We start from the raw sequence: 576,716 nt of genomic DNA on the forward strand, positions 1-576,716 counted from the left end.
TAGGATCAGGTAAAAAAAAAAAAAAATTTTTTTTTTGAGACAGATCTCACTCTGGCCCAGGTTGGAGTGCAGTGGCCTGATCTTGGCTCACTGCAACCTCAGCCTCCTGTGTTCAAGCTATTCTCCTGCCTCAGCTTCCCGAGTAACTGGGATTACAGGTATGCACCACCATACCAGGCTAATTTTTTGCATTTCAGTAGAGATGGAGTTTCACCATGTTGGCCAGGTTGGTCTTGAACTCCTGACCTAAGGTGATCCACCAGCCTTGGCCTCCCAAAGTGCTGGGATTACAGGTGTGAACTACCGTGCCTGGCCAGATCAGGTCGATTTAATCCAGTCTAGAATTTTGCTAATTAGAATCTGGATTTTAGGCTTTCTGAGGGCTACTTCATTTTTTGGTTCACCTCCATTTTTAAAGCAGCAGTAAGGTGTATATAAGAAACCATCCTTCTGAGGGGCCCTTCAGTATATTGTTTATACTGGCTTTGTGACTTTTGTCAGCCACTTAAAAGTTAGCAAATAACTCAGGGCAAAACAGACTGAAAGTGAGGCTTACTTCTCTGGACCCCCCTTCTCTCCTGGATCTTAGGGCCATAGGTCTTCACTGACTTAGTAATTCTCAAATACCTTCAAATATATATATTTTTAAATTTAACCCTTTCTAGATATAATTGTCAGTAACTATTGATATGAGCTAGTCTGCCATACCCAGAAGTGGAAATCTAGAGCTGCTTTCTCTTTGTATCCTTGGCAAATTGAGCTTGACGGGTCTTGTTTTATAGTGAAAAGGACAAACAAATTCCAGTTCTTCAGTTCATAGAAAAACTTCCATTATAGAGAGTGAGCTTCCCTGTATTGGCACAGGATAAAGAAGGATAACCTTTGCATGGGAGGCAGTAAGGTGTTATATGATGTGTTATATGTGTATGTTATGTGTGTTACATGTGTATGTTATATGTTATATGTGTATGTTATATGTGTTATGTGTATCATATGTGTTATATGTGTATGTTATACGTGTTACATGTGTATGTTATATGTGTATGTTATACGTGTTATATGTGTATGTTATGTGTTACATGTGTATGTTATATGTGTGTTATACGTGTTATATGTGTATGTTATATGTGTTACATGTGTATGTTATATGTGTATGTTATATGTGTATGTTATATGTGTTACATGTGTATGTTATATGTGTATGTTATACGTGTTATATGTGTATGTTGTATGTGTTATATGTGTATGTTATGTGTTACATGTGTATGTTATATGTGTTACATGTGTATGTTATGTGTTATATGTGTGTGTTATATGTGTATATGTGTTACATGTGTATGTTATATGTGTTATATGTGTATGTTATATGTGTGTGTTATATGTGTATGTTATATGTGTTACATGTGTGTTATATGTGTTATGTGTGTGTGTTATATGTGTATGTTATATGTGTTATATGTGCATGTTATATGTGTTACGTGTGTATGTTATATGTGTATGTTATATGTGTTACATGTGTATGTTGTGTGTTATATGTGTATGTTATGTGTTACATGTGTTATATGTGTTATATGTGTATGTTATATGTGTTACATGTGTCTGTTGTGTGTGTATGTTATATGTGTTACATGTGTATGTTATGTGTGTTATGTGTGTGTTATATGTGTATATGTGTTATATGTGCATGTTATATGTGTATGTTATATGTGTTACGTGTGTATGTTATATGTGTTATATGTGTATGTTATATGTGTATGTTATATGTGTTACATGTGTATGTTATATGTGTTATATGTGTATGTTATATGTGTATGTTATATGTGTATGTGTTGCAGGTCTCATCTCTACTTCACTCCCAATTTATCCAGACAGGAAAAACTAAATCTAGGTAAAACCATGACGTCTTATTATCTCACTATTTTTTGTTCTATTTGATAAGTACTGTCTTGCTGTCAGCTACATCATAATTTGGGGAAGTGTCAGATAAAATAATTCTTTAATCCCAACTAATGTAGGTACTTAATATTGATTTACAAAAGATGATTGCTTTTAACTTATATATTTGATATTGACTTTACAAAACATGATGTAATGAAGAGAAACATAAAACTTTCCATCATTTTATCATCATTACTTAGTCTATTAAACTATTTTATGTTGCCTTGAAATTTGTTGAAATCCAAAGTGCTCATTCGAGAATGTAAAGTTCATTGATTATTCTTTACTTTTAGCTACATTTAAATCCAAAGTAATGAAAAGACTTCAATTAGTTCTATAATTAAGCTCTACCAATTTTTTGTTTTAAAATATTTTGATGCGGCAATTTACAAAAGATGCACAGAATGTCGGAGCTAGAAGGGTTCTTAGATGTCTCTGTAGCCTTGCCCTTTCTGAAGCATGAATCCCTTACATCAAAAATATTCTGAAAATACTTCACATTGTATATGAAAACATAGACTCAACTTAATGTTAATTACAAGAAATACGTTTTTTTAAAAAAAAAGAAAGAAAAATGGCTGGGTGTGGTGTCTCATGCCTGTAATCCCAGCACTTTGGGAGGCCAAGGCAGGAGGATCACGAGGTCAGGAGATTGAGACCATCCTGGCCGGTTAGGTAGTGATGACCTTAATTTAGATAATAGATAAGGAAGTTTGCAGGCTTTGGTGATACACAATATTTAAAAACAAACAAAACAAAAGAGATAAGGAAGAAGTACAAGAGAAGAATGATGTTTAGTCAGTTTCCAGCTGACTTTTCAGTGTAGTTTTCAGAGAAAACTTTTGATAAGGTGGACATCTGTAAGATGGCTTACCAATCCTTCCTTTCTCTTGACATCTCTTTACCCCATCCACGTAGCTACTGCCAGATTTTTCTTGCTTTTACATGATTTTCATCCCCTGCCCAGAGTTGATGATCCAGGGAGAAGCAATATACTGTTTTGTTTTCTTTTTAAACAGGATCTCACTTTTTTTTTCTAAACAGGGTTGTGTGCAATCACGTATGTGTATGGTGGAGTACAATCACGACTCACTGCAGCCTCAACCTCCCAGGCTCAAATGATCCTCCCATCTCAGCCTCCTGAGTATCTAGAACCACAGGCATGTGCCACCATGCCCAGCTAACTTTTGTATTTCTTTTTTTTTTTTTTAAAAACAATCGTTTATTGCTTGAGCACATAGACAAATTTATGCAACCAGGGCAGAGGCTGTAGATGATTCATATTTCCAGTTGGGAGGGAGGACTCTCTTAGTCTTATAATACCGAGCCAAACGATGAATCCGGCTCTCTTTCAGAGACGGGGTCTTGCTATGTTACCCAGGCTGGTCTTGAATTCCTGTGCCCAATTCTCTTGCCCCAGCCTCCCAAAGTGAGATTACAGGTGTGAGCCACCATGCCCAGCAGCTACATACTCTTAATGATAGCTTGTTCTTGGGAGGAAAATGACTTATTTATTTTTTTCTGAGTCACTTATATTGCTAATATCAGTTTGTACTCTTGTGATCAACTTCAGCTGCCATGTTGGTTAAAATGGTGTTTGGCTACATGTATCAGTAGAACAATCACAATTTTTTCAGAAAATGCAGAATTATTTTTCTTATAAGTCCAGAGGTGGGTGGTCAAGGACCGATATGGTTTTACATAGTGTTTGGAAATCCATATAGTTTTCCTTGAAATCAAGGATCCAAGTCATTTGTAGTTTCCTCTTTTTCCATTCATAATAGCACCTTTAATTTTCATGATCTGAAAATGACTATTTTATTTTCAGATATCACATTTATGCTCCAGGCAACAATAAGAAAGAAAAGGGCAAAGGCATGAACATGCAGTCTGTCCATTTTCACCACGAAAAAAGCTTTCTCAGAAGTTCAGCCCAAGAAACTGCTTCTTAGATTGCATTGCCCAGAACTAAGACACATGATCACACCTAAATGCAAGGAAGCCTGGGAGATTGAGTTAGTTCTCTGGGTACATTGCTGTTAAAATAAATTGCGATTTGTAAGGAAGAATGTGTTGGGGGTATACAGCTAGTTGGGCCTGCCATTCACACATTTTCCTTTTAAATGTAGAAAGTGGAATGCTTTCTTATTGGCCACAATTTCTATTGATCTTTTTCACATACAAGAACTAAAGATGGAGGGAAAAAAGGCTGGAGAGTCCCAAGGGAGGAGAGTCACCTGGAAATAAGAAGTTAACGTGTTTTCTCCAGCCACAGTGCCTTTCGAACATCTCTTCCGACTCCTTCAACTTTTTGCTTTCATAGGGAAATAGAAGTGCTCAGGCTTCAAACTAATACTGATTCAGAGAAGCTAGACTTGAGGGAATCAGAGCAGCCTGGCTAATATTAGTAGGACAAATAGAAGTAGGCTAAATTTCACATATTGACTGACTAGAGAAAGGGGAAGGATACTTGGGGTAAGCAAGGGCAACCAGAGTGCCACAGGTCAAGGGTCCACTCTGACTGTGAATTTCTTTTTTTTTTTTTTTCTTTTTCAGATGGAGTCTTGCTCTGTCACCCAGGGTGGAGTGCAGTGGTGGGATCTCGGCTCACTGCAACCTCCATCTCCCAGGTTCAAGCGATTCTCCACACTCGGCCTCCTGAGTAGCTGGGATTACAGGTGCCTGCCACTACACCTGGCTTTTTTTTTTTTTTTTTTTTTGAGATGGGGTCTCGCTCTGTTGCCAGGCTGGAGTGCAGTGGCGTGATCTCAGCTCACTGCAACCTCCACCTCCAAGGTTCAAGTGATTTTCCTGCCTCAACTTCCAGAGTAGCTGGGACTACAGGCACACATCACCACTCCTGGCTAATTTTTGTATTTTTTAGTAGAGATGGGGTTTCGCCATGTTGGCCAGGCTGGTCTTGAACTCCTGACCTCAAGTGATTCACCCACCTCGGGAGGCTGAGCCTGCTGGGATTATGGGTGTGAGCCACTGTGCCTGGCCAATGTTTTCAATTCTTCACCTCTTCCTTTACAATGTGATTTTGTAGCTGCTACCTTCAAGAGACGGTATAGGTGGGGTCAGTTTTCCAATCTTTGAATCTAGGGTGGCCTTGGGACTTCCTTTGGTTGATAGAATGCTATGGATATGTTCCAGTTCCAAGCTTAGGACTCAGAAGACATTGTGTGCTTTCCCTCTCTCTCAGAACTCTGTCTCTACTGTGTAAGAAAGTCTAAGCTAGAGTGATGGATGTGGAGAAATGCAGGAGCCAGTCACTATCGTAGCCCCAGACTAATGCATAGCTAGCCAACTGTCAGACATGTAAGTGAGACCATCTTTAACCAGGCAGGTGCCAGCCCACCTTCTGGCTTCTTAATAAGCACAGCTACCTTCACTCATTATGACCCAGTTCAGCAGAACCAGCTAGCTGATTTGTGAGCAATTAAAAATGGTTATGCTTTGAACCCAGTAATTTTGGGAGGGTTTGATATACAACAGTAGATAATTGATGTAGGGACAACTTGGATTCCCTAAAATAAGCCTCCCTTTTGGAATCCTACAACTATTTCAGGAGCTGTATATTGTATTTATACTGTAAGATAAATTGCTTTAGTCAAATACAAATAGAAACAGTCTCAACTGAAAGGAAGTATGGTGTGGAGGATAGAGAAACTCTACAGGCAAGTCACTATCTGGAAGGGTTGTAAGATTCAGGAATCACGGAGGAAATGTAGAATTTTATTAGTGGTCTCCAAGGCAAGGAAGGACGACAGGGAACTAATACAGCTCTGGAAGAAACCATCCAAGAATAATGGAAGGAATTAGAAAATCGGCCATTTATTGAATGTTTATTCTCTATCAGGCACTATACTAAATGCTTAACATTCATCATGATCCAATTTCAGACTAACCACAATCTTAAAAGTTGTGAAAATGAGGCTTTAGATAAGTTCGCTCTCTTGGCCAAGGTCACAGAACTGGTGACTTTCAGAGCCAGGGTCTCCTTGATCTCTAAGCACTGGGCTCTGCGGTTCACCTTGTGTTAGTATCTAGGACTCTGGTGGTAAATTGCCTTGTGACTGAAAATCTTGTCTGCACTGTGTTTAACATCATAGATGACAAACATTTGAGTTGCTAAGTCAGGACTTTTTGTTCCATTGTCAACCTTAGTATACCAGTGTTCGTTCTAGTATCACCAGTACAAGCTCGTCTTAAGTCCAAGGTCTTCCCATTTTCTATCATTTCCCCTCACAGATGAAGAGAAAGGAAGGGATAAGACCACAAGTTAGTTGCTTCTGACACCTTTCTCAGTAAGACTGTTAGAACACATAGACACACACAAGGGCACGTACACACATACATGCACACACAGAGACCATACATATGCTGTGAGCCTACTCCCTCGACTTTGCCTTTTATGCTCTTTTTTTTCTACATGATCAGTTAAGGCTAGGTAACTCTCAGTCCTAGAGAAGATGTGGTAGAAAAAGCACATGCTTTGGAATTATATTTGTTGAACCTTAGTTTCCTCACGTGTAAAATGGGAGTGATAATGTTTATCTTACAAAGGATATTTTCTCCATCTCATTAAGTATCAACACCACACATTTATTTAGGAAAACCAGAATCCAGAAATGAGCTCTGATTCCTCTCTCTCTTCTTCCATACACATCCGAGTCTCCAGTGAGGCCTATGACTTCACCTCCAAAAGTGTCATGAATCTAATCATCTTCTCCACGCCCAATAGTTCTGTCCTTGTCCAAGGTGCCATCATTTCTGGCCTAAGCTACTGTATCATGCCTTTTCTTCCTGCTTGCATTTCACTGCACTCCCACCCCTGCAATCCATTCTCCATTAATCTAAAACCTACCCACCTCCATGGCTTTACACCACTCTCCTCTCTTGCCACATTGACTTCAGTTCTTATCCCTCAAACATTGTAGGCACTTTCATGTCACACTTATAGCCTTTGGATTGGCCATTGCTTCTGCCTGACCTCATGTGACTTACTCCCTCTTACCGCTTATGTCACAGCTCACATGTTCCTCCTCAGTGTGTCCTTCATGAACATTCCATCTAAAGTCGCTTCCAGGTCACTTTCCATCACACCTTTGTGCTTTGTTTTCTTTGTAAAACTTACTACTTCCTGACATTGACTGCTTGCTGTGTACATGTATGTTTCATTAGAATGTAAGTTTCATGAAAGCAGAGACTGTGCCTGGCACATCCACTGCTGATATATTCACGAGTGAGTAGAAAGTGCCTGGCATATAGTACATGGTCAAAAATGTGTGTCTGATCAATGTGCAATATCATTCTCCTAATTAGCATCATTCAGGCGATTGCCAATACAATTAGAATAAAATCCAAATGCCTTAACATGGCCTCAAAGGTCATACGATATCTCTTCTCTGCTTCCCACTGATTTTACTTTTGTATACTCTTTCTCTTGCTCATTTTGTTCCAGTCTTTCCTTCAAATTATCTGCACTGAAGCCCTCTGTGCCTGTGGCTCCCTCCTTCTCACCTCTTCCAACTGCTGTTTCCCAGAACCTATGCATATTTGGCTTCTCATCACTCAAGAATGACCCCAAATCTGAGCTGTGGGTAAATTCTTTCCTGACCATCTTATCTGATGTTGCCTCCCTAAATTCATGTTACATTACCCTGTATTATGTTATTCACAGCATTCAGGAGTGTCTGAGGTTCTTTCTTTCTTTATTTGCTTGTTGTTTTTTCCTATATGAGAACAGAAGCTCCGTGAAATGAGGGTATTCAGTCTGTTTTGTCCCCACCATATTCCCAGTGCCTTGAGCAATGTAACAGTGTCAATGTTGGTCTGCACAACCACGTCCCCTTTCCTTCTGATCCGCTTTCAAGGTTCATACCTTTGGCTCTTTAGGGCTGATACTGATATTGGATCGACTGTCATTCAATAGCTAGTCCTAATGAGCTGTTGACAGTCTGTGACCTGGCTTAGTTTAGAAAATAGCAGCAGATATTTCTTAGAAAATCTCATCCGTTAAAAATCACATGGTTTCCCTAGACCAGCAGTTTAAAGTTGCAGCATTGACTTTACTTAATAATCCAAAGCTAATAGATGTTACTTTTTCTGGGTCTTTAAATTTTTTGAGACTCTGATAAACAATGGGGATTGCTCTAAAAATAACATAGAGTAGCACATACCACATGTATTAGTCCATTTTTATGCTACTGATAAAGATATACCCAAGACTGAGCAATTTACTAAATAAAGAGGTTTAATTGCACTTAGAGTTCCATGTGGCTGGGGTAGCTTCACAATCATGGCGGAAGGCAATGAGAAGCAAGTCACATCTTATCTGGTTGGCAGCAAGCAAACAGAGCTTGTGCAGGAAAACTTTCCCTCATAAAAACCATTGGATCTTGGATCTTGTAAGCCTTACTCACTATCACAAGAATAGCATGGGAAAGACCTGCCCCCATGATTCAATTACCTCCCATAACATGTGGAAATTAAAGATGAAATTTGGGTGGGGACCCAGCCAAACCATATCATTCTGCTCCTGGCCCCTCCCAAATCTCATGTCCTCACATTTCAAATCCAGTCATGCCTTCCCAACAGTCGCCTAAAGTCTTAACTCATTTCAGCATTAACTCAAAAGTCCACAGTTCAAAGTCTCCTCCAAGACAAGGCAAGTCTCTTCTGCCTATAAGTCTGTGAAACTGAAAGCAAGTTAGTTACTTCCTAGATACAGTGGGGGTGCAGGCATGGGTAAATACAGCCATTCCACATGGGAGACACTGGCCGAAACAAAGGGGCTACAGGCCACATGCAAGTCTGAAATCCAGCAGGGCAGTCAGATCTGAAAGCTCTAAAATGATCTCCTTTGACTCTATGTCTCACATCCAGGTCATGCTGATACAAGAGGTGGGTTCCCGTGGTCTTGGGCAGCTCTGCCCTTTGGCTTTGCAGGGTACAGCCCCCCTCCTAGCTGCTTTCATGGGCTGGCATCGAGTGTCTGAGTTTTCCAGGTGCATGGTGCAGGCTGCCAGTGGATCTACCATTCTGGGGTCTGGAGGATGGTGGCCTCTTCTCACAGCTCCACTAGGCAGTGCCTCACTAGGGACTCTGTGTGGGGGCTCCGACCCCACATTTCCCTTCCACACTGCCCTAGCAGAGGTTCTGCATGAGGGCTCTGCCCCTGCAGCAAACTTCTGCCTGGGCATCCAGGCATTTCCATACACCTTCTGAAATCTAGGCAGAGGTTCCCAAACCTCAGTTCTTGACTTGTGTGCACCCGCAGGCTCAACACCACATGGCAGCTGCCAAGGCTTGGGGTTTCCACCCACTGAAGCAACAGCCTGAGCTGTACCTTGGCCCTTTTTAATCACAGCTGGAGTGGTGGGACACAGGGCACCAAGCCCCTGAACTGTACATAGCACAGGGACCCTGGACCTGGCCCATGAAACCATTTTCTCCTAGACCTCTGGCCTGCGATGAGAGGGGCTGTCCTGAAGACATCTGACATTCCCTGGAGACATTTTCCCCATTGTCTTGGGGATCACCATTTGGCTACTCGTTGCTTATGCAAGCTTCTGCAGCCAGCTTGAATTTCTCCCCAGAAAATGGCTCCTTCTTTTCTATCATATTGTCAGGTGCAGTTTTTTTTGCAAACTTTCATGCTCTGCTCCCTTTTTAAAACTGAATGCCTTTAACAGCACCCAAGTCACCTCCTGAATGCTTTGCTGCTTAAAAATTTCTGCCACCAGATACCCTAAATCATCTCTCTCAAGTTCAAAGTTCCACAAATCTCTAGGGCAGGGGCAAAATGCTGCCAGTATCTTTGCTAAAATGTAGCAAGAGTCACCTTTGCTCCAGTTCCCAACAAGTTCCTCATCTCCATCTGAGACCACCTCAGCCTGGACTTCAATATATATATCACTATTAGGCATCTGGTCAAAGCCATTCAACAAGTCTCTAAGAAGTTCCAAACTTTCCCACATTTTCCTGTCTTCTTCTGAGCCCTTCAAGCTGTTCCAACCTCTGCTTGTTACCCAGTTCCAAAGTTGCTTCCACATTTTCAGGTATCTTTTCAGCAGTGCTCCACTCACTGGTACCAATTTACTATATTTGTCCATTTTCATGCTGCTGATAAAGACATACCCAAGACTGGGCAATTTACAAAAGAGAGGTTTAATTGGACTTACAGTTCCACGTGGCTGGGGAAGCCTCACAATCATGGCTGAAGGCAAGGAGGAACAAGTCACGTCTTACATAGACGGCAGCAAGCAAAGAGTGCTCGTGCAGGAAAACTTCCCCTTATAATAACTATCAGCTGTTGTAAGATTTACTCACTATCACAAGAACAGTACAGGAAAGACTTGCCCCCGTGATTCAACTACTTCCTACTGGGTCCTTCCCACAACATGTGGGAATTCAAGATGAGATTTAGGTGGGGACACAGCCAAACTATATCATCACCAAATTTTGTCTATAATTTCTAGGGCTTCACAGAACTCCTGAAACTCATTCATGGACCCTGGTTTAGGAATCCCCGTTGTAGGCTCTTCCTGCTCTAACATATAACTCCCATGCTCCATGCAGGCTGGTGGTCCCAGCACTGCTTCAAGACCTGCCCAGTAAGGCAAGGAGAGAGGACCAAATTGGGAGGGAGAAGATCTCTGTGAACAAGACAGATGAGGTTGGACAGAAGAAAAGGACGGCAAGGGGAATGGAGGTAGAGAAGTAAGTAAAAAGTTTAAGGAAAGCAACAAATTAGTGCTAAGAGAATAGTTGAAAGAGAAAGGCAAGAATTATTGGTCATAAAAATAGATGCCATCAACTGCCTAAGGTACTCTTTGGTTACTATCCCTGGTTCTGACCCACTTGGGCAGAGAAGAATTCCTTTTCCTACATAAACAGAAAAGTTAGAAAAACCTAGATGCCCATTCAAATATAATCATAAATATACATAGATGAATACCAGCTCAGATGGTAAAGACTATATCATCTTATGGGTATTGAGTTTATTTCTGAGATCATGCAAAGGGACCCATCTCTTTGCAACCATTTTGTTTGCTGGAGAATAAACAGGGGTCCTTGCATATACTCTTTGCACCTGCTCTTTGTCCCTTAATGAAGATGGGAATACCTACGAGTGGGCTTCCCATAAAGTTTGAAAAGGAATCCTGGGGGTACACTAAATCTTAACATAGAGGTAAACATAGTAAGATGACTTTGTTAACATGTCAGATTAAGGTCAATCTGAGAGCTACTTTGCTAGTTGGACAAATTTTGATAATGACTCATGTTTTTAAAATGTGATTCAATGGGGTTCACTTATTATTCTGAAAAAAATAAAGCATGATTACTAGCATCATTAATTCTTTTAAAATATATTTGTTAAATGTCTATTACAATGAGAGCCCTGCCAAGATATGGAAGGAACAAAAAAGCATTATCCATTCCCTGTCACAACCCATAAGCTATGGAAATTGCATGCATGAGTTTATTTTCAGAAGTTTTTAAATGCAAATAAAGGAAGATTATAATTTTTTGTCAATTTAATTTTTTTTGAGACAGGGTCTCACTCTGTTGCTAAGGCTGGAATGCAGTGGCATAATCATGGCTCACTGCAGCCTCTACCTCTCAGGCTCAAATAATCCTCCTGCCTCAGCCTCCCAAGTAGGTGGGACTACAGGATAATGCCACCATGCCCCATTAATTTTTATTTTTATTTATTTATTTTTTTTTTACGGAGACAGAGTCTCCCTATGTTGCCCAGGCTGTTTTCGAACTCCTGGGCTCAAGCAATCCTATCTTGGCCTCCCAAAGTGTTGAGATTACAGGTGTGAGTCACCGTGCCTGGCCTGAAGATTCTACTTCTATTTCATCTATAGTACTCCCTCCTCTTTATGTCCTTTATTCTCTGTAATGTATTAAAAAATAAGAATTTTTAAATCATACTTGGTCTAGTAAGTCCACGTTTGGGGACCTTGGTTTCTTCATCTGCAAAATGGAGACTGTAAGCTCATGAGGAAGTTATTTACATGAAATGTTAAATTGTTAAAGCTAAGTGGTAATGTACAATCAGTGCCTGGAACACAATCAGCACTCAACACATTCTATCTATAGTTATTATTATATTAATGCCATCGCATTCTTCTCACTCAAGCTTGAAGACATTTCTTTTATCCTTCCCACTCACATAAAATCAGTTATAAATTTCTATTGACTCTATCTTGAAGATCTTCCTCAAAATTGTCCTCTCTTTTCCATTTCTACTGCCACTTTCCTAATTTGTTTTCCTAATTTCATCTTTCTTTGCCAAATGATTCAGGTAACCAGTTAATTGTTGCCCAAAGTGTGGAGTAATCAGAAAATTCTTGCTGAAGCATGCTTTTCCGTTCCTATCTTTGAAAGAAACAACTTACCTCAGTGTATCCCTAGTGTCCACCAAATAAAGCACAAATGTTGCTGTTAAAAGTCTTACCAGACCATCCTGGTCAACATGGTGAAACCCTGTCTCTACTAACACAAAAAATTAGCTGGGCATGGTGGCGCGTGCCTGTAATCCCAGCTACTCAGGAGGCTGAGGCAGGAGAATTGCCTGAACCCAGGAGGCGGAGGTTGCGGTGAGCCGAGATCGCGCCATTGCACTCCAGCCTGGGTAACGAGCGAAACTCCGTCTCAAAAAAAAAAAAAAAAAAAGTCTTACCAATCACACCTAATATAATTTCCACTGTGCCTGAAGAGCTACCCTGCACTCCTGTCAAGTTCATTAACCTAGCCCTCCAGCTCCAGTTCTTCCTTTAGACCCACTGCAAAGCCTACTTCTATTCACTCTAACTGGTTACTCCCTTCTCTCATTTCTTTTTCTTTTCTTTTCTTTTCTTTTTCTTTTTTTTTTTTTTTTGAGACAGAGTTTTGCTCTTGTTGCCCAGGCTGGAGTGCAATGGTGTGATCTTGGCTCACTGCAACCTCTGCCTCCCGGGTTCAAGCGATTCTCCTGCCGCAGCCTCCTGAGTAGCTGGGATTATAGGCATGCAGCACCACGCTGGCTAATTTTGTATTTTTAGTAGAGATGGGGTTTCTCCATACTGGTCAAGCTGGTCTCAAACTCCCGACCTCAGGTAATCCACCCACCTCTGCCTCCCAAAGTGCTGGGATTATAGGTGTGAGCCACCTCGCCCGTCCCCTTCTCTCATTTCTTACAGGATGTCTAGGACTTGTTATCACTTCTATAGCACTTATTATATAACAAAATACATCTGGGCCACACTCTAGTGTAATTGTTAAAAGCATAGGTATTGGGGTAAGACAGTTGTGGTGATTAAATTAACAAAACACCTTGAATATAATACTTAATTATAGTATACAGTCAATAAATATTACCTATTTTTAGTATTATTGCATATACACATCTTATTTCCATACTAAAATGTTCCTAGATGACAATGATCTTCTGGCACTGATGATACCTTTTCCAGCACTTTGCCTGGAAAGATTTTATTAGGTTTGCAATTAGAATTAATTACTCACAAACTGATTTCGTAGAGACTCTAGGTTGACTTCTTTTCATGCTTTAAGATGTGGTAACTTCAACTCTGTAAGGGATATGCTAACTCAATCACTGTGGTTGATATGTGATTTGAGTATATAGTTTTGTGCTCAACTTTTGATTAGTGTTAATTTAAAAAAATCAGTTTACGAGTCAGGGTATGCATGTGAATAAAACAACTGTTATTAAGCAATATAACATCATAATTACAATTAATACTCTCTATTGCATGCCCTCATACCAATAGGTGCCAAGCAGCTTGCTAAGAACTGCTTTGAAATGCTTTCATTAGTGCTCCTTATCTTGCCAAACTTGTTTTGCGTAATGATTGATGAAAAGAATAACATTTTATTTGAGGATCTCAAAGCACCTGGCAAGGCTGCTTTCCATTTTGCAGACTGGTTATGCTGCACTTTGCATTTCCTTTGCTATACTGCCATCCAGGAAGAGGGCTGGCTACACAATAGATTATTTTATATTACAAAATACTCTGGACTTTTCCTAAGTAATTGACTTGCTATTTTATCTTATATTCATTATGACTGTGTACAAAGTCAGATTTTTCCCTCTCACTTGGCCTAATGAAAAGACTGGAAGCAAATTTGTGTCCATCTGGAGCTATGATACTAGATTTTAGTTAGGAGTTTCTTACTGGCTGTTTTCCTGGTCCCATTTTATTTAGTTTTTATTTTTACCTAACCATTTTCAATTTGAGTCATCTTGGAATATGTACCCTTTTAAGCACCTCAAGTTTCCTTTCAAACTCGACAGGCAATAGATATATAACTAATTTTTAACACTATTCACACATTTCTCTTAGACTGAAACAGGTTGTGCCCTGGAAATACTAGGCCTTGGGAGGGAGTCACACTCGGGTTTAAATTCCAGCTTTGACACTTAATAACTGTGGACCTTGGACAAATTATTTAACCTTTCTGAGTTCCCTCTCTGTAAAATGGAAATAATAATCCATAACTCACAGAGATGTCTTGGGGATTAAATAAAATAACTCATGTAAATTACTTGGTGCATAGTAGGCATTCAATAAATGTCAGTTCACTTCTTCTCCCAGTTAATAATACTTATTAGACTATATTAAAAACTAGAAGCAGACTGTGATAATGCATTTCTTTATTAGGTATTTAAGCCAAATAACTAATTTCCCCCAGGGGGAAGAGAGAGAAATGTTGAATTAGTTTCATTTGGTGACCTTATTTATTAATCTTTCTTTTTCTTCAGCATTATTCAGTTTCATAGTCCATAATTTAGTTTTCAAGCAACAAAAATGACACAGTTTGGTATTCTTTTCAACTTTACTGTGCCAGAATTGTTTTTTTGAAATTTATTATTACATCTGCCACTTAATAGAGACCATTATTAATTATATTAACAGCTCGATTGTGTTTCATAACTATATCCTGCTGACAAACTTTTGCTCTCAGCAGTTTCCCTGAAGTCTAAGCACTTAAAAGAATCAAGTTTTAAATGACAATGCCACAGCAAAAGAAAAGCAGGCGTGGGCAAGAGGCCGCACACCGTCTGTGTTCTTTCCTGTTAATTTTACATGTTTGCATTTAAGTGGAGCCACGTTTTCCTCAAGGACGCAACCCAAGTAAGGCCAGCAGGAAAAGTGGAAACTGACTAAGCGAGCTGGAACTACAGTACCATGGCACCTTTAAGGACTGGAGACTTGGTGTTAGCTCGGCCTCCTTCCCGGCCCACCTCTGAACTCTGATTGACAGGGCGCCGGGCGAGGAGGAGCTGAAGGAGGCTGGGGAGGAGGCGCAGTGAGGAAAGTAGGGGAGGAGGGGCCGGTCCTTTATCTGTTGGCCAATCAGGGAAGGGAGGCGGAGCTCCGGGCGCCCTCCTCCCTCCTTCTCCCCCCAGCCTCCCGGCTTCCCCGCCCCCTCCCTTTCCCTGCGCCCCCTCCCCTCTCCTCCTTCTCGTCCTCCACCTCCTCCTCCTCCTCCTCCTCCTCCTCCTTCTCCTCCTCCTCCTCCTCCTCCTCCTCCTCCTCCTCCTCCTCCTCCTCCTCCTCCTCCTCCTCCTCATCTCAGGCTGTGGTTTTTCTGTATATGTTTCTGGAGTCCTGAGCCTGAGCTAAACAAAAGCAGGAGGCTGACGGGGCTGCTGGAGTTTGCAGAGACACGGAGGAGGAGAGAGCCTGTGCTTTGCCTGCCGCCGCAGCTGGGGGAGATCTGGCTTTTGCAACAGCCCACCCCCTTTGAGATCACTCTGGCCCGGAGTGGGGGTGGGGGGCAGCGGGGGGTGGGGGGGAAAGTTTGCATTGCAATCCCCCTGCCTTCCTCCCGATCAATGCATATTTGCAAAAGGATTAAGCCACAGATTTAAGCGCCGGGAGCCCATTTCTGCCTTGCAAAGGAGACCGGACTGAAAAACCAAAAGCCAGCTCTGATTTCTTTTCGCCAAGTGGGAAGGTGGTTTATTTTTCTTGCTTTTTGGAGTCAACACCCTTCCCCACCAGCCCTTATCCCCACCCTCACCCCGCAACCCCTTCACGCCCCCTCCCCCTCCCCCCTCCCCATCCTCCCACCATCCTCTAGAGGCAAAGGGATTTTTTTTTCTTTTGGTCTTCTTTTTTCCCCCTTCCCTGTTTATCCTGAAAAGGATTTGAAGACAAGCTTGAAGGATAAAAAGCCGTGGTGCTTCCCAGGAGCCGAGCCGAGGAGCAGAAGAGGAAGCGCCGGGGGCTGCCGTAGCCTTTGGAGATGGACGAGCAGCCCAGGCTGATGCATTCCCATGCTGGGGTCGGGATGGCCGGACACCCCGGCCTGTCCCAGCACTTGCAGGATGGGGCCGGAGGGACCGAGGGGGAGGGCGGGAGGAAGCAGGACATTGGAGACATTTTACAGCAAATTATGACCATCACAGACCAGAGTTTGGATGAGGCGCAGGCCAGGTGAGATGGAGGCTTTTCTTTTCCTTTCTTGGGGTTTTTTGTTTTTCTCCCTCTCGCAGGGGGAAACAATGGGAACCGAATCACCACAGCGCTTTTTTAAAAAAATGTTGTTTCTTTTCTCATTTTGACAAGCAACTACATGGCGGAGGAGTAAAATTTGAAGGAGCGTTGTTATCGAAAGTGTAATCGCCCACGCCGAGATGTGGCTGTGTACATATTGTGTGTGTGTGAATATAGGGGTATTCATTTATATCCACACAAACACACAGGCATGCCGAAAATACTGCCAACTGATCCAAAAGCGGCCCTCGGCACTTTTTACTGCTTTAAAAAAGTATCCGAGAAAGCAGAATTGTCAAGTTTTGAACAGCATTCCATGCCTTCTTGTTGAGGGGACTCAGTAACGTTACAAAATAAAATGTCCCAAGAACACTTTATTTGCAAATTTAGTTGACTCCTTACCTAATTCAGCGAGTCTGATTTTCTTTCTTGACTTACCCGTCCAAAATTAATTTTTTCTCCTTTCTTTCCCCCTACCCCGAATACAAAACAACAAAAAAGCAGGGTATTTCTTTGTCGGTAGTTGTCAGCTGTCCAGAAAATATTTTGCATTCACTTAATTCTGTTTTTTAAAAAAGTTAATGAAAAGGGGATTTTGTTTTTAGGCATATTTGTTCGTTTTTAAGAGACTCAGATTTTTAGTTTAACTTTATTGTCTCCTAACTTGAGTCGGTTTACTAACCTTCCATGACACAGACAGCTATGTGTGGTCCTTTAAAAAGGGGTGGAGGGACAAAAATCAAGCATGCTCTTTGCCCCATGCTTCTTTCAGGACCACTTAGAAATACAAGCATGTGTGAATTTTATGTTTTTCAATACTATAGGACATGAAGGTCTTTATTAAGGAAACATAATAAACTGTGTAGCTTTTCAAGTTAATCCACTGCCAGGTATATAGTTCTCTACTCCAGGATTTTACAGTAAATTCTCTTTCAAAGTAAAACAGAGACTAAGTGACAACCCACTAACAGCTTGCCCAAGGCCGAACTCGAAAAGGAGAATTTTAAAAATCTAATGACCACATATGTCTATACGATTACCCAGCTTTGTTATATCTCCAGAGTAGCGGTTTTTTTCTTTGAAAACCCTCTAAACATATATACACAACTCCTATACTTCAGATGACTTGGTAGTATGGAGAAGACATCATTATGTGTATTTTTGCCTAAGTGAAATAAGAATCTGAGTTAAGAAAATGAGAAGAAGCAGTTAAAAACATGGATGTTATGAATTATACTCAATTTTAGCTGCAAGCACATGCAACATGTAAACTCAAAGTACTAGGGTTTATGGGTGTTTGAAAACTTGGAAATGTTGAAAGACTCAAACTATTTTAAGTTTTTTTTTAAATGGGGAAATTTTAAAAATTAATTGGTGCCCTTTTTGAATTTTATTATCTGAAGGAAAGCTAATAGGTATGGTAAGAGGAAGATTTCCCACTGGCAAATTCTCTTTTGAATTGGAGCATATTTCTCTATTAAATTGTTCTAGAAAAATATACTCAGACATACCAATAAACTGGCTTAAAAACAAGTTTGTGAAGTGGAAGGGGCCAGTAAGAACAGATACTCACTACTGTTTTGATGCTCAGCCTCTCTTTTTTTGTGAAACTGAGGACAAACAGGGCTTGGCGACTTCCCCCTTTCAATGGCCTAGATGGAGAGAGAGATCAGATACAATTTTGGGATGGGGAAATTTTTAGCTAGCTCCATTTGTGTGCTGTGAAAATGCAATATTTTTATAAAGCTGTGTGAGAATTTTTGTTTGCATTTGGGCCTATGCATAAGAATAGAATTAATGAAAACTATTTTAAAAGACCCAGGAAAGGTCTTTAATACTTTAAAGCATTTTCCATCTTTTTTTTCCACCCTACATGAGAACTTACTAAAATCAACACTAAGCTTTCTTTTTGGATAAACAATGTAACTCGTGACTCCACTTAGTAGATACTATGTCCTTTTTTCCTTTTCTTAGTCACACCTTTAAAATGTATATTATTTACAAAAGTAAACCATTAATATTTTAGATATAATGTATGTGTTCATTTTGCTAGTACTGAATTTTGAGTTTATTACTCCCCTAGTGTACAGTACATAGAGCATGTTTCTGATATCTGTTCTTCATGAGGATATGTGTCTATTTTTTAACTTTCAAAGGGATTAAAAAAGAATCGAATGTGTTTTGAGTGCCAGAACTTTCCATTTTATCTTTACACATTAATTTTAGTTAGTAAACAGAATTTCCTTAACTAATAGCTGATATGATCAGTATCTTGTTTCCAAAACAGTATCATTCTGCTAAGTGATTCCATAATAAAATAGAAGGAAAGGTATTGTTTTGTTCCTCAAGTGCATTTGGAATACACACACACACACTCTCTCTCTCACACATACACACACACACACACATGCACGCGCGTGAGAACCAGGTAAATCACTAATCTAAAAGACAAAATTGCATTTATTTTTCCCCCAATGGCTGCAAGGTCCTAATTGTAAATAATTGAATTTCAACACCTGCAAATAAGAAGTGTGTGCACAAGAGGCATAATGTGAACACACAGAAATGAATTTATTCCCCATATGGGTATGTTTGCCCCCTGGCAATGCATTTCCATACTCTTTAACTTGGGGACTGAAATGTTATAAATTGACAGTTCTACTCAGAAGACCTTTCAAGCATCTTGTGTTTATGAGAATACAGGGGCATCTGCAGAATGAATTCGAACACATGGATGAATTAAATTTGAAAACACAGACCGAGAGGCAGGCAGTTCCTAGGCTGTGGTCGTTGCATAGATTTTACAAAACAGTTAACCTATGCCTTTGGCTTTGCTGTATTCATTGTCCTGGGAAGGACTGTGGGTTTAAGAATTCCACTTTGATTAAACTACTTAAAAAACAAAAACAAAAACAAAGAACCCTTTCCCTAAATGGGCATAATTTAGGTTAGTTCTGTTCTGTAGTTAAATCCCTACTCTCTCCCTGCTAATTAACATTATTTCTTTTTCTATGGCGGGACTCTGTATATTAAGTCATAAAAATAATTGAAGCATGTCCCAGAGTTATGCTTGGTATATAATTTTGTCTAAATGTTCAAATGTTTTCACCCTGTACATTATCGGCAGTTTGATCTTGAGAGTCCACCTAAGCTATCATGTTGTTTCTTTCTTGCAGAAAACATGCTTTAAACTGCCACAGAATGAAGCCTGCCTTGTTTAATGTGTTGTGTGAAATCAAAGAAAAAACAGGTAGGAATGAGATTCCAACATTTTAGCATTTTCTTTGGCCAATGAAATCACTTAACCAGCAGTCACAAATCTATTATTTAAATATTACAATTTCAGAATACAAGTACTATCAAGATTGACCTCATACTCTGATAGGAAGTCCTAATTCTGCTTTCTTTAAAAGAAAGCATCAAGTTTCTTTGACAGTTATTATCAAGCACTACTGGTTAATTTTCTATAACTCTATTTCCAGCCTTTTTGAGATTGGGGCTAAGATAGAGATTCTGAAAGGAAATTTATAGACTGATATATCTTTGGGGCAAAAATATGGAAGTAAAAGTTCATTTTGTTAAGGAATATATTTTGGTCTGTTTTTAAAACTCTAATTTTTTTTGAATTGGGTATGGGGGTGTTAAACTGTTTAAAGTTTCCTTTCCTTTTTTTCTTGTAATTACACAAAGCAGCAGACTAGAGGTTCTCAACAGAAAGTGTTGTCAAATACCTTTGTGGAATGCGCTATACATTAGGTTATCGGTATTTGAGTGGCCTGTGATTTTATTGCAGGGAGAATCGTTGGGTTTAGGAGAGTATAACGCCATGAGATCATTCACTCTGTTGTTTTTCTACTTTCTAGACCTCATATCATGGACTAACACACTTATAACACATCCCAGGAGGGCATTTACATTTTAAAGCAACAATTAAAAAATAGCAGTCATCAATCAGAGGTGTTCTTAAACAACAGATGCTCTGGGAAGGACATTTAGCAACATCCCCTTGTTTGTTTATTTTAATCCTTAATTTTCCAAAGTGGGTAAAGCGCTCCCTTGTAAGAAGAAAGATTTGAGAAGGCAATCTGAAACCAGGGAATAAAGATGAGGGACAAGGGGTGGTTATATAAAGCGGGAGCTTCTGCTGGGCTCTGACTTACCCGCTCGCTTTAGAGCAGTGCAAAGTACCTGACATCCTATTTATTTATTTATTTTTTACAACAAGGAGTGTAACAGTCAATAATTCATATCTAAACCATATAAGCAAGGGCATGACATGAATGAAAGTGACAATAAATATGATTGCATGCTCGGTTGATATACATTGATAGTTACACATAAAAAAGGGGCGGGGGGAGAGGGCACACAGAGTGGCTTTCTTTTTGAGAGCTCTCTGTGTTTTTCTTTTAAAAAATAAATAGTTTCAAGATGTGACCGTTGATTGAATATGTAATTACTTGGGTCTTGAAATGCATATAAAATTAGTACGCAGCTCCTTTGTTGAATGTTATTTGTGTTGTGCATAACATTCTAGACAAAGCACCTAGAAGTGATGTTCAGACCTGTAAGTCTTCCAGGTTGCCTTGCCAAAGCCGAACCTTATTGCAAACCTGTTAATTGCATTATTTTAGCTCTTTTAAGAGATTTATGGACTGTGCATTCAAATATCAAAAGAGCTTTTTTCCAGTTTGTCACACTTTTTAGTTTTTTTTTTCTATTAGCCCAGAGTAGTAAACCTAAGTATGTGTGTGTGTGTATATATATATATATATTTTTTTTTTTTTTCTCTCTTCTCTCTTTTTTCTTCTTTGATCTCTGATGCTTATTTACTTTGAATATTTGGTTTGTTGGGATTTGTTTCTAATAGAGTATGAGTTCCTGCTGATCTTGTTTCATAAAATGTAGAATCAAAATATAGAAGCATATGTGATAATATGGACTAAAGACAGTCTGTTTTTGAAGATACTTAATCAGATTTGTATTGAAAGGAAACCTGTCAGGGCACTTAAATGTACATGTGGCCAAAGTATTTCATTCTAGTTTCCAAATTAAAACCTACCGAGGCAGTAGATCAAAGTGGGTGGGTGTGAATAGAGATCCGGTTCAGGTGTGGGATAAAGAGTTAGCTCCTTGTTCATACTGGCTGAAGTATAGTGTGATAGGAAGTAAATTAGTGTTGGTCAAAGCAACATTCTGAAAGTTTTGTTTTTTTTTATTTTGTGTCAATACATTTAATAGTTAGAGACTTTAAAAAATCTGAATTAAGGTTTTTTTGTGTTGTCTCTAGAATAATATATTTTAAAAAATAGTTTATCAAATAATGTAAATTGAAAGTGATAAGAATCATTGCCACCTGTGTTAAGGGACACACACACACACACACACACACACACACACACACCCCAAATTTTGGATTAAGAGGGCACCCCTGGGCAAAAGTAGGGGGAAAGAAGGCTTACCTCCCTCTTAGTCTTCAACTTGTGTGTTGGAAGGATTGAAGGGAAGGAAAAAACCTCTTCTGGAATGTTGAGTGTTGTGTTAAAGGTAGGAGTCAACTGTGGTGTGCTGAAAAGAACCCTTTGAGTCTAGAGCACAATTACTTGGCTACTCAGGATCCCGGAACCTTCGGTCTTTTTGCCAGCTTATCTTCCATGCAGTTGATGTGTCGGAGGAACAAAGTGTCTGTAAAGTTGCAGGAGTTTTTTTTTTTTTTTTTTTTTTTTCCGCTTCTTCCTTGACACAGAGCTGGTGAAAAGATCCCCTGAGTGATCAGTTCACAAACATTCCTTTATTGTTTGGGGACTTTTTCTATTGTTACTTTCAAGACTCTTTGCATTAAATGAGTATTTTTGAATTTTCATCTCAAGCATTCTAATGCTTATAATAATAATAGAGGTTACTTGGTTTAGGGTGGGCTTTGTTTGTTCGTGTTCTAACAAGAGCTTCATACATTTGGCTCACCTAGGCAGAGCTCTTGAGAGGAACTTGGTAATTGCATTGATTTGTTATTTTTGCTTTTTTGCATTTGTTAATCATTTTATAGTTGGAAGACTTAGAAATAAATAAGAAAACCAGCTAAGATGTATTACCAGCCTTTTGGAACTTTAAAAATACACACACACATGCACCTAATACCCCAAAGTAGGCAGCGCCGTCTGAATTACAATTGATTGATGGGTGTTTAAGTCAGAAATTACTATGGGGATATTTAAAAAACAAAACAAAACAAAAAGAACCCATGTGTCTTCTTGCTTCAGAATGTGGGTAAGTTTTTATTTTGATATCTTTTCGCTTTTAAAAAAATACATGCTAAGAAAAAGAGTGCCAGCAAAATGCTCTGGTGGAAATCTCAAAGAGCAGCTACAAAACCTGTCGAGACCTACAGCAATGTATATTTCACATGTGGCTTTCATCTGCTCGCTCATTCTAGGAGTACAAAGACAATGAGAGTTTTGGACCATTTAACATAACATTTTCTTTTGGATTTTTAAGATCCATTTCTTGTCTTCTGGCATATTAGCAATACAGTGAGTTTTGCGTATGTGTATATGGGGGCATATTAGCAATACAGTGAGTTTTGCGTATGTGGTGATGGGGCTGGTGGGATGGAAGAAAAGGAGAAAAAGTCAAACATACTACATTTCTTTAAAAAACCCTTGAATATATTTTTAAAGATTTCTCGATGTTTTTTCACTTCTGTGTCAAAGTAACGCAAGTTTAAAAATTAGGAAAACACAAAAAATACCGAATGCCATTTAAGGAGAATATTTATAGATAGCAGTGAATAGCTGCAATTGTTGTGAATAGTTTTTAATTTTAGAACATAATAGCTATATATGGCACTTTTCAGCCAATTTTCCTCTGTGCATTGTCTGCACCGAAGTTAACGCAAATCAAATCTTTGGAGGAGGTTAAAAAAAATAATTTTTTGCTCCTTAACATCCTTTTGTTCTCTCTTTCCTTTTCTCTCTGTGTTCAGTTAACACCCCCATCACAGAACGGTAGCTAGTGTGTGTGTGTTTTTTACGTTTACTACTGTATCTCACTTTTGACACCCTCCCTTATTATTCTTGCCTGCCACTTCTTTTTAATATAGCAATTACATTATGGAACTTCTCCTCCTCTCCTCTCCCCTTTAAAGCATTAGAGAATAATTTGTGTGTCTACGTATATGTGTGTGTGTACGTTTGCATACATAGGTGGAGGGGTGGTGGGTTATGGAAGGAAGCTATAGATTGCAGGAAGAGAATTCTTATGGTATTAGGCCTTGAGCAAAGTAGGAGTAAAATAACTTTAAACAATTTAGAGAAGCCTCTGATCGGATTCCTTTTGGGGCTGAAGTGGTAGGAGTCATTTTCACAGAAGCGCATCAATAGCCAACAAATGCAAAAACTTTTCTTGCTGATGAGAAAATTCAAGAATTTGTTTCATTTTTTTTTTCTCCCTTCTGGTAAAGATGCTGAGGAAAGAAAAGGGGATCAAATGAAAGGAATTTGCAAGTCAGTTTTACCTGATGCTGTCTTTCAGGTACAGTGTGTTAAGGCAGAAGTAATGTGGTTAGACCGTGTATTATTTATTATAATGCGGATATATACTAAGACCCACAACAATATTACTCTGACCAATATAAGAAGAACTTGTGATGAGACATGTCCTTTCTTTTTAGTCACTTTTGTGTATTCCATTTTTAGTCTATTAGAATTAGAACAATTCTGGCTTTTGAGAAGTGCCAAGAGCAGTTTGGTCAAAGCTGCCAGAATGAGATTTTGGGAAATTTGGTGTCATTTTTTTCTAACAATAGGAGGGTCTGAGAGGATTGGACATGAGAGAGATGTAGGTTACACTGAAGAATCTGGAAGGGGATTTATGAGAGGGGAAACATAGAACCTTGTGACCTAAAAGCTATACGGCATTGAGCTGGGACGGGTGAGGGTGAGTTCTGTACAGAAGGCTGCATGCACTCTTGGCTGAGAAGGGGGCATTGCCCGCCTGCTGGTGCCAGGCCTGTTCACATAGTTTTGCCCTTGCATTCTGTTGACATCCATGAACTTTTTGTTGTAGTTGTTGGCAAAATTATAAAAAATAGCCCCAAACAACCAAAACCTAGATGTTGCACATAGTTTCAATTGGAAGGCATTTTCATTTTTAAAGTATGACCTTGGCTTCTTTTTGTGTCCTAGGCATATCTTAGGAAAGCTTATTCTTCAGTTTGGTTTCAGATCTCTTTTAGATGGATGCTGTTATGTTTGAACTTGGTGAAGCAAATCTAAATATACTTTTTATTGCTTTTCCTTTAAAAAAAGTTCACCAAAGTCCACATGATAGAGACAGTGTCCTAAGTCCAGCTCTAGACAGTCCTTATTCATTCTCACATGACCCTAAGAAGCAACCGTTCATTTGCATTGCCATGTTAACCTGATTTGGAGGAACATAATAATTTTGGTTCCATTGCCCTTTACCTGCCATGGTGTGGTAAGATTTAAGGAATACAATAATTGATAAATAAAATAAGTAAAGAATTCCTGAGTTGTTTGTGAAGTGCTTTGAGCTCTCTGGGCTATATAAATAATTAAGGTGCTATATTTTCTATAATAAATTATCTTAGGATTCATGTCTTATTTCATTTCACAGGATATCACTGCTTTTAACTCTTTCAGGCCAAAAAAATGGTCTTTAATTAAGTAATGGGGTAATCGATCGTCTTTGATGAGAACTATTATCTGATTGTATCTTTGCCCCATCTGCGTCTCAGAGATGTCACTTCTCGGAACTTAGCAGAGTGATCCCCAGAGGGAAAAGAAGGTGCAGGAATAGACTGTCGTAAGATGATAACACCTATCCCCCGTTATGGCAGAATAAGGTCAATAGTGTCTTACACAAAGGTCTTCTTACCTCTGACAGCTCTCTTTCAATCTCTCAATTATTGGTGGAAATCAAGGTTGCAGTGGGTGAAAAATTCATCCTCTTGGTTTAGATTGTAGTTTCAACTAAATCTTCTCCTGAAACTTTTGTCATTAAGGAGGTATTGGGGTGAGTATACCTCACACTCTGCGCTAGTTCTGGACCTTCTACTAAGTGGTTATAAGACCACAGAAAAGTTGCTTAGTTTTATGATAAACTATAATAGTAGTGGAATATTAAGTGTAGTTAAAAGACTTGGTCTTTAAAGCCAGACTCTCTGAGTTTGTATCCTTAGCTGTGTGCCCTTATTCAAGTTACAAAATCTCTCTGTGCCTCATTTTCCTTATTTATAAAATGCAGATGATAAGGGTACTTTTCTTAGAGGGTCGCTGTGAGGGTTAAATAAGGTGATACATGTAAATTATAGTGCCTGGCATAGAGTAAACAGTCAATAGCTGCTAGCTGTTATTATTTCTGGACTTGTTTTCTTATATGAAATAGAGAGGCTTATACCAGATGGTCCCTAAAGACAGAGCCAATTCCAAGACTCCAATTTTATGCTGAAAAGAGACAAAAATTGCTGAATTTAAGATTTGCTTCCTTTTTTCACTTGCATTTTTTTTTTTTTTTGAGACGGAATTTCGCTCTTGTTACCCAGGCTGGAGTGCAATGGCGCGATCTCGGCTCACCGCAACCTCTGCCTCCTGGGTTCAGGCAATTCTCCCGCCTCAGCCTCCTGAGTAGCTGGGATTACAGGCACGTGCCACCATGCCCAGCTAATTTTTTGTATTTTTAGTAGAGACGGGGTTTCACCATGTTGACCAGGACGGTCTCGATCTCTTGACCTCGTGATCCACCTGCCTCGGCCTCCCAAAGTGTTGGGATTACAGGCGTGAGCCACTGCGCCCGGCCTTTTTTTTTTTTTTTTTTTTTAAATCAGATTCTCACTCTACCTCCAGGCTGGAGTGCAGTGGTGTGATCTCGGCTCACTGAAACCTCTGCCCCCTGGGTTTAAGTGATTCTCCTGCCTCAGCCTCCTGTGTAGCTGGGATTACAGGCATGCACCAGCTAAATTTTGTGTTTCTAGTAGAGACAGGGTTTCATCATGTTGGCCAGGCTGGTTTCAAACTCCTGGTCTCAAATGATCCGTCTGCCTCAGCCTCCCAGTGCTGGGTTTACAGGTGTGAGCCACCACATCTGGCCATGTTTCCCTTGCTGTTCTCTAAAGTGAGAATTAACTATATCTGGCCAAAAGTCTAGGACTAGATTGGAAGAAAAGGGGGAAAGGAGAATGGGTAAGAACAGAGAAAAAGTTTTTAATTATCTACAAACTGGACAACAACCACTTGAAAAGCTAGAATTGCTTGTATTAGGGACGGTGTGTTCTTAGCGTCAGCAACTGAGGCATTGTATAAGCCTAATTAAAAACATTTTCTCTCTGAAGATACATCAGCCTATCCATTCAATTTGCAAAGTTCTATAAAGCAGGAAAAATAGCACAAAGTGAGTTTAGGGCAACCTGACCTTGTCTTTTCTTTTTCTTTTTTTTTTTTTTTTTAATTATACTTTAAGTTCTGGGATACACGTGCAGAACATGCAGGTTTGTTATATAGGTATACACGTGACATGGTGGTTTGCTGCACCCATCAACCCGTCATCTACATTAGGTATTTCTTCTAATGCTATCCTTCCCCTAGCCCCTCAACGCCCAACAGGCCCTGGTATGTGATGTTCCCCTCCCTGTGTACATTGTTCTCATAGCTCAACTCCCACTTATGAGTGAGAACATGTGGTGTTTGGTTTTCTGTTCCTGTGTTTGCTGAGAATGATGGTTTCCAGCTTCATCCGTGTCTCTGCAAAGGACATAAACTCATCCTTTTTCATGGCTGCATAGTATTCTATGGTGTATATGTGCCACATTTTCTTTATCTAGTCTACCATTGACGGGCATTTGGGTTGATTACAAGTCTTTGCCATTGTGAATAGTGCTGCAAAAAACATTTGTGTGCATGTGTCTTTATAGTAGAATGATTTATAATCCTTTGGGTATATTTGACCCAGCAATGGGTCACATGGCATTTCTGGTTCTAGATCCTTGAGGAATCACCACACTATCTTCCACAATGGTTGAACTAATTTACATTCCGACCAACAGTGTAAAAGCTTTCCTGTTTCTCCACATCCTCTCCAGCATCTGTTTCCTGACTTTCTAATGATCGCCATTCTAACTGGTGTGAGATGGTATCTCATTGTGGTTTTGATTTGCATTTCTCTAATGACCAGTGATGATGAACTTTTTTTTCATCAGTTTGTTGGCCACATAAATGTCTTCTTTTGAGAAGTGTCTGTTCATATCCTTCGCCTACTTTTTGATGGAGGGCAACCTGACCTTTTCTTGCCTTTCTAATAGATTTCTTATTTAGGATAAATGTTATCTTTGTCATAAGGACAACCTTGATTCATAGTAGATTTATTCTTTATTATTATTTTTATAGTTTCTTGAAATATATTTCCAACATTATGAAATTCACCCATTTAAATGATATACAGTTAGGTGGTTTTTAGTATATTCACAAAGTTGTGAACCCATTATCACAATCTAATTTTAGAACATTTTTATCAGACCCCCTAAAAAAACCCAGTACATATTACCAATCAGTCCATATTACCCCCTTCACCTAGCGCACGGTAACTACTAACTTACTTTCTGTCTTCATGAGTTTTTCCTATTCTGGACATTTCACATAAATTGAATCATATAATATGTGATTTTTTTGACTCATTTATTCTATTCAGCATGTTTTTAAGGCTCATCCATGCTGTAGCGTGTATCAGTACTTCATTGTTCTTTATGGCCAAATACTATTCCATTGTATGGATATACCACATTTTGCTTATTCATTATTCAGTTGATGATCACTTAGGTTGTTTTTATTTTTTGACGATTAAGAGTAATACTGCTGTGAACCTTTGCATACAGGTTTTTATGTATGAATATGGTTTCATTTTTCTGAATATAGGACTGAAATTGCTGGCTTGTGTGATAACTCTATGTTTAGATTTTGAGAAACTACCCAACTGTTTTACAGAGTGGCTGCAATTGATACATTCTTTTTGTTTTTTAATAGTTTTATTGAGGTATCTTTGATATACAAAAATCTGTATATAATGTGATACATATATATATATATATATATTTTTTTTTTTTTAATTTGACACTGTGTGTCCCAGGCCAGAGTGCAGTGGTGTGATCTTGGCTCACCATAATCTCTGCTTCCTGGGTTCAAGTGATTCTCCTGCCTCAGCCTCCTGAGTAGCTGGGATTACAAGTGTGCGCTACCATACCCAGTTGATTTTTGTATTTTTAGTAGAGACAGGGTTTCACCATGTTGCCAGGCTGGTCTCAAACTCCTGACCTCAAGTGATCCGCTGGCCTTGGCCTCCCAAAGTGCTGGAATTACAGGCATGAGGCACTTGGCCTGAGCCACCACACCCAGCCTGGTGCATTCTTAAGTCATTGTGTAAATGGCACTAAGTTTTGTCTTCGGCACTCTCAGCATTTCATTCTTTCAACCTCTTTCTCCATTCAGTGATGTCTCCTCTTCATGTTTAAAACTCTACTGTGTTTATCATCATGTATTGTCAATAGAGGATTGTCAATACTCTAAGAAAAAAAGTTTTTGATAAATTTATTTGACTTGAACTATGCATGATCAGGATTTTGTGAAATCTCTGTTAGAACTCTTTGCATTTTAACGAGGAAAAAACCTAAGTCAAAGGAATGAATCTCCAATGCTGGATTTCAGGTGTCAGGTTCCTGGAGAGGAAGACACTTTTGAAACAGATTGGAGAATTTTCTGATTAGTATTCTAGCGTGACAGAGGGAGCATGGACTTTGAGTGATACCATTCTGGCTTGTGTGACATTAGTGAGTTATTTGATTTAACAGCTCTTTGGTGTTTTCATTTCTGTGGTGAAGATCATAATACGTAGTACGGAGGCTTGCTTGGGCTAAAAAGGACAATGATATGAAGCACGTAGCTCAGTGAATGTGCTCAACTAATGGCCAGTACTGTTAGTTTTCTGAAACCACGTGGCAGAGTGTTGACCACCTCTCTCATCAAGTTGGCTCTGTCTGTTCCGGTTGAGTTTCTACTATCTCTGTCTGGGAGCTTTAGGGGCTTACTAACAGGCTTCCTAACCCTGCTTTTGTGTTAAATGGTTGTCAATATGAGAGAAATAAAAGTCTTCAGCAAAACGCAGCAAAAGGCATCTCCACACTTTCACACCCTCCTCCTCCACTTCTAGAGTTCTGTGGAGAGACTCTCACAGGACAGTGCTGTTTAGTGAACACCTGTCATTTTAAATTTAATGATTTAAATTTTCTAGTAGCTTCATTTTTAAAAAGTAAGAAGAAGCAGGTGAAATAAATTTTAACAATACATCTTATTTAACCTAAATATATCCAAAAATCTTTCAACATGGAATCAACATAAAAATTATTGAGGTATTTTGCATTTTTTGGTGCTAAGGCCTTGAAATGATAATGTTAAATTTAATGATTTACATTTTTTAGTAGCTCTATTTTAAAAAGTAAAAAGAAACAAGTGAAATGAATTTTAATAATACATCTTATTTAACCCAAATACATTGAAAATATTTCAATATGTAATCAACATAAACGTTAATGAGCTATTTTACATTCTTTTTTTGTGTGTATATCTGGGGCTTTTACATCCATTGTGTATTTTACATTTACAGCACATCATTTATTTTATTTTATTTTATTTTATTTTTTCGAGATGGAGTCTCTCTCTGGTGTCCAGGCTGGAGTGCAGTGGCATGATCTCCACTTACTGCAACCTCTGCCTCCCGGGTTTAAGTGATTCTCCTGCCTCAGCCTCCCAAGTAGTTGGGATTACAGGCACCTGCCACCACACCCTGCTAATTTTTAGTAGCGACAGGGTTTCACCATGTTGGCCAGGCTGATCTTGAACTCCTGACCTGAGTAGGTGATCCACCCACCCCAGCTTCCTAAGGTGCTGGGATTACAGTTGTGAGCTACTGCGCCTGGCATTTATATAGCACATCTTGCTATACTTCACGTGCTCAATAGCTACATGTGAGTAGTATCTACCATATTGGACAGCACAGCCAAAGAATAGTTGTTCTGGCTTAAATCCCTGTTTTGTTCCTTTTTTGGCATAGTTTTTACATTCTGAGGAAGATACATGGTTGTTTCCTACTCAAACTTGAGCTGGTAGTTCTGTAGCGATAGAAAGTGGCTCCTGATGGATAGCCATGTTCCTAATAAAGCATATCTGAGGCATCTGTTTCTGGCAGAGAACGTCCACTGCACCCCGTTGAGGTCACTGCTGGAAGCTGGGATGGGGTGGTTCCCCCTACCTCCTTCTCTCTGTTTTTTTACTTTTTTCTTTTCATAGCTCTTCGTTTTAGTTTCTTTCTTCCTCCTTAACAAAATCTAAAGTGTTCCCTAGAATAGACTGAATGGGCCAAAGCAGTTCCTTGTTTTCTTTTATTTATTTATTATTTATTTTTGAGGTGGAGTTTCGCTTTTGTTATCCGGGCTGGAGTGCAATGGCGCGATCTCGGCTCACCGCAACCTCCGCCTCTTGGGTTCAGGCAATTCTCCTGCCTCAGCCTCCTGAGTAGCTGGGATTACAGGTACGCGCCACCATGCCTAGCTAATTTTTTGTATTTTTAGTAGAGACGGGGTTTCACCATGTTGACCAGGATGGTCTTGATCTCTTGACCTCGTGATCCACCCGCCTCGGCCTCCCAAAGTGCTGGGATTACAGGCGTGAGCCACCGCGCCCGGCCCAGCAGTTCCTTGTTTTCTTTAGCTGCAATGCAACGGAACAAGTACAGAACACTCCATGGTATGACAGGAGTTTGCTGGACCCTGTATCAGGAGTTCTGCAGCCTAACACTGACTGCCTCTGTGGTAGCATATTATTTTGAGAACACGATTTAACCTCTTGGTCTCAGGTTGGAATGGGTGACTGTAGAGAGCCCCTAATCTGACTCCATATTCCATGCGTCATGAGCATCAACATGATCCTTACCAAAGCTTAGATTCCTAGGAGGGAAGGCAGGTGGAACATTTATAAAAGAAAATTCTTTTTCATTGTTATGGCAGTTCTAATTAATCCTATGAATCCTTGTATCTTTTCTAGAAAGTGAGGTAAAACTGGTTATGGTGGTGTTAACGCTATCCTCCGTCAGTCAGGTTGAATTGGAGAAGGCAAACTGGGAGGGAAAAAAATAGTGGAATTAAAAATTTTTTTATTGCTGGTGTGATGGCTCACGCCTGTAATCCCAGCACTTTGGGAGGCTGAGATGGGTGGATCACCTGAGGTCAGGAGTTCCACATCAGCCTGGCCAACATGGCGAAACCCCGTCTCTACTAAAAATACAAAAATTAGCCATGTGTGGTGATGGGCACCTGTAATCCCAGCTGTTTAGGAGGCTGAGGCAGGAAAATCGCCCGAACCCGAGAGGCGGAGGTTGCAGTGAGCCGAGATGGCACCTCTGCACTACAGCATGGGCAAAAGAGTGAGAACTCAAGGCTGGACTCTGCGTGGGGCCTCTTCAAAAAAAAAAAAAAAAAAAAATTCTTATTGAAGCATTCAGGATCCCATTTATAAGGCCAGTTGGAGGCCAGTCCCAGTTTAATCCACCTTGTGGAGTTTGTGATGGAATGCATGTGTTGTTTCCATGCTCTGTATTTGCAACTTTGGATTTTAGACTGGAAATCCGCTTTAGAATAGATTTCTGATTGCAGGATTGGAAGTGCAGAATACCTTTTTGAGTTCATATGGTAGAGCCCAGGAATTCAGGAAGGGGGTTTGGGTTTCACCTTGGAACGGTGGAGTTACCTGTTCAACATTTGCCTCTGAAATAATTTCTGAAATACTGAAATAATTTGTTTCCCACCTAACTGTAAGTGGGGCTTTTAAAGTGAGGATATTTAGAAAGCTGTTTGTTTCCCTAAGAAAGTGTGGTAAGTATTTGTCTTGCTCTGAGACAGGTCGAATCTGCCAGCAGGTCAGAGGAATAAATTTACCTAGTGGCCTGTGCTGGTAGGGCAGAGAGAGTCGTTTTTCCTGAGGCTGTTAGGTGACTTGAGACCTCAAGTGTTGTCACTGTAAGAGAATCCTCCTTATAATTACCATTGTTAATAGAATTGAAACTTGGCATTTATCTTTTGTCCCTAACAAAGGAAGACTCCCAGGGAGTCTAATGATGAGCCCTGCCTACCTCCGTTCTGAAAGGCACTCCGAGGCTATGAGGCTGTAGACGTTAATTCCTTTCTGCAGAATTTGCAAGCAGAGGCTCTAGGGCCATGCACCCTGCTTACATTAATAAACATTTAAAAACAAAGAGCGGGCAACACACGCACAGCTTTCCTTCGTGCAGCCTCGTTCCTAGGGTGCCTGTAATCCCTAACCTCTTGCGAGGGAAATGTCTGGGTGGGTGCGGGTGGGAGGTGATACTGCGCGCAGCACGGAGTATAAAGGCCCGAGAAGTGTCCACATCGCGTGAGGAATAAGTAAAGCAGCTTCATCCTGAGGCCAATTAAGGAAGAATGGGAAAAAAGAAAAAGAAGAAAAAAACCAGCAACAATGAAACACGAGAGATGAGAGAGCATATTCGTTCAGACCACGTAGAAAAGACAGATCGAAGTTGTCCGGAAGGAGTTTAAGGGGATGCATCACACAATAAAACTTTCGGAACCAAGAAACATTGGAGACGCCGGGTGGCGAGCTACATGGCCTTGTGCTGAGACGAAAGGCCCTTTTCAGACAGGATAATGGTGATGCTGGGAGCTGGACCCTGGTCGATTGTCGCCTGGGTCTTGCCGCAAGACGCTGCACAATTAGACTGGGAGGAGAGGGCAAAGGGAGGCCGCGAACCCCCTCGCAAATCCGGTGACTTCACTGCAGGGCTGACGCGCTTAGCACAGAGGACGCTTGGGAGCGCCCGACCGCGGCCGAGTCCGCCGGCTCCGCGCCGCGCCACGCTGCGCCGGGTCCTCTCTGCACCCCTGCGCGCCGCACCCGCTCACTTTGTCGCTCGAGCGTGCGGCCCAAGAAGCGGCTCCGCTCGGAGTCCGGCCTTGAGTTCCCAGCGCAGACGGCGCGCCACCGGCAGCCGCGCGCGCACCGCGAAGCCAAGTGCCCCCTAGGCGGGACTGGCCGCGCTTCCATCATGTCCCTTGCCTGGCCCGGCTTGCAGTCTTCAGCCGCGGCGCTCTGCCACCTCCTGTCCCGGCTGACTTCACTCTCCTCCCACAGGGCGGTCAAGAGAGGGCCGCCGCCCCTCAAGGGGAAGACACCCTCTCGGGAGCCGTACTTCCTTCATTAAACACCTCTCAGTGTGGGCTTGGAGTCACATTCAGAGCGTCTGAGGCAGAGGGGTGCGTGCGGTCTGTCCCCGGGGAGCCGGGCCCAGGGTCTGTTCCTGGGCAGGATCTGTTCCCTGGGGCCCGCCGGGAGCTGCGTTTTCGATATGCAAAGTGCCGGTGCCGGGCAGACCTCGGCGGCGGTGGTCTTGCATGCAGAAGTGAAATTCACAAGGCCGCGTGTGAGCACGTGGGCGAGTGTGCATGTGCGCTCACACGCACGCGTGTTAATTTGCAGCTGCTTTCTCAGTTGGCCTTGTGTTGTTTCAGCTCTATTCGATCAATATTCGAGTTGTTGCTTTATGGTAATGAAATGAATTAAATAACATAATCCGGAGTTACTGCAGAAACCCTCCCGTCTTTTCTATCTCTCAGCTCTTACCGGGAGTGCGTCATCTTCCCCTAGGGAGATTTTTAACCCAAAGAACCTTGATGTACTTCAAACAGCACTGACATTTGTTTTGGTTAAGGTTGGTCTGATTTCTTTAACACTTGAAGAAGATTTGGGGCCTTCAAACATAGCTAGTTTCTTATATGGCGGCTTGTCTTGTCTCAGAGGAATGTGTAAAGGGGCTTCAAGCTGCCTTATTTTTCCCAGTCTTCAGAAAATAGAGAATTGATTTTGGTGGTTTGCCCCCTCCTGCCCGTGCGCGCGTAGTTGCTTCCCCTCCCCCACCTAGCCTGCTGGAGCCCAGGCAGGAAGGGGCTGTCATCAGGCACATGCCTAAGCCATATTACTTTATTTTTCTTCTTAGAAAGTTACACTAGGAAAGATGTTCTTGATGTGTGATTATTATTCTTAAATGGATTCTTGTGCTTTCTTATTATTGCTGTGTTAGAGCTTCACAGGGCAACCGCCAGGTCCTGCAGCAGACCCTCCAGAAACTTTCTGTTGAATGAATGTGGGAGAGCTGGAAGTCAAGAAGGTTGAATTCCCTCATTACTTCGAAAATCTATGAATTAATTCCCTCTATAAATTTCCACCAGCCTAGTCTCTGATCCACCAGCTGGAGAATCAAGCCCATTATTAATTTCACAGGATGAGTTTCTCATCCTAGTAACTCTGGGGGAGAGGAGGAAAGGGTTATTATGTAGGTCGAGGGTTCACATGTTGCTTCTGACTGTTACAGCTAAAATGTAAGCATAGCAATAATAACATCAGCAATGGTGATAATAAAGAATGGAAATAACTGCTTCCTTCTGCTCCTGATTTGGACACCCCACTTTCCATCTCATTTATCCTATTGACTCCTCTACGTGTTTCAAGCAGAGATGCTTTGGTGCCTTCCTAGGGGGGAGAAGCATCTCTCCAGTGGCTTCCATTTGGGTATAAGTATGCAAAGACTGTGTTGTCAAGATCCCACTGGAGAATATCTTCTCACCTGTAGTACCAGCTCCTGCATGTTGCCCTTTGTAAGTAGAGGTTATGGAAGCTGAATTGTTTTTAAGTAAGTTCCATCAGATATTTTTGAATGCCCTATGTTCTGGAGATGTTGGTGAAAGCTCTTTATCTTCCACAGGCTGTATAGTGAAAAAGTTAAAAATGAATCACTATCCTGGTTGGATTTATTTTTCCATTTGAGAAATACCAGTTAAACATTTTTGTATTAAGACCTCCTGGAGGGCATGATGGGACCAAAGAGTCTATATTCCATTTTGGTCTATTTATTGCTTTAGCAAATATTTATGAAACTTCTCCCATGCCTGAAGTGTTGTGAAAGAGACTGAAAAATACAGATGTGTGTGAGTTGTGGCCCTTACCCGTAAGGAGCTTCTAGGGGCCTGAATCATGGTCAGAATCAATGTGACGTGGGCGGGTCCATCACTCCCAAAGCCTGTGACAGGAGCCAGGAATGTGTTCCCGAGCCAAGAGTGTGGCTGTAAAGGTTATTCTGAACCAAAGTTCACTGCTGCCCTGAGTGATACAAGCAGAAGCATGCTTTCTTTGAATCAGAGCGTTCTAGTTTTTTACTTAGATGCCTCAGAAATGTTCTACGTTTGAGTCCTGACATACTTGACCTTCCTGCCTTTCCTCAAGCACTGTTACCTCCTTCATTTCCTTTCTGCCTCTCCCTTTGGCTCTCTTTTGTTCTCTTCCCCCACCACCGGTCTACTGGGGCCTACCCACCCCTCCATGCCCTCCCCTCCCCCATTGCTATTTGCCAAACTTGTGACCTGAGACCACTTGGCATTTCCGTGGGATGGCTGAAATTTACCACCCGCTGAATAGGCATTCTGTGACATTTGCTCACCTGGGCAGCTTAAGCTACATGGTCTGCTTCTGCCTTGAAGGAATGCTGAGAGGAAGTGTGAAATTTACCTCTGTGCTCCAGGGTTCTTGCTAGCAGGGAGACAAACAGCAATGCTTTCTAGAAGCTGGAATTAATTTTTATCATAGTGCACGTATAGTTATATATATATATATATATATTTACGCCCTGCATCATTTATTATGTTTTCAATAAGTACATGTAGACAGTTTGCGTATTGTCTTCCATTCTCTAGTCATTTTTTTAACAAATTAAATTTTCATGGTTAGCTTCATCTTTCTCATTCATACCCTTCCCTTCCTCTCCCTCCCTGCTGGTAGAAGATACTGGGTTAACTTAATGCTCTCTGAGGCCTTGTGCCATTAGACTGCCTGTCTCCTTACGGTTTGTGATATTCCGTGTGATGGTTTTCTAGCTGTGGCCTGCCCAGTCCTTCTGCTGGTAAGAAAATAGCTGCCTGTCTCTTTGGATCAAACTGGTCTGGGAGCTTGTTCAGCCCAGTTACTGGGACAGACCAGCCCTGGAGGCTTCTCTGACTCTTGGAACACACTGACGCACAGTCTGTCTGTCCTGGCTGTCAGCCGAAGAAGAGAAGCAGGCAGTGGAGATGCTTAAGCTGTTAGTTTATACTTGTGTCCTCCAAGTGATTTGAAGGAAGGAGTGCTCTGGGCCCCAGTAGTGGTGGATCATCCTGGAATGAAGCTGAACAGAAAATGTCACCAGAAGTGATGTCTCATACTTTCCTGCAGAGTCCAGAATTCTCCTGTTCGTACGTAATAGGAGTTAATGCATATTTTTAAAAAGTTATATCTATTAGATACGGTACCATTATTACTCTGATTTTTAAGATGAGGAAACTGAGGCATAGAGAGTTGAGTGAATCTTTTTAAAGTCACATAGCTAATGAGAGACTTTTACTTGGTAAGTTTTACTAAGTGTAGATTTTTCTATAAAAATATTCACTCCCATTGAGTGACAGCCCTTTAAATTATGATTCTTCCAAGGAAATCCAGTGGAATCCTACTCGGTTGTCCAAATAACCAATTGTCTGGCTCTACTCATTTCTGATCCAGTTTCTCAGGCACAGAAATTTAATTATCTCCTGGCTGTGGCTGGCTGCAAACCAGGTAAAGAGGAAAGTTCAGTACTCACCTTGAGCTCACTTCCGGATTTTTCGTCAGGCCTCTGCCTATTCTGTTTTTAGAATCCACGTGACTTCTTTTCTTTTGAGACAGAGTCTCACTCTGTTGCCCAGGCCGGAGTGCAGTGGCATGATCTTGGCTCACCTCTGCCTCCCGGGTTCAAGCAATTCTCTTGCCTCAGCCTCTAGAGTAGCTGGGATTACAGGCGCGCACCATCACACCCAGCTAATTTTATATTTTTAGTAGTGATGGGGTTTTACCATGTTGGCCATGCCGGTCTCCAACTCCTGACCTCAAGTGATCCACCCGTCTTGGCCTCCCAAAGTGCTGTGATTACAGGCGTGAGCCACTGCACCCGCCAACTTTGTTTTTCAAGATGGAGTTTTGCTCTGGTCACCCAGGCTGGAATGGAATGATGCCATCTTGTTTCACTGCAACCTCTGCCTTCCGGGTTCAAGGGATTCTCCTGCCTCAGTCTCCTGAGTAGCTGGGATTACAGGCACACACCACCACGCCCAGCTAATTTGTTTTTTTTGTATTTTTAGTAGAGATGAGGTTTTGCCATGTTGGCCAGGCTGGTCTGGAACTGCTGACCTCAGGCGATCCACTCACCTCGGCCTCCCAAAGTGCTAGGATTATAGGCATGTGCCACTGTGCCTGGCTCTAGAGTCCTCCTGACTTCTTTCAGGCAACGAGCATGACTTATTTTTGTAGGTGGTCTATAGCTTGACCACCCCTGTCATAGATGTCACCTTTCCTAGTGGCTTCTCAGAAGTCCGGAGTTTTGACAGAAGCATAAAGCAGGGGACAGGGTCCTGTCTTTGCACACTCTTCCTGCACCTGTTGTCCTGTAGCACCACCTCCCTGGTGCAGCCAGACCGCAGGCCCTGGGCTCTCCAGCAATTCTAAGTGGTGTGGATGGACACTTCCTTGGTGAGACCTAAAAGTCTCATCTCCAGTTACAGAGCCTCTATTGTTGAAAATGCATGTCCAGTAGCTCTATTTTTTTTTTTTTTTTGAGACAGAGTCTCGCTCCCAGGATGGAGTGCAGTGGCAGGATCTCGGCTTACTAAAACCTCCGCCTCCCGGGTTCAAGTGATTCTCCAGTCTCAGCCTTCCGAGTAGCTGGGATTATAGGCACATGCCACCACGCCTGGCTAATTTTTGTATTTTTAGTAGAGTCAGGGTTTCGTCATATTGGCCAGGCTGGTCTCGAACTCCTGACCTTGTGATCCGCCCTCCTCAGCCTCCCAAAGTGCTGGGATTACAGGTGTGAGCCACCGCACCCAGCCCTCTTTTTTGATTAGTGGGTGTTTTCAATTTTGAGGAGGGAAGTCCACCTTCCAAGAAGTGGTGGTGGCCTGGTATTCAGGACCAGGGTGAAGGTGAAGCCATTCATATCACCCCAGGTGTTTGAAGGGGGAAAAAAAAAATTCAAGGCCTTTCATGTTAAAACTTACTGTTTAGAAAACAATACGTTTAATGTTACTAATATAATAATAATACCATTATTACTAAGAAAAGAAAATTTTACAAAAGAAAAACATAAATGTACTAATTAGCCTTTAATCAGACTATCCTAGTTCAACATCTATTTTCAGTTTTCTTGTGTTTACATTTTCTTTTGTTACTTTTCTTATGGCTGTATAAATTTTTCATTTATTGGGAATGGTTGTGTACTCAGGGAAAAAATTCTTTTATTTATCTACAGAAACTGTTATGTATCTTATTTATTTGTTTATTGCTTATTTCATTTCAAAAAGGCATGCAAGAAGCTCACCAAAAGGTGCAAGTGATACCAAGAGATTTACTAAATAAATGAGGAAATTAGAAGAAAAAAATTAAGGTAGGATAATAAAATAACATGCAAGGGAAGGTTAGTATGTAAAATGCTTCCATAAGATCCTTTCTCACTGTGAACTTCTCAGGCCTTTTTCTCGTAAGGAAGTAGCTACCTGTCTCTTTGGGTCAAACTGGTCTAAGTAAGACCTTATTCAGTCCATATCCTGGAATGGTTGGCTACAGATTTGATTCTGTGCTTCCTAGTAGCAAAAGCAAAAAAGGGAAAAAGAATCAGTTTCAAATTGCAAAGCATTTATAATTGGAAACTAATCAGTTGTTTAAAGAGAAGCAGATTTTTTTCCTGGTACTGGCCCCATGCAAAATTTCTTTCATAATTTCTTTCTTTCTTTCTTTTTTTAAGATGGAGTTTCGTTCGCTCTTGTTGCCCAGGATGGAGTGCAGTGGCACAATCTAACTCACTTTAACCTCTGCCTCCAGGGTTCAAGCAGTTCTCTTGTCTCAGCCTCACAAGTATCTGGGATTATAGGCACATGCCACCACGCCCAGTGAATTTTTTTATTTTTAGTAGACACGGGGTTTCATATATTGGTCAGGCTGGTCTCAAACTCCTGACATCAGGTTATCCACCCTGCTCGGCCTATCACAGTGCTGGGATTACAAGCGTGAGCCACCAAGCCTGGCCTTATAATTTCTAATGAGAAGATGCTAGTGATATGGTAGGCATTGTCCTCAACAACATGGTAAAAAATTATATTTCATGTTTTACCATAGACCTTTATATATAACCCATCCACAGCACTCACCAGATTTTATCATAATTATTGGTTTACTATGTAATTCTCTTGTTAGACTCAGAATTTCTTGAAAATAATGAACAAGATTTGTATGCTCAGCATAGTACATATTCAGTTAATATTTTTTTTAATTGAAACACTGTTTTATCTCCTTATTCAAAAGGGAAAATAATTTATTAACATTTATTGAGCACTTGCTACTCTTGACTCTGAAATAAAAGAGGGATAAATCAAAAGCCCTTGTTCTTGAGGAAGGTATGATTTACTGGGAATAAACAGATATTAGTAGTTATATTATACTCTAGCTGGAGAATTGCTACACGATAGAAGTGTGAACATTCTTTCTTTTGTGAAATGAAGTATAAATTGCTTAAAGTACACTCTCATTACAGCTAGCTTCTCCTTTTGGAATTTGGGGTTTGGATCTTTAAGCCAAGAGGGGAGGAAAAAAAATAGAATAATAGGGCATGTGAGAGTTTTCTGAGAGGAGAGAGGCTATTGTCTTGTAGATTTGTTTTTTTGCTTCCATTCTTTTTTAGGGAAGAAGGTCCCATTCCTGGGCTAACTAACCCAACCTCTCTGACTCTCAGGTCACAGGGTGAGAGGGGAGTGGGGCCCCTCTTTTAGTCTACTTCTGACTTGACCTGGGAGCCTTAGCTGGGAGACACTGTTTCATTTTTCATGGGCAGCTGGAGTTGTGGCCACCATTGTGATTCCTGTGACTGGCTTACAGAAGAAACATGGGTCCTAAGAAGGCCAGGAGAAACAGTCCCTGAGACACATGTGTAAAATAAAAAGTGCAAAAAGCAAATAACTACCATAACTGGTTTTATCCAGGGCTGTTAATTTTTAGGTACTCATTACTACACTTATTAGAAATAGTGTTTATCTTATTTCCTTTTCTTCCTCCTTTCTCCACTTCCTTCCTTCCATTTAGAAACCATTTGTCAGCCAGGTGCGGCGGCCTACGCCTGTAATCCCAGTACTGTGGGAGGCTGAGGTGTGTGCATCACTTGAGGTCAGGAGTTTGAGACCAGCCTGACCCACAAGGTGAAATCCCGTCTCTACTAAAAATACAAAAATGAGCCGGGCAGGGTGGCAGGTGCTTGTAGTCCCAGTTACTTGGGAGTCTGAGACAGGAGAATTGCTTGAACCCGGGAGGCGAAGGTTGCAGTGAACCGAGATTGCACAACTGCACTCCAGCCTGGGTTACAGAGCGAGACTCTGTCTCAAAAACAAAAACAAAAACAAAAGCCATTTGCCAGGTACTTCTATGGCAGGCAGAGTGAGAAATACATGATAGGAACCGGTCCTCAAATTGCTCACCTTTGGGAGAAAATGAAGGTGCTTTAGGGCAGCTGTTGATCAGGCCCTTGAAGATAAGTATAGCATAGCACTTAACCCACAATATGCTCTCAAAGAAAGTCCTGAAAGGTGAATCCAGTTTTCTCCAAGATGGCAAGCTCCCCCTTGAAGATGGTAAAGTCCTAGTGAGCCATGCTGTGTTCATCTTTGCATATTGATACCAGTGCCTGGTATATATATCTGATGCCCAACAAATGCTAATTGGAGGAAGGAAGGGAGGGAGAGGGGAAGGAGAAAAGAAATCACAAATAATCATCTAAATCTACTTTGGATTTATGTATATTTTTAGATTGAATATCTTAAGAAATTATTTCAGCCAGGCATGATGGCTCACGCCTGTCATCCCAGCACTTTGGGAGGCTGAGGCAGGCAGATCATGAGGTCAGAAGATCGAGACCATCCTGGCCAACATGGTAAAACCCCGTCTTTAACAAAAAAAAAAAAGAAGAAGAAGAAATTATTTCCAAGAATCAAGTGTAGTACGGTACATGCCTATAAATCCCGCTACTAAGGAGGCTGAGGTGGAGGATCACTTGAGCACAGGAGCTGGAGTCTATGCTGGACAGCATAGTCAGACTCAGTCTCTAGGAGGGAGGGAGGGAGGGAGGGAGAGAGAGAGAGAGATAGAGAGAGAGAGAGATCTAAAAGTAGTATTGTCTGCTTAAAGGATATTAGTTCGTTCATGTTGTGTATGTTCTTATGTGGTGTGTCAAGAATTAGAAGACAGGATAGAAAAGCCTCTTGGATCTCTTAGATCTGTTGGGAGCACTCCAATTAAGTGCTCGGAGAGAAAGCTTTCTGGTTTGAATCAACGTGTTACTGAATGGGGAGAAGTTCTTGAATAGCTTCTCTGTTTTCTGAGTTAAGACTTTGGTTTTGGCTGGGCACGGTGGCTCAAGCCTGTAATCCCAGTACTTTGGGAGGCTGAGGCGGGCGGATCACGAGGTCAAGAGATTGAGACCATCCTGGCCAACATGGTGAAACCCTGTCTCTACTTAAAATACAAAAATTAACTGGGCGTGGTGGTGCGTGCCTGTAGTCCCAGCTACTCGGGATGCTGAGGCAGGAGAATTGCTTGAAACTGGGAGGCAGAGGTTGCAGTGAGTCGAGATCGTGCCACTGCACTCCAGCCTGGCACCTGGCAACAGAGTGAGACTCTGTCTCAAAAAAAAAAAATACTTTGGTTTTTGCAGTGTGAGTAGACAGGGGTGAGGTAGAATGGGAAGTGTGCAAGAGGCCACCTGAGGACCATGTAAAGGCAGGTGATCGTCAGACTAGGAAACTGGCTGGACGCAGCCTTCCAGTGGAGGAAGCGGGGGGTGAAAGGGCAGCTGCTTCTTTAACTCAACAAGGGCTCCGGTTCCAGCACCTTCCTTTTATCCCCATCCACAGATTGGCCTGTCTTTTCCCATCTGCAAAATCTCCTCTTTTCTTTTTCCCCTCTTTAAAAAGTTACACTGATTTTCTGTCTGTTCTTGCTGACCTTTTGTCCGGTTTTCCTCCCATCAGATGAACCAAAATATTAGAAAAGAACTCTTCCATCTACTGCTACTACTAGTAGTAGTAATAATAGTAATAAATAAAACCAGGAAGCAAAGAATGGAAATTAACTAATTAATTTGAAATGAATGGAAGAGGTTGTAGAATCTGAGGCAAGGGAAAGAATGGAATGGAAATTTTTCTGGGTACCTCCTCACGCCTTCCGAACCTCTTCCAGTGTGAATATGTGTAACTTAAACCTGAGTTGTCCCCACCTTTCTCCATTCCCCTCCCTTAGTGAAAATTCCTAGTCACAGTCTGTAATATCTCAAACTTGGCTGTCAGTTTTTGGGGACATTCCCTGGGGACACCCTTCCCCCAATCCCGGGGCAGTTCTAACGTTTCTGAGTAAGGAGGAGTGAGAAGCTCAATTTTCCCTGCAAACTTCCCTCCTCATCAGCCCCACTCAGTGTTGGATTCAGCCTTTGCTTTAGTGGCTTTGCTATTTATAGACTTGTCCGTCTGGGGAGGTTGGGGTTGGGGGGCAGTGTCAGGCAAGGAATCTCACTGTAGTTTTTGAGGAGGGTAGTCGAGCATTGAGAACCGGTGCGTTTAAATAAAAATGTCCTGAACCGTTCTTTTGGCTTGGTTTAGAGACTGCTAGAACCAGTTCTTTTCTCTGATTCTTTTGTGTGGTTGCTTCACTTTCTTGCTCAGTAGAACCACAGTCTATGAAGATTTTTTGTTTATGTTCTTCTTAGTTACCAAGATTGCCATCCTGACTTGGGCAGCTTGGCAGCTAATAACAATGTATGTCACCAGGCGCTGTGGCGCGTGCCTGTAGTCCCAGCTACTCAGGAGGCTGAGGTGGGAGGATCGCTTGAGCCCAGGAGTTCTGGGCTGTAGTGCGCTATGCGGATCGGGTGTCTGCACTAAGTTCAGCATCAATATGGTGACCTCCCAGGAGCGGAGGGGACCACCAGTTGCCTAAGGAGGGGTGAACCGGCCCAGGTCGGAAACGGAGCAGGTCAAAACTCCCGTGCTGATCAGTAGTGGGATTGCACCTGTGAATAGCCACTGCGCTCCAGCCTGGGCAACACAGCGAGACCCCATCTCTAAAAAAAAAGAACAAACAAACAACAACAACAACAACAAAAAATGTATGTCTAGCTGAGAAGCTTTTAGCGTTTTGGGTTGTAAACTTTTTCTTTCCATACGTGTTCATGGGTAGGGGTAGGCCGGCCGGCCTCCCTCCTTCCCTCCCTTTCTTGCTTCCCTCCTTCCTTCCCTCCCTCCCTTTCTTTCTTTTGAGATGGACTCTCGCCCTGTCACCCAGGCTGGAGTGTAGTGGCGTGATCTCAGCTCACTGCAACCTCTGTCACTCCCGGGTTGAAGCGATTCTCCTGCCTCAGCCTCCCGAGTAGTTGGGACTACAGGCTCATGCCACCATGTCTGGCTACTTTTTGTAGTTTTAGCAGAGACAGGGTTTCGCTGTGTTGGCCTGGCTGGTCTCCAACTCCTGACCTTGTGATCCACCCACCTTGCCCTCCCAAAGTGCTGGGATTACAGGTGAGAGCCACTGCGCCCAGCCCGATGGGTTCTTAAACAAGAACCTCTTTCCTTTCTGTAATTAAGGAAATAAATTTCAATATATGGTTTCACCTCTTTTGTATAACATCCTTTGAATAACTAAAGTAATGCTTATGACATTCATTCATTCATTCATTCAAATATTCAACAAATGGCTTTTTCCAGGAGTACTTAGTAAAAAAGAGAAAAGAGCAACCGGGGAACCTGGCAGTACAACCTTGAGATTTGCAGAGAGGTGCTTACTACACACATGTTGAAAGAACTGTAAATACAGGCAGTCACTCTCATAGTCCTGTAGGCAGATCCACACATCTTATGTTTAGGGATTTACATTGGTGGACTTCTTGCTGTAATGTGTTCAAACAAATGGGAATCCGAAGAGCAAAGGGGTGTATGCTATCTGCAGAAGACACATGTGCATGTATTTCACTGCTGTGCTAGAGGAAGCTGCTCATGGTAAACGTGCTGAAGTTATCCCCGTCCCGTTGCAAGAACAAGCATCAGACACAGAACTGGGCACATGATGAGTGCATGATCATAAATGCATGATTTCCCCTTTTCATTTCCAAGGTGAAATGGAAACATCTGAGCCCATGTGGAGCAGCATTATGATGCAGGGGCATGATTACTGGCCCGTTCTACTGTTGAATTGATAGGTAACGAGGGGCCCTCACTCAGAACGATTTCTTAGCTGTAATATGGGCACTACCTGTCCACCTCCAGGGAGGCTGTGAATCTCTAGTGAGATGGGTGTAAAATGCTTTGTAAATTATAAAGCACCATGTAACTTTAAGATTTCTTTGTTAACCTATACTGTCACAATTGCTTATAAAATCAAAGCCAGAGAAAGAAGTCACAGATTGGCAGGCATGTGGAGGGCTGATTTAGAACATGGCATAGATTTAGAAATCTTGTTGAACACAGAATTGGTGGGGCATGCAGTGAATATGGAGCTGGGGATCCCAAGAGGGTTAAACAGAGAGGTGTGATTGAGAGTCAGATGATGGTGAGTCGAGACCATTATCACAGAGGGAACTTGAAAATAGAGTTTATCGGCCCAAGAGAGAACAGTGGCAGCAGTCCACCAGGATTTCGTATGGAGACTGCGACTTGAACGTCAGCCTCACGCCCAATTCCAGCAACAGCTCCGCATTGTAAGGATTTCGTGCGTAACGAGGTACACGAGCGAAATGGCAGGCTCATGCTTGAGGTCGAGCAGCGTAGAGTGTCGTGTGTGTGCCCTGTGTGTGTCCCTGTTTCTCATTCCTGGTTTTACACAGCTGGGAGGTAGGATGCTACAACTACTGCCGTATCTGCAGGTAAGATGTACCGCTGTCTTTCAGTTTTGCACAGATGTGTTCCTGAAAAGTGTATGGGTGTGATTTTGGTAATCTTTATCCTAAACGTAAGTCCATTCCTCAGCTTCATGGAAGCCATGTAGATGACAGAAGGAACATCAGAGGGGAGTGTTGTGGGGAGCGTTGTGGTGACTTGGTAAGTTGCTTGCACACTGGGGGTCTTGGCTGTCTCATGTCTAAGTGAAGGGGTTAGATATGAATGATTAATAAGGTCTCTTTCAGGTCTAGGCATCTAGCATCCCCTTTTGTGTTGTATATACTCACCCGGCGCTTTATCTGCCTCTTTGTTGTTCTTAGCTGATGATCTTTGTATACCTGATTTTTTTTTTTTGAGTAAGGATGTCATGCACTCTTATTCAAAGCGTAAAGTTTATTCTCCCATTCATAGGAAAGCAAAATGAGACGTTTTAAAGACACGGATTCACTTCCCAACCCAATTTCTCAGAAGATTAATGAATAGTTATCCTGTTGACCCATCTATCTGCTTCTCTTCTTCACATCGTTGTTTTGTGAGGAGGAGGCACACACAGCACGGAGCTCTCACTTGCAGCAGTCCTGCACATACAGCCTCACACGCACCGCACCAGGGGGTGTCCCCAGGAGATGTAGAGAGACCAAGTGCCAGATGTTACAGCAGCACTCCTCCCTGAACCCCGTTCTCATCCCCCACCCCCTCTTCTGAACCTCCTGCACAGTCACTTAAGTCCCATTTTTATATGCAAGAAGAGAAGAGAAAGAGCCCTGGGATGCAAGGATGCCTTGTCACCTCACACCTCCTGTGCTGCGATAGACACCTGATCTTTTTGGAAGTGAAATCCAGAGTCTAGGGCAGAGACCGAAGGACAGAGGCCAAACCAAAAGTGACTGCGTGCTTGCATGCGGGCCCCAGATGATTGAATGAAGCAGGGATGCCCATCGCTGGGAGCTGAAAAACCTCATATCCAGATGCGGTCGGAGAGGTCCACAGAATGAAAGGCAGTCTGATGAGTGAGTGAGATACGCCCGCCTGTGGAGCACAATAGAAAAATCAATAGTAAGTGGAGGTGAAAGAGTTTCAGCTGCGTTTTATTGAGCACAAAGAAGACAAACTGGCTTTTGCTGTGGCTTCAACTGTATGTTAATAGTGCTTCTTAAAACTGCAGTACAGGATTTGGGGGAAAAAAACACACAGTAAAAGTTGCCAGCCGGTATATGTAAGTGTGCACGTGCGCGTGCACACACACACACACACACACAGAGATGAGGAAAAAGAAATACACTCCGGACTAAGCATTTATTTTTTAATCTGGAAGCATATGGTGAGTGTGCTGTAACTGTATATGCATACTAGTCTTTATTGTGGACTTCCAGAAAGCAATGGGTTTCATCTGTCTTTTCCCACCCCTGGTTCCTTCCTCCTTCCCCTTGCTCTCTACAAATCTACTGTGGCTTTATTAGGAATTCCCTTTGGTTTAGGGGAGAAAAAAAAATAAGAGGGAGAGAGAGAGAGGCTGGAGGGGGAAGAAACAAAACGAGCCCTTGGCCGGCCGCCCGCAGCATGGGCCCACAGCCTGGCTCGAGCGCCTTCTGTTTTCTTAAGCTCAGCCCCCAATCCCTCCACCCCCACCATGCCCTCCTTTTTCCTAACAGGGCTGAGGGAGGCTGTTTTACCCTCCTAACCCTCTTCTTTCCTTTCTGCTGTTTAAAGAGAATCTTTCTCTCTCTTTTTTGAGGCTCCAGCGGCGAATTTCTCCGTGCCGGCCTCTCCCCTCCTCCCCAGCCTCCTCCCCGATGAAGGGTTCATCCAAAGTTCGAATCCAGACTCTGAACAAAGTGGCGCAGACCTTTTCCTGACTCCTCACCCTTTGTCCTCATCACTCAGTGACAGACAGGAATCAAACGCTGAGGACCCAGGCGGGAGAGGGGCAGTGGGGGAGGGAGGGGAGCGGAGGAAAGTTCCCATTAACTCGCCGGGCCCTTAACAAGCACGGGGAGGAGGAGGGGTGCGCGGCTGAGAAAGGATTTTTGTTTAAGTTTCCGCAGGCTCGCACAGAACATTCCCAAGTTGTTTGCAGATGGTTTCATCTGGTTTCTGTTTGAGGGGAAGGGAGTTTGGGATGATCAGTGCGGGGAGGGGGGAGAGTCTTCTCTTGACCAGAAAATGATACCTGTGCTGCTTTTTCCTGAAACTGAAGACATTAAAGCATTCTGATCCTACTGTGAGAAAACAAATTCTCTGGGATATAAGGGTTCACCTTTTGGAGGTGGATTACACTTTTCAGGACACCAGAGAACCGTAGAGCAAATTACTTCTTCCAGAGTGCTAAATGATCCCCTGGTGCCCTGGAAAGAGACCGTTTACCTCCAAAAGGTGAGTCATTTATTGCCAGAGAGTAGAATATTGGCTGTAATGCCTGCTCATCCATCCTTCTCCATCCCTGCGAGGTATTTAGGGTGGAGGTGATATTATCCACCTGTCACCATGGGGAAGGAGGCTGACAAACACTTCTCTGATTCCTGTTCCTAAGATTGAATTGCTGGGGAGGAAGGTGAAGTGACTTTTCCAAGGTCTTATAGTGATCCAGTGATTGAAGTTGAATTACATTTCTGTTCCTGTGGCGGTGCTCTTGTTTGTCAGAGAAAAATAAATATCTTAATGTTCACACGGAGCCTCATGTAGAAAGACTGATAAAAAAAACAAAAAAAAAAAAGCCAGGCGTGGTGGCTTATGTCTGTAATCCCAGCATTTTGGGAGGCTGAGGTGAGACATGACTTGAGCCCAGGAGTTCAAGACCAGCCTGGGCAAAATAGTGAGACCCTGTTTCTACAATAAATAAATAAAAATATCCAGGTGTGGTGGCACATGCCTCTAGTCCCAGCTACTGGGGAGGCTGAGGTGGGAAGATTGCTGAGCCTGGTAGGTCAAGGCTGCAGTGAGCCGTGATCGTGCTACCGTGCTCCAGCCTGGGCAACAGATCGAGATTCTGTTTTTTAAAAAAAAGTTGGGAGTCGGGGAGCAGTTAGAAGAAATACCTTGGCCAGCTGCAACTGGAAAGGGAGGAGCCAGCCTAATCGTTAGGAGCCACCACAGGGCTCTCCTGCGTGCCCCTCGCTTGCTTTGTGCCCTGGGCTTGCTCACTTGCACTGCTTGCAATTCTTCCCAATTGCCGCCCCCTGTGCTTCAGGTAAACAAGCTGCTCTGTGGGAAGTGAATAATGGAGCCTAAATTGACCAGGAGGAAGTTAAGTTGAGAGGTGCCATTTTTGATGAGCCTTAATGAGGGGGACAGCAGTGTGAAATCTTGCTTGGCATTGTGACCAGGAGATCTGTTGCTTTCTCCTCCCCTGAATCTTCAGAAGCATAGTGGACTATATATGACTCCCAAAAGTATATGCTTTCACCTAGCCCTTGGAAGCTTGGATGATTAGAGGAATTGGGAATTTGGTCTGTTGGGGTAAACAGGGCATTGATCTAAGGATTTGTTAAATAAACTGTAAACCAAATAAAGAAGAAAGTCTGCCCTACAGGGATGTTGAAAATTCAGGATATTAAAAAAAAAAAAAATCTCTGACTTCATGATTACCTTTGCAGACATTTATTGAGGTTTTTGTTTGTTTGTTTGAGACAGGATCATACTCTGTCACCCAGGCTGGAGTGCAGTGGTGCATCTCAGCTCACTGCAACCTCCGCCTCCTGGGTTCAAGCGATTCTTCTGCTTCAGCCTCCTGAGTAGCTGGGACTACAGATGTGTGCCACCATACCTGGCTAATTTTTTTTTTTTTTTTTTGAGACAGAGTCTTTCTCTGTCGCCAGGCTGGAGTGCAGTGGCGAGATCTTGGCTCACTGCAACCTCCACCTCCCGGGTTCAAGCGATTCTCCTGCCTCAGCCTCCTGAGTAGCTGGGACTACAGGTGCACAACATCACACCCAGCTAATTATTGTATTTTTAGTAGAGACGAGGTTTCACCATGTTGGCCAGGATGGTCTTGAACTCCTGGCCTCAAGTGATCTACCTGCCTCTGCCTCCCAAAGTGCTGGGATTACAGCCATCAGGCACTGCTCCTGGCCCCCAATGAAATATTTTTGTAAAAGAGTTCTGTTCACAAAAAATTTTGGAATCAAGGGAAAACCTTATTAATTAAGATCTTCCATAATGTGGATTCTAAATCATTTCTGGCGAAGTTGAATGAACACTTACCTTTTCAGACATGAAAAAAGGAGCTCAGTTAACTATATTAGTAGCACAAACAGTGTTCCTGTAAATGTTTACCCTGCTTAAGAGAGTAAACTTTGCAGTTAGCGGCAACATTTGCATATAATAAATGTTCTAATTACTAATGATCCTTGCCGATTAATTAAAAAGTCTGTCTGTCAGGGCGCTGCTTTCTTGGCAGCACTTCTGTTGGTGATGAGCTTGTGTGCATATTTAAATAATACAGTGACATTTCTTTTTAATGTTTCCTAACCCAGGCTTTCTATGGCAGAACATTCTGTTAGCAGGCTTGTGCAGGTCTTCCTATCCTACAAGTAGAGAAATGGAGAAATCCGTGTCCTCCCCTGGGCCTGAGAGTGACTTGGTGATAGTGTCTACATTCTAACCCAGTGCTCCTGAATTTCCTTAGATTCTCGTTTCTTGTGAGCCTGTAAAGGCATTTGCAAAGTTGGGGCCTTCTGTGAACAGGGGTGCTGCTGCAGTTCGTTACAGTCTAGACTTTCCACCTCCCCTGTGGCACTTTTGGCAAGTTGACAGGTATAATTGATGAGTTATTCTAAGAATGTGATTCCTGAGTAACTCTAGAGTGGAGTGACTGTGTTTCTGAGGAGTTAATGTGGCTGGGGGGAAAGGCAGACGAAGCGGGTGGGGGTTGGGAAGCTGGAGGGAGGTTGGGGAGGAGGGTCTTTGTTCAAGTTATGTTCAAGTCTGTGGTTTTAAGAGAGGGTGACAGCGATTCAGTCCTAGCATGTGAGATCCTCAAGGGCTCATGTTTGAGTGTGAGAGTCTGGATGAGGTTCATCCCAGTGTATGTCCTAGGAAAGGAAATAGAAACACTTAGCTTTGACGTGTAAACCTCTGCCAACCATTTCGGTTGAGTTTAAGGGAAATCACAGAGCAGCTTCTATTGCTGCAAATTTGCCTAGTTGCTCAGCTTTCCAAAGTTAAATCATCCCTGTTAGGCCATTTAATTCTCAAGGATCTGCAAAGTTGATGGTCTGTTGAGAAAGGAAAGAAGTTGAGGCCACAGTTGTGATTACCATTTCTCGCTGTCACTGAGGAGGAGCAGCGTGCGAGCAGAGTCTGAGGGTGCTGGCCCTGGCCACCGAGGCTTTGGGGCAGAGTCTAGCCTGGACCAGGGAGAATGAAAGGGAACGGCCTTGCTGGAATTGGTGTGGCACCTCCACACACAGTAAGTTGGAAAGCAGTACAGGGTCTGTGACCACATGTGGACAGCCAGGTGTCAGGGATTGTTACTCCTCAGGCTTTGAATCTGTATCCCCTCCTTCCCACCCATCCCTCCTGAGCGGAGACTTAGCTGCTTCCTGCAGCACACCCAGTCTCCCACCTGCTTGCCTTGCTGAGGATGAAGACTGCCCCCGGTTTCCTGTCGTGAGCACACACCCGTGACAGGTTGCTCTCTCCCTTTCCCCACAGTGGGAACTTAGGGGCTAGTGCTTTCTCCGCGTTAGCAGCACACCATCGTTATAGATTCTTTTTTTGCGGGGGACGTCGGGGACAGAGTCTTTTTCTGTAGCCCAGGCTGGAGTGCAGTGCTGCGATCTTGGCTCACTGCAACCTCCATCTCCCAGGTTCAAGAGATTCTCATGCCTCAGCCTCCCAAGTAGTTGGCATTACAGGTGTGTGCAGCTAACTTTTGTATTTTCAGTAGAGACGGGATTTTGCCACATTGCCCAGGCTTGTCCCAAACTCCTGGGCTCAAGTGATCTGCCTGCCTCAACCTCCCAAAGTGCTGGGCTTACAGGCATGAGCTACCACTCCTGGCAAACCCTTAGATTCCTTTTTAATCCAACTTACCACTTTATAAATCCAGACATCATTTTATTGTTGGATTTTGACTGCTGGTGGGTTGCTGTGGTAGCACTTCTATTTTTCAAATGTTAGGTGGACCCCAGGTGCCAAGGTTACTTCCAAAGAATTAAGCTATGCCCCAAAAGGTTAGAAATATTGTGTCTGCCCCCCACTCCCTCCCCTTTTACCTGATGAGAAAAATAATTAGGGAGAGAGTCATGGGTGTAAATCCTGGCTTCAGTGGTTCCCAGCTGCACGACCCAGGGCAAGTCGCTTTACCTGTCTAAGCCTCTGTTTTGTTTCATTTTCATCTGTAAAAATGTGGGTATTTGGTTGTGGCAGGTGAGGGAGAATAGAAAAATAATAAAATAATAGCCAAAATTTTGCAACAATATTGCTATGTTTTTTTCTTCTTTTTTAGTTTTCACTAGGTTAAAAACACACCACATACTTCTTGTAAAGTATAAAGTGCCTGGTGCTTGGGGACCAAGGTGCTTTTCACACATAATGCAGGCACTTAGTGTTATTATCTCTGCTTCTTCCGTGGCTCTGCATGACTATTCTGAGAATCTCTTGCTCTCGAGAGATTCAGCTCCTGATTCTCTCAGAGTTCATTCATCCCTATAAGCTTGGAAACTTTAAGGTGAAGCTGATGTTTTCTTCCTTTGGGAGAAGCTTCACTTTTCCCACTTTAGCCTTCTTTCACCTGTCATTCCATATTGCTGTTTCTTGGTAGAACCTCCTGGGAATGAATAGCATAGCGTGATTATTATAATAACTTAATTTCTACAGCACTTTATTAATTTCATATCACTTTCCCATTTCATCTCACATCAAAGGTGGCATTATCCCCATTTTAGAGGTAAGGATGTTGAGCCTCTATAAAGATAAGATTTAAATTCTCCTTCTAACTTGCTGTGGGAAGATCACTCAGAAGCACAAGATGAAACGCAGAATGTTAACGCTGCAACAGAGACTTGAGATCATTTAGTCCAGCACTGAGAAAAAGAGACATTCTTTAAGTAGAAAATTTAAAATTTTTAATTGCCATATTAAGAAAAGTTAAAAAAGATGAAATTAATTTTAATAAAACATATTCCAATATATTCAGAATATTATTTCAACATGTAATCAACATAAAACATGTTAATGAGATGTTTTATATTCTTTTTTGTCCTAAGTCTTCACAATTTGGCATGTATTTTACCATTTTAGACCAGCCACATTAAGTGCCCAGTAGCCACAGTGGCTAGTGGCAACCTTACTAGACAGCACAGATCTATTCCAAATATTTAATTTTATAGATCAGGACACTGAGGCCCAGAACTGTGATTAACTAATATAAGTGGCAGAAATGAAACACGTCTCCCTCCAGAGCCCTTTTCATCATACTGTCTTCACTCAACTGTCTTCAACGTGAAGACAAAAGAACATGGGTTTTGTTCATACTTGTATATCATCTCTCTTACAGTCTGTAGTTTAAGCTTGGAACTTACAGAGTCTTAACAGACTTTAAGACAGTGCCATGTCTGAGCCCAGAGTTATATTGTATTCTTTCTATTAGCACAGAGCTTTTTGATTCTTAAGAATATCCTTACTCTACAAAAAATGGGATTTCTGCTTTGCAAAGTTCCCTTCCGTGGAATGAAGTTATTGTGGAGAACCTCCCTTGTACAACCCCGTGAACTAGGGCACGATTCTCCCTAAAAATCCCTGGAAGCCGTGATCAGAGCCCTTGGCAAATTGCTCTGGTGAGCCGAGTGGGCAGTAGCAGAGCCGTTTTCGGTAGTGGTCCCATGGTGGCAAGCCAGCCGTGAAGCAGTTGAGGATGACATGAACGATGGCTCTTCAAGCTAAGACTGAGCAGTTGTAATGGAAAACAAGGTCAGTCACCTGGCTAGATGATGACTGTGGGAGAGCCTTTTTTTTTTTTTTTAAAGGAGAAGAGGAGCCATTTATTAATCCCCACTTTTGGCATGTTACGTATGATTCATTGTCAGTACCTAGCTCAGCTTTGCTTTTAGTAGGTGATCGCCAAACCGATGTGATCATTGTACATCTACTGGCTTCCAGAAACCACCAGTGGGAAATCTTATTTATGGGGATGATGGTTATGGTTATGATTATTGACAGCATTATTATAAACATCATTATTATTTAGTGTTAATCAACAACAGGACGAAAGGTGCTCTAAAGAACACAGAATTAGACCCTGTCTTTGCAAATAGGCTCATGAGAAAACAATGACAGAAAGAGACACCCAGCCTGGGCTAGCTAGGAAAAATACATTTTGGGGAAATACAGCTGACAAAATAGCTCCAAAGAGTGTAATTTTTAGGGCTTTGGTGAAGTTCAATATGGCACCCTGAACACAGAAAAATGGAGAGTAGAATTTCTCAGTAAAAGAAAGCCCGTCGTCTCAGTGCAGTTTTACTGCTGGAGTGAGTCGTAAAGAGCGAGGAAAAGGGAGAACCGGGCTTGTGTTTCTGTTTGCTCTTTGTCGTGCAGGTGCCCCTCCTTTTTTTTGGTTTCTCAATTTTGAACTTTAATGCATTAATATATCAAGTATCTTTAGCAACTGAAGTAGCCCCTGAAATATTTTCTGTTTAGAAAGGTCACCTTCAAGTGCATTGACATACAAATTCAGGTTTGAATCCTTGCAAAATCACGTGGTAAAATTGGGCCTCATTTCCTACATTGTAAACACGCACCCCCCTCGAGATGGTGCATGATTCTTCTAGTTCATTACCGCCCCTCCCCATGCAAACCCCTTAGTCATTTATTTTTATGTGCCTGTTCCTTACAAAGGCATTTTCAATTTCTACCCATATTTTTAGAGCAGTGGTTCTAACCATGGGTGATTCACCTCCCAGGGGCCATTTGGCAATATCTGAAGACATTATTGGTTTGTCATAATGCAGGTTCATTTTCATGACATATTTTTACTATGTACTTTTTGCATTGTTTAATGACTTTGAATATTACCAGAGTCTTTATAAACCTGTCCATGATGTAGGAGTTGATTGTATCTAGTGGAAAGCTTACCTGTTTGTAGGGTAGAAGCTTCTGTTCCATTCTTCCTGATTTTAGACACAGCATTTAACTTTTCAGGTTCAGTTCCATATTTATAAAATAGGGATAATAGTGACATCCTAGTGTATTAAGAACTAGGTGTTATTATTTCTATCACTGTTACTTCCCTCTAATTTTGTTTCCATACTCATCTGTGAGCTTTCTTTTTTACTTCTTATATTGTTCAATTTTTCTAAATTAAAAAAAAGAAATTATCCAGGAGGAATTCCAGGGTCAGAGAAGTGTAGTTCCTTGGCCAAGGCCACACAGCATGGTTATGACAGTCAGTCTCTTAAATTGGATCAGTTACTTGCATGCACGTGGTTCCCTCTGTCTTTATTTGGGTTGGAACCCTGGGGGTTCGGGGTCCTGTTCCAGGATCTACACTTACCTTGGAGTTCTTGGTGGTTTTCTTATGCTTTATTTTGTTTTATAAAATGGTCAGTAGTGTAACATTTCCTTCCAGGAATCGTTATTAGTTAAAAAGTCTGATAACAGCTTTTAAAATCATGTTTACTTCTTTGTGTACAACTAGTTATCTCACTTCTTCAGCCAGGATGGGTTTATGTGGCCCCTCAGGGCCTTCTAGGAACACTGTCTTCCCTGTCTTTTGTGGAAGGAACAGAGTTGGCTGTTGTCTCCCTAGAAGGGTGGTCATCTCATCTCCGCAGTGGGTAGATGGTGACATCAAGAGTTGACGCTTGGAAAATACAACGTAGTTCTTTGATGACGTGGAACTGTCTGGTTGTGATGGAATAATGGTATTGTAATGGAGCTATTTGGGGGAGCAGAGATAGTTCTCTACCACACTTTGAAATTTGTTGGCCAAGGAGCAAGTATTTCCCAAATCTTTATCTGGCCTTCAGAAGACCATGATATTCATCTTGTTGTTCCCGCGTATGATAATTCTAAAGTTGTTGCCTTGAAACCAGAACCTCATATGTACTTTTTCTCTATGAATTTCTGAAGTTTCTTCCACATTTTAGGACATTACCTTTAAGAATAGACTTTTCGTGGCCTTCCTTTTGGGTTCTTGCAGCCATGTTATAAATATGATACCTCAGGAAAGTTTGTAGCTTATAACTCTGGGCCTTTCACACGCCTCGACCTGAAATTATTTATTTAAAAATTAAATAAATAATTAATTTGAGAGCCTCAAATTAATTATTGCTGTACACTTATGTAGAGTTCCCAATTCCTGGGAATTGGGTCTCTGGTTCTGCTGGTATTTTGGTCTGTATTCTGCTGGTCTAACAATACCACAGACTGGGGAATTCACAAAGAAGTGTATTTGGCTTGCGTTCTGGCGACCAGAAGGTCCCAGAGCGTGACTCTGGCATTTGGTGAGGGCCTTCTTGGTAACGTGGTGGAGTTCATCACATGGTCAGAGAGCCAGAGAGCCAGAGAGCTTGCTTTTATAACAAAGCAATTCCCACAGTAGCAAACCCACTCCTGGGATAGCAGTGGTAATCCATTTGTATCCTCTCATGAGGGCAGAGGGATTCCGTTTCCAACACTTGAGTTTTTGGGAGACACATTCAAACCATAGCAGTTGGTTTGTTATTCTCTCGCTACTAGAATAAGAATTCTTTTTTTCTTTTCTCTCTTTCCCCTTGCTCCTTCCGTTTTTCCCTCCCTTCCTAGAGGGTGGCAGAGATCAGAGCTGGAAAATTTCAGCCAGGAGTGAGGTGGAGACCGAGGCACACTGTGGAGGGTTAAGTTATTCCCGTCCATTGTCTTAGGATTTCTTTATGTATCTCTCCACTCCAAACCATGTGGATGGATGACTACCAGCACTCTTACAGCTGGAAGAGACCTCAGTTGGAGCTGAACTAGTTTAATTCCCAGAGTTTTCTGAGGAATATACGAGTGTGTGTTGATTTTCTGTTGGATGACTAGAACTCTCGGTATGTGGTAAATTCCTTGAAAAACCTGATTGCATTTGGTTTTGTCTTTGGTTCTTATCTTTTCTGTGAGGAACAAGCTCCACCCTTTCCAATGACATTCTGCCTTTTTTATTCTTTTTAACTTTTTGGAGAGCTACCTGGGCAGCCAAATGTTTCCTAAAGAGCCTTCTACCTGAAATAGCTTGACATTGTGTGGTACCTTGACACATACAGCACAGTTCATTTATACAATCAGATTTGACCTTTAAAACTACCTGGAGGTAGGAAGGGCAGGTATCATTATCCCACTTTTACATAAAAAGAAACAGAGGCTCCGTTGCCCCAGGTTATTCAACAGGTGTGTGGCTGAGCTTTAATTTGAATCCCGGTTTGTCAGGCTCCAACCTGTATCCTGACCAACCCGCCCTGCTGATGGACAACATGGTGTTTTTTCACATCAGATTTATTTTCTGACTCGTTTTTCTCCTGATGTTTTTTTTAAGCAGAGTGTTTCTGCCAGTAGCTAGCTTTATCACTATGATTTTGCCCTCCTTTCCATGCTCTCCCAGTAGATCTCATGTCTAATGCCACTCTGACTTTGCTCCCCTCTGAGACCAGAATGAACTTCAGTTCTTTCTAAATTGTATAATTCTTTTGTTTTATTAATTAATTTTTTTTTTTTGAGATGGAGTCTTACTCTGTCACCAGGCCGGAGTGCAGTGGCGCGATCTCAGCTCACTGCAAGCTCCGTCTCCCAGGTTCAAGTGATTCTCCTATCTCAGCCTCCCGAGTACCTGGGACTACAGGCACCCACCACCACGCCGGCTAATTTTTTGTATTTTAGTAGAGACAGGGTTTCGCCATGGCTAGGATGGTCTCAATCTCCTGACCTCATGATCCGCCCACCTCGGCCTCCCAGAGTGCTGGGATTACAGGCATGAGTCACCTCGCCCGGCCTATTAATTAATTAATTTTAAATTTTACTTGAAGTTCTGCAATACATGATATGCAGGTGTAATTCTTTCTCAATAGAGCCTGAGCTTAACCTCACAGTCGCCTTCTACTGCTCAGCCACGCCCCCTTCCATTTTTGTTTCTTTTCGCTTCCTTCAGGCAAGTCTTCAATTGCTGGGCACATTCTTAGCTTCTTATTTTATGCAGTATTCCCATGTGAATATTTTGCCAGTGGCCTCCTCTTAACTTTAGTCCTTCCTGGGGAAGGGTTACTAGTTCAAACCCATCGTCTTTCTTTTTGCGGGTTGAGACTTATTATAAAAGCTGCCTGGAGTGGGACTGTCCCTCGGGAGGGGAGAGGCACAGGCCTGGCTTGGGTGTAACTGGGAATGGGGTTTGGACACAGGATGCCTGGCGATTGTGGGGACACTTGTCTCATTTCTTGCTCTGTTATGTAATATAAATGCTCAAGGAAGCTTAGACTCAATGGGTTGTGCCCTTCTAAAAGCCTACTGCTGGATTTAAAACTGGAAATACATCTTCACGTGGGTTCTTCTTTCATTTTATTTTTCCTGTTGGTTTGCTAAGCAAAGAGATCGGTTTGTACAATCCCCCTCCCCCAGCTTTTTTTTTTCTTTTCTTAAAAAGCTTCTGTGCTCTTTTGAAACAGGCCAACAAAAGTTGAAGCCAGTGTGTTTGCAACTCAGACTTCATAAGCAATTCTTTTCCAAACCAAATTTTAATTCACAGCTGCCAGTTTAGGGGCAATGCTAAGACCCAAATCGTCCTGGCATCTGAAGCACCTCTCCCAATGTTGAGTACTTTAAATATGGTGTTCCCATTTAGTCTCAGTTTAGTCTGTTTGATCTCACAGTTGCGAGTATAATTGTGGGAAAATTTAAATGGGATACTTGAGTACTTGAGTCAGGACTGTCTTAAAAAAATCTAAGATGTATTGCTTCTATAAGGCTAGACTGAAATAATGAAAATATTAAGGGCCTAAAGTATGCTGCTGCTTTTTTTTTTTTGAGATGGAGTCTCACTGTGTGGCCCAGGCTGGAGTATAGTAGTGTGATCTCGGTTCACCGCAACCTCCACCTCCAGTTCAAGCGATTCTCCTGACTCAGCCTCCCAAGTGGCTGGGATTACAGACGTGTGACACCACAGCCGGCTAATTTTTGTATTGTTAATAGATAGGGGGTTTCACCATGTTGGTCAGGCTGATCTTGAACTCCTGACCTCAGGTGATCTGCCCACCCCAGCTTCCCAAAGTATTGGGATTACAGGCGTGAGCCACTGCACCCAGCCTGCTACTGCTTTTCAACTAAAGTCTGCCTGCACTCCCTCTCTTGCCACAAAAGGCAAACAGAACTTTTAGCACTTTTTCATTCCTGAGGCAGCCCCTTCAACACAGTGTAGCTTAACTGGTTAAAGGAGCAGGCTAGTAAATACATGATTAGGGGCTCAGTCCCTTGTGGGCCTGTTAGTTTACTGCATTCGTTGGCCGGGGACTTTATCCCTAAGTCTTGTAGCCATCTCAGACATGTTTGCTTCTGGTAACACGGATCAAGGTTGATCCAGCCACTGAAGTAATCCAGACAACTCACTTCTAATGGGCCAGAGGTTATCATCTTTATACCTGAGGAATAGCTTTCATTTTATAATAATTGGAGATTCTTCTGCCCTCAGAATAGCAGAAACAGGGCCAGGCTCGGTGGCTCACACCTGTAATCCCAGCACTTTGGAAGGCTGAGGCAGGCCGACCACCTGAGGTCAGGAGTTTGAGACCAGTCTGACGAATATGGTGAAACCCCGCCTCTACTAAAAATACAAAAATTAGCTGGGCGTGGTGGCGGGCACCTGTAGTCCCAGCTACTTGGGAGGCTGAGAAAGGAGAATTGCTTGAACGCAGGAGGCGGAGTTGCAGTGAGCTGAGATTATGCCACCGTACTCCAGCCTGGGTGGCAGAGTGAGGCACCGTCTCAAAAAAAAAAATAAAATAGCAGACACGTGAACTTAACCTAATCTGTTTCCGAGATTAACCAGATTCACAGTTCAATAGCAACCACCAGAGTCTCTAAGCTAAGAAACTTCTAGATTATGATGCAACAAAAAGGAGAAAGGAGGAAGGTCACTCTAGTTCTTTCTGAGGCATCTGACACCCGTTTAGAAGGGTTTTCCCAGGAAGCCTCATTCACTTTCAGGTAAGCCCATTATGAAGGTGATAAGGATTTTACCATATTCCACTGGAATAGGGGAGAACGAAGCATCTCACTTTAACAGAAAGCATGCAAGTGCCCACTTCTGGGGGAGGTGGGAATGAGGGAGTACACGGACTTTAGCTTAAATTGTGGCGGGAGGGTCTTAATTTTGGCAGAACAGGGCGTGGTGTTGCATCTCACCTATTCCACCCTGAGTACAAGCCCTTCTTCCCCATCCCTGTCCCCTGCCTCATTTTGAGCTTTCACTGTATTTTCCTGTTGTTCCAGGGAAGATTAAGTGCATTTAAATGCTGCAGTTGGATACTCTGAAGATGAGACCCCTTAGCCTGTGGGGTTAACTTTCCATGGAGCCCATTCTGGGGTGACTTGAGACAGGACCTTTAAAAGAAAGTTAGTTAAGACACTGCCCTCTGTTTCGGACGGAGGGTGGAACCAGATCCTGGCTGAGAGCAGAGAACAACTTCCACTCAGCCATGCGCCCTAGGAGTGGGGATTCAACTCTGTGGCTCCAGGAAGGTTAATCCTCAGTGTTAATCCGTTTAGGTAAAGTTGTTAGTTAAAAGGTAATCTGTTTAGCCTTCCTTTCCCCATTCTCCTGCCAGAAAAGAGGGAGTTCAAGTCTTCTTTCCAGGACTCCTGTGTTTTGGCTGAGATTGATTCTTTACTGTGGCCTTGGGAGAAAAGCTGCCTAACCAGTTCTGGGCCCTGGCTGGCTAGTTACGACCGTGTGTGAGCTGTTTACTGTATACACAGGTATGGGCTGAAAGGAAACACAGCTCAGGGGATGACTAGAAAGGCTTGCTGAAATTGCTGTGGGAGGGCCCCACCCTCCAAGCCGTCTCCCCTCTCAGCCCAATGGCTCGGTTTCAGTTTCTGCAACTGTGTTATGTGACATTCGCTTAATCCTTTTTTGAATCTGGCCTCTACTTAAGCACTCAAGAAAATAGCTCCACTAGGATTGTTTTAGTGGGTTTTTAATATTAAAAAATATTCTTGCTTATTTAAATTGTTTGAACAAGGGTTTAGCTGTATGGGAAGAGTTCCTGCCTTTAGCTATACGTTTCCACCCACATAGACATGCTGCTCACCCACAGACAGTCTCCACAGACACAAAGCTTCTGGTGGCCTCCATGTACCTGCACCCCAATCCTGTCAGCCTCCCCACCGCTCTTGACTGTCTGTAGAACTTCCCACTCCAGCCCTCAAAAAATCCCAAACAGATTTCAAAAAAGGAGGTGGCGAAATTGCTTGCTTGCACAAAACGGCTCTTGCCTTTGAGGGGAGCTCTCTAGGCACCTAATTTCTCTTAGATTTCTTTCTGTCCTCAAAGGTACTTGTATGATGTTTGCCGTTAAATGGTTGTAAATTAGGGGCGGAGTGTATGAAGCGTTAATGAAGGCTGCCATTGGAACCATTCCACTCCCCCGGCTGGCAAGTTTACAGTCCAAGAAGTCTCTTGCTGGAGGCCTGAGTTCTTGAGTGTCGGGTTTCAGCTCTCCTTTCTTCTCTCTTTTTTCGTCTTTTCTTCTGCAGCTATTTTTCCCCCTACCTTCCTTATCATCCCTTCCTTTCCTTCCTTCTTCCAAACCCACTCCTCCCCTACCCCTTTGGCTTTTTCTGGAAGTAACCATGAGGAACTGAGTGGGAATGAGGCTAGGGAAGCAGAATTCTTTTTTTTTCTTCACCTTTTCCTGTAGAAAGCAGGGCCAAAAGAGTGGCTTTTATTTTTTTTCTACTTTTCCTTTTATCTCTTTGTGTTGGCTTCGTTTCTTTATCTTTCAGTCAAGGTTGAAACTGATGTTTGCAAAAGACAGGAATTTCGAATGACCACCTGAGTTAAACAGAGTATGGAGAAACTTTGACTCTGTCCCATGTATTAAAAATTAAAATTAGGGCAGAATAATGTGAATTTGTCCTGGAGGACCTGGCCAGATGTAGCTAGAGGAACTTCACAGTACTGATATAATTATACCTGGATATGGGGTAGTCTTCACTTTAAGCAACCCCATTATATGAAAATACGGATCCACAGATACATATGCGAAAGGATTTAAACACTTCCAAAATAAATCCTTGTATAATTCAGTATAATATGTATTTTTAAGCTACAATATGTAAGCCATGCAAGTGTGATTACCTTTACCAAACAATATTTCTACTCAAATAGAATACTTGTGACAAGCTGTATGAAGAACAAACACCTCCATAAGTCATGTCCTGAGTTTATACTATTTCCTGGAGACATCTATTTTATACATTTCAAGTTTTAGGTTTAGTCTAGTGTATTATACTTTTCAGTTAGTAACTGAATTGTATCTATGAAATAATAACATAATAATTTTAAGCATATACTGTTTGCTAGACATAATGAAAGACACTTTGTATTATGTTATCTCATTTAATTCTTTTTCTTGGAGACAAGTCTCTGTTACTCAGGCTGTAGTGCAGTGGCGTGATCTCGGCTCACTGCAACCTCTGCCTCCTGGGTTCAAGCAATTCTCCTGCCTCAGCCTCCCAAGTAGTCTCCCTAGCTCCCAAGTAGCTAGGACTACAGGCATGTGACACCACACCCAGCTAATTTTTGGTATTTTAGTAGAGATGAGGTTTCACTGTGTTGCCCAGGCTGATCTCAAACTCCTGAGCTCAGGCCATCTGCCCGCCTTGGCTTCCCAAAGTGCTGGAATTACAGGCATGAGCCACCACGCCTGGCCTATCTCATTTAATTCTATTGCCATTCCCATTTAATAAATGAAGCAACAGAAGCTTACAGAGCATATGTAAATTGTTCTTGACCATACTATGTTTCATTGCTTGCCCTTGTAGCCACCTGTGATTCATCATTATGGCACAGTGTTGCCATTACTCTAAGGGTTACAATCTGAGGTCCCTCCACCCTGATATTCATTTATTTGTGCATTCAGCAGTTACATGTGTTGAGTGCCTACTGTGTGCCAGGATGCCCTGCCAGTCAGGCCAGCACTCAGTGATAACTGCTGGTCACAGGATCTAGTGATTTGGCCTTAACAAATGAGGGGTGGACGTGACCCTTTTATTCTGTCCTGCAAGCTGCCATTGCCAATGCTATCCACTTATTGACAGTGGCATCCATATATAATAAATAACTTATCAAAATAGTCATAAAGGACTTGGCAGACAAAATGAACTGCTAGAGAAGACTGCATTAAATTTTAACAGGAGGAATTCTTGGTAGTAAGTAGGAAATGCATGTTGGTGTAGAACTGAGTCATTCTTTTGTGACTTTCCCTAAGACATCTTCATATCAGTGACTCTTTTTCATTTATGAAATACTGTGTTTTTAGACAAAGTGTATTTGAAATTTCTGACTTTGTTTCCCAAGTGAATAAATAAAAGTAAAGAATGGAAAAAGACAAGACAAACCATGTTCTTTTATTTCGTAGAGGTGGAGTGCCTTCTAGTAACAAGCGCGGTGTGCCAGGCGTGGAAGACACCAGTAATCACTGATCCCGATCACAAGGAACCTGTGTCCTTGTGGGGCAGTCAAAGAAACAGCCCTAGTAAAAGAGTATTAAATGCTGTGATGGGGATACCGAGAGAGTGTCATGGGAATGTTTAGGAGGGTACCTCACCATCTTGGTGATGATGAGGCAGTCACAGAAGTTTCTTCTAAAGAGAAGACATATAAGCAAAGATCTAAGAATGAATTGGAGGTAGCCAGATAATATAAGGGGTAGCGGGGAGCAGACTGGCCAAAGAACATTTTTGTTAAAATCCTTTTTTTTTTTGTTTTGTGGATATATGACTTTTTGTCTTCTAAAATTCCACAGTGGAGCCTCCAGGACTATAATAGGTGTAAGGGTTATTGCCGAGTTTAAAAAGAGGAAACTGAGGCCAGTATAAAAAAATTAAATTCCAGTTTATTCAGTTCTCGGGCGAGTTTCTATTGTCCGGGGAGAGGGGCCGGAGAAGTGGCGCCTACTTCTTGGGGCGTCGGGTTTTTTAGGGTTATGAGTGACGAGCAACAGCTGGGAGCTCTGATTTGCTTCAGGGGAGCAGGGTTGGGACGGGGAGGGCCGCTATTGGTTGGCGGGTTGTTTTGGCGGGCTTTTCTAATGCGCGAGCCGGCCAGGGCTGCATCAGCCGGAGCTTGCGCGCGGCTAGGTGCCGGGTGCAGAGCCAGGAGCCGGGTGCAGGGCCAGGAGCCTGGTGCAGGGCTAGGTGCTGGGTGCAGAGCCAGGAGCCGGGTGCAGAGCCAGGAGCCGGATGCAGAGCCCGGTGCCGCGTGCAGAGCCCGGTGCCGCGTGCAGAGGTGCGTGTGTCCGGCCTCCTGGCGAGGTAACCAGCCTTACAATAAGTTTAAGTTATTCTACAGCAGATGAACAAATCTTTTACGGACAGACTGGTGAGTTTAACCTCTGTAGGGCTCTTGTAGAGGAGGAACTCTTTGTTGTGGGAAGAACGGCCCTTTTTAGTAAGAAGGGGGTCTCTAATCTTCCTGATTGGCTGTGCCGATGGCTTTCACGCTTCTTTTGGAGGAGACATAATACAACCCATTAATTCAAACTCCAACATTTAGAATGTTTGGCGGTTTGTGAAGCCCTCCCATAAAAAGCAACTGACCAGGTATATAAATAAAACTATGAAATTAATACATATATTGAGCATTTAAATGTGTAAGGTGCTGGGTTTATGTATTCAAGATTGCTTGCGGGATTATTTAGCTGGTTTAAATAAATAAACGTTTAAAAGACTTTATAAAGTAAACAACATCTATTTGCATACCAATTCCAATTTATGCTCTGCTCAAAAGCAAGTCTGATGTTGCCTCTTTGTGGAAACTATTTATCAGAGTTTATGTCTCATAAAGTTTTAAGATTTTATTTTTCATTAAAATTCTTTGAATTCAGACACTTTTGGTAATTCATGCCTTCCCTCAATTTCCCTAGATTGGGTAGATTTTCCTGGAGTTGCATTCTCTATTTTTATAATAACAGTAAGCATATTGATGATAGCGAATAGGAAAAAGGCTGTGGGTAGGGTAAGAGCAATTCTTTACAGCTTCAAGGGATTTTAAAAAATTAATTCAGAGCTGGGTGCAGTAACTCATCCCTGTAATCCCAGCACTTTGGGAGGCTGAGGCAGACGGATCACCTGAGGTCAGGAGTTTGAGACCAGCCTGACCAACATGGAGCGCATGCCTGTAATCCCAGCTACTCGGGAGGCTAAGGCAGGAGAATCGCTTGAACCCGGGAGGCGGAGGTTGCAGTGAGCCGAGATTGCACCACTGCACCCCAGCTTAGGCAACAAGAGTGAAACTCCGTCTCAAAAAAAGAATTTTTTCATTATTCAAGAGTTGTAATTTGTTGTATATATATATGTATATATATATCAGTCTCTCTAATAAATGCATTCTACTATACAGCCAGGTGTGGTGGCTCATGCCTGTTAATCCCAGCACTTTGGGAGGTGGAGGCTGGTGGATTGCTTGAGGCCAGGAGTTCGAGACCAGCCTGGCCAACGTGATGAAACCCTGTCTCTATTAAAAATACAAAAATTAACTGGGTGTGGTGGTGCCCGCCTGTAGTCCCAGCTACTCAGGAGGCTGAGGCACGAGAATCACTTGAACCTGGGAGGTGGAGGTTGCAGTGAGCCAAGATCATGCCAGTGTACTCCAGCCTGGGCAACAGAGTAAGACTCCGTCTCAAAAAAAAAAAAAAAAGAAAAAAAAAGCGTTCTGTATAAATCTATGATACCTGAGTATCTGATGTCATATTTGCTTATTGTCTGGCTTTCCTGCTGGAACATAAGCTCCATGATGGCAGGGACTTTGTCTTGGTGCTCTATCCTTAGCAGTTACAACAGTCCCTGCTGCATGGTAAAGTCTTCATATTTATTTAATGAATGTATGAAACAGTTCATTCTTTATTTGTACATGGAAACTTAAGATTTTTGCAAATTTTATAAGACCTATTACATTAATTTTAATACTGCCTTATATATAATAAATTTTTTTGATGAGAGCAGTTTCAGTCTCTTATAAAATCATTTATTTACAGAGGATGGCATAACTAACTCTTCCATGAGATATTGGGAAAGTGTTTCCAAGTGACATTGGAAAGGGATTTCTGGATGTTGCAGGATGCAAGAGTGTTGCTGAAGAGCTAGTTTGTGGCACACCAGGCTGTGAGTACACAGCATGGGCAAAGGCCCAGGGTCATATGATCTGCATGGCCATAACTGAGTAAGTAGACTGGGGTCAGTTTATGCCAAATGAAGAATTTCATCTTGAAGGCAGTGGGGGACTATTGAAAATCAGAGGAAGGGGATGAGCGGTAACAAGATCAGATTTGTGCTTTAAGGTAATTTTGGTGTCTCTGTGGAGGGTGGATTAAAGTGGGGGTAAGATTAGAAAAAAAATGAGCTAGAAAGTAAGAGATGGTATAGTAAGTGGGATGAATTAGTTTAAAAAGCTATTTTTGAGATTAAATTTAAACAATTTGCTAATGGGAACAGGGTTTGAGGGAGAAGGAAGAGTTGATGCTAATACCAAGGTTTCTAGTCTGTAAGTCAAGAATAGCAGTGTCTTAAAGGATATCAAGATTACCAGAGGCTGAAGAAAGCTGCTGAGGAAGGTTAGAAGGAGAGAGTTAATGAGTTAGATTTTGAATAGCCTATAGGATATTCAAGTGGAGCTGTCCAGGAGGCAATTGGAAATATATGACTGAAGCTTCAGAGAGAGGTCAAGGCTAGAGACATAAATTTGAGTATAATCAGCATGTAAATAGCAATTGATGTCATGAGAGGGAATGCAGTGGTCCAGGAGAGTCTACACAGAATAGAAGCAGACCAGGACCAAACCCTGAGAAGGCCAAATATTTGGCAAGGTGGTTAGTGGAGAGGGTAAGAACAGGATTATCAGAGAGGCAAGAGAAAAATCTGGAGGGAGTAGCATCTTAAAAGCCAAGGGAAGTTTGAGAACTACAGGTTCATCCACATCATTAGATGCCCTAGCCTTCCTCTGGGCTCTTACACATCTATCTTAACATATATGATGTTAGCTTTGTCTATTTTCTATTGGGTTTTCCTATGTCTGTAAGCTCTGTGAAAGCCGGATAAAATGTGTTTCATCTTTGTGCATAGGCCAGAAATGGCAAATAGGTTTCATTTCATGTTCCAAGTCTGAGTATTCTCAGCTGAGCCCAGAGTCTGCAGAGAAGAGTGCCTTCATCCATTAGTGATTTCTGATTAGTGATTTCAGGATCAGGGACTGGTGGCAATTTGCCTTGTATTTTTCATGTCTGCATTAAGCACTTATTCATTCATTATTCAACAGATATTTACTGAGTGCCCAGCGTGTGCCAAGTACTGTGCCAGGTGCTCAATAAATGTTTATTGAATAAATGTTGCATGGTTAAAGGCTCGCAATGTCCTTTAGAAGAATGGGAAAGGATCTGAGTGGGGTAAGCCGCCTCTGAGAGCCCAGCTGAGGCCATTCTCAGTGTTGTGTGCCTCAGTTCATCCTGTCCTCCATCTATGCAGAGTGCACTGGTTAACACAAGGTTTCTGTTAACAGAATGCCAGATGTTAATTATTTTAACAAAAATACTTTTCATTTTTATAAGTATTTAACTTATTAGTGTGCACTTAAATCTCACTTGATCTTTGCATTAATCCAGCAAGAGAGACCATATGTTGTCATCTCTGTTAGACAGATGAGGTCATGGAGATATTTATTACTAAAAAATTGAGTAAGAAAGCAAACACTGAGCCAGAATTGGAACTGAAGTCTGACTCCCACTTCTAGCTCTTGAGATTATGGCTCAGAAATGGGCATCTCTAATCACAGAATGTGGCTGAGCTGTTTGGGCAGCTGGCAGAGCTGGGTACCTTGTGATTCAGAGGCGTTTTCCCGTGGAACGCAGTGGACCACAGGCAGCATTTTGGGTGGTACAAGGTTGGTAGGAGGAAGAGAAGAAATGATTGGCTTCCAGAGGCTTCGTGGGCTTCCAGTTCATGATTCTTTCTCTGTAGCTAATTTTTGTTAAGAATAAGAATTCCAGGAATCTCTTAGGAATTGTGGAGACTGCTCTCTCCTGAAACATAAAACATCTGCTCTTGGTCTCTTTGGAGCTCCACTGTCTGAGGGGAAAGCAGAGAAAAAGAGTTGATATAAAACAGACATTGGTTCAGACAATAAATCCCCCTTTGCTCATTAATGAGAAAATAAATTTAGGACCAGAGGTGTCAGACTTTTCAGGAGGCCTTTTTTTTTTTTTTATAATAATTTAAAAAACTTCCCACACTACGCTGATGTACAGGAAGTCTCTCTTAACATTGCCCTTTTTTTTTTTCTTTTCCTGAGAGAGTGATAAGTTCAGAACAAGAGACTCAGTCCCTAGGGACACAGAATTGAAGGTGCCGGTTGGACACAGCTGCTCCTGTAACCCATCCTGCTTCGGCACGTTAGGCAAATGTTTTTTGTACCAGTACTTTGTTCCTGAAATCCCTGGTGGGAACACCAGAGGAGGTAGATGGCATGGCAGGACATGTATAGCAGTCTAAACAATGTGTAGGCAAATTCCTCAAATTACCGTTTTCCTGTGGCTACACCCTCCTTTCCCTTTCCTTTTAAATATCCTCCATCCGCTCAAATTCCATGTCTCTCCTCAGGCCCCTTGAGGCTTTCCCATTCCACATTTCTCTGGGTCCTCAGATTCTCAGCCTCTTCTAGATTACTAGGGACTGCTGGGCAAATCTGTATGAGCCGCATGGATTTCATGAAATCACCCAAAGCCTTTCTGGTGCGCTTGGTAAGAGCCTTGGAAATGGGGACGGGAAAGGAAGGCAGACCGCGTAGAGGCAGAGACTCTTCCTACCTGGCTTACGGTTGTGTTCCCAGTACCTAGGCCAGTGACTGTCGCCTAGTAGGCACTCCATCTTTCTTTAGTGAAATACAATGAATAGTTAGTTTAGTTGGAGGATACGGTAAAAGAAGATGAGAGTTAGACAACTCATGGGCATCTTCAACAGACAAGAGGCCCGTGACTGGTGTGTCTGAGCAAAAGCCTTCCTGATGTAGTAACAGAAATACTCACAGAAGCCCCGAGACTGGAACCGGTTACACCACAGGGTCGGTGCACATTCGCAGTGGCCTCTGTGGAAGGGCCCCACCTTCCATGCTTGCGTGTCTCCTTTTGTTCCATCAGGTTCAGCGCTGAGACAGTTGGCGGCCGCCACCTCCTTTGCCTCATCTGCCCCAAGTCCCTGCTTGCCATCAGCCCAGTGCAGCATGCTCTGGTGCCAACAACAACCCCCCCCGGGAAGGAGAGACTTGAGGGGCTGGAATTGTGAGAGAGATGTAAGCTCTGAGCTGGAGGGTGGTCCGTGGCCCCTCCGCTTCTCACCTTTGAAGCAGGGAAGGGGCTGGTTCCAGGGCTCTGTGGGAAAGCTGTTTTGAAGGATGGTGCCCTTGGGCCACGGGGCATCATTCCGCTTTAGCTGAGGGGGTCCTGTTGTGTTCCAAAGAGAATGCAGTGGGGTTAACATAAAAGCAGAGTTTGGCAATGAGGAACCCAGTATTCTATGGCCTGCTTTCTTAATTGTTAGTGAATTAAGCCAGGAAGGCATGGGGGGTGGCTGGGGAGACCCTTTGTAAGAGGTTAAGGTCTTCAGAGAGTGATGATAGGATTAGCAATAATTTGCTGGAAACAAACAAGCAGAATACCAGGAGAGCCACAAGCGATGTGTTTTCTGCACTGTCCCCTGTGTTCTCTGGTTCACCAGGGACCTTAGGCCTGTCGTCCTGGGTGATCACAGGACTGGCATCACCCTTGCTGTGATGGGCTGGCAGGCCAGTGTGCTTGGCCCTCCTGCCAAAAGTATCTATGCACATTCTGCCATGGGTAGAACATTTGCATGCCCCCTCTCCTTCAGATCCGAGCTGGGAGATGGGGAAGAAAGAAAAGAGAAAATCAAATTAAATGTTTGACCAGCCCAGTGAATTCTGTCTCCAGTCAGGCTGGCTTGCATTTGTCTTGCTTTTTATTTTCTGGGTTTCTCTCACCATAAATCCTTTTTCCTTTCCTTTTATCCATTAAAATGTTTTGCTCTCTGCGCCAGCGCTTTGTCCTTCGGCTCGTTCTGTGTCTGTCCCAGCCCCACAATCCTCCCCACGTTCTTTTGGTCACTTTCTTGTCTCCTGATCCGAACCCCAGCCTTTCACTTTGAAATGTTTTTTTCTCTCTCAGATTTCAGCGTTTCTTTCTCGCCTTAGAGTGGGGTGTTCACATAACCCTTGTTGGGATCTGTTTTTCTCTCTAGCTTTGGGCCGTGTTCACATTTCTCTGTTTCAGATACAGTAATGATGCTCGTGTATACATAATCACTGGGGCTCAGTTCCTCTTTCAGTTGTCTGTTCAGAGAAATGTCTTGCTTAGGAAAAAAAAAAAATGGTTCCCGGACTTTGCCATCCTATTCCTGCTTCTTTGCTTTGAGGCTTGGGAATAAAAATGACTTAGCTCATCCACTCTGCTGGGAGAATAGAAAAGAGGGAGGCACACCCCACAGGAAATGGGGACAAGCTGTTTTGGAGGGAGCCTGCCTGATTTTTTAGGAGATAGAGAGTAGATAGGGAGTGAGGACCTGCTCTGTGCCTGGCCTCCCACTAACATTTCTTGCATCTCACTTCACCTCCAGCCAGAGGAGAGCTGACAGCCTACAACAATGGCCTCCTTTCTTCTCCGAGGGCCAGTGTTTTGATAGCGTCAGGTTACACCCCAGCCTCCCCCTGGCCCATTTATAAACCTGACACAGGCAACATGATGTAATGTTATTTTTCAGGATCTCAATGAGGAAATTTTTTGCCCCAGGTCAGAAGAATGCTAGTTGATTTTTGCTGAAATGAACCATGGCACGGTATAATATATGGGCTCCTAGTTCAAGAAGGTGGAGGCGGGGCCAGGGTGCTGTATTGCCCTGAAGTTGGTAGGGAGTAATAAAGGTTTTTCTGCTTGGACCTTCCACCTCTGGGTGCCTCAGCCAACCTATCATTGTTGAGAAGCACCCTTGTAGAAGGAGGCACGGGAGCTGTCCCTTTATATGCAATTTTGCCTTGTTCCAGTGCCATCGTCTTGATTTCCAGTGCGTTGCCATTGAGCAGCTGCAATGGTTGAGACTGGTCTAGAAAGTGACCACAGAAAGGGAAGGGGGACAGGGGACTTCTGTGTGACTGGGTTTGTCTTCTGCGCTCGCATTCAGCCACCTCTTGTAGCTCTGGATTCCCCTGTTCTGCTTGAGCAGGTCCTCTGGACTTGGCAGTGGGAGTAGAAGGGAAAGCTGGCTGTGGCTTCCTTTTGCTTCCTCCCTCTTTCTCCCTCCCTCAACCCACGATATCTGTACCTTAAAAATGTCAGAAAAGTCCCATTTTTTGTATTTACATTTGTTTGTTTTGCATGAGAAGAGATAAAAGATTCTAGACTGGAAAGGTGCCTGGCACTCAGCTGGAGCACTGCCCTAGGCAGAGGAAGAGATACAGAACATGACGCGGCTCCCACCTCTGTACCCATCTTCCTAGTCCCTCTCTCCTTCTGGAGGGGACTGAGCTACTCGTGTCTCGTAAGAAGTGGTAAAGCATCCCGGTAAGAGCACTGGAGATAGAGTCCGGCTTGGCTTTCCATCCTGTTACGAATTGGCAGATTAACCTTGGACAAGTGATTTGAACTCCATGCCTCAGGTCCTAATCTGTTAAGTATGAGGAAAAACAGACCTACCTCCCAGCGTTATTGGGCAGATTAAATGAGTTAATGTACACAAATTGTTTGCATCACTGTGTAGCATCCAGGGATCACTGTATGAGAATTTCCTTAAAAAAAATACCCTTCTAGAAATATTTTTACAAATTATGAATATATTTTCCTAATTTTGAAACTACAACTAGTAGAATACGGTGAATATTGTTCTCACCTTGCTTTTATTTATTTTTGTATTTAGCTTGTTTCTTAGCAGTCTCAAGCCTGATGTTGTAATTTGTAAGCTATAGTGTTTTATTACCATCCCAGTAAGGCAAGCCATCTGAAGTAATCACCTAGTTATGCATACGGAAAACCCTGCTGGAATGTCAGGGAAAGCATTTTATCTCGACCACCTTGAACTTGTCACTCTTCTCTGAGCAGGTCATGCCCCTTGCTGACTCAGCCTTTGCCCCGTGTCCTCTGCCTTGAATTCATTCTCACTTCTCCATGCTGTCCGGCAAACTGTTTTTCCTCCTTCAGGATCCACTCAAGTATCAGGATTGCTGTAAAGCTGTTTCTAACCTTCTCCAGGCTCTCCTGTGGGCCCCCCAGCATTGTGTGTGTGTGTGTGTGTGTGTGTGTGTGTGTGTGTGTGTGTGTGCGCGCGCGCGCGCCAGCCTTGGCACATACTGTTGCCGTTATGATCTGTGTATATGTGCACTGGGGACTCAGAACTCTCCCTCGCTGAACGCCAGTAATTAGTACACTGTCTGTTACATAGTTATGCTCCATTTTTTTTTTTTTTTTTGAGACAGAGTCTCACTCCGTTGCCCAGGCTGGAGTGCAGTGGTGCAATCTCGGCTCACTGCAACCTCCATTTCCTGGGTTCAAGCGATTCTTCTGCCTCAGCCTCCTGAGTAGCTGGGATTACAGGCATGCTCCACCACACCTGGCTAATTTTTTTGTATTTTTAGTAGAGATGGGGTTTCACCATGTTGGACCAGGCTGATCTCGAACTCCTGGCTTCAGATGATCCACCTGCCTCGGCCTCCCAAAGTGCTAGAATTACAGGTGTGAGACACTGCGTCCGGCTGCTCCATGTTTTTAACAAATGAACAATTACTACTTTTTGGTGACAACATCAGTTTCCTTGTCTTGCTTCTATCTCTGGTGAGGGTGCCTTGAGGAAGAAACAAAGAAATCGGACTCCACCCTAGGACGTGACCAAACTCTTAGTGTCACTCCAAAGCGTGCTCTAACGATGCTAGACTTTCGCTGGGGGCTGCCAGTAGACTGTCCCTTCAGCTACTCTGTCTTCTTCTGGAACCTACAGTGGAGATCCCAGTATGCACTGAGAACCTTGGAAGACCTTACTGCCTTGCTAGTAAAGCAGCACTTGAGCAGGTCAACTCCATCAACTCCCAGGATAACCTTTCTCGGGTGTTTCTGTGGGGTGTCTGTTGCGGGGGAGGCAGAAGCACGAAGCAGAAGAAACCAAGCGCAGTTCCTTGCCCAGAATCACTCACGAGGCAAAGGACAGTTCTGCTCTTCCTTAAGTTGGGACCTTCAGTGATTGGGTCCCCCTTATGTTTGAAGAAGATGAAAGCAGGATTGACGAAATTAGAGGGTGAGTGTATATTCGAGACCATTTGTTTCAGCCTCTCTCATTTTACAAATGAGAGTAAGGCAAAGTGGCTGGACCAAGGACACAGACCTGCTTTATGACAGAGGCTTGGGAGCCAGATTCTAGGATGCTGGTAGTTCTTCCTGTGCCTAGCTATGCTGCCGTCTGAATTTCTGCTTCACACCATCAGGTCAGCCCATAGACACCTCCCTATCTTATTCATTTCCTCTTTCCTTCTCTGCAGCTCTCACCGCCCCTCCCACCTCCCCTATTCTCTGCGTTGACATGTGACTTGAGGCACCCGCAACATCCCTACCTAAAATTTATGTTTGCCAGCTGGCTGCTGACTGTTGTGCTGTCCCACTTCACTGCCTGCTTCAACCCTCTGAAATATGGAAGCGGATCATAAAAAATGGACTCCACACATTTTGCAGATCTAAATTGGGCCTTAATATAATGCACATGGTTATGATAAATAGGTTTTCTAGGGCATGGCCAGCTGCTTAGGCTGGCTTCCTTGGTCATGTCAGTTGAATTCTTTTTTTCTTTTTTTGAGATAGAGTCTCTCTCTGCCGCCCAGGCTGGAGTGCAGTGGCATGATCTTGGCTCACTGCAGCCTCCTGGGTTCAAGTGATTCTCCTGCTTCAGCCTCCTGAGTAGCTGGGACTATAGGAGCCCGCCACCACACCTGCCCAATTTTTTTGTTTTTTTTTAAATAGAGACAGGGTTTTATCATGTTGACCAGGCTGGTCTTGAACCCCTGACCTCAGGTGATCTACTCGCCTTGGCCTCCCAAAGTGCTGGGATTACAGGTGTGAACCACCGTGCCCAGCCTCAGTTGAACTCTAAGTGTATTCAATGCTTTCCTTAATTCTTGGGTTGTCAGGATTCTTCAAAACTCTATGTTTCTCTGGGAGTCAAAGGAAGTTTATGGACACAGTTTCTGCATATAGTAGCTTATTTTTGAAAATGAAGAAAAACGAGTAAGTTGGACATTTCTTTTTCTAAGAGCGTGGGTTACCCTTGTCTCATTGACCAGTTTATTTCCATTTCTACTTGTAGTTGAAATAATCTTTCAGATAACCACAAGGAATTTTTAAAGAATGAATTCACTGTCTTTTTCTCTAGGTTCAATTTTCTGGGCACTGATAGATATAAAAGTAATAATAACATTCTTTTTTTTTTTTTTTGAGAGTGATTTTTTTTTTCTTTCAGGCAAGTAACTCTTTGTTCAGATGTAATATTCCTGATTTTATACCGTGGTGATTCCCTGCAGATGACAAGTGCTCAAACTCTAGCCTTCTAAATGTTAGGTACCAAATTGACCTTTTTGTAATCAATTTGTTTTTATCTAGCTTTATTAACAGTCAACTGCCGCACCATTGATTGGATCGACGAGGTGGTGATGTGAAACAGTCGCTAAATGTGGCCAAAGTAACCAGACTGACTTTTGTGTGGTTTTTGTTTTCTGGACAAGGATTCTGTTAGTTAGAAGAGCATTTGATTGTGCCCACCACAACTAAATAAAACCCACGAGACAGTTACAAATGACCTGTCACAAGAGAGGAGGAGTGAAGTAGAAGGAGCCGGAGGGAGAGCCTACAGGCCTTCTGTAAATGACCAAAACCCCTATTGACTTTGGGATTTGGCCTCCCTGGGTCGGATATGCCTGGAAGGGTCGCAGAGGTTAAGAGCCAGGAGTCTGGGGGAGGCCAGGGTATTGTGTTTGGTTACAGAGGTGCCTTCCAGGTGATCACCATGGAAATCCCTTTCACTGGGGTCTCCAGAGATGAAAAATACAGGCTACATCTATGTGAAATATGGTCATGTAAACCATGGGATAGGGATGGGAAAAGTTGGCTTAATCTCTCTCTCTCCACCTCTATGGTGGCAGCTGTGTGACTTCCAGTAAACTTTCAGATGGTTGTTCTTCATACTTGGGGCTGATTCCATGTGTGAACAAGTCTGGGCAGTGTTTGATGTAGCCACCAGTGTCTAGGCCAGGAGGCACACTGTCATTGCCCGGTGTCCTCATGTTCATTCTCTGTGCCTTCTGCTGCCCTCTCAGCCCCTGGGTCTCCCTCCCCCTGTCCTCCTTACTCCTGCTCCTGTGATGAGGGGTGGGAAACTGGTTACTGATCTATATATGATTGCGTTGGTGGGAAACACTAGCTAGGCCAGATAATAATGTCTTGCAATTACTTAGCATTATCTTGGGTGTATCTCCCTTGAGAAATATATTCCTGGAAATATACCAGTAAGACGAGTTTCGGTTAGCTGAATCATATTTTATAAGCACTGAAGTTATTAATGTAGAAATTTTTCTCAAGGACAAAAACCTGACTGAGGCCATCTCAACCTCACTGAAAATTTCAGTGAAGGTTAAGAGGCATATTCTCTGATAAATTACAAGGTAAGAACACTTCATGTAACAGGAAAAAAAAATTCCAAAATTGCATGTTCCCAATGCGAACTTCAGAGGGAGCTGCATTTTCTGAGAATATTCAGTCCTTTTAAATGCAGTGATAATTACTAATATTGATTGATACTTGTGTGTGCTAGGCATAGTGCTAAACCCATTGACATAGATCATTTCACACAATCCTCATAGTAATCCTTTGAGGAATGGAATATGTTTATTCTGATTCACAGATTTTGAGACTGAGGTTCAAATAAGTTAAGTAATGTGCTCAAGGCCATACAGCTGTTAAATGGTAGACCTGGGACTTGAACCCACCTGGAGTCCCGATCCAGAGGTCATGTTTTATTACCTCTTGACTATCTTTTTGTGTTAGAATAAAATAGCATACCTTCATCTTAAATATTATTTTAGAAACTCCTTAAATTTATAAGCTAAAGCTCATTGGCTATATGCTAGTGCCTTTAAATTTTTATTCCCTCTAGAGATTATAACTAAGACTAATGTCTGTGGCTACTCAGCCCAGTTGGTTAGAGCTAATGGGACCAAGGTGACAAGGTTCAACCCCTATATGAGTCTGTTAGCTGAGCTGAGTTTCATGGCCACAGAATTAACCTTTCACCTTGGCCAGCTGCCTCACAAATGCATGTTGTTGATCAGAGAGAATAAGGAGGAGACTGGATAAAATGGTACAGACTGACCACTCTAGGCCAGCCACCCAAGAGTATGGATGGTGGTTCAGTAATGTTTTCTCTCCAGTATGGGACCAGGCATTATTGCCATGTATTATAGTTTAAAACAGCATTTCTTAGTGTGCTCCTTGGAGCTGGTATTTGTTTTAGTGTTTGTATGTGAGGAACCATTGGATTGCCAAGTAAGTTTGTGAGTTATAAGAGCTTTCTGAACTACAGGGCTTCCCCGAGCTTCAGTATGTTAATGTGGGTTGTAAATCTCTCAGAGGGGTGCCTGTGGTGGAGTGGTTAGCATTTTCAGAATTTATTTGACCCGAGGACCTTTTCCCTGGACCGGGATTCTTAAAAACACACTTTAGAAAATTGTGTATTAAGAGTGTGCTTGCTTTGTTCTATTTATTTTAAATCCCTATGGTAGTGACGTCTTTCCACATTGGGGATCAGTTATAGTTAAAAGGACCAGTTTCCATAGTCCACAGACTTCTACCTGTGTGGATCTCCTTTCAGCAGGTTCTATCTTTACCTCCAAAGTGCTTCCACATCTCTTGTCCCATTTTCTTTTTTGACCTATTTTTAAAACTAGGATTCTGTTGCTGACCATAACACATACCCCAAATTGGTAACATAGGGGATTAGAACCCAGATCTCCGGCCCATTTCTCTTTCCAGCGGCCTATGCTGCCTCCCAGTGGACAGAGCATTTGCAAAGAGCAGACATCATCATGCTTAATTCTTTTCTAGAGAGGGTTCGCCTGCTGTCTGTGAGCATTTCTCTGGCCTCCCATTGCTCTTAATTTATAAGGTGGCATTGTCTTAACTCTGAAAGCAAGACCAAACACCTCTCCACCCACCCCCAAAATTAACTGCATAATTGGCAAACAGTTAAAAGTTCCGGGGGAAGATTCTAAGTTGACTTACCACAGGGAGAATAATCACAGGATGGGGGGACCCAAGATGATCAGCACCAGCCCAGCCTTCTCCCAGGCTGGAGCGAGGGTTTCCTAGGGAGTGCTGAAGTGCACTTGAACCTTGTCAATGACTGCCTCCTACTCCATTGCTCACTTGTTCTTTTATTTCTCGGTTTAATTTTGTACAGCTCCAGTGGCAATTTTGGTGATCTGATAATTTGGAAAATAAATGAAAGAGTGGAAGATAAATTTTTATTTTCTTTTTCTCAAAAAAATTACACCCAAGTGAATAATCTTTATGCTCTATTTCTCAGCAATATTTAGATGCTACTCCTGAAGAATAGCAGAGCTGCCAAAATCAGTAGGGTTTTTTACCAAGCTCTGCTTCAGTAATCCTATCACTTGCCTGAAGAATTCATTATAACGAAATAAACACATTAGGAACTCCTTGGTCTTTTACATCTCTAATATTTATGAAGTACTGAGGCTCTGAGCCAGCCAATAAGGAAACTGGCAATTCTCAGCAATCAGTTTAATAGGCATTGGTTGATTTGGATTGCAAAATATAGGTGCCCTGATTAGCCCTCTATATGGACTTGCGTTGTTCTTCAGCCATTCAAAAGCTACCTAATTATGAATATTGAAGTATAATGTTCTGGCTTTTAACATAAGGCACTTACCTTTTAATTGGCCATCAGCTTTGTTTTTAGCTCTTAGGTACCTCCACTGGGATTCAAATGAAATAGGGAGATAATCAACCAGTAAGCAGAGAAAAGGGTAAAATGATCAGGGATAATTAAGAGGCAGCAGGGAAATTTGGGGTTAGACAACAGGGAGAGGAACAAAAGAAGGAAACGCACAGGAAACCAGCTCCCTTCTCTACCACACTGCCAGGCACACCCCTTTTGAAACCACCTCCCTCTTTAGCTTTCAGGTGGGACATAGAAAGACTTTGTGGCTGGCATCTATCAGCTTGAGGACAAACTTGATTCCTCCTTGCGCCTAAACTCAGAGCCAAGCAGAGGGTGGGGCATTGGATCCTCACTGCACAAATTTGGCAGGGGAAGAAAGACCGTTAAGTGAAGGCTAATTGGAATCTGCCCCAAACTGCACTCTGTTGGAGCTATTTACAATATCTTTCAAGCAGCTGACTGACTTACTGGGTTATTCAGTTAAGGGACAGTGAGTGGGGGGATCAGTGGGGAGTGCTGAAGGAGAGGAAATGACCTGTACGGGGCAGTGGGTGCTTTCTTACACTTTTGAAAAATGAACTCTTAACACTATCTTAGTCCTTGGTACAAAGCCTAAGTACTCCCCTTGACCACAGGGAGCAGTTTACTTCCTTTGGGTCATGCGTCCCTTTATTTTCTGAGGAAATTTATGGTCTAGCTCCAGAAAATGAGCCTAGATACACACATTTTTTTTTCCCCATGTAATTTCAGGAAGCTGAGGAACCCTGAGAGGTCATCCATGGATCTTCTAGTTTTGTCAGGCTAAAAAAAACCCGTTTTTAGATCTAGAAATAGGACTGGAAGCAATTTTTATAGGTAATTGTGGAGAGCGAAATGGAGAAAGCCTAGGAAAAATGAGTTTGCCTTTTAAATATTTCTTTAGAGGCCAGGCGTCGTGGCTCATGCCTGTAATCCCAGCACTTTGGGAGGCCGAGATGGGAGGATCACTTGAGCCTAGGAGTTTGAGACCAGCTTGGGCATTTGAGACCAGCCTGGGTAACATACTGAGACCTTGTATCTACAAAAAATTAAAGAATTAGCCAGGCATGATGGCATGCATCTGTAGTCCTAGCTACTCAGGAGGCTGAGGCGGGAAGATCACCTGAGCCCGGGGAGGTCAAGGCTACAGTGAACCATGATTGGACCTGGGAAACAGAGTAAGATCCTGTCTCAAACGTAAAAATATATAATATTTTAATTTTTATATATAAAATAAAAAAACAGCAAATTTTCATAGAAAACCATGAACTTCTTTTAAAAAAATTTGCATTTTAAGTTACTTTAAAAACAATCATTTATATTTAAAGATCCAAAATAGCACATCTGTTTTACTTATTAAAGCAGATTTCATAAGGCATTATTTTGAGGCTATATTTTGTTAGTATAATTCTAGCTAATTCTAATTTTTACATGCATCAAAACATGATACAATTATGTATCTTTAAAAATAGCCCTTTTGCAATTTAGGCTTCAGCAAGTTCATCTGTGTTTGTGCACATGCGTTTGTGAGTATGTGGGGGTGTGTGCGATGTTTTTCCTTTTTTTACCACCTCCCCACCCTCTGACATGAAGTAGGGACTTGTCTATAGCTATATTCTCATGGCCTAAAACTAGGTCTGATACAGAGTAGGTTGTCAAATACATGATTAATTTTGTAAAACTTGAGGTTTTGAGAGAAGAGTCAAAGAAACGTTTTCCCCTATTTTCTTAACTGTCTGTATTTGTATTTTGCCTGCCTTTTCTTTTATCCACAATGAGGGTGAGAATTAGGTTCCCAGAACCTATTACAAACATTGCTCTTGGCTGGTAGAGTGTGAGAAAGCATGCAAAGGACGGCCTGGGGTGCTGCTTGGGATGGGGCGTGGGATCCGGACTGGTTTACTGCAGTTCTCCTTCAGGGGTTGATTTAGGTTGGGGCCTGGGGTGCTGCTTGGGATGGGACATGGGATCCAGACTGGTTTACTGTAGGTTCTCCTTCAGGGGTTGATTTAGGTTGGGGCCTGGGGTGCTGCTTGGGGACATGGGATCCAGACTGGTTTACTGTAGGTTCTCCTTCAGGGGTTGATTTAGGTTGGGGCCTGGGGTGCTGCTTGGGCTGGGACATGGGATCCGGACTGGTTTACTGCAGTTCTCCTTCAGGGGTTGATTTAGGTTGGGGCCTGGGGTGCTGCTTGGGATGGGACATGGGATCCGGACTGGTTTACTGCAGTTCTCCTTCAGGGGTTGATTTAGGTTGGGGCCTGGGGTGCTGCTTGGGGACATGGGATCCAGACTGGTTTACTGCAGTTCTCCTTCAGGGGTTGATTTAGGTTGGTGGCTGTGCAATCCTAGCTGGCCTAGTGGCCCATTCCATAAGCCACACAAGGCTACTGGACTGAAATAATCATGAAATGTGGCCATCCCTTTTGCTGCACAGTCTATCTTTTTGGCCATAATTAAGAATCATTCACATCAAGGGTGCACATTTAGCCAGTGGAGTTTCTTTGTTATTTTTTTTTTTTTGAGACGGAGTTTCGCTCTTGTTACCCAGGCTGGAGTGCAATGGCGCGATCTCGGCTCACCGCAACCTCCGCCTCCTGGGTTCAGGCAATTCTCCTGCCTCAGCCTCCTGAGTAGCTGGGATTACGGGCACGCGCCACCATGCCCAGCTAATTTTTTGTATTTTTAGTAGAGACGGGGTTTCACCATGTTAACCAGGATGGTCTCGATCTCTTTACCTCGTGATCCACCTGCCTCGGCCTCCCGAAGTTCTGGGATTACAGGTGAAGTGTCTTAACAACTCCTTTGGGGAAAGGATCAGTGGACATACCTGAGCAGAAAGGTTTCTGTGGTTCCATAATGTAAGAATTCAGAGTGCACAGAGGATGATTCCTGAGTCTGCCCGTAGACTAGGCATTTGGGTAGATTTTTTTTTCTACCATGTGACCTTCATCTTCCTTAGGAATGAGAAGTTAGGACCAGAGGAAAAGCTCCCATCTTTCCTACTAAATCTGTTCTATAAAACCAAGCAACATTGATTCTTCCTCCCTGTAAATGAACCTTGGTTGCATAGCCTTTGACGTGTCAAGTCAGGTGTCAGGTGAGCTAGAGGGTATAGGCGATACTTCCATTTAGGCACCATCTGAGTTTACCCCAGCCTCCATTCCTTACTGACACTGGCTTTAATCCTCGTATATGCTGAGTATACTCTTCTTTCTGTGTGGGCCCAGGAGGCAAGGCTAGGCTGGAAGTGATCACTAGGTAGGAGAATCCCGCTGGAAGGAGCTGGTGGAAAACAGCGGGTTGCCAGGCCTCTGTTCCCAGTGTTGTCTCTGTTGAAGCTGTTCCAAGGAAGCCACATTTCTCTCTGGGCTGCACTATTGTGAGTGCTTAGGGTGCTTCCAGTTTATTTGTGTGAAATGTCAAATCCAGAGGGGGTCGCCTAGAATTTCTGTGCTGAAAGACTGGCAGGAGTTTTGGACCCCAAAGTTCTTGATTGATCTTTTTCTGTCGTAATGACTAGATGAGCGAGGTTCTCCTGGTTGTTTCTGAGGCTGTGTGCTCCCTATGCCCTCAGTCTGTGACCAAAGTATAGGTCACTTGGGCTGAGTGCTTCCTTGTTCAGGATGAATTAAGCACTTGATGTGCACATGCTGTTAACTCCTCTCCCGCAACTCCTTTGAATTCTCTACCCATCATATACTTGGCCACTTTCCTGAGCCAGGCACTTTATTTTCCTCTTGTTCTGTGAGTCCTAATAGATATATTTAGAAACATTTCTATGAAATATGAAATCCAGGCTTAACTGGCTATTTGAAATCACAGCCCACAACCACTTGGCTGGTGTGTGCCCACACACACACTGACATACCCTTACTATACATACGAACAGTTGCCATCTTTTTTCATTTGAGACAGAGTCTCCCTCTGTTGCCCAGGCTGGAGTGCAGTGGCATGATCTCGGCTTACTGCAACCTCTGTTTCTCGGGTTCAAGTAAATTCTCCTGCCTCAGCTTCCCAAGTAGCTGGGACTACAGGTGCATGCCACCACACGCAGCTAATTTTTGTATTGTTAGTAGAGATGGGGGGGTTTCATCATGTTGCCCAGGTTGATCTTGAACTCCTAACCTCGTGATCCATCTGCCTTGGCATCCCAAAGTTCTGGGATTACAGGTGTGAGCCACCGTGCCCAGCCAGTTGCCATGTGTTCTATGTGTTTTCCTTCCTTCTCTCTTCTCTAAACGTAGCATGTCTATTATCTCTGGAAGTAAGCCCTGCCTTTTTACACACAAGAGGATCGTGACTCATGCGGTGTATACAGAGAGATAGAGATATCTACCAGCATGTTTATAAAGGGCCTGATAAGGAATCGAAAAATGTCACCCCCAGGTGATTGCCGGCAGTCTTCTGTAGCCACTGCTGGAGAGGGGGTGGCATGGGAACGGGGGAGATGGGCGCAACCGTGTGCACCATGTGTTAGGTGGCAGGAAAGAAGGAGGTTTCTGAATTTTAGTTTTTTTCTTGTTTAGGAAAATTTTAAAGCATCTTCTGCTTAGAGCCCTGCCAGGGTCTAATTCTCACACAAGTGGGAATGGTGCATTAGGTTTTACCTGTTTACGGCCGAGCAGCGATCTCGCTGCCAAAGTCATGCTTACTGATGCCCTCTGACTGTTTCTCTGGTTTTTCCTTGTGCCTTGCATCTCCTCTCTGTGCTTGCCTTTGTCTCTCTGTGTCTCTGTGCCTTTGTGGCTTTAGCGTCTTGGTGCCTGGATATTCCCCACCTCTCTGTGCTTCTTGGTTCCTGCACAGCCTGCCTCGTGCCTTTCATTACCACGTTAACAAACTTGAGTCGTGCCTAACGACGTCGCCTCATACGTTATGCTAATGATCAAGAGACATGTTAATGATATTTTAGAAGCCTAATTAGTGGAATATATAACTATATGCAATTTGGTAATGGACTGTGACAACAAGTTGTTAAAAGGGGGCTTGACAAATCCAGTTGCATGTGGCCTGAGACAAACAGAAGCTGAGAATGAATGAGTGGAAATCAGACAGGGAGATAGAAGGAGGAGGTGGGCATTGGGGGTGTGAATGCCTGTGCGTACGCTTCTGTGAGGGTCAGTCTTTCTTATGGGTAACATTGCTGTCTTATCATTCCACTGTCCTAAAACTACAACTGTATCTGAAGAGTTATTTACTGATGTTTTTTAAGTGATTGCTGCTGTTCCATTGATCATACTTGTATATCTTTGTTAGAAATGTTATTTTGATTATGTTATTCTTCACACCCATACTTGCAATTTGTAATAGGAGATGTACACACAGAAGATAGGTTCTTGTGCCAAAAAGAAATTTTATTGTGTTATAAACCGACAATCAAGACCGTGTAAACTCAGAAATAATCTGTATTGTGTCTATCAACATTTGGATAGTATTGGTAGGAGTAAAACAAGGGAGTGGTGTGTGTAAAATCATTCAGCTGTTTGAATGTCATTTCCTCTCAATGAAAGAATTGGTTAGAGGCATGCATTCCTTCAGCTGGTATCTTTCTTCCTCTAACATGGTAATTCTCAATTTGTGGGCCCCGCACCCTAAGGGAACCGTGAAGTCATTAAAAAGGTGTGGTAAATTCATGCACATACCAAGCATTGTCTGTAAACAGAATAATGTCATGCACACACATGCAGATAAATATACCTACTAAAATTGGTTGAATGTATGAAATGCTATTGTGGTTAATGAAATGCACATTCATTTAAAAAAGCATTTTTTCAGTTCCTATAGGTTTTTTGTTCATGAGTATCATTCCTCCATCTGTAGAAGCTAAAAATATAGTAACTTTCTTACAATGGTACTTGCAATGTTTTGACATTAAAAAACAGACTATGCATTCACAGAGGTTGGGAACTTCTGTCTAGCCTGTTGTTATCAGAACTACTTGTAAAAATTTAAGCAACTAATTTTCACTTTTGACAACTATTTTAATTCTAGAAAATAGGTTTGTGAAGATTTTTTTAAAGTGTTGTCTATCCTTCCAATGACTTATTATACATTTTAGAATATATTTGTATAGGGTAGTTAGAATTGAACAGTCTTTGTGAAGAACACGTTACACCATGTAGAATCTTGGGTACTGCAGTGCATAGGTGGCACTAGCTTATGGGAGCCTGAATTCCAGAAACTTGATTTTACTTTTGTTTAGGATTAAAATGCAGAAAAAGAGGTAGGCTTGCAGTATCACACTTCACCACCAGGTAAAGCTTTTAGAAACATATTCAGTGTGAAAATGCCATAAGTTTGCAGCTTCTTGATGGATAAAGACAGTTATAGAGACAAAGAAAGTTAGTGTTTTATGCATTAGTCCTATACTCTTGAAATAGTATAGGTTATTGGCAATAGTACATTTGGACCTGTTGTATCAGGTTATTGGCAACGAGGTACATTTGTATTTTTTCTTGGCTGTTCTTCCTAAGGCAGTGTGCCCTGTTACCAGTGAGGAAGTTCTTCTCTTTTTCCCTGTAAACATTTTTATTGTACGTGGAAAGAAGAAGCCCTGAAGGAAGATTATGTATGAACCCGGGATTCTGTTAGAACATCTGATATTTGTTTCCAGTTAAAAATGAGAGGTAATTTTTGGGAGGGAGGCAGACAGGGAAAAAGTTTATAAGCGAGCCAGTGGAAAAAGCACATTCATTATCAGTGTCTTTCTCACTGAGTCGTTTGAAGTTGGAGAATTAGCAGCTTCTTTGAAGCTCATAAGATCTTTCATCTCTGTGTGTGTGAGTGTGTGTGTGTGTGTGTTAATATTAAGTTGAGATTCTTTCTCATGCTACTTATTTGGTTTTTCTGCTAATAATGAAATTATAATGAGATCCCCGATGGGATTAAAAAAAAAAAAAAAGAGAAAAACACCTTACATGAATTATCCCATTCCCTCACCCTCCTTCTGCCTTTCTGTAAAATCTATTCTGCATAATAGGTCTTTGTTTCTGGATTTGTGACAGAATTGAAGGTGGCCAGGAGTCGGAAATGCCCCCCATTGTTCTTTTTGGTGACTAGGATACAAAGTTCGGTTCAGCACAAAGTACTCTCCTCTGCTTCTACCTCCGGACCCTGTTACCCCCAGCCCACACACCACCACCCCAATTTTGGGTGGGGAGAAGGCAAAGGTGAGTATTTGATGTCCTTGCAGGCTGAATGGTTAGTTTATTTGAGATGCATTTATCTTAAAGGATTCATAACGTGTGCTGCCATTGAGTGAATCAAACATCTCTCATGATGGCAGAAATATGGTATTTTGAAACCTTGGGAAAACCTCTCTCAGGATAACATTTTCAGTGGTAGGTTCTCCTCCCTGTTACCTCTGGTTCCTATTGCGTTGCCCTTTATCAGCACAGGCTTTTGAAAATGCCTTAAATTAAAGAGGTCCTGTTGCCCAGGAGTCGAGCATTTCTTTGCCAGGCCTGGTCTCTACTAGTGGGTGGGTAAGTGGAGCCTTCGGAAGACAGAATCAGTGTATAGACTGTTCAAGACAGACACATACTTACCTAATTTAAGCATTTCTAGCTGTAGGAAAGGCAATGCTGTGATCTATTCCAGTGAAGAGTTTACGCTTTGGAAACTCTCAGTTTCAGAAAATTCTTCCATAATCCAACCTAAATATTTTCTGCTTTACTATTTCGTCTTAAGCCAGAGATAGGTAACTGCTGTTTTCCCATCTTAAAACTCTAGAAAACTGGAATGTAGAGAATGGGCAAGATGAGAATCCTCATGTATGTAGGTGGCTTCATCAAAAGCTATTTTCTGAACCTCTCGTGTTTAGATTTTCTCAGCAACATTAATCACCACTTTTAGGGCCTCACTCCTCGCTCCCCATCATGTCTGGAGGTTCCCCCTCTCTTTCTTCCTTCTCACCATTTAACAGGTATAATAAAGCTGGGGAATCTTTACAGTCGGTGATTTTATATCATAGATCAAAGATCAAAGCAGAGGAATACACAGCAACCGTAAAATTAACTGCTTTTTCAATTTTACAATGCTTTCAGTGATAGAGAATCTTATAAATTTAATATTAATTAAACACTTAGCTTTTAACCTCCTCCTGCATCTACTTTTGGCTGGTGGCTGGAAAAAATTAGTTGGGCATCTTAAATCTTGTATTACTAATGCCTTGACAGGAGGGGTTTCAGAAGCACTTACAACTTCAGCAAAATGCACTCGGAGCGTGTGTCCTTCCACTCACCTGATTGAAAATGCCCACTTTTTTTCCTTAAGGAAAAATGAACCATTTGCAAATGTTTTTTAAAGGAAGCATAACTCACAGTCCCCTTTCATAGCCAAAGCTTTAACTCAGTCCCTTGGCACATTTAACACTTCACAGAATGGAAGCCAGTGAACTTCCATTGTTATAAATGCCCTATTGATTTTTGAGTGTGTTGGTACAGATGCGTGGCCAGCAATTGCTTGGCCTAATCGTTGTGTCACCTGAAGCCTATACATGTTCAGTCCAGCAAGGGGTGCCTCCTGTTTCACTTTGGTATGGTAGAGTCAGAGGTGGTGACATTTGAGGATGGACCTGCAGCCTCATGAACAGGAAAGTTAGAATATTGGTGAAAAGAAATATTTCTCTTGAAAGAAGTCTCAAGAGACAGGAAGCCAATGTGATGGAGGAGATGTTTTGGGAAAGCTAGACTATTTTCTTAGCTCTGGAAGGAATGGACGATGGCCTTTCATTGGGGGACAAGCATTTCTCTCTTTAAAAGCCAGGCAGACCTTCATGGCTGGGCTCCAGAAGTGGCCCAGTAGAAATAATAATACCAATACGTTGCATCTCTTTTCTGTTTTTTTTCTCAGTGGGCTTGGAGAACTTTATCCATATAATCTCTCATTTTTCTCACACATCACCATGTTAGAGAAGAGCAAGCTCAGGCCCCTGAGTTTACCCAAACTGGTTCTCTGCTGTGACCATATATTTGAAACTAGTAACTGGAAATTACAGTGAATACAGCATGAACCCGTGGTTCTAGATTCAGGTAACTGAGAAAAATACATTGATTGTTTTTGGGGGACACCTGTTCCTAGCACAGTGCTCAGTGAAATCCCTTGGGTTTATGAGTACCTCACTTGGAGAAAAACTACAAGAAACAAAATTTGGGGGAGAATTTAAAATGTCATTATTTACTTTACAAAAATGTTTTAAAAATTTTACTCTGAAAAGCTTTACTACAGGTTTGTTTAAATTGCTATGTTTTCTAGTTCTATAGTCATCTAATGAGGCTATAACTCAGCTTACAACTGTAGAAGCATAGTTTTTGAGTAAGGTAAGGGATATAGAACATGCAACACGACAGTCTCCTATCTCCTGCTCTGGGTCACAGTGGTCTCTTTCTTCGAGTCCCAGCAGTCACCTTGACAATCCTTGTTGGCAGTAGGGAGCATTTAATCCAACTGTGAAATAATAAATTAACTGTGGAGTCACCACCAGAACAGGGAATCCTGGCTTTATGCACCTGCTAGTCTGCACTCCCTGTGAAACCATCACGGTTCCTTCTCATTGCAGCTGAGCTTTCTGAACCTTTTAAGGACTGAATTGATGGGATGTGGAATTTGATAGCCGATAAATTAAGGATATTGGTAAATGTAATGACTCTATTAGAAGATAGCATTGCCAAGATCAGTAGCAACATTTGCTTGCGTGTTTGTGAGTGTATCTGTGGAGGTCCTTTATATATGTATCTCTCTCTTTCTCTGTCTATCTAGATATATATGATATGTGGGGTGCTATAAAATTTTTAGTGCCTTAGTTTGGGTTGACCGCCTTATTACTCACGAGTGAGCTATACAGGTCTTCCTTAACAAGTGGCAGTAAAGGCTTTACAGCACCCCTTACACCGTCACATATTTTTGTTTAGGCCACATATTGTCTTTTTCTTTTTAAGTCTCCCTTTGCTCATGTCCCTCTCAAGTACCTTTGTTGCCATGGCAACAGTTCCATCGTTTCTTAGGGTAGAGCAGAATGACATCTCACGCAAGGTTCTTTAAGTCAATGCTTGTTTGGACTGACCTCAAACACTCAGCTGGGGCCACTACTGTGGCCCTTGCCCTGGTCATCTGTGGCACTGTTTTCTCTTTTTTTCATGAGGCTCTGTTAGAATGCTGTGTCTGTCTCTACATTAATCATTTGCCATGTCTCTGTGGACCTGTTCCAAAGAATGGGAAGAAGCTGATACTCATGACCTAAAACTAAAAAAAAAACATTAGTGCTAAGCATTTTGAGTTAAATATGGCGCTTTGTGAGTTGTTGGGTGCATAGTAAACACTGTGGCAAGATGGAAGGGTAAGAAGGGCTCTTCCTCTGCATGTCAGTGTTCTCTTTGGAATTCCTTCACGGGCATGGTTTTGACAGGTTACCATGTGCATTTTTCAGTCCTCTCTGTGTGTCTTTAAGACCCAGCAGACCAAACCTTCCTTCTCCATGACTCATGGAATATTAATCCTGAAAGGGAGTCACAGAACTGAGTCTAGTGCACTGATTACATTCTTAGGGAAACTGAGACCCAAAGGGGCATGTGTCTTGCTAAGATCACTCATCTTTTATTGGTGCACATGGGATGAAAACCCACATCTCCCAGCCATCAGTTGGGCCTCACCTTTGCTACAATTTGTTAGTTTTTTAAAACAGAAATTATTTGAAAGGTTTTACTGTCAAACTGATTTCCCATCAAGCCACTTCAACATTTCTGTAAAACATGGCTGTAGCCATAGTGGAGACCTCAGTTGGCAAATGTGGACAGGTGGTGAGGCTCTATCTCCAAATTTCTTAATTCTTTTTCCAACAAGAAGGTTGGCTTGCCAATTCTTTGATAAAAAGGTAGGAGTTTCTGTAATCTGTTCTCTTAACCACATTTGGGATTCTTGTATATATGACTACATATATTTATATATTTTTTTATAGGCAATATTTTGACTGTTTCTCTTTTGAAAGACAGTGTGAACGAGTATGCCAAAAATCACAGATGATATGAGAAATGCTATCAATAAAAGCATTTTTTTCAGAAAGGTGAATAAAATCACCCCAAAATAATGTAAGATTTTTCCTAATGTTATTTTGCAAAGTCATTCGAAAACCAAGTGCTTGTGACCCGTGGGGTGATGCTCAGGGCACTCTACGTGGCTGACGCTGTTGCTTTTACTGGGGAAAAGAATTCAGATCTGAGAGTCTTTTGGCATGGGCCTAGACAGAAATGTGCCATGATTTGTTCTTGGATGACGTGAAAAAGAACCCTGAATGTATTTTTCTTTTCTATGCTTCCAGAGTCTGAGTGGAGAGTTTTACATGGATGGGTAATATGGCATCGTAGGAGACAGATAATGCTCTGTGTTAGATCTTCACTTGGTCTTTCCAATTTGTAGGAGTGGTGTGGTGATCACATATTTGACTGGTGCATATGCTGTTTTTATATTTAGGCTGCCTGTAGCAATCCATGATTTGCTATCAGTATATCTATCAATCTGTAATACTACACTCGATAATCATTCTTCTGTTACCCAAATACTTCGTAAAAGAGAAAGCTAACATGTACTAGATTCCTACCAAGCAGGTAAGATGAGATAATCTATATAAAGTGCACAGAATAACCTGGAAAGGGATTATTAGTCCCACTTGACAGATGTGGAAAATGAGTCCTAGAGAGAGTAAATAAAATAGAACCTTCTATGACTAAGTGACTACATTCAGGCTGCTGATTTCAAAGCCCATAATCTTTCCTGGGAGTTGCATTGCCCTACCAGGTACTTGGCAATTATGGTCTTATGCGATCTTTGGATCTTTGCTTTGATAACGTTCTTAATAATTCCCTTCACAGTTCATAGTAAAATAAGAATGATGAGCATTTAGCATCATCACACACAAGCCTGAGAGTTGGCAAGACTCACCTTACTGTAAAGCTAGCAGCTCTAGCAGCTTTCCAGGTAGCATGATGTCGCTGGCAGAGTGGATCATGAAATAGCACATGAGCTGCATCAGGGAGCTCTGGGGACCTCGCAGAAGTTGAGAGTGTGTGTTGGGAGAGGGGAGAAGGAGCAATATATTCACCTTATTGATACACAGAGTGGCTCTTTCTTTTTCTTGCAGGTTAATGCACATAACTGTTATCTCACTGTTTCTGTGTTTTTGTTTTTGTTTGGTTTTGTGGTTTAAGATACCTTTTAAAAGCCACCATCTGGTTTAGGTATTAGATGGAAGTTCTGGTTAAAACGAAACAAATAGTTTCACAAAACTAGTGAGAGGGGCTTTTTTTTTCTTCCCCTACAGCATTCAAAGTGCTTTCTGAACAAACTTAAATTTCTCTGGATAGAAGCAACAGAGAAGGCAGAAAACATGGCTCTCAGATTCAAGTAATAAAAAGAGAAGCAAAAAATTAAGTAAAAGAGGAAACTAAAAGCTCTCACTCTGCATTGACCCTTTTACTGAGGTGTAAGATACAAAGCATAAATAATCCACATGGAAAGTGACAAGTCCACTTGCTTAATTCATTATTTATTTTAGTTATTGGAGAAGCTCATTTCTGCTTAGCCTCTGGGCATATTTACAAGTATGATAGAGAAAAGACAGTCCCTGCCATTACTGTTTACAATCTACAATAGATAATATATAAACAAGACATATTATTTTTGTAGACAGATGCATCCAGATACACTTTAAACAAACAAGAGTACAGCAATTAATGTGCATATGAAATTGGTAAATCAGCTATTGTAGCACGTGAAGGAAACTAATACGAATTAAGGAATTGGAACAGATTTGGGCCATCTTCGACAATTTTCATATTAAGAAACATTATTTTAGAAGAGCAGTTGGTTGCAGCGGAGTCAGGAGCTGGGCAAGCCACGATATGACTTGCTTGTTCCACAAGCGGAGCCTGGGCAGTGCTCAATAACACCCCTCACCTTCATGGGCCATCAGCCGTAGAGAGGCAAATTAGAGCAGTGGCGTAAGCCACAAATCACAGGCTGTTGTTAGATTTAGTCTGACCCTTAGCATCATTTTATCTGAGTCCTCTTGAATTTAATGTGATTCCCTTCAGACCACCCCCTCTCTGGATAAATACTAATATTGTTATTGTTATCACCATGATTACTTGGGGCTGACCTAATACCCTTCTGCCCTGAAACGACAGGACCCGGCTGCAGCCTAGCCATTAATAGCCTCACGGCACCTCATTGACATGGCTGCACTGGAGTTGAAGTTACAAAGCAGGGAAGTATCATTTAGTGCCCCGGCTACCCTCGCCCCCTTCATCTTCGTTATGCAGTGCTTCCCATTTTCCCAAGGAATTAAAGTCGCAGCTATTCTGATTTCAGGGGAGGGCGAGGAGGAAGTCAGGCGCTGAGTTGAGAGAAGCAAGAGCTGGCACACCTGTCCTTAGGTTCACAGCACAGCCTTAATTTACATAACTGGTAATCTCACTATTACTGTGTTGTTTTTTATTTTGTTTGGTTTTGTGGTTTAAGATACCTTTTAAAAGCCACCATCTGGTTTAGGTGTTAGATAAAAGTTCTGGTTAAAACAAAACAAATAGTTTCATCAACCTAGTGAGGGGCTTTTTTTTCCAACAGCATTCAAAGTGCTTTCTGAACAAACTTAAATTTCTCTGGATGTAAGCAACAGAGAAGGCAGAAAACGTGGCTCTCAGATTCAGGTAATAAATCTTGAAAAAGATGTATTGGATACAGGAGTAGGACGAAAAGCCGACATCAATGACCTTGAGTATATAGTTTCATAATCCATGAATAATTTCAAGAATTAGAGATGTACTCTTCGTATAGAGCATGCAGAATGCCCACCGTGGAGTCAGCACTGTGCAAACTATGTGTTTGGGTTTTTTTTTCTCAATTGGTGGCTTTATATCAACCTCCCCAGCACACTTATAACTAGTCCTTTATCATGATTGATACACCAGGAAGAATCAATGGTACGGACACATTGGACATGTGGTATTTATGGTCTAGAGGATATTGTAACCATGAACTCATTGGTGCACCCCAGAGCTTTGATGGTGATTGAGCAGTAAACATGGACGTACAAAAGGGTATAAATAAGGTGACTCTGGAAGTCATCCACAAAGTGGGAAATTGATTTTATGGTGTCTAGACCCTAGGGTTCATGTAGAGTTAAGACCTAGAAGAGACTTTAGCAACCCCCAATTTTGCTTTATAGATAAGAAAACATAGAGGGCTATCAGTTTGCTTAAGGTCATACAGTTAGTGGCATAGCTGGGACTCAAAACCAGTTTGCCTGGTCAGTCCACTATAACATCCTCGGTGTAGAAAGTCCTCAATGGATGGTGTTAGTGACTTCCTTTCTTCACAACCATCTCTCCTGTCTCTCTCTCGCCCTCTTTTTTTTTGAGATGGAGTCTTGCTTTTGTCACCCAGGCTGGAGTGCAGTGGCACTATCTTGGTTTACTGCAATCTCTGCCTCCTGGATTCAAGCGATACTCCTGCCTCAGCCTCCCAAGTAGCTGGGATTACAGGCGCACACCACCACACCTGGCTAACTTCTGTATTTTTAGTAGAGATGGGATTTTGCCATGTTGGCCAGGCTGATCTCGAACTCCTAACCTCAGGTGATCCGCCCACCTTGACCTCCCAAAGCGCTAAGATTATAGGCGTGAGGCACAGCACCTGGCCTCTCTCTCTCTTTAGACTGTTAATAGTTGCATCATTTTCTATTACTAGTATTTTCACTGCCAGGTCCATTTGGTTCTTATTTGGGGTCTCAGGATGGACTGTTTCTTGGATCTGGTAGAATTTGAATGGTGTACGTCATCATGAATACTGAATTACCTGAACCTTTCCCTGCAGATTTCATGTATTATACAAGGAGAAGTAGCATGTTGTGGTTAAGAGCGCGGACTCTAGACTCTGGCGGCCAGGGTTTGAATCCCAGCTCCTTCATTTACATGTTGTTGTTTTGGACACATCGTTTAACCTTTCTTTGCTTCAGTTTCCTAATCTATGTAATAGGAAGGATAATAGTGGCATCTACTTCATAGGTATCTATCTTGGAGTTAAGACACAGAAAGCAATTAAAACAGTGCCTAGTGCATGTTAAGCCTCATAGTATATTTGTTGTTGTTGTTATTATTTATTTCCTTCACCCTCCAGCAGTGGCCTTGAGCTACCTAAAAGGTTATGTAATTTAATCTTCCATTCAGCTGAGGAAGGAAACAGTCCCGGGTGGCCCTGTCCAGCTCTGCTGTGGCGCAGCCGTGGATGAGCAGTTTCTTCCTTGTGAGCCAGCTCCCCACCACCTGTAATGCTAAGTCTTTAGTGCCAGCTTTGCCTTCTGGACCTGCACAGAGTAAGGCTTTTCCTTCTTGTTTGGAGGTAGTTCCAGTATTGCTCACTGAGTGTTTCCCCTCCTGGAGCCTGTGATCCTGGGTTTTCTGGGAGATTTGGCCAGAGGCTTCTTGAGGGATGCTGTGGCCAGGTGAGTTTCAAAGGTTGAGATTAGCGCCATTGACCTTCTGCAGCGCTGCCTGGCCCCTACACTAGCTGACGCTTACCTAGGACTAAGAGGATGGTTATAATAAAACACCGATACGGGTAAGAACTATGGAAAACAAAACTTATCACTTCCCTGTTCCTTATCTCCTAAAGCGTGTATTATTTCATGAAAGCCTTGGAAAGAGAGGGCTTTATGAGCTTGGGGTACTGTTGAAACTGCCTGGACCCAACTGCTATGGCAGTGCTTAAAATCAGTTTGTTCTTTTGCCCCTCCCACAATGCTCGTTGGGTTTCATTTCCGCAATATGAATTGCCCAAATTAGTTGAACTGTCTGGTGGAGGATCGTAAGCTCAAAAAGGAAGTGTTGACTTCCCATTAATACAACAACACCATCTGATAGACACAAACTTTCTTTTTACGCAGCATAATTGGGCAAGGTCAGGACTCCCTCAGACATGGTTTGGGGTCTTTGTTCTTGGGAGAAATGATAACTCTCAGCTATTTCCTATCCCATCAGGACCTGGAAAGACCCCAGATTTTGAGGGTGACGCCTGCTGCTGTCAGAATCTTGGAGAGTGCCAGGTTCCACGAACCATGTGCACATGGTTCTATGTATACCTGCCCATGGATCCTGCAGCCTATTCTTAGCCTTATAGGTGACAACGGGCCATGTCGCCTGCCTGTAGAGATGGCAACTGTGGGCAGCAGTTAACTCTAAGGCCGCGAATATTCTGCGCCTTCTTTCCTTATTCTTTTAAGAGGCAAGCTGTGCAGCTCAGAGAAGGTTGAAGTGTGTGTGGGGGAAGGGGTTTATTGTGAGGGTGGGGGTGGGGAGGAAGGAGGAACAACTGTAAAAAATGTTAATTTATTAATCACTGAATATATAGCAGTTCATCTGAAATGCTGTTGCTATGCCAACACCCTGGGAGTTTATTTTCTTAATCCAAGAGAGGAGCTCTCAGTCCCCTGCTCCCCTGCTGTGCCATTTGAATTTGCTGCTGCCACCGCTGCCACCATGGTATCTGTTTTAAAAAGTGGGGGGCGAGGAGGGAGGGAGGGGAACCAGGCTAAACACCAAAGCAGTCAAATGCAAAGCAGTGAGAGGCCTTTCTCAGCGCGACTTAGTAAAAATGACACAAATTAATATACTCTACTTAAACCAGACCAAGATTAATGGTTCTCTTTCAGTGCAGCTTAGCCCAACTGTCACTCGACAGGCGTTTGTCGGACAAAATCAACACTAATCAACATTTATTCGTCTCTTGCCCTTGGGTCTGAGGCGCGCACGGGCTGCGCCATTCTCCCGCTCGTCTCGCCACGCTTTTCACCCTCCATCCAGCCTCGCCATATATCACCCTTCCTCCTGTGCCTCTCCTCGGACGGATCCACACACTCAGCTATCAGGGTACATTAGAGGCATGATAGATTTTCTGTTTTAATTTACATCTATTATATTACAACATAACAGATTTTGATTCAGTAGAGACCGGTGTCTCCTATAGCCAGACTCCTTGGGAGGATTTCTGCATTAACTGATTAAGGTTCGTTAGGATGCAGCTTCAAACAGACTCCCTTCTCTCTGGCTTGTTCTCTCTCTCTCTCTCTGTGGCAAGCTCAGTAAAGATGTCTTGGTGTACTTTATTCACAAGCAGAGCTCATTTTCTTTAGACTTGGCTTCCTGTGCTGGATCACATGAGGCTGGCTGGATTCCTCCTTTACTTTCTGATTGGACTTTGATCAGCCAACAATGGGCGTTGCAAGCTCCCCAGTCCCTGCCTGGCCTGGGTAAATGGGCCTTGACAAATCCGGTGGCCTAGAGTCAGTGGGCACCCCCTCCCAGGCTTTAGTTCTGGCCCCCAGCATCTCTCTCTCTCTCTCTTTTTCTCCTTTTGATCTCAGTTACAGTTAGATTTTATTGATATTGAAACCCAGGTCTACAGAGATGGAGGCAGGTGTGGGGGAACTAAGTTTCTTGGGTTAACCAAGGAGAAGGATGTTGAAAGGATGACTGAAAGAGTAAGTCTGAACAAGGCTATTTTCATTTCTCCATGACCATCTTGAAAGCATTTGATTTCGGCTTGGAACGAGGTGCATGAGCCCAGCTTGTTTGTTGTATGTGGGAAGTGTATATTTTTAGTTGCCTTGTCGAGTGCCTTTCCACCTCATTTATGAAATTGGCTTTTTATTCTTATCATTTTCTCGTGTTCCCTCTCATCAGAGTTGTAATAGGAAGCACAGTTTTTACTCTCTGACCTAGTGTGTCTTCTTGATTTTTGGTGGGGTTGGGGTGTTTTATGACTACTAAGGCCGCACTGCACTTTGGATATCTGGTCACCTTGTTCCTGGCTGCAGAGAGGACCTTGAGAAGGAGACCGAAATCTTCTCGACTTCTCATCACGGCTTTGACAAATGCCCAGGGAGATTGCAGCTTTCTTCTCAAATTGGCTGTAACACTAGAGCCCCTGGCCACTTAGAAGGCCTGAGTGTTTTTGTTTTTTTTTTTTGAGACGGAATTTCGCTCTTGTTGCCCAGGCTGGAGTGCAATGCCACGATCTCAGCTCACTGCAACCTCCACCTCCTGGGTTCAAGCAATTCTCCTGCTTCAGCCTCCCGAGTAGCTGGGATTATAGGCATATACCACCACGTCCAGCTAATTTTGTATTTTTAGTAGAGACGGGGTTTCTTCATGTTGGTCAGACTGGTCTCAAACTCCTGACCTCAGGTGTTCCGCCGGCCTCGGCCTCCCAAAGTGCTGGGATTACAGGCGTGAGCCCTGCACCCGGATAGAAGGCCTGAATTTTTTATATTTTCCACCAAGCTGCTGATTCTAAACTGTGGTGAGGTTTCTTTTGTGGCCAGAATGGGGAGAAACCATGGGGAGATGTGGTTTGTGTGTTTGCGTGTGGCCACTGAAGCGTAAGCTACGGTAGGAGGATAGCTTAGGACTTCCATTTTGGTTTCTTATTACACAGCAGTAAAGTAAATGACGCTTAGTATGACTTTGCACTTATAGAAATGTAGCTCCATTTAAGAAACAAAACTCCACCAACAGGAGTGCTTAGTATCTTGAGCTTGGGAAACTGACCTCGTTAATTTTAATGAGGGGAAAAATTCTCCAGCTGGGGCCGAGAAGAAAATGAAATAGCAATGAGGTTATCACTTTGGATGATCTCACTGAATTCAGACTCTAATCGGAACGATGCTTGGAGAATTTTGTAAAATCCCATGGAGAGGTTTAGAAGAAAACGCATATGCCCTTGATGTTATTAACAGACTGCTTTCCCTGATGGGCAGAGCCGAACTCTGTGTAGTGCCTCCTAAAGGGATTGTTTGAAAAGTTAACATATTAAAAAGTTGGACTACTCATGCTTGTAATCCCAGCACTTTGGGAGGCCGAGGCAGGTGGATCACCTGAGGTCAGGAGTTCAAGACCAGCCTGACCAACATGGAGAAACCCATCTCTACTAAAAATACAAAATTAGCCAGGTGTGGTGGTGCATGCCTGTAATCCCAGCTACTTGGGAGGCTGAGGCAGGAGAATCACTTGAACCTGGGAAGTGGAGGTTGCAGTGAGCCGAGATTGTGCCATTGCACTCCAGCCTGGGCAACAAGAGTGAAATTATGTCTCAAAAAAAAAAAAAAAATTTGACCAAAGTAAAACTGAAAGTAAAAATGGATTAACATGATTCTTATGTGGGCCTAGCCTGAAAGTGATGGGGCTGGTCATATGGTATCTGAGGGCGTTGATTATAAGCCGGGGGGCTCCTGAGTTCAAATGCCTACTGGGATGCTAACTTCCTGTGGGACTTTGGGCATCTGTTTTTTTTTTGAGACGGAGTTTCGCCCTTGTTACCCAGGCTGGAGTGCAATGGCGCGATCTCGGCTCACTGCAACCTCCGCCTCCTGGGTTCAGGCAATTCTCCTGCCTCAGCCTCCTGAGTAGCTGGGATTACAGGCACGCGCCACCATGCCCAGCTAATTTTTTGTATTAGTAGAGACGGGGTTTCACCATGTTGACCAGGATGGTCTCGATCTCTTGACCTCGTGATCCACCCACCTCGGCCTCCCAAAGTGCTGGGATTACAGGCGTGAGCCACCGTGCCCGGCCCTTTTTTTTTTTTTTTTTTTTAATCAACCAAAGGCAGAAGACAGGGTGAGGGAGTCCTGTTATTCAATAGACAGCTATTTGATTTGCACAGTAAGTTGATAACTTTGGCCCTGCTGCTGAGGAGTGACAGATTGTGACCAATGAGGTTAGGAGGACTGTGGGACAAGTTTGCCCTCAGTGAGGAGAGGCCTGCCAAGTTCCACTGACATTTGGTTGGGGACCACAGAAAGAAACATCACCATTTAAGGTATGTAGCCTTTATTTTGTCCTAGTTCACTAGATGGCGGGTCCTGGGGAGCAGATTATTTCACCAGTCGGTTCTTCAGAGGTATGGGGGCAGACAGAACAGGCTTTCTTCTCCGAAAGTTCAAGCTCTCTGACTCGAGATCTTTACTCATCTCTCTGGCACATCACTGCACTCAGTAGAAGATTTGTGCAACCATCAGGTGCAAACTCAAGCATCACCAAAGGGATTAAATAGGGCCACTGTGCTCTGGGGGCCATCTCAATATCAGTGGAATATTGAGTGGGGTCTGTTAATATTGCTAAGTTCCTTTGAGATTCAGCCGTTTTCTTTGAAAGCTGTAAGGCAACAGTTAAGGGGACCCGTGCTGCTGCTGTGGCTGTGTGTATATGTGATGGGAAATGCTGGTTGCCAAGCAGCAGAGAATGGACATAGTCGTGCTGCCTAGCAACAGCGGCAGCGTGGTCACCCTCTTCCTGCTTGGTCTGCTGGAAAATACAGATGGCTTCTACGGGTCGCTCTCCACCCTAGCCATAGGGAGAGGCAGGAAAACATTATAAACCAGGGTGGAAAAATACACAAGTGCATGTTTTAAAGTGAGTCGTTTCCAAGCTCCCTTGGGCTGAGTAGGGATTCTTCCATAGCATTCCTCAGTTTCCCCTTTGAAGATACTGTGCACTGGCACGTTGACTCATAAGCCAGAAGGGGAATCTTTGGAAAGTGCTAGACCCCTCTGGGTGCTGCCTCTACTGAGTGCAAGCCTTTACTCTGCATGTGTGAATATAAAGCTGCTGGTTTTCTGATAAGGACACACACATATAGTCACACATATACTCACACCGTGGGTGAAAATGACAAGTGGAGCAGAGCGTGACTACTGATTGTGCTCTGAGGCCCGAGGAACAAAGCACTCAGGAGAGATAAAGGCAGGCGATCCCTGCTGGTTTGCCCTTTCTCCCAGCTCTGACCGTCACCCTCACACGTGACACTCTTCAATGAGGTCACCTGCTCACTACAGATTCTAAAAGGGGCTTGCTTGGCAGAGGCCTCTGGGGTCAGAGTGCCAGCCTTTACTGTTCTTGGGAGTTGTGTACATGGAACATTGGAAGTGTTTGGAACTGAATGCTTAAGGAAGATATTATTTGGCAGCAAGAAAAAGGGAGTGTGCATACTCCCCCTTCCCGTCCTGGGATGAGTAGGTACTGCCGGCCTGTTTTTTCTCTACAGGAGTTGAATAGTAGCCAGAGTGCAGGCTTGGCATCAGAAGGCCTTAGTTCAGTCCTTATCTCTTTTACCACCAGCAATGTGGCTTTATGCAAGCTGCTTGTTCCATTCAAACCTTAGTGCTCTGGTCTGTAAGGGATAGCAATATCTGCTTTACAGAATGGGCTGGAAGGTTAAAAGAGGTGCTAGTTCCATTTGGCCTACAGCAAGGGTAAAGTAATTGTTGCTGTTCACCTCCTCTCCATGATTAAAGAGCAGGAAGTTGGGACAAGAAGGAGAGCATTGTGGTTACCCTGTTTATTCCAAACTTCAACGTCTTGGTTTTTGTCCTTGGTCTTAGCCTCCTAAATGAAGAGCCTTTATTTCCCTCTGTTTAGGTTGGAAAAGATGAGCGATCTCTCTGCTTTTGATGCTGGGCGCCTAGATGGTTGATTATTTTAGTGGTTTCTTAATCCATACAGAATCAGTTAGGATGGTTTGCTCCCATCTCCTGGATGATGAGACAGTTGTACAGAGAAGCAGGATGATTTGTTTGGAAGAGACCATTAGTTCCAAAATGAGATCCAAATCCTGTGGCCTGTGCTTATTTTGGCAGCACATATACTGAAGTTCCAATGATACAGAGAAGATTGGCGTGGCCCTTGCTCAAGGATAACGTGCAAATTGGTGAAGTGTTCCTTATTTATTTATTTATTGAGACAGAGTCTTGCTCTGTCACTCAGGCTAGAGTGCAGTGGCATGACCATGGCTCTCTGCAGCCTTGACCTCCTGGGCTTAAGGGATCCTCCCACCTCAGCCTCCCTGTTAGCTGGGACTGTAGGCATGCACCACCATGCCCAGCTAATTTTTTCTATTTTTTGTAGAGATGAGATCTTACTATGTTGCCTAGGCTGGTCTCAAACTCCTGGGCTCAAGTGATCCTCCTACCTTAGCCTCTCAAAAGTGTTGGGATTACAGGTGTGAGGCACTGTACCCAGCTGTGTTCTATATTGAAAAAAAAAATCCTATGGCCTGATGGTGTAGATAAGCGCCTGGCAAAGCCAGAGGGGCTGGAGTAGGTGGAAAGCCACCAAGGAGAGTCTGAGGGTTTAGGTGTTGACAATACTTGAATTTTAGAATTCAAAATTGTGATATCAGTGAATGTTCCCCAAACAGATCTCAGCCTGGCTCCTGAAGGCCTGGATGTGCTAGGTGGGTCAGTGGGGTTGAAAGAAGGCCCTTGCATCTTGTCTGCTCTGTTTACGTTTGTATGTCTGCTATTATGCAGAGTGGCAAAAAGATCCAAATGGGGAACGCATTGGGTTCTAAACTGGCCTCTCATCGAAGTCCAGGTAAAAGCTCTCATTCCTCAGTTTCCCCAGCTAGAACGATGATGATATTGACCTATTTCTCAGAACAAGGTAGTTCAGGGGTTGGGAATTACTCGTATGGACTACGGTATAAATGCTCCACTCGGCAGATTGCTCCTTGTGCAGCATACGTGCTGGGAAACGATGTGATGACACTAGCACAAAGGACAGTTCATAGTTATTTTCAGTGATTCCTCATGTCTTTTTTTGTTTGAGATGGAGTTTCGCTCTGTCGTCCAGGCTGGAGTACAATGGCACAATCTCAGCTCACTGCAACCTCCGCCTCCCAGCTTCAAGCAATTCTCATGCCTCAGCCTCCTAAGCAGCTGGAATTACAGTCGTCTGCTACCATGCCCAGCTGATTGTTTTGTATTTTAGTAGAGACAGGGTTTCGTCATAATGCCCAGGCTGGTCTAGAACTCCTGAGCTCAGGCAATCCACTTGGCTCAGCCTCCCAAACTGCTGGAATTACAGGCATGAGCCACCATGCTTGGCTAGTTCCTTGCGTCTTAAAGCAAACACAGGCACCAGTATTCTGGGAAAACAGATGTTAATGGCTTGACCTCTGTCAGAGGAGGACTTGTTTGCTTAAGACGCTTGGAGCTGCCAAAGTTAGAGCCTCTCCAGGACACTATCATCCTCACCCATTTCTTATTCTCTATGCAGAGAGGGACCATCTCTCAAAAAGCTCCCATCAAAGCAACCATTCTGGGACTTTGAGCAGAATGTTTAAGGCAGTGTGGTTCTAAAATTCCACACCACCTGTTCTTCCAGTTGTGTCCTCTCTGAGCTGCCTCTGACAGTCACATTCCCTGGCCATGTGCCACAGCAGACTTGTCATACTGATTTTAGTGCTGTCCTTGGCCGTTGGGGGCAGGGAGGAAGGAGAGAGAAGAAAAGGGGAAAGAAGAAGAGAAATGGGAGTGGGGTCCATTCATCAATCTGTCTGTCGTTAAGGGCCCATCAACTCCCACTGTGGTACCTAAGAAGCTAGCTCAAACCTAGAGGCCATCCAGTGACCTCATCTGGACCAGTAAAGCAGCCAGGCCATTTTCCTGCCTCAGACATGCCTGCTCAGCTGCCCTCCCGCTTGCTCAGCTGCCCTCCCCCTTGGCTAGGGCTGGAAATGACTCGTCCTCCTGTGCCCTAGTTCCATGGGTTTCCTCTCTGTGACTCAGGGCAGAAGCCTCGGTTGCCACCAAAGGCAGCTTATGGTGTAGCTTCAGGTCTAGCCTGACTCAGTTGCCTTCCCTCAGCTATTCACTGCGGAGGCACTTAATGAAGAGGACACAAGGGTACAGGCCTGAGGGATAACTTCAAGGCTAATGTGTCTTGTTTCTAGTACTTAACTCTTCTTGTGAATTTCAAGAATTCCGAATTTTATTCTAAGTCAAGAGAACACTGCAAGAAAGGATTTTATTGTGTCCACTCCCTCCAAATGGCGTGGACATCTGGATTGGCCTCCTTTCCCTGACAAATATCACCGATTGGGTTGGGCTTTGCATGCTCAGGGTGACGTTTGGTATTGAGCTAACACCCTTCCTTTAAGGAAGTTAGAACACTTGATAAACTTTAAGCTTTTGATGCTCAGCAATACCCCTGTAACATTGAGGTCCAGTAGGGTAAAGTGTCTTGATTAATTATATAACATGCTTACTGCTTTTTGGTGGGTCTTTCATTGTGTTTTGTTTTTTTTTTCCTCCTTTCAGTTTGTTAAAACGAATTATGTGAACATCCAGGTTAGCGTGTTCTCCTTTCACAGGATAAGCCCCATCTTGTACTGTTTATTTCCACGCTGCCTGTTTTTCGGGGACTTGCGTGCATTTCCGCATTTCCATCGCCAGCTCTGAGAAGGTGCACGTGCAGAGTTTGTTGTGACCCCATTTCAGAACTGACAGAACCAAGTGCAGGCTTGTTCGATTTGGTAGAGACTGAGTCCCAGCAAGCGGAAGTGTCTTGCCAAGGGGATGGAACTGTGAATGGGACATGGAACTAAAATGGAACCTAGATGTGACCCCAGATATTTCACTTCTCTCACTGACTTTATTTCTCAGTTTGTTCTCAGACCAGGACATTCAGAGGATCTTCATTTTCATATGGAGAAACATCCAGGTATGTCTCAGTGGTTGATTAGGAGACCATATTCTTTAGGGATGTTGTTGAAACTTGTCAGGGTAGTTCCTAAGGTCCTGAGGCCTAGGATAACACTCTAACCTGGCCCCATGAAGTCTTTGGTAGACAGTAAGTGTTCAGTATGCATTTACTTATCTGATTAGGTGTTTTTTTATTATGGTGAATGTAGTTCCCTTAATATCAGCAAGGACTTAGTGAACATGTGCTCTTTACCTCACAGAAAAATAGAAAATGAGATGTTAAAAGGAAATAGAACACAAACTGTCTGCCTTCAAGGAGCTCACAGTCTAGTTCTGGAGACTGGAAAGACACAGTCTCTGCTCTCTGCTTGGACGGGGGTCACTAGGATCGTTCTAAGGTAATGAGCCACCTCTTACTCTTTTACCCAGCCCAGTTGTTTCAGATGAAAGGATAGAGAAGCCAGCATCTGCTATGATGGAGGTGATGTTTTATTTTAAGATAAAGTATGGAAGCAATTGATTGATGGATTATAAACTGGGAGGTCCAGGATAAAGCTTCATTCTCAGGGCATCAGTATATTTCACTGGGAGCCTCCTGGGCATTAATTCTGCCGTTAATTTTGTTATTAGAAACCTAGCCAAACAAAGGGAGGTGGTGAAGCTTGAGGCTGGTTTAACCTTGATGAAACAGTGATTTCACCAAGGATGATGTTGCCCCATCCATCTTCATCCATCAAGGCACTGCTGAAATATGCTAATGAAGCCCGAAGATAGGAGCACAGAGCAGTTAAATGGGGCGTTGCAGACGCTCTCCATACCCGCGTGACAGGGTGATGCCATTTACTGACCAGATTTAGTATCGGAAGGAGAGCAATGCTGACGTGATGTCGTGCTGGAAGATGGAATGGAGACTCCACCTAGTCAAAAGAAAGGGCAAGGTTCGGGGTGTATATTCTAGAAGAGGATGGGAAAACTTAGTTTTTGGTGAAGAGGTCGGTTTTCTTCATTCTCTTTGGCTCACTTTCTAGCCAGTCCACGCAGGAACCAGATATGTGGCTTACTGCAGATAGGGCAGCATTTTTAAATTCCAGAATGTGACCTCCCACCATGTGCCAAAGCAAGTTATCTGCTTCCATGTCAGTCTGCAGCACTTTGTTTCCAGTGGGCACATGAGCTAATATCTTGGCTTTTTTCTTTTAATTTAAAACCTTTTGGATACTTATTACATGCTGGGTATACTACCGAGTTACTTTATATATCTTAATCTAATTAAATTCTTACAAATAGCCAATGAAGAATCGAAATTATCACATATATTTTATAGATGAGTTTTGAGAGGTTAGATTCATGTCCAAAATTATGTAGCCAGTAAGTGGCATGGTTGGGGTTTAAATTCACGTCCACATGACGTTAAAGCCTTTGCATAAAATCACTGTGGTCTGATGGCTCTTGTGTAGGGTACAGCTGGGAATCCCTGATAACCGTTGAGAGCAGCTTGACTCACTTACAATATTTATTGCTTATATATTCTTTGGGTTCAGTTTAACTTTGGGATTCCCTTCACAATTCTTTCTTTTGTAAATAGACTGTAAGCTCTCTGAGGCCAGCAGCCAAGCCCTTTCTCTTATCTCCTAAATGTTGGTGATGTCCCTCGTTTTCTACATGGAGTGCTTCTTTTTGGCATCATGCTTCTAATGGATAGTTAAAAGCTGACCAGCTGCTTTCTGGTTTTCGTTTCATACATTAGATGAAAGCCATGGGGGATTTTACTCGTCTTTACAAGTTAATTCTACAGGAATCACAGTGAAATTTCTGTTTCTTTCAATTTATTGGTGGATCCACTTTTATTTCCTACTAGTTCATTGCCTTTCTCCTATCTAGTCTATATCAGACCGTACAGAAAAAAGTAAACAGCAAATGAAATTTTATTATTATGTATTAAACAGTGTCTTTGGAGCAGTCTATATTAGGAGGTTTGTGCCAAATTTTGCTCATCTTAGGATCCCAGACTGTTCCTCTAAGAGACTCTGCCACCTTCTTTTACAAAATGCAGACCCTGGGCTATGAGGTGGTCTTGGGCAACTCAGGCAAAACAATTCCTAACTCTAAAATGTTTATCAGCTTTTGTTTCTTATCCTAAATGGAGATAAAGTTGGAAGTTAAAAACAGAAAAGAAGAATGGATTAAAAAATATTTAAATAACATGCCAAGTAACATGAATTTACTGAAATAAACTGTTTTAGGATAAAAGTGCCATTTATAAAATCAGTTCTGAACTTTGGCGACTCCAGACTGTTATTAAAGAGTTAATACCCAAAGGCTTCACCGTCCAGGATGTTGTGTGGGTCAGTGTATCTTGCCAAGAGGTAACATCAGCCAGTGGAATCAGTTGGGCTCTCCGTCTGGCAGATCTGTCTCTCTCAGCTGCTCCTCCTCCAGTTTCTAGTCTTGGAGTTCATATACAGTAAATCTTTCTCTTAATAAAGCCGTTTTTCAAATCTGACTTTGGACTAGGGACTGCTTTTTCTCCAAATACAACAGCTGTTAAACATGGTGCATTGGGCACGGTGTATATCTCTTTGTTTAGTTTTGGGTTTTTAATATAAGCAGAGACATAAAGAAGTGGGAGGACTCTATCGATTTCTTTCTACCCATGAGTCATCTACTGGGTTTGGAAATAAGGCCTCCAGCCTCAAAAGGCTTCGGGGCTCCCTGGGCTTCTCACCCTTAAGGATGAAGCCTATTGTGCCCTAATAACCAGGACAGGGTTCCCCCCGCTTCTTTTGGTGAGATAAAATTGTGGAGCTCAAGGTGTCTGCCAGCAGAGGCCAGACCTTTTGGCCCCTATCTGTCCCAGTTACATGGGGAAAAGCATTTTTGCCCCTTGCTCGCTGGTCCTTCTGTCACTGTCTCTGTTCCCAATGCACTGGGGAGCGTTAACTCCCTGAAGGGGAAAAAGTTCACAAAAGAAATGAATTATGCATATGGAATTCATTTCCTTGATGAATAGGGAATCTGAACAAACTCCATGGCTGTTTGATTTTAAGGCAGAGGAGAAGGGGGGCCTGGGGCTTAAGAGTATAGTTGGGGGTGATCAAAAAGAACTTGGAACAAGAGAGGTGGGAGAAAACCATTGCAGGAGGACTTGGGATGGAAATATTTAGGACAAAGTAAGGGGACCTTTGAGAACAGTTTAGGACCCTTTATTCTTGCTAACACGTACACAGATATTTACCTCACTCCCGATTAATGTGCAGATTTGTCCGCAGGGAAATTGGAAATGGTAATGAGATTATACTGGGAGAAATGACAGCGCCGAGTTGATGTGACCATCCTGAATTTAAGTTGTTCAGCCTGATTTTTTGACTTTCTTCAGCGCAGGTTAACAATGGGCACTTTGATTTTGAGGCAGGAGTTTTGTGGTAGGTAAGGAACTGCATTGAGAAGTGGAAGGCTGGGATCCAAGCCCCAGGAGACACACAGGCTGTGTGACTGTGGGCAAGTCACCTGCCCTTTCCATCTCAGTTATCTCATCTGTAAGTGGGGATTATGGCAACTGCCTTGGGGAAAAATTATAAGGATCAAACGAAAGTGCTTTTATGTGTAACACAAGATGTGAATCTGAAGGGATGTTATTTTTCTCTGTGTGCCTTCTTTCTTGATGGCATTTTAGATATTCAGACCTAGTCTTTTCAGCAAGCCAGGATTTCTTTAGAGCAGAAGAAGGAAGGGGAAATTGATTCAGGAGCAGCATGCTGGTTGAAGGAACAAAGAAACAAGCAAAAAATCATATTTTAATCCTCACCTCGTCTATGTTATGAAAACCATTTAAAATAATCAGTCCGATGTTTTTGGCAAATTTAGCCACTGAATCAGTAGTGGTTGCTGCGTAACTAGTTTGATCAACAGTAGGGAAGCTTGTCATTGACAGCCACATTCCTTATGGAATCAACCGGAGGGTGGATTTTAGAGCTTCCCATGTAGGCTGACTAAGAGGCAACCTCTGTCCTGGCTGCCAAAGACCTGTGGACGCTTCCGAGGAGGAAATGTGGCCAAACTGACCTCTTACTTCTAATTGTTCTCCATTATTCCTTGTTTCTGAATGGAAAAAAGACTCGGGGACACTAAGTCTTCAGGAGAGGTACCAGGTAGAGAGTCACACATACCTGTGCGCATTTGTTAGGGATATTTTCCTGCTCGTTGAGAGGAGACTGTTTTGTTTTGTTTTTGTAATAGTTATGGGGTCTTAAATCCATTTCAGGATTGAGCAGTTTCAGCAGGTCCAACCACCGCCATGTCTCTGTTTTTCTCACCACCTAATTTTAGTACATGCAGTTTTTCACAGAGATGTGTTTGTTTTACAACAAATCCTTTTTAGGGGTCAGGATGTGTAGTGGAAGACAGTCGTATCCCTTGGACTGCCCACCACAAACACATTTTGTGCAACGTAACTTTAGTGCAGTGGCATTCAGTCCGGCGTGCAGGCCATGGCCCTGGGCAGAGTGTGGAGGTGTCCCGGGGCAGCCTTCCTGGTAGTAAGGGGGGCAACCCTGACAGGCTTGGGGGTCCTACCCCATCTTCAACGCCTGCACCTTTGTTTCATGGATTTTATTTGCTTGGCTTTATGGAAAAGAGTCTGCTTTTAAACATCTTTGAAACCCAGTGGTGCAGAGAATAGACCAGTGCCTAGTATGAATTATTTATTTGTTTATTAAGATTTTCATGGCACCTTCCTTCTCAAAGCTCAAGGCACTGAATAGAACTCTTCAGACTGATAGCAGTTAGCACTAAAGGTTGAACAGAGGCCACTGGAGGAAGAACCACTAGGGAGGATGAGAAAAGAGGGAAGAGGAGCAGAGAGAAGAGCGTGGCAGTCCAGGCGACAGAGCCACCGCTACAGGACCCCACGCTTTGCAGGGAGGAATCCAGCCCTGCCAGGAAGTTGTTTTCTTATCAGGGAAAGTCACTTCCCTCTCTCAGCCTCCTCCATGAAATTGAGGTGACCTCGTTGACCTCCTGGGCCCCTCCCAGGTATGATCTTTTAAGAGGCCTGAGGAGTTTTCCTTTTCAGGTGAGCAGGCCTAACCCTTCTGCCAAGTTGTTAGGGCAATAAAAATCATCATAAAAATTTTTTTTAATGCTATGCATAAACCTTTCAATAACAAGTATATTTGGTACAGAGTGGTTTTCAACCCTGGTTGAACATTAAAATCACCTGGGGAACTTTTAAAAAATACTACCAGTGCCTGGGATCTACCCTGGAATGATGAAATCAGAACATCTGGGAGCTGGTGCTAAGCATCTGTATTTTCTCAAAGCACCCCAGCTTTCGTGTTATGCACTGGGGTTGTGAAATACCTGGGGAGGCCAACGATGGGAAGTGAAGCTGAGCGTGCCCAAAGAAAGGCAAGGAAGGGCTTATTATTAGGGGTGCGATTTAAGTGCTTCCGATTAACAGTGGAGGAAGGAAATTTAAAACTATCCTTTGAAGTTATCAAGGTATAGGTTATCTTTATAGTAAGGGTCGCCCATTTGGCTTGTATAACTTATTTTTCATTTACTTCAAGGCCGGGAAACTTCAGAAGTGTCACAGCAGGTTCTTTGGCCACCTCATCACTTTGGCTCTCACTGAAAGTGTCAACCACATGCCAGCCACTGTTGAAGGGAAATCATACCTAGGATATTTTACTTGCATGCAGCAGAGAGGTGGCTGTTACCCTCTCCATCATACAGAGAAGGACACAGAGGCCCGGAGAGGCTACATAATCTTTTGTAATCCCCAAACTTGTACATAGTGGAGAAGGGGATCAAACTTGTTCATCTTACTCTAAACGACCCGTTTCTTCCTACTATACTTAATGCCTCTTAGCATGATGCTGGACTTGCTCTTGGTGGGAGGGCGTGTGGCTTTCTTTCTCAGATAGGGGAGAAAACATGAGAGGAGAAATCAGCTTCTTCAGAGATTACAGTAGAGATTTAGCAAGGTGGTTTGGTTGTAATGAAAACATGCACCAGAGCAGGGGCCTCTGGCCCCAGGGGCAGGCTTACAATTAGAACTGAGCCGAAAGAAAGACAATTGTGGGAAGGTCCAAATGAGCAATATGGGAAACACGCTTTCGTTTAACTGTGATACCTTTGGTCATTGATGTGACTTAGGCTGTTTGCCTCTTTCATTCCAAGATGACACACCTCTGTGGGCTTACTTGTATTCACTCTGAACCTGGATCCTTTTTAGGGGGTCCAGGCTAGAATGTATTGGAATGTGGGAACACTGTCCTGCAGATGTAGTTCGGTCCTCTACCCCCGCCATGCTCTTAGTCACTTCACCTGCTGCCTTCCAAAACAAATGGGCTGCGTGTGTCTCCTTCCCTTAACAAAGTATTCTATAATCATATTTTCTAGCTTAAAACAAAATTAGTCTTTTGCATGTTAAACACATCTAAAGCACTTTTATTAATGGATCGCTTTCCTTCAGGGATTATAGTGCTTGGTATAAAGTGCTAACTCATCTATTTTCATGCCATACAGGGAAGGAAAGTGTTAACTATTTTTGAATGTAGAGAAAACTTTGGTTGAGAGTCTCTAGACCTTAAACCCAGGACCAATTTAACAAAACTGTCATCCTCCCAACACCCTGGAAAGATAATGCTCTAAATCTATCATTTTTGGGGGTCCCAGTATGCAAAACAGGCTGTTTGCTGGTATTAGTTTTTCCTACCTGTGGCTTGGAGTCACTGCCACTTGGCTTCCTAGATTGTGTCCCATAAATTCAACCATAAGGAGCTCCCCCGCTGCTGCACCTGGCCTTCCTTGTCCTTCACATCCCTGCTGCAGACTGTAACACACTTTCAAGGCAGCTTTTTTGGGTGTGTGCTCCACCCCCTGCCAGGGGTGTGATAGGTCAGACTTAAACTCATGCAACTCAAAATGACCATGCTGGGTCTGTTTTGAGTTTGAATTTTGACCTTGATGCAGCCTTCACATACTTTCTCTTATGAATTCCCTTTAATGCTAGTGAATAAAAATATAATAGCTTTCCTGTCCCTTCTCATAATAACATTGCCAGCTTTGAGGGTTCTTTGAAAACCTTGCTTGAGAAGTCCGTGGCCAAAGAAAACAGGGATATTTGGCTTGAAAGTACGGGCTTTGCTCACCAAGCTCCTCTCTCTGAGGAAGGCAGGGAAAGAGTTGAAGGTTTCTGGGAAGGGGCATAGAAGCAACTCTCAACTCTGGCCATGTGGATCTGCAAACAAAATTAAGGAAATGCAGTGCTACAGATACCATCTCTGGGCTTCATGCTGTGGCCAATCATTCAGAGTCAGATTTGGAGACTTTCTGGAGATGGGGAAGCCATCCGACTCTTAGGCATCTGGTGTAAAGAGAGACTTTTTCTTTTCTACTTTCTTTTTCTTTCTTTTCTTTTTTCTTTTTTTTGAGATGGAGTCCGGCTCTGTTGCCCAGGCTGGAATGCAGTGGTGCGATCTCGGCTCACTGCAACCTCTGCCTCCAGGATTCAAGCGATTCTTCTGCCTTAGCCTCCTGAGTAGCTGGGATTACAGGTGCCCACCCACCACTATGCCTGCCTAGTTTTTGTATTTTTAGTAGAGACAGGGTTTCACCATGTTGGCCAGGTTAGTCTCAAACTCCTGACCTCAAGTTACCCACCCACCTCAGACTCCAAAACTGCTAGGGTTACAGGTGGGAGCCACCGCTCCTGCATTTGCTACTTTCTATTGGAAGAGAAGGCAGCCCTGAGTTAGTCCGTTTACAGTCTGCATATGTGGAAAATAGAAGACCATCATAGTCCCTAAAACTTTCCTTGCCAGTTAACCCTGCTGGACAACCTGGCTGTGTCTCTTGACAACCGGTAACTGCGAGCAGGGCCCTTGCTTCTCTAGGTTTGCACATTAAGGACTTTGCACAGTGTGGATGTAGCTCATGCCGCTCTGCGGTCTAGTACATGCTGCTTGAATTTTCATTATCAGCCTCCTCTCCTTCCACCTCCAAGAAAATAAGCGTGCAGAAAAGTAGCATTTCAGTTCCTTTACCACCTCTGCTTCCCTTCTCTCTTCTTTTCCTCCTTGTAGCATTCCCTTTGGTACCAGGGAGAGATGGTGGTTGAAAATGGGGGAAATGATTTTGCTCAGCAAAAAAAAAAAAAAATCAGCCTAAAGCTTAAGATCGGTGGGGAAAGGAAAGCGCACTGCAAGCATAGCCCAGCCCAGGCGTGCCACCTCCCACCCAGCCTCCGTGTACCTCCTGTCTCTGAAGGAGGGTGATGAATTCGGTTTCCACCAACATTAAACTGATAAATGAAATTTGTATGTTAAAACAATGATCATTTAATTGTATTTTATTTCCTGCTTTCCCATCCACACTTGGATCTCACCCTCCTCCCCTTGACCCACCCTTCAGCTTTGGGGAGGGGGTGGTGGAGGCTGTGGGGAGCAGGGGCATCGCAAGCTGTCGGTTTGCATTGTGCGGACGGGGAAAGGTCTCTACCTGGCTCATTTTGTCCCCTTTGCTTAGGCTGTCACTGCTGACAGTCCTCATGTTTATTTCATCTCGCGTGGTGGCTGTCTCGTTTCCCTACCCTCCGATGTCATTAACGCACAGAGAGCGGGCCCTGCAGTGTTGAGCCTAATGAATTCCGCTGTGGCTGCTCTGCTCCCCACCTCGTTACCAAAGCTCAAGGTGTCAAATTAAACCCAGCCTAGAGAGAAAGAGAAAGTGCAGGAGAGAAGCAAGAGCAGGGGAAGAGGGAGGTGCAGAGAACACATAAACAGCCCTCCAAAAAGAACAGTTGAAGGTAGGGGGAGAAGAAAGGAGAAGAATGAGACAGGAACCTACAAATGGGTGACTCCTCCCGAGACCAAATCCACTTTAAGCACGGTGACATCCATGACTCACAGCAGGACCTAATGACCTATTCTTCACCGGATGGGGTTTGTCCCTTGGCCTTGGCTGCGGTTTCCTTTTCCTCATTGTCTGGTTGATTTATTTTCATGGTTTATGCAGATTGGGCACCTCGCAAAGCAGACAGAGCAAGTGAGTACAGTCAGAGCTTATGGAGGGACGGGGCGCGTGTGCGTGTAAGGAAAAGTAGAAAAGCCAAATGTGAGCTCCTGGCTTAGTGGCTCTGATCAGCTGTGGAAATCTGTTTCAAAATGGTAGAAAGAGGAAATAATCACAAAGGTTTTTTTTTTTTTTTTGAGATGGAGTCAGTCACTCTGTCACCAGGCTAGAGTGCAATGGTGCGATCTTGGTTCACTGCAATCTCTGCCTCCCTGCGATCTCCGCCTTCCGGGTTCAAGCCATTCTCCTGCCTCAGTTTCCTTGGTAGCTGGGATTTCAGGCTCAAACCACCACACCAGCTAATTTTCATATTGTTAGTAGACACGGGATTTCACTATGTTGACCGGGACGGTCTTGATCTCCTGACCTCACATGAACCTCTGTGGGGGTACTCTAGCAGATTTCCCTCCCCTTGCTCCACCCCAATTTGGGAAATACTGATTCACTTCATCTCTTTTCTGTATAATATTGTGTCATTTACAAAACATTTTCCTTTATGTTATTGGCATTTTATCTTTGGAGCATTTTGTTGGAGATGACCATGAATACTTAAGAGTCTTCCCATTCTAAAGATGGGAAAAATGAGGAGTAGAGATGTTAACTCACTTGCTCAAGGTAATAGAAATAGAAGGTGAGAGAACAGGGTTACATTTAAGACCCTGTATTTCAAGAGTACAGTGTTTTTCCCTTATGCCACTAAACTCCCTAGATTTTTGTCAAGAGGTGGGAGGAAGTTAAAGATAAATAAGCTTGTGAATTTTAAAACTTGAAGTAAATTTATATGCAGCAAAATGGTTAGACCTAAAGTATACAGTTTGATGTGTTTTGACAAGTAAATATACACATGTAACCAACACCCCTTTATCACCTTAGAAAGTTTCTTTCAACCCTTTTTACTTCTCTTACCACCCGCACCCCCATTGCCACATTATCATACTTGATTTTTCCCTGTTTAAACTTTGTTTTTGTTTTAGAGTCTCTCTCTTGTCACTCAGGCTGGAGGGCAGTGGCATGATCTCAGCTCACTTCAACTTCCGCCTCCCAGGTTCAAGTAGTTCTCCTGCCTCAGCTCCCAAGTAGCTGGGATTACAGGTGTGTGCCACCACATCTGGATAATTTTTGCATTTCTTGTAGAGACGGAGTTTTGCCATGTTGGTCAAGTTGATCTTGATCTCCTAACCTCAAGTGATCTGCCTGCCTCAGCCTCCCAAAGTGTTGGTATTAGAGGCGTGAGCCACCACGCCCGGCCATGTTTAAACATTGTTAATAGAATCACACAATACGTATACTTTTGTATCTGGTGTTTACTTATTGTACTGTTTTCTGAGATTTATCCGTGTTATTGCTTGCATCAGTACTTCACTCCTCCTTATTGCCAAGTGGTATTCTATTGTGTGAATACACCACAATTTGTTTATCCAGTCTCACTTGTATTTAAAAAAAAAAAGAAAACCTTTTTACAATAATTTGGTATTTAAAATGCAATTTTTTATAAGTATTTTGGAGCACATGGATGATGGTCCATGAGGCCTGGCTCCCTGAATTCAGTGGCAGGGCCATGGTACTGGGCAAGAGGGGTGAGCGAGTGGCTGGGTGTGGTGACTCACACCTATAATACCAGTACTTTGGGAGGCTGAGACAGGTGGATCACTTGAGGCAGAAGTTCGAGACCAGCCTGGCCACCATGGTGAAACCTTGTCTACTAAAAATACAAAATTAGCTAGATATGGTGGTGGGCACCTGTAATCCCAGCTACTTGGGAGACTGAGGCAGCAGAATCTCTTGAACTCGGGAGGTGGAGGTTGCGGTGAGCCAAGATGGCGCCACTGCACTCCAGCCTGGGCTACAGAGTGATGAGTGAGCCGAGGCACAGGGCAGACACAAGCCTGTCATTACTGTACCTCTCAAACCTGGACCCACAAACCCATACTTTAAATGGCCTGGAACTTACTTGTCTCTTTGCTTGGGGCTCATTGTCTGCTTCATTGTCCTTGGCTATTTATGACAATAGGCATGACAACAGAACGGCATGTTCCTTCTCTGGAATTTTCTATGTTTGTTATTTGATTTTAAAACTCTGCTCCCTTTTCCCAGGATGAAAACGGAATTTTGTTTCTGATAGATTTCACCATTCTTTTCCAAGTAGTAGAGTCAACACAGGGATATCACAAATTGGGACTAGAAATTGCTGGCAGATATTTTGTAAACACAATGCATTGGGGGTAGGGTGTCTAGCTCTAACATTTGCATTTTGTAGATGGGGGCAATATGAAAAACTTCGTCACTCCACCAAGATTTTTGGCACTTAGAATAGCAAGAAAACCCACGTTCCCTTACTTATAATGCAGTGCTTTTACCTTACACCAAAAGGGTAGGATGTGTGTGTGTATTTCCATGGTCTCTGTGGTTTGTATTAGCAGAAAAGAGGTCCAGTCTTTGGAACTCTGCTTAGAGTTGACATCATGGCAAAACATCAGATCTCAGGTTTCATTGATTTTAAACTTACTATGTCATGTGATTATCTCGTCACTGATGGCCTTTGTCATTAAATCCACTGCTTCAGCCAGGCTGGACACATTCAAGGAGGAGCAGGATCAAGAAGGTTTTTGAAAGATGGAGACAAGTGAAGTGAGAAATACTGGAATTTCAATTCTTTCCTTCTTTTTAAAACTATCCCTGGTGATATCTGTACTTTCTACAGAGTCAAAATGGGAAGAGAATGGTCTGAGAGCGGAGATTTGGCAGCATCACATCTATAGTTCTGCTTTCTTCTCCATTCCCATACACATAAACTTCATGAAAATAAACTCAGTTATGTGACGTTTAAGGTCTGTTCAGAAAGGATTCAGTTGTAGTCAGTCAGTGGAAGAACCAAGGTAGTTAACCAAGTCTTAAGCATTTATGTATTCATTCAGCAACATTTATCAAACTGGATATGGGAAATAGATAAAGCCAGCCTCTGCCCTCAGGAGCTTGTGATTGGGGAATAGTGTGTGATCCGTATTACCACAGCGGGGAGCACAGCATGTGATGGTAATGGAGGACGGGCTCCTAGTGTGGCCTGCTTGGGTTGGGGATGGCACACTGGGTTGGATAACTCAGAACCAATTTTAGGGAAATTATCCAAAGGAGTTATTCATTAATTTAGCATCTCTCCTCCTCAGTCTCTGACATCTTTTTTAAACTGCCTGTCTTCTACAGAGGTCCATGCTGTGGGAGTGTGGTCTGGCCTTGGGAGTGGAAATGTCCAATGTTGAGTACAACATTGAGATACGTGGCTCTTGGGGCCACTCTTAATCTTCCAAGGATGACCACCATTTCTTGTGGTGGTTTACTGAGACAATCAAGACAATATGGATATTTCTGGTAACGGTCAGTGAGATTTTTTCTTGTGATTGACCTACTGTTTGTGTTTGCTGATCTGGAACTAAAGTTGACCTCCTTCATTGCAGCCATCTGTTCTGGTTTTGTGTGTCTGTTTGCACTGGGCTTTAGATTTGTAAGACATTGTGTATAGGTATGTGATGTAGCCTCCCTAAGTCTTAGTGCATAGGATTTGACATGGCATTGATATGCTGGTTTTGCAGTGAAACTACTGTGATTGTTATAGTCTAACATGGTGTAAGGACGTGATGAAGATTCTGTATGAGAAATGAAACTGTGGCTGCCTTTGGGATTAGTAGATACATGGAACAGGAACAGGAACAAGAAGACATGTAGGTATTCACCGTAACAGGAATAGAGGGAGATTATATAGAGACAGTTAGCCTTCAAGTGCAGCTAGAGAATGGAATTAACATGGCACATTTTAAAATATTTTAGGAACGATATTTTTAAAAGAGAGTCAAAATAAAATGTTTTCATCTGATTAATTGACCAGAAATTGGGCTGCTTAATATAATGAATAATTCTTAGGATCTATCGATATGGCTACTCAATGGTAAGAAGTGCCACATAAATTTTGGTCTAGTATCTATATAATTATGTAACTCTAGCCAGGACGCTGGGTTAAATATGGGTAACAGCAAAAACACTTCTGTCCTGATAAAATCTCAGTCATATTTAAATACTTAATGGACTCAGAGATCTTTTTCAAGTAAACAATTATTTCGGTGGCAAATGTTTAGTACATCTCATAGAAATTTTTTGTCCCAATTTGTTTGCCTGTACAATCTTTATTCTTCTTATTAATTTAGTCAGTATTTTGAAGAGCCAGAAGAGAATTCATCTTATTTGTGTTAGTTTAGATCAACATACTGGTAATGCTGACTATTTTCACTTCCCTGAAATTAAACACGTGTATTCCCTTTGTCTTAGACAAGTCATGAGGGGGAACCTGCCTGAAATTTGGCTAACACGTGGCGTGCTGTTTGATGTCACTGAAGGGTTTGTCAATTTAAGGTTGAGTAATGGCTACAGAGGAAAATGAAGGAAAGAAAAAACCTTCATGTGAAATAGAAAGTATAAAGGACAATAAAATGCTAAAATTACAGGAAATTCTTGTAATATGACTAATCATGTATGAGACTTGTAGAGATCAGTTCTGCTACAGGTATCCTTATGTTATATAAATGATATATTATTATAATATCCTATTACATATATTATACTATCATATTATACCAAGAATAGATAACAATATTTTTCATCAACTGGTGATTCAAATGTGAGTTTATACGTGGGTCGACTGTAGTTATGTATTTGATACCAAGCCTGTGTTGAAATAAAACAACTCCCCCCCCAAACTCCTATGTGGAATATTTGACTAAAGCAATATTAATAAGATAACGTGTTCTATTCCAGATACGGATGTAATTTGCTGTTTGATAAAGCAGAACAAAACGATGGAGTGGTTGGTACTGTTTTCCACAGACTAGAAAAATAAGAACATACGTAGAGTTGATAAGATGTCATTGGTTCCAAGAGACGAGCTTCTGAAATACCTGGTAGTTGAGGGACATTAAAGAGGAGCAATTATTTCAGTGACGAGGGCAGTTCCACTTGTTCTAACTGAATATTTTTAGGACATAGAAGATGCATCATACATTGGTATCTATTCAGAAGGTGGGGACATCTGCTGTCTGTCATGTATCTGAGAGATGCTGATCTCGACAGTAGGCAATAATAATATGGTAAACTAACCCTAATATTATCATGATGCATTAAAACTGGGTTAATCGAAGCAATAAAATCAAACTAACAGTAAATGATTATACAACATGTTAAGTCATATTTACTTTAATCTTAGAAACGAAATAATTTTATATTCCAACAGATATATTTCTTGATATCTGTTCTGAGAGGATAGAAACACGGTTCAAAATTCGTACAAGAGGCTAATAACAACTTAGTTGGTAGTAAAATATGCAGCATTGGAGGTAGAGTGCATTTTTTGCTGCACCTTCTTGTTTAATCTGAGTTGACCTGTAAGTAGGCATATTGTTTTTTGGGGAATCGGGAGTTTGCTTAAGTGGAAAGAAGCCCCACTTTTCCTTGGATAGTTTACCAGTCAAGGAAAGAAATACACTTTTTTCTACCTGAGTTAGATTTGCCTTTTATTTATTCACCCTGATCTGTGTGGCTTTACTGACCACTGTGGTTTAAGCCCATGCAGCCTGCATACTGTACAAGAAAGAAAGGGGATGGACAGATGGTCTCAGAGTTAAACAAATGCCTGGTGCCTCTGCCACTCCATGGCTTGCCATCCTATCATCATGGTAGTTTTGGGGATGGCCTCCCAGCAGCTTCATTGTTATGGCCGTGGGCATTCGTGTCCCACTGTCAGGCAGATTCTAGGGGGCAGGGAAGCCAGAGTGATGGGTGGCAGGCAGGTGGTAGATGAGGAGACCTAAAGTCAAAAAGCCAGACCCCTTCTCTCTTAATTCATAATGTATTCAGAAGTTGTAATTATTTCACAAATAATAAATGAGGTGCCAAAAAGAAAAACTGAAATTTAAGATAAAAGCCAAATCAACCTCACAGCCCACTCTAATCCTGCAGCCACGATTTAGCTCAATTGCAAAAGTGATCCTATGCCCAAACACCCAGTAAAGCAAATGCCGCCATGTCCAAAGGTTCTCATCAGCCTGGTGTGGAGCTCAACTGATTGAAAACTGCTTTTTATCTGCTGTGGACATAGGGATTTCTGGCAATTTCAGTTCTTCCCTTTCTAAGAATGACCAAAATAAGTAAAGATAATTATTAGAGACAAAATATTCGAGATCTATTAATACAGATAATGGCTGTAGCATTTCCTAAGCATCAAAATCTGTGGACAACAGCTTTTTCTCTGGATTGCAGCGTGATATCCCCGAGTGTATTTGACACTATATAAGTGTATACACAGCATAGTGTCCCATGGTTCTTAGAGTCAGACCATTTGGCATTCCAGCCTGCCACATATCTACAGATGAGACTGAGCTTTATGACCTTGGATGGGCTATTTAAACTCTCCAACCCTCAGATTATTAATTTGTAAAATTGGAATTTTAATAGTTACCTTATAATAATAACAGCCAATATTTATTGATCACGTACATGTCAGATACTGCTATGATCACTTTACGTATATTATCTATTTCCCTGTGCACTACAACCTTTTGAGGTAGAGGCTCTTATTATTTCCATTTTCTAGTTGAGGAGACAAAAGACAGAGAGGTTGAGTAACTTGCCCTGGTGGATCCAGTTATTAAATGGCAGAGCCAGGATTTGATCTCAGACTCCATGATTTCCAGTCGCCCATTCCCATTGTCTCACTAAGACTCTTAGGAGGAGCAGCGGCAATCTCATGTATTAACCTCATGGCACAGTGTCTGATGGGGAGCAGGCACTAAGAAAGGGCTGATTCATTCATCATCTCTTTTCCCTACAATGAACAATGTCACATGGACACAGAGAGAGACTATTTCTTTCCCTGAATTGTTGGGAATTAGGTTTGTTGTTTTAAGCTCTAGAAATCACATCCTGGGAATGTGCCCAGATTTGAAGATACACATTGATTCATAACATCTCAGCTGGGGAGGGTGAAATACCATTCAGAATTCTGCATCCAAATCCCCTGGGGGAAAAGGTGGTAAATCAAGGGCATCCACAGATCTTTCCCGTTTTAGTTGTAGGCATGGAGAAGGCATTTTTCTGCCACTTCTTCATTGTGAATGTAACTCTATTCCCTTTACATTAACACCTAAGTTCTTTGAGAACAAAAGCTGTAGCATATATTCCCCTTGTGTTCCTAAAACACCTTACATAGCACCAAACATGTGCTGTACATCCCAAAACTAGTTGTTGAACCAAGTGGAGTTCTTTGACAGAGTAAAGGAAAATTGGGATTTGTACCAAGGAGGCACCAGGTGAGTCTGGGAAGAACATCTCTTTGCTGTGTGAATGGACAACACCGTTGGTTGGAGTGGCTGCAGAACCTGCCACCCCCTTCACACTTTGTCCCTTGTTCCCTCTCCCTGGCAACTTGAGCAAGAACACTAAGCTTGGCCAGTTGGAAAAGCCAGCCATACCCAGTCTTGAGTTTTGAGGGAGCTAAGCAGAGAGACAGGATTACTACAGATGCTTCAGAGGTGGCAGCAGAATCGAGGGTGGTGGCAGTGGCCAGGATAAGTCCCCAAGGCCAGCAGTACCAGGCTCTGTCTCCTAACAGACTTCCTCTGGCAGCACCTTGGCTGTATTCTCAGCTGTCTGTGCTTATTTTTCTGAGCTTGATTCTCCAGGTTTCCTGTTGACTCTGGGAGGCACTGCCTATCTGTCCAATAAATTCCTTTCCTGGGTAGGTGAGCCAGAGTCCATTTCTGTAGTTTGCAGCCAAAAACCTTGACAGGTAGAAGTTAGGGAAAATCAAATGCTGTTTCAAAAACTACTCACCAAAGGAAAATGAGGAGGGGTTGAAGGCAGTATTCAGGGTAGATGATGATAAGGCCAAGGTTTTCTGAGTGAGCCAAGTATTTCTGGTAGAAAATAAGGTTTAAGCAAACTGGAGAAGGATTGCACCTGGCTTTGAAATATAAGGGAAAGTCGACTAAACCTGAAATACAGATTTGGGCTTTGAATGGAGCCCTTTGGGGACCTTGCCTACCTGGGACATGCTGGGGCCCGGAGCTTTGGGGAACTGACACTGGGTTTGAAAAGCAGCTGCCAGGGAGCTGAGGCGTCTCAGCTGCAGCTGACATGGCAGTGCTGAGACCCAAAACACCTGCGTGGTAAGACTGGTGAAAGATCAAGGACACTTTACAGACCTCCTCTTGGGATAAAGTGTAGGATCTGTGCCATTACATAAATTCCTTTCGTATTAGCTTGCTCCTTGTCACCCTATCAGCTAGATAAAACCACAGTCATTTGTAGCAACATCAGCAGAGGGAGAAGGAAGTGGTTTTGTCTAGAGGTCACACCTAGTGGTTATACTGACGCCTGCTGCCATTGCTGTCTTTTCTTGGTTAACAGAACAGAGAAGCTTTTATGTACGTCATCCTTGACTACAGCTCTTCAGTACATTTGCTAGTCATTGAGGTTAGAAAACCAAACATAGGGTGATTTCTTTTTAACGTGTAGTATTTCATCTCTGTTTTAGCAATATTCTAGACTGTGCTGTGCCTACAAGTAACACATCAGCTGTTGATACTACTAATTCTCTTTCTGGGATTCATATCCTCTGCCCTCACAAATTCTGCTCAGCACTAGGTTACCTACCTTACCAGCGGGCTCATGCACCTGGACGTACACCTGCACTGTCCCAGTGCGGGAGGTCACCCAGAGAATTGCCACAACAGCTGGTCACATCTGGATGCAAACACAGTGCTTGTTGGGGTGCCTGTTCACCTTATTTAAGTAAACACAGACCGGACGCAACTGAGAGGAGAGGACTTTTCCATGTTTTTCTCTGTCTACCAACTCTTCTTCATTTGACTGTGAATTCTTCAGAAATTGAACCCCTGCATTTCTCATCCTTAACTTTTTCAGCATCTATAGTGATGGGGGGAAGGAATGCTGATGTTTTGAACACCTGTGAATGAATCCACCAGATGCCCTCTCTCCCATGGGTGTGTCTGAAGGACATCTCCTCTGATACAAGGGATGACATTACCAATGCTTCATGTCAAAGAGACCTCTACATCCTCAGGGAAAGCTCTGATACCATGGTCTAGGGATCACTAGCAATTTCACTGAAAGCCGGTTTCTTTTTCTTTTTCTTTTTTTTTTTGAGACAGCGTCTTACTCAGTCGCACAGACTGGAGTGCAATGGTACAATCTTGGCTCACTGCAACCTCCACCTCCTGGGTTCAAACAATTCTCCTGTCTTAGCCTCCCAAGTAGCTGGGATTACAGGCATCCGCCACCAGGCCAGCTAATTTTTGTATTTTTAGTAGAGATGGGGTTTCACCATGTTGGCCAGGCTGGTCTCTGAACTCCTGACCTCAGGTGATCCACCCACCTTGGCCTTCCAATGTGCTGGGATTACAGGCGTGAACCACTGTGCCCGGCCGTGAGCCAGTTGCTTATACTGACCTTTGTAATTTTATTTTTAGTATTAGTTAATATGTATATAGGCATTATCACCTCATTGGAAGTTAAAAAAAGTGGTGCCAACCTTTTACTTTTTTAAAAATTTATTTCATGTTTTCAAACAGGGATAGGTTGTAGAGTAAAAACAAGAAAAAAAGCACTAAAGACCTGAAAATACACTTTCATGGAGGGCATAAATTACCTAAATGTTTTCTTCTTGAGTACTTTCCAAATCCTAACAAATCAGTTTCTCCCAGACTTGAAGAGCCCTCTTTAGGGCAGGTGCGGTGTCTCGCGTCTGTAATCACATCACTTTGGGAGGCTGAGGCAGGCGTATCACCTGAGGTTAGGAGTTTGAGACCAGCCTGGCCAACATGGCAAAACCCTATGTCTACTAAAAACACAAAAATTAGCCAGGTGTGGTGGGACTCACCTGTAATCCCAGCTACTCGGGAAGCTGAGGCAGGAGAACCTCTGGAACATGGGAAGCGGAGGTTGCAGTGGGTCGAGATTGCACCACTGCACTCCAGCCTGGGCAACAGAGCAAGACTCTGTCCAAAACAAAAAGAAAACCCTTCTTAGTCTGCTTTTGGAAATTTCCATCTGACCAGACCCTAGGACTTCTAGGAGGCAGGGTGTAGGCCGAGTTAATAGGATTTTTGCAGAATACCGTGAAGCTGTGCAGTGCATCCTTCGCATTGCCACCAGTACCAAGCAGACTATGGATTTCCTCAGTCAGTTGTGATGGTCTGATGCCATTCGCGATGGCTCAGGGTCCAAGAAGGCTTCTTCAGCCTGTTCCAGACCAGCCTGAAGCCTCCCTGAATCTGCGATCCCCTATAGAATTCCCGAGTGTGGTGAGGTTTGAGCATTCTCTGGATTGAGGCCTCGTGCACAGCCTGGTGGCAGAGAGATGCCTTTGTTCCATGCCCACGCTGCACTTGCCTAGAGTTTGGTAGCTTCGTTGTTATGTCATCTTGTGCCGTGAAGGTTTATCATTCTGTCATTACGTGCATGTGAACACGTGTGAACATTTATTTTCTTTTGGTAGTGGGTGGTTAATGTGCAGAACTTTAATCAGATATTGTCTTTCTTCTTCCTGAACCAGAACTATCTTCCTCATTTATTATTTTATTATTGTGAGGGTTACTGCAAAGAACTACATCTCTAAAATACAGATGTTTTGATGATATCATAGTAATACGTTGGTGCTAATATCAGCACAACTAGTGAAAATACGTTCTGCCCAGCTGTGTGACTTTCAGAGAGTTTTCCAGAAGCAGTAGCCTTAAGCCTGTCAGCCAAAGGAGTAACTTAACAAACGGAAGCCGGCTCTCCTCCCGCTCTCCCTCCCTCCCTCTCTTCTCTTCCCTTCCCCTTCCTTCTTCCCTTCCTTCCTTCCTTCCTTCTTTCTCTTTTAAATTTTTATTTAAAGATTTATTAAGATTTTCAGATTTTATTTCATCCAGTGGAGACAGCCCTCCCTCCCTTCCTTCCCTTCCTCCCTTCCTTCCCTTCCCTCCCTTCTTCCGTCTCTTTCTCCCTTCCTTTGTTCCTTCCATCTTTTATCTAGAGATTTGATTAGAATAGGAAGTGTCTTAGTGGGGGTGCTTCTCCCTATGGTACAGCATGTTGTAGTGTGATAATACGTTACTGTTCATAAAATGTGGAATCTGTTCATTACGTGCTTTGGGCTCTGGCCCATAGCTTGCCTGATCTGAGACCTGAAGGTAAAGATACTTATCATCGACATGCTGTGTGTTCTTTAAAAGTAAAGCTATATCAAAGATACTTATATTTAATGAGATGATTGCACCTGTCTGTCATTGCAATTAAAACATTTATGAGATCATCAAACACCCTTTTGAGTGCTCCTCAATGTATTGCTCTTGGTATGATATCCTATCCATCATAGTCCTATGCAAATAATTATATTAGCAAAGTATGTTGAAGTGTGTTGGCGCCTTAAATAAAATATCAATTGCCAGGTACGTTAGGGGTGAACCCCAGGCCAACTTTCATAGCAGAGCTATGACTCATCAGTTGGTGTTTAAGTTAATAACTCTTCTCAGAAGCCAAGTATTAAAGAAAGTGAAAGATGGTGGTCCTTTGTGTGGGAATCCAAGCACCTGCTGAATGGTGCCTGATTATTTTGTCAAGGGGTTTCAAACAGTCTCCTCATTTGTGACAGGGAAATCCGGAAGGAGCAAAAAGACTGTATTGTCAGTCAGAAACTGAGCAGCCACTTTGCATGTGGTGAGTTTGTTGAATTACCTAATGTGAATCTGCGTAACCCAGGGAAGTCTCTGTCTGTATCAACCGAAATAGGTTAACTGCGGTCATGGAGTTTAGAAAGTCCACTTTCCCTCATCTTCACATAATGAAGTTTTTCCTTCTCTTTATGATCTGCCATTAACCAGCTGGGGGACCATGTCTAGGTGTCTTGACCTTTTGAAGTTTTGTGGCTTCCTCCATAAGATGAGGGAGTGTTTTAGTTGGTGTCCCTCTACTCATATGTCTGTGCTGCCTTTGATAACCGGTGGTGGCTGTCAGCACGATTGGGAAGCCATGGGCAGCCCCAGAGCATCCTTTAGTACCAAGCCAACTCTAGATTCCTGCAGTCGTCGTGATCAAACCAACACTGTGACCATACCAAAACTCGTTACGGTGTCAACTGGCACAGCGTATTAGGGTTTTGGCTTGATTTGAACCCCCATCATAAGAGACAGGTCCTGGCATCATTCTGTATTATTCTGGTCATGATGGTATGTATTAGTCTGTTTTCCCACTGCTGATAAAGACATACCCGAGACTGGGCAAATTACAAAGGAAAGAGGTTTAGTGACTGACAGTTCCACATGGCTGGGGCGGCCTCACAATCATGGCGGAAGGCAAGGAGGAGCAAGTAACATCTTATGTGGATGGTAGCAGGCAAAAAAAGAGATTGGGCAGGGAAATTCCCCCTTGTAACACCATCAGATCTCATGAGACTTAACAACATGGGAAAGACCTGCCCTGTGATTCAGTTACCTCCCGCTGAGTCCCTCCCACAGCACATGGGAATTCAAGATGAGATTTGGGTGGGGACACAGCCAAACCATATCATAGTATAAGCTTGGAATCGCTATTGCAGGATCTTAGAAAAGAGCCCTTTTTGTAAAAGGGGAGAAAGGAGGACTGTGAGCCTTCTTCAATGGAGTTTGAATCCTGTAATAAATTCTGTGAATAATTTAGCTCTAATATTCCTGTCTGAATGGGAAGGAATAGATGATCTCTTGTACCTTGGCAACATAGCTGTATCAGTCAGAAATTGTAGTTGCACTGAAAATAATTCGATCTGGCTACTTAAAACAAAATAAAAAAGTATTAAACATTTTAAGAAATTTATTTAAAATTTTATTACAATTTTCAGATTTCATTTTATTGATTTATTTTTTGAGTCAGAGTCTCACTCTGTCACCCAGGCTGGAGTGCAGTGTCAGGATCTCAACTCACTGCAGCCTCCACCTCCCGGGTTCAAGCCATCCTCCCACCTCAGACCCCCAAGTAGCTGGGTTACAGGCGTGTGCCACCATGCCTGGCTAATTTTTTTGTATTTTTAGTAGAGACGGGATTTCACCATGTTGGTCAGGCTGGTCTGAAACTCCCGACCTTAAGTGATCTGCCCACCTCGGCCTCCCAAAGTGCTGGAATTACAGGTGAGAGCCACTGAGCTTGGCCTAATTTTTCAGATTAAAAAAAAAAAGGTTAAAAAATACATGGAACACTGGTTAGTTCATAGAATGTCTGGAGGGGCTGGCAGCCTGTGTTTGTAGCACCCACCTGCACTATGGGGCTGTCACCACTGGAAACACCTCTACTTCTGCTGCTGGCAGCCAGGACCTAATACCAGGAATGTGGCCACTTCTACCCCTAAACAACTACATAGCTTGTCATTGTGGATGACAAAAGATAGAGTCCCCTAAATTAAACTGCTTCTCTTTAGAATCCAAGTGTTGTGAGGCTTCATCAGATTCATGGGACCCATTTTTTTAAAATATATATTTTATTGCGTTTTAGGTTTTGGGCTACATGTGAAGAACATGCAAGATTGTTGGACCCATTCTTACCTGCTTGTATCTAGTTACAAGGGAGTCTAGGGTTTTAAGTTTTCTGGCTTGGCCTTGGGAAGATGGGACTTGTAAAGTAGGGAATTATCAAAATTGTCGTGTCTCAAAGACATTAGGTAGCCATAAAATTTTAGGTATGGGATTCTCAGTATTTGGGCAACTCCAGGAGGGAATGATATGCAAGACCAGATGGAGTTGAAGACATACAGGATGTGACTCCTGGGTACTGTTCACTATTCCCACAAATCCCTCACCTCCCAGAGGATGTCCCCGTCTGCAGTACTCTTGGGGTGACTGTCTAACATAGTGGGGTCTCCTGGGGGTTTCTCAACTACCATGTGGCATCTCAGCCCTTCTTCCCCAAATCCGCAAAAGCTACATGGAAAGGAAGGAGGCTCATTTCATTTCCGCATTCAGTGGGCACGTTACCAGTGCTCATGAAAGGCTTCAGTTCATTATCATCACTATTCTTATTTGTTATTTTTGTATATAAATATGCCTAAGGTTTCAAAGATCCAGTGATGTATTTAGCTAATGCTTATGTTGTCATTATGTACTAGTGCGTTCGTCTCTCAGATAGCTCTGAGTAAGAAAAATGAAATAATGATAGCTGCTCTAAGAAGCCTGATAACAGATTCTGGCTGATGGACCAGATATTCTGCAGCTTGATAAACTCATAGAACTGTGGGGCTTCTGTTACTGCTGTTTTAGTAATGGAAATGCTTCTGTACTGGTTTCCAAGAATATCAGCAAGTGACACTTACTGGCCTAGGAGAGGTGCTGAAGCAAATGTGGACGATGAGGGATGGGAATGAGGATTCTTGGGAGTTCCTGGATTTTTAAATTGGAAAGGGTTTCAGAGACTAAGCCATTTGCCAGAGGAAAAAAAAAGTAGTAAAAATAAATAGTAATTTACTGCTTGCTACCTTCTACTGAGTCCTGATTATGTGCCGAGGTTTTTATTAGGTCCTTTCATTGAATCTTCACAGAACCCTTTAAGGCAGCCAATGATTCTCTGTTTCTCAGATGCCTAGACTGAGGGTTAGAGATGTTATGGAACTAGTCTTTGTCACAAAGTGTGTCCTGGATAGAGCTGAGATTTGAACCTGGATTTGCTCTGAAGCACCAAGCTACGCCTAAGAATAGAGGATGGTTCTTCGCACTCTAGTTAATTGCTCTGAAAACGTTACTGCTCTCCCCACCCAGACTGACACTGCTTCTGAAGATTTTTTCATGCCAACTGCTCCATCTCCATGAATCCTTGGCCTTGTGACCTTCCCTTTTTCTTACTGATTTCATCTAATCTTGCACTGGGAGTGTATTTAGTTCCTGTCTTTGCATGGCAATGAGCTAAGCAAAAAGCAAGGACCTTTTTAGCTAAGGGATCTGCCTTGTAGAAGTGTATAATCAGAAATACATATATATACACAGCACATATGTAGTACATATAATATACAATGTATATGTAGTGTGTGTGCGCGTGCGCACGCGTGTGTGTGTATATATATAGATATACATATATATATATGCAGAGTAATAACTCTGACCCCGGCAGAACTACAGAGAAGCAGTGGACATTTGGGTCAAAACCAGAAGCCTTGGATTGTAGTCCCTGGGTAGCTGCTTCAGCTTCAAGACATCATATGGACCCCTGTCATAATTTAAATAGTTTCACAGTGAAGCACAGTAGATAATTGGCATTCAAGGATTTAATATTCTTGGTTTCACCTGTTAAAAAAATGGCCACAAATGTCTGCAGGATGTAACCAGCTATAATTTTGCTGAGACACACATTTCAACTACTTGTGCAAGAATGAGCTGTTTAGCTAGTGAGAGAGCCCAGCCAGCTACCAGAGGCCTCATCTTGATGAGTGAGACTCTCAGATATGAGGATTCCCAAAGGTCTCAGGACAACAAGGCGCATTGTAGATGCAGTTTACACTTCCTGTATTTTTGTCTCCTAGCCTTTCCTAGTCTCAGGTGTTGTAGGCAGTGAGGTACAGGAGGCCAGCGGGCTGTCCTGGATGTATACAAACGGCTCCCCCTTTCTCCCTCTTCTCCCTCCAGAGTGGGTGGAGTGCTGTTTGCAAATCTCTCCCTGATTGATAGAGCTTGTCTTTAGAAGTGGAGTGATTGATGTCCATTTCTACATGCTTTTCCTGGGTGAACTCCTCCTTTGCGTTTGGTCAGGAACTATGTCATATCATCCTCTTATCATCTGTTCCCAACGGCCAGCCCTTGGCTACATGGTCCTGAACTTGTCTTTCCAGCACTCTGTGGAATGAGCATAAAGTCTCACCCAAGTGACGGGTCTTTCCTAGGAAGACATCTGTTTGTTAACATATGCGATTTGTAAGGGACGGGTATCATATGTTTAATGTTTCCCCACCAGACCCGATTGTGTCTTGATTTGGGGTGGTGGTTTGACTTTGGGGGTCAGACTTTACTCCTGCAGCATAAGTTGGACAGATGTGTACAAATTCTCTTTCTTCCCACACGCCAGCATCTTCCTCCACCCAGCCCACCTCCACCTTGACTTAGGATCACCAGAGAGAGAAGTGCAAGGTCTCCTAGCCAGGGCCCCGCTGGGCTGTCTCCTGTGAGGTGATCCTTAGATAGGTGTCTATAACAGGGAGCCTCCGAGCCCTGCCAAAATCACCTGGCCACAGCCCCAAGATAATATTTGAAGCTCTTGTGCTCAAGAGTGTCAAAGTGTAACATACTCTTTCCCTTTCGCCTTTTACCTTCCCCAGGCGCAGCCAACACTTGACATCTTTTTATCAGATGAGCTTGGCACTGCCAGGACCGGCTCCTCGCGCCAACGTGGCAGCAGCCACAGCCCCTCAGCTTGTTAGACTGAAAGAATGTGCCGTTTTAATTAATGATATGTAAATATCCTTGAATGGGCCGCATTTGCATATTAAGAGAGATTTGCGGAATCTGCGGAGTAATATATTTTAATTAAGGATTAATTAAAAATAATGGGAATTTCATTTCGCCTGGCAGAATCCGTTTAGATTTTAGCACACGTCTGCTTGGGAGTCTGGTAGGAAGGCTCTGTGTTACGATTCCCGCAGATGAGAGAGGCACTCCTGTGTTTATCATCTGAGAGCCCCGCTCTGGGGAGCAAAGGGAATATAAAGGGGGTAACGTTTTCCTCTTACCTCCCCCATCACCCACCCCTCTTCTTCCCTCCTCTTTGTGATTTTAGGGCTGTTTTGGTATTCTTTATGGTAAAGTAAGTAAATGGCTCTGAGACACGGAACACTAGTTGTGTTGGCAATTATGTTAATGGGATGCTATTAGGCTATGATTCTATATGAGCAATTGGGGAGAAGAAATGCCTTACTGAGAGAGAATGATACAACAGACGTCTGTCTTATTGATATAGCTCCAGTGGTGCTTTCTGCATAATTACACTCGTCCACTTTCTTGAGGTTGGGGAGAAGCCGCTGCATTGGGAGTCAAGAGCAAGGGATCGGGATAAGGGGCGCCCTCTCCTAAATCCACAGAGGACATGGGGTGGGGGCACATTCTTCTAGCAGACAGAGGTGTTGCAGGTGAGCAAAAACTTGTTTCACAGAAATCCTATTCTCTTCCTTTTCTTTCTACTTGCAGGGAGTAGTCTTAAGTATAGGCTGGGTTCTAGCTCCAATAGTCCCCTCCAGCAGTAGAATTTTCTAGAATGTACACACTGCCTCTCTGACCTTCTGTCTCTGGGCACACCCTACTTCCCTTTCCTGGGTTCATGCAACAAATCCTCATACTCCTAGGGAGTTCACTGTTCGATTCCCAGCCCTAAACACACGTTCACAGCCTTCTAATACTTTCTGCTATCCAACTGGCCTTTCCTTTGTATCATGTTGGGCATTCTCATGAACCCTCATGAAGTCTCTATTACTGTGTTGCTTTCTGTTTCTCCCTTCAGTTGTGTTGATGCTTGTTTTGTGTATCTAGGCACTCTGATGTTGGATGCATATATATTTCTGATTGCTATATTGTCCTGATGAATTGTCATGGACCCTCATGGTCTGGGCTTCTATAAGCCCTTTCCCCGCTTCCAATTCTGGAGCTGCCAGCAGTATTGAGATTTGCCTACCAGCTCGCAGTGTTTCCTCCTGCACATCTGGCTGCTATGGGAGTGTGAGAGTACTGAGCTATAGGCAGAGTCCGTGAGGAAGTGACCGGAGGGCACCCCCTGAGAGCTTCCACCATGGAGAAGGAATGTTTGCTTTCTTCCCTTCACACCCTTGGGGAGGTCCAGGGGAAACAGCCTAGGACCTCTGATGGCCCAAGGCTTGCATCTTTTGTTTTGATGACTGCTAGGCTGCAGAAGTGCTGGGAGGAACCTGGAGGCCAGGGATTTTGCGATTATGCTTCCCCACACAATCCCTTTCCAGGAGAATACCCTGGTGGGAAACTGCAGCACTTCCACTGGAAACCTTAACTCACTTTTCCCCTTACTCTCATTAAAAAATATGTTTGTCAGCTATCCCTCCTTCCTTTCCACCTCGTGTGACTCCTGTAATTTATGGATTTAGGGGAAATCCACCTACAGGCACTGCTGCTATGGCCTTTCCTTGCAGACATTCTGACATCTCAATAGGCAGCTGACTGAAGGCCTGTGGGGTCAGGTTTGAGAGGTAGATGGGGAGCAGGCAAGAGAGCATTTGAAGCTGAATGCTATCAAGACTTCCGAGACTAAGAGAGAGGAAGGGGCTTTTAGAGGCACAAAGCAACTCTGGAGCAGAAAAATGGAGTGCTGAGAAAAGGAGAGAGGAAAAAGAAAGTGATAGGGCAAGGCCTCTTGTAAACCGAGGCCCGGATGCCTTTAAGATTGAGGGCACAGTGAACAAAGCACGGGGGCAGGACCAGAAGGGGTGTTCGCTTTCTGCATGTGTCCACGCGCCCGTGTGTGTTCTCTTTCTGCGTGTGTCCACGCGCCCGTGTGCACTTTGCAAAGGCAGCAGTGCCGTATCTAATGCAAATAGAGAAAATGCAGTTTCTGGTAAGTGTTCCCTAATAAATAACATCAAGTCTTCTTCCCTATCAGCCAGTGACATCCCGCATTTCTCTTCCCCATGCACCAGCCCAAGACATTTAATGATGTGGTGCTCCTTATGGGATGTGAGGTCCATGCTAATATCTCCACTCACAAAATGGTGGGAACAGATTTCAGCTCAATTCAATTATTCTGCACCGACAGAAATCACACAACAAATATATATGTATTTTTCAAGTGCTAAGATAGCCCTTTTTTTTCTTTTTAAAGTCAGAGAAGTTATTGGATTTTGTTTCATTTTTTCTTTTCATTATGTAGAAATTTGTCTAGGGCTGGTTCTTGGTTGCTGGAGGATTTCATTAATGAAATGAAGTAAAAATAATCAGTTTCAGATGTTTCCAGTGTTGGTGGTAATGGCCTCTCTAACAATTCTGATTAGCCGTGTGAGGTGGAATTTTTCTTTTAAATGTCTGCACGTTGACATTGAAGATGGGCAAACTTTGTGTGTGCGTGCATGTGTGTGTATACGGCCGCCTGCCAGCGCATGTGCCTGCCTGGAGCTGGGTGGGAGGCTTATGTTCATCCTTGCCCTTTTCCCTTGCTGTTTTACCGCCTGCTTCGTCTTTAATTTCCCCTGTCATAACCCTTTCCCTCCGTCAGTACGATTTCTGAAAGGCTGTTCTCTGTCCTTTGCTCTCTCTCCATAAGTCTAAGCCATTTCTCGGAACATGTGTGAAAGGCTGATTTTTTTTTTTGGGGGGGGGGTGGTAGGTAGTGGGGGAGGGTAAGAGAAAGCAGGTTAAATCTGCATTCAAATCAATAGAAAGCCGCTGCGCCTTTGGAGTGAGGGTTTTGTGTGAGTCTGGGTGTCTGAGTCGGTGGTATATATTATCCTCGTATCTGCCAGCCCAACTGGGAGCTCATCAGATAGAGCCTGCTTGCCCATATGCCTTACCTTCCCTTTCTTCCCCAGACCCTCTTGTACTTTCAAAGAATGAATAAATTAAATGGAAGAGAGTCCACAGTGATTCTTCATTATTAATTGTTTCTTTTTATTTATTTTTCATGTATTTTTCTTACTCTGGTTGTTTTTCTGGCTCTTTTATTCCCCTGTTGACACGTTGCATACACAGCCCTCCCTTCTCTCTCTGCGAACGACTCTCTTCCCTGTACACGAACAGTCATGGAGAGTGATTTCTCTGCAGCATGTGTGTGTCTCTACATAGAGACTCATGGGTGTAAACACACCAGAGAGGGTCACTGCATGTGTTTATTGTTTGTACATTTTCCCTTTGATAAGCTGTCATCGGTGGGCACTGCTCAGGGGATTTGATCCCAGTAATCTCTCGACCCCATGGAAGACATTTAACACTTTTCCAGACCCTGTGCTCTGTGCTCTGCCTCTGTCTCTGAACCTTTCACTCTCCTTTAATGAGAATTTCTCCTAATTATTTCAGTGGCTGCAGCAGAGGGACTGCAGTGTACTTAGATCTCGATACTGAGACGTGACTGTTATGCTGATAAAGGCAAGAGATCAATAATTTAGGCCCCAGCTTTAATGGCAAAGCTGAGAGCTTAAGTGTCTGCATTCAGGTTGAGTCTTAGAGATTCTTGGAGTATTAATAATTTCCATAGGATTTTCTCCCCTTTCTTCTTAAGCTGCAGCTGATCAGCATTCTTGTACTTGCTAAATTGTATTTATAAAAAGATATTCACCTTGTCTATTTCAACATATGTCCGAATATCACATAAATGGGTAGCGGCATGCCTTTGCATCATGTGTGTACATCTGATTATTCACAACTGTGTGTAACACATAGACAACTGTGTGTAACACATATAAATTTCTATTTTTGTTCTTATCTGGGGAGTGTCCTTCGTCACGTTGCCTTTGGCTTTTGGACTGCCCATAATTTGTTCTTTCAAAATTCATCTGGTAAATATGCAACCACTTCAAAGGCAGGAGTGCCTTTGCCTCCTTTCTTTCTTTTTTTCTTTTTTCTTTTATTTTCTGTCTAATTTCTCCCGCTATCTTAAAGCCACAATTGTACTTGACTGAAAGGGGCAACACCAAAGCATTGAGCTCACGCAGATGTGGGTGTCCATGTGTATGTAGTATAGCTCTGAGTTTTTATGTAGGGTCCTTCTTTGAGGGATTCCAGCAAGCCTATTTGAGCCCGAGCAAATTCATATAATACAAACATGCTAACAGATATAGAAATGCCATGAAAATGATCATAGTATATGACATGTTATATATTAAAGTTGAACAAAACCCAGGGTAACACAGTTAAGTGGCTTTCTTGGAAGATTAGTCACCGGGGTGTTTGTCACCTATAGTAAGAAGTAACCAGTGCTCCTCACAAAGGGTTGGAGTGGGGCCGAGAGCACCCAGAACCTGGATGTCTCACAAAGGAGACAACTTGTTCTTAGTGCATCCAAGCTCCAGGGGCCACCATGTCTCTCCACTTTCATCAGCCCAACCTCTCTGGCTTCTTTTTTTTTCTGAGACGGAGTTTTGCTCTTGTTGCCCAGGCTGGAGTACAATGGCGCGGTCTCACCTCACTGCAACCTCTCCCTCCTGGGTTCAAGCGATTCTCCTGCCTCAGCCTCCCGAGTAGCTAGGATTACAGGCATGCGCCACCACACCTGGCTAATTTTTGTATTTTTAGTAGAGACAGGGTTTCTTCATGTTGGTCAGGCTAGTCTCGAACTCCCAACCTCAGGTAACCTGCCTGCCTTGGCCTCCCAAAGTGCTGGGATTACAGGCATGAGCCACTGCACCTGGCCTCTGGCAATTTTTTCTTCTGGAAAGTTTCAACATTTTTAAGTTGCCCTAAGAAACTTAACTCCTAGGAATCTGCTTATATTTTGACTTTGTAAATTCAGCAAAGGATACATTTCTTTCAACCCTAAACTTCCCAACTAGATGAAACTTTTGGGAGTGTGGTGTGATATCCACACAGATCTCTCAGCACATGCCACGCCCAGCCACTAGGGGGCAGAACTACAGACTAGTGGTTTGCTGGTCTCTGGAGCCACTGCAGTGTCTTGTCCTCTGCTATAAAAGCACAGTGGTAGCTACTGCTTTATTCATTACTCCCTTGTAGGGAAAGTACAGGGGTGGGGCTGTGAATAACTATCGATGCTTTGCACATTGGGAAACTGGGGCACAGAGATGAAGTGACTTTGGGCTGAAAACAAGACGCCAGTATATACAGAACATAGAGTTTCTAACATAAGCCAGTTTCCCGTCCAGTTGACGGTTCATCAGGTGTCAGGGTTTGTTTGCCTTTTAGCCATCAGTCCCTGGTAAACCTCCATGTCTCTGGTCCTCAAGTTCATTACGGTTGAGTCTTCCTATTGTTTTTTGTGTCCCCAAGCAGCTTATTTCTAGAAACAAATTCCCTTTTGTGGCATCAAGTCAGGTTATGCTGGGGTTATGACTTACACATGGACAAGGAGGAAGGAGGAGTTGACTTTAAACCAAAGTAGTGTCTTTGTGTTTTCTGGTTGATTCTCTGGCTTAGGTATACATAGTTCATTTTCTTCCCTTGCGCTTTACTTTTCTTGGCTTGGCCAAGGTCACCATTGCTTTGCTGAGTTGGGATGCAACATCTACTTTTCAATAATTGCCACCAAAACCCATTTTCCAGTTACAGAGACAGTTGAGGGCTCTGGAGTGAAAACTAGGAGCCGAGGAGTCCTGAGAAAACTATAAATGGGCATGGAATGTCTTGGATAATCCTGTGGTGGGGAAATTAATTCTGAACCACTAAGTACCATTAAGAAGTTGATGCCAACTAAATAGGCAGAAATTTTTACAAAAGCTGCCAGAATTTGGAAACCACCCAGTGTGCCATAACTTCAGGGGAGCAAAACTACCCACTCTAACAAGTTGGAAAAAATGAAGAATACTTCAAACTGAATCCAGCTGATCCTGGAGGACACTGACCCTGGCCTAAGGGAGACAAAAAGTGACACTACTGAGAATTTAGTCAGAGGAAGAAATCACAGTCTTCCCCCGCCCCCCGCAAGAGGATCTTTAAACTTGATGGAAAGATGTTAGGATTTTATGGTAGCCGTGAAGATAACCCTTTCCTTTAGCGTGGTGCTTATAGTTTTCCAAATACTTTTTAACATTGATACTGCTCTTTTGATCCTCAAAACAACTGGAAGAGATTGGCAAGGGAAATATGATTAACCCCATTTTAAGATAAGGAAACTGAGCTTTAGAGGTCTAGAATGGTTTGCCTAATGTCACACGGCTGGTAGATGGCAGAACCGGGACAATCATCCAGGTCTCTAATTCTTGGTCCTGGGTTGACAGACGATGTTACCAGATCTTTTCCCTAGGAGTTTGGTGAATATAAAACCATTACATTCAAGGAAATGGAATAGAAATATAAATTTCCTTCTAGATCTTTATTCTTCCTCTGACACCTAACCGTTGACATGGAAGAGAATAGGAAATGTCTTTTCCTTACCATTCACTTAAGAAGTATTATAGGTTGGTACAGAAGTAATTGCGGTTTTTGCCATTAATTTCAATGGCAAAAACCGCAATTACTTTTTTTTTTTTTGAGATGGAGTCTTGCTCTGTCGCTCAGGCTGGAGTGCGGTGGCACAATCTCGGCTCACTACAACCTCCGCCTCCTGGGTTCAAGTGATTCTCCTGCCTCAGCTTCTAGAGTAGCTGGGATTACAGGCATGTGCCACCACGCCTGGCTAATTTTTTTTGTGTGTGTATTTTTAGTAGAGACAGGGTTTCACCATGTTAACCAGATGGTCTTGATCTCCTGTCCTCATAATCTGCCCACCTCAGCCTCCCAAAATGCTGGGATTACAGGCATGAGCCACCATGCTCGGCCAAAACCGCAGTTACTTTTGCATCAACCTAATAATAATGGTTTGTGTCTGTCTTCCTAGCTCCTCTCTGGGGGAGGCAGCAGTCTACTTCATCCTTCCACCACCTCCCTGCCTAGCACTGCCCAGACCTAGCCAGCCACAGCCAGGGCAGGCTGCACGCTTGGGCACTTTTCTCATCAATAAGGGACATCAGGAATTACTCTGATCTATCCCACTTCTTACCTGCCCACCATTATGAGGGATCATGCACTTTACTGCCTTTGTGGCTGCAAGGTTCTTTCACCAGGTTTTTTTTTTTTTTTTTAAGACAGAGTCTCACTCCGTCACCAGGTGCCAGGCTGGAGTGCAGTGGCGCGACCTTGGCTCACTGCAACCTCCGCCTCCCGGGTTCAAGCAATTCTCTTGTCTCAGCCTCCCAAGTAGCTGGGACTACAGGCGTGCCACCGTGCCCAGCTAATTTTTTTGTATTTTTAGTAGAGACAGGGTTTCACCATGTTGGCCAGGATGGTCTCGATCTCTTGACCTCATGATCCACCCGCCTCGGCCTCCCAAAGTGCTGGGATTACAGGCGTGAGCCACCGCGCCCGGCCTATATATTATTTTCTATGTAAGAATTAGGTAATTACAAATATTCCCAACCTTAGGTGATCCTCCCGCCTCGGCCTCCCAAAGTGCCAGGATTACAGGCGTGAGCCACTGCGCCCGACCCTCTCACCGGATATTACTCGTACTATTATGAATAAGTTCCAGGACTGAAACCCAGATGCCCCAGACCCCCAGACACTGAGGACTGACTGCTGTCTTGGTGCTGTATCCCACCATACTGGCTCAGATGAAAACTTTCAAGCTGATCTTGCTAGAGATTGGTCTAGAAATTTCCATTTTTTCATCAGACTAGGTTTTAGACTTTTTGTGCATGCCCGTGTTCTGTGTGGACTGTGTGCCAGGTCTCTTCCTACTCTTGCAGTTTGAGTCTGGTAACCTCTCACGCTCTTTTCTCACTAGGACCTCTCCCATCATGCCTTGCTGTTAGGGCTGTGCTCTTTATATTTGCATGAACTTGTGCAGTTCGCAGACCCAGCCCTCTTACCCCAGTTCCCGAGCCCACCCTTCATAGAAGAGAGCCGGACTGAAGGAGCTAACTGCACAGAGGGGTGCAAGAAGGAAATAGAGGCATTTTCCTTTCTTTGTGCTGCAACAGATTCGTCTTGGAATTGCCTGGGATGACCGGGGGACTTCATGGACCCATGAGTGCTGTATTTGCCCAGACCAAGTGCCTAGGCTTCTACATTTAATTTCTTCTGTTTTCAGATCCTCTTCTGAACAAGCAGACCCCTTAAGATACTGAATTTATGTCGTAGGCGTAGAGTAGGTCTGGCTCAAGACCAAGAGAGAATGGAAATGAGGGTGAACCAAGTTATGAAAGTAAACCAAATCCAGGTGGGCCAGAGTGTCCAAGAAGGCCAGGCCAAGAGGCGGGATTGTGTGAACAGGTGGAAACTGGAACACCCACCGAAGCAAGATGGTTGCTAAGGACAGGATACAAAATCTCAGGCTACGGAGCCTGGCTACCACAAGTGCAGAGTTTATGGTCAAGGGCTTTTCCGGCACAGACACCAGATATTGAAATGGATTATAATTGAAGTGTTTAAGAAGAGAGCCCCTGGAGTGACATTGCCGGGGTTCAAAACCTGCAGCCCCCTAACCTGCTAGCTAAGTGAGGTTGAAACTACTTAACTGCCCTGCTTCATAACCAGGCGTTAATGTCCTTGGTGATGTTTCCCAGCGTGATTCACTCCCTGGCTGCCAAAAGTGCCTTTGCCCAAACCTTAACCCCTGACCTTTACCCGGGGGCTGAGGTCTACCTTTAAATGGATGTGCTGCCCAACTACCCAAAAGGAATGACTGTTGGAATGTTTTTGCCTTTGCCTGAGACTAATGTGTCAGGCTCATCTCAACACTGCCACACCCAGTGGGACATTCCAGATAGGGTTTCTGGCCTAGTTTATACTTTTTTTTTCCCCACTGGAAGGTAATTCTAAGGTTCCAACATGAATTCCAGGCAAGTCCTCATGGTTTATGACAAATAAGAACATTTTTCATGCATCTACTGCTTGACATTTTTTAAAGTCGTTTGCACGATTTACAGTTTACAATTTTGAAGGTGCTGTGGGATCCTTAAAAAAAGTATAAGAACTGATCTCTGCCTTAAGGGAACTTCTAGTATTCAGAAGAAAAGACTAAAATATGTAAACCACAGATGATAATGTTCAATGAAGTTGATAATTATATGGCATGGGTTAAAACCATAATGATATTTCAGAGACAAAAGCAGTGGTTTGGGGTTCGTGAATACTAAGGTTGGCTTCATGAAGAGGTGGTGGAAATGGTAAAGAAACGGGACAGGGACAGATACATAGAAATCCTAGTGAGTGCAGGGTGGGGACACCGGGTGTAGACACGGGATAGTAGCCAGCGCTAAGGAAGCATGGAACTGCTTTGGCAAGAGAAGAGGGTGACAGTGAGGGGCTTGGCTTGGCCATTATGCAGATTTGGGATTAGAGTAGTGGTGGAACAGGATGGCATTAGTAGGGTCAGATTATGGAGAGAAGGCAAGGGAATTTTAAGTAGGTGGTTCACATGTATTTTGTTAAAAACTGTGTCAGTTTAGTAGCATTGGCTCCATTAAAAAAAAAATGTATGTGGTAGTATACACACCCACATCTGTCTAAAGCCAACCTCTTTTCAATTCAACATGATACCTCACAATCAAGATAGGATGGTACGCTTGATGTGGTTGGTAGTAGGGAATCATTGTGAATTCTTGAACAGAGAAGATATAGTGAAAGGGGGTTATCCAATGAAATTGTTTACTGCATGTGTATCCGTGTGTTTATATAGGACAAGATTGTCCTTTGGTGGAACAGATAGAGGAAGGAAAGAGGCAAAGCTGAAGACCATATGATCAACTCAGCTCCTGAGCTCTGCATTCCTTCCGTGTGTACCCGGGAGCCGCCAGCCCTGTTTGTATCCACACAGTGCTCTCTCTGTGTATCACAGCCAGCATAAAAGGCATAATCCTCCTCGGGTCTGTGTCTCTATAATTTATGATGCTTTCAGATTACCAAACACAATTTATTTGGCAATGAAAGAAAATAGTTTTGTTCTATTGCCCTCTGTGTGTGGGAAATTGCATTTTTGATGAGCAAAGCAGTTGGCCTTCTTCATGTGACTGGCTGAGAACAGGAGCTGGTGGCCAAGGCCTGAGTGAAGGGTCTTGGGAACCAGTCGTTAAGCTGCCACAGCCCTCGTCGGGGAAGGCTAACCCCACATCCCTGCAACAGTTTAAGCTATGTCTTGTAATCTGTTAGTTTTTTTGTCAGCCAATATATACACTTAAACATAATTATCTCAGCAAAATCCCTCCTTATTAAAGAAGAAGGTGAGTTTGCTACTACCGACACAGAGCTGAGGGTATGTTCTTCACAAGCCCCTCCCTCACCCTCAGTCTGCACAGTAGTTTTATGGACTTTTTTTTTTCTCTTAGAGCATCTGTTAGATGCTTTCCAAGCTCTAGAGGAGACCTGTCTGGAGGTGGAAGAAGGAGGAGCTCTAAGGTTATTATTATTATTATTATTTTAGACAAAGTCTCACTCTGTCACCCAGGCTAAAGTGCAGTGGTGTGATCTCAGCTCACTGCAACCTCTGCCTCCCAGGTTCAAGCAATTCTCTTGCCTCAGCCTCCCAAGTAGCTGGGACTACAGGCATGCACCACCATGCCTGGCTAAATTTTTTTGTATTTTTATTAGAGACGGGGTTTCACTATGTTGGCCAGGCTGGTCTTGAACTCCTGACCTTGTGATCCACCCTCCTCAGCCTCCCAAAGTGCTGGGATTACAGGTGTGAGCCACTGCGCCCGGCTTAAGGTTATTTTAATTTAGATTTATCTGAGACTCTAGAAAAATCACGTTAAGTGGTGAGGAAGTTGTCCTCACATAGGCAGAGGGAAAAAACACTACATTCAAAATCTACACGTATCTTATTGTATCAAGACCAGTGTTTTCAGAAATGAGTTTGCCAATAAATATAAAAACCATCCATTGGTTTTCCTCCCAATACTCATTCTTCCCCTAAACGTTTCATAGGTTTTCACACTCTTAATTAACCACATCAAATAATTTGATTCCTAGGCTGGGCTAGCTGGATGATGCCTTTTTATTCAGTTAAAGAATAGTCACCAGGTAGGAAAGTGATGGTGGGAAGACTATAAAACTCTTGCCAAATTCTGAACTTTCTGTTAGTTTGCACTTTCAAAGAACTAAGATAATTAGCGAGATAGTTACCGAGATCGTTGGCTGCTGTGGACGCCGCAGAGGGAGCTGTCTACTGGGTGGGAGGGGTGCTGTCAGGACTTGGGGACCTCAGTAGGAGACAAGCAAAATTATGATGCAGTGGAAAGGCTTCTTTGAAAACAGGTGACAGGACACAGTGTATGCAGTCCTGTGGGTTTTGCTACAAGTGGGCAGACCCCTTTCCTTTTGACATTTTTATTTATAAAGTCACAATCTGAGATCAGATTGTTAACAACAGCAGCAAATCCAAGATCATTGGATCTGAAACCCAAAAGCTGTATTGACCCTTAAGAAAAATAAGACAGGTTGTATTTATTTAAGCTTTGTCTAAGTAATTAGGAGACAAAATTTGCTATTATTCTATGTTTTGCAGTTATTTTCTAAATTTACACACGTGTGAGTAGCACTGTAGGTTTTCATTAATGTTTGTGTTCTCATTTGATCTTTATAACTACCTGTGAAATAGAGACTCAGGACAGATGTTGATCACCCCTCGTCTTAAAGATGGAAAATCTGAAGTTCAGAGAAATGAAGTTTACAAATTATGTCTTATGACTCCAAGCTCCTGCTGTTGTTGTTGTTTTAATTAGTCTGAAACTGACTAACCTGATCTTATTTGGACAAAGGAGTGTTGTTGGAAATATCAGTCATGTGAATTAATTAACAATTTCTTCCTTCCTAGTGAGAATAAGACCACGGAGTAGAGCAGATATATTAGTCCATCCCATGTGGAATATAGCTGTATGTTCGTATACCTGCATGTTGGTAGGATGGACCTACATGGTTTCATGAAAGTGGAAGGAAAATCTATTTTCAGTTTGGTCCTCTAGATATTTCATAAGGAATTAGAATTTAGTTACGAAACAATTATATTCTAGAGGTTTATAAAGCAAACATTTATTATATTCATTACGTTTTTAAAAAAATTTTAAGCAAAACCCATACCCCGTTTTGGGGATATCTGAAAGAGAGAGGATTCCCAATTTTAGAATTATAGATTCACGAGAGATCTGATTTTTTTTTTCAACTTTTATTTTTGATTCAGGGGGTACACGTTTGATTCAGGGTATACAGGTTTCTTATCTGAGTATATTGTGTGATGCTGAGGTTTGATGTACAGATGCAGCGATATGATTTTAAACTTATTCAGTGGACCTATCACCACTACAATGACTGCTACGGGGCTGCTAATGTTTTTTGAATATTGTCTAAATACTTCTAGAAATAGGTGGGAAGATCACAGAATCATAAATTCTTCTATCTTAAATGAGCCTTCAGGATAATTATTATTTTACAAAAAAAAAAAAAAGCCGCTAGAATATTGTATACATCAAACAGGCTGTTTTTGTTCATGATGAACTGAACCTGCCTCAGTGAAACTTCCCCCCTCTGTCTGAGGTCTCTCTTTGGACACAGTGTAGAAGAAATCTATTGCTCTTCTGCAAAGAGGACACTCAAATAGTTGAAGACTTTTTTTTTTTTAACCTCTTCATCTTCTCTTCCGTAGGCTGGCTGAACACTCCCAATTCCTTAGGTTTCTGTGCATTATTTATACTTTACTCTTTTTTTTTTTTTTTTTTGACACAGAGTTTCACTCTTGTCACCTGGGCTGGAGCGCAATGGCATGATCTCAGCTGGTTGCAACCTCCACCTCCTGGGTTCAAGCGATTCTGCCTCAGCCTCCCGAGTAGCTGGGATTACAGGCACATGCCATCACGCCTGGCTCATTTTCTGTATTTTTAGTAGAGATGGGGTTTCACCATGTTGGCCAGGCTGGTCTCAAACTCCTGACCTCAGGTGATCCACCTGCCTTGGCCTCCCAAAGTGCTGGGATTACAAGCGTGAGCCACTGCACCAGGCCTTATACTTTATTCTTAATTCATAACTCTATAGACACTTACAGAACAACTGCTATGTCTGAGCCTGGCTTTTTTAATTTAAAACCCTTTCCTGGCCAGGAATGGTGGCTCATGCCCATAATCCCAGCACTTTGGGAGGCCATGGGGGAGGACTGCTTGAGCCCAGGAGTTGGAGACCAGCCAGGGCAACATAGTGAGACCCTGGCTCCACTAAGACTTTAAAAATTAACCTGCATGGTGGAGTGCGCGTGTAATCCTAGCTACTCACGAGACTGAGGTGGGAGGATTGCTTGGGCCCGGGAGTTTGAGGCTATAGTGTGAGATCCTATCTCAAATAAGTAAATAAATAGTTTTCTTTGTTATATAAACTGCAACCTGAGAACTATAGAAAAGAAAGCTGATTGTATTTTTTTCCTTTGTGCTCAGGTAATAGAAAATGAAATGTGTATGTATGTTTATAACATACACATATATACATATATAAACATATTCATATGTATTTTTAATCATAGGGAATGAACACTAGAAAGTAAATGAAAAATGAGCCGGAAAACTAATTAAGCATTTAAAATAAATCGATTGACTTTTGATGTATTAAGATATTAATTTTAAGGTTAATTATAGCCTCCTTTTAGAGATGCAACTGTTCAAAGATACATCACAGCTGATTGTCAGGCCTACTTGCCTGGGAGGAGGGAGACTCAGCTTCAGCAGCCTGTTGAAGCTAGGACATAGAAAGTAAATGAAAACTCAGTAGTAAAAACGGGCATTAGTTTAAACCCCTAGACACGGGGACCTACTTGAGAGTAGAGAGTGGAAGAAGAGTGAGGATTGAAAAAACTACCTACCAAGTGCTATACTTATTGCTTGGTTGACAAAATAATTCATATACCCAACTCCCATGACATGTAGTTCACCTGTATAACAACCTGCACATGCACCCCGAACCTAAAATGAAAGTTTGAAAACAGTTAATCCCTTTTGTTCTCAGTGTTTTGATATTTGGTCCCAGGAACTCAAATTTCCCTTTGTCTTAACTGGTAAAAATATTTACCCAGAAATGAAGAAACATTAAATATATTAATATGTAAAGACTTCAGAGGGAATGTTTAAGAATCCAAGCAAGCAAAATAGCACCTTTAAGTATTTCTGTAGTGTGTGCTGTAAGTGCTCTATGAAAACGTATTAATATGTCTTGTTAAAGTGCCATTTACATACAATGGTAACATAATTATGATTACACGTCTTTCTTACAGATTTATTAAAACAGATGTAATCTACCAATAATGTCGTACGTCTGATGGAAAGAATTGGAATATAATAATCCTACTTTTCTTTAATGCCGTCCTAATTCAGGCAGGCCCTTCTGGTTGTTCTGAATTGGAAAGAGAATAGGCACCTCAGTTGAATTTGGAATCACCCACTTTTTTTGCAAGTATTTAGGAAAAAACATGGTTTTGGTACAGCTCATCCTAAACCCAGAGGAAGAACCTATTCATCAGCTCATCCATCCATCTGCTGAATAAATGCTTATTGAGCATCTACTGAATACCAGGCACTGTTCTTGATTCTTGGAATACATCAGTAAACAAAATAGCAAAACACAAAACCAAACCTCCTGACCTCACAGAACTTTTATTTTAGGAATGATGTCTTTTAGTCATGTAATAGTGGCTTTTTTTTGTTAACTCTTAACTCTACCTATGAACCTTATGCTTTCAACTTTTTTAAAAAAAGGAAATGAATTGTGTGCCCTAAGGATCACCAGGTCTCCGGTTCTACCTTTATTTTTCTTCTACTGTTAAATAGCAACCTCCTTCCTTGGGCTATTGATGGAATTGGTAGCTGAGTAATCAGGCCACTGTGCTTGGGGACATAAAACCTGTAGCCGCTGCCACTGCCGGGTCCATCATGGATCACAGTTCCTCCCTGGGAAACAACTCGTGCCAGCGGAAGGGGTTCTTCTTTGCTCCCCTTGCACCTCCCTTCCTTGCAGATGGGGTCCTTGCAAGGGCAGAGCAACTCTTAGAGGTGTCAGGCCCTTTTCTTTCATTCTGCTTATTTTCCCATAGGCCAGTACTGCTCACAACCCGGGTTGTGAGTTTTTCGATGTGGAAAGCTGTTTACTAAGCATGTCTTGAGGCAGAGGATGGAGAGAAAGAAAGCCTCCAAGAGAGTTGTGATTCTACAACCATCGTCACATTTTGGTCTAAAACTCAAAGCTGCTGTTATGTATCAGTAAGCAGTTGATAGTAACATGCTGTATTTGCATGGCCTGTGTCAGTCAATAGCATTAACTTTTGTGTGATGGTGTATAGCTTTCCTTATTTCATGTAAGGTGTTTTCATTTGATCCCAAGTAGTATATCCTGAGACAGAAGAAATAGCCCCATCTTAGAGAAGAAGAAACACAAAATTTCAAGGAATTTGCGCAAGGTCATTAGAAAGTGTCTAAAATAAGACTTTGACCCTGACACTCTGATTTCAAGCCCCACCATTCTTCTAACAGGCCATATTGTTTCACTTTTATTATCTTGACTTACATAACAAGGGAGATAAGCCAGGTACATGTATGAGCACTGAGACTCCAGGATGTTAAATGTGTTGCCTAAGATTACTTGGGTGGTGGTAGAAATGGTTTTCAAACCAGATCATCTGAATGGAATCAAAGTCTTTCTGCTATATGACCTTGTTAATGCGTCAGGAACTACCACCTCAACTTCCAAAACACGTGCACACTCTGACTTTTAATGTGGATCCATCCTAGAATAAATTAGTTGAGGACTAGTTTATTCTTACTGTCAAAATTTGCTTTTGATATGTACTTGTGTTGCATGAAATCTTTTTTTAAAAGTATTGATGAAGGATCATTTTAAGATTTATGGTTTTTTGTTTTGTTTTTATTTTTGTTTTGTTTTGAGACAGGATCTCTCTCTATCACCCAGGCTGGAGTAGAGTGGTGTGATCATATTTCACTCCAGCCTCCAACTCCTGAGCTCCAGCAATCCTCCTGAGTAGCTGGGAATACTGGCATGTGCCATTACACCAGGCTAATTTTATTTTATTTTTGAATTTTCATGGAGATGGGGGGCGGAATCTCACTATGTTGCTCAGGCTGGTCTTGAACTACCAGCCTCAAGTGATCCTCCTGCATTGGCCTCCCAAAACACTGAGATTACAAGCATGAGCCACTGCGCCCAGCCTATAATTATTCTAAAGATTTCTTTCCTATTTAAGTACAAAATATCTAACAGCTATGCTTACCTTTAAAGCAGCCTTATGAATATCTTTGTGAATTCCTCAAGCTCAAGGGTCTTGTTTGCATTTTGTAGATATATCTGTAGATAGATCTTACCTATCTCTGGCAGGTAGCATTATCATCATATTTTCCCTGTTTCTTGACACTTTGTGAAAGCATTGTAGAAATAAAAGAACAGACTTTATTCTTTGACCTCTCTTATGCTTTATGAATTCTGAAAAATTAAGGGAGAAAAAAGGAAATCTATGCTTTACTGCTTTCTCTAAGTTTTGAGAAGCAGGCTTAAAAAAATGCTTTAAAATTTTTAGAAGCCATCATACACACTGAAAATAAGGATCCCAGGTGTTCAAGGCAGACCAGGATTCTTCTTTGACCCAGCCCTTTCATTGAAAAGACTGTATTTAGATATTTCTCTGAGTGTTCTAGATTCATAGACCCAAATGACCTCTCTTTCTCTGAGCATCAAGATATATGTAGAAGTTACTTCCTGAGGATAATAAATATGAAAAGAGAATTATCACCCTCTGCTTTCAGAAATCACTTAAAAAGAGAGGGCGCTTTTCCCATGAGCTTCCTGAGACAGTCCCTATGTCACCTTGCATTGGCAGAAAGAAGTGGGGCACTGTGCTCGGTGATGGCAGCTCTTTGTTCTCCTCCCAATATATTTACAGAATATCTTCCTCTTTTGCTGGCACTCATTTCCATAATACAGAAGGTAAATAAACCTTATGTGATGTTCTGTGGTTAAGAACTACTTAGTCTTGTGTGTTGAACTTCAGCAAGAAGTAAAAGAAAATTCGCTTCAGATCTATGACCTCATGGAATCCTCACCACCACCTTAGGAACTAGCCATAAATTACCAGAATCAATTACCGATTGGGAAACTAAGTCTCAGAGAGGTTAATGACTTCCTCAAGGACACAAGATCTTCCTAGATCTGACCAAGATGTGGGCCTCGTTTTCTGAATCCAGGGTTCTAGTCCTGTCTATTGGGAGATGTCCAGATCATGCAGAAGCATCACTGGCAGAGTCCACCAGCATTTTACGCACACCTTGCAATAGCCTACTTTTGGAAGGCTTCTTGCTGTCATGGCTATTCTTATGAGGTGGGAAGGACTTTTTTGATATTTCTTTGCATTATTACAGTTGTTGTTATTTTTAGTTCTATTTTTATGAAAAATGTACTTTTTAGCCCACAAAAATAGCATAGCAGCGGCTTAGCCAGACACGTTTACTTCACCTACAAATTGGCAACACCTTCATGCTTCCTGGGGTGGGAGAAATGCAGAGTCCACTTCCTCCCAGTGAATGTCAGAGCCAGATTCCTGCTCCATTTGGTTCTCCTTCCTACCTCTCAGAGCCATGAAATAATGTAAGAGTATTTGTTTCCCCTGCACAGGGAAGAGGGTCTAGAGACAAAAGGGAAATAAATATTCACTGGAAGCCTGTCTGTACAAGCAACACTGTTAGGACTTTAATGCACATTTCACAGTTTTTACAGCAGTTTTCAACTGTTAAAACAGAAGGTAGGCATAATCCTCCTTTTCAGATGGGACAAGTGAGAATTAAGTTAATTTTCCAAGGTCACACAGCCAGTGAGAAATAAAACCTGGACTGGAGCTCAGACTGTCTGAGTCAAAGACTGTGCGTTGTATTTATGCAGGCTGCCCTCCCTGCAGTGAGAATTCAGAATTGGTTGGAGGAAGCCTCAGACCATGGCTTTCTTGCAGCCTTCTGCTGGACAACGTTAGCTGCATCAGGTGCCCATTCCCCCATGGTGAGCGTTAGAAAGTGCAGCCCCACCCAGGGGAAGACTCTGGGCTGAGGAGTCGGACCTGAGTTTGAATCCTCCTTCAGATATTTACTATTGATCACATTGGTGATCAATGCTGCTCAATTTCTCCGGGCGTCTATTTATTCATCTATTAAGGGGAGAGCTACTTACAGGGCAGGGAACTTACAAGAATTGGAAGAGGGGATACGTGCAAAGCCCTGACACCCAGTAGATGCTCACTAAATGATGTTCCTTATTATTAATGGTGATTACCACTGTGCTCTTTTCAGATGAAAGTTGTTAGGTCCCCTGGAACCTCTGAGTATGTGCTTTTTGATCTGTGACCCAACTGTTCACTCATTTCCCAGTTTCTCTGCTCTGTCAAAGGTCAACATTTTACGAGGCTTCTCTGTTGTTGCCAAACCTGTCATTTTTATTTGGTCTGGCTTCTTGAAGCTTCCATGGCCCATTTGATGGGAAGCAAAGTGAAAACAAGGACAGATGCAGCAAAGGTAGCATCAGAAACAAATGGGTCATAAGAATTTACCTTGGCAGCCCTGGAATGGTCAGGAGGAAGGGCACTTGAAGATACCAGAAGGCAGGAAGGAAAGGTGGGCTGATGGGATGGGGAAAGGGATTCCTCCTCGCGTTCACAGAAGTGAATCAGTGCGAGACACAAGCTTACCATTTAATTTTCCTGCTCTCCTAGGTATAGGCCAGGTACATCCTCAGCCATGGATAGGGTTGTTCAACAAATGAGTGATGCACTGACCTTTCATAACTCTTGGGTGCAGAAGTAAAATTCAAGGTGTTTAATAACAACCACGGTGGCATGGGCACCAGGAAGTCAGGGTGAACAACAGCCATAGTTCTGGAGCATGGTCCTCAAGACGGCCTTTTGTATCTGAGTACTAACACTTTGACTCTTAGATCCTTGGAACGTAAGGAAGAGAGGCTGGAACAAAAAGGGGTTGGCACTTGGAAGTAGAGAGGTAATGTAAGACAGCTGTTTATCAACCAGTATCTAAGTGTTTCGGGCCAGTCATGTGGCTCACACCTCTAATCCCAGCACTTTGGGAGGCTGAGCCAGGAGGATTGCTTGAACCTAGGAGTTCAAGGCCAGTCTGGGCAACATGGTGAAACCCTGTCTCTACAAAAAATACAAAAATTAGCCAGGTGTGGTGGGAAGCATGCCTGTGGTCCCAGCTACTGGGGAGGCTGAGATGGGAGGATCCACCTGAGCCCTTGGTGGTCGAGGCTGCAGTGAGTCATGATTGCACCACTGCACTCCAGCTGGGTGATAAAGTAGGACCATGTTTCAAAAAATGGAAGTAGTTTAGTATTTAGCTTCTGGTCCACTTGTACTGGTGTGTATTATGTATCAGCCCAGCTTGGGTGACTACAGGGATTCTCATTGCACATCTGAATGAATGAATGAAGCCAATAACATACGCGAGGTTTTGAGAGTATTTTCTACCTTATTGGCAATATGAGGTGGAACAGCCCTGCAGTCAGTAACCATAACCAGCATTGGCTTCTGGCACTTAGTTCTGAGTTCTTTCTGAGGAACTTACATGTGCAGAAACTGGATTTAGCACTCAGTTAAAGAAGAAATAACTTTGATAAGAACCAGATGGGTTGTTCTTTGTCTTTATTGGTTTCATGTTTTCAGATCTTACTAACTCTCCCCAGCTGTGTCCTGTGGTGGAGACCTATTCGAGACTCTGATATGAAGTCCCCAGGATACTGCATGGGCCCTGGGCTCTTCCCCAAGTGACAACCATGGTGCTCTCTAGGAACTAATCTTTGTGGCAAAGACCTTTGCCCCGGGGACACCTGCCTCTCCCAGCTCTTTTCGCCTCCTGTCAAGGCCCGTACATCTCATGCTATCTTTTCATCTTCATTTTCTCAACCTTAGGGCTTTATCTTTGAAACACTTATGTATCCACCTTTAGACACTTTATCATTAACTGGAAATTACTGTTCAGATGGATTTGAGGATAATTATTCAGGTCATTAAAAAAGATTCCTCAGTTCAGTAAAGTATTTGCTAGCCAGCTTTTATAAGTAGAGAGATCTTCTGGTGTTATTTGAGTACAGATCAATTACAGCTTGAAAGAGAGGTTGGTACGTTGCTGAAGAACTTTGAATAAAGTTGCAGGTACTATCAGAAATGGAACCCTACACGAAAAATAATAACTGAAATTTCTTTAGTTCCATGGCATTGCAAAACTTATCTCCGCATTTGCTCACGTGATACGTGGGATTTCCATCCTAATCCTTTGCAAGATGGAAAGTCTGCCACGTACATTTCTAACAAGCCATGAGGTGGCTGGAAACTGCCACCATGCCACCCCAACCCCAGTCACACCAGGGCCATGACCTCTTACACCTCTTTTTTAAGGTCTTTATCATTGACACATTACCCTAGCAACACATGACTGTCTCCATTTTCCATTCTTCTCCCAATATCTCTTTCTAGGAGATTTCAGAGCTTTGCTCTTCTCTATTAAATGATTGGCATCCTCAGATGTAGGCTAAGAAAAAAAATAGGATCTGCTTTCCTGAACTATTCTTTGCACACAGCCTTTCAGGGAAACTGCTATAATGCAAGGCTGAATATTACCTGAAATGGCCCTTCATGTCACCATCTGACTAAGGAATAGGTTGGAACAACCCCATCTTGCCTCATCCCTGCTCTCTCAGCCAGAGAAGAGCTGTGCCCGGCTGGAGGGTGGCGTCGCGCCTCCCCTTGGTGCCATGGGCCACGCGGAGAGGCAGCGACCTTCCTCTGGGGCTCCTGATATCGAGCTGGGGAATGAGTAATTGGTACTCGCCAAAGTGTTTAAACACCAGAATTGAAATTAATGTCCCCTCATTGCTGGGTACGCTGACAATACATTACGGCAAACACCTTCCCAAAGTGAAATGAATGTTTGTTTATCCTCATGAAATATACATCAAAACATGTTGGTGGAAGAAGCTCTAATGAGGGAAAGGGCCAGGTTTCTGTTAATTCTTGGCAAATAGTTAACCGAAATGGAAGGTTTTTCTTTTTCTTTTTCATTCTTCTTTTTTTTTTTTTCTCCAGAATAACCTGTCCACAGCTGTGTATCTAGGACATTAATATGGGTTTAATGAAAACTCCAGTTGATCTGTCCAAAGATATTGATGAGCATTGCCCAGGCGTATTAATCATCTCCTTGAGGGAGGAAATGAAGGGAATGGGCGAGCAGGTTTCTGTCAGATGCCAATCCAGATGAAGAGATGTGAAAAGAAATTTTTTTAATCCTCCATAGCTACATCCATTTCCTGGGACACGGGTTGGCCCAAGAGGGAATGAGATGAACCCACGACTGCAGAGGAAATTCTGGGCACATATAACATTAAATCATTAAGCTTCTGCCAATAAATCCATTACTGTTAATTATATTGAGATGGCCAACGATCCGCTGACAATATTCCTTCATTGATTTTCATTCGCAGTGAATCGATGTTCTGGCTTGGCTCTCATTGGTGTTTTCATTCTTTCATTTCTTTCTCCCTGTCCTCATCTCTCTCTCCCTGTGCCCTGCTCCCTACACCCATCCTCCCCCTCCCCTTGGGCTTTTTCAGTAATTCAGTTCCCCTCTCACTGGTGATTCGGTTCTCTCCCTAAGTGCCAAATGTTTCTTGATAGGAACAAGCTACATTTCTTTATGGCTTATGGCAAACTGCCTTGATTACTTCTACTGCTGTACCCATTATGTGAATTAAATATGTATTCAGTTGCATGCTGCTTGCGATGTTATTGCAGGGTGACATATGGTACTGACTCAATTAGAATGAAACTAGCATTAGATAACCCTTCTGATTACATGCATCCTGACCGGCTCCTCCTCGGCCTCCCCTCTGTGCTCTCGCTCTCCGGTGTCTGCAGGCCGCAGGTTTTCATTATCGGTTATCATCTCTGCCACCTCGGATGCGGGATGGGGGTGAGAGAGGGAGGGGCCTGTGGATCTCCGGGAAAGAAAGCGTGTCAGACAGACAGACTGCTGTGAAAGGGTTGGTGGTGGGGGCATAGAGAGGCCTCTGTGCTTGCATTTGGAATTAACATTTGAAATTATATTTTTTGGAAGTGGTTGTCAGGCCTACTCTGAAAGGGGGCTGGAAAGGTCTCTCTAGAGTTGTGAAGCAATGGCTGCATGTGATTAGTCGGTCCTTACCTTGAGATGATTTATTTAAAAAGAATACATTGGCCAGGCATGGTGGCTCACGCCTGTAATTCTAGCATGGGAGGCGAAGGCAGAAGGGTTGCTTGAGCTTAGAAATTTGAGACCAGCCTGGGCAACATAGTAAGACCCTGTTTCTAAAAGAAGAAAAAAATTTAAATTGAACTTTTCTTAAAAACAAAACAAAAAAAAACAAAAAACTTTTTTTCTGTTGTTGCCTTTTCTTTTTTAATGGAGAGCTAATACTCTACTACCAGTAATATATTTTGTTTTTATATCACACCAGTGTTCAACATATGTTAACTTGTTTGATTTTCATCAGCATCTGACAACACGGGTAGAGCAGGGATCATGCTCACGTTTTACAGATGATGCAGTGGAGAGGTTTGGCTACATTACAGTTTGAAGTCACAAAGTCACTGGGTGCCCACACGAGGAGGAATCCTTAAAATGCAGGGGGTTTTGAAGGGCAGCTCAAGGATGCATTGTAAAGTGATCAAGAGCTGTTAAATCTTTTTTTTTTTTTTTTGAGACAGTCTCACTCTGTCACCCAGACTGGAGTGCAGTGGTGCAATCTCGGCTCACTGCAACCTCCGCCTCCTGGGTTCAAATGATTCTCCTGCCCCAGCCTCCCGAGTAGCTGGGATTACAGGCATGCACCCCTACACCAAGCTAATTTTTGTATTTTTTGTAGAGATGGGGTTTCGCCATGTTGGCCAGCTGTTCTCAAACTCCTGACCTCAGGTGATCCGCCCACCTTGGCCTCCCAAAGTGCTGGGATTATAGGGGTGAGCCACTGTGCCCAGCGAGAGTTGTTAAATCTTAAAAAGGTGTCTAGGGCAGTTGGTGCTGGAATATCTGGAATATCACATCCTGACAACACAAATCACACTAGAGTACTGTGGGTATATGACACTGACATTTCCTTCTAAGGAGTAATTTTCTCTCTGTGATAATTTTAACTGTATTTTAGAGTGTTCTAAGCTTCCTTCCTCCAGCTCTGTCACTTCTACTTGCCAAGCAAGAACCTATAGACAGTCCCATTCTCTTTTAGCCCCATCTAGACACACCTGAGGCTGAAGCCTCTTCCAGGCCACGGCCTACCACAGAGCACTGATGAAGAGCAGAGAGCTTGCAGGCAACCTCGGCTTTTCTCAAGGGCTCATAGAAAGGCTGCTGGGTCTGAGATCACCCAAATGACTGTTGCACCAGCACACAATGAGACTTCTTACCTGAGAGCAGCTCAAGTTAGCAGGCATATCTGAGCATCTTGCACAGATCCCTAATCTGGAAATCCAAAAACCAGAATGCTCCCAAATCTGAGAATTTTTGAGCACTGACACCATGCCACAAGTGAAAAATTCTGCACCTGACCTTATGTGACTACATAGTCAAAGCATAATCAGAACTTTGTTTTATGTGTAAAATTATTAAAGTGTTGTATAAACTTACCTTTAGGTTATGTGTATAAACTGCTTTATTCCATATATGCAAAAATTCCAAAATCTGAAGAAAATAATCCCAAGTCCAAAACACTTCTGGTCTCAAGCATTTTGGATAAGAGATATGAAACCTGTGTATGTGCTTGTGTGCACCACATTACATGCTATGGGAAACACCAAGACGTATGTAGGCGGCTGGCTATAGGCAGCTCATACGGAGGCAGAAGTGAGTGTCACGAGGGCGAGGGTGAGTGTGAGTGAGGATGGTGCCATAGATGCCCTTAGTAATTTTAGTGTTCTTTATGCTGTCACTCAGCCCAGTGCCTTGGGTATTGCAGGCTTTTAACAAATACTGGTTGAATGGATGTGCGGATGAATGAAAGGGAGGGTGGGAACTATGATGATGATGAGGCAGGTTTTCATGGAGGAAATGGGGTCCCTTAAAGATAACATAACCATCCATTCCCACCCCACCCCTCCCTTCCTACTTTTTGATTATAACAGTGATGACTAAGTTATGCAGTACTTTATATTTAAAGTAACCTTTTCAAGAAATGCTGAAAAGATAGGCAAGAAATGAAGAAAAATGGTGGGTGTAAGGGTGGGCAGTAGGGTTAACAGGGCCAACAAGAGTGGGAGCAAGACTCAGCAGCGTATGGTGATCCTAGTGTATGTTGTAGATGTATTGTTATATTGTAGATGCATTAACTACTTAAAAATAATATTAAAATCAAGGAGATTTTCTGGAGCATTAGCTTACCCAGGCTTCACAACAACCCTTTAAAGGGGGTGCACAGTTTTATTCGATTCTAGTTTCATGTAAGGGAATTGAAGAGTATAAATAAGTTACCTAAGATCATAGAGTTCGTAAGTTGTAGAGGCAAGACTAACCCAGATTGGGTTCTTTCTACCACAGCATGTGGCTTCTGTGAACCTTGTTCCAACTGTGCGAATCCCCAGAGAGGTTTATGCCTATGCGATTGGGGCCTTCCCTGAGATCACTGTTTGCCAAGGTCACTGTGTGTGCCCCACAGGCCTCTGCAGGAGGAAAGGGTTGGAAGCTCGGGGTTCTTCTCCCCACTGCCACTGTAACACAGCTGAGTTAAACCACAAGTAACAGCAGAGCTTGGGTGGACAAGATGAGCTGTCTCTGAACTAGCCCTGTGGTGCATGCTTGCTGTTGCAGAAGGGAGGAAGGATGAAGCAGATGGCCTTTGCCTGGTTTTCAGGGTGGCCTTGAGATACGCAGGGTACCTGCTGAGGAATGAGGGAGCTATTACAATTATTATAATACCTGGAAGGGCTGGAGGACAAATCAAGCACTGAAAACACCAAAAGTTATTGATCTCGTAAATTTAGGACAGTGTGATTTATGTTGTTGAGGGCAAAGGTAGGGTCCCCACTATTCTGTAGGTGTTTATGCTACTTAAGTTGCTTCACAGCGCTCCCTTGTTTCCGACCACACGTGACACTCCCCACCGTTTTCCCTTAGTGGGGGGCTACCTAGAGCTGCCTCACTTGGCAGAGCAGAGGTAGCACCTGTGTTATTGGCTGTTCTAGTGTGCTGTGTCTAGCATATCTGTTATTCCATCTGCAGCCTTCACCACCTTTGCTCTCCAGGTCCAGTGAGTTCATAGCAAGGGCTTTTCCTGAGTATCACGTAGCCAACGAGAAACAGATCTGTCCAGAGACTCCTGGAAGGTAATTTGCTGCTCTGAACACCGTGTCTGCCTTTTCACAATGTACAGCTAATCATAGGCACCTTATGCCTGAGCTTGCCTTTCAGAAGAGTTAGGAAAGTGTTCTCCCAGTCTGGTTTCTTCTATGGGCCATATTCTGTTTTGATGTTGTCGAAAATTGTCCTGTGTATCTTCGGTACCTCCTAACCCAGGTCCCACCTCCATGAAGCCTTTAGGACTATCTGAGATGTCACAGAACCAGAGAGACTCTATTGATTCTAAGTTTTCTAGCTTTTTTTCCAACTAACTTCCAGAGTGCTTTTTTTTTTGAAGTCAGATTTCTGCCTCTCCAGATTATGAAATCTTCCAGTTGACAAATTTAGTCCTTATTCTACACTCTTGCCATATTTGATCCTGACAACCTTTCTGTTATAAAATTCTCATTTCTTGACCTCCGTAATCTCCTGGTTTGCTTCATATCTCTTTGGTGGGCCTTCTTAGTTAACTTCAATGGTGCCTCCTCCTTAGCCCATCACTAAAGTATTCCCCAATATTCGTATGCCTGCATTTATCAACTAAATACCTGTGGCTCACAGATATATCCATCTGTAATCTCTGAGGACAGAGGACTTATTTTCCTTGTCAACCCCTGCATTCCCAGTGAAGAGTACAATGTCTGGACTAAAATAAGTATCCAATAAATATTTGTTGAACAAATGGTAAATTAAAACCTGTATATTTAGCCCAAATTGCTTTCGTGAGTTTCAGATCTACACATATAACTGCCTGGCAAGCATTTCTGTATCCACGTTCAACAGATTGACACATCCAGAGCAGACCTCATCAATCCCCATCCACAACAAGTCTTCCTCCTGCATTCTCTCTCTCTTTATCTGCCCAATCTAGAAACCTCATATTGGTGTCAGACTTTAACCTTTTTATATGTCACCTCCCCCTACCTTCATCTAATCTTTAGCCAATTTGTGTTGATTCTACCAGCAAGCGTTTAATGAACACTTTATGCCAAGCCTTATAAAACAAAACACATCCTCACTATTTCTCAGTTTTCCTTCTTCCCATTTGCTGGCATCCTAAGTCAGGCCCTCACTATCTTTCACTTCTTCAGCAGTATTGACCTCTTGACTGGTGTTTCTGTCTCATATCCTCAAGCAGTCCATCGCATCTGAGGCCTGCCAGGAGACTCTTAACATGCTAACCTGCTTGCTATACCCTTATTCACAATTCTTTGATGGAAGTCCCATTGTCAAAAGCTGCAGTGTTGAATCTCAAAACTGTTGTTCCATGATCAGTTGTGAAGTTTGTCACAAGTAATTTTGATATTAATAATGGCTCAAGATATAGGGTTTGCAAATTATTTAAAATTTTAAACTAAGTCATATTATCACCATATAAATATCACTTTCACTTGAATTCCCATATGCTTTCTTCAGTGGAAGAGAAAGAGTGGCATTACGGTCTGATGAGAATTTTTCATTTTGGTCTGTAGGATGAAATCTAAACTCCTTTGCATAACCTACATGAACCTTGTGACCTAGCCCTTGCCTACCTCACCGGGCCCATTTCTCACCATTTTTTTCTATCTCATCATATACTACAAACATACTGAGTTACCTGCCACTTCTTTCTTATACCTTTGAAGATTGTCTTCCACCAGTGATTCCTTATACCTGTCATCCCCTAAGAAACTATTAGTCATCATTCAGATCCTGGCAGAGGCCTTTACTGCTTGTCCTGACCCACTTCTAGATACTCCGCTTCCTTTGTATCCACTTTGCCTTGTATATTCCTTCACTGTAGCTTATAATAATTGCATGGTATTTTTAGCAATGTTTATTTTCCCATTGGACTGTAACTTAATGCCTTTTCATGTTCTTCCAATTTTTAGCACATGGCTAAACTTATGGTAGGTACTCTGTAATCTTATCCACAGGTCCCAACATTCTTTAGGAACAGGCAACTTTACTACCACATCATAACTTCATAGGCTAGAGTGAGAGAGCCATGGACAGGGAGTTTGAGCAGCTAGTCTTAGCTCATCTATAATGGTTCTATGGCCCTTGACATGTTACATAAATATAAAAGTTTCTATGCGCATGGTCTGTTTATAGGACTTCCCTATGAAATGGTGGTTTAGACCAAGTTGGAAGGTGTGCATTGATTGGAAAATACGGGAAGTAGGATAGAATAGGCAAAATGAGGCCCATGTGCTTGCCATTGGTCGTCTGTCATTGAATGTCTAGCTGGGGGTAATAAATGGAGACCCAGTGGTTATTTGAGCATAGACGACATGTGCTGAAATTAGATTGAAGGACTTCTTGTCTGGTAAAAATGTGCCAGATGTACTAGAGCGTGGAGAGATTTCAGCCAGGAGACAGGGATTTCAGCCAGGAGACAAAAGGATCTGGGATCTGGTATCTTGCAAATGAAAAGGATCAGACTTTTTTGAGAAAGTTTTTGAAAGAAAGATTGACACAACCTAGTAACCATCTAGATATGGAAGTTGAAGGAAAGGTATGAATTGAAGGTGACGGAATCATTTAATTCATTTATTAATTTGGATTCCACAGAGAGTTTGGATAGGAGATGACTCAGTACAATGAAAACTGTTAGGCACACGGCTGGAGGGTGTGGTCACAGATGCTGGTTTATCACGTAACTGTCGGAAATAAGCCTTTGTGAGGCTTGTCGTAGAGTTTGCTGCATCGTATGCAAGTTTGGACTAGACTCTTCAATGTCTTCCATGTCTGTCTGTGTGTTTATCTTTGCAAGTTCTCTGATTTGGTTACCTGAGAGAGTGGGTTTGGCATTAATAGGAGTAAGGAAATTAGGAAAGGGAGGGGATTTGGATCCCAGGTAGAGTTTTCTTCATTTCAGATTGTGGTAGATCTTTGGGTTTCACTGAATGTTATGATAACTTTTGTATAATTGCTGACTGTCCCTTTGTCTCTGACTTTCATTCCAGCAGGATATCTGCTAGAATCATCCTCTATTTTCAGGCAGTCCCTAGGCTGATCCCACTAGTTCCAGTGACCTCTTTCTGATAAGAGGCTAGAGTTTATTGAGTGACAGTGGACCAGAATAAAATTATTGTGGAAAAGAATTTGGGTTTTGGAGTCAGACTGACCGAAATTTGTGTTTTGTATCCTTCGTCTATTTTGTGACATTGGCAGATGACTTAATCTTCATATCTCCAGCTTTTCAATACTGTAAGTGGGGACAATATCACCGACTTCATAGGGTTTGGTGAAAGATTAAAATAATAATAGCTAATATTAATTTAGGGGTTAATTACTAAGCACTGCTATTTTACATTTGTTACCTCATTTAATCATCCCTTCAAAATCTATAAGGTATGTATTTTCATTGTCCCTCTTACACTGACCAGTAGAGGGATTAAATAATTTGCCCTGTTACCTCACTAGGAATTGGCAGAGCAGGGATTTGAACCTAGGTTGGATGACTGCAAAACCTGAGGCTTTAATAACTAAAAGCGTGGCAGCTTCCCAAATATCACCCTTTCTATGAAAATGTGGAATCTCTAGTAAGACCCTCATTCAGATGAATCACTTTGCCATGTTGCTGTACCAAAACTCCTGAAACTTTAATTAGCACTTGTTCTAGCCTATGTCAACCCTTTATTCAACACTTCATTTTAATCATTTTCTACATTCCTCTCTCTTCACTAAATTAGAAACTTTAAAAAGCAAAAACTGTGTTTACCTATGTATTTTTGCATCTAATGCCCTTATACACAGGAGTTCTCAATTTTAATTTGTTGCAAAGAAATTATTTGCAAGACTCATGCCTTCCCTAGGGGACATCTTTAGCCACTTGGTGCCTTGAGGTCACTTTTGCTTTTCTGTCATCAAAATAGAAAAATTAAAGTGTCACAGAGTACTCTTGAGTAGCAGTAATGAAATATGATCATTTGAAGTAAGGATATAGTATCACTTAGCCTGATTGTGGTCTTTACATCACCTCCCTCCACCAAAGAAAAGTCATAAAAGCAGAAGTGATCTTTGCCTCAGTAGGTTAGACTGTTTGTGATATTTGGAACTGAACTAGACAAGAAGAGACGTATCAGGAACCAGCTCCTCCTTGCCTCTGGGTATCAGACATGCTAGATCTCAGTTGGTCTTAACTTTTTCTCACACCTGCCCGTTTGGTTGAAATGCAGGCATTATTCTGAAGCTCTGTGGTGAGCGACTTGGATTTTCTAGTGTCTGGCTCTTCTTTTTCAGGGAAGGGAGGAGTGGGTCTGAGAAATCAAAGTGCCTCTATCTCCCAGGGTACCGATTGTTAAAAGGGTTGGTCCCTCAGTATGTTCTTTTTCTCCCAATCTGCCACACCTGAGATAGAAAAAAGACATACCGGCTGGAAGTGGTGCCTCACGCCTGTAATCCCAGCACTTTGAGAGGCCGAGGCAGTCGGATCATGAGGTCAAGAGATCGAGACCATGCTGGCCAACATGGCGCAACCCTATCTCTACTAAAAATATAAAAATTAGCAGGGTGTGGTGGCATGCCCCTGTAGTCCCAGCTACTCGGGAGGCTGAGGCAGGAGAATCGCTTGAACCCGGGAGGCAGAGGTTGCAGTGAGCCAAGATCAAACCACTGCACTCCAGCCTGGTGACAGAGCGAGAGTCTGTCTCAAAAAAAAAAAGAAAAAAGAAAAATCACGGCCCCTTGGCTAGCAGTAAATGGTGAGAGCAAGACTAAGACTCCTACCTCTGAATGCCTTTATATGTAGTTCATTTTGATTGCTTATGATACAAAGTTGAGTAATAATAATGGTTCTACTGGTAAAAATAATAAGCATAGAGTATTTCATATGTATCGAAGCAATTTCATATATTGTAGTTCCCGTTCTTATTCTTTGAGAAACAGTCTGTGGGGTCGGATAGAAGAAATTACGGAATTGTGTTTGAAGGTGTTGAGTGAGAAATTTTTAGATGCTTTTCTTGTTTTATTCCATGTTCCCTCATTTTTTTCTTATCCTGAATTAGTTTTGCTAGTTACATTTCAGCATTCAGGACTCAGTGTTGTCAGCCTCACCCATCCGAAGCACCCGAGAGCCAGGATGCCAGCAGAGGATATCTGTGTAGTCAAACTAAGGGCCCAGGTACTTAAGTCTGTGCAGTTGGCTCATCAGAGTACCCAAAAGCCACCACTCAACACCCCTGATTTCAAACAGGATTCTAACTGTATGTTTATCTGGCTTCCTAGCCCATGCCAGACTAGACACATGGTAATCTCTAACATTTACTTAGCGCTTACTAACTGAGACACTCTCCTAAATACTCCCCAGCATTCACTCAGGTAATCCTCACAACCGTCTTAAAACCCGTGGTACCACAACTGCCTCCATTTTACGGGTGAGGACATGGCACAGAGAGGTTTTGAAACGAGGTCCCAAGCCAGTAGTCAGGTCTGGCATCCATGATCTCGAGCCACAGCCCATGCTATTAGCTATTGCGCTGCAACCTCAGAAGAGGGGAAACTGGAAGAAACAGTAAAATCATGAAAAGGAGCCTCAAGAATTTAAAAAGCCCAGCAGACCGAGTCTATACAGAATAGGCATGCGTGCTGTCACACAGCAGCGGGCCTGGGTGATCATTGCCATTCATAATGATAAATGACGTGGGTCACAACGAAGTGGCCAAACAATGTCCAAGATACCTATCTATCTATCTACCTAGATATTTTTTAAAAGAAGCGGCATGGAAATATAACATGTTTTGAAGATTACTATCAGAAATGATGAAAATATAAATAGTTTTGGTAAAGCCCCAGTAGCAGGGAGCCAAGCTTTCAGAAGTGATTTATTTTTCAGTAGTTAACATTTTTGCACCTTTCTACTTGCTGGTGGGTTTTAGAGTCTCTCTTGCCCAGTATGTCCCCGAGAACAAAGATTGTGGGTCCCCAGAGTGCCTCCACCTCCTCACTGGACTCCTGCTCCAGAAGAGATGACCGTGATCTAAGACTCATCCTACCCCACGAACAGGGGGTTGCACACATACTTGACTGTGCTTCTACAGTGGCAGGTAGAGCGAGTGCAGTGTAGGAAATACCAGTCCTTTCTAAAGCACCCTGAAAATGAAAGGGGGAGTTGGTCAGGGGATGGAGAGGACTGAGGGGAAATCACTTCTTTGTCTAAAAGGGAAATGCCAGGACTGTCCCTTCAGGTCTGTTAAGTGTCTATAGGATGAGGAGGAAAATTCTTCTTCTCGTTGCTCCCACCTCCCCCGATCCCCTTTATTCTTTCTCACTTTGTAGAATAATATAAAAAAGCCCAGCAGAAAGGGAGCTGTGATGCTGTCGTCCCTGGCGTTGATGTTATTTATTTTCCTCAGTTGCTGCTCTGGAAGCCCGGAGTTGACAGAGCGGTTTTGTAGAATAGAAACATTATAGACTGTTACTGTCAGAGTGTTAAATGTGATGGATAGAGAAATAGAGGCGAAGGAGGGGACTTAATACTGAGAGCCAGGGTGCTCATGGGAAAATAAACCATCCACATATAAGAAATGAATGAGGTAATGTGGCGGGAGGTAATGGGCTTTCGCAACATGCCGGAACAGAGATGCTTATTACAGGGTGTGCTTAACCCTTGGCATGCTGATTTCCCTTTGTGGGTTCTAGGGCTTTTCTCTGGGTCCCTCTGTGGGAGCACGTGTGTGGCTTTTCTTCAGGCAGGGAAGCCAGCGTGTGTAGAGGAGTGGAGACAAACACGTTCTTAATAAGGCTGTATTAGCAGCCTGTACATCAGAGAGCTTGGCAGCTCCTGAGGGGCACGGGATCCCCGTGGCTGTGTGAGACAGAATGGGCCAGGATTGCTGGATTATGGAGAAGCCAAGGAAGGCACATCAAGGGAGTGTGAAGCTCTGTTGATTTCTCCACTGGGGACTTAAGAGAAGTGATTTGGTTACGTAGGGGAGGAGATTCATGTTACTTGATTGTCCTAGTGGCCCCGGAAGGTTTCCTGCTACTCTTTGAAGCAATGCTAGCTGTTTACCACTGACCAGAAAGTGGTGGCTTTGCTCTAGGTTGGGAGACAGACATAGGAGTAGACAGTGATCGTCTTTATCACCTCGTGGTCTAGAACAGTGCGTGGTACAGAGGTCATAATAAAGGTGATCGTGTCAGGTGGCAACCCTGCAGTAGACAGGATGATGGAAGGGGACCCAGCCCTCCTGGGTGAGGTGGGTGAAGTAAACTGAAGAGTTGCCTCTTTCAAGGAGCAGGGTGCTTTTCCCTTGTATTGGATTTCTATGACTTTTTTCACCCATCTTTGAAGACTTAGTTGATATGGACTCCCATCTATCTACCTCTGGCAGTTGCCTGCTGTGTGGCCTTGAGCAGGTCATTGAACCTCTCTGAGTGTTGGTTTCTTGATCTATAACATGAGAATAATAGCACTTCATAAATTCATTAGCAAGACTAAACAAAATCATGCCTATGAAATAGACTAAAAAGCATTATGCAAATAGCCAAGTATTATCATTATTTCTGTCGTTAGTAATGAAACAGTAGATGCATGTTAGATAATAAGGTAAAGCTTCAATTCCTGATCTTTTTTTTTTTTTTTTTTTTTTTTTTGAGATGGGGAGTTTCGCTCTTGATGCCCAGGCTGGAGTGCAATGGTGCGATCTCGGCTCATTGCAACCTCCGCTTCCTGGGTTCAGGTGATTCTCCTATCTCAGCCTCCTGAGTAGCTGGGATTACAGGCACCCACTAATAGGCCTGGCTAATTTTTTGTATTTTTAGTAGAGACCATGTTGGCCAGGCTGGTCTCGAACTCCTGACCTCAGGTGATCAGTCTCCCAAAGTGTTGGGATTACAGGCATGAGCCATCACGCCCGCCAACTCCTGATCTTTTCAGGAGACTCTTTGCCTTTCTGCATTTTTTTTTTCCACTAGAATGCATAGAGTGGTAAGATATGTAGAAAGCACAGTTCAGGGAAAGTCAGAATGAAGCAAAGCTTCCAGGACAATACTTCCTTGTTGATCTCTTATTTTTCTAAACTTTTTTCTTTTCTGTTAAAACACAATGCCATTTTTTGAACTTCACCAACTGTTATCTCAGACATAGGTATGCCTGAGGCCTTGGCAAGTCAGGGCAGTGCCACTCCTTCGGAAAAGGAAGTATGATTGGGGTTCAGTAGGGGAATTGCTGTTGACCTTCATGAGCCAAGCTCAATAATTCTCAAGAATAACCTTGCAGGTGGGGGTGTTTATGAAATGCAGGTTCACAGGCCTTGCCCCAGCAAATTAGATAGGGGTCTAGGAGTTTGTATTTCACAAACACTGTGAATGAGTCCCATGCCTGTGGTACATACCGCACTTTTTGGACACTACCTTTTCCTTCACACTCTGCCATTCCCCCGGTGGTAATGGTCTAGTTACTGGTCTTAAAGGTGATAACTCACTGCTATTTAAGAATAATTAAAATGCCACTAATGCCCTCACTCCACCCGCACATGGGTCCTGCACAAGAATGATGTGCACATTTTTAAAGCATTTTGTATTTTTTGAGCAAGCTCTGTACTTAGGATTTGTGTACTTTTCTCTGTATTATATGTCCAGAAAGTTTTTTATAATCACATCAGTATTCCTTTTATTAATGGTTCTGTGACATATGACTGACATCTGCAACCTCTTGGTCTATATCAAGAACCTTTTGAAAAGTAAATAATTTGTAAACTTTAACCACACGAAGTACATGAAGAGGACATGGAGAGAATAAAAATATCTTAAGGACCTATGGTTTTCCAGTGGGCAGTTGCTGTTTAAGAGCTTTTAAAGTGCACATGAGTACATCTTTGTTAGAAGGTATAGCTTGTGTAGTAATTCATTTCTGGGAATGGAAGGGAAGAGGAGGAGGAACAGTATGCCTTGCCCCTGCTGGCAGTATGAGACAATTGCCATGATTTTTAATGTCCTCCGTGTATAGATTGAAATGTTTGTTGTCTGAACTGGGCATAGAGAAGGCATCATAATGTGTACCTGAACGTTCATGTAGGGATTAGTGAGAAGAAAATAAGAGGATCCGCTGAGCTCACATTCATAGGCATGGGCTCAAGGTTTTCCGAAGTCACTGATAGGTAATTGTATTGACTCAGTCTTATTTGCATTACCTCATTCTGGTAGAATTGCTATGTTCATAGACATCATTTGGCATTTACCCTTCCACATGAGAGCTTTCATATTGGAGTTGACTTTTCATTTTGAGTTGACCAAGGTGGGTTTGAGTGTGAGTGAGGGTGTGCATTTGTATAGATAGATACTGTGTATGTCTATGCATATATGCGTATATTCATATGACTGGCCATCTTATTCTTGGGGTCTTTTGGAGAGACTTTGTCTATCCTGGGGTGCAGAGGTGATTAACTTATGGTGCCAGTTCCACTGATATCCAACCATATATATCTTTGGATTTTTTAAAAAACCTGATGTTTGTAAATGTCTATTATTTAAAAAAGAGAGAGAGACAAGGTCTCACCATGTTGTCAGGCAAGAATGCTGTGGCTAGTCACAGGCTCAATCCCGTCACTGATCAACATACAACTGCTCTGTTTCTGACCTGGGCTGGTTCACCCCTCCTTAGGCAACCTGGTGGTCCCCTGCTCCCAAGAGGTGGCCATATTGGCATCAAACTGAGTGTGGACCCCCAATTGGCTTAGTGCACTACAGCCCAGAATTCCTGAGCCGGAGTGATCCTCCTACCTCAGCCTCCCAAGCAGATGGGACCATAGGTGTGTACCTCTATGCTGGGCTGCAAAAATCTATTCCTATCTTCTCTGACTTTTTCTTGTTATTCTAAAAGGTGGAAAGCCGAGCAACTTCAGGATGGTGCTGCAGCATCGTGAGTGAGAAGAGAATGTATTTAGTTAGTATGGCTGGCTTACGTGTAATGGATTACTGGGTATAGGTCCATGTATTGTTGATCTGTGGCTTGGCGAGGCTGGCAGAGGACACAAACACATAGGTACAAAATGGCTTCCTGCTGATTACCACGAGCCTAAACTCATTTCAGCTGAGATGACCAGTTAGCCAAGAGGCCAGGCGTGCATGTGACAGCTTGGGTGTCTGCCCCTGCTGGTCATAGCTACTGCTTCCCTCATTGGCTGTTAATCAGAGTATGGGAAACTCTGGCCACTTCTGCTGGCAGGACTCACGGTGCTGCCTGAATCCAGGCGCATGCAGAGATGTTCTCAGATCTAAGAGAGGTCAGGAAGGGAAAGGGATGATTCCTCCTCCTACCTTTTCCTGAGCCCCTTCTCCACACATCCAATTGCACCCATGAGAACCGAACCACCACGCTGAATGCGCTCTGGCATTCAGAGCAACTTTCCTACAAATCTCTTTTTATTGGCGTTTCCTCCAATTTAACCGGCCCTGAATTGCATTTGAATCAGATGAGAGAAAGAGAGGGAAGGAGAAGGGAGGAGGTCCCCTCCTCTCTTGGAAAAGCAGCACACAACCAGCTTTATTTGGTAAAATGCTGCAATAGATGCTTGTCAGAAATAATTTATTCCTGTTAGCTGTAATCTGAAGGAAAACAGATACAAGTCCTATAGTTAAAAAAAAAAGTAAAGTAGTCTTGCTTTCGCTGACAGTACAAAGGTGTCATATACAAGAAGGATTGACACAGACCAAGGGGTCTTGTGGGAAATATGATAATAACTATAAAGAAGACAGATTATTCCCCAGTTGCCAACATTCAAACCTTTTTACAGTCAGTTCAAACATATAAAACTTTATTGCTCTAGCAGAAAGGGGAACAATTTCTGGTTGCACAGCTTTCCCAGGGCTGGGTTTATACTGTCTGTGTTATTGCTCTATAGTGGCATTTTAAAGTTTATTGAACAAGACTTTTACAATTGAAGGAAGTATATAAAACTGTAAATTTATTAGATTTTTCAGGATAAGTGCCCTTTCTAGTTGTGCTCAAGAATTCGGAGCTATGAGAAACTGCTAGTTACAAGACTTATTAATATTAAAGACTGAGAGTACGCACATTTTATATCTTAACTGATCTCAAAAATAATATTATTATATTACTGAATGTCAGAGCTCTGATACTGTAGAATTGGATGGATACACACATAGAGGACTCTATGCACCAGATGTGTTTATTTTTTACTGGCTAAAAAGTTAGCTTTTCTTATATCTTACTTTATTTGCTTTTAACACAGTTGGCCAGGGTACTCCTCTGTTCATTGAAGGATGTCTCAGGGTAAATGTTTTTTTCCTCAAATGCTTGTTGATTTTCCAGCATTTCTCAGTATGTGGGTGTAATGCAAGCACAAAAGTTAGGTTTTAAGAGCATATTTTATGGTGAAGTAATATATTGTTGCATTCACACAAACAACTGTGCCTTTGATAATCAAAATATGACCACAAGGAGTTCTTGTTTTCCCCAACTTCTCGTTTTTCATTTCTTAAAGGTTTTGAGGGAAATGATTTGAGAAATTTTGTAACGTTCATGAGAATCTATTAAAAGGTTTCTCAACCTCAGCACTGTTGACTTTGGGGCCTGATGGTCCTTCAGTGTGGGGGCTGGTCTGTGTGCTGTAAGATGTTGAGCTGCATTCCTGACCTCCACGCATAGATGCCAGCAGCACCCCCACTCCCCCACCACGAGAACCAAAAATGTCTCCAGACATTGCCAAATGTCCCCTGGGAGGCAAAATTATGCCCCAGTGAGAACCATCCATCTATACAGTATTATAATATGTCTGGAGAAAATACATTTTACTGTAAATAAATAATGTAGGCTGTGTTTGGTAATTTAAAAAAAAACTATTGTTACTAAACACGGTGAATTACAGGATTATCGACTTTCAGAACTATGTAACTGTTGACTGCTTTTAAATAAGGTGTTTCCTCAAAGAATGTAACATAGCTCAATCTTTAAAATGTTTCATATAACCTTTGGGGACCATATCACTATGTAGAAAGAGATGCCTTATTTTCTTACTTAATCCTCAGGACATGTGTTTATGGGTATAATCACTTATGAAACCAGATCTCATATTCCTTTTATATTATGTTATGATTAACTGCTGATATGTGTTTGCCTTTTTGATTTTTCACATGCATATGCAGAAACATATGTATATGTATATATTATGTGACTAACACAGTGAAGGATATAAAAGTACGAAGACAATTTTGATTATAATTTTCTCATTTGACAAGTTTAATTTTGAGGTACCATCAGCTTGCCTTTAATTTTCAATTTGTAGTCTAGAATTTCTTAACCTCTTCAGAAGGTTTCTGTGGTGGCTACATCTAAAACATTCAAAGAAGTTGTTTATGGTACCTGCATGCTACCTGATCTTGTTCAAGTACCTATGTGTGAATGGCACTTTGATCTGGAATTCTGTGTTAATTTGTCCAGTGGCCATAGCATTCACTGAAATAATTAAGGTAAAATGTTTTCAAAAGGACTTAAGTGGTAATTGGCCTTTTGGTTTTTGATTGCTGAGTTTTGGAATTCTGTGGCTGATTTAAAAAAAAAATTCTAGACTCTTGTGACTTACTAAGGAGTATCTTGAAAGCGTCTCAGTTTTGTGATTCAGTGGAAATACCATTCTCTTCTGCCCCTATGGCCTCTGATGGCAGAGCAGTGTTAGCCTTATTCTGTGTGTCTTTGCTCTTCTTTTTGCCATCTCTGTGGGTCACAGGCTCCTCTGGAAACCTGTAGGCATAGCAGAGGTTTCCTTTTGTGTTCCTTTTAGACCATACCTTAAGAAATATGGTCTGACTTCCTTTATTCACTAAATGTCTTTCTGACAAGCTGTGCATAAATTATCTGATTAGAAAGCAAATCATATTAGAATCCACTAGTGGGGTCTGGCTAGGACATCTATTGTGATCCTTTTAGTAAGTCATAAGATCCATTCACAATCACACCTTTAGTTATGCTCTGTTTCCTTGAATCATAATATGTCTTGTTTGAGTTTTTAAACTACTAATATCCATCCTAGTGTGGTGATATGTATGATACTTGTGTCCTGCCTAGATTCATGCAGTCACATACATTTCATATACCTTTTTTTGAACATGGGAGAATATGCACAGCCCCTATTTGGTGAAATGTCATCCCTACAAATTACAGCCTTGATGCTTTACAAGGTTAAATAACACAGTCTCTAATTTAAGTAACAGTGAGAACTAGGAAGATTTAAACACGGAGTGAGGCATACATAACCCTACCCTCAAAAGCACTCACAGCTAAGTGGGGGAGTCTCCCTGAAGTCTTGTTGACTTCCTGGGTTTCAAAGTCCCACTTCCAGGTACCATGGAGAAGGCAGCAGGCATGCAATTACAGAAAAATAAACCCTCAGTCAAACAAAAGAAGCCACTGAAAGAACTGAGAACCCCTCCTTAGTTAAATTCCCAGGGAAGATTTAGGACCTGTGCTTGTCCTGAGTTAGTGGATGGTCTTGGCCAGTTTGCCATCTGCAGTGGTGAGTTGAAAGGGACTGTGGGCTCTGGAGGCTGAAAGGGACTGAGCAGGAACAACATGAAACAGCAAATGGCAGGGAAGTCAGTAAGCCCTGAATCTTTTATGAGACCTTGGATATTCTGATCACAGCTCTGCTGGCACCAAGCTTGGAATACAGATTACGGGAGGGAACGTCCGTGACATGAAGCCCCGGCTTAAATCTTTCCAAGGTTTTAACGTGCCTTACCATATGAATATTTTGTTATTTTATTTGGCAGTGTTTCCACAGGAGGCCAGGAAGGAGAGCATTGACTAAGCCAGGGGTAGGGCAAATCTAGAGATGGGAAAGATTAGAACAGTATTGTGGCTAATGAGACTAACACCACTATGGGGTGTGTGTGTGTGTGTGTGTGTGTGTGTGTGTGTGTGTGAGCGAGAGAGAGAGAGAGAGAGAGAGAGAGAGAGAGAGACCTGAATCCTCTGTAATTCTGTCTCATATAAGGCTCTGATGCTAAAACTGCTAAAGCTGTTTATGAATTCACTCCAGCTACATAGCGAGAGGAAGGAAAGAGAATAAGAAGACCCCAATGCTGGAATGAATTTATGCTTAAGAGCTTGTCTTGGGAATGCAGCTGGGTTTAAGAGTCTCCAAACTAAGACACCCTTTTTGGAAAAAGGGAAAAGGAAGATAAAAACTCAGGAGACTGGAGGGAGAGAGTGGGAGGAAGGGAAAAGAAGACGGGGAGGCCCCATCCTAGTGAAATGGCATTATGGGTTGTCTGGGTGTTAGCCCTTAAAGTGGTTTAATTTTCCGCTAAATAGAGATCACTGTGAGGACTAAGCACCAAGCAAATGCTTTCAATCGCACTCTCTTGGTTAGAAGCCCTACATTAAGGCAAGAGCACTGGCAGAGCCTGAGAGAGCTGAGGCACCCCAAGGCATGCAGCGAGGTCCATGGCAGGCTAGGCCGCAAGTCGCTTTGCCAGAGCGTGACGTCCAGCAGACTCGACAGCCTGGAGTTTGCTTCTCTACACCCGTCCCCATTTGGTAGGTCATGCTGTCTCGTAGCCAACTTGCAAGTCAGTTAGGTGAGACAGAGCGACCTCAGCCTGACGCAGGCCACAGAAGCAGAGAGGCAGAATGACTAAGTGACTGCTGGAATCCTAGTAAAGCAGGGAGAGGAGCCAGAGTTCCATGCAGTGTTTTCTTTGGTAAGAGAGGTTGACTCCTGTAGTAGCTGTGTAAGGGACACATAGAGGTGAGTGAGGGATAGCCATTCCTAAATAAAAAATACTTATCAGGTGACTGCTATGGGTCAGGAGCTGGGCTAGGTGCTTTACACATATCTAGTCTTCTTGTAAACACTGCTTGCTTTTAATTTAGTTTCCGGGGGTGCACGTGCAGGTTTGTTAACACAGGTGTATTACGTAATGCTGGGGTTTGGGCTTCTGTTAAATCTCTCACCCAAATGATGAACACAGTACTCAAGAGAGAGCTTTTCAGCCCTTGCCCTGTCCCTCCCTCCTCCTGTTTGGAAACCCCAGTGTCTATTGTTGCCATCTTTATGTTCATGTGTACGCATTGTTTAGCTCCCACTTATAAGTTTGAACATGTAGTATTTGATTTTCTGTTTCTGCATTAAATCGCTTAAGGTAATGGCCTCCAGCTGCATTTATTAACATACACAATCTTTACAACAAATATATGGCACAGGTACTGTGATTATATTATACCCATTTTAGCGAGAAGGAAACTGAGGCTAAAGAAGTAACCAAGACAGAGTTAGAAAATGCCAAGTTTGAATCTAGGCTATCTCTAAAATATTTGGCCTTGAACACCCATTTGGGCAGGTTTGCGCTGAATCTGTTTCTTCATTTCAACCACTACTTACTGAGTTCCGACTGTACGCCAGGTACCATGGTAGGTGCTGGGGATACTGACGAGAAGAAGATGGTACCCTAGGCCTTGAGGTGTACACACAGCCCCGGAGACACCCCGGTAAATCAGCGATGGCATCGGTGCCACAGATCTCTGAGAAGTACTGATGGTACTCATGGGGCCTGCTAGTCCATAATGTCAGCGACACAGCCGAGGCAGGAAGACTGTAGCTCACCTAACTCTGTCGGTCACTTTTGTCCATCTGCTCCTCTCAAGTCTCCATCTGTCTCTGTTGTGTAACCCTGAGCAAGCCAGTCTTCTTTCTAAGAAAGTTGAAGCTGTTCAGCAGAAGGAAGCAGGCATGGACAGAATGGGAAGCAGGTCCCCTGGAGAGATAGACCCAGTTGCTTATTTCAGGAAATCCTCGAGTCTTGCTCACTCCAAACTGTGGAAGGACAAAGCTGGGTCCATTGAAACAGAAAGCATAAGAAAACAAAAATAGAAGAAGGGGGAAAACACTTTTAAGTTGAATAAACAACTGCTGAGCCAACTCATGAGTTCAGAGGGGGATTCTCATGTTTCCAGGATATTTTCAGATTCTGATGGCAACTCGGGAAAGACCACTGTAACTTTGAACTTTGTCAGAGGACTGAGCTCAAGACCACCAAGGCGTTGCACACAGACCACACACTGCAATTTCTTGCACGGATCTGCTGGCCAGTCTCTTGTTAATGCAACCTAAGCCATATTTTGTTGGGAGAGTGGAAGAACGACGGCAGGTGTTGAAAAGCCATGAAAAAAAAAGAATTAAAACAAAAATGTGCCTCAGGCTCCTTTCAGCTGGCAGCAGAATTTCCGTCATCTTTCCCTTTTGAATTTGATATCATTGCAGGAACATTACCACGGACTCAATTTTCACTTGACAGTGAAATACCAGAAGTCATCTCGGGTCCGGAGTGCTGTCTCTGTCTGGCCCCTGTAAATCTGCAGGAGAACAGCAAGGAGATGGAGTGGGTGGCCAAGCCGACACAGGCCTCTAGAGGCTGGTGGGAAAGGGTGCTCCCTGGGTGTTAGGCCCAGGAGACCCTAGAATTGCACAGATGCAGCATCGAGCAGGCCACCAAGGTGTGAATCATAGAATTGTTTTGAGAATGAAATGAGCACATTTATGTAGAATGCTTAGGTCAGTGTCTGACACATACACCAGTGCTCAGTGAGTATTACCTTTTGTGACTATTTCTTCATGGGCAAAGCTCCATCATCCTTCCTCTGCAGAATTTGAAACTGATGTCAAAAAAAGAAGGTAGGGAGCAGCATCACTCATCAGAGGGAATTTCTTTTAGATTCACATACCTTTTTTCCATTTTCTCTTTTCGATTCTTTTCTTCTTTGTAGGAAAGCCTCCAGAGGTTGAATTTAAATTGGAGGATGTCTTCAGTGCTGCTGAGTATATTGAGTGTGTAGGCAGGCGGTGGAAGGTGCTGGCTTTCTATGGTAAAATGGAGAAGACTTTTGAGGGTTTTAGGAAGAGATGGGAGGAAAATAAAGAGGATCAGGAGAATAAGACCAAGTTGAGGGTATTTAATTATCTGAAATATTGTGAAACACGAATATTGACGAGAAAAATGAATGGGGATGACTAAGCACAAGGCCCCACACGAGTGCTTACCTTCCTCCAAGTCCCACCTGCTGTGGTTGACCACATCTGGCCAGCCAGGTGTGAACCTTAGTCTAGCAACAATGGTGACAACACAAAGTGCGTCCGCTGCCGAACGCAGGGTGGGATGCACGCGTCATCTCGTACCTCCTTGCTATCAACCTTTCTCTTTTTTCTTCTGCTCCTTTCTAACTACTCTGTTTATGGCAACACTTGACAGGGGGAAAATGCATCACCCTGTGAAAGAACAGGGCAGCTGCTGACTTTGTACCAACAGCAGTTGGTACAGGGCCTAGTTGTCAGCACCCAAGACCTCTGCAGACCCAGAAGCAGACAGGTGAACCTTTTCACCAAACTTTAAGCATCAGCTTTCTCTTTCTGTCATGTCTGTCTTCCTACTCGCCTCACACCAGTTAGTTGACTTTCTGTCTCAAGCCTGAGGAACAAATCTCACTAAAGAGCATGGGGAGAGCACAGATTTTGGAAACTGCTTTCCAAACACAAAATCCCACACACGTGAGTTCGTCCCCCACAAGCTTAATCTCGCCTGATCTATGTGTCTACGTGTGGAAGGCTGCAGGAAGTGATATGAATACTCCATTCATAAGTATTCAGCCATCGTGTGTTGAAAGCCTGCCGTCTGCAGGACGCTTAAGTGTGGCATTCAGAGGCCGAGGGTCTTGAGGAAGCATGGCTGTGGGGGCTGACGGCAGGGTGGGGTAATGGGACGGGTTACTGAAACTGACTTTTGTCTGAAGAGCAGGGAGAGCTGTACTGGCTCCTCTTTGCTGGCTGCTGGTTTTAGTCTGCCCACCCCCATAAGAGAATCAGAAGGATCCCATCTGCCTTGCAGGGAAGGGTCATGCTTGGTGACTGGTAACATCTGGGGGAGGGTCATTATTGCCACCCAGAGTATCAAAGCAGCTTAGGTGTTGGAAACCAGGGAAGGAAGAAGGGATTTAAAAAAAAAAAAACCCCGCTGCCAGTCGGGCAGCTTTCTGTCTGCTGTCTGCAGGCTGCTGCTACCCACTCGTTACAATTAAAATGAAGTGTCCGTCAGCGGCTATCTTCTCTGTGTGGCCCATATGTTTCTGAGCTGATACTGTCCGGATTATTCTGTTCGGGAAAACGATAACGGCTGTTTATAACCTTGGCAAAGACTGAGGCCTAATCAGGCTGGAGCACATTTTCACCGACTGGCTGATAACAGGCTGTTAGCAGCCTTATCGCTGGGGAGAGATAGGCCAAAATAAGCAGATCTGTGAGCACAGGAGCCCAATCGAGTGGTACACACTCTGGCCCTGGCTTTATTTTTAGATTTTCCTTTCCCAGTTGATATCGGAAGGCACAGAGGCAGGAGGTGGGGTGGATAGTAATGTGTGCCCCCATGGGGGTCAGAGTAAGGCGGAGGGGGATGCTAATCACCACGAGAGGCAGAGGGTCAGCCCAGCTCCTGGTGCTCCGGGCTCCCTTCAAATGAGGGAAAACACATGCAGGTCTTAGGAGACAAAGGAAGGGGAGCGACCGTTTCCTGGCCTGGTGTGCGGGCCCGTGGCCTGTCGGTTCAGCATCTCCCTGCCGTTGGACTCTCCGCCTGGGCAGGCAGGCATAGGTGCGGGGTTCTGAAAGTCAGGTCTCTTTCCACATTCTCTCCTGCTCTAGGGACTGACTTTTGCTTTCTGTCTAAATCCATTTTGCCTGGATGACTTGATGGCATCCCTCCAGAATGACTTGCCCTGCCCAGCTCATCATCCTTACACATGCTTAGAGGCCAGATGATGGGTTAGACCCAGAGGAAAGGCGCTCAGGCAAGTCTTGAATGTGGAGATCCTTCCAGTCTCCTCACACTGATTGAGCCTCAAGGAGGATGTAAATAGAGGTCCCACTAAGTCATTCATTAATGACTGAGACTAAACCCCTAGGGAGGAGTTGTAAGTTTTCAGAAAAGTTTCTGCCTCTTGGTAAAACCTCCAAGGAAAGGCCCTTTGAACTTGTCTCTATGCAGTGATAGAGAAAAGCCAAATCTGTAACTAGCCTTTGCTTCTAGACGTAATTCTCTAAAATCTTGAGCTAAGCATGGTTCTCCAGCAGCTATGATAAAAGGTTGTATATGAGGTCACACGTGATTAAAACAAAAAGCAGATAAGATTCCAATGATGATATACAGACATCAAGTGTCGTAAAAAGAAGGCGAAGATTGAAGGTATTGTTTGCATTAAAAAGGGAAGTCTTGTATTTTCTCCACATTCTGCATAAACCTTAAACCCATCTCAAAGTACATTAGGGTTTTTACTCTCTATTCTGTCTCTCTCCACCCCTCTCCTCCCCCTTCCTCCCATCCTCTCCTTGCTTTCTGTGCAGCTGCCTGATTCGTGAGTCACTTTGTCTTTCTAAGACTGAAAGAATCAGGTGGTGGGAAAGAGGGGAAAGGAACCCTTGCATGGGGGAGGGGAGGCATTTTCAGGGGCACACAGATTGAAGTAGGCACAGAAGGCAGCAGAAAGCATTATTACCATTATCATGCTAATCTATTTACAAGGCTCTTTTATTCATTCATCTTTGAATAGCAGAACTGTTCATACAGGCTGAAATAAGAACCACCTGTGCCTCTAGGACCAAAAAATGAAAATGCTAAGGACAAATGATATGTCGAAGCAGGAAGGGAAAAATTAAATGTAAACAGAAGGATTCAAAGCCATTCCTTTTGTCATTTAGATCCTCACATATATGATTTTACAGCTCACATGTTGCAACACGGCCTGCTCACTGGCAATTTAGCAGACATCATCCAAGTTCAGAAACAGCTCTGGAAAGGGTTCAAAATGTCGTGAAATTATTAAACAGTTTGTTTTTAAAGATCCAAACTCAGGTTTTTCTAGGCTAATTTCTATTATTTTTGCGGGGGAGTAAGTACTGATAAACAAAATATAAATGATTTTGGCTAATGTTCTAGATTCACTGATGAACTCAATAAAGAAATCTTTTACATTGTCTTCACAAAATTGGTAGTTATATTGAAAGCCAAAGCTGGGAGGGATCTTACATAGATGATCTAGTTCAAGCCTCTCATTGTCTGTTAAACCTTTAATTAAGAGTTCTTTACATGTAGGCTAAGCCCCCATTTGTTACATCACACATAGATGGGTTACATTATCTTTAGAGCAGTTATTCTTACAGGGAGCAATGTTGTTCTTGCGAACACTTGTTACCCTGTGTTATAGATACTTAGCAGGGGCTGAAGGGAGATGTAGGGAGGGCTCCAGCCTTCTTTATCATTATTTTAAGATAGGAGAGATACCAATTAGAATGTCCACTGAAGAGGACATTTAAGCCTGAGCATCTTCTAAGAACAAATGCAATAATGGCCAATGGAATGAAATAGCATCCGTATTCCTTTAGGTGGGACTTTAAATTCTCTCAATAACAATTCACATTTAAAATCATTCCCTTTGTCAAGAGACTGAGATCTTTACTTCTAACCACCAAACCTTATCGTTCACAAGTATTAGAATTATGTCATTCTAGAGCTGGAAGAACCGACTCTGAAGACTATCCCCTTATTCTGTAAAGGGTATTAAAATACCAGAGAGGGGATGGACTTGACCCTGCACCAGGACTGGAGCTAGGATGTCCTACCTTCTAGCTCAGTGCTTTTTCATCTTTTTGATGACTTTATATTGTGATTTAGTTCTATGATGAAGCATTCAGAGTAAATCCCTTAACTGTCCATGCCACTGTTTATTCATCTGTAAAATGAAGATTGTAATTTCCGCATTGATTTTTTTTAAGTTCCTCAAGAGCTGGGACTGTGCCATCCATCTCAGTATTTCCCAAGGCACCTAACTCATAAAACGCTCTCCACACAGAGCTGCTCAATAAATGTTCGCTATTGAATAGTTGAATGAATGAATGAATATGACTTTTAATTGGGCTTTGCAAGTGATGACTCTTTCATTAAATCATTTTTCTGAGTTGTGTGCACATTCTTTGCCATTCATTTCTTAAATATCCTTTAGGAGAAACAGTGAAAAATGATGATGATGTCCTTGGTAGTACAAGACCTGTCAGTACTGCAGAGATCCGATTATAATTAATCGTGGAATTCTGTTATTGTCCTTTGTTTTCTTTGTGGTTGGTTGTTCATGAAGACCTGGGAAGGCCTGGTGATCTTGAGGGTCAGTTCACTTTGAGGTTCTTAGTAGCAGGAGTCGCTGTGTTCTTAGCTGCCCAAGAACCCTCCCCAGCATACTGCTGTGGCCTCTTGTCATTGGTCCTGAAGAAAGGAAGAGACAGGATCGTGCTGGGGGACCTTACCTAACTTGTTTCCTGTTGGAGTCTAGTGCCTAGAATAATACCCAGATCATAATAGGTACTTGATAAATAGTTGTTAAATGGGCAAGTATTGCTGAAGGTCTACTTTTGCTTGACTAGCTCATGCCTTCAAAGTCCATAACTGGACTGGATGACTGTTCTCTTCTAAAATATATGATTTTCTTGAATTGAATCTGTTTCTCTGACTCAGAAATCTAAGCCAGGATAAACTCTTCCTCTTAAAGCATAAATTCTACTAACTTCTTAAAAATCTGTATCTTTGGGTCCATAACTCACACTGCCAGGACTATCTGTATTCCACACCTCTTCTCATACCTACCCTATGAGATGACAGCCTACAAAGGCCTATTGCCCACTTACACTTCTGAAGGCAGACATTCACAGAGGTCAGAATTTAAAGCAGAGATTATTTTGGTGGGGAGGTGATGAGGAGGGTTAACAAAATTGCTGTTTTATTGGATCTAACTTGCTTTTCAGAAGCACGTGACTGGCATATTTGGGTCATTAAATATAAAGACATTCTGCTTATGAATTATGCCAGCAAGATGTTTTCAGATCATACAAAAACAATGTGTGTGGCGACTGCCAAGTAGTGTTTTTATGTGATGTCTGCACACACCACCCACTGATCTAGGCAAGGCAGTGGTGCTCTGCACTAAATGCCGCATCGTTCCTTCTGGGATCTCAGAACCTTTCATAAACAGTCACTTAAGACTCTGATGAGTTAAATAAATAATAAGATCCTTACCCCCTTGAAAAGAATATGAAGCCTACAGATTGAAAAATTAGGCAATTTAGCCCAAGGCAGAATGAGCAGAGAAAGCATGACCTGGTGAGCCAAACCTAAGTGCCAGCAGCAAGAATTTTGATCTGTAAACACTCTAATGATGGCAGATGGCATGCGGCCTTGAGAGGGGCTTTCGGTCAGTCTGCAGGCTTTTACTCAGTACCTGATATGTTTCTGGGACTGCGTTAGAGACTGTGAATAGCCGAGTGCTGTGGCTCATGCCTGTAATGCCAGCACTTTGGGAGGCCGAGGCAGGAGGCTCGCTTGAGCCTGGTTTGAGACCAGCCTGGGCAACATGATGAAATGTCATCTCTACATGCACACACACACACACACACGCACACACACACACATACGCATGCACGCATGCACGCAAATACACAAAGAGAAGAAAAAAACGATTAAAGAAAAAAAACGAAAACATGCATAGTGTCTTTCTTACAAGACCTAAAAAGCATTCTTTCAGTTTGTTAAGCACATTGTATGTGCCAGACAGTTCAACATGGAACATAATTAAAACATTAAATACTGGAATACAGACAATATGCAGTTTTGGAGACAGTGAAGCAGTTAAGTTTCAGGGTGGCGGTGGTGATGGGGAACTGATAGAGAAAGGCGTTGGGGCAGTGAACTGAAAAATGGGCAGGACTGACGTCAGCAGAAGGTTCAAGGTCGGACGTTATATTTGAGAAAAACCAAATACACAAACGCAGAAGGGTCAGAAGGAGGACAGCATTTTCATAGCAGTTTTCTCTGTATCTCAGTTTTTGTACTGGTAAAATAAAGGAAGCAATATTGGTTTTTGTACTGGTTTTTGTACTGGTAAAATAAAGGAATCTCAGTTTTTGTACTGGTAAAATAAAGGAAGCGATATTGGTTAGTAGTGTGTCGCCACCGGAAGGATAGCTGAGAGTAACTAATATGTTCATAGCTGCCAGGAAGAGAGGCTCTGTGTTTGATTTGGCATTGGCATTAAAGTTCTTGGGTTCGTGAGAGCCTCTGTTTAAGAGTATGATATCAGAGGTGTTTCTTTGGAGACTTCTATTTGCCTGTGGTGGTGTGTGGTGATCAGAACCACTCTTTGGGAAGAGAAAGGCTCTTCTTGGCCACAGGATGGATACAGATTAGCAAATGAAACCATATTAGGATGGAATCCTTGGGTGTTCCAGCGGCCCTTTCCCTCCCAGACTGAGCTCTGTCTAGGATTGTCAGGCAAGTGTTCCAATAAATAATGCAGCTAAAAATACTTCCAGCAGCAGCTGGGACTTCTGTAGCTCTGAGATGGTGGGAGTACCGCATCTCAGCTTCTCGAGCAGGTGTGTAGTGGCTCCAGAAACTTAAAATAAACACACTCCAGACACACCCCCAACATGGACCAAGACCTCATTTCCAATGGAGAAATGAAACAAAGCATTTATTTCATCTAGTCTTGCCTAGAAACAGGTGTGCCTTGGCTAAAGGCATCAGAGGTAGAGCTCAAAAACAAGTTAATGGTCATCCTCTAGGGGAAGACTGTGGTTTCAGAGCAGTAAGTGGAATTATTATTACCTGCTCCCTGTTCCGGTCTTGTTCTTCACTAAGAAGTAGTACCTAGCATAACGTCAATGAGAAGATAATCTATAATAACAAGCATAATAATGACAACTGTTAATATACTAGCGGTCTTTTATTATGCGTGTACTATGTCAGACACTATATTTGTTGTTTTATTTAATCCTTACAAAGAATACCAGGGCAAATGGCATTATCCCCATCTGTATAGATTCAGAAACCAAGGTTCAAAGTAATCAAGTACCTTGCCCAAGGGGACACATGCTTTAAGTCACAGAGTTGGAAGTCAGATCCAAGCCGGATTCCTAAACTATGAATAAAGTTGTGTTTCTATGTGGACTTACCACTTATATGGCATATTTTACCTTATGTTTTAACTCTAAATTTGCCATATACATTAATGTATAATAAAAAGTTACATTGTTGGCATTGCAGCATATTCAAGGTAATTTTGGAGAATCTAGGTTGTTTTGGCAAAAGAATTTGTCATACCCAACCTCCACAAAGATAGCTGTGCCTGGGGTGAAAGTCTTCTGCCAATTGAAGCTTCCAGTTGGATTACATGTGGGAACTTTGAGGACATAACTCTGAGTGGTCAGGGCGGGGTGACCTTCACTATGGGCGCTGTTCCTGTAGAACTAACTCTGGTACATGTAGGTCCATGAGATATACTCGACAACCAGGAGGATTTAAGATTTGGGTGACAAATGCAGTGTTTGAAAGGGTTCTACATGCTTCTGTTATCACAGTGATTTCATGTGGCAGTGACATAGGAGCACACGGCAGCCACACTCTGAATTGCCTAGGCTCTGAGGACGAGCCCAGTCCACTCTACACTTTGGTAAAATCAGAGCTAACGACAGAGGTTGCCTGACTGATGGTTGCCAGAGACTCAGAATGCTTTTGACTCTTTGACTTTATGTGAAGATGGTGGAGATATTGAAAGACTCTTATCTTTGTGGCAGGAATTAGTTTTGAAAAATAGGTCTGTTTCAGAATTTTAGATCTCAAAATGTAAAACTGTTGTGACTTGCAAGTAAGGCATAATTTTGGTCTTTTAAAACTGAGATGGTGGTCCTGTTTTTCTGGTTTTCATAGTAAATCCCCCTCCTCCAAGTTGAATCACACTCGCTTTACTGAATAAGGAGGGGCTCACCCTCAGGATCTGGCCAAATGACAACTTTTGGTTGATTAAAAAAAAAACGTGTTTCAGAATTCTACTCAGCCTTGCTCACAGGCAATGACCCCGTCAGATCTGATAAACTGAACAAGCTGGGGGCTACCAGGAGCTGCAAAGGAGACCTACACAGAAATGCCAGTCTGTGAGAGGGAACAAACGGTCAGGGTGGTGTCCCAGGAGCAAGCAACTCAATGATGAGCCATTTTTCTATCACTCTCATTCAGGTTTAAATCTGGGGTAGGGTTAGGAGAAATTCTTCCATCTGTGTTTCATCCTGTTAGCAGGAGGGCTGGAAGTTCATGGTCTGATGTGTATCATCAAATGTGGAAGGTGAGCCATGATTCTAAATGTAATGAAGTTCTATGACAAATATACAACCAGAACCTGCACATCAAGAAGTGGTAGCCATTTTTACTTGGCCTGAGTATTTGAAATCTTTAGACTATTAATTGGCATTGTATATATCATCTCTACAGGAAATCAGGGAGTAGGTATATGGCATATTACAATTACCTGGGGACCTTTTTAATATTTGTGCATGTCCTGAATCAGAATTTCTGGATATGGGGAGGTACAGGCATGTGTATTTTTGGAAAGCTCTCCTGGTGACTCTATGCCATGTCCCAGTGAATTGAGACCTATTGTTTTAGATTACTATTAGTAATGTTGTTTCTGTCTTATCCAGTGAATATACCCACAGCAGTACACTCCTCCTGTCATCGAATTGGGAGGCATCTGGGCTCTGGAAAGCACGTGGAGTATGTGTGTGTCAGAAGTGTGCATATGTGCATGTGTATGCATGCATTCATTTGTTTTCTGAGGCACACAGTCTGCTACTGGCCCTGTGACAGGTGATCAGAGCGATGTGGACATGGCAAGCCTGGGCAAACTGACTCTCCCCATTTCACCCTGCCTGCAAACAGAGTTAACATCCTCAAGGTAAAGCTCTGAAATCCCACGCTGACCTTTTCGTGAAGCATTATAATCAAGTTGAACATTTCCAGTTTTACCACAAATGCTTGCCCCATGGGAAAATACTTCCCTACATTTTATGACAATTGATTCTGATTTTGAGGAACTAATTTGTATTGAATGCAAAATGTCCAGCCTCACATGGAAACTGGAAAGTCCCCATGTCCAGACAGGTCCAAAACTGTGTTTTTATTGTAAAGACAGGGGAAACAATGAAAGATTGTGTTTTTTGTTTTAGAAAATCCTTCCTTCATTGTTCTGCATATTTATTTTATTTTATTTTTTACAGTCCTGTGGGTTTAATGACCACAGGCAGTTTTGTGGATATCTGGGGCACGTGGGAAACTCACCCTGTCTGAATTCTAAGCTCCTAGATGGCAGAGCCTACTGGATCTTTTACTGTATGTGAAGTTACTTGTAGAGCCAACGACCCTGATGTGAACATGCTGACCCCTTTGAGAGATTCTTGGAAATATGACTGACATTTTATACTGTGCAATGAAAGCATTTCCCTCTCCACATTATAGTTCTGGCCACAAAGGAAACAGTGCCCCTAGAACTCTCTATTGTATCTGAGAACCCTGGAGGCTTCTGACTTCGCTTGGAAGAAGTCGTGGAAACAGAAGCTGCTACTTCTCAGGCTAACATCTGCTGAATAAGCAGAAGCCTCTCAAGGACACCTTCTGCCAGTGACCAAACTGGGGACCCACGAGAAGAAATATTATCATTAGACCTTGAGTACCGTGCCTCCAGGCCTAGCTAATGTCTTATTCAGTATGAAGCAGTGGCGTTCGGGCAGGGAGGTGATGAGATGCCTGTGAAGGTGACAGAGATGTCCAGTGGAACGTTGCTTGTTTAGCCTCATGACCTCTGTCCGAGGGAGGTGCTTCCTCTACTGGAACTGTGGTTGGCTTGGGGTTTCTGCAGTTTCCTTCCTGATAGTGACTGCGCCTTCATTGCGGCAAATTTTAAGTTCATCTTCTTAAGCAGGGGGAAGGAGCCTCTCTCTTCAGAAGCATGTCAGGATATCTTTGGTAGGCATCACGTTCTGTTTACTTGAACCAGTGGGAAGATGGCCGAGCAAGCAGGGGCAAGTGTAGGTGTCTGTAAAGGTTTCTTCTAATCCTGTGAGTCTGTCAGCATTCTAGGGTTCATGGGAAACTGTCTACTCCCATTTCTGGAATTTGCCTCTTGGCATCATCATTGTAGGGGGCTTTTTCTAGTCGTGCTTTGTGGTGGAAAGGTCAGCTGAGCACGGAGGAACAGGGCACTCAATGCTCTTCTCCCCCTTGGGCCCTTGAGCAGGCATTTGAGTACTGCATATGAACCTGGGAGCCATGGGGGTCTTAAGGCTTTCTACTTGATTCTCAGTGTGGCCGGAATTCTCTTTAGGGCACTGCTCCAAATCTTGGCGACACTCCATCTGTAAAATTGGGTGGCAATGTGGTGAGTGTGTGTGTGTGTTTCTTATACAGGACTGGAAGAGAATGGAGGAAGAAGGATAATGACTTAAAAGTAAAAACAATTGACTTCTTTGAGCTATCCTGCTCCATCCTGAGAGTGCAGTTATTTTCCACTGCAGTAATGCTTTCAAAAACATTTATCTAGCTTCTCTCACTTTCTCATTTGCTGTCATTGGTGTGAAAAATCGAGTTACCAGAAGCTTCACCTATGTTCCACAGGCATGAATACTGAGCCTTTTATTTAGTGTCTCATTAACAGCTGGCCTGTGGCCCCCCATTTCTTGACTTGACTCTGCCTTGTCCGGGGAAATGGGGAATCACGCTTAAGGATTAGCAGAAGTGCCTATTTCACTTACAGTGCTTCATTCATGTGTTCATGTTACCTATTCCCTTTACAAAATATGAATGAGTATCTTCTTGTGACAGACTATTAATGGCACTGGGGATCCAACAGGGGACAGAACCCACACAAAAGTTCTTACCTTCATGGAGCTTCCATTTAGTGAAAGAAACAGGCAATAAATATGACATGATATAAAATGATACACTATCTAACATCTTTTAAACCCAGTTTTATATCTTACTCTCTGACTGACTCTTCAGGTCCTGGCTTCTAGGCAAATGGTCCCCTGTCTGTCTATGCCTGGCTGTCACTGATTATAGATATCTTCAGGGCCTAAGCTCATACTCTGTAACCATTTTCTGTTACAGAATCTTCTTGCTGCTCACCGAAGCCTTAATCTCTTATGCTGCGATCAATGGGTGGGCGCCCTTCCCATTCGGATCCTCATTTTTTAATCCCTACTGCCTCCCTCAGTGTCATCCGGTTCCATTTTTCTTTATAGACTTTCAGGTCTCCTGTACCTGCTGATTACTTAGTGGAGAGTGCTGGACATCTTCCTTAATTAATTCCATTGATTTGAAATCCCACAAGGTTTGGGGTCTTTAGATTTCTGAAGTAGCTAAATGGAATGTCTAAATTCCAACCTTTTCCTTCTACAAATTGTTTTGCCACAAAGTTACTAGAGAAAGTGCTGTGGTTTTATTGTTTGAAGAAGTATATTAATCCACAGAAGATTCTGCATGCTTAACTGGGCTTTTAGAATACAAAACAAGAAAAAAAGATATTTGGATCTCTCTCCATCTTCTTCTCTCTCTTTCCCTCCTTCCACTGACTATCAAGACTCTGTTCCTCATTCTCTTCTCTGTTTTGGTCATTTTCATTCTTTGTCACTTACTTTCATGATGCTGGTCCAACTAAGACCATGCCTGAGCAACCAGTGACTTCTCGAACCCTTTAAAGAAGGGTGTGACCTTCACAAAGCATCCAGAAGCACTACCCAGGGTGAATTCCCAGGAGGATTCATGCAAACCTTATAGCCATGATCTTGTTGAGTTAATACATATATGATTTTCTAATACTCCCTGTTAACAGTGAGCATGGAATGTCTGGGGGAGAGTCATCAGATAGATCTCAGGGTCATGGTTTGCAGAAATGGTGAACTTTCTACACAGGGGTTCAGATATCAGCATGGAAAGGAGCTCTAGAGATTATGAGCTCAGTGCCATCATTTTATAAATGCAAGGATGGTGTAAGGGAACTTGTACCGATTGAGCACCTATCATGTACCAGGCCCTAGATCGGGCATTATGCATCTGCGACCCCCAAATAGTGAAGTAACTGTGTTGGGCATACTGGACACTGCTACTAAAACCCAGTCCCTTTCTGGGCACCAGACTGCTGCTGCTTAAACCAACAAGCCAAACAGAGGGAAGGGAGGCTCAGTGCAAAGAAGTTTCTTGGGCTAACTCTTGAGAGGCTTCTGCTCCACACTACCTGCTAAGCTGTCGGCAGTTGTGAACCCTTACCAGAAGCTGGCAGGCTCACAGACACTGGGTAGTGGCCAGCCTGGATGTGCTTGGAGCATTGGCAGTCATCAAAGAATTAATGTTGGACGAGCAGGGGTGGCGGGCTTATGAAAGGGGATGCAGGGAGAGATAGACAGATGAATATACAAACCCTCGGTCGTGCCATCTGACCATCTGAGGTTGTGTGCATGGTGGAAGGCCAAGAAACACATTCTGAGAAGGGGCGTGGGCTTGTCTAAAAGGACGTTTTCCTTTCTGCCTGGGCCAGCCAAGCAGCAGAGCCCTGCACCGCCTGCGACTGAGGAAGACTGTTGCTGTGCGCCGGAAGCTTAATTTTATTATTGCTCTCCCCTATTTAATGTCTGTCTCTCAGGCAGCTGGTGATGTTTTAATGAAGCTGGAATTGTATAGTCTGTAGCGCTGGATAATCATAAGCTGCCGAGTCAGAATCAAATTAATAATTCATGAAATTAAAGTGTATAATTAATTTGAACTGTGCAGATGAGAAGAAGGGCCAGAGCCCACAGCCTGGAAGGAGCTGAAGTGTGGGGAGTGTTTACTGAACTCAGCTTCTATCTCCAAATAGTATAAATCTGCATACGGGTTAGGTGCAGTCTGTGGGTCTACCTGAACATATATGCTTACCAGAAACAAAGTTCTTTCAACTAAAACCTGGAATGAGTTTCTTAGAAGTTCAAAAGCATTTTAATTGGTTTTGATTTACCCTTCCCTGGCCCCAGAAGAAAGTTGTTTGAACAGAAAATATGTTACCGGGTTACAGGTCTTTGTTGCATGGGGGTCCCACAGAAGGTGCCATTAGAACCTTTACTTCTGCAGTTCAAAAGCTCGTAAGTCAAATCCAAACATTCAGGAACTCTACTGAGCTTCCAGGCCCATAGTTTCTCACCCATAAGTACTCTTTCTCTCCTTCCCTCTCTCATATACGTGCAGACATACAAACAGAAAATACAAATGACTCCCTCTGGCCAGGCTTCCCTGGGCCACATTGGAAGAAGCTGAATTGTCTCGCACCACACATAAAATACACTAACAATAGCTGATAAGATTTAAAAAAAAGAAAGAAAAGAAAAATTGCAAAACAATTTTATAATGTTTTAAGAAAGTTTGTAAGTTTGTGTTGGGCCGCATTCAAAGCCGGTCTGCGTCCTGCATGCAGCCCATAGGCCACAGTTGGACAAGCTTGTGTCTGGACAGTGGTAACGATATGGTTCATGTCTAGTATCTTATTTTTCCTTACAGATGCTTTTTGCAATAGCTGCAGAAAAATACATTTTTAGTGCCCATTCTAGCAGCAACAAAATGAGAGGAAGGCAACCCAAGTGCCCCATTCAAATGGGGAATGGTCTGCAGCTTCTAAACCTCTCCTTTCTTGTATCCCTCCTTCAGGCAAATACGCAGTGTTCATCTTTGTTGCCTCTCTAGGTGTGAGAGGCAGGGATTCTGCTTATTACTGCCCCTGTTGACGTAACTTGCAGGGTGTTTTACAATGTACTCTGCAGACAACTGCTGGGACCCCTTTATTGTCTTTTTAAAGATATACCTGTACAGGTGGGCCCTTTTTTGGTTTTTGAATGATGAATGCTGTAGTATCATAGGAAACAGAGGAATCTCTGGGTTAGCTTTTCATTAGAAAGTCCTTTGTAGTGTTTAAGCTTCTAAGCAGGCGACTTACACCCCCCACCCCCTTCCTGCATCCAGTAGACTTGCAGGGATTGAAAAGGCAAAATCAGCGTCTGTGATTGTCCATTCTTCTTTGTCAGGCCTTTGAGAGTTCTTGTTCTAGAGGGACAAATGACTGGAGGCCGTGATACAGACTAATGATGCATAAGCCCCCAAAGGTTTGGATTGAATTGAGGCTCAGCTGACTTCACATTTTTAGGTCTTCGCACGTTTATTTGTCCCTCACATAGCGGCTTGATCTGTCTGCCTGTGTGTTCACATAGTTATTGAGAAACGCCAGGAGGAAGTTGTACCAGTGAGATACCTCCTTAGGATTCAAGGGCCTCCCATGCAACCGTGTTCTGCACCTCAGCTGTCTTCTCCTCTCTCATCTGCGTGCTTCTCCTAACTTGCTTCTGCCTGCATGGTCTTCGCTTCTCTAACACCTTTCTGCTTTCTCACTGGTTTCAGCCACTGGTGGTTTGCCAAACTGGCTGACTACCCACAAACACACAACACGGTTCTGTTTTGCTCCTAGGAGTCCCTAAACTCTTGCATGTTTAGCATTCTCAGACTAATGCACAAATAAGGAACATCTGATGCAACCCATACCAAATATATTTCAGGGCAAAAATTATGCTCCTATAATATGTCTGGCTTCCTATCTTCAAGGCGCTTTGCTCATATGACTGAATCCTCACTGTGAGGTGTAGCTATCCATCATATTTGAGCAAGAAAGCCACGATGGATAAAGAAGTGACTTGCTGAGACAACTGGAGTGGTTGGCACCACGATGGGGATTGGTTGGCTTATTTTTCAGTTGGTAAATGAAGTCTTCGATGACCCCAGGATTTGGAAATGAAATTTAAACACCTTAGAGCTTCTGAAATTTTCTTCTCCTGCGTTCAATCAAAAGTTTCTGACTGCCCTGGGTGAATTAGATGTTATCTTACTGGAAAAGTATTATACTGCATGGTTTCTTATATAACCATTTTAACCTTAAAAGAGCTTAATCTGTTTTTAACAAAATTAGAAATCACTCTGACTATAGTGGAATGATCAGTTTGTGCCCAGTGTTTACCTTGAGCATTTCCTTTTTGCCTACAAACATTTTGGTCAACCCACAGTTGCCTCTTCCAGGAACAGGATCTTTTGATTTGATTACATTGATTAAAATTTACAGAGACTGTGGTCTTTCCCTGCCATGGGTTTAGTGTAGAGAAAATGGGACAGGAGAATGATTATTCCTGAGTCTACTTGTATATCACCTGAATAGCTAGACGATGTTACCCTGCTAGTGCAGTTATTTTAGCCATGCAAACGGTGATTAGCTAAGATTGCCATGTGATCAGTTTACTCAATCATGTGGCATTCAGCCATAAATACGGCTGGAACCAATGAATTAACCAAAACAACCTGGTCACATCTGGGATAAGAATAGATGCATGCTAAAGCCACATCAGGGAATTTTATAAAATTGTAAGCATGGCCACTTACCACATTGAATTAGCGCTATGCTTGACATCTATTGAATATAAAATAGAGGTCTGTGGAGTATGAAATGGTCTTTGGAAAGTCTTGCAGGAAGACAAGTATTTTCTATAACCTATAATGACAAAATAATGTTTTACTATTAAAAGCAGCTTCATACCTCACACTGTGAAACAATTCTACAGTTCTTCAAAAAAGGGTTCTCCAGCCACATCTAGGGGATCTAGATGCCCATCTGGAACATCGTGGTTCCAGAGGCACATGTAGGCGAAGTGGCATTGTCAGAGGCCCTTCACGTAGAGGCAGAATTGGAGCTCAGCTGTGGTCTTAGTGCCGTCTTTCCCCAAGAGACTCACTTATGCTTCCGCAGTGCAGGAAGAAGTCTTTGCTTGGTGTTCTGTGTTCCCTCAGCTACTAGTTTTGACCACTTCATTTTGGTCAGATGCTCAAGCAGTGCAATATGGTGTTATGGTTTTGCTAGAGCTCAACACCAAGCTTTGTCTTTATTAAGTTACACACCACTAGGGATGGAGATTTTGACCCCTTAGTATCTCCTGAATGAGTTATTGCACTCACCCCTTGGCATGCTCATTATGAACATGTAATGAAATTCAGTAATTAACTTACTTAATTTATGTATTAATTTAACATGTGCCGTTAATATCTGCCTTATGATCTAAGAAAATCTCTACAATTCTGTTGTTTTTGATTGTAAGACTCTAGAAGACAGGGATTGTGCCTATGTAGTTTTATTTACCATTCACTGTGTCATATTAATAAAACTAAATCAGATTATGATTCACAGGAATGTAATTCTTACACCAGGATTTTAATAGTTTGAAAGAACTCACATAGTTTAGAAAGTTGTATAATTTAGAGCAGAGTGCTGTAGTTCTTTGGGGTAGGTCTTCTCTCTAGCTCACCCACTTGCCAGGTAGCAGTGGCTTTTTATTTTTAAGTCTTAAGAGATGCATTTAGAGTTACATACACACACATATGGTGGAAAGGGGTCTTGAGTTGATTTAGGGCAAAAGGCAACCATCCCCATGCACTAGAAGTGAATCATGGCAACTTCCTTTGTCATGAGAAGTGGCAGCCTCTGCTACATCTGCCATGAGGCTCTTTGCCGTTGTCGGGTGCTGGAATTTGGATACAGGTAAATGGTATATAAGGCTTCTTTTTGCTTGCGCACCAGAAGTCTTTGTCCCGCCTCCAGGTTAGCAGTCAGTACACCCCTCTCCCAACCTGTAAGGGGTACTTCTGAAAAGTTACCTATTTCTGGTCTGAATGCGAGGTTCTTACCCTCATTGATGTTTTAGTGTGACTTGTCTATATCTGTGTCCTCCTTTCATCATCTGCTGAGGATGTGAGAAAAGAAACAAATGACCGGAAAGTAGAGCTGGCGCCTTCCTATTCATTCTTCATTTGGCATGCTTACGGTTAGGAGAGGTGAGCCAGGCTGGGCGCGGCAGCTCACGCTTGTAATCTTATCATTTTGGGAGGCTAAAGTGGGAGAATTGCTTGAGTCCAGGAGTTCAAGACCAGCCTGGGCCATATAGTAGACCTTGTCTCTGCAAAACAGTTAAAAAAATTAGCCAGGCTTGGTGGTGTGTGCCTACAGTTCCAGCTAGTCAGGAGGCTGAGGTGGAAGGATTGCTTGAGCCTGGGAGGCCAAGGCTGTAGTGAGCCATGATTGCGCCACTACACTCCAGCCAGGGTGACAGAGGGAGACCTTGTCTTAAAAAAAAAGAGACAGAGAGAGATTGGTGAAGTGAACCGTTTTGGGCCTTGCCTCTTGGAGAAGTGAGCAAGAAACCCACAAGTGTGAAAGGTTCTGCACAAATGTGCTCCCATCTCCTGTGCAAACGAATAATTTGCTTGTTTTCCAAAAGGGCAGAAGTAATTCATAATTTTCAGAAATTATTTATTATCATTATAACATTTCCCCACAGGCAGCAGATAGCCCATTATTCAGAATTATAATGTATTTTGATTTAGACAAGGCCAGAATAATGAAATTGGAAGAAATGCAGAAAATGTGGGTATTAATGTTAACTAAACATACTTCATTCAGCAGAAGGAGGGAAGCTCTCTCTCAGCCAAAGAACAGGTTTTTTCCCCAAAATGCATATATTATATATATATTTTTATTCAGGGCCTCTGGTTTTTAACTTGATAACACCGGTTGAGTAATTTTTAACTGCAGGATGCATCTCTTTCCTGAGATTCTCCCCACCCACCGCAACATATTTCAGTTTAAATGACCTGTTATTTTTCTTCATAGAGCTGTGTCTCTGCATGGGTGAGAACTACAAAACCAGTCAGGAGGAATTTGATATGCCAAGTGGGTCAGCTCATTGTAACTTCGAGGAAACCACAAGATAATTGCAGGGTTACTGCTGGTAGGCTCCTCAGCATCGTGTTAGGCGTTTGTAGTCTTCTCTGTTCAACTTGCAATAGCCGCATCTCTTCTCAGTACATTTTACTGGACATCTGAATAAAGGTGGTTGACAAGCATTTTCAAGCAGAATTTTCAAGGCAGCATCCAGTAATACTTGGTAACTAATCTCAGAGGTTTCATAAAGTAAAAAATAAAAATATGTGGCTGGCTGAATTCTTACAGTGAGTAGGAAATTAATCTTAGACTGCCTGCATCAAATTGAGCCTCTTTATTGATAAAAAGTGAGTTTTCCCTAAATAATAACCTATCGATAGATCTGCTCACTGTGAAATGCTCAGATTCTGCCTACTGAATTACTTCTGCTATTTATCCATGTGCTTATATTTGTGCTGCTCTTTTTTCTTCCTTTTTTCCTTATTTTTATCGTCCAAAAATATTTAAGAATATATTTATGCAAATTAACCCATGCTTTTAATATGGATATCAACATTTCAAAGATATTGTATGAATATGTATATATACATAATCTAGACATAAAATATACATATATAACTAATAGGAAGCACTTATTTGGTATTTACTACAGGCATATGCTTGGTTCTAGTCTCAACATGTTTCAGGCAATTTATTTAACCTTTTGAAAGAAGTAGATATGGTAGGTATAATTATGATCTCTCTTTCTGAGGCCTAGAGAGGTTAGGTAACTTGCTGAAGGTCACACAGCATGTAAGTGGCATATTTAATCAACCTAGGCAGGCAGTCTGACTCAAAAGTCTGTGCTTTTGGTTCGTACATTGTACTGCTTCTCAGTATAAGTATAACAAGCAAAAAAATAAGTAAACATTATTGAATATTTCCTATGCATCAGGCACTGTGGCAAGCATCGTATATTCATTGCCTCATTTAATCTTCCCAATAATATGATGTTGATACCATTTTATCCCACTTCAAATATTTAGAAACAGAGTTTCTAAACCTGCCTCTGTTATATCCCTGGCAAACAGCAGAGCCACTTACTGTTGAGGTAAATCCTGGAGGACTTCAGGACATCTGAAAGCCACCATAAATCACTGTGAGGGTAGCAGAAGGCAGTGGAAGTTAGGGGTGGCAGGTGGATCAGCTGGATAGAGCATGGAGTTAGTGAATCCACTTCTTGTCAATTAGTTCTGCCCTATTCCAAGAATACAGCCATCAACTGTTAGACCCAGAGTTGGTGGCATTGTTGGGGGAAGAGACTGCAATAGCCTGGTGCAGATCAGTTACCTGAAGCTCATGCCTTGTTCTCTGTGGCCTGGTGATGCTGGTGTGTACCCAGAAGCCAGACCTGTCCAGCACACACCTCAGGGGTAGGAGATGTGGACCTTTGGAATACTTTATGTGTGGTAAGGATGAAACTGTTAAGTGCTACTTTCTCGTCCTCGGCCTTATGACATTAGTTAGGTGTGTAAGATTTTTGCAGGGATGTATTCCCTCCTCTACCCTTTTTTCCCAGGCCCCTCTCGTTCCTCTGAAAAGGTTCAACACTCCACCTCTTACCCTACTTTTTAACTAAGCAAAAGTATCTGGCTCTCTCTGTTCGCCTTGCTTTAGGTAGCACAAATAAACTGGGATCTCACCAATCTGGCAGGGCAACCTCCAAGATTCACAACCCAGGAAAATTACTGCTTTGCATAAGTTTAATCAAGACCAGAGCAGAGGCAGAACACAAAGTCAAAAGAACTCAATCATCTCTGTCTCCTTGGTGCTAAAGAAGCAACTAGAATAATTATTCTTTTGCAATATTTTGCCATATTTTTTCTCTTTTTAAGATTTGCCATCACCCATCTCTAGATGTTGGCATTTTGGGTAGCTTTTATTTTTATCACTATATTTTACTGTGTGTTTACATTTTCTTTCATGTGCATGTGTTTTGTGATTTAATGTGCAAAAACATAATTCATAGAGGTGTAGCGCCCATCAGAATAAAGTCAGAAAAATGGAGGACTCCAATGTGTTTTTGCCATTGCTTTCTCTGTTTATGTGTGTGTGCGTGTGTGCATACATGTGCACGCTTGTGTCTGTGTTTCTGACATATGGGCAACAGGTCTTCTGCAGGCTGGGCTCCCTCTCTGTAGGCTCTAGGGACTTCTCTATAAGAGGATGACCCACTTGAGCTATTTTTGCAAGCATCTTTTGCCATTTTCCTACCCTCTGCTTCCCCACCCCCATCAGATATATTAATGTCTCATATCATCTTCTCCTTTCATCAGCCAAAAAAAAAAAAAAACCTCTCTTGGCTTCTCCTCTGATTTCAGCCTGTCACTTGATGAGGTCCCTGCTATTTATATTTTTGTTTGTGAGGAGGGAGGGAGGGAAACGTAAATAAAGCCTGGGCAAACCCAACCATCCTGCTGGATATGAAGGGACTCCCTCACATTGTGGGAGCAGGACTGCCTAACTGGTATTTAAGCAAGGACCAAGAGGTCCACACTGTGAATGCCGTTGAAAGGGTTACTGGGAAATGCAAACAAAAACAACATGCAAATGAGGCTGCCAGCAACAGGTAGACTTAATCAGATGCTGTCAGATGAATTCAGCATCTCCCCGATTGTCGCCTCTCTTTGCCTCCCATTCGGAAGCCCTCATCTGCTCCAGATGTGGTTTAATTTACTGCGACTTGGCTAATTACTGTAATTAAGGATTAATTACTGTTAATTACTTTCACATAAACTCAACGCCAGTCAAAGAGCGGAGCCTTATGAAGTCTGCCACAGAAGTGAGCACGGGCTTGGCGGCCTGTGTGAGCTCTGCAGGTCTCTATGTATCGCCTGGGCCCCTGCGGCCACGAAGTTTCCTGACCTTCCAGCATCACCAGTGGGACAGGAGTTCAAAGGTGTGAGAGGGGTCAGTGCTTGGGCCCTCGTAGTGCGTCAACTACCAGGCACTTTCCGACACAGTGAGCAGCCAGAAGAACAGGGACGGCGCCGGGAGGGGGGCCCGGACGGCCTGCACGTGGACGGACGGCGCCGGGAGGGGGGCCCAGACGGCCTGCACGTGGACGGACGGCGCCGGGAGGGGGGCCTGGACAACCTGCACATCGATGCACAAAGCACCAGCCTTTCCCAGCAAGTGTGGGAACCAGTCTTGTCTTCTTCCTCTAGTGTTACACTGTTGGCTTTGTGAGCTGGTAAGAAGCCAACATTCCGTGTTGGTGCTGAGGTATGGGCTGTATTCACCATGGGTAATTGGAGCAGAAATAAACTTCTTTTTTTAAAACATGGTCTATTTTTGAAGTAAGGAATGGATGAAGGGATGGTTACTCATACTGTGTGTACCTAATTCTACAAATATGAGGATTAGTGCCACCTCAAATACCTGTTCTCCAACTTCATCCGGATTCTCAGTTTTGCCAGTTAATGTTTTCACTTTTATTGGAGAAACTAGGACTATTAAAAATGTTCTCTTTTCCTTAAGTCCTGAAATCAGTCTCCTTCCAGCCGATGATGTTGCCTTCTAGTTCATGGAGAAAATAGAATCCTTTAATCTTGAACTTTCTCAATCTCCCCCTACATTTTCTTCAAATGTATCTATTAAGGTGGTGCAAAAGTAATTGAGGTCTTTCCATTACTTTTAATGACAAAGACTGCAATTACTTTTGCACCAACCTAGTGTACTTTTTGCCTTTTCTCTTTTCTCAGTAAGAATCTGTTTTCTGCTAAAGATGGTTCTTCTGCCTGTGACCCTTATACTGGCCTCCTATCTTTATCCATCATTCCCTTTGATGTTGCCTTCCCTGTAGGTTCTCTTGGTTGGGAGAAAATCAAGAGAACGTACAGGACTTACAGAAACCTTCCCTTGACTGGATTCCGTCTTTCTTAGCTCTATACGGTCTTTCTCTTTCTTAGGTCATCTGAATTCTCAAAGGAGTCTACGCTTCCTCAGCCCACTTTGGTCTTCCTTTGTCTCCATCTTTGACTGATGTTTTTTTCTAGCCAGTGTCACCAGGACTCCACAGTTGCTTAATGCGATGTGTGTTTTTCAGTCTTCATCTTATCGAGCCTCTTTCTTAGCAGTGTTTGACACTTCATGACTTCTCAGAAGCTCTACTTCCTGGACCTCCGTAACTCTGGTGGTTCTTATTCCCCCATTGGGCATCTTTTCTTACTAGGTTCTGAAATAATTGATGTTTCTGTTGAGTTCTGACCTCAGACTGGCTCTGCATGGATCTCATTCTACGTTCTTGTTGAGGGATCCCATCATTCTCAGGGTGTTTGTGACTCACTCACTAGACTGAGAACTTCTTGATGTCGGCCCTTGTGTCTCCCTCATTGTTGTATCCCACAAAGGGGCAGTGCTGTCATCAACACCATGGGTCTCTCCTGCTTGATAGACCATGGAACCCTGGGTCCTGTGCATCTCTGTGAACCCACCAAGGGAACACAAGGGCCTTATTTCCTGTGCCGCTTTCATTTTTACATAGGAGGATATATCTGCTGGGGATAAGATAGGACTTTATGCCATTCATAAAAAACCTAGGACCAGACTGTTTCTAAGGGAGGTCCAAAAAGGTCTTTTTTGATAGTAAAATTCAAGCAGTACATTGTTGGTGCATAAAAGGAACACTGGGCGTACTGTGCAGTATGTTTTTGTTCTATGCACTAAAACCTGTTTACTGAAGTACCTGTTTGCATGTAAGTAAGGCTGTCTTCATATTGACTACATGATAAAGCTCAAGTGTAAAGGAAACCTTAATTTGGGACTAAGGAAACATGGAAATTAAGTTTCTCATATATCCACTTAAAATTTTTAATCAAAAAGTTTAAGTTTTATATTTGAATTAATTGTAAGATTTTTTACATTTTATTAAGTAATTTTACATCTTACACTAAACAGACTAAAAGAAAACAACTTTTATGCAATTAAACTATATGTTTTTTAGACAGACCTTTTTTGTGTTTGCTGAATCTGCAGAAATGTTCTACTAAATTTTTTCTTTGGTTGACTAATTATCAAATGGATTGTTGGGCTTTAGTGTATACATGCACATATTTACTTACTGTATATTGCTGTGTTGTGTAAGTATGGATTCATTTTGTATGTGCATTCTATATTTTTCATTACATGTTTGCCGATTGTGATTTTAATGGACATTCAAATGCATGTGATTTCAGTGGGCGCGCACTTTACGTACATTACAAATACATCGGATCCCACTACTATGTACTTTGGAGTTATCTCCTTTCTCATTTTCTCCTAGAATTTAGTTGTAAGCAGTATATTACTGAACATTCAGATTCCCAGTAATGGTTTGAAGGAAGCATTTCTTGTACACAGTGAACCCGAATCAACTTCTGTGAATAACTCATTTGCATTTTTAAAATACAGAAAATATAAAAGCTACAATACTAAATTAGTCAGCTACATCCTATTATTTCTTGTCTGAATAATTAATTCACAATTTGAATTTCTCCTTGAAAGTGATTTTTGTTTTGCAAGCTGTCGCCATCAGATAGTGTGCTTGCCATTACTCACCAAGTTCTAACTCATAAAGTTATGGATTGAGTACTCTTTCCTCCATGTATGAAATGGATATAAATGGTTTACTTAACAAACATGTATGGAGTGCCTGTTGTGTGTCACACATAGTATAGACCCTGAGGATAATAAGGCATTAAATTATCTGTGGTGATGAATTATATACACTGTGATAAAATTAATAATAGAGCATTACAATGAGTAAAAATTATTGTTTGATATATTGAACATTTTTTTCTCTCTTGTGGTTGTATTTACTTAAGTGCCTGGACAGCATGCAAGAGGGGAGGAATGGAAAGATGAAATTTTGTATGATGATACTGTGTCTGGAGAGGGAATGTTCATATACTAACTTTCTGCTATTACTTTAGGAATATCTCTGAAGTAAAGAACTATGGAATAAAGAGATAATATTATCACTTATTATTTTCCAAGCTGGGTAGATAAGAAGAAAAGGGAAACATAGAATACTCCAAATGCTTTTATAATGCAGTTTCAAAAATACACATGTCCAGCTAAAATGTAATGGAAATGCTTAATTTGTTTGATTCTAGGTATTATGCAGTTATTTACACTATATTGCATAAGATATATGTGCTCTGTAGTTTTTGCTCATCTATATTGCATTGATAACATACACTTATTGATATTTTTATCACCACAATTATTTGAAAAAATCTTGCTTTTGTAAAATGAACTATTTAGATCTAAGTATCCATTCCACACTTGGCAGTGTAAGAATGTATTAACTGCTTAGAGAGGGCCAAAATAAATATCCATAGATATGCATAATCTATATATGAGATTAAGTTATATGTATTATGCCGGTACAAAACATGAATTTTTCGCTCTCACAAATTTAATATAAATATAGATTGGTATGTGCCTACATGTGTGTGCTCCATGAGTATAGAGTCATGGAGTTGTGTATAAAGGCCTCATTGATGATAGTGGGAACAAAGCTGAAGAGAGAGCAATTGAGAGAGAAAGAGAAAGAAGGAAAGAGAATCGTAGTGATTAGGCCAGCATTGTTCTATACAGATCGCTGGCTGCCTGCTATTGTTTTCCAGCATTTGAAGATGAAACATATTCATTTAGCTTTCAGAACGAATGGCTTTAATAAGGGCAGAGCGGAGAGGTGGGGTAACACTGATGACTGGAGAGACCCATCAAGGCTCCCCCTAAGGCCATTCCGTCAGTGCCGAGGACCACATGACCATTAACTCTGCAATCAGGACAAGTTTTCAACATTCCAGGGTATCCTTCAATGGCAGAAAGAGTCATTTGGAGTCAAGAGAAGATGTATATCAGCAGTAATTGGATTCTGGCCAAGGCTCTTAAGACAGTATTATCTATGGTGAGGGAACAGGGAGGGGCTGGACAAAGCAAGAGGCATGTGATTCAAGCCACAGCCAGGAGAGCAGCAGCCACTACAGGCCACAGGCTGGTGAATGCTGCCCGCACACGGAGCAAGCAGTTTGTCAGTGCTGTGGCCTGTCTGTGGATGTGAGCAATCCCCCATCTCCAGCAGAAACTGGCTTCTGAATATCTTACAAGATAAAACTTTGGGCCCAAAAGATGAGGCCATCCTGCTTGCACTTGACTAGACAAAGCTATTGAAGGCCTGAAAGTGCCCCATCCAGCCTCTTCCCACTGCAGCCCCTCTCCCCTCCCTTCACCCTGACTACTTCATTACAATCTGCCTTTGGGCCGGAATTGCCCTGCTTAAGCCTCAAATCATTATAATTACCATTATTAGAAATAGCTGCAGGGGAGGCATTGGCACACCAAGTAAAAATGTGTGAGTGTGTCCTCTGGCCCTGGAATCACTCTTTTTGAGCTTGGGGGAACCACAAGGCATGAGGGTTCCACCAAAGCCAGCTAATGCGACGGCTGTCAGCTCCACTCACCCCACCTGTCAAGAGGGGGATGCAGTGGGGTTCATTTTTTTAATTGACACCTTCCTCTCTCATTCCACGCTCTCTCGTCTCAACCTAATTCCTCCTTTCATCTTCTTTCTTTTCTCTGAGAAAAATTAATTGTTATTTGAATAAAGAAAAGGGAAAAAGCCACAAGAGGAACAATGACATATACATTATCCTCCAGAAAATACATAGATCGTAACAAAGATGCAAGTCAGGAAATGCACCAAAAGTCAGGAGAATAATTGTGAAGCAAATATGAGGCAGACAAGATGGACAGATGAAGGAGAGAGACGTAGGAAAAAAGGCCAGCAAGACAGGATGAAAAGACAGGAGGAAGGAGAGAGACCATGTGTAAAAAGCAGGAGAATCAAGTAGAGGAGAGATCGTAGAAGTACTGTGTTTCTCATTGTCTAATTCTCACTTCTAGTCCTTCTTTAAATGAAGGCTGGAGTTTCACTCTGTTAACAGGAGAGTAGGAAGATGGGGGAGCCAAAACATAGATAACCCGTGAATGTGCCTTTGATTTGCAGCTCACAGGCAGTACTTTCTATGGGTATTCAGGAGGGATCATGAGGTGAGATGGGATTCAGTGCTGTTGACAGAGATCCAAGGAGACAAGGAAGAAAAGGTGTGTGTCTAAGTGGATTCTACCCAACAGTGGTGCCTGAGCATCTTCTTGCCTTGACTTTTAGCAATCCTGAGAAGTCCGCCCATTTTCTTAGCACCCAGTGGCAGGACTCCACCAGAAAAGCTCCAGTCACACGCCGTGGGCTGATAAGCTTTTCAGGCCTTCAAATGGCCATTTATGTTCAGTTAGATTGGCACAAATCACACATCATGTTAGCAGTGTCTAAAGATGTACTGGATCGGTAGCCTAAATCAAAAACTAATTTGGGATGAGATTAGGAAAATATATAAATGTATCAAAGTTTTTCAGTTTTGATAGCCATTGTTTTTATTTTGATCAATGAGGTATAATTCATATAAATAATACACCAATTTTAAGTATACAGTTTGATGAGTTTTGATAAACATTTTTATTTTATTTTACTTGTTTTTTTCCTTTACTTTTTTTTGAGATGGAGTCTCTGTCACCCAGGCTGGAGTGCAGTAGCACAATCTTGGCTCACTGCAGCCTCTGCCTTCCAGGTTCAAGCAATTCTCCTGCCTCAGCCTCCTGAGTAGCTGGGATTACAGGTGTGTGCCACTACGCCCAACTAATTTTTGCATTTTTAGTAGAGATGGGGTTTCACCATGTTGGCCAGGCTGGTCTTGAACTCCTGGCCTCAGGTGATTTACCCACCTTGGCCTCCCACAGTGCTGGGATTACAGGTGTGAGCCACTGCGCCTGGCCTGAGTTTTGACAAATGTATGTTTTCCCCTCTTTGACCACAATCCCAACAAAGATGGAGAGTATTTCCATCACACCAAAAGGTTTCCCCCTGCCCTTTACAGTCTTCCCTACCCCATCCCTGGTGCCTGGCACCTGCTGATCTGCTTTCTGTTGCTATTGATAAGCTCTTCTAGAATTTCATTCTGTAAATGAAATTATATGGAATATAGTTGTGTCATGCTTCATATATATATATATATATATATATATAAAAGGCCTTTCATGTATATTCTAAAATTAATGTTTTGAGATGTATCTACATGGTTGCTTGGCTTAATAGTTTGTTCTTTCCTGGAGCTGAGTAGTTTTTTATTGTGGCAATAGACCACAGTGTGTTTCTTCATTCATCCATTGATGAACATTTGGATCGTTTACAGTTTGGGGCTCTTAAGAATAAAGCTACTCTGAACATTTGTGTGCAAATCTGTGTGTGGCATACATTTTCACTTCTCTTAGATAAATATCAAGGACTTGTATTCCCAAGTCATATGGTAACTCTCTCTCTCTACGCATATATATTTGGAGACACGATCTCTCAGGCTGGAGTGCAGTGACACAATTCTCTGTAGCTCGCTGCAGCCTCAAAATCCGGGCTCAAGATATACTCCTGCCTAAGCCTCCCAAGTAAATAGGATTATAGGCATGCGCCACTATACCCAGCTGATTTTTATTTTCAATTTTTTTCTAGAGATGGAATTTCAATATGTCGCCCAGGCTGGTCTCAAACTCCTGACTTTTATTTTCAGTATTTTTTCTAAAGATGAGATCTCAATATGTTGCCCAGGCTGGTCTCAGACCCTCAAGTGATTCTCCAAAGTGCTATATTATAGGCATGAGCCACCATATCCTGCTGTATATTTAATTTCATAAGAAGCAACCACACCGTTTTCCAAAGTGGTTATGCCTCTACCTCTTCTGGAATGAGACCATACCATCTTTTCCATACAGGACAAATTAAATGAGGTATTGCAGATAGTGATAAAAGTAGGCATGGCTGGTAGATAGGCTTCTTGTGCACTATAAAGCTGTCTATACTCAGATGCATAGTTCAAATTAATCATTAGTCAACCTGGTTAAATTGTGCGGTTATTTTAAAACAACAGAAAACCACTTTTTGAGGTTACATGTGACAGTTTCTCTCACATCCTACTTAGGCCACGCCTTTTCTGAGAAACCTTCCCTAAATGATTCATCGTCACTTCTCATTTCTTCCACTATTATTTATGTCAATTATATTCTGGACAGTATTTTTGTAACTAATTGTTTCTAGCTGGTGTGATGGCTTGTTTCATGATACGTTTTGGTCTAGGACCAAAATGAGGGGAATAGGTAGTTACCAGGCTCCCTGTTCCCTGTAGGTGTTCAGCAAATTCTTGAATAAGTGAACGTAGTTTCCAGAAGCTGTAGTTCAGAAAACTACCACTCTCTCCTCTGAAATAAAGTATCTTAAATAACACATAAGGATTCCCCTGGCACAAACCATAGACGCACACTCACATGCGATCCAGTGTGTGTGTGTTCCTGTTCATGTGCCTCAAATGGGCTCCACATTCAGCTCCCTGCCTTTGAGTAAATAATCATGCGATAAAGCTCAAGAAATACTTGGTTGTGGGTTTTATTTTTCCACCTCGGCTGCTGACGTGTTACCTCACAGGCTGTATTCTATATGGTGCTTGGTTCTCTCTCACAGCTTGTGGTAAGCAAAATTATTCCAAGATTCAATGAATACCTGCTATTGAGCGGCTTCCCTAACCACCCAAACTGGTCTTTTGTTAGTGGTTATTGAGAGGATTGTCACAGCCATTGACCTATGCAATTTTACTTCAAAAGAAATGAGCATTTTTCTTCCCCTTTCATTTCTAAAAGCAGATATGGCAATTTGCTTAAATTGCTGTCTTTAAAAGTTTAGATGATTATACTTTTTCCCCCGCCTTGCCTTTTTTCTTCCTTTTCATTTAAGCAGCACAGTGCCGTCTCTTTTTCTGGGATTGGACACGGTGCCTGCTGCAGAGTTCATGAAGTGGTTGTGCATGCGTATGTGCGTGTGTATGTATATTATCTCCTTACACATTAGTATTCATTTAATTGAAATCTCAGAGATGAAGTAAGACTGTATTGAACTCTTTGACTCACATTTTAGATTGTAATGCTAGGGTTCATTTTCTCTAGGCCCCAGTACTAGAGGTATGCAGGTAAAAATAAAATGAGAATATACCTAATGTAAAATCTCCATCTTTGTTTAGGTAGGAAGATATGGTAGCAACTAGCCTCAAAGACTTAGGAGTAGGCAAGATACATTACACCTTCAAGATTTTATGTCTGAAGAAGAAACAGAATTTGATATAAATGTGGGAAGAGGAAATAAAAATTGCCAGTGAAGAACTAACCATAGGAACACAAGGAAGAGAGAGATGTAGATGAAAGCTGTGGCTAGTTGGCAGAGGCCATGAGAGCATCCTATTCTCCGACCTCGCACCTTGGGTCCGGTTTCCCTGTGTCGCAGTTATCTTCACTCTGATATGTGCAACAAACCGTACTGAGCCATATACTTGATGCCATATACTTTATACACGCTGAAGAAGGTGATGAAATAAATACATTTTAAATTACAGTATGGAAAAAATAAAAAATGTGAAAAGGCTCAGTTGTATCTTCAGGGAACTCACAATCAAGTAGCCAGACTTTAATCCCTAATAGTAGGGAGTTATTGCAAATAGGTCACCATATCAGAGTGAAGACCCGTTGATGAAAAAAGCAAACCCATGACTATTTTTGGCAATTGTGGGCTAAACCTCTCAAAGCTCAGAACCCACTGCTAAGGGTTTGTGTAACATGTAGATAGTGTATATTTACTGAATACCTGTGTGCCAGATATAACGTTAGGTGTTCGGGATACAAAGATGAATGCATTCATTAATTCACAAAATATCAAATGTGCGTCTATTTGTGCGAGTCACGCGTAGTCATTATCTTTGCTCTCAAGGTCCTTGCAGTTGGTGTAGAAGACAGGTATATAACACTGAACTCTTCAGTACCTAATAATAAGTACTTTATAATGTAGGTATTTGCTCAATTCTATGGGAGGATAGAAAGAGGGGAGCTTATTCTGCCCATAGGATATTGATATTTGATCAACTGTTACTAGATGTAGAGCAAAGATTTTGAGATTTTTGAACTTTAAATACTGTTAAATATGGCAGCCTGACTAAAAATGTAAATACAAAAATCTTCCAATAGCTAATAATTTTTGTCTGTGGGAATGCTCATGTTTGCATTAATAAAGGTTTTATTTAGTAATTGACTTTCCCTGTCTGCTTTGTCACTATGTAGGATTAATAGTTTTGCCTATCCTGGGTTTGGTATAGATTGTGAAGCACATTTTCTAAAACGTAAGCAAAGAAGTTGGCCCAATAGTCCTTGTGGCTATTAGCAACTCATGAAATGGAGGCAGCATTCATGGGACATGAGGCCAGAAGGACTTTTTGGTAAAATTCCTTTTTCATATGATTCAGATGTATGCCTTTACTATTCCAAAGAATGTTAGACAGATTTTCAGGAATGTAACTTGCAGTTTCTGTTAAGCAGCCTCCTTAAAGCAGCCGGAAAGGTCTTTTAAGTAAAATGTATTTCAGATCCAAGAGTGCTGGCACAATGGTATACGAGGTCATGTGGTCTTTTGGCCCTGTCATTTAAATATAGTATCTGCACAAGGACTACAGGAGTAGTCTGCGTATTCCTGTTGGCTGGCTGCTGGGATGGTAGCTAACCTTTTGTTTCTTTTCTGTACATTGCTCTAATAAATGGTAACCATGCTTTAATAAGTCTCCTGGCCATCATCGTACTTATGATCTCTCGATGAAGACCACTGTGTGAGACTGGTATCCTAGGAGGTTGGAGTGAGCATGTATGATTTGTGCGTGTGTGTGAGTGTGTGTGTGTTGCTTGATTTATAAACCACCGACGCCCGGTGAAGTACTGGGGTGAAAATCACCTATGTTTCCGGAGGAAAAAAATGTCACCATCAATTCCAAGAGGGACTTGTAAACCTGAAGCTAACAGCCAATGGTTTAATTCTTTTAAGGTAGAAATGTCTTTAACATTTCTAGTCTTAACTGTAGTCTATCTGGAAAAATATACATTTATGGACAAAAAGCAAAGCTGAGAGTTGTAGTTTTCATGGTAGAGCCAAACAAAAAATACCCATTATTGAAAGGCAGTCTTCCAGGGATTCTTGAAAAGAAAGGTACCTTCTTATTCATAGTACAGTTAGTTCTAGAGAAACTGCAGATTATGGAAACCTGTAGGTATTTCATTCTATCTCAGGTAGGAAAAGGAAAAGAAAAGCCTTTCTTTTTCCTTCTTTCTTTTTTTTTTTTTTTTTTTGGTGATGGAGTCTCGCTGTGTCGCCCAGGCTGAAGTGCAATGACACCATCTCGGCACCTCCGTCTCCTGGGTCCAAGCAGTTCTCTGCCTCAGCCTCCCGAGTAGCTAGGATTACAGGCACCGGCAGCATGCCCGGCTAATTTTTGTATTTTTAGTAGAGACAGGGTTTCACTATCTTGGCCAGGCTGCTCTTGAACTCCCAATCCTTGTAATACAGATACCCTGCAAAACCTTTCAATTACAGATTATCTGTATTGCTTATGAATTGGAAGACCCATCATGTATTCACTATCAGGGATCACAAGGCTGGGTACGGCAGCTCACACCTGTAATCCCAGCACTTTGGGAGGCTGAGGCGGTTGGATTGCTTGAGGCCAAGAGTTCAAGACCAGCCTGGCCAACATAGCAAAACCACATCTCTACTAAAAATGCAAAAATCAGCCAGGCATGGTGGTGTGCAGCTGTAATCCCAGCTACTTGGGAGGCTGAGACAGGAAAATTGCTTGAACCTGGGGGGCAGAGGTTGCAGTGAGCCAAGATCGCACCACTGCACTCCAGCCTGGACCACAGAATGCAACTCTGTCTCAAAATAAAACAATCACAAAACTTGGTTTTCAGTACAGTAGTATACCCATTTTAAACCAAAAAGTAAGTAAATAAATAAAAGATACATTGAGGCCAATATCTATGTTATAACTCAGGTATCTGCTTAAGGAAATTGCTGTATAAAAACAGTCCATTTTTAGATAACCTTATCCTAACCTCCCTCTGACTTAAGAAATGAAATTAGAGAGCAGCTGCTTGACCCAAAAAAGACCACACGAAGATCAATTTAACCAAATCTGCGCTTTTATTTAAATATCTACAGAATGGGGTTAATAGTCCTGGCCAACTTGCTGCTTGAAAATGCTAGAGGCATGGCTTCTGAAAGTGACTGTAGAGAGGTTGACAGAGATGAATGTGAAATAGTAATGAATAACTTCATAATAGAGCAGAGATGTCATGGCTTTGCATACAGCTTTGACTCCAATAATACGATCTACTCTCCTGAAATGGGGTCAGTTCCTGACAAACAGCAATGTAAGCCAGTGAAGAAGATTCCTACAGGGCCAGAAACAGTGATGGGGCAAAGCCAGAGAAACCCAGCTAGTCTAAAGCTGGTGCCTGTGATGGTATTTTACCTATTGTATTTCTTCTGTACAAACACCCAGCTGACGGCTACACACTAAGATGGCCATGATAACAAAATTGCCACTGATTCTATTGGCCTGTTTTGCTCATCTCCTTTCCTCATTGCAGTCTTAGAATTTTGGTTGACTCTGACATGTTGAATTGTGTGTTGGTTTTTTGTTTGTTTGTTTGTTTGTTTGTTTGTTTTTTTCTTCCTCTTTTTTAAATACAGCATCCTTAGGACTCAAGGATATAATACTTCTAGGCCTTGGATTCACTAGTTTGGTCTTATTACTTGAAATTTACATTCTACTGCTACTGTTGGACATGATGTGTGTCCAGCGCTCACTTTTGAGTGGCACTGTGCTGCACCCCTTAGAATTTCTTAAGTGCTATTTAAGAGAAGGTGCATCATCTTTTATTTATGTTTCCAAAATTGATTCTAAGGAAATCCAAAATTTTGTCAGACAGCTTATTTACACTGTATCACTTAAAGTTAAGTCTCTCAGCCAAGCACATTAAAATAAAATTTGAAAAATGGTGGCTTAAACAAAGTCATGGAGTAGAATTCCAGAGGTGGACCACTAGGGAACCAAAGGCCTTATGAAGGGGATTTTCTACCATCACATCAATGTTCCAGGCAAAAAGGAAGGAAGGAGAAGACTAAAATGGGAATACTTCTCAACTGAGTTAGTTCTTTTAAGAAGCCTTCTTGAAACTCCAATATAACACTTCCGTGTATGTACCGTTATCCAGAACTTAGTCCTGTGGCTACTCCTAGCTGAGCGGGAGGCTAAGAAATGTAATAATTTACCTGGGCATATTACATGAGTAAACTGGAGTTCTGTTTCCAAAGAGGAAATGTAGAATGGATATTGGCTAGGTAAGTAGAAGTCTGGTGGGAACTTATGGACACAATTGATTAATTTGATTACTTCATTTCTACGTTTGTCCCATAGCACCAGGAGATACACCAGGTGCTAGGGTAACGTGAGAGAGTGATGGCATAATTTCAGAACTATAAGAAGGCACAGGCAAACTCTCCCCACGTATTTGGTGGTGAGAAGTTCAAGTCAGAAATTCAAAATCATGTGTCTGACTCAACAGGGGATTACACTTCCTAGGTTTATTTCTTGCCTCATCTTATAACTTTGGAAGAATTTCTCTTCTTTGTTTGATAGTTCCTGACTATGTTTGAATTGAGATGCCAGAATTTCTCATACTTACGACTGAAGAATTTCCAACCACAGCATCTTAGATATGTCTAATGGGCAAATAGTTATTGAACAGAGCCCCTCTTATCTGAAACAACAGTAACACTCATAGTTACACTGACATTTGTGTAGCCTCCATAGGTACCCAGTGCATTTCAAATTCAAATGCCTCATTAGATCCTCTCCAAACTCTAACAGGGTAGTGTTTCACCTATGGGAGAACAACTTGACCTGGCGGGGCTCCCTCTGCATCCCCAGTAGCTAGAAGAGTGCCTGACATAGAGCCATTGCCCAGTAAATAGTTTCTCCCCACTTTCCCAGAGGCACTATCTGCTCAGGGACATATGGGTTAATTGAAAAAAGATTGCAGATGTGGCCTCTGCTCTTAGAGAGCTATTGATCAGGAGGTAGCAGATGGGTAGATAATCTGAGGAAATTTTATTCAGCAGCATAGGCAAAAATTGTACATATGTCCCAAACCTTAGTTGAGCTATTTGGGCTCTAATCTTATCTGAGAAGACAGTGGTGGGGGCAGTGGTGGGTGGGAAGATGCAGGGATTGCATCTTGGTTGGTTACCCATCACTTGCCAGACTCTAAGCCAGGGAATGCACCAAACTTACAAGGTAATATTTTTATTCTCTACAACAGACTTGCAAAGTACTGATTCTCATTTTCAAAGACAGGGAAACTGAGTCAGAGAGAAGAAGAAAGTTGCTCAAGGCCACACATCTAATGAGTGGCAAAGCTGATATTAAAATTCATATTTTTTTTCTGCTATGCCACATTGCCTCTCCAAGGAAAAATAGCAAAGAAGGAAATTTAGACTTTATAGTGAAAAATAGATGGAAGGCATGGGCCACAGATTGAGCAATGGCCTGGAAATTAGAATTACTGAATTCTGTCTTTTCTCAACACTGCCCTGGGACTTTTCTTTATCATCACAGACTGTGTATTAAAAGTCCTTTATAAAAGATGGAGCCCTATACAAGTGATATTTCATCTGTGTAACTGTTACAGATAACAGTTTTATCTATAGCTACATCTCTACCCTTATAAAATTGGGCTCATAGTATTGTTTTTTTCACCAAAGTGCTACAATAGTATGTTGGAAAGTGCTCAGAGAACCCCAAATGATGAACCTTTTAAACATCACTACTTGTCAATGCAGGAACTCTGTAAAGTGATTTGGGGTCTTCTAATTGAGCTGCCATCATCTAAATTTAAATACCCAAAGAAGGTAGTAGTAATAGTAACAATATCAGTTCAATAGTAATTAGTAATAAACCTAGTCAACCAGCTATAGGCTGGGCTAAAGCTTGTAAGCATTTTCTGCCTGAGAGAATTTACTCCTGCTCTGAAGTGTCTAATAAGGACATTAACAGAGTAAGAGCCCATCTGTGATAGGAATTTTTCAAGAGCCTTCAGAAAAGTCTCTTAATTCTGTTGTGTGCCTTCATATATGCATACATGACTGAACGTAACTGATATGACATTGCTGAGTTCCGTTCTCCTCCAAATACTCTTACTTCCCGGTGCAGCCAGAGTTAGATCATTGAGTCATGTGCCTGTAGAGGATCATTCCTGTCGGCTCCCTTCATACATTACAAATACCATGATCAAACAATCAGTCACCGAGCGGTTGCTCGCACATGGCCCGTGGCATCACCCAGAGAAGCATAGGATTATTTTATAATTGAACATAAGAACCTGTATATTTTTAAGTGACTATTCTAAGTACTTCAAAATGAAGTGTTAAATTAATTTTTCTTCAGCCGAAGAAAAGCTAGAAAAGTGAGCTTTTAAATTTCAAAGCATGTAGGAGCATGTTTCTTGTGTTTGGCGTCTTGGTCATGCAAGAGGTCCAGTGCAGATGGCATAGGGTGTGATTAAAGGAGGCGCCTCACTCGTGAGTCTCAGTTGCTTAGCATGGAGTTCGTAGGTAAAACTGGTAACAGGTAGTAAAACTGTAAATGTCATTTGAGAAAGTTATGGTAAATACTTATCTTTTTTTCCTAAACTATTCTTTTTTTCTTCTTCTTCGAGATGGAATCTTGCTCTGTTGCCCAGACTGGAGTGCAGTGGTGCAATCTCAGCTCACTGCAACCGCCGCCTTCCTGGTTCAAGCTATTCTCCTACCTCAGCCTTCCGCGTAGCTGGGATTACAGGCACACGCCACCACACCCGGCTAATTTTTGTATTCTTAGTAGAAACGGGGTTTTACCATGTTGGCCAGGCTGGTCTCAAACTCTCGACTTCTTAATCCATCTGCCTCGGCCTTCCAAAGTGTTGGATTACAGGCGTGAGCCACCATGCTTGGTCCTTTCCTAAACTATTCTCATCTAAATTTTTACCAGCCCTCATTTTGATAACAGCAGTTTTATATTGCTTTTGTGTGAATTATCTCCTATGTTTTACAGACAATTCCAATGGATTCTCATGGTTCCAGTGAGTGCACAGGGTAGGGCTGTTGGGGGTGCCGGCGGAAGCACCCTCACAGGATCCTGCTCTTCTTCTGGTGTCGGGCCATTTGGGCCTCCTTTGCATATTGGGCTCCTTAGTAATCTCAAGAAAGGATCTTATGTTTCACAAAACTCTTTTGAAAAATCACTGCATTTTTTCATTTCATTCTCCCAGAAATCTTTGAGGAAATATTATTTTTCCCATTGTGCAGATGAAGTACTGAGTTTTAAACAGATAAAGTGAGTTTCCGGAGAGTACCTATACTCAAAGTTTGCTGAGTACCAGCTCTAATTTTGATCTTCTGACTCTACCATTTGTGTTATTACCACTAAATACGGCTAGTTCCTTTTTCCAAATTTGAAATATCAGTAAATTTGAGAATGATCTTTTTTAGAAAATAGGCTTAGGTTGTAGAGAGTACTATGTTTTTAACTCTCCTACTTATGTAAATGAGCATCTGTATATGTATGAAACCTGTGTATACACACACACACACACACACACACACAAATATGCATGTAGGTATTTTATATAAATATTTCAAAGTACAAAAAGGTAGACTGAAGCTATTCACAGAAGTTAAGTTTGGTCATGCTTATATTCTTGGCTGTTATGGATGCAACATAACGGTGTGTTTTCGTATATTTTGTGTTCTGCCAGATAGACTAGGTCAGAGCAGCCATTGACTTTGTATGACCTTAAGGAAGTAAAGGTGCCTCTCTGAATCTCGAATGACAGGGGCACACTGGAAATGAAAGCATTTGCCAGTTTCCACGTGAAAAGTGAGTAAAGCAGGATGTTACTTGCTGTCTCTTCTTAGGCTCAGGGTTAGAGCAATTGTAAAATAATAATCCTTTCATAGAAAAACTTGCTGAACTTTGATGGTGCTTAAGTAATCTAGGACTCAACCTGAGATACAGTGATACCAAGGAAGTGGCTTTGTATGCATTCACAGAGGAATTGTGTCTAGCCCTAGGGCATCCTGGGGCTAGACAGCTTTAGAATTTTGTATAGGTTGGAGGTTGAGAGCTAGAAGATAAAGGTTTACAAATTAGAACAGCAACATTATTTAATCCACCTCCTAATAGATACATAGTCATGAGTATGCATCATAAGTAAATGATGCATACCAAGCAGTTCATAAAAAGAGGTGTATCTGCCCTTCTTACTCCAAAATGATCAAGTTTAGCCATTGTGATAAATAGTATGGGCATTATTCGTGTTTTGCTTTTAAGTTTTTGTTTCTCAATACAGCTAATTATACAAGCAGACTAGCAGGATCTGAGATGCAAAGTGTTCAAACTAAGAGTGGATGTCAAATCCTTTATTAAAAAGTACATGATAGAGAAAGATCATGTCACAACATAAAGAGTAATTGTACAATACAAAAGGTGTGTGTGTGTCTTCAGGGTACGTGGAGAGCCAGTTCATTGAGGTTCGACTGACTTCTCTTGCCTCACATTTCCTGCTGGCTTCTAGAAGCAGTCATGTGGATCAGAGGACAGGCCAAGAGATAATTAAGTGGAAATAAGAACTCTATATCCGGCCTCTTCGGAAAGAGGTAGCAAATCCTCCTAATCAATTCTGATTCCTGCTGGCTTCGTTGCCTAAGGTCAGCTTAACAGTCATTAGAAGAGGTCACGGCAGGCTCCGTGTCTCCATCATCTAAGGTTAAATGATACGTCATTAAAAGGGTCAATCAGAAAAGAGCAGATTCTTTCCCTGTGATTCACATATTTTGCAGAAGCTTCTGGCTTGGAATTTCTAACACAAGTTTCAAATCTCACAGCAGAAATGTTTACACATTGCAGTTTGGCTGAATTCAAAGGAAGCTTTCCTGGATCTCTGATGAGAATGAGAATTGCAGTCATAGGAAGCATATGGCCATGACATTCATCCCTTACTCAAGATAAGATGAGGAGCAGGGTCAACACATTGCATCAGACCTCAGATGAAGATTGGAACATATCATGCTAACCACATGGGACTAGGATGGGGTGAGCGTTGGGGCAGGAGCAGTGGTGTGTGATAGAAGGGTGGAGGAATCTTTCTCCACTCCAAGATGGGATCAGAAATGTAGGAGGAAGCCAAAAAGAACAAGCTCACCGCTCTACAGTAGGTTTGATTTTTAGCATATTTTTTCCACCTTGACATTGATGGGTAGGCCTCACTCCCAGCTGGGAAACTTTCTAAGCCACGAAAAATAGGAAAAAATCAAGCAGAACTAGAGTCCTTTAAGATATCCTTCCTTGTCTTCATGATCGAGACAATACTAAAATATTACAGAAAGTTTGGAAAACAAAGGGAAAAAACACTGATAGCCCTATGCTTCAGATACACAACTCACTGCATGTTTAACAATGCCCCCTTTCAGTTTTTAATCTATTTGCATATATATATTAGCTAGCTAAAATTGGAACATAAACAATATGTCTTGCTTATTCATCTTACAACTTAAAATAATACTGAAATTTCTGTGTTGCTTTATTTTTATAATTATTTTCAACAACTGCTTAATAGTTTTCAGAGTTTTAAATGTTATTATCCTACAAATAGTTAAAAGTAATGATGAATAGCATTTAGTAATAGTCAAACACAGAAACAAAATACCTTTTTTTCTCCTCCTTCAAATTCTGCCAAATGCCACTCATCAGCAATATAACAGTGAAATAAAATCCATATTCAGGTATTTGTTTTGGAGTTGCTGGAGATTTTTGGTAGATTTCATCCTTCACATGAGTAACCCACTGTTATCCTATGACCACAAGTAGCTGGGGGATAATTGGATGGGTGGGTGAATGAAGATGGGAGGAAGGGAGGGAGGGAGAGCAAGAAGGAGAGAATGAATTTGTCATTGATCAAAGCACTGTGCATGGTTTAGGACAACCATGGACCAAGCAGGCCCATATAGATGATCCACCCTGTCTGAGGGTGATCACAGCATCTGACAGATCAAGAGGATGTGGGAATGAGGGTTTGAATGAATGCAGATACTCATTGCTTGAGCCCAGGAGTTTGAGACCAGTCTGCGCAACATTAGTAAGACTGTGTCTCTACAAAAATAAAGTAAATTAGCTGGGCAAGATGGCACATCCTTAGAATCCCAGCTACATGGGAGGCTGAGGCAGGAGGATCACTTGAGCCCAGGAGTTCAAGGCTGCAGTGAGCTATGATTATACCACTACGCTTTAGCCTGGGTGGCAGAGTGAGATCCTAGCTCAAAAAATAGGAAGAAAAAAAAAAGAGTTTTCAAATTGGGAGCTAGTTGTGTGTGTGTGTGTGTGTGTGTGTGTGTACACACATGTGCATTTCCTGAATGCTTATTGCTAACTGTGTGATGGCCTTTCTTACTAAAATGCCTGTGTGTATGTCTTTGTGTATGTATGAAATATCTGAGAATATAGTATTTAGAGCCCATTAGTGAGGGTAAAAATGTACAGATAAACTATATCATTTATGATTCTGATATGGCTGCTGTCAAAATAACATAGTATTTTGACAGTTGCTTTATCTTTACTCTCACTGACTACAGTAAGAAACTAGTCTCTTAGCAACTAAAATATATTCTCAAACAAGAGCCTTAAAAAAATTTTAAGCCCACAATAGAAAAAATAGACCCATAATTGATGTCTGAGCAAGCCATTCCTATTGAGTGGGAATGAAATTTGTCTGAAATATTTTTATACCCTTGGCTGGTCCAGCTGCCCTTGGTCAGCACCGATGTGGGCAGAGGCAGTTGTTTTTCTCAGAAGTAGCTTTTATGAGGCTTGGGGAAGATGATATTCATTGTTCTTTTTCTTCTTCATTTCGGTGGCTTCTTTTTAAGAACCATTCCTTATGTTATATCCTAGGCTAGAAAGTTCTATAAGAACTAGTACTTAGATCTGGAACAGAAAGCCTGCATTCAGATTTGTCTTCACTGCGACTTTATAGGCAGTGGCTTATATATCAGTTGATTAGTCAAAATGATAGGGGCAGAGGCCGGGGAAGCAAAAGAGAAATTTAGCGACTTCAATCCTGTTCTGTTATGTCTTTAAAACATTCTGAAACCCCCTAATGTAACAATTTTTAAATAGGGTCTAGGGATCCCCAACATTTTCAGGGAGACTATGAGGTCAAAAGTATATTGATAATGATATTAAGATGGTATTTTCTTTTTTACTCTCAGTCTTTTATGGGTGTGCACAGTGGAGTTTTCCACAGGCTTAATGTGATATTGTCACAGACTGAATGCAGAAACAGGAGAACTTGGCCATCTTCTTTAAAGTCAGACCGTAAAAAGATTCATAAAAATGTAAAACAAACTCACTCTTCTCACTAACATATTTGTTTCAAAAACATTTTTTTATAGACATGGGTTATTTATGTTCAAATGTAATGGGTTTATTGCTTTTTTGGGGGGAGGTGTTTCTTGAGATGGAGTCTGTCTCTGTCACCCAGGCTGGAGTGCAATGGGGCTACCTTGGCTCACTTCATCCTCTGCCTCCTGGGTTCAGGCAGTTCTCCTGCCTCGGCCTCCCAAGTAGAGGGATTACAGGCGCCCGCCACCACACCTGGCTAATATTTGTATTTTTAGTAAAGACAGGGTTTCACCATATTGTCCAGGCTGATCTCGAGCTCCTGACCTCAGATGATCCGCCCGCCTCAGCCTCCCAAAGTGCTAGGATTACAGGCGCAAGCCACCGCACCTGGCCAGTGTATTGCTTTTAAATGAATTAACATTTTAAAATTCCTTAGTCTCAAATTTCTGAATATTGATAGATATAACCTACATAAACAGAAGCTATTTGGAATCCTCAATAGTTTTTAAGAGTGTAAAGGGGTTTCAAGCCCAAAAGGTTTGAGATACTGCTTCTAAAAACTGGCCATCTATACCTGTGTGTGATCCATAGGTTTGGCAAAGTCACCAACACTATTTCCTTTCAAATGCCATGGGAGATTTCAACGTGGCTACCAAGAAACAAACAAGTGAGAGGTGTCAGGCAGTTAGTGTGTCCATTTAGACCCCTTTAAGGTTGTGTGTGTGTGTGTGTGTGCGCGTGCGCGCGTGCGTGCCTTCAGTGCTTAGATAATTCTACCTGAATATCTCTACCTATTCAGCTCTTAGGAATTCATTTCTACTTGTAATGTCCTTCTGCTGGTGCCATGGCAAATTCATTTCTGAGTAAAGTAGTCTGCGTGCATAGGTGCCACCCTACCGAATACTGTGAGCCAGACTGCCATTCTGGAACAAGATCTGAGAAGTAAGACATGGGGGAGAATGCAGAATGTGGAAGGAGGAGAGGGGGGAATTGTTAATTAAGCTCTATTAAATATTAATTGAAATATAAATTTAAAACCTCAGCAACTCCTGACAGTTATATAATCTAATTAAGTTGTAGGTCCTGTTGCCCCACAGCGTCTTTGGTGTATTAGGGGAATAAAGTGATCTTCTGCTCATAAACACCACAAGGGCTTTATTAATCCAAGGCATTTGCCAATAAAGTAGATGGGAAAGGCAGCAATAAGAATAATTTTGTGGAACATGGAAGAATTGAAGGGGCAATTTTGATGTGGATAGGAATGCAGTGAATCAGCTGCAGTGATCCACATAGAATCTGCGCGCTTTGGCCTGTCACTGGGGTAAGGAAGATGGAGTCCCTGCGTACCATTCCACATTTACATACGTAGTTTTTGCTCATCCAGCATGTATACTAAATCCCTGAGACCAGTTTTACTTTTATAAACTGCCTTTGGTAGGGAAAATGGTATGTCTGTACATGTGTGTGTTTTAGAATGGAAGTTTCAAAAGAACGTAACTTGGAAGGGTTGTGGAATGAATTTGGTATCTTACTAGCAAACTTGAGTAAGTCCACGTTTTGCAAATTTTCCAGCAATGAGGCTGTGGGAGAATAGTAAAAATGATCTGAATCCTGTAATCTGTGCTGCCAGAGAAAAGAGTCTCTACAGTCGTTTCTTTTCTGGCTTTCAAAAGTTCTTAATGCAAAGTTAAGAAGTGCCCAAGATTGTGGAACTTTTTTGTTTCTTTGAATTATTTTATAATTTTTAAAAAAGTGCACAGCATGTACTTATGAGATGTTTTAGGTGTAACTCAATTTAAAAAATAATTATCATGAGTTAAATCAGCAACTCTTGGTCTTTATTTTTGACGCGGCTCTAGACTAAGCGTCACTAATTTCTCTGTGTAAAAGCAGGGTTATTTGAGTCTCATTATTTTATTTGTCTTTTGTTTGGGTTTTGGCGGTGGTTGTTTCACATGATTTTGTGGCAGGATTTCGTTATATCCCCTCGTTTTATATTCCTGTTGGCACATTAGTCCCCATGTTTGTGAGATGCCATTTCAGTTTTAGAAAAGGAGCCCCTTGGAATTAAAAATGGATTTTGCAAGACCACACTTGCCCTCGTGCAGGTCGGCCAGACCCATTTGTAACACAGCTCTTGCGTGGCTTTGACCTCTGGTTTTTGGAAATGAGGGTGGCTCCTCCTCTTCAGGGCCATTGTGTCTAGCTGGGCTTGGGGGAAGCGTGTAATAGAATTGTGTCATGGATTGCTCTGTTACTTCCCGTATGTTAGCAATTTTATTGTGGTCTCTTTTATTTCCTTTTCAGTTTGAGCCTGAGCAGTTTCCTAAAGGAATGTGGATAAAGGCTCTGTGTTGGGAGTGGGAATAATGCAGTTGAGCAGCTGCCTCACCTCTGAAGGTGGCAGGAGTAGCCTTGAAAGGCCCCTGAGAGGAGCGATTTCTATTTAGTGTGGTGGAGAAGGGGTCAGTACTCTCTGTCGTCATATAATATGTATCAAGGAGAAGCATGTTCCCTTGGCCACTGGAACGCTGGGCATGGGAAGATGTGTATGTATCTCGGCAAGGGTGGACTGAGCAGGTGGGGGACTTAGAGCCTGTCCTGATCTCCGGGTGACAGTATGTGCCCACCGCCCTGCTGCCTACGTGCCCGGCTGGTGTGTGGACGGCAACTCAGACCCATGTGCTCATGGGAAAAAGCAGAGGCTGGGCTCCTTTTGAGAACTTGGCAGAGGCTTCCCTGTTCACTTTGGAGTGTTTCTTTTCTTGAAGCCAGTGCTGGATCTTGGGTCTGTGCTGCTGACGTTTTAGAACATGAGAAAGAGCCGCGGTAGGAGCCAAGTATCTGCCAGACTGTGTCGGGAGAACCTTTATCATTTCTGTCAGATACATCACAACTCGCTTGTCTTACCATACATCTTCCTAAATGTGACAGAATATTCAGCTGTTATTAATTGAATACTCTCTAATTTAACTGCTTAGCGGGAGAAAGAGTGACTGGTTTGTTTCAACACGTAAAACTGGCATCAACCTGTATGTGGGTTTCAATGCTGTTACATTGCAGGGCCTGAAAAAGTCATTGTATAAGGAGAAATGGTTACCCTACTTTTCAACAGGGTAACTAAATTCAGTTTATTGTTCTAAAACAAACAGAAGGGTGTGCGTGTGTGTGTGCGCGCATGTGTGTGTGAGAGAGCGACTACAAATCACTTTATGGGCATGATATGCTTCGTGATTTTTTGTGCTAAATATGTTGTAGATGGTACTCCCAGCTCCTCTGAAGTTTAACTCACCTAGAAATTGCAATGACACTGTTTTGTTTTTTTTTTTTTTAAATCAAAAAGCTTAAAGGAATAAACTTGTTTGTCTCGGTAATCGATGACATATAAATAAAGAGCCCTACAAATTTCTGTATAATATTGAATGTGATGCTAAGAATTAAAAGCCATCTTGATAAAATAAATTACGGATTAAAATGTAAGGAGCTAAGAATGAATTTTGAGAGTCTGCACACAACTCCTCTCTCCTTGGACCTTTGGTGAATGAACAAAAGCGAGTCAACTGTCAGTTTCTCCAGCTACCCTAGAAGAGCAACGGAAGATTCAATTCATTGATCTAGGAAGAATCTAGGCTGTGAACTAGACGTCCTGCTGCACTTGTGGGGTTGTATTGTTTTTTTTATTTTTGAGACGGAGTTTCACTCTTGTTGCCCAGGCTGGAATGCGATGGTACGACGTTGGCTCACCGTAACCTCCACCTCCTATGTTCAAGCAATTCTTCTGCCTCAGCCTCCCAAGTAGCCGGATTACAGGCATGCACCACCACACCCAACTAGTTTTGTCTTTTTAGTAGAGACGGGGCTTGTCCATGTTGGTCAGGCTGGTCTCAAACTCCCAGCCTTAGGTGATCTGCCCACCTCAGCCTCCCAAAGTGCTGGGATTACAGGCATGAGCCACCGTGCCTGGCCTTTTACTTGTGGGCATTTTTAAAAATGTACTTATGTATACATAATTCTGTTGTTGTTTTAAAAGAAGATATAAAAATGCACTCAGTGCCAGAATGCCTCTAGGTTCATGTACAGCATTATTTTCAAAGAAATGAATTCCAAGCACCATAATAAGTAGAAGCCCGACTTGGCTTGAACATAACACTCTCGGCAGTGAGCTAAAGCGAAACAAAAGGCAGTGTCCCCAACTCTGCCATGAAGGTCAGTAGAGTGTGATGTGGCACTTTGCAGAGATGGATGAGAGTTCCAAGGCTGAGGACAGGGAAGAGCATACCTGCAGTCCTTTCAGTCGCCCATCATGGGACTATTAGCTGAGCGTTCTGGAAAATATTATTACCCCCAGGGCGCCATGTAACTCCCTGGCTCCTGACAAGCTGCCAACATGGCTTTCTCTGGGCTGCAAAGTTGGAGCTCCCCTGGCAGGGTGCCAGGGTTTTAAGAGGGCTCTGGGGGCCCAAGGTAGCCTCCTGGTGCAAGTTAACATTCATTGTAAAACCCAATTCAGGGGGAAAAAAAAAAAAAACCTTCCCTTGTTTTCCTCTCTGCACAGAGCTAGCTGGCATACAAGGAATATCTGTGCTGGCATGTTGCCCCTTATTTTAAGGGCTGGCTTTTGCTTTGGGATGGCATGGAGAAGGGGATTATTTGTACTGTAGCTTTTGATGTAAGCCATCATTGTCATATTATTTGAATAGCACTGCACAGGGATGGCTGAGCACAGACTAGTCCTCCGTCCCTCCCTCACACTGCCCTATGTAACCCAAGTCCTTGTCAAAAAGGGTTGTCTGATTTTTCCCCCCTTTAAAATGTTACGGAAAATAGTGGCCTTAGTTGAAAACCTTAATTTTTAAAAAGCATGCTTTAATTTGGGCATTGCAAAACATGTTAAAAATTGGAGATGTAATTTTTTTCAGAGATAATTTACAAGTTTGTACACAGAAATGCTGTGCACATAAGCTTACAATCGTATTTATAATTACTTTTTCTTTGTTGCAATTTTAAAAATGTACACTTGGCTATGTGGTCTTAAGGTATCCTAACATTGCATACATAGCCATAGAAAAAAGCATCATGGAAATTTTGGTAATTCAGAATAGAAGCCTATATCATGAAAATACTAGAACCATAAAATCTACTCACTAGAGGAAAACTGATTTGAGAATATCTGGTATGTTTCTTAGCTCACTAAGTTCACTGTTTATAAAACAAATAGAAGATAATGTTTTTAGTACAGACTCTGGATGTCTGTATACATATATGTAGCTATACATATTTAGGCTTTATCATAACATTTGAACAGAGAATGCTTAATATAGTAATATAGCAGCATAGCAAAAATTCTAAACTTCAAATCTCTCATATAATTCAAACAGTTGTTACAGATAAAGTCTAGATAAGGTAAAAAATGTATTTATGAAGCAACTCATCGAATAACTCAGCATTCTTAGCTCTGTGATGGGTTGGGAGTTGAGGAAGTATAGGTGGTATTTAATCTTATTTCTGAAACTAATCTGGATTTTTTTTTGTCAGGGGAAAGATGCAACAAATATTTATAGGACCCCTTATTTTGCAGAAAATATAGCAATGAACAAGAGAGAAGGTATCATTGCCCCCAGTGGAAACTGGATTTTTATAAGGGAGACATATAAAAACTATTTCAGGGTTCAAGGATATAACCTGATGGGGAACAGTGATATTTTTTAAAAGCTGATCATGACTTGGAAAGTTGAATTTCATAGTACTGATGAGAAAAAGTCATGAAATATTGTAATTTTTCTAATTAACATAACACCTGGAAATTTCTAAGCAAATGCCATTGGAAACTAATAATATTTCATCCGAATATTGAAGTTGTACCTATTCAACTCACTGAAGATTCACATTTTTAGTTATTGTCTGAAGTTTGACCAAATAGCAAAGATCAAGGGGTTGCTTAAAAGAATGTTAAGTGCAATCCCAAAGTAATGTTTTAGTTTGCAACATACTGAAAGAGGTTTAAGGTGTCACCTTGTCCGCTCTGTTAATCATATAAATTCTGTTATCCCTTTTACATATCTAGCCAACAAAGTCAGTCTTTTCCATCTGCAGTCAACTGGGTATTGACAAGGAATGAAAAAGGATTTCTAAAATACATTTTTTTAAGCTCATTTCAGCTATTTTTTTTTTAAATCTCTAAATCATGCTGTTACTATTTCGTCACCCAGCATGTTTCCATTGAGGCAATCACATTAGGTTGGGTTGACCCAGTAAAACTTTCCAAGGTCTGTCATCCACCAGGCCAATTCAGACCGCAACCAAAGCTATGTTCTCATCTTTGGTGGGCTGGTCAAAGTGAACTTCGGATCTGATAAGACCAAGTACATACTCCCTGCTTTATTGTTTTTCACTAAAACACTTCTAGTTTTGTAATTTAAAGTTGCACTTCATGTCGTTGGAGGTGATTAGACTCTTCCTACAAATGGAACTATGTGATGGATCTGATTTTTAGCTGGGCAGCAGACCTACCCATCTGCTTGCCCAGTTTTATCCTGACCCACAGGCACTCATATTTCTATAGCACTTTATGTTTCACAGTAATTTTCCCTCCTTGATGCTACAAGTTCTATCCCTAGAAACCTGTGTTATTTTCATCCCTTGCAGAATCACAGATCTGTGAGTGGAGCGTTGTGTTCACAAAACACCGTTGGTTATTTTACCACTTCAATGTTTGCTTCCGACAACCACTGTTTTCTTGTTCATTATTGCTTAAATATATCAGTGCATGGTGTCATGGCTTACGGCTAATAAAGCTCCCACTGCAGTGACTGCAGGCCGGCTTGGTGGGAAGTGACATTGTGAGCTTCAGGTCGACTCTGAAGAGGCAGGTTTTAGATGTGCCCTCATGGCCGGATTGACCTTGGCCCTGCAGAGAGAGGACCTAGAGATAATGTGAGGGTCCCTGATTAATGGTCCCAGGCAGAGGATGGGTGGAAGGTGACTCCTGGGGCCATGCTCAGGTGGAAGCCTGCCTGCCCTCACTGCCTTCTCATGCTGTCTCCATCACAACCTTTTCTGTCCTTCCCAATGACCAGACAAGGGCAAGACAAGACTGCAGATTACCATCTAAAAGTATACTTGGCCCCTTCAAAGTGTGAGAGTCAGATCACTTCTTCTTTCTCATGCTCTTTTCATACCAACAGCCAGGAAGCTGGAAATTAAAATCCCTTTCCTTTCCTTTCAACTTAGTCAATTCCATAGCATGAGCTGAGTGCCTGGCACACAGTAGGTACTCGCTAAATACTCACTGAATTACTAAATGCGTGGAAGTTCCAGGATCCAATGGGAGTGATGAAGAAGTGTAAGGGGAAATTAAGGCAAGCAAAGGCAGGCAAAAACCTCTGCCTGAAGGAGTCAGGAGACTGGCCAGCCTTGGAGATAGTAACTGTACAGGATTTGGCTGGGGCTTCTGGGCCCTGCTCGTGATACTCCCTTGATCCCACTTCTGGAGACTGGGCTGCATGCATTTACAAAAATTCATTGTACAGTTATAGTGTATGTATTTCTATTTAATATACTTTATCCTACTATCTAAAAAACAATGCCTTTAAAGGATAGTGTCTGTTCTCAAGTACCTTAACAGTCTTTTTGCAGGTAAGGGTGGAAGGTGGATGTAGAAACCAATGTAAAGGCAATGAATTAGGAACATTGTTCGGCTGAACCCAATTCCAGTAACGTGGTGATTGCAGGGGAAAGAATGGCTCATTCCAAGCTCTGCCCTTATGTATGCCATTAATATAGATTCCTGTGGGGTGAGTCACCTTCTGAGTGGAAGCTCCTAAATCTAATGCGCAAGGATGTCTAGACTCAGCACACCCTGGGGGACACAGAATCCTGGGTGGCTGGTTCAGGAGCTTCGTGTGCCAGCTCCCATTTATGATCCCCCACCCCCTGTTTTTTTTAAAGAAAGTAACATAAGGAAAACATTTGCTTTGACATTGAATCCACCCCTACGTGTAACAGTAATTGCAGGGCCTAGAGGGGGAATGAAAATATCATTCCCATTTGGGGCCAACCAGCCTTGACAATATTGTGTTAAACCTTCTGAAGTGATGAAGCCAAGCTGCCACAAGGCCACCCCAACACAGGTGGAAAATCAGGGGGCATGGAGAACTGGAGCTGGGAGACACTTCTGGAGCCAGGAGATGTACGGTGTCCACAGATACCCTTTGGGGCACTCTCAGGGAAGACCTGTGCCTCCAGGCCTGGCCCTTGGTGATGGCCTGTGCTCCTGACTCCTTAGGGGGTTTTGGCCATGAGCTAATCAGATGCCCAGTTCACACAGCAAGAGGCGACCGCTTGGCCTCCACGTGGAGCCTGACTAGATCCCCTAAAAACCACAGCCGTAAAGCTCTGTAGAAGTAATGGCCTCTGCAGAGCCCCAAGCACGCAGCCACACGTGCGTTCCCCTCCAGTCTCCGTGTGTCGGTAAAAGTTCAAATACTGAGTCAAGTTTATTGTTTCTATCTCGTTTATTTTAAGTATAGTTTTACACTTTATTATGTGCAGTGACATCTTAAATGGAGCCTGTCACTCCGTCTTGACTACTGCTCGGGGCTGGAGCCACTTACCATGTCACACATTCAGCAGCCCTGATTAACCGGATCAGAATGAGCAGCTCCAACTCCACCCTCCCCAAAATAGTGCCCCTTATTTATATGAAGCGAAATATGAGAACAACAGGATCCTGTATCCAAAGTGGGAAGGTTTCCAAATTGAGGAAGTTTGGGGTGGCATTTCCCTCCCTTTCTCCCTCCTTTCTTCCTTCATTCCTTCTCTCCCTCCCTCATTCCCTCCTTCCTTCCTTTGGATCTTTTAAAACATATTTTGTTATATATTCGCTCTCTTTAAGAGTAACACTTTGTTTGGTTAACTCCTGCCCCCAAAAACAACAACAACACAAAACAAAATTTTACAACTTTCTTTTCTTCCTCTCTCCTCTGTGGCTGCAAGTCAGTTTCTGTAGCCCTGTCATTATGTGAGGTGGCCTAGAGTAATTTGAATATTTCATTCTCCCGGCTGCTAATGCAGCATGCGTTACAGATGGTACATGCTTCATCCTTCTGGACCTGGTTCAATTATAAATGAAAGTAGGGAGCTGAGATTTGTCTTTTTGTCTCTGCTTAGTTGGAATAACACAATAAAGCTTGATGGGTAAGAATTTCTCAAACTGCCTCTCTTTCACCTCGGACGCTTCCCAATTAAATGGCTCCTTAGAGGACTTGGTTTGCACTCACATTGGAAGCCAAATGTGTAATAATTGTTATTATTTTTGGATATTTTCTTTCTTTCCTCTCAGTTGGAATAAGGCTATATTCTGAAAGTGTGAGCAACCTCTGTCTCCTCAGCCCCCACTCATCTTTTTCTTTTTAGTCTCTGTTTCTCATCAATTGCAGCAGTGACTGCACGATTTATTCAAGAACCTTGGGTCAAACCACTTCCCTCCTCTATGCCCTCAAAAGTACTGTCCCCTCACATCACCCTACTTAGGGACACACTGGTGGTCAGGGAAAAGGATTTCTCCTCACAGTGAGACGTGTCTGCTCAGCTCACTAAATCAATATATAAAAATAGAACACATGTGTAGAACAAATTATGCAAATTTATGAGTATAATCTTACATGCACATATTTATTAGACACTAGTAGTATTTTAAATGTGTTTGTGTGGAGGGGGGTGTGTGCACACACATGCCAAAAGGCTTTTGGGTTTGGTGTGTTTTTGGACATTCCAAAAAATAAACATTAAATGTCGTCTTTCATTGGGACATTATTTTTCTGATCATTCTAGCAAATTGTAAAGCATGCTGTTTAGTTCAGCCTATACCTTTTTTTGGTATCAGTGTGAGGGATTTTTTTCCTTCAACCTCAAATTTATGAGCACTAAGCATTGGGCAAATACAGTACTATAGATATTCTTAGAAGGATGACTAATTCAGACATCTACCAGTAATTTCAAAGAAGGGGGATAAACCAGCTATATTCTCTAACTGATGTTGTATTAGATTACATGGGCACTCCAAGAAGATCAATGTGGTTTTTTTTTAATTTCACTTTGTTCCTTACATACTGTTGGAAACCAGCTTTGCAGTGTGACACCTGTGGGCTGAGCATTGTTTCACCCTTACCTTGATGATCTGCCCTTGTAAAGTTGAACAGGATATAAATTAAGAGTATCTTCCTAGCCTCCTATGCTTCTATAAGTGTAAGTCATTAAGATGAAGAATAAAGTGGCCTACAGAGAAATTGCCAACCTAAAAGAGGAAGTATTAGAATATTACAGTAGGAGCTGTGATGCCCTGAGTCAACAAGGGTTAGCAGAAGCAGCATAGCTTAGGGAACTCTGTTCTTTTCTGGTGCAAGTTGCAACAATCCTCAGCTCAGCGTCTCACTTGTTTTTACTGCTGTGTTAAATGTGTTCCAGCGTACCCTTAGAGAGAACGGTGAAAATTAACCAAAAACATAGAGCTAAGTCTTTCAGAAATATGACACACTTTAAAAAACATGAAGTGTGCTTCGCTTTCACATCAGCTGAGATAACCCGCCTTCTGGAACCAACCGTGTAATTGATTATGTGGGTCTGCAGTGTGCAATAGGTCCGCTCCTCCACGTGTCTCAGCCTATCTTGGTTTCCGGCTCGGCTTCTAATGTCCAAATGATACTCAGTGAGCAAGGGGTAAACATTTGGAACCTAAATGGAGTTAAAAATGCTATTATCCCATACTTTTCCAGTAGTTAAAAGAACATCTTTGTAGCACATTTTCTAGGAACACAACAATTAGAAATGTTTAATAACCTGTGGTCACTTTCTGACAATTAATTATCTTGAACTCATTTTCTGCTAATATCAAATCTTGCCAGAATAATGAAATTGGAGTTCCTATTTTCAGCTAGTTTTCATTTGTCAATCATTGACCTCCTTTTCTTTGGAAATTTGTAATAAACTGAAAAATCATAGCAGCCATACTAATATTGGTACTAATTTTCAGTGTACAGAGTGTTTTTCATATATATTATCTCAATTTTGATATCATGATAATTCTAGAGGGATAGCTTTTATTTTTCCTTAGTTTACAAGTGTGAAAACAAACCCAGAGAGAGAGGTTAAACAATCAAAATCACAATTCAAGTCCAATGTGAGTATGTTAGGATTAGGTTCAAATGTTAGTTACTGAAACCACATCCACCCCCTTCTAAAAAACAGGAAGCAAGGTACAGGCAGTTCAGGGCTGGCAGAGTGGCTCTATCGACCACAAAAAACTTAGGCTCCTTCCTGATTGTTCACTCAGTCTTCCCTAAAAGGTGATCCTTTGTCATCCTCATGATCTAAGTTAACTGCTGGAGCTCCAGCCATTCCATCTGCATTCCAGGCATCAGAATGGAAGAAGGGTCAGAGAATAATGGTAGACTTATTCCCTTTAGAAAAGATTTTCTAACATAATACTTATACTACCACTTTCATCCCATCACTTAGGACTTCTTATTATGACCACACTTAGTTACAAGGGAGCCTTGGACATGTAGCTGGGCAAAAATGTTCCAGCTCTTAGAAACAGGGTGAGTTTCTGAAATGTCACTGCACTTGGGTTTAGCTGTAAGCCTCCAGATTTTCCCTAACCGAGAAAGATAGACTGAGGAGTGATTTTAATTGTCTAGATCTGATTTGGAACATAGGTGTCATATTAGACTAGAGAATCTCGCTGAGGGCAAAGGCAAATCTTGATCGTATTAATATGTGTTGCTGTATTGGGTATAATTGTACACATTTGCAGCAAGCCACATCTGAAGAGAAGGTGATGTACATCCAGAGCAATAGCAACACTGAAAAGGGACTGACTCTAATCATGCCATGGTGAGCAATCTGTGGAGACGAGAGTGACCGCAAACTCTAGTGTAAATTCTTAAAGATCAATCTGTGTACTCCAAGCTGCTAAATTCACATACTTCCTACTTAAACTTTAATAGAATGGTTTATAGGATTGTGGAGATTTATAGGATCAATTCCTTGCTTATTTGGTGGCCGATGGTCAGGGAACCTAAATGCCCTACATGACCTCAGTAGATAGGGCTTCTTACTGTCGATTTGATTTCTGGAGAAAAATCAAATCGAAATTTCCCAGTATCTGGGCATGTACTTTATGCCCTGTAGCTCTTGTCAGTGAGCTCGGCAAGAGGGGTGTCTGCCCTCCGTTCTTTGTCTTCTGTATCAATCGCCCCAAGGGCTTTGGGAGTTACAACACACACACACACATCATATCTCAGAGGTACTGATGGTGGATAGCTATCTTTTATTTATTTGTATTTTTTTAAAGAATAAGATGAAAATAGAGCACCTGTATGTTCACGACAGCAAGGATTTTGTATGTATTTGTCTACCTGTATAATATTTCACATTGTATATCACTTTAGTCACTTAATATGATTTTCCTTAGGTCACAAATCCATATAGAATATTTGACAGTGTAGCTTGCTCTGATGTTTCTGTTGCAGTAATGTGGGGATGACCACATTACTCACAGGTGAGCTCTGCTGGTCTCTTCAGAACGTCAGGAGGAACTAGACGGTGCTGCCTGCACCACCACAGATTTTATTTAGACCACAGATGTTCCGTCTCATAACTCAGTTGTCTTATTTTGTTACATTTTCAGCTGCATTTTTTCTTTTGCTTATCTCGCCTTTATAATTTTATTAGAATTTGTCTAAATAGTTATAGTCCACCTACATGGAAAAAGACTATTATTTGTGGCAACTTTGGTCCACAAATCTATAAATACATAACTTGAAATGCATAGGTTTCTTGTCTAAGAAACCTTTGCACAACCCTATATGAAATGTAGAAGTGTGCATATATCTTCACCGTTATTGAAATTACTGTTTCAGTAGTTTCTGTTGCAACATTTGCAACAACTTCCAAAGATATTTTTCTTCTAATTTAAGACTTTGGTTTGGTTTTTATAAGCCACGTTGTCTTTATGATAGTTCTCCCGTGAACTGATCTTCTTTGGGAAGGAATTTTCTAGCACTGGAGGACAGGTTTCCATATAGTTGTAGGTTAAAATACCCTTCCTCCACCCTCGCCTTTCCAGCTTGGTTGCATCTGTCAGTGGCCACATACATGGTTGTCAACAGTATACAGATATTGATTTAACCCTCAGTTTCAGAAACATATAGAGGTCTTGACAAGAAGTAGCAAGCAGCATAAAGATATACATGTAGCCAGGCGCGGCGGCTCACGCCTGTAATCCCAGCACTTTGGGAGGCTGAGGCAGGTGGATCACGAGGTCAGGAGATTGAGACCATCCTGGCCAACATGGTGAAACCACGTCTCTTAAAAAAAAAAAAAATTACATGTGGCCCTACCTACTTCGATGATTTTTGTCTCTGCCCAGCAAGAGTCAGTGTTATCTTTGAAAACAAACTGCCTCTGGTATATGTACAATAACATGTGTGTGTGAGATTGTACACACGTACATGTGCAATGAAGTGGGCATCGATGTATTTTACTGATTGAGGAACACAGAGCAATTTTGTTTCTCATTTGTTCTGGAAACTTGGAACAGGAAGAGGGAACTTGGCTTCATCAATGAAGATGATTGGCTCCTGATAATGGCTCCCTTCTGGTGCCAGATTTAAGGGAGGAAAAAGCAAACAGCTGTTCAAAATGACTTTCACCTAGTAAACATAGGAGAGAAGGCAGCTAACACTTACTGGATGCCTTCTGTGTGCCCAGCTCTAGTCTAATTGCTTTACACATGTTAACTCATTTAAACCTGATGGCGATCCTGTGAGATAAATGTGGTTCTCCCCAGTTTACAGATGAAGAAACAAACTGAGGCTTTGAGGAGTGAACTGACTCCCAGAGTCAGACGGCTAAGAAGAGGCAGAGGAGTCGGAATTTAACTCAGGTCTGTCTCCTTATAAAACCGTCCAGTTTCCAGGGTACCATGGAAACTCGTGTCACTGGGAGTCAGATACCCTCATTCTGTCAGGGTGTGAAATCCCCTTAAAATACTGTTCTGTGAAATCATAGCTGGTGGCTTTTTGCACTATCCCTACTGACTCCGCTAACCTTGTTTGAATAAATTAAAACGTATTTATGAACATGTCCCATGCCCCTAGCAAAGTTCCAAATGCCGTTGGGGGACAAAAGAAGGGTAAAATATGGTCCCTGCCCTTGGATGGGTAATTCTCAGTTGGCAGTGAGAAAAGCAGTACATGCAACAGCTGATGGCCATGACGATATTTAATAAATTAGTGATTTGGGTGACAACAGAAACTAAGTAACTGTATGATATCATTCAAGCACGAAATCCAGAAGCAGAGAAGGGGGAGAGTGGTATGTGCTGGGCTGAACAGAGCCTGAAAGGACAGTTTGAATGTGGCTGCACAGAAGGCTGGAAGGAAGACTTGAGAGGAACAGCTGGACTGAGCAGTGACTGTAGAAACATACAGTGTCATCATTGTAGATTCAAGAAGAGTAACATCTGCCTGACACTTGATAGTTTTCAAAACCCTTATATTTTCTTATCTCTTTTTTCCCTGACTTCCATTATTATTCTTATTAATCACCATCGCCCCTGCTTTACCTATGAGGAACACCAATCAAGTACCATCTCTTACACATACCATGTCCTAGGAAGAGCTCTTGAGGAAATAAATAAAAGACTCTCTTGCTGACAGAGAAGGAGCAGGACACTTGCTCCTGGTCACACAGCTAGTGAGAAGCAGGGACTCGGCCTTATCCCACGCCCTCTGATTCCAAGTTTGGATAAAAGTAAAGGCTTTTTTAGAGTTTTATATTCCCTGTCAACAACTTCAGTTTACAAATGGCTTGTATTCCAGAAATGTTCTTTTCTTTTTCCTTTTATTTTATTCTTTTTTCCTCTTTTTTCTTTCTTTGCAACCTTTAACATATTTTCAGGAAGGGTTATAAAGCTAGATTCCAAGGCCCGTTTGGACCTGTTGCAAACTGTGACTGTGACCTGCTTGTTCTCTTTTAATTATGTCTAATCACTCTTTACAAAACAGTCTTTAATACAAACAGGATTTTCTGAGGCAGGGCTGACTATAATTTGTGGGTCCCAGTACAAAAGGAAAATGTCAACTCTTTATTCAAAAACCAAGCACGGGGCCCTTCTGCATGAGGGGCCCTGGGGTTCCACACAAGTCTCATGCTCACAAAGCCAGCCCTTTGGTTTAGAATACAAGGAATACCTTTGTATCCTAGAAGTTTTATCAGGGAGTGTGGAGGACTATACATGTGTGGGGGCCAGAGAGGAGCAGCGGACGGGGTATGGTTTGGATGTGGTTTTCTGCGTCCATCCACACTCTAGTCCTAAGGACCAGGAACGTGTTAACTGTCAGTTGCACAAGGAAAGATATTTCTTGATAAGTCATTCCCAAAGAATTCTGATTTGGAGCAAAGAGGAGAATGTAAAAGTGGGAGGTAGCACAAACATTAAAAAAAAAAAAAATGGGCCTTTGTACTCACTGCCAACTCAGATTTGGTTCATTTTCAAGTTTGTAAATTTATTATTATAAGTGTAGGTAAGGCCCATTCTTATGTAGAAGTCCCAGTACCTTCCACATATATTTCTGGCACAGAAAAACAGATGGGATAGAAACTTACACAGAAATCACATCTGCCAATCTGGACAATTAAGCAAAACATGAAATTGCAACTAAAAACCACAGGGTATTTAAATAGAACAAGATTTCAAATGAAGGGCTCATGTGGTTGAACCAGAATGTGGTTTAACTCTGCATCTTCTGAAAAGGGAGGGTATTTTTTGGTCTTTCCATATATACTTTTTTTTTCTCCCCACATCAGTAGATGTGCCTACTTAACAAAAACGACTTTTCTCATTCAGAGAGAGGCTAAACCAAAAGGTCGTACTCTTTCGAATCATACTCTCTAAAGGGACATGAAAAGGGAGTAAAAAAATCCTCGCATTTATTTCACACCGGCCACGTGCTAGTGGCTCAGCAAAGCTGTAGACAGCAAGTACAGCCGACTTTATTTTACAGTTGAGGACACAAGCTCGGAGGTGTCATCCGAGGCCTCCCAGACGGTCAGTGCTTGCCTGGGACTTCAGGGCTTGAGTTCTGAGTTCTGTATTCTTCCCACACACCAGGCTACTCATCCTGTTCTGAATTCCAGCACAAGAAGCCCAGGACACAGAGGGGCACAGGGCCTGCAAAGCAATCCAGACCCTCAACCTTGCAGGAGCCGTATCATCGAGAAGAGAGGCCCTCCTATTAACATTTTCTGGGTCCTTGTGAAGGCCGAGCACTGCTTTATAACTTTGCTTTTGCTTCCTTAAATGTTTCGGAAATGTGACTTGGATTTATAGACTGCAACGGCTTTCCATTGCGTGAAATCTGATGGTTCCCGATAGAATGGTTCCAGCCAGCAAGAACGGTTGCCTTGTGCCGAGTATAGTGGAAGAAGAAAACAACTGACAGAGAAGCATATCATCTCTTTCTGCCCACTGTGCCCACTCCACTCTGCCTCGCCTCCCCACCTGGACCTGGAATATTGTCAACCTATTTGTGTGAGATAAGAAAACTCTCATTAAGAAATCCATTCATCACGCCTGTAATCCCAGCACTTTGGGAGGCCAAGGCAGGCAGATCACTTGAGGCTAGGAGTTGAAGCCTAGCCTGGGCAATATGGTGAAATCTGTCTCTAATAAAAATATAGAAATTAGCTGGGTGTGGTGATGCATACGTGTAATATCAGCTACTCCAGAGGCTTAGGCACGAGAATGGTTTGAACCTAGGAGGCGGAGGTTGCAGTCAGCCTGGACAACGGGGTGAGACTGTCAAGAAAAAAAGAAAGAGAGAAAGAGGAGAGAGAGAGAGAGGGAGAAAGAGAGAGAGAGAGAAACAAAAGAAAGAAAGAAGGAAAGAAAGAAAGAGAAAGAAAGAGAAGGAAGGAAAAGAAGGAAAGAAGGAAGGAAAGAAAGAAATCCCTTCAAATGGTTCGAACATCAGATTCTTTGTCTGAACTTGCATATGTGTGTGTGTGGTTTGACTCCCTTTATAAATACATTGAATTTGCTAGCTTAAAGAAGAATCTCACAGGGGTCAAATGAGACTCTGGCCCCAAATTATGGAACTGTACTTGGGGTTCGTTTCCTTTCCTGGCCCCTACAGAAATGAGCAGAAGACACAAGGGAAGAATTAGGTCCAGAAGATGCTATAAATAAAGTGGGGAAAGGACGTTGCCCCTAATGAAGGCCCCTGGGACATGCAACTCTTTTCTGCCCCTCACATGATGACGTCTCATCTTGACATTCATTAAATGGGCCTAGTAGAACCAGTCCTCTCCTAAGGCTGTTGTAAGGACCAGATGAGATCTTGTGTGTGCTGTTCAAATGGGAATGACACCATCATAACCAGGAAGATTGAGCTGGAGTTGAAAATCTAGGGAGCATGACAAACGTGGACCTTGAGCCAACTTTTATTACTGTGGCACCAGATCGTTTATGATTAACTTATATATAAATGATGAAACTCTATAATACTAAAAGGAACTTGGTTCCCATCACTTGCCCTCATGCCCTCACTCCATTATGGTCTATGAAAGAGTCAGCGTTCATGTTTATTCCCACACCTCTCTCTCTGCCTGCCTGCACCTATTCCAGTTTACCTACCTTTTGATTCCCTTTTTAACTTCCAGAGGGTAACTGACTTGAGACCAGTACATAACTGCACATAAGCAGACAGCCCATGCTCATCTACATTCCTGGTGTAAGCCCAGGGAAGTGCAAAGAGCATGGACATTGAAGAATTGCACTTGAGTGAGCTGTAACTTTGAACCTGTTTTCCTAAAAAAAAATAGGCATCCAGGGTCTGCTTCTGAAACTTGATGCGTGGGTCAGGGTAGACGGTGTAGCTGAGATAATATGAAAGCTGTTGGGAAGGTATAAAGCACTGTTGAAATAAAGGAGTCCAAATTGCTATTCAAAGGCTGTCTGACTATCTCTGCCTTTTGAGAGAATGCTTGTTTTCCAGGTCCGCGTCTTAGCCCTCCCAGTCCCATCTTTGCTCTTTATAGATAAAGTAGAGTGACTTGCCAAGATTATAAAGATCAAGAGTGGCAGACCAAGGACCTTGTTTTCACTTGAAAACTCTTTAGGCCGGGTGCGGTGGCTCACTTCTGTAATCCCAGCACTTTGGGAGGCCGAGGTGGGCAGATCACCTGAGGTTGGGAGTTCAAGATCAGCCTGTCCAACATGGTTTTACAAAATTAGCCAGGTGTGGTGGTGCATGCCTGTAATCCCAGCTACTCGGGAGGCTGAGACAGGAGGATCGCTTGAACCTGGGAGGCGGAGATTGCGGTGAGCCAAGATCGCGCCATTGCACTCCAGCCTGGGCAACCAGAATGAAACTCCATCTCAAAAAAACACAGCAAAAAAGAAAACTAGTGCTCTTTTCACTGTAGCCAGCTCTTTACTGGGAAATCTTCATAATCAGTGTCATCTTCTATACTCTGACTACCTCAGCCTCACACTTGGGTGAAAACTTTCTTCCCTTCTTGACCGTGCAGGCCAGTGCCATTCTTTTCCTCTTCCCGCCAGGTTGCGTTGCTGGGATGTCTTGCAGAACGATGCCTCAAGCTGTTCTGTATCTGTAGGGAGCCATCATTTTCCCCTTAAGGATCTTCTCCTATAGGGTGCAATTATGCAGTTATCTTACTGGCTCGTCTCTATTTTCTGTTATAATTTTTGAAGTGCATCACCGTCTCTAACCATTTATACTGGCGGCTCACAGAATTTCCTCGAGGAAAGTGCATTTCTGGAGCCAAGTCCCAGCACTGCCGTGTCTTTTGATGCCCTTGGTCTCCTTTCTCAGATGTGCAATAAAAATATGGGTGTTAATTACGTAGGCTTGAGATATATGGAAAGCAGAGGGTGAAGACAGCCGTGACCTCTGAAAGAGAGGCATAGGCCAGTAAAAGATGCATTCATTCAAAAGACTGCTGCTTGTGCTGTGTTGGGCCAATCCTTTTCAGCAAGGTAATTTAAATTTCAAGTCAGCACCTCCTGATTCTGTTGCCTAAAGGTGCCAACTTTCCCAGGACAGGTACTCGTCGCTCCCGAGCCTCCTGGGAGCCTCCTCCGCCTTTCCTCTACCGTTTTCTTGCTTCTCCGTGAAAACCTTGAAGATATGGAATACTTCCTGCCCACATCTTCAACTAAGAGACCGCCAGGGGATTTCAGTGTTTATTGCTTTTTTCTCTGGGTTTGGAACAGTTCCGACCAGCTACTATTAGAAAAATATAGAAGTATTTTTGTGCTTATTATCAAAAGGAGAATGTAGTTTTCTTGCAACAAAATGAGAATTTGATATCTTTCTTGCCTCAAGGGTGTGTGTTGGGAGAGGGGGAATGGTGTTCAGCCTTCTCTTCTTCCACCTCCGTCTCCTGGTAGCCAAAATTGAAGTTCCGAGCCACACCGAGGGAGGGCAGGCTGCCTTCCATGAAAGGCAGACGTGTAGTGTTACCTTTTTGCCTCTCTGCCTCTGTCCTCTTTGCTGAGAGGATTCCCTTGCCGCCCTGACTGTTGCCTGCACACTGCATTTGTTTGTCTGGAATGTAGAACTCCTTGCACTTGACAATCACTACAATCTCTCTGCTTTTCCTCTTAAACAGCTTTTTTAAAGCCCCCAGAGACCCTTAAAAAAAAAAGAATGCAAATAGAAATTGTGCTGGAAGCTGAAATGAACATTGTTGTGAGTCATGAGATCTTGGCCACACTGGGACAAACTATTTTTTATTTTGGGTAATATTTTTTCTTTGGCATTTATTACACCTCTGTTAAACACAGCTCATGTGACACAGTGTTACTCATAGGCAATCAGAGAAAAAGCTGAAAGTTGAGCCATTAGTAGGGCAGGGCAACTTATTGTTAATAGCAGCCATTAAAGCTGAAAGGAAAAATTACCCATCTGCCCCCGCCAGACCTGTCTGTCTGAGATCGAGATTGGGCCTCCAGGCTGGAAGGGGGGCTGGGCAAACATGAGGGAAGGAGAATGGAATGTAGAAAAGGAGATCTTTGTAAGGGAAGATAGAGCTGAATTCAAGTGTGGGCCCTACCCCAAGAAACGAAAAAAAAAGAAAACCCTGCCCCAAGAATTCCAGCTGTCCTTTTGTCTGATCATCCTTTCTCAGGAAAGCACCTGATAGCTTTTATCCAAAGATCTGCTGCAAAATCCATTTTAGCTACAGACAGGAAACGCAAAAGAAAGATTCCTGTAGCAACAACACCTTGTAATTATGAAATACTTTCCATTACAGTGCGTAACATATAACAGATCGACTACACCAATCTTCTTTGCCATTAGATCTTGGGGCACAGCAGTGACATTATCTTTAAAAGAACATGTGGTTTAAACCCCTTTCAGACATTTTAAATCCTAGCAATAGGTGCAGCACCATTTACCCACTCTGACAAGCCACTCTAAAAGCGTGCTTGTTTGTTGGGGCCATATCAGATATCAGATAGGAAAATAAATTTGACAGAGCTTTGCCACGAGTATGTTTATAAAACTCAACTGGTAAGTGGCCCATTTTACAGATGGTGTTAACTCACTCCAGCGCAGAGAGTTGTCACCAGGATCACATATCAATTTGGAAAACTGTAATAGAGACCAGACTTGTGGCTTGGAGTGTAGCCCCTGAAAGGGACTGGGACAGCCCACTCCCCTGCCCTGCCCCCTTACACCTTAAAAGGGACAGTGATGGGGACTATTTGTGCCCTGCGTGCTTTTTCGGGCAGAGATGTCAGAATGAGGTCTGAAAGGATAGTTGAGTGGCCCCAGAGAAGGCCTCCAGGGCTGGCTGAGAGTCTGAGGTTTGCTGGCAGTACTTAGCATTTAGGCAACCCTGAGTGCACGCCTGGCTCATGATAAGTGGTTAGGCCTGTCAGAGGCGGGAGGTGCCTGCTGACTCAGACCCAGAGAGGTGACTCCTACTCTGAGTGTCTGATTTCTCAGATATGACTATATCCAGTTCTGGGCTCCAGCCCTGACGTGTTCCTTGGCTATCAAAACTATCAGAAGGTCAGATCAGCTTAACTCATCACCAAGGTAATTCTTGGTAGATTTTGGTTCCTTCTTGTGTTTTATGGCTTTGTTCCATTAAGAGCAATTGTTCTCGGCCCTCTGTACTGGTGGCACAATTTTGAATACTGTAATTATTTTGGTTGCACTTTGGAATGAATTTAAAGCTCTCACAAAGGATCTTCAGCTCCATGTCACTCGTCAAATAGAGCGTTTTTCTGTTTTCCAGCTCTTGCATATAGGTCACACACACACACACACACACACACACACACACACACAGAGTTTTTCTTGATATTATGCGGCCTCTTGCCTTCCACTCTCAGATTGTAACCTGATAGACTGAATTGAGGGACCCACTCAGCTCAACGTTTCTATTTCAGACACTGCCGACACACTGTATATCTTCATGTGTACCAGCAAGCAGACTGTAGTCAATTAAATTGTTTTGAAAATTAGTTGTATGCACTTCTCAGTTGTTTGAGAGTCTGGCAGTTTTGGCCTCAAGAGTTCCTTGTCAAAGACTATGGCGTGAAAGATCACTGCTCTAGGGCTTCCATGCTGTGATCAAACGTGGAGGGTGGCTTTGAGGGCATGTGTCTTAAGGGATAAGCTGGTGATGATTAGGATGGTTGTAATCCCAGCACTTTGGGAGGCCGAGGCGGGTGGATCACGAGGTCAAGAGATCAAGACCATCCTGGTCAACATGGTGAAACCCCGTCCCTACTAATACAAAAAAATTAGCTGGGCATGGTGGCGCGTGCCTGTAATCCCAGCTACTCAGGAGGCTGAGGCAGGAGAATTGCCTGAACCCAGGAGGCGGAGGTTGCGGTGAGCCGAGATCGCGCCATTGCACTCCAGCCTGGGTAACGAGCAAAACTCTGTCTCAAAAAAAAAAAAAAAAAAAGGATGGTGCTGGTAGGACGAGCGGCCCACGGCACATTTCAGAGCCCGTCACTGTACTCTACGCCTCGTGGGCCATGGCTCCCCTTTCACCCATGGGTCATCTCTAGAGGAGGTTCATGATGTCACCTGGAGTTATCGGCTCTCCAAGTGTCCTGGAAAGGATCGGGTGTTGTGAGGACATTGGGAAGCTGGTATTAGAGTTAGTTGGGAGAGATTTGACTGAAGAGAAGGAAGCATGTTTGCAATGTTAACACAGTGGATCTGCCTCAAGACACCCAGAAAGTCAGGAAGTGATTTTTCTACTACTCCCCATGTTAGTGAAGGCAATTTTTAACTGTTTGTTATATCCACTTTGAATTCTTTGATCTTTAAGAAATATGAATAAGAGAAAAGAATAGATGGCAAGATAGATGAGGCCCTTCAGAGGGAGCTAAGATTACTGTAAGGGAAAGCTAAGGAGTTGTTGAATTGTTTTACATAGTGGGGTGCTATGAATAGGATGTTAAGGAAAGTTCTTCACAAATAAATGACAGAACAAGGAAAAATAAACTTCACATGAGACATTTTTCTTTTTCAGTAAGGCACAGTGTTCTTTGGGAAGCTTCAAAAAGTTTAGAAGTCATGGTGCCTTCTTTCATGGAATGTACTGAGTAGAGACTTTTTTGTAGGCATATCATTAAGTCCTGGACTCTCAAGTGAAAAGAGAAGTCTCCATCTGGGAGGTATAAAAGGAAACCCCCATCTGGTTGGTTTTAGCATCTTCAAGGTGAGGATACGATTCCTAAAATGGTTTACCTATTTCTGAGTCCTGGTTCAAATTCCTTTGTGATGTCCATGTCAGCTGGGCCCCTCTGAGTTGCCCGTCACCACATGTGGCCATCAGTGTGGTTGGAGGCCGTGGGCTCTGTACTATAGACAATGTGTCATTGCTTCTGTGACTAAGTGAGGGAGGAGGTCGCCCTTCGTTGTGATTTAGGCAGTGTTCTATTTTTAATAAGCCAGAAAAATCTGTTAAAATTCAGTAACTTCAAGATTTTCCAAAGACTGGAAGGAGCGGAGGATGTGGGCATCAGCTGGAATCTAATTTCTCTCCCCTCCACGCTTGCTGTTCCCTGTTTCTCAATTGCTGTCTCCCAGTGTAATTACCAGCGCGAGCATTTCCTGTTCATCCCCTGTAGGTATACCACAGTGCGCCAACAACCCAGGGCCCAGCAGGAGTATACAGTAGCCTTTGCCAGGGTCCACCAGGGCTTGATTAAACTTCACGGCTGTAATTCAAGCCTGCTAATCCTCCTCTGCGTTCGGAAAAGAGGCCTGTTTTGTTAGATAAGCTGATTACTGTCTGATGTGTGCTTCGTGCCTAGCAAGAGTTGTTTATATGTGGAATTATTGCTGGCTGGGCTCCGTGCTTTGCTACACCAAGGAAGCTTGCTTAGGGGTCAGGGGTGTCCGGCTTCACCTCTGATCTGGGAGGGGTGAGAAGTGGAGTGTTGATTACAGCTGTTTTTCTCTCAGCCTCTGTGCTGGTGGCTAAATATTTACTCTTCTCTATTAACAGAAGGAGCCAGATAAGATTTTAAGAGTCAGACTTTTGGCCCCATGACCCACTGTCAAAGATCATACAGTGAAAGATCACTGCCCCAGACTTGCCACATTCTGATTCGGTCTGTGGGGCGATCTTAGTGGTCTTTTGTCTTGAGGGCTACGTTAGTGAAGACTATGGCGGGCCAAGTTGAGTGTGTGGTGAAATCAGCAGCCACAGACTGAGGCCTGACCACAGGGAAAGCACGCCCACAGAGACCATGTGAATGCTGTCTCACACTCAGAGGTGTTGTCTTCAAAGCCACAGAAGCCTTGAAACCACCTTTGCCTCTTCCCCCCAGCCCATCTCTGGTCTGGTGTGCAGCTTGTGGCTTCCGTGCAGTCTACGAAGCCCTTGCTCTTCGTGGAGGAGGAAGTGCATTCTGTGATCACCATCCACCCGGTGAGGTTGGCGTGATTGATGCTGGCTGCACTCTTGGGATTCCCATCCCTTTTGTGGGGTATGTTGTCCCCAGATGCAGAGCTGAGGTTCTGCTTAATACTGGCTTTTAAGTGTTTAAGTCCACAAATGGCTATTCGGTTTAATGGTGTAAGGACGGGGTGAGTGCTGAAACGAGTATAAACACAAGCACCTGGCCCTTGTCACCCTCTGCATGAACATACGTTGGGGTCTGTTTGTTTATCTGAATATGTGGCAGTCTACACTGGAGTAAGGAAATAAGGATGAATGTCAAAACGCTTGATCACGATGGTATCACAGTTGGAGGTCATTTGTTGAGTAAACGTCCTCCACATCTCTGTATGCTAGTAATCGATTTGTCTGCTTTTCTCTATGAAACCATTATTTCCTTTAGGGCAGGCATTTTGTCTTTTATGTCTGTTCCCGTTACCTGTCTGGCCCATAGTAACCAATCAAGGAATGGGTTTTTGATTTAATGAATGAATGATTAATAGATTTCAGTAGAGAGGCAGTCTATCCTAGATTGAATGCACAGTATAAATTGTTAGGTATCTAGCATAGCTCATTGCGGGTAGGTTCCTTCTCAGGTAACTTCCTTACCTTCTTTCTAGGAAGCAGAGAAGCCACATCCCCAGAAACGTGGGTGTTCCTTAGGTGTAAAGGGCATGGCCAGCTAAGAGCAGAACAGAAAAGCTGCTCTGGAAGCGGTGGGGGCGGCTGTAGCATGTGATTTAGAGGGAAGGGGTGCTGTGCTATGTCCTCACTGCTGGGACCTCTTGGCCGCGTAATACCTCTTGGTCTGCAAATATCTTGAGTGTTACTTTATCTCCCTCTTTTCTTCTGCCATTCCCACCCCCCACCTTTTTCCTTTTTGAGTCCTTTTTTTTTTCACCTAAAATGTTCTCTTCCCTTTGCCTTTTCTAGGGAAATAATTGTCCCTTAAAGAACAGCATATTCTCCAAATAGATGAATTGCGCCCCAAGGGGGATTTCTTTTCCTTGGGTCTTTAAATTAATTTATAGTCTTAGAACATATCCTCCAAAAGGAAACACAGAGGGTGTTGTGTTTATAGTCTTAGAACGTATCCAAAAGGAAACACGGAGGTGAAAAGTTTTAAGTCTAATTTAAGCAATGAAAGATTTCTTTGCTGTGCAATGAAAGAACTTTCCCTTCTTTAATTTCAAGAGGTTAACGAATCTGTGAGCTCAGTATACTTGTCACTGTACGTATAGCTTGAGCTTCTGAATCTGGGCTAAAATGTAATACTGAATCTCTGCACTAGATCTTGTGGTTTTACGTGTGTGTGTGTGTGAGTGAGTGATGGGGGAGAGAGAGAGAGATGGGAGGTGGGGGCGCTGCCATTCAGAAGATGGAGGTACAAGTAATGGAGGCTTTTTTTGTTCCCCCCTAGTTATGAACTGAATAAATGCTTGGCCACAAACGAATCATAGTTTCAGAAAACTCCATCTTGAAATTCACTTTAGCATCTTTGAAATAATCTCAAGAGGGGCTGGGCATGGTGGTTTATACTTGTAATCCCAGCATTTTGGGAGGCCGACACGGGCAAATCACTTGAGGTCAGGAGTTCGAGACCAGCCTGGCCAATATGGCAAAACTTCATAGCTACTAAAAATACAGAAACTAGCCAGGCATGGTGGCACATGCCGATAGTCACAGCCACTCAGGAGGCCAAGGTGGGAGAATCACTTGAACCCGGGAGGCGGAGGCTGCAGTGAGCCAAGATTGGGCCACTGCACTCCAGCCCGGGCTGCAGAGTAAGACCCTGCCTCAAAACAACAACAACAACAACAACAAAATCTCAGGAGGTTTTAAGGGTCGAGAGACCGTATACAGGCTGCATTCCAGAGACTCTGACCGTGAAGCTGAACAGACATCATCACTGACTATGGTATTTCAAAAGTCTAGGGTCCTGCCACTCCCACAGGACTACAGTAGTAGCGAACAAAGGAGGGAGGAATTAAGAAAATCTCTGCTTTTTATTCTATTCATAATTATTTACATCCCTGTCACTTAAAGGCTGGATAACTACCTGTCTGATCTCCAACCTGCTGTTGCCATGCTCGGTTTTACAATCAGCAGCATTGTTTGAATGTTTCCCTAAAGCAGAAATCTCTTGGTCTATGCCAACATCGGTTCCCTGGGAATTCCCTCTAGAAGAGGAAAGAGAACTACATGAACATAATTCGCACTGGTTTGCAGAATCTTAAAATTAGCTAGTTTACTTTAGGCTGAGATGATTCTATAACCTTTTTGTATTTTGCAGGAAAAAGGAGTAATATTATATGTACATTCAACAATCTCGATAAAAGTGCTAGATGTTTGTTTCACTGGAAGCCTTCAAAATGCCTTTCCTCTCAATTTTTCTGAGCCCACTTGTTATTTTGGTAACATATGAAGGCAGAGAGGTGGCCCCGTAGTTCTGGTTTGCAGATTGGGAACAGAGCCCGGAACTCTGGAGGATATCTCCGCTGGATGATACTGACTTTAAGGTCTTACACCAGCAAGCCAGTGCGATTCATGACCGAACACAGCAGAAACGGGGTAACTTCTGTTTCACTTCTGTGTCTCCTGTCCCAAAAAACGAAGTCACATTCAGCATTAAAAAAAGTGTTTGCACGACTGTAATTTTTGATGGTGTGGTGTAGAAACAATACGGTAAGGTGCAGTGGCTCGTGCCTATAATCCCAACACTTTGGGAAGCCAAGGCAGAAGGATCAGCTGAGACCAGCCTCGGCAAAACAGGGAGACCCTATCTCTACAAACAATTAAATTAGCTGGGCATGATAGTGTGTGCCTGTGGTCCCCGCTACTTGGGAGGCTAAGGTGGGAGGATTGCTGGGACCTGGGAGGTCGAGGCTGCAATGAGCCATGACTGCATCACTGCACTCCAGCCTGGACAACAGAGTGAGACCCTGTGTCGGGAAAAAAAAGAATAGGTTAGAGTTGAAGCTGAGAAAACTACATATATATTAATAGCTTTTCTTGGTTTAGACTAGTTCAGGAAAACAGAAATGAAATTCTGCAAAAGGCAGCATGAAAGTCCACATTGGCCAACCTGTGAAACGCTGCTAGCTGCTACTTGAGGTTCAACCCTATTCTTTCTTAGGGCATTGCCTTTGCTTGCTATGAGACAGCTGTGAGGTAGGGATAACACCCTGAGCGAAGTCGGCTGCAAACTAAGTGTGTGCCCTTGGGCCGCTTTGACTCCCAGTACCTCAGTTTCCTCATCTGATTAAAAAAGCGTTAATAATACTCCATAACGTTCATGTGAGAATAAAAGCAAAGGAGGTAATTTCTGACAATTGATTTGTGAGGTTTGATTTCCATGACAGAAAATGTAGTGAAATACTTCGTTCTTCTCTAGCATGCTGTCCCCATAGCTGTTCTAGCAATTTCACTTTGTATATTAGCTCTCTCCCCCGTGACTCTGCACACTTGTCTTATTTCTGGTGAAGTTTCCACAACTGAAATACAGGTCCTGTCAAAGAGTAGATCGTCAATATATTATGTTGAATGAACAATTGACCGAGAGACCAACTGGGGTCCTTGTAGGAGTAGCAATGTTGGCAAAATTGTGCAGCCCGGTCACACTTTGTGCAGGTTGAGAGATTTTTATTTTAACTGAGCTGTAAGGCTGTCACTGAACATAAGTGGACATGACCAGTCTGGCAGAGTCAAACAGAGTGCTGCCGGAAAGCAGGCGGCACCGAAAGAGAAAAGCGAATTTGGCTTCTAGGATGACCATATGTCTGTTACCCCAGAAAGCATGAGCCCCTGCAATGGCCTTTGCTGGAGTGGGGACAGGTGGAGCCTCCCCTCTGTTCTGCAAAGGATTGCAGGGTGCTTAGCATGCTGGCCCCAGTGTCTTCATGGAAATAGGGGTGGCTTGTTGGGGCTGCCCCATACAACCAGAGCGGGGCTCAAGGAAGTGCCATCAACAAGGTGCCTAAGAAGGGCAGTGCTAATGCCCAGCTGGTGAAACGGGAACGTCCAGAGCAGATATTACATGGGTTGGAGGGATGTTGCTTCATTCAGTGAGCAGGAAAGCCAGACACCTCTTCAGAGAAATACAGTAAGAACCACAGTAAATAAGGCCCAGCCTCAGGGAGGCAGATATTTAAAGGAAAATTAAGACGGCTCCTCATCTATCTCTCTGTCACCCGTTGATGCATTTAGCCAGCGTCTTGTGGTGCTAAATGCTTTTTGATGATGATGGTTCATGATGACCACTGTACCTCCCCACAGGGGTGGGCGCCTCCGATGTGAGAGTTCTTAGTGGGGGGCCCCATCTCCAGTGCACAGAAAGAAGGAATGGTCCAGAGACCTCCCTATTTTCCCCGAGTTCCTGATTTTACCAGCATGTAAAAGCAAGTGGAGGCAACAGCGCCACAAAAAAGCCCGTCTGAAAATCAGAGCCTAATCGCTCCCATCTGCTTCAGTGCCGCTTCCTCTCGCTGCCTGCCAGGGTGTTTGCCGCAGATGCTAAGTAGCACATTATTTTCGATAAGTTGCAATCATTTACTTGAAATCTACTTCTCCTTTAAAATGTCCCCCTGGAAACTTGACTCGGCAGCCGAGAAGCCTTGCTCAAGATGGAATTTGAATGCTTGCACTAAGTTCAAGAAAAGTTAAACCCATCTGACCTCCAGGTGTTGATGAATTGTAGATTTCAGCCACTTAGACTCTGTTGGGAAGAAAGGAAGAGGCACCAGGGAAGACTGTCGGGGGAACACAGCCACTCCTGAGGCCTCGTGTCCCCCGGGAAAGGCACAGTGCTGAGATGAGAGAGACAGGAAATGATGGCTCCATGGAGTCGTCCCCAAAGCAGAAATGTCACACATCCCTGAAGACATTAAGTCAATAGCTTTCTTGGTCCCCATGAGATGTTATCTCTTATATCCAGAGACTGGTCTAGTGAAGATTAAAGGCATGATTTGCAATCTGGAGCTCATAATCTCAGTTGCCTTTCCCCCATTCCACTGTCACAACCAGGATTTCTTATTTAGTGCCTCTTGTCCAGGACAGGAATCTAGACACGGTTAGGATCCTGTCCTGCCATCCACTCCTCTCTGTCAGTTAAAGGCTTAGTGCATTCAGGAGCTACTTGGAAAGTTCTAGAAGCAGCCAGTGGCTCCTGCTTTCCATGAAGTCTGTTTGCCTGTGTGTTCGTGGCTCCTGTGTCTAAGGACAGCCCGAGTGACTCATTAGCAGCACGGCATGTGCTTGGGGTGGTTTTTGTAATGAGTGGTGATGGATTATCCACATACTCTCCCTGAAGGACCCCGACTGACCTTGTATGCATTTGTGAGATGACTGTCTGGGGTCACAGGTGTTGTTTGTGGTCATGGAGAAAGAAAAGCTAATTGGCGTGTATTTTGAAATGGACCTGGGGCGCCCATAAATAGAACCAGTGTCCTTCAGCTAGAAAATTCTGCTTTCACCAAAGTGAACGGAGGTGATTTCTCCTCTAAGTAGGGTGTGTTGGGATCTCTCTCCCAATCCTCTGTGTCTGACAAATGGAGTAGGCTGGTTAGAGTAAAAACCTGATTTTATTAGTATAGTGTAAGGAAAGATCCCTCTACAAGATACATATAGATATATGCAGGAAAGCAAATTACAGGTACTCAGCCCAGAGTAATTTGTTAGAACTTGGTCTTACAGGTTTACAGTTTAGACTCCCTTAGATTTCCCTTGGTCAAGAGAGACTCTTATCTTCTGCCCCTCATCACAGAGGCTCTTGGCTGCTTTCCACAGACAGCCACCCCTTACCACCTACCACTGTGTTCTCAGTCTAGGCCAAGCTCCTCAGGGCCACCCGATACCCTCACTAGGTGATGTCTGTCCCTGTTACCTCATCCCAGACTTCCTGGTTCTTCTTTTGCCTCTGCCAGTAGCCCTGGTCGTACCCGAGAGAGACCCCTCTAATGGCCAAGGCCTCCTTGATCTGCTCTAAAACCGTTGTCACCGGGAGTTCCCCACAGTGACGACTCGGGTTTTTCTGTGACTTCCTTCTGGTTATTAAATCTGCCTCTTTCTAATTTTCTCTGTAATACTCTAACATGAAATCACTCTGCCTTCTAGATTTTAATCTTATTTTTAGAAACAGTTTGTATTAGCTTAGATCAGTTAAGCTGTCTAAAGCAAACAAAACAAAACCCTCTGAAAAACCCCAAAATAACATGGCTTAAAACAAAATACAAGTTTATTTTTTCTCTCCCTTTCTTATAGCCCAAAGATGACTGGTAGGCTGGCCTCCAGGGTGTGAGAGCTCCCATCTGGCTTCTCGCCCTGGGGTAGCTTCCAGAGCCCAGCCCAGCTCAGGGTCCAGGGTGGCTGCAGAAGGGATGGAGTCATTTAGAGTACTGCACCTTGTTGACCTCCTCCAGGCCATCGGTGGCCCTGGCCAGAATTTGCTCTTTGACATCAGTGACATCACTCCTCTGTCCGTCCTTGCTCTGCACACCTCTGTCTGTGGCTGTCACCTGGCAGCGGTTTGCATTTCAGTCTCACTGGAGAGAAGCCTGCTCTAGCAGGGTGAAGGTGTACTGCATTATCAGTGGTAGTTCCCGTCTCCTGTGATCTATAGAATTGGAAGTAATCACGGATCAAGTTAAGATTAAATTATCGATGACTTCTGTAAGGACTGCTCAAGGTCAGTAACTCATTGTATTAGGAACCCGGCCTTTGAATTATTCAGCAGTTTTCAAAAACTGGGAAATATTCCTGTGGGATCAAAATATTCTTTATTTCAAACTTAGTTCTGATGAAATTGTTGGGAAAGTTAGAGAAAACTTAGTTCTGTTCCTATTCAGTCTGTAGATATGGGCAGGAAAATGCCCCTTGTTACTAGGAGCTGGAAGCTCATTTGTAGCCCTAAGACAGTAGTGACAATGGCAGCGGGGCAAGACAACACAGAGTCACGTACAGCCCAGGCAAGTCACTGTAATATTTCCTGTATGGGGTTTCTCTACATCTAGGTGGAGAAGCATGACTGTGAGTCCCAGATCCCACCCAGAATCAAAACTTCAACATGCTCCCTCAAACCTTTGAGTACAAATAGCATCTTTACCCTCTTCTGGTTATAATTTATTTATTTTTTAATGGAAATTTGAAAGCAGCCATTAAAGATGACTTCCAGGCCAGCTTGTCTGACACAAGGTGAGATTACTTCAGAGCTAAGTGGTTCCCAGAAGGGTCTTCCAGCCTCAGAAAGACAGAGGCTTCCAGTGTGAGCTCTGCCAGGCCAGGAGGATGGTGTCGCCTGTGGCTGAGGGACACTAGGTTGAAGACTGTGGCATCTCCTCTGAGTGAAGATTTCAGAAGCCGCAGGATCCTTAATATATGTGGGCGAATAGCAAGAAAGGACTGTAGAAGGGAGAAAAGAAGAGAGAAAGAAGACATTCCGAACTTTATTCTATTGGCTGAGGATCTGTGGATTTCTTAGCCTGTGATGGTATTGGTGTGAGCTTGCCTGCATGCATAGGACGGTAAGGTCGGGGGGTGTGTGTGTCCTTGTGTCTGCGTGCATGTGCGTGCATGTTTGTGTGTAAGTATATTCATGGCTTTTCCTGGTTTCTTCTGTGTCATTGATTCCTAACATGCAGAAAAACGGAACACTTAACTCTAAGTCCATCCTGCTTTTTAATCCTTCCCAAAGGGATCTTTATCAATGAGTGATTCAGATTTAACCAAAAATCTAAAATCTGTCAGTCACCAAGCACTGCCATGTGCTTTTATAAAAATAACCTTACTTAATCCTTAGTAAGAATCCTGGCATAGGTGGAGTCATCTAGTAGGAGTCTAGAGCCTGGCTTTGAACCTAGACACCCAAGGCCTGTTTAGTGCACATTTTTTTTGTGCCATGCCGTGGCGCTAATAGAAGAAAGCCCATGCCCATACTTACACTTCTCTGGGTGTTAAAATATGGCAGGAGAAGGAACGCTATCATGTATTAGCTCTTGCCAGAAAGCAGGCAATGTGCGAGGTGCCTCATTGAGACTCGGAGCTGCAGAACATTTTCACCTTAAGGCTAAAGAGTATTGAGAAATTTCTTCTGTTTTCTCTGTGGTTGCTTCCTTGAGGAAATACCACTGTAGAGAGAAGCTTTCATCTCCACGGAATGCACAGCAAGCTGCCAACCACTGGCTCCACATTTTTCATGCTTTTTATGTGTAACTAAGAAGGAAACTGTTCCTTGTATCATGGGTTACCGCAGGCAGTCCAGGTCTCACACACCCTCCCCTGGCCCTGGCCCTGGCCCTGGTCCTGGCCTTCTGTCTTTCTGATGGCTTTCCCCCGTCCCTCGTACCTCTGTGTATGTCAGTCTGACGCCAAAGCTGGTGTAAGCCATGCTCTCCTACCAACTTCTGTAGCTCCTGTTTAGGCAAAGGGGTTTCCCGAGCAGCAGTCCAGACTTGAGCTATTAAGGACCAAAGCCCCTCACCCAGGCAGCCGGCACCCATCCAGAAAGGCAGAGGCCTATCGCCCAGCACATTAGCTTTCTCCCTGCCAGCTGGCCCAGGGAGGCGCCGTGTGCCAAGTGGGGAACATGTGAATGGGATCCATGCCCGTGCCTCCCCTGAGAAGTAGAAAATACTCGTGACCAGAACCGCCAAAACCTAGCCCAGGAAAAGATGACAAGAAAAACTTGGTGTGTTTCTCTAAAGACAACCTCAAAACATAAACAAACAAAAACCTAAAACTGTCTCAAGAGTGTCATATATTTTTGTTTTCATCTCTTGCCCTAAAACCTCATATAAAGTTTTACACATAGTGGCTGTTGGCTAAATGTGAAACATGAGTGAATCTCAGCTCCTCACAGGACCACATTTATATGGAAAGTCAGCACAGTGCCTGGCACTGTAGTAAATGCTCAATAAATATTCCTGGGATGAAACACTTGACCTCAAATTCTTGCCTTTGTTTGACTAAAGCCTTCAAATCCCTAAAGTTGGTTATATTTTGGACTACCTGCTTAGCAGACTAAGAAAAACAGTTGGAACAGCTTTAAAAATAATCTTATCAAATCAAATCCCCTACTTTAAGAAACCCTGGACCTAGATTAAGGCCCAACTCGGTGTCTTTGAGATTCTAGGGGGTTGAGAGACAGCCTTGGGTGAACCAGGGTGGATTTCAACATTTGGAGATTTCTTTGTTGTTGTTGTTGTTTGAGACAGAGCCTTGCTCCATCGCCAGGCGCCAGGCTGGAGTTTAGTGGCACGATCTCAGCTCACTGAAGTCTCCGCCTCCCGGGTTCAAACAATTCTCCTGCCTCAGCCTCCCGAGTAGCTGGGACTGCAGGCACACGCCACCACGCCCAGCTAATTTTTGTATTTTTAGTAGAGACGGGGTTTCACCATGTTGGCCAGGATGGTCTCGATCTCTTGACCTCGTGATCTGCCTGTCTCAGCCTCCCAAAGTGCTGGGATTACAGGCATGAGCCACCGCCCCCAGCCATTTGGAGACTTCTTAAACTATAACTTCTCATCGGAAAAGGCTGCTCCAGGCCCACTGCAGCATCCAGGGTCTCCACGTGGGGCTGGAAGGTGTCAACTCAGGTGATAACTGCTTTCCCTGTGCTAATCAGAAGTGCTGACTGACAGCTATCAGTAATGCTGACTTGTAAAATTTAGAAAATAGAATCATCAGTCATTTCTATTTGTTTGATGAATAACTCTTGAAAAATCACCGTAAAAGAAAGATATTTCACATCAAACAGAGAGACTGAGAATTAGGAGTGACGAACATCAGGATCTGCTGCCCTGAGCTTCAAAACGCTAACAGAAGATTTGGGTCCCACCTTTGGTTGAGAAGAATCAAATGATAGCCTAGTTATTTCTCAACTCGAGGCGGTTCCAGGCTGTGGCTATATTGTGCTTACAAGAAGTAAACAAAATCAGAGGACGAAGGGTGTGTGCGGCAGTTGGAGATTTTCAGTTGTCATCCACCAACCCTGGCAATCTCATGTGTCCACAAGCCTCAAAGCAGTTGGTGGCCTGTGTCCGAGGGGCTGGAGGAGCATAAACCACAGGCTTCTTGAAGTCGAAGCCCATATCTGGTTCATCTGAGGTCCCAGGATCTAGCTCGTCCCTGTCACCTTGGAGGTACTCAAGCAGTAGTTTGTTTGACTGCACTGAGCATTCCTCAGAGGGCCCATTTGTGAAGATGACCTCTATGTGGCCCCTTGACTGCCAGGACCCGTCGACCCTCACAGGGGGCTTCTGACCCAGGTACCAGTCACGAGCCAGGCTTCTCCCAGCACCCAGCGCCTTTGTCACGGGTGATGTTGGCTTACTGGGGACATACCAGGCTGGGTCCAGGAAGCTCTGGCTTAATGCCAGCGTAGTTTTGCTTGTTTAGAATTGTCAGATTTGAAAAGGCAGATTTGACAGTTTTTTGAAGTGGATATGGAAGAGGTGGCAGAGAGAACAGCCTTCTACCCAACAGCACGCTGGCTCTGGTACAACTTGTAACTGGAATGCAGGGCAAAAGAGAGCACGCACATACACGTGCCTGGCTGAGAACAGGAAGCTGAGGCAAAGATCCTTGGATCTCCCCAGCCTGCATCCCCTTCCCTCCTTGATTCTTTATTATATTTCTCCTAAGAAATACTGGAACAGACACTTAAGTGTCAGAGGCCCTGTGAGGCTGTGTGGGGACCACCTTTCAGGAGTTCACAGTCTTGCTGGCAAGATGGTAGATGTGTCCTGGCGTGTCCTGAGATGCCCCATGGCGGTGGTGTCGGCAGTACGTGACCTAGTGACTCAGGCTTCGAGATCATTTTTGGCTGTTCTCATCAGGGCAGATTTCATGAAGAAGGATTTTAGGCTGAGATTTAAAATAAGATAGGACTGTGGTGAGTGGATTTCTGTGGCTGAGAAAGAAGAGGGCATTCTATCACCCACACAGTGGCTCTAACCATGATGGTGGAAAGAGGTAACGGGGAAAAGGATTAGATTTAGAGAGATTAAAAGAAATTAGGAAATCAATAGAAAGAGCTTCCTTCTGTTACTCATACCTGATTGTTTTCTTCTTGTCCAGAGTATTGGCGTGACTTGGGCATCAGAAGAGACTGTGTGTGTGTGTGTGTGTGTGTGCGTGCGTGCGCGCGCGCGCATGCGCGAAAGAATACATATCACATCCATGTAGCTGCCTGTTGCGAAAAAGATTCAGAACTCCAATATTGCAGAGGACTAAAGTGTCTGAGAGTTAAAGAGCTAGAGTTCAGTCTCGGCTGTGTCTCATTTGCTTTGATTTTGGGGAAATGTGCTTTGTCTTTATAATCTTCAATTACCTGCTGTGTAAGTTTGGAATATTACTTCATGGTTTATAGAGTGATGTAATTCAGTGTGTGCAAGTACTTTATGAACGAATAGAAGGTGTAACTGTTGCTCTCAGGAGGCAAGCGCTTTGCTCTGTTTCTAAACTGCATAGCTGACTTGGGAATGAGGTGGGGAGAGGTGGTCTCTCTTTTAACTCTTCTGGTAGGATGTGGTAAAGACTGGGCAATAGGACACTCTGTGTAGAGGTTTGTGCCTAGATATCAAACAAAGAGGTCAGCCAGAGAGAGCCTGCCTTCTGCACACACCTTCGGGAGGCTACCTGTGCCTTTCCTGAAACCACCTGCCTCTCTGCTGTGTGTCTTGTTCTTTATCTCTGTTTCTCTCTCTCAGCTCAGCTTTGGACCCCTGGACTGTTGTCCAAATCTGAAGACTACCCTATCTGTAGATCTACCCTCCTCCTCTCCCCACCTGCCCCCACCTGTGGAAATTTGAATGAGCAGAGGCGTTCCCCCAGCACTAACCTGGAGACCAGACTGTTCACCCACCTGGAGAACCAGTCCTTGGTGAAGAAAGAGTGCCCTCTAGTGGGCATTGGCTGGGGCTGCTCCGGACCCATGTCCCTCAGCCAAGGACAATACAACCCGCACGCAGCCCTCCCGCCAAGGATGGTCTTGACTTGCCTTTGGGTTTGGTTTGTTTTTCTCCTTATGTAAAGAAAAAGAAAGGAAGAAAGAACAGCAGGAGACCAGTGGTGAGAGCAGCTCCGGCAGTGCTGTGACAGTCCCCTTATCTCAGGAGTTTTACCAAAGAATTAACCCCAGGGCAAGCACTAGCAGCAAAGCACAGGTGACATCAGAAGCTTTTCTAAGGGCTTGTGACAATTCCTGTGTAAATCACCTACCTGTCTCAACTGGTCTCTTCTATAATTGGGTGGATTTGTGAGAAGGAAACTCCTTCTATAAGAATTATTACCAAATGTGTTAAATATCTTCATGGGCAAGCCCTCTGTGGCTTGCATATCCACTGCAATTGATGACAATTTTTTTGGGTAGTGAAGGTGTCCGGGCCTGCCTGGCCATTAAAACCCTATATGCATGGGGAGAAACAGAGGATTTGGCCCTTTAAAACCTATTTCAGAAAAAGCTGCTGGGGTGGGGAGGAAAGAGGTGAGGGGGAGGGAGAGAGCACAGGGCACCCATCAAGGAAGCAGGAACCTGATCATGTGTGATGGTTGCTGGATTAGGTAACAGCTCCTCTGGTTGAAATTGGATCTTGGAGGATGAGTGTTAACATCTCTGGTGTCCCGGCGAAAGGTTCATTTGAGTCTTGCATGGTGCTGCAGAGATAAAAAGGAGCTTTTAAATAATCATTTTGTCTCCTACTCACCAGAGTACTGGCTTCAAGCAATAAATAGGTAGTATCAGTTCTGCTTAGACATAGCACCCTTTTCATTTATTTATTTAATGTTGGTGGGATTTTTTTAACTGCCAAGCTGAACAGTTTCTGTATCAGTGTATCCCAACACCTATTCTGAAGTGGTATTTTGGATTCTCCTTGTTCTGGCTGCAAATGTGAGCATGCGAGGTGGTTTATTGGTCCATCCCTGCCCCCTCCAAGTGTTACAGACACAGCCCAAGTCCTCAGGAACCAAATCTTCTTTGCAAAATAGCGCAAGATGAAGGTTTTCTTTTAAGGTTTTCTCTTGTTGATATTGTTCCTTAAAAAAAATTGTTTTTGGTTCTTGCACAATCATTATCAATTTTCTTAATTTGAGTATAATTTAAAGAGTGTAATTTGGAAATGACTGTTGCTGGGTTTTTTTTCCTCCTTGTCTTTTCATTCTTTTATTTTCTTCAGATCTCTGATTTGGGACGTATTTATGTGTCCTGAACTCTGAGTGTAAATGCAAGCAACATGTATGCTGTGGTGCATTGTATCTATCATATCAATTTCTAATTGGCCACATTTAGAAACTAATTCTATTAAATTGTAGTGAATTCAAATTTCTTTTTCAGGAGTATGTGTTTGCAGGATTCATCAAATGACTTAAAAGCTAAGTGAAATGCTAACACTTTCTTCCCCCCAACCAACCCACCGCCGCTGCGCCCAATTAAATGTATCTTTCACACCTAAAAGAAAAGAGTCAGTATGCTTTATGCTTTAAGCTCTTCCACCTTCCTGAAACTTCCATGGTGCGTAGGGGTTTGCAGCGTATCCTTTCAGTGTTCTTTGCCAGCCTTAGCAGTTTCCTTTCTTATTTTATTTAAAGCCAGTTAGATTTGAAGACCAAGCAAAATATTAATTAGGAGGTATGTAGAGTTCGTGTGGCATCATTTGTGCTTCCCACTGACTGTTTAAAAAAGATGGAGCGTAGGCGTGAAACTGTGAGGGGCTGGAAAGAGGAAATATTCTCAGAGGTAAATATTAAGTATGTGGGAAATACTCGCAGTGACGTGCTCATGATCACCTACGTAGCTCCTGGAGGAGCGAGGACCAGACTGTTTCTCTGCCTCCCCCTTCTTTCATATCTCACCGAGTTTTGCTAGAGGAATAAGCTGATGGGATGAATGAGGCCCCCTGGGGCACCTGTGGGATTGGAGGAGGTGGGATACTTGATGTCACCTTAGGTAGGCAGTGCGTACACTAGCCCTGGCAAGGAAGTCCTGACCGTTAATAGGAAATCGTTCTTTTTGCTTTGCTGTTGTCCTAAGATCTCTCAGCACTGGGCTGCACGCAGGACCAGCTGGCTATGGAGTAGCCAGGTAGACCCACTTGAAGGCATTAACATCCGGCCGAAGGGTTACCAGCCTCAGCATCACAGGGAATGTCCCTGCCAGCCATGGAGGCTTGCAGCCTCTTCTGAAGGAAATATATTGGACATGAGATTCAACAGAGTGAATGAGAGAGTAGAATGTTGCCCCAGCAATATTCCATGTTTTGAATAATCGAGCTAAAGTGAAACAACCATATTTATTAATGTCTCAGAGGTGATTCTTTTATTTTCTAATTTGTAAATGGCCCATAAATATCTTTGTCGATAAGACAATTAAAATGTATCGTATGAAGAGAAACACCCACAAACCCCATGTAGAGGTGAGGAAGGAGGGGCTGCTGGGCGCTGCTACCAGATGCTGGGATGCACCGATTCTTTTTGGTGCCTTTAGGGCCTGTAACCATTCAGGGAACGGTTACAGCAGGCATCTACTTTCTTAAGGAAACCTTTGTTAGTGGCAATTCATTCTTCAGAGTGCTTCCGAGATTTCAGTAAATAAATTTGAGAAACAGTAACGTGACTAAATCCTTATTATTTAGAGATCAGCTGAAGAAGCGGTTTTCCATTCAGTCTCCTGAGCCTACAATAGAAGGATTTTACTGGAAAAAAAAGTTTACAAAATAATCCTCAATGATCTCCTAACCTTTTGCCGTCACTACTATAGCAATTTTGTTTCTGTGTAGCAGAATATTACACATGCAGGTTTGAAGACAGAAGCTCATGACCTGGTAGTGTGGTTTGCATCTAGGTGCCGGCTTCCTTCTTTTCTCCTTCCCAGCTACCTGCTCTCCCTCCTGCCACCCTCTCCTTCCCTTCCTCTCGTCCTTTTTCACTTCCTCAAGGAGCCCAAGCTTCTGCCCTGCACCTGTTGTCCTCTGTGCTCCTTACGGCACCACCAGTCCCCAGGGCTCGCCATTCCGTTGACAGTCTCATGTTTTGTGAGAGTCACGCTGTAGTTTCCCTTTTGGCCTAGAAATTGGGATTTCCTTCTGAACAACGTTCCGGGTTGGTTCTTGTGCCGCCTATTGGCAGCCAGGAGCGCGTAGGCACAGCCAGCAGTTATGCTGGTATTATACGTGATGGAATGCTCAAACATCTAGACGTACCCTCATATCGAGCTCTTCTTCACCTTCCCTGTCACAACCCGCAGCCCTGCTTTGCCAGGGCTGGGGGGATGCCTGGCACTGGCACCATCCCCTTGGGGCTCACCAGATGCACCCTGCCGTGAAACAGCTCTTGACTCTGCTCTGCTGTGCAGATATCCACCAGGGACTTAGACCCTGCCATCTCCATCCCCAACGTGTGAACCAACACTGGACCCCTCTCCTCTGCCTTTAATCACTCCCCTTCTTCCCTACCCTACCCACACGTTCTTTTCAATTTCTTAAAAATTGAAAACACTTTTTGTGTTCCCTCTTAACAAAGACTTGGCTGCTGACAGCTGAGCTGGATTTAGACGAGTGATTTATTTTACGGCAGGTTGTCTGAAGGGGTAGTGAAAAAAAGACCGTCTCGCTCTTCTGCTGATTTACTAAATCACTGGATCTCCTTCAGCCCAAATCACCACCGAGGGTCCTAGTGTTTTAATAAAAAGCAGCCATCTCATTGATCTGAGGCGCCGTCCTACCAGAGCACTGGCTTCCCCGAATCCCTGGAGACAGCTTGTTAAAAGGACCTCACCCTTGTTTCCAACAGGACAGAGTCCTTATCACTCAGAACAGATAGATCTCAGTTTTTGGAGCTAAGCCACCCTTCTCAAGAGCCAATTTGACTTCTTGCTGTATTAGACCTCACTCTGTTAGTCCACAGGAAAGGGCTTAAGATTTCATTCCAAATGTACCGGATTTATGTACCTTAGGTTATTTGGAAATGAAAAATTTAGACCGATCCAGCATTACAGAGAAAGGCAATGAGTGCAAAGCCACAAACTTACAGACATGTAAACTGAGAAAGAAAGTGGGAAATGCTTTTCCTTAAATTGAAATTAGGTAGTTTGGGGATAAAAGTAAAAAATGTATTTTGCGATAAAGTTTTCTAGTTGAAAATTTTTATTGTGATAAAAAAATATGTAAGATATAATTTCCCTTTTTTTTTAAATGTACAGTTCATGGCATTAAGTACATTCGTATAATTCTGCAGCCATCTCAAAAACTTTCATCTTCCCAAAGTGAAATTCTGCGCTCATTAAACAATAGATCCCCACTCCTCGAAACTCATGGTACCCATTATTCTACTTCCTGCCTCTTGTAAATTTGATTTTTCTAGGTCCCACATACGAGCGGAGTGTAATGTTGGAACAAAGCAAGTCCCGCCTTGGTTTTCCCACCCCCTCCCCGTTCCTCCCTGTTTCCAGCCTTTCCTTCCTTCCTCAGATGCCATCTTGCAAGTAATCTGGAGGGTTATTTTGTGTTTTGTTGTTTAATCTCCTTCCTTGGGTCACACCGACGCTCCCTTCGCTCTGTCCCTTTCCGCAGTGCTGAGCATCCGCGGCGCCCAGGAGGAGGAGCCCACGGACCCGCAGCTCATGCGGCTGGACAACATGCTGCTGGCGGAGGGCGTGGCGGGGCCCGAGAAGGGCGGAGGCTCCGCGGCGGCGGCGGCGGCGGCGGCGGCCTCCGGAGGGGCAGGTTCGGACAACTCGGTGGAGCACTCGGACTACAGAGCCAAACTGTCCCAGATCAGACAAATCTACCATACGGAGCTGGAGAAATACGAGCAGGTAACCAGAACCACCCGGGGCCCGGCACCCAGAGGACGCGCACCCCCGGGCGCCCCTTTCCCAGGCGCTGGCGTTCTTATGCACGGCCCCCTGCCCAACCACAGAGCCCTGGTCTCGGCTGTTAAAAACCTAGGCGTTCAGCGGAGGTAAAAGCATTAAAAAGGCGTGACGCTGTGAATGATGATTTCAAGGAAACATGAGTCGTCCGTAGAAGGAACGCCCCGTACCTGGACGCCAGAACCTGTGCCTGTGATGCGCAGTCCTGGCTCTCATCGGGGCACTGTAGGTGGTCAGCAGAGTCACCAGCTCACCTGCAAGAAGGTGGGAGGTTTTCTCTGGCCTTTGTTCATTCCTTATGTAGGAGGATGATGCTTTTTCTGGATGCTTATAGGATCCTGTGGGAAAGGATTTAAAAGTTGGCCTTAGAGTCTCTCACTTTACCCAGACTCGGTTCAATTGAGAGTCAAACATATTCCCCTTTTTATATAACATATGGCATGGAATATGACACAGATCATCCTCTGTATAAAGGGTGGAGGGCTCAGGAGACCCCTGGAGCCAGACAAACTTGAATTCTAATCCGGGCAGTCCATGGATGGTCTGTGGGACTCGGTGTTCTGCATACTCAATTCTGAAAGCTGATCTGTGCACAGAGCTGTGGATTTGGAGTCACAGTGGTGAAGGACCATAAAACTTATCTAAAGGAAAGGGCAAGAAAGGCTGTTAACTACAAAGCAGTATATACAAGTAAGGTATCCTGATTATAACGGAGCCCCTCTCTAACAGAGATCCCCCATCCCATCCCCCCACAAAAACATGCACGTTTATATACCAATACTAGTTCCTCTGGTTACTGTAAGCATGCTACTTTAGCAGGAGTCCTTGAACAGCAGCCTTTAATTTAGATAACAAGTAAGTTTGTTATCACCTCTTGGGATGTAACATTGTACTGAAGTTCTCCGTCAACTTACTCTCATTGCCTCGTTAGGTTTTCTTTCCTTTGTTTTTTGTTTTTGTTTTTTGAGACGGGATCTTTGTCGCCCAGGCTGGAATACAGTGGCATGGTCTCAGCTCACTGCAGCCTCTGTCTCCCTGGTTCAAGAGATTCTCCTGCCTCAGCTTCCCAAGTAGCTGGGATTACAAGCACATGCCACCACACCTGGCTAATGTTTGTATTTTTAGTAGGGATAGGGTTTCACCACATTGGCCAGGCTGATCTCAAACTCCTGACCTCAGGTGATCCACCTGCCTCAGCCTCCCAAAATGCTGGGATTACAGGCATGAGTCACCGCACCTGGCCCTTTTCTTTTTAAAAGCCTAAAAAGAAGAGAGAAAAGGTGGAAGAGAGAAGACCCTGTGCAGTCCACTCATAACTAGGTAGAAGGCAAATGCAAACTTAATAGAAAATTTAAATTTTAAAATAGAAATAGGCATTTTAAAATTTAAAGTGAATAAAGTTTCATTACTGCACTCCTATCTACCTTTGGAATGGATTTCTACAAAATCCTCTCTTTTATGAGGGGAAAAAATTGCTGTGAAGCTTAAAGCCAAGAATAGTGAAATTTAACCCTCAGACAAGGTGTAGGGAGGGTGAAGGGAGGGGAAATAAAAGCAAGCTGTGGTAAGAACCTGTGAGTCATCCTCCTTTGCCTTCTTGAGAAAGAACAAATGTTCTCCCCACAGTGTTGGCTCATATAGAGATTTCCCCATATCCCAGACGATGCTGAGCTCAGAGAGCTGGCTCTACCATGAGTTTCCCCAGCCATGACCATCATTGAGAATTTGCAGTCTGCCCTAACCTAAATTTTGGAAGACAAATGGGGACAGACCTCTCACTGACCTCTCACTGTCCTCTTAGGTTCTTACGACCCAATGTTCTTCCTACTTCACCTTCACCAGTAAGCCTGTCCTCTGGCATAGCAAGCTGTCCTCCAGATTTGTCCTCCAGGTAAACTCATGCCAAAGAACAGGACACAAGACAAGCCCAGAGTGTGACTTCCTTTACTAAACCCTAACTGCAATGGCTGTTAGGTTGGAAGGAGTTGAAAACTGTCTTTACTTGGAGCTCAGGTTGCTAGCAACATAGAACTGTTTTCTTGATTTGAACCTTCTTGTCACTCTTCCATCCTCATCCAAAATGAGTAAAAGTTATGACAGCCGTAGTACATTTCAATAGCATGTCGCCAGTCACAAAACGCTGCGGCTGACATAATGGCACTTGCTCCTCAAGGCAATTTGGAGATCGGGTACCCAGGACAGGTACTGTCATCCTCTCCATTTTGACACAGGTGAGGAAATGGAGATCAAAGAAGTTAAGATGTGGCGGAGGTCACACATTTAATGAGGGAGAGAATTTGCCCTAGAATCCTGGATTTGACCCTTAGCCCAAGGGCTCTTATTAGAGCAATGCCTGACTCCACTTTGTAAGAAGAGAGTGTGGATGTCTTTAGACACTGGGGTAACCAGTCTCTCTGTTACTTCCCTGGACTAGATTACTGGCACCTAAGAGGAGGGTTATGATAAAAATATTTTCTAAAGAAACTTCTTGTGGGTACCTACCTATTCTAAATAATAAAGATGTTGGAAATTGGGAACTTAAAACCTCCATCAGTACAGAAGCAAATTATGTTCAGGGCAGAGGTTGTAGCAGTCATCTTTTAAAAGTACTAAAATATCATCTGTTTGTTTATATGGGCATTTTCTAGTTAAGAAGTGAATACTGCTTCATACATTTTGGATGCTTAATAATTTATTAATATTAGTTGTGTTGTTAATTATAGTAAACAGCAGATTGTAGGAAAATTACGCTATTAACCTTCCAGCTAGTGTGTCTGAGAGATATATCTTCTTCATTTTCCTGTAACGGTTCCTTATGGGGATTTTTTAAAAATAAAAAACCATGGTCAAGTGAAAATGCCACTCTCTATTTTAGTAGTACCTGCCTGAAATTACCGAATTGATTACTTAATAATTAATTCTGTTGTTTTATTTTTGGCATGGCGATGGCAGGTAACTGCATGATAACTAACTATCATAGCTCACCCTCACCCGTGTCCCTCCAAAAACAAAACAAAAGCTACCTGAATCAGCCATTGTTTCACCCTGAGGTTATTAAACAAAGGAGGCTTCTGGAGACTTTCTTTAGGAGGAAAGAAAGTTGTTTTATTTATTAAATGGGATTGGTAAAACACTTTTTCAGCAGATCATCATGGTAACTATGAGGTCTTTAAGAGCTGGCATATTATAATAGATCAAACCATGATGTCAGAAACCTGAATTTTATTCCAAGCTCTGTTTAAAAAAAAAATCCCCTTGCGGTTTTGTAGGGTTCTTCAGCTTTTGTAAATAATGCTGATGAGATTTAGTCAGGACTAAATCTCTAATGTTGAACTGCTCTGGGTTAATTCAGTTCACAGCTACCAGAGCCCTAGGATCCCAGTTGCTTTTGTTGATGAGATTGGCAGCCAAATCCAATCTCATCCTTGGATCTCAATCCAATCCACCTTTTTGAAGGAGTCAAGGAAGAAGATAGGTCTTATAGTTCAGGATGTAAACTTAAAGCTTATACAAGACTTTTGAAAGGCTTCCCTTTCATTGTCTGCTTCCAGAAACAACTTTGCCCTGAAACCTGGGAGGTCTGTTGGAAATCCCTCTGCCCTATGGAGGCAGCCTGAGCTCCCAGAAAGTAACTTTTTTTTTTTTTTGAGATGGAGTCTCGCTCTGTTACCCAGGCTGGAGTCTCGCTCTGTTACCCAGACTGGAGTGCAATAGTGTGATCTGGGCTCACTGCAACCTCTGCCTCTTGGGTTCAAGCAGTTCTCTGCCTCAGCTTTCTGAGTAGCTGGAATTACAGGCACCCACCACCATGCTCAGCTAATTTTTGTATTTTTAGTAGAGACAGGGTTTCACCGTCTTGGCCAGGCTAGTCTCGAACTCCTGACCTTGTGATCCACCCACCTCAGCCTCCCAAAGTGCTGGGATTACAGGTATGAGCCACTGCGCCTGGCCAACTTTTTTTTTTTTATAATAGCCTATAGTAGAGTCTCCTCTGTTGCAGATACCTTCAGCACGTGAGGGTTTTGTTTAAACAGTTGTAACCCCAAATACTCACATTGCTGTCACATTGCGGGTGCCTGTCCTATCAGAAGTAGCCCGGCTTCTGAACGTGCAAGACTTGAGGGAAGTGAAGAGGAGGTGTGGATAGCTCAGGTACTAGAAAAATCTGGATCAGTGTGCTCTGTCCATCTAAAATGGACTTGGAGCTTTTCTCTGCCCTCTGCTGTATGTTCCTCAGCAGCTGTTCAGCAGCTGCTTTGCTCCACCTCAGCAGTGGGTGAAAAGACTCCACTGTCTGTTTACTGCAGAGCAGAGAGGGCCCCGGGATAAAATGCCCTGAATAAACGTCAGATATTGTGAATATTTTTATTCACCATAATGAAGCACATTATTATTAGCCGAGCACTGTGGCTTCCCAGCTGAGAGCTGGTGCGCTTGACAGTGCTCCCTCACATCCAGCCCCTCCTCTCTGGGAGCCCAGACGACGTGGGGAGGCTGCATCTGGGCTGGAGGTTGTTTGCCTAGAAAGACGGCTGGGATGCTTGCTATGTGCCTAGCCCTCCATCCCGAGGCCTCCGAATTTCAGCCAACTTGCTGCCAGGTTTTATTCCTTCTCTTGGTTGCTTAGTTCCAGGCGCCAGAGTTGGCTAGGGAATGAGCTTACTATACAGATCTCATGTTTATATAGCACTTTTCCATGGAGAGTGGAGAGTAACATGCCGTAAGGACCTGATCTTCTGTGGATTCGTCTTCTGCATAGGCCTGCAGAGAGGACAGGAGGGATTTATTACCAACTTTATTTTTACCAAGAGGGAAATTGAAGACTGGAGAAGTTTACCCAGTTATCAATATAGACAAATATGTTGGATTTCTATGTTATGTATATTTTGAAGAGATAATTATGACATGTATTTGTAGGGCCAGGCACACATACAGTAACTCATTTAATCCTTACTACACCTTATGAGGTGGGTATTGTCATCTCCGTTTCACAGATTAGAAAAACAAGGCACAGATACACGATAAAGTGACTGTGAAGATCCCACAGCTGAGTGAGTCCCAGAGGCAGGAGCTGGACCCGGGCAGTCTGTGCTCTCGCTCAGCCTCTGCACTGTGTTCATGTGAGGGATTTGCTCAGTCTGCAGGTCACAGCACAAGAGCATGGGTGCTCTTAGCCTTGCCGAAGGGTCAGGAATTATTCAATCCAGTTTTGGGTGAATTAGATGAGGCACTGTGTAGTGAAAGGTGCCTAAATACTCACAGAGGCAGGGTCAGAAACCCAGGCCTCCCATTCGCCAGCGTGGACACAACCCAGTGGATGCAGCTGCCTATGTACCTTTCGCCAACCAACCTCAAAGGGTTTCCTAGATAATCAGTAAATGTGTACTATTGTTAGTTACCAAATTATTGACACATATGACAACGGCAGTGCCGTGTTATCAATAATGGGCGTGTTTCTGCTGTTAGTAAGTTGGAGCAATTGGGTTTTTAGTTCTTTAACTCTCAGAGCATCATCTTGTCTTTTTTGTTGCAAATCTATTACAGTTTTACAGTATTGCTTTGAGTGAATCTGTGAATACATGTTTTGTTGAATGCCCAGCTAAGGAAACCAGATTACAGATGCTAAGTCATAGTAACTAAAGAGATGGCGGGAGTTCTCAGAGGAGCGAGCTCAGACTCTAGGAAAGGACAGAGGCCCTGGCCTAAAATTGGAAGAGCTCAGGCCCTACCTCTGCCTCTTCGTGTTTGCTATGTGCTTATGGAAATGTCCCTTTACCTCTCTGGGCCACAGTTTTTTTTACCTGTTAAATAAGGAGGTGGGGAAATATGATTTCCAACTCCACTTCCAGAACCGATGATATGCTCATTTATAAACTGAGAGTTTTATTTCTGCAGGGATAGTTCCCCAATCCTCTCAATCGTGTTTTCATGCTGTTTCTCTGAGACCCCGGGCACAGGTTCCCTTTGTGTTATAGACATAGTGGATCTTCAGAAGGCCAGAACAGGAAAGGAAGTTCTTATAATAAAACTCGAACTAGAAATAGATGGATGAGAAATCTCCCGGAAGACTTATCAAAGCTTTTAATTCTGTGATTCCATTTAAACTCTTTTGGCTGTTTATGCATTCTAAAATTGAGTATTTGGAAGCACTCCTATATCAGAAATAATGAGCAAGGCAGAAAGCACATGATATATTTGACCCCAAACTCTCTTTGGCTGTTAACTTTGGGGCAAAGGGTAGCATAGTATGTTTTATACTAGAAGTCATATTCTTACCTTTCACTGTGGTAAAATCATGGGAAAAAAAAGATTAAGGTAAATGATTAAGAAATTTTTTTCTCTTAATATAAAAATTCAACATTATGCCCAAAACTTAGAGCCACAGAGGCTGGAAGGGACGTCGACCACAAACTATCCCAGTTTTCTTGATTTGCACAAGTCTCTAGAAAAGCCCACATGGCCTGATGTTGTACGCATGAAGCCCATTGAGGCTTGGACCCTCAATGACTCTGTTTATTGTCCTGCCTTTCCAGGCCTGCAACGAGTTCACCACCCATGTGATGAATCTCCTTCGAGAGCAAAGCCGGACCAGGCCCATCTCCCCGAAGGAGATTGAGCGGATGGTCAGCATCATCCACCGCAAGTTCAGCTCCATCCAGATGCAGCTCAAGCAGAGCACGTGCGAGGCTGTGATGATCCTGCGTTCCCGATTTCTGGATGCGCGGTGAGTCTCCCAGGAGGCTGTCCTGCCCTATCTGGGAGTCGTTTGTCTGGGACTGGAGTCCACAGCTGGCCCCTTCTACAGGCTCTAGTTTTATCCCATCAACGCTGAGCCACGTGGTCGCCCGAGGTTGGTTCTGTGAGACTAGATAGGCCATTGGTTTCACACAGTACCAGGAAGACACATGGTTGGAGGGGATAATCTTTATCACTACCATTATGCACTCTGCCTAGCAGCAAGGAAGACAGGTACAGTGAGGTTTTTTTTTTTCACAGCACTAGGTACCTCGTTTATAGTTGCATCTTATAACTATGGGCCTGCAGCTGTCTTACTAGCATTCTGTTGCGACAGGCTCTCTTCAATAAAGTTTATTCCATTTGCTTGGAAGTCGGGATCTTTTCCACACCATAGATGGACAGAGAGTGTACTCCATTTGATTCAGCGAATATTTCTAAGTAAATTGCTGTCTCTGGGCTAATTTTAGGAGTGCAGAATAAGACATGGCACTTTGGACACAGAGGGACAAGTAGGTGGTCTAACAGGGGCCGAGCTGGTTTGATGGTTTCCATCTGGCATTGCTTCTCATGTCCTTCCTTGTGAGTTCAGAGCATTCACTTGAAGAAACCATAGATAGAAAGGGCCTTTAAAACAGGACAAGAACTGAGAACACAGAACAAGCGGTCATCTCCTGATTCCCCTACCCTCTAGACCGATGGATTTATGTGAATCCCTTTGAGTCCTTCTGCTTCTGTTATCCAGCCTGTAAGATGGTAATAGTTGCATCTTTCATCTACTATAGAAGAGTATTTTGATAATTCATCTAGCAAACGCATTTTGATTATGGGTGTGCTTTGTGATCTACAGTTCGTCTTAAATTTGTCATCTGTGAATTCAGATACCATTCATATTTAAATTCTTGATAATAATCCCAGTCTGTTATTTTTATCATTAGAACATTAGATATGTCAGGGTCAGTGCACCATTTCACGATCTATAATTTTGTCGCTTTTCAGATAAAACGATGTATTACTCCCCTTGAATGTTTTCACCTCTGAGATCACATTTTATTCGGCTCTCCTACCTGCATTTTTCTCTGTCTTCACAATTGTGGCCATTACAGTCCTTGGACCTCTTTAAAACGCCCTGGCATCTTCTCCTCACTCCATTTTAGTCAGTGTGTTTTGGGTTGCATGGAATATAACATGAGAATGCCAGCTAGCAAAATGTATCTCTGGGCCAGTAGAATTCCATAGAAGAAGTCAAGAGAAAGTAAAAACGAAGGTAATTTTCCGCAGCTGGGTGTAGTGCTGGAGTGGAAATAGGCAAAATCACCCTCAAGCAGGATCCTCTGTGCCTCTCCCTCACCCATGGCCTGCTGTCTGCCCGGCTTCTTCAATGCAGCCTGTTCGCACAGCGCAAAGTGCAAGTGACTGGTGGGCTCTGTCTGGGTCCTTCCTCTGTGCGGCAGCCGCTGCCACCCCGCATGGATTGCCTACATCTCCATGGTAACTCCCTAGTTAAAATGCTGGAGTTAGTATTTATGTTGGCAGATATTGAAAAAACAAAAAAGAACAATTGGGTCCAGACTGGGTTCTTTTCAAGAAAGCAAGCAGAGAGAAGGGCGGAGCAGAATTACAGTTTCACTGGACATCGTCTCTCAGTAATTCTGCTGTGCCCAGTTGAAGGTCAGACTGTAAAGGACACAAAGCTAGGCGAGCTTTGTACACAGTTCCTTTCACATCCACCAGCCTTGGCCTGCAGTGTTCCAGTTGGCACCAGAAGGACGGTCTCTTGAATACAGGATCTTTTTCTTGCTTTGGTGACAACCTTTGAATCATTGCCTCTGAGCCAGGATTCAAAACTAAAACAACTAACCTATTGTCATTGTTACTAGTATTTTATTTCGGGGGTATATTTATTACCAGTGGAAGAACATGACCCCAAATGCCAGCCTAAGGCTGAGCAAATGGCCTTCTCAGTTGAAAAATAAATGTTTGCCAGACATCCTTTTTGGGGAGTTCACATCAGTGCCTCCAGCATCACTAACTATAATCGGGAGAGATAGCTAAGCAAACTTAGTAAGAAAGACATACTCACTGCAGATATTCACATGCTCCTCTAAACCATGCATCTGATAGGCAGGGCCTCACCAAAAAAAGATTTCATGGAAGACAAATAAAATACAAAGAGGACTTGATTTAGTAATAGGATTAGTCTTTGTAATCTAATAGGTGTGTAGAATTGAGTGTTACTACTTTGTTGTGGAACACTCATTGTATTAGCTTTCTATTGCTGCATACCAGATTACCACAAATTAAGCAGCTTAAAACAACACAAGTGTATTATTGCACAGTTTCTGTTGGTCAGGGACCTGGGCATGGCTTAGCTGGGTCCTCTGCCCTAGTCACAACGAAGCTATAATCAAGCTATAAGCTGAGGCTGTGATCTCATCTGAGGCTCAGGGTCTCCTTCCAAGCTCATTCTGGTTCTTGGCAGAATTCATTTCCTTCTAATTGTAGGACTGAGGGCCTCAGTTCCTAGAGGCTGCCCTACTCAATAGGCAGTTCACAATTTGGCTGCCTGCTTTCTTCCTGAGGGCCAGCAGGAAAAACTTCCCATTCTAAGACTTTAATCGAATCTTCCCTTTCATTTACTCAAAGTCAGCTGATGAGGAGCCTAATCGTATTTACTATCCCATCCACTCACAGGGAAGGTGTGGACACCAGGGTCTAGAGTTTTGGAATTCTGTCCACCACACTTCTCAACTGAGCTCCGGTACTAGGTTTATCCCACTCAAGTCATTTCCTGTCTCTTCCTTAGACTGACCTAACTGTACCAGGAAAGTTTAACTTAAAAATTCCATTCATTCAACATTTATCTTACCATGCTATAGACCAAGCATTGTGCCCTACAACTTGGTAAGTTTATTATCAGGACTATAAATAACACTTTTGTGTGTTGTTAAAAGAGGGAGAGAACTTATAAGCTCTCTAAATGATTGTCAAGCAATCATCTTAACTTTTTCTATAACATTTTGCTGGAAATAACAACAGTAACGTGAACAGGTGATTAAAAGTACGTCTGTGTGCCTCACCGCAATAGTGGGGGTTACATAAAGTAAACTGCCAAAGACGAGGGTGGCGAGAGAGAGGAAAGGACATCCGGGAAGGTCTAGTCTGGTCACACCGGCACCCTGCTTCGACTTACTGGTTTATCTAACTGAGCTCTTACCATCTCCAGGTGTTACAGTAGCCACGGGAACATCAAAGATGAAAAAAATGCATAGAAACGTGGGTCCTACCTTCACAGAGCTCATAATCTCATGGGACAAATACTGTTAGAACTATACGTAACACCGCATGCTACACATTACGTTTATTCATCCACCTACTCCACTCGAAGGAAAGGATCCAGAGAGAGGGCAGAAAATACTGAGTCTCAGAGGAGCGGGATGTTTGCCAAATAGAAGGAATAACAACAGAATAAAACAACATAATTCCACTTCACCCAGCATTTCTTACCTTACTATGTGTTAGACACAAGGGTTTCAAACACGAGTGAGACCTGTCTCCTGCCTTTGAGGAATTTGCTGTTTAGCTGGGGAGACATATGTAAACCTGTGGCGGATGTTGTGGGAGAGAAATACGCAGGGTGGTGTGAAGACGCACAGGAGCATGAAAGCCACGAGTCTTTGGGGAATGCAGAGGCATATGATGTGGCTAGATGAAACTGTACAGAGCATGTGTAGGATTGAGGGGAAATGAGGCACTAGGGAGAGGAAAGACCCACTGAAAACCCTTAACTATACCAGTGAAGATTTTAAATGTATCCTATTAAGCAGCAGAAACTCTCAGAGCTGTTTAAGGAAGAAGTATGGGAAATTAACACGTCAAATTGCACAGGATTCAAATTCTGGCTATAACTCTGATGACATATATGACCCTCAATAAGTGGCTTATTTTCCCAAGACTCAGTTTTCTTACCTGTAAAACGGGGATAATCCTATAAATAGGAATAAATCTTAGTATAGTATCTGGCACCTAATATTAACATCATAATTCAGCTATCATAATGATTACCGTTATGTATTACTATTATATGACATTGTATGTTATGTTCATATATATACCCATCATTGTTAAATTTTATAGTGATTAGTGACATGATCATATCTATGGTTTAGGAAGATTACTGTTAGGATTCTCTGGAAGATGAGCTGGATTGGAGAAGAGAGAATGTAAGGAACAATTATTGTAGCCTGTGCTCCTCAGACTGGGGCCACACAAAATAAACTGAAATACTTTCCACATTTTCCATAAGTATTCAAAGAAAAAACTCTTATTTGAAGATAAACATTGATATATGTTAGAGTAGACTGAAACAAGAGGTTCCAAAGATATTTTATGTTTTTGATGGTGTCTTTTCCAGGAGGGCTCTTGGGTGCTGTTTCTGGAAAGCACTGATCCAGTGTTGCACTGTCTGGAATATAGCTATTTAATTTTGAATTTAAGTTAACGAAATACTAAATTAAAATAAACATTTGAAAAATAGCTCTCTGGTTACACTAGCCACATTGCATCTGCTCAGTAGCCACATGTAGCTACTGACTACTATATTGGACAGCGGAGATATAGAACATCTCACTCATAGCAGAAAGTACTCTTGGACAGCACTAGTCATACAAGCGTGCGATAGGCAGTGGCTTCTCTTCACTCCTTTCACAAATAGCAGCGCAATTAGAATGGAACAAAGGACATAGATTTGAAAGCGTAGAACTGGCAGGACTTGCTTTGGGGCCAATCATTTGATGAAGGTAAGAAAGCAGGAAGAGTTGAGAATCACTCCCAGTTTCCAGAACATGCTAGATACTCAAATCTTGGAATGAGTGAATGAATGAATGAATGAACAAATTAGCAAATATAATGAACCCCATCTATAGTAATTTCACTAAACAATAAGGATAACAAGGAAAATGGAGCGGATTTGGGTAAAAGGTGATGTTAGCTTTGGAAACTGTTCGTTTGAAGTTGCCTGGAGTCTGTAGTCATAAAAGGGCCAGTGGCTCTTAGCAGAGGTACTAGAGTAGGAGATAATAAATTTGGTAGTTAGCAGTGTATGTCTGCGATGTCTACACATCTCACTGTTGTGAGTCCTTCAAAAAAAACTTCCCCCATGGACCTGTGATTCAAATGTTTTCTGTCCCTAAAACACCATATTTATCCAGTAATATTTAATCAACTTCCAAATTTCTTAAATTCAAAACCTAGATGCCAACTTGCAAAGCTACTGATTGGTTTGAAATCACAAATGTTAACTCGCCAAGGTGATAACACTTCAAGCCAAAGCAAAGAAACCAGATATCTCAGTTAGCTCAACCTTATTGTAGAAAAGTGTTATTTTCACTAGGTTTCTTGAAATTCTGAAAAATCCTGATCCTAGGATTTCAAAGGCCGTAGATTGAGACAGCTACTAAAAGAGGTGATAAGCGAGTCCATCAGAGTAGATGAGACCACCTACAGAAAATCACACGTCACAAGGAGAGAAGAGCTGGGAACAGCTGTCTGCACCATCCGCATACCACCGGCTCATTCCAGAGAGGTTTCTTTTGAGCTCAATTGGAAGAGTCCCAAAAAATACACAGTAATGCTAATGCAAACAACTGAATGAAGGAACGGAGACTCTCCCAATTAGGGAGCCTTCAGGGTCCAGTTCCCCAGGCCTAAAACAACAGTCTTCTTTAGGCGAAGAAGGAGAAGCCAAAGGTTATCTAAAGCCTGGCCCGCAGACCCTGTTAGCCACTTGTCTATCTTCCTCAAATTCCCATCATGCAAGAGCTTTTAACAGATGCCCACTTTGTAGTTGAGCTTTTAAATCCAGTCTGTACAATTTCTGATGCTGGGTGACCCAGAAACTCAGCGTGATTTAGGAGAGTGACTTGGGCTTGGTATAATCTGGACAGATGTGGTTAACACCTGTGGACAGATGGAGTTCACCCGGTAAAATCAGGCGCTTTATTGTGTTAATTAATCCAAGTGGGACCCTGAAAATACAATATTAGCTGAATTTCCTGTCTGGCAAGGCCGTCAGTGCTTTCTGTTGGCTAAATTGAGAACTCCCATATCCTGGCATAATCAGAGATGTTCTGGAAATCTTTTCCATACGGAAAAGCTTTTAATAAAAGCAAGAAAGGCAACAGTGCTAAGCGAGCTAATTTAAAGATGAAGGCCTCACACTTCAAGGAGGGCCAACCAGCCCTTGCAACGAGCCTGGAGTCCCTACCCAACTCCTGCAACTATCCACAGACCTCCATTGTCAGGAAGCGGTAAAGTGATTCCAACTTAAATTAGTTCAATTAGCACTTTTTTTTTAAAGGCAGAAAAATGCTTTTATTCAAAAAAAGTGATTTTCTCCTTTTTGGCAGATTTCTGTGGGCTTTTGTTTTACCATTTAGCAGCTGTTCTTGCTTAAGAAGTGCCATTCTCTCCTTTTGAGAGAGGTCAAACTTTCGGGGGTTAATTTCAGTCCGTTCCATGCCCTCTTCTGCAGATGCCTTTTAAAAATGTTACATACATTTACATGGGGATAGAATAGAAAGAACTTGATAACTTATTTTTAACTTATGGCTACAGAGGCTCTGTGTAATTGTGAGGAGCCAATTTGTATAGAAGAGAGAGATTGGGTTTTGTAGTCGGTCAGACCTGAATTAATACCTTGATTCTGTAACATACCAGCTAAGTGACTTTTGAGCTCAGTTCTTCATCGGTAAATTCGAATAACCATATCTACCTCAGTAGAGTTGTGAAAAATGAATAACTTGAATTGATTGCCAAGAGGGAGCGGTAAGGCCCAGTGCCTGGAACCTGGTAGGAAGAAAGGCCAGGTCATAGCGCCTGCCTCGTGTTGGTCACTGTGCTGAATGCTGTCTTCATGTGGCCTCATCTCTTCCCTTCTCTCACCCTGTGAGGTCAGTATGACCCTCTTCTCTTTAATCGAAGAAGCTGATCAAAATCATCCAGCTGACATTCAATTGATCAGGATTCAAAACCAAGATGGGCCTGGGTGTGGTGGCTCACACCTGTAATCCCAGCACTTTGGGAGGCTGAAGCAGATGGATCATGAGGTCATGAGTTAGAGACCAGCCTGACCAACCTGGTGAAATCCTATCTCAGCTAAAATTACAAAAATTATCTCGGTGTGGTGGTGCACACCTGTAATCTCAGCTACTCAGGAGGCTGAGGCAGGAGAATTGCTTGAACCTGGGAGGCAGAGGTTGCAGTGAGCCAAGATCGCACCACTGCACTCCAGCCTAAGTGGCAGAGTGAAACTCCATCTCGGAAAAAAACAACCAAGATGGCCTGAATTTCGAAACTTTATGGTCCTCACTACTCTGCAAAAATATCTGTGATCATTCTTCTGTTGGGTACCCAGGTGGTACACAATGAAGTGTTGAGCAAACGCTTTTAATGATGGTTTTAGCATCCAGCTCCTTTTGGTAAATCTGCTCCAATTCACCTTTTGCTCAAAAATTTGTCTTCTCCCAGAAGTAGATTCTGTTCCCTCCCGTTTTCTGTTTATTTGGTGTGAGCTTTTTTCTTGTTGTTTCCTTTCTCTTTTCGAAGGCGGAAGAGACGGAATTTCAACAAGCAAGCGACAGAAATCCTGAATGAATATTTCTATTCCCATCTCAGCAACCCTTACCCCAGTGAGGAAGCCAAAGAGGAGTTAGCCAAGAAGTGCGGCATCACAGTCTCGCAGGTGAGCAGCCCCTCAACTGCCTCAGCCTGTAGCCTGGCCGTGGTGGGACCTCCGAGCCAGGCTCGTAGAGGTCTTGCTTTACTGGATATTCATGCCTTGCAGCTTCCATCAGCTATAGCCTTAAAAAATCAAGGTAAGCACTTGATGTGTATGTGTATAAGTCAGTTTCTAGGTAAGCACTTGGCAAAACTTGAGAAGAACCAGCAGAAGGAAGAGAAGAATGAGTACAGTGTAAAAACAGGGTTAAGGGTCTTCCCATCGAGCACTCCTTTGCTTCAAACGGATGAGGTGTCTTAAGTGTGCTAGGAAAGCTACCTGCATTCCTCACGCTGTTTTTTCAAACTCAGTCAATTCCTTAGCCAGTTTTTTTTGCCCAACCCAGGAACTTTAAGAGTCAGTGAATGGAACTAGTTGTTATATAGCCTTTTAAATGAAAGGAACTTAAATGTCTCTTCTTGATGTGCTGACTCTGTAACTGATGGAGTGTAGGAATTTTAACATGTCACTATGATTGTGTTGGAATGGTTGAACAAAATGTCATTGAATGCCCCCTTCCCCCAAAGAGCAATAACCATAACAGGTGGTGTCTGTTGACTTGGAAACGTACATGATATAAAATTTTTATAGGCTTAGAGTTTTCAAAATGAATATGAAGCAGAAAAGTAGGCAGTATTTATATGTATGTACATTTTGTCTGCTCAAAAGATCCACCCAAACTTCTTATTCAGTCTGAACCTCAAATATCACCACTGGTTTCTAGTTGAGACCGGTAGTGATAGTTATAAAATTTGTTGGAGAAAGTTTTTCTTAGAATTTTATCACATGCAGGACAATTAAATGTACTGGTATTTCCATTAAAACTGGGGAGGGGAGAGAGTACTGAAGGCTACTCTAACAAGAAATTTCACTTACCATTTTTTAAATGAAGTAGATGCTCTTCTATATAAACTGAGCATCTGTACCTCCTTGAATTGAATCCTGACTTCTGTTAATCCCGGCAGGGTGCCGATCCCATCAACCTGTGTTTAGCTGTACAGAATTAGGTCCAGTTAGAATACAGAGCTCCACAAAAGCTATTGACAATGAAGGGATTGCCCAAGCCTCCCCACCAAACTAAGATGATTTTGCAGCAGCAAATATCCTTGAAAGCATTCTTTCAGATAAAGCAGAATGAATTGACTCTTTTTTACCGTAGGCCTTCCTTGGGTGCTTTGACCCAGCTGAAGGTCATTTTCAGTCTTGACAATTCTGAGAAACTGGAACATCTGTGGTGAAACTCAAGCAACCTAGTTTTTTCTAGAGCTATCATCATTCTTGTCCAAATCTAGACCCCCTTGTCCACAAAAAAAGGGAATTAATGCTTTTTTGTATTTGCTGCATGTTTGAGGAATGCTTCTAGGTGTGGACCACAAACATGCAGCAGGTATCAAATCAGGGAATTTTATCGTGGAACTTCTGCTTTTTAAAGTAGAACTAAATTACTACTGTCTGAATTCCAAATGTGGAATTCAGAATTTCAACTCCCTATTGAGGGTAAAGGGAATCCTCGTGGAGATAATTTATAGTATAGCTAGATACAAGTTAAAATCCCGATCTGTTTCAGCAACCTTCACTTCCTTCATTCTGGAAACTCAAGGTACAAATAGCGTGTCCATTAAAATGCTTATTTACATATGTGTATTCCTCTGCCCATGCCAAGGTCATGCCATTCTTTCTCCCCCATCACATCTGTCTCTCCCCAAAGCAACCAAGCTACCAGTGCTAAAGAAGTCCAATGGGAGACAATATAATATGATGTCATAGAAGGAGCATTAAGCAAGGAGCATGTTTTTGACAAGAGTCAACTGTGGGATTCTAGGGAACTCACTCTTTTTTTTTTTTTTTTTTGATCTTAGTTGACCCATCTACTCGTCATGATTCATTGGATCACATGATTTATTAAATCTTTCTCCTAGTTCCCTAAGCCAGGGAATACCTCTTGGGCTGTCATTATTGTCTTTTTTTGAAATCGCAAGTTCTTTTGAAATCTACTAAAAACTATTGATGACCCAAAACAAAGATATGCTGCTCATACACCCAAATCCATCTGAAATCCGCCTATTGACGGTACCTCCCCAGATCCTTAAAGCGCCCTTTTTCTACACCAGAGCTACTCGAAGTGTGATCCACAGAAGGCAGCATCAGCATCCCCTGAGAGCCTGTTAGAAGTGTAAATTCTTGAGTGTCATCCTCATTCTGAATCAGAATCTTTGAGGGTGAAATCTATAATAAAAATTTATTTTAACAGCTTCCCAAGAACACTTAACTTTGAAAAGCAATGCTCTACTACACACTGTATCTCAGTGATCTCTTCCATGCTCACAGCTACAAATAATACCTCATTTGAATACCCGATGGAACTTCTCTTCTGTAGCACCAGAGTCATATGTTTTACTTCCCACTAGACTGCGTCATGGCTCTGCCCAGAGGTTCTTCAAAATTAACTTGTTCAAAATGTGTATCAAGCTCTTCCTATAAAACCTGTTCTTTCTGTATTTCATGTCTCATTCTGTGTCTCTTATCTATACATCCCTAGTGCCTAAAGCATATTGGGTCCTTAGTTCATGACTGTTGAATAATTAGCTCATTCATGAAAATGCTGACTGTGTACATTGTCCAGATCATTGCCTGTTGGATGATGTAGGAAGTACCTGAACTGACCTAGCACCTTCCTACCAGTTCATTCTTCTCAATTAGAAGGGACTCATTCCCACATTACCCTTCTCTCCCAGCTTCATCTCATGTTTTTTTCACAAGTAATTGGACCTCAGATGTTTCTTCTTCAAATGTCCTCCCAAACTCCCTTCATCTTTTCCCTTCTTCCAGCTTGTGCAGTTATCTGAGGAAAAGAAAATCTCCTTACCTTTTTTCTTCTTTTCCTATCCCATAAATCAAAAAGCAACCATAATTATGACCAATTCCTATGAATAGTGAAAGTTGTATCAAGAAAAACATAAATTTCAAAGTGAAATTAGATATGCAGTGATCCTGAAATACACCCAGAAGTGTCCTTTTTCCTCTAGTTTACCTCATTTTCTGTAGACATCAGCATTTACAGTAAATAAAGCATTTTCTTATTGAATTCTTTCTCTTTTTTGTTTACTAATATTGCGGTGTTTTTTTTAAGGCTTGGCATTTCTGCTATAGTATAACAGTTGTATAGACCTATAGTTGTGTAGGCCTTTCAGTGCAATCCTTATAAGCTGTTTTAAGTTTGCTAATGCATCTAAAAAATAAGTATAGTTTTGCAACAATTTTCTTTATCTGCCATTGTTGGAAGTTAAATATAAATGATATGTAAGCTGTGGTACATGTGGGATCAAGAACCCCTCCCTCACCAGATTCAAAGTTTGTTTTGTAATTATATAAAAACCTCAACATTTTAGTTCACAGTCATATCTGGAATGTGGGATATAAAACTTTCCTTCCCGGGGCAGGAATTATGGGGGTAAAACTTGAATTTAACTGTCTCTCCACCTGCCCCTGGCAGAGGTCTTGGTATGAAGGGAGCAGAGATGCCAAAAGGAGCCAGGACACCTGCTGTGAACCATGTGAAGGAAATCAATTAACAAACGAAAGTAAATTAGGTTTATTGTGTTTGCTGGCTTTAACATTTAAACCCTAGAATTCAAAGGGATAATCATTTGTATGCTGCAGTTTTTTCTTGTGTAGATAATACCAAGCTTTACAGAAAATAGTCAGTGAAATCTGGTAGACTGAATTACATTGATCCTAAGGACTATAGTGAAATACAGCTAAGAATCTCAGTCCACATTAAGGTTATGTAACTTCCAAAAATTGGCAATTAATCTATCACACGAAAGTACCTATATGGATATTTAAAGGTCTGTGTATTTCGATGGCACAAAGCCAGCTTTCACACTGATAAACTCTAGAGGCATTTCTCCTGAAATGTTAGTTATATTTTAGTGGCATAACTGAAGACGTAAGCAAATTTAAAATGCTTGCTCTAAATTAAAAGGGTTCTAGTTTAAGTGAGCAGCTCCTTTATAGGAAGATTTTGGTCACCGTGGTTTTGCTAAATTTCAGTTACATTAAACAAGGGAATCACGTTGTATCTAGCTGTCCTCTTGAAGCTCTTACTTCAGATCTTTTTACTGATGTTGCCAAATTATTAATATAAGTAGGATAAGACCAGTTAGTTTACCCCTTCACCTCTCTCATAAACCCTTCTTTTTCCTCTGCAATGTTTCTGAAGGGTGACATGTGAACTTTCTCATCTTCTCTTAAACTACTCTAGGTATCAAACTGGTTTGGAAATAAGCGAATCCGGTACAAGAAGAACATAGGTAAATTTCAAGAGGAAGCCAATATTTATGCTGCCAAAACAGCTGTCACCGCCACCAACGTGTCAGCCCACGGAAGCCAAGCTAACTCGCCCTCAACTCCCAACTCAGCTGGTTAGTTTTGTCTTTGATTTGGGGGTGGGGGGAGGAATTGTTCTTCATTTTTATACTTGCTTTTCCTACATTGGGATTTTCTTTTAATTTGTCAGACTTTTGATTGGTTAATTTCTGTATTTGATCGTATCTTTGTATGTTAATGTCACTTTGGGTTCTTCCTTTCATTTCCAAAGAGCAGTCTGTTCTACTGTTTACAAGGTGGGTTGTCTGGAGGTTTGCATTAACATGTCTATTAAGTTAAGACCAAAGTAAATTGGTTGGCTTGATGAGACCTCTAAATTCTCCTCTCAGGGATATCAATAAGTAAGTTAGACATAGTGCTTAGAGATAGGCTACTGGGATTCTGTCATTTGATCTGTTTTATATAAAGCATCTCTCCTTGTCAGTATTGCTGTTCCAACAACATAATGTCTGGTTCACCTGTTAGCATGCGTTCTATGCAGAAATATTTACTCTTCTAGCAAATATCTCATTCGAATTTTTTGATATGTAAAACCAGGCTATGAATATTTCTATACATTGTTTGTAGTTGTTGTTCTTTATTGGTTTTTGTTGGTCTTCTTTATAATTATCAGTCATGTGCTACGTAATAGGTTTTATTTCAGGAAATATACATTATATCACTAATTTAAGAGTTTAGGCCAAAATACCATATTTTGGGATGTGCCTTATGCCATCAGTTCAGAATTTCCACATGTAAAAAATATATATAATTAATAATGCAAAAAAATAACCTTTGTGTTTGTATGCTATGGAAGGCATGTAGTAATTTTTTTTCCTTTGGTAAAGGAAAAACAAGTATTTTCTCATTAAATAAGTTTGGTTTGATTTTGACTAGGGTGCACAGCTAAGAAAATTGAGGCTTCTAACTTTAAAAGTTTACCAATTTAAATATGTTTGACCATCATATGATTATAAACCTAATGTCTAACATTTTTTAAGAGTATGTGGTGTCCTTGACCACAAAGCTTGTCTGTCCACTAAAATAAGTTTTCTTACAGTGGCTGGTTACTGGAGACATGTAGTGGTCCACAGACTGTCTTCCATGAGCTTTCAGAAGCACAAATTTGTTATGATAAGGTTCTCCAAGTCACTGGGCTATACCCAGCACTTCTTTTATGGCCTTCTTTTATCTAAATGGAATCATGCATGAACAGCGGCCTGGGCTTTTTCCACATGAATATAATGAAACAACATAGGATTCCATCCAGTTTTCATTTTGCCAGCACTGCAGGTTAGATTCCTATGAGGAGCATATTTACTTTTTGAGGAATATTTTGTTTTTTTCTTCCTCTATCATGATGTGATTGACAAGGGATCAAAGCTAACAGGTTCAATAACCAGAGAGTTCCATTGTCTCCATCTGGTCAATTATTAAGCATTTCAGACCCAACAACACAAGCTGAATTGTGCTGCTAGGCAGACATTTCCATTTGTCTCTTTGGAAGAAGTACAATTCTGTCAACATTAGCAAAAATGCACTCAACACTCCTGCAAAGGTTATCATAATGCAAAACAGAGATCAGAATGACTTCTTCCTGTCCCTGATATATCTGCGTCGCAGATGGCTTAGCATGATTTATGACTAGTCCTCAGTAAGACCCGGTGGATTTTCTTCATTACTAAATCTGTAACTATTTATTCTTTCCTAAAGCCCTTAAAAAGAGAAAAGTAAGCATTTTAACCCTCTACTCTGTGTTTAAGGATTATGGTTGACTCTTACGGAATGTCAGTCTATGATTTCAGTTTTACAGTTTTCTAAGGAATTTTTCTGGTGGCTTAAACGTCATGTGACTATTCTGAGCACAAGGAAAATTATTATGGAAAATTTGAGCTAAGCCTTCCGGTTGTGCCTAAGTTGTTGGAAATAATCCGCACAGGAACCCCTTTGTAGTGCTTTTTCTAAAGTAGAGACAAAAGAAAATACTATTGTATGTGTGCAACTGCATGGAATTTTAAAAGATAAACATTTCAACAGGAAAAGTTATAAATGGGCTATTCTGTATTTTCTTTTACTCTTAACTAACCCAAATCATCCACACAGATAAAGTAGGACTTTAAAATGTTCAAGCTTTCCACATAGGCTGTTTATCATGTTATGTACTTGCTCCTCAATAATTTCAAAGGATACATGATAGTTGAAATAAATTTTAAATAAGAAGTTAATATGTGAAAATATATTTGGGCAGAGTTTGAAGTCTAGAGTTCTGGAACCTAGGAACTTTTCATAGCCTCTGTATCGAAGCAAAAGTCTTTTCCAGAGTTTTACAAAATATAAGTATTCATTTCTATTGTAAAGAAATATATTTTTTGCAAGTGAATCTTCTTCCTGCTAGAGGCTTCTGTATGGAGAACAGCACTTCAGTATCTTAGATTACTTCTAAATATTTCTCTTTGTTGATATGTTTCATGTCTCCTATTTTGTTAAGCATAATTTATATTTTAAAAATCACTTAAGACTAAAACCCAGGGGGGATTAGCAAGCCTTGAGAGACATTTTTAATATGCTTCATAGTTTATACCAGCAGAGTTAGACAAAATGGCTGGAGCAAAGAGGAAAAATAGAAGGAAGGAGAAAAAGTTAAATTTTGAAAACAGAAAGCAAAAATAGGGACCAATTGAAGCAATGGTTAAAACCTAGGGTCTATAATTCTTTTGTAGTGGCCTAGAATAATGCATTCTCAATTTCTTAATTTTGATGAGATTACAAAACCTCAGAAAAATGAGGCCCTTTTGGGAAGCTTGGATTATCTTCTGGAGAAGATTTTAACATCCAAAAAGAAAGAAATTGACTTGTGCATTACAGATGTTCGCTGTGGTATGCCATCAGCATTGATAATATATCACGTTCTTGATTAGATAAGTGGTGGTGGACTTATTAAAGCTCAGAACCCCAAGATTTGAATTATTTTGCTTAACTGTGTGTTTGTGTCAAGGACAGCAGCAAATTCAGCCGTGAAAGTTCTTCCTCTAGCACTATTTTAGTCAATGGCAAGCTCATATACATAATCTTATAATACCCCTGTATTAGTCTGTTCCCATGCTGTTATAAGGAAATGCCCGAGACTGGGTAATTTATAAAGGAAGAAGTTTAAGTGACTCACAGTTCAGCATGGCTGGAGAGGCCTCAGGAAACTTACAATCATGGCAGAAGGTGAAGGGGGGAGCAAGGCAGCTTTATAAGTCAGTGGGAAGGAGAAATGCCAAGTGAAGTGGGGAAGAGCCCCTTATAAAACCGTCAGATCTTGTGAGAATTTGCTCACTGTCACAACGGCTTGGGGGAAACTGCCCCCATGATTCAATTAAGTTCACCTGGTCTCTCCTTTGACACGTGGGGATCATGGAGATTATGGGGATTACAATTCAAGATAGATTTGGGTGGGGACACAAAGCATAACCATATCAATCCCTAAAAAGAGGTTTGGTGTTTTTCTGGATTGATGAAAGGTTAACATATTAAAACCCAAAGCCTTCATGTCCTATGAGAAGTTTTTATATAGCACCTACAGAGAGATGGTAACACATCCAGAGAAGTTGACTGACGTTTTAGTAAATCCACAGGAATGCTTGTAATTTTATTTTTTAAAACCAAGTGAAAATATTTATCCCACTGATGTTATATCTCAGGTTCTTTCTTAGTATGATTCTCCTCTTTATTTTTAAGTGAAAGTGAAAGCAACTTTTCCTGGAATTGTAACTCCACAACCTTGACATACATACCTATTGAAGGGTTTTCCCAATGAACCAGATAACACTTTACTCTTTCACTTTGTCCCAAGTAGAAAGAAACAGTGAATTTTGGAATTCACAAGGGGAAATGGAAAAGCAAGCATGGGACATAATTAAGCTTACATCTAGTAAAAAGGGTCTATCCTTTGAGCTCCCAAATGATATGAGAGTCCAATCTAATCAAGCTGAATCAGGCTGGCTACATAATCTGTCTGAAGTCTTGATTTCTAAACTACAGAAAATGACAATTACTTCATTAAAATACTGTAAGAAAATTGAGTAAATACATTTAAACACTGAGTTTCTTAAGAGGAACAAGTAAATCCATTCTTGTTCTAGGCCTTTGATTCTCATCTGGGGCAAATTTGTACCCACAGGGACATTTGGCAATATCTGGACACATCTTTGGTTGTCACAATTTTGAAGGGAGGATGTTACTGGCATCTATGGGTTAGAGGCTGGGCATGTGGCTAACCACTCTACAATGCATAAAATAATTCCCAAAACGTCAGTAGCACCAGGTTGAGAGGTCCTGTTCTAGATTTAAGCTTTATCATTATTCTTTTTTTTTGGATTATGAAGTTAATTGATTTTTTTTGGTTGTTCTGTGGTTTTAATTTTTTGTTTTTGTTTTTCTTTAACAAATTTAAGTCTCCTGAAGATTCTTTAGAGTAGAAATGCAATTTTTAGGAAATTGTCTAATAAAAATGGATGTGAACACATTACCACATCATGATGCTTGCCCAAGCAAATGCATTAGAATCATAGGTGACCCATTATTTTTTGTCTGCCTAGTTGAGTGCAGATTTAGTTCTGTACATGCCCCCAAATGTCGGGGTAGCAGTTTAAATGAGCTGCTGGCCTTCCTTCCCAAACCAAATTCAGAACCTTTTAAGCGGCAAGCACATTTTAAAATGTGCTTCTAATAGTAGCCGATGGCTTCAAAACAGTCTGCAGGTAAGGTTTCTGAATGATCTTCTCAGCAAGCCAAGTCATTCTGTTTCAGCTCTTTGAAAATGCCATAGCACCTCCAAGAGAGCTCGTTCACTATTTGTCTGCGGATCTTGAGCTTCCCAGGAGGTTATCCATTCCATGATAAATTCTTTCCAACTTGCCGTGCTGGGTGAAGAACACGTCCTCCCCTTGTAGTTTAGATGTTCGTGTGGACTTCCATCTGCTTTATTGTGGTGTTAGAGACACCTTGTCTCTTCCCTCAGCACAATCGCTGCTTCCAGATACTTATCAGAGAGTGGGAAACCATGGCAATATTGTACATGGGTGTACAGACACAATGAGATGCTGAAACAGCACAGCCAAGATCGCAAGGGACTGTTTCTGCAATTACTGCTCCATACAAATGCACTTGTACATGAAGGACATTTATATGTGCATATTTATCTCTGTGTACATTAGGCAGCTAGACATATTTACAATTCATCTATGCACATGTATTTTTAAAATCACCTATGTGTCTTGTAAATGGCACATTCCATGCCTTCATGGTTCTGTGGATGCCATGTCATTGGGCATCATGTAGCCCTTTAGGGGTTTCTCCCATTTCTAAGCTTGTGTACTAATTTCCAAAAAAAAATCGGTCAAGCTTATAGTCCTTATATTTAGACTGAGGGGGCTAGATTTACCACAGTAGAACCAGTGGAATCTGGGTGGTGCCAGGATGGACCTTAAGGCTGACTCTTTGGATGATGAGACATCATCTGGAGATGATGGGAGAGAAGTAAAATACCTGGGCTTCAACTGGGGCGTTGGGTGGGGGAGTCTGATGACATATAACAAATTATAATTTGGGTTCTTGGAGCCGATTCTTCTTGGTTCTGATGGCATCTAAATGTGAGCATGTATTGTAACACATTACAAAATGACTTTTATTATTTAGGTTGTATCTGTGATTACAGAATTATTTGAGAGGGATAGAAGTAGTATATAGAGACATTATATATCTACATGTGGGAATGTGTTCTGTGCCGCAGTGTTCCATTCATATGTGCAGGAACACAGTTCCAAAGAGACGTCCCATATTAATGGAAGGAAGTTACAGACCCAAGGCTTTGTCCCACTGACTGGGTATAAGCCACACCTGTCAGAACTTAATACCTGTTTTACTAAAGCCCTACCTTTCTAATTCCTTTCAGATAAGCTAAACAGAAATGTGGGCCAGATGAGACGGGACAAGTCTCAAAGAGATGAAGATGGCATAGTCCTTTGGTTGATGCTTGAGTTCTCTTCCAACCCCCAAAGAAAGCATTTATTTTTTTTCCTGGGAAGAAGGAAGGAGAAGGGAGGGAGTTAGAGGATTGCTTTATTTAGTAAAATAGCTAGTTTTTTGCATGTGAATGAACATCCCGCAGGACAAAGAAAATTTGAGTTTTTTTCTTTTAACGTGGAGTTGTCCCCAGGTTTATAAATCATCTGGTTTCCCTAAATGGTGAATAGTATAGATAGATACCATAGTAAATAGTGCATTGTGTCAGAGTTTAGAATTCGTCATTTGTTAAGTGGTCCTTCTATGCGGGGGGAAAAGCCCTGTCTTTCACTTAGCTGCTCCTCTTCCTGTGGGGCAGGAGAGCTCTCACAGCTCAAATCCCTACCTTAGCAGAAGAGAAAGTGTCAGAGCTGAGGCATGAATCATTGTTGGGCGATTCCACACTGATGATGGCTGTCTCCAGATGTGAGGGCAAGAGCACAGTTTGAGCAATGCAGGGTTGGAAATAATAGAGCGCAACTGACCTGGGTCCCTGAGGTCTCTCCTTTTCCAGGCTAACGTCATGTTTTAACCAAACCTTGCACGTTGAGCTTTCTTTCCTAATGCGCTGAGCTGCACGATGACTTCAGTTTAATATTAAGCTTTTGCAAGCCCTTATGCTTAGGTTGAAGGTGGGCTAGGTTTACCCCAGTGGAACCAGTGGAACCTGGGTGGTGCCAGGGTGGACCATAGGGCTAACTGGAGGATGCCTCTGTCTCTGTGAGGTGAAAGCAGATGGCTAATGGCCCTTCTTGTGGCCCACTTATTGCTATCATTCTTATTAGCAGCAGCAGCAACATATCACATTTCATGCATGCTTGAGAATTCCTGACCCATTATGTTGTTTTCTCCATAGTCGTAGGTGGCAGAGGAGGGTAGATCACGCCCACGTATTCTTAGAGTCCTCAACGTTCCTTGGGCTGTTGCCACCCTGCAGGAAATTTCACCTTCATTTTAGAAATTAAGAATGTCAATAGCCCCGTATCACAGAGCCAGCCTGGTGTGTGACATTGCCTCCATGCATTCCCTCCCAGGTGCTGCTCCTCACAGGGGAGGGGACAGTTTAGCAATAGCATATTTCGAATCCAGGTGAATAGTTTATGTGCTCTATCATGGTGGCAGAAGTACCATTGACCAGCCCATTGTCTATCTTGTGGTCCCCTGGCCAACCCTAGAATTTTAGAGGCACAGAAGAGAGATCCTAGGTCTAGAGACTACACTCCAGATAGACTAAGTTGGGAAGAATAAATGTTCCCTTTCTCAGCTTGAAGTTGCTAAGGGGAAGCAGTTCTATTGACAACTTGCAGTGAGGTGTGGCTTCACATAACATAAACAATATGCACCCTTTATTGCTTGCTCTGTTCTTCATGCTACTAACCAGACTCTGTTGGTGTTATTTTTATTTTAGTTTTTATTTGCGGGGGTTGCTCTGCATGTCATTCTTCCTCTTGGCTGTTAGCTGTGGGGTTTGAGCCTTTTCCTTTCTGTGATTCAGGTGCCTCACTCTTTCCTTTCCAGGTTCTTCCAGTTCTTTTAACATGTCAAACTCTGGAGATTTGTTCATGAGCGTGCAGTCACTCAATGGGGATTCTTACCAAGGGGCCCAGGTTGGAGCCAACGTGCAATCACAGGTAGGGACCCAGCCAATATGCCGCCAGGTGAATGCCTTAGAGTCCAAGAGCCCTCAGTCGTATTGGACTTCCTGCTTCTGTCCATAGAGAGAGAGAAAGCTAGAGAGATCAGAACCAAAACCTTACCAACGACCAAACCAAAACCAAGGCAACCATTGTCATGGGGAATCTCGTCCACACTTTGTGAATGCATTTGGCTCTGGCTTTTCAGTTGTACCAGGAAGGCAGGAGAAGAACAGGAAGCGCAGGGCAAGGTGACAGAGGCACATCAGGCAAGTGGAACCAGCACATGCTTTATTCACCAAAGGAAAAAGCAGGTGGTATTCAGGATGTTATCTCAGTTTCCAGGTCTCCCTCTCATGTGTTGGTTTCCCGTGCTCAATATTTATCAAATGAAGAGGTAATTAACAAGCAGGCAAATAGATTACTATCTGATATCTTCATTTTAAGCTTAAAAACACCCAGCCAGGTTGACTAAATTCATCTTCTTAGTCATCCTTGAGGTCAAGAGACTTGAGTTTCCGCTGATGAGTAGAAGTCCACAGTGGGAAGCGAAATCCAGCCGTGTGATGTCAAACCTTAGCACTCCGCAGTAAACAGATTTCCTTCATGATACTTCAGGAAGCCATCCTCCTGTCTCAGCATGAAACATGGCCTGAGAGGGTGAAGCAGTAGGCTGTGGGTCAGAATTATTAGGGAAGTTCTAAGCCATGTCCTCCATGCGGAACAGGAAGCATGACAGCCTGGAACAGACCAACTGGTCAGCGGTTCACCTGGAAACAAGTTTGAAGTGATATGGTCAGGCTTTGGTCAAGTGACTAAACAACCAGCCATCACTTAAGTCTTCAAAACATACAAGGTCTCAATCAAGTACTGCTCTCTCTCTGAGATGGCTGCCCAAACCTCCTGTAAACAGAACCTTTGTTTTTATAGGATGCCCAGCAAAGGAGCAGCTATATAGGATGATCTGTAGGGAAGAAAAGTGGGGAGAAGAGAAAATTCCTTCATGCTCTCCCCTCCAGCCCCCTCTATCATCCTGATCCCTACCGTTTCATGCAGACACGTTGAACTAATTTCAATGTGGGGATCCCAGTTTTCTTTTACCGTTTTACTGTCTTGCTTACTGAACTCAGAACTCATTATGGATTTGGCATACAGAGGAGGCTAGCCTCCGTCTAATGGACTCTCCCAGGATGACTGTCTCCAAAGTGATTACATTAACGTGGCATGCCCAAATGGTGGCCTGCCTGATGATGATCTGCCTTCCTTCCCCTGCACCTCTCTGACTAATCTCTCTCTGTTGTCGTTCATCTGTTTAGGTGGATACCCTTCGCCATGTTATCAGCCAGACAGGAGGATACAGTGATGGACTCGCAGCCAGTCAGATGTACAGTCCGCAGGGCATCAGTGTAAGGAAACAACCCCTCCCCCGCCCCTGCTTTGTTTTTATTCTTTCACTGCCAATTATTTCAAAGCCATAGGGCCCAGAATGCCACTTAGTAGGGCTTATCTCAGCTTTACGGTCACCCAGTTTCTTGTTTCTGTATCGGTCATGCCATCGGCAGCATTCTACCCACAAAAAAGTGGCGACTGGGCAGGCTTCATGCAGGCAGCTGGCGTCTAGGGCTGTCAGACGCAATCAGTGTTTGCGTGGCACCTGCGGCCACACGCGTTCAGCTAGAGGAGCTGCTAAACAGGTGACACCTAGTACAACAGTGGTAGGAAATGTGACCACAAGCTGCGGCCTGGGAACCTGAGAAGTGAAACCAGTAGCCAAAATCCATTGCATCCACGTCTGTGGTCTGAAAAAATATATATATATTTCCAATCTGTCTACGGACGATTAAAAAGAAAATTAACACAGAAGCTCGGTGTGTGGAAGGGATGGGGAGGGGTGCAGACCATCTTCTACTTGTTCTTGGGTGCGCTGGCGGCTCGTGACTAGCATGAAAATTCATAGCGACAAGCTATATCGCACAGAGTGAAATCGATCAGACAGACACAGGGAGAACTGAGTGTAGATTTGGGACAGCAATCCAACTTGATTTCTCAGATCAATCGTCTGCTTTCTCAGCAGCGGTGACAGCAAGCTGGGACAAGGGGGCAGCCTGGACAAGGAGGCTGTTTTTTAGATCAGGGATGATTCCTGGGCTTTTAGAGGTCACAAGAGGCTCAAGTAGAACTATTGGCTCTTAGCTATTGAAGAAAGGTATGGGGGGTGGGTGCTGAGCATTTCTTGTTGTTTGTTTTTGTTGCTATGATTAAAGTAAATGAGGGATGGAAGGAAGAAGAGCTAGGGGTGATTTATGAATGTAGTCTATACTAATGGAGATATCGTGTCTGCAGTGAAGGAGGTGATGGCCCCTTCAACTCTGCATTGGTCAAGTCATACATGATTCTGTCTGGCTTGGGAGGATTAAGAGAATATCAGTTATTTCTCAGATAAGGTGAGGAATGATTGAACACATTAGGAATTCTTACCTCATAAAAGAGAAGATTTGGGTGGTACATAATAGTGTAAGGCATGCTAACACTGTTAGATTCATCACGAATGATCTAAAGGGGTTAGGATAGGATAAGACTAGTGAGTAGCAGATTCAGAGAAACAGGTTTCACTTCAACATCTGATGGACCTTTCTCACAGAAGGAGTCCTCCAAAGAAGGGGTTGGCTGTCTTTAGGAGTTCCCCATCACTGGAAAATTCAAACATGGCTTGGCTAGCTACTTGGTAAGGATGTTGCAGAAGGAAGTCAAGCACTAGATTGTGGTTTTCTTGGTGACTTTCAGGGCCACTTACGTTAGGGAGTCTTTATTTTCTACCTTTCTCAGGCAGAATCCCCTCTGAGTTTATACAATATTTGTCAAGTCTCCTCTGGAAGCGAAGGAGAGAAGTCAAAGTTAACCCTGTTAAACATATTCTGGACAATCACGTTACTTTTCTAGGAAGGATTTTTAGAGCAGAGAGATTCTTCCCGTCTTGTGCTTGTTCTAACTACACGATCAGTCCTGCATTGATGGCTTACTTGCTGGGAAGACTGCTTGGAAAAATACAAGAAGCCATTGTGGGAAAGTGTATTCTCCAAAAGAATTCCAAATGAATGAAGTCGTCTGGGTTTGTCTCTGAGTGCAGCTTTACACACACATGCATTTACGTGTTTCCTGAATCTTTTGGGGATATAAGATAAACTTTTCCAGAGAAAGCTTTGCTCTGTGCATAAGCAGAAGAGAAAAACATGAGGAAAGTATAGAGTGCAGGGACAAGAATCTGGGCATACTCAAGAAGGTAGCTGAAGGAAGTCCACGCGACTGGGCAGGACATGGGGCTGACACTTCTGTTATTTGGCATCTTTCTTTCCTAATCGGGCGGCATAGAAGAGAGAGAGCAGTCAGACTCTGAAGTTGGGGGCTCAACACTGACCCCTCTGACATCATCTGGTGGACTGGGAATAATTTCTGAAATAGTGTAACCAAACATGTGCAGACAATTATGTCTGATTACATAAGCCCACCACAAAAACTAGGCTTGAAAATGCCACTTGAAAGAGTCTCTCATTATGCATTAATTTTTTTTTTTTCCGTGAACTGTGGTTATTTTATTTCTGGGCCTTTAATATGTGGGGTAAATGAATCAAAGGCTGATCATGATATGTTCTTTTGATACCAGTTTTAAATTGTGCCACCTGCAGGAGGCTCAGCTTGTTATAGTGAGAATATTTTTAGATGGTGGTATTAGATGCTGAGACTCGTGTGTACAGAGCAGGGCTGTGACTGCCAGCAGGAGAGAGAGAGGAGGGGAGACCAGAAGAGGCAAGGACAGGAATGAGAGCTTTGAGCCAAGAAATAAAAATAAACAGTTCCTAACCCCAAAGCTGCAGTGGAATTCCCAGCTGGGCTCTGGATTGTGTTTGATTCCGTGGAGGACATTTTCTGGGCAGCCTTTATCTGCTCTCCTGGCTGGGCTTTCACAGCACCCGTATCTTATCCAAGCAGCATCTATTTTAAGCCCTGTAAAGTTCAGACCTTGCCTTTAACTGACCACACAGCAATTGGATTGCAAGGTGCAGTGGTAAGAGTCCCATAAAGGGGCTGCTAGCCCTAGTAACTCGTGTGCCCATGGGCAAATATTGAATCTCTCTTCTGTAAACTGGGGCCAGTAATCCTCACCCTTTATACCTCAAGTGCTGCCTTAGGGAAAATGAGAAAATAAGTAGGAAGGGGCTTGACAAAGCAGAAATGATTCCACATGAATGCAGTATGAAATTTTATACGTGATAACTTTCTAATTTGACCTTTTTTCTCCTTTGATGTGAGTGGTTTTCTCAGTAGGTAGTTCCTAGTGAGGATAGGTTAGGACACAGTTGTCACTTTTCTCTTCTGATGGAAAGGTATGCTTTTGAGATGGATATAGTGTTATGCGAGGCCTAAGGGCCCCCTTCCTTAGCCACAGTGAGAGTTAAATTACACCTTCTTAAGTACTTTGTGTTCTCGTATGACAAGGGGCAATGCGTGCTAAGCTTAGAGTGACTCTTAAGTAATGGAGGGAGATTATTCCACTTCTCTGTCAACCAGACATACTTAAAGATTACTTAGCTATCACATTCTTTCCTATCCATTCTCACTGCCACCATCCTGGTTCTAGAAATAGTTCATTAACTAGACTGTTGCCATAACTTCCTAATCACTGTTGCTGTCTCTGGTTCCTCCTCTCTCCCACACACATCCTCTGAAGTTTGTCATTCCTGCTCGGAAATCTGTTGCCTACCCAAGCAAGCTCAAACCCTGAGTCCAGCGTTCAGGGCCTTTTACATCTGAGCCCAGTCTTCCTGGCCTTCTGCCTCATCCTCCTATCATCAAAATAAACTCTGGATGCCATTCAGTACGGTCAGCTCACCTTTACCTCGTTACCCATTCCCCCCTTACGTTCACTCACGTGTGCCATCTACACAGATGTCCTCTCACTCCTACAACACTTCTCCACCCACCGCACCATCAAAATCACACTTAACTCTCAAGCCCGGCTCCTCCTTGCGATCTTTCTTCTTAGTCCTTCTTCCCTTCTTCTTTCTGCTTTATCATAGACACATATTTCCTTTGCACTGTACATATATGCACAGAAATTAGCTCTGTGTCTTTCACTTCTGCATATGTGTATGATCCTAACATGCATATATTAGTTGCTCCAAACATGTTTGTTGAATGAATAAATCAGGAAGGAGAAGAAGAGATGCCACTAAATTAAAAATGCTTTTTAATGACCAATAACCACGTCCAGTGTATCAGCTATAAAGTATCTACTGAGAATTACCATTTTAAATACTTGTCCACAAATATACTGTCTTTAAGATCCAAAAATGTCCTTAAGTCTTTCTTTTTAGAAGAAATTTTCCAAACTTTCTTGCTGATGCATATTCTCTGAGAATAAGATTCAAATCTGCAGTAACTATATGAATTTATATGGTGATGATATTGCAGAGAGAATTAGCCTCAGCAGTGGAATCATTCTTATTATGAATTTTTAAAAATTCCTTTCACTCCTCCTATCCTTATAGAGTCCCTGTGTTTCTCTACTGAAGGAATCCCTGTAAAAAAAAAAGTATATATATATGTATACCTGTTTGTGGGATAGCCATGCATGTCGCAACATAACATCGTTGTAATTGGATTCTCATTGCGCTCCCTACTAGATGTGTTACTGGAACCTCCAAGGACAACCTGGAGGGAGGGAGAAGCAACTTGAAATTGGGAAACTTGGATCCTTCTGGGGACTTTTCTTCTACAGCGTTACTTCACATTGTGTTCTTGCTTCATCTGTGAAGTGTATTAGAAAAGCAAACTCAGAGCTCTCTTTCAGCTCAACACCTCTAGAATTCTACAGTTAGAGTCTTTGATTCTTACTGTTAGCTCGAGGGACACCGGACTAAATTGTAGATCATCCCTCCAGAAAACTCTTTCATTAGAGTTAGTAACTTCTATTCTTTCTAGCCAACCCCAGTGTTCAAATTATATCTTGAAACCCAAATGGGAAGGAATAAGTCGTTACACAAACTTTTCCCTTTGAATTCTTTGGATATTTGTGATAGCAGAAAGCATTATTACTATTACTATTATTTTGGAGACGGAGTCTCACTCTGTCACCCAGGCTGGAGTGCAGTGCACACTCTTGGCTCACTGTAAGCTCCACCTCCCAGGTGCAAGCAATTCTCTTGTCTCAGCCTCCCCAGTAGCTGGGACTACAGGTGGACACCACCACGCCTGGCTAATTTTTGTATTTTTAGTAGAGATTGAGTTTCACCATCTTGGTCAGGCTGGTCTCGAACTCCTGACCTCAAGTGATCCACTCACCTTGGCCTCCCGAAGTGCTGGGATTACAGGCGTTGAGTCTTGCTCTGTCACCAGGCTGGAGTGCAGTGGCATGATCTCAGCTCACTGCAACCTCTGCCTCCTGGGTTCAAGCGATTCTCGTGCCTCAGCCTCCTGAGTAGCTGGGATTACAGGTGTGTACCACCACGCCCAGCTAATTTTTGTGTTTTTAGTAGAGATGGGTTTTCACCATGTTGGCCAGGCTGGTCTCAAACTCCTGAGCTCAAGTGTTCCTCCCTCCTCAGCCTCCCAAAGTGCTGGGATTATAGGTGTGACCCACTGCACCTGGCCACTACATTTGTTTTAAAATGTGGGTTATAGGAATTAATTTACTCTAGCTGGTCTTTGATGTAAATAGATGCCCCTATGGATTTTTCTTATTCAAAAGGTTTGGTGGAAATGGAAATAAATGTTAGCACTATCTCTGCAAAGGTAACATGTCATTAACATCAATTTATGACAGAAATAATCTTGCTTTGTCATTATAGTAATAGAAAAATAGAGAGGAAGCTTTTGTCATGGTAAACTATAATATAGGTGCTTTTGTTTTGTTTTTATATTCTCCCATGTTAGGTAAGGGGAAAAAGGAACATTTACCAAGTAAATAAATAGAATATAAATCATTAGGACAAAAATAGCCTTCTATTTAAATGTACATATTTCAGACATTTGGATACCACAGGATTACTTAGTAATACTTGGCTACATGCCATAATTTTTTTTGTTTTTTTTTATTATTGCATTTTAGGTTTTGGGGTACATGTGAAGAACATGCAAGATTGTTGCATAGGTATACACATGGCAGTGTGATTTGCTGCCTTCCTCCCCTTCACCTATATCTGGCATTTCTCCCCATGCTATCTCTCCCCAACTCCCTACACCCCACTGTCCCTCCCCTATTTCCCCCCGTCAGACCCCCGTGTGTGATGCTCCCCTCCCTGTGTCCATATGTTCTCATTGTTCAACACCCATCTATGAGTGAGAACATGCGGTGTTTGATTTTCTGTTCTTGTGTCAGTTTGCTGAGAATGATGGTTTCCAGGTTCATCCATGTCCCTAGAAAGGACACGAACTCTTCGTTTTTGATGCATGCCATAATGTTAATTTTTTCTTAACTATTTCTAAGAGACCTCTTTCCACTTAAAGTATGTGTTAGTAAGATGTTGCCACATGTGGAATTGTAAGACTGCGAACAGAGGGTAATAATTAAAATTCACGTGTAAATCTTGGAAAACTCATTTTAATTATACACAGTTTTAATTCTTCTATTTCACCAAGCTGAATTTGAATTTCAAAGGGATGAAAACATACCCAGATGTGCCCCCGAGTTGGTTGTCTTGGGGTACCTTCTGGTGCTATGACCAGAAACTAGTGAACAGCCTCAAAACTGAGGGGTAAAGAAACCAAGGAAAATCGAGGGGTCTGAATGTGGCAGAACAGACTCTAAAGGGTTTGAAGGCAGCAGGGACAGAGTAGATAGACTCATGCCTTCAGGAAGCTAAGAGCCTCACTTTCCTTCGTAACAAAACCAATGGGAAACAGAGTAAGTAAGTGCCTTTGCTTTTTATAGGGCCTTTAAACCTAACACCGTAACAACCCTGAGAGCAGAAAAGCATTTTATTTCAGCCCACAATGGTTGAAGAAGCAAAAAATATCCCTGTATTGTGATTTCATATGCAATCCAATGTTTTTCCCCAGCTGCCAAGTGAAAGCCCTTAAAAGTACAGAAAACAGACCTGGTGCAGTGGTTCACACCTGTAATCCCAGCACTTTGGTAGGCCGAGGTGGGCAGATCATAAATGAGGTCAAGAGATTGAGACCATCCTGGCCAGCATGGTGAAACCCCATCTCTACTAAAAATACAAAATTAGCTGGATATGGTGGCATGCACCTGTAGTCCCAGCTATTCGGGAGGCTGAGGCAGGAGAATCTCTTGAACCCAGGAGATGGGGAGGTTACAGTGAGCCACAATTGTGCCACCACACTCCAGCCTGGTGATAGACTGATACTCCATCTCAAAAAAAAAAAATAAAATGAAGTACAGAAAACAAATGAGGTCAGATCATTCAATGGGTTATTAATGCATTCATTCAATAAACATAAGCATTTTTTACCTTGGGGAATGACGCTACATCATGTTACATCCAGATCAAGTTGGAGAAACCCTGATGTCAATCAGGGTGCATTTTCCCTTTTAGTCTTATTCAGCGCTTTGTCTGGGATTGAATTTCCTGTTCCTAGAAGATGAGACCAAGGGAACTGACCAACTCTGTAGCCCAGGAAGGAGTTTGAAATTAAATTATATGGCAGAAGGGGGACTTTAGGACCAACCAGCAACAATTTGAGAAAAGTACCAACCCCAACCACGTAGATATACCATGGACTTAATAATGTAACAATAAACATTCTTTCGCAGAAACTCCTTCTCTCTTTGTAGAGTTAGTTGCAATGACTTATGATCTTAAACCTAGTGATGTGATCACACTAAACATGATCACATTTATGCTGTGTGTGTGTGTACGTGTGTGTATGTACATGTATGTTCCACTTTTGCCTGTGTGACTGTGAACAAGTCAGTTTTTCTTGACAGGACTCAGTTTTCTGAATTCTAAAGAGGACGATAGAGCTGGATTTTGTCTAAAACGTCTTCCAATGCCGCTTCCATTTATAAACAAATTATTGTTTTTCCATTCCCAAGAACATGCAAGATTGTGGTTCTGGAAAGATTCTCAACTGCGAAAGGGCAGTGTATGCCATGTTCCTTTCACTGGAATTGGTGTTTTATAGCGTCCCGCCCAGCCTGGCCCGCATTTGGCCCCCTAGCCATTCTGTCCTCAGGCTAGGATCTGGTTAGCTGTTCCAGACTCAGGTTGGTCCTTCCTTCTGCTCTGTGAAGAAAAATCACAACCTCAAAGGGATAGTTTGTTTTTATGGTTGCTCCTGAAAGTGGCATGGTCACTCTAGACGTCAGCAAATATTAAGGCAATTAAATAAGCTGAGTTTATTGTGGGAAACATTACCTTTGATTTCTGAAGATGGCCTTCTTCTTGCTGAGTCTAGCCTCACCTCTTCTTGCCTTTTGGGAAAGAGGTCCATGTTCTTAGACAAGCTTGTTTTTAGATAAAATATTAGACTTCTTTCACAGAAAAATCCCTTTGTTTTAAAATTGATAATTTTTTAAAATCCCAATTGCTGGCTATATTTGAGTTTGAGGCAATACTTTTTCACATCTCTAAATATGCTTCAGTTTGACAGTATTAGTAAATAAATAAATAAAAATGCTTTATTCCACAGATGTTTATTGAGATCCTTCTAACATCCAGCACCAGGAATAAATATACACATCAATAGGACATGGTTCTTGTACTTCATAAAGTCACAGAAAGCAAAAGGAACTGGGAGTTATCTGGTTCAGTTATCTGATTCTCTGAAAGGGAAGAAAGACACCAGTCAGGATAGTCAATATTATTTTTAAAAATTTGGTGAGTGGCCATTGTAAGGGGTATTTACACACATGTAATCTTATTCCTACCAACTATAAATATATGAATTGCTTATAAGCATGACTGACATTTGATATTCTTATATAGATTTTGAGAGTGACTAGCAAAAGCAGCTCTTTCCTTCTAGAACCGTGCTGTCCAATGTAACTTTTTTTGCCTTGATAGAAATGTTCTATTTTAGCACTGTCCGATAAGTTAGCCATTAGCAACACACGGCTATTGAGGCCTTGAAATATGACTGGTTCATTATCCTCAGCAAACTAACACAGGAACAGAAAACCAAACACCGCATGTTCTCATTTATAAGTAGGAGCTAACGATGAGAACACATGGACACACGGGTGGAACAACACACAGGGACCTGCTGAGGGGGTGAGGGGAGGGAGAGCATCAGGAAAAGTAGCTAATGAATGCTGGGCTTAACACCTAGGTGATGGGTGCAGCAAACCACCACGGCACACATTTACCCATGTAACAAACGTGCACGTCCTGCACATGTACCCCGGAGCTTAACAGTTGGAAATAAAAAAGAGAGAAGTGTTGGGCATGAGGTCCAAAAGAGAATTGGTATCAACTAAGTACTGTTAACGTAAAGATATGACAATAAAGAATTAATACAGATCAGCTGCTAGATATAAAGATGCATATATATAAACAAGCATGTTTTTCAAAGTAAACATCTTGAAGCTTAACAAAAAAGAAAGAATATGGCAAGTTTGAAAAAGAAAATACATTTTTAATTTGATTTAATTTAAAGTAATTTAAATTTTCAGTAGCCTCTTCGGGCCAGTGGCTACCATGTTGGCTAGTGAAGTTCTGGATGCTCTGCTGGTTACTTGGTAACTGTAACTTGGTAAAGTAAGTCAAAAGAAGAAATGTGATGGCGTGCAAGGGTAATATAATATAAATAAAACTAGAAAATTAAATAGAAAATGTAATTTAAAAATTAGAATAGCTAAGAACTAAGAAAAAGAAAAGTAGGAAGAAAGAATGTACTAATCAATTACAAAGCATTGGAAGAATAAAACTGGCAGGAGGATGATAAAATCACATGTAAATTGCAAAATGAAGGTTTAAATGAAGCCACCAAAGGTGGGGTGATGGTCTTAGAGGTGTGAGCACTCTGTGAAAACAAAACATAGAAAAGCATGCTTTCTGCTGAAATCAGCCTTTCCTGAAATAAATAGAACTCTTTATTAAAAATTAATCATATACAAGAAGTTAACTCCAGATAGCATAATAATTTGCTTCAACTATGAAATAATATGGAGGAAGATTTAAAATATAAATATAGAAATACCTACATTTGTTATGTTTTTTTTTTTTTTTTTGAAATAGTTTTTAACTGTGTCAGCCACTAATTCATCTGACCTAATAATTCTTCAAGCCCAAGCAGGACATGTTTTTGAACTCATCTTGAACTCTTTAAGTCTAAACCCTGTGGGGCTTCCATAAGATAGAGGCTCTGTTTCAAGTCTCCCAGGTGACCTAAGCCTTTGCTGGCAGCCTCTGCTTCATGGTTTCTTCCTCCCTGCCCTGCTAGTCTATTCCAAGGGTGGTCTGCAGATCAACAACATCACCTGGGAGCTTGTGAGCCATGCAGAATCCCAGGCCCCACCCAGACCTGTTAAATCAAATGCTACAATTGAACCAGATCCCCTGGCAATTGTTAAGCACATTAAGTTTGAGAAGCTGTGCTCTAGTGTGTGAAGTCTACATGCAGAAGGAATTACATAGCTTTATTTGCGTTAAGGATACCTTTTAAGATGTTTCCAACATTTTATTTTAAAATGTTTCAAACATATGGAAAACTGGATAGAATTTTGCAGTGAAATCAGTATTCTCACCACCTAGATTCTATCATTAATATATAACTCTACTGGCCTTGTCATATCAGCACCCTTTTATCCTTCTCTGCATCCGTCAATCCATCTTGATTTTTTTTCATTCATTTCAAAGTAAATTGCAGACAACAGTGCATTTTCTCCTAAGTAAATATCCTGGCACCTATATCATTAACTAGAGTTCAATATTTATTTGCAGTTTTTTTCTCTTCGGGAACAAAATTATATACAATTAAATGTGCAAGTCATAAGTATCCATTCTCTGAGTTTTGACAAATGTAATACAGTTGTATATAAGTTTGCTATCCTTTGTTTTCTGTGTCTACCCCATTCTTAAAGTTTACAAAACAAAATAAGGAAATGGAAGGACAGGGCACATAGTTGTCCACAGAACAGTCTGTTCTTTTCCAAGCAGCCAAGAGCTCCCTCCCTTCCACCTCCTACCCTCAGCCCCTCATTCTGTCTTATAGCCCAGCATTGCTAGAAAGGCCAATTTAAATCAAATGAGATGGTTTATCCTACAGTTGTCTCAGGTTCCGATACGGTGAGCCTGCTTTTAAAGGCTTGTATTCAACTTACATTCACGTTTCAATGAGAAAAGTTTTTGAGATGTATAAAAATAGAAACTTTCTAAAGATATTAGAAAGTTAAATTGTAGTGTGATTCCCTCCCTGTTACATTTTTTTCTTTTGCCTTTTGCCATTTCTCCTCTTTCTTCTTTCCTTTTATCCAGATAGATTCTTGACCTCTAGTCCTTATGCCAAGTGAAGGGAATTGGCAAGAACCTTATAGTAAAAGAATTTATGTTGACTGATGATAAACATTTTGGAGGCTGAATGATATGGAAAAGAACTCTTAAGAGCTCAGTTATGACTGCTCTGTTGTGTATCCTCTCAGGGTGGCCTATGGAAGGCTTAAGACTAGTTCATTTCTTTATTAAAATTAAATTTGAAAAATTATTTAGAAAGCTCTTTGCTAGATCTAGGCTACTCTACACCTTTATTGTGTCATATTTGGTTAACCATCCTAGATAGTGACGCAGTGATCATACATGAGAGCAGGATTTTAGATCGTCACTTCACTGAGAGGTGTGTGGTGCTCATCATAACAGAAGGCAAGACTGTTCTAGAATTTAGGTGTGAAAGATCAGTAGAGGTGGATTTTTAAAGTAAGTTAAAAAATAAATGTGATAGCCTGCAAGGGTAATATAATATAAATAAAACTAGAAAATTAAATAGAAAATATAATTTTAAAATTTAGAATAGCTAGGAACTAAAGAAAAAGAAAAGTAGGAAGAAAGAATTTACTAATCAACTACAAAACATTGGAAGAATGAAACTGACAGGAGAGTGATGGAATCGCATGGAAATTACAAAATGAAGGTGAAAAGCATTTAAGATACACAAGTACTGAAGAGAATAATAAAAACATAAAATAAGCTAGGATGAGTAGTTAAAATAAATAACACCAGCTAAGAAGATACTTACAAAGATTGAAAAACAGATCAAGTAGTAATAAAATAAGGAAGTGGTTTAAGGCAGTAAATTAAAGAACAATTAAAAAACAATAAGGAAAGAAATTGGCAGGCCAAAATGACACTTAATAATTGTATTAATAGCTAACATTTATTGTCTTCTTTCTATGTGGTAGACACTTTACATGCATTAACTTATTTAATTCAAGTGTATTAAAATAGGAATTTATTTCTGGGGTAAGCAAAACAAAGTTCAGAGACGGGAAAGCCAGGCATCAGGGCAACAACCCTTTCCCCGCAAAAGGAAAAAAAATCTGAAGGTAAGCAAAATAGACCTGAAGAATCAATTTTCATTTTTTGTCTAATGTGGGGATTTTTGCAGTTTAAAAATACCCAGTACCTGCCCTGGTACTTTTCTTTTCCTTTCTTTCTAGATCACAGGTTCCTGAAGTGCCTAGCCTTATAAATGTGCACTCTTTTTCCCTCTTGTCATAGGTAGGATTGACCTTTGTTAGGGGCAACAAAGTTCTCAATCGGTAGAATCCATAGCCCAAAATCTATGGCAGTGAGCAGACGTTTCATAATCCCATTCATCTTATGGGACCTAGCTCAGGCCTGTCTTCTGGAAGCACTTCCGAGTCCCTTCAAACTGTGCCTACAGGCTACTTAGGACTCAGGAGTTGGAATGGGATTTCTTTTCTGACACTTACCTTTCATTCCTGTTCCTCAACTCAGGCCTGGTATACAGTAGGTCCTCAGTGAATGCTTTTCAAAGTGAGCCTAGTGGAACCTGTCGTCAGTGTGTTTTGTGTGTATGTTTTTTTAACCAGCAACCGGTCCTACCTGCTTGGAACCCCCCCGCCAAAACATGTATTTTTGTATTTCTATTATGCAGAGCATTTCTCCCACAAGAGAATGGCTTTTTGTGCTTTTTTTTTTCTGTTTACCACAGCCTGGTACCCGTCTTTTTCCTCCAATTTATTTATATTGTGTACCCTATAATTTTCATGCCAGAAATACTTTATGGGTGTATATATACTCTGGGTATGGGCATATATACATGTGTGTGTATGTGTGTATTTGTGTGTGTGTGTGTGTATGTATATGTATCCACACATTTGACATTTGCTATTATATAGATTTTGAGGGTGACTAGCAAAAGCTGTTCTTTCCTTCTAGAACCATGCTGTCCAATATAACTTTTTTGCATTGATAGTAATGTTCTATTTTAGCACTGTCCAATAAGTTAGCCATTAGCAACACATGGCAATTGAGCGCTTGAAGGGAGGTGAATATATATACATATATATACATTTATTTATATATTTATATTCAGAGCCCAGATATCTGTTGCTGTTTTTTCTCTTTCCCATACTTTTCTTTGGGGGCGGTGTTATCTCTGTGGCCTTGAGATTGATCCATCATTCATTCATTCACTCATTTGTTTCGTGGACGTTTTCTTGGGACTTACCAGTAACTAGAATTCTGTTGGGCATTAAGGCAAAGAAAATGAAAAGGAGACCTACTGCCTGATATTGAGCAGCCTCCGTCTTGTCTCAGAAGATCTTGCTGTTCATGTTTAGCCTATTCCTTGGCCCTGTTTTTCTTTCTTTCTTCCTTCCTTCCTTCCTTCCTTCCTTCCTTCCTTCCTTCCTTCCTTCCTTTCTTTCTTTCTTTCTTTCTTTTTTGAGAGAGTCTCACTCTGTCACCCAGGCTGGAGTGCAGTGGCACAATCTCAGCATACTGCAACCTCCACCTCCCGGGTTCAAGTGATTCTCTTGCCTCAGCCGCCGAGTAACTGGGATTACAGGTGCGCATCACCACACCCGGCTAAGTGTTGTGTTTTTAGTGGAGATGGAATTTCACCTTGGTGCCAGGCTGGTCTCAAACTCCTGACTTCAGGCGATCCACCTACCTCAGCCTCCCAAAGTGCTGGGGTTACAAGCATGAGCCACGGTGCCCAGCGGCCCTATTTTCATGTAAAGGAAAAAACAATTACCTGTGAAGATTAACATTCTTCACAGGTAATTGTTGTATTTTGGAAAGAGTTATGGGATCACTTGCTAACTCTCTCTTCTCTGGGGCAAAGAATCCAGTTCCCTCAGCCTTTCTTCCTAAGACTGTAGTTGGCTGCCGATGGCATTGGTTGCTCTTCTTTAATGAGCTCTGGAGATTGGCTGCCACACAAAAGAAAGACATAAGGTATATATGGACTCTTCTTTGGACACTTTGTTTAAATTAAATTTTTTTTTCTAATTGCAAATCAATATTTAATGTAGAAAATTTGGAGAATACAGGAAAACCACAAAGAAGAAAATGTACTCTCTGTGCTTATGGTCTTCCAGCATTTCGTGTGTGTGTGTGTGTCTGTGTGTGTGTCTGTGTGTGTCTCTGTGTGTGTGTGTCTGTGTGTGTCTGTGGGTGTGTGTGTGTGTGTCTGTGGGTGTGTGTGTGTCTGTGGGTGTGTGTCTTTGTGTGTGTGTGTGTGTCTGTGTGTGGGTGGGTGTAGGCAGGTTACGTTTCATTTTAGCTACCTCTATTACTAAAAATATGAGTATTTTCCATATCATTAAACATTCTTCTCAAACATAACTTTAAATAACTGCCCAGGAAACGGTTATAGGGAAAGCCCACAATATGTTTAATCAATTTATACTGTAGAACATTTAAGCTGTGTTCGGATTTGGTTTTTTTTTTTTAAACTATTATTAATAACATGGTGGTAAGCTTTATAGCACAGAAAATTTAATGTACATTTTCTGTTATTTCCTTTGGGTAAATTTCTAAAAAGGGAATTGTTAGCTGAAAGGGTGTGAGTAAGTTTACACTCTTTGTGATGTATTGTCAACTTTTCTTCTAGGAACTTCTGTTGGTGGTTCTCACTAACAGCTTCTGGTAGTTTCCATTGCTTCACACCCTCAACTGTTTTTCAGCCTTTGTCAATTATCAAATCAGTAAATGGCGTCTCGTTTTTAGTTCGATTTGTATCTCTTGGGTTACTAGTGTGATTGAACTTTTTTATGTTGATTGGCGTTTTGTATGTACTCTTGAAATGTTCATCTCTTTTCCTATTGATTTCTAAGAACTCTTGCACAATAAGGATATTAATTCTTCTGCACTTAGCCAGCATTTAGTAAATAGAGGAAATTCTGTTTCTGAGTGGGGGAGGACTCCTGTGGAATAAGGCTCCAGATCTCATCCTATTTCTGTGTAAAATTCTTCAGAGGGAAAGCTGGATGGTTACCCTAGGAAAACTATTTGTAAGTGATACTGGTGTTGATCCTCAAATAAGTAAAGTAATTAACCCTACAATCTGAATTAGCTTGACATTTTCTGTTTTTCTGATCTATGATAATTCTCAGGTTGTAAAATAGTACCCAAGAATTTTCTAAAAGAACCTAGAGATATGTTAGTGAAATATTTGGAGGGAGATCTGCCCTAGGCCTACTATTACCCTAAGCCAAATAAATAAGTCCTTGGCTTGTTTATAGCCAGGTTGAAGAGATCAAAGCTACATCTATTAAAAAAGCTTTCTTATGACCTTAGCTGCACTTAGGTCAAGAATATGGTATTTTGAGTGACTTACGTTTTATTGTGGATGCTTGATCAGTCTTCTTGTTTCTTTTACTCCTGTAAGATAACACATTCTTCTAGGTTGTTGAACCTTGACATCTCACCATCATCTGCTCTGCGCATCTTATTCCATAGCAGCACATATACAGAAAAGCCAAGGCAGACTCCTGAGCCCACGGTACAGCTGAAAGATTTATACTGCAGAGATTCTGGGACTCTTTAAAAGGAAAAAATTAAAATTTCAAAAAATCAAACCCCCTTACACTTGGGTGAGAATTCCAGAATAAAAGAGGGTGACTGTCTCCCAGCATCCACTGAGTATTTCTAGGGTCGTGTCAAGTGAATTCAAAATTCTTGAGCACATAGATTATTTTCAAGCTCTTGTTTTCATTTCTTCAGTAAATAGAATTTTGAAAAACAGTATCCTCCCATCAGTAAATCTGGCACAATGGATGCTAGCACCCCGTTCTAGTACATTCTTGTCAACATTTTCTGTCTGCATCCCCCACCCCCCAGCCCGGGCCTGCTTCCCACCGTATCTCCCCCAACCACCCCCCCAGCCCTTCTGTTAGCTGTAATGACCCTGCAAACACTAAATGGCATTTGAGTGCATTAAGCAGCAAACTCTCTGGTGACATAGCAATTATGGCTCTGAAATAGATTTGGTGCGTCACGGAAGATAAGGGTTTTGAAAGTTTCTGTTGTGATTATAGCCTGTAACTCCCACAAATAATAGGCTTCAAAATAAGAGGCTGCCAGCGGAGCCTTTGTGGCTTTGTCTCAGTGATGGCACGTAAATTGCTATTAATGTCCTAAGTGTACTTGAATATGCCAGTCTTTGGGATGTGGAGTTGGCTCAGCGTCTCTCTCTACACGGCATGTCACTGTTGGTCTGATAATCTGGGATAATTGCTGTCTCTTGGATGGTCAGAAAAGTGTAAGGGGTTTAGCTTCCTGTGCAACGGTAAATAGCCTCAGGATTTACCCTACGAGGGCGCGTTCACACATACCGGCTGTGAGTGTGTGTGTTCCGTGTGTAACCACTGTTCACAGTTAAGATGTGTATACACTCTCTGTGTGTACCCTCAGTAAATAATATACTTGTCAACAAAGCCAAAGCAAAGTCAAAGGTTATAAAAAGGAAATGAAGAATTCAGGGCTGTATAGAGTCAGCCAATCAGATAATTTATATTGAAAGTTTAAAAAAGAAAAAGAATACCCTTGCCTGAATTGTCTGGGTTTAGCTTCATGAGGAAGCATAACTGTCTTGTCTTATGCTGCTCCTCTTTTCTGGTGTAAGTAGCTTCTGTGTCTGTGTATATTCTCTAGGTACTATGAGTACATTCGAAATGTGTATCAGCTCTACGTGAATATAATAAATGTGGAAATTACGCATGTTGTCGAATGCTGTTTGTTGATGTGAGGAAGTGTGTTTATGTTTTGATTTGTGCAGTTGTGAGGGTAGAGGTTATTTATTCAGATATAAATAGAGTTCTCTGCACTAAGACACCTTTGTTTAGCTAAATCAAGCTGAGCTTACTTTTCTTTGCCAGGAGATCAGGATAGCCTTTGGAAAATTAAATAAAATCAAACTTCAAGCTTTAGCCTCTTGTAGGTACAGTTAGCCTAAGGACCCGCTAAGTCTGTAAGACACGAGCGTGTTATATGTAACTGTGCTACTTGTACTTGTAACCGAAATGAGAAAGCAACTCTGTCCGAAACCTGCAAATGCACGCTGTCCCTACACCGTGTGAGTTCCGGAGAGGCTCGACCGAAACCACTCCCTGTGTCTCAGATGCCTTACATGGAAGCATTAATCCTGGATCTTCACAACAGAGTCATTAGAAAAGAACAAAGCTAAGAAGGAGCCAGAGTAGATCTTGACCTCAGAGTTGATCTGTTATGCAAGTGCCCTTTAATAATGTGGCATTAGGATGCTGGCAGGAGGGCACACTATGATGGTGACTGAGCACGCCTCAGCACTTAGGGTGCACGCAAGATAAAATCCAAGGTAGTAACTTGTCACAAGAGAGTCTGTTTTCATACCATGTGAACATGGATCAGATATACCACTACTCTTAGGTCTTAGACCGGAACTCTGCATTGCCAGTATAAGTTAAGCCATAGTCACTGGCAAGATGGCGCCACCCACATTAGTGCCTCAGAAGCATAGCCCTGGAGGAGCAGAGCTTGTCTTGTTTAAAACCAAGTTTGGTGAGGTGGCTTGTTGCTCAGTAGAAGGAGATATTAGCATCCCCTGACTTCTCTGAGGCCAGTCTTGTGGTCCATATGCTCTAGTATCTTAATAAACAACCTAGGGATTCCCAAAGATGAACTGAAGACCACGAGTCACCTGCCTTTAGTTCCGAGCTTCTGAAGTCGCCGTGCTCTGCTTGTGGGGCCCACACATTGTCCCACAGCCCCAGCTTTTGAAAATTGAAATGTCCAGAAAGCAGTAGCAGGCAGTGGGGACTAATTCTGGCAAATCATGGGTTCTGAGATCCAGTTTCACCTCCTGAGAAGTAGGAGTAAGAGTTCACACTAGATTTATGCACCATTATATGTTTGTGATCCAGAGCAAGAGGCATGCCTATAACAATTCCCTGTAACTGTGCAGTTTTGGTGGGCACCTGCAGCCAGGCTATCCAGTACTCACAGGGACGAGACACCAAGGGACGCCTTCAAAGTCATCATTTCTCCATCCATTCAACTCAAGTGTTTAATTGAGCACCTACTATGTCAAACGTGAGCTTTGTCCTCTAACGGCTTGTTATTGAATGATTTACCATCTCACTGAGGATAAATATCAAAGCCTTTTATGTAGCCTGCAAGTCTGGACATGACTAAGTCCTCTCCTCTCTGGTCCTATCTTGCTTCCCTCACCACTGTGCTCCTCTGTTCCATTCTTTCTTGCCTTCTTTGAGTCCCTTGGAAATTCTGGAAAGGCTTCTCCTTGCCCCACCCTTGGCTTGTCTGTTTTCTGTTCACCTTCAGACTGATTTTCCGTGAGCCCCAGTGAGGTCCCTATTTTGTACTGTGTCCTAGCACTTACTGCTATCTAGAATCTATATACATTATTTTGATGACATTGAGAATGTCTGTTTCCTGCAAAACAGTAATAGCAGAAACAAGATTTTTTTTACTTATTTTATCAACCACTGTATGCCCAGTATATAGCACATATAGGCACTCAATATGTATTTACAGAATTAAAAACAAAGTGATTACCGCCAAAAACATAAACGGTACTCACACGGAGATTTTAAATGATAAATAAAAGTTGCATGTGGTTTTAAATGTCAAAATGAAGGATCAGTAAGTCAGTGGTATTGGAGGCTGGAGACGTGGGTGATGTGTGCCTTGAAGGAACCTGCAGGAAGGAGATGGCTCTCAAGCTGGGTCTTGAGAGGTGACCTGGATTTCTAGAGACCAGAGGAAATGGACAGGCAGCGGCGAAAAATCCTCTCACTTGACTTCTCTGTACAGGAAAGGAAGGAGTCTCACTTTGACAACGAAAAATTATTACTTCTTTGCAGCAGCATAAACTACAAAAGTCTTTGTAGCAAGGATTTCTGTTCTTTACCAGGAATGGCTGATGGCACTGCTAATCTTTCTGAACATAGAGACCTATAAACAAGATCTCAGGGTTCAAGAGGCTTGATGGGAGCCAGACTAGAGACGGGTGTGGTCGTGTGGCATTGATGTGAAGCCACCAGGGACTGACCTAGTGGTAGGTGACAATTAGAGAGGTTGCCCTAGCAGTCAAAGGGTCATGGAAACAGGAATCGTAGAGCCAGCAGCCTGAGGAAACACGAGCAGAGGATTGGCTTCTGGGAATTACGATGGCAGGTAGAAGTTGGTGAGCTGAGGCTCCAGAGCAGCATTCCAATAGCAAGAGCAAGTCACTATCTCGGTCTTTAAGGAACTGTAACAAATAGCAGGAAATTAAGCCAAGCTAGGCATAAGCTTGGTAGAGATGGTCTCAACCACAAGAAAGAAGTTTCTGTGTGAGGATACCGATGCCAAATGTCCAAGTAAGACAAGTGGCAAAATTGATTCTGAGTTACCCATTGTACCAAACTAGGCCAGAATAAAATTTCTTCTGTCTGAGAGCACATGTTATCCCCAGATAGGGTTGCCAGATTTAGCAAATGGAAATATTGCATATGATATCCTTATAAAATTACAGTGTAACGGGGCATCCCATATTTTATCTGTCAACATCATTCCTAGATCCTAAGAGGGAAGCTGAATCTGTATATGGGTCTCACACCAGAAAGAGAAAAGATGGGGGCTCAAGGATGCAGCAGGCTGTTAGGAGACTATGTCTGTTCTGTACTTTTGCAATTCCCACTGTGCTCGCGGTGGTAACTTGGATACAGATGCAGGGTGGGATGTCCTCCTTCTCCTTGTGCCTTTCTGGAGAACACTCCTTGTCAAGACGGTGTGCTGCGCTGTGCCACTGCAACAGTTTTTGTGGCTTGTTTGAGTTAAGCTATGAAGTACCGAATCTCCCTGATGCCAATTTAGTAACAGAATCGTTCACTGCCTGAAGATAAAAGTTACCCAGAAACTTGGCAGTGCTTCTCCTCTGCCTTTTGAATATTTTCTAGGTGTACACAGCTATTTACGTGTAGTTGGAGTGAATTACGGAGGTCAGGGATTTGAGGCCATATGTTTCTCCATGCCCATGTCTGAGGATGGATGTCACTGTGACACTAAGTGTTTATTTACCTCGTCCTATGCCTCTCCAAGAAACATTTATCAAAATCTGTGATGTGTCAGGCACTGTGGTGGGCACTTGGGAATAAAAGATAAATTCCACAGCCCTGCTTTTCTGGTCAGGTAGGTGAAACAGACGTGTGAAGGAATACACGCGATACAGCAGCACATGTGCTGTGACAGAGGCACACACACGGAACTGGGGGCCTGCAGGAAGAAGAAGCAAACATGGCCAGGGCACAGATGGATGTGCAAAGATACTCAAATTCAGTCTCAGACAGCAGCCAAAGTGTGAGTGGTATATGATTGGAGGAGTGAGGGCGTGGCATTCAAGGAGAAGGAACAGACATGAAGTGTCTGCTCTGTCATGGGAAATTCATGGGAACGTAAATACTTGTGTTGATACGGGAAGCAAGCAAGATCAAGGCTGTTGCAGACCCGCTGAGGACATTAAACCTTATCTTGAGGCCAGTGGGAAGCCATTGAAGGCTTCAACAGGGAGATGACAAGCACAGAATGACACTTTTGAAAAATCGCTCTGGTGGCAGCTAGAGACAGGACTGGAGGAGTACCCAGACCAGGCCTGGATCTGTTTTCCACTGTAAAATTCCCCAGGAAATTTTGAATCTTTTGACGTCCCTAAGGGGGCTTTCCAAGAGCATCTTTTCATCCCCGACCATAGCTTGATGAGTGCTGTCTGTGTAATCTTGGGAAAGTGTTAAGCATATCAGGAAGACATATTTCTTCTAGCTGGATAGAAGAATGATGAATCTAGGATGTGACCTCTACTGCGTGAGCTGATGTCTCCCTGACATATAGTGGCTCTGTGTGTGTTTGCATAGGAGGGAAAGAGGATGCATCCGTGTCCCTTTGTTTTCCTTCCTGGCCGACCCCAACAGTGCCTGGGTGATTGAGGGCCTGGAGCACGTACAGCTCCTCACCCGCGCTGAAGCATCTCTAGTAATGGCATCCGGCCCATATGCAGATCCGGCTCCGCTCTGTGCTGACATCAGCCGGTTTGTGGCACCTCAGCGTATTTCTGGGTTGCAAATGAGAGTTTCTCAGTGCCAGGCTTGCTTGGGCTGTCACATCAGGTGATGAATTCTCGGCATCAATGGTGTGCTGCTAAGGTAAGCACACAGGAAGAGTGGGGAAAGGAGGAGATGGGGCAGGTGGTTCTTAGCCCAGCAGCCACGGCTCTGGGCTAAAAGCAGTACTGGATCCACAACAGGGCGGGAGAGGCAACTGCCTATGGCCCCCATTCTGGTTCAGGGAGGGTGGTAAATCAGGGCCTTGGTTGCAGTTCTGTGCTGTGTGTCCTGTCAGGAGAAATCACGTGGGTTTCCCATCTGCCGTGGCTCAAGAGCCAGCTTCCTCTACCTTCTCAGGCAGGCATGTTTTGCATTACCTTTTAGATGAAGTTCTAGCAAAATTTGGTGTATATCAAATTATACGCCAGATTCTTTAGGGTAGACTGTGGAGTAGATAGTCATTTTTATTCCTGAAACACTTTATTTCCAAATACCTTTGTGTTTTGGAAATCCGGATTTTCTTATCTCAGGAACCTGCTGCATTTTGTCCTAATTTTATATTCCGTGAGCTTCTCTCTTCGTGAGCTCCAGGTTGAGCCTGCTCTGCTGGCTTAAGCTTCGTCTGCAAGAATTAAAAGTCACGTTGGGTCACACTTCCCAGGTGTAGCATCACAGACCACAGAATTCCCTATATAAACTGAGTGCAAATATGAACACTCTTCCATTAAAATGTTTTTAGCAATTAAAAGGGTACCTTTGGTTTCGCAGATTTTACCTTCTACCCTGTGACCCCTCAGTGTGGTTTATGACATTAGCGTTTCCAAGAAAGTGTCCCTTATAAAGGATAGTTTGCATCAGAAAGTAGAGAGGGAAGCTGAGGTACAGAAGAAAAATAAAAATAAAAGTCTTATTTTCCACCCCCCCGCCCCCGCACAGTTGTTAATGAAAGCGTCGTCTCCTCTCACCGTGCCCAGAGATAAATAAATATACAAAGGCGGAGTTTCCTACTTAACATTCACCCACAGTCGAGGAAGAGGGAAGGAATTGCTCCCCAGGGTTAACGTGGCAGTAAGCGAGGTCAGCTGTTTCCCAAGACGGTGCAGCCTCTGAACGTCCTACATTAAAGCTAGAACGGTACACCTGAAGCAGCCGAAGTGATTTACAGGAAACCCGGCTAAGTTGAGTTTGCTCGCAGTTTCTATCTTATGACGGTTTTAGCAGTAACAGCAGCAAACAATATACCGTTCTATAAAGCGCCTCTAGAGAAAAGAATTCTTCCACACTCCCCAGTGTGACATGCTTCATCTAAAAAGTATCTGTGTTTCTCTAACTTAAACCCTTTAGTCTACAATGTCCTAAATTTGGTGAGAAGTGGGAGGTCATAGCTGGCATATCCTGGAATAGGGTGGCCAACAGTCTCATTTTGCCCAGGCCATAGAGGTCTACTGGGATCTGAGACTTTAGTATTAACACGGGACATTCCTGGGCAAACCCGGATCAATGGTCACCAAATCTGAGGGGGCCGGGGGGGGAGGGAGAGAGAGAGAGTGTGTGTGTATGTGTGCATGTTTGTGGATGGAGAGCGAGTGAAAAAAAGGGAGTGAAAAGGGTTTTGTTTAGTGTATTTCTTTTTTTTTTTTTTTTTTTTTTTTGAGACGAAGTCTCGCTTTGTCTCCAGGCTGGAGTGCAGTGGCGCAATCTTGGCTCACTTCAACCTCCGCCTCCCGGGTTCAAGCGATTCTCCTGTCTCAGCCTCTCCAGTAGCTGGGACTACAGGTGCCTGCCACCACACCAAGCTAATTTTTATATTTTTTGTAGAGACTGGGTTTCACCATGTTGGGCAGAATTGTCCTGATCTCTTGTCCTCGTGATCCACCTGCCTTGGCCTCCCAAAGTGCTGGGATTACAGGCGTGAGCCACCTTGCCTGGCCCTGTTTAATGTATTTCTTTTAGATAGAAGATTTTATATATTCTTCGCTAGGCCAACTAGAATAATATAATGCTGGTTTTGATATTAGCTTGAACTAATTCCTGTCTCTACCTTCTGTGGGTTCTCTGTACCCATCTTATATACTGGTCTGAGAAAACAGAACTTTTTACAGAAAAGAGATCAAATTTTTACTGTTTGAGTTATTTCAGGTCTGGGATGACTCAGAAAGAAGTCTCCCCGAACCTTCTGGGCAATATAGAATGCCTCGTCAGTTCCTTCTTAATGAAACGCCACAGAACTGATTTTCTTTACTACTAGCTTCATTTTTCCACCACTTGTTGTTATCTTACTGGAATGACGGCATGGCTAAATGATAGGGAGAGAAGTGATTTGTGAGCAACATAATAGAACTCCTTTGTTCCATGTGCTGTGACGTGTATGCGCACTGCTTTCGGAGAGCTTCCTTATCTGCTTATTTTATACCAAGTAGATTCTAAGATACGTGACTTTTTTTTTTTTTTAACCAGAATTTTACTCTACTTCATGGCATTGTACTTAAAAACTTCTGTCGTGTTTTCTTAAATTTCTGTACTGCTGAGTCAGCACCCAACCCCTGCCTCCCACCCCCACAGATACACCCCGTCTGTCTGTCTGTCTGTCTATCTACCTACATACATATGTGCATATATACATGCATACATAAACACACACATATCTATCTATCTAGATATCTATCTGGTAAACATTCACATATATAAATGAGTAGGAGAAACAGATACCAGAGTAATTATATCTGTAATCAAAGCTGACTCATTTTCCCCAAGTAGCAGGATTATGGGTTCTGTATGTTTTGGTTTTTATCCTTTTTTATTTCCCAGATACTATAGAGTAAGTGTATCTTATTTTTATTTTTAAAACATGATATTAAAGGATTCTCTTTGGGAAGAATAAACATAGCCACCATTCTTTGTCAGCCTAAAATGGCACCAGAATCTCTATTCTTGGTTGGGAAGGGCGGCTACGATATTGTCACCCCGGTGGCGGACCTGCATTAGGAATCTGAATTAATTCTGTTCCTGATTCTGAGTATACAACACAGTGTTTGCCCCCAAAAGTTGGGAAAGCCTTCCGTTATGACAGAAAGCATCCTCTTCCTCCTTTTCATTCTCCTCCTCCTTTTCATTCTCCGTCTAATCTCTTTATCACAAACAGCAGGAGGAAATGTCCTCCAACAGAGAAAAGGAGAAGAGGAGCGACCTGACTGGGTTAGGAGATGGGAGATTGGAACTTGAGAGCAGTTATTTGCTGACCCAGGATTTGGGAGCGGTGTTCTTGGCATTGCTCAGGATGCCCTCTTGGTATGCAGATCTTCTCTTCAGTGAGGTGTGAACAGAACCTACCCTGATGCTGAAGTAACTGGTAGGAACTGCTTTGAATTAAATGCCTGGCTTTCCTGGGAAAATTGGAGCATCACTGGTATAAGCCAATGATAAGAAAGCCAAGTGGATGAAAAGGGCAGAGAAAATGGAGCCTAATTCAAAGGTCTCGAAGCCTGTGTTCTCAGTCACGAACCAGGACACCTGCTTTTCTCTTGCACCTCTGCTCTCTTAGGAATAAAATGTGAACGGACATTTCCAGCACCTGTCAAGTGCCAGACACTCTCCCGGTGCCATAGACTGTGCAAGAGTTGGTGACGGCCCCTCCCAAACAGCAACAGTGGTACCTGCCCCGCCTCCCCTAGATTTTTCAGAGAATGAGAGGAGAGTACAATAGAAAATATTTTACCAGGGACATCTCAGACCTGGTCTGTTCAACATGAACTCCAAAGGAACACAGTAATTGAAGAGGGGAAAGGCATTTTAGCACACTCATATTTCAATGCTTTAAAACATCTAAACAATCAGGAATTATGCATCACGAATTAACCACTACAGCAAATCATTCTTCAACTATTTTAGTGCTGGGATTTTTTTTGAAAGGGGTGGTTACTCAACAGGTTTTTATTTATAACGATTTTAACAGTTTTATTGTTGGGATGCTCCTGGATCTAGAGTCTTATAAAATGATCTCCAAATATAGATCAAGCCTGTGCCTTCCCATCTCACCGCCTCTCTGGGTATGTTCACACAGACCAGTCCTATGGCCTTGGCACCATTGTCGTATCTGTTGTAGTCACCTGAATTACCCTCTGTACTTCTCAAAACTCACCTCAAAGAGCGCTCCCTCTGTGAAGTGTTTCCTGATGTTGTAACAAAACATGGTACTGTTTTTATTTGAAACTTCCTAACAAAGGGACTCTACCATGTGTTAGGTTCTGCCTTGGTGTATAGTTCATTCATGGGCTTATCTCCCTGTTTGAGCACATGAACTATATCTCACTCATCATTATATACCCATGAGCATCTAGTAGAGAACCTTGCATAGAACAGGTACCTGGAATCCCATAAATATATGGGACATCCAGAGCCGGAAAGAGCCTTAGAAAGCATTTGAGCCAACCTTCTTATTTTTCAAAAGGGGAGACTAAGATCAAATAGCAATAGCTAGTTGTTGCCAGAGTCAGAACCAAAACCTTGAGTCTCTTGACCTGCAAGACAGCTGTCATTTCACTGCTGGCTGGGACTGAATTACAGAGTCTTTGAGAAGTTTAAACACATCGTATTAGTGGGAGGTGTTAACATCGTATCCAGAGGCTCACTCAGATGACCCAAACTTGTTTGAGGGTGGGCGGAATATTATCACCCACAGTAATAGTTTCCTGCTGATGAGTGTCACCTGGTGCCAGGCACTGTGCTAGGTCCTTTACACAAGCTGCCTCATTGTCATTGTCTGCTGAAAACAGCCACTCAGAGGACTGACTTCTCTCCCTTTTTCCCTTCTAGGCTAATGGAGGTTGGCAGGATGCTACTACCCCTTCATCAGTGACCTCCCCTACAGAAGGCCCTGGCAGTGTTCACTCTGATACCTCCAACTGATCTCCCAGCAATCGCATCCCGGCTGACCCTGTGCCCCAGCTGGGGCAGGGGCAGGAGGGAGGGTTTCTCTCCCAACGCTGAAGCGGTCAGACTGGAGGTCGAAGCAGTCAGCAAACACAATAAGAGTCTCCTCCTCTTCTCTTCTTTGGGACACAATAAGAGTCTCCTCCTCCTCTCTTCTTCGGGATGCTATTTCAGCCGATCTGGACACTCCTTTATACTCTCTTCCCTGTTTTTTCTGGGTAGAAGCCGCCCTTCCCTGCCTCCAGCTTCAGCCTGGTTTTCGTTATCTTCCCCGCCCTGTGCCTCTGTCCTAGACTCCCGGGGTCCCTGTCCTCTCTCATATCACGGAAGGATATTTTCAACAATTAGAGGAATTTAAAGAGGAAAATAATGACAAAAAAATAATAAAAGTGTTTGTACGTTTTCATGCTGGTGGTTTGAGGAGCCAAATTTACCTCACTCGGATCCCTAACTCCCTGTTAACAGGCAATCCTCCTCCGTTTCTCTTATTACTCTCACTACCTCTTAGCAGGAATATGCCACATTGCCCTGCTTCTTCCAGGCCTCCCTGCCTCCTCTTGCTCTTCCTCCCTGGGGACAGTACTGATTAGAACACTTTCCTCCTCCTCCTTCCCAGCCCCAGCCATTCACTGGGGACTGTCATAGCTGGGATTCTAAAGGTGCCACATTTTTCAGCTTCATCTCCACTAGGTTGGTTCCCAGGCAGGAAGTCAGGCAGTAGGGAAGGACACGGGAACAGCAGGCGCAGAATTCCTAAGGCTTTCTTATCCTGTGAGCAACAGCTCTCAGTTTCAGAGGCACAGTCTTTGGAGACCATTCAAAACTCAGCAAGCAATGTTTAGAACCTATTGCAAAACTGGGCCTGGGTTAGGCATGGTGATGAATGCATCAGTAAGGAATAGGAAGCTCTTATCATGAAACCTTCAACCTCAGCCATGCCTTCATACTTACACACATACATGTATGTGTTGGCACACGCACCATCTCACACCTCACTTTCCCAAGATGCCATGTACAGTTACCTGCGTTAATAACCATAGCACTATACCTTAACGAGCCCGAGAGAGGGAATTAGTGACGCTGAGTGAAGCTCACTGACACAGAGAAGCAGTATATGTCTGGGGCTTCCAGGACCTGCAGGGCCGCTAGCATGCACTTACCGGAATGGCATACACAGGACCTGATCTTCAGGAAGGCCAGGTTTCCAGCGTCAGCTAACTTGTTCCCACCGCCTCTGGAGCGCTCAGGGAGCCACGCACAGTACCTACAATGTCGTTCATGGATTTGGTTCTGTTTCAGTTTTTGTTTCGTATTAGGCACACTGTATTACTTTTCCAAAATGTTATACCACACCATGTTCTTGATCCCGACCTATTACTCTGGAGGAAAGAGTGGTTTCAGAACGTGGCTCATGTGAACTTTTGCTAGCTTCATTTGAGGACCTGAGAATCATGGGGAAAGGGGGTGTAATGTTTTAATTGAAATCATCACAGTGATGTTTATTCCCTGGGAACACAGTGTATACTGAAAAAAAAATGAGACAGTAGCTTGTACTTGAAAGCTATTCTCAGATGTCACCTGAGCTCACCATCTTCATAGCCAACCCTACCAGCAATAAAGATGGCGGCTCTAGCACTTGCTTAAGTGGGAGGTGGTCAAATCTTTTGGTGCCTCGTTTTCTTCATCTGTGAGATGGGAACTGTTATGCCTGACTTCTAAGAGGCTTGTGAGAGACTGAAGAAGTTGGTTTTACTCGTACCCAACCTGTAAATGTGAAGTCAGGGGAAGTGGTGTCCCTGAAATAAACGGGTTCATGCTGTCTAGGGGCAGTAAATGGTTTTCTTGTTCTAACTTCTGGTTAATATCAGAATCTTGATGTCATCACCATGATGACAAAGAGAAGAGTTGTTGATTTTCTTGGTTTTGGTCTGTCTGATTCCTTGGGAGAAAGAAAAGCTTCCAAACTAGAAAAATAGGCCCTGGTTCTCCTAGTTTGCACTTGAACCCAATATGTTGCCTTGTACATCCTTGGTCCCTGTCACATTGACTGTACTTGGGAGGCTTCCAGGGAGAAGTATAAGACCCTGAGGGGTGAGAATGTCCAGCTAACAGGGACATGGAAATTCTCCATGGCACTACAGTCATGAGTAGAAAACACTCTGTGTGCTCAGAGGAGCAGGGGACGCCACCGAAGAAACCTGAGGGCACGTGTATTTGAAGGAATTGCAAAAGCTAAATACTTAGCAAAATGAGATTATGCCTTGATGACTAAAAGACACTAGAAAGGTTGTGTCTGCTAACTTCTGCCCTAATCAGAACAGATGCCTAGAAGGAGCATCTTGGTGACAACTTCATAGTAATTAGAACCAGTGGAGAGCTCCGTCTTAGTGGCAGGAGTATAATGAAACTGCCCACACCAGAACATGGTTGAATCACCTTTGCTTGACTTAGTGCAAAGTACAAAAGACACAAAAGTGTGCTCTTGGAAACAAGAAGAGTGACTCCAGATGTGGCTTGAATGATTGCCATGTTAAGTCAATGCAAAAGGTCAGAGCAGTGCTACATTGGCACAGGCAGTTTCTCTCCGGGCAGTAGTTTGCACTGCTGATCACCTTTCACAGCATTTTCCCCACCCAGCGCTTCACTTAGTCCTCTCTGTATTCAGCACCTCCATCTGGCACCCCCTGCAAGCCCACTGTCACTTCTGACTTCCAACGTGGCAGCCGTGGAATCTGTCCACGTTAAGTGAAGTAGGAGAACACAGAGCAGCGGGATGGGTTTGGAGAAAGCGTGCCTCTGCAAACACAGCTTCCTGGGAATTCACATTAGGTCAGTCCTACGGATACCAAGAGGCCCCAGGATTCCTTCATTTTCTAACGGAAGTGGGAGTGCTCCATTCCCCCACCCCGACCCCCCCAGCAAACTTCCCCTGAGAAACGATACTAGGCCCTGGGTTTGCCCACCTTGTAACTCTTCATCATCTCCTCCTCTTCATCCCTGACTCCTCCTCCCCCCGGCGTGGAATTGACACCCGTGCAGTACGTTTGCCACGTGGCACCTTCTTTCAATGTATGTTTCCTTTTGCTGTGGTGGTGGTTCTTTATTTGCTGGTTGCCTCTTCCCACACATCTTTTTCTCTCTCTCTTTCCTTCTGCTTTTTGTTTTTCTGCCCAGAAAAACCTGACTTCGATACCAAAAAAGATGAAACTACAGAAACTCAAATTTAAAAAAAACTTTAAAAAAAACAAAAAAATACTCAACAATTCTTTCAGCTTTATTAACATTTTCCATTGTTTCTTGCGACTTGTGTCTCGTTCTTTGTAGTATTGATGATGAACATTTGATAATGAATGTTCTTGTATATTCAGATAAAGGAAAAAAAACCAAAAAAGCGGTCTGAATTTAATAGTGTTTATAATAAAAATTTTAAAAATGACCCTCATAGCACGCAAAACAGGATGGGGAATTCCCCCTCTTCTTTCTGTGACAATGCGTATCATTCCTGCATTAGTTTTTAACACCAAACTACCTACATTCATCATTTCCCTCATTTTTCTTTTATTTTCTTGCATTTGTGAATTAGTTCAAGAATGCTAGAAAAGTGTCGAGTTGTGCACATTCATTTCTTGTTTCACAATGTTTAAAAGTGACAGTAATTCATTTTGTAAACTAAAAAAAAAAGGTTGGAATAGTGAGCGTAATAGGTACAACCTAACACATTATTATGTTTATTAACTTCGAGACCCAGAAATAAATTCTTTTCTTTTCTTTATTCTTGCTCTTAAAAATACAAAAAAAAAATGTTTTGTTTTGTGTTATTTTTTTGGTTTGTTTATTGGGGGGGCTTTTTTTAATTGTCAGGATTATGATCTTGCTGTTTTTCTTCGATGTGTATACAAGGTGATGTGAAAAGACATTAGCATAGTAGTAGGAACAAGTAGGCTTGTTCTTCTACTTCGTTTCAGGATTCAGTTAATGCCAAAAGAGAAGATCAAGTTCCTGTTGATGTCTCATTGCTCACCTGCATTTCCAGAGTGTGGCACTCACGCAGACCCAGAGAAAAGTAAAATCAGGGACATGCTTCTCCTTTTAGCCCTTTAAAAATTTGAGAAATTAGTCCAAGGGAACGTTTTATGCTATCAGGAAAGGTCTTGGCCGCTTTTGATTCTGATTGTCACAGCCAAGTACTTTGTTTTCTTTCTCCTAATTAATAACTACATACCATGAGTCCTCTTCCAACTGGAGAGGCTTTTTCTTCCAGAAGAGTCCCACAGGAGATGCTGGTATGATGGGCACCATTGGCTAAGTAAACTAGATGCAGGAAGCAGTCCTTGGGGCCAGTCTGCCAGCGGAGTCCTGGTTTTGGATAAAGAGTTGGTGAGATATTGGGCCGGGCTCAATGCTGTAATTTTAATCCAAGAGGCTGAGTTTACTTCACAGACAGTACACTTCTGACTTAGGCAGCTGCTTAACGCAAATCGCAAAACCGGCTTGATTTGGAATGTTTTCATTAGAGGAAAAAAGAAAGCCATATTATCTGAAAAAGCTTAATTTTAAATATCCCTTATTCAACAAATTATGTTCAGAAAGTGGTCAGAACTTAAGCAAGAAAAGGGAAGAAAGAATGCAGAATTGAGGAGTAACACCTTGGGAAATATCTCTACCCGGAAACTTGCGCTCTTGAAGTCATAACGAAATAATGGCGAGCTTTTCACATCACCTTTATGGTTTCAATCCCTAGCTCAAAGCTTTCTGGAATCTTTTATTTTTTGTAACCTTTTTTTTCTTTTGTTAAAATAAATAAAACATTCAATGTTTTTCTCCTTTTCTCTCTTATTCTTTTCTTTAGCATTTTCGTTTTGAAATGCTTTCCTTTGGTGGTTGGTTTTATTCTCCCCCACCTCCCCCCTTTTCTTATTCAGAATATAAACCTGCAAAGCTCTACTCTGTTTTGGTTTTGAAAGTTTAAGCTTTTATGCTTCTGTGAGAGCACAGGCTTCTGTCCCTTTTGATTCCAACTGAACTTTTGTGTTCTCTAATGATACTAACACGGTGTAGGTTTTACAGTCTCCTAATTTGTACTGGTAATGCATATTCCAAATAAATAGTTTCTTTTGTTGCAAAAAAAAAAAACATTTGTATTTTGTGCACATTTCTTTACTTACGTGCTGGCAACTTCTCTTTCCCCAAACTCGGCCTGCATTAGTGTAGATTATGGTTTAAACTGTTGCCCTAATCACTGAAAGGTCTGCATACCATGGCAGTGGGGCAGAGACCTCGTGGGCCACCTTCTTCACTCAGGAAATACGAAGGAAGGAAGAAAGGGTCATTTGTGGGTAAACAACAGCTGTATTACAGAGGGATAGGGCGTCCCGTCCTGTCTGCTTGCAACTGACAGCCATCCACAAAGCACCAGTTCAAAGAAATGCCAGGGGTATTTTCCATAATAAATTCTAAGTCATGGCTGTTTGCCCAGTGATTCTCCTTTTCTTCTCTTTGTCTGCTGTGATCTGATCGTAAGAAAATTTGTGGTTCCCTAAAGATGTTTCAGGGGAAGGAATCTAGGTTATAAATAATACCCAGTTGTAGGCTCTCAGAAGTATGCTAGATGGTACTCCCAGTAGATGTGTATCTCTACCCTCTGTTATGTCTACCATCCCAAATAAGCGTCTCTTTAATAGTCTGCACTCATACGGAACCCCTGGCCTTGAGGTTTCCATGTGTTACAGAGTGTGATGTCCCGAGTGTTGTAGCTGGAACACCAGGCCTCCACGTGTAAGTCTGCCCCAGCCTTTAACACCATCTTTCCATTCACAGAGTGGGATGGAGCTCCTTGTCTGGCTTTTGGCATGTTACTCGGGGGCCGTCACATGCATTGCATTCTCATTTTCGTGTTGTAGCTCTCCTGTGAGGCTCTGACCAGATCCTCTGTGAGACGAGTATGTGTTGAAAGCTGAGTTAACAATCACTTATCCCAATCACAATTCTAAAGAATAGAAACTAGATCAAAGCGTCCCCAGCCTATGGGAATCAACTTATTTTGATTAATGAGCAAGCTAAGTTCCCGATGGCCTCAGAAGTTTACAGCTGTCTGCCAGTGTTGAGTTGGTGAGCACCACCAGAAGCCGAAATGGAGGACTCGTGTTCCCTTCAAATCATGTTTGTTTTTGGGGTTTTTTTTTTTCTTTCTTTAAGAAGGAGTTTCACTCTTATTGCCCAGGCTGGAGGGCTCACTGCAACCGCGCCGCCTCCTGGGTTCAAGCGCTTCTCCTGCCTCAGCCTCCCGAGTAGCTGGGATTACAGGCATGCACCACCACGCCTGGCTAATTTTTTGTATTTTTAGTAGAGACGGGGTTTCTCCATGTTGGTCAGGCTGGTCTTGAACTCCCAACCTCAGGTGATCCTCCCGCGTCAGCCTCCCAAAGCGCTGTGATTACAGGCGTGAGCCACCGTGCCTGGGCTCCGTCTTCGAATCTAAACGTTGGAATATACTTATGGGAGCAAGCAGGCTCCAGTTCCTTCCTTTTCCCATTGCATGGAGAATTGGCGTCTAACTCACCCACCAAGTGTATTACTTAGAGTGTTACTAAATCGATGTAACAAATAAACCAAAAATGTATACTGCCTTAAATGCAATACAAGCTGTTTCTCACTTACGGAACAGCCCGAGGCAAATGTCCCGCTCAGAGTGCTTCCTCTCCGTGAAGTGATTCGCGGATCCAGGCGCTTCTACGTTGTGGCTCATCCATCCTCCAAGAGTCTGTAGCTTTTCACATCCAGCCCGCAGAAGGGAAAGGATATGAAGCAGGCCCACCCACTTCTTCAAAGCCTTGACCGAGACTTCCCTTCTATTCGTATTCCTAAATGCAAGGGCTGGGGTAGGCGTGGGGATTAGAAAAGTAGTCCCTGGCAAGGCAGCCAGTTCCTGGGAATAATTGCACACAGTAATTCCGTGGACAGCTGACTATCTCCATCACATCTAGTAACCGTAAGGATAAGGAAGAACGAAAGTCAAGCCCCTATATAGCTGTTTTGTTGACCGGACACACTTTCAGTAGAGACATTTCCATGTCAGCATTCCATACTTGGCTTCATTACTCTTCACAGAGAAGATCAAGAGAGGGATTTAACAGGGGCCAGAGATGTGCAATCCGATATTGCCCCCTCCAAGTAGAGAAAGCGGAAGGCTCCGCCTCTATGGAAATGTAAGAATGCGGGAGAAACACCCCCTTTCCCCAACATTCTCCAAATTTTGTTTTCTAGCTTGCCTTAGCACCAAGCCTGTGGTCATCAGGAAGGGAGATGCAGCACGTTAAGGCCTCCTTGCTCCCATCTTCACATCACACCGGCAGGTTTACTGCTAGCTGGCAGAATCAAGTCGGGCAGCCAGCAGTCATCTTAGAGAGTATGGAAAAGTGTAGGGTTCAACCCTTAAAATCACAGAATCTCATATCCTCACCCCTTCTCCCATACCATAGACTTGTACGTGGCTATCCTTGTAGACTAGACTTCCACCAAATCCCTATTCTATTTTATTTTATTTTATTTAGAGACAGACTTTTGTATGATCTCTGCTCACTGCAGCCTCCGCCTCTCAGGTTCAAGCAATTCTCCTGCCTCAGCCTCCCAGGTAGCTGGGATTATACACACGCACCACTACACCCAACTAATTTTTGTATTTTTAGTAGAGGACGAGGTCTCATCACGTTGGCCAGGCTGGTCTTGAACTCCTGGCCTCAAGTGATCTGCCTGCCTCAGCCTCCCAATGTGCTGCAATTACAGGCGTGAGCCACCACATCTGGCCAAATCCCCATTTAAATCCCCGTTATCCCCAGTCATGTTCAAGTGCAGTAGTGTTTGCAAGTAATTGATTGCAACCAATTACAGATTCCTTTGTTCTTTCGTCATTCCCACTGCTTACTTTGATAAGGCTTTAAAATTAAAAAAGAAAAAAAATTAATGCAACAAAATGTCAATTTTACTGACCACCATTTAGTATGCAGAATATAGCCTTCCTTCTGGAAACATCCAGTGTGGAGAGAGGCTCAAGAACCTAGTCTTATCAAATCATTCAGTGGGTGAGTTCAAGGAGATCGTTTTTGTCTGGATCCCTGAACCAGATGGGCAGAGCCAGGAATGATGCTCTGCTTTGGGGAGTTCCCTCTCATTCCTGCAGCAAAGCTACTATAGTGTGCAAAGAAATCAGTGGTTTTGCTGACCACCAAGGCCAGTGAGATTCAACCTGTGGCCTTAGGCAGATTTCTGAGGTCACCCTGGACATTGTAGGGGTGAGGTAAGGAAGATTGTAAAGGATTATAGCTGTGACACTGCCCAGGGCCACATTCTTTGGAGAATCATTGCCCTTGCATACCCTTCCAGGACCCATGCAAGAGACAGCGCAGCTCTTATTTCAGGATGCTTCTGGGTAGATTGGAAGGGTACATTCATTAACATCCAGGTTCTCCTGTACCCTTAGCCAAAATTCACTCTCTCCCACAATGCCCAGCCTCACGGCATAGCTCACCAGAGTTAACATGCACTCCGTGATAGCATTAAAGGCTCCAAGTGATTGCGTTTATTTGAATTCAGATCTCTCATTCTAATATTCAGAGAGAAGTTGAAGTTCAAAATAAAATCCTCCTCTCTCTCTATTTTTTTGAGAGACAGGGTCTTGCTGTTTCACCAGGCTGGAGTGCGGTGGCACAACATGGCTCACTGCACTTTGGCCTCCCTGGGCTCAAATGATCCTCCTGCCTCAACTACCCGAGTAGCTGAGACTACAGCCATGTGCCATCACATCCGGCTAACGTTTGTATTTTCTGTAGAGATGAGGTCTTACCACGTTGCTCAGGCTGGTCTCAAACTCTTGGGCTCAAGCAATCTGCCTATATTGGCCTCCCAAAGTGCTAGGATTACAGGTGTGAGCCACCATGCCTGGCTTCCTCTCTTGTAGGTTAAAATTCAAGAAAAATTTTCTACAACTCCACTGTCTTCAATTTCTTCCTTCTGTGCTCATTCCCAGCCAGTATACCCTCACTCCATCGCCAGAAGTGAGGTTTAAGGCTTTCCTGCTATAGCAGCAGCGGACCTCCTCTACAGAAATGAGCATACTGTTCTGATCCCTCCAAAATTCAATTAATCCAATCTTGAATCTCTCTAGTATCCCCCCTTTTTTTCTAGAAAGTCACTAGGTTGGCATATAAGGCATATGAACCATATCCCAGTATTGGCCTGACGCACATAATTCAGAAAACACAGCAAAGCTCAGACTTCTACAGCAAAATTAAGTTTCCAGAACTCAGAGCCTAGAACGTGACCAGTGGTAACGAATGACCATAGCAGAGATTTGAAAACTCGGTAAGAAAGACAGAGAGCACGTGAAAAAGCAAAACTAAAGTCTTTCTATCCGTCTTTACAATGCCAGTTGAGTACTATCAAATGTAATGAAAAACAGCCACCAACAAGAGGTTAATTTTGCCTCCGCTTCCTATATCCTGAGGGAAACAATCCAGTCTATGCGTTCTGCCTCCCTTCTCTGAGAATGACCTTTGAAATATTCATGTCTTTGTGAAAAATTCAAAAATGTAAAATGGGTCCTCTCCAGTCCGCAGGCTCACTTGAGCCTCCCGCCTTCCCCTTGGTATTCTTACACACGTTTGAGATTTCTCTTGCTTTCCATTTCCCTTTAAACCCTGCATTCCTAATCCCAGACATCCCTGTACGACTGTGGCTTCTGCTGCTTCCTTCTCTGGAATTCCTCCAGCTCATGACCTCCTCTGGGCTTTTCCTTCGTCTCAGTTGGAGTCAACCTCAAATCCTGAAGCTGATTGTTGGTGGTGGTGCAGAGGGCAAGGCTTCTTCCCTGGGCACCGCTCCCCACAAAGGCTCCCCTTCCCTCTGCCTCAGAGTCCCAGGCCTTGAGCAACTGATGCTGCCTCCGCATTTGCAGAAATATTCCTTTCTGCCCTCCCCTTAATACTTGCCCCTGATGTTTCTCTCCTATTGATCCCTAGCTCCTTTTAAAGCAGAGCCTGCAAAGTTCAAAATGTTCTAGCCTGCACCTTTCCCTGGTTCCATCCCTTCTCTGTCTTGCCTAGGGCTCACTCTCTGCTGTTGGGTCCATTTATTTTCCTAACATACTTTTCTAAATTATATTTTTAATTTTTCTTCAATATCTCTGAATCTGTCCAACACTTCCACTGTTCAGCTTTAATTGCTTGAGTTGAGTAATGCTTCCCCGGCGGTCTTCCCAGGAGCAGACACCCAGGCTCAGCCCTCACATGGCGGTAGTGTGTTTCTACCCTCCCAGAAGCCCTCCCTTAGAGCCCATCTCCTCCGCTACACTTCAGATCACATGACATGTCTGTTTCTCTATGCACTTAACTGCTATGTTGGAATTCACTAATAATCCTTGAAGTATTTTGCTCTGATCTTCTTGATTTTCCTCTCTCAAATGTGTCCACCTTTTCTGTTTCCACCTAGTGAACCCTTCTCAGTCACCAACGAGAACATCTCCAATGGCTGCCATCACTGGCCCCCTATCTGCTGCTTTGGGTTCTTTCTGGATCCTTTGGAATTGAGGAACACATTCGTTTGCTCTGAGATCCTAAAAGCAAGACCACACATACTTGAATCCCAGCTCTGCTACTGCCAGGTTCTTCCTGATACCACTTCTGACAACAAATGAGACGTTTTCTTCCAATTCCCCAAAACCAACTAGGTGGCCTACGACTCAATTCAATTCTGCCACCAACTACCCAGAATTAGCGTCGGACTCCTAAGGTTTAAGGGCTCAGTCCCGCAAGACTGCCCTCACTTCAGACACCAGACACAAGTATTGTGTCACCCATACTTCTGATGACTGGCTAAAAATTGAGAGTTCTCATGACTCCCTCCTCAAATTCAGTCATTTGCTGGAATGGCTCATAGGACTCAGGAAGCCACTTTCTTCCATTTAGCAGTTTATTATAAAGGATACAAATAAACAGCCAAACAGAGGCACATGGGGAGAGGTCTGGAAGGGTCCTCAGCACAGGAGCCTCTGACCCCATGGAGTTGGAATGTGCCACCCTCCTGGCATGCACATGTGTTTACTAACTCAGAAGCTCCTGGAACCCCATTGTTTAGGGATCTCATGTAGATTTCATTAAACATATGTGAATGATTAAATCACTGGCCATACGCGTTGGTGACCCAGTCTATAGCCTCTTCCCCAGGAATTGTGGGGTGGGGCTGAAAGTTCTCACCTTTGAATCCAGTCTTGGTGTTTCTGGTGACCAGCCCCCATACTTACGCTGTCTAGTGGCCTGCCAAGAGTCACCTCATTAGAACAAAACACTCTCCTGTCACTTTTATCACTGAGAAAATTCTGAATGTTTCAATTGTTCTGTACCAGGAACTGGAGACAAAGACAAAATATGTATTTTCCATTTTACCATAACTAATCACCAGCCACGTGACCTTGGATATGTTGCGCAGTCACTCTGTGCCTCAGTTTCCTCATGAATAAAATGAAGACAATTCTAGTATCTACTTCATAGACTCGCTAGGGGGATTAAATGCATTAATATATGTAAAGCACTTAGAACAATGCCGACACACAGTAAATGCTAAACATGCATTTCTTATTAGTGTGATTTCTCTAATATATCTCTCTGGGTGCATCTTCAAACCTGAACTAAGAATAATTAAAATACTGTCTTGTTTCCTAGTTCTATTATAAAGGACTGTTAGCTATGAGTATATTTTCTTTCTTTTATATCAAGCTAGACTGGCCGCTAAGGTCCTGAGGAAGTGCATGTCATCTCCCAGCTCAGTCAATGTGCTTGCCATCATTTCCCATTCACTTTTCCACTGCTCCTATTTTGTTTACAAAAATCACAAACTTAAAAGATATATATACTGATTTCATTTGTCCTAGAAAATCTGACCAAACCTGATTGCTGGGGACAAAGAGTCCAAGTATGTGACTTGTAAATGTCTTTTTTAGCCTCAGGTTTGTAAAAAATGTCACTAAAATATTTCTATGTCTCAACCCAAGAGTGGATGAATACCTCCAAGAACAAGGGCCCCATTCCTTTGTGTCAGTTCACTGATGAAACGCTCTGTCACCACCCCGGAGCCAACACACACGTACATGCACGCGCGCGCACACACACACACACACACACACACACACAATGTGGCTGAATGCAAATCTGAGTTTCTGAAACCACAACCCTCACAAGAACCAGCTTGCAGTCCTGTGGTAGGGGTCTCAAGCCCCACTAATGTTTCCTTTATACCTCTTGTATTTTAATTAAAGGAAGAGGCAGGGAGAATTTGGGGTGACTGTGCAGTGTGGCCCACTTATGCCTCATACAGACAATCTAAAGGCCCACATGAATAAATGAATGAAGAACTGCAGGCAAACTCTCGAAGGGATACTCAGGCCTGCTAGACATCCCAGGCTCTCATCTGATGACAATTTAGAATTCTTCAACCGAATCACAAACGTGATGCTTGGAAGTGAGGTAGGCAAAGTTGGTCTTCGACAAAGCTATGCTGTTGTTGACGTTTGTCTTCATACATGCCGTGCACTTTCTTTGAATCCTTGTTCTCTCATAGTGCTTTTTTTCTAGACTTCCGATGGCCAAGGCGCTGTAGATTCTACCTTAGGGAGAAAGGATGTATCAAATACTTGAATGTGTAAAATCTTCTCATGCTAATCTTTGGGTTATTTGCAAGTCTGCTAGGCTGGCCTTACCTCAGTTGAAGGCTGGGGGTTTCCAGCTTCTTACCAATCAATGCAAGAAGCAATAGCTGAATGGAAAACAATAAACCACTTTTATTAATGAGAGAAGAGATACCCAGTTGCTCCCCAAATGCAGAACTCTGGTAATCTTTCTTAGAGAATGAAGCCAGTTCCCCACCTCTTACCTCAAATCTATGAAAAAGGGCCTTCTGTACAGGCTGGCCTGGATCATTCTGCAGATACATCTGTGGGGATAGACCAGTGACTCCTGGAGAGCCCTGAATTCCTGCATAGCCATATGGACTGGGAGCTCAAGCAAGGCCCTCTGCATTTGGTTTCAGAGAACAAGAGACTGTGACTGTGTCAATCACATTAACCATTTACCCTCTACACCCACGTTTATTCCAGTCAAGTCACCGCATCTTGACCTTCAGTGACATAAAACCAGCTATTTCACTTGTAGGTCTGCAGTCCTAGCACTCCACACATCACTGCTCTATTAAGATTGTCTACACTCCCTCCTTGGGACTTTCTTTGCATTGCCAATACCCGCTGTAGGCAAACAGCAAAATCTCTGCTGAAAAGTTTGTGAGTCCTCTTGACTCCTTTCTCTGGGAGTTACTTGGGACATCATGTAGAGTGACAAGCTATCTGTAGAGCAGCCTTGCATTTCTTCAACAAGCAAGCATGCATTGGCCACCTCCTATGTGCCAGGCACTGCTCTGTACCCCAGACAATCTTCTGCTAGAACTGCCACTGGAAAGACTGGCTCAATAAGATGCAAGATTAAACAAAACACAACCCAAATCTCTGGGTCCTTGGTAAGGAATACAATTGTATTCATCAATTTACAAACTTGGACAAGAATTTAAAGTTATGATGTCCATTAACAAAGCCAGGAAGAAGTAGAATTAGGCTGGGCCTATGGGAACAGACGTGGATTAAAATTTAAAAAGTTCTTACAATCGTATGACTTGGAGTAGCTAATCCCGTCAAGGGATGGAACTATAGGAAGCCCAAGAAAGCTGCTCAAGAAATGTTATGACCCAATTATTTCAAATCATCTAGCCTCAAGGAGAGATAGAAAGATGCTAAGCAGGAATCCCTCACACCCAGAAGCAACGGTTATGTTGACTTAAAACCTTCTCAAGCCTGGATTATAGTTACTCAACCTTCCCCAAGTCATGCAGGTATGTAATTCCCAACGAATATCGATACCTATTGGCAGCTGAATGCCGGGAGTGCACTAGCGCCTGATCACTAAGTTGAGATGGCCATTGCTTTCTTTAAAAACGTGTATGTAGATGTAGGGTGCTCTGCGGAGGAAAAGAAATACTGTTAAAATGAAAGAAAATGAACATTCTGAATTCTGAGAGGGCTTCGTTAATCTTTTCTCCTTTTTACTAGGCTCAAATAAAAATTGTTGGCTCCAACCAGACTGGTCTTCTTAAAGCACCCCTAGAAATTCCAAGCTTCTTTCTTTCTTTTTGCCTGCTCATGACGTCATGATGTCAGCCACCTAGAGTGATGGCCCCTGGCACACTCAGACCCACTCACACGCTCCTTCATGCAGGTATCCCTGTCTTCTGTGAAGCCTTTCTACTTCCCGAAGTTATCCACCTTTCCCCTGAGCTCCTCCAGTGTGTCTTCGGTCCTGCCTGGAATTGTCCCTTTCGATATCTTGGTTGGCCGCATAAATTGTCAGACCTCAAGGATCGGATCTCCCTCACACACAGAACAAGGCACCACGTAACACACTTAGTACCTGCTCAGACAAGAGAGGGAGGAAGGAAGGCAAAAACGAAGAGGGAAAAGGGGAATAAAACAGCGAAGGAGAGCACAGATGGGAAAGACAGGAAGATGCGGAGAGAAGGGGTAGGAGGTTTGGGATGGAGGAGTAGCGGGATGGAGGAGGAGGTAAAAGGGGAAGGGAGGAGAGAAGATGGAAGGAACAAGAAAGAGGGAAAGGAATTCGGAGAGAGGAAAAGCTTGAAAGGAGGAATGTTACAAGAGAGGAGGGAAGCAAGGGAGAGATCGAAGCCACTCCGGTAAGGCATACGAGGCACCAGAGACATCACCTCCTTTCTCCCTAAAGTGACATCTCAGCCTCTCGGGAGTAAGAAGTCAAAAAAGGGGCACCGATAGAGAACGAGGTCTCAAAGTGAGTACACAGCAGGTATGAAGACACCACGGCGTGGCTTCGCAGTTTTGTTTAAGAGCAGCTCTGCTTGCCTCACTTCTAAATATCAAGCTTGTGATTTGTTTAAAGAACCCTAATTCTTCTTGAGACGATGGCCTGGGTTACCTAACAAACCTGAATATTCCCGCCGGTGTTTGGTTCGAACATATGGTTATTTCAAACTATGCATTCATTCATTCCTCCACTTAGCAAATGTTGAACAAATACCTCCCCACCACTCTACCGTGTGCCAGGCACTAAACTAGGTAATAAGGAAACAACGTTGACCAAATTCTCTGTTGTCAGGACCTCAGGTTCCAGCAGAAGAGGAAACCAATGAGAAACACAGGTAAACCAAACTGTGTGTTAGAAGTGCCAAGTGCTAGGGGAAAGAGGTCAGACAGGAGGGTAGAAGTTCTGGGGCAAATCAAGAGAGGGTGCTTCAGAGGATTGACTACAGAGGTGATTTTGAGGCCGGGCATGGTGGCTCACGCCTGTTATCTTAGCACTTTGGGAGGCCGAGGTGGGCAGATCACAAGGTCAGCAGTTAGAGACCAGCCTGGCCAACATGGAGAAACCCCATCTCTACTAAGAATATAAACATTAGCCTGGCGTGGTGGTGCGTGCCTGTAATCCCAGCTACTCGGGAGGCTGAGGTAAGGTAAGAGAATCGCTTGAACCTGGGAGGCAGAGGTTGCAGTGAGCCGAGATCACGCCATTGCACTCCAACCTGGGCAACAGAGCGAGACTCCATCTCAAAACAAAACAAAAAAAAAAAAGGTGATTTTGAGCAAACTTGCTGAAGGGGTAAGGGAGTAAACCATTAGGTTATCTGAGAAGAGTATTCCAGGCAGAGAACAGCCCATGCAAAGGCCCTGGGGCAGAAACACATTTGGTGGGTTTGAAGAATTGCAAGTAGCCCAAGCTGGCTGGATCAGAGAAAGTGAGGGGAAGACTATCAGGTGAAGTGGTTAGGAAATTAATAATGAAACGGAGGAGCAGACTCCACAGGGCCTGTTGTAGGGCCACGTAACAACTTTCGCTATTCTTTTGAGTGATCCCAGAGGCCTTGGATTGTTTGGGATGGAGGAGTAGTGTGACATGATTTAAGTTTTAACAGTGTGATTTTGGCAGCAGTGTTGTGAGTAGACCACAGGGAAGCAGGTTTGGAAATAAGAAGACCAGTGAGGCGGCAACTGTAATATTTGGGGCAGAAGTTGATGGTGTGAGGACCCAGAGAAAATCCTGGAATAAGCAAAGTCCGTTTGCCTTCACTAGACCTGCCTTTGCACACACGATTTCTCCCGCCTATTCCACCGTCTTCTGCTAGAACACCTTCCTGGGTTTCAAGGGTCAGAGCCAATGCCACCCATTCCTGGGTTCCCACCAAGGACTATTGCTCCCACAGCGCCCTGTCTATCCCTCTCTTGTAGCACTCATCCTGTTGTGTTGCAATTACTCATGTACTTTTCTGGCTCTCTTCTGAACCAAGAACACCTTGATTTCAGCTCAGTTCAAACATTGATGCTGAGTGGGAATAAACAGGTGAATAAGATGTTATCCCAATTACCATCCGTATAGGAGAAGACTGAACAACTGCCCCCACATTTGATTCACAGTTGTCTGATTAATACGTGGACAGAGATTTGCCAGAAGCCAAGCCACCATGGGCCAGAGATATGGTGTCCTTATCTGCAATGCTGTTTAATGTGTCACACGACAGGGCTTCATCAGCTGCTCTCATGGCTCCCCTCGGCTACTTCCCAGCACTCGTCCAGCCAACACAGTTGCCAATAGATGCTACAGTGTTCAGAGCTAAGGATCTTGTCAAAGGGAGAGAGGGAGGCCCTGTGGAAGATTCCAGGAAGCGGGGAGTGCAAGATGATTAAAGGTAGTTGTGGATTTTTTTTTTTTTTTTTTTTTGTAGTGGTGGTTGCTGATGCAAAGCTGTCTCCCTGGAGTCTCTAGTGACATTTGTTACTTGACTTTCCAGTTCTTAAACAGAAATTCTGTCCTTTTCATTGAATTGCTCCTCTTTTGCTAATGTTCTGTCTCCCCCAAGTCCCAGGCAGAGCATTTGACATTTGTTATTGGTACAAGAGCATCATTTGCTGAGTGTGATAAAAAAAAAAAAGTTTCCCCAAAGGGGAGAAATGAATGATTATCTCAGATCTCCTCACCCTTCTTCTCTTCTTCAGACACAACAGCAATCCACAGCCATACTGGGCCCTGGCAGGGAGCTGCCCTAATCGCTTTTACACTGTAGCTTCATGGAGATCTGTTGTAATAATTGTAGACATGTTAGAGGAGGGCCAGGGATGACAGGTCGTGGATTCATAGGACATGCTGCGGTGGGGGCTCAGTGATGTTCATTTCTTAAGGTCCCTAGGGAAAGTTACTGTTCCTCTAATCAACAAATGCTTCCTGAGAACCTACTGTGAACCAGCATGTTCTGAGTGCCAGGGACGACAAGCAAAAACAGAAATACCCAGTTCCTACTCTCAGGGCGTTTACTGTCTAGCGGGGGTATTTCATAGCAATCCAGTATTCACCCAGGTAATTGTAAATCTGCAACTCTGACATGTGATTCTTTAAGAGTCTATAATAAAGAGAATTGAATTCATCAATGGGATTAACAATGTCTTCTTGAGAAATTGCCTTTCAATCTATAAACTGACCAATTAGTTAAGTATGGACAGAAAGGGAGTCCCAGGCAGAAGGCAGAGCAGGTACAAAGGTTGTGCTGGAGGAGGAGACCTGGCAGATGCCAGTACCTGAATACAGATCAGAGAGAGCAAGGAATGGTCCCCAAGGAAGACGGGGAGGTTGAGGAGGGAGGACCGCACGGACTGGCATGTTTTCACCCACCTTTCACGCCCCAGAGCACCTGCACAAAATAGTTCTCAGTAAGGAGCGCAAGCTCTGATAGAATAGTGTTTTCATTCATTCATCTTCCCAGCATTTACTTACTGAGTAGCATCTTCGTGTTTAAAAGCAGGGATAGTAAGAGGAGTAGTTCACAGGCTCTTCCCTGGTGAGCTCTCAGTCTGGGAAGCTGTGAAATAGAAAATTGACCCTAAGTAGTAGTATCAAGTTAGGTTTAATTGCCACGGGCAGGGTGACTCAAGCATGGTGAGTTGTGGAGGGGCCAGGGGAAACTCGGAAGCGGAGGGAAGACGTGGGCCACTGTCTCTGGCAGGACTAAGTTTAGAATCCATTCCTTCTCCGTTGTTAGCCCCAGGACCTGTTAGTCTCCTACGTCTCCCTCCTCTCCCAGGCCCGAGCCCTTCAGCCTCCAGTGCCATTCGGTGTAAATCTTTCTTGGAGAGTTGTTTCTCCTTGTGGTCATACAGTAACAGGCTACTAAACCTGCCTGTGGGGTGAATTACGAGCTGGTCCCTGGAGCCCCAGCCTCTGTTGCCCACAGAATGAATTGTGGCGCTCCAGGCTGCTGGGCTTTTTATTTATTTATTTGTTTGCTTTAGCATATTTTAATCTGATCATTAAATTGCAATCTGCCACCCATCCCCAACCCCGGCTGTCTTCAGATGGAACAGATTTTTCATAGGTAATGATACCTATAAACTTCAGGGATGGCAGCCACCAGAGCAAACTGGGGGAGGGAAAGGGTGAGGGGTTGCAAAAACATCTTCCACCTGGCTGGACCTTGGCTGTCCTGCTACTGCCCTGGCTCAGCCTGACCTATCCCGGCACAGCCAGAATGGCCAACTTCCCCTCGGCAGTGCCAGCGGCCGTTTCCCGCCTGAGAAACCTATGCTTAGGAGGCAGAAGGGAGCCTCTGCCCCTTGTCCCTGCACGCATAAGATCGTCCCTGCTCCACATCGTGCTAGGCAGTAAAGGTGTCACACAAGCTGCCTTTACAGTGTTGCATGGGGAGAGATCTGCGTTGATAAATCAAAGGCAAAGGGGATGCCAGATGGTGCCATGGAGCTTGTGTCCCCGAGGTCATCCGTCTGATCTAGTGCTGCTCTGCACTGGGGGGATTGCCATCTGATGGCAGGGTCACAACCTACAGACAGTGACAGTCATCATGGTTATAATATTGGCACCAACAATTTGTCTAGCATTTTATAAGGTATGCTGACACATTCCTTTTGCGCTTCGGAACAATCCTGTGGTCGCAAAAGGGCAGGTGTCATGATTCCCATTCTGCAGGTGATGAAACTGAGACGAGGTGACTAAGGAGCAAATTGCCCAAGGAAGTACCTGGCTCATAACTGGTTCTCATTAATGTGTGTTGAATGAATGGATCCGTTTATGCTGCCCTCAAGCATGCTCGAGGGAACATCTCAAGGTTTGCTTCTAGAATCACATTCAGAGAAAAGTTCAGGATTGAGATCCTGGGAGCCTGCAGCTTCCACCTGAACCAACTGGGTAAGAAATCACCACCAGTTTCCTCTTAACTAATTTGTGTGCATGCCAGAGTGCTTGACTCCGGAAAAGGTGCTTTGAAGGTATGGATGCAGAGTAGGCAGGAAAAGTTGCATCTCCATGTTATCATGCTTACCATGGACCAGGCACAGCTCTACGAGTTTTGCACATACTCACTTGTTTTCTCAACAACCCTAAGTAGGTGCTATTATTATATTCATTACAAACGAAGAAACTGAAGCACCGAGAGGCTGACCACTTTCCAAAACGTGTAAAGATACAAAGCAGAGGAGCTGGGAGTCTGGCTTCAGAGTCGGAGCTGTTGATCGCTTTGCCATACCACCTCATACTTAATTTTTTTCCAGAATGTGCACATTCCTGCTCTAAATATCTATTGTCCTAAACATTGCACTGCTAGAATCCAGGTACAGGTGAAATGACAGAAAGAGTTCTTGCCTCAGTGTGGAAATGGGGCTCAGGAAAGGATGGGGAAAGGGGCAGTAGAAGACATCTATGCTGCACTAAAGTACTCAGACATTCAAAGGAATAAGCTGTCAATGCCATGGCAAGTCCTTGCCCTTTCTGTAGCCTCAGGAAATGGACTCAAGGCACACAGTTACCTCAATTCTTTCAGGAGAAAGGGGCGTGCAGTCTGGAGATAAAACTCAGACTCTAAGCTTCCAGTTCATACACCAGCCATCAGATCATGGCATTTCACAACTTGTACTGCTGTTTAAAGTCTATGTTTTAAAACCAATAAAGCCAAAAATATATTCCTATTCATTATTCTGTAACTGATTTGGCAGCAATGATCAAATTGCACCTCAGTGAAGGAGCTGGATTGACATAAACTTGGGTGAAGCAGACGGCGCAGTGATCTCCTCACACTGGAGGATTCACATGAACTTGGATGAAGCAGACGGCGCGGTGATCTCCTCACACTGGAGGATTCACATGAACTTGGGTGAAGCAGATGGCGCAGTGATCTCCGCACACTGGAGGTCTTCAGGCTTGTAGGTCCTCATCTGCCAGTGGCCAGCCTAGAGAGGTCGCGGTCCCAGACCAGCCTATTGCCTAGGGTTTCTCCATGTTGCCCAGCCATGGAGTCACAGGGAGCACAGGAAATATCACCAGATACCAGAATACTCTGTGACGACATAGCACAGCAACAGACAACCTGTGGCCCAAATCCAACGTGCCAAGAAGTCATCCTCAAATGACTTTCCCTATTGATCATCTTACCTGGTTTATGAGCTGTCCAGAAACAGCATGCTGATCCAGACCTTGTAATTACAGACCTCCCCTTATTCTAACCAGAAGTGTAGGCACTAACCCCTACCTGGCTGCAGTCAGAATAACTGTGACCGTGACCTAGATGCTAACTCACAATTGGTGACTGATGGATGAGTTGTTGATTATTTTATTATTTGTGTACTTTAATGTTTTTAAATTAAGCCAGATAACTATGCTTTGAAGAATCATCCCATGACTAAAACTTTAAGAAATAAATCTAATTTTAAAATAAATTATGTGGCATCTGAGATTCAGAAGAGATCTTTAAAGTCCCCTGGCCCATTTCTCCTCTTTCTAAGCTGGGCACAACCCTATGCCACCCAATCTTTGGGGCCTGACTCCTGATACGGTGGCTACTGGTGCTTTTCAGCAAGATAAACTCTTTTATTGAAAACAAGGATTTCTAAGAAACCCTCTAGAGATACTGGATTAAAGAGAAGAAGTATAGCATCAGAAAAAGAGTCCACAGTGGAGATTAGAAAATTTAATAGACAATGTGACACAGAGAAAGGGCATGAGCTTGGTACCCAGAGAGCTCTAGGTTTTAAATCTTTGTTTGCTGCTTAGAAACTGGGAGGTCTTGAGCAAGTTATTCAAACCTCTCTGAGCCTTCTGAGGCTTCTTCTTCATCTGCAGAGCGGGGATTTCCAGGTTGCCAGGATTCATGAGATACTATATTCAAAAGACACAGCACATGCCTGACACACGGCAGGTGTTCCATCCATCTCCTTTCCCTCTGTGCTTTCCAGCATTCTACATTTGGCTTCACACTCAGGACAGGCTATAAAATTGGGCTATGCAGACTGCAGCTCAGACAACAGAAAAAAGAAGGAGAAAAAAGAAAGCCCTGTTGGGGACAAAGTGCCTCAGGTATTGAGGAGAAGGCCACCATTTGCAATTTGAAAATTCATGCACAGGTGCCACAGGCAAATGGCCCCAGAGCCAAAGTGGGCCTATCCAGTCCATAAGGTTGAACATCCCAACTCGAAAGGTGGCCTGAAAGCCAGAGGTGGCTTCAGGGCTCTCTCTGTCTCAACACACACACCTTTCCCCTTAGCTCGGAGGGTTCAGGAAACATTTGCAGAAAGAATAATAAATAAACCCCAGAATCAGCCAGATACCCAGGAAGAAAGGGAAGCGGGGAGGAGTCAGACGAGGTTTCAGTCACTGCTTACCAACTGCTTCATATCCCCCATGGATTTCTTGTCAATGATTATTCAATCTCAGGCCTGACCTTTCTATTCTAAATAACACTGCAATATCAGCGGGGCCCAGCCCGCAGCTTTTGCAGGAAATTAACTGTATCTGGCTCTCACAGGAGACCCAAGAAATCCCCTCAGTAACAGCCCAGACTGGTTTACAGAAAAAAAGACCCAGCATTAGCTTCTTTTCATACACTCCTCCTAATACCCGTCTAAATATCACAGAGCTCCCAGCTGTTTAATTCTAATAAATACTCATCTATTCTCAAAACAGACAAATGTTAGGTCTCAGGTGGGCCCCCAGCATTTCATATGGGAGAAAGAAGAAAATATGGAGAAAGAGAAAGAATAGAGCGGCTCACTGCTAGCTTTAAATTTCCATCCGTGCACAATACCAGGCTAAGGAAATGGCTAATGTTTTCCAGCTGAGCCACAGCCAGAGGTGACTTCTGAGAGGGGCCGTTGTTTTTAGCCAGCGTCCGCCTTGAGACACCCTCTCTTCCCTTGGTGCAGCTCCACGCACTGGGAAGGAATTTGAGAACCCCTGACCATCTAGGCAGCTAGCGGGCACGGAGGGGCAGGGTGAGCTGACAGTTAAGAGTCCGGGCTTTCGTTGGGGCGTCTCCCTGCTTTGAGTTGGTGTTTGGATCTGAGTCCAGATGGCTACCTCATCTACAAGGACCCTACATGAAGTACAGGAAAAGGAGAGAGAGAGCAAGGTCTCCCATGAACTCTGAAACCTGGTTTATTTGCAAATAGCATGGTCCAAGGGATGGGTGAGACCAAAGAAAGAATCCTCTGCCATCTTGGCTTGGGAAATGCTTGGATTTGGATAATAAGCACGAAGAAAATCTTTGTCCTCGGTCTCTCTGGCCCTTAAAGAGCTCTAGCTTTCTTGAAACATACACGGTGGGGAGGACTCAATGAGAAGCTTTTATGGAAGATCTGGGCTTGTCCACAGAGGCTCCCAGCGGTCTGTGAATCTGGCATCTTCCACCAGGTAATGCTCTGGTGGGATATGGCTCAGATTGTTTAAGTACTTCTAAAAGCCACTTACAACCACTGTGACTCCGAGGGCTCTTGGATGGCGAGACATTTCACAACTAGAGCAGCTGCTGATTCTAACTGTCCTGAGCCTGGGCTTTGTTTCCTCATCTGAGTCAGTGGTTCTTCCAAGCAGGTTCAAGGCCCGTTGCTGGCAGTCTCCCGGCCTTTGGCAGATGGGCCTCTGACAGTTTCAATTGTGTTTTTTCTGTATCTGGCATGAATTAATAGTGAGCTTTTATTTTAACAAAACCTACGCAGCACGTCAATGCTGCCATGCTGCAATCAGCCCAGGACTTTCCATTCAGTTGCGAAGGTTTATTTAGAACACTGTGCCATGGTCTATGGCCATCCCACCCTGAACATGCCTGATCTCAACAGAACACTGTGCAGCGGTGACAATGGTGGTCATGATGACTTTAGTCCACTGAAAAGCCTGAAGGCCACAATTCTAACTCCATTGTTAAAACCCCAGGAGATCTGTCTGCCTGTTTCTGCTCTGCTAGTCAGGAAGCCTGGATAAGCTCCCAGGCCAGGGTGAGGCAGGTTAACTTCCCACATTTGGCTCCATGTGGCTCTGGCAGGTTTCTGGAAGAGGGCTGAGGACAAAATAGGGCTACATGTCTAGGTGGTTCACATGTCCCTGAATCTCACACTGAAGCTCCTGGGCTGTGGGTTTCATCCTGGCCAGCACTGCTGTCACTCATTTAATGAGAGTTTGCTGAGCGCCTTCTATGTGCCAGGCCCGATTCTAAGGATCAGGGGTAGAGAACTCAAGCAGACCAAGTAGTGCCTGCACTCAGAGAAAGAGGCGAATGTTTGGCGAGAGCAGACGGTAGGGGATGTAATTTTAGTCAGACTGGCCTCACTAAGAAGTTGACATGTGAACCAGACCTAAAGGAGGTGAGGCCACAAGCCCATGGAATTTGGGGCAGAAGCAGCCAGGCAGAGTATACAGCACATTCAAAGGTCCTGGGGTGGGAGCATGCCTGGCATTTCAGGGAGTGGCGTGGAGGCCAGCATGGCTGGAGCAGAGAGAACAGGAGGGGAGGCAGCTGGTACAGTAACTAGGGGGCCCCTTAGGTCACCACCAGGGCTACAAACTCTACTCAGAAAGACCTGAGGGAAGCCCTGGAGGGTTGAAGTAGAGGACCATTTATTTAGGACCCAGGAGACCTGGACCCTGATCTCTTTTGCTCTTTACGAAGTCTATGATCAAGTGATTTTAATTATTCTCCTTCTAAAATCACTTTTTCTCTATTGACTGTATTTAATATTTATTTTGAGATGAAGTCTTGCCCTGTCACTCAGGCTGGAGTACACTGGCATAATCTCGGTTCACTGCATTCCCTGCCTCCTGGGTTCAAGCAATTCTCTTGTCTCGGCCTCCCAGAGCAGCTGGGATTACAGGCACACACCACCACGCCCAGCTAATTTTTGTACTTTTAGTAGAGATGGGGTTGGCCAGACTGGTCCTGAACTCCTGACCTCAGGTCATCCACCTGCCTCAGCTTCCCAAAGTGCTGGCATTACAGGCGTGAGCCACCGCACCTGGCCTCTACTGACTTCAGTTTCATCACCTTTAACATAAGGAGTTTGTGCTTTTGAATTCTAACATTTCTCTAGCTCTAACATTCTATTATTCTAGCCAAACAAATCTAAAAATAAATCAAAGAAATCATTTGTTAGTGTCAAAAGGGCACATTTTCACATCCTTCCTTGTTCAGAGTTCTTCTGGACAGGGTCCCAGTGGGAGGCCATGGGGCATCACTCCCCATCTCCTATTTTGCTCAGAGTCGGGGGTAAGATCAGAGATATGAAACTCATCTACTCCTCTCTGGGAGTCTTCAATCCCACCCCCACTCCCTTTCACACCTGTCAATGAGATCAAGCTGATTACCTAAAACACTCCAGTTTTATAATCATTATTTCATCCTATTTAACTGAGCCCCTATGACATACCCTGCCTTATTAAAAAGTCAACCAAAGACAGAGCAGACAGGTTCCACGTCCTTCCAGAGTTGATTATCTTGTCAGGTATGATCTTGTTTAGTCTAACACTAGAAAAATGTACTCACAGGATTCACCCAAGTAAGGGTACAAAAATGGCAAACAGCAGGTGCTCAATGAGAGGCACACACAGTGCGTGCTGCAGGGGCTCAGAGAATAGGGTGCTTTCAGTGGGCCGGGGGACTGGGGAGACCTCTGAGGGATGTAGGGAGAGAGCCAGGCCTTGCAAGCTAGGTAGGATTTTAATGGGTGTATATTACTGCCTCCAATTTATTGGCCCAATAAAGCAGGCATTACATGGTGGGAAAATAAATGTAAAGCAGGTTGGCGGTTTAATGTGCATATGGGCACCAGCAGCTGCTGATTGGGGTTTTCATGAACCGGTCAAAATCATTTTTCTACAGATTTCATGGCACCTCATTTTAGGACGTCGTAGTCACCCTGCCCCATCATGGACAGGTGGGATGGAGTCTGGGAGGAAAGGTCAGGTCTGGAGATTAGCATTTCCCAGAGCCTTGCTTGGAGCTCGCAGGACATCTGCTGTTTTGCCAAATCTGCATCCCCTGGGAACCTGTGGGAAGCATGTGAGGATAACTGGCACCCAAGGAGTGGTGAAGGTGGACAAAGTACCTTCCACTGTCATCTGTCAGCCTCAGAGTTGGAAGGAACCTGCTCTCAGGAAGAATGGACCACCTTCCTTCTTGCTGCTGTACCACACACCATTCTCTATCACAGCACACACAAGGATAGCTTTACACTCGTTTGTTTAAAAGAACACACCAAACTCAAAGGTTCCCTTTACAGCAATACAGCATCTTCCTCATCTCTGTGTTCCCTACTAGCAGACGGCATACGTTCAATAAATATTGAAATAAATAACATTTGACTCAGTTCATCTTAACCATTAGGCGTAGAATTTCAGGTCCCATAAAGGATCTGAAGAAGGCTATGAACCTTCTCCCAGTGAAAAATGCACTTATTCATATACTTACAAGATTTTACAAATGATTTGTGGGCCACTTAGACTACAGATTGAGCCCTACTTTAAGAGGGCATAGTAATCACTCTACAACATTTTTCACAGGCAGTCCTGCAGTGTTGGCCTGGACCATTCCAGTGATGGGGAGTTCACTCCCTCTCCACGTGTGGACAGCGTTCGTGGTTAGCGGTATCTTCTTGTATGTTGAATAGCAGCCTCCTTTCCGTGCCCCGCATCTCTAGTCGCTGTTCTCTCTTTAGAGAGGAGCGGGAAATTTGCCATCACAGGGGATCTCATCCATCATGCACGAATGTTTATAGACGCATGTCCTGAGCCTCCTTAGGCTTCTCTTGCCTCTGCTGTTTTTTGCTCAGATGGGGTTTGTGTCTTCTCACTATCCTGATTCTGTGTATTCAGGATAAAAGCGTGGGTTATCAACACCCCTACTAACGTGTGAGACCCAGAGAGAGGCAGAGGAGATAAGCATTATTTTCCTCTTTGTTCCAGACAATGCACTTGCCTTTGCTTTTTGGCAGCCACCTCACACCATTGGCCTATAATGGGCAGGAGTCATGTAATGCTCCCAAGGCTTTTTTCAGGTGTGCTGTTGATAAGCCCTGTCTCCCCACTGGGCATGTGTGCAGCTCTCTGTTCAGATCTAATTGCAGTACTTTTGCATTTATCCTTGTTAAGTGCCATCCTATTAGATTTGGTCCTTGAGTCCAGCCTGGTGAGACCTTTCTGGATCCTGATTTTGTCATCTAACATATCAGCTCATTACTCGCAATGTGTTTAATATGCAACAAAGAGCCACCACTTTTGCAGTATTTCTCCAACAGACATTGGGCTTTGCACAGAATATTTCACTTGCTCTCATTCCAGCTCTATGAAGAATGTGTTATAATCCTCATTTTATATTTATGGAAACTGTGACTCAGAAAGTTTAAGTACCTTAGGCAAGGATACACAACCAGTAAGCAGTTGAGGCAGGATTTGAACCCAACTCTGTCTGACTCTGAAGGTCATGTTCATAACCACCCTACTATGCTGCCTTCATCCAAGTCATTCATATTTGATCAGGACAGGACAGGATCAGAGCCTTGTGGCAAAACACTTGAGGGCTTCAGGCCAGAAGGTTGATTCATTCAGTATGATTCTTCTCTTTGTTTGGCATGTTACTTTCACATTAGTCACCATTAGCCTGAGAAGAAGAGGGTGCTTGTTCACTGTTTTGAAGAAACACAGTTATAGTAATTCCCTGCTGTTCAATGAACCCCCTTACCAAGTAGTAAATGATGTGAATGTGGCATGACTTGTTTTTCATCAATTCATGCTGGCTTCTGGAAGTCCCAGCTTGTCTGACTACATGCTCTGAAGCCCTTGTTTGAAGAATTGAGTCCAGGCCCTTGCCCAAGAATATCGCTGAGCCTTTGTTTGTTTGTTTGTTTGTTTGTTTTAAGATGGAGTCTTGCTCTGGCATCAGCGGCGCAATCTCGGCTCACTGCAACCTCCGCCTCTGGGTTCAAGCGATTCTTCCGCCTCAGCCTCCCGAGTGGCTGGGACCACAGGAGTGTGCCAACATGCCCAGCTAATTTTTTTGTATTTTTAGTAGAGACAGGGTTTCACCATGTTGGCCAGGATGGTCTTGATCTCTTGACCTTGTGATCCACCCACCTCTGCCTCCCAAAGTGCTGGGATTAGAGGCGTGAGCCACCGCGCCCAGTCTACTGAGCCTTTTTAGTTTTTTTATTTGGTAGCTGGGAGACAGGGGGCAGGAGTAGGGATTGGTGGAGACACCTTTTTTCACCAGGCCTCTAAACACAGCAGCAAGGGAAAGCCAATATCCTTCTTGATATTCTCTCAACCACCCCACATGTCTTTCCTAGTTAATTATAGATCAATCTGCTATGAATTTACAGAAAGTATTATTGAACACACTTTAAAATGTTAGCAAGTGCGACCTCAAACTATAGACTGTCATTGACATACATGACTCTCACAGCCAGTGCCCAATGACAACCTTATACAACCTTTTAAAGCCTTACAATGACAGCTTTAAAAAAAAAAAAAATTACTGAAGTACATTTTTCCTTTAATTCCAAAAGTCCTAATTAAGTTTTGTGGTAGTTTATTTTGTGGAGATAGATTTGACCCAAGACTGCTGAGGAATTCAGAAAAAGAAAAATGAAGGGAGAGAAGAGGGCACACACCTTTTTGTTCTGATTGTTGGCTTAAAAACAAAGACCTTCACAGGTGAGCAGCTGATAAGGAGGCTGCGTCTTCCAGCGTTGTCAGGTGTGCACGGTTTAAGGATCTGTTCTCTTTTGGGGTATTTCACTTGAGTTTATCTTCACCCTGTAGAACATAGCTTGATATAAGAACTTAAGGACCATCATACCCACGTATTATTAGGCCCTGTTAGCATGCAGTTCTGTTTTCCCCATCTGTCAATGGGACTTCGCTTCCCCATTTCTATTTGGTGAGATCCTCTGTCTTAGATGATATTTTATGTATGCATATATATTAGATCACGTATATTATGATATTTAACTATATGCATTGTTGAATATCCTATAATATTAAGTATAGATATTTTTACATGCACATGAATTCTTACTGTATAGTCTTTGGGTTTTTTGATTTGTTTGTTTGGGGGTTTTTTTGAGAATAACCCAGGCTGGAGTGTAGTAGCAGCTCACTGCAATCTCCTCCCGGGTTCAAGCGATTCTCATGCCTCAGCCTTCCGAGTAGCTGGAATTCAGGCACGCGTCACCACACCCAGTTAATTTTTGCATTTTTAGTAGAGACGGGTTTTTGCCATGTTAGCCCGGCTAGTCTTAAACTCCTGACCTCAAGTGATCTGCCTGCCTTGGCCTCCCAAATTGCTGGGATCGTAGGCATGGCCCACTTTACTGTGTAATTTTTACACATCCGTCTACAGTCACAATCATCTTAGTACTGCACATTTTAACAGAGGTGTAATTGTTACAGATCATCGTAAGTAGGAAAATGGGGGGCTCATTTGAGGAAAAAACAAGGAGCATTTTCCTCAAAACCCCCCTTCATGGAGACTAAAGCCATCAAATTCATATGGAGTCTCATTCTGTATAGATTCACGGTATCATAGGATGAAAGAAGCACGACGACTTTTGAAAGAATCAAAGCTGCCTTCTCTCAGTGGCTGGTGGAAAATCTGCAGTCCAGACACACTTGCTTTACATGATGGGGTTTAATGTAAAGTTCACGCTGCCGCGCTTCTGACGTGAAGCTAGGACTGAAAATCAAAGTTTATCAGGGAGTTACACCTGTGAAGGAAAAAAGCAAAGGAAGCACAATGGGGCAGAGAAACTGTCGAAAAGGGATACAGATGCGAGGGAGCCCCAGAACAAAAATTACATTCTTTTATTTTATTTTTGAGAGACAGGGTCTCACTCTGTTGCCCAGGCTAGAGTGTAGTGGCATGATCACAGCTCACTCCAACCTCAACCTCCCGGGCTCAAGAGATCCTCCCACTTCAGCCTCCTGAGTAGCTGGGACTACAGGCATGTGCCACCATGCCCAGCTAATTACTGTGTTTTTTAATGGAGACAGGGTCTCAGTTGGCCAGGTTAGTCTCAAACTCCTGGGCTCAAGTGATCCTTCTGCCTCGACTTCCCAAATTACTGGGATTACTGGGGCAGACCACCATGCCTGGGCCAAAAATCACCCTTTACATGAGTCTCACCTTGGGCAAAAATGACCAAACGCTTGAGCCACCGCCAGGCTCAGTCACTGCTTGAGGTGGACCTTAAGAGCTAACAGGCAGGGGCTGCCAGCCAAGCACACTGCTTCGAGCTGGGCAACCAGCCCTTTGTTGAAGGGAGATGCGAAGGGCACATTCGCACGATTCCCATGTCTGCCACAGAACTGGAATGTAATCTTGTGTTGGTTCTATGTAAGTTCTAGAGAGATATTATTTTAGTGACTTTATAATAAAAGTAATGCTTATTTTTATTCATCGTAGAGCCAAAAAGTATTGTCTCAATAGATACATTGCAAATGCCAAAAAAGAAATGTACACACATACATATTTGGTATATATATATACATATATACGTGTACATACACCAAATGGTTTTTTATTGAAATATTTTACGGCAGGCATTTGGAAATGGCCTAAGGTGTCTCCAGAGTGGAGGTCAGTGAACTCAGAACAACCCCTTGAATTTTCCATTAGTGAGTAGTTAGATGAGGTAATAAATAAATAATTATTAAGCACTTTGCAAATAGAGTGTTATGTAAATGCTAAATAATCATAACCATATAGTAGTATGCTGATCTTGAGAAACGGGTCGGCTTCTATGTCATTTAAAATGGATGGCGCAGCAGTGTCTGTGAAGATGAACGAGGTTCGCCTTCACAAAGCTCGGTAATAGCACAGTCTCCTCTGCTAGGAGGCCGGGGCTCCCGGCTCAGAGTTGCTGCGTTCTCTTCCCCTCGTTTCTCTGTGGGACAATTAGCAGAGGAGAGGGATTCTGGCCAGCTTGAAGAGCTTAGTAAAAAGGCTCCCACGCAGGGATATTGAAAGGAGACTTAGGTGAGTGCATGGGGATCTTCATTTCTGAGAAGTCAGGGCTGATCTCTAAGTGGGCGGGGGCAGGGAATTAACATTTATTGAGCGCCTCCTGTGACCCAGACACTGTGCTTGGTGCTCTGTGTTTATGATCTCATTTATCCTCCAGGCCAGCACATTAAGGTAACAGAGGAGTGGAGGAAAGCCGAATGCAGACTAATTTTCTGTAGAAAAGCAGAAGGCCTGACGCTAGAGCGGTAGCTGCTGTTTTCCTCTTTGCATTCTGGAGTGAGGTCTAGAAGAGGGGGGCAGTCCCCCAGGGAATGGGAGAAAGCCTGACCCAGTGATTTATCACAGCACCCAAATGCTGGGACCTTTTGGGACACACAGTTGTCTGATGAGAGTCATATCTTCCTTTGGGGCTACACCCAGTCACTGTTCCTTCCGGCCCCCTGTCACGCACCTAACTCAACCCGGACATCCCAGCGTGGCAGAGCCTGGTTCAGCCCTTTCTTTCACCTTAAAAATATCTAGCAAGTAGTGATAGAGGAAGTACCACGTGCCAAATGCTCCACTAATGTCTTTATGTACATTATCTCATTTAATTCTGTGACAACTCTGCGAAGCAAGTTCTATTGCCCTTATGGTTCTCATTTTAGATGGAAACACTGAATTTTGTCAAGTAACTTGCAACTGGTTCAAGGGGGAGGAGGTGAGAGAACGAGGCTGGTCCACTCAATCAAAATCCTCCTTATACTTCAGGATTATAACCCCGTGATGGGCAAAAAAATAACCCAAACCAAACAAGAAAAATCCAAATCTTCCTGATATGTCATGCATTATTCTTAATAATGATTGAACCCTTTGGTTAATGTGCCAGATTTTGAGGGTATGAAAGTAGCTCAAGGCCAGGCACAGTGGCTCATGCCTGTAATCCCAGCACTTTGGGAAGCTGAGGTGGGCGGATCACTTGAGGTCAGGAGTTCAAGACCAGCCTCCTCAACATGGTCAAACCCCCTCTCTACTAAAAATACAAAAATTATCTGGGAGTGGTGGTGCACACCTGTGATCCCAGCTACTCAGGAGGCTGAGGCAGTAGAATAACTTGAACCCAGGAGACAGATGTTACAGTGGGCAGAGATCATGACGCTACATTCCAGCTTGGGCATCGGAGTGAAACTCTGTCTCAGAAAAAAAGAAAAAAGGTAGCTCAAGTGTTTAGTCATTATTAAACATTTTATGCTCAACTTTATTGAGCACAGTGACATACAATATACTGGACATTTGAAGTGTATAGTTTGGTAAGTTTTGACATACATACACACCAGTGACACCATCACACAACCAAGGTAATGAACATATTCATCACATCCAAAAGTTTGCTTCTTTTTAATCCATTCTTCCTGCCTCTCCTTCCCTCATCTCCTCCCCAGCCACCACTGATGACTTTTCAGCCACTGTAGTTAGCTTGCATTTTCTTGAGTTTTATATAAGTGGAATCCTGCACTATATACTCTTCCTTGTGTGGCTTCTTTCATTCAATGTAATTATTTTGAGATTTAGCCAATGTTGTATTTTTCTTTGTTTTATTTAGAGACATAAACACTTTGGGTACTTATCATGTATTTTATTTAATTGTAGCTTTAAACTCAGTTTAGAGTCCAAATTCCTGTTCTGTCATTTGTTATCTGTGTGCCAAGTGGCAAGTTTCTTAATCTGTCTGAGGCTTAGGTTTTTTTAATCCACGAAATGGGTATAATTAAAACTATATTATAGGGTTACTGTGAGGATTAGATGAGGTAATATAGGTGAACTGCATAGCATAGCCTCTATTCGTGGTAAGCATTTGATTTTGCAATTGAAATAAATTTTTTAAAAACAAAAATAAATTGTTCACCAAAATTCCTTGAATGTCTCCCAGGTCCTCAACATCAGGTTAATAAAATAGTAGCCTGCCTATTGTTGTACCAACTAGAATACTCAATGTGGCATATGAATTAGCTCTTTTAATACTTTGAAGAAGACTGTGAAGTGTACCGGCACATTATAATCCCTTACTACAGATGAGGAAACTGGGATAGAGGTAGTAGAATCAGGAATTGAACTGAGGCAGTCTGGCTCAAGACTGTCATTTCCCATTATGACCTGGCTACATTTCAATATGAAATGACATCACCCAGTAGCCCTAGGGTTTAGGGGAATTGCTATAGGAAAAAAACAAAATCTGGATGTGAAGACCGTGTCAGTAGCTAAGCAAAAGTTAGAGAAATGGGTAAAAAACCAAAATTATTATTGGAATATCAATTACTTTTCAGAAACACCAAATACTCTAAATGTGTTATAGGAATATGTAGGAAATTAGAATTTACAAAACCTAATGCACACTTGATTTTAGGGTTCAATATGAGAGAGTCAAAGACAAGGAATCTGGAAAGAAGAAATTATGGCAACCAGAGCATAATCTGCCTTTCTGGAAGCATGGGAAAAGTGAAGTGTTCTTTGCATGAGCCTCAGGCTTTACAGCAGACCCGGAAGGTCTCAGCTAGCTGACTGTATTCATCCCAAATTTGGGGATTAACTGTCAATTTAGAGCCCATTGGAATAGCTGTTACAACAGAATGGAAAAATTCAGCTATATCTTTGTTCAAGTATAGTAACTGGTATTCACTAAAGATTTGAAATTTAGTGGGACGGGGGAAATTTTTTAATTCAGTTTAGGCCAACAAATGTTTATTTGCCTGATTGGCACAGAATTTGCCTTTGAGAAACACCTGTTTGGAGTTGGGGGCTAGGGAATAAAAGATACGAATAAAATAATTTCCATGGTGAGAAAGGCCCTGATTCAAAAGGTATTTGGAAGACAAAAATCAATGGACTCAGTGCTACCTGCAGGTAGGCATGAGGGAAGGTTGGGGTTCTGGCCTTGGTGAATGTGAGCCACCGCTAAACAGAAGATTCTGCAAACATAGGGGAGGAGGGCAACTTTTGTCATCTTGGTTTTGAGGTGCAGCAGAAGATCTAGGTGGAAACTTCCAACAGGCAGCTGTGTTTCCAGATAACTGAGCCCAGGAATGAGGTCAGAGTTGAAGATCAGCATATAGGAGACAGTTGAAGTCATGGAGTGGATGGGATCGCCGAGGGGGCGTGGATGGAGTAAGTCGACACAGTAGTCACGATGGTTAAAATGTGTTTGACCAAATACCAATATACCAAGGCATATTCCAGTAACCAGAATGGGTAATATGATCAGATTGATTCTTCCTATTCCAAACTTTTTCAAATCTACTTGTTTTAACAATACACCATTTATTTCATGTGAGTACAGGCAAATTCTAATCTACATTCCATTGAAATGCAGCACTTAAGAGGAAAAGAACCCTAAAACAGACACAAAAGCTTACGCTGGGGGTGCTCCTTCACTTTAGTTGGGGAGTGGCTCTGAAATAACCTGGGGTGGGGAATGTGGGCAGAGGTGCCTGTGTGATAGAAGAGCTATTCTGATGGATTGAAGGTAAATCTGAATAAACCATTGTGGCTCTCTGGCAGTTTTCTCTTTTGTCAAGGATGGAGAGGGTTAATACACCTGAAAAGAAGGCTTGTGTTTTTCAATGTTTCTTTAATTATGTGTCGACCTGCCTGTACCTTAAACTATCCCTACACATCTCCGAATACCCCTGTTCCTCTATTATTCAGTCAACAATCATGTGTCGGGCGCCTTCTGTGTTTGGACCTCGTATTTGATGCTAGGGACACAAAGAGGATGGTGTTTAGTTCCTGCCCTTGAGAAACAGAAAATATACTCATGGTGATACCCTAATTATGAAAGCATTCTCCATTGCCACAGTTTTCTGTGTGTCAGAGCCCTCTCATCTACATTACCTTATGCTACGACATGTCTGCAAAGGAAGTGCTTCTTCACAGTGATTATTGTGATGCATCTGCGAGCTGAGACACAGAGGTGCAGGGACTTGGGAAGGTCAGTCAGTGGCCAAGATCCAGCTCTTTTGGCCAAGCGTTCTTTCTGCTAAGGGGAATGTTTTTTCCCAGCATTCCCATCCTGGGCACCTTGCCTTTGCAATTTCCTGGTTGTGTATTTTATCTCTTTCAGCTGACAAAGTTGACAGGCCCTTGGGGAATACTGACTCCAGACTCACTTGCCTTTGGTCAAGTGCTAAATCCCACAGGTGCAGTATTGACTTTGGAAGAGACACTGCCACTCTCGCTACCCCCTCCCAAGTCCCACTGTGTGTCTAGAGGGAAGTAGGCTTATCTGTTCTGTATGTAGCAGAGAGCACTAGCAAAACCAAATGAGCTCAAGCTGGCTGCCATTCAGGTCAGCTAATTAAATTAGCTATTGTTGCATTACTGATGAGGGCAGTTTGGAAAAGGAAAAAAGCCACTTATCCCAGCAGCCATAAGACGAAGGCCAAGAAAATGTGATAATGGGAACACTCTGAAAGCAAACCCCTCTGACTAGGAGCGGGACCTAGTGCTCCTTGGTGGACTGTTCTAGCCATCTGCTCCAAGCTCGTGCTTGCAGCCCTCTCTGGCTCTGGTCTTTATGAAAACTGCTTCACTCTGGCTTTCTGGTACCCAGCTGTAGCCATGGCAGTCCTCCCCTTTTTCTCCCACCATGCGCCTAGTCCTTCTAGGAGTCTGGAGAGAAGTGGGGATTTTTCTGGGGGATAACAGCTCACCCTTGAGTGCTAAAATGTAATCTCCCCATAATATAAAAGTCAACTGATATTTGGCAGAGTCTTGAAGAAGAACCCAGAGGAAAGAAGGAAGGAGGGAGAGAGGGAGGAAAGGAAGGAAGGAAGGGAGGGAGGGAGGGAGGGAAGAAGGAAGGAAGGAAGGGAGGGAGGAAGGAAAAGAGGAAAGAGGGAGGGAGGGAGAAAGAGGGAAGGGAGGGAGGAAAGAAGGAAGGAAGGAAGGGAGGGAGGGAGGGGGGCAGGAAGGAAAAGAGGAAAGGAGGGAGGGAGGGAGGAAAGAAAGAAGAAAAGAGGGGAGGAAAAGTGGGGAAAAAGAGGAAGGAGGGAGAGAGCTAGGAAGTTCCAAAGACACTACATTTTCTGGCTGTCCAGCGTCTATTCATTGGGTACCGTGTGCTGTCTTGGTGAGGCTGTAAGTTACATTGGCTGTATCTTCTACTTGAGATTCGATCACATCGACTTACCCTAGGCCATCTAGCCAGAGTCCTAAGATCTAGAACTGGAGGTGCAAGGACAGAGAGTCTTAGAAGCTCATTCACTTTAGCAGCAGCTCACTCCAATGAGACCTGCACCTGCACTACCTTTCTCTCTCAGGACCCACCCCCCACACCTCCCACCAAGCTGTCCTGGTTCCATCTTCTTTTCCAAAGCTAATTATCCAGGTAAAATTCTGTGCACTACCTGATATCCTTCTGATTTACTATTTTTTCCGCTTAAAATAACCAGAGTCAGTTTCATGCAATCCAGATGATTTAAACAATCTTCAGTCCAACCCTTTTCTTTGGTAGATGAGATAGGGGACCCACAGATATTAAGTGATTTTCTCAAAATCACACAAATGATCATTGGCAGCTACAGGGCTGGAGCCCAGGCCTCTAACTCCATGCAATTGTGCTGCCTCAGTGTGCTGCTCACTAAACACGCATCTTCTGAGAACGGGAAGGCAACTCAGGGAAATGTGCCTGAGAGTCCACGGGAAAGCCTGGGAAATTCTCATCTTGCCCCTCGTTTTCATGGCTTCTTCTTTTTTTGATTTCATAGATTCTGTTTAAGATTTTAAGTCATGGAGTAATATTCTTCCATAAGAAAACACGTGAAATTAAAATTGTCCATACGTAAGTTCATACATTACAGTGTGTGTCGCTCTTTCACTATCAAATGTGAAAAGTCTATAGTCCAAGTTTACTCTTAGGCCCTCAGTACCAAGGGCCAGAGTACTCTCTACTGAACTAATGCATACTTTTTACTTTAATATTTTAATATATATATTTTTTTAAATAAAAAGAGATGGGGGTCTTGCTACGTTGATCAGGCTGGTCTCCAACTCCCAGACTCAAGCAATTCTCCCATTTTGACCTCTCAAAGTGCTGGGATTACAGGCATGAACCACCAAACCCATCTGAGAGACAATGTTCTTAGATGTATATTATAATCAAGGACATTAGTAACATCAAGGAGAGGAACAGGTGTACTTATTTTATAGGGGTACTTGTAATTGTAATTGGGAAAATATGATACATGCTATGCTATGCTATGCTATGTACTTTAAATTTGGAACTATATTCTCCCAGCCTCAGTTTCTTCATCTGCAGACAAGAAAGTTAACTGTTTTCTCTTCCTCAAGCTCTAGCATTCTAAACTAAATGAGGAATTATAAAAGCTATTGAACTAAATGAGAAATTACAATTTTAGTAATATACCTAGTGAATTAGGCATATTACTGAAATAATTGGTTTAAGAATCTTTCAAACCCTTAAGGTAAAAATAAAAGGCAAAATCTTGCTAGAGAATCTGTGCTAAAAGACCTTAGCTAAACACATCAAGCTCCACTTCAGTGTTCATTCCAAGGAGGACTAGAAAAAGTTGAGTCCATCAGTGTTCAGGTGCAGAGTACTAATTCCATGAGACCCAATTCCATGTACCAATATGAGAAGATGTTATTAGCACCTCTGACCCATAAAGAAATCTGTCTGCAGCTAGTGTTAACTCAATCAATTGTCATTTTGGAAATTTGGTGGAAAGAGATTGCCTAGCCCTGGGCAAATGGATATTTTCAAAGCATCCACTAAAATAATTATAATTATTTCTTTATATCTTCCTTACACAACATAATATAAAATCATTGCAAAATATGGGAAAACATCTTTATAATTCTATCACCCTAACACAATAGTCCTCATTTTCCATAATTTCCTTCTAATATTTGCTCACGTATATGTATATAATTAATATTTTGGAAATTTATTGATATATCTTTTTAAGTTTGTCAAGCTGAATTTTGCCAAATTTGAGTTCAGAAATGAGAAGTACTGGCTGTTTTTCACCTTTATTGTACATTTTTTTCTGTCTTCTTTATCCCTGGCCATAAAATGCGAGCACCAGGCACCTTCCCCTTCTGTAATGAATAGGAGTAATGCTTCATGTCTTTGAGTTCTTCTCAGCTATTCAGAAACAAATACAAATTAACCTTAGACGCATTATTAACTTTTGAAAATCATCTTTCTCTGACGATGTTTTTATATTAAGACTAGGTTCTATGTATGATTTGCTACAAAAAAAAAAAAAGAGACAGGTGTCTAACTCTGCCTCTGAACTGTCATTGACCTTTGATAGGACCAGCACAGAATGTTTTTCATTAGCCTTTTTTAGGTGGAGGCAGATAAACAAGGGTGAGGGGGAAGCCAATGGTCAAATTAAGAGCATGTACATTTAAGTCCTGGGTTTGCAACTTACCAGCTGTGTAACCTTGAGCAAGTCATTTAATATTATTAGGATCAGTTGCTTCATCTGTAAAACATGGGTAATAATAACTATTTCATAGAGCTGTTACGAAGATTAAACAAGCTAATATAGGAGAAAGTGCTGCAAAAATGAATCCCATTTTTTTCTTAAGAAATTATAAACAGGTGACTTCATTGGACTATTCCTAATATTTATCATGGAGATTTTTTTTCCATATTATATGAATGAAAAGTGGCTTCAATTTTTGGTGGCTGATGAGCCATTTCCTGAATCATCTAGGTCTAGGCCTTTTCCTTCTTCTATTTTCAGCTGGTTAGCTGCTCATTGAGATCTTGCCAGAGGTTGGGCAAAAGAAATAAAAACTGAAATCGGTCAATTTGGTCAATTTGACTCTTTGATAGCAGTCCTGATGAAAGATCTGTGGATAGCGGGCGTGAAAGTCGTGAGTTAAACTGGAATTTTGCCTTCTCACCAGGAAATTGCGAGAACCTATTGATGGCTTGGATGCTCTGGTGGTGACAGCAAGTCCTCTTCCCTTGACTGAAGAAATGTCTTCCCCTATCTGAAAAATGGTCTCTCTTCTAGAATGACACGTATTGACTTTTGAAGCAGCAAGAGGATACCTGCTGGCCAGTCACATCAGCCAAAACAACTCTGGTGAGCAGTGAGTTGGCAGATGTTGCAACTGGAAGACCATGGTATCAACAGAGCCCCAAAGCAATAATCTCCCTTTCTCTTCTCCACTAATCCAGCAATCAAATAATCGCTTTTAAGCATTTACTGTGCACCACCATATAACATAAAATGTGATGAGAAGCCATATATATATATATATATATATATATATATATATATAATGACAACCTCTAAATTCTCAAAATATTATAATAAATTAAGAAAGCGAGAGTTGTGCATGTGAAAAGACGACTAACTACATAGGGAGAAGGCGGTAAACACATTGAGTGCATCTCCCCTGTACCAGTCACTGTGTGAGGTGCTGTACAAGCACTAATTTATCTAATCCCCACCAAATCCCTGCCAGGCATTTTTATTCTTGTTCTGTGGATGAGGTGGGAGTTAGAGATATTTAATAACTTGCCCAAGGTCACATACCTAGAAAAGTGTGGAGCCTGTATTCGGGTTTAGATGTGTCTAACTCTGTAGTCTGTGCTCCATAAGTAACCCACACCTACCAATGAGAGATCTCAGAGCTCAAAGACATCATTTAGTACAGTTGGGGCAAGGCAAGACTTTAAAATGCCTATTGACAAAATACATTGAAAAAGTTATACCAAGTCCATTCACTTTTCTGGGAAATATTTCTAGTCAGAGGATGAACGCCTGGATTCTCTAGAAGCAGGGATGGTGGAGTGGAAATGACAGCTCTCTAGTCTCAGCTCAGCCATTATCCACATGTGTTCATCTGAGCAAGTTGCCTCCTGCTTCTAGGCTTTGTGTCATCACCCATAGTATAGAGTTTTGTTTCTGGATTGCCTAATGTCACTCACTCCATCACCGGGCAAGTGTATGGTACACTAGCTCTAACATCAAGCAGATCTGAGTTTAAATCCTGGCTCCACCTTCAAGCAGTGGGGTCCTGGGCAAGTCGTTTTCCCATCTGTAAAATGGAGATGATAATACCTACCTCAGGGTCTTTGCCCTTATTATTCATTCTCCTGGGGACAGTCTTTCCCAGATATCCACAAAGGCCACTCTTTTACCTCCTTCAGGTCTTCACTCCACCTACCTTTTTGTGAGAACTTTCTTGAACTCAATACCTAAACTTGTAAACCATATGGCATTTCCTATCCTCTTTCCTCATTTTATTATTTTCCTTAGCACTCAACACCTAACTATATATAGCCTCAATTATGTTATTTATTACCTCTTTCCCACCTATAGAATGTAAGCTCTATGAGGGCAGGTGTTCTTTTTTGTTTTGTTTTGTTTTCTTTACTGCTGTATCCCCAGTTTCTGGAATGATTTAGGTGATTAATAAATATTTCTTGCATAAATGAATGTTTTGTGAGTATAACGTAAGTAAAGTGCTTTGCACAGGACCCAGTACATAGTAAATGCTCCAGACATGTTACCTGTTTATGTTATCATTTGATTGTAACTTTCCCTCATCTCAGTAGGGCACATGTGTTCCCTTTCCTCTCCAGATGACCCAAGATTAGTACCTTAACCTAGATAATGAATATGAAGGCTTGATTCTGTGGAGATTAGTCTAGAAGCAAGTGGAGCTAGTCATTGTGAAGGAAGTAAAAGAGAGGATTTGTGTGGCTGCTAAAGGTGTGTCACATGGATATAAATTTCAGGAAGAATATTTCTGCTGCACAAGAAAGGATTTCAACACAATTGGATATGTAATGATAGAATAATCTGTCTCAGGAGATATCGGGTTGCTCACTTCTAGAGGTCTCCTAGAAGCTGGGTAACTAAATCTCACTGACTCTGAGGATAATTACTGTAAGGAGTGACAAGGTTGGAGTGCACCTGGGGAGATCACTCTCTTATGGAGATGGTTAGCAAAATATGGCGTTCCTAGGGACAAGATAAGTGGACCACCAATCAGAGTATTGCTGAATCTATAAACTCAAAGGAATCAAGGATAGATGATTGAGAGGCTGAGGACAGCCATCTCAATAAAAGTCAAGCTATGATACCCAGACTTAAGTCAGTTTTCAGATTCAGAATTCACTGATAGAAAAAAAAAAACTAGGTCCCTAGGTTATGAGACCATTCAAATTTTATAGAAAATATATATGGTAATGATTTTATCATTATTTTCCCAAAAGGTCCTTGGCCATTTACTCAAATGATCATATACTGGGGGAAGAGGATGATCCAAATAGTTTAAGGATCATGAGACACAGGCCCCAAGCTGACACGGATATCTGAGCCCCAGATAGTCATCATGGTCTTGTTGTCAGAGTGAGGGATCTTAGTGTATCTTTTTTAGGTTTTATCTTTTTTTTTTTTAATTTTTTGAGACAGGTCTCTGTCACCCAGGCTGAGTGCAGTGGTGTCATCATGGCTCACTGAAGCCTCAACCTCCCGCGAGCACAGTGCATCCACTGAGTCCCTGGACCCACATCTGGGAGTTTCCTCAGTTACTGAAAGAATAATTGAAATGCATATACTTGGTGGTTGATAGAAAGCTCACAAGGTTCCTTGGACTGTGGGGTAAGAGCTACCGTAATGAGGAAGACCAAGTATAATCTTCTGAAACTTCTCTTCCTCCAACCCCCACATCCCTACCAAAATAGCAAACCAAAATATTGCATGCTAGAGTGAATGGAAGAGATTAATGCAATGCTTAGAAACCTAAAGTATGTAGGGATGGTGGTCCTCAACATTTCCCCATTAATTTAGTGGTTTAGTTCCTACTAAAACTAGAAGATCTTAGAACATGAGAGTTACATTACTATAAACTCATACAAATAGTAGCCCCAATTGCAACTGCTGTGCCAGGTGTGATATCTTTGCTAGAGAAGATTAACACTTCCAGAACATAGTGTACATCTAGATCAGTGACCATTTTATGGTGGTGTGTCCCTGACATGTAGAGTATATGAATCCGGAGCCAAGGGTTAGAAGTGAGAGTGACCCACTTCCATCACTCCCAATGACCTACTTAGGGACTTGCACATCCTTTTCCCAGAACTCTAGTGTCTGTGGGTCTGGAAGTCTACTTCACAAAGAAGAAATGCTTCCTCCAGGAGACACAGCAAGCCACACTGGACTACCATCTATGGCTGCTGTCTTAGCCCTGTGAGCTCTATCCGACAGAGACCACCAAGGAAGGTAAGGAAAGGCCAATTCGCTCACCTTAGGAGGTAGTGCTGCTGTAACCAGTTGGGGCAGGACAGAATACATTTGGGAGCCAGATGATTATTGTCACACGCCCTTCTCAAATACAGTTGCTGCACTTGTCCATTTACTCTCAGAAGTCAGCAGGAGATTACCACGTCATGCTCCAGTGAATTACACTTATTTTGTGGTGAGGAGGAATGGTAATAACCACTGCACACTGGGAAGCGGTTCCAGAGCACACGTTTCAGTGTGTGGGATTTACACATAGACCGTAAGTTAACTGATAGCATTTTCCAGTGTCCTTTAGGACCCACTCACAGAACGGTGCTTGTAATGATCAATTGAATGTATCGACTTGACTGGGTCACAGAGTGTCCAAATATTTGGTTAAACATTATTTTGGGGTGTGTCTGTGAGGGTGTTTCTGGAAGAGATTAACACTTGAATTGGTGGGCTGAGTAGAGTGGATGGACCTCCCCGGTGTGGGTGAGCCTCATCCAAACCACCAGAGGTGGAAACAGAACAGTCTGAGTAAGAGAGAATGTGCTCTGCATGCCTTACTGCTTGAGCTGAAGCATTGGGCTTCTCCTGCCCTTGAACCGGAACTTACACCATCAGCACACCTGCATCTTAGGGTTCAGACTTGAATTGGAACTTACGCCTTTGGCACTCTCATTCTTAGGCCTTTGGGCTTGAATCAGAACTGAAACCATTGGTTCTTCTGGTTCTCGGGCCATTGGACTTAGGCTGGAACTACACCTCGACTTTTCTAGGCCTCCAGCCTGCAGATGCAGATTGTGGGACCACTCAGTCTCCATGAGTGTGGGAGCCGATTTCTCATAATAAATAAACCTTATTTAATAAATCTTATATCTTATTGGCTCTGTTTTTCTAGAAGACACTTACTAATGCAGTGTCCTAGCCATACTTAATAGATCAGCCCCAGTTCAATGTCTGTGTAATACACGTTTTTTTCTGAGCTGGGGGCTTGTGGAAAACCTGCTTAAAGCCACTTCCAGGCCTGTCCCCTACATCCATCTCAGAAGAGGTAAAGTTCTCTGCTGCAGTCCAGCTCTGGCAGGTTCTGGCATCTTTCTCCCTTGCTCTGGCAGATTACTTGCTGAAGTGCTGTCTGTCCCAGGATGCTTATCCTGTTGGCTGTTCCTTTCTCTTTTTACGTGACTGTCATTTTTCCCAACAGTAGGTGTCTCCACTGGCAGTAAGGTGATCAAGCACAGGGCAGACCCTATTAAACTTCACTCTTGCATTTTCAGCAGATTTCCTGTTGACACCTGCGATATTTTAAAAGTCAGTTCCTCCTGGGGGAAAAGGGTAGGAGCACGAGGTGAGGGAGGAGATGAATGGTTTGTGCATCCCTTGAACTATTTCATCTTTTTAATTATTATATTCTGTTTCTGTACAGATGCCTCTTTTGATGCCATTTTAATTGTGATGGCTCTTTCAGAAACTCCCTCTCCTGTTCAGAAAAAGGCAATAGAATTTGCAGGGTTTTGTTTGAAAGCTTCTGGTTCACATGTGCAACTAATTTTTAAAAAGAGACCCTGTGTAAGGCGAGAGCTCAGAAACCTGCATCCTACCTACCTTGGATGTACCTCAAGCTTTACTTAAAAGAACAGATGGGAAACCTGGTATTGGCAGCTATGAAACATTCTCTAGGACTGTTACCTGTTTCAAGCCTCCACCACTGCCCACTCTCAGCTCCCATAGACTCACGCATCTTTGAACTTCTTATTACGTATTTCCAAGTCCTGGAATCTGTAGGGCTGGATGCAGCTCACTCAGGCTAGTTAATGGGCTTTGGGTAAGTTGGAGAGGCTATGAAGTGTGTTTGGCTCAATCTTCCTCTCCTAGTAATAACTTCTAAAGCCACTTACCTTGGGCATGCCGACCTTCAGCTGCACTTTGACATTGGAAGCATGACCTTCACAGCTCTATCTGATAACATGCCAATACTTAGGATCCTTAGCAAACTGCATCTGGATTGCCTTCATCTTTCCTGATAGGTAATATAAACACATACACACAAACTCACACACATACACACATGCATGCACATACACATACACATACACACTCACTCACAGCCTTCTTCACATGGTCGTCAGCTTTCCAGAACCTCTTAGCACTGGCAGGACTATCTATGCTCCTCATGGAAGGGGCTGGGCTTAGTCCAGGTTTGTGACAATAGGGTCTAGAGACGGGATGAAATCCAATAGTTAGGCAAAGGCAGGTGCCACCAATGCACCTGCATCCAGCCCAGTGCCCCATGCATTAAGCCTGTAGTGCTTTTAAATCACTCCCGGAGCTTTGCAAAATGTTCCTCCTGCCTAAGCTGTCTCTGGCCTCATACACCTAACATGTAAATCTCTCTGCATGAAAGGCAGAGCAAGCGAGCATAAGTTAATGATTCCTGCCGCACTGACAAACTTAAGTAGTGTGGGGCCTTTCATTCCTCGTGCGTCCCAGGTGGATGAGGACCTGGGAGGCAGAAATGGAAGAACAATGGAGGGAGAAACGAAGATGTCCCATTGCCTCATCCTTCACATGCGTGTGTGAACACTGCATACACCACATGCCCCGTGCCCACCTTCTTTCCCTGCCTTTCCTGAGATTTGAGTCTCTTGAGAGTGTTACATTCTAGAACAGAGTGGCAGAAATGAAATGGGATTCAGGGTCCCAGTGAACTCAAAGCCAGTTACGTGACCTAGGTTGACACTGTGTTATTTAACTCTTCGTGTCCTGTGTTTTACTTCTTTGAACCTTATCTCAGCTTCCCAGGGTGGGCCACCCACCATGGCTATCTCTGGGATCCCACCTTTGCCAAAACACAGCACAAAAGCATTTCCAGCTTTTGTGTGTGAAGATGACCAGGAAAAGGACATAGGCATAGGTGAAAGAAGGGTTGAGAATTTGCTAGGGTTGACCCAAAATTGGATCCATCCCAAGTTATATGAGACACTCTCTTTGAGAGTCAATCTCTCTCTCTGAGAAAGTATTTCCTCTCTGAGGCCTATCCTTTATGGCCAGGAGGCTTAGGCTGCTTTCCTGAAATCATAAAGTTGAGAGGGGTCTCAACACTCATTTCATCTAATTCCCTTATTCAACAGATGAGGAAATTGATATGATTCCTCATCTCAATAAAGATGATGCGACTTGCCCAAGGCCACATAGGTGGTTAGCAGTGGAGTCTGAGATTGACCCCGGGTAGCCTGACTCTGTCTAAGACCTTTGCATCTGAATCAAGCATCCCTTAATGTTAATCTGAAGACTTATGCAGGTTATTGATAATATTTTCATACGTCTATGACAAATATGAAATATGTACATATCAACGTAACCTCGCAAACTTTCTGTCTTGGGAAAGCCTGTCTATTATGAGATGATGCCCTTCCTACACTTTTGGTATTTGAAGTTCTCTTCTTTTTGAACTTACAATAAATGGTGGAGGTTTATATATTTGCTTGGCAAAATGGAACACTTTCAACTACATGACAGTCCTCAATGCTTTTAAGAATTAAAAATCCTGATGTCTGGGAACACAGTACTCTATGGCCGTGTGTGTTGTTGCCTGCTGCATCCGCCAAGATGAGCCGGAGATTGCTACAAGCACTTGACTCATCATCATGTCAAGAAGTCATCACCAACGGCTCAGCACCATGGGGCAAAGACTCTGCCTTCATAGGGCTCAAAGCTCCCACCTGATTAGTCAGGAAGCTGCACAGTCCCAAGTGTTCCATAGGATGTCTGTGAGGGACGGGAGCCTCTTAGCTGTCACAGGAGCCTGGGGGCTTGAGAAATGGATGAGATTCCATATTTGACCATTCCTTCTCATCGCTGTTTGGGGTGTCAGACAGGAGGGATAATGCAAAGAACTGAGAACCTACCTGGTGTGCCCAACACTGCTCTCTTGGCTCCAGGTAAATAAGCTTAATTGGAAGAAAGGAATGCTGTGGAGTGCACCAGCCATGATTCTAGCACCATTACTTAGTAAGTGTGTGACCTTGAGCAGATATCCTTTATAAGCTTTGCTATGTTGCTCTAACAATAAAATAGATTGTATACCAAGCACCTGCACAGGACTGGTACTTACTAAACGCTCAGAAAGCATTCATTTTTGCCTCCTTTTGGCATATGTTATTTTCCTACTTTGCCTCCAGAGTCAGTCCTAGGCAAAACTGAGTTATCTTGTATTCGGTGACTTTGTGTTTACACTCTTGCATCTCTGGTACTTCCAGCCAGGGAAATGCAGTTTAATGTCCAAATTCATACCAAATGGCTCAGAGTTTATGAGGAGAGGACAATGCTGAAGCAAAGGAAAAATTCTGGCAGTTCTGGCAGTGGTATTCCAGACCCCATGGCACCCAGCTGAAGGGGCTTGCAGTCCCAGCCTCCCTGACCCACAGCTGTGGGCCTTGCTCTCTCCTCCCAGGCAGGAGGCCAGTCCTGGTGCCAGGCTTGGGCTGGGCACCGGAACCTCTGCTGTCATTGCCCATCTTTCTCTTGCTCTGTGCACTTGGTGTTACAGCTGACACCTGGGATGTCACATTCTGACATATGAGGCTGTAGGGGTCAAGTGGGCAAGGGTGGGGGCAAGAACGTGGCTTTCACAGCCAGGTACGTGTCAAACCAAATTCCACTCATGATTGGGTGTCAAGCTTGGGCCTGGAACTGAACTGGATCAGAGCAATTTGCTGAAGTCAAATGACAACGTCTGTCTGGCTGGGGCTTATCTGACAGGATGTGCTCCCTGGCGGGTCCCAGGGTCCCAGACAGAGGCTGCAGGGACAAGGGAGGGTGTGAGGCAAGTTGGGTGCTTCCTCCTCTTTGCCTTGTCTTCACATTTGTTGCCAGCTCGTGTCTGCTGACATCCGAGCAGATTCTATTTATGCAAATAGGCTATTTTGCTTTATTTTGAGTCTCCTACATGCATGTAGACCATTAACTGTCACAAAGGTTTCTTTCCACAGTGGTGACTAACAGCACGGTTCACTCACCCAGCGACAAGGAAGAGGTCTGACTGAGGAGGAAGAGTGTTTAATATTGATGTGAGTCCTGAATAAATGAGGATTTGTGAGGCAGTGTTAGATGGCATTCAACAGCACAAGCTTTGAATTCAGACAGGCCTGAATCTGAATCTCTGCACCTACACTTATTAGCTTGATGGGCCTGGGCAACTTTATTTAATATCACTGGTTCTCAGTTTCTACATCTGTAAAATGGTGAATGTAATAATATAACACTATATGGAAGTATTTTGAGGATTAAGTGAAAATGCGTGCAAAGCAGCTCACTTTAGAAAGATTAGACAATTTCGTGGTATTACTGCAGCAGGATTCTGATCTTCTGCCACTTGAGTTTTACCACTTTACGATGATTCTTTGTTTTGCTTTCTGCATTTAGGATAATAAGAAGGTACAAAAGGAAGAAAGGAAGAGGAGACCCAGTGGCTGGCAGGCTGGAAGAAATACTTGGGAGAAGCAATTTATTCTCTTGCAGATATTTCCAGTGGAATGTTCTATCCCAGGAACTTCTTTAGAAAATAATACAAGGCTTAGAGAGGCATAATTTTGTTTTTTAGAAACTTGAAAGAGATGGCAGGAGGATAAATACATATATTAATAGTAGGGCATATAATTATTATTAATAGAAAATCAGACCAGGTGTGGTTGTTTACACCTGTACACTTTGGGAACCAGAGGTGAGAGGATCACTTAAGGCCAAGATTTTGGGACCAGTCTAGGCAGCATACTGAGACTCTCTGTCTCTACAGAAAATGCTGAAATTAATTGGATGTGGTGGTGCATGCCTGTAGTCCCAGCTACTGGGGAGGCTGAGGTAGAATTGCCTGGGATGTTGAGGTTGCAGTGAGCTATGATGGCACCACTGCACAACAGCCTGGGCGACAAAGTGAGAGTCTGTCAAAAAAAAAAAAAAAAAAAAAAAAAAGAAAGACAATCAGTTGCTTGCATTCTCCAAATAAGTGTAGAAAAATAATAAGAAATATTTGACTGAAAGGTTAACTTTGTCTTTGTCAGACCATGGAACAGAGATGGGTGGAAGACAATTGGGGAAAGAAGCCAATCAGCAGCCCCCAGAAATTTCCCCTTCTTTCTCTCAAGAGGACAGTTTATCAGGGTAGCAGCTGACCTCATGCAAGCTGCTCCAAGTCAATGAAGGGGGCAGCACCAGCAGTGTGCCAAGAGGTGAAAGCCAGAAAAATAAAACTAGAGGATCCTTGGGTACCAAAGCTGGGAAAAAGGGCACATTCAGGTGAGAGGTTATAGTGTAGACTGAGATAAGACAGCAGAGTTCCAAGTAGTAGAGAACAGTGAATCCAAGATGGTTGCGATGCGAGTTTTCATTACGAACATTCCCAAACATGCTCACAAGTACAGACTATGACATTGCCTATCACTGAGCTTTAGTGGCTGACAACTTTTCTCCATCCTTGCTTCTTTTTTTACCCACTTTTAATTTTGCTAAAGTAGATTGCAGATATTCCTAAATACTTCAGTATGCACTTTATTGTTTAACACAATCACAATGCCAATTTCAACTTCTCTACCAAATTTAACAATTATTTATTAACAATACCACTTTGCAAGGTTGCCCTCTCTCACTACTTCTATTCAACATAGTATCGGAAGTGCTGGCCAGGGAAATCAGGCAAGAGAAAGAAATAAAGGGCATCCAAATCAAATAGGAAGTGAGGAAGTCAGACTACCCCTGTTTGCAGATGAGATAATTCTAGATCTAGAAAGTTCCAAAAGCTCCTTCGGCTAATCAAAAACCCCAAAAACTCCTTCAGCTAATCAACAACTTCAGCAAAGTTTTAGGATAAAAAAAAAACAATGTACAAAGGTCACTAACATTCCTATACATCAACAACAATCAAGCTGAGAGCCAAATAAGAAATACAATCCTATTTAAATACTTAGGCATACAGCTAACCAGGGAAGTGAAAGATTTCTACAATGAAAATTGCAAAACTCTGATCAAAGAAATCAGATATGATGCAAACAAATGGAAAACATTCCATACTCACAGATAAGAAGAATTAATATCATTAAAATGGCCATACTACCTAAAGCAATTTACAGATTCAATGCTATGCCTATCAAACTACCAATGACATTCTTTACAGAATTAGAACAAACTATTTTAAAATGTATGTTCTTTACAGAATTAGAACAAACTATTTTAAAATGTATGTGAAAACAAAAAAGAGCCTAAATACCCAAGACAATCCTAAGCAAAAAGAACCAAGCTGGAGGCATCATGTTTCCCAACTTAAAACTATACTACAAAGCTACAGTAGTCAAAACAGCATGATACTGGTACAAAAAGAGACATATAGACCAATGGAACAGAATCGAGAGCCCAGGAATAAGGCCAGCACACCTACAACCAACTGTTCTTTGACAAGGCTAACAAAAACAAGCAATGGGGACAGGATTCCCTGTTCAATAAACGATGCTGAGAGAACTGACTAGCCATATGCAGAAAAGTGAAACTGAACCCCTTTCTTACACCATATACAAAAATCAACTCAAGATGAATTAATGACTTACCTGTAAAACTCAAAACTATAAAAACCCTGGAAGACAATATAGGCAATACCATCCTGGACATGGGAATAGGCAAAGATTTCATGACAAAGACTCCAAAAGCAACTGCAGCAAAGGCACAAGTTGACAAATGAGATCTAATTAAACTTTAAAAGCTTCTACACAGCAAAAGGAACTATCAACAGAGTAAACAGGCAACCTATAGAATGGGAGAAAATATTTGCAAACTATGCATCTGACAAAGGTCTAATATCCAACATCTATAAGGAACTTAAACAAATTTACAAGAAAAAAATAACCACATTAAAAAGTGGGCAAAGGACATGAACACTTTTCTAAAGAAAACATATGTGCCACCAACAAGTATATATAAAAAAGGTCAACATCACTGATCATTAGAGAACTGCAAATCAAAACCACAATGAGTACCATCTCACACCAATCAGAATGACTGTTTTTAAAAAGTCAAGGAATAACAGATGCTAATGAGGTTGCAGAGAAAAGGGAACACTTACACACTGTTTGTGGGAGTGTAAATTAGTTCAACCATTGTGGAAAGAAGTATGGTGATTCCTCAAAGAGTTAAAAACAGAACTATTATTTGATCCAGCAACCCCATTATTGGGTATATACCCAGAGGAATATAAATCATTCTATTATAAAGACATATGCATGCATGTGTTCATTGCAGCACTATTCACAATAGCAAAGACATGGACAACCTAAATGCTCATCAATGACAGATTGAAGAAAGCAAGCATGGTAGATATACACCATGGAATACTATGTAGCCGTAAAAAGAATGTTATCATGTCTTTTGCAATAACATGAATGGAGCTGGAGGCATTATCCTTAGCAAACTAACACAGGAACAGAAAACCAAATACTGTATGTTCTCACTTATAAGTGGGAGCTAAATGATGTTAACTCATGAACACAAAGAAGGGAACAACTGGGACCTCCTCAAGGGTGGAGGATGGGAGGAGGGAGAGGAGCAATAAAAATAACTATTGGGTACTAGGTTTAGTGCCTGAGTGACAAAACAATTTGTACAATAAACCCCCATGACATGAGTTTACCCATATAACGAACCTGCATATGTATACCCGAACCCAAAATAAAAGTTAAAAAAAAAATACCATCTTGCAATATCACTTAATAAAACTAAAACAAAAATGTTCAAAACAGGAATCTAGTATATGTATAAGAAGTGAATATGTGCTAAAGATGAAAGCAAAAAGTTTAGTTTATTCAATGCTGGGTTAATTAATTCGTTGGAAAAGTTAAATTTCAAGATCTATTTTAGATGAACTAACATTTAGTATAAATGTTAGTTTAGGATAAATACTCTCTAATTCATCTTTTGGCAAAGTTGCAACTGTGTCTTATTTTAATAGGAGTAAATGTAGATATTTCTCATTCTTATATTGAGCAAGTATCACTTTTTAAATATATGGGGAAACACTGTTTTTAATACAGTCTTATTAAGTTAAAAAAAATGCTATAAAGCATTTTACAGATTTTTTCTAATCACAGCACCAAAGATAGGAAAATAATCTATTTGGCTACCTAAGAAACACCCTATCCCCAAACAAAACAAAAGCAATGCCAAAGCAAAATAAATTATATGCAAAATTTAAATTAAAATATAAAATTCGGAAGAAAATATTCAACCTGTGTGAAAGACAAAGGGTTAAGATCTTTTGCACAACATTTATAAATCCATAAAAAACTTGGCCATCTAAAAGAAAACAGGAGATAATTCTCTGCTTTAATTCACAGACATTCCATGTTGCAATCTGTCCATTTTCTGCCTTCTCTCCTTCACCCAAAGTCCACAGGGAGGCTTTGTTGGCAAGGAGGCTTGGGGACGTACGTAAAGTCCTTATGTTCTGAGAAGTCATGCATTCGGCTTTCCTGTGGCCTACCATCTTAGCCCAGACTTAACATTATTAAGTGGATGTGTTTTATAGGTTACAGTTTGGGTTTGTGAGATTTTCTTTTTTCTTTAGAGAGAGACTTCTCCTCTTTTTATTCTTTTGTTTCCTAAAAATTAATTTCAATGGTTTAGTGAATTTCAAGGGAGGGGAGTGAAATGAAAATACCATTACTCAACCAGCTTTACATCTACATCTTCAGATGATGTTTTACTGCAGTTTTTTTAACTTAATGGGACTGTATTAAAAACAATGTTTTCCCATATATTTAAAAAGTGATACTTACTGGCTTAATATAAGAATGAGATATATCTACATTTATTCCTATTAAAGTAAGACATGTTGCAACTTTCCCATAAGAGTAAAGCCATGCTGGGAAGGAAGAAAAGGCTGTGCAGTTTGTTTCACTGACTTCTCAAGCAAGGAACATGTTGGCCCGAGCAGAAATTGGCATGACCTCCGCAAACTGTGTCTCTATATGAGATCACTTCATTCTTCATGTTGCTTCTTCAGTGAAGTTTAGTAACTAGCCTAGTCAAAAGATACCCTTTCTTTGAAAAAAGTTTGGATGGGAAAAGGAATAAGCAGTAACAGTTGTCACAGAGGGTGAATAGCATCTTTGACATCCCAGATTTAGCTGAATGTCATCAGGTTGGAGAGTTGAATACTGCTCATATTTGTGCCCTTCAGCCAATTCTAAATTTGATTCCTTCATCCCAAGGGCTTTTGCGAAACAAGAAGTATTGTGTCAGGAACAGCGCTGTGGTTAGTAGAATTAACGGTAAGACATGTACACACAGCAATGAAGAGGCCAGGGGGAGGAGAGGAAGGATGGACACCATTACTTTTTTCACAATTTATCCATTGCTTCCCAGTGTTTGCATTTGCTGAATGTTTATTTGCTTATTTCTTTAAAAATTTCTGTCTCGCACTGTTACCCAGGCTGAAGTGCAGTGGCACAGTCACAGCTAACTGCAGTCTCAACCTCCAGGGCTCAATTGATTCTCCCACATCAGCCTCCCAAGTAGCTGGGACAACAGGTGCACACCACCACCCCTGACTAATTTTTGTATTTTTTGTAGAGACGGCATCTTGCCATGTTGCCCAGGCTGCTCTCGAACTCCTGGGCTCAAGCATCCGCCTACCTCAGCCTCCTAAAGAACTGGGATTACAGATGTGAGCCACCACACCTGGCCTTAAAATTTCATAAGGCAAGCTTGTTTTCAGCTATTAAGTATAATCATGGGAATGAACCTTTGGAGTTTTATAACTCTTGTTTTTCTAGGAGCTCTCTCTCTCTCCCTCTCTCTCTCTCTCTATACACACACACACACACACACACACACACGAGTAGTCTTTGAGCTCCTAGAAAAGCAAGTATTATATATATTTTATATATAGTTATATATGATTTTATACAGAATTTCATATATATATGTGTGTGTATATATATAGAGAGAGAGAGAGAGAAAGACGTGATAAAATCTGGCTTATTAGGCAGTCTGTCAGTACAATATTTTTTTGCAACTTAGTACATTCACAAAATAACGTTCATTGCTGTTTGTAATGAAGGAGGAGAGACTAAGACCAGCCCTGAGAAGGTTAAAGGGTTGTAGTCATTTTCAGGTCACTTTATACCTAGAGTTTGCCACTGGTGGCACAGAACTGGCTCTGCTTCCCCCCACATACTTCAGGTACCAAAGTACCCAAACTAGAAACCCAGGCATCACCCTCTACTTCTCTCACTTTCTATCCACACCACACCCGCATTCTCACACCATTTCGTTAACTTTTACTGCTGTCTCATCTCCTTCTTTGATCCGCTTTGTCAGGCCCTGCACTAGCTTCCTCGGGGTGTCACAGATTTCATTCTTATTCCAGTTAATTTTAAATGCAGATTTGAGTCTGTCAATCCCTTAAAACCCTGAAATGACTCCCTTTCAACTTCAGGATAAAATCCAAACTCCTCAGCATGGGGTAGTTTCAGTTTGGGCTGTGCTTTATCTGTCAACATCCCTCCACTCATAGTCCATGCTCCAGCCCCAATGAGACACCTGTCACACGATTCACATGCTTGCTAAATATTTGATATTTTTGCCCACTTCTGAGTGATCTCCACTCACTCCCTCACTATTCCCCCTTTCTGCCGTCCTCGCTTCTTTCTTTCAAGAGCCAGCATAGTGTCATTTTCCCTCAGAAGCCTTATTTCATTCCCTAGCCTTCCAAGCCAGGCCATACCTCACGGCCACTCCCATAGTAACTTGTGCAGCTCTTTTGTAGCATTAATCACATTTTATCATAATTGTTTATTTACATGTCTTCTTCCTCCTCTCTCATGTTGAGTTAGCTCTCCATTGTTAGTGAGTTCCAAGCAGATGATCAATGACACACTTCAAGGAGATGAAATAGGAGAACAAAGAGTCAGACAAAAAGGTAGAAAAGACCCCTTAAGTCTCTTCCACTTTTTGGTGTCTGAACTTCTCTGACTCCAAGATCCTCAAAGATGCTGCTCTTCCTTGAAAATAATCAGGCAAATAATGTTATCACAGTTTTATTGTAGAAAATACTTTTATTTTTTATTGCTTTTTGATATGGTTTGGCTATTTCCTCACCCAAATCTCATCTTGAATTGTAGCTCCCATAATCCCCACATGTTGTGGGAGGGACCCAGTGGGAGGTAATTGCATCATGGGGGCGGGATTTTCCCATGCTGTTCTTGGGATTATGAGTAAGTCTCAGGAGATCTGATGGTTTTATAAATGGGAGCTCCCCTGCACATGCTCTCTTGCCTGCCACCATGTAAGACAGGCTTTTGTTACTCCTTCACCTTCTACTATGATTTCGAGGCCTCCCCAGCCATGTGGACCTGTGAGTCCATTAAACCTCTTTTTCTTTATAAATTACCCAATCTTGGGTATGTCTTCATTAGCAATGTGTGAAAGGACTAACACACCTTTGAAACTGATTATCCAGCAATAGAATTGCCATTTTCAGTAGAGACGGGGTTTCACCATGTTGGCCAGGCTGGTCTGGAACTCCTGACCTCAAGTGATCTGCCCACCTAGGCCTTCCAAAGTGCCAGGATTATGGGTGTGAGTCGCTGTACCTTGCCTAGGACAATGAATTTTGATGGTCCTTTGAGCATGACACCTCAACTTCCGTGGCTAAGGCCACACTCTGCCCAGAGTCAGATACAGATAGAGATGTTTTTGTTTTTATTTTTCCATTGATTCAGGTGGTATTGATGTCATCAGTACTGGAATCAAGGTCTCTAAAGGGTTTTGCTAAGGTAGATAATTCTGAGATTCGTGAGCAACACCTTCCTTAAAGACAATGACAGTGGTGGAGAGATATGAGAAAGAAAGGAGAGAGAGAGAGAGAAACAGAATCTGCCCAGGTTTCCAACCCCTGAGAGATAAAGATGTTGGGATCTCAGCCAATACCCTTAAGTAATAAGGAGTGATGGGAGAGAAAGGCTGACAGTTTGTGACATGTGACATGTGACTTTCTAGTAACCCAGAGACTGGATTTGTTCTAAACAGAAAAGCTTGCAAGATGACATCAGGAACAGTTTCCAACCCACCAAGTAGTTCACATCCCTCTCACAAAGGTAAAAGCCCAGAGGCAAGTAATTATTCAGAGGACCAGAACTCTACTTCGGAATCTAAATTGGCAATACTCCCCCTGAGTCATTGACCACACCCATTTTGACATGGAAAGTTGTCTCAATGGAAGAAAAAGCGGTCTTCAGAGTAATGTGTCAAACACATTTGTAGGAGCAAAAAGAAAAGTGTGAAAAAGTGTCGCTCTACCAAAACTGCGAATATTGGGTATTTTAGGAGTTTAGGATCAGAGAAGGTAAGGTAATTAAACATTTTATTGTACTTCTTGATTTTGTAACAAGTATTATAGATTACGTTTGTAATTGTTAAAACCCAGTTAAGGCAGGATTATATCACGGCTATAATCCCAGCACTTTGGGAGGCCAAAGCAGGAGGATCACTCAAGGCCAGGAGTTCAAGGTCAGCCCGGGAAACATAAAGAGACTCTGTCTCTATAAAAAATTTAAAAATTAGCCAGGCATGGTAGCCTGCACCTATAGTCCCAGCTACTTGGGAGGCTGAGGTGGGAGGATCACTTTGAGGTTGTAGTGGGCTATGATGGTGCCACTGCACTCCAGCCTGCACAGCAGTGAGAACCTGTCTGTAAAGAACAAACAAAAGCAAAAACAAAAAAACACCAAGTAAAATAGGTATAATAAAATACATAGACATCTACACATATATATATAATAAATAAAGATTAGGCAAACTTGCGTCTAGAACCAAATAGCAGAGAGAGGAAGACAGGAAGCTTAAATGTATTGATGCACTTTGAGTCAGTCTGTGACATAAATGATTTCATTTAATCCTCACAGATTCACAATTTGATGAAATAAATACTAATAGTTCCATTTTACAGATGAAGAAACTGAAGTTTAGGGAGACTAAACGATTTGCCTGAGGTCACAGAGATAGATAGTAAGCACAAGAGTCAGGAATTTAACCCGTCTGCCTTCAAAAGGCATAGCTTTCCACAAACCCAGTTTTATGAAATAATTTCTCTGAAAAGTATAGATTTTTCTTCTACACGTCTTATACAAATATAAGTAAAGAATATTCATTTCTTCTTCAGCAAATTCCTTGTATACCTGAAGAAGGAATTCACTGAAAGTAACAATTCTATGCTTAAAATACAACATAACTTTTTTATGGACAGATTTTTCTTACTACTTTGTCATAAACCTTCTCTATGTATCTATTGAAGAAAGGACATTTACTGATTTTTGTTGTTACTATGGAGTTAGTATTTTAGAATAATATTATGGCTGTGAAAGTGAAGAAGGCCATAGAAAAGAAAACACACACACAAAAACTGTGTTTGGAAAGAAAAATAATCCGGCACCGTTAGGATATGTGATAGGCAAAGCAGATATTTGGTTAAAAGATCATAGTTAACGCCTCAGTTTTTTCAGCTATAAAATCACATTGAAAAAAAAACCCAACTATTTTAAACACATAATGAATTCTAGACATGTTGAAGTTGTTTTCATGTCGACTTGGGTGGGGTCTGCCACTCAGGGAACTTGCCCAGCTATATTCCCCTTTCCTGTATCTTTGTGGAATCTCAGGCAGTTCCTCAAGTGTTTGTTCACTTTTGGTCATAAATACGGTCATTTATTTAATTATTACTCCATTTCGGGTATTAAAAGGTCAGATCTAGTCTAACAGGACTTTGATCTCAAGGCTGGGAGAGGTGACTCATGCCTTTGGGAGGCCGAGACCAGGTTGCTTGAAGCCAGGAGTTTGAGACCAGCCTGGGCAACAAAGTGAGACCTTGTCTGTACAAGAAAGAAAGAAAAAGAAGAATTAGCTAGGTGTGGTGGTCCATTCCTGTAGTTTCAGCTACTTGGGTGGCTGAGGCAACAGGATCACTTGAGCCCAAGACTTCGAGGTTGAAGCGAGTTATGATTGAACCACTGTACTCCAGGCTGGGTAACAACAAAAACCTGTCTCCAAAAACCACTACCACCACCACCACGACAAAAACTTAGATCCCAGATGCAATCCACAACTTCTTTTTCTTCTTTATTCCATGCCTTTCCTGTGGTTCAAGCACCTACAGTGAGGGAGGGGCAAATGTGGCTTCTCATTCTTTGCCCCTCTCCACTTTGTCTTCTGCATATCCTGGGGTCCAAGTAGGGGGAAGGAGGTTTATAGATGAAGAAGGGAAGACTTTCGTGTCACTGGTGCCAACTAATCCTCTCTTGGCTAATCCTGGCTGTCTGTGTTGTTCACCCCACAGCTGTTACTCCTGAAGTACTTTTGCCCCAACAGGCTGCCTTCTTGTATGGTGACTCATGCCCAGAAACGTCCCACAGGACCTACTTGGCCTTAAGAAAGTCATTCATCGGTGGCTCACGCCTATAATCCCAGCACTTTGGGAGGCCGAGGCGGGTGGATCACGAGGTCAAGAGATCAAGACCATCCTGGTCAACATGGTGAAACCCCGTCTCTACTAAACATATAAAAAATTAGCCGAGCATGGTGATGCATGCCTGTAGTCCCAGCTACTCAGGAGGCTGAGGCAGGAGAATTGCCTGAACCCAGGAGGTGGAGGTTGCAGTGAGCCGAGATCGCGCCATTGCACTCCAGCCTGGGTACCAAGAGCGAAACTCCGTCTAAAAAAAAAAAAAGAAACTCATTCATCCCTGCCAGACCAAAACGTGGTAGTGGAGATGGCTGTCTCCTGCTGCTGTCTCTCCTTACTCCACCGTTGTGCATGGCCACAGCTGGTCTTCAGGTCTAGTTCTAGAGAAGAAGAGGCAGCAGTCATGAGTTCATGAGTTTCACATACAATCTCAAAGAATCCTTCCAAGGCCGCTTTCACCCTTTCTCCCTCCTTCAACTCCACACCCTGTAAACATCCAGTGGCGAAGTGAGGCCTTTCTCTCCCTTCTCACAGGCACCCCCAACTTCTATGTGTATTTCTCTTGAATCCCCATCACTTGATTTGGGGAAGGACAACCCCAAAAAGGGAAATGAAGAAGAGATCTCACTACTAGTCTAAAACCTTTCAGTGCAACTCTTCAGTCACGCACTGAATCTCCGGACTTGCTTTCTGTTCACTACTGGGCATTGATGTGGGTGGATGGTTGCTGGACAGGTTCTGCTTTCTTTGAGTATGTTGAGCAGAATGTTTTAATTCCTCTCTTTAAAACGAGGAGATGTTATGGGAAAGAAGTCTAGATCTAGACCCCAAGTGAGGGTTCTTGGATTTCATGCAAGAAAGAATTAGAGGCAAATCCATAAAGTGAGAGCAAGTTTATTAAGAAAGTAAAGGCATAAAATAATGGCTACTCCATAGGCAGAGCAGCCCCGAGGGATGATGGTTGGCTATTTCTACGGTTATTTCTTGATTATATGGTAAACAAGGGGAAGATTATTCATGAGTTTTCTGGGAAAGGGGTGGGCAATTCTCAGAAATGAGGGTTTCTCCCCTTTTTAGACCATATACGGTAACTACCAGACGTTGCCACGGCATTTGTAAACTGTCACGGCACTGTTGGGAGTGTCTTTTAGCACGCTGATGCATTATAATTAGCATACAATGAGCAGTGAGGATGACCAGAGGTCACTTTTGTCCCCATCTTGGTTTTGGTGGGTTTTGGCCAGCTTCTTTATCGAAATCTGTTTTATCAGCCAAGTCTTTGTTACCTGTATCTTGTGCTGACCTCTTATCCTGTGACAGAATGCCCTGACCTCCTGGGAATACAGCCCAGTAGGTCTCAGTCTCATTTTACCCAGCCCCCTCTATTCAAGATGGAGTCACTTTGGTTCAAATGCCTCTGACAGATACATTTCTCACCCATTGTTCTGAGCTTGGGGCTTTAGCCAACATTCCAGGACACTGGGAAAAAAATCTCACTCAACATTTTGTTACATAAGAAAAATGGTTTTTGTTAGCTTGAAAATTAAAATTCTTCAAGAGGATGAGAGAACAGAATTTCAAAACCCCCTAAAGATGTGAGCCAAGTCATAAATTCACAGAAATCTCAGAAATCACCACCTTCTCTTTTTTTTAAACTTTTATTTTAGGTTTAGGGGTACACATGAGTTTGTTACATAGGTAAACACGTGTCATGGGGGTTTGCTGTACATATTATTTCATCACCCAGGTATTAAGTTCAGTACCCAATAGTTTCTTTTCTGCTCTTTTCCCTCCTTCCAACCTCCCACCTTTTCAATATCTATGAAAAAATCATGTTCCAAAAAGAATAATTGACTTGCCCAAGGCCATGGGTATAAGGGCTAGTTATGAGCGGTGCTGGGTCTGCCGATAGAGCCCTCACTTGATGCATCCACAGGGTAGTAGGAAGTACCTTATCCTTCATTGTGATGTTTTCCTATTACTATCATCCTTATTTTTATCATTGACACATTCTGAAAAAATTTGACTGAACAGTGTTTTGAGATATTAAAATTATAGTTAAACACATTCATCTGGAACACCATCAAAAGATGAAACAGGAATTTTTACATATTCTTTATTTTCCTTTTATGAGGAAGAGGTAAGTGACATGTAAACAAGTTGGTATTAGAAACTTACCCAAAAAAGAAGCTTTTAAGATATGTCATTTCTTGACAAATCTGGTCAATACAGTTTCTCCCTATTTGAAAACTGAAATAACAAACCTTTACATTTCCATAATTCATTGCCACTTAGAGCTCTTCTTTTCCTCTTTTTTTTTCCAGATAGGATCTCACTCTGTCACCTGGGCTGGAGTGCAGTGGTACTATCACAGCTCACTAGAGTCTTGAACTCCTGGGTTCAAGCAATCCTTCCACCTTAGCCTCTCAAGTAGCTGGGATTACAGATGCATGCCACCATGCCCAGCCAATTTTTAAATTTTTTGTAGATGTAGGGTCTCACCATGTTGCTCAGGCTAGTACTAAAACTCTGCATTGAGAGTTTGTAATAATTATCCTGAACCACTGCAAATGACTTTTGTTTTTGTTTTAATAGAAGAAAAGGCATACAATTAAATTTATTTAACGTGCATACACAGGAATCTTCAGAATAAAGACTCAAGACAACAATAAGATACAGAATCTTCTATTCCATCTTGGGGTTATAGAAAAAATGTGAGCTCAGAGTATAGCCCAAAACTGGTTATTTTGGTAAATCAGGTTTAGTGGCAAGACAGGTTATGAGAGAGAGAAAGGGAGAGGGAGAAAGGAAGAGGCCAGTCTAGCTAGCAAAGGTAGCCTTGTTATATAGATGAAGCCTCGTAGAGAGCAGTGCTCAGAGAGAATAGGTGGTAAGTATCTTTTCAGACCTTTAAAGGTGTCAGTCTCAGTTAATCTCTCCTAGATCCAGCAAATGCCAAGAAAGGTAAGGCCTGGCTGCATTAATAAGGATTCCCTACAGCTTCCAATTTCTCCCACCTCAGTCTGCTGGCCATGCAGCAGCCATATCAAAATGACGTTTGAATTGTCCAAAGAAGATGGAATTTTGTTCTGTATAATTTAGTGTTAAGTGTTGAGAAAGAGTCCTCCCACTTGTGATATTGGCAAATGGAAATTCTCAGCTAACTACATACATTCCAATCACTGAAGTACTTCACTTTCCCAGCCATTTTTGATATTGGATTGCTATTCCAATGTGCTTCCAATGGGCAGATGCTGTTGGCTAAAACAAAGTTTTTAAGTCTTTTTGTATTAGTCAGGGTTCTCCAGTAAAAGAAACCCAATAGGAGATATGGATATAGGTACATAGATATAGATAAAAATATTGATGATAAGATATGGGCTCACATGATTGTGGAGGCTGAGAAGTCCTGCAATCTGTCATTGGCAAACTGCAGGCCCAGGAAAGATGGTGATGTAGTTTGAAGATCTGAAAGCCAGAAAGCCAGTGGGTGTAGATTCCAGTTCAGGTCTAAAAGCCTGAGAACCAGGAGTCCTAACTAACTGAATGTCCCAGCTGAAACAGTCAGGCAGAGAGCAAGTTCATCCTTCCCCTATCCCTTTGTGCTGTTCAGACCCTTAGCATATTGAATGATGCTTTTCTACACTGGGGAGAGACAACTGTTTTACTCAGTCCAACAATTCAAATTCTAATCTCTTCTGGAAGCATCCTCACAAACATACCCAGAAGTCATGTTTAAATAGCTATCTAGGCATCCTGTGGTCCAGTGAAGATGACACATAAAACTAACTGTCGCACTTTTTTTCCTACAGTATGTATCAAAAAACCTTAAATTATATTCTAGAAATTTATCCTAGAAAAATACTAAACAAATGTGAAAAGCGCTTTACAGTGATATTCAATGTGGCATTTCTTATAATTTTCAACATTGAGGAATAACCTCAGTGTCAAATAAAAGGGGAATGAACCCAAAAATATTATCTAGTGACAAAATGGAGTTCTATAGAGTCAATAAATGGTGATATAGAAGACAATTTAATGACATCTGAATGTGTTCATGCCATTTTCTTTAGCAAAAGAGTAAGGTGTCAGGGTGTGTGGTAAAATCACGATTTTGTTTTAAAAAGTTATGTATCTTTAAGTTTGTGCGTACAAGAAAGAATATTGCTGAGATACGGATAAGTTTGGCTTGCCGCCCCTAAGAATCTATTTGTATGAGTTGTTAAGACTGATATTCATGAGATCTTTATGTTTTTTGGCTCAAGAAAGAGAAAGACATATTGGGGATGAAGATAGCCAAAATGATGGAGGGAAAAGGGAGGGAATGATTTCAATGGCATGGACTCTGTTTCAAAACCCAGCCAGAGTCAGGTTTCGAGTCTCAACTGAGGAAGAAGTTAGGGAGAAAAGCTGAAGACCTATGTTGGTAAAAGTCTGCTAGCCTCTGGGCACCAATTATGCCACTTCAGAATCTAAGGAACAAGATGGGTCTTAGATTTGGGAGAGCATCACTGGTCATCCTCTCTCCAGCACAGGGTACTGTGCCCACCAAAGGAGTCATCTTATGGAGAATAGCAGCAGCATGGATGGCAAGCAGGCTGGAGCAGCAGAGAGTTGTGTTCTCAAGCATGTAAGAGACTCCAGGATTCTGCAAGACATGCCCTGAGGGACAGATGAAATCCACAGGGAGCAGGTGGGGGCTGGGATCTGTCACCACGTGTGTACTAATCTAACGTAGGTTTTTCAACCGCTGCACTTGTTGGCATTTTTGAGTGGCCAATTCTTTGTCATTGAGGGCTATCCTGTGCATTGTAGGAAGATCAGTCGCATTTTTGGCTTCTACCCACTAGATGACAGTAGTCCCAACTCATCTAGTTGTGACAACCGAAAACGTCTTCAGATATTGTCAAATGTCCCCTGGGGTCAAAATCTCCCCAGGCAGAGAACCACTGATATGATGGAATCACAACCACAATGACAGGTTAGTGAAAATTGGTGCATGATAACAGCTAACATTTATTGAGTCTTTGTAGTGTTCTGGGCTTTATGTTTTTAATTCATTTAAGGCTTACGATAACTTCATGAGGTAGGTTCTATACTTATCTTCATTTTAAAGATGCAGAAATGAAAGCACGGAGAAGTAAAGTAACTCTCCCAAGCTCACACAGCTGGCAGCTGTGTAGAATAGAACCCTATGCAATCTCTCTATGGAGACCTTGCATTTAAGAAATGCAATATGTTGCCGGGCGCAGTGGCTCACGCCTGTAATCCCAGCACTTTGGGAGGCCGAGGCGGGTGGATCACGAGGTCAAGAGATCGAGACCATCCTGGTCAACATGGTGAAACCCCGTCTCTACTAAAATACAAAAAATTAGCTGGGCGTGGTGGTGCGTGCCTGTAATCCCAGCTACTCAGGAGGCTGAGGCAGGAGAATTGCCTGAACCCAGGAGGCGGAGGTTGTGGTGAGCCGACATCGTGCCATTGCACTCCAGTCTGGGTAACAAGAGCGAAACTCCGTCTCAAAAAAAAAAAAGAAAGAAAAGAAATGCAATATGTTAACAATTGTGGACTTTCTATGTGATTGCCATTGTTCTTTGTAGGTTTTTATTTTTGTATGTTTCAATTTTTTTCCAGTAAAAGAGGTTACCTTAATAATAAGAAAAACATTATTTAGCAAGTAATTTACTAAGACCCAGTGTTGCAGGACACCTACATGAGCCCGCTTGCCTGGTGAATACATCGCAGCAAAGAGCGCTATCGCATGTCCTTGTGCACAGTCCCGAGAAAAGACCAAGATGGCCAACATAATTTTATACTTGGACCGAAAAACAACAGTATAAAAGACAGACTTGGCAGGGTGTGTATTTTCTATGGTTTGCTGAGTTCAATCTTCACATTGTCTCTACTAACTATGCAGTGAATGAATTCGTAGTCCACGCTCCATGGCTCACCACCTGCAAGCACTCACCTGAAAGCAGGCAGAGGACAGCCTCTCACCTTCAGCACCAATGGGCTCCTCTCTGCGTCGTTGCTGATGCTGTTTCTGGGTTGAGGGGCTGGTAGTATGTGGGTGGATGGGCATGGAGGCTGAGGCTCTGGGAAACAAAGAGCTGAGCCCGTAGGCTTGGACTGAATCTTGCCCATTTGTCAAGCACTGGCTAGGGGAGGCACTCGGGGTGATGATTCCTGCCAAGGCTGGGGCTGGCAGCTGAGCGCTTCGCAGAGTCTGCCTGTCAGTCACTGCTTACGCTCATCCCTTAATGGCTCTTCCCTTGTCATTTGCCTGGTGTCGCTTTTATCTTAAGTGAATTTAACAATGGTGAAAGGTGCCAGTCTGAGGTCCCCAGAGAGGAGCTTTGCCGGAAGAGCAGTTAGAATGAAAGTTGCCTCCATCAAATTGCCTCTGCTGCCCCATCTCAGGAATAAGTAACCCCACGGCTGCAGGGGTACCCCGGAGGCCTGGCCAAGCCAGCGGAGCTCTTCCCACAGCTCAGCAGGCAGCCTTAAGGGAAGCCAGCTGCATGCACGTCTGCAAAACTGGAGACATCTTGCAATTGCTTTTTTCTTAATTTCCACACCCAGGAGTATTTCAGGAGGAATTTAATCTCTATGTTTCTGGTTCATTTACACTTAACTTGTCACAGGATTCTTTCCAAAGAGCCATTTGGTGCCCAAGAGGACTTGTGAACTTTTTAAACATATATCTATCTTTTTTTAAAAAAATAAACTAACCAGGTTCAAAGTGATGTCTGAGTCACAAATGAATAAGAGATGGTTTTAAATTTCAAATCCAGTTAAATTCCTAACAGTGGTTTTGTGAGGCAGCCCATCTCACAAATCAATCATTGGCAGGTGAAAGCAAGTATCAGTTTACCCTCTCTGGGTTGGGAGTTGAAGTTAGGGTGTGAGGTGGGTGAGCAGGAAAGGTAAGAATAGATGAAGCAAGAAAATAGAGTAGCCAAAGGCATAATAATTTCAGCTATCACTTCTGACCTCTTGCTATCTACTAGGTACTATGCTAAGTTCTTACAACCGCACTGTAGCAATTTTCAGATTATCAAGAAAGAAGTTTCCTTGTTTTATACATGAATAAACTTAAGTTTAGAAATTAAGTAAATTATACAATTCACGCAGCTAGTAACTGATGCATTCATACTTAATCCAGCTCCTTCTAAATGCACATCAGCTACATTGAAATGAGTGAGGGAAATGGAGGAAAGAGGAAGAAGGGCCGCCAGTTCTGGGTCCCATCCTTTGCCACTGCCCATCAGGGTTCTATAACGCCAGAGCCTCTTTTTCTGTTTCCATCCTCATCACCTCAGAAAGCATGGTGGGATGCCGGGCAAGTCTGGTTGATTCCAAGACATCCCATTGTGCAGACTACAGCTGCTCTATTTAAAGAGCTTCCTTTCATCGCAATTGTGGGGCACCATCTCCTATTCACCTAACAGATTAAGCTTGAGGTACAGCAAGGAAGAATTGAGCTCTGACTTCTTGACCTTTGAGTGAAGACTGACTTTACTTCTGAAGGAAACAGGAGAGAAATGATCTCCTAGGCACTGAGGTCAGTTATTTCTGTGGGCGTTGTATTTATTTTGTTTATTTATTTTTTTGAGACAGAGTCTCACTGTGTCACCCACACTGGAGTACGATGGTGAGATCTCCACTCACTGCAGCCTCTGTCTCCCGAATTCAAGTGATTCCCCTGCCTCAGCCTCTGGGCTAGCTGGAATTACAAGTGAGAGCCATCATGCCCAGCAATTTTTTTTTTTAATATTTTTAGTAGAGACGAGGTTTCACCATGTTGGCCAGGCTAGTCTCGAACTCGAGGTCTGAAATGATCCACTCACCTCAGCCTCCCAAAGTGTTGGCATTACAGGCATGAGCAACTGAGCCCAGCCAATTTTTAAGGCAAAATTTATTTGTGTGTTCTCAAGCCTGTAATCCCAGCACTTTGGGAGGCCGAGGCGGGTGGATCACGAGGTCAAGAGATCAAGACCATCCTGGTCAACACGGTGAAACCCCGTCTCTACTAAATATACAAAAAATTAGCTGGGCATGGTGGCGCGTGCCTGCAGTCCCAGCTACTCAGGAGGCTGAGGCAGGAGAATTGCCTGAACCCAGGAGGCGGAGGTTGCAGTAAGCCGAGATCGCGCCATTGCACTCCAGCCTGGGTAACAAGAGCAAAACTCCGTCTTAAAAAAAAAAAAAAAAAAAAAAAAAAAAAAGCAGGTAAGGGTGTGTACGTGTCTGCGTCTGTGCGTGCATCGTCTGTGCGTGCGTCTGTGCGTGAGACGACTGTGCGTACGACGTCGGTGCGAGCGACGTCTGTGCGTGCGACGCCTGGGCGTGCGTGCCGGCGTGCGTGCCTGCGTATATATATGTGTGTGTACTCTGCAAGAGCAGAGGAGTGTCTTCCGCTCTGCCGCGATCCGCTTTTGCTCATCACCGTTGAAAAGCAGTTCGTTTGAGGCCTTGCTTCCCTTGCTATGCAGTTCATGAAGTGCTGAGGACCTCTGATGGTAAGACTGTTGTATTTGATATTACGTATGCCACGCTGAGACAAACTATCAATGTATTTATTTTGGTTGTTTTTATCCGGCACCACTGCCTTGTGTGCCGTTTATAGAGATGATCATAGATCTTTCCAATGGTGAAGGACACTCACAAGCTGCCTAGTACTTCTTTCTCATCTATTTAAATACGCACGGACACTGCACTCACACTTTTCTTTAAGGGCTTTCCATTGAATTAGTAAGCGTAGAGCTCCCAAAAGAGAATGAAAAGTGCTAAAATAGAAGCAGTCAGGTGCGTAGAATCTGAGAGGGCCTTGGCCACAGGGCCTGCCACTCTAGAAGGAAGCAGCTCGTAGGTCCATGCCCGAGCAAAGAGAAGCTTGAGGTGATGAGAAAATGTGAAATAGAGCCCCAGACAGGGGCTTTCCCCGGGTTTCCAAGGTTTAAAAATACTTTTGGATGCAAAGTCATGGAAGATGACATACATCTATCCATGCCCAGGAGATGATGTTGGCAACAGATGTAAAAAGATTGGAGAACTTTAAGGAGAGGGGGGGAAATGCCCATTTCAAGAGGCAGCGGCTCCTTGAAAGCACCTAGGATAGCTGAGTCCAGACTTGATTGGTCTCCCTCTACTGTTAGCCCCAAGGCAGTACGTCACCGCAATCAGGTTTATATTGACTTTTCCTGTTTCATGTAACGCCGCATTTCCACACATCGTCCCCTTCTCAAAACCTCCAAACGTTTCCCCTTACCTGCACAATGAGCTCCAAACTCATTTCGTCAGCCTCCAAACTCCTTTCCGCTTTTACTAGCAGTATTTCCTCAACAATGTGCACGACAAACACTCTACCCTATTACACCTGATCTATTTGTCACTTAGGGGACCCTCTCTCCCAGTTTTCCCAGAACACAGGATTGTTGGTGCTAGAACCAGGAAGTCCAAGGCAAACTGGGATGAGGAGGTTGCCTATCTAAGCCACTCCTGGATGAACAAGTTGGAATTGCTCTGCTTCCATACCTCACATGCTTCTCCCCAGCTTGGAATGCCACCCGTTATTTTGTCTGACTGTTAGAATTTGGTCCACATCAAATTCTATTTCCTGGAGGAAACTTTTGCAGATTTCCCACTGTGCCGACCCATTTCTCTTTCCTTTGAGATCCCGGTAGCTCTGGTTTTCTGAAGGACTGTAAGGGGGAGGAATTGAGTAGAGTGGTTGAGAACATGAATTTAGAAGGTAGCCAGGTGTGAGTCTGAAATGTGATTGACATAATTGCTAATTGAATGCAAGTTACTTAGCCTCTCTAGGCCTGGGTCTTGTTGTTGTTAATTGTGGTGGGGGCATGTAATTATAATACCTAGCTTTTTGGGAGGTTGTGAAGGTGAAATGAAATCATATATGTAGCACCTGCCTCATGGTATATTGATATATACAATGTTACTATTCTTTGGTTCCTTTATTCCGTGAATATTTGTTGAGTGCCTTCTGTATTCTCGGCCCTGTTCCATGAAATGGTATCAAACAGACTTAAAAAAAAATACCCTCAAAAAGCTTAGATACTAATGGGGAGTGGGGGAGACATAAACATAAACTATAAACTATCACAGATAGTGATAAATGCTAGAAAAATAAAGCAGCAAAGGGAGATAGTGAGGGCTTTATATAAGGTGGGGAGAGAGAGCCTTCAGCAAAGACCTAACAAAGGTGTCAACTGAGATGAAGACTGGGCACAAGCAGGCTGGAAAAGAGTTTAGCTCTGGAGATGTTAAGTGTGTGATTTTCTTTTTTTTTTTTTGGAGATGGAGTTTCGCTCTTGTTACCCAGGCTGGAGTGCAATGGCACGATCTCGGCTCATTGCAACCTCTGCCTCCTGGGTTCAGGCAATTCTCCTGCCTCAGCCTCCTGAGTAGCTGGGATTACAGTCACGCACCACCACGCCCAGCTAATTTTTTGTATTTTTAATAGAGACGGGTTTCACCATGTTGACCAGGACGGTCTCGATCTCTTGACCTCATGATCCAGCCACCTCGGCCTCCCAAAGTGCTGGGATTACAGGCATGAGCCACCGTGCCCAGCCCAAGTGTGTGATTTTCTTTTAAACACCCATGCGGACTTACTGAACCATGTTAACCAGACAAGTCTTCCTTAAAAAAAAAATAAATATATAAATCTCAGGCTTACTTAGTAGTTCAAGAGGAGAGTAGAGATTGGCGGGGGATAACTAAAGCCCTTCCCTGAAACCTCCCCTAGGTATTACCACCACTACTTAACCGGAAGCTAAGATTCGCCATCTTATACTGTTTTTCTGAATCTCCCTCAGTTCTCAGAACAGGACTGGGCACAATAAATTCCTGATTTGTATTGACTCGTGATAGTAGAAACTGTAGAGCAGGAACTTTGGGTTTCATGAGCTCTTTTAAAACAGAACCTTCATGTTTCTAAGGCCTTTTCATAAAAGAACTTGGCCCTCCACGTGGAAGCTTTCTGAAAGCACCCAGCATACTCCATAGTCCCGCATTAACCTTAGTGAGCACCCAGGTAGGCAGTGCTTGGTGGCAGACACCTTTACTCGTCCAGGTTCCCCAGAAACAAGAGAAAAAATGGCAGATGATGAATGGCCTTTGCCTCTGAAACAGCTGCTGCTGCTCCTGCATCTGCATGGGCCAGTTGATTTAGAGATTTGTGAAGAGAGCCTCTGAGCCCCTCACTCCTGCCAAGTGAATTGCCAGGAGCATCTCATGGCAGGAGTTATCGTTCTACTCCAGGTGCTGCAGGACAAATGCCCTGGAGTTGGAAGATGAAATATCCTTGCTCCTAGAGGAAGCTGCAGGCATGAACTGGGCACAGTTGTGAGGATGAAGGTTATCCTGCCCTGAATAGCCAACAACTTGGAGGTAAGTCAATGACACTCATCCAAGACTAATGCCAGAGGGAGGCACCTAGGACTCGCTGTTGCTGAAAGATGACAATATTGCCAGCTCTCTGTTATTCACGTCAACATGCCTGGAGGTGGAGATGCGCACCGTGCATCTTTTGGCATAGTTGCTCCAAACAATGCATAATCCAGAAACCAAAACCATTTCCCTCCATTGTGAATGATATACTGATCTTTTTGTCTTGTTCAGGCTGTACTTTGCAGATATTTCAGGTACCAACTGATTTGCCATAGTCCTGTTCCCCTCCCACTCCTCCGCTTCCAAAATAAATGTTCTAGAAAGATATTTCTATCAGCAAATACATTTGGTAAATTCTGGGTTAACAAAGTGCAGTAGATTTCTTTGTGCAGGATTTCTCAAAACTTTTAATACATTAATACACACTGCAACTTTCCAAAGGGAAAGAACATGGGCAGCAGTATTTGAGCAGAAGGACCTGTTTACCAGAAGCACCTGTTAAGGCAAGCCTTTCCCTAATCACACTCTAGGAAATGCTTCCTTAGGTTGCTAACATGAAAATAGTTTTCATTCTCTGAAACTAAATGTCGCTTGGGGAAAGGGCCCAGGAGCATGCCAAGGACTGGATTTTTAAAGTGCCAGGAGATTTAAAAAGAAAAGAAAAGCAGAGAGAACTAATCATTCCTGGGGCAAGAGGGGGCCCTTGAGTCTTCTGCCTGGCCTTTGCTGACTCATTAGCGTCTGGCTGAGGGATCTGGGTCTTGGGAAGCGTTTGCCTTCGGAAGTTACAAACAGGCATTTGCTTTAAGATGGCACTGTGGGTGGCACTATGTAGTGTTAATATGTAGTGTTAAAGGAAAGAAAAACTGAATGACGACCAAAAAATTTCACCCCGAGGCTACTTTTAAGAGGGAAGGCCTATCAAAATTTAGATACACAAAAGGCTTCTCTTAAAACACAATCCTCTGTTTTTTTTTGTTGTTTGTTTGTTTGTTTGAGACAGTCTCACTATGTCGCCCAAGCTGAAGTGCAGTGGCGTGGTCTCAGCTCATTGCAACCTCTGCCCACCCCCCATCCCCCGGGTTCAAGCAATTCTCCTGCCTCAGCCTCCCGAGTAGCTGAGATTACAGGCACCTGCCATTGTGCCTGGCTAATTTTTGTATTTTTTGTAGAGACAGGGTTTCACCATCTTGGCCAGGCTGGTCTTAAACTCCTGACCTCCTGATCCACCCTCCTTGACCTCTCAAAGTGCTGGGATTACAGGTATGTAATCCCAACCATCAGATATTCTTTTTTTTTTTTTTTTTAGAGAGAATAGGAAGGAGGAAAAAGGAAGAGAAAGAGAAAGAGAGAATGGGGAGGAGGGAGAAGGAAAAGAAAGAGGGAGAGAGAATGGGAGTATTGCTTTCTTGCCCAGGCTAGAATGCAATTTAGTAATGGGTATTGAAAAGCTCTTTTATACTGATAATTATACTTAATGATGTAGTCAGGAAGGAATAAGGGAAGAAGATAACAAACAAACAGCCAACCAATATTTAATTTAAACCTATGAAATGCTATGCGATTACTGAGGAGTGATTTACTTCCAATTATATAGTCACCTTTGGAATAGGTGTGAGGTGGTAATGTATGTTTTGTGTATTTGAAGTGGAGAGTTCTATAAATGTTTATTAAGTTTACTTGTTCCGGGTCTGAGTTCAAGTTCTGAATATCCTTGTTAATTTTCTATCTCGTTGATCTATAGAATCGTTAGCTCTTCTTGTTACATTGATCCTTTTGCCATTATGTAATGTCATTCCTCGCCTCTTTTGATCTTTGTTGCTTTAAAGTCTACTTTAACAGAGGCGAGAATTGCATCTCCTGTTTTTTGTTTATTAGTTTATTTTTACTCTCTGTTTGATTGGTAAATCTTCCTCCTTCTCTCTGAGTCTTTGTGTATTGTGGCATGTAAGATGGGCCCGGATGCAGCATACCGATGGGTTTTGGCTTTTTATCCAATTAAAATATATATAGGTTTAATACCGGCGTTTGATGCTAGCTGGCTGTTTTGCCCATTAGTTGATGTAAATTTTTTATTGTGTTAAAGTTCTTTGCTTTTTGATATATTTTTGGAAAGGCTGATATTGGTTGTTCCTTTATATGTATAGTGCTTCTTTCAGAAGCTCTTGTAAAGCAGGCCTGGTGGTGGTGAACTCTCTAAGTACTTGTTTGTTCGCAAAAGATTTAATTTTTCCTTCGCTCATAAAGTTTAGTTTGGCTGGATAGGAAATTCTGGGTTGAAAGTTCTTTTCTTTAAGGATGTTAAATATTGGTCCCCACTCTTTTCTGGCTTGTAGGGTTTCTGCTGAGAGATCTGCTGTAAGTCTGATAGGTTTCCCTTTATGGGTAACCTGACCTTTCTCTCTGGCTGCCCTTAGTATTTTCTCCTTCATTTCAACCCTAATAAATCTGGCAATTATGTGCCTTCGGGTTGGTCTTCTTGAAGAATATCTTTGTGGTGTTCTCTGTATTACCTGGAGTTGAATATTACCCTGCCTTGCCAGGTTGGGAAAATTTTCCTGAATGATATCCTGAAGAGTATTTTCCAACTTGGATTCATTCTCTTCATCACATTCAGGTACACCTATCAAACGTAAATTAGGTCTTTTCACATAGTCCCATATTTCCTGGAGACTTTGCTCATTCCTTTTCATCCTTTTTTCTGCATTCTTGTCTTCTCGTTTCATTTCACTGAGCTGGTCCTTGACTTCTGATATCCTTCCTTCTGCTTGATCAATTCGACTGTTTAAACTTGTGCATGCTTCGCGAAGTTCTCGTGTTGTGTTTTTCAGCTCCATCAATTCACTTATATTCTTCTCTAAATTGTCCATTCTCGTTAACAGTTCGTCAAACCTTTTTTCAAGGTTCTTAGTTTCTTTGCATTGGGTTAGAACAAGTTCTTTTAATTCACAGAAGTTTCTTATCACCCACGTTTTGAAACCTGCTTCTGTTATTGGAACACACGTGTAATCTATTAAGCCTTGTTCCGTTACTGATGAGGAATTGCAATCCCCTGTAGAGGGAGAGGCATTCTGATTTTGAGTATTCTCTACCTTTTTACGCTGGTTTCTTCCCTTCATTATATATTTGTCCGTCTGTCGTCTTTATAATTACCGGCTTTCTAACTGGGTCTCTGACGTCCAACTTGTTGATTCCCTGCGCCGAGATCTGAGCAATCCACTGAGCCGGCCAAAACAGCGGTGTTAAGATTGATGGTGCTTTTCTGCCCGGGAATCTCCGGACTCTGCACCAAGAACTGGCGTGCTAAGGCACCAGCAAAACCGCCACGCCGGCCACAAGAGTCGCCCTGGCGACCCGTGGGGCTCCTCCACTGGGAATCTCCTGGTCTGTGAGCAACAAATATTCGTCTGAAAGTGTGGCGTCCTCTCGTTCTTTGCGCTTTCACTGGGAGGTACGTGCCCAAGCTGCTAATCATCAGCCATCTTGGATCTCTCTCCATATATTCTTTGCTGCAAAATTTTGGCCAATATTTTCACGTAATGAGAAGATCAGATAAATTCATAGAAAGTATAGGGGGTTTCAATCTAACCTTCTCTATCCGTCATTTCCTCTACAATATATGGAAAAGCCATCCTGTTGCTGTTAGAACACCTCCACTGATGGGGGAGTCTCACCACCTCCTAAAGTTCCATCGTCAGGCAGCTCTAAGTGCATGGGTCTAGTAAAGTAAACTGACTAACACGATCCCGAATTTCCAGCATTCTCAGTGCTTGCTGCTTTGAGCATGGTATATGCTAGCCTTTGCCAGTGAGTAATGCGGAACCTAAAATAAAGCAATAATAAGTCAGATAGACTGAGAAAATGAACAGAAAGAAACATAAGTAAAGCAGCCAAAAAACAGCAGTCTTCATGTTTTACTATTTGGGGAAAAGCAATCCTCTGAAGGTGCCTTTTTGGTTAAAGAAGAAGGTTGTTTTGCAGAGAACAAGAGGATACATATAAAAGTGTTTTGAAGAACTCATTGGGTCATACACCTAAGTGTAAGCTATTTATTAGGGGATTAACATTGGGAGCTATCACAAGGCAGGGAGACTAGGAGCAGGAGAAAGGGTCAGATTGCTAAGAGGCTAGTAGGAATGAGAGGAAAGCAGTGGAAGGCAGAAGGATGAAAGATCTGGAGGAATCCCTTGCAGAGGAAGCGGGTCAGTAGATGGTTAAGTTCCTCCTGAAAACTCAGTTTCTATTTATGAAAATACTACCTTGGTCACCACACACCCTCACCTCAGAAATCTGGGCATCACCCTTAACCTCTTCTTCTTCTTCTCCCACTATTTCTGCCAACCTGTTGTCAAGTGTGTAAGCCCTCTCTCTTAAACACAAGGAAGCTGTGTGATGTGTTCCCAGATAGTACGTGCAGTGCCCATTATCTTTTAATTAAGATGAACTAAGAGCCTTTTGACATGGAAAGCAATGAGAGGCAAAAAACTTCGTTGTGAAGGTCTCACTGTGTCACTGGGCACCATTTACCCAATCAAGGGGAGATGTACTTCTGGACAAATGAGGCGTTTAGGCTCAGTTTCTGGATCAATGGCAGCACTAGGAATGAACTAAAAGGGAGGAATGGCCTTTTTTGGAAGGATTCACTGCCTCCCTGCATCTCTGAATAGACAGTTGCCTTCCTCAAGATGTGTTCCTTACCCTTGGACTCTCGTTCGTTTGCTCCTGGACACCATGATGAAGCCACCGGGCATGGCAAACATCACCTGACTCCAGCCTCAGACTCAGCTGAGGGCATCCTGAATCTTAACTCACACTCGGGTCCCTTAGGGTGCTTAAAACGAGAAGATAAGGGGGTGTCTTGAAAGAAGGACTGGGTGACAGAGTGATGTGCATCTGAGGGGAGGGATCTGGTGAGTGTGTGTATGTGTGCACACGTGTGTATATGTCTATGCATGTGCACATGGCAAAGACAGGTTAAGCTGCAGTTTCACATGTTCTCCAGCTGCCTCCATCTGGAAATTGGAGATTCTCTGACTAATTCACAGATTTCTCTGAGAGGTGGCCTGATTATAGTACTTAGAGATACTAATGATTTACAAAAACTGGGAGGTCTCCTGATTTGCCTTCAGGTCTTCAATAACCTTTGACAGCCCTCCGTCTCCATCCATGGCCTGTCAGCCCAGAGCCATCACACCCAACCAAACCCAGTGTCATTTCCTGGTTGGAGCAGCTTCCTTAACTTTCAGGACTCTGGACCTTGCCCACATCTACGCAGTCTCCCTTAGTTGACCTCTCTGAATTCAGCATCTGTCTACTTTATTGCATATGTCTATTCTAGGGATCTTAACATCACATGTCTACGTTCACATGTGAACCAACATGTGGGACCTGTGGTTAACTATAAAATGCCACTTGAGGGCATTAAAGATGGTACTTTATGAAACGCTGTCTAGGAGTTTGCTTCATACTAGAATCCTTCCAAATGTCTTTTCCTTCCTTCTCGGTTCAAATCTTGCCCCTTAAATCACCAATGTACTTTCTGCTGGGTCTTCAAACTCTGGTTGCCAGCCCTTCCTAGCCGGTCCTGTTCTGAGGTGCTGTAGATGGCCGTGGGACGATGAATGCTTACAATTTTAAATTTGGAAGTCACCTATATTTGGCCATCTAAAAGCTCCCATGCAGACATTTTCCTGAAATTGTGCAGTTTTCATCTGCCTTTACATTTAAGTGGGTCTTAGGTGTGAGTGAGGCAGTGAATGACTGTTCATTTGAGACTAAGGGGTCTGGTTTTTAGGAGGGGCTGCTGGTTTTGATGATTCATGCTGCATTCAACACTCATGGAGTGGGGAGAATGTGGTGTGAAGTAGGCATGAGCTATGGAACAAGGCCTGGATCACAACCTGGATTCTGACACATACAGCCTTAATCTCTCTAAACTTTACCCACGAAGTCGATTATTGTGAGAATTGAGTGAAATAATGTGTATAAAGCACCTGGTACATTACATACATATGACCGGTGTTCAATAATGACAACTTTTGATTATGATTTATGAGTACCCCTCATGTAAGGTGTTAGGTGTTGGAACACCTATAAAGATTTATTCCAGGTTTGGGTGCAACATCCAGGCTCTCTGTCTCTCCTGTTTTTTTTGTTTGTTTGTTTTAACAAGAGCACAAATCCACGTTTATTTATTAACTTTTCCTTAGTTTAAATCCTTGAGGCATGCAGCATCACTCAGATTATGTGTCCAATAGCCTTAGCAGGAAGATTGCTTCGGAATTTGGCAAGAACCATGCCACTGTTCCCATGGGTCCCAGTTACCTTTCCCCAGATCACTCTGGTTTTGTTTGGTTTGTGCCAGGAGTCACTGTGTTGTTCTTTGCTTTGTATGCTTAAGCGTAACTATTGCCCAAATAGAATTCTGTTTCATCTCGGGTATAAACACCTTCAATTTTAAAAAGAGGTGTGTGCTCCCTTTGGTTCCAGAGACTCCACTTATAGCCAGCAAAAATGGCTTTGGACCGCAGCCTTCCAGACGTATTTCCTTTTAGAAGTCCTGTTCCCAGCAGGCCTCCACAGAAGCCAAGATGGCAGGAAGAGAAAAACAACATCCAGGCTCTTGCTTACCATGTCAGTGCTTCTCAGCCCTGGCTAATTCCATAATCACCTGGGGCCTTTTCTCTAATTACAGACTTCTGATATCACAGTTGTCCCTCAGTATCCTGGGGGAATTGGTTCCAGGACTCCCTTGGATACCAAAATCCTCAGATGTTCAAGTTCTTCATATAAAATGGCTTAGTATTTGCATATAACCTATGCACATTCTCCTATACACTTTAAATCGTCTCCACATTACTTATAATAACTAATACTATGTAATGCTATAGTTATTATACTTTTAAATTTTTCTATTTTTTGTTTTATTGTGATTTTCTTTGCTTTCAAAATTTTTTTTATTCAAAGTTGGTTGAATCTGTGCATGTAGAACCCACGAATACAGAGGATAGACTATGCTTTAAAAGACTCTGAGTTAGCAATTTGGGGTGGGACTGGGAATCTGTATTTTGTAAAAGCTGTGGGAATGACTCTAACACTCAAGCAGAGGTTGGAAAGAACTGCTTTAGAGCCAAGTGCATTTGACCACTAAATAAGTAATTCTTAAGGGCATGGTAGTAACAAAGTTGCTGATGCAGTGGTTGATGAAGATTTTTTTCCCAAATAAACACATTGAGTATCTCCCTTCGGCCAATCAGGGTATAGTAGAACCAGAGGAGAGGATGTGTATATATTTTTTCAAAGTTTGTAGGTAGTTTTGCTTTATCGCCTCTTCTCTCATTTCTGTCTCTTTTCTTCTTTTTTTATTTGAGATGGAGTCTTGATCTGTCACTCAGGCTGGTGTGAAGTGGCACGATCTTGGCTCACTGCAACCTCTGCCTCCTGGGTTCATGCGATTCTCTCGCCTCAGCCTCCCAAGTAGCTTGACTACAGGCATGCACCACCACACCTGGCTAATTTTTTTTTTTTTTTTTTTTTTTTTTTAGTAGAGATGGGTTTTCCCCATATTGGCCAGGCTGGTCTCAAACTTCTGACCTCGTGATCCACCCACCTCTGCCTCCCAAAGTTCTGGGATTACAGGTGTGAGCCACTGCACCTGGCCCTCTTCTCTCATTTCTATTGGAAACTCTTCTATAGCATAGTCTTGGAGCTCAACCCCAGTGGGATGTCAGCGTTCATCTTCTCTGGCACCATCCATGTGCCTTATGGCTGTGATTTTAGAATTCCACATTCATAACTTGAATTCAATTTAAGACAATGCCAAACAGACCTCCCAGAAAACAATAAGGTGTTGGGAGAAGAAGCCACTCAGGGTAGATTTGCCCCAGAAACTGATTCATGAGATGTTGCAAGTCAATGACAATCAGAACTAGGGAGTAAAAGGCACTGGGCATTTTGCAATTCCCAGCACTAAAACAAATACGTAGTTCTTGATTAGTTTTCAAGTCCTGGAGATGAGTTGCCTCCAAAGAATGAGAATTTAGGCAAGTGAATAATTTCATGTTGAAATGTAGGTGTTAAGGAGGCAGAGTGTCCCTTGAGAGTACCCAGCTGCGAGATAATAACCCCAAGGGGCAGAAGGCAGGTGCAGCCTCTCCACCAAGTGACAGACCAGCTGGGAGGTCCATCCACTTACTTCTCACAGCAGCTATCCTGGATCTGAGAGGCTTAGAAGCTGGAAATAGGTGCTAGACAGAGGTGTGTTTACTGGAGGCTAGAGGTGGTGGGGGAGAAGAGAAGAGGGAACGTGAAGACAAATGTGCATCCTGATTTGAGAAATTAGCAAAGACTGCAGATCTTCAGGAACCTGGACAGTCTAAACATGGAAGATGACTATAGAAGCAATATTTATATGAAAAGACGCTCCATGAGAATGTCAGCCCCATGACAGCAAGAGCTTTATCTTGTTCAAGCCGTCAATTCTTACCAAAATGATGCATCTTGTTCAAGTCAGATATAAAAAATAAAGCACATTGCTCTTGTATTATCGGGGAAGGAAAAGCAAAGGGGGAAAAGCCACTATTTAACAGATGCCTGCTTTGTATCTAATATTTTAATGCCTTGGTTCCCAAACTTCGTTGCACATTTTAGTCACCTGGGAAGATTTTAAAACTCTCAATGTCCTATACTGATTAATCCCCAATGTCTAGGGGTGAGAGCCAGGCATCAGCATGTTCTAGAAGATTCTCAGGTGATTCCAATCTACAGCAAAGTATGAAAACAACTGGTTTCACACATTGTTCTTTTAATCTAAAAAGTAATCCTATGAGACAGGCTCCATAAAGTTAGCCCTGTTTTACGTATGAAGAAAGATGATAAGATAATCACTTGTCCAAAGTCAACCAGCAATTAAGAACCTAACTTTGGTTAGATTTAACATTTAACTACAGCACTGTCTGATCCAATGGCTGTACTCATTCAACAGCATATACAGCTGTGCAAGTTGCCATAATAAAATGCCACAGACCTGGTGGTTTAAACAGCAGAAATTTTCTTTTCTTTTTTTTTTTTTTTTTGAGACAGAGTCTCGCTCCGTCTCCAGGCGCCAGGCTGGAGTACGGTGCAATCTCGGCTCACTGCAACCTCCACCTCCTGGGTTCAGTTCAAGCAATTCTCCTGCCTCAGCCTCCCCAGTAGCTGGGATTACAGGCGCGCGCCACCAGGCCCTGCTAATTTATGTATTTTTAGTAGAGACGGGGTTTCACCATGTTGGCCAGGATGGTCTTGATCTCTTGACGTCATGATCTGCCCGCCTCGGCCTCCCAAAGCGCTCGGATTACAGGCGTGAGCCACCGTGTCCAGCCGAGAAATTTATTTTCTTATGGTTCTGGAGGCCGAAAGTCCTAGATCAAGGCCTGGCAGGATGGATTTCTAGTGGGGGCTCTCTTGCTAGATTGCAGATGGCCACCTTCCTGCTGTGTCTTCATAAAAGGTAGGGGCAGAGGAAGGAGGAGGGGGAGGACAAGCAGCAGGAGGAGGAAGAGGAGAAAAGATAATAGCTCTCTGGTGTCTTTTTTCTTTTTTGAAATGGAGTCTTGCTCTGTCACCCAGGCTGGAGTGCAATGGTGTGATCTCCTCACTGCAACCTCCCCTTCCCAGGTTCAAGCAATTCTCCTGCCTCAGCCTCCTGGGATTACAGGCACCTGCCATGATGCCCAGCTAATTTTTATATTTTTAATAGAGAAAGGATTTCACCATTTTGGTCAGGCTGGTCTTGAACTCCTGACCTCAAGTGATCCCCCTGCCTCGGCCTCCCAAAGTGCTGGGATTACAGGTGTGAGCCATCGCACCTGGCCAAATGTCTCTTCTTATAAGAATATCAATATCAGATCAGGGCCCTACCCTTATGAACTCCTTTAACCTTAATTATCTCCTTAAAACTCAATCTCCAAATACAGTCACGCTGGCGCTTAGGGCTTCAGCATATGAATTTGGAAGCGGCACAATTGAGTCCATGGCATAGAGTGTTTGGTGTTAGACTTACCATTCAGTAGATAACCTGTAGTTACTCTATTTATAGGAAGCATATTCATCACCTAAGAGTGAATGTCAGTTTTTGTGAGATGTCCTCCAACTCACTGAAGAAAGAACATGAAGCCATAAACTAAAATCTCTAGTATCAGAATTGAGGTTTAAATAGTGGAATGTCTTTCCTGAAAAAGATTGTTCCACATATATATAGGAAAAACATCCAGAAATTGTTTCTGCCTCTGCTTCTTTAAGGAACAAGTGAAATTTTAGATGAAAGAATCACACTTTTGTGAACCAAGGTATTCCAGGAAGGACTGCAGATCAGAACTTAAGGAGCACTTTCTCCCATGCAGGCTGTTCTAAGGATGATGAAGTCATCCTGCTGATGCTCAGGGAGAAACATGTTTCGCTGGTCTCATTCTGTGTGTCACGGTCACTTTTCAGGGCATTAGCGTTTGCTTAACCTTCACTTACACTTTATCCAAGATGGAGGACAATTTCTAACTCTTCATTTATTTCTGTATTTTTATTCAAAGATAAGACCCTCACAGCAGAAAGGAATTACAGCCCATTAGCTGTGGAAATGGTAGGAAAAGACCTCAGCTCTGCAGGAGTCCTAGTGCCTAGGTGCAGATTAAGGGACTTTGTTCTCATCTTGTTAGTAAACAGTCAGCTTTCAGACAGGACTAAACAACCATGATCTTTGAGAAACCATATCAAAGATGAGACAAGAAGAATAAAACTCAAAGTTATCAAGAAAGAGAAAATGATTGAAGCTGGAAACTGCAAACTAATAAAATAGATGTGTATCGTTTAGGAAAATTCTCAAATAGAAAGTTAACAAATAATGAGTATTTATAAATCAAAGGAGTAGTCTCAAGGATTAGCATAGATTTACTTTGAACAATTCGTACACCTCCAATACATGTTCTTATTTTGCTGTGATTCTTAAACTGACATATCAGGAAAATGCCACATGTCTATTTCAGCAAAACGTTTGACAGTATTTTAAATGGTATCCTTATGAACAAGATAAAGAAGTGTGAACTAGATGGAAATTCAGTTGTATGAATTTATTGGAAAACTCATAAAAACTCACATTTTAGACTGATATTAACAATGGAAAAAATTATGATATTGATAACTAATATTTATCTACTGACAGTGTTTTACATGTACTTTCACTCTTTAAAAAAATTCATGTTCATTAAGTCTCATTGGTAAACTTAGTGCAGTCTTGTTAAATATTTTTGGCAATTATTTGGTGAATATCATGCAAACAGTTTGGGTTGTCAGAAAACTGGGGGGACAACACTATGCTGAATTATGTAACAGATATATTGTAAAAAAAATTCAAGTGATTTTCAGACTTTGGTAATAGCATCAGAAACTTTTCCTTTAGAAAATTTTTGAAAGACAGATAATTGTAAGCATACAAAAGGAGAGTTCTTTGGACTCTAGAAGCATCAAATGGGTCTCACCCAGGAGCAATGTCTGTATTAAAAGCCTACATACATGGTAACTTGAATATGAACATAAGGAAGTTTGCAGAAATCAGCTCCTGGCCTCAAGGAACAGATGACTTAAAACTAATAACAAAGAAAGGTAGGAAGGTATGATGGGAGATAGAGACACCCTAATAGACAACCAAATGCACAGCCACAGCCAGACCCATGAACGAGAGTGATGGATTACAGTGGGTGCAGGTGGCTGGTTCAGATGCACAGATGCGGGTGGGAGGAAAGAGGGCTGTATCACAGGGTAGAGTGTACAGTTCATGTGTGCATTTTCTCCCATATCTGCACTGGGGAAAGCAGAAGGAATATGAAAGTTTCTGTGAGCAACTAGAAGGACAGCCTCTCCTTCATAAAGAGGAGAAACAAATAGTTTGTCATACTGCGTGGCTCCTTCCTCAAGCAGTTACAGAGAGCACCCTCCCTGGATAAAACTTGCCCCTTGGGGCACAAATGGCTTTGCCCTTTCCGCTTGCACCCACATGCAGAAAGGGAAGACAGAATCTGCCTGAGTTCACCCCTCCACTGACCCCAGTCCTGAAGCTGCCCCACAGCCCTGGACAATGCTGAGAGCCAAAGGTCATGGGAGCAGAGAAGCAGCAGCCAGGCAAGGGACTCCAGAGAGATGGCTCCTTGTCCCAGTGTATTAGTGCGGGGGCTGCTACTGCTTGAGTCGTACCTGAATGGGATGAAAGGATCAGCCACCTGATGGGAAGGGCGGGTGTTCTACTCCACCTTGTGATTTAATATGCTATCTATGAGGTTTCTCTCAAACTAGATGGGAAAGTCTTCAAAGACAGGGAGATGTCGTTCACCCACTCAATCTGTCCCTAACTCCCCGCAAAGGCTCCTAGAACATACGGAGCTCCTCTAGAACACTGTGTCTCAGAGTGCTGTGGCTTTCCAATCACCTACTTTAGCTACCTTTGGCATCTGATACAAATACAACGTCCTAGAACCAGTCACATAACTGCTAAATCAGAACCCCTGGAAGAGAGTTCAGAACCTGCATATTTTAGATGCTTCACAGATGATGCAGATAAACATGAGTTTATGAACTAGTGTGCTAGAGGACTTAAAAATCTAGACTGTATAATGCTGGATTCTGAGCCAGACAGCCTAAGTTTTAAATCCCTGCCTCTTACTCACTGTAAGACCTTGGGCAAGTTACCAAATCTTTCTACACCTTGATTTCCCCATCTGTAAAATGGGGATAATAATCTCTACCTCGAAGAGCTGTGAGGATTAAATGAATATTCAAAGAACACATGTAAAGCACTTAGAACACTGTCCAACACACAGTAGACCATCATTAAGTGTAAGCAGTTATTATCTGATCCTGCTCAGTGTATGGAGGAAAAAGTAGAAGTGCAACTCAAGAAGCAATGCATAGTCAGTCGATGACTCCATGAGAACTAGAAACCAGGTCTTTGTACTTTCCTGACAGGAGACTTTCTGCTTTTGTTTATTCTCTTTCTCTCTCTCTCTCTCTTTCTCTCTCTCTCTCTCTCTCTCTCTCTCTCTCTCTCCCCCCCCTCTCTCCCTCTCTCTCTCTCTCTCTTCCCCCCTCCCTCTCTCTCCTTTTTTTTTTTTTTTTTTGAGACCGAGTCTTGCTCTGTTACGCAGGCTAGAATGCAGTGGCGTGATCTCAGCACACTGCAACCTCTACCTCCTGGATTCAAGTGATTCCCCTCTCTCAGCCTCCTGAGCAGGTGGAACTACAGGCATGAACTACCATGCCCAGCTTATTTTTGTATTTTTAGTATAGACAGGGTTTCACCATGTTGGCCTGGCTGGTCTCGAACTCCTGACCTCAGGTAATCTGCCCACCTCGGCCTCCCAGAATGCTGGGATTACAGGCGTGAGCCACCGTGCCCAGCCTCTTCCCTTTTCTCTTCAAGGGGATTCTGAAATTTGATGCTCAATCACTAAGAATGATCTGAACATGCTTTCTAAAAACAGTTCCATAGGGAAAACAAGGTTAGATACCATTTGGAGACCAGTTCTGAGTGCTGCCAGCATATGCTTGGTCAGAACCCAGGCAAGAAGTCACGATCAGAGAGTACAGCAATGAAGGACTCCATGGGAGAATCTTGGCCATCTCTTTTATGGGCAAGGAAACCAAGCCCCTGAGAGTTGTAGTGATTGATGTGCATATGGTCCAAGACTGTGACTCTAATGCACAACTCCTGACTCCGAGTCCAGTGTCCCTGCCCCTTCCCGACCCTAGGAAATGAGACGCCATGTGCTGTGGAGCCACCGAGTCTGAGCCTCCTGGATGGGACATTTTGCAGACTCCTCCACACCCACATTTTGGCCTGCCTTCCAACAACCCCTCCGCCAGCCAAGAGCCATCTGCATACAGCTGTGACAGCTGAGGTTAGAAGGCATTTCTAAGGAGGACTTGGAATAAACCAACTCAAAAGTGTGCAGATTTTAATAGAAGAGACCTTCCGGGATTCTTCTAAGAGCAAAGCATTTCTTAAGGTGACCCAGCCTTGTCCTTTTTATAACTTCCTCCAAATGAGGGATGGTGGTGGGACTCATACAGGAACAGCTCCTTATTCCCAGCAACAAGTTTCAGTGATATTGGGTGTCTCTGTGACCACCTGTCCTTAGAGAGTTCTCAGTGATCGTCTTGGTTCCAGCCTAAAGATTCCCATGAGGCCCCTCTTCTCTTCAAGGCCGTGTCTACTCTTTAGCCAATAAAGGTGAGCCCTCTTCCACCCACTGCTTCCTCACGTCCCCTCTTACTGTAGGTGGGGTTCAGGGGTCCATGTTTCTGGCCAGGATTCAGAGGAGAAAAGAGGATTGGCATGAGCAGGCAGGAGAGAGAGAGCCTGGTGCTTGGAAACAACTCAGCATCTTGCCCTTGTTACTAATAATCCTCCCAAAATCACCGAATGGTTTCTAGGCATTAAAGTTATCGTTTGCCATAAACCCCTTGTCTGTTTTCTGGAGAGTTTAATATATTGCAGGAAGTTTCACCCATAAAAGGTGATGGCTGTGCTCCTGTGACTGAGCTGGACGCCTGTAACTTATGACCTTCATAAACGTGAGTGGGTCTCGCGAGCAAGTCCATCAGTCTTTGGAGTAATTCTGCTTCGTAGTAAAATATTTTACTGTGCATACTCCTGTCAGCATTTACCTCAGTGGTGCGGAGACTTCCCGTTCCTGCTGCCTCTTGCTCCCTACTGTTGCTCCATTTTCAGTGATCTCACTTTCAGACTCCAGTCTGAGACAGACAGAATCATCTTTGCTTTTTTAAGGCTGCAGCCCAGCTCAATCCAGGGACTAGTGGGACTTGGAAAGCGGCAGAATCAATGTAGCATTATTTATCACTGTGACATTTTGGGTACTTTTTTTTGCTTGCAGAATTGGAGGGAGTCAGCCAAGAAAGCCATCACTTTCACCAGGGAGGGTCCTTCATTATCAAATGGGATTGTGCTTGAAGGCGATTCACAAGATATAGAGTCTTCTAGAAGTGGGAGACTTTTTTGTCACCCTGATGAAGCATGGCAGTTAACGTTCTGCTTTATAGTCCCAGCAACCTAAATAGGGTTTATCAGAGTCACAGGCTTAACGCCAGCCCAGAAAGTAACCAAACACCTTTTATGCAGCGTGGAGCATTAGCGAGAACACTCCTGTTAGCAAGCTCAAGTCTCAGCTCCACCACCTGCTTGCCAGGTGATATTGGGCAAATTACTCACCTCCCCTGTGCCTCAGTTTCCAAAGGTGTGAAATACTATGCCATCTCCATCTCAGTGTTGACATTAAAAACAGATTAAATACTTCATAACAGCAAAAAATGTCAAAATTGCCATGTGATAATGCTGTCACGGTAAGGAATAATGGAGGGGTAAAAGCTTAGAGGAAATGAAGCCAAGCGGAAAATGAGAGCACTGATAAAAAGGATTCAAGAGAAAAAGAAGCAGTTGAATATAATAAGTGGAATATCTGGCTCTTGAAATCAGTGTCACTGCAGTTACAGGGATGGGCAGTGCTAGGAGCTGTGAGTTGGTGATCATCCTAGAGGGGACCGGCTCTGTGAGGCCTGGGGGGCGGTTCATCTGCCTGGTAACCTGCTACTTCCAGAAACTGTCCATGGCCTGGTCTCAGGGCAATTCAGTTTATTTTCAATTCAACAAATACTTGTTGAATGCCTAGTGTGCCAGGCACTACTGTAGATTTTTGAGATTCGTCAGTGAATAGAACAAAAATCTCTGCCCTTGAGGAGCTTACAGTCTAGAAGAGGAAGTTGTCTGCAGCACATCCACACCAGATAACCAGTTCCTCAAACACAGAATGGGACCTAGAGTAGCAGAGGTCCTACCTTCCCATTGGTTCTCCTGTCCCTCCAGTGGACACTCAGGGAGGTTGATAAAAATCGATGCTGTGAGTCATTGAACAGAGAGCTCCTCGGTCTCTGTGGGGCTCTGCAAAGCCATCCTTCCTCCTTCCCTCCCTCCTTCTCTTTCTTCCCTCTTTTCTTCCCTCCACTGGGTACATCATTTTCATATTACAGGTAGAAGTAAGTTCATTCCATCAGTCACTCGTGTAGCTGAATTTAGAATATGCCTTCAAATGCGCTTCTGAAAAATATTTGATACATTTCTAGGAACATTTATAGTGAGAGCAGAGAGGTAGAGAAGGGAACAGGATGGAGCAGAGGAAACTTGATAAATAGGAGAGGCGAGAGATTGTTCCCCGGGAAAAATCAGTGTCCCATGGCATTTTAAAGACTTTGAGAACTGCCCAACAGTGTCCTTAGAATCTGGGGGTTACCTCTTGCCTCACCTTGAGAAGCCTGGTTACTGCAAAGACAATCATCTATTCTTTAATCTATAACTTGTTTGAGCAATTCCTAATGTTGGTCAGTTATTGCTAGGTAACGACCACAGATTCTCAGTGTTGTGCAACAGTGAGCATTGATTTAGCTCACATGTCCTCAAGCTCTCTGGGAGTTGGCTGCTACGGTCTGGGCTTCCCTGGGCATCTCTAAGCCTGTGGTTTTCAGGCTTCATTCTTCTCCCTACTCTATTTCTCTGCTCTCACTCTGATCATTCCTAGAAGATCTTTTAAATGTTCTTCAGAAGCAAGTTTGAAACTAAATTTTAATTTCAGCCACACCAGTCATTGATAGGATAAAATTGTACCTATTAGTTGATTTTAGAACACAAATGACCTATGATAGAGGGGTGATATACACACTGACAGGAAGAAGGGAAGGAAAGAGGGAGGGAAGAAGGAAGGGAGGAATGAAGAATGGGAGGAAAGAAAGAAGGAAGTGAACAAGTTCCGAAAAGAACTGGACCAGCAGCATCGGCAACACATGGAAACTTGTTTAAAATGCAAATCATCAGCCCTCACCCCAGACCGACTGCATCAGGATCTGTGGGGCTGGGTCCCAGCAATCTGTGTTTTCATGAGCTTTCCAGGTCATTCTGATACTAACATTCAAGAACCAGTGTCCTAAGGTACAGGTTAGATCCTTCATCTTTCAAGGACCAGTCAGCTAGCCAGGGCACGATTTTCTTATGACAATGGCAGAGGTGCAGGAGGAAGGGCATCAACGTGTGGCACCTCTCAGGCTTAGGCGAGGGATTGGCAGCTGATGCACTGGCCAAATTTCATTGTCAAAGCAGTCATGTAACCAGGGATAAAGAATTGGGACAGAGAACTCAATTTACCACTGGACTTAACAAAAATAATGTTGGAATGCTACTTCACAATCTATGAAGCTCTTTCACATACGTTATCTGATAGAATTCTCATAAGAACACTGTGAGGTAAGAGGTATCTCTGTTTAATGGATGAAAAAGGGATTCTTAGATACTGAGGTCAAGGTCACATAGCTAATAAGACTCAGGTCTCCCATCTCCACATTTGGAACTATTTCCATTGCATCAAACTTCTAGCCCATAGGTTGATAAAGATCCTGGATTTCTTTCATGATCAAAAACATCTACAACGTACAGTGCGGTATATTTCCTGTGCCCTAGAGTCCTCATGCACATAGGGAGAATGAGAATCAGAAACAGGAAAATAAGTTTACCTATTATCAATCTCACAATAGACAGTTGACTCTGTTTCCAGGTTTCACAGTCCCAGCCTTTTTTGCTTCTAGTGTTTCCTTATAAACTTGAATTCCAAGGTTTCATGAGCCTTCCTTTGAATACCCTGCAACCTCGAATTTTCATACAAGGAATTTTTCAATAGGAAGCTTTCTTTGACTAATTTTCAAGTGACTCCGATTCCATGAGTGTCACGAGGTGGGTGGGGTGAACAGAAAAACAGAAGAAAAAAAAAGAGCAAATAAGCGTAGTTTCCTTGTGCAGCTGAAGACACAATCCAGAGAGGGAAATAAGAAGGAAAATAAAAGGAAGAAGAAAACATGACATAGAAGACATAATGTTTCCTGGTGCTGTGGTATAGAATGCAGTTATTTTATCAGCCAAAGCTGAAGGGGAATTTTAGTGACTCTGATGACTTAAAAAATTGAATTAAAAAAATGTTTTTTGAATCAGACTAACATTTGTTTTTAAACATTTCAACAGATTGAGAGAAAATATTGTTAAAAACTTTTATGAGGCCCTGGCATAGAAAAAGGGTCCTATGCCAGTCCCCTCTTTTCTCATAGGAAGAGAGTCATTTATTATTTCTACTTTTATGTAAGGCAAGCATCTTCCTTTCTGCATTCCTGCCCAGCCCCCAGCTTGCCCCTCCTCCCCTGACTACTTGGTAATTTAAGACACCTGAGGTGCCATAGGAGAAAAATATGACCCTGACTCTGAGTGTGATCTATAGGCAGCCCTGGCTGTACACCTTAATTATTGCTAACAAAGTAACATTTTAATAGCTTTGGGTTGAAATTGATGAGCCCTCCTGTTTGCTGGAAGCCTTGCAAAGACACAATATGACATCTTGTAGAAAAAAAAAAGAAAGAATGCAGTAATGTTAAAGTATTCTGGCGCTGTGTGCAATGGTCAGTTTTTAAAAAGTGCATTATCCTTGTTCAGCAACTTTTCCCTTAGAACTTAAAGTCCATTAGAGTTCATATGTTCATGTAATGAATTTCCATCTTCCTATGAATAGGATGTAAATACTCTTGTCTGCTTTTACTGAAGAAAGGCACCATGAAGGGACAGCACAAAGTCTTCTAGCAAGGGAAAGATGAGCAGCAGAACATGAGATGCTAAATTCGCTGAGCCCAGTGACTTATCCACTTACTTTTATAATGGTGTTCATTAGAAGTGGTGGATGTGGGGTGGCAAATCAGGTGGTTTAGAGGACTCCAACGACGTAAGAAAAGAGGACTTCACCTACAGCTTCCAAGACAGAACTGCAGAAATCCCAGTATCAAGTGACTAACTAGGTCCGGAGGAAGCTTGAACAGATAGTAGGTCTTCAGTCCATCACAAGCCTTTGAAGAACTCTCTTATCTGATAGTCCCAGTTAATACACATAGTGCTGATGATTTCTCAGGCCACGTTCCTAGTCCACAGCATCATAGCCTCTTCTGGCATCCATGATAATATTTGATCTTGGTCATTAGTTCATAGCTCCCCTCACTGCCCAAATGCAAAGCCGTTTCAGGTCTGCTTATCCCCTCACAGCTACTGCAGAGCCCCTCCCAAGGGACACCCAAGACCACCCTATTCTTTAGCACCATTGCAGGATCACGATAAAAGAATTTGGGTACTGCAGACCCTCTCTGCTTAGAAAAGACAATCTCCTCTTTCTACTATCCTGATAGAGCACTAAGATGCTTCGGTGAAACTTCTCAGCGTTGTATGACTTTAAATCTGGGAAGTGGGAATGGAGCTGGGTGTATGGGATGCATAGATCATTCTTAAAGACCCACAACAATATCTAATTCTACCCATCTCCTCTCTGCCCCTCCTCTGTCTCTCAAGGAATTCAGATTTTTTTCTTTTTTCTTTTTTTTTTGAGACGGAGGCTTAATCTGTCAGCTTCCCAAAGTGCTGGAATTATAGGCATGAGCCATCGCACCTGACCCAGATTTTTCTCCTGTATGGGAGAAAAGGGTCAGCATGTCTTCTTCCAAGTCAATTTATATGACATAAATTTTATTCCCTATGTCCTTAGGAATCTTCTTTTTCATTATTCAATAGTTACGTGTGGGGAGTTCAAAACATTCCACCTCCCTCCTTTTTTTCTTTTCTCCCAAAATGTTGAGTTTGGGAATTCTATTTTAAGAACACAGAAGCTAAACTTTGTTTTCTGTGGTTTTCTCCTTGCATCTCTATGTCCTAGGTAGTGATAAAAGAACACCTCACTACTCTCTGAGTTGGAGAGGGAAGGAGGTGGTGGGAAGATTTACCAAGGAAGGTGGCTGAGGATAATACTTCAAACTATTCTCTAACATTACAGTTTTGTTTCCATCATTAAAGAAGAGGCAGAACAAACCCAGACAGAGTAGAAATAAGAGTGCCCCCTTTCTCAAGAATTAGCCACTCAATCAGAGGAAAAAATGGGAAAAGAGCTTAAGTCAGCCAGAGGAGAAAGAGGAGAAAGTAAAGCGCCATTAAAACATGCTGGGTCTTTTAGCAGGTATTATTTTTCCATATAGCCATACAGTCATAAACATAACTCAATAATAAATGGCTTCCTGGTGAATAATATTGAGCTAAGGCTTATTTAGAAAGCCCCAATACACCTGAGTCAAATTCATATTGTATCTTTTTACATGTGACACTCAGTATATATAAATAACAGTAAATACTCAAGCCATTATGTGACAGTAAATGGTGGGGTGTTCCTGGAAGTATTTGCAAAAAGTGGGGTGGGGGTAGAAGAATGCTATTATGAAGAAATTAAAGAAAGGTAGGTCATCCTATTGACATAAAGGGGATTAAAGAAGATCGGAATACCTAACAACATTTGCAAAAGCATATCTGAAACTCTTAAAGAATTGGTGGAATAGAGTGATGAGGTCTCAATGACAAATCATCTTGAAGGTATTAGGCCACTTTATTCAGGAGTGCAATCCCAGGGGAGCAGAAGTGTGGGAAAATGGGCCATGGGCAGGGAAAAAGGGAGAGATGATATGTTTCCAAGCTGTCCAGCCCCTGGTGTCAAGCGCAAGTGACTGCTGGATCTCTCAGGGTCATCTTCTGAGGCACCTCATGGATAGTTGCTCATCAGGACAGTTCATCCAGGACGAGGAATACAGAAGAATTCATCAGCTGGCCCCTTCTCACATTAGGGAAAGGTTCAACTCACAGGGAAGTTAACTCCCCTGTTCTTCCTGGTTGTTTATGCTTTAGCGACACAGGGACTTTCCGGGGCAGGAGGCAGAGAGAGCAGTATAGAGCAGTATGTGTGTGAAGAAGCATGAGGAGAGGAGCCACATGTCAGGCGTGAAGTCTGCATTGTCTGCACGGAACTGGTCACCACCACGTCCAAGGCTCTCAGAGATGGAAGAGGCGAAGAGGATCTGATGGGGCAGGAGGATAACTGTTACAATCTTTTAAGTAAAGACTTAGTTTCGCATCTCCTCAAGAGAATGACATGTCTAGTAGTGTAGATATTTATTGAAAACAGGAAGTTTTACCCAAGAATTCTTAACAATAAGTGAAGAGTATGTGGGTTAAACCTGTATCATTGTCCAAACAAGTTGGGAAAAGAGATTTCCTTTATGTGTTCTGCTTTCTTGAAACCAGAGAGAAAATTGAGAAAGATATTTCATTCAGTAGCAAGTGATATTCTGGTCATTAGGTATTACAATGTGCTAGGCACTGTTTTAATTCACTAATGCAATTAATGAACTCTTGCATTAATATACTACATGGCAAATGAGACAGAGAAGCCAAGTATCTTGCCCACAAGCACACTGCAATTAAGTGGGTTAACCAAGATTCAACTCTGTGACACCAAAGCATATGCTTAGCCCTTACATTGGTCCTTGACTTTTGCTAGAAAATAAAATTGCAATTACTGCTCTTTTCCAGAATTCGTGTTCGCTTCTGATATGTCTTGAGGTTTTCTTAAAATGTAATTAAGAATGCACATATTTCCCAAATAATATTCAAGCAGCATAGCCTCTGGAAAATAATGCAACTGCTAGAATTGTGATAAAAGGGAAACAACTCCCCCCCACCAACTTAAATGTGTGAATAGTAGCAAGGTCATCAATTGACCATATGTGCGCCTTGGGTGAGATAGCAACACCTCAGACAACATCTTGGGGACTAGTGGGCATCTCAGGTGAATTAGGAAACAGTTCTTTTCTCTAAATCAGCCCACACTGTTCCTCTAGGCCTGGATGCTTTTTGCACAGTCAACAAACAGCATTGGTGAAGTTGGGATGGGGGTGGGAGTTTTAAGAGACTGAACCAAGTGCAGAGAGCCCCCACTGACTCCAAACCATGCTTTTAACTGTCATATTCCCACTATGAACCAGGGGGAAAAAATCCCAGTTCCTTGTCTAGAAAGCTTCCAAAAGAAAATCTTGTCTGCTCTTAATGTATTTTTTTCATGCTCCACAGATGTCCTTTCTCATAAATTCAGAAGTATCTGCACGTCCCAAGGTGAGCTGGTATCTTCTTTTTATTGCCGGCAGTTTGCAGGCAATGGATCTGACATTTAAAAAATACAGCACTCACTTTTGAGAGTGTGACCCTCTTTCCCAACTCCTTCCTAATCTTCTTCCAATTCCCTTTGCTCTTTTCACCTCTGTGCTTCTGGTTAACACACATGGGGGCTTTGGAGACTCCCCTGATCCTCTGACTTCTTGCTCAATTGGGAAAGGATGCATTTTTCTCTACAGATTGCCTCATAGAGACGCAGCATCTGTCTAAGACAAAAAGAGCCTCCAGAGAACTTACTTTTAGCTCTTTGCCAACTAACCCATTTTGCATCCTTCCTGAGAAGAAACAATGCACACCATCTCTACAGGAGGAAGCAGGAGTATAAAATATCCATGTAAATATCTCAAAAGAAATTTATGATGCTGATGGGAAATTTAAGACCCTTAAAACAATTGCTGGTTTGTGAACCCAGGCAGCACGTTTTTATTACCACATGCCTGTGCCTTCCTTCATCCCCTTCCTGAGTGAGAGTTGACATGGATCCAATGGTCTCTCCACCTCTCCCTCCTAATGGCACTTGCTGGGGGGAATTTTGATAAACCATCATTTCAGTTAACTTGAGTAGATTTGTGTGCTTTTAAATAGAAAGCCCTGGCACTCCTTCTTGTGGATATAGTTCAGTGTCCTGTGTGACTTTCAGGGACTGTTAGTTTTCTATTCACTCTCCATTTTCTCATTTTTCTTTCTAAGGGAACCCTACCATGTGTCCAGAAAAAAGACATTTTTCCATGCCCTCTAGGAGTTAGGAGTAGCCAGTTGACTCAGTACTACCCAGTGAGGCATAAATAGGAGCTGTTGAGAGGAACTTCTGTGAAAGCAGCATAAAAGAGACTGCCTGGGAGCTTTGTGCCCTTCTGCCTTTCCTCCTTCTTTGGATCTGCAACTTAAATGTGAAGGCTGGACATTTAGTCGACAGCTTGGACCATGAAGCAGTCTTGAGGGACAAATTTTTAGCTATGAGTAGCAAAGAAAAAAAAAGACACAAGGATCCTAGTTTTCTGTTAATTGAAGAACTGTTGTATCAGCCCTGAGTTGCCTACCTTCAGCCTTGTTTTATCCAAGAGGGAAAAAAGTTCCATCTCATTTTAGCTAAGGTTGTTTTATTTTTCTAGTCTATGCAGCAATACCTAACCCTAACTAATATATTACCTGTTTGATGAGAAAGCATCAATAATGCTTTCTCCTAACAGACTGATGAGGTATATTTGTTAATGATCACTTTATTTGTTAATGTTCTTTAGGTGGCAAAAGCCAAGTAGCATTAGAAAACTAGAAAAGGGCAATGTATTATGAAGTATGGATGTGCCAAGTTTTTTCTCTATTTCAGCCCCACCATTTCACTCTTCTTCTAGGAGTTGGACTATTTTATATTCATCATATAGATGGTATCATGAATATTTGTCCTTATGTGTGTGGCTTGTTTTGCATATAGTATGTCCTCTGGGTTCATCTGTGATGATGTTGCAAATGGAAGATTTTCTTCTTTTTAAAGACCAATTAATATTTCAATCCATGCTGCATATTCTGTATATATGTACAGAACATGTACACACATATATAGAATATATATATTCTATATATATGTACACATATGTATAGAATATATATACATATATATTTATATGTACACATATATATAGAAAAGCTTTTGAGGTACAAGTGGTTTTTGGTTACCTGATGTGGTGAAGTCCAAGATTTTAATGCACACATCACCCAAGCTGTGAACATCGAAACCAGTATGCAATTTTTTATCCCTTATGCTCCTCCCACCTTTCTCCCAACCTCTTCCACCCACCGTCCTCCCTTCAGAGTCTCCTATGTCCATTAGACCACTCTACAGACCTCTGCCTACCCATAGCATAGCTTCCACTTATAAGAGAACACATGGTATTTGATTTTCCACTCCTGAGTTACTTTTCTTAGCATGATGGCCTCCAGCTCCATCCAAGTTGCTGCAAAAGACATTATTTTCTTCTTCTTCTTGGCTATGTAGTATTCTGTGGTATATATATATTACATTTTTCTTATCCACTTATTGGTTGATGGACATTTAGGTTGGTTCCATATCTTTGCCATTGTGAATTGTGCTGTGATAAACATAAGTGTGCAGGTATCTTTTTGATATAATGACTTATTTTCCTTTGGGTAGATACCCGGTAGTTGACATTGCTGGATCAAATGTAGATGTACTTTTAGTTCTTTGAGAAATCATCGTACTGTTTTCCATAGTATAGAGGTTATACTAATTTACATTCCCATCAACAGTGTCTAAGTGTTCCCTTTTCACCACAGTAATGTCAATATTTATTGTTTTATTGACTTTTTAATAACAGCAATTCTGGTTGGGGTAAGATGGTAACCTCATTGTTGTTTTAACGTTCATTTCCCCTATGATTAGTGACATTGAGTGCTTTTTTCATATGTTTCTTGGCCATTTGTGTATCTCCTTTTGAGAAGTGCTCATGTCATTTGCCCACTTTTTGATGAGATTTTTTTTTTCTTGCTGATTGTTTGAGTTCCTGGTAGATTCTGGATGTTAGTCCTTTGATGCATAATTGACAACTATTTTCTCCCATTTTATGGATTGTCTGTTTACTCTGATGATTATTTATTTTGCCATGCAGAAGTGTTTTAGTTTAATTAGGTCTCATTTATTTTTTTTTGTTTTTGTTGCATTTGTTTTTGGGGTCTTAGTTATAAATTCTTTTCCTAGGCTAATGTCCAGAATAGTTCTTTCTAGGTTTTCTTCTAGAAATTTTATGTTTTCAGGTCACAGATTTAAGTCTGATCCATCTTGCGATCCATGTACATTTCAGTAGATGGTGGGAGATTAGGCTCAAGGTTCATTTTTCTACATGTGGCTACCCAATTTTCCCAGCACCATTTATTGAATAGGGTATCCTTTCCCCAGTTTATATTTTGTATGTTTTGTCAAAGATAAGTTGAATGTGTGTTATATTTTGTATGTTTTGTTGAAGATAATTTCTTGGTTCTCTATTTGTTTCACTGGTCTATGTATCTATCTTTATACCAGTGTCATGCTGTTTTTTGTTTTGTTTTGTTTTTGTTTTTGTTTTTACTCTAGCCTGATAGTATAATTTGAAGTTGAGTAATGTGATGCTTCCAGATTTGTTCTTTTTGCTTATAATTATTTTGGCTATTTGGGCTTTTTTTTATTATTATTCCATATGAATTTTAGGATGGGTATTTTCATAAGAATTGCACTGAATCTCTAGTTTGCTTTGGGCAGTATGTTCAGTTTCATGATATTGATTCTTCTAATCCATGAATATGGAATGTATTTGACATTTGTTTGTGTCGTTTATGATTTCTTTCAGCAGTATTTTATAGTTTTTCTTGGAGAGAGCATTCACCTCCTTGGTTAAATATATTCCTAGTTGGGTTGTATTGTTTTGTTTTGCAGCTATTGTGAAGGGATTGAGTTCGTTATTTGATTCTTGGCTTGATTGTTGTTGGTATATAACAGTGGTACTTGTTTGTGTACACTGATTTTGTAACCTGATACTTTACTGAATTCATTTATCAAATCTAGGAGTATTTTGGAGGAGATTTTTGGGCTTTCTAGGTATACAGTTAGATCATCGACAAACACAGATAATTTGTTTTCCTCTTTTTTCAATTTGGATGTCCTTTATTTCTTTCTCTTGCTTGATTGTTCTGGCTAGGACTTCCAGTACTGTGTTGAATAGAAGTGGTGAAAATGGGTATCCTTGTCATGTTCTCGTTCTTACGAGGAACACTTTCAACTTTTTCCCATCAGTATGATGTTGGCTGTGGGTTTGTCATAGCTACATATTCTTTAGCCCTTCATCCATCCGTGAACATTTGCATTGCTTCTGAGATTGGCTATTGTTAATAATGATGCAATGGGCATGGGAGTGTAGATATCTCTTCAAGATTCTGATTTCAATTCCTTTGCATATACACTCAGAAATGAGATTGCTGGGTGATATGGTAGTTTTATTTTTAAGTTTTTTAGCAACCTCTATACTGTTTTTTATAGTGGCTGCACCTATTTATGTTCCCACCAATGATGTACAAATGTCCCCTTTTCTCCACATCCTCATCAACATTTATCTTTTTTTGTTTTATAGTAGCCATCCTAACAGGTATGAAGTGATACCTCTTTGTGGTTTTGATTTGCATTTCCCTACTGATTAGTGATGTTGAGCACCTTTTCAGATACTGGCTGGCCATTTGTATGTATTCTTTGGAAAAATGCTTATTCAGTTCCTTTGTCCGTTTTTCAGTCAGGTTATTTGTTTTTGTTTTTGATGTTTATTGAGTTATAGGAGTTCCATTTATTTTGGACATTAACTCTTTATCAGATATAAATATTTTCACCTTTTCTGTAGTTTCCATTTTGTTGATTATTTCCTTTGCTGGGCAGATGTTTATTTTTCTTTTATTTTGTCTATTTTTGCTTTTGCTGCCTTTGATTTTGGTATAATATCCTAGGAAATCATTGCCAAGACCAGTGTCAGGAAGCATTTTCCCTATGTTTTCTTCACACATTTTACAGTTTCAGATCTGACATTTAAATCTTTAATTTACTTTGGTTGATTTTTGTGTATAGTATAAAATAGGGATCCAATTTCATTATTTTGCATGTGGATATCCAGTTTTCCAAACACCATTTGTTGAAAAAACTATCATCTCCTCATTGCATATTCTTGGCATCCATGTGAAAGGCCAGTTGATCATACACACATGGGTTTATTTCTGGGTTCTCCATTCTATTTTGATTGTTCTATATGTCTCCTTTTAGTACCATAGTGTTTTGATTACTGTAGTTTTATAATCTGTTTTGAAATCATGAAGTATGATGTCTCCAGATTGGTTCTTCTTGCTCAAAATGACTTTGGCCATTCAGGGTCTTTGTGGTTCCATATGAATTTTAGAATTGTTTTTTCTATTTCTGCGAAAAGTATTATTGGACTTTTCATAGGGATTGCATTGAATCTGTAAATCACTTTGGGTAGTATGAACATTTTAGCAATATTAATTCTTTCAATCCCTGAACCTGGCATGTCTTTGCAATTATTTGCATCTGCTCTAATTTCTTTTGTCAGTGTTTTATAGTTATCAGCGTATAAGTCTTTCACCCCTTAATTAGCTTTATTCCTTCTGGTACTATTGTAAGCGAGATTGTTTTCTTAATTTCCTTTTCAGATAATTCATTATTAGTGTCTGGGAACATAATTAATAAATGGCCATTTTTTATCTTACAGTTTTGCTCAATCGTGTATCCTGAAACTTGACTGAACTAGTGAGTGAACAGTTCATTAGTTCTAAACAGCTTTTTGTTTACTCTTTGGTATTTTCTACATATAAGATTGTGTTATCTGCAAACAGAAATAAGTTTGCTTCTTCCTTTTCAATCTAGTTGACTTTTATTTCTTTTTCTTGCCTGATTTCTCCGATGAGGACCTATAGTGTTTTGTTGGATAGAAATGATGAGAGTGGGCATCATTGCCCAGTTCCAAATCTTAGAATAAAAGCTTTCAGTTTTTCACCACAGAGTGTGATGTCAGCTGTGGGCTTTTCATATACAGGCTTTATCTGTGTCTAAGTTAATTCCTTCTGTACTTAATTTGTTGACAGTTTTTGTCATGAAAGGATGCTGAACTTTTTCGAAAGCTTTTTCCTGCATCTATTGAGATGATTATGTGATTTTTATCTTTCATTCTGTTAGTGTGGTATATCACAATGATTGATTTGTGTATGTCACCATCCTTGAATCCCAGAGATAATTCCACTTGGTTATGGTATATGATCCTTTCAACAGGCTAATTCAGTTTACTAATATTTTGATGAGGATGTCTGCATGCATGTTCATCAGGGATACTGGCTTGTCATTTTCTTGTGATGTATTTGTCTGGCATTGGTATCAGGGTAATGGTGGCCTCACAAAAATGGAAATGTTCATTTTTCTTTTTTTTGGAAGAACTTCAGAAGGATTGGTATTAGTTTTCCTTTAAATGTTTGGCAGAATTCACCTGCGAAGCTATATAGTTCTGTGTTTTCCTTTACTGAAATATTTCTGATTACTGATTCAATCTTTTTATTTTCTTTGGGTCTCTTCAGGCTTTCTATTTCTTCTTGATTCAGTTTTGGTACATATGTTCCTAGGAATTTAGTCTCTCTCTCTCTTTCTCTTTCTTTTCTTTCTTTCTTTCTTTCTCTTTCTCTCTCTCTTTCTTTCTCTTTCTTTCTTTTTCTTTCTCTCTCTTTCTGGTTCTCTCTCTCTCTCTCTCTCTCTCTCTTTCTTTCTTTCTGCCTGTGCTGCTGCCCATAATGCCAGGCTTGGTGTCAGTGGCGCTGAGGGTGGCAGCGGCGGGCAGCTGCTGGGTCTCAGCCTCACTGCTCACGGTTGCGGTGATGGTGACGGGCCGGCTGCGGCAGCTGTGGCTTCTCCCGGGATGTGATGGTAACTAGGCCAGCGGCGGTGGGGCTACTCAGGGCTCTCTGGGGTCCGCTCGCCACTCCCGCTACCGATCGATCACTCAGCCATTATTTCTTTAAATAAGTTTTCTCTGTCTTTCTTTTTCTCCTGTCCTTTTGCAGATCTCATAATATATATTTTGGTTTGCTCGATGGTGTTCAATAGGTCTCATAGGCCTTTTTCACTCTTTTTCATTCTTTGCTATTGATGTTGTTCCTCTGACTGAAAATTTCAAATGACCTGTCTTTGAACTAACTGATCCTTTCTTCTGCTTGATCAAGTCTGCTGTTGAAGTCTCTGCTGAATTTTTAAATTCAGTCATTGTGTTCTTCAGCTCCAGAATTTCTGTTTGGTTCTTTTAATGGTTTGTAGCTGTTTATTTCTTTAGGGTTAGTTACTAAAGTTTTATTTTGTTCCTTTAGTGAGTTTTGTTCCTTTTGTTCCTTTAGTGGTACCATGTTTTCCTGATTGTTATAGCCCTGGGTTGGTGTCTGTGCATTTGAAGAAGTAGTCAACCTTTTTCAGTCCTTGCATACTAATTTTAACACAGAAAGGTCTTCACTAGTTAGCATATCCAGGAGTTCTAGATGGGCCAACTGGTGGGATCTGTGGGTAGGTGGGCCTGGTGTTGGGGTCTATAGGCAGGTAGATATTCTGCCAGTGTCCATGGGTAGGCAGGCATGGTGCCAAGGTCTGTGAGGGTAGACCTGGTGCTGAGACCCACTGGAGTGGGCCTGGTGCTGGAGTCTACAGCAAAGTCAGACATTCCCTTTGTTCCTTCTTTCCCCACAGGAGAACTTGTGGGCTGAGGGGACCTCTTTTGTGGTGCTATGCTGTGCATGCAGGCTTTGGGGAAGGCAAAGTGGATAAATTAACACTGTTCTTCTCACTTTCTCCAGTGCATCTTTTGTGGTTTCTGGGCTTTACTTCAGTGTTATAACCTTTTACTTGGGTTCCAGAACGCTCATGATCATATTTTTAGTCCATGAATAATTGTTAAATCAGTGTTTCTGTGGGGAGATGAGGTCTGGGATCTCCTATTTCACCATCTTGGTGTCATCACTTCCATTACTATTTTTAATACTGTACTGTGGACACTACTTAAGTGCCTGTTAACAGAATGAGAAAATACATTGTTATTTATTCATACAACATGCTAATGCCAAATAATTTATAATTATATATAAAATATTGATGAATATTACAAATACAATATTGAGAACAAAAAGGCTAGAAACAAAAAACAGAATACAAATAGTATGATGCCAGTTACATAAAGTGTAATGAAAACATTGCTCTCTAGTGTTAGACATCAGGAGAGTGGTTGCACTTGGGGCAAGGTAGTAAATAAAAGGGAACAGAGGAGATTTTTTGAGGTGCTAGTTATGTTCTTTTTGTTGATCTAGGTGCTGGTTACATGATGTATTTGGTTTATAAAAACTTATCTAGCTCTGTTTTATGTACACATTTCATTCAGTGGCTCTCCCTGTCCACCCCTTCCTGCCATAAATGTTCCGTCCTAAGCCCAGTGTCTCAATGGCATTACTACAGGTCTTCCTCTTATCCTGCTTCTGCTCAGGCCAGACAGCAGACATTTGTCCTGTGTCCATTCTCTCAAATCCTGCTCTTGGCTACAACTAATCTAACAAACTACTTTGAGTTCAAGAGTTAAGAACTGATAATGACTAAATGTGAAATGCATCATTTTTTTCCACCAGAAGAAAATTTTACTTTAATTTTGAACTTTTCTGTCTTTGACTTTAGGAAAAAAAAATGGGAACATGGCGAATTGTTGGCTGGCCACTAGGGGATATGTTTTTGGAAAGGCAGCTATGGCTGGCATTCTTCAAATCATAAGACCCAGGCAACTAATCATGCACAAGCCTGTCTTGACCATTTTGTGAAGTGAATTCTCTAGGGCTCTCTTCACAGTTTAAAAAAGGTTATTAGATCCCTTTTGTCTTAATGATGATTACAACTTCTAAATCATATTCTTGTTTATTTCTTCAAAGCCCCTTCTTAAAATTACCCTGATTTAATAAACTGGAGATTCTGTTTGGTTTAAGCATGAAATATTTGCAGCTCAGAAACTGAGAGAAGAACTGGTTTTCATCAAGTTCTTCACCCTAGTCCAAATGGCAGAGGGACATGTTTTGACCAGTTCCCATTTGACGTTTCTGAGTAATCAACAAAGCAGAAAAACCAGAAGGGTTTATTAGCACTTTGTTCTTCTTTGAGGCAGAGTGCTGAATAAATGCATTTTTCTCTTTGGAAAGAAATCTTACTAGTAACCATAGCAATAATAATTCCATCTCGAAGTGAAAATTATTATTGTTATCTTCGTTGGCAGTCCCAGTTTCTTTCCTGTCACAAGTAGACAGAAGGCAGACACCGTCTTGAAGTCTATAAAAGGCTCACCTAAGCAGGATGGGGAGCAGCTGTTTTCATTCTCGACTGAGAACAGAACAAGAGAATAATGGCTTAACCATAGAATGAGGGGCTTAAGCTAGATATGAGGAAGTGGTTCCTGGCGGCGTCCTGGGTAGGTTGTCATGGAAGTTTACAGAATCCTCTTCTTTAGAGACCTTTAAAAATAGCTTAGATAATCTATTCGTGGAATGGCAGATATATGTTCTGCTTTGCCTGTGTCCACTGCACATTTAATATACTCTTTAGACTCTGAAAGCAAAGCTATTGAGAAGGCCTCTTGTATCCCACCGGTACCGGACATATGTCATGGGCTCTGGAAATGTGAAGGAATGAGTGAAGCTGAGAGTTTGGATACAATAATTTAGCAATGATCGATTATAGCCTAATAGTTTGTGGCTAAATATTGGCCCTATGGTTATTGTCCTACAATCATTTTAATAAAACAAAATTCAACCAGATGACACTATTTGGCTGAAACTCTCATTGAAGAGTTCATTGAATCCAACTCCCTTCTAAGTTGTTGACTTTGTTCACTTGATGATTCTATACTAGCTCTTGAATAAAAATTAAATGTTCTCTGAATTGGTGGTTATATCCTTCAAACATTTATTCAGATACACGTGGAAAAAAAAAAGTTTACAGAAAGAACTTGAACCAGAGTTAAATCTGTGCAGTCCTTCTTCCAGTGGAACTAATTCTGTCTCATCAGAGGAATGTGCTAAAGAGAGCTTTCATTGAAAAAGTAATGGTCAGAATCCTGCTCAGTTCTTCAGCAACCGTATTTTACCTCAGAGTTGACATTTATATGCCAGTAACTCATTTGTTACAAATTCTAATTGCAGAGCAACAACCCAAAAAAGGCAATGCAAAGGCAAAAAGAAGAAAGTCTCAGAAACCCTTTGAGATCCCATCTAATTAAAAATGCAAATTAAGAAAGAAACCTCAAGTCATAAGTCCTGTTCAGTCTTTTCAAAGGCATCAATTACCAGTGACTCATTGGGAAAGGGACTGACTTTAATTTTAAAACAAATTTCTCAACAATATCCCATTGGCAGAAAATTAAAATGACTACCAGCTTAGTAGAACAATTAACACTACAACCCTTGTTATCCAAATTTTAGCCATTCTTGTTTTTCTGTTTCTTTAGCAACCACTAATGTAGACCATTTTCCACTGAATTTTTCGGAAGTCCTAAGAACATTTTGTTTTTCAGTGAGTAACAGCTTCATCTCTGAACTAATCCACTCCTTCCGATGAAACCATATTGAGGTTCATTCCAGTAAAGAACAAACTTATTGAGAGAAGCTAAAAGAATACTTTAGAAGGCAAGATAGGAGAGAAAGTTACTGCAGAATGAAGGCCCTAAGACAGGAGAGGTAGATTATGAAGGATTCTTGCTAGGCCTGGGTCTGGCCATGTGTTACAACGAATGCATATCATATGTCAGGGCCTGTGTTGTTTTGTCTTCAGGTATTAATTTATAACTTATGCATTACACTTTTTATTATCATGAGAAGTAACACGAGTTGTGAAATTGAATTTTTTTTAAAGGCTTAAAACTTGAGGCTGGGCACGGTGGCTCACGCCTGTAATCCCAGCACTTTGGGAGACCAAGGCAGGCGGATGACAAGGTCAGGAGTTCGAGACCAACCTGGCCAATATGGCGAAACCTCGTTTCTACTAAAAATGCAAAAATTATCTGGGCTTGGTTGTGCGCGTCTGTAGTCCCAGCTACTCGGGAGACTGAGGCAGGAGAATAGCTTGAACCCGAAAGACAGAGATTGCAGTGAGCCGAGATTGGGCCATTGCACTCCAGCCTGGGCAACAGAGTGAGACTTTGTCTCAAAAAAAAAGAAGAAGACTTAGAACTGGAAGAGAAATAATATATAATAGATTATCTAGGCCAATCTGTTTAGTCTTAGGCTCACTTAATATGAATTAGATGTCTGTATCAGTCAGGGTCCAACCAGAAGATAAAAACCACACAATGACACAAACAAAGAAAATGTAATATAAAGAAGTAATTATAACAGAAGATGGGATTGGCGAATAAGAGATAAAGAGATGTCTGAAGAATATAGGGTAGCAGATGAAAAGAGCAGTCACTACCTCCAGAACTGATAGAGTGTTCCAGAAAGACTCCCTTCTCCCTTCCCTCCAAGAGTTCCAGAGAGGCACAGCTGTGGCTCACTAGTTAATAAAAAGTTCGCTAAGGTGTCAAACAGGTGGACTCCGCTAGGAATTCCTCCCCTGGGGTGCTAGGGAAAGTTGTCACTAGTTAGGTACTGTACCTAAGAACTTGCTGAACGATCCCATAAAGGATCAGCCACGGAATGTTATGATGAGGAGGTTCCTTGCCAATGCATTCATTGCAGAGACACCTAAGGGGGTGAAGCGGGTAAGCTGCTGGACTCTGGACCTGCTGCAGAAGCCAGGCATTTGGGTCACTGACACTGCAGGAGCCAGGCACTGGAGAAGCTGCCTGGGCTGCAGGCTCTAGGGACTGTGTGCCCTGTGGAAGCTAGGTGCTGGGGAAGCTGTGCATGCAGCGGGAACGCTGCCCTGGGGAAGACACTTTCACTGCAGGAGTGGAATGCTGTGGAAGTTGCAAATGCTGCAGGACATTGGCAAGAAAGCACAAAGGAACCAGGAAAGAAAACTCCATCCTCTATCAGTGTCCTTCTAGCATCCTCTACTGACAAAGTTTGACATTGTGCCTGCCAGCAAAGGAGAAATATTTAAAGGACCCATCTCCATTTTTTACAGAGCTGGCAATAAAGTTTAGATTTAAAACTAAAAAGCAATACACTGATAATGGGACAGTGCCTATATTATATGGACACACATTTTGCATACATTACCAAATTTATTCCCTACGATATACCTAAAAAAGTAAATATCATGCGCAAGATAGAGAGGTCCCAGTGTTTAAAAAAAAAGGGGGTCACTGAGCTAGTAAGCACCAGAGCAAAGATTCAGATGTAACACCAAGCCGATCCATTGTCTTTCTCTACTGTGTTTTCTCCAATGATGCCTAGATGTCTTGGAAAAGTGGTGGCCTACTGGGACAAACTCAGGGAGGGCCTGGGTATGAGGAGCATGAAATGGGGATGGGAGGGATTCTAAAAGGCTGGGCTGTGGGGGGAATGGGATTGTATTGCTGTGAGTTGTGGAGCCCGGCGAAACCTGAAAGGCAGAATCTGGAGCAAAACTGAAATTAGAACTAAAACACAAGTCCACATGGGCTAGGCAAAGAAACTGAGGTTAGGTTTATGGCAATAGGATGAAACTGGGGGCAGGGACACACCAAAGCAAAGAAAATAAGTCCTAAGGACAGGTCACCAACTCCTTGAGATGAATTAGCACTGCTGACTATGGAGGAGACGGTCACCATGCTTCCATGACCACAGAGGGTGGCTAGGGGTGTGGTTTCTGCTCATCAGGCTAGCAAGTCAGTGGTTAAACTAGGACTATAGCCTGTCTCCCTTAACTCCTGTTTCTGTGCTTTATTCACACTTGTTTTGACCACCTATTAACTCTAGCATTGGACAGCAACAGACAAAAGTGAGTGAGCCAGCTGGACCCCAGAGCATTTAGCTTGTTGAAGTTATCAAAGGGCACAAAAGTGGAAGATATTGATCAAGCTTAGTTCAGTTTAAACATTTGATGTTTTTATAGCACTGTGCATTCTCTCCCTTTGTCTTCCATGAACCCTCATGAGTGGGTGTGTGTTAAGTGCTCAGGAGCCATGGTCACAGATGGAGCTTCACATCGTCATCCTTGTTTGTCAGGCCTCCTGATCATGGCTACTTGGCCTTGACTGAACATTGTAATCACCTGGAAAAAAAAAAATAGTAATGCCTGGGGCTATTTTATACCAATAACAAGAATATACTTCCAAGTTCCTCAGATGATTCTAGTGTAAATCTAAGGTTGGGTATCACTGTCTTCTTTCTTTTTTTTTTGAGACGAAGTCTTGCTCTATCCCCAGGCTGGAGTGCAGTGGTGCGGTCTCAGCTCATTGCAACCTCTGCCTCTTGGGTTCAAGTGATTCTCCTGCCTCAGCCTCCCCAGTAGCTGGGATTACAGGCACGTGCCACCACACCCAGCTAATTTTTGTATTTTTCGTAGAGATGGGGTTTCACCATGTTGACCAGGATGGTCTGGATCTCTTGACCTCGTAATCTACCTGCCTCTGCCTCCCAAAGTGCTGGGATTACAGGCGTGAGCCACCGCGCCCAACCCACTGACTTTTCTTGACTGTAGCAGAATGACATTGAGAGAGATAAAAATTAAGTTAAAAAAATTAGCCCTCTTTTCTCCTTTACTCTCCTGTGGGATTCTGAGATCAATTCCTTTACAGAGCAGTCACCCACTCAGCTATGTGACATCCCAGGAAAGAGTTCGAACTCAGTGCTAGCCAAGAAAACAGGTTAGTGACCCTGCAGAAAGAAGTTATTACTATAAGGATGTACTGGTTTCTAAAGCCAAGGACCAATACCACATGGAAGACTGGCATTTACTTTGTTGGAAGGGAAACTTGTTACAGATCTGAGGCTGATCCACTTTTCGGCCTTAAGTAAATGAGATATGCTCCAAGCAACTACCTAAGGGTAAGATTTTAACCAGGAAATCCCAGTCTTCAGTGACATATGCAATGGGGAAAAGCAATGAGACACCCTTTTGCTTGGTGATGGGTGAAGCCCTAAAGGCTCAATCTGGTCTTGATGAACATCCAAGAATCTGGTTGTGAGCACCCCACTGAGGCAGGAGTTTCTGCCAATGACGAGGGTAAGGAAGTCTGTGGTTTCTGGCAGTGTCAGATTTGTTCAGTTTGGGTTTAAACAAATACCATAATTTCTGTCCTAGGGTATAAACAAGCAGGTTTTAGTCTTGTATCCAGATGCCATTTCTACCCATGGTACTAGTTGCCTATCCAATAAAAACCAAAATGTTATTTAACCTTGAATTTGCTCTGTGTCGTTCCACATTATTTAAGGTAATTCCCCTTAGCTTTGTGAAACAGAATAAAATTCAGGTTTCAAACAAGATAAAATTCTTTAAAAAATTATTGTGGAAACTTTCAATTCTGTGCACTGAATAATAGAATAAACTCTATTGTGTGTTCCATCCAGCTTTGACAACCATCAACTCATGGCAAAGCTTGTTTCACCAATATACTTGCCTACTATCCTCCACAATATTCTTGCGAAGCAAATTTCAGACATCATATTATTTCATCCACAAATATTTAAATATATAACTCTAAAATAAGATATATGAACTCTGTAAAATAACATAATGAAACATTTATGATAATTACTCAATACTAAGACCCAGTGTCCCAACTACCAGTTATCAAATTTATAGCAATTAATCAACTGTTTATGTTTTGTCTAAATCAAGATCCAAGTAAGTTGCATACATTGTAATTAGTTAAAATGTCCAAATTTTCTTTTAATTTATAAATTCCCTTTATTTATTTCCCCTCTTATGATGGTCTCCTGAAGAGTCTGGGTGGTTTGACCTGTAGGGCTTCCCACAAACTAGGTTTTGCCTCTTGGACCTTCATGGTATTCTTTAACATGTTTTCCTGTTCTGTATATTGCTCATGATTTAATTGTTGGATATATACATTCAGGTTTTTGGGGCAAGACTATTTCAGAGGCAATATTGTGTTCTAACATCAGGCAACACATAAGGGCTGGTTCCCACTATTTTGTAATCTTAGCAGCCACTGATTATTAATGCCTAGATCCATTAACCATTAGGGATTAGAAAATAATAAATTCATCGGGGTGCAGTAGCGCATGCCTGTAATTCCAGTACTTTGAGAGGCCAAGGCAGGCAGATCACTTGAGGTCAGAAGTTTGAGACTAGCCTGGCCAACATGGTGAAACTCTGTCTCTACTAGAAAATACAAAAAATTAGCCAGCATGGTAGCATGCACCTGTAGTCCCAGCTACTTGGGACGCTAAGACAGGAGAATCACTTGAACCCGGGAGGCGGAGGTTGCAGTGAGCTGAGATTGTGCCACTGTACTCCAGCCTGGGCAATAGAGTGAAACTCCATCTCAAAAAAATAAAAATAAAAACCAAAATAAAAATTAGTAGTCCCAGCTACTCAAGAGGCTGAGGCAGGAGAATTGCCTGAACCCAGGAGGTGGAGGTTGCAGTAAGCAAAGATCATACCACAGCACTCCAGCCTGAGCAAGAGCAAGATTCTGTCTCAAAAAAAAAAAAGGAAAAAAAATGATGAACTCACATTCTATCATTTCACTATTATTTTTAAAAAATTGGAACACATATATAAGAGAAATTTTTCTTCATCTATTTTTTTGGATCCTTAGTAGAACAGCTCATTTAGGAAAGGAAAGACAAAGTATTGATTTTATTTCCCTTTATTTCTCTTCCTTTATTAATTTTAAAAATAATTAGTGGTTTATAAGATTTCTCCAGTGGTGGTCAATTAATTTCTTAAAACAGCTTTGTGTTATAATTGACACACCATAAATTACACGATTTCAAGCATGTGATATTCTAAGTTTTATGATTTATATACACCTGTGAAACTATTACTACCTATGGCCAGGATGATAAACATATCATCCCCAAAAGTTTCCCCATTCCCCTGCGTAACCCCTAGCTCCTGTCCTCTAAACCCACCCTGGATTCCCCAGGCAACTACCACTCTGCTTTCTGTCATTTTAGATTAAGTTATGCTTTGCTAGAATTTTATATATAAGTGTAATCATACAGTATATTTTCTCTCTGTTGCTGTCTTTCTTTCTTTTTGATACAGAATGTCACTCTGTCTCCCATGCTGCAGTGCAGTGGTACAATCATAGCTCACTGTAGCCTTGACCTCCTGGGCTCAAGCAGTCCTCCCACTTCAGTCCTCACCCCCACCACCAGCCCCCACCAGGAGCTAGAACTACAGTTGGGCAACACCACACCGGCTACTTTTTCTTTCTTTTCTTTTTCTTTTTTTGTTTTAGTAGGGACAATGTCTTACTATGTTACCCAGGCTGGTCTTGAACTCCTGGACTCAAGTAATCCTCATGCCTTGGCCTCCTAGTGTTGAGATTACAGATATAAGCCACTGCACCAGACTGTCTCTCTTTTCTGGATTTGGGGGGTAGTCTGGCTTCTTTTACTCAGCATGATTATGTTGAGATTCTTCTATATGACTACATGGATCTATAGTCCATTACTTTTTATATCTGTACTACTCTATTCCATAGCTCTCCAGGCTCATGACTTTTATCAAATTTAGAGAAATTTTAGCCATTGTTTCTTTCAATTTTTTTTTTCTGTTCCCTGCTGTACTCTCTTTCAGATTCCAATTTCCTGTATATTAAGATGCTTGAAATTGTCCCGTGGCTCTCTTATTCTTCAAAAGAATTTTTTTCTCTTGGTGTTTCATTTTAGATAGTTTTTATCTCTATGTCTTCAAGTTTGTTATTCTTTTATTCTGCAATGTCTAATCTATCATTAATCCCATCTAGTGTATTTTACATCTCAACCATGTTTTTATGTCAATAAGTAATATATAGGTATATATACAAAACCTCTCTATATTTATAAAGAGAGTGAAAACTATACATAGATGGACAGCTATTGATATCTATAGATACAAATATATAGATAGTATAGAGATATACATGTATAGATATATTTTCATCTCTACTTAACATGTTTAATTTTTTTCTCTAGGTTTTTGAACATATGGAGTACAGTTATAATTGTATTTTTAAGTGGTTTTATCTACAAATTCTGTCATCTTTGAGTCAGTATTAGTAGGTTGATTTTCCTCATTGCAGATAGTATTTTCCTGCTTCTTTGCATGCCTATGATTTTTTATTGGACATCAAACATGATTTTTACTTTGTTAGGGGCTGGATATTATTTAATTTCTATAATTGTTCTTGAGCATTGTTTTGGGATACTGTGTAAGTTACTTGGAAAAAGTTTGTTTTTTCCAGGTTTTGCTTTTAAGCTGTTTCACTTCATCTATTATTTGGTTTCTCAGTACCAGAGCCTAGAATTTTTGTGTAACATTAACTTTCCCGACTATTGAGGCAAAGCCCTTTGAGCACTCTACTCATTGCCTTGTGAGTTATGAGCTTTTTCACTTTGTCTGGTGGGAACGGACCACAATTTCCATCCCCGCTTGAGCACCAGGGATCATCTCCTCTCATCGTTTTGGGGAATTCTTTCTCCGGCCTGAGGTGGCCTCCCCACAGATTGGGGAAAGATGGATTTGGGGGGTAGTCTGGCTTCTTTCCCAGGGGAATACTCAGCAGAGTGTTCCAGTTCTCAGCAGGCATGTGCACCTTGTGGGTAGAAGGCGTACATCACCAGTTCCATTTTGGTTATGTAATATTTAAACTGTGTGAGAGATCTTCAAGTAAGGATGTTGAATAGAGAGTTGGACATGTGAGACCGAAGGTCAGAGACATCTGGGCTAAAGAGATACATTTGGAAATCATGTTCATAAAAAATGTTATTTCACTCAGGGTAAAGTATGAGCTTATGCAGGAAGTGATTGGAAAGAAGAGAACCCTGGATTTAGACCTTTGGAATGCTAACATTTTCCAAATAAAGGGGAGATCGTAGAAAGGAGACTGAGGAATAACAACCAGTGAGGTAGGAGAAAATTTGAGAGAGAAAAAGGTGTCATGTAAGTTACCAGGGAGGATGTTTTTCAAGACAGAGGGTGTTTTTGACTGGGTCACATGTTGCTAAGAGTTTAAGATGAGAACAGAGGAGATTTGGTAACAGGGAAGACGTCACTAGTGATCTTGACAAGAATAGTTTGGGCAGAGGCCGTGTTATGATGGTTTGAAGAATGGGGAGTTGAAGAAAGAAAACAGCACGTGAATATAACTCTTCCAAAGAGTGGCTCCAAAAGCAAGAAGAAAAAAAAAGAAAACCATGAAGAGGACTACAGGACTCAAGTGAAGCCTCTGACTCAGAGAGATAAAACATTTCCCTCTCTTTTCTCAGGGTCTGCCTTTTACATAGTGAAGTTTGTATAGGTATTTCTCCATCCAACTCCTTTTACTTTTCGTCAATAAAGATTACTCAAAAATCCTGTCATTGTGTGGTCCATCCGGCTTTGATTTTGGTGAGCTTGTAGCTATTTTAGTGGAATGTTGTCATCCAAAGGCATGGGGGCTGCAAACCAGATGCTGTTTGCAAGCAGTACCTCTGCAGAAGCGGCTCAGCTGGTCTTCCTACCTCCAGTCTTGACTCATTAAATCCATTCCTCCCATTGCAGTAGGACTACTCTCTTTAGAATCTACATTTGGCCTGCTTATAACCATGATCAATTCCTTTCAAGGGGAATAAGCCCAAGCCCCTTATTAGGGCATAGATAGGAGGTCCCCCATAACACAGGCCTGCCATCTCTCCAGACTCAGTTCACAGTTCCCTGCCTTATACTTGTCACTCTCACCCTCGTAGTTCCCCACATACACCAGGCTCTTCCATTCTCTGATGGCACCAACTCCCATATTTATTTACCCACATCTCTTTACCTGGCTAACACTTATCTTTCAAGACATATGCTTGATGCTCAGGCATCATTTTCTCCAAAAATTATTTTCTTCTGTAATCTTTTTAGAGAACTGCAAGTTTACATCCATCTCCATAAATCATATTGTATTGGCTTTTTTAAAGGCAGGGATCTATTTCCTCCACTAGACTGTAGGTTTCTCAAGAGCAAGAACTATGTTCTGATTTTCCTTTTTTTCTATACTTCCAGACTTCAGCCCAGCCACACACAGAACTGAGTAGAAAATCAATAAACTAAGCTCAGTGGAAAGCAGGACAATCGAGACAAAGATTTCAGAGTAAAACAAAAGTTGAAGTAAGTAGTGCAGGACAAAGGTTGTGAATAGGGATGAGAACCTTGGCCTTCTTTTTTGATTCCCTGTGGCAGTGGCTTAAAGGAAATGTTAAGGTAACATAAACTAAGACAGGACTAATAAGCTGGAGCCAGTTAATGAGGAACTTCAAAAGCCAGGCCAAATAATTTCAGTTTGAAGGCAATTTGGCCACAAAAGTTTTAAGTTGTTAACATAGAGAAGGAATGATTGTTCAATAACAAAACAACAGCTGGGAAAAACCGAATAGCATCAAATATTTCTCACAAAACAAAGTTAATGTTCTGTTTTTACAACTACTATTTTAGATAACCAGCCTTAGTTTGGAGCCTGGTATTTTGCCTTATCCAGTTTTTCCTCTTAACTATTATCATGTCAAGCTATAGAGGCATCATAATTATGTGGCTGAGAGTGTGAATTCAGGAGCCAAACTTCTTGAGTTTATTTTTTAAGATATTTTATTTAAAAAGATAGAGAGGTGGTCTTGCTATGTCGCTCAGGCTGGTCTCAAACTCCTGGTCTCGTGATCCTCCTACCTTGGCCTCCCAAAGTGCTGGGATTATGTGCATGGGCCATTGCACCCAGCCAACTTCTTGAGTTTAAATATTGGCTCTGCTCCTTACTGACTTGTGATGTCAGGTAAGTTACTTAGTGCCTCAATGTCTTCTGTAAATTGAGGATACTGACATCTACCTCACAGGATTGCTGGGAGAATTAAATGAGATTTCATAAGTATATATCACTTACAACTGCATCTGGCAGGGTAAACACCTTATAAGTGTTTGTTAAATTAAAAATTAACATCTAAAATACTAGACCTCCTGTAATTAAATAGGTAATGAATGTGAAAAGTACCATCAGGTGTATCTCTCCAAGCCAAGGAACAAATGAAGACTGGGCTTAAAAAAAGATTGGGTCAGCAGTCTACATAGAAGCTCCCTTGGGTCTCCAAGTTGATAAAGCTTTGACCCAGCAAGAGGTGGTTTGTATTCTGCCTGCCCACTAACGATGATGGAAGAGAGTGATTCCCTGTGCAGAATAACCGTAAAACATCTATGGCCTGGATTAAGCCCCTAGGTTGAGAGGCCATAATCAAGGCAATTTCTGAGAGTTCCATTAATAAGGTTTTCTAGAAGCTGCCAAAGTCCAGCTACAGTAATTATCCAGTTAGTTTGCTGAATCAGCCAATATAAGCTTCCCCAGTCCTGTTGCTAATTAGGCTCCAACCACTCATCTCATTAATAAGCTTCCAGTTCATTTGCATGAGAGGAAAAATTGTGGGTATGGGGGAATTTAATAGAAACCCCAATCACCTTCAACATGTGTCTTTTTTATTAAAATATTTAACCTTTTATTATGACTCAGAAACATCTGTTGGCATTACACGCTAGGAAAAGACATGATGAATTCAGCATTTGCCAGCCGTTCTCTAGTCCCTCCTCCTCACACCTGGCCTGTTCGCGATCAAGTAGCAGTAAGAAAAGACAAATGAATATGATTAACTCCGTGTTAGAAATTTGCAGGTGAAAGAAACTATCTGGTTCAATTCCGTCCTTTTACAAACCGGAAAACCAAGGCTCCAAGAGGTGGTCTGATTTGCTTAAGTGCCAATGGAGCCAGGACTAGAGCTCAGGCCAGTCCTCCTCTGATTCAGCGCTTATTAAGTCACCTCGATGTACCAGGCCCGCAAAATATCTGATGAGAATAGCTGATAAATAGCAGTAGCCTATTACCTGATATCGGGCCTTAACTTCTCTTCACTTGCATCTGGAATTCAAGGAATAAGAATATAATTACCATTCCTTTGTCCCATTTTTAAGAACTGTTGATTTTATCTCCTTAATAAAGCTTGTATGATAGGCACAATTTTGGTCCCCATGGCTTTTGCCTTCTGAAGTCATGTCCATTGTTATGTTATATTACATGGCAAAATGGACATTGAAGATACAATTAAAGCTACTGATCTGCTGACCTCAAAGTAGAGAGATTATCCTGTGTTATCCAGGTATTCCCAATGTAATCAATGAGCCCTTAATAGCAGAAGAGGAAGACAAAAAAGGAAACCAGACAGCTGTAGCAGAAGAGGAAGTTAAGATTCCAAGGAAAAAGAAGGATTGAATGCACCGTCATTGACTTGAAGGTAAAGGAGGTCACGTGTCAAGGAAATGGAGACTACAGTCCTACAACCTCAAGAAGCTGAATTCTGCCAACAACCTGAATGAGTCTGGAAGCAGAGACTGTCTCAGAGACTCTGGAGAAGAGTGCAAGCTGGGTGACACCTTGACTTCAGCTTTGGAGGCCGTAATCAGAGAAACCATCTGAGCCATTCTGTGCCAGGACCATGAGATGATAAACACATGTAGATTTGGGTTACTAAGTTTGTGTTAATTTGTTATGGCAGCAATAGAAAATGAATACAGCCTGAGTCCATCTATCCTGCTCCATCCTCATGACCACCTCCCCAGTCTAAGCCACCACCTTCTCCTTCCTGGACCACTGAAACAGGCTGTGAATTCCTCTCTCCATGGCCATTCTCACTCATCTTCTGTGAAGTCTTTGGTCTGTAGTCCACATGATTTTTTTCAAAACAGAAACCTGATTATGTGCTTCCTGCCCCAAACGTCACTCACACATACCCTAAGATACCTTAAAACCCTTCAGCATCTTCTAGTGGCTCTTAGACAAACAACACAATACTCTTTATGTGGCCTGTGAGGTCTCATGTGGATGCCCCCACCCACCACCCTGGCTTTATCTTGACCACCCTCCCTCACTCTCTCTGCTGTTCTCTCACTGACCTTCTGTTTCTCCTTCTCTCTGTCATGCCCCCTCCCATCACAGGGCCTCACAATGCTCTGCCCTGTGCTTGGAGCCTTCGCTTCCTCTCCCCTCACCCAGCAGATGTTCACTCTATCACTCTCAGTTTAAATGTTGCTTCCTCATGGTGGACTAGTTCTGCTTGCCCTCTTAGATGCTTTCGTGGTCCTGTGTGTTTTCCTTCACAGCACTTTTGAGAGCTTGTAACTATACCTTTAATTCTATCTTTATTTGATTTTGCTCCCCAGTGGGAATTAAGTCCCGTAATGTATCGTAGGGCTTTTCTGATTGAGATAATATATTTAAAACACTCATCACAACCCTAAAAGAAAATAAGCACTCAAATAGCAAATACTATCATATATAGGAAGGGCCTTCAAAAAGTTTAGGAAAATGCATATTATGAAAAAACTATGCATGGATTTCAAAAATTCTTTTTGCACCAAAATAAACTCTAACTTTTTATAACAAGTCTGAATGGAATGTAGTTTCAGGGGAGACACTAAGAAGGATAAGGCATCAGTTTGAAAACAGCCCCTACTAGAGCAATATGAATTCTGCTAAAATAGAAGCAAGAATAAACATTAAATTTATGATGAAGCTTGGGTGGAAGAATGGTGAAATGACTGATGCTTCATGAAAAGTTGATGAGGATGATGTCCCCAAAGAAATCAGCAGTTTACAAATGGATAACACTTTTTAAGAAGGAACAAGATGATGTTGAAGATGAAGCCTGCAGTGGCAGATCATTCAAATCAATTTTTGAGAAAGAAAGTCGCCTTGTTTGTGCCTTAATGGAAGGGCACCAATAATTAACAGCACAAACAAGAGCCAACAGCATAGACACCTCAACTGGTTCCACTTACACAAGTCTAACTGAAAAATTAAAGTGGAGCAAACTGGCCATCTGATGTGTACAAGCACCATTGTGCCCAGATCAGTGGCAGACAAGAGCAGAGGTTTCAGTAAAAATTTTAAACAAGTGGGATCAAGACCCCGAAGCATTTCTTCCAAGGATTGTAACAGCAGATGAAACATGGCTTTACTCCTATGATCCTGAAGGCAAAGCACAAAGCAATGGCTACCCACACGTGGAAGTGGTCCAGTCAAAGCAAAAGCAGTCAGGTCAACAAAGAAGGTCATGGCAATAGTGTTTTGAGATACTCAAAACATTTTGCTTGTTGAGTTTCTGGAGCACCCAAGAACCATAACATCTGATTATTATGAGAGTGTTTTGAGAAAGTTAGCCAAAGCTTTCGTAGAAAAATGTTAGTCTGAGTGGTAGTGCATGCCTGTAGTCTCAGCCACTTGGGAGGCTGAAGCAGGAGGATTGCTTGAACCTGGGAGGTTGAGGTTGCAGTGAACTGAGATCGCGCCACTGCACTCCAGCTTTGGCGATAGAGTGAGACCCTGTTTCAAAAAAAAAATTTAAGGAAAATTTTTTTTTTTTGAGACAGAGTCTCACTCTGTCACCAGGCGCCAGGCTGGAGTGCAGTGGCACGATCTCGGCTCACTGCAACCTTTGCTTCCTGGGTTTAAGCAGTTCTCCTACCTCAGCCTCCCGAGTAGCTGGAACTACAGTTACACGCCAGCACCCTCAGCTAACTTTTTGTATTTTTTAGTAGAGACGGGGTTTCACCATGTTGGCCTGGATGGTCTCGATCTCTTGACCTCGTGATCTGCCCACCTTGGCTTCCCAAGAAAATTTTTTAAAGAAAAATGCCCAGCAAAACTTCACTAGAGTCCTTCTCCACCATGATAATGCTCCTGTTCATTCTTCTTGTCAAACATGGGCAATTTTATGGGAGTTTTGAGGGAAAATCATTAGGCATTCACCTTACAGTCCTGATTTGGATTTTTCTGACTTCCTATTGTTTCCTAATATTAAATAATCTTTAAAGAGCATTTATTTTTCTTCAGTTAATAGTGTAAAAAAAAATCCTTCATTGATATTGTTAAATTCGTAGGACACTCACTTCTTTAGGGATAAACTAAATAGCTGGCCTCATTGCTTACAAAAATGTCTTGACCTTGGTGGAGCTTATGCTGAGAAATAAAGTTTATATTTATTATTTTTACCTAGTAATTAAGTTTTTAGATGACCTTATTAAAGTCTCCTTATATATGAAATATAATATTATTAAGTATAATCATTAGGATACCCACCCAGAACTACAGAAAACGAACCCCTAAACCCAGCCTACAGGGAAGAATCTGAGAGGAAAGACTCCTTGGAAGGGTTTTAAATTACAAGCAGGTTTAACCAGGTGAAAGAGTGGTGGGAGAGGGAAAGGTATTCCAGGAAAAGGGGGTCACATGAGCAAAACTATGGAGATGAGACACAGCATGATGAATGTGGAGAACTCTGCTGCTGGCATTAGTAGCTACACAATTCCCATAATAGACATGCTTTGTCAAAGCAGGTGTCCCAATGCCTGCCTGGTGTATAATTTGGCACATGTGCGTGCCCAGCCAATGAACTGAATATTGCCACACACAATTCCTGGTGCCCTTCTTCCAACTTGGCATCGTCTGCAAGTACACCAAAGGGACCCATCTAAGGCTGGCATGGAAATAAATACGGAAGCAATGTGAATGACAGGGTCTTCAACTTTTTGACATTAGATTGTGATTTTTTTTTCTCCAACCAAATAACAAATATTTCTTGTGCTCATCTGTGGACCAAGCTCTGTGAAGAATGGAAAGAAAGTCTAAGACTTGACTCCTGCTATCAGGATAATAATTAATATAAAGGGACAATATAAATATATATATCAATAAAGAGTCATTTCAGGACAGCACATGTGGCAGATGTTAGTTGCCTTTCCACAAGTCATGCTCTTCTCCTTGCTAGTAGAATCCCAAGTTTGCTCAGGTATAACATAGACAAAACGCTCTGGGAATGTAGGCCTCTACCCCAGCTCCAGGGAAGGAGCTGTGACTGAACTAAGTTAATCACAGACGTTTCATTTCTTACTGCCAGTGATTGGTCTAGGGTTGGGCATATGAGCCCCTTCTGGAGAGTGAAACATAAAGGAAAGTCTCATGGGTTGCAAAGATTCTTTTCTGTGTACCTCTGTTTCTTGTGCAAGATGTTATTATGGATAACTGTGCTTTGGATCCATTTTGCAACTATTCGGCAGCAAACCTAAGGACAAAAAGCCAGGCTGGGCATGGTGGCTCACTTCTGTAATCGCAGTACTTTGGGAGGTTGAGGTGGGCCAGGAGTTTGAGACCAGCCTGGCCAACATAGAGAAACCCTGTATCTTCTAATGTATATATAAAACACACACAAAAATTAGCCAGAGTGGTGGTGCATGCCTGTAATTCCAGCTACTCGGGAGGCTGAGTTATGAGAATATCTGGAACCCGAGACGTAGAGGTTGTAGTGAGCTGAGATAGTGCCACTGCACTCCAGCCTGCATGACAGAGCAAGACTCTGTCTCAAAAAAAAAAAAAGAAAAATTAAAAAAAAGCCAACACATTGAGAATGGCAGAGATGAACCTGGGTTCTTGGTGATATGTTGGTCTTCATCAATAAACCTGGTATTATCCATATCCAGAATTGTTGTGATGTGAGATCACAAAGTTCTTTATTGTCAAAGCCACTGTTGACCTTGGAGTGAAACACATCCTAATTGGCGCAAGATAGATGAGAGACACAGTACAAACAGTATGGGATTTGAGGTCATAGGAGTTAAATTTCTAGGATGCTCACTTCTTTAGGGATGAACTAAATAGCTGGTCTCATTGCTTACAGAAGGCTTCTGTGCTGTCTACGCACGTGGAAGAAAACCTTTTGTGAAATGATGATGTTGAAGGAAAATGGCCTTTGGAGTCAAGAAATCTGGGCCCTAAATCTGATGCATAAAACTTTGACATCATATAAATTGCCTACTCACACCTTCATACCTGAGTGTGATAGTGTATAGTATGTTCAGTTTGGTAGCTACTAATTAACTCGTGATCTGATATGAAATAATTAAATTTATAAACTGTATTCATTGGAGGAGACTCAAGTTTGCAAAAGGTATCATTTATTTGAAAAATACCAATGCAAGACTCTTTCAAACATGTTGTACTACTAAAATTATGTGTTTGTTTACAGATAATTGCCAGAGTGGTAGAGGAGTAGAGATGTGGAAAACTAACATGCTTTAGTCAGTACCTTAAAGAGCAATCAGAATTAAATAACAGGTTTCTGATATTCTAATGGAAATCAGTGATAAAGGAAAATTCGACTGATACACTTTTTTTGATAGCTATGTTTTAATTGAAAATAATATTTAGAGTTACAACAGAATTGTAGAATATAGTATGGAAAGTTCTCATATGCCCTTCACCCAGCTTCCCCTAATGTTAATATTTTAAATATTTATAAAATCTATAAAATTAACCTTAGTGTAATACTATTAAGTAAAGCACAGAATGTATTTAACGTCCTTTTAGCTGGTCTAGGGTCCTACTTAGGACTGTACATTGCATTTAATTATCGTGTCTTACAGTCTTCTCCAGTCTGTAAAGGTAGCTCAGGTTTACCTTTTTTCCATGACTTTGAGACTCTTGAAGGTTACTGGTCAGTGACTGTTTAGAATGTTCTTCAATTGGGTTTGTCTGATATTTTCTTATGATTAAGTTGAGGTTGTGCATTATTGGAAGGTTGCCACAGATGTGATGTCCTCTTTTCAGTATATCATATTACGGGTACTTGATGGCAATATGTATGTACTGGCAGTATTAACCTCGATCATTTTACTAAGGTAATGTCTGTCAGAATTCTCCCCAGGAGTAGAACTTTCTTCCGTGTTTCCTTTTCCCAGCTGAAATGAGTATTCACTAATGTCCTAAGGCCAAAAGTACTTACTGCCCTTCTCCCCGCAGATGAAGACTTGCTTTGTAGGAGAGAGAAAGGAAAAAGATCTAGGGGACTATCTTGCTGCTCTCCGTGGCTACTCTTCCTCTTCCTCAAGTCTGCACCCCAATAGACACTTCTTAGGACTCATCTGATCAATTCTGTGAGTGCCTGATAGGGTTCATGGAGGACAAGATTGCAATAGAGTGAAGACTCTTCTAATTTCTTCAGGCCCTGGGGATCACACTGTGTCACCAGCCAGCGTTCAGCCCTTACCAATTCGTCAGCTATTGCAGCAGAATTCTTCTTACCATGTGTCCATCCCAAGATGGGCATGTGCCTGTATTTCCTCCCTCCCTGCAGACACTCTTTCTGTAGATTTTGGGCCAGTTGATTGCTTTGTGATCCCAACTCTTCTATGGGTTCAAAAAGAGTCATGAATTTGAAGTTAGAAGCCTGAGGTCTTCATATACACATATATGAATTACACATATATGTAAAGTACAGGTAATTTTGTTTTTTCAGACAGAGTCTCACTCTGTCATCCAAGCTGGAGTACAGTAACACGACCTCAGTTCACTGCGACTTCTGTCTCCTGGATTCAAACAGTTCTCCTGCCTCAGCCTCCCAAGTAGCTGGGATTACTGGTGCCTGCCACCACATCCGGCTGATTTTTGTATTTTTAGTAGAGGCGGGATTTCACCGTGTTAACCAGGCAGGTCTCAAACTCCTGATCTCAAGTGATCCACCCATCTTGGCCTCCCAAAGTGCTGGGATTATAGGTGTGAGCCACTGCACCTGGCCCAGTGTCCTTGAGTTTTTGGAAACAAAGTGAAAGACAGAATTGTGTATCTGGGTGCATGCATTTGTAACTCACTACCTTTCCTGTTCCTCAGGACTTTGTAAGTTTTGGAGGAAAAATAGAGGCTTCCATGCTGTCTACGCACATGGAAAAAAACCTTTTGTGAAATGATGAGATTGAAGGAAAATGGCCTTTGGAATCAACAAATCTGTGCCCTAAATCTGATGCGTAGAACTTTGACACCATATAAATTGCCTAACTTCTCATGCCTCCAGATTTTTCCATCTGTAAAACAAGGAATATTACATATAATGCCCTGGCTTGGGAGGGTTAGATGATAAAATGTTAAAGAGCAAGTATTTATCTGAACTAAAGTCAGCATTTTTTTTTCCTGTAAAGAGCCAGCTTGTAGGTATTTTGGACATTGCAGACCACACAGACTCTGTCCCAATTATTCAACTTCAACGTTGTAGTGCAAAAGCAGGCATAGAGAATACGTAACTAAATGGGCATAGCTGTGTCCCATTTTTATTTACAAAAATAGGTGTCAGACTAGATTTAACTGCAGACAAGCAATAGTTTCTGGCCCCTGTGCTAGGCCACACCTGCTTGGGGGCACCTTCAGGGCACAGTCAGATCGCCCTGTTACTTCCTATTCAAGATGCCCTCCTCCTCTCACCCTCAGCTGGTTGCTCATGTCGGGCTCCCGTTCAGGTCTGCCCTTCTAGGTGAGGGTGAGGGAAAAGTTCATCTCGGATTCCACAAACTGTTTTAGTTATCCATGCTCCAAGTGGGTCATCACTTGGTCACTATGGTTGAGAAGGTGCTATTGCTTCTGCACAGAAAATTGGTCCCACACCAACTGCTATTGCCTGGGCCTGCTGTTGAGTAGCCCTAGCTATTTTTCTGCAGCGGCTTGCTTCCGTGATGGGTTTTTTCCCCCTTGAGACAGAATCTCACTCTGTTGCCCAGGCTGGAGTGCAGTGGTGTGATTTCAGCTCACTGCAACCATTGCCTCCCAGGTTCAAGCAATTCTCCTGCCTCAGCCTCCCGAGTAGCTGGGACTACAGGCGCACGCCACCACACTTGACTAATTTTTGTATTTTTAGTAGAGACAGGGTTTCACCATGTTGGCCAGGGTGGTCTCGAACTCCTGACCTCATCATCCACTGGCCTCTGCCTCCCAAAGTGCTGGGATTACAAGCATGAGACATTGCTCCCGGCTCCATGATGGTTTTTAGTAAAGGCCTCTGAGCCAGACTCCAGGGCTGAAATCCTAGCTCTGCCATTTGCTAGCTGCAGGTCTTTGTGCTAGAAATAACTTCACTGTATTTAGTTTCCTCATCTATAGAATGGTAATAATAAGTCTCTGCTTCCCAGGACCATTGTGAGGATTAAGTTAGTATGTATATTTAGAACAATGCCTGGCACATCATAATTGCACGATAAATCCAATATTATTATTCTCCTGGGCAACATTCTCTGTGCCAGACACTGAGTCTGAAGAGATAAATTCATCTTCTAAGAAGGGAAATTGTTTTCCCCCATCTCATCCTTCTTCTCACCCTGAACCAGATACCCCTCCATAGATTAACATGTGTCTTGGGGCCCCTAGACAGGCTGCATGCTGACACAGAATTAGCATCGTGTGGGGAATGCTGGGGTCCTTAGAGCCCTACCTTCCACCTTCCTGACCAGGATTGGGGCTTGGTTCTCCTCTGCAATGAGCTTTACTGCTCCCACCACCTCCAACATACAAATGGGTTGAATTCCTTCTCCCCTCAGAGGTGAATGTCCCCTCCTCTCACTTACACAACCCTTTCTCTCAAAGTTACACCTGCAGATGCAACCTAGATTTTATGGGGACGTTTCCAAGCTTTTAACTCTATATAAGGTACCTGGGACGTAGCTGCTTCTTACTAAATTTTTATTCCCTTTCCCCTAAACCAACAGAGCAAAGGAAAAATAAAAAAACAAATACTTGGCAAAAAGTTCTTATTTTTGGGTTCCTACTTGGGAGAGCTGAGGTTACAGGACAAAAATGAGCAAGTGGTAGACGTCAAGGGTCATTATGAGGACCCAGTACTTTCTCCTGCTGAAGAGCATGAAGTGATGATGAACATGATTATGACGAAGATATTGATGATGCTCAACATGTATTGACCCCTTCATACCTGGAATAGGGCTAAGCTCATGACATACTTAAGCCTCACAATAACCCTATAAGGGTGATTGAGGAAGTTAAGGAAACTGAAGAGAAGCATTATTCATCCCCATTTTATAGCCGGGGAAACTGAAGGTCAGAGAGAGCCTGTCCAAGGACACATAGCTAAATAGTGGCACTTCAAACCCAGATCAGATTCTCCCTAATGTCCTTGTTCTTAAGCTCCTTGCTCTTCTGCTACACTAGGTGGTGGTACAGCCAGAAGCCTTCGGGTATATGTGAAAAGGCATTTGGCAGCCTCATCAAGTTCGTGTATGGTGGCTTTGCCAGCTGGACCTATACCTGGAATAACAGGAGGGGATGCAAGAGTGGACAGATGCTCATTAGCCAAGTGACCAATGGGAGTCAGGGGATGGGAGAGCTAAGGGACAAAGGAAACAAAGCTGCAGGGCAGAGGGAGCTGGGGTGGGACCTCTGGCCTCTCCCTGAAGTCAGGGAGGAGCATCCAAAGCCTCACGGAAAGGTCAGGCATGTGCCAGATCAGGCAGCTGTGAAAAGCCTTTGTTTCACGGTTGGGACATGGACTTGCTGACTTTCAAAGCTAAGTGGCCAGGCTGTGCTTGGGAATGGAATTTAGGCTCAGGTAACTATCAATAGCTAGAATGTGTTTCCTTCTCGGAGCATTGCAGAGCTGCACACTCTGGCTTTGGGAGCAGACTAAGGCCAACTCCTGTTGGCTTAAGAGCCAGTCTGGTGGATGATTTATTTAGTTTGATTCATGTGTGCGTGTGTGAGCGTGCAAATGTATGTGAACATGTGCAGGTAGCTATCTATAAAGGTACATGTGTGTTAATATGCATCGGCCATATGTATTCCTGTGCTCACTGCCTGCGCACATGCCTGTGTAAGTACCTTGACACTTAGAGGGGTGAGTTAAATGAACAGACGCTTGTGAGCCTGCCAGTTGTCTTTTTGTACTGATGGGTCAGGGCCATTGTTTGGTACAATTAACCTGGGACTCAGAGACTTGGAAATGAATTCAACGGGGTACTGCGGCTTGGATGCCTTCCAGTGTGTGGTGTGTAATGGGGGTTGTGTTTCAAAGCCTTCGTCACACTAGACTGCCAACTTTCCTGATACCTTGTGCTTTGGAGGACACAGGCAGAGTGGAAGTATCAGACTGGAAAATTGCCCAGTGATCTGTTACAAACATATTGTCAACTGCTGGAGCCTCCAGTGCCTGTCCCTGCAGTGATGGGTGAATGCCATTCCCTTTGGCTCTTTGGAAGCCATGTCTGTTCTGATTCATACTGCTGTGGAAAAAGCAGCATGCCTAGAGATGGAGGCATTCAAAGGCATGAGCACGTTGTCTGCGAATGAAGGATGGTATGGGGGAGTGTGGGCATTAAATGCAATCACACTCGAATATGGGAAGGAAGACTTCCCTCCCTTCTGCCTCGCCGCTGCCTCTACCCTGTACTTGTCCCAAAGCCCCATGTCAACTGAGTAGCATCTCCCATCTGCTTTTTATTGTATGGACAGTGGGTTGGGGACCCTAGAGAGCCCAAGTACAACATTCTCCACCATCAGATCTACAAAACAAACATTTCAAACCTGATATTCAAAGGCCTGTGCACAATAGGCAACTGACTTCCTAATATGATTTAAGGGTCCAGAAGTGTCCCTATTTCAAATTATCTACCCATCTAGTTGGATATATTGTTCCTTACTTTCTCCATTAACTCAGTTTTCATCTTAAGGGGATATGTGGTTTTTTGTTTTTGTTTTTGTTTTTGATGGAGTTTTGCTCCTTTGCCCAGGCTGGAGTGAAGTGGCTTGATCTCAGCTCACTGCAACCTCCGTCCCCCAGGTTCAAGCGATTTTCCTGCCTCAGGAGTAGCTGGGATTATAGGCGCCCACGCCCTGCTAATTTTTGTATTTTTAGTACAGATGGGATTTTGCCATGTTGGCCAGGCTGGTGTCCAACTCCTGACCTCAGATGATCCACCCGCCTCGGCCGATATGTGCATTTTTATTTAATTTACAGTATATTGTTACCTGGCCAGGGTCATACATGAGAAAACTAACACATTAGCAGTGCTTTATTTCATTAATTAATCCATTATTACCCTTGGCCCCTTGTAGGAGACTTGAGAGAATGGGACACGACACGTGATGGGCAACTTTTGATGAGAGGAGCTAGAACTGAGTTGACAGCAGTGCTGTGTGTGTGTCGTGGGGATGGGTACACTGTGAAAAACAGCTGAGATAAAAGGCAGTAGTACACCTTTTCCCTAAAGAGCTTGTAGCTACCTAATCAGACAAAATAGACATGTTCACCAGTTAGGTGAAATATACTCAAAAAGGAAATTGACAAATGTTCCCCAGTGATTCTGTTGAGTGATGAGTGTTGTGGGTGACAGGGTTCTGTGGAGTTCCTCCAGGTAGCCTTCCTAGGATGGCTTTTCAACTGAGTTGAGAAGGGCTGAGGGATTGCTTAGCGTCACACAAAGCTAGTTTCACTGGTCAGGGAGCAGCCAAGAGGTGAACTACTTTGAAAAGGTCCATTATCAGATATTTGGGATGGCAGGTGTTGATGAGAATGAACACAGTGGAGAGAGGACGTGAAAGTTGCTGGCTGCCTGTTCCCACTGGTCCAGGGAAGTGAGGAGCATAAAGAAAACAAATAATTGAAATGGACACAAATCAATTAGATGATGACAAATAAAAATTTTAATAGCCCAGGTTGAAATGTTATTAAAAATGACTTGTCTGAGCCTGATGCCTTTAGATTTACATTTAAATGTAATTAACACTGAATGGCACTTACTGCTGTTCTCATTCTGCCAGCTGATGGTGTTCTTTAGAGCGCTGTGGAGATGCCGGGAAGCATTATCTTTAGAAAATACTCGTCCCTATTTTCATTCATTTGTACTTTAACTTCCCTCATTATATTGCATTAGGAGAAAAAGTGTCATTGCTTCCTGGTGCATCCACTTCTGCGGCTCATTTTTCCAGATGAAATCATCATCAGCTTGAGACATCACAGCTATCTTCACAGCAACCAGCTCCATCCTGAGAGCACACTCTTCAGCTCATATAGCCTTCATTCCCCTGGTTATTTATTACTAAAATGATTTGATATGGAGAAATAGACTTGGGTTCCTAAGACTTTGGGGCAAATTGCTACTTTTGTTTTTCAAGAGAGATGGCTATCAAGTAAGGAAAATATGTTTTCAGAGCGAGATTGACTTGGTCGTTTGCTGTCCCTAACCCTCCCCCACCACTTTTTTTTTTTTTGAGATAGAGTCTGGCTCTATTGTCCAGGCTGGAGTGGTGCGAGCATAGCTCACTGAAGCCTGAACCTCCCAGGTCATTCCCCTGGCCTCAGCCTCCTGCATAGTTGAAACCAAAAGTTCTTGGGTTACACGTGTGAGCCACCATGCCCAACCTCTACCTCTCCCTCTGTTTCAGGCTCTTCATTGTGAAAATGGGAAAGTCAATTCCTACCTTGCAGAATTGTTTGCCAAGATCAAATAATTAATGGACGCAGGTGCTTTATGTGCATGATTCTATTTTATCTACAAAGTAAAAGCTATTGTTCTTGTGTTATAATCCATTCCAAAATTTGATGACTTAAAATAACAATTTTTTGATCTCATGTAGTTCTGTGAGTTGATGTGGCTCAGCTGGGGTTCTTCTGCTGGCCTTGCTGGGGATCTCTTACATGGTACAGTCAGAGGCAATTAGGACTGAAGTCACGTGGGCTCAGTGGAAATGCTGGAATGTCTGGGTCCCTCTCTCCACATGGTCTCAGGACTTCACCTCTCCTTGTGGCCTTTTCATATAGTGTCTCCAGGATAAACTTCTTACAAGGCAGCTAAGGGCCCCCAAAAGCACAAAAGCAGTGTCTACCAAGCCTTTTAAAGTCTAGGTTCTGAATTCCCAGAAGATCACTTTCAGTTTTCTTCTGTTTATTCAATCGGGTCACAGGCCAGCAGAGTTGGAAAGTGGGAGGGAACTGCACCAGGGCAGTAATATCAGGAGGCATGGCTTGTGGGAGGCTGTGTATCTTGGAGTCTGGGCATGATGCTTTCATTTTACTCATGAAAAACATAGGATTAGAGAGTTAAGTAGTTTTCTCAGAGTCACAGACCTAGTAAATAGAACCAAGATTCAACCCGAGGCATCCTATCAGAGCTTACATCTTTGACCACAAGAGTTAGTTACTTAGAAATTCCTAAAATAGTGCCTGGCACATATAGGGTACTTACTTATGGGATCTAATTTTATTTCTTTTCCTCTTTCTTCACCTTATTTCATAACATTTATACTATATCAGTTACTCAACTATTTATCAAGCTTCTGTTATGTGCCAAGCACTGTGCTATAGGTACTGAAGATAATACAGCAAACAAGACAGACCTACTCTGTCCTTGTAGACCTTTCAGTATTTGATATTTATGTAATTAGCAAATAGAAGGTGCTTGAGAAAAGGCTCCTCTCAATGAGGCTTGGCGTTTGGGATCTGGCCACTGGCCTGATACTGACTTTGCTTTTAACTGAGTGGTGGAGCCTGGAGAGGGGAGCAGGATGGGAGTAGCACAGACCTGCCATGCCTGCCTCATGCAGCCTAGGCTTTGGGGAGGTCATCTAAGCCTGACTTTCAGATCAGGGCAGGCTAGTTAATATTCCCTAGACCACTGATAAAGGAGGCATCCAGTTAATAATCTGTACTTTTTTAAAGTAACTTTCACTTTTTCTGTGTTATATGACTAATGCTTGCTCATTAGTGGAAAAGTAAGAAAATAGATAAAAGAAGAGAGAAGAAAAAAAAATCCATTATCCACTAACCAGAGGTAGTAATTATTGACATTTTGGCATACTAATATTGTACTGTATCGATAAATCATTTTTATTAAGAGTATGCTATGTGTCAGGAACATACTAAATGTTCCTATTTGTAACCAGATTCTTTTCTTTAGCAATATATCATGAATATCTTTCCATGCCAATAAATACAATTATAGACCATCAGCCACACTTATTCATTATCTGCCAATATATGGATATTGTATAATTCATTAGCCAGTTGCTTATTGTTGGACATCTGATTTCTCTGCAATTAGCATTTTTGTAGCTAAATGTATGTGCACATTCTTAAACATTTGTTTGTATAAATTTCTCAAAGTAAAAAAATTGAGAGAAAATCTGTGCATATCTTTCAAGCTTTTGACTTTATTTTTTCAAATTAGGAGAGACTGCACCATCAAAGTGCTCAGCATTGAATGTGTACCCATTTTCTTACTCCCTAACTAACATGAATGGCTTTTAGCTTAAAAAAAAAAATTACTACTAGTTTGATAAGCAACCTGTGGTGTCTTGTTTTAATTTGCAGTTATTTGATTAATATTGAGGTCTGACATTTTAATATCTATACTGACTAATTGTATCCTTCTTTTGTAAGCCACTGGTGCCTGTCTTTCATCTGTCTGGTTCCTATGGGTGGGCCGCTTTGTCCGATGTCTCAGTCCCAATATGAGCCCCGTTTCTCGTGGCTAGATGGTTCTTGGTGCCTATTTTTTCCAGACCTTGCCTACATTTCACTTCCTCTTGCACTACTGCCCTGGCTTACCTCCCCAGGGATGGCGGGTCTGTCCCTGATTCCCGGCCTGGGGACTCACTTCCTGCTACTCGTTGACTAACTACCAGGTATTCAAATCTAAAAAATTGTCTACTTCTCAAATACGCTGCCTACTGGAATCTGCTAATCTCCCCACCCCCGCTGATTCCTGAGGACAGGCCTCTCCCATGCCAGCCTGCTGCCTGTCACCTGCCTTCTTGCGGGGTCCCCTCACATTCAGATTCTGTTTCTCCTTTTTTTCTGTGCCCCACACCTGCTCACCCCAGGCTGATGCTACCCCAGGCATAGTTCTCTGCTATTAACCTTGTTCTTTCCAACTATGAATGCACTGTCTATTCCCATTTTAAGATGCAAGAAAACAGAAACCAGAAAAACTGGCTTATCCAGAACAGCATGACAAATAAGCTAATGGTACCATCTGTCCACAGGGGGTCTTAATCTGAGCTCTAGATCGTAGGAGGCTTGTAAGATTCCCTAGGACTACTGATCCTCAAAACATGTACTGCACGGCCAAGAAGCATTACTACTATTACTGCTACTGCCACCACTGTCACTAATACTACTATTGATGACAAAATGAGTGCAAAAGCAAGATGTAGAACATATAATTTTGGAGGAAAATAGTTGCCAGTGAAAATGTCCTTAAATCAACTTTTGAGGTCACCTGAACAGCTTTCTAAAAGGACCTGTCTAATCTCTGTCTCAAGTTCTCTGAAGCTCTAAAGTCTTTGGGCCTGATAGCTACAGCAGTCACCTACTAAAACTCTGCATGTCCCGAGATAATGGTGCAGGATCACTCTCCACGCTGTCTTCCCTGATGTCAACAGCACTCTCAGGCAGTTGTTGGGGAACTTCCAAAGGCAATACCTGTAAGAAGAGAAGAGAAAAACACTTCCTATCTGAGCAGCCACATCAGCACTGCTTTAATTAACATGAAGAACTGGAAATGATCACTGCTGTCCCAGAAGAGGAAAAGGGTGTGCGGGGTGGGGAAGGGCACAAGGCATCCAGGATGACGGCAGTGCTAAATCCTGCCTGCTGGACACTCTCCAGGGTCACACGTATTTCTTAAGTTGATCCCACCGGACATTCAGTTAGAAAATCTAGGTTTGAAGCATCTGTCTGCCATTTAGGATTGTGTGACTTCAGAAAAGTCTCTTTCCCTTTCCAGAAAAAAGCCTTCATTTCCTCACCAAAAAAAAAAAAAAAAAAAAGAATTTGGGCAAAATGGTTTTTGAAGTCCATTTGTATTCCAGCAATTCCATAATGGTATTATTGTTTAAAATATTATGTCTGTAATTCTAATTTTTTTAGAAAAATAATAGTGGCATCTTGAAAAATAGATAACTAAAAGGGATGAGCAAGAAGGACTGATATAAAAATGTGGACTAGGATAGTCAATCCCTCATTTCCCTAGGGAAGCATCAGAAAACAAACAGAAACTGGCTGAAATAACCTACAGGAGCTCTGAAAACAGTCAAAAGTTTCCAGCAACTAAGCAAACATTTAATGAAGGAAAAGCTACATATAAAAAAGGAGGCAAATTCATGGTGATTCACTTGCCCTTCTCCTACACCCTCCGCAGCATGGTACAGTGGGTCTGGAGGAGGGGCAGTCCAGTTCCCCATTCCCGCCTTTGAATCAGAAAAGCAGAGAAGACCAGAATTGCAATGTTCCAACGTGTCTGGGAGCTCCATGAAAGGTAATTCTCTGTCTCACCCAACTTGGAACTTAAGTGAGAAGTGGCAGGGCTGCTCATGAAAGCTGCAAGTGACTACAGACCATACACCCATAGAGCTGTTTTTCCAAATAACCAATTTCCAACAAAAAGCACAAGGCGTACAAAGAAACAGGAAAGCATAGGTTGTTCAAAGGAAGAAAATAAATTGGCAGAAATCATCTCTGAAAAAGCACAGACATTTGACTTACAGACAAAGACTTTAAAACAACTATTTTAAATATGCTCAGAAAGCTAAAAGAAAGCACAAAGAACTAATGGAAGTCAGCAAAAATCAATACACGAACAAAATGAGAATATCAGTGTTCCTTCTATCCATATGTGATTTTGTTATTACTTGTCCTATTTCCTTTCCACAGGCAAGTATTATAGGCACAAAATTGAATCTGGATTACAATGACATTCTAAGTTGTATTCACTGTACAGTAATCCCCCATTATCGGCAAAGGATAAGTTCAAAGACCCCTAGTAGAATCTAGGGGCAGATTGTACTGAACCCTATATACACTGTTTATTCCTGTATCATAATGGGCAGGTAGCACACAGAACATATATACACTGGAAAAGGGGATCACCCATGTCCCAGGTGAGATGGAGCACTATTTCCTCATGGTGCTCAGAATATCAGGCAATTTTAAACTTATAAATAGTTTGTTTCTGGAATTTTTCATTTAATATCTTTAGCCTGCAGTTGACCACAGGTAACTAAAACCACAGAACGTGAAACCATGAATAAAGAGGGACTACTGTATCTTCTGTATTTTGGAAACTATGCTGGATGCGTTATATACTTTGTATATTTTGTTTCCTTCATTCACCAGCAACTCTTCAAAGGTATTGTTATTATACTCCTTTACAGATAATGGGCATATAATTCTCTTATGTCCTCCTGACAGCTGAGGTCATTTTTGGCTACAGAGAAACTGCTGGGGGTTGTTCCCACTACTTCCCCCACATTTGGCACCATTGTCTCACCCAAGTTTAGGCCTCTTTTCCATGATGCCCATCCTAACTAAGCCCATCTGTGCTCTGTATCCTATGCACCTTTTCGTAGCCCTTTTACTTTGTGAGATGCATTTCTCCCCTTTTGCAGCCAGGGCTGTGAGTGCCAAAAGGGTCATGCAAATAATGACTGGACAGTGGTTTCTGGACCAGGCAGATTATTAGGATTATCCTGGGAGTCTTTTTAAAAATACAGATTCTTAAACCCTACTCAAGATCTGATCACATTCTCCAATAGTGAGGCTAGGTTTTGGTGTGGGTAAACTCTCCTGCAGTTTGTAATGCTGGTGTCAATCATGCTTTGGAGAATGGCTGTGGGGACTCCGAGCAGATTGCTCCTGATACAGGGAAAGTTTACCCAGTTTACCCACAGCAGCGGTCCGTGAGGAAGTCAAACTCCACCTGCTTTTTAAGGACACAGGAAATTCAGATAAATGATCATGATTGAGAGGGCATTTCATCCTTGAACAGGGGCCATGCTAATCTTCTCTGTATTGTTCCAATTTTAGTATGTGTGCTGCTGATGCGAGCATTGAAAGGGCATTTCAGACAGGATAGATGGTATAAACAGGATACAGAGGCAGGGAGACACATGACCTATTAGGAAATAATGGGAAATGTTAGTCAACGAGTAGTAACTGTTCCTGATGCTTCCCTCCGTGTAGACAGAGTTCTGTTAGAGTAACAGCCCTGGCCTCTCTCTATCCCTTCATTCATTCTATCCCAGTGCAGTTTAGGGAAGAAGCTGAGCCTGTGCTTTCCAGCACCTGCCCTTCCTCCTCTTTGGGAGTCAGCTTGTGGGCAACACAGGAGCTGGCCCCGTCCTCCATGTCATAGCTTTCAGGAGCAGCTTCTGCTCCTGCGTCCAACACTCCCTGAGGCTGGGTGGGTAGAAACTTGAGGTTTCAGTATTAATGACTTCACTAGCCTGAAGTTACATGCTACATTCTTCAATATTAATGTCTTAGTTCAGGCTGCTATAACAAAGTTACATAGACTGAATGGCTTGTAAACAACAGATCTTTATTTCTCACAGTTCTGCAGGCTGGAAATCTGAGATCAGGGTTTCAGCACGGTTGGTTCTACCAAGGGCTCTCTACCAGGTTGCATCCTGCTGACTTCTTGTATCCTCACATGGCAGAAAGAGCTCTCTAGGGTCCCTTTTATAAGGGCATTAATCCCATTTGTAAAGTGTCCACCCTTATAACCTGACTACCTCCCAGAGGCCTTACCTCCTAATATTATCACATTGGGAGTTAGGATTTCAACATATGAATTTGTTGAAATTGTGTAGTCCACTGCAATTAGCCACTCAGAAAACAAAGGTAGTATGTTCATCTCCTTTCTACCTTACTCATTTGTTTCATTTCTTAATTGTCTTAGAACTCAGCCAAGAAATAATGGTGCTGTCTGTTAGGTCTCTCAATCCCCCAGTAGGAGAACAGTGTTGAAAAGGAAAGATGAGGTCAGATTAAAAAGCAGCTAGCATGCCAAACTTCATGCGAGGAGTTCTTAAATTTCTTAGGGTCACAGATTTTTTTGAGGCTCTGATAAGAGTCATGAACATTCTCCCCAGTTAAAGATATATTATTAAAATTATCAGGGAGGTTCTTTAAAAAAAATACAGATTCCAAAATCCCACCCAAGATCTCCTGAGCCGGTTTCTTCATGAAACCCACATTTTGATGTGGATAAAATCTTCTGCAGACAATTCTGATGTTCACTTAGCATTACATTCTGTTTCAGGGTATCCACACATTTCCTGAAGCCTATCCATTGGCTGTTCTTTCCCGATGTTAAGAACTCTAGCTTTAGGCAACAAGGGCAGTTGTGTTCCAGGAATGACAAAAGGGACCTGGCAGGCTCAGTGACGTGGTTCTGATAGTGATATGGGCATTTCGTCTCAATATCCAAATTGACTCTACAAAGAATTATAAGCTTAAAAGAGCAAAAAGGTCAGCCTTCTTGGATTTCCTCAGTGGAATTCATGGCAGATTTGTGCAGGCCCCTGGGAGTCTGATGGACAGAGGTTACCCATCCCTGTACTGGAGAACACTGAGAAGCATCAGGGTTCTGTTGTTCTGGGATTCCTATGGCTCCAAGACATGGCTCTCACAGCAGATAATGGGTTGTGAAGAATGGGTGATGTTATATTTGGCTTTTCTCATTAGTGTTTCTTCTGCCCTTCCATTCTCCCCACTGCCCCCAAAAAAACTCCCACCAAATCACAGCTGCTTCTTCCTTAACCTAAAGCATGTAATGCTAGCAATTTTGGAAATGGAAACAGGCTAGTCTGTCCAGAAATCTCCAGAGCATTGTAGACTAATACATTAAAATTAAAGGGAAACAGAAGCCATCACTGCAAATTGCAACATTATTGTTCAAGCCAAGATCGTCCTAATTATAAACTAGCATTTTTATAGATGTCACAGGGGCTGTTTTAGTGCCGCTTTGCTGATGCTAAAAAGATAGTGTGGAAATGTGATCAGGGATTCTCACACTACTGTCTAACTGGAGGAAAAAAAGAGTTAATTAGACTCTTTTTGGCATATTAGTGAAGACAGGCTTATTAGACACATTTACAAGCTAATGATATGCCTATACTCTGCTATCAAAAAAATGCATTTAAATAAACTGATTTACAGTCCAGCCATTTTCATTTCCTTAACCCATATATTCACAATTACCCAGATTTAATTGGCATGGAATCAGAATATTTCTGGGGCCCACTCTGCAAGGTGCTAATGGTATGCTCTCTGCTCATCCTGCCTTTCTAAACCTATCTTGGACCACAGGTAGCCCCCACCATGCTTGTCCACTTTCTAGGATGAACAGCCTTGATTTCACTAAAGTCCATTGAACCAACAGTGACAGATTTCGGAGCTTTCACTCATGAAGAGTGCAGATGTGGCAGGGAGAGGGGGAAGACATGATGGGGGCAGGCAGAAGGCAGTGGAATGGCTTGGGTAGCTAGGGCTACATTCCTCTCCTGAGCTTCCTGGGGAAGGGAGCAAGTGTGGAAGGACAAGGGCATTTCCCTCCCCAGATCAGAAACTGAGGGCCTCCTGATGAGTCCTGAGTCACACATTTGGGGCCAGGATAAAGCTCTTCTCCATTGAAGCTGACTTTTCACAGTGCTTTTAGTGATCATTTTGATAGACACAGCCATCTAAGCCTGCTGCAGCTGGAGAGCCTGGCTCTGCCACAACAGGTTACGTCAGCTCCCTAACCCCTGGTTTCACATTTGTAAGATAGAGATTATAGCAGTTCTTTACTCAAAATGTTTTTGAGAAGATTAAATGTGCTACTGCATGTAAAGTGTCTAGCAAAGTGTCTGGCCTGTGGTGAGTGCTCAGTAAATGTTACCTGGGATTATTAACATTATTAACACTATTTCTGCACTCTTGTGCTTAAAAGCCTTTGATGGGTCCCTATTTCCTAAAGGAGAGAACCTGAATTACTTAACATGGTCCTCAACATCCTTCAGATTCTCATCTTGATTTCCTTTTCCAGCTTCCTTGTTACTCCTTTTCCTATAAAGCCACATGCTAGCTCCACAAGCTGCCAGCCTCCTCGGAGCATCCCTTTGTCCTGGGCTCATGCCACTCCCTCTGCCTGCACCATTCTACTCTGCTGACCAGTGACCCTCCCTTCCAAGTCCCACAGAAAGCCTCCTCCTCCTTAGGAGCTCAGCTCCTGGGACCTCTCTAGACCACTGCTCCCTGACACCTGCCCTTCCAAGTGAATAATGGCTCCTGCCCAGATTGTGCCACACATACCTCTTTCAGGTATCATCTCCTTCATGGTATGAGCATGAGTTGTTTACCAGGCTGTTCCTCTTGCCACTATGCTTAAATAATTCCTACTTTTATACCAGGATCTGACACAATGCTAGGCACAACCAGGTACTAAACGAATGTTTATTGAATCCAGTGGAATCGAGTTAAATTAAGCTGATTTGAACTCGAGTTTTAACTAGATCACTTCTAAGGTGCCTTCCAAACTTAAGATTCCACAAGCCCCTGATTTTATAAAATACTGAATTTAACTCCCTTTTCTGAGCCTCAGTTTCTTTGTCTATAAAAAGTGAATGATAATTTCTAACTCACAGGGCTATTGGGAGATGTAAATGGGTTAATTCATGTGAGAAGACACTGTAAATTTCAACTGCTACACAAATGTTAAGTAGTACAGACTTTCTTACCCTTGTGCATCTTCTGGGAGATGACAGGATAATAGAAACGTACATTGTGCAGCTAAATTTATATTAGGTTGGTGCAAAAGCAGTTGAGGTGTTTGCCATTACTTTCAATGTTAAAAAGCGCAATTACTTTTGCAACCAACCTAATACTTGTAAATGATTTTCCCATTCCAATTCCCCTTAGTAAAGGTAATCTAAGGTTCATTCCTTCCCCCAGGGGAAGGGGAGCATTCCCTGCTATTCATTTAAATTGGACAGAATGGGGATGGATGCTTGGAGTAAGTCTCCACACAGTGTGGCCTTCCGTTCAGATTCCCATCTCAGTTCCTGTAATAGAAGGATGGCAGAGAATGCCTTTTTTTCTCCCTCCCCTTTCTTCAACATGCTCCATAATATCAAAGCCCAGTCCATCTTTTTATGATGATACTCATCATCAAAGACATCATTTGAGTTTGATGCCAGAGACTTTGTATTCCAGTGACTAACAATGTTATGGAAAATTATTTCTTTAGAACTATGCTACTTCACTGTCAAAGAAAATGTCACTGTTGCAAGGTAATAAATGTGGTTTATTGGGAGCATGGATACATTGCCATTTAATTTGATAACAGCTCATCCTTAGCAATTCTTTGAGGTAAAGTCACTCAAGAGCAATTTCTGGCAAGTACTTTCCCAAGTGTTTCCTGAATCCCTGTGTTCCAAAATGACAGCTCCTGTTTGTCTGAGGCATCTTTTGAAGAAAAAGGATTAATTCACCAAATAGAATTGGAGAAGCCCTCCCTACTGCCACCCAATCCAGTGCAGTCAATGCCCTGTCTCCAGTTTCCACCATATGCGGGAAACTACTCTTAGTCCCCAAAGGTGAAGCTGGGTAGCACTTCTGGCAGCATTCCTATTGTGCCCCAGATGAGCTCAGGAAGGAGACACTCAATTGTGGGAGGAGAAAAGAAAGGGCAACTCTTTCTTCTCTATACGTAGCTGTGCAGTTGCAACAAAGGCTGGGCCAGATATTTGCCCATCTATGGGAACACAGCCCTGAAATGGCATTGGGAACACTACAGAGAATAAGCTATTGGATCAAAGAACTCACAGAGTCATCTGTACTCACAGGACATATCACTGTGTCTACTGTCCTAAGTATTTCACTGATTTCTGAAATTACAACGATAAATAACTTCATGAAATATTCTGTGTGCATGTTTGGATGTGCATATAATGCATTCGTACCTACATAGAACCATAGCATGTTTAAATCAGAGGAAAGAAGACTGTGAGACATTGGAAGACAGTGACTGTTTAAATTTTTATTTTAGGCTCAGGGGTACATGTGCAGGTTTGTTATATAGGTAAATTGCATGTTGCAGGGGCTTGGTGTACAGATTATTTCACCACTCAAGTCATAAGCATAGTACTTAATAGGTAGTTTTTTGATTCTCACCCTTCTCTTACCCTCCACTCTCAAGTAGGCCCCGGGTCTGTTGTTTCCTTTTTTTTTTTTTCTAATCTAATTTTTATTTCTTTTTTTTATTGTATTTTAGCTTTTGGGGTACATGTGAAGAACATGCAAGATTGTTGCATAGGAACACACATGGCAGTGTGATTTGCTGCCTTCCTCCCCATCACCTATATCTGGCATTTCTCCCCATGCTCTCTCCCCAACTCCCTACCCGCACTGTCCCTCCCTATTTCCCCCCAACAGACCCCAGTGCATGATGCTCCCCTCCCTGTGTCCATGTGTTCTCATTGTTCAACACCCACCTATGAGTGAGAACATGCGGTGTTTGATTTTGTGTTCTTGTGTCAGTTTGCTGAGAATTATGGTTTCCAGGTTTATCCATGTTCCTACAAAGGACACGAACTCATCCTTTTTGATGGCTGCATAATATTCCATGGTGTATATATGCCACATTTTCTTTGTCCAGTCTATCATCGATGGGCACTTGGGTTGGTTCCGGGTCTTTGTTATTGTAAACAGTGCTGCAGTGAACATTCGTGTGCATGTGTCCTTATAGTAGAATGATTTATAATCCTTTGGATATATACCCAGTAATGGGATTGCTGGGTCAAATGGAATTTCTATTTCTAGGTCCTTGAGGAATCGCCACACTGTCTTCCACAATGGTTGAACTAATTTACACTCCCACCAACAGTGTAAAAGTGTTCCTGTTTCTCCACATCCTCTCCAGCATCTGTTGTCTCCAGATTTTTTAATGATTGCCATTCTAACTGGCGTGAGATGGTATCTCAGTGTAGTTTTGATTTGCATTTCTCTAATGACCAGTGATGATGAGCATTTTTTCATGTTTGTTGGCCTCATGTATGTCTTCTTTTGTTAAGTGTTCATATCCTTCGCCCACTTTTGAATGGGCTTGTTTTTTTCTTGTAAATCTGTTTTAGTTCTTTGTAGATTCTGGATATCAGCCCTTTGTCAGATGGGTAGACTGCAAACATTTTTCACTATTCTGTTGGTTACCGATTCACTCTAATGACTGTTTCTTTTGCTGTGCAGAAGCTGTGGAGTTTGATTACGTCCCATTTTTCTATTTTGGCTTTTGTTGCTAATGCTTTTGGTGTTTTGGTCATGAAGTCCTTGCCTACGCCTATGTCCTGAATGGTTTTGCCTAGATTTTCTTCCAGGGTTTTTATGGTGTTAGGTCTTATATTTAAGTCTTTAATCCATCTGGAGTTAATTTTAGTGTAAGGTGTCAGGAAGGGGTCCAGTTTCTGCTTTCTGCACATGGCTAGCCAGTTTTCCCAACACCATTTATTAAATAGGGAATCCTTTCCCCATTGCTTGTTTTTGTCAGGTTTCTCAAAGATCAGATGGTTGTAGATGTGTTGTGTTGCCTCCGAGGCCTCTGTTCTGTTCCGTTGGTCTATATCTCTGTTTTGGTACCAGTACCATGCTGTTTTGATTACTGTAGCCTTGTAGTATAGTTTGAAGTCAGGTAGTGTGATGCCTCCAGCTTTGTTCTTGTTGTTTAGAATTGACTTGGCTATGCGGGCTCTCTTTTGGTTCCATATGAAGTTTGAGGTGGTTTTTACCATTTCTGTGAAGAAGGTCATTGGTAGCTTGATGGGGATAGCGTTGAATCTATAAATTACTTTGGGCAGTATGGCCATTTTCACGATATTGATTCTTCCTAACCACAAACATGGAATGTTTCTCCATCTGTTTGTATCCTCTCTTATTTTGTTGAGCAGTGGTTTGTAGTTCTCCTTGAAGAGGTCCTTTATGTTCCTTGTTAGTTGTATTCCTAGGTATTTTATTCTCTTTGTAGCAACTTGAATGACAGTTCATTCTTGATTTGGCTCTCTTTAAGTCTGTTATTGGTGTATAGGAATGCTTGTGATTTTTGCACATTGATTTTGTATCCTGAGACTTTGCTGAAGTTGCTTATCAGTTTCAGGAGATTTTGGGCTGAGACGATGGGGTCTTCTAGATATACAATCATGTCGTCTGCAAATAGAGACAATTCGACTTCCTCCTTTCCTATTTCAATACCCTTTGTTTTTCTTTTTCTTGCCTGATTGCTCTGGCTAGAACTTCCAATACTATATTGAATAGGAGTGGTGAGAGAGGACATCCTTGTCTAGTGCCAGATTTCAAAGGGAATGCTTCCAGTTTTTGCCCGTTCAGTATGATATTGGCTGTTGGTTTGTGCTAAATAGCTTTTATTATTTTGAGATAGTTCCGTCAATACCTAGTTGATTGAGGGTTTTTAGCATAAAGGGCTGTTGAATTTTGTCAAAGGCCTTCTCTGCATCAATTGAAATAATCGTGGTTTTTGTCTTTGGTTCTGTTTATGTGGTGAATTATGTTTATAGATAGACTTGCATATGTCATACCAGCCTTGCATCCCCGGGATGAATCCTACTTGATCATGGTGGATAAGCTTTTTGATGTGCTGTTGCAGTTGGTTTGCCAGTATTTTTTTGAAGATTTTTGCATCTATGTTCATCATGGATATTGGCCTGAAGTTTTCTTTTCTTGCTGAGTCTCTGCCGGGTTTTGGTATCAGGATGATGTTGGTCTCATAAAGTGATTTGGGAAGGATTCCCTCTTTTTGGATTGTTTGGAATAGTTTCAGAAGGAATGGTACCAGCTCCTCTTTGTATGTTTGGTAGAATTTGGCTGTGAACCCATCTGGACCTGGGCTTTTTTTGAGGGGTAAGCTCTTAATTGCTGCCTCAACTTCAGACCTTGTTATTGGTCTATTCAGGGTTTCGACTTCTTCCTGGTTTAGGCTTGGGAGGATGCAGGTGTCCAGGAATTTATCCATTTCTTCCAGGTTTACTAGTTTGTGTGCATAGAGTTGTTTGTAATAATCTCTGATGATGGTTTGTATTTCTGTGGAATCTGTTGTGATATCCCCTTTATGGTTTTTTATTGCATCTATTTGATTATTCTCTCTTTTCTTTTTTATTAATCTGGCTAGTGGTCTGTCTATTTTGTTGATGTTTTTGAAAAACTAGCTCCTGGATTTATTGATTTTTTTGAAGGGTTTTTTGTGTCTCTATCTCCTTCAGTTCTGCTTTGATCTTAGTTATTTCTTGTCTTCTGCTAGGTTTTGAGTTTTTTTAATCTTACTCCTCTAGCTCTTTCAATTTTGACAATAGGGTGTCAATTTTAGATCTCTTCTTGCTTCTCATGTGGGCATTTATTGCTATATATTTTCCCCTAAAGACTGCTTTAAATGTGTCCCAGAGATTCTGGTATGTTGTGTCTTTGTTCTCGTTGGTTTCAAAGAACATCTTTATTTCTGCCTTCATTTTATTGTTTATCCAGTCAACATTCAAGAGCCAGTTGTTCAGTTTCCATGAAGCTGTGCGGTTCTGAGTTAGTTTCTGAATTCTGAGTTCTAACTTGATTGCACTGTGGTCTGAGAGACTGTTACGATTTCTGTTCTTTTGCATTTGCTGAGGAGTGATTTACTTCCAATTATGTGGTCAATTTTAGAGTAGGTGTGATGTGGTGCTGAGAAGAATGTATATTCTGTGGATTTGGGGTGGAGAGTTCTGTAAATATCTATTAGGTTTGCTTGGTCCAGGTCTGAGTTCAAATCCTGGAATCCTTGTTAATTTTCTGTCTCGTTGATCTGTCTAATATTGACAACGGGGTGTTAAAAGTCTCCCACTATTATTGTGTGGGAGTCTAAGTCTCTTTGTAAGTCATTGAGAACTTGCCTTATGTATCTGGGTGCTCCTGTATTGGGTGCATATATATTTAGGATCGTTAGCTCTTCTTGTTGCATTGATCCCTTTACCATTATGTAATGTCCTTCTTTGTCTCTTGATCTTTGCTGGTTTAAAGTCTATTTTATCAGAGATGAGAATTACAACTCCTGCTTTTTTTTGTTCTCCATTTGCTGGTAAATCTTCCTCCATCCCTTTATTTTGAGCCTTTGTGTATCCTTGCATGTGAGATGGGTTTCCTGGATACAGCACACTGATGGGGTTTTGGCTTTTTATCCAATTTGCCAGTCTGTGTCTTTTGATTGGGGCATTACATTTAGGGTTAATATTATGTTTGATCCTGCCATTTTGATGCTAGCTGGCTGTTTTGCCCGTTAGTTGATGCAGTTTCTTCATTGTGTTGATGCTCTTTACCATTTGGTATGTTTTGGAGTGGCTGGTACTGGTTGTTCCTTTCTATGTTTAGTGCCTCTTTCAGGAGCTCTTGTAAAGCAGGCCTGGTGGTGATGAAATCTCTGAGTATTTGCTTGTTCGCAAAGGATTTTATTTTTCCTTCATTTATGAAGCTTAGTTTGCCTGGATATGAAATTCTGGGTTGAAAGTTCTTTTCTTTAAGGATGTTGAATATCGACCCCCACTCTCTTCTGGCTTGTAGGGTTTCTGCTGAGAGATCTGCTGTGAGTCTGATAGGCTTCCCTTTGTCGGTAACCTGACCTTTCTCTCTGGCTGCCCTTAGCATTTTCTCCTTCATTTCAACCCTGGTGAATCTGATGATTATGTGCTTTGGGGTTGCTCTTCTTGAGGAATATCTCTATGGTGTTCTCTGTATTTCCTGGACTTGAATGGTGGCCTTCAAGTTCCCCGACCCTTGCTAGGTTGGGGAAGTTTTCCTGGATAATACCCTGAAGAATATTTTCTAGCTTAGATTCATTCTCTCCGTCACATTCAGGTACACCTATCAAACGTAGATTAGGTTTCTTCACATAGTCCCATATTTCTTGGAGACTTTGTTCATTCCTTTTTACCCTTTTTTCTCTAATCTTACCTTCTCGTTTTATTTCATTGAGTTGATCTTCGACCTCTGATATCCTTTATTCTGCTTGGTCAATTCGGCTGTTGAAACTTGTGTATGCTTTGCGAAGTTCTCATGTTGTGTTTTTCAGCTCCATCAATTCACTTATATTCCTCTCTAGGTTGATAATTCTCGTTAGCAATTCATCAAATCTTTTTTCAAGGTTCTTAGTTTCTTTGCATTGGGTTAGAAGATGGTCTTTTAGCTCACCGAAGTTTATTACCCACCTTCTGAAGCCTGATTCTGTCAATTCATCACACTCATTCTCCATCCAGCCTTGTTCCGTTGCTGGTGAGGAGCTGCGATCCCTTGTAGGAGGATAGGCGTTCTGGTTTCGGGTGTTTTCATCCTTTTAGCGCTGGTTTCTTCCCATCTTTGTGGATTTATCCACCTGTCGTCTTTGTAGTTGTTGACTTTCAAATTGGGTCTCTGAGTGGATGTCCAGTTTGTTGATGATGAAGTTATTTCTTTCTGTTTGTTAGTTTTCCTTCTAACAGTCTGGCCTCTCTGCTGTAGGACTGCTGAGGTCCACTCCAGGCCCTGCTTGCCTGAGGATCACCTGCAGTGGCTGCAGAACAGTAAGGGTTGCTGCCAGTTTCTTCTTCTGCTATCTTTGTCCCAGAAGGATACCCGCCAGATGTCAGTCTGAGCTCTCCTTTATGAGGTGACTCTTTGGATATACGGGGGTCAGGGAGCTGCTTGAGGAGACAGTCTGTCCTTTATAGGAGCTCAAGTGCTGAGCTGTGAGCTCTGTTGTTCATTCAGAGCTGCTGGGCAGGTACGTTTAAGTCCGTTGCAGCAGAACTCATAAACCGCCCCCCTTTTTTTTTCCCCCAGGTGCTCTGTGCCAGAGAGTTAGGGCTTTATTTATGAGTTTCTGTTGTGCTGCTGCCTTTTTTCAGGGCTGCCCTGCCCAGCGAGGAGGCAGCCTAGTCACTGTCTGCCTGCAGAGGCTTTGTGGAGCTGCTGTGGGCTCTGCCCAGCTGCCATGTGAACTTCCCTGCAGTCCTGTTTATACAGGTGTAGTTAGAACTGCCTTGGCAATGGCCGCCCACCTATATAATGGTGGACTCTCTCTGTAATGGCAGGCTGCCACAGCAATGGCAGGCTGCCTCATCAATGGCAGACTACCTCCGTAGTGGTGGACTGCCTCGGTAATGGCGGACGCCTCTCCCCCACAGAGCTGGACCGTCCCGGGTTCAGCTGTGCTTGCTGTGAAACTCTTAATCCAGAGCATTTCTGATTGCTGTTTTTTTGTGGGGTTGGCACCAGCCGAGCCTGATCACCTGGCTCCTGCCTCAGAGCCCCCCCGCTTTTTTTTTTTTTTTTTTAATTTGAATGGTCGACTCTGTCTCCCAGGTGTTCCAGTCGCCTTTTGAAAAGGCGCCGGGATTTGTGTGATTTCCTGTGCGGCGACCCACCGCGCCGGCTGAAATGGCCATGCTGAGATTCGTGGTGCTTTTTTGCCCAGGAATCTCCTAGCCTGGCTCCCTGTTTCAGTCCCCTTTTTAATCAGTTGAACGGGTGACTCTGTCTGCCAGGAGCTCCAATTGCCAGCTAAAACAGCGCCTGGATCCGTGTATTTTGTACAGAGAACCGCCGCACCAGGGCGCCGGCAAAACAGCCATGCCGGCCACAACAGCCACACTGGCGACACATGGGGCTCCTCCGCCTGGGAATCTCCTGGTCTGTGGGCAATAAAAATCCATCTGGAAATGCAGCATCCACTCACCCTCCGCGCTTTCGCTGGGAGCTGCAATCCTGAGCTGCTCCTAATCAGCCATCTTGGATCCTTCCCTGTTTCCTTTTGTGTCCATGTGTACTCAGTGTTTAGCACCCACTTATAAGTGAGAATATGCAGTACTTGGTTTTTGGTTCCTGTGTTGATTTGCTTAGAATAAGGGCCTCCAGCTCAACCCATGGTGCTGCAAAGGACATGATGTTGTGATAGTTAATCTTTTTTATCCATTTGCTTCAGAAACAGAAAGGCTGGAGTCCAAAACCTGACTGATGCTTATTCCTACTTGGAAAACCTTGAATATGTCCCTCAGTCACATAAACTTTCTCTTTCTCAACAGCAAAATAGAGATGGAATTAACCTCTTCCCAAGGATTGGATGCAATAACATAGATGAAGCACTCAGCACAGTGCCTGGCATCCCGTAGGAGCCCAGTTCATGGTGGTTGTCACTGCAGTTGTCAGAGGTTATAATATAAGAGATTGCAGTAGTTGCAATAGTGACTTAGCACTTAGCACAATGCATAGAATACAGGGGAGGCCTAGTAAATGTTGAATTTATGACTGAACAAGTAAGTGGATAAGTGAGCCTACTATCCCCCTTCATAGTTCAGAAAAGGGTACTGAAGGAACGGGAGGGTTAAGTGGAAAAAAGCCACACAGCATGATTTGGACTCAGAGCCTTTGATTCAGAGTCCAGAGCTCTTTTAATTATCTCTGATCACCACCTCCTTCCTCACAGCCTCATGATCTCACATGCTCCCCAACATATGTGTGTATGTTTGAGATACACATGACTGTCTGACAAATAGGGCACCTCCTTCAAAATTTTAGTTTTTCTATCTGGGTTCCCTGGGGGCTGACGATGACCTGCAGATGGGTGCACTGTCTGAGGCATCTTGTACTTTGCTTCTCTTATATCAGAAGCCCAGGTCTGGAGCAGGGTTGAGCTGGAGCCTGGAGGTAAAGCAGTTAAGCTGAAATTTTAGCACAGATCTCCAGAGATTGTGTGGCTGAATGATGTTGGGGAGATACATAAATTTGTCTCCAAAATCTCTTTGCTATCTTTTTCTTTGTATTGCCCTTCTCTATCTTATCCATTTGATTTACACCATGGTTTCTACCCTACCCAGGAAGTATAGCCACAGCAAGCAAGAGATAAGAAACAAAAGACGTTACAGTCCTGGCATAAATTATAGGTTTAGAAAAATAATTGTCTAGTCCATTTCCCACCATATAGAAGTAAATGAAAAATAAAATCTCTGAACTGACAAGTTGAAAGACAATAGGAATGGAAACAACCAAGATCCTAGTTTGAGTTTCTGAGAATGGGCCATACCGCCTACTAATCTTGGATTATGTTGTGGGCATTGACATTGCTGGGAAATGCATGATATCCCTGTTAAACTGAAGGAGATGATAGAAACCAGGGTCTGCTTTCCATAAAGCAGGGAGGGAGAGTAGAGCCTCACCCACAGTGGCTCCTTACACTTTTAAGGTGTCAAGCAGCAGACACAGAGCAAGCAGGCCACAAAGGAAGTTGGGGAAGAAGGGGACAGCCCACCACATGTTTCCTGGGTCCTCAGAGTGGCTGAAAGAGCAGTCAAGCTTTCCTCTGTCTACTCCCCCTCATCACCACCAAATAAGCCAAGAGGTAAGAGTTGAGGAACCAATAGAGGGAAGAAGAGAGGGATGGAGGGAGTGAGGTGGGGTGGAGAGAGAGAACCAGCACACCTGAAAGAGTATCACAGTCTTGACAAAAAAATCCCACAGTGGAAAAGCTTGTGGACAGAAGACCAGATGTGGATGCAGAGATCTCAGTGGGCGCCTGTGAGAAAGAACGATGACAATCAAGACGGAGATGTAGCCATGCACATTTCTGTACATGGACAGTTACAGATCCATGCCAGATACTTGTCTCCACCCCAGTGTGACTATGCACTCCAGAACATATATGCTGCCCCAGAAAGGAGGCACAAGAGAAAACCTGGAGTTTACTGACTTTAAACCAAAAGTGTCTGAATCAACTCTAAATGGACTGAGATTGCTTTTCAGGCCTCAGGTGAATTGGGAGCTAAAAATACAACTGAATGTTCCAAAATGTGAATTGTATTTCTGCACACCTGAGGAACTGATTTTAAATTACTTCCTACCATGACCTTTTCTTTTTCTCTTGGAATGCCAGTATGTGACGGCCATTGGGCTATATCATCTGTGCTGCCCAAACTTACTTACTCAGTCTGCTGAGAGCAATCCAGATAGGTACAGAGCAGGCCCAAAATACAGACATATACTCAAATGCTCAGAAAACTTTCCAAAATACCTTTACACAGCAGGGGTTTGGTCGTGGTGGTGACAATGACATTAGTGATGGCTGTACAGACTCTAGATATAAAATCCTCAGGAATAAGAGACAGAAAATCCTTAATATATATCATGGATGGCATTCTTAGAGCAAGACTTGGAAATGTTTTATCTTTATACCTCTTCCTTGAACTCCAGATTCATAAATCTATTGCCTATTTGACATCTCTACTTGAATAATGTGTAACAGACATCTCAACTTAACACATCCAAAGCTTAACCTGTGAGCTCCACCCCAGCCCCTATCAACTCCCCAGACAAATCTATGCAGTCTGCAGTCTGCTCCCCCATTTCAGGCATGGCAACTCCCTCCTTACAGTTGTTCAACTGAAAACACCATTCCTGGCTCTTCTCTTCTCTGACACCCACATCCAGTCATCAGGACCTCATGTTGTCTTTACCACAGTCCCCTCTTAGCTATGGTTTGGTTTTCTGTGGTTTCAGTTACCTGTGTCAACCTTGATCCAAAAATACTAAATAAAAAATTTTAGAAATAAACAATTCATAAGTTTTTATTTGTGGACTATCCTGAGTGTAATGAAATCTTGCACCAGCCCACTCTCAGGGACTTGAATCATCCCTTTGTCCAGCACATCCATGCTGTCTATGCTACCCCTAGTCACTTAGTAGCTGCTAGTATAATCTTCTGGCATGATACCATCACAGTATCATACTGCTGTGTTCAGATAACCCTGATTTTCTTTAGTTGTTCTATTTTACTATTAGTTATTATTAATATCTTGCCATACCTGACTTATAAATTAAACTTTACCATAGGTATGTATTAGTGGGAAAAAACATAGTGTACCTAGGGTTCAGTACTATCTGTAGTTTCTGCCATCAACTAGGGGATCTTGAATATATATCCCCATGGACAAGGGGGGTCTACTGTACCTTCAAAAACTATTCAGAATTCAACCACCCTTTAACATCTCCACTAATACTACTCTTGTCTAAACCGTCTCTCACCTGGATACTTCATCCTGCTGGTCTTCCTGCTTTCACTTCTGCCTTCCCTTCAGTCTGTGTTTCATACAGCAGTCAGAATGATCCTTTTAAAATGTAAATCATGTCATGTTCAAAACCCTCTGATGGCTCCTAACTGACAGACAAAATCCCAAATTCTCAGACCTCCTTTGAAATAAAATTTAGATGTGGTGCTTCTTCAGGCCATATATTCGCTCTGTGACTTGGGAAAGGTATTTGAACTCATTCCTGTGTGTTTCTGATCCTGTGTCCTTAAGTTGGTGGCAGTCAGTATATACCTTGAACATATCAGGCATGTCCTTGCCTTCGGACTTTTCCTGGGCTGACATCTCTCCCTGAAATATTCTTCTCCCAATTATTCATATAGAATGTCCTACTGTTTCAAGTATTTGCTCAAATATCACCTTTAAAAATAAGTCCTCTCCTGAGCACCTCATTGTAAATTGCACCCTGGCACTCTCTTCCTTTGCACACCTAATATCTTCCTCTGCCTGGATTTTTTTTTTTTTTTTTTTTGCCTTTAGTATCTATCACCTTTTTCCATATACCATAATTTTATGTTTATTGCTTGTTACCTGTCTCCTCTCACTAGAATATAATTTCCACAATGGCGGGGGCTCATTCTGATTTGCTTTTTATGTACTCAGGCACCAAGAATATTGCCAGGTACAGGGTAAGCATTCCATAAATATTGGATGAACTAATGAATTAAAATCACTGGACACAAAATGTTAACATTAAAAGGGACTCTGAGGTTTATCTGGCCAAGTCAGTGGCTTCCTGACTCCCTTATTCTGTTGATCCATCCTTGATCTTGAAACAATGTTGTCAGGCATTTTTTCCCTTCAGGACTTGAAGTGCAAAGAGACTTAGCCATACTCATTAGTTCATGACAGACACTTGTCAACATCTCCATTCTCCTCCTGCTCCCCTCCCCAGGCACCTCCTCTATTATGCTTAATCTAGATATGCTCCAATAGGAATATGGTACAGACATTGTTTTTTGTACATGTTTTCTTAACTTCTATGTATGGTATCATGCTATAGAAATCACCTTGTCTCTTACTTTTTTCACGCAACTGCATGGTTCAAATCTTGCTATGATGCTGCATTAATTATATAACTGCTGCCTTTCCCTTAGGTGAACTCACTACATTTTACTCTTCCATTCTGCTATATAACACAACTTAAAAGCATTTATTTGCAATTGCTTTCTTTTTCAGGATCAGCAATAATCTAGCACATCCATGCTGTCTATGCTACCCTCAATCACTTAGTAGCTGCCAGTAGATTGACCATCACAGTATCATAGTGCGGTGTTCAAATAACCCTGATTTTCCTTAGTTGTTTTTATTATTAGTTGTTATTATTATCTTGCCACACCTAACTTATAAATTAAAGTTTATAAATTAAACTGATTTCAAATCCTTTTTAAGATTAAGGAGGAAGGTGAGTTGGGTGCAACAAGAATGAGATCATGTTGAGTACTGGTAGGGGCAGAGAATTTGAAATGAAATTTGCCTGTGGTTCTTTTTCAGGCCATATACTCTGTCTGTGACTTGGGAAAGGTATTTGACCTCTCTCCTGTGTGTTTTTGATTCTGCATCCTTAAGTTGGTGTCAATCATAGTATATACCTCAAAGGGTTGTGACAGTGAAAACATAGTAAGGTATATCAGTGAGGAATATAAAATTATTTCATCAACTAATAAGCTGTACTCAAATATTAATGGTCATTTTGGTTTGTCATCTTAAATTTTTTTTCTTATTTTATTCCAAAGGTTTATGGGGGAGCAGGTGATGTTTGGTTACAAGAATGTTTTTTAGTGGTGACTTCTGAGATTTTGGTGTATCTATCACCTGAGCAGTGTACACTTTACTCAGTGTGTAGTCTTTTATGCCTCACCCCCAGAGAATTTCATGGAAAGTTCTGCTTTCCAGAACATGTGGGCTGGAAATTGCTTAATTAACATGCATACACAGATTGAACATGGTAGATTGTGTTATATCTTTCTCCACATCAACAATGGAATGGCTCCCCTTCCCTGCAGTCACATATATAACACCTAGGAGGGCTGCAGCTCAAAGAACGAGTTCATCTAGTCTCTCTTGTGCATTTCATAGCCTTAGTGCCTTCAGTAAAAGCTGGCACCAAAAGATCCTGCCTTAAAAGCAGCACAGTTATCCTCTGCACAAAGTCACCTTTTTGTAATTTCCATAAAATTCAAGTATTTTCTTGACTGCTGCCCTAAGCGACAGGTCAGAGAGTACATAAAATAATTCCTAAAGGTACACATTTTACAGTCTTTTGAAAAATAGATTTGCAAATATAGATAGGAAATTTTCTCAAGCTTAGTGAACAACAGCCACAACAAATTATGTGGTAGTAATTGGAAGAGGTTTACTCCAAAAATGGAGCAGGGAGTGCATCTTGAATCTCTGCTCCGTTTAGAAACATGCCTGGGTATGTTGAGTGAGGTAGTAAAATGGTCTATTAGATCATTTTCATGTTTCCTAAGAACCCTTCTAGAAGAAAGCTCATCCTAAGGAGGTAAAGAACCATACATAAGACCAACCAAAGTACAGGCTATGCTGCCATAACAAAAAAAGACAAAAAATATAATTGTGTGAATTAGAGAGAAGCAGTCCAGGGTAACAAGGTAGCCATGCTCCACAAGGTCACTGAAACATCCAGTTCTCTTCCATTGAGTATCTCTGCCACCCCGTAGTGTATTATCTTTGCTTGCATAGTCAAAGGATAACTACCATGTTTTTCTCCAACCTACACAAAGGGCAAAAAATATGGAGAAGCCCCCATCTAATTCTTTAGGATCCAGCCACCATTTCAAGCCAACATAAGCATGTATCTTACTCTGCTGTGTATTTTTGAGTCTCTTTGTTACATCAGCACAGTCTGTATTTAAACTAAAACACTGCAGTACCCTTCCCTTAGGAGATGATCTTTCTCCTAGGTCCTCAACAGATCCATTAAAATATATTTCAGTCCTGCTTGAAACCTTTGACCTAAACTTGGTCATATTGTCAAATTTCATTACAAGAATGCTCAGGAAATGCAGTTTCTAACTGAATGACATATGCCCAGCTACCTTATTGGGACACAGGAAGAGGGGATATGTTACTAGAGGAAACAGAGATGTAATAAGTTCTGGAGAACTGTTAGCAATTTCTACCAAACCCAGTATCAAGGCAAAGGTTGTTGGAGAAGAGTGATTCTCATCCCTGTAAATCAAATTTATCCTTAGCCCAGCCATGTGGACTCATGTCTAGGACCCAGTCAGAGAGAGTGCTATAAATAAAAACCAAATGATCAAGCATGTTTAATGAAATGGTAGGTAAGTCTTGGGGGCATAAGCTAACTACTTTAGGGTCCCTCTCACATATTGGAAGGCCAGAAAAAAAGGGGAGATAATATCCCCTGTTTAACCAAGAAACAAAGTGCAGATATGTTATCTTAAGAGCTCAGTTGTCATTCCTAGCAGATTTCAGGGTCTTTTTGGAGACAGGAGAAACCACAGTGGTAACACAAGGGAGACAGGAGTGGCTGGCAGGAGCTTGCAGTACCTTCTAGAACACAGCGGAATTAATGGCAAGAGATGGTAGCATCCAGCAAGGATTGAATGGCCTCACTGGTGCTGGCGGCAGTGACAGAAGAGGTGGCAGCAGTTTCTGGGTGTGGAGAGAACATCAGCACTGCCTGGGGAAGCCACTGACACTTGCTGGAGGCAGAGAGATCAGCAATATCCAGGATCCCCACACGGCAGCTAGGGATTTACACCTGGATCCACGTGAGCTGTCTCTAGGGGGCTGCCAGAAATATGCTATGTGGGTGCATGTGTGTATATGCTTGTGTGGTTACTTTGCATAAAGTCCTCCACAAACAGGTGCCAGTGAAATTTATATTATAAAGTTGAAAGCCTCATTGGTATCTACAAGAGAATAAGCCATGAGTTAACTGGTCAGTAAAGCTAAGTTTCATCCTCCAGCCATAAGCATATTTTGAAGACGCTCTTAGCACTTTTAGTACAGAGTAACTGCAAGCTTTAAACTATGCAATGGAGCTGTAAAGTATGTAATGGAGTTTTTCATTTTTGAGAATACAAAATGGAGTTAGAGGTTTTACAATTTACCTAGTATCTTAAAATCAGAAAGCTATAGAACAAAAAGCTACACCCAAGTCACTAGTCCTAGACCCCACGTTTTAATACTGTCGAATGTTCTCACATGGGATGATGTCTCTAGGGATTCCAGAGTTGTCCACCACAGCAAGGAGCTGGGTGATTTGGGGAACATTTTTTTGCACTAAGCAGAGCCTGAGATCTTGAGGCACTGTGCAACATTGGGGAAATGTCATAGTTATTAATTTTTATAAAATATGTTAATAAGCTTCCCACTATTTCCTCTCATTATTCAGTGTTGCCTTTCTGGTTCTCTGACACTTAACTGTGACAATGTGACCCAAAAATATCAGTGTCTGCAGGCTCCCTGACCCCTAGCTTATCTTCTTCCAACAGCTGAGACATTGGACCCCTGCCAAAGTCTCTGCTTCAGAGTCAGGGCAAATCATTCTCTCCTGTTTGGACATTTTTTAATGCTTAAAAAAAAAAAAAAGTCGCATGCACAAAAAGTATATAGGACTCAGTAAGCCCTCAACAAATTTTAATATCCTAACTCTTCTCTTCCTTGGATCTTCTCAAATTCTCTAAATATGGTTTTATCTCCTTAAAGGTAGAGAAGTATAAAGTTTATTAGTTGGATATTAGGGAAAAACTTCAACTCTCCAAGAGCACATCTACAAAGCAAGTCCCAGAAAATGCTCCATTTAGCCATTTAGAAATTAAAAATAAGCCATCAGGAGCCACCACTCCCTACTTAGTGGCCTGTGGCAGGCATTTCTAGTTAAACAGCATTCACTCTTTTTTCCCTCCATACGCTTTCCTTTCTGATAAGGTGCAGTGCAGACCACTATCCTACTCACAATAGGTTAGGCAGCCACTAGCAATCATTTGGAGCTAGCACATGGAATGAAAGCTGTTTTCCACGCCTGCTGAAGTTTATCATATAAATACTCAAATGAACCCCAGCCTAGCAGTTTTAGGTTGAACTTATTCAACAATTTTTATCCCGGTAATTTGGTCTTTAACAGGTTTAAGTGAGTCACATGTGTCCAGGCTCAACCTTCTGAGGTCAGAAAACATTTGTGGGACCCTGGACACTCCACTCAGCTCCCCATGGAGCAGGTGTCATTAGGAATCTGCACTATTTTGGAGGACAAGGAGCACAAATTGTATAATGGTTTATTTCTGTAATTTTATAGTCATATTTGTAGCATTAAATAGCTCTATTACTTAGATGGTTCTAGGGAGAGTTTAGAGCTTTTTCTACTTTTACCTCCAATAAAGGGAAAATGGAGCTTTTTGCATAAATTGCTTAAAACTTTTAGTTTGGGGAGGAAAAAACCCGTAGTAAGAAATGGATCACATACATTACAACTAAGTTTTCCAATTATGAACTTTTTAAACTTAATGACATCATGTCTTATATTTAATTCTGTAGATTGTCACTTCCCCCAAACTAATTATAGGTAGCAGTTTATCAAACTTGCTAGCATGTTTTTATTTTTCACTATAAATCTGTTTATTTGTATTAATAAAAATTCTGAAATCAATCCATTTGGGTTGGTAGCATATAGAACACACGTAAGCATGTTAACTATTGTGACTTCCTTCAAGTCTAAATGATTTAATAAAACTTTTAAATTAAAAAAAGAGTTTGAAGAAAGAAAAAGTCTTGAAATCATGCTAAAGCAGCAGACAAGCAGACAGCCGGCCCACGTAGTCAGTGCGGTTGAAAGGAGTCGTTTTGTAAACCAGAAGGAGGAACCACAAAACTTAGAGAGACAAGCACGGCATCAGATCAGAACCTACAGGGAACAGCATGATGTGGGCAAGGATGAGGAGGTCAGATGTCAAGAGTTTGCAGTCCCACCCACACTGCTCTGTGTGTACCTGCTGTGGGGCCAGCTGCCTATTTACACCTCAGGCTGATGCCACAAAGACATTTTGTATGATTTAACCTAAACCATTTCCCCTGCTAATCTCATCACTCATATGATCCAGGAATGTTGGTTAAAGAATCCAGAGACCTATATTTAAATTCCAATCCTGTGTTTCTTTATGGCTAATATGACCTTGTGAGAGCAGCCCAAATTAACCAGCCTTGGTCCTATGTTTATATAGCGGTAGTCAGACAAGTTGATCTCTAAGATCGTTTGTCTTTAAAGTTTTATGATTCTGAGGTGGAAAGGTGAGGGGCAAGGGAGAAACTTGACTCTGGATGCCAAAAAGCAGGAATGAACATCTTTAGAAAAGCATAACAAAGCAGCACTGGAAATTATCTTGCTATTTAGCAGTATTTTGGCCATTATACTTGGTTTTTATATTTGCCAATTTGTGGCTAAAAATGATAATTTATCCATCATTAACATTTCTTTTCTGATGATTCCATAAAACCATTATAAATTCAACCAAATTCGATAATGTATTAGAGGTCCAATTCCTGGACTATTTCATACTTAATGCATTAGATTATGTAATAACAGATAAATAATTAAAGCTTTTACTATATGCCAGCTACTGTGCAAAGCATTTGTATTTATTAGGTTGCTTAATACTCCCAACAAAGTTATTACGTACTTTTATCCCTGGAAGGTGAAGAAACTGAAATTTAGGAGAATTAAGCAATTTGCTCAAGGTTACATAGCTAATAAATATTTAGAGCTGGATTGTTAACGTAAGCAGTCTGACACCAGAGTCGTGGTAACCAAGGAAATATGAGTGGTATAATATGCTTTATTTTTAAAAGTCTGTAAGATAGTCTTATAAACAATATAGAGTTTGTGCATATCACATTTATGTGTAGCATTTTCATAAAATATCCTATAACAAAAATAACTGTGCTTGGAAGGCCTCTGGAAAGGAATGTCATCGTTAGTAGTCTACTGAGTGGTTCTGTGATGCCTTCAACTGTGTGGCAAACACACAAAGTCATGGCAGTTTGAAGGTTATATGCCCTATGCTCTGCCTCTCTAATGCCAGGGCTGCTCCAGGATTTAGCCCCAGGGCTGGTGCACTGGGGATACACAGGGAAAATCTGATCCTCCCTCAAGAATCACAGTAATTATCTCATGGGATCATGACCAGGAGAATGAATTTGTGCAGGCACACATAGATACAAATCCGACAAGCACATTAAAGTGGCAGGGGAGAGAGAGAGTGAAACTATGATCCCTCAACAACTGTCCACATTTTCATTTTCAGTCTGCACTCCCTAAACTCTCATTCTCTCTCCAACCCACTCCAGTATGACTCATCCTTCACTTCTCCACTGGGACTTGACTTCTTGTCAAGGGCACCAACAAGCTAGATCTTTGATATTCAAAGTGTGGTCAAAGGGCCAGTAGCTTCAGCGTTACCTGGCAGCTCGTTAAATAGGCAGAGAAGCCTGGGCGTGGTGGCTCATGCCTGTAATCCAAACATTTTGGGAGGACGAGACAGGCAGATTGCTTGAGCTCAGTCAGGTGTTCAAGATCAGCCTGGGCAACATGGTGAGACCCTATCTCTACCAAAAATAATAATTAAAAAACCAGCTAGGCTTGGTGGTGTATGCCTGTTGTCCCAGCTACTTGGGAGGCTGAGGTGAGAGGATGACTTGAGCCTGCAAGGTGAAGACTGCAGTGAGCCAAGATCATGCCAATGCACTCCAGCCTGGGTGACAGAGTGAGAGCCCGTCTCAAAATAAATAAATAAATAAAAATAAAAAATAAAGAGTAGAGAATTGCAGAGTCCTTGCCCCAGCTCCAAAATATGATTTTAATAATTCCAAGGTGATCTCTATGCTTATTAAAGATTGAGAAACATTGACTAGGTCTTCCTAAAGCAGATGATCAATTTTCCTCCCTCATTGTTCTTAGCCACACGTGGCATGGTTGACCACTTTCATTCGTGTCACATTTTGTTCTGGGCTTTGGTGCCGTCAGCCTTTCCTGGTTTACTTCCTCCCTCACTGGCCTCTCCTCCTCAGATTCCTTTCTTTGCCTTCTCCTCTACCACACTTCCTAACACTGAAGTGCCCCAGGTTTTGTCTTTGGCCCTCTTCTTCATCTGTACTCTTCCCAAGTGATTTTATCTAGTCCGTTCTAACACTGATGACTCCAAACTTTATACTGTATCTCTATCTAAACCTCTGGCCTGAGCTCGAGACTGGTCTATACATTTGCCTACTGGATATATCTACTCAGATATCTAATAAACACCTCAAAATTAACTTTACTAAAATAGAACCATTGACCCCACACCCCACCTGTCCAAGTCCATTTGCTCAGGCCACAAATCCAGGAGGCATCCTCTAGTCTTCTCTTTTCCTTATACTCCACTTCCAAACCAATCTATCAGCAAGTCTTATGAAAATTATCTCCATAGTAAACCCGAAATCTGAAAATTTCATTTTGTCTCCATTTTACAGCCCTATTTAATCATGGACTACTGCAAGACATTTTTCACTGTGTTCCTGCTTCCACTCCGATCCATTCTTCAAACAGCATCCAGAGAAATCGTTTGAAGCAGAAATCAAAGTATAGTGCTTCTCTGCCTAAAACCCTCCAATGTCTTCCCATTGTAATAGCATTGAAGTCCACTATTCTTGCTATATTAGAATACTTCTGGCTGCAGTTTACAAATACCCAGCAGAAAGTGATTATAGTTTACAACTCAATAATGCCAAAGGTCAGTGGCTCTAATGTTGGTTCAAGAGCTTGACAGCATCATTGAAAACCTAATCTCTTCCACCTATTTGATGCATCATCTTCAGTGCAGTGTCAGTGGCTCTAATGTTGGTTCAAGAGCTTGACAGTGTCATTGAAAACCTAATCTCTTCCATCTATTTGATGCATCATCTTCAGTGCAGCAGTGATGATGCACCTCATGAGTATAAGATGGCTGCTGCAGCTCCAAGTACTACATCCACACATGTCCAAAGGGAGGAAGAAAAGAACGTGCTTCAGCGGGGAGGAGAATCTTTCTCAAATGTGCTAAGCAGACTTTTCCTAAGATCCCAGAACTGAGTCACAGTCATTAGCTAGCCCTAAATTAATCAATACTAAAGAGAAATGTCCAAGCCAATCACAATTCATTTCTTGGAGAAGGGGAAAAGGTATTCCTTCCCAGAGGCTGTTGTAGTCTCATTTCTGAATGGGCAGGGATCAGAAAGAGGGGAAAAAGACAACAGTGTTTGTTCCACGTTCTGTGCCTACAGTACCTGCTTACTTTCCCACCTCATTGTTATTTGTGCTCCCTCATTCACGACCCTCCCACCACACTGATTCTCTTTCTGTCCCTCAAATGCACCATGCTTATATCCTTCTCAGGGCCTTTGCACTAGTTATTTTTCTCCTTGAAGTGCTTTTCCACAGGTGTTTGCACAGCTGCCGCCTCCTCAGTTAAGTATCATCTTCTCCAAGAGGACATCCCCAGCCACCCTAAGTAACGCAGTCCTTCCTTCCCACCTCCCTCCTCATTGGTCACTCCATGCTGCCTTGTTCCATTTTTTTTCTTCACAATCATCTCTATCCAAAAGTATAATATTATGTGTTTATGTTGTCTTTGGCCTCTAGAATGTCACTTCATTGTCAGGTATTTTGTCATTGCTCTGTCTCCAGTCCCTAAAGCAAGGCCTGATACATGGTAGATACCAATCGATTCTTGTTGACTAACTGACTGACTATAACTCTGGAGAAGTAACTCCACATGCCTGCTCCTAAGGCTCCGCTGATCTGGCAGGCTCACAATCAGGCCAGCTCATAAAATGTAATTAGCCAAGTCAGTTAGAGAACGGAAGCTTTTAAAGGGATCCGTTTGTGGCCAGCTGATTGGCTGGCTTTGTCCACTTCTCAATCTTGGGTGGCATCTTCAAGAAACTGTCTATATTTATTCCTCTATCTATGTAAATATTGCTGAGTTAAGCCTATTTACCTTGGGAACCTTGCATTAGAGACCTGAGCAAGTGAGTTACTGCAGCTCCACACGATGTCCTAAGTAAAAATGACACTGACGGTCAAGAGGCAGTTGTTCTAAAAGGCACAAAGGAGCCCCTCGAATGTGATTTTTAAAATTCTCCTTAAATTTCCATTCGGGATAACAGCATCTCTACTTTTGTGCCAGGACAATAGACCTCAGCAAAGTGAAACTGTATTTTGTTTTGAGTAAACTATGAAGGAGATAAAAATGACTGGAAGAACCTCGAAGTCGGTTTCCTGTGCTTGGGCATCACACAGGCCAAGGTTTAAACCCAAGGTTTTCCAAGCCTGACTGCTGCCTCGGAAGCCACTTAAAATCTCCCTGCACCTCAGCAGCTTCATCTATAAAGTGAGGCTCGAATCTCACAAAAATACCAGGGGGATTAAACTAGTTAATGTGCGTGAAATGCTTGGCAGAGAGCAAATGCTCTATTTATCTTGGTCCCATTTCCTTCCAGGTTTTCCAGCAAGAATTGAGGCTTACTAAAAGCAGAGAAATTGAAGTCTGATCATTTATGCTATCAGCATACTCATACAATCTCAGAGTTGAAAAAAAAATTAAAAGACTTCTAGTCTAACCACTACTTTTATTCACTAAATAAAGTACTGCAGAATTTCTTTGAAAAACAACCTCCTGGGATGCACAAAATGCCTGAAAATGAGCTTTTATTTCCAATAATTAATTTCTTTTCAATAATCTGATTTTGTATAGACCTGATATACCTCCTCTATTGTAATTCATGGAAGAGAGCGCTCAGCTTTGGAAAAACCCTGAAGATAATGCAAATGTAGCCCCACGCACAGTATCTAGGGCATGTCCTGGAGCACGCCCGGCTCATGTGCTGCCTGAACACCCACTGTGTTAGTCCAGATAGCTCACCAGGATGCTGCAGTGGGGATGCTAGTATTGCCTTCCCCAGGGGAGAAATTGTTACCTACAAAGAAAGACACATTCAGTTTTCCAATTCTCCCAAATCACCCAAGGTCTTGTTCCTCATCAGTGAGTCAGTAGGTCAACTTCATTAGTCTGCCTTGATGACTAGTGTTCCTATGACTGGCACAAAGAAGCTACACAGCAGTGTGGTCAGATAGTGATACCGAAAGGAGATCAATGTGTCCCTCTCTGTTCTGCTAAATATCTTTTCGGTAGCACGTGATAAGTTGCTGAAACATTTTAGGCTTCAGCTTTCACATCATCTGTAAAATGAGAATGTAGGACTTGATAGAGTCTCTAGAAGTTCTTTCCATGTCTAAGTTTGTATGTATATCAATATTCCATGTATTTTCTCTCTTATCTGGTCTTGGTTTTCAGCAGAAGGGAAATTCTGGGTAGGTCTGAGGGTTAAGGCTGCTAATAAAAACTACAAGTAGCCCTAGTATGTACAGATTAATTAAATTTCATTAATATTTATTTTCACATGAAATAATCAATGCATATTGTGCAATTGCTTGGTGTCAGAAAATAGGGAGGCAGAAAGAAATTTCAGGCTTCAATGATACCCTTAAGGACGTTATAGACTAATTGTAGGAAGAGATGAAGAACAATGCAATAATCTGTAGGCTAAGTGCCATAGTGGTGATATCTCTGGTTGATTAAAAAGAACACTAAATTTAAGGTCAGAAAGATTTGGTAAAAAACTGAGTTGTACCACCTACTGGGTCTGTGAACTTGAGAAATCAACTTATGCTTACTGAGCATCAAGTTCTTCATTGATAATAGGAAGGCAGTCATACCCACCCCATATGACTATTAAGTGTATTTCATTCAATTAAGTAAAGCACCTAGTACACTCTTGCAGAAATCTTGAAAACTTGCCTGCACTAAATCCTATGCAAAGTTTAGAAAATGCAGATGATGAAGTTCTGTTCTCAAGGAGTTTACAACCCAGTGGGTAAAACATCCACAATCACAACCACAACCACAAGAACCATTTAAAAAAAAAAAATTCAAGCAATTAGAGTCAGTATAATGAGTACTACCAAGGTTTAAGCACCAAGAGCTCTGTGAACACAGAGAAGAGGCTCCTAACCTCTTCTCCATGATCAGGGAAGGGCTTCTTAGAGGAAATTGACATCTAAGATGAGACATAAAAAAGAGAAGACCTTATCTAGGTAAAGAGGAATAGAATATATAGAGTAATTATTTTTGTTTGGTTATTTAGTTTTGTTTTTGCAGCATGTGCAAAGACCTGGTAGAAGGAGAGGGCGCAATGCCTTTGACAAATGCAAAGTATTCTAGTTCAGTATCATAGAGAAGATAGACTGATTGAATATATAGATTAATAGAGGAGATGATATATAGTAAAATATATGGACTGATAGAAGAGCCGATGCTGGAGATAAAAATTATTTTTGAAGCCATAGTAAGAGTTTGGATTTTAACTTATGATCCTGGGGATCAGCAAAGGATGTCATGCAGCAGACATCACGATACGGTTCCAACATCAGAAATATCATTAAGGATACAGGGTGGAGAGATTTCAGGGAAGCACAGGAAGTCTCTGAAAATAATTCAGGTTAGATGATAGTCTAGAAGAAGAAAGTGACAGTGAGGAGGAGAGTAGTAGGTGAATTGAAGAAAGGTTTGTGATGAAGAACTGAAAAGACCTAATACTGCCTAGACATGGGTTGGTAGGGATGGGAGGAACACTAGTGAAAAGAGAGTGCCAGGTTTTGGTTTTTGGTAGTGGGCAAATGACTGCCGTTGGCCGCATTTTGTTAGAATTAAAAAACAAATTCAGCTTTGGATACCCTGCGTTTTGGTGAAGCAAAAGATTGCCTAACATAGAAACCAACACATAGTATATCCACAGTCATTCAGAAATACTTGTTGAACACCTACTATGTGCTAAACACTGTGCTGAAACCTAGAAATATAAAAACGAATACATTTCATCAGTCCTTGTCTCAAGGATGTCAGAGTTTCATGAGACATCAGATATGGAAACAAATAATTTTATAATATAGCCAAGGTGAGGAATGTTATAGAAAACAAATGTATTCACGGTAAAAAGTATACTAAATGAAATTTCTCAAGCAGTAAGTAACAGAGAGCTAGAGGAGAAGCAGACAGCAGAGGGCTCCATTGGTGAGAAGACTTGTGATAAAGCTAAGTAAGTTTTAAAAGAAGGGTCAGTTTTAAGCAAGGAATAAAAAAGTCTGTTAGGCAGAGAGAGCAAAGTGAGCAAAAGTGAGGAGTAAGACAGTTTGGCATGTTTGAGGGATAGTACCTAGAAAAGTTTTACTAGTCCAGAGGGGGGATCATGGGAATAAGCCTAGAGAGGCAGAGTCTTACGGTCTTTGCCTATGATTTTACACCTGCAGCCTGGACTTCACTCAGTTCCAAACTTGTACATTGAGTGAGACTTAGCATCTCCCCTTGGATAGCTAATAGGTAAAGGCAACATGCCTAAAACTGATTTCCCCCGCTTTAAAGAATGATCTTCCTGGAGTTCAGAAAATGTCAACTTCAAATGTCCATATCAGAAAATGTCAACTTCACACTAATAATTGTTCAGATAAAAAATCTTGGCAGCATTTTTGCCTACCCTCTTTCCTGCCCAGGCCATGTGCAACTCACCAGCAAAACCTGTTATCTAAGGGTGATGTCTGCAAAAATAGAAACTAAGGATCTCTGAAAAGTCTGTCCTCCATAAAAGCAATGAGAACACTGGCAATTGATTTGTCAGAATTAACTGTTTTAGAACCATGAAATTAACTAAAATTTTACAGCACCTAGCAATGGAGATCAAAAATACATGAAGCAAACTGACAGAATTGAAGGGAGAAAAAGACAACTCAAAAATAATGATTTGAGACATCAATACCCCACTTTCAATAATAGATATAACAAATAGATTAATAAGGAAATAGAATTCTTGAACAATACCATGAACCAACTAGAGCTAACAGCCATCTATAAAATATCCCACTCAACAACAGCAGAATACACATTCTTCTCAAGTACCTATGGAACACTCTCCAAAATAGATGATATCTTGGCCCATAAAATAAGTCTCAGCAAGTTTTAAAACACTGAAATATACAAAGTATGTTCACTGAACACAATGGAATAAAATTAGAGATCAATAACCAAAGAAAATTTGAGTAATACACAGATATGTGGAAATTAAAATATTTCTAAGTAACCAATAATAATATAAATAGTCAAAGAAGAAATCATAAAGAAAACTAGAAAATGCTTTGAGTTGAATGAAAATGGAAACTTAACATACTAAAACTTGTAGAACACAGCTAAAATACAGCTTAAAGGGAAATTTATAGCTGTAAACACCTATATTTAAAAAAAGAAAGATCTCAAATCAATAACCTAACTTTTCACCTTAAAACACTAGTTAAAGGAGAACAAACTAAATCCAAAGCAAACAGAAGGAAAAAAATAATAGAGGAGAAATAAATGAAATAGAGAATCAAAAAACAGTAGAGAAAATCAACAAAACATTTCAAAATGTTTTTTAAAAATACCAGGAAAATTAATAATCTTTTAGCTAGCCTGACCAAGGAAAAAGAGAGAAGACTCAAATTGCTAAAATCAAGAATGGTGAGACACTACTATTGATCATACAGAAACAAAAAATAACTATAAGGGACAGTATGGATAATCGCACTCTAACAAAATAGGTAACTCAGATGAAGTGGATACAAGCCTAGAAACATACAAACTACCAAAACAAACTCAAGAAGAAATAGAAAATCTAAATGGATTTATAACAAGTAAAGAAATTACAATTAGTAATTTAACAATAACTTACCACAAAGAAAAGCCAAGACAAAAGCTGGGCATAGTGGCGTGCACTTGTAATCTCTGCTACTCAGGAGGCTGAGATGGGAGAATTGCTTAGTCCGAGGAGTTTGAGGCCAGCCTGTGCAACACAGTGAGATCTCATCTTTAAAAAGAAAAGGAAAAAGAGTCTCAGGAAAGATGGCTTCGCTGGTGAATTCTTATCAAACATTTAAAAAGGCTAACAAACATCTATCCTTCCAAAAAATACAAAAGGAAAAAGTTCCCATCTTATTCTACAGGGCAGTATTATCCTGATGCCAAAATCAGAACAGGCCATCACAAAAAACCTATAAAACAATGTTCCTTATGAATAGAAACATAAAAATAGTTAATATTAGCAAACTAAATCCAACAGCATATTAAAAGAATTATACATGATGACCAGATGGAATTTATTCTAGCAATGTTAGGTTTTAAATACAGAAACCAATAATGCACCATACTACTAAATAAGGAAACACAAATCACATGATTACATCAATTGATGCAGAAAAAGTACTTAACAAAATTCAACACACTTTATGATTTAAAAAAAACACTCATAAACTAGGAATAGAAGAGAACTTTATTAATCTGATAATGGACATCAATGAAAAACACAACTTGCATCATACTGTAATGGCAAAAGATGGACTGTTTTCCCCCTAAGATCAGGGACAAGATAAGGATGTTTACTCTTGACACTTTAACATTGCACTGGATATTATAACCAGAGCAATTAGGCAAGAAAATAAGAAAGGCATACTGATTGAAAGGGAAGAAGTAAAACTCTCTATTTGCAATGACGTAATTTTGTAAATAGAAAATATTGAGGAATCCATAAAAAACTATTATTGATAGTAAACAAATTCAGGAAGATTGCAAGATACAAGATTAAAACACTAAAATTTATTGTTTTTCCATACAATGAAAGTGAACAATTCACAAATAGAATTAAGAAAACAAGGCTGGATGCAGAGGCTCACACCTGTAATCCCAGCACTTTAGGAGGCCAAGGTGGGCGGATCACTTGAGGTCAGGAGTTCCAGACCAACCTGGCCAACACGGTGAAACCCTGTCTCTACTAAAAATAGAAAAATTAGCCAGGTGTCGTGGTGCATGATTGTAATCCCAGCCACTGAGGCAAGAGAATCTCTTGAACCCTGGAGGCGGAGGTTGCAGTGAGCTGAGATCACACCACTGCACTCTAATCTGGGTCACAGAGCAAGACTCCATCTCAAAAAAAAAAAAAAAAAAAAATTAACATTTACAGTAGTATCAAAAATAATAAAATTCATAGAAATCCATTTAACAAAAAAAGTGTAATGAAAACTATAAAATATCATTGAAATAAGGCAAAGAAAATCTAAATAAATTTAAAAACATTCTGTGTTTGTGGATTGCAAAACTTAATATTATTAAAATGACAATACTTTCCAAATTGCAGATTCACTGCAACCCTTATCACAACTCCAAAGACCCTTTTTGCACAAATGGAAGAGGGGGGATCTTAAAATTCATTCAGAATTGCAAGGGACCTCAAATAACCAAAACAATCTTGGAAAAGAAAAACAGATGACTTACACTTTGAGTTCAGACTTACTACAAAGCTACAGTACTCAAAGCAGTATGTTGTTAGCGTAATGCTGGATGTATGGATGAAATAAAATTGAAAGGTCCATTTATTAAAACCCCATTTATGGTAAACTGACTTTTTACAAGGGTGTCTGTACCATTCAATAGTCAAACAATAGTCTCTTCTACAAAAGGTGCTCGGACATCTGGATACTTACATGCAAAAGAATGAAATTAAACCCTATACTAGTCAGAATTCTCCAAAGAAAAAGAACCAATAGAACACACACACACCCCAGATAGATAGATATAGATACATGTAAAACGAGATTTATTATAAGGAATCGGCTCATGTGATTATGAAGATTGAGAAGTGCCAAGTCGGCCATCTGAAAGCTGGAGACCTAGGAAAGGCAGTGGTACAATTTGGAGGCCTAAGAGCCTGAAAGACGCCTGAGACCCAGGAGTACTAAGAGCAGGAGAAGATTGATATCCCAGCTCAAGCAGGCAGAGAAGGGCAAATTCAGCCTTCCTCTGCCTTTTTGTTCTATTCAGACCTTCAATGGATTAGATGATACCTACCCACATTGGGGAGCGCCATCTGCTTTACTCAGTCCGCCAATTCAAATGACCTTCTCTTCCAGAAACACCTTTAACAGCCACAGCCAGAAATCGTGTTTAAGCAGCTATCTAGCCATTCCCTGGCCCAGTGAAGTTGATGCATAAAATTAACCATCACAGAAAAATCTATGTCACACCATATAAAAATAAACTCAAAATGTATGAAACACTTTTAGAATAAGAGAAATATAAAACTCTTAGAAGAAAACATAGAAATAAATCTTTATAACCTTGAATTTGGCAATGGTATCTTAGATATGACACCAAAAGCAACAATGAAAAACTAGATAAATTAGATTTCATCAAAATTAAAAGCTTTTCTGCTTCAAAGGGTACCATCAAGAAAGTGAAAAGATAATCCATAGAATGGAAGGAAATATTTGCAAATTATATCTAAAAGGGTCTAGCATACCCAAGACTTCTAAAGAACTCTTACAATTCAACTATAAAAATACAAATAAACCAACTCAAAAAAATGGGTAAAGAATTAGAATACATACCTCTCTAATGAAAGATATACAAGTAGCCAATAAGCACATGAAAACATGCCAACTTCATTAGTCATTAGAGAAATACAAATCAAAACCACAATGAGATACCATTTCACACACATGAAGATGGCTATAATAAAATGATATATAATAACAAGTGTTGGTGAAAATGTGGAGAAACAGGAGCTGCCAAACATTGCTGGTGGAAATGTAAAATAGTAAAGCCACTTTGCTCATTGCTGTACCTCCAGTGCCTGGCATGTAATACAGGCTCTGTAAATATTTTTGATTGAATGAATTACATGGTGTGGATAGCTATTTTTCAATGCAAAGGACTGGGATATACACAAACCCGTGAAATATTGTTAAGCTTTCAGATTCTTATTCTTACTCTGTTTTCATTTTCTCATTGAATTATTTACATGAATTTTCTCTGGAAAAGCTTTCTACCTCTCATGCTATCACATGTACATTCTCTTCACTAGACACAGTTGATACCTGCGTCTATGCCTTCTGTGTGGTGCTACAGTAACTGCAAACAGAAGTGCTCAGCTTTCACAAGTTTTGGAAAGGTAAATGAAATCAAGGTCATATCCAAGCTGAATAGAGACACTTCTTTGAGAAAACATCAATGCAGTTCTGTTTTTACAGGCCAATAACCCAAAAATGTCTGAAAGCCCTTGTCCCTGCAAACATCCATGGGGAAGGGGAGATGACTAAATGAGAATTTATCCATCATTCTCAGTTCCTATGTACTATTCCAACAAATATTAAAATTAGTGGGAGAATGTTTGCTTTTGACCTATTTTTGTCCCATCCCCACCCCAAGTAAAGTGAAAGCTATAGTTTGGATTCACCTTCTATCTAAAAAGGCAGAGATAAATTCCGAAAGACCAAGAATTCTTTCCCAGTTGTGCGTATACACTTTAAATTTTAGCTCTCTTCCAAAAATGACAAATATTTCATTAAAGCAATTGTTCATTTTTGTTCATTTGTCAAAAGCAGATGCTTTCGAATTCACTTTCAGTCTGAAAGTAAGTCATAAGTAATCTGGGTGACAATGTTTCCACAGGGGAAGGTTGCTGCTCGGTTTTTGTTAATAATAGAACAAATAGAAGTATCTTAAGTGTGTTCACTAGAAAGCTTTTGCTATAAAGAACACAGATGACACCTGATAAAACATCTTGCATAGCTGTGCTTCAGTTCAGTGATGTGATGAAGAGTAGCATGAGCGGTTTCACTTTGAGTCCTTAAGATAATGCTTATCTGATTTCCCAGCAGGCAGTGGGGCAGAGGGTCCTCACAGGGCTTTGGGCTGTTTGCACAGGTCCCTACCATGCATTATCAAAGACTGGAGAGACAGTGTGAAAACCACAAGTTTTAGAATTAGAGGACTTGGGTTCCAGGTCCAGCTCTAAGTTACCTAGCTATACAGAGGAATTCACTTTATTTCCGAGAGACTCATTCTGTAGGATGAGTTGATGCCAACATTCCCTGCTTCACAAGTTCTTATGATGTCAGTGAAAAAAAAAATGCTTTAAAAAAAGATTTTATAATGATGCGATACAAAGTTATTAGTATAACTTAGTTGGTCCTGTTTACTAAGCTATTTAACACGGGTTTGCTACAAGGACTTCAGCAGTGTGTCTGGTGAATCATAATAACAAGCTGTTATTGAGTGCCTACTACTCACCATGTACTGGGTTAGGTGTTTCACAAGTTATCAAATTTTATTACTATTTTATTAAACATTTTCATAAACCTTATGAAGTTAATATAACTTTATGAAGCCCCATTTATCAGATGGAAGACTATATGATTATAAAAAGGTAATCAAACCCAGGGCCCAGATACACCCAACTGAACACTGACACACACAATATCATGCAGCCTCTTTGGGAACACTGAGCCACTAGGACATTTTCATTTCTAGAGGATAGAAATTGCTGGCACAAAATGAATCTACTTAGCCTCACCCAAATTGCCACTAAATATCAGAGAGGATTCAGAAGAAAGATGATGGCTTATGCTATTCTGAAAAAAAAAAAAAAAAAGAACTGGCCACCTAATGCTGGATATGGGGAGGAATTGATATGAACATCGACAGATCTGGGTGGAGAAAACGCAGACCAGACTTGAGTTTGGGGCATTATCTGACATCCCCTGGGCCAGAGGTTACCTAAACAAAGATAAGAAAATGTTTTGCGCCCTTTCACCATGCTTCTGAATCAAGCTGGAAACTGGACAGCTGCTCTTCTCCTTCCTTGGTCTTACTCTGAAAAGTGAGAAGATACCATTTCCTTGGACATCAGTTCTACTCCTACTTACACCTCTACCCACACACGGATTGTTTTTATTCAGGCAGAGGCTGCAATCCCAGAAAAGAGTTAAGTTAGAAATAAGGGGAGGCTTGTTGGCATAGATGAGAAAAGTCCTGGTAGCCATTCATATAATAAATAACAGTTTTTAAAGAATCATATTGACTTTAAATAAAATATTCAAGTGGACATAAGTTGAAAACTCATTAGAGTAGAAGTGCACTGTTTAAAATTCATCTAGAAATTGGGAAATAAATTAGGAGCTAAACTCATCAACTGTCCCTTCTGTGGTGGGTGTGAAAAGATGGTTAAACTACCACACAAGTTGTGAACCAAACCAGTGCCTTCACTGCAGACAACAAAAGTGGACAAAGATGCTGCCTTATTCAAAGATAGTACTAAGGAGAAATCAACCAAAATGGAGCCATAAAAGAAAAAATAAATCATTCTGACCAAGAAAAAGCACCCAGAAGACCCAGAATAAGATCCACCTGAAACCAACCTTTTGTAGCATACAAAAGAAAATGTCCAGAAACTGATTGGCATCCTTATAATAGAGGTCTGGATGGGATTTCCTCTCTCAAATGGAAGCAGAAAATAACAAAAACTGGACAGGGTGAGCTCATAGGAAAACAGGATGGGAAAAAGCAACAATGTGAGACAAAGAGATGTAAATGAGATAAGAAATTATTCCAACAGAACTAAAATACAAACAAGAAACAGAGGATTGGAATTCTCATTGAAGGAAGTAAAGCAGAACTGAGGCTGCAGAAAAATGCATGAGTGATACAAAATTTTGAAATGGTTTTTCAGAGTGCAGAAACAGATTTTTGAAGGTGAAGAAAGGATAAGTAGTCTGGAAATGGCAATGGGGTGCAAGTAGGATCTCTGCCCCCATTCTGGTTCTGATGGTTCAGGGAAGGAGGATAAAAACAGCCTTCCCTTTATAGGGCCTCAGGAAAAATATGTCCTCAAGGGACAGACAGATTTCAGTTAAAGCAGCAAGCAAACAGAAAATTCATATAACAGACTGAAAATATTGGGGAGTTTGTTTTTCTTTCTCTGAGATAATCACTTTATATCATCACATCAAGCCTCCCACACCTTGGCCTTCCACCTTCCACAAATGACATTGCCTCACAATTTATTCAGAAAAACAGAAACCATACATAGGTGCACCTGCCTGCACCCATCTTCTCCACCTCTGCTCTCATGCAGATAGAAAAACTATGCCTCACCCATGAAAGCCAATCCCCTGTGTGTGCACAAGATTCCTTTCTATTCTCCTTTTCTCAAGGACTTTACTCCAGCTCTTCACTCACTCTCCTAACCAATGTCTCCCTGTCAGGTCATTTCTGTCACCATAAAACATACTCTAAGGAAAAATATCTCATTTTTTAAAACACCTCTTGAAACCATATCTCATATTGGCTAATAGCTCATTTATTTTCTCCTCTGCACACTTAGCCTTCTCAAACAATTTGTCAGCATGTGCCATTTTCACTTCATCATTTTTTATTCACTCCTCATTCCACTTTAGTCTGGTTTCCACCTCACTCAAGAACATTGCCTTAACTCCACGTTCTTCCTACTCCACTGCTTGCAAGCTCAACTTCCAGATGCTAGCACCTCTACTTCTTTGCCCAGTGGCCTCTCTTGCCACTGTAGCTCACTTTGTCTCTGCATAGAAGACCAGAAATGCCAACAAAACAATGCCTTCTCTCCACCCCAGGAGCAGACCTCAACCAATGATTGACAGGGCTTGATGAATAAATGATGCCCATCATTTGAGGTGACCCTCTGAGAAATGGATTTTGCACTGGCTTCCAGGGTTTTCCCAGTGATATCCAGCATCAATTGCCCACACTGGTAGCTGCCCTGATAACACACCTTTTTTCACCTGTCTTGTCTTTCTTGTCTGTCTCCCCTCCCTCTACTTGAACTCTTATTTCTGAGTTTGCTGCTAAGAAATCTAAACTAAGACAACCTCCATTATGCTAACTCTAACACATTTCTCCATCTCATATCAACAAATTGTTAGCAGCAGGTGACCCAGATAATCACTCCTTCTTGAAAGCTCTCTCCTCTGCTGGCTTTCAGAACACCACACCTTCCTGGTTCACCTCCTTCTTCACAGACTGATCTTTTTCCACCAGAACTTTTATATTGGAATGTCTCAGACTTTGATCCCCATATCTGGTCCTTATTTTCTACCCTTTTTTCCTATCTTTTTCATATGACTCAAGTTCATAACTCTAGCCTGGCCTCTCTTCTGAATCCAGACTCACTCTAGACACTAATTAAAGAATTTATCTTAACTTTGCATTGAGCTTATTTTCCTATTGTTTTATGGTATACCAGACATTGTATAAGTTCTTTAAATACAGTGTCTCTTTTAATCCTCGACACAATGATCCAAATCATTACACTTTCAGGCAAGGAAAGCATGGTTTAAAAAGGCTGGGAGCTTGCTTGGATTCATGGAGCTGGTGAGGAACAGCACCAGAATATGAAACAGGTGTTTCTGACTCTGAAGTTTGTGTGCCCTTAACCACCAGGTCATTCTGCTTCCTTTGTTGAATGGGCATATAGGTTTTATAGAATGACAAACTACTGAAACTGGAAGATAACTTAGTGATCATCCAGTTCAGCTCTTTCATTTCACAGTTGTCCAAAACAACAAATAATTTTCCTGAGATTTATTTAGATATCTGCTTATATTTATGATGGGTAGTTATTTTCATGCTTTATGTTTGGGGCCATAAATGGTGCCAAGAGTTTTTACTTCTTTTTCTCTGAGTTGTATTTTCAGCCCTGGAGGCACTCTACATAAATGTTGATGGCACACAACTTCCTAACTCCCCTGATGATGACAGCCCTCTAGAGAGAGCCCTGAGGGGTCACCATGTCATTTCTCTTGGAGACTTTCTCAGGTGGTGATGATTTTCCAATTGCACAAGCCAATAACTGGAATTTTAACCACTGGAACCCTGCAAACGTATCTCTCTTAAATATCTACCCATCAGCATTAAGGCTATTTATTGTGCTGTATCCAGAGCAACTCAACCCAAGACTGTATCTATGCCAGAGACATGAATAAAAACTATTAAAAAAGCAGCCATCCAGATGTTCTTTGGCAATGACAAACACCCAGACATTTGGAGACATCTGGATGACTGACTGACTTTTTCAGTTTTCATCTGGAAGATGAAGATTATGCAGACACAGCGTGATTACATGCTGGAGGATAATAAACAAATCTTTGACAATGTCCACAGGATTGCAAACATCTGGGTAAAAAACTGAACAATCCAGCTAACCACCCAAATGTTTGGCATCATTTAAACAAAACATTGGACAGCAGGAGATGGGCAAAATCCAAAAAAAAGGAGGCAGGAGGTACCCAAAGCAAACATTGCTTACATAAAAATTAGTTTACATTCAATTTAAAGTGGAAAATGAGTTAGGAATGGTAAACTTATTATAACCCACATCCTACAGCTCTCTCTTCTACAATGGCCTTTCCAAACCTACTGAAGTCACAGAACCTCCAGAAGTGTGTGGACAGGGTCTAATCTGCTTACCTAGGATGGAAACTTTTAGGTATCACACCAGAATAGCAGTCTTGTTCTTTTGTGTGTGTGTGTGTGTGTGGTTTCCTGGCCCACCTAAAAAGACAAATATTACATCTGGGCTTAAGGACTTCTCAACAAAAGGAGGGCAGGTGATGCTTACCTCATTGCCAGATGTGGGAAGAGGAGGGTGCCTTGGAAATCAAAGCATTAGCCCTGAGGTATGAGAATGTTGCAAGATAAATGAATCAGGCTGCTGATTCAAGGTCACTAAAAGATATGTTGAGTGAGACAATGAGACAAGGGTGTATATCCCCCCCAAAAGAAAACTTAGTACTATGCTTTAATTGATGAAGGAAAGAAGCATCCTATACATGGGCAAATAAACAAAATGTTGATGTTGGAGCTGAGAGAGATGTTGTCCTTAGAGGAAAATTCTCTGTAGCAGAAATGTCTCTTAGAGTAATAATGGCAGCTATGGGAGCACCATCAGCAGAAAAGTAGTGTCCTGGTGGTGACAGCAGCATCAGACAGCTTTAAGTACTGGCAGCAGAAATGGGCGATTGGCTCCTGTTGGTGGAGGAGTCAGAGAGCTAAAGCATCTGCAGGTGAACAAAGCTAAGTGTAGGCTGGGAATAAAACATTTTTCTGCATATAACCTGAGCCCATGATTTTTCTTTTTGCTGCTATATTCTAGGAAGACAGCGATTTTGAGCCAAAGAAAATTTGAAGCATCTTGATGTTGCTCTTCATCTGGGCCATGTTAAGGAAAATGTAATAAAACTTCTACCTCTAAGTTGTTATACTTGTGATATTTGCTTTCTGGCCATTTTCCTTGACATTATCTGGAAATGCATGCTCTGCTAGAGCATACGGAAGAAAGTAAAATTTGCTGACCAAAAAAGGAAAAAGACGTTGGACTCAGGAATCACATTCATACAAAAATATGAAAAACAACAATCAGTAATTTTACAGACAGCCCAAAGCTGAATTTCCCTTGCCAAATAGCCTTTGAGTTCCTTGCAAATTTAAAAACCATTGTTCAAACCCAAGATGGTTTCTTAGAAAATGTCTGTCTCTTGATCAGCCACCAAAAGAAATGGAAAAAATATATATATTCCAAAGGCCCCTTTGGATTGTGTAACAGTGAAGGTCGGGGTAAATTCACCAGGGCCTTCATTCCATTGTGCTAACAGTATTTAAAACCAGATGCTGGCCTGCCTCTTTGCTGGAAGAATTACCATCAACATGCATTGTTTCTGAGAGAAACTTAAGGCAAAACAGTCTCCAAGTCCTGCGATTATAATACGTTTTTAAAAAAAAAAAAAAAAAAAAAAAAAAAAAAAAAAAAAGCTATACAAAATTCTCTGCATTAACACTTTTATTACAAAAACGCCCCTTAGGTTACAGAGAAATTACTTAGAAATAATCAAAACACATACAAAAATATGTGTCTTTTAAGTAAGGCCCATTATGTATCTTTGTGATCTTTGTGATCTTGGTCAAAGTATTTTTGTGTTTTAACCCTCTTGTTTTTCATGTGTAAAGTGAAAGGTTTGGAATTCCATGGTCCATAAGGTCTCACCTAGCTCTATGAGTTTGTAAAAATATTTCCTATTGAGTGGAAACACTAGCTACCACTAGTGTTATTTCTTCTAAGTAATCTATTGAAATTCTGTATTTGCTTACATCAGGGGAAAAGGTGCAGAAAATGGAGTGGTATGGAAACAGTATTAGTGGTCTGTCTTGCTGTAAGAAAATCTAAACAGCAAAAAACCTTCGCTTAGAGAACATAAAAAGGAATGTTGTTTTTAGATTCAAATATTCACCACACAACCCTTTAAATAAATCCCTCCCTACAGAATCCAAATCTCATGTGCAAGTTACTAAAATTTAATTCACACAACTATTGTGTCTAACAAAATCCCCTACAAGGGCAAGCCATGAAGATTCTGTAAAGTTGGAGTAGGGTGGCAACAGGTACAAATCCCAAGGGACATTGTAGAGGGATCTTGTAGTAGATTTACACGGCTCCTCCAGGCTCTATGCCTCCTCTTTGAGAATGTCATACATCTAACAGGTGTGAGTCCAGTTGGTCAGGTTTAAACTATACACCCCCTGTTTCCCCATCTGCAGCTATGGATGATTTGACCATGAGTGGAAGATGATTTGACCGTGAGTGGACTGATCGAAGATGAACCAATCAGATTCTCTCCCCTGAGAATCTGGAGTTGGAATGGCAAGGCTGCTTATTTGCTCCACTGGTATTTAACTAAACTGAGGACATATAAAAAAGATCATAGAGCAAGGCACATATAGATGTCCAGGGAAAGAGATGGAGACAGAAGGGAGAGATAGAGGGAAAGAGCGAGAGAGAAGCAAGAAGCAGAGAAGCAAGAGAAGCAAGAAAACCGGAGCACCTGGGGAATTTCTGTGTCCAGATCTCCTGAGATCCCAACATGCTTCCCAATTAAGCCACCCTGGGTTTATTTCAGCTAGGCTTGCATAAGTTCACTATAACTAAACAAAACCTTGTTTCAAATAGAATTTATAATGCCTATGCATGTCTGGGCTTTTACATCAACCAATTTAATGCTGAAAATTTGTTTTAATATTTAAACAATACAACATTTATTAATTTAACAAATACTTATGAATCACTATTATGTGTCAAGTAATAGACAATCCGAGCGCATTTTTTGCAATTAATACCAGGTTCTAGGAGATGCAAAAATAAATGAGAAACCATTCTTATCCCCAAGAAGCTTACATTTATAGAGTGCTAACTGTATATACTTTAAGATTATTACCATGACTTTATGGATTTAATATTAATAAAAGTTAAATTTCAGTGCATTTGCCTTTGAATAAATAAAGTCAAGTAGCTCTTTTAAATCAGTCTTTGTTTTGTGTTTCTACAAGTTTTGTTTGGATTCATCCCACTCTGCTAATCTACTCAGTTCATTTGCATCTGTCTTTGGCCCTTTCTTCTACAACAATGTGGGGAATGGAATTGCTTGAGACTTGAACTCAAGACCATGGTAGGCCCCCTAAGATTATCTTTTTGAAGCTCTTATCTCTTTAATATACACTTTAATAGAAGGTATGCCTGTGAGATAAACTAAATTCTAATAGAGAATGTATATGTCCAGAGTTTAGTTAACATATTTAATTCAATTAATTTTAGGTAATAAGTTTTAATTTTTGTGGTTCTATTTATTTCTTATCCACACTTTCCATCTATCTTTTGTTATTGGGGAAAAACAAACATTCCTTGGTTTCAAGTCAAAATTGTCAAAATTGCTATTTCCCCTCTCATTTAGATATATAATTGAGGAGTTCTCACATATGTTCCCTAAAGTGGTTGCCCATCAAAATAACCTGGAATACTTGCAAAAAATACTACTTTCTGGGATACAGTAGGTGTTTCTGATTAATTGGACCTGGAGATAGCCCTGAAATCTGTATTTTCAACAACTTCCTGGTTTATCTTCATGTGACTAGCTGATCTACTGTTAAGACTGAAGTGTTGTATTGAGAAAGGTTAGCAAGGAGAGCACTCATTTCCAGGGCAGAGTGCCACACTCAGCTGTGTACATTGTGTACTGCCCAAGAGCACCTGCTGGGAGGCAGCGAGGGCTAACCCAGGCCTGACCTCACTCATCTACCACGTGCCTGCCACAGAACTGCATCCACCCAGAGGAACGGGTGCCTGTTTCAGATTTGCTCTAAGGCATTGATGGTCCAGCTGCGGCCCTGTAACTAGAGACAGCTGTGTGATTTTAGCCCCTGTGCCACGCAATATCCAAGACAGCTCAGCATCTGCTGACATCCTTAGCCTTTCCACAGAGCGTCCTTCCCAACCCAACCCAACCACCACATGAAAATTTCTTCATAGCTATTTTCTAATCAATCTTTCTTTCTTCTTTTTTTTTTTCTTAAAGAACTTTAGGCTAGAATTTCCCAAAATATATTCTGGGAACCTTTATCCTATGTGATAAATATCACACATGTGCACATGCACATCTGCACAAGGCCATCACATCTATCTGAGAAAAGCAGCATATTCTATTTCCCTCTTGGACATTAACAGCACACATTAGCATATCAAAGTCTCTGAAAAGTCCTGCAGCAAGGAAATCTGGCAAACTCAGAAAACATGGCGTAACATTTTCCCAAATCCAGAAAAAAGTTTATTTTCTTCTTTTTGTTTATGTATTACAGTCAATCTTTTCCTGCTTCAGATATGTTCCTGGATGTCTTCCTTTTTTCCCATCCAGTGAGTTTTTACTGCTTATAACTTAAATTAAATGACACAGGGACCACATCTTAGGCACCTTAGTTTCTCTAGTACCTGACAAAAATTGCATATGATTAATAAATAAATGTTTACCGAATGAATGAATAACTAGATGATAAAATAAATGGTTAAGTTTGGTTGTGTTTTTTTTAAACAAGAGGACTATTTTTAAACACTGAAGCCAACGACTTTCTGGTGTCTAATAATTGTCTCTGTGAGTATGTACGTTTGTGTGTGTAGATACAGCCCTTGTGTCTTGGTAACTAACTGCGCAAGTGGTGAGGCCATCTTTTCTTAGAAACTTTCAGCTGTTATACCCCCATGGATCTCATTAGCAGAAGAGGCTGAAGCTTAACCGTTCCCTCTCATCTCAGCTTGTGTCCTGTCAGGACTTATCAAGATCTTCCTTGCTCAATTCATGGACAATCATTATTTTAGAATCTGAGCTAGGAAGGCAGTAGATTTTATGTGATTCGCTGCTGAAATAAACGTTAATTAATTTTCAATTTCCATAAAGTACCCCACTGACAGAAAGATTTGTTAAGTTAGTTAATGGCTATAGATGATTATTCCAAAATTGGGATTGGGAATAAAGAGCTATGAAGACAAGGGCTGGTGAAGAGTGAACATGAAGCAGGCAGCACATAATATATTAGGAAAATAAATAGAAATGGAAGCAAATGCATCACCACATGACAGCACAGTTAAAAATTATGAGGCAAAATGAATTGGGGATTGGGAAAAGGTAAGGAACATAAAGTGAATAGTAGGCCAGGCATTTTTATCATTTGTCTTGAAAGAAAAATATAATTTGGTCCAAAATCTAAGAACTGAGACATGTGTGAGGGCGTATGTACTGTCTTAGTCTGTTTGTGCTGCTGTAACAGAAGACCTGAGACTGACTAATTCATAAAGAACAGAGTGGGAAGGCCAAGGGTTGGCATCTTGTGAGGGCCTTCTTGCTCCATCATCCCATGGCAGAAGGTAAAAGGGTAAGGAAGTTCACGTGCACACACATGAAGTGGGGAAAGAGAGAAAGAGTAGGGGGAGGCTAAGCCCATCCTTTTATCAGGAACTCAGTCTCACAATAACAGCATGAACCCAATGCCTTTAAAAGATTTCCTAATCATCTTTTAAAGTTTCTCCCATCTCAACACTTGCAAAGGGGATTAAGTTTCAAAAACATAAACTTTGCAGGACTCATTCAAACCATAGCAACTACTGAACCTAGACCCCAATGACAAATCGGATGTGGACTCTGTTTTGATTTAGTTCCATCCAGAAAGCTGAGAAATTCTCTCATTTCTTCCTTGACCAGAGGAAATTGCTTTGGATAAGCAAGGACAAAAGGAGGAGAGAGGGATGGGTTCATGAGTTTTATTTCTCCTGGATAGCATAGAAACTCATGTCATAGTTTTGTACAAGAGAAATTGTACATTTCTTCTGTACCTCAAACTTTCTGGCTTGGACAATTCTCCTAAGCTTTCTGGGCCTCAGTTTCATTTTTTAGAAAAGAGGAATGTTACATGAATCTACTTCATTAAGTTATATGGAAGACTAAAACAAATAATGTACATAACACTCTGCACTATGCCTGCACATGGCAAGTATTCACTTTACCTAGTTCTATTCCTGTTGGTGAAGTAAGTCGGTTTACCAAAGACAAAATACCTCAGTGCCATTTGTGATGAATTTCCAAAATTTGCTAATTTTCTTAGACGTAGGTGCTGCTATTAGAGTTTCTAAACATGCTGAAGGCAACTGAAAGTCTTGCCAGACAAAGCTAAATTTTGTAACAAAGAGACTCTAAGCAGCAGTCCCACCAGTGACTATATTCCATTCATGCACACCTCCCAGTCAGTTCCCTGTGCCACATAAGGAGAATACTGCCAGGTCTACTGACAACACTATCTAGAGGTCAAGGCACATCCCTGACAATCTGTTTCTTTTCATCCAATGTCATAGAATAAACAAAAGTTTGCAAGAAAGATGCCACAGTTGACCCTGTCTTGTTCTCAGCTCAGTGTTTCCTCCAGCACCATCCTTTTTCCCAGAATAGGCAGGTCAATCCACCCTCGAACAGTAGTTCCCAAAAGCCAGGCTCAAAACTTTGAGTCAATGTCCTCATAAGCAGCAGGCAATCTCGTAACCCCAGCAATACAACTGCTTTCAAAAAGCACTAGCTACCTGCTTTTAGTTTTACCAAAATGTGTTTCTGAGGGAGCGGAGGACGTTGAGGGAGCCAAGTCAGAATCAGGTGTGTCTTCTCTGACATAGAGCTATCCAGGGGAAATACTGTATCTTTAGTATCAAGGATTCAATTGACTATACCTTCAGCATGTCCTAGCTTAGCCAAGCATGTGTTGATACAAGAAACCCAGGAAATTTTTATTAAGTACACCACAAATTATTCCAGGTCTTCTGTTTTAGGACCATGCCATGAGTTAGGGGCCAATATTAACCTATTAGGGTTTCTTAAGAATATCTCTTTTCAAAGTTTGGGATCAGCATATATGTATCAGGGAGATGAATCAGAAAGCACAGTGCTACAGAGAGAAAAGGTTAATTAGAAACTCAGCCCTCTCTTTGTAATAAAAATAAAAAACAGAAGGATTAAGAAAGGAGGGAGAGAGAGAAAACATTCACATAATTGAGAAAATCAGAAGATGTTACTGGAAATAATGATTGACAAGAAAAAGATTTCCTCATGGTAATATTTTCTTATGCACTTAAATCTAGATGTTTCATTTTTTATAGTGAACTTTATAAAAAAGCAAGAAATCAGCATAAAGCTTGGGGTTAAAACACAGCTTGCTTCTACAGGCACAAGATGGTATCTGGAAATATTCTGTCTTTATTTCTTTATTTTTAACACAAAGAATAAAAAGCGCATGATGCAGTTAGAGGTGGATTGACAGTGACATTTCATTAATGGTTTGAATAAAGCAATTTCTTTCTTGCTCACAGTACCTAAACAGGCAACCACAACAGAAAGGTAGTTTCCCTTATAATTCTGCCTCTGAAACATCCTTTAAAGATAAATAACCGTACATAATTATATATATTTAATTTGGTAGACATTTCTTAAAGAAAAGAAACTTTATACTATATTCAAATGCAACCTATTTTCCCCATTTCTCCTGTTCTTTTTTTAAAGAGAGAAGGAAATGTGACTGCGTAATGATCTATCAAGTCAACACTCCTGGGGATATATATCACACAATTCAATGCAACCTCATTAGACTAGTCTAGCATTACGTGGGACTTTATACACAGCAATTCAATGCACAAGTCCACTTCAAATCCCAGAGGTCTGGTTCACATACACAATTATCTGGAAAATTCATGCTGAATGCCTTCATTATCGTGAATTATCTAAGTATTAGATATGTTGGTATAATTTGTGGAAATAAACAAAGACCACCCAAATGAGAAAAATCAAAGGTTATTTATTCTGAGCTTGCTATAGCAAGGGAGTCAGCCACCATCACACACATTAGAAAGAGATTCAAACTTAGGCTGAAGAGTGGGAAAGCTTTATAGTGGAAGAAAGAAAGAACTTCAAGTATGCCCTGAGTGAAGGCTATTGTCCTAGGAAATTATAATCAGGTTAACTAAAATTAGGACGTCTTACGTGATTGGAGAGGGTTGCATATTTGGCTCTCCAGTTGATCCCAAGTTGGAAATGGAGGCAAAAATTAGGGAAGCTTCTGTTAATCAATTCCTGGCCATTTGGGGCCAATTGCTACAAGGTTTATTGTTTGGTTTCCTGTATTGGTTTATTGTACATACTAAGTTGACTTCCTGGACTAGTTACTGCAGACTGTAAATTAAAGTTCCATTTTTGAAGACAGTCTGGTCATTTTCTATTTGTATATCCAGTCTCTTGTAAATTAATTTCCTATAGGTCTGCTTTGTGTGTGTGTGTGTGTGTGTGTGTGTGTATGTGTGTGTTTGACATGGAGTCTTGCTCTTGTCGTCTAGGCCGGAGTGCAGTGGTATGATCTTGGCTCACTGCAACCTCTGCCTCCCAGGTTCAAGTGATTCTCCTGCCTCAGCCTCCCAAGTAGCTGGAATTACAGGTGCCCGCCACCATGCCCAGCTAATTTTTGTATTTTTAATAGAGACAGGGTTTCACCATGTTGGCCAGGCTGGTCTCGAACTCCTGGCCTCATGATCCACCTGCCTCAGCTTCCCAAAGTGCTAGGATTACAGGTGTGAGCCACTTCACCTGGCCAACCTGTGTATTTTTAAAATATCAGTTTCAATGGACTTAATCTGTCTTTTTATTCCTGATGTTTCGTTCATTTATTTTTTGCCCCCGATTTAGTTAATGGTTCATTTATTTCTTGGCTTTGCTTTAGTGACATCATGTGAGCCAAAGTAGTTCCCTCACAGATGGAGGCTTCATTTATTCATTGAATAAACACTTGCTGGGAAACTATTATATGTTATTTTTTTAGATAAAGAGATATATTGGCGAACAAGCAAAAAAAGATTTGTGCCTATATTCTGAAGGGAGATAAAGATAATAAATAGACAGACAGATAAAGGGATAACTGACCAAAAAAGACCAGTTAAGTAATGAAAAGTGCTATGCTAAGGTCTCTAAGGAATGACATTTCTGCTGAAATCTGCAAGACAAGGAGCCAGCTCTTCAAAGATCAGAAGGAAGAACATTCCAGGTAGAGGGACCAGGGAGGGCGAAAGTCCAAAGATGGGAATAAGCTGCATTCTCGAGGACTTGAAAGGCCTGCGTGACTGTACCAGAGTGAGCTAGGGAGCTCAGCAGGAGAGAAAAAACAGAGAAATAAGCAGGGATGAGAGCTTGTCAACAAGATGGAAACATTATTTTCTTAATTCTAAATATGATAGAAAGGCACGAAGGGTTTTTAAACAGCAAAGGGATGCAATTTTTTAGCTTTTTAAGGATCACTCGGAATTCTGATGGAGAATAAATTGTAGAGTGTTAAGAGGACCAGTCAGTAGACTGGCAAGAGGTGGGATTGGCTTAGTCTGCAGTTATAGCAACTGATGCAAAGAAGTGAATAGGAGCACATTAAAATTTTGTTTTAAATTTCAATAGGTTTTTGGGGAACAGGTGGTGTTTGGTTAGATGAATATGTTCTATAGCAGTGATTTCTGAGATTTGGTGCACCCATTACTTGAGGAGTGTACACTGTACCCAATGTGTATTCTTTTATCCTTCACCCCACTTCCACCCTTTCCCCTGAGTTCCCAAAATCCATTGTATTATTATCTGTCATCCATTGTATCATCCTTTGCATCCTCATAGCTTAGCTCCCACTTATGAGTGAGAACATATGATGTTTGGTTTTCCATTCTTGAGTTACTTCACTTAGAAAAATGACCTCTAACTGATACAAGCACATTGTAAAGATAGGTGGAGTCACAGTATTTTCTAAAACATTGGATATGCAGAGTGAGGAAAGGAGAGAAATCCTAGCTTTAGGTTTAAGCAATTAAGTGGACACAAGTAATAATTAATGAGATAGGGAAAGCTGGAGAAAAAGTATGGTTTAAAGAAGGGAATAAAGAATTCTATTTGGGCCAAGTTAACATTCTTTTGTGTGATGCCCTAGAATACAAACCTTAGGAAAACCAATTAAAATTATGAATATGGAGTAAAAAAAAGCATATGGAATCATGACAGCTTTGAAGGATCTTTCATCGCCAATAGTTGTGAGGTAAGTATGGCTGAGTACCAAGACCCAAATCTGTATTACAGAGTTGTAAATATTGCAGTGCCAATTAATTGTTCTCTGTGCTTCTTCTGTTAAGAGTCCTATGAGGAAGAAGGGAAGCCATGAGATGTGGAATATGGATATTTGCACAGACATAAATGAGGCTGAAAACTTTGAACCTCCCAAATCCCTGAATTTGTCAGAGGAGGCAACTTCTTTCCTTACCCTCTCCCCTTATCTTCTCCCTCAACTCACCTTTATCTGAATTTAAAAGGCTTTCAAAAGGGCAAAAATATACTAGGGGCATTTGCCTCACAAGCTGACACCAGTCCTCCTCAGGCCCTGCACTCACCACCTCTCATAGCCTCCAGGCCAATAACAAGAATTAGCCCAGTTAGAAAGACGTGAGCGCTGCTCATGAGGAGACGGACTATACACAAAGAGAATTACAAGATCACCCCAGACAGGAGCAAGGGAAGCATGAGGTGAATTTTAAGAGTATTAGACTAGGGAGGATAAGGATTACACTCAAGCTGATTTCAGTGACATGGATGCACGAACTCAAAATTTGGGGCTTAATGCTTTGGTGAATCAAAACCTATAATCAATGATGGCCTTGAATTAATGACATCAAACTGCCAGAACTGCATCAACATTCTGTATAAGAATAGGTCTGAAGGATCAGAAAATGTGAATGCTGAAATGGATCCATTACGTGCACTCTACTTAGATACTCCCTAAATATACCTTCCAAAGGAAGACCCAGGGGCACTCCCTTCACCAAGAAATTAGGAAATGCACCGATGAGTTGGGCACCAGCACAGCTAAAGGCTCTTCCATTTGTTCTCTTCTGTAGGTTAGAGAGGATGGTGAGGATGATGCCATAGATTGGGGTTCCCCAACCTCAACTGCACTAACGAGATTCTGTTCTTGTAGGGGCCAGGTGGTATCATTGAACCATCAGAGAATCGGAGCACAATTATTATCATAGGCCACAATGACAAAAGGAAAGAGTGTTTTAATATGTGTTGATGACTAATGAGTCACAGAATACCTAGAAATATATAGACTGTCTACTAAAGCTGCTTGACATATGTACGAAAAATATGTTAGGTTTGATGTACAGAAACCTAACTTACATTGCTAGAATGACCATTCTCAAACTCTTAACCAGTTCCCGGAATGAAGCTTGTTCCCAGACTAAGAGCCCTTTGACTGAGGAGGAGGCCAAATTATTTGGAGTTTAGACCCCACAATATACCTGTAAGTATTTACCATGAAGTTTCTATACCGTGAAATTTTATAAAGCTTTCATCATAAGAATCTAAGGCCATTTACCAGGGTGATTGTGGAAAAGAGGAAATAATCATATTTCCCTGAGGTTATCAGATATTGGTTTTGAACTAATGCTGATCCCTTAGAGACTCAAAATGTCACCATGGTCTGCTTGTCAAGCAGGGGACTATGGAGATGAGTTAATAGGTAGAGTCTTGATCCAAAATCTCCATATTATAGTGGAGACCAGATAATAGATGAAGCTTTGACCCAAGCTTATCTTAAAATGGGCCCATGCAGACTCGTTGGTCCTTCACTGTATCACAGAATTGGAAATGCAGACATACCTCAGAGACACTGTGAATTTAGTTCTAGACCATACAGCATTCATTTCCTTGTACATCCCTATCAGAACTTTTGGGTGACCAGGTGCACTGTCAATGAGCAATAATATTTTGAAAGGAATCTTTTATTCTGAGCAGTAGGTTTCAACTGTGGAAATAAAATATTCAGTAAACCATGCTGTAAACAGATGTGCTGTCATTAAGGCTTTGTTGTGCCAGTGATCGAGAACAAGGAGAGTGGATGTAGCACAATTCTAAAGGGCTCTTGGATTTTCTGAATGAATCTTGAACATTGGCTTCAACTTAAAGTCACCAGATACCTGAGCCCCCTACCAAGAGTGTCAGCGTGTCCTTTGAAGCTCTAAAGTCAGGCATTGACTCCTTTCTAGCTATAAAAGTTCTAGATGGCATCTTCTTCCAATATAAAGCTATTTAGTTTACACTAAAGAGCTGTTGTTTAGTGTAGCTACCTTGACTATCTTAGCTAGATCTTCTGCATAACTTGCAAAGATTCTACATTAGCACTTGTTCCTTTGCCTTGCACTTTTATGTTATGGAGACAGCTTCTTACCTTAAACCTAATGAACTAGCCTCTGCTAGCTTCAAAATTTCTTCTGCAGCTTCTTAACTGTTCTCAGCCTTCATAGAATTAAAGAGAGTTAGAGTCTTACTCTGGATTAGTCCATGGCTTAAGGGAAAGTTGTGGCTGGTTTTATCTTCTATTTAAATCACTAAAACTTTTTCCATTTCAACAGTAAGACCGTTCCACTTTCTTAGCAATTCTGTGTTCACTGAAGTAGCACTTTTAATTTTCTTCATGAACTTTTTCTTTGTATTCATAACTTAGTTAATTGTTTGGCACAAGAGGCCTGGCTTCCAGCCTATCTTGGGTTTCAACATGCCTTCTTCACTAATATTGTTTCTAGCTTTTTACTTAATTTGAGAGATATATAAGTCTTTCACTTGAGCACGTAGAGGCCATTGTAAGGTTATTAATTGACCTAATTTTAATAATATAATATTGTATCTTAGGGAATAGGGAGATCGAAGGAGAGGGAAAGAAATAAGAGAATAGATGGTCAGTGGAGCAATCACAACAGATAGACCTTAATTTATAAATTAAGTTCACTATCATCTTACTTGGGCAAGATTAATTGTGCCCCAAAATAATTAAAATGGCAACATCAAAGATCACTGATCATGTATTACCTAACAAATATATTAATAATGAAAAAGTTTGAAATATTGTGATAATTACCAAAATGTGACACAGAGACACATATAAGCATATGCTGTTGGAAAAGATGGTGCCACTAGTCTTGCTTGACATAAGACTTAAATTTGTAATAGATGCAATATCTGTGAAATGCAATAAAGCAAAATGCAATAAAATAAGGTATGCCTGTATTTGTTAAAAGGCAGATTCTTTATTTCTTTTCCATGAAGTAAGGTTATTAAGTTAGGAAGAGACAAGAGGAAGTCTTTAAAACTGACTTCTCTGACCAGAAATAGTGGTTCACACCTGTAATCCCTGCACTTTGGGAGGCTGAGGCACACAGATCATGAGGTCAGGAGATCGAAACCATCCTGGACAACATGGTGAAACCCCATCTCTACTAAATATGCAAATATTGGCTGGGCGTGGTGGCGTGTGCCTATAATCCCAGCTAATCAGGAGGCTGAGGCTGGAGAACCAGCAAGTTGGAGATTGCAGTGAGCCGAGATCGCGCCACTGAACTCCAGCCTAGCAACAGGGTGAGACTTTGTCAAAAAAAAAAAAAAAAAAAAAAACTGAACTGACTTCTCTATACATCCACTAAGAAAGCAAAACAAAATCAATACTGTAATCTTAAGAAAATGGCAGAGAATAGGATGGCAATTAAAGACTTGAAAGATGCAGAAATAGAAATTCCTTCTAAACTCTCAATTAAATTGCCTATTTGTCTTGTGCAAAAGCCATATGGGTTGTAAAGTATGATAGTAAATTATTAAAAATTTAACCAGGTCTTTATTATAATCACAACTACAACTTTAGATGAGGTATAATTATTATAGGAAATAAACATTATCCCTGACATCAGATAGACAGTTACTGATTTGGCAAATGCTTTGGTTCCTTTCTTTTCTATTTTTTATTTATTTTTATTTTATTTTTCTGATCTTCTGTTTGTGGAGTCTTTTCTATTTTAATCAGTAAGAAAAAGCAGTAGCAGATTTACATTTACATGACAGTCTCAACAATATACTTTTACAGTCTTTCTCAGAGCTATAACAACTTTCTTGATCCTCACAATTGTCCTCATATCCCATTAGGAAATTACCTAATGTACCAGTGGAACACCATACTGATAAATTAATGACATTATGCTATTTAGAACTGGCTGTCATGGAATAATAATCCTGTTAGATGCCTTAGTAAAACATGGGCATTCCAGAGTGTAGGAGTGAAACCCTGCAAAAGTTCAAGTTCCTGAACACTGGATGAATTTCTCAGGCTCCAGGAATGGTCCAGAGTATGTTAGATATTCCTTATAAAGTAACATACTTATTTGCCATATTTATATCACCCACCATGAAGCCAAAGCATACAGCTTCATAGAGTGTTTGTTTGTTTTGGTGTATTAAGACCAAAATATTTTTTGGCATCTTATTCTGACTCATTTACCAAGTAACCCATGTCTGTCAGTTTTGAATAAAGCCTAGAACAAGTAGATCTGTGGCAGATGAAAGCTATAACGCAAGATGCCCTTCTGCCTGGGCTTTTATGACCCAAAAGATCCATTCATATTAAAAGCATTTATGTTAGGCACATGTGCAGTATAGAGCCTCCAGAAGTTATGGAAAACCATACCATGTTTGCTATGATTGATAAGGCTATGAATGCATCTTCTGCCAACATCTATCCTGCATTTCAGCATAACTTATGACTTGACACTGGTTGAAACTGAGTACTTGACAATGGGTTACCAAGTTACTATGTGACTTGAACTTTCCATAATGAACCAGATATTATCTACAGAACCATAAAATTGGACATACAGAGAAACATAACCTTATAAAAGTGAAATGGTATATAAAAGACTGAACCCAGCAGGGGTGGTGGCTCATGCCTGTAATCCCAACACTTTGAAAGCCTGAGGCAGGGGGATTGCTTGAGCCCAGGAGTTTGAGACCAGCCATGGCAACACAGGGAGATCTCATCTGCACAAAAAATTTAAAAATTAGCCAGGTATGGTGGTGTGCACCTGTAGTCCCAGCTACTTGGGAGGCTGAGATGGGAGGATTGCTTGAGCCTAGGAGGTCAAGGTTTCAGTGAGCCATAGTCATAACACTGCACTCCAGCCTGGGTGACAGCAAAACCCTATCTCAAAAATAAATTAAATTAAATAGAATTAAAAAGACTAAACCCGAAACAGTCAAGGAGGCACAGGTTAATTGTACAAAGAGACCGTATTATGACAGTACCTGCCCATGCTGTGTTCCATTGCCTCTTCCTGAGCCTACGCATATGGCCTCATGTGATATTCTCTATGACCAATTAGAAGAAGAAAAGCTGCTTCTTCTAATATAATCGCTCATTTATAGATCTATACCCCACTCAGCAAAATGTCTGCAGATGCTGCACTATAGATGGCAAGAAAAAATCCTGCAATAAGGCAGACTTTTCTGCAGCCTATTCTGTTGCACACTTTGTATGATGGCCTGAATTACATACGTATTCTGATTTATGAGCAATGGCTAATGATTGACCAGCTAATCAGGAATTTGGAAAGGACAAAAGTGGAAAATTGATAACAAGTCATCAGTGGAGCTCTGAAACTAAAGAAATTATTCTGATAAATGCCCACTAAAGGTTGAGAAAACTCTAAATAAACAAATGGATAAGATGATTCATCTTATAGATGCCAATCAGCCTCTTTCCCCAGCCATCCCAGTGCTTATTCAGTGTACCCATGTACAAAGTAGCCATGGGGGCATGGATGAAGGCTCACAGCATGATCTTTCTCCATCAAAGCAAGTTCGACTACCAAGATAGCTGAGTGAATTGCCAATAGGAAAGGCCCAAGCTGAGCCCTCTATATGGCATCATTTCCCAGAGAGCTCTGTCAGCTTGCAGGGGGCTTTCACTGGGCCATGCTTCTTCTAAAGTGGGCAGCGTCTTGTCCTCACAGGGGGAAACACATATTTATTTTCTTACCTGAGGTGTTTCAGTTGGCATCATTATTTGTAGACTTAAAAATGCCTCATCCATCATTGTGGTATCTCACAACAGTTAAGACATAAAAATACTGTTAAGACATAAAAATAAGTCTTAACAGTAGACATGTTATGAAAGAACAATATCTTTTATGACCACAGAATTCAGTAACTTTATCACATGCCCCAACTTTCAGACATAGCTAGCTTAATAAAGTAGTGACCCATCCCACCAAAGGTTCAGATATAGTCCCACTTGAGAACCAACGCCCTGCCTTAAATCAACATCACCTCCCCATGGTGATGTTGGGTTCAGGAGTCAAAAGCTGGACATGGGAGATGCCCCCTAACTCTTATCTTTCTAATAACCTACTGGAAGTATTTTTTCTTCTTTTTCCTATGAACTTGATTTACATGTATTTGGAGGTTCTACTGCCCCATGAAGAAAAGCTTCCATCACGGCAATAAGTCATCATCCAAATGAACTGGATGCTAAGTCTGCCTCTATCCATAGAGGGAATTTACTGAATTGCTTCTTAATACTCCTTTGCCCCATAACCCTGGTTAATGAAAATCTGTGATGACCAAATAAAGACTTAACCACCAAGAACTCAGACTCTGCAGAAATTAAAGTTTCATTATCCTTGCAAAGTAAAGGACCCTGTTCAGCTGAGATGCTGGCAAAAGTCAAAGGGAATAAGGAATCTATAATGGAAGAAGGCTGCTCTCAATGCCTACTTAAACCTCAGATTGCTACAGAGGCAGAGATTATTACAGTGCTTTATGTTTCTTAAGACAGTTTTCTTTCTCCTCATTTTTTGTTAACCAACTCAAATGAAGAAGGTGACTAGTGTTTCAAGTATCAAGAGAAAGGTGACTACTCTGACATTTCCCCATGATGATAAAGGTGCTGATGAGACTTTCTGAGTCCTCTGTTTAGGATGCTAAGGGGAAAAGGGGACAGATTGTGTTAGTTATCATATCTCTACTTGTCCAGATTGAGCACTCCCCCTTCTCTACCCTACCCTCTCCCACAGCAGCATGATCTCTGTGTCCCACCTCCAACAGGGCTTTCATGACTTTGGCTTCAGCTAATTTGGGATGTCCAGCAAAAAATAACTAGAGGATGTGTGACATTTTGATTTGCAATAAAAATATATGTTTGGTCTTTGTCTCTGTTCCTGGAACAGGGCTCCTAAAACTCTTGGAATTGCGTAGGTTGTAAGTAAAATAAAGGTGAATGGAGCAACTTTTGTTATTCATAATAAGCCCCTTTCACCAATCCTGAGTTCTGTTAATTAGGTGATTTTTGTAAAGCCCACAGGATGGGGGCTGGTTGCCAAGGGAACCAACTTTGGGATAAGAGGGTTAAAACTTTCAGCCTCACTCCATCCCCCTACTTCCAGGAAAGGGAGAGGGGCTAGGGACTTGTCACCAATGGCCAATGATTAATCAATCCTGCCTTATAAAAACTCAAAAGGACACAGTTCAGAGATTTTCTGGATTCGTGGACACATGTAGGTACTATGAAGGCAGCATGCCTAGAGAGGCCATGGAAGTCCCGTGTCCCTTCCCCACATCCAGCCCTGTGCATCTCTTCCATCTGACTACTCCTGAGTTGTATTCTTTTGTAACAAGTTCATAGTCTAGAAAAAAAAAAACCCTTTTCCTAAGTTCTGTGATTTGTTCTAGCAAGTGATCAAACCCAAGGAGGGAACTGTGGGAACCTGTGATGTACAGCTGTTGGTCAGAGAACAGGTGACAACCTGGACTTGCCATGGATCTGAACTGGGACAGTCTTGTAGGACTGAGCCCTTAACACATGGGAACCGACGCTATCTCCAGGTAAATAGAGTCAGAAGTGAGTTAAATTTCAGGACACCCACTTGGTGTCCACCAAAAAGTGAGGAATTGCTTGATGTCAGAAGTGGAAGATTGAGAGTAAGTGTAGGAGTAGAGAGAGTAGAGAGAAAAACAGTGTTTTTTCCCGTTTAGGTAGAGGAGAATGAGGTCAGGATGCTTATTTCCCTGGCTTCCTCCCTATTAAGTTGCCCAAAGCTGGCAGAGTCCCCCGGCCAAGATCTTCCTCTCAATATAGCCTGCTCTGTAAGACTTTCTCGTCTTGTTGGTTCTGATTCACTCTCTGCCTTTTATTCCATCATGCCTCTGGGGGTAATTGCCCTGTTGCTGCTTGCCCTAGGTTCCTGTACTACCTACCACCTGCCCACTCATTTGCAATAAGGCTTTCTCAAAGTATCCCAATTTAAATGTGCTACCTATTCCTTATTGGGAACTTAACTAATATTATTGGTAAGGAAAATGAGAGCATAGGTATTGGGTAACAGATAATTGAAAAGATGAAATACTGATCATCGTTATTTTGACCTAAAGTTATTGTGGTGTGGTGGTTTTAAAATATGTCTACAAACTCTATGGTATCCTTTCCTTCAAGAAGTGGAGTTTAATCCCCTTCCCTGAGTGTTGGTAAGACTTAGTGATTTGCCTCTAATGGATAGAACAAAAGTGGAATGACAGTATACAATTTCAAAGACTATGTCATAAAAAGTACGGTGAATTCTTCCTTCCTCTCTTGGATCACCTGCTCTGGGGAAAGCCGGTTACCATGTCATGAAGACATGGAAAAAACTCTGGAGAGGTACACGTGGTAAGCAACTGAGGCCCCAGCCAATAGCCATATGAGTTAATCATCTAGGAAGAGGATCCTCAACCTCAGTCAAGTCTGCAAATGACTGTGGTCCCTGCCTATCTCCTGACCTCATCTACATGTGAACCACCCAGGCAAGCCACTTCTAAATTCCTGACTTGCAGAAACTGTGAGATAATAAATGTTTATTGGTTTGAGCCAATAAGTTTGAAGTGATTTGTTATGCAGCAATAGACATCTGATGTACTTGGCTACAGCTAAGATGATCATTAATAAGAACCATGGTTAATATTTATTGGATGCTTATTGTACATGAGTTACTATGCTAAGTGTTTCATTTAATCTTCACTCATATTCTATGAGGCATGTACTATTATTAGCTTCATTTTATAGATTAGGAGCCTGAGGCACAAGGAAGTTAAATATCCCATCCAAGGACACATAACCTGCACTGCGCTTCATAAGTTGTAAGATGCACAGTTTTTCATTCTTAACATCTCTGAAATCAGAACGCCTCTTATAATCAATAGTGTCCCACAATTGCTGGCAACCAGGCAGCAGTTTGATATAATTGCCATTTCATGCACATGTGTGGCCTTGGTCATAGCTGTTCATATTGTTATTGTTTCAATTACATTATAAACATTGGCTTGAATTACTGTTTAAAATATCTTCAAAGGAGTACACTATGACTTGGCATTAAAATTAAAAGTTATTGTGTACACAAAGAGACAAAAATAGAGCAGCGGATCATAAATTTTTTGTTCAAGAAACAAATATTTATCACCAGAGGAATAACAGCAAGTTCATATTTTCTTGCAGAACAATAACGGAATCCTTTATGATATCTAAGAAAGGATGATACTCACAAACAGCTGAAGCTGTTTCTCTTTATTCTGAGAGACGCGCAAAAGGATTGCCTATCACGTGCCAAATAAGACATTGTAATAAATGGCCAAATTCCTTGAATAAGAAGAAAGAAATTTTAAAGCAATGAGAGATTGTTGCAACTAATGCATGCATCATAGAGAACCACCATAAGGCACTGCTTCCTAGTGTCATTGGTGGCATTGTTTTCCTTCTTAGTGTTCAATAGAATAATAGTATATCTTATAATTGATGATGTCTTAGAGATAAAATATGTTAAGTGGTAGGGCTGCGATTTGAAGCTGGGTGACATGATTCCAGAGTTTGTGCTCTTAATCACTACACAAAGTGCTCCCTAGATGACTGGGTTTATTGAGAGTGCTTAGGAAATGCCCAGTCAATTTTGTATGGTAACGTAAATCAAACTTATTCAAACTAATTTCCATCTCTAGAAAAGTTCTGGCAATTGGTTACACAACAATGTGAATATACTTAACATTACTAAACTCCACACTTTAAAATGGTTAAGATGGTAAATTCTATGTTCTGTACATATTTCCACAATTAAAAATAAAAATAAATATGTAACTAAAATAAAATATTTGGTCAGGCACAGTGGCTCATACCTAAAATTCCAGCACTCTGGGAAGCTGAGGTGGGAAGAACGCTTGAGTTTAAGACTAGCTTGGGCAACATAGAAAGACCCTATCACTACTTAAAATGTCCAAAAATAGCTGGGCATGGTGGTGTACACCTGTAGTCTCAACTACTTGGGAGACTGAGGTGGGAGAATCACTTAAGCCTGGGAGGTTGAGGCTGCAGTAAGCAGTGATTGTGCCACTGCACTCCAGCCTGGGTGACAGAGTGAGGCCTTGTCTCAACATACACAAATAAATAAATAAACATAAAATATTAACACCTCAAGTATGCAATTTACTTTCTGTATTTGAGCCATGGTGGAAGTTATTAGCAGAGGGAGGAAGTTGAAGTTAGTATTTTAAATCTCAATATCAAAAAGCTTTAAGTTCCATATCTTGACTGGGGTGGTAGATACACAATACTTGTCAAAACTGAACAAACTGCAAACTTAAAATAAGAACATTTGCTGTATGTGAATTGTACCTCACTGTGTCACTCCCACTCTGTCACCCAAGCTGGAGTGTAGTGGTGAGTGGCGCAATCACAGCTCACTGCAGCCTTGACCTCCCAGGCTCAAGCAATTCTCCCACTCGGTCTGAGTAAATGAGACTACAGGGGCGCACCACCGCGCCCAGTGAATTTCTTCAATTTTTAGTAGAAATGGAGGTCTCACTATGTTACCCAAGCTGGTCTTGAACTCCTGGCCCCAAGCAATCCTATCTTGGCCTACCAAAATGCTGAGATTACATGCCTGAGCCATCATAACAAAGTTGATTTTTAAGACAACATTGAAAATGTGGATGGAGAACCAGGACTGGAAACAAAAAACTAGTTAACATTATTGATAATAAAGAAACCCAAACACCTCATGTTCTCACTCATAGGCGGGTGTTGAATAATGAGAACATATGGACACAGGGAGGGGAGCATCACACACTCTGGTATGTTGGGGGGGACTAGGGAAGGGACAGTGGGGGGTAGGGAGGTTGGGGAGAGAGAACATAGGGAGAAATGCCAGATATAGGTGACAGGAGGATGGAGGCAGCAAACCACATTGCCATGTATGTACCTATGCAACAATCCTGCATGATCTGCACATGTACCCCAGAACCTAAAGTACAATAAAAATATAAATATAAATATATATATATGTAAATAAATGCAGGAACAGAAAAAAACTTGGAATTTGTTGACATAATTTTCAGTCTTATTTCCTTAATTCATCATATAGGCTGTTCTATCTGGGCTTCATATGACAGTGCATATGTGAGAAGAATGTACATCCTGTCTAAGGTATTTCCTGACACTTCCAATATAGTTCCCAAAAGAAGGGTCTGGCATGACTTTTTCATGCTGATTCCACACCAGTTCCTAGGGAACAGCACACTTTTATCCAACCATTCACAACACATTTGTTTCATAATCTAATTTGTCAACTTAACTTTGAACAGAGTATCTATTAGTAAGTCAAGTTGACATTAATTCATTCTTCACTTTCCCTATATGAAGTAGAAGGAAAATACAAACAAGTTCCTTTCCCTTCAAAACCAAGCAGTTGGGAGGAATTTCTCACAGCTTCATTTCCTTATTTGGGAGCAAAGAAGATGTAAATTATAGGAGTCTGTCTCCCTCAATCTTTGGCTGCAGGAGAAAATTCTGTGCCTACACTTTCAAAGAAATGCACGCAGCTCTTGGACCAATGGATCTCACCTCTCCTTGAGCCATTTCTCATTGTTGAAAAAGATGGAAAAGTTGAAGATGCTGAAAAGATGGAGAGTTCCTCTCAGCCCCTGCCAAAGGAGCCTAGGGAGTAGACTTCCTCTAGTGCACAAATACTGGATGGGATGCAGGAAGAGAAGTTTGAGAGGAGAAAAATACAAACACAAGTAGACGATGCTGCACTATGATTTTCCCTCTGTCATGGGCTAAGCAATGCAACTGAAGACAGGAGACTGATTTTAGCCTTGGGTTACCAGCACTGGACTAGATAGTTCGGTTGTGAAGACAGTCATAGAGTGGTTAGATAAACTGTTCACCAAGACTGGTCTACACTAAAAACAAAGTAAGGGAGAGGGTTTCAGGTCACTCTGTCCTGTGTAGCACTCTACCTTGACCACACAGTTATCCTGGATTTAATTGCCTACCATATCTGTCACAGACCAGAGAGGGGTAAAGCAGGGTTGAGCATGCACAATACGAGCTAATTTTAGGGGAACAAACAGTTTTGCAGTGGGGTGGGAGTGGGAACATCAAAGCCAGAATGTAAAAAAAAAATGCAGTAACTCATACAGACTTTTTCATTGTTTCACCAAAGGGCCTGAATCAAATGGCTCACCAGCTCCATACCTCTGTTCTGCCATGTATAAATTGGAGGCAATATTGAATTCTGTTCTTTCTCTCTCTCTTCCTTGTCTTCCTTTTTTGTATTTATTTATTTAAAACTGCTATTTCTTTAACACCATGAATGCAAGTCACTGCTTAAGGTCCTATAAAATGGGCCTTGCCCTCAGAGCATATAGGCTAGTGAGGAAAACAGATGTTTATTTAAATAAGTAATGCTGATAAATGCTGTAAAGGCAAAGAACAGGTGACTCACCTCTTAGTGGAGTGACATGCAGTAATACGTGGAGGGGCCCTCTGTGGGAAAAGCTTGAGCAGGAATAATAATGATGAAGACATTAAACTTGCTGAGATTGTAGAGCATCAGCCGTTCAACTGGATGTGTGAAGAGAATGAAAGGCAGAGAGAGAAAGAGGCAGAGGCGCAGAGAGAGGAGGCACAGAGAGGGGAAGACATGGAGAGACAGAGAGAGAGAGCAAGAGAAGGAGAGAAGAGGTCTCTCCGACTCTCACCTTCCCCTCCTCTCTCTCTCCTTGAGGAGACCCTGACTCTCACTAGCTCGGCGTTTCATCAACCATCCATGCAGCCAACAGCAGCCTTTGCTCTCACTGGTCTTCACATCTCTTTTCCCTTTTGGAGGGGGAGGTGATTGGAGAGTGGAAAAGCATGCATGCACTGTGCCCAGGCTATCTATCAAGACAGGCAGAGGAGGGCACCAGGGAGGGCTGAGATTTCCAAATCCCACTGTCAGGGTGAACCTAATGTTTGTTGTTAATGACTTTGACGTTATTAGGCTAGACAGAGGGATGTCGATGTGAATCATTTTCAGTGTTATTCCATATTCATAATGGACTAAATATAGTAAGAGGAATGGGACTGGCGGGCACGGGCCTCTGGATGGTCATAGTGGATGATTCCCATGATGAAATTAAATGCCAGCCCAGCTCCTTTGTTCCCTAAGAGGCACAGAAACCCATATCCCTAGCCTCCAACCCAAAATGAAACCAAGACACAGTTGTTAGATTTCTATCCTTCTTTCCCAGTAGCCAAATTCAAATAACATTTCATGAGGCCAGACACTCGGCTCTGATTTGTGAAGATTTAGAGTCTACAGGTGCTGCCAGGGGCAGCCAATCCCAACCTGTCTCTTCCTAACGCTGTCTGCACCTTTACTCAGTGCCAAAGCGTGGGGGTAGTGCTTTTCATTAAATGAGAAGGTTAATGTTTTCACTTATGTAAAGGAGAATTGGATGGGGGGAGGGATTGCAATGAAGTGAAAATAAATAAACCTTTTTCATTGTAAATCATGAAAGGCAGAGGTCAAGAAAAAAAGTACAGAAAAATGGTCATTGTATTATTTGCAGAATTCAATACTGAGAACTCAGCTGTAATGCCTAGTATACTAGAAGTTCCAGATCATAAGTTCTGATGGATTCCATTTATTATTGACTGTATGCAATATACCATTTAACATTTAGTCCCAAATAAAGAAAAAAGGATGTATTAATTTGGTTTTTATTTATAAAATTTCCGATTATAAAATAGTATGTATTCAACATAAAATAACTGAAAAAAATCAAAAGGTAAAATTACATGTGATGTACCTACTCTAGGGTGATCACCACAAAAGGTAAAATTACATGTGATGTACCTACTCTAGGGTGATCACCACAAAAGGTAAAATTACATGTGATGTACCTACTCTAGGGTGATCACCACAAAAGGTAAAATTACATGTGATGTACCTACTCTAGGGTGATCACCACAAAAGGTAAAATTACATGTGATGTACCTACTCTAGGGTGATCACCACAAAAGGTAAAATTACATGTGATGTACCTACTCTAGGGTGATCACCACAAAAGGTAAAATTACATGTGATGTACCTACTCTAGGGTGATCACCACAAAAGGTAAAATTACATGTGATGTACCTACTCTAGGATGATCACCACAAAAGGTAAAATTATTATATGTAATGTACCTACTCTAGGATGATCACTACAAAAATTGTCTCTCATTCAGTACCTTTCCTATGTATTATATATACTGATGAGTATTTGTGTGTATGTAAGTATATTTATTGACATCTCTGTATGTTTTACATCTATATATCTTCAACCATGTTCTGATTGGCATATGTATGCACATTATACTGTCTTGAGGTAATAAACTTTAAAATTGTTCAGTATAGACAATGTGATAAATGTGTGTATAATTTAATTTGAATATTCACCTGGAATGATCCAGAAGTGTTTACTTAACATGTAAAAAATTATGATCAAGATCTATACCAGTAGGTTTGCTATCACTCTTATTGATTTTAGAAATAATTTTTGGAAGAGAAAAGTAAGTGGTATTCAGGGTATGCATCCTGGTTTGTTCTACTGTGAGCACCAAATCTCCCAGAGTCCCCTTATGCACCACTCTGAGCCAGAGTTGCTAAGAGAGGAATTTGCATGAGATTTGAGATTTGGGAACTGGAAGGGAAGCAGCATTACTCTCTGAAGACTTTCGCAGTTTGGTACATGAACAAATGAGCAGAGATGCCTAGCATGCTCTAGCTTGTCCTTACTCTCCTCTTCCCATGTCTAGCTCTTTTAACTCTCAGTCCTATCGTCCAGCAACAGCCCAGACTACCTCCAGCCTCTTGGCACAGAACCACAGCGGCTTTCCAGTCACCTCTCCTTAAGCTTCCCTCTGTGTGGTCCCACTTTGACCACCTTACACACTTGATTTTTTAGATTCCCTTGCAAGTTCCAACTTGTCCACCTGCACCAGTGCCTTTTTGTCAGATCATCTAGCTTCCATTCCACACCTCCATTTCTTTTTTTTTTTTTCCCTGAGATGGAGTCTTGCTCTGTCACCAGGCTGGAGTTCAGTGGTGTGATCTCGGCACACTGCAACCTCCCCCTTCCGGGTTCAAGCGATTCTCCTGCCTCAGCCTCCCGAGTAGCTGGGACTACAGGTGCCCACCACCATGCCTAGCTAATTTTTTTGTATTTTTAGTAGATACGGGGTTTCACCATGTTGGCCAGGATGCTCTTGATCTCTTGACCTCGAGATTTGCCTGCCTTGGCCTCCCAAAGTGCTGGGATTACAGGTGTGAGCCACCGTGCCTGGCCTCCACACCTCCATTTCTTAAACTTTTCCTACAATTATATAAGGTGTCATTTGTATGATAAATGCATTATTCCATGCCATTCAGTCCCTCTGCTTCTCTGACTGAACTCTGAATGGCAGTTTTTGTTCTAGAAGTGGTTCCAAGTGAATGAGAATCTCTAATCTGACTATTTTTAAAGGTGTTAATGACCCTATTTCTACTCTGAGTAGAGACACAGGTAAATAGAAGTCCATGGCATGCAGTAATATAACAGTTCTTTAATTCATAATGTGTGGTCACATGGATCAAATGCCTGGAGAAGACAAAGTTTTGAGTGATCAAGTAGCTACTGCCATAAAACATTTTAGATATTAGTGGAAATAATGAATATAAGACTATGGGATTTGTGGTTGCATCTAATTATATTGTAGAAAATGGGGAAAGAAAATAGGAAGCTCGGTACATTAAATTTCCAAATCAAGGTCCAGATACATGGCCACAAAACAATTCTAGCTGCCTAACAGTAATTCATCTTTTCTCACTTCGGGTTGAGATTTCTGAAGAATAACTCCAAGCCGTCTTCTGAATGGCTGAATCATAATGCAAATTGAATTTATAAGTTTGCAGAATCTCCTATTTAGAGCATTAGGTCGTGCCAACATTTGGAAAGGAGGGGATATGTGCATAGATTCAAATGAAGCTAATTACTTTGAATTCCTATATTCTGCCAAGATTGTGTGAACTAGATACATACCTTTCTCCCTTGTCTGAATTGGCCTCCTCTTCCCTGGAGGACCTATATGGGTGTCTCCTACTTTGCATGGAAATTCTGATTCTCCTCAAGACCTACCCCTACAACATCTCATTACTCTTAGAACTATATCTAGACTCAGGTCTCAGCAGGCACCAAGGAGTCAGTGAAGAACTATAACCCATGAAGTATCACACATATAGAACAAAATGCAAGATTCTGACAATTGTATAATCAGATATTTAGGGGAACAGGTATTACTTGGATAAGGATGAAAGAGGTATAATATTAGACCAGGACAAATTCACTGACAGGGGTATAATAAGGAAAAGTTCTGGATTCAATGTATTAGTACAATGTATTAGTAATAATGTGCATAAAGGTTGATTTCCAATTGTATGCCATCTATAAGAAAGGCACTTCAAATATAAATAAAATTATATTAAGATATCTTACCATAGCTTTACAACAGTTCTTAAAATCAGCCTTTTAAAATTTGTTGAGTCATTTATGGCTCAGCAAATAATTTATATATTTTTAAAAGACTGTGTATTCCATTATTTTTGTGGGTATAGTGTTCTGTAAATATCTATTAGGTAAAGGTAATTGATGGTATTATTCATTCTTAATATTTTCATAGCCTTACAGATTTTCATCCAGTTGTTCTATTACTGACAATGGACTGTTAAGATTCCCAAAATACAATTTACATTTACATTAAAATAATAATGTTGAATTATAGTTATTACAATAATAAAGTAAAATTTTATACCAATAAATTTAACTTAGATAAAATAGACTAATTCCTTATAAAATTACAACATATCAAAACTGACACAAGAAGATACAGAAAATGTAAATAGTTATATCTACTTATAAAATTTTACTGGTGGTTTTTTTTAAAAAACATCTATGCTTAGATAGTTTCAATGGTGAATTCTTCAAATATTCAAAGGAAGAAATAATAGCAATCTTACACTTTCACAAAATGAAGGAGGAAAAAGTCAATTTCTTTATAAGACTCACAAGACTCGTTATATGAAAAGATATCACAAGAAAATAATTTTAAAGTCATTTTTACATGAACAAAAAATATCCTTAACAAAATATAGCAAATACTACTTTAACAATGGAAACAAAGTAATTCATTGCAATAACAGAGTAAAATTTTTTTAAATGATTGGCTTTATAGAAGTGAAAATTTTTGTCAAAATTTAACATACATTTATGATTTTTGAATTCTTAGGAAAACTAAGAATAGAAGGAAGCTTCTACAACCTGATAAAAGAGTGATGTGGTCTTTTTTTTTTTGAGACGGAGTCTCACTCTGTCGCCCAGGCTAGAGTGCAGTGGCGCAATCTCCGCTCACTGCAACCTCCGCCTCCTGGGTTTAAGCGATTCTTCTGCCTCAGTCTCCCGATTAGCTGGGTCTATAGGCGCATGCCACCGTGCCCGGCTAATTTTTTTTTTATTATTGTTATTTTCAGTAGAGACAGGGCTTCACCATATTGGCCAGGCTGGTTGAACTCCTGACCTCGTGATCTGCCCATCTCGGTTTCCCAGAGTGCTGGGATTACAGGCGTCAGCCATCGCTCCCAGCCTGTGGTCAGTATTTTTAATGGTGGTAACAGTGACATATTAAATTATTTCCCTGAAGATTGGAATCAAGGCAGGGATGTCTATTCTCATCCCTTCTAGTGTTATTCAGAACAGTTATTCAAAAAAAAAGTATCAAGTTTGGAAGGGAAGCAGTGAAATATTCATAGATAAAATAATTGTTTATATAGAAAACTTTATGTAATCTTTTTGAAAAAATCTACTAGACTTAATAAGTAGGATTAGAAAGGATACAAAGCTAATATCTTTTTAAAAAGCAAAAAATTGGATAATGAAACAAAAAAAATTACAATATCATCAACATAAAAAGTAAGAATAAATTTAGCAAAAATTATGCAAGACTTCTACCTTAAAATTTCAAAACTACTGAGATAAAGCAGAAAAGGCCAGAATGAACAGAGATAAACCATTTCCACCAGTTGAAAGATTCACATTGTTAAGATGTCAGTTCTTCTGAAATTGATCTATAAATTAAACACAATCTCAATCATAATACCTACAGACTTTTAAAACAGAAATTGGTAGTTGATTCTAAAAATATTCATAAAAATGCAATGGCCCAGATTAACCAAAACAATCTGAGAGAGAGAAAAAGAGAGAGAGGCCAAAGTTCTCAAGCCTGATTTGAATTCTCAAGCCTGATTTCCATACCTGCTATAAAGCTACAGTAATCACATGAGTGTAGTATGGCATAATGATAGACAGATCAGAATGGAACATAGAAATCGACCGCCACATATACAGTATATTGATTTTCAACAAAGTTACCAAGGCAATTTAATAAGAAAAAAATGTTCCAAAAAATTATGCTGAAACCACTAGTTAGTATGAAAAAAACAAAACAAAACCCTCTAATCTCTCTACCCTACATTGCTATTTTAATTAGTCTTTCTTTTTCATCGAAACAACCCAGTAATTTGCCTTGGATCCAGGTTTTGAGACAGGTTCAGGTAGACTCCATGTGTCTTTCATTTGGGACACAAATTGAAAAAGTAACACTGACTGAAGCTTGCCCTTTTCTTAAATAACAGAAAGAGGTGAAAGATAAACTATCAAGCACATTTAAAGCCTCTGCTCAATACGGTATCCATCACATCATACTCTATACTCACAGTCTATTGGATGAAGAAGTCACATGGCCAATCCCAACCTCCAAGAGATAGGGAAGTACACTCCTTTAGAGTAGAGTGGGGAGAAGTGAGCATTTGCTGAACAATAATATTCTTTTACATATCTTCCTCTTTCTTGTTGCATATTTGAAAACATATTTATTCTACCTCCTTAGAGTAGACAGAGTTTGGCTGAGTGCAGAATTCTCCATTTAGAATAAATTTTCCTAGTGTTCAAGGGAATTGTCCCACCCACTGACTTCTAGCTTCGAGAATTGCTGATAAACAATCTGGTTGTATTTGTTGCAAATGACCTACTTTTTCCTCTTTGAAAACATCTTTTTATCTAAAATTCCACTACAATATGTCTAGTTTGATAGTGTTTCATTCATTCTAACTGATGATAGAGAAGACTTTTCAATCTGGAAATTTATAACTCTCATTCTTAAAAATGCCATTGTACTCCTTCTTTGATTAATCCCCCCTTTTCATTTTCTGAGCACTCTTTCTGGAACTCATTCCTAGACTGATCTTTTAAGTCTAACTTTTTAATTTATCTACTCTACTTGGGCCTATTTGTTCTATGTTTTGAGAGCTTTTTCTTGGTATTGTTTTCTAAACTTTCTACAGAATATTTTTCTTCAAATATGTCACTTAAGATGCTCATGGCCTTCGAGTAAGTAAGGATTCAACTCAAAATAGGTTAAACAAAAAGATTATCTCCCATAGCAAAAAGTCCAGAGGTGGGTAGCAAAGTGGTTAATTAATTCAACTGCTTGATAACATAGGGCTTTGTCAGCTCCATTATGTCACCCTTGTCACTTGGCTTATAGACTCTTCGTAACAGGATGGCTGCAGCAACACCAAGCATTGTATCTCCACACAACTAGATCTAAAGGAAGAAAAGGAAACATCTGTCTTGTGTCCTTTTTTTAAGAGCAAGAAAAACTGTCCCAGAAACACCGCAACTGACTTTCCTTCACGCTTCATTGGCCAATATTGTATCACATACTCATTCTTAAGCCAGTCATATGGCAGAAGGAATAGAATTTTCACATTATAGTAATCAAGACCCACTTCTTGTGATGGGGAGGAAGTAAGTCTCCCCTGAAACATAAGACATTTGAAGAAGGGTGCACACATCAGGGTTCTGCCGGAAGAGAGGAAGTGAGGGGAACAGTCGTTGCATGAGCAACTCCGAGTGCTATATTTGGCAATAGAGTCTTAATATCAAATAGCTCCTTTCTGTTTTGATTGTTCCATTTTCATGATATCATTTCTTATTTCATGAATGCAGTTATTTTATCTCAGAGGGTTCTAATTAGTTTTATCGACTCTGATATTTTTCTTATACATGGTTTTTTATGACATTATTTTTTCTATCTTATTTCCATCAGCCTTGCATTCCTCAACTGTCTATTGATCCTTAGTTATGTCTATATCTTAAATGTGACAACCAAGAGCAGACCAGGGGCTTGATGCCTATGGATGGGACTTTCATCTGGCAGGCTATGGCCCAGGATAATTAAGCCAGAAGTGTGTGAGAAAAGAGCTCCCTATTTCTCAGGGAGATCTTTAGGATAAAAAGTGCAAAATTTTTTTTAATAACAGATATTCAATTTCCCTATTTAGAAAAAATATCAGGGGTGCTGACATGAGTAAAGAAAAACAGGTGTTCAGGAAAACAGGAAGTATGTATATGTACTTCCAATGAATCAGATATATAACTCCATATTAACTTCCTATCCACCCACGTGCCTGCAGCCTCTGTGCTGGTTCCTGTGCTACAGAGAACCTCTGTTCCCATTCTGTCCTTCTTCTGGCCTCAGCTCTCCCCATTGGACAAGAAGTTCAAAGGACCAAGGAACGATCCATCCAATGCCCACAGCTCCCCTTTTTGACTATGCTCTGGCTAATCAGGATCTCAGAATTCTCTGCCCAATCAGCTCCAAGCCCTCTTCCTTCCAGAGACTGCTCAGGCCTCTTTCCTAGGCCTTGAAAAGTAGTGAAGGGGAGGTGATTGGTGGCATATGGATAAAGTGCCAACACGTGCCAACTGGGTTGACTCCACAGGTGCACAGGAGGGTGGCCTTTTGTGGTGCAGAACAGAGGTAAGGTGAAAGGGAAGGGGTGCTGGCCAGGGGTTGGGGACTCTGTACCATTTTTCTGGGTCCCACAAAGAACATAAGGCTTGTTTGCCTCTCTCTCTCTCATTCCTCGTGCTTGCAAATTCCATACGTCATTGGGATTAGGAAGGTAAAGAACAGCTTCCCTATTTGTATCTCTGAGTTCATGCTTCCCAAACTTGACAATACATAAGAATCAATTGAGCTTATTAAATAGATTTCTGGCCCCATCCACAGAATCCGATACAGTAGTTCTGGCAAGCGACCCACGAATTTCCTAACACGTTCTGGGGGTGACCTGCTGACCCGTAGACTGCAATCTAAGCATTGCTTTGTACAGGCCTCCTGCACTCCATGTCTTGCTTCAGCAGTTACAAATTTCCTCTCTATTCTCTCTGTCTCTCAGAAATTTATTTAAGTTTTTATCTGTGATGTTTCTTCATTGTTGTGTTTTATGCCTTTGAAATTTTTATTTACTATCATTTTATTGGCTTCTTAAGAGGAAGAAAAGACGTGATCAGTCATATTTTTTGTGAAAGTTTTATACAAGTTTTTTTTAGTTGGTATTTAAAGGGGTAATTTTTATTTAACCGAAAATTAACTTAAGTGACCTGCCTCTTCTTTCTGATGGTGACAGATAAATGGTGTGTTACAGTATTATCATAAAATAATAGTTTTGAGTCTAAGACTTGATTTGACCTCTACTTGACCTAATGCACATGAATATTATTTTACCCTAGCAGCTTTATCTGTAAAATGTCAATATCATAATTATACTTGATTTTCATTTAATAGGAGTATTTTGAGGTTAAATGAGAAATTACTTATGAGACATTTCCAGGACTTGCATTGCAGTAATCAGGCTCCATATTTATGTAGGTCTTGGCTCTGAGTCGCCTCAGACCCAACACAGACATTGTCTGAGTCATCATTGCCTGGCACGCTGGAAAGAAGTGCAGTATAATTGGAAGAGAGTAAGCACTGGAGTCAGACAAACCTCAGTTTGAATCTGATCTGAGCCACTAGCTATCTGACCTTAGGTACATTTCCTCATTTGCAGAAAAGTCAGACAAAGATCTAGCAACTCTATTTAAAAATGCATGCTAATTTGATAAGAAAAACAATAGAATCCTAAAAGATAATATAAAAATAATTCACAAGAAGACAAAAATGCTGCTGCTAATAAATGAACACATGAAAAATATTCAACCTTGCCATTCAGTTTTTTAAAGATACAGAAGTCAAAACAATATATTATTTTTATCTATAGATTGGCAAATATTTTTAAATGATGATACATATTACTACCCAGTGAAATATATGCTGTATGAACTTGAGGTGCTGTATCATGATAGGACATTTCTGTAAGGGACTTAGCATGTATGCATCACGATTTACATGCCCATATCTCTTGATTCAGCAGTGTTTTTGTCTATGAATATGTGTGTGCATCTCTTATAAAAAATACTCTATATGAGGAAAATGCATAAAGATGTGTCTGTATTATTTATAATTTGCTTTCAAATGCCTCAGTAGGGAAAGTGTGACAGATGCATGCCCCTTTTAATCTACACCTTCTGGGAAGATATTGATAATATTTAAGCTTTTCTAAAGAGGGATAATCAAGACTGCATTCCTGAGGAATAATAATTAGAAAGCTTGATAAGTATATATGGGATGTTATAAAGCACTTTCGATGCACAATAAGTAGGGGTTGGATAATGATGGAGGTTTTCTATAGACTTGTTAGACATTGTTTGTTAGGTACTTGGGAATTTTCTGGGAAATCATCTCAATGTTGTTGCCTTCTCTAATTCAGTCTCAGGGACAGGTTCAGCTTCCTGTAGACCTAAGTTCTGTAAGTTTATCCAGGTAAGAGAGTAGAGGGAATGGATGGAGACCTATGATGGTGACTGATTGGCGACCTCAGTTTCCTAAAATCCGATGGAGTCCTTCCTTGACCTTAGATTATAAGTAGCTAATGTTTGTCTCGGAGTAGAAAAAACACACTCCATTTCTCCTACTATACTCTCCTCCCACAGCATGCCTCTATGATCAAATAGGTGGGATGTTTTCCCCCCACGCATCAAGTAGGAAAGCAATTCTCCAGATTCAGCAGCAGACACCAGCTGGATGTCTTCTAATTCAATTCAATTCTGACACTATCTACCTGGAGACAGCATCAGATCCCAAAGGTTGAGAGTTGAGTCCCACAAGAGTGTCCTCACCCGTTGAGACCAATTGCAAGCCCCAGGTTGGTTTACTTGTACTTCTGACTGATTAACTACAAATTGGGGTTCTCATGACCCCCTCTCAGAGCAGCTCACAGAACTCCGGGAAATACTTACATTTACTGGTTTATTTTAAAGTATATTACAAAGGCTATGTATGGACATCAGATGAAAGAGATGCATAGGGCAAGATGTGTGAGAAGGGGTGCCTGCTCTGGGCACCTCCATGTGTTCAGTGATCTGAAAGTTCTCCAAACCCAGCACTTTGCGTTTTTATGAAAGCTTCATCACCTTGGTATGACTGATTAAATGCCATTGGTGATCAACTCTACCTTTAGCCTCTTTCCCTTCCCCAGAGGCTAGGGAGTGGAGAAGGAAGTTCCAATATTCTAATCATGCCTTGGTTTTTCTAGAGACCAGCCCCTTTCCTGAAGCTACCTAGAAAAAATTAGTCAACTCATTAGCATATATTACCTTAAAAGTTCAAAGGATTTTAGGAGTTGTACACCTGAAAACTGCAAAGAAAAGCAAGTATATGTTTTACAATATTACACTCTCTTTGAGGGTGATTTCAGCATTGGTCCTGCAAAGTCAGTGCACATGGTAGTGTGGGGGCCTTGAGTCTTACTCCAGATGGAGAATCAACTTCACCATATTTTGTTCTGAAACAATTCATTGTTTGAGATCTCCCAAACACTCCACTGTATGAGAATGGAAGGTAAAGCAGAGGCCTAGGGAATTTATGGGCCATGATAAAGAAAGAACTCAAAGGTGAAGTATAGGATATAGGTGCTCCAAACAATGAGATCACAGTCTTCACTCAGAAAGAGCCGAGACCCAAGAGAAAGTGAGTGGTGGGTAGTAGAAGTCACCAGTTGCTTGACGCGGGCCCCAAGTACAGGCTGTTGAGGGTGGTCTTCTGAGTCACAAAACCTCCAGTAAAGAGCATCTTTTAATAAAGTGTATCTCTTCACAGAACTGGAACAAACTACCTTAAACTTCATAAGGAACCAAAAGAGAGCCCACATATCCAAGACAATCCTAAGCAAAAAGAATAAAGCTGGAGGCGTCACACTACCTGACTTCAAACTATACTACAAGGCTACAGTAATCAAAACAGCATGGTACTGGTACCAAAACAGAGATATAGACCAATGGAACAGAACAGAGGCCTTGGAGGCAATGCCACACATCTACAACCATCTGATCTTTGACAAACCTGACAAAAACAAGCAATGGGGAAAAGATTCCCCGTTAATAAATGGTGTTGGGGAAACTGGCTAGCAATGTGCAGAAAGCAGAAACTGGACCCCTTCCTGACACCTTACACTAAAATTAACTCCAGATGGATTAAAGACTTAAACATAAGACCTAACAGCATAAAAACCCTAGAAGAAAACCTAGGCAAAACCATTCAAGACATAGGCATAGGCAAGGACTTCATGACTAAAACACCAAAAGCATTGGCAACAAAAGCCAAAATGGATAAATGGGATCTAATTAAACTCCAGAACTTCTGTACAGCAAAAGAAACAATCATTAGAGTGAATCGGCAACCAACAGAATGGGAAAAATTTTTTGCAATCTACCCATCTGACAAAGGGCTAACATCCAGAATCTACAAAGAACTAAAACAGATTTACAAGAAAAAAAAAAACCCATTCAAAAGTGGGCAAAGGATATGAACAGACACTTTCAAAAGTAGACATTTATGCAGCCAACAAACATATGAAAAAATAATAGCTCATTATCACTGGTCATTAGAGACATGCAAATCAAAACCACATTGAGATATCATCTCACTCCAGTTAAAATGGTGATCATTAAAAAGTCTGGAGACAACAGATGCTGGAGAGGATGTGGAGAAATAGGAACACTTTTACACTGTTGGTGGGAGTGTAAATTAGTTCAACCATTGTGGAAGACAGTGTGGCGAGTCCTCAAGGACCTAGAAATAGAAATTCCATTTGACCCAGCAGTCCCATTACTGGGCATATACCCAAAGAAATATAAATCATTCTGTTATAAAGACATATGCACATATATGTTCATTTCAGCACTGTTTACAATAGCAAAGACCTGGAACCAACCCAAATGCCCATCCATGATAGACTGGACAAGGAAAATGTGGCACATATACACCATGAAATACTATGCAGCCACAAAAAACGACGAGTTTGTGTCCTTTGGAAGCACATGGATGAATCTGGAAACCGCCATTCTCAGCAAACTGACACAAGAACAGAAAATCAAACACCGCATGTTCTCACTCATAGGCGGGTATTAAACAATGAGAACACATGGACACAGGGAGGGGAGCATCACACACTGAACACATGGACACAGGGAGGGGAGCATCACACACTGGGGTCTTTTGAGGGGGCTAGGGGAGGGACAGCAGGGGGTTGGGAGGTTGGGGAGGGATAACACGGGGAGAAATGCCAGATATAGATGATGGGGGGATGGAGGCAGCAAACCACATTGCCATGTATGTACCTATGCAACAACCCTGCATGATCTGCACATGTACCCCAGAACCTAAAGTACAATTTTAAAAAAAATCCAAAAAAAAAAAAATAAGTGTATCTCCTCAGGCTAGAAAGACAGCTGCCTCCACTAAAGCAGGGCTGGTCCAGAAGTATTACCACTGACATTAGCTATGCTTCCTCAGGCAGACAGCATGTGGAGAAATTCACATTCATCAGCCTGCCTAATCCTTACAGTAATCCTAACTGGCAGGTATTATTATATCCCAATTCACACACTTAGAGGGATTTTGTATTTTGCCTGAGATGGTAAATGTGGCTCATGGCAGCACCAAAATGTGAATACAGGTCCATCAGTTTCCAAATCCCCGCCCATAGTAAATGGACGTACACAGGACAGCAGATTAACAGTGCCATCAGTCACAGAGGGGGCTGCTACCCCGAGTCCAGAGTAGTGAGGGCTTGAGGGACAGCCACTCTCTCCTCCTGCTGGCCTGTGTGAGGGGTTGTGGGGGAGATGACCTTGGGGGAAAGGGTCATGGTGGTAATGATGGCACCCCAAAGACAGAGCCTGCCTCTGAAGTCACATTTCTAAGTACATGGCAGGCGCAACCACCAAAAGCAGCTGTGGTCACAGACAAGTCAGCTGCCAAGGGGATGAGGTTTGGCCACACCACAAGCCTCGCCACCAGGACTTTGTAAAGGTCCACAAGTTCCCAGAGGCTGGACCACTAACTCCTTGTGGCTACTTCACACTGACCAGGTCCTTCTCTCTAGAGCCGGCCCATAGAGATTAGTCTTTTCTGTTCAGGCTATTGTTCTTAGAGAGCAAGTAATGCTGTCCAAGGCCCGTCATTCCTGGAACGCTGTTTTTCATATCCTAGTGGTCAATGCTGTTATATGGATCTCACAGAGAGGCTGTATTACTTTGCTAGGGCCACCGTAACCAAGTCCCATAAACTGGGTGGCCTCAACTGTAGACATTTATTTTCCCACAGTTCTGGAAGCTGAACGTCCAAGCTCCATCTTGTCAGGTGGATTTCTTCTGAGACCTCTCTCCTTGGCTTATAGATGGCAGGCTTGTCACTGTGTGCTCACACGGCCTTTCCTCTATGCATATCTGTGTCCTGATCTCCTCTTCTCACGGGGCACCGGTCATGTTGGTTAAGGCCCACCCGTATGACCTCATTTCAACTTCATCACCTCTTTCAAGCCTCCATCTCCAAATACCTTCACATTCTGAGCTGTTAAGGATTTGCTTCAATATATACATTTTAGGGGATAAAAGTCAGCCTAGAAGAGTGACCAAGTGTGCGCTGTCATTCAAAGAAGAAGCTTCTAGGTTGTCTAGAGGCTGCTCATCTCTCAGCTTCTCAGACACCCAGATGTAGGGAGTTACATTTGCCTGAGTTCTCCCATATTGGGGGATCGTATATATTGTTATCCAAACCAGGAGGCATTCCTGGTTTGTCTAGAGGAGTCTGTGATTTTATTCCTAATTGTATGTGAAGTGCTGTAAGCCCTGTAGAGCACAGAAAATTTTAAGGGTAAAAGAAGAAGCTATTGATAATGATGCCAAGAAAACTGGAATAAACTGGAATCATTCCCCAGGTAAGCTAGGAAGCACAGTCTCCTATCCATAAATCCAGAACCCAAGATTTCCACATATAGCCACATTTACTGGAATAACCGGACTGTACAATGTTCCCTGAATCGCTCCAGAGGAAACGGCAATGGAGACGTGAACTCTTGTTTCAGACAGTGCATCCAGGAGCCCAGGTGAGCTGATCCACCCTCCTTTCTGCTCGCTACCAGCGAATGCAGCCAGTAGGCTGTGCATGACTGTGCCTTAGCTCCATGGCTCACTTTCCCTCTGTGCAAGGTGTGAGGACAGCCCCCTCCCAAATCTCCAGAGTTCAGCTTCTAACAGCAGGTGAACGTGCTGCCCCTTGTAGGAGCCACAATACCGAACTGAGGACAATACCAGCTTCCAGGAAGCATTGGGAAATGACTGGGGACATTTTAGTTGTCATGCTGACTAAAGCCAGGAGGCAACAGTGCTGAACATCTTCCACTCCTGGACAGCACAGCCCTGTCCTGCACAAACTGCCCAGAGGAACACAAATACAGAATAGCAAAGCATGGGCTTTTAAACACTGCAAAGCAGGCTCGAAAATTTCTGAGGTCAGGGAGACCGTTGGCTGGTGATTTTGCCATTCCACTTACTCTGTCCTTGCCTAACATAAAACTTGTCCTCCTTACCCTTTTCCCACTTCAGGAAAACAGTGAGTCTGGAGTAGAATTGTAAGACAAGATCTGGGATTGAGTCTGGGCTCCACTGCCTAATATTTATGTGACCTTGGGCCATCTAGCTAAGTTTTGGGGCTTCATTTTCTTCATCTGTAGAATGGGGGACATACTTGCTCCTCCTACCTGTCTCAAAGGATTTGTGTCTCCCACAGGGTAACATTTGTAAAGTGCTTTGCAAATTGTAAATTCTGTAGCTAGGTCAGTTGTCACCAGTGGATGTGCTTACTTGAGATGGCGCCCGCTGTGAAATGGCTCGTCTTTCCTACTGCGCTTTACCAGAAGAGAGAGGAAGAGTGGGGGAAGGGACGGCCTCTGCAGCTTGGCTTCACTTGTGTCTCAGTCCTCCCTCCTGCTCCTTATCCTCATTACAGACAAAGGTCCACAGAGGGCACGTTTAAAACCAAGAAGTCTTCCTTGCTGTCCACCCACAGCCTGGCCTATGTCTTTGTAACAAAGGCCCTCTTGGGTTTTGTTCCCTCCCCCAAACCTTCTTTGCCTCTAGGGAACAGGGAATTGGGGAGTCCGCGATTTTATTCCTAATTGCATGTGAAGTGTTGTAAACCCCGTGGAGCACATAAAATTCTAATCTATTTTAGTCCCCATTAATTTCCCACCCCTTTTCATTTATAACCTGCTCTCCTTTCTCTGTAATGCTCCCTTTTCCCTGATGGATTTGCAAATTCCCCTTTTATTCCCTTCTACCCACTAGCAGGCATTAATTCAATCTCCAGTGAGGTCTTTTGCATGTTTCCCTTTAAATCTTGCTGGAAGCCCCGGTGCTTCTGGAGAGAGGAGTTCAAGGGTGAGTCAGGAGACAGCATGGGCAGTCTGACCTCCAGCTCTGGCCCGCTCTCTGGCTTTGTCACTGTCTCACAGGTGTCAACAAGCTGCTTTGTGACTTAATTTTATCGCCTGCGAAATGGTACTCAAGGTACCTGCCCAAGGCACACTTGACAGACATGTTGTGCAGAGCAGTTAATTAGAGGTGGCCCTATCGTCCCTCCTCTAACTCTCCAGGATTACGCCCTGCGGCCCCATTCTCTTGCATAGTGGATATAAATTTGCAACCAATACTCTCAGGTGCAAGACATGTCTCATTATTTAACTTTTCTAAATTAAATTAAATATGACTCTGAGCCCTCCCTCGTTAGGGTATTGAGAAGTTAAATCAAAATCATTACTAGACTTCCCCTCTGAAGGGCAGTGCAGAGGTGCCAGGGATCTTACCCAGCCACTCAGCCTCCAAGAATGGACTCAGGTCTGTAGCCCACAGATTTCATAGCTCTGTATACCTTATCTAAATCATCGTCATCTCCTGAAAGTGGAAACTCGGGTCCTTGCTGCTACGGTACACAGAGCCAATCCTCTCTGGGGTACTTTCCCATCCCTGAGAGCCAGGAGGGCACCCAAAATAAGGTCCCCTCCCTGAGAAAGGGAAACTCTCCCTTCATGGGAGTTGGCTGTTCTACCTCTAACCATCTCTCCAGCTGCCTTCATCTCCCCGCCTGCCACCACCGCCACCCCACCCTGCCCGATGTTATCTCAGAAAGTGTTAGAAACAGGTTAGTTACTTTCTTCAGAAGAGGGGTCTGTTTCGCAAAGGAGACTTCATGCAGAGTCTCTTTTGCAAGTTATGTAAAAATCAAATCCAACAACAGATTAAAGTTTTGCTACCTCACCTGCTTCAAAGCTTCTTCTTTCCCCTTCCCTCCCACTTCAGCTCAGGACTGATCCAGGCGTGAAGCCTGCTATGGGAAAGCGGTTCATTCCACTTACACCTCACGTGCTCGCCTCTCCGAGGCCGCTGCCCTGGGTGGAGGTGGAGAAGGCTGAAATGAGCGCCATCTTCAGTAGACAGCCCTGCAGTGTCAGGCCCGTAGGCTCGAGGCCTCATACTACATTTAGAGATCCCTGCTCCATTCCCGTTGTGGGGACCTTCTACCTGATTCCTTTCTGATCTGGCCACCCTCAGTCTCTTCCTTAGCCTCCGTTCTACCCTTCAGCTGGTGTCACCGTGACCTTCCAGGCCACCAGTCCACCAGTCCACATCCAGCCTGGGAAATAGAACCCTACACTTGCTCCCACTGAACTCTGGATAAGCAGGCTCCCACCACAGGCCTCCACCTCAGGCTACGTCAGCCATCTCTCTTTTGGAAGTTTTTTTATTTTAAACTCTTTAGGCCAGGCATCAGTCCCTAGTTACCTTGAAACTCTAGGAAACATACATTAAATCCTCCCCAGGAGTTCTCTTGAGATTTGATCGCTTACCCCTGCCACTTGGCTCTCTCTAAAGCAATCCTTACTCTACAACCCTTTAAATCCCCCTTTCCGATTTAATCTCAGATTCTTCTATTGACACAACAGTTGGGAGATCCTGCAAAAGTGGCGAGCACTCATTGTTCTCAGCTTTTGGAATTCCAAAGGGTCTCATTTTATCATCCTGTTGCAAACGTGTAGCATACTCTCAGGCAGTAATGAGTGAAACGGGAGCAAGGTGACAGCAAGGATCATTTGAAGAGTTGACATTAGAGCAGAGAGGTGGACAGTTGTGGGGCTGTCCAGACAGGTGTCTGGGGAAAGAGCATTCCGGGGGAGTGTTCAGCAGCGGTGCCTGGCGTGCTGCAACAGATGAGACCAGCTGGTGCAGAAGGAACAGGGAAGCAGGCTGGCCAGGAGGAGGGAAGAGTAGCCAGAGGAAGAGCATGTAGGGTCGGTCTCATATGCCTGGTCAAGAGTGTGGATGTTATTCTAGCGGATGAGAAATTCCTGGGGGTTTGGAGCAAGTGTTAAAGGGTCAGGTGGCCCCTTTGTGTGGGAAAGACTGTTGAGAAACACGAGTGGGGGCCCCTTGAGAAGATCCTGGCAAGATCTGGCAAGAGCAGTAGGATATCCTAATATTCTACCCTCATAGGAAGTAGTCACATTTGAGATATGTTATGAAAACATGGGCAGCAAGATACGTTGATAGAATGCATTCAGCATGTGAGAAGCAGAATTCGTAGAAGGAAGATTTTGAACTTCCAAGTAGCTCCAGCTAGGACTGCCCACAGGCGGCAATACTCCCAGGGCAAGCAGAGCTTTTTGTCATGGACTTAACTGAATTTGCCATCTCAGAGTTACCTAACCATGTAATCTTTTTCTAGGGGACACCTCTTGGTGTCTTAAATCTTCTTAAATGGGAAGATTTACAAGGTAACACCTATAAAGCAGTTTTTTCACGGTTTGGTCCCAGGTCTGCTATTATAGACAAAGAGATAATTATATACACAATCTTTTTTCCAATTGCTTTGTATCTGGATCTCAAGATGTCAAAGTTAAGAATAAGAGTGATGGAGACGTAATAATAAGAAAGAAAATTAAACTGAATATTATATTTAAGTCAGTGGCTCTCTCAACTAACCCAATGCAAGCTTAATTTTCAATCATTACTTAGCTCTTTTCTTTCAGGGTTCTATTAAAAAAAATGTTGATACGCACTCAAGATATTGTGTATCCCAGTTTTTTATTGACTTCTGCTGTTGCCTGCAGTGTTAGTTCCATAGTTTCAACATCCTACTTGATACTTGAATAGAGCTGTACATTACATATATATATATACACCCATACATATATATTTAACTTTCATACAGATATATTAGTTTTTAGTTGCTACTTGAAACTCCCATTTCTCTCTGAAATCTATCTATTTCAGTGAAAGGATTGTGAAATCTAAAATCCAAATGGCCCTGGGCAGGCAGATAATAGCTGTGTGGAGGAGCCAGGTGTGTAGGGACTAATGGGTGCTCTGGAGAACAGCAAAGTTCATGCCTGCAGAAAGTCATTCCAATTAAGAAAAGGAAAAGAATTAAACACTGTGCTGACAAAACAAAACCCAGTGTTTATAAGACCCATCTTCATGATGTTGCTCCTGATTGCATGAAACAATATTTTCTCCTCTTAGACCCCAAACCTACGCTTTTCCTGATCAGTTAGAAACAGATGCTAAAATATGCCCCAACAAGCACACACAAAAAGCATTCTTTGGCTTGCTTTGCAAGGACAGTGCATATTGCTACTGTCTCCTGTGAGCACCTTTTCTGTACTTCTCTTACATGGGGTCACTACTTTATTACTTTATTACGCATTTACAATGTGATTTTCTACTAACAAAAAGATATTCTTAAAGAGGCAACATTTTTTACTCTTCCTTTTGAGGTCTTTACAAATCCAAATAGAATACAAATGTTTTCAAACTTTCGAACTAGTGTTTTCTTCCATTTGAATCGTTCTTAATACTTTTCAAAGTGCTTGCATACACTATCTCAGTTAGGATGTCTAGGTTATGCTACGGTAATAAACAACTCCAAAATCTCAAAAGCCCGACATAATAAAATTCTTCCCTGTGTTATATGGGTCATTGGGGGGCTTCTGCTCACTGTAGTCAGTTATGGAATCAGTGCACTAAGACCAAGATTCATCTCTGCATGATCTTCTGCAGTCACTACTGTAGGTGAGAAGGAGATGAGGCAAGTCAAGCCCCAGTTTGTCACACTCTACCTGAGAGTGATATACATCACTTCTGCTCACATTTCATTGGCCAAAGTACTTCGTATGGCAAGTAGGAGGTGCAACCCTACCATGCACCAAAAGAAGCAAAGCCAGAAATATTTGTTAAACTGTACTATGAACTATAACATTCATAAAGGTATTTTTACATTAAGTGCTTCCCAGAGAGAGCAAGAAACCTTTCTATTTAGCATGGGAAACTCAATCACAGACAGAGACTGAGAGAGCAGAAACAAGCACCCCGTTTTCCTAAATCTTAGTTTAACGTCTTTGCATCACAGCATGCTCTCAACCCTTGGCTGTGTTAGCTAGACTTTTTTTTTTTCAACGAGCTAATTTATTTATTTATACTCTCCTGGTTTCAAAGAATATTTGAGTGACATTATGCAATAGTTGTGTCACAGCCTTATTTTATTATATACACATAGAGCTTCTGGCTGTGATTATATTGCAGAAAACACAGGTTTTATAATCATTTGATTTTTTTTCATTTATTTTAATGACCTATTAAAATAATGATATGGTTGATTCAATCAACTAAACTGTTTAAGATTCTTGAAAATAATGATTCCCTCGAAGGAAAATAAAAGTCATCTCAGAGGTCATCTGTGGGTGTTAGACAGATGTCTTCAAGTGTAATGTGCTACAACGATGCACCCCCTGTGCTAAGAGCTGACGGGGAGAAAAGTAACGTCAAAAGCTCCTACGTGCCTTTGAGAATCTGAGCAAGAACATTCCAAAGTTCCATCCACATGAGGTTGTTACAAGACGAAAGGGGACCCTTTGGCTAGGGAATGAGACGATTTGCTTAACACTTTCTAGGGCAAATGAAACAAAAATGAAATACACATTAGATGACAACAAAAGATTTGTAATCACAAAGATAATAGCATAGGTAGTTTTATAAGAAATTTGGGCAGTGTTGTTTTCTCTGATTCTCATCATGTTTTTTTTTTTTAGAATTAATAAATCCCTTAGATAACTGGCATTCCAGTCTTTAGTTAACAGAGACATTTGCATAACAATAATAAACCCTTTCCCTCTGCGCGCGCGCGCGTGTGTGTGTGTGTGTGTGTGTGTGTGTGTGTGTGAGAGAGAGAGATGTGTTGTGTTAGCTAGTGGATATGCATGTGTCTGCATTTCTAGGGCCCATGGGATGAAATTACAGTGAAAAATTTAGAGGCAGTGTATTTTTCTCAACTTGCTAGAGACTGGTTGCACGCTTCTTCATTTTAATAGGAACCAAATAAAGAATGCTGACTCATTAAGAGGCGGCACTGAGAGGTGTGAATTCCTAGCTGTTGGCTATGCATGGCTATGGGTTAGTATTTCAAAAGGTGAGAAAATAATTTTACTTAATGTGTAAGGAATTATAATTGAAATTTAGACCTGGAAGGTCTGTTTACAAGGGTTTTCAAACTTGAGGAATATTTCAGTTTATTGCCATAGCACTGACAAGAATATATTTTATTTGAAAGAACTACAGGAGACAAAAAAAAAGAAGGATAGTGAAGATAGTAATATCTAACTCATAGGAGGGCTCTGTCTACCACATAATAACAACAGGTCAATAGTCATCATCTTCATCATCATTATAATAATAAAATACCAATATACTAATGATTTTCAACCTTTTAAAAATTCTTAGCCATAAAAATCCATTATTCAAATATTATTTTAAACGGAAACCCTCTGGGTAAAACATGTATGTAAAACAAAATTGCTCTGGTTGAAGACAGAGTAGAAACCCTGAATCCTACCAGGTCTCCCAACTCCAACCCCCACCCACCCTCACTGGGCTCTCTAGGGCATATTTGGAAAATCATTGTTTTCAAAATTATCTTTCATTTGTGTCTGATGTAGGTAAAATTTTCAACTACACAATCCCCCTCATCACTTTCCTCCCACACACACTCATAACTTCAGGGCAGGTTATGGGCACATGTACTAAGTATAGATAATCCATAATAATGGCAACAAGTCTTTACCCAACTCTGAAATGGGAATTAGAGATAATATGTGGAAAGTTTTGCTCAAAACCGTACACATATTATCTCTAATTCTCCTTTCAGCTCTGTGCTATTGGTATCTTTATCCTTATTTTTAAAATGGGGAAAGGAGACATGAAGAGAGAACACAACTGTTGAGTTAATGGAAAAGCTAGGGTTTGAATCTGAGTTTGTTTTTCTTCAAAGCTTAAGCTCTTCCCACTTTACCACAACTGCTCTCAAACTGGCGATCTGTGAATGTCTATGGGTTTTATAATAGTTTTAAATTTGGTTTTCATCTGGTAATAACCCAACAACTTTAATGTATGGCTGTTCTGGATCATCGCGACAGCCCCAAGATTCTGTGTTCTTATTTGCTTTTGTTAGCAATTAGATTGTTGCCAAGTGGCACTACTTTAATGGCTCTTACTAATGAGAAAACAACAGAGGTGAACTGAATAGTAAATGATGCGTTTGTGCCAAATGAAGGCCAAATGACATCACAGCAGGCTGTACAAAGTAGTCAGATAGAGGAGAGCAGCGTGCAGATAGTCAGCACATAGGTGATAATAAGGGCACGTGGAACGCTAAGAACTTGGGCTGCAGCAGTCACTACCATGCTCATGTGGCAAACTGTGACTGAGTTTCAGCCAAACATTACTCATCACAGTACGTGCATGTTCTTTATTTGAATTTTATTATGTTTATATTTGAGTTCGTATTTAGTTGATTAAGTTGTTTTGGATGTAGTAGAGTTCTTACCATGAACAGTTTATATCTAGTTTTATGTTAAACATATTTAAGTAATATAAAAATAATTTAACACGGGAATCCTTGAGTACTTTTTCCCCTCTAAAGGGAGTCTACATACAATGTTTGAGTTTGAAGAATACTGTACAGAATGAATGAGTCCTCTATCTACTGGGTTTGCTCTTGGGAAACTTTCAAGTTAAGAATCTGAAGACTGGTCAATTCTAGTAAAAGTCTACTCAATTCCACCAAACAATTGGTTGACTATTTTTTTTTTTTCTAAATTTACTGAAACCACCTTAAAAACTCCAAATATAAAATCTGTTCATCATAAAGTGTGTGTGTGTGTCCTTAAGATTGGTTTTTATGTGCCAAAAAATTTCAATTATATATCTTTAGTTGTAGTAATTAATACTAATTTTATGAGCATTATTAATCCAAAAACTTAATCCTTCCTTAAGCTTTTTAGTTCAATTTACAAATCTCATTATTTTATCTTTAAACGTAGCTAATCTCAAAAATCATATTTTGAGGGCTTTTGCTAACATTTGGTCTCATTTACAAACTTGGTTAAGCTCTTTTACAAACTTTAAACTACATTTACAATTTAATATCTTCAACTTCCTCTTTAAACACTTCACTTATCTAGACTGGAAAACATTTTCCTGTACTTAACTGATTTTTGTTAAGTCTAATAAATTAGACTTTTAAATGCAGCAAAACTTAGGTTCTCTTAAATATTTAAACACGTATATACAATTAGATTCTAACAAAAAATTATAGGACTAAGCCAATTACTCAATTGTATATTTATGTTGATATTACAAGGCTAAGTCATTGTTCTAATAGGTTATTGCTAGTATTTAAACATTACTGGTAACTAAAATTCCAAATTTTTCTAAATTCGTTACACAAAGACATTACTACTATAGTTCCAGTCTTTTAGACATTTCAATAAATAATTCTAAATTTTATGAGGTTTGAAAGATGTATACACAGTGAAGAAGTAATTATTATCCACACCATTTGGTGGATGCATCTGAGCCAGTTGAGGTTACACGAGAACTCAAGGTTTCAGCTGTCATGGTGACTGAATACTTGTCTGCAATACAGATAGGGCATGGCTAGTTCCATTTACAATGGTTATACCAAAACATTTCAGTGAGGTGGCCTCATAAACGGTTTAGCTCATGTCTTTGTGATCAAGTAATATACTACATGATTATTTCATTTACCCTAGAAGACTGCATTCTGAAGCCAGGTTCAATTGATTGGATCTTGCTTTTCTTTGTTTCTTAAAAAACATGAATGCATTTTCCAGTTAACTCTAAAGACTTTTGGACATGTCAGAATCTTGCATTCTTTTCATATGTTTTCTATCTCTTAAAATGGAATTCTAATATCTCTTATGACTGGCTGACGATTCAACCACAACTTTTAAGGTCATTCCTCTGACACAACCTATTTCTAAGACTCATCACAATCAATTTGGAAATCTAGCCTGGTTATTCTCAAAATTTTGCATTTGTTTGGAACTCCTTGTTCAGCTGTAATGTTATACAGAACTATGAACAAATAAAAGAGACAAAAGCTTCAGATTCTATCATTTTAAAACAATGTGGACCTCCAGGCATGAGATCACAGGGCAAGTTTCTCCAACTTTTATTTTTATGGTCTTGGCCATCAGCCATGAACTGTCACATCATCCTGGCTAGCAGTCTTAAGAGTGGAGGATATGGCCACATGGCTTGCAGGCAATGAAAACAGTAAACTATGGTCCTGGTGCTTTGGATGATTGTTGAGCCATGCGCAAAGTCCAGGTAAGGTTGAGTCGTAAAAAGTGGCATGAGAAGGAGGGATTATGGAAGACTGACAGCTATTATCTAAAACCCATGTTCCTCTTCTTTCTTGGTGCATAGCTAGAAAGATTACATTTCCCAGACTTTCTTGCAATTAGATGTGCCCGTGTGACTGACTTCTAGCCAACGGCTTGTGAATAGGTATATGATGTTCTCCATTTCTATTTCTACCCAGAAAAGTCTCCCCTACCCTTTTCTCCATGCTATTTTCCCCTATGACTGGCAAGAATGGAGACGACCTTCAAAGTAATCTTGGCAGTCACAATTTGAAGATGACACATTCTCCATCAGCGTGGAGATGAATAATTGGATGGATGAGGGCCACTTCATCAAGCTGTTCTCCCTTTCTGCACTGTTACACATCAGAAAGCAAACTTGTACTGTGCTAGAGCTGTTAGACTTTAGGAGACTTGATTGTTATGGTGGCTAGCCTATGTTAACTAATACAGCAATCAGTGAGACCCACCTATCCATATGGCCCTTTGCTTTAACTTCCATGAATAGTGTCTCAGTCATTGTTAATGTCTCAAGCAGAAAGTGCCCCTTGACAATGTCCACTCAGAATGATGCAAGCTTAAAGCTGGTCAACAGTGGGGCCTGGTACCTCCACACAAAAGAGACTCCAGCTTGCATGATTTTCAGTGCATTCTGATTCCCTTGGAATACGTCTGATGCCCTGACTCTTAGTCAAACTGAAAGAATGTGGAGAAGGGGTGCAGTTTCTCTATTACTTGTATCTGGGGACTTTTCCTGATGGTGACAGGCGATTCCAGAGGTTTCAGGGCAGGATAGCTACATACAGAGTGACCAGCTTCCTCACAACACAGGTGTGATTACTCACACTGATGACACAGTTGCTCAGTAACTCAGCAGAGTGTATTTCCATCAAAGAAGTATCCCATGCTGAAGAATAGGTTTGAATAATTAGGAATTAGAGCCAATGGCCTTTCAGCCTTGTGGAGCAGGATCATCAGAGTGGCTGGCCTTTACCACGGGAGCCACTCTGTCATAGAAGGGATCACTAGAACTCTCTGTGGAATTGTGTACAAATAGGCAGCTGCATTCTCCATTAACGGAGCATTTGTATATGTTATTTTTTCCATTTTTTCCCTCTGGTATGCCCCCTACCTCTCCCCCACAGTGAATTGACTCCTAGAATTCATGAACATTCAGATGAAATCTCATCTACTCAGAGAAGCCTATGATCTCTCAGAATGGGATAGCTGTTTCCTTTTCTGTTTTTTCCATAGCACCATGAGCATATTTCTGTGTATTAGCCAGTTTTGTATTTATTGCCGTTCTCCCTCTCACCAGACTGTGAAATGGGGGCGGCGTCTGTGTCTTTCCTCTTGCAAACCACCTTCTCTTTATCACCATGTGTCACTCAAGAAATATCTGTTGATGAATTAATGAGCAGTTATTTGTTATCACATAGACTGAACAACAAATTAATTAGCTGGAATTTCAGTCCCCAACTACTATATCACCATATTGTTAGAACTTATATTTCACCAGTCACCACTTCCCTGCATGCTTGATTTCTCCCTCTTAGCAGCACTGTGGTAATTTTCTAACTTCTGCTTTATTTCCCAGGATAAAAAAAGAACATGAAAGACATTAAAGGGTTAAACATGTAGCAATCTGTTTGACATGAAAAGAAAAAGACATGAAGAAATTTTAATAAAAATACAACCCTACCAGGACTTGGACTCATTACCTCTGCAATATAAGGAAGACACTAGGCAATGTGAATTTACAGGTGTTAATTAGCCAACAGAGGGCTCCTCGATTGTTCCCAGAATACCATACAAACAGAGAGAAATAGAAAAATTCAATCAAAGAACATTCCCTGCCTCATAGAGAAGACTGCATGCGTGCACAATGTCATGCAAATCAGCTTTAATTTACTGCATGTTTTTCTGCTTCCACCAAATTTGTTGAAGAAAATGGATCTTTCTCTGCTTACAGCTGTAAATTCCTGCATCATCAAAGCATACACAGATCAGGATGTTGTTTTCCAACTGACGCTTGAATAATAGCGGAAGAAAATGTCTATGCAGAAATATTAAACGGATATTCCCATGGCAGCATTAATTCAGAAATACTCCCCACTGCACTGTAAGGTGGGTCTAGTTGGGTAATAAGAGCATGGATAGGTCCTTATTTTGCACCCAAGGTGTTGTGTTAGGGATTCCTGTTCCCTTCCCGAAAACTGAGATGATGATTTGCATGAAGGTGAATTAAAATATATCCCTGCAGCCACAATTAATTAAACCTCATTCACAATGAAACATAAGTAACACTTTAGGAGATGTATCTACACAGCATCAAACAATGGTCTAATGTTTTCTCCCCTGCATGGCTCTGTTTTCGTGGTGAATTGTGGACACAGACACAGATAAGTTCAGCCTGTCAGTGCAATTATGATAATCCAGCTACATCCATTTTCTCATTCGGGCTGTCACTCATGGAGCCCCTGCCATCTTCAGAGATTATATTGTTCTAAGCATTCTGAGTGTCCTGAAGATGCAGACGTGTTGTGATAATCATAGCTAACACTTATGTAGTGCTTACTATGTGTGAAGCGCTATGTGAATCACTTTAAAATTTTTCACGTTCGTCTATTCAGTCCTCACATCAAACCTATGAGGTAGGCGTCGTTATCTCCATGAAACAGAAGAGGCAACTGAGGCATGGAGAGGTTTTAGTAAATGGGTGAGGTGGGATTCAAACTTAGAGTCTAGTTTAGTCTTTGCTTTTAATCATGACCCTCTGCTGTCTTAGTTCCTAGTAAATCTTTCTTGAATGAACAAATGTGGCTCACGGAATCAGACTGAAAGGGTGATATGATTTATCAAAACAGAGATATGATTACAGACTGCCAACCGGTGCTTCTCAAAACGGGATCTGCAAGCTATTTGCAGTTTGTTAAGCTACTCCAGGTGCCATGTGTTTTTTGACAAGGACACATTAGCATCAGTTTTCTGGTTTGCATTAATATTTTGAGAAATCCAGACATCGCTCCTGGTTCCTCGTCCAAAGGAATGAGCGTCTTCTCGTGTATCATTTACTCAGAAGAATGTCTGGGTTGTTTCCTTGCGCTGACGAGTAAGGGTAGATTCACTGGCTTCCAAGCTCTCTCTGGGCACTGCCAGAGTGGTTCACAGTCTGAAGATCTTACAAGCCCTTGATCTAGGTGATGACATTTAAAGATTGGGAAAGGTGGTGTGGTTCGTGTTTACTATTGCTTTGAAGAGAAGAGGCTGCAGGACACATGCTCAAGACCCAGCCCTAGGCTGTGGGCAGGACAAACCCAGAAGCTGACTCAGGAGGGTCATTTCTGACATTGGGAAGACGTCGGGTCTAGGTGACTCTTACTGTTTACAAGCTTCGTACTCTATCTGTTGGCCAAGAACCAGCTCAAGTGGGAGGAAGACGAAGAGGCCACCTTTTTGCACTAATTAGTCTGTTTTGTCTAGTTACCTTGGTTCTAACAACTGCATCAGATTAACCATGTGGTAGGTTGTACCACATGAAACTGTGGACATTTGGTCATTTTTTACTTACAAAAAAGTGGCAATTTTGTATAAGACAACTTAATAATAGTCGTTCTTATATCATCAAGTACTAGCATCATGGTCTTTCAACTTGAAGAGTGAGGTGAGAATCCTACCAAGCTCTTTCATTATTAATTCAGTGGTGAAGCAGTTATGGGTGGCTAGGGTATGAGAGCATGACAAGGTGCACGGGCTGCACCTGAGCAGAAAGAGGAGGGAGACACCACGTGTGCCGTGTGGCGATGGTGCTGCCCCCTCCAGTAAGGTCTTGTGCTTGAAAAAAGCCTTCAGATTTATGTTGCTTGACATCCGTAGGTGATTAGGGAACTAGTGATAAAGATACAAAATCAAACAATGAAAACATGCCGAGTCCTTCCCATGCACATTCTCTGAAGTGCTAGAGTAGATGTAAGGATGGAACAGAGATCCTAACCCCAGGGCATTTTTATGTATTCGACAAATATCTTGGCCAGGCATGGTGGCTCACGCCTGTAATCCCAACACTTTGGGAGGCCAAAGCGGGTGGATCATGAGGTCAGGAATTCGAGACCAGCCTGACCAACATGGTGAAACCCCGTCTCTACTAAAAATACAAAAATTAGCTGGGCATGGTGGTGTGTGCCTGTAATCCCAGCTACTCAGGAGGCTGAGGCAGGAGAATTGTTTGAATCCAGGAGGTGGAGGTTGCAGTGAGCCAAGATCGCGCCACTGTACTTTAGCCTGGGCGATAGAGCGAGAGTCCATCTCAAAAAATAAAATAATAAACAAATATCTTCAAGCATCTACTATGTGGTATGATCTGGTCTAAGTGCTTAGGGACACTTCAGTGTTCAAAATGGAACAAAATACCCATCCTTGTGGAACAGTCTAGCAGAGAAGACAGACAATAAACAACAAGCAAGAAGTAACAATTATGAAAAAGGAACAGGGCAGTCAAGGGGATCCGGACCGGAATGGGGCTGCCTTTTTATTTTTATTTATTTATTTTTTTTGAGACGGAGTTTTGCTCTTGTTACCAGGCTGGAGTGCAATGGCGCGATCTCGGCTCACCGCAACCTCTGCCTCCTGGGTTCAGGCAATTCTCCTGCCTCAGCCTCCCAAGTAGCTGGGATTACAGGCACGCGCCACCACACCCAGCTAATTTTTTGTATTTTTAGTAGAGACGGGGTTTCACCGTGTTGACCAGGATGGTCTCGATCTCTTGACCTCGTGATCCACCCGCCTCGGCCTCCCAGAGTGCTGGGATTACAGGTGTGAGCCACGGCACCCAGCTGGGGCTGCCTTTTTAAAAGGGTGGTTAGGAGTAGGCCTTCTGAGAAGGCGAGAGTTGAGCAAAGACTTGAGGGAGGCCAGGGATCAGCCACGCTGACATTTGTGGGAAGAGTATTTCTGGCAGAGGAAATCGCTAGCAGGAGCCCTAAAGTAAGAGCACCCCAGGAATGTTCAAGAACAAGAAGGAGAGTTGTGTGGCTAAAACTTAGGGTGAACAGTTTAGGCCCTACTAGTGACCACATCGTAAGAGAACATTCAGACAATCGTCAGGTTCAACCAGAGGAAACAGCAGCCATGTGACCATAAAAGGCTAGAAAGCAATGTTTAAAAGTTGACAAAACGGCAGTCTATCAGAAGCGGTGTGTAATCACAGGAAGGCAATCTATAAATACAGGAGAGCCACAAGCATTAGGTGCACAGAGCCAGGGAGCCGGGGCCACAGAGAAAGTTCTCTCACACTGCCCAGAGAAAGCCACTGGGGAAAGGGGTAGAGGCTCCTCAGCTCAAGATCAGGAAACACAACCGAATACTAAGGAGAAGGGAGAACGTGGGGAAAGCGGGGTTGGCAAAGGTGTAAACCCATAGAGCACCGCGTAAAGAAAAAGGAAGAGAAGGAGCGTTAGGGACCTGCCGCTCCATTGGCTTGCGAATCGGAGCTCTCGGTGAAGAGTAAGCTTGATTGTTTTCAAGTGTAAAATAACCCAAGCTGAGCAGCTGCTATCGGAGAACAGAGGTCTGGCCAGGCCCCTAGGGACGAACACAGGACTTACGTCTCCCCACAGCCTTGGCTTGCCTTCTCCTCAGACTTCTATTCCTGGGTACAGGTTCACTGAATGTCACAAATTGTCTGCACTTCCACCGTCCCCAGAAGACCACCTCAGGCAGGTGTGTGCCTGCTACCGGTCAAGATCACCTCAAAGGCTCTGTAAGCAACCCAGTCCTCCAGGTCTTCCCAAGTCATCGATGTCTGTATGAAGTGTGTATAGATTCAGTAACTTATGGGAGGCATGCTTCTGTGATTGGAAGAGGAAACACCCTACCTCCAACACATATCTCACCCGCACCCCCAGAAAGGGGTTCAGGAGGAGAAAGGCCTCAGTGCACACAACTAATCAAGCACTCACCGGTGGTAATTTCAAGATTCCAATATGGTGTGTTGTTAAGGAAGCTGCCACTCAAGGCGATAGCTCTGTAAAGAGTCTATTTAGACTCTTCTTGTAGTTAGGGCTGTGGTAAGGGTAAGGGCAAGAGGGGCCTTAGACTAAAGGTAAAAAAAAGGAAGAAAGACATTACATCATTGTATGAAGTCCTGACTCCTTGTGGAGAGCTGGCCTTGCCAATTGTAGTGGCTGGCAATAGGAAAATAGCTCACATAAGTACAGAAACATTTTTCAAAGGGTGGTCCTAAGATTGCATCAGAATCGCTTGTTTATTATAATTCACATTCCAAGGCTCTGCCCAGGCTTCCAAAACCAAAATTCCTTGGATGAGGACCCAAGGCTTTAAATTTTAACAAGCTCCAGGAATGCTTCTAATATATGTATCATCTAAAAACAACTGGTATAAATAGTAGTATTTGAGTGATTAATGTTGTTCTTTGGGAAGGGTATATGTGTGTGTAAACTTGTTTGATCCAATAGTTATCATCTGCGTTTGAAAGAATGAGAGGCAGATGGGTAACTCACAACTCAAAATGAATGGGATTTAGCCTGGCTCTATCTGACCTGAGTAATTCCACAGGACAGGAAATGTCAAAATCTTTCCCTGCCAGAGGAGGGCATGTATGTGCAAACAGAAACAGATGTGTCCTTCTCTCTCTTACTCTCTCTCACACATGTGCAGGCACACATGCACACACATACACATACACACACACACACACACACACACACACACACACACAGTGTGCCTGGGTGAACTGCCCTGGCTGATGTCTTGAGCATTATTACATAATGGAAACTCAGACTTGAAAAAAGGTCCAGCTGCCAGACAGGATATGAATCCCAGGCTGCTGTAAAATTGCCTGAATGCTGTCATGGACGTTGGCATAGTGGACATTAGAGAAAGAGGTGTCCTCGTAGAGGAGAGCCGACTAAGCCAAGAAATATGATTAAGAAATGTAGATGTCAGTGAATGCTCTCCTTGTGACTATTTTAACATCTGGGGTGCTTTTATCATGGACTAAGGGAAAAGTCAAGATTTTTCTACTTCTATAAGAGACTCAACTCTTCAGTCAAGGATGGTGTACCTACAGGGCATGGGAAGAGATACTATAAAGAATGAGGGTGTGGAAGTTAGGGATGTGTGGCCATCCCCACATTCACCCCTCACTAACAAGCATTCTGGCAAAGAACACACATACTACTATTGAGGGAGCTGCGTCCAAGAGTTCCAAAGTGAAGGGCGACCTGGAGCAGGGCTGATACAGAGGGGAGGAGACACAGCCAGAACAGCGTCAGGCAAGACAGACACCTCCTTCTCAGCCATCACACACACAGCGAGCTGTGGTTCTCAAACTTGTATGACCATGCTCGCTGTATGAAATACATCTCATATTGCACACCAATACCAATGTTAAAGCAGAAGTTTAATAAAATAACAGTAATCCTCACTTAGAGCATACACACAAGATCAATATCTGATGTTTCAGGCATGACTTTTTACTAGGAAAAAAGTCTGGCTAACAGGAAAGACAGGAGTCCCAAGGCCAGAACTGCACCTGACACCTGTTGTTCTTTACTGGCTTAATTTACTTCATTGAGACAAATGCTGGCCTTGACTCACGTAATGAATTTCCTGAGTATACACAAACACTGTACCGGAGGAAAGAGACCTTCAAACAAAGAGGGAAAACTAGTTCATGGGTTCCATTTTACTCACGTCTCTTGGGTAAACTGACTCATTCTACTAAATAATGCAAAGTTATTGACTGAAATCTGGACCAGGGAGCTCATTGTTCCAAACGCAACTCTGAGGCCCTTTCCTTGCAAAACCTTTAGTTTTCTCCAGTTGAACTGACTGCCTCCTTCTTCCTTGGACTTCGGGTTCTACCTCCTCAGTAACACTAATGTATGAATGGTTTTCAATTGATCATGTCCTTGTCTCTCTCACTAAATCACAAGCTCCTAGAACACGTTTAGTGCCTTATTAATTTCTTCCTACCCAGAGCCTGGCCACTTAAGGTTGTCTGTTGACCATTGAGTCTATCTGTGGGAAGATTCACTGGATTGAATTTGGTTGACTAGAACCAATGTCGTGTACGTCTAAGATGTGGGCTTGTTACTGAAGGCTCTCAAGCTGGCTAGGAGGCAGAACAGGGATGGAGCCAGTGTCATGTGCCTGGACCTTAATCCCGTCCCTGCTTCTACTCATATTCATGTAACTCGGGTGGGTAACTTATTTGCAGAGTTTCAGAAGATACTGAGAACAATTATCTCATAGGTTTATTGTGAAACTTAAATGCAATAATCCACAGGAAGTGTCTGGCACATAGTAAATATTCAATAAATCTTAGAGATTATGGTTTCCTCATTCCTCTGTGGCCTTTTGTGAGAGTTAACAGCCGCCATGAGAGTCAGCATGCAAGAGGTTATCAGCACTCCAGCGTGCCAGAAAACAAAGCGTGGACTTCACTTTATCAATCTGAAAGTAATTGAGCTTTAGTATAAGACAATAGCCTGCTGGGTAACCACATTTACGGGGGCGTTTTGGTGATTTCTATCTTCAGGTTATTGGGAGATGGGCTAAGACTGCACTGTCCCATACAGTCACCATTAGTCACGCGTAGCTACTGAACACCTGAAATGTGGCTAGTCTAAACTGAAACGTGTTCAGTGTAAGATACATCAGAGTTTGGCGACTTAATTTTTAAAAAGAAGGTGACATTTCTTACTAATAATTTTTATATTGATTACATATTGAAATAATTTACCTATAAAGGGTTAAACAAAATACTATTAAAATCAATTTCAGTACTTTTAGCTTTTTAATGTAGCCATGTTACTGCATTATGTATGCGGCTTGCATTGTATTCTGCAGGTTAGCAAGGGTGTCAGAGTCGGACACATACTGTACCCTTCTATCATGTTTCAGGTGCATGCTTCTTAAAAAGCAATCATTCTCCAAAACCCCTCTGTACAGTTCTCCTCCCACAGATCTAACTGCATCCCCTCTAATGTATGTCTTCCCAGGCAGTGATTGGCAACTTATTCCTAGCATATTCTTAGTTAAAGGTGTCTTGCTTTCCATGTGTTAGGAACGGTGCATGATCAGATTCCATCTGTCATACTGATGATCAAGCTAATTGTATGGAAAACAGTCAATAAATGGTTGAAAAATATTGTTTTTGTACTTCATTCAACAGATAAGCAAGTTAATAATAAGCATTTAATAAGAACAAGCACCATGTTTGATGCTATGCTATGGGCAATGCAATGATGAATACGAGGCAATGTTGCTTTCAAATAACTTAGCATACTTAATATAACCTGAGTTTTGCTCTTTGCTACGCAGTCCCCACATATCTGTTGAACCCCTTTCTAGCAGTTCTTTGCTTTGTACCAGATGCCTCAGTGGTACCAAACTACCAATGCAATCCTGACCTTCGCATTCTATTCCACTGGGAGTTTTACCTTGTTAGTTCCTTTGTCTGAAACGCTCATTCCTCCCACCCTTGTCCTCTAAATTGGACATATTTCCCTGGCTCAATGTTTCATGCTTTCCTCTGAGAAGTCACTCTCAATCCTCCAGCCAAGGCAGCAAGGGCCACTCCATTCTTCATTCAATTAGCAGGCTTTCAATATAGTTCTATTGTTGATCTGTCACACTGGATTGCAATTGTTTACTGTCTAGCTCTCTTACTAGGTTATAAATAATTTAAGAACCACACGTATATTTAAGGTAGTTGGATGTTGATTTTATACTTAAAGACCATACACCCAGCAACCCACGTACTTCTATCTTCCATTCCCTAACTGATAAGCCAGAGGGAAAAAAAATGCATGTAACCATAATTACTTTTGGGGGATAAGTGATAGAAGGAGAGAAAATTAATTTTAACATGAACTTATATGACAACATTTTCATAATCAGGCCATATCCCTTGCCAGGACATCTCTGGTGTAAAGGGATGAAATGGTACTTGATCATGTGTGTGTTCATCAATCAATTTATTGCAACTTTCCAGTTTAGATATTTGAGAGCTAGGACGTTTTGGTACTGCCTGACTACAGTTGCAAAACGCCCCTATGGGGTTGAAATAAACTGCTCACAGAATGGCAGTGTTAGAAAGCTTCTGCGATTCATTTACTTGAACTTCAAGAGCTTCCCTAACTGGAGCCGTGCTGACCAGCAAGTGTTATCCTGCTTGACTAAGACAGATTCACGAAGGAGTAAAGGCAGCAGTGCCCATCAACATGTGTAGAGCGTCTAGTATGCAGTGGGAGCTCAATACATGTGGTTGAAAGAATGAATGAATGAATATCTCTGCAGAAGATCAGGACTGACTTTAGTAAGTTGAGAATGTTCATTACTCATGCTGTGGCAGTAGTATCAAATAACTGCTTTATAAGCATATTTTCTGGGAGAATTCCAGAAAGGGCAAGAGAGAGACAAAACTATGGAGTGGTTCTTGTCCTCAGAGGCCAAAGCAAAATTAAATGGAGACACAATGTTCTTGGAGCTATGCAAATATCTCTTCTTTGTCCTATTTCGGTAGGGAAATTAGTTATGAGAATCTTATTCAGTTAATTTCATTTCTTTAAAGCTCTCACCCTATATTAATTAGCTGATAGAACCCTTATGGTGTGATGTGTGTTTAGGGCCATTGTAGAATGCACATTTTCACTGAAATCTGTTTAATGGGACTTGTTAGCACAGATATTATTTAGCTAAATAGCTCTTAATGATTTCTTCAGAGCCTGCTGCATCTGTTGGGTAATTCATTTTATAGCTGGGGACTTCAAAAATTCTATTTTTTAACCTACTCAGCCCAAGTGACCTGTCTCTAGACCAAGGAGGATAATGAAGTACCATTGTGTTCAGAAGAGATTTAAAATAATACTTGATTTGTCCAGGAGTAACAAAAAGTTCCCCGAGTGTAGTACTGTATTCCATTTCGAAAAGTCTTAAAAAACATGTAACTTTTTTCAAACAAATTGCTTCAAGGGAAAAGAAGAAATTTGAATTATATCAAATACCTGGCTTTTTTGAAAATAACCTGTTGAATTCAAATAACTGAGAGTTGATGTGAATTTGTTTGCACAAATCAGTTGGTGCCCCTGGGAGCAAGTGGACTCAGGCTCTGAAAGGTCCATCCTGTGAGTTCAATTGCAGTCAAGTCACTTGACTAACAGATCAAGGGTTTCGTGTTGCTGCAGGCGATGCCATAAAATGTCACAGAATTACTCCCCAGCATCTCAGGGCTGGGGCAGCTGTGGCAGCAGCTCTGTGATGTCAGCAGCAGCGTTCTCATCGGGCAGTTCATTTTGCTTGTGAAATGCAAATACTCAAATGATGACAGATGGGGCTGGGAAGAAGTGTTTTTGAAATAATTATATAGCCCCATCAAATGTTCTGGTCTTAGGTAAAAGGGAGACTTGAATGTGGCATATATGGGAACCCCATGGTGGTCAAGAGATGTTTCTTTGTAGGGTTCTTTTTCATGTACACGTCAAGACGAAATTGAATCTCTCTGAAAATAAATCCCAGGAAGCACGTCTGATGACATAAAACCCATCAATGGCTCCTGCGTATTCCTCAGAACACCCATTTTAAGTATAGAGTCTGCTTGGTTTTCTGGAAGGAAACCAGATCTGTGTACTTGGCAGTTCTTTTGTTCAGAGCACTGACAACCTTAGACCCATTCCAGGAAGCTAGATGCTACTGTTGGAGCCAACAGCCATTTTTCCTTTTTCAGTTGGGCGTGATAGAAAATGTGCAGAGTACCCACTTCCACAGAGTAGAGTAGTCAGTAGCCCAGGAAAGAAATAGAAATTGAATCAAATCCCCATTTCTGCCACTTACAAGTTCTGTGAACTTAGACAAGTTATTTAACTTCTCTAATGCAAATTTACTCATTTGCAAAATGAGGATAATAATATCTAATTCACAGGGCTGCAGTGAGTATTATGTGAGATAATGTATATGAAATGCTTAGTGAAGTGTTGCTTATGTTGTAAGTGCTGAAAATCATTATCAGCCTTTAGCGGGGTCTTACCTGAGCTCTAGGGGGAAAGCCAGGTTTCCACGATGGCAGTAAAAAGGCAAAGCCTATGTATGTAGTTACCACTAAATATTCTCACGTGAAAAGAACATGCAAATAGCTTCATCTGCTTTTCCTAGAACAGAGATTGGCAAATTTTCCTATCAAGAGTCAGATGGTAAATAGTTTAGGATTGTAGCTATTTGATTTCTCTCGCAAGTTTGTCATAGTAGCGTGAAGGCAGCCATAGATAATATGTAAACAAAGGAGTGTGACTCTGAACCCATAAAACTTTAAATACAACCCAGGCAGCCAGCTGGACTTGACAGTTTGCCAACCTCTATTCTGGAATAGAAGCTGTTGTCTGATGAAGGACAATGGTCAATAATTCAAAGGAACAATAACCAAAATCACACCCTATTATTTCCTGCATCTCTTTGTCTGCCCCTCAACCTGTGCAATAGAATGTTTGGTTGATTTTAGCCACATAGAGGATTTGTTGCCTAAATTTCCAAACGTACTACTAATAAATAACGTACAGGTTATGGACGGTAATAACATTTAACAGACTCTATAGATGCAATTGGCTATATAGATGAAACAAAAAGGAAATTAAAACTTGGTTAAAAAACACACTTTGCACAGGAAAACTAGATAGTCTACATCATAGAGAATTATACAATGAGCTATTGATTCTCCTGACTCTCTGGTGAGTATGTTTTTAAAGTCCTAGAAAACTTAGAAGGCACAGTGAGAATTGGAAATTTTAACATCAAACACACACACACATAAATATTCAACTGATCTTCAAAAGAAGCATGACCTTAGAAATCACTGTAGGATAAATTCCAGCTGAGTCTACATGCACAAACCTGTTTTGTAAAAAGGAAAATGATCATGTTCAAATTCGGTCTTGTCACTGACTATGTTGGGTGAAAAAAAAAGAACACAGTGGTTTAATTAGGTATTTTAAAGTTAATCAGCTAGTTGTTTTCAAAATAACCAAGTTTTTAAATTAGTTTAACTTTTCTTCAGTTTTTGAGTCTGACCTTTGTGACATTGATATGCAAATCAGATTACATTCCCCTTCCCATGCCCTTCAATGGCTTCTCTTCGCTCTTGGGATAAAGACCAAACACGCTCTCTGCCCACATGCGTTTCCTTGGTCCCCACTGACTTCCCATTCCAGCTGCATCTTCAACCGCCCTCCTCCGGGCTCTTTAAACCTCAACCATGCAGGTCTTCTGTCATTTCCGCCAATGTTCCAATCTCTCCCTCACCTTGGTGTAACTCACCACCACCCCTACCCCTCTGCCCCAAAATCACCACCTCACACACACTGTTAGACTCATTTTCCATACACTGTTTAGGCCTCCGTTCAAAACTGACTTCCTCAGGGAGCCTTTCCTGAGCACCAGTCAACTGTGATAGAACCTGTCTCTAGCCTTCAAGCTCTTATTGTAGTTTTTCATTATACATTCACTAGGGTGATGATTTAATTAATGTCTGTTTTTCCCACTGGGCTGTCCACCCCCCAAAGTGCAGGAAATGTGCCTCTATTTGAATGACGGAGGGCTCAGCTCAGTGTCTGAAATGCAAGCAGAGCCATAATAAATAGAGGTAATGGAGTGGTCATTGGAAGGATATAGAATTAAAATGTAGCCATGAAAGGTCAAAACTGAATTTCTAAAGGATATTGTGTATATTGCAATGAAAACGCTGCCATTTTTCAAAACAATACAGATTTTCTTGTTTGCTCATTGTTCTTAACTCATTTTCTAGATTTAGGTTGGCAAACTTTTTCTATAAAGATGCAGATAGTAAATATTTGGGGTTTGGGACCATATGATTTCTGTTTCAGCTACTCAACACTGCCATTGTAGCACGTTGTGGAAACCAGAGACAGTACAGAAACAAATGAATGTGGTAGAGATCTAATAAAACAAGGGATTCTCGATTTCCATACTGTTGATATTTTTGCCCAATAATTCTTTCCTGCCGGGCTATTATGAGCATTGCGGTATGATTAGCAGCATCCCTGGCCTTGACCCACTAGATGCCAATAGTGCTCCCACCTCCACTAGTAACAAGCAAAAATGTCCCTAGATATTGCCAAGTGGTTTTGGGGGGAGCAAAGTCATCCCAGTTAAAACCACTGCAATAAAATTTTATGAAAACAAGTGGCAAACTGGATTTGGCTTATGGGCTGTAGTTTGCTAAATCCTCATCTGGAAGAAAGAAAAAGAAAACTAGGAAATATCCTAATGGAAGGGTTATTAATTTACATTATTTTCCAACTTCTTGGATTCTCTTTATGGGCTATAGATCCTTTCAGGACTTTCTTTCTCAGAGGTGGGTAAACTCTTGGAGTATAATCAATGCAGCCCTCAGAGAGAAGCAGGGACATCTGATTTTAGACTGAGTAAGAATTTACTTGGTCAAGTAAAGGATGCTGGCTCTGTTTATACGAGTTACTCTCCCCATTTGGACCCCTATAATCCCTTTGATTACTTTGATGCGTTTTTTGTTTTTGTTTTTTTAACTAGCTTCTAGCAAAGTATGCATTGCCAGGTAACTGAGAACGGAAGGTAGAGGGACCACGGCAGGGCAATGTAGGTCAGCACTGGAGATCCAGCTCTTCGTCTAAGTCTGAGAACTGAAAGTATGACCGTAGAAACCATTCTATTTCTTCCCACCTTATTATTTTTTCTTTTCTTTTTGGAACTCAGGAACACAGGCTTGGATTTATCATGATCTTTGGATCATGATACCCTCTCATCACTGGTCGGGCATGACTCATTTTTGGCTTGTTTATATATTTGGGTCATAAACATCTGTGCCTCCCCTGCCACTCCTCCAACACAAAAAATAGAACATAGTCACTAACTGACCCATTCCTAGGTGCTCTGTCTCTATCTCGCCCTGTGTTTCCCCTCACCTGAGGCAGCCATGCCCTGAATCTTATCTTCATCTTCCCACTTTACTTGGCCGGATGCTGGTTTTCTCATCTTTAAAGGGGGAGAGGGCAAAGGGACTGTCATCTCATCTTTTAAAGCTCCACCCTTATAGCTTTAATGCCGGCTTCATTTTCCCTGGCAAGCCTCAGAAATTGTGCCACGCAATTATTTTACATCTCTAAATGGGAGGAAAAAACCCTAGGCAAGTCTACGCTGTGAAAGACACACACAAAACCAGATTTCAGCTCATGTTGAGGATAGCTCCCTGTGAGGTATCTTGCAGCCAAGGAGTCTACAAGGTGCTAAGACCCTGAAGATGTGCTATATCAAAAAATGCTCTTCCTCTGAGAGCCAAATAGATTTATTATAAATATTGAGGCCTTTCCCCTTCCTTGGTCATTTCTCTACTTTAACATTAAAAGAACTGTATCATTTATACAGCTCTGTTGAAGAGAATTCAGTCTATTTGCCCCTGGGGCTGCAATGCTGGTATGGTAAACTTCAACACAGCATGTAATGCATGGTCTAATTTTAAATTCTTCAAAATGCTGACTTATTTGACTTTTACCAGACCAGGGAGATAAGGCAGTCATGCTCCCATGCAGCTAGACATCTCTGTATGCTTGAAATTAAACCTCAGGGAAGACGGGAACACAGGCCGGCGCACTGGGTATGAATAAAGGAGACTGGTGCTGACATACAAGTGAAAGAGAAGATATAAAAGAGAAGGAGACACTTGGGAGAAAACAATCCCTTGTGGAGAGGGAGGGGAGACGAATGTCATTAATAGCAATTTGCATTGCTATTGATTTAATGTGGGAGAAAGTGAATTCTCCTGGAGCTGTCCCTGATATATTTGGGTGAGATTCTAGCGACCTCCAGTGGAGATTCTCTAGAATTACCCTCATTGCCCCAGGACACTAAGACCAATTTCTGCACTTAACAAACCTGTCTCCCCTTACACATATTTTATGCCCCCGTACCTATCTGAATTGAAAACAGCTTCTCTGTGCACATCATTTTTAAATAGCTGGAAAAAATTATAATTGTAATATGAAAATTCAATGTAATTTTTAAAATAAAATAAGTCAAATAAAATAATGGATAAATAAAATATATATAATAAAACAAGTCTGTATTTGAAGATACAAATGTTCACATCTGGGTGCTCTAGAAGACGTAATTACTTGGAAACTTGCATCTAGTCCTAAACTCACCAGAAATGTGACAGCCACGGCCGGGCGCGGTGGCTCACGCCCGTAATCCCAGCACTTTGGGAGGCCGAGGCAGGTGGATCACGAGGTCAAGAGATCGAGACCATCCTGGTCAAAACGGTGAAACCCCGTCTGTACTAAAAATACAAAAAATTAGCTGGGCACGGTGGCACGTGCCTGTAATCCCAGCTACTCAGGAGGCTGAGGCAGGAGAATTGCCTGAACCCAGGAGGCGGAGGTTGCGGTGAGCGGAGATCGCGCCATTGCACTCCAGCCTGAGTAACAAGAGCGAAACTCCGTCTCAAAAAAAAAAAAAGAAAAAAGAAAAGAAAGGAAATGTGACAGCCACAAATGCAATACATTGAAATGTACCATATTGGCATCAAGGGCCACCAGCTGCATTGCTGTAGGTTACGTGATTTTTAAAAATAAGTTTTAAAAAATCTGGTAAAATTCTAAGCTAGACAAAGACAGTCTTCCCTAGATTCATTCCTAGGAAACCTAAGGCATATGAAAATTTTGCAAAATGCCTCTCAGGCAGTTATAAAGAGGCTTTTCTCCTATTGTGGTGAAGCTTTCCAAAGCTTCTGGGATGCTGCAGCAATTTTCTAACACACTGGAGTGCTGGACTGTCCTGTGTTTTGCAGAATATTAGTCAACCCTAGTCCTGCCCCACAGATACTGATAGGACTCCTCATCAATGGAGTGATCAAAAGCGCCCATGCAAATGACCAAAGAGCTTCTGAGGAAAGAACCACCCTGTGAAGCATCACTGCCCCGGCCTTCCTCTGACAACACAGAGGGCCCTCCCACCCTATGGGAGTCTTCTCCTGGGGCTGCCTCCAGGACGTGGGACTGTGGGTTCCTGACCTTTTCCTCCTACTTTGGGGAATTCTTGACACTGCAGGCAGGGCGTTTCTGGGGGATCTGGGAGGGAACAGCGAAGAAGAGGCTTCAAACCGCTGAATGGTGGAGTAGGTGAAGTGAGCACAGCTCTTCGACCTGACCACAGCAGCACAGGAGGTGGAATGCCGGGTTCTGAAGCCAGTTCTCGTTACCACCAGAGTCCAGGGTTATAGCTCTGCACCACTGGTTCTCCTGGGTGTGTTGTTTAAGTTCAAAGAGGGGCACAGTTGGCCTCACACTGCTAGGATTCTGAGAATTTTTCCTTCTAGGCTTTTGAGAGCACAACTCTCTAATTCTTAGTTGTGAACACTTTGTGCCTAATAAAAACAAAAATATACTCAACAGAGATAATTAATAATGGCACAATGATCCAAGAACAGATTCTGGTGTTTGTTTGTTTATTTTATGGGAATAGCACAAATGGTTTACACTCTAAGCCAGCATTCTCCAAATTGTATTTGAAGGGACATTCACATTATTGGCCAGTCATAGATGTTTCTCTAAAAAAGAAGTTTTCTTTACCAAACAAGATCAGAAGTGCTGGCTTAAATGAATTACAGCAGGCATAAATTTCACAAACTTTGGTGTGCAAATATGTAACTACTTTCTAAAATGGAACAAAAATCAACTTTTCAATCTAGTCCTGTTTGATGTCTTAGAAAAAAATACTAATACTGACAATGCAAGGGAGACTGCACTATAGCAAATGACCTCTGTCAGTCCAAGGCTGTCCCCTCCACTCTTCCATTTCCTGTGGGTGACATAAAGTTAGGGTGGGGCCTACTTCTCCAGGCTTTGGCAGGGAGGGGGTGCCATGTCCTCAGGCTCTGTGCTCGGGACATCCGCTGCCAAGGGGATACATCTTGTCTGGTTTTGGCCTCAGCCTTCCACCACGATGCCTTGGCCATCATCATCCCATCTCTTGGGGCCCTTTGGGTCTGCCAGCCCTCTTTCAAATACTCTTCCAAGGCCTTCTCCAGTACACAGACACTTTAGCGTCTTTCCCTACGCCACAAGCAGGTCTGAGAAGCTCCAGGACATTTCTAGGCTGGAAGCCTCCTCAGGCTACACTATGGAATTGAGGCCCTGGGTCTTCTCCTTTAGAACCCCCAAAGTTATCTGGATTTCTATCATTGCAGCATGTGGCCCACTCCCCGCCAAGGGTGTTAGCCTGTGCATTGATGGGCCAGAGGGCCCCTTCTCAGAAAAACCCCATTAGTAGCTGAATCTAATGTTCTTTCTGCAGGCTCAGAAAAAAACATCACCCTCCTCTATCCCTGAAGGACTTTTTATTTCCTCAGCCTGTGTCCTAAAATTGGCTTGACAAATAGTCTTTGGTCTTCTAAACCAACTAATTAAAACAATGGTTTAGATGATTTTCCCTCCCAGGGAATATGTGACAATGTTTGGAGACATTTTTTATTGTCACAGCTTGTTGGAGGGTGCTACTGCCACCTAGTGGGTGGAGGCCAGGGGTACTACTAAACATCCTACAATGTTCAGACCAGTCCCCAATAACAAAGAATTCTACTGCCCTAGAGGCTCGACAGAGCTGAGACTGAGAAACTCCCAGTTGTTCTTGTTATTTTGTTTTTATATCAGAGAGAAAAGGAATCAATTCATTTTCTTAAATTTCTAGCCTAATTTTATGTTCTAGTCAATGACCATACTCCTCGCTGACTGCTGTTAACGACCATATTAACAATTTCCACTGGACCCTGGCAAACTGCAGAGGTAAGCAGTTTGAGTGAAGAGATTGGGTTTTTCTAATCTTGTAGATGATGTGCACCTGGGTACTGATAATGCCCTCCCCTCTGCTGTCTCTGCAGATCCTTTCTGTAGAGGAGGATAGTGGAGACAGGCAGGAGTAGCCTTTCTTATCTTTGCAAAGCTCTCTGAAATTTGCAGCATCCCCACCTATGGAGAATCACTGGCTGCCTTCAAAGCGACCAGGTTTGTTGCTAGAAGGAACTGGAGAGCGGCTGTGTTCCAAGGCTCACAGGCTCATCCTGGGCCCTTCTGAATTCAGAGCCACATCCTTCATGGTATACTAGAGGGGAATCAATAAGCTGCATGTTCCCCTCAACATGCCCAGGAGGTCCCAGAGGTGTTCAACCTGTGATATGCAGAACTCGGGGGTTCACAGAAGGGTTTGGGGGTCTCACTCTTCAACCAGAGTTCTAATTTCCAACTTTTTAATATATTGGTCTTTTAGATCAAATTCAGTCTAAAGTCATTCTGAAAGTATAAGGAAGATGGAGACACTCCCTGTAAGGAGGGGATATGGGGTCGTATCTCAACAGGACACACTGCTGAGCGCTCAGGCTCCTGTCCCGTGAGCACGCAGCACAGAGCAGATGGACGTGTGTGTCACTTCCCGCCCAACCACTGGAGGTGAGTCGTAAGGAACTCCAGGGAGCCCTAAGGTGATAACGATGCAGATGGTGGAGTCAGGAGATGGTCTAGGAACAAGGGAGGAGGCCATTGCATCCGCGAGAGACAGTCTGCCCTATCCAACATCCAGCCTATGCCCAGTCCGGGGCAAGACCTCCGCCCATAGCTAACTTTGCTTTCTGCCCTCCTCTCAGCAGCCCTGTGCATCTACCATGCTGATATTGGCTGTAGTGTGCAGAGGAAGAGAGAGGCTCCTGTCCTTGGGCACCCTCCTGCCAGCACCTGCTGCGTCTGCGGTGGGAGGGAGAGGATTGAGCCGTGTGGCAGCCACGTCTCCTAACGTGCAGGGCACGCTTGTATCACCAGGAACATCTGTCACAGCCATAACACATTTAGTCTGATTGTCTTGTTTATACAACCTGAAGTGACCAGTTGGACTAAGATCTTCACAAAAAGACTGATGGGGTAGGGCAAGGAGGGGTCAGAAAAGCCTGACATCATTTAAATAGAGAATTGGATACAGCCTTAAACGGGGACTTCAGACTTTGATATCTTAAGCTACACTGTGAGTCGGCCTATAATACTTGCAGGCACTTTCTGTTATGCTAGATGACAGTAAAAAGCAGGCAAGGAATGAACGGGCCCTATTCTTAAACCAGGTCGTTCTCTATGGATGCAGAAAGTACACTGAATTAACAATGGGAATTGTTCTTGAATTTTCCCATTGTGTTAGTTGTTGAATTAACAACTAATACAATGGGAAAGATGCAAACACTGATATTTAACCCCCCTCTGGCATAAGTAAAACCTGCCCCCTTCTGAACTAACATGGTCTTTTACTGAAATAGTTATAACTTTTATGAGTCATTATTAATATTATGCAATGGTCGTCACCCTGCCTATAAATAATAACCATAGAGGAGCTTTAAAAACAAACCGAATGATGGCAGGTCCCAGAATGATTGAATTGAAATCCCAGGGAGCAGAGCCTAGGAATTAGAAGCTTTTCAAACTTTCCCAGGAGAACCTAACGTGCCACCTTAGGCTGAGAACCACAGTTCTGGCGGTGCATGTTAACAGGCCAGGAGACAGAGCTTTAGCAATTTCATTGCCCAGAAAGAAGAAAAAACAGATTTTTTTCCTACCTTCTTTGGTTTCGTGGCTCTAGTGCAGTGCTTCTTAAACCTGGCTGCACATTAGCGTCACCTGGGGAGCTTTAAAAAGGATCACGGTCCTGGCCCCGCCCCAATCCAATTAAGCCAGAATTTCTACCGGTGGGACTTGGCATCAGCAGTTTTTAAAAGCCTGCTGGGTGATTCTGATGTGTGCTCAGGAGTCAAACACTGCTCTAGCACAGGGGTTCTCAATCTTGGCTACATATTGGAATCTCCTGGGAGACTTAAGAAAAATCCTGAGACCTGGGTCCCAACTCCAGTGATTCTTATTTAATTGGTCTAGTGGACATTAAAAATTGGTCTAATGTGAACATTAAAAATTGTTAAAACACCCCAAGTCGCAATAGCATGCAGTCAAGATTGAGACCACTGGGTCTTCAGGAGGAAGGACTGTGCTATTTTTAAATGAAATGAATTTCTTCTTTCTGGCCCTCATAGGTATAATTTGCTTCATAGCACTGGGGAACAAGAAATTGATGTTGCTTTATATAATTCTCGCTCAAGCCCAGGTTGGTGGCACGTTTGATGTCCATCTGTTGTGACTCCTTTCCACTCACCTAGAGAGTGAAGAACACCAGGGGCACATCCATTGCAGTAAGGTGATTGGAGAATTACCTATTAGATCGCTTTTCTGCCTACCTAATGTGGTTTTCTGCCTACCTCACCCAAATCTCATCTTGAAGTTTCAGGTGTTGTGGGAGTGACCCAGTGGGAGGTAACTGAATCATGGGGACAGGTCTTTCTTGTGCTCTTCTTGTAATAGTAAGTTTCGTGAGATCTGATGGTTCTATAAGGGGGAGTTTCTTTGCACAAGCTCTCTCTCTTTGCCTGCCACCATCCACGTAAGATGCAACTTGCTCTTTCTTGTCTTCCGCCACGATTGTGAGGCCTCCCCAGCCATCACGTGGAACTGTAAACCCATTAAACCTCTTATTTTTTTGTAAATTACTCAGTCTTGGGTATGCTCTTATCAGCAGCATGAAAATGGACTAATACAGTTAATTGGTACCAGGAGTGGGCTGCTGCTGTAAAGATACCTAAAAATGTGAAAGCAGCTTTGGAACTGAGTAACAGGCAGAGGTTGGAACAGTTTGGAGGGTTCAGAAAAAGATAGGAAAATGTGGGAAAGTTTGGAATTCCCTGAAGACTTGTTAAATGGCTTTGACCAGAATGCTGATAATAATATGGACAATGAAATCCAGGCTGAGGTGGTCTCAGATGGAGACGAGAAACTTGTCAGGAACTCAAGTGAAGGTGACTCTTGTTATGTTTCAGCAAAGAAACTGGTGGCATTTTGCCCCTGCCCTAGAGATTTGTGGAACTTTGAACTTGAGAGAGGTGATTTAGGGTATCTGGCGGAAGACCTTTTTAAGCAGCAAAGCATTCAAGAGATGACTTGTGTGCTGTTAAAGGCATTACATTTTAAAGGGAAATAGAGCATAAAAGTTTGGAAAATTTGCAGCCTGACAATGCAACAGAAAGGGAAATCCCATTTTCTGAAAAGAAATTCTAGCTGGTAGTGGGCGAGACCCCACAACCAGAAAAAAGATTACAACTCACTGAAGGCTCAGATGATTGTTAGCATTTTAAGCAATATTTTAAAAATTAAAACATATACATTGTTTTTAAAGACATAATGCTATTGTATATTTAATAGTCTACAGAATTGTATAAACATACATTTTATATTAATATTAAATAACACATAGTAATATTAGAATTTGGAAAGTATTTCTGAGAATTCACCTTTGTTGAGCCATAAACAAGGCATACAGAATGCATACCTAGTATTCCAGAATGGAGAACTTCTGTGAAACATTGGCAAATTCTAGGGCCAAATGAAATTATTAACAGAATATACCCGCTTCAGAAAGACCAGTTTTGAATGATTATCTGAGTCTCCATAGCAATACCAGTGACTTAGACTTAAGGCATGTGGGCAAGAGAAAGGTATTTCTACTGCAGCATATGTCATTGAACATAAGATACCTTAGATTATAAAATACATCCCAATTTTAGATATGTTAAAATGTGAAAAAATCAATGAAATAAGTGACTATAACTGAGAGTTTATTCTGTATCAAGTATCTGATATATAGTGTTTTTTAATATTCACCACATTTTACATGCGGTATATCCTGGTATTTTTATTTTACACATTAGGTAATTATAGCACAGAGAAATTAAGGAACTTATATACCATGTCATATAGCAATTAAGTGCTGGGGCTAGATTCTCAACCAATAGCAATTTGACTTTATCCATGATGCTATCCTGATTTCAGAAATTTTACAAATACTTAGGTGGAAATAAAGAGCTGTAGAACATGTGAGGTGTCTTTATAGATAGCCAGCTGTAAAGCCGGGACCATCAGAGATAGCTCAAAGTCGCTATTTTGCAACCCCCAGGAACTAATAGATACAGATAATAATTATCAAAAGAGCGGTAACAAGACCTTGTGTACTTTCTAGTGGAAATACACAAGACCACCTCTGAATTAGCCTTAACAACAATAATGATAGCAAAATCACATCTAAATTTGACCAGTCTTCTAGATTTAAGCAACCCTACATTTCTAAGGAATTTAGGAGATAGAGTAATATATTACCTATCACTATGAAAATGAAGACAGAAAAACCTGGACCACGAGAGTATGTATAAGACAATGTAGTTTCTTCACAGACCAATTGCAAGGGGAAAAATAAGACATAGAAGGGGTACCTGTGAAAAGGGATTTAAGAGATGTCAGTCAATCACAGTGCATGAACTTGTATCCTGATTCAAAACAAATTAGAAAAAATTGTAAGATAATTAGAGAAATGTGAACATGAAATATCTGATGATATTAAAGAAGTATTGTTAATGTTTTAGGTTTGACAATGATATTATAGTTGTTTTTAAAATAGTCATATTTAGAGGTAGTTACTAAAGTATTTACATAAAAATAATATAATTTGTTTCAAAATAATCTTAGGGTAAGGGTAGTAAAGGAAACAGCTGGGGTACAAAATGAAATAAGATTGGCTGTGAATTGACGGCTGCGTGGGATTTACAATACTATTCTCTTTATTTCTACAGCCTATAATTTAAATTTTCTTGTCTATAAAGATAAGTTTTAAGAGTCACTCGAGTTGCCCTTGCAGCTACTTTCCAAGGCCTCACTGTTCTCTAACTACTGTTGACCTTCTCCATCTAGTCTCTGCCACCTTAGAACTTCCACTCTTTAGCACTGGTTACCTACATCATTTTGCCTCTTTGACCACAAGAACCTCTCAGCAGGCCTATCCAGAGATCTTAAAGAGTTTCCCCGAACTCCAGTAAAGAGATGGATAAGCCCAATGGAACAGAAAACTGCCAACCTCAGCATCTACCACACACATCAAGAGAATAACGTGTCCATCCATGGGCCACCGGGCTCAGCCTTCTCACCCAGAACCTTAGCTGGAATCAACCTGCCCCAATCTAGAAATACTTAATGAATTGATCCTTGCAAGTAACCTAATTTGATCATCCCATGCTTACTCTAGAAGGCAGGCTCAGCCTAGAACAGAAGGATACGGTTTTTATTTTCCCCCACCCGGGCACCTGCTATCATCAACCTGGCAGGATTTTCCATGGCTCAGACTAGCCTCAGGCCATACTTCAGCAGGCTGAATCTTCCTAAAAAGCCATCATGGATCTGTTCTCAGGAAGCTCTTTGTATCAGGTAAGATAGAGTTCAGCTGTAAGCAAGGGCGCTCGACCTTAACATGACTAACATTTTGGGCTGGGTTATTCTTTGTCGTGGAGGCTGTCCTGGGCAGTGTTCAGCAGTTTTCCTGGCCTCTATTTACCGGATGCCGGTAGCACCTCTTCCGGTGTTACAACCAGAAGCGTCTCCAGACATTGCCACGCGTCTTCTGCGTTAGCTCCCTATCGTAAGCCAATAGCCTGTGAATTACAGAAAATCCAAAATAACTGGCTGAAAGAAGGCAGAAATGTATTTTTCCCTCATGTAAATGAAGTCCCCAAATAAGCAGCCTGGCTAGTATGGTGGCTCCATGACCACCAGTGACTGGGGTTTCTTCTTGTTGCCTCTATCAGGAACACGTGGTTTCCTCACTATGGCCCCAAATACTCTAGCTACAGCCATAAAGCACAGCTTCCAGACACAGGAAGGAGAAAGAGTGAAGAGCCAATGGCCTCTACCTTTAAAGACACTTCCCAGAAGTGACATAGCATGGACATCCCATGCGCCTGAACTAGTCATGTGGTCACACCTGACTACAAGGAAAGCTGACAAATGCGTTCCCTCTTCCAGGCAGACATGAACCCAGCCAGAGGTCACCATGGAGGAAAGGAAAGCCAGATGCTGGGGCCGTCTGGTTGTCTCCACTGCACTAGGATAAGCAGGAGCCATATCTGAACATCCGTGTAATCCCTCAGTTCCCCCTGGCGGTATGGAAGCTGGGAGTATGAATGCACGGAGCCTCCTCCCCTTGCCACCATGGGCTCCGCTGGGCCTTTGGCTATTGATTCACAGCTTCTTCTCTAACCAGCCAGCTCCACCTGCAGCCTTTTAAAAATGCTTTCTCGGCCAGGCGTGGTGGCTCACGCCTGTAATCCCAACACTTTGGGAGACCGAGGCAGGCAGATCATGAGGTCAGGAGTTCAAGACCAGTCTGACCAACATGGTGAAACCCTGTCTCTACTAAAAATACAAAAATTAGCCGGGCATGGTAGTGCACACCTGTAATCCCAGCTACTCAGGAGGCTGAGGCAGGAGAATCACTTGAATCTGGGAGGCAGAGTTTGCAGAGAGCCGAGGTCACGCCACTGCACTACAGCCTGGGCGACAGAGCAAGACTCCGTCTCTAAATAAATAAATAAAATAAAATGCTTTTTCTCCTTTTTTATACAATTAATGAAAGTTCACTTTGAAAATATAGCTAAAACCAAAGAAAAAAATTAAACGTCATGCATGTTCACACTATGTTTAGATCATCGTAGAAAAGTTTCAGCCTGTATCTGTAATAAGAGCTATCGTGTTGAGTGGCTACTAAGTGCTTCACCTGTACCACCTGATTTAATCCTTACACTAATCCTGTCAGGAGGGCTATTGAAGTATAGAAAAAGTAACCTTAGTCTGTACTTCCCCAACAATGCTAAAAGATGGCTAGGCCAGAAGTTGAAGTCAGAAAAGGACACCAAAGTTCTTGCTCCTAAGCTCTTTACTCCATTTTTACATATCTACATTTATGTCTCTATTACGTATGCACATACACACTTCTTTCGCAAAATGGGGTTATATTATTTTGTAAACCTTTCCTTTAAACATAACAATACATCATGAACATCTTTCCATGTTTTTATATTTTCTTTTCTTTTTATTTTTAGAGATGGGGTATCACTATGTTGTCCAGGCTGGTCTCGAACTCCTGGCCTCAAGCTATCCTCTGGCCTTAGCCTCCCAAAATGCTGGGATTACAGGTGTGAGCCACTACACCTAACCTTTCTATTTTCTTAAATATAGTTTGGCCTAGTGCTTGAGAGCCTGATTTTGGGAGTCAGACAAATTGGGATTGGAGTTCCAGCTTAACTAGAGTCTCGCAAGGTGGCTAATTTTTCAAAGCTTTCATTTTCTCATCTATAAAACAGAGATAATATTAATTTCTTATCATAAAGTCATTAGGAAGATTGTACTGATGTTAGAGTGACCTTATGGATAATCATAATGGTTAATATTTATTAAGTAACTGCCAGGTATCATCAAAAACACTTCAACATGCTAGCCATCATGATTTTTCCATAAAGTTATTTTAAATGGCAACTGTCTTCTGTTTTACGGAGAGTATCCTGTGCTCTAGTTTGCAATCCTGTAAATTATGTCCATGATAAAATTCAAGGACCTTCCTTAAACTGTTAGGATATCTTAGATCCTAGATCCTTAATGCTGCCAGGAAAGCTGCCAGTAATTTCCCCTAAACTCAGAGGCAACTGCAAAAATGTCAGTGGATCAGCAGATTAAAGGCTCTTGCAAGGCATCCCGTGCCTGATGAGCCAGGTGTTCTTATTTAGGCTGATGGCCCCACCTGTGCCCACCTTCAGCCAAGGATCAAATGTGAAGTGGTATCCATACCAGCAAACAGGCAGATTTTGTGAACTTCCTCTCTTAAACGTGACTGCTCACACTCTCTGCTATTCTTTTAGGCAAAACTCAACTCCCATTTTTTTGGTAATTAAAGTACAGAAATCAGATATCTGATCTTGGCCTTTTCTCTTTTGTAAAGTGGTAACATTGCCTTACAAGGAGAAAATGTGTGAGACAAAAGAGATGTAAATGACAGATATTTCGCCAACTTTGGTGGCAGAATGCAAGGACCCTTTGAAGGGAAGAGGAGGTGTTTGCAAAGGGGAAAAGACCGGGCTGCAAAAAGCAGAGGACTTGGCGATGCAGCAACTTGACTAGCCTCACGCATTTGCCTGCAGGTCCTAACCTGTGCTCTAGACTGTTTTCAAAAATTTGTTTTGAAATTGGTCCAGATGAGGTGCAGTTTTGTTTTTGAACACACGATGGAGCCTTTGCCTCTTAAATGGGAAACGTTTGTCCATCTTTCAGGGAAAGTCAAAAGGTTAGGGAGAGAAGTCTTCGAGCATTCCATGATCTTTGCTGATCGCCGAGCAGAGCCAGAGCTCCCCGCTGCCCTCTATGACGGGGCTGAAATTAGTTGTTTTTGCTTTGTTTTCAGTGCCACCAACAGTAGCCTGCCAGCTATTCATCTGTGCTGGGTTTTGTTTTCTGGGATATTTTTCCATTCTTTTTTTTCAGATGAATTCCTCTATTTTTTTTTCTTATTTAACTTGATTCTGAATTTCAAAGGCTAATTAGGGGAAAAAAAGATCTGTCAAAAAAGTCATTTGGAGATTTACCGAGAAACAAGTTGACTGACTGTCCTTTTAAGATTTTACTAAGACTTCCTGTCTTTCTGCTTTCATGAGCATAATTGGTCTTCAGAACTACCCAGTAAAAGAGACATCGTGGTGCTCTCACTGAAATAAAGAAACATGCAGCTTTAAACACACACACACACACACACACACACACACACTTGCAGACACACATACCTGCATGCACAAATGATCATTCACACACGTGCACGCATGCATTCATGTTCATGCTAACACACATGCAACCATACAGTCTCACACACATGCTCATTGTGACTCAGTACACACTGACACATATACCCACACTTACACACCTACTCACACGTGAAAACACATGCACAAAATACTCATGTTAGTGCTTACCAACAGTCAATATCATACACATATACACTTATACATACACTTTCACACAAACACACATCACACGTTCACCCACACATGCCTTGACCTCCACAGTATGCATATACACACTCATCACATGCACACACACACACTCACACATACTCTTTCACAGGCAGACACACTCTCAGATTCACCCACAGTCTTCTAGCATGTGCTTACATATAGATCCCAAGTAGGAAAATAGGAAGTGTTAAAACATTTGTGTGCTTCCCCGGTGGTACCTAGCACAGTGCTGGACATCAAGCAAGCAAAAGCAAAGAAACAAAAGCAAGGCATTTGAAACAGGAGGAAGAAAACATTTAACTGACCAGCTCTTTTCTGGGTAGATTTATTTTGAAAAACAAACTTTGGTCCATTTATCACTCACCAAAATTTTATGTTATCAATGTCACAAACTGGAATTTGTGACATAGCGTATATAAAAAAGAAGTATCAAAAGTCAAAATATAATGCACACAGGAATGGTTACTGCTCTAAGAAAAATGTCCAAACAAGGCATGGGTGACGAATACTTCAAGATTAGCATAATCATTCCCATTTGACAAGGGAAGACAGTAACACCTGGAGAAATTAAATGGTACTTGTCACTAAACTAAAACCTTATTAGCAGGGAGAATGTCTAACCCATCCCACTTTGCATCCCTAATATCAGCAAAATGAATGCCTGCCTGACTCCTTGTTTTCTTTTTCTTCTTCTTCTCCTTCTCTTCCTCCTCCTCCTCTTCCTCCTCCTCCTCTTCCTCCTCCTCCTCCTCTTCCTCCTCCTCTTCCTCCTCCTCCTCTTCCTCCTCCTCCTCTTCCTCCTCCTCCTTCTCTTCCTCCTCCTCCTCCTCTTCCTCCTCCTCCTCTTCCTCCTCCTCCTCTTCCTCCTCCTCCTCCTCCTCTTCCTCCTCCTCTTCCTCCTCCTCTTCCTCCTCCTCCTCCTCCTCTTCCTCCTCCTCCTTCTCTTCCTCCTCCTCCTCCTCTTCCTCCTCCTCCTCTTCCTCCTCCTCCTCTTCCTCCTCCTCCTCTTCCTCCTCCTCCTCCTCTTCCTCCCCCTCCTCTTCCTCCCCCTCCTCTTCCTCCCCCTCCTCTTCCTCCTCCTCCTCTTCCTCCTCCTCCTCTTCCTTCTCCTCCTCCCCCTCCTCTTCCTCCTCCTCTTCCTCCTCCTCCTCCTCTTCCTCCTCCTCCTCTTCCTCCTCCTCTTCCTCGTCTTCCTCCTCCTCTTCTTCCTCCTCCTCTTCCTCCTCCTCCTCCTCTTCCTCCTCCTGTTCCTTCTTTTTTTCTTGAGACAAGGTCTTGCTCTGTCACTCAGGCTGGGTGCAGTGTCATGATCATGGCTCACTGCAGGCTCAAGTGATCCTCCCTCCTCAGCCTCTCAAGTAACTGGGACTACTGGCAAACACCACCACACCCAGCTAATTTTTGTGTTTTTAGTAGAGACGGAGTTTTAGCATGTTGCCCAAGCTGGTCTCAAACTCCGGGGCTCAAGCAATCCACCCATCTCAACCTCCCAAAGTGCTAGAATTTCAGGGGTGAGCCACCATGCCCAGCCAGACTCCCTGTTTTCTTACTCAAAATATAAATGTAAGAAAATGGCATGAGTGTATGAGTGAGAGTGTGTAAGCATCTGGATATGAGTTGTGTGTGTTTGGTAAATATTAGCTAAATAAAAGAAGGTGGCTCAGTCACACAAGCTGAAAGGGGCACACTTGAATTCAACCCCAGTTTGTCTTTAAAGTATGTATCTTTTCTGGTCGGGTTACCCACAAAGGGAAACCCATCAGACTCACAGCAGATCTCTCAGCAGAAACCCTACAGGCCAGAAGAGAGTGGGGGCTGATATTCAACATCCTTAAAGAAAAGAACTTTCAACCCAGAATTTCATATCCAGCCAAACTAAGCTTCATAAGTGAAGGAAAAATAAAATCCTTTGTGAACAAGCAAGTACTCACAGATTTCATCACCACCAGACCAGCTTTACAAGAGCTCCTGAAGGAGACACTACACATAGAAAAAAACAACCAGCACCAACCACTCCAAAAACGCACGAAATGGTAAAGAGCAGCAACACAATGAAGAATCTCCATCAACCAATGGGCAAAACAGCCAGCTAGCATCAAAATGACAGGATCAAACTCACACATAACAATATTAACCCTAAATGTAAATGGACTAAATGCCCCAATCAAAAGACACAGACTGGCAAATTGGATAAAAAGCCAAAACCCATCAGTGTGCTGTATCCAGGAAACCCACCTCACATGCAAGGATACACAAAGACTCAAAATAAAGGGATGGAGGAAGATTTACCAAGCAAATGGAGAGCAAAAAAAAGCAGGAGTTGCAATTCTCATCTCTGATAAAATAGACTTTAAAGCAACAAAGATCAAAAGAGACAAAGAAGGACATTACATAATGGTAAAAGGATCAATGCAACAAGAAGAGCTAATGATCCTAAATATATACGCACCTAATACAGGAGCACCCAGATATATAAGGCAAGTTCTTAAAGACTTGAAAAGAGACTTAGACTCCCACACATTAATAGTGGGAGACTTCAACACACCATTGTCAATATTAGACAGATCAACGAGACAGAAAATTAATAAGGATATCCAGGACTTGAACTCAGAACTGGAACAAGCAAACCTAATAGACATTTACAGAACTCTCCAGCCCAAATTCACAGAATATACATTCTTCTCAGCACCACATCACACCTACTCTAAAATTGACCACATAATTGGAAGTAAATCACTCCTCAGCAAATGCAAAAGAATGGAAACCATAACAAACAGTCTCTCAGACCACAGTGCAATCAAGTTAGAACTCAGAATTCAGAAGCCAACCCAGAATCGCACAGCCTCATGGAAATTGAACAACTTTCTCCTGAATGTTGACTGGATAAACACTGAAATGAAGGCAGAAATAAAGATGTTCTTTGAAACCAACGAGAACGAAGACACCACATACCAGAATCTCTGGGACACATTTAAAGCAGTCTCTAGAGGAAAATATATAGCAATAAGTGCCCACATGAGAAGAAAGGAGAGAACTAAAATTGACACCCTATCATCAAAATTGAAAGAGCTAGAGGAGCAAGATCAAAAAAAATGCAAAACCTAGCAGAAGACAAGAAATAACTAAGATCAAAGCAGAATTGAAGGAGATAGAGACACGAAAAACCCTACAAAAAATCAATAAATCCAGGAGCTGGTTTTTTGAAAAGATCAACAAAATAGACAGACCACTAGCCAGACTAATAAAAAAGAAAAGAGAGAATAACCAAATAGATGCAATAAAAAATGATAAAGGGGATATCACCACAGATGCCACAGAAATTCAAACCATCATCAGAGATTATTACAAACAACTCTATGCACATAAATTAGAAAACCTGGAAGAAATGGATAAATTCCTGGACAGTAGCCTCCTCCCATGCCTAAACCAGGAAGAAGTCGAAACCCTGAATAGACCAATAACAAGGTCTGAAGTCGAGGCAACAATTAAGAGCCTACCACCCAAAAAAAGCCCAGGTCCAGATGGTTTCACAGCCGAATTCTACCAGACATACAAAGAGGAACTGGTACCATTCCTACTGAAACTATTCCAAATAATCCAAAAAGAGGGAATCCTTCCCAAATCATTTTATGAGACCAACATCATCCTAATACCAAAACCTGGCAGAAACTCAACAAGAAAAGAAAACTACAGGCCAATATCCATGATGAACATAGATGCAAAAATCTTCAATGAAATACTGGCAAGCCGATTACAACAACACATCAAAAAGCTTATCCACCATGATCAAGTAGGATTCATCCCAGGGATGCAAGGCTGGTTCAATATACGCAAGTCTATAAATGTAATTCACCATATAAACAGAACCAAAAACAAAAACCACATGATTATCTCAATTGATGCAGAGAAGGCCTTCGACAAAATTCAACAGCCCTTTATGCTAAAAACTCTCAATAAACTAGGTATCGACGGAACGTATCTCAAAATAATAAAAGCTATTTACGACAAACCGACAGCCAATATCATACTGAATGGGCAAAAACTGGAAGCATTCCCTTTGAAATCTGGCACTAGACAAGGATGCCCTCTCTCACCACTCCTATTCAATATAGTACTGGAAGTTCTAGCCAGAGCAATCAGGCAAGAAAAAGAAATAAAGGGTATTCGATTAGAAAAGGAGGAAGTCAAACTGTCTCTATTTGCAGGCGACATGATTGTATATCTAGAAGACCCTATCACCTCAGCCCAAAATCTCCTGAAACTAATAAGCAACTTCAGCAAAGTCTCAGGATACAAAATCAATGTGCAAAAATCACAAGCATTCCTATACACCAATAACAGACTTAAAGAGAGCCAAATCAAGAATGAACTGCCATTCACAATTGCTACAAAGAGAATAAAATACCTAGGAATACAACTAACAAGGAACGTAAAGGACCTCTTCAAGGAGAACTACAAATCACTGCTCAATGAAATAAGAGAGGATACAAACAGATGGAGAAACATTCCATGTTCATGGTTAGGAAGAATTAATATCGTGAAAATGGCCATACTGCCCAAAGTAATTTACAGATTCAACGCTATCCCCATCAAGCTACCAATGACCTTCCTCACGGAACTGGAAAAAAACACCTTAAACTTCATATGGAACCAGAAGAGAGGCCGCATAGCCAAGTCAATTCTAAGCAAAAAGAACAAAGGGGGAGGCATCACACTACCGGACATCAAACTCTACTATAAGGCTACAGTAATCAAAACAGCATGGTACTGGTACCAAAACAGAGATATAGACCAATGGAACAGAACAGAGGCATCGGAGGCGACACAACATATCTACAACCACCTGATCTTTGACAAACCTGAAAAAAACAAGCAATGGGGAAAGGATTCCCTGTTCAATAAGTGGTGTTGGGAAAACTGGCTAGCCATATGCAGAAAGCAGAAACTGGACCCCTTCCTGACACCTTACACTAAAATTGACTCCAGATGGATTAAAGACTTAAACATAAGATGTAACACCATAAAAACACTAGAAGGAAACCTAGGCAAAACCATTCAGGACATAGGCGTAGGCAAGGACTTTATGACCAAAACACCAAAAGCATTGGCAACAAAAGCCAAAATAGACAAATGGGACCTAATCAAACTCCACAGCTTTTGCACGGCAAAAGAAACAGTCAATAGAGTGAATCGGCAACCAACACAATGGGAAAAAATTTTTGCAGCCTACCCGTCTGACAAAGGGCTGATATCCAGAATTTACAATGAACTAAAAAAGATTTACAAGAAAAAAACAAACAAGCCCATTCCAAAATGGGCGAAGGATATGAACAGATACTTTACAAAAGAAGACATACATGAGGCCAACAAACATATGAAAAAATGCTCATCATCACTGGTCATTAGAGAAATGCAAATCAAGACTACATTGAGATACCATCTCACACCAGTTAGAATGGCGATCATTAAAAAATCTGGAGAAAACAGATGCTGGAGAGGATGTGGAGAAATAGGAACACTTTTACACTGTTGGTGGGAGTGTAAATTGGTTCAACCACTGTGGAAAACAGTGTGGCGATTCCTCAAGGACCTAGAAATAGAGATTCCATTTGACCCAGCAATCCCATTACTGGGCATATATCCAAAGGATTATAAATCGTTCTACTATAAGGACACATGCACACGAATGTTCATTGCAGCACAGTTTACAATAGCAAAGACCTGGAACCAACCCAAATGCCCATCGATGATAGACTGGACAGGAAAAATGTGGCACATGTACACCATGGAATATTATGCAGCCGTTAAAAATGAGGAGTTCACATCCTTCGTAGGGACATGGATGAACCTGGATAACATCATTCTCAGCAAACTGACACAAGAACACAAAATCAAACACCACATGTTCTCACTCATAGGCGGGTGTTGAACAAGGAGAACACATGGACACAGGGAGGGGAGCACTATACACGGGGGTCTGTTGGGGGGAGGGGGGATAGCACGGGGGTGGGGAGTTGGGGAGGGATAGCATGGGGAGAAATGCCAGATATAGGTGAAGGGGAGGGAGGCAGCAAATCATACTGCCATGTATGCACCTATGCAACAACTTTGCATGTTTTTCACATGTACCCCAAAACTAAAATGCAATTTAAAAAAATAAAATAAAATAAAAAATAAAGTATGTATCCTTTCTATAATAGTACAACCACTGCCATTAGAAAGCTCAGATTAAAGGTACAATACAGAGAGGTCTCAAGGTCAAATGCCCCTGGAACACAGGTCAGGACTATTCTATTGTCACCCCAAATGGCAGCTCTCCAGTGTTTGCGTGGAATCATCTCTAAATCTTGTTCAGTCAATTTACGTCACACAGCAGCTTTCTGTTTGCACGATTTTGTTTTCTTAATTTAGATACTTTTTCATATACTTTAAGCTACAAATTCCAGTTTTTGACATTTGTAAAATACTATTTGTTAACCTTTTAAATCATTTTTTTTTTTTTTTGCTGTTTTGCATATTTTTCTCAGATTTTTCTCTGGAAACAAAGAGATACTTTTGGGGTATCCCAATATCTTAACATTTGGTTAGTATTTCTTATAAAAAGACTCTTCCAAAGAATTCATGAGAGAGGTTGAAAATGTCCTCATTTGTTTACAGATTCTTTCGTGCATTTAATCAAGATGTTGGGAGGAATTTTGTCAGAATTGTCCATTGTTGCTTTTGCTGTCCACGACGGCTCTTCTCATATAACAGAAAAATCTGTCCCCAATGAGTGATTTGTGTGACTCACTGTTCAAGCTCCCTATTCTAGGCTGTCTTCTGGAAAGGAAGTTTGAGGAGAGACACTTTCAGGGGTGTCTTGAAGGAGCATCAGCATTACCAATTGACCCAAGGAAGAGGCTTTCCTAAGCAGAGGGAGCTGCCTGCAAAGCTGCAGGGCTGCGTGTGGGGAGATAGGGCAAGAGACAACGTCAGGATGGTTCGCTGTCAGAGCCAGATGCCATAAAGCGTTCTTCACACACACACTAAGAGCTCAAGTTAATCTCACAGGCACAAATCGGCCATGAGTCTTCATGTTGGAACAAACAAACTTGTAATAATCTCAATCCAACTGAAGACATTTAACCTGCTCCCAAACTGTGTTTCACGTGCCCTCAGGCAGCCTCGCCTGTATTTAGTTTTTGAGTGACCAGGGCAAGATTCATCTAGAAGAAAGAAAATAGCTTTTGCCTAAGAATAAACTATACAGTGGTTGACCTGCTTCAGCTATTATTTTGATCTTGAATAGAATCAGAGTATACTTGATTTCCACAAAAGCAACAAAAGCAGTTGCCCACAAATAGGAGGACTTGTGTGCTTTGTGGCTAAGCTGGGGCCGGTATTTCTCTTCTCCATCTTCACCCCTGATCCCATATGTGCAATTAACTCGTATGAGCCTCTCTCTCTCCAGCGGGCCATGAGCTCCTTGAAGGGTAGGATCATGCCTTGTTCATGAATCATTCCACACATATTTGCAAGTGCAAAGCTGGCACCGCACAGCGTGCTAGGACCTGGAGTGACAGAGATGAGTAACACTGACAGGGCCCTGGCGCTCACGCCATAGATGATTCCAGTTCAGGGTCTTGAGTGCTGTAATTGGGAACGTGCAGGGTGCGGCGGGGGTCACAGGGGGGCCACCCACAGTGTACTCCAGGGCTTTCTTGGAGGCATGAAGTCCAGGTCAAGTCTCAGTCCATCTTGAAAGATGTGTAAGCAGGCATTCTCCTCCGATTAGTCAGTGACGTCACCCCTTCCCTACCCGTCTGGTGAAGCAACCACAGGCTGAGGGGGATTTGCAGAGAAGGCAGCAGAAACAGGTAAGCCAAGACTGACAGCCACCGAGTTCCAGGCTCATTTCTACGCAAAGCCTTGAGCGTCCCATTAGCTCTTCCCAAACGCCCACCCTAAAGACATCTCCTCTGGTTGGCGCCCCTCCAGTCCCCTCCTCTGTGCCCAGCTTGCTGTCTCCACCAACGTGTCCTTCGTGTAAAGACTCAGGACTTTAAAAAGTTTCCTCCTTTCCCATCCTTCCTTTTAACCCCAACAGCTTCAGTGAAAACTTGCCAGAAACAAACCTGCCAGGCCAGCTGAGAGAGGGGGCGGCTGGTGGCCCAGAGCCTCCCCGCTGGCCATTGTCTCCGCAGGTGCCCGGCCCCTGCCTCCGCATGCGCCTCGCAGAGCGCAAAGCGCTGTCACGACTCGGTGGCCGAGGTGATTAATTAGCGGCGTGGCCGTGCGGGGGACGCGTGCCGGCCTCCACATCTGCCCCGTGCCAGCAGGGGTCAACGTGCGGTGTCACTGCCTTCCCTCTCACTCCCTCCAAAGCCTAATTGGCTGTGACACGCGGGCCAGCTGTTGTGAGAGGTGGAGCGCGGCGGGCGTTTTCCAGGACCGAGGCGGCGGGCAAGTTGACGGGCCTGTGGAGCTTGTGAGCTGCTTCCTGACGGTCTGGGGCAGGCTGGACGCTCTGGGTATTCGCATCCTGTTTCTTTCTCCTGGCTTTCCTCCTGGTCACAGCCAGGAGGTTGGGTACAGAGGGAAGAGGAGTTTCAGGGGTCCATAAAGGGGCATCAGGCAGCGAGCGCTCCTGTCCACGAGCAACCAGAAATCTCTCCCTCTCCTCAACTGAAATCATTGTGCCACTGTCAATACTCTTACTGCGGGATAAATTCTATCTCATTTCTTGCTGCTTAGGAAAATATGGGCTGGGGTTGGAAAGAGAGGGTGAATGGGGTAATTTTGGAAGCCTGGGCAATGGGAGAGTAAGATGCCAGGGTTGAGAGGAATTGGCTTGAGCATAGGAGGGAGATAGAACAGTGCTAGGAACACATACGGGCCTGGTACTGGTAAAATTGCAAAGGGCAATTTTACCAGTTCCAAAAGGAAGCTTTTTTTGGAACTGGTAAAATTCCCTTTGCAAATTTTACCAGGGTACTGGTAAAATTCTCCCAGCATGTGGGAGAAATATGATTCTAGACGAAATACCCTTAAAAAAAAAAAGTCTTGCAAAGCTGTTTTAGAACATCTCCCTAATCAAACAGAAGTGTCCTGAAAACCACCCTGATGCTCATATTCTAACAGAATGAGCCATGCATCTCCCTGGATTGAGGAGGAAGCACAGAGGAAGGGTCCTAACATTGACTGAGCCCCCACAGCATGCCAGGAAGGGTCCTAAGCACTGCTCTATTCTTTGGAGAGGCTGAGACAGGCTCCTTGGTCTCTCCAGATCCTGCTACTCAGGGTTGAGCTAGGTGGCTAATTCGAATGATTGGTTCATTTGTTTCATTCAGTCCACAACTTTTATGGAACCTAACTCTGAGGAAGACACTGATAGGCACCAAGATGAGCTGGAGGAGTCCACAGGTAAGGCGAGGGAGCATGACAAGGCAACATGACAACCCAGGGCGGGAGGTGGGATGGGAGCATCAGGGCTAGGGTTCAGGGAGGCTTCCTGGGGAAGGACGTCCTGAGCTGAGTTCCGAGGCTGAGCAGGCATTCATCATGAATCAGTGGCAGAGTTCTGGCACAGGGAGAGGCAAGCTTAGAACTGGAACAGGCGCAGATCGTTAGTGCTGGGCGGGAAGGGGGGGCACCACCTCCTTCTCTCTGCTCCGCCTGGAACCCAGACAAAGTCAAGAGCTGTGCAGGTGTGGGCAATGCTCCCCTTTAACTATATGGACAAAACCTTAAGACCACCTTCCTTTTGGAAAGCTGGAGGGCTGCTTAGGCCCAGAAGTGAGAAGAGGGGATTAGAGAGGGCCTAGAGGTCCCTCAACCAGTAGGATAGTAATAACCTTATTAGGAGGAAGGGGGCTTTGCAGCACAGGTAGCATCAGCTCCCACCGATGGCCCTGCAGCTGACCGCGTGCTGTCAGCAGTTTGAGCAGCCCGTAATTGCCTTTATTGCAGAAGCTCCTGCCTCACACCTCGCTTCTCATTAGCCCCTGCTGGGCTGCCACCCTGGCAGATGAGGAAGTGCCACTCTGTCCTCAGCCCAGCTCCACCTCCTGGACCGCCATCCTGCCGCTCCCACCCCTCCCCTACCCACCCGAACAGCTGCCTTGTTGCCTCATTCTTGGTCCTCCAGCCCTTGACTCAGGGAGCGAGAGGGGAAACAGAGAATTAACTTCATCCTTGGCTCTCTTGGGTCTAAACATTCTGATGTCCTCATTAAACATAAAGGAAACATTCTCCGCTGTGCTGTGCAGCTAGAGCAGTGGACACTTCTTTGCTCTTGGTTAAGTGCAGGCTGTGGCTCACATCACTCAATCAGCTCATGTTTGGACCATGCAGGATGGGCAGGGCGCCTTGATAGAGAACAAGGGTGCTCCTTCAGACACTTGCAGTCTAACTGAGGAGGAGTAATCACAATATACGAAGGAAAATAACAGCACAGCAGTGCAAGAGATGTCTTGTTGCTAAGTGAACCAGTAGAATGAATTTAAAGGAAATGAGCAGCTAGGGCTTGACAAATACTTACTGGCCTACCATACGCTATTGATGAGAGCTACAGGGATGAGTCCAGGTGTGTCCCCTGACCTCGAGGAAGTCACAGCAGGGAGGTGTGTGACATTTAAGGTACACACTGAGGCCTGTGACATTTAAGGCAGAGTGTACAGTGGGAGCAGGGACATCGGGTGAGGGACAGACTGAGCGCAGAGAGCAGGAGAAGTGGTGGTTATGAGTGGAACAGGGTGGGAGGGGGCTGTGACAGAGGACCCACTGGGCGCTGCAGTCCAGCATGGGCACGGGGCCTGCTCTGAGAGGGTTTTGCATAATCTACAGCCACTCCTTTCATTGTGCTGTTCTCTTCCTATGTACTGTGAACAGCAGGCTCCGACCTGGGGCTTCGTAGCACAGACCCAGTTGTGCAGAGCCTGACGGGATCACTGCTACTCTTCAGCTCCTCTCTCCCTCCCATGTGGCCGTCACAGTGGGTTCTTTCATTTTCTACATCAGTCTTGCAAGAAGTTTTAGTTTCTCTGCATAATGGATTCTCTTTCTCTCGATGTTTGTGGTCCACCTGTATGTTTTCAGGATTTTTCATACAGAAAGATTCAGGAAGCTTTTTTTGGAAAGTTAAGGTAAATCACTGTCTAGTTTTAACTACGTGTTATCAAGAAATGGGCTTTACTGATTTCCGATCAACTCACTCCTATCATTGATACCACCTCCCAGAGCAGACTAAATTATTGGTATAATGAGCTAAGCAGTAGTTTTGGCATCTGACAGGCATAGCCTTCTTAATTCCTTCAGTTAGGATTCTCACAGCTTTTCTCTTCTGTCACGTGCAGAGCCCAGCACTCAGCAAATGTGCTGGTGAAATGGCACCGCTTTCTCTGATCTCTCAAGGTCATCCAGTGGAGGTGTGAGGATGGCCAATTAAAGCTGAATCAGGTGCAACTTTGTGAGGGAAAAGGTGATAGCTGAGACCCAGACAGAACTGAAATCTCTTCCACCTGTTCAGCGTCTCCACCTGCCACGCGGAGCTTTGCTGAGCTGCTAGAGATAGCAGTCTGTTTTGAGTACATCTTTTTCTTCACTTCAGTCTTGCTTACCCCTCTGAATTTGGTATTTGGCTGGCTCTTATAGCCCTCTATGGCAGCTTTTCCCAGAATATGTTTAGTGGAAATCAGACCCATGAGACACTTAATTTTAAAATAAATAAATAACAAAAGAGTTGGGAGAGTTCCGGTTCTATCGTCATATGTATTTTGAAAATGTGACCTCCTGCATCCCCCTCTTGGGAATCCATTATGCACGTTAGCCTATTCAAGGCTCTGAGAAGTCTTGCAGCGCAGAAAGTCTGGTTTTATTTATTGTGGCTGCTAAATGTATTTCACCACTGAAGCCCCTTTTTATTAGCATCTCATAGACTTGGGTTTTGTAGAATACACTTTGGGTAGATGTTGCTGGCCTAAAGGATCATCAATAACAGTTTGAGATATACTAAGTTACTAGGCTATTCTTGGAAATGTAAAGTCTTCTGGACCCAAAGGAATAATTATTTCTTGTCAATCAATGGCCAGGCAGACGGCAGCCCGACTCATAGTTTTGAAATCACATCACGTGGCTGATCACCTACTCCATAGAGCCAACCAACACAGAGCTTCAGAGGGGAGTTAAACAGAGACACTGTGCTTCTCTTCAAAAATAGAAGGCCTGCCTTTTTTTTTGTGACAGAGACGGAAAGTTGAAATATATCCACTCAAGTAAATTAATTATTTTATCATACAATTTAGGAAAACAAAAATCCATATGCACACACACACACAATCAAAGAAGGATGGTAAAGCCACCTTATTTTAATCCAAAGCTGCTGTCCAGCATATAACTGGTAGCCAAAGCAAGAATTGTATATGAACCCAGAGGTAAGAAGTAGTTATCAAATAAACAGTGCACATCATCTCTTTTCCATATCTTATGAAAAGAAAATGAAAAATGAGGTCAAATTGCAGCAAGAGATGTTGTTTCATCCATTCTTTAGCAAGCATTTATTGGGTGCCCATTATGCTAAGAAAAGAGAATGTTTAGGCGAAAAAGATATCAATCATGCCTTCAAGAAGTTAGCAGGTTTGTAGGAGAATTAACATGTAGACTCTGAAACTATAATCATAGAATCACTGGGCTTTAAACAGAAGCCTCTTAGAGGCCATGCAATTTAAGCAATCATGTTGACAGATGAGGAAACAGAGGCTTAAAGGGACTGCAAAATGCATTTAAGGCCACACACCGTTTCGGTCACAGAGCTGAAGCTTACATTGTCCTCCTGACTCCCACCAAGGCTACTCCTTCTGCTCCATGAAGAGTGTGCTAGAGCCCCTAAGATTTGCAACCAAAGTGCTGTGGAGGCTTAGAGGAGAGGCCCTGGAAAAAATGAGGCATTTAGGTTGAATCTTTAGAAATATATAAAATTTTGACAGGTTGGAGACAGTACTGAGGATGAAAGGGCATTCCAGGAGGATGGAACAGCAAACAGAAGTTTAGAAGTGAAAAAGTGCAGGGCAGATTTGGATTACAGAAAAACCATCCAACTCTTGCTCAGATGCTTGGTAGAGGGGAAGCATCTTATAAGGGAATTGACCCTGAAAGATTAGTAGAGCTAAAACCGTGGGCAGCCCCGTCAAACCAACGGCTAGATTAGGCTCAAAGCACACCATGGTTTGAGCCATGTGCAGGAACTGTGGAAGCTGTTGCATGATCAGGCCCGAGCAAGACGTGCTGCAGAAGGATAAGGGCAACAGAGCAGGGAACAGAGGGTGAGATGCTAGAGACTTAGGAGATGCAGAGGGCACAAATTGCTGGAGTGCTCAGAAGGAAGCATGTCTAGATGGTGAAGGACATTAACTAAGAGGATTTTTCTGGAGTCGAGAACAGGGTGATGAAGTTTCCTCTCCACAAAAACTTTTAGTAGCAGGTTCAGTGTCATCAATTCATCTCTCCAAAGCGCTCTAATTTTGTGCCTGGTAAGAACTGAAATTGAGGAGGGAGGGTTATGAACCCTCAACATGCTGTTAGCACTTGGGATAATATAAATCTTGGGAAGAGAATTACCCTCCCGAAGCCTGGCATTATCAATGTATGCAATTAAAAGAAATCACTGAGGATTGACCTCACTCGCAGGGAGTCATCATGGTAATGATTCCAGATTCCTTCTCTTTCATTCATATTCTTTCTTTTTAAATTAAGCAGATGCCCATGTATACATATTTAATTGCTGGGAAATTCTTCATCAAGGAAGACCCGGTGCTCAAACCATACTTGAACAATATTCTCATTTGCTAGAACTTTTTCTTGGCATTTTTGCAAAATTGTTTTGCCTAGCATTGAAGAGATTTGTAAATGAATTTTTCAAATACTCTTTCAGACTGTTCATGTGAGTCACTTCATATTTGAATATTAGCAAATAATCTAAGTAAAATGTTTTGATGCTTCCAAATATTCAGACGCTTATCTTTGTAGTGTCAAGATACTCTACAATATAAGATATTCATATATATATGTGTGTGTGTGTGTGTGTGTGTGTATATATGTGTGTGTATATATATATATTTTTTGGTCCCAGAAAGTCTATTTGATATCATTGAAAGAGAACAATCTTTCCATGCAAATGCTCAACCAGATTTGATAACGTCTCATTGGCCACAATACTCATACATTTTTATATAGCAAATGATACAGATAGTATTATGATGACAGGCACAGAACTGGGTCACAGTTTAATTTTTTAGCAAGAAAAGACTCTGATTTGAATGTTCTCTGCAAGTTCATTTTTGTGATTCTTGCCATTCCTGCACAATGCTATTTCATACCAACACACACAGTCTCCCAAAGAGGTCTTCATCTGAATGCCAGCAAGGCTGTGAAAACACCTCCAATCCCTGTGACCACAGGGTCTACTGCTGTTTCTGAGAGGGGAAGGAGAGCTGAAGGACCCAGCCTTATGTTCAAAGCGTAAAATCAATAAGACCTTTCTCACAAATTAAAGAAATGAAAGGAGGAGGAAAACAAAGAAGAAGGAAAGAAAGAGACAAGGAGAAAAGGAGAATGATTCAGGATCAAGCCACTCTGTGCTGATATATCCTCTGCAAAATAACAGAGAAGCACATAGACGCCCCGGCTGTGCATGTGTATAAAGGAATCACGTGCCTATATCACAGTAGTAATTAAAACCTCTCAGTCAGATGCTATAGAGAGATTAGTTGTCACATTGTGTTAAAGGAATCCTTGCCTTATTCCCTAGAAGGGGACAGACTGCCTGCCGTTCTGTCATCTGTTCCTGAGCTAGAGTGACCCTCAGCCAAAATGCCTCACTGACAGATTCTATGCACAGAAGAAGCCCTTTGCAACCTGGGACTGTTCTGCTACTACATAAGAGAAAAAATGGATCACATCTACGGGCCCAGATACTCCACCTTGTGTCCCAACAGCCAACCCAATTGCCTTCAACGAACACCCTCAATGCTATGTCAAAACTCTCACTATCCAGTCTTGCTTTTCAGGAAGGCCAGTTGGGAAATTCACCAGGCAACCAGGAAGGGGCAGGAGTAAAGTGGTGCAGCAGAAAGAAACTTGGTCTGGAATTCAGGGAATAGTTTCCGGTCCTCAGCTCCACCAGGCAGTATGAAACCTTAGCTGAGTACCTTGACTTTCTCATCTATAAACTGAGGGGATCGCCTGGTTCCAAGTCAACTGTTAATTCTGTTATCCTAACCAAGTAGAACAGATGGTGTAGCCAATAAGTTGAATGAAGAACAATGAGGTCTATGGACATCTTTTCATTACCAAATAACCTGTTGATTCAGTCAAATATTTTGTCAGCCTACTGAAAAAGAAACCCCAGCCAAATTAGCTTTTGTGCTTTTTTTAACTGATTGCTATATTGATTGAATTGATAACCTAAATCATTGGTCCCTAGATAGAAAAATTCACAAGAACTACTTGAGGAGTCCACGGATACCTATTATCCCACTGGGGTGACATTTTTTTAGTTCATTGTAATTAAGTTCTCCCATGTATTGTATTTTTGTAATGCCTTTGCCTGAAAGCAACTTGGAGACAAGAAACTTGTCTTTGACACCTTCAGAAAATAGAAAGACAATTCACAGAATTGGGAGAAAATAATTGCAAATTATATATCTGATAATAGATTGTATCTAGAATATACAAAGGATACCTGCAACTCAATAATAAAAAGATAACTCAATTAAAAATAGGCAAAGGATCTTAAACAGGTATTTCTCCAAAGAAGATACACAAATGACCAATGAGCACATGAAAAGATGGTCAATATTTCTGGTCATCGGGAATATGCAAATCAAAACTGCAATGAGATACCACCCCATACCTCACATTCTAGAATGCCTAGAATGAAAAGGACAGATAACAAGGGTTGGCAAGCTTGTGAAGAAATTAGAACCCTCATACATGGCTGGTGGGATTATAAAATGGTACAACTACTTTGGAAAGCAATCTGACAGTAACTCCAAAGGTTAAAGATTTATTATATGATCCAGAAATACCAGGAGAAATTAAAACATATGTCCACACAAAAACTTGTCCATGAGTGTTCATAGCAGCATTATTCATAACAGCCAAATGTGAAAACATCCCAAATATCCATCAAATGAGGAATAGATAACGAAATGTGGTATAGCCACAGAAGGAATAATTATTTGACTGTACAGAGGGATTAAGTAATTATATGTGCTGTATGAATGAGCCTTGAAACAATGCTAAGTGAGAGAAATCTGTCACCAGAAAACACATATTACATGATCCTATTTATATGAAAAGTCTAGAAAATACAAATCTACGGAGACAGAAAGTAGATTAGTAGTTTCCAGGAAAATTGAGGGTGACTGTTAATGATATGAGGTTTTATTTAGGAGGGGGATGATGAGAATGTTCTAAAATTGATTATAATGATGGTTACATAACTATGAATGTGCTAAAAGTAATAGAACCGTATGCTTTAAATAGGTGAATTGTATGTTACATAAATTAATCTCAATAAAGTTGCCATTTTTTAAAAAGGGGAAAAATCTGGTTTTCTTCATCTGCCCTTTTGTCTAGGAACTGAAACAATTCCTTGCCCTCCAAAATATATTGATGCAAATTGATTTGATAATGATGATAACTATGAAGACTTTTCTTCCTTTAAATTCAAACCTTTCTTTCAGGAAACGTTTGGATGTTAACTATACGATTGTAGGGAATGAAAAGTGGAATTGCTGAAATGTTAGGTTCACATGGCAAAACAAGTCTCCATCCGCATGGTCCAGTATGAAAGGGGCTGGGCGATCCCACAGTGACAGATTTGGCCCTGCTTGGTGTGTGTTCTTCAGGATGGGAAGGCTGACTCTGGTACCACTTAACAATCAAGACCAGCGGATTTATTTACCCTTTGTGTTCTCACTACTGACTCACCATCTGTAAAAATGTGAGTTTCCCACAGTCCAAGGTTAGGTCATAAAACTTACGTGTTTAGACACTGGATCCCATCTGATGATCTAGAGTTGATGAGACTCACCAGCAACAAATTACTATAAGAGACTGCTGGCTGTTCCAAAATATCGGTTCTCCCTTTCTTCCCCAGAAATCAAGTTTTAGCTGGCTACCTAGCCACTCAGTATGGCCATCTGATTAGGTTCTGGCCAACAGACTGTGTGTAGGAGTGATGTGTGCCACTCTGGGTACTCCTAAGAGGACTGGGCATATGCTTCTCTGGTCCTTCTTAAAAAATATTCCCACTGTATGACAGAGTTACGCACTGGAGAAAACATCTTTGTCCAGAAAGGAATAACATCTGTCAAAGGGATGGAGTGCACCGGGCACAGTGGCTCATGTCTGTAATCCCAGCACTTTGGGAGGCCGAGGCAGGCAGATCACTTGAGGTCAGGAGTTTGAGACCAGCCTGGCCAACATAGTGAAACCCTTTGTCTACTAAAAAATACTAAAATTATCCAGGCACGTGGTGGTGCATGCCTGTAGTCCCAGCTACTCAGGAGGCTGAGACAGGAGAATCACTTGAAACTGGGAGGCAGAGGTTGCAGTGAGTCAAGATCACAGTGAGTCAAGATCACACCATTGCACTCCACCCTGGGCAGACAGAGTGAGACTTTGTCTCAAGAAAAGAAAGAAAGAAAGAAAGGAAAGAAAGAAAAGAAAGAAGGAAAGAAAGAAGAAAGGAAGAAAAGAAGGAAGGAAGGAAGGAAAAAAGAAAGAAAGAAAGAAAGAAAGATAAAAAAAAGGATGGAGAGCTCCTACCAGCCCTGAGGAACATAATTACCACTGAACTATTCTATGAGAGAAAAATAAATTTCTATGTAATTTAACACACTGTGTTTTGGGGTCTACTTGTTACAGCAAGTAAGACTGGACTGTAACTAATATAATCAGACTCCCATGTTTACACAGGACTGATGAATAAACCAAATGCCAATTCGTTTGTCATCCCCACTGTCTGTTATACATTTCCCAAAACAAAAATGTTTAATTCCTTCTACGGAGCATTCTTTTCCTATTCAGTATCCAAGACCATGGGAAACTGAATTAGAAGCTCTTTCATCAGATACTGTTAGAATTGATGGTTGGTTATTAACCTAGACAAATTAGTTAAAGTGAGGAATCATTTTTAAATGATACAAACACATATAAAACATTTCATTTGAAAATATGTGGGAAACTTCCTGAAAGTCTCTGGAAAAGAGAGAGGAGTCGGGTTCTTTATCCTGCTGCTGAATAATTGGAGCTCTGGAAGCTGTATTGGAGCACAAGGATGATAGTCACTTTCCAGGGATAGCAGCACAGACACCAGGAGGGAGACTGGGCCCTCTGCAACCTCACGGGACTGTCATGTGAGCCTGGACTGCCAGCTTCCAGACTTCTGTTCCATGATCGATGCTGTGCACATCAGTTTGTACATTTTATGGAAGGAATGGAGAGTGTTGGTCAGTCCAGCACACTGATTGAGGAGTAATCAATTAACAGTGTTTACAGAGAAATTAGATTCTGGAGCAAGGAAAGGTTTAGATCAAAGCAAATTATATAGCTCTGCATGATATTTCATTCAAGTTACAGAAAGGTTTAATGAACGTCTCTTTCCTACAGTAAAGTATACCTCTCTTGTGACCAGAATTTTTGTAACCACTGACTATCTCATTTCATGTTCTCTCTGTTAGTACTGAAAACTGCTGACAAGGTTTTAAAATTTCTGATTGTTTTTAAAGTCAACATGAGCCCAATGTATAATGTAAGAAAGTTACTATAAAATTGAATGGTTTGCAGTTTAATTGGTCTTCTTAGCTACAAATGGTCTTTTTATGTGCTGGCTATAATCATTGCCTTGGCTTCATTAGCCAGGTCCCAAAATTAGCTGAACTAAAATTACTGGAAGAAAATATCCCACCCACTATACTTGGTTAGGGATAATAGCAAGGTGGCGTTTATGTAGCTTACAAAGTTCTAAATCAGAAGGGATCTGAAATTCATTTATCAGACCCCTGCATTGCTTCTAAGAAAAATTCCACCTGCAACATGATATAGAATCATCTTGAAAGACCTGCCGTGGGAGGCAGAAAATGATTAAATGGCTAAAATGAGTGCTTGTTCTATATTATTCTTTGAAATGATTTAAAACAAGATGTGAAGCTGTAGTCATGGAAAAATGAAATAATTATTAAAAAAAGATGAGCTCTACTGTTCATTCATTTATCCCTTTATACATTTAGCAAATGTTTATTGAAAGCCTCTGACTGACTGTCCTAAGGGCAGGGTGTCGTAGCAGCACCCAGCTGACCAACAGAGACGTATGTCCCCTTTCTTTGGTGTACGCTTGTTTCCCTACCAGGACTACACACTCAAGCCCTTGTGCATCTCAGCGACCAGTCCTGGTTCATGTTATGTGACTGTAAATAATGTGTGTGACTTCTAAGCCAAGATTGTTAGTATCCGTCCTGCCTTCTCCACATCCTTTTTCCTTCTACGGTGACCTTGAAGACTCTGTTGAAGATGCTGGCATCACAAGATGAAAGGAACATGGGTCCCTCAGTCATCACTTGCTGGAAACCCTCCCCAAAGAATAGACCAACCAGGAATACCATATTGGATTTTAGTACAAACAAGAAAAAATATATTTATTCTGTTAAGCCACTGAGTTTTGAGTTGCTTTGCTACAGCACTTAACCTACCTTGATTAATACTAGAGACATAGGACTGGGGATTATAAATTTCTCATTTATTGCAAGCAACTGATCCCATTATTATGATCTTATTCCACTGTAATGTAACTTTGTTAGAAAATATTGGGAGTTTATGAAAACCTCCCTCTGAGTATCTTAAAAGCCTTCTTTACACAATAAAATCTCATGAAAGAATGAGAACAAACCCAAACTAATTGCATTTTGGCAAACATTTCACACATGTATTTGCAAGTTAAAATCTCTATAGACAATTGCCTAGTTTTCAGAATGGAATGTTGGAAAAGATCGCAAATGAGACCATCGGGTGGATGGACACTTTTAGTAGGAATATCCTGCAAGGTCTGGAAAATTTAGCACTGATAGTTTGACTGCCTATTTAGCTCCTCCCACCCACGCCCCCCAGGCCTTCAGATACGTATGATTTACAAAAGCATACACCGTCAGGCAAGTGTGATGGGATGCAGAACCTGAAGCCATGGACAACCACCACTCAAAAAGAATGAGGTTTGGGGTTTGGGTCTTCAGAGTACGAGTCATGACCTGCTTACCTCTCTACAGAACTCCTGACCTGCTTTATCCAACCTAGACTCCCAAGCTAGAAGATGAGAACAGCCTGGATAGTAAAAGGCAAACTATTTTTACGATCTGAAAAGAAACCAGAGCATAAGATGAGAACAGCATGGATCTATAACCAAACTAAAAACTTCACAAAACAACGCTTACCATCACTATGCACAATGCAGTCAAGTATTTTTTACTCCTTTTATACAATACTAACTGAAAGCCGATAAACTCTTTTCACAACCCACTACTAAATTAGAATTCTCAGTTTGAAAACTGTCTCATCTAATGTGTTTTCCTTTCCTGCTAAAGTGCCCTTTCCACTGGTGTGCTCTCCTTAAATAAAGCCTGCACTTGGCCAGGCGCGGTGGCTCACGCTTGTAATCCCAGCACTTTGGGAGACTGAGGTGGGTGGATCACAAGGTCAAGAGATCAAGACCATCCTGGCCAAAACGGTGAAACCCCGTCTCCACTAAAAACACAAAAATTAGCTGGGCGTGGTGGTGCACTCCTATAGTGCCATCTAGTCAGGAGGCTGAGGCAGGAGAATAGCTTAAACCTGGGAGGCAGAGGTTGCAGTGAGCCAAGATCACATTACTGCACTCCAGCCTGGCAACAGAGTGAGACTCCATCTTGAAAAAAAAAAGACTGCACTTTAGAAGGACATAGTCTCAGTTAACTCTGTCATACAAAGAACTGAAGTCAAATTGTTACCTTCACAAGGAATAGTTGAATTTTTATTTGATTGTAAAATATTTATTTTTTTAAAAAAATGTATTATACTTTAAATTCTGGGGTCCATTTGCAGATTATGCAGGATTGTTACACAGGTATACACATGCCATGGTGGTTTACTGCATCCATCCCCCCTTCGTCTACATTAGGTATTTCTCCTAATATTATCCTCCCCAATCCCCCACCCCCTGCTATCCCTCCCCTACCTCTCCCACCCCCTAAAAGGCCCTAGTGTGTGATGTTCCCCTCCCTGTGTTCATGTGTTCTCAATATTCAACAACCACTTATGAGTGAGAACATGTGGTGTTTGGTTTTCTGTTCTTGTGTCAGTTTGCTGAGAATGATGGTTTCCAGCTACATTCATGTCTCTGCAGAGTACATGAGCCCATCCTTTCTTATGGCTGCATGGTATTCCATGGTGTATATGTGCCACATTTTCTTTATCCAGTCTATCATTGACGGGCATTTGGGTTGGATCCAAGTCTCTGCTATCATAAACAGTGTCGCCACGAACATACGTGTGCATGTGTGTTTATAGTAGAACAATTTATAATCCTTTGGGTATATACCCAGTAATGGAATTGCTGGGTCAAATTGTATTTCTATTTCTAGATCCTTGAGGAATCGCCACACTGTCTTCCACAATGGTTGAACTAATTTACACTCCCACCAACAGTATAAAAGTGTTCCTATTTCTCCACATCCTCTCCAGCATCTGTTGTCTCCGGATTTTTTAATGATCGCCATTCTGACTGGTGTGAGATGGTATCTCAATGTGGCTTTGATTTGCATTTCTCTAATGACCAGTGATGATGAGCATTTATTCATATTCATATTCTTCTCTAAGCTGTTTATTCTAGTTTGCATTTCATCTAACCTTCTATCAAGGTTCTTAGTTTCTTTGCATTGGGTTAGAACATGCTCCTTTACTCAGAGAAGTTTGTTATTACCCACCTTCTGAAGCCTGCTTCTGTCAATTCATCAAAGTCATTCTCCATCCAGTTATGTTCCCTTGCTGGTGAGGGGTTGTGATCCCTTGGAGGAGAAAAGGCGTTCTGGTTTTTGGTGAAATCATCTTTTCTGTGCTGGTTTCTTCCCATCTTCATGGATTTATCTACCTTTGGTCTTTGAAGTTGGTGACTTTCGGATGGGGTCTCTGAGTGGATGTCCTTTCTGTTGATGTTGAAGCTATTTCTTTCTGTTTTTTAGTTTTCCTTCTAATAGGCCCCTCTGCTGCAGGACTGCTGGAGGTATACTATCACCAGCGGGGGCTGCAGAACAGCAAGGATTGCTGCCTGTTCCTTTTTCTGGTAGCTTTTTCCCAGAAGGGTACCCACCAGATATCAGCTAGTGCTCTCCTGCATGAGGCATCTCTTAGGATAAATGGGGGTCAAGAAGCTGCCTGAGGAGGCAGTCTGCCCCTTTTCAGAGCTCAAGTGCTGTGCTGGGAGCTCCATTGCTTCCTTCAGAGCTGCTGAACAGGGATGTTTAAGTCTGCTGAAGTGGAACTCACAACTGCCCCTTTTCCCAGGTGCTCTCTCCCAGGAAGGTGGGGCTTTATTTATAAGTCCCTGATGGGCTGCTGCCTTTTTTCAGAGATGCCCTGCCCTGTGAGGAGGGAGTCTAGTCACAGTCTGCCCATAGGTGCCTTGCTAAGCTGCCATGGGCCTCCCCCCATCTGCTGTGTAAACTTCCTTGCAATTTTGTTTACACAGGCAAAGTTAGAACTGCCTCCGTTATGGTGGACTGCCTCAGTAATGGTGGACTAGCTCAAACTGCTGCGCTGGCTGTGAAAATCTCAAGCCAGTGGGTTTCAGCTTACTGGTCTTTGTGGGGGTGGGATCTGCCTTCAGTCCTCTTTTTATTTTTAGGGGAATGGGCGGGTTCTGTCTCACAAGGATTCCAGGCACCAGCAAAAATGGCCACCCAGTTTTGTGCTGGAAACTCACATGGCACCGGTGGGAATCTCCTGGTCTGTGGGCTATAAAGGTCGTGGGAAAAGCACATTTTCTGAGCTGGAGTGCCAGAGTGTCCGGAAAAGTCCCTGATGGCCTGGGCAGGAGGGGGAGTCCTCCAGTCCCTTCCTCTTCCCAGGTGGGACAACACCCCACCCTGCCCCCGTTTGCCCTCCTTGGGCTATATCTACTGTCCAACCAGTCCCATTGAGATGAACCTGGTACCTTGGTTAGAAATGCGGGGATCACTCAGCTTCTGCATCGTTCTTGCTGGGAACTGCATTCCGGAGCCGTTCCTATTCGGCCATCTTGGCGGAAGCCAATATTTATTTATTTATTTGAGACAGTGTTTTGCTCTTGTTGCCTATACTGGAGTGCAATGGCACAATCTCCACCTCCCAGGTTCAAGCAATTCTCCTGCCTCACCCTCCTGAGTAGCTGGGATTACAGGCATGCACCACCACACCCGGCTAATTTTGTATTTTTAGTAGAGAAGGGGTTTCAGCATGTTGGTCAGGCTGATCTCAAACTCCTGACCTCAGATGATCCACCCACCTCGGCCTCTCAAAGTGCTGAAATTACAGGTGTAAGCCACTGTGCCCAGCCTGAATTTTTATTCCTAAAGCTGAAAGAAATCTCAGATATCTTCTCTTGCAACAGATGATTTAATAGGTCGGCTCATAAAGGTTAAAGTTCTTGGCATAGCTGATCACAGAACTGGAGACTAGAACTCAGGTCTCCTGATATGGGGACATGTCCAATTATGACTCTGCCACCTCTCTAAATGACTGCCTGTGTCCTCTGATAATCCATTTTGAGATTAGTAAGACAGAAAGAAAGAGTTTTGCAGAGGAATGGTACTGGGTAACAGGAAAGCCCTCAATTTGTATTTGCTTATTTATTCATTTATCTATCTATTTATTTTGATGATCCAATAAGACACTTCATTGACTAAAAAATGTATTCCTTAATATAGTTCTATGGGTTATATTTTACTGTGGTAAAACATAAAAGTTACCATCTTAACCACTTTAAGTATACAGTTCAGTGGTGTTAAGTACGTTCATATTGTGCAACCATCACCACCAGCCACCTCCAGAACTCATCTTGAAAACTAAAACTGTATACCCACTGAACAGTAACTCTCCATTCTTCCCTCTCATATCCCCTGAAAACCACTGCTCTTCTCTCTTTCTCCACGTCAAATTGTATCTTGGGGTTGCCTTTTACATCTGGGCCACCCAGCAAGCAGACACGGAACAGGCAGGTGGGATGGCTGGCCAGCTCCACATACAGGCTCACAGCATGCTGATTTTAAATGTCATCCCTTAGCTCGGCAGGTGGCGCTCTCTGACATCAGTTGACTCTGAGGCAGCTCGTGGAATTAAGGGAACTGTTCATGCAAGTAAACCGGAGCTGGTGTGGAAAGTAAGAAAGGGCAGGAAGAAGGTGAACACTGATTGGCGGCTCTGCACTCTGACCACAGAAGCTGCATCCCTGCAGACTGGCAGAGGCAGACCCTGTGACTGACAGCAATAAAGAGAAAGCAGCTGGTGCCCCATCAATAATCACAGGCTCCAGGGAGTTTGTCCCCCTACAGATGAGGACAAACGGTGCAGGCTGTCATCAGGGTGTGCTGGGAACACCCTCGGCCACCCTGGAGGCATGACTTCATGTCCCTCACCTTTTCAACTTGCTTTTCTATGGGCCTGTGACATTTATTTGCTGACCTCAGGGTGACATCTCATAAAGGCAAAATTATCCTAACCCAGTACCTTCGAAGCTATCAGGCTTAATCCATGTAACTCATTACAGTAAATGACAACAGCTATGATGGACGAAGCTGTAGGGGGACGTAGAGTTCTTATCTCACCCCTGTCCAATCTGTCCCAGACAAAATACAATTCTAGTACACACTTAATCCCTCTTGTTAATGGTAGTCTTATTTTATGCAGACAATAAACAACTTACAAAGTCACACTACAAACCAGAGAGAGCCATTGCCAACAGGAGTGAGGAAAGAGTGATAGCCATGAGCGATCTGCGTTACTAAGAGAACTCATTAAAGGCACAGTCAAACCCTAATGAATGGCCAGCACGGACGCCTCTACCCAGGAAATCAGTATTAAATATTCACAGAGAAAACAACACGGCATCAGCCTTAGTTTGGACTTCATAAAAAGAAGAGACTCTGAAAGTAGCCAGTTCATAGATTCAGCACTCCTTAGGAGTGTTGTGAGGTATGAATTGCCAAAGAATGTACTTGTATAGCTGGATGGTATATGCTAAAGACATTTCGATTTGAAGCCAGAAACTTTGGCTGGGCACGGCGGTATACACCTGTAATCCCAGCACTTTGGGAGACGGAGGCAGGAGGATTGCTTGAGCCCAGGAGTCTGCAACTAGCCTGGTCAACATGGTGAGACCTCATCTCTAAAATAAATAAATAAATAATAAAAAAATAAAAACTGTATGAAGCCAAAAACTTTGGTTCACATTCAGGCTCCTCCTCTCACTAGCTGTTAAAATTGAATAAGACACAAGCTTAGCCTATTTTGTTGTTGTTGTTGATGCTTGCAAAATGTATATAATACCAACTGCCCCTGCCTTCTTCATGGAACTGTAAGGATGAAATGATATACTGTAAACAAAATCACCCTAACTACAAATAGTAAAGGCTAAGTAGACACTGATTCCTGTATAGAGGCAAATGTGGGCATGCACACACACACACACACACACACACACACACACGGAAGTACAATATTTTTATTTATTTCATTATAAGAATTCTTCAGCAGTGCTTATGAGAATGTCTGCCTGCTCCTCTGCCCTAGAGATAGTCAGCACAATTCTACGAAATGATGCAAGTTGCAGAAAATGTAGAGCCATTTGCAGGACCTTGATACATCTGAAACAGAGGACGTGTAAGGTGACCACTTTGCCATGTGTGAGTTGAGGAAGAGGGTGCCTGTACTACAAAGTTACACAGGTTTTTCCTGATACATAGAATCGATGCTACGAATTCCCAGAGTTCAGTAGAGACCTGGGATCACACTTGCTGAACTACAACGAAAACTGTCATGTTCTTGCTTGTGATGCCAGTTTTGTTGGCCTGGGTGGTGAAGGCTGTGGAGTCTCTGCTTTCCCATGGGCTTCTGCATTCATGCATTCCCATGTGCTTATGGGCAACTGTGATGCTTACACAGGGAGGTGTTCAACAGAAATCCAAAGCTTGCTTTTTAAAGAGGGAAAAAGAAACCAGGCTAAATCATTCCAACCTAAAGGTTAAAAATAATGTAAGAACAAACCATCTGTGAGCAAATTACATGGATCTGTGCACACACCTATCCTCACACATACAATATACATGTGCATGTATCTTTGGTGATGCCTTTATTTGGGTATCTGCCTACTAATATTCCAAATCATGTATCTATTCCTAATAGTGCCTCCCATCACATATTGCTTAGTTTTCTGTGTTTTCTACTATAGGCAGAGTAGTAGGGGCCAAGACAATGTCTAAGGAATCACTGTATTTCCAACAGCTAACAAGCTGCTTAAGTTAATAAACATTAGTAAAATGAGTGAATGACGAACATGGCCACTCTCACCTCTCCTAAAAAAGAATTTTCTAAAGCACTAAAAACACAGTTATTTATTTTTATGAGATAATTGTATGCAATGCAGAGACAGTTTGAGCAATTTATTTTGGGGGTAGCTTTAAAAATAAGGGAGATACCTCAAATGGTGTAAGTGCCATCTTATTAGAAGGAAGAAGCATGAACTAAATCCATGGACTGTCTGTGTCAGAATCAACAGTGGACTTTAGAAAATATAGATATCTGGGCCCAAGACCTAGAGATTTCTGATTCGGTAGATCTTGGGGTGTGGTCCTGGTATCAGCAGTTTTTAAAAGTCCCATAGGTGATTCTAGAAGTTATTAGACTGGGGACCTTAGTCACCTTCAGAGCAAGTTCAGGCTGGGTCTGATTTGAAGATAAGTCCTGCTTTGTCTAGATTCAAATCAGAAAAGCCTGCCTGGTGAGAACTCAAGATAAAATGAAGATGTTCAGCAGTTGGCTAATTCTTCTGGTTTTAAAAACTTGAGATTACAAAGCATGTTTAAGCTTCTGAAGAGATCATGAGTTCAGTCTTTCGCTGAGGCTCTTAGATGAAAAAGCTCTCTTTGGAGCCCAGAACAGATGCTGGGATGGAAAAGAAAAGGATAGGATTAGAATTTAAGGTGAAATAAATAATGAATGAATGAATGAGAAATAAAGGGCATAGAGAAATTTGAAAGAGGTTAAGTAGCAGATTTTTTTTTTTTTTTTTTTTGTAGTTTGTTACAGGGAAAAAATGAAGAATTTATCTGGCTCTTAAATTGTTCCACATCCTAACATTTTTCCACTGCACCCATTTAGGGAACAAGTTTATTCATGTGTTGCAAAGGAAGACACTAAGGCATGGTGAGAAGTGACTTAATTTGTGGGCAAACCAAGTAATCTGCTCTTTTCAATTGCCATTAAGTAATGGTTAGCAGAGAAGGAATCATCTAGACCAAGTTTTAGGCACATTGGTTCTGTATTAATGGTACAGACTCACCAGATTTCATAAAATATAAGCATTCATTCAGTCAACTTTTATTGAACAATTACTTTGTGAAGATCTCAGCTAGGAAATCTGGAGATTCAGATATGAATTTTATCCGATCCTTGCCCTCCATAACTTACTCCACAAAATTAATACGAGTTTTGTAAGTCTTTGGATATTACAAATTTCTTACCTCATCTCTTTCTCCCTTCTTGTATCCTCATTTACCCCCCTTATTCCTTTACCACCATAACCATATATCTCTGTTCCAGCTACACTAAGACACTACTTAAAGAATAGTAAGACACTATTCTTCAAACATACTAGAACTGTTCCTGCCTCTAGACCTTAGCACTGCCTGTTCCCTATGTTTTCAATTCTGTTCTCCAAACATCTGCATGCCTAACTCCCTATCTCCAAGTTTTGTTCGAATCTCCCTTTCACAATGACGCTTACCCGGGCTAGTCTATTTAAAATTTCAACCTGCAACGCCCCACAATATTTCTGATGCCCCTTGCTATGCTCTTTTTTTTTCCCCTTAGCTCTTATATCCTTCTAACATATTGCATAATTTACATATTTATTGTGTCTGCTGTTAATTATTTTCTGTTGCCTAGTAGAATATAAGTCCTTAAAGGTAGAGAGCCTTTCCAGCTGGGTCAGAGGAAGACATGGCTACAGAAGAGTAGACAGATGCAACATTGCTAGCTTTGTAGATCGGGGAAGGGAACCGTGAGCCAAGAAGTGTGGGCAGCCTCTAGATGCTGGAAAAGGCTGGAAAATGGCCTTCTAGAGCCACTAGAAGTATCACAGTCTTTCTACGCCTTCAGTTTAGTCCAATGAGACCCGTATCAGACTTCTGACCTACAGAACTGTCAAATAATAGATTTGTGCTGTTTAAGCCACTAAATTTGGAGTAATTTTCTATAGCAGTAATGGAAACTAATACAGGGTGGAAACCAGTGTCCCTGTAAC

The 576,716-nt window shown here is 42.1% G+C and overlaps 1 protein-coding gene, 1 long non-coding RNA gene, 2 other non-coding genes and 1 pseudogene across 9 annotated transcripts; 2 read left to right on the top strand and 3 right to left on the bottom strand.

Annotated features, from left to right (window-relative positions):
• Positions 1-15,738: 15,738 nt before the first annotated feature.
• PBX1 (PBX homeobox 1) lies at positions 15,739-345,257 on the top strand. 6 transcript variants are annotated; one of them, XM_021676185.2, is made up of 10 exons: positions 15,739-15,918; positions 16,109-16,400; positions 19,637-19,710; positions 251,114-251,358; positions 257,949-258,139; positions 265,756-265,891; positions 270,192-270,351; positions 277,862-277,974; positions 279,294-279,383; positions 305,294-310,233. In XM_021676185.2, exons 2-10 carry the CDS (start codon positions 16,210-16,212, stop codon positions 305,384-305,386), a joined length of 1,293 nt encoding a protein of 430 aa, XP_021531860.1. In that variant the 5' UTR covers positions 15,739-15,918; positions 16,109-16,209; the 3' UTR covers positions 305,387-310,233. The 6 variants fall into 6 exon arrangements, with proteins under 6 accessions (XP_021531860.1, XP_012324317.1, XP_012324320.1 ...); XM_012468894.3 differs by lacking the exons at positions 15,739-15,918; positions 305,294-310,233 and adding an exon at positions 343,724-345,257 and having other exon boundaries at positions 16,022-16,400; XM_012468897.3 differs by lacking the exons at positions 15,739-15,918; positions 277,862-277,974; positions 305,294-310,233 and adding an exon at positions 343,724-345,257 and having other exon boundaries at positions 16,022-16,400.
• On the top strand, positions 99,454-99,560 carry LOC135272345 (U6 spliceosomal RNA). The gene has a single exon (XR_010340506.1). It is a non-coding gene; the product is annotated as a U6 spliceosomal RNA (small nuclear RNA).
• A 34,928-nt stretch (positions 345,258-380,185) lies between the features above and the next one.
• LOC105728512 (large ribosomal subunit protein eL33-like) lies at positions 380,186-380,589 on the bottom strand (annotated as a pseudogene).
• Positions 380,590-430,418: 49,829 nt separating this feature from the next.
• LOC135272289 (uncharacterized) lies at positions 430,419-540,828 on the bottom strand. Its single transcript, XR_010340403.1, has 3 exons — positions 540,794-540,828; positions 464,354-464,488; positions 430,419-432,062 (listed from the first exon to the last, which is right to left on the bottom strand). It is a non-coding gene; the product is annotated as an uncharacterized LOC135272289 (long non-coding RNA).
• LOC135272342 (U6 spliceosomal RNA) lies at positions 434,366-434,468 on the bottom strand. Its single transcript, XR_010340503.1, has one exon. It is a non-coding gene; the product is annotated as a U6 spliceosomal RNA (small nuclear RNA).
• Positions 540,829-576,716: the final 35,888 nt, after the last annotated feature.

This window comes from Aotus nancymaae, unplaced genomic scaffold (genome assembly GCF_030222135.1).
Source record: "Aotus nancymaae isolate 86718 unplaced genomic scaffold, 86718_ANA_hifiasm-v0.15.2.pri h1tg000108l, whole genome shotgun sequence".
Classification (NCBI taxonomy): Eukaryota; Metazoa; Chordata; class Mammalia; order Primates; family Aotidae; genus Aotus; species Aotus nancymaae.

What these genes read in the sequence shown, in the direction of transcription:
- PBX1 (XM_021676185.2), top strand. Translation starts at nt 16,210, where the DNA reads ATGGACGAGCAGCCCAGGCTGATGCATTCCCATGCTGGGGTCGGGATG. An exon ending in TGAAATCAAAGAAAAAACAG is followed by an intron (nt 19,711 to 251,113) that starts GTAGGAATGAGA and finishes CCCTTTCCGCAG; the next exon opens with TGCTGAGCATCCGCGGCGCC. An exon ending in ACAGTCCGCAGGGCATCAGT is followed by an intron (nt 279,384 to 305,293) that starts GTAAGGAAACAA and finishes TTTCCCTTCTAG; the next exon opens with GCTAATGGAGGTTGGCAGGA.